This window comes from Polistes dominula, unplaced genomic scaffold, assembly GCF_049000335.1.
Source record: "Polistes dominula isolate Pdom_NZ unplaced genomic scaffold, Pdom_raw_medaka contig_12, whole genome shotgun sequence".
Taxonomy (NCBI): domain Eukaryota; kingdom Metazoa; phylum Arthropoda; class Insecta; order Hymenoptera; family Vespidae; genus Polistes; species Polistes dominula.
In genome coordinates this window covers 4,260,001-4,812,364 of record NW_028301116.1, presented here as the reverse complement: position 1 = coordinate 4,812,364, position 552,364 = coordinate 4,260,001, and the positions used below count along the sequence as shown (strand labels likewise).

Genomic DNA, 552,364 nt, shown 5'->3' with positions numbered 1-552,364 from the left:
TTTTTTTTGCGTTTTCTGTTTTTGTCTACATTTTTTAATTCTTTGTTCATATTTTTTTTTTTTTTTTTCATCATCATTACCGATTATAAAAGATTTGTATTATGATATCAATAGGGAAAATCTCTCTTCGAGGAAAAGTCCTTGAATACAACAGTTGAGAATATTTTACGTTTATTGATAATGATTATATTTTTTTATTGATTGAAATTGTATTCTTGGTAAAGCAAAAAGTCGTTTGCTTGCTGTCTAGTTTACAGTGTAACCAGTAATATCAAGTGAATTTATTCTTGAGAAATATTTAGATTTTGATATTTTAACTTCAATATTTATTCAACTCTAAGAAAAGAGTTGTTCCGAGATCATGGTCCGATAGTATATTTTGAGAATCATTGTAGGCAGGTTTGTTATCATCGTTCGAGTTAATCGGCATAGATTTGTAAGTACGAATAGTTTGAATTTACTTCCGTGTTTTATTATTTTAACGCGTATATTCCTTTTCTTTATTCAAAATAACAGATGATTGAATATTGATGCAAGATTTTTATTTCATAAAACTTTACAAAAGTTTGCATTTCAACGTTAATTTTATTATCAAATTAATTATGTAATTTTAAGACGTGAAGTTGTTGATCTTTGTTTTTTAAATACGAGTGGCAGAAATATTAGTATTATCCTTGTCAATTAAAAATGATCAAAATTTTCATGTAACACAATATATTTTCAAATTTTTATATACAAAAATATATTTTAGGATTATTAAATTTTAATTAATTCAAAAAATTCAAAAAAGAGTCAACTTACTACTAAAGTACATTTTATTATATCGTATACAAATGCAAATATACTCTAGTGAGATTAATTTTGTATAATTTAAAATAAATTTCATGTAAAATTATATTTCTTTAACAAAAAAATATTATTCTGCAACAAAATAGATATATCATTTTGAAAATTGTATTATCTTAAAATAGATTTCTGTGCATTATATATATATATAGAATGTCTAAGCTTTGCATTTTACAAGCAAATGTCAATTATTTCAAATTTACAGTGGGAGTCGGTACGAATACCCCTATGACTCATTGAATACATAATTTTTTTCTTTCATTTTATTTTTATCTCGTTCTAATGATAAAAAGGATGATTCAAAAAGGTTATCAGATCAAAATTGGATCTTATATTACACATCCTCTTCTAAATTTCGAATTCGATGAAAACAAAGTATTTAAAGACTCCTATTCCTTAAATAATCATCGAGAAGAACTAAACGCTGTATAATAAATTTAGCCATTGACGTAATGCCGATCAAAGGTTTCAATGTTCAAAATGTCGAAAACAGTGTTTAACTTTAAAATTTGAACGTAATTCTTAACCAATTTTATTGAATAACACATTTCATGTTAAAACAAAAAATTTTAATGAAGAATACGCTTTTGAAGATATCGAAAAATGCTGTTTCTCGTTTACATTTTCACTTTTGAGGTTTGAACTTTGTTAATTAAAATTAATCAAGAATAATAATAACTGAAATAAACTATTCAAAAAGCTGATGATTAGCCTATGCTTAGATACATAAATTAGAATATATAGAGCATTATGAAAAATGAATTGGAAGGAGAAAAGGTTAACTAGACGATGACTCGAATGCTTAAAAATTCAATGACGTAGTTTTTGGTGACGTAAGTAGGCTATTGTTCCAGGATTACTGGTGATTTTCATGGAAAAAAATCAAAAATTTAAAATTGATTTTTACAAGACTTCTGTTTTGTTTAGATTTCGAAAATACGCAACAAAAGTGATTAGACAAATCAAAATTTACTCAATTTTTTTGTGAGAAAAGGTACAAGTATTTTTTAAATATCTTTTTTTAAAAGAATTATACATAACTGGGGAAAGCCCCCCATATAATCAAAATTCTTGATGAATGATTAACAAAGTATGTCCGGATATAGACGATACGTGCATTTGGAATTTCTGAAGACATTTAATTATTAATTATAAATTATTTGTGTTTAGAATTGAATTTCTTATATGCATAAAAAGCAAAATTTTAGTAACCTATATTTCTGTATTTTGAAATTTTCTATTGTCTCTTATGAATCAGTCCGCTCTCTAGGATAAAATACGACAAACTTCAAAGTTTTATCGATCGGTAATACAGAACTCTCTTGTGTGTTGTCTAAAATAGATTTTATTGTAATTCTAATTTGTGAAATTACTATTGAAATATTTAAGTAGGTTAGTACGTAGAAAATTGAAAATATTATCGTTAAATAAAAAGTCATTTATTCAAATACGTTGTATCCTTGTTTTTAAATTAAAAAAAATAAAACAACTATCAATACTTGCGCAACGTTAGAATAATGAATTTAAATCAAACAACAGATGCAAATATATTCAAATGTCTTTGATAAGAAGGGAGTAAAAACCTTATGGTAACTGTATCGTAGTTGTTCTGGTGTATCCTATATCACTGTTCAGATACACTCTTGTGATTCCTTACATTAACTCCCTCAGATTACCTGATGGAAGCCATATAACCGACTTTATCACTACCTACCTAAGTAACATCGATGATCTGAGACATTGATTTTCAAAAGGAACACAAAAACAATCTGAAAAAGAAAAACAGAAATAAAATAAGTAAGGTTTACCACAATTAACAATTGAATTCGACAAATCAATCGACCCGAATTTCGACAGGTAAATACAAAACAGACGTGTTCCCTGATAAATCGATTTAGCAATAATGGATTTCGAGGAAATGTTTGTACAAAGAAAAAATAATATTATTTCTAAATATACTCAGGAACGTATATCATATCAGCTATCTTAAGAACAAAATAGTCGCAAGTATCGTGCGTTCTTTGGTCTCGCTTAGTTACGTCTCCCTTCTACGTGAAGTACATTCGTTCAATGGTGGACGAAGTCCACGTGACCTTGTGCGGCTCACCTCGCGGCCCCACGAACACCGCGAATGCGTATAAGGAAGGAATGAAAAAAATAAGAAAAAAAAAACAAAAACTCAAGAAAGCAAAAAAAGAAGAAGAAGTAGAAATAAAACAAAAAGAAATGCGTTAAGGAGGAGAACGGCAATGACAAGGACAACAAGATCGTATCTTTTTCGTAACCAAAAAATGGAAAAGAACCGGAAGTACAAAATTTTATTTGAAACCGGTATCAACGTTATTGTGGCCATATTGAAGATGAGTCTAACATCTTACATTTGAGCACAATTTTCTTTCTTCCTCTTTTTTTCCAATTATTTAATTAATTACAATAAATCTCCCTTTTAGCCTTTTATCGTAAAAATCCTCTATCATAAAAACACTCCGTTCTTTTTTCTACTTCCTGAAGGAAAGAGAAGCATAGGGTGAATTCGAAGCTCAGTTCTTTCGTTTAGTCACTTAATGCTTCTATATACGTATTTGTTCTTTCCTCCCTCCCTCCCATCTTCCTCCCTCACTCCCTTTCTCTCTTTAGCTCTACCTATTTGAAACAAACAATTTAGTTGTTAAAACAAGTTAACATGACCATCCTAGACTCGTGATGCAATAAACATAAATTTTTAATAAAAAAACAGTGTCAGTCGCAAACGATAATATTTTAGACAATACTTCTTTTTTGTGCCACTTGTTAGAGTCACATTATACAAATGCTATTCGTATAAGCATAATTTTTATACGAGCACACATACACCTAAGTGTACAAGACGACGTTACAGTATAATACCTATATTATTTTATATTCAACTTTATTTCCTTTTTCATTTTTCCATCATTTAAAAAATATAATCCGATCACAGGTGAAAAAAAAGAATGAAAAAAATACTCTATGTACATACAATTCGAATAGGAATGGTAATAACACAAAATCGTCCAAACATGCTACGCCGTTTGACGCCATTATAATTGAATTTACCTTCACTGTATATACGGTGTACACATATACCATGCATATGCACATATATACAGGTTGTATCCCTCCTCCTACCCCTCCACAATTCCTCCTCCGGCGCTCCCACTCTCTCTCTCTCGCTCCTCCTGCATTACCTCTCCTCCTCCCTGCCAACTCCCTCCATCCCATTCCTTCCCTTTCCAGCCTTCTTTCCAAGCTCTTCACTCCTCCTCTTCATGTCTTTCTCTTCATCTGTCTCTCTCTTACTCTTTTTCTATCTCTTCTACTCCTCCTATTCGGCTCATTCCATGGTCGGTGCTCCGGCCGTGAGCGGAGGGCTGCTTGCAGGGTAAAGGGAGAGAGGGGTGTAGGTAGAGAGGAGACAGTATCGACCCAAGACGCCTCGTCGCCTTGAGACATTTCACAAACGGAATTTTCCGCGAACTCAACGTTATCCCAATGTGAGATCTTTATTTTATAGATTTTTCTTGTCTTTATTTATTTATCAAAAATCTCTAATTTATTAACTTTTTAATTAACACAAAGCTAATTTAATTAAACATTAAATTTATACAATTGAAAACCCTAAACAATATACATGTTTAATATTCATTTTTATCGTTAATTTATTATCATCAAATGAAAATGATGTTAGAATAAAAGTAAAGTAAGATTGTAATACTTTTTACTTCTTATTATTTTACATAATAAGATATATAAATAAACGATCAATATATATTGGAAAGAAATAAAAAGGTTTAAATTAGCAATACAAATAAGGCATTTTTTTCTTGTCGGTTGAAGGAATAAAATTACAATATAAATACGTAACATAATCTTATTTTAATTACGGTCCATAGAGATAATAATAAGTGTCGTTTTATATATTTATCTAACAAGTTGTATAAAGTTGATAGCAATTTGAAGAACTGGAAGAGGAAAAAAGTAGAAGAAAAAAAAGAAGAAAAAAGAAAAGATGACGGAAGGAAGGTGGTACCGGGAATAGAGACGTCCCTGTATCATGATTTTGCGGAGCGGGGGTGGTGTTAGGGGTGGGGTAGATGGCGGCGACGAGGAAGGCAACAAGGAGGCACAGTCAGTAGCTCCCAGGCAGTGTGACCGTGCGTAATGATGTATAACCGGCAACTGTGCATCCCATTTAGTTATTATGTCATAGTTGACAATCCTTTTACGTGAAATTTTCTTCCGATCATATTAAATATCTAAATACTCAAGGTCAAGGATAACGTGAGTGCATTACCATCCTTAGATTATTTCTAACAAAAATATAGGGTATGTAAAACCACGCTGCTGTATTCGTATATTAATTCGTTAGTTATTTCCGATTTACTCTAAATTATTTTCTTCCAGGTATAAACCTGAGAGAAAGAGGTGCAAAACGAAAGAAAAAGTAAAATACTATCGTACGTAGGATCTTTAAAAAGATTATTATTTGGGATTTTTGGAGTTGGTACTACTCGGTACTGAGCTAGCATTTATTGCTAGTAAATACCTTAGCCTAAAGAAAGAAGAAGAAAAAGAAGAAGGAGAAGAAGAAGAAGAAGAAGAAGAAGTGGAGGAGGAAGAAGAGCTTGGGCTGAGGTGAATTGGTCGAACACAGTGCTGCCAGTTGCAAGCTCTGTCTCTCTTTCTCTCTCTCTCTCTCTCTCTCGTTCGTTCGTTCTCACTCCATCTATCTATCTATCTATCTATCTATCTATCTCTATCTATCTCTTTTTGAACTGAGTCGACGCCGAAAGCTCGATGCAAATCGACGCCGTATAATAATCAGTTCGATGAAGATCGACGTTAGCGTCCTCGTTAATTTTCTTCCTATTAATTCTATTTCTCTTTGTGGTGTGTCTTCTACGTGTCACGGTTCGATAACAGCCAGATGAACGTCGCCGACCTCATCAGCAACACCAACAGTAGCAGCAGCATCATCATCAGTAACGTTGGCGTGTACCTGGAAAGTTATAGTACCATAGGAAGTACGTCGTTCTCTGAAACGCTCCAACGCTCTGCCGGATGTCAACGAACTCCTCGTAGAGAAGAAAAGGAAGAAGAAGAAGAACAAGAAGAAGAACAAGAAACTTTCTCGTGCATAACAGAGAAAGAAGAGCTGGAGTTTAACGGCAAGGTTATCAAAAAGATTCCTATCAATTTATTCGATGGAGATGATTGTTTTGGTTTTAACACAAATACAACGACCGCAACATTTTCCACTATATCATCGCTACAAAGTAGCTGATTATTCGATCTAAAATCAATGAGATAGGTCATTGACTTATGCACATGCGGCTAACCGAATCTTCGAACGACTAACAAACGATTGGTACAAGAAGGCTAAATCGATGTCCAACTGACGGATGCGCGCGATCCCATTGGCGAACGAGTTTTCAGGAAAATGTCTCAGCACTCTTTGTAGATAACAAGAAGAACGTTTGTTTGGAAGTAATTTATGATATGAGAAGATTTTGAAACTTTTGTAGGATACGTGGTAATTGTACTTTTTGATAAGAACACTTAAGGTTTTTTTTAAGAAAATTTACAAGTAAAACTGTGCAAAGTTAGATATAAACAGGTTCGAATAATAGTGCCTGCTAAAGTGTTTAAAGAATAGGATTACATAGTGCTATTATATTTCGCAGAAAGGAGAAAAAGAAAGGAAAGAGAGCGAGAGAAAGAGAGAGAGAGGGAGAGAGAGATTAGAGGAAAGAAATTTTAAGTAAAAGTCTAGTAACGTTAGAATACTGGTGAGTTTTAGTCAAAATTTGCTGGACGAGTGGCGGGGTAACTACCGTTCTTTGCATGGAGTGATGAGCGGGGCCCCTGCACGGGGCACAGTGCCCCGACGTCAAAGACGCCATCATCATCATCATCACCACCATCATCATCATCATCATCATCAGAAACATCCAAAACACGCTCGGAAAGAGCCTTCCGAGGAATTGGAAGAAAAACGACCAAAGGTCAACCCGATATTCCTCTGGGCGTCTCAAAGAGAACAGAGGATAGTCGAAGTTAGATGCGAGGATTATGACAAGAGAAATCGCATTAAATTGACGAAGACTGCGCAAGGATGGCGTTCAATACCGAGAACGACATCCAATATGTATTCCACCAGTCTCGGTACGAATCAAGAAAAAAAAAATTACACCGGCGTGCACGTCGTCGAGTTCAAACTCGAACGAAGAAAAGGAAAATGGGAAGACCGTGACCGCAACTAGCATTAATAATAATTTAATAATCGATAAAGAAAGTATCGGTAAGAAACGTAGATACGAAGACTTTTTGAAAGACAAGAAATATTCTCAGGATTATTACCCATTGGAAAATCTTCAAAATGGAGTACGAGTTAGTAACGGGGAATGGAAAAGGAATCGAAGAAGGGTCTCCTGTTCGGAGGGGGAGGAGGAAGAGGAGGAAGATGAGGAAGAGGACGACGACGACGACGATGAAGATGAAACCGAAGACGAAGAGCAAGATGACGGGAGAAAAAAGAGTAGGTCCTTCGGATCTATGAATTTGAAGAATACCAACGGTAAAAGCAATCTCGAAAGATTGCAAAAGGACATACACTTTCAACCGAGAGTAGTCCTAGAACATCTTCACTTATCTCAGCTACCTGATCATCGGGATGCTCTTTTACGAAGGAGTGATAAGATCCTGAACGGTCTTAAGGAAGTCGGTGACACATGCAACGATGACGAGAAGGATAGAGTGGAAGATAAAGAACCGAACAACGAAAGACAGAATGAAGATATCGACGGTGAGGAAGACGAAGAAGATGAGGATGATGATGAAGAGGACGAAGAGGAAGAGGAGGAAGAAGAACCAGTGGAAGAAGAGATTAATGATAGGAACAAATGTCGAGAAAATAAAGAGGGTATTCAAGACATATTAAATATGATAGATGCCACAGCCTCACCCGTTTTAGCAACCGACACGCCCAGTGCCGACTTACCTATGCATTCTAACAAAACTTTCGAATTAGTTTTGAGCGAGAACGTATATCAAAAGAAAATTAGCGATAAGAAGAGCAAAGACTTGGATCCTGCCTTACCTAGTACGGTAATAAAAAATAAATCAAGGACAGACTTTATATCCAATTATCAAAAAGAAAATGTTGAAAATAATGATAATATTAATGATTGTGATCAATTAGAAGTACACGAGGAGAAGATACTCGAGCGTTGCAATTTAAATCTCGACGAAAGAAAAAGTCATTTATCAAAAGAATCAACTTTTGTTGCTTGCAAAAATAATAGTAGTAGTAGTAGCAGTAGTAGTAGTAGTAATAGTAATAATAATAATAATAGTAGTAGTATCGATATCAAATCTTGCAAAGTGGCAGAAGCTGACGGTGGTATTAGTCGTTCCAAATCTGAATCGAATTCTCTCCTTCATAAATGGAAAAACAACGTAGCTATGAACGTATCGAAAATAAACGAGGAAGCACCTAGCGAACCCGGTGGACCAACGAAGATAGATTACAGTAGTAGTTCAACGATATTGAACGCCCTTAGAAATACTCCAGGACTTTCAGTTTCCATAACGAGAGCTCATCCTCAAGAAGTAACCAAAAATATAAACCCACCTTCCTCCAGACCCTCATCGAAAAGTTCCTCGTCGAGCAGATCACCCGATAGTCAGGCAGAAAACGTAGAAAGACTTTTGAAAGGTACCATGATCGATTACTCCTCAACGAGATCGTTCGATGTCCGTGGTCAAGCATTAAATTTACCTCGAAACCTTCCAGGTTTGTCGATCGTCATACCGAATTATCGTTATCGTAACGTATCTAATTCACAGTCAACGACGAATTCGACCTCACCAAAAACCAAGGACAGAGTGGAATCGCCAGAGAGTACTGTTAATTTTCCAAAAACTGACTTCCCACATGAGGAGGAGGAAGAAAGAGATCTCGAGGACGACGAAGACGATTGCGATTCACAAGTTTTGGAAGATCTTAGAAGGCAAAAAGTTGATTCTTTAGTTTTTGATAGCGTCGATAGTGGTTGTTTTCATAGATCAAATTCTAGGAACAATCAGGATGATCGCAATACTCCTATAGAAAATGTTAAGGATCGTACAGATGGTAGTGCATGGAACGGTTCCGGTCGTAGTAGCGAAGCTCAAGCAAAGTGCAAGTACCAGGACGTGGAACACTTTGATGAACAGGTCCTCGAAGAACTTAGATCTCGCGGTACAGTGGTTTCGCCTCAACCCAGTGGTATTCCGTGTTCGCCTGCCTCTAAAAGGCCATCTTCGGTATACTTGGAAAGACTGTTACCAAGCCCACCTTGTTCGGTGTCCTGTTCTGAAGATGCTAAAAACGATTTGACTTTAAAGGGTATTTTATCATCCCCGAGTTGTCTTGAAAATAAAGATTACGATAGAAACAAGGAAAGTACGTCAAATCGATGCGAGCCTGGATCAAACGAATATACGGCTACTACTCCTCGGTCGGATTATTCCAAAGATAATGAAAGATCCAACGTTGGTGGTACGCGTAGAACTGTACGAACTTTTCAAGAACATTCTAACGTACAAAATCAAGAGATGAAGAATTCGGGAAGACTAATGTCGAATAGTGATATTCAAAGTAGTCTCTTTATAAGCGATCGTAGTACAGCGAAGAAACCTATGTCGGCCGAATGGACGATTAATCGGTTAAGAAAACAAGCAGGTTATCATAAAATATTGGTAAGATCTAGAATGCAATCGACGGAGTATCAAGAGGGTTACGCGACGTCTACCAGTACGGACAAGCTTTTGGACCCGGCCAGTCAACTTAGAGAGTTGATAGAAACATCCGGTCATTTAATACCTGATCCCCTTTTAGTACCACGTGACTATCTTCCAGCTTTGGCCGCTGCCCCGGCTACCGAAATTCCGAAACTTTTAGCCTCGAGGCCAGAATTAAGATTACCAGAAGCATTGACGAGACCGGATCTATTAAGAGATCCAGATTTATTAGTGATATCGTTGAGTCATCTGCAACACGTGCTCGATCACGGAGAAGGTCCTGTCTCCAGGTCACGACAATCCCAATCTAGGATCGGCAACGGCGTTAACAAAGGATCGAGTCACGCTAACAACAACGGTACCAGGAACGGTACACAAATAAGGCCCAAGCTTAGTTGCAAGCCCATCGGCACGCTGATGCCGGCGCCAATCGATCTCTCCAGCAATCGCCGCTCCAGCCCCTATCCGCCATTACTCAGGGTACGAACTGGATTGCTCAAACAGGAACCGGAAGTCAGTTCGACGGCCAACTCGCCGGATGATTCGCAACTTTGGCATCCCCTTTTTGGCAGGTAATATTTTATCTTCATATATATTTCACATTTGTATTTGTATTTTTTTCATTTTTGAGTTTATTTTTCTTTTCAAATTATTATTAACGATATGGTGTCCCCTATCATCATGTTTTCAATTACTCAAAACTCGTATACGCTTTCTTGAATTAAATTTAGGACGACAATGCGTAGAAAAATATGAAAGCTATTTCATATTAGGTCATCTACTCTGCTTACTTTTGAAAACTTAGAATCTAAGAAAGTTGATACACACACACACACACCGTTTTCTACACAATTGTTTTATCGCCTGATACGTGACCGTGAAGCATTCACTTATTTCGCAACGTTATCAAATATCTCCGTATGTCTTTTTCTTTCTTTCTATCTCTGATTAAAAATAAATAACAGTGTTATTAAACATGGCTACAAATTTTTTTTTATTAATATTATACAATATTTCTTCAAAACATCAAATTATAAAATGATATTTATAAGCATAGAAGAAAGAAGAAGAATACGGATTATCGAGTATCGAAATAACTCGTTTGCTTCTTTTTTATTCCTCGTGTCATCTTCTTTTTCTTCGATATGATACGTAAAAAACTATTCGGTATTTCGCTGATGGTGTTCATGCATACGACTTAAGAAAAAAAAATGAAAATGAAAGAGAAAGAAAGAAAGAGAGGGTGACGGAGGGTGAGAGTGAGAGGTGGGAGGAGGGTTTAGATTCTATCTGGAATATCTGGCGATTTAAAACGAAGAAGAGAAGGAGGAGAGGAAATACTACGACAAACGCCGTCGGTGACAGTGATCATTTGCATTTTAATACACCACGCAATGGCGGCTTTACCGGCTCTGCTCCACCTCCGACCTGTCAACCCGCTTATAACGAGCCGATCAACGTACCACGTATATATATATATACGTTTACTGCTAAATTATTTAAGCGGACGACCGGAACAGTCTTGGGTACTATTACTATGCTTCTCTAACACCTTTTCTTTGAGTTCTTCGCGTTATCGAGTATACGAAAATCAGTCAGTAGTTAGCTTTTCTTCTTCTCGACGGCCATCATGTCGGCCATCTTGCACCATTATCATCATCATCATCATCTTCGTCGTCGTCATCATCATCATCATCATTATCATCATCATCATCATCATCATCATCATCATCATCATACTCATCATCATCATCATCATCGTCATCATCGTCATCATCGTCATCATTATCAAACTGGAAATAAATTCGATCCGTTGTTTTAAGCTTCCCCCTTCCCACCTTACACCCCTCCTAACCAACCCCTTCTATCCATTTCCCCTACTTTTTCTTTTTTTATACCTAATACCCATTGATATCGATTTCCTTTTTCTCCATGTTACTTACAATTAACAACAAGAGAAACGGTAAAGGCAACCAACAGCAAACTGGCAATCTTTTAAGACCATCTAAAATTGCCCCTTTTCGCATCAACGCTAATTCCCAATAGCTAATTGACAATAAAGACCATTCTTAATTAGGAGTAGTATGTCTTACTGCCGATCAGCAGCCATTGGCACGCTAGAAAACTAGGTCGACGTTTCATTTTTCGTCCTACGTTAGTTGCTTCGCGTTTAGTATAAGTATAATGGTATATTACTTGCGCAAGCATCTGCTAAGAAATATTTCAGATTCATAGGGTCGTATTTGAATGTTAGATAATGACGTTTTAAAACCCATCCCCGGTAACTCGTTGGGATAATCTAAATGACGTTGATTACGAGACCTTAGGAATTATTTTATTTATTTCTCCTTGAAAATGATTTTATAATCTTGAAACGAAACTGTAAGCTCGAATAATAAAATTCAAACGAAATTTAGGAAGAGAAAAAAAATGAAAAAAAAAAACCTTTTAAAGTCGTAAGATTCGTCCACGGTGATGCGGGATTATAAACCGAAGTCAGAACGATGCGAATGCGCTTAAATAACGGATTACGGCGCAATCTGGTTAGATCGTAAAGTCGAAGTTGCGACCGTGTCTATCTCTATACAGGATGGCCCATATAAAATGTTACGAGAGAGAGAGAGAGAGAGAGAGAGAGTTATTTTTATCTTAATCATTATTTGTATTATATCGAATATAAAATTGCTTGTTTTTCTTTACCCCCTCCCTATTATCTTTTCTTTTTTTTGAATTTTACACGCATCCACACGCTTACGTAATTACATCAAATCGTTATCGTTAACGTTTAATAAAAGTGATATAATTATTTCATAACTAAACTTTTTTTTTAAAGATTTCACATTCGAAACAACATTTACCATGCATATATATACGTTTAAAAATTTGTTCATATAATGCAATAATACAATTCGATTATTAGAAAATAAGTAAACAAATGTTCACGATAGAATGAAATTAACAGGACAAAAAACAATGTTAAAAGTGAAATTTTATATTCAGAAATTTCCTTTTTTCTTTTGCAAACAGAAAGTTGTATATTCACGTATTACTTACACACACACACACACACACACAGAGCCAGTCAGACATTCATAACTAAACTTAAAAGATTTCTCATACGAAATAATATTTATCACATAGTAGAAACACATTAAAAGATATTTTTCAAAATGTTATAAAACACAATTCGATTATTAGAAAATAAGTAACATAATTGTTTACGATAGAACGGAATTAACGAGGAAATGTTAAAAGTGAAAATTTACCCTTAAATCCCCCTTTTTCTTTTGCAAACAGAGAATCGCATACTTGCACATACCTATGCTTGTGTATACACACAAAACATACCCATACGTATAGAAAGAGAGACATACACACACACCATTCGTTAACAGAGAGATACATACATACATATATAGTTTCGAAGCATAATGTATATAAATGTGTTAGTGCAGTAGTATTGGTACGTCGACATTGCGCCGAACTGTTTCGTACGTAGTACGCCCTTTCGCTCCGGCAGAGCACTTGTGTAAATAGCATTAGGATGCTACTCTCCGCGTAGCGTGCGACGAGCGGACGGCTTTAATGAGAGGGAGAGAAGGGAAGAGAGAGAGAGAGAGAATGAGAGGGGGAGGGGTTGAGGGAGGTATTAAAGGAGGGTCCTCATGTGACGACACGAGCATTCATCGATCGCACGACGACGGGCTTTCGAAAGCCGCAGGCATAGTCAGAGAGAGAGAGAGAGAGAGAGAGAGAGAGATGGGGGGTGGTGGGAGGAATGAGTTGGAGGATGAAGAGGGGAAACGGGAAACAGGAATCAAGGACCGTTTTTGTCCGCTGGAAACTTTGTTCCGGCGAACTTTCGCTAATAAGTTCGCGAGGAAGAAGAAAAGGGCCCATGCTCTTTTTCTTTTTAATTTTTCCCTCTTTCGCGTTTATTTTTTTTCTTTTTTCTTCTTTCTTTCGTCATTCTCCTCCTCCAACTTCTCCTCCTCCTCCTCTTCGTACTCTTATTACAACTCGCGTTCAGTCTCTCTGTCAAGTTTAAAAAAAAAAAAGAAAAGGTAGAAAAGTTCTTCAATTTGACATCGATTTTTTTCCCGTTAGATTCTTTGAATTCCATTCTTTCTCTCGAGTTCTTGTACTTCGTTCGATCAAAGTGATCCAAGATGGCGTGTATTACGGATGAACGAGTACTACTTTCTTCTAACCATTTGCTTTTTCACTTTTTTCTCTTTTTCTCTCTTTTCTCTCTTTTTTTCTGTTTTCTTTTTCGATTGGTTGTTGTATTTTTTTTTGTTTTCGTGTTTTTTCTTTTTTGAAATTAATTGAATGACGAATCTTGGGAGAAACATTGAGAAAGGGGTACTTAGGTTAAAGAAGAAAGTATTTAGAAGAAGAGGAACGAGCAACCAGTTGAAACGAGAGAGGGGAAGAGAGAATGATGCAGATTTATCTCGATGTACATAGGAACTGGGGGAAGTTAGTTAGGAGGGAACGGATTAATGGAAATTTCCTCATATCGGTCAAATCTCTACCGTACCAGATACACACATATCCACACATATACTTATCTACCTACCTACCTACACACACACAAGTATTTATGCACGTATGTATGCACGTACATATAAAAGCATGATTCTAAAGGATCCCCCTTCAGTACCATACTTCTGGTGGAAAAATTGGATCGGCCAGGGTCGGGGTATACCATAACGCGTACCTTCACGAACACGAAACCGTCACGATTTACGATGCGTCCAGCTGGATCGGTCGATGCCTCGCCGGCCCTGAAGGCTTACCTCGCCTACGTCCACGCCCACGTTTCCACGTAGAAAGAGAAAATGAAACAGAGAGAGAGAGAGAGAGAAAGAGAAAGAGAAAGAGAGAGAATGACGAGGAAGATGGAAGTTAATGGGGGTAGAGAGAAGAAAAAGAAATAAAAAATAAAATAAAAGGAAATAAAAAAAGAATATAATAAAAATGAAAGAGAGATAGATAAAAGAAAAGAGAAATAAACAGCAAATGAGAATAACAGAAAGAGAGAGAGAGAGAGAGAAAAAAAAACATGTAGAGAAGGATTGAAGTTACTGGGGGGTGGAACGAGAGAGAAGAGAAATAAAACCAAAAAGAAAAAAAGAGAAAAAAGTGAAGTGAAGAAGAGATAGGTAAAAGATAAGGGAAATAAGCAAATGATAAGAACAAAAAGAGAGAGAGAGAGTATCCGACTCTTTTTTTTATTATGCATCCCCTTTTTTGTTACATTCTTTTTTTCTTATTTTTTTTTTGCTCACTACTCCTTTGATCTCTTTACATCTTCTCTGATAATTTGAAATTAAAGGTTTGGGTAGAATTTTGTTCGAGGTCATTCGGGTTGTTGTTACTCAACAACTTGATAATATCGTAGCGATGACGTCGATATGACCAAGTCAGGTCATTGGTCCGAGGTCACGTTAGTTTAGGTGACTCTTAAAAAAGTTACTAGATACGTGGACACGTGGGGAACTTGCGAAAGAACGTTATCAGATACAGTGTGATCGATCTATTTTGCTTCATTTTTTTCTTGTTGTTGTTTTTTTTTTTTCTAAATTTATCTTACTCAATTTTTACGCTTTAAATAAATAATTTTTCTTTTTTTTTTAAATTCAACACGAGAACGGCAATTTTGTTATTGATAATCGTTTGCTTATAATTTTCTATTGTGCATTTACGTATTTACGTGTTTTCAAGGATACGTCTCACAAAATACATAGTAAACTTCATTTCGTCCTATTAAATATTATTTTACCATTTATCTTATAGTAAATATTGACAATGAGTATTGAACATTTTATTTAAAACGCTCTATTTTTGTTTAGTTTTATTTAAAATATTTTATCATTATTATTATTTACCGAGTATGGAATATTGAGTACTCATGAAAATACAAATTGTCTAATAAGTTCATGCCATTTTTTTCTTACCAAGTAAATGATAAAAATCACATAGATTTTTATTAAATAATCTAATAAATTTAAAATGATAGTAGGCGCGTATTTAAGTATGTTTCGACATTCATTGTATTCTTTTTTTTTATGTACTCTCACATTCTTGTCTACAAGAACAAAAAAAGAAAAAGGATTACAATTTCTCCTCTCGACGTAATGTCCTTTCTCTTTTTAGATATTCGTATTTTGAAATCGAATAATTTATACGTTAAATAGATTGATGAGTTTTTATTTATTATTTTATATTTATCTTAATCAATTTGTTTTAAAAATAGAACCAACATTCTACATTCTATTTTTGGACACACAAAATTCTAACTTTAAATAGATGAATATTTTAACTCATATTATTCATATAAATTATATAAACATTCGTTTGCAAATGATATAAAACGTATTCGCCTACCGGTTTACTGATAATCAAATTTTGAAGCAACAAAAAAAAAGAACAGCCATGAATACACAATTTCTTATTTTAATTAGATAGAAATTTTCATTGAATACAAGTTATCGATATAAATTACGTTACAATTTATTTGCGAATAATTCTCAATATATTCGTATATACATTTCAATTTATTATAAAATATAATTTAGAAGAAGAAAATAAAACTCATGCATACATAATTTATTAAATTAAATAAGTGTCCTGTGATTAGAAGTTCTCGGTATAAATTATATATATATAGAAATGTTTATTTTTTTTTCTATTTAATATTCGTATATATACATAGGAATACAAATGTAAATACATTGATAGATACAATAAGAGACACTTTTGTTTAGTTCTACGTCCTTGCACTGTACTCGAGTGTTAAATACCGATCGTGCAAAAGAGAACATCGTTACGCTCGAGGCAAAGTAACTTGAATAGTTTCTCTGTCTTTCTATTTGCTAACTAAGCTGTTCTCTAGTTTTTTCTCTTCTCTTCCCTTCTCATTCTTTCTTTGTTTATTTCTTTCTTTCTCTCATTTTCTTTATATATCTTTGTCTCTATCTTTAACCGATTCAAAGAAGATAGTTTTCTAGATTGGGTATCGAAAGTGTAGCATTAAGTTACCTTAGTTACCGAAAGGATATCGGCTCGTTGTAATTTCTACACAGGTGTAACTTTGAACTTATGTGAGATATGAACGTACCTTAAAATCTAGTCTAGAAGTCTAAAAATAGAAACGAATATTACATGTTTTTTTTATTTATTAGATTACTCAGAAATTAATTTGATTTCATCGATTGCAAATAAAATAAGAATTATTTTCGCGAATAGAAGATGAATTCAATTTTTCAACTATATTTCGTCCCTTTTTTTATGCTACACGAAACCATAAATTAAATATACAATAATACTCTTTTAATAAATTTACATAATAATATTTTATATAACAAAACTATTTGCATTTATTTCCATATACAAAATATAAAATTAAATACAGAACGAAAAACTATTTATAGATTCCCAAAATAAATTCTATTTCAATACATCGATTTGATCTTATAAAAAAACTCTTCGTATATTGTGTCGTTTATTTGGAAAGGAATATTTTACAATTTATATTAAAATATATAATATTATTATATTATATATTTAATTTTTTTATTATAATATTATTATAAAATATTTAATTTATTATATTAAATTGAATATATATAATATCGATACTTTTATTATATATTTATTGATTGTAAGTATTATTGTATTACAATATGCTTTAGTTCGATCCTATATAAAATATTAATACGTGCGTGTTTGTTTCTAAGAGTTAATATGTGTATGAATGTTCTACTCGTATCGTTCTCGCGGGTGGATAAAAGGAATTGGTTTGAAAGCACGAGTTCCATGTGCCTTCTCGCCTTCCCGGTCAATGGTCTCACAGTGAACGACGACGAAGTCGACCAGCTCGTAAGCTCGAGTAGATACTACCTACTACTACTACTATTATTATTACTACTACTACTGGTGCATACTACTACTCATACTACTACTCGACTTGCGAGCACAACTCCTTATATTTCTCTTGGTACTTACTTGAATCCTACTCGGCGGCAGTGTGCTCGTTGATATACGATGTAAGCTCGAAAATGTAGATACTCGAGTTACATCGGATACAAGAGATATCTTCGTTAAACACATATACGCGTAAAGAATGACATACTCACGTACACATACACACGTATATACATTACCAACCAAAAGTTAAGAATACTTCAATGAATTCAAAGAAACAAGATATTCAAATTCAAAGACCAAAAAAATTATATGATTGATTTCTTTACAGTAATCGGACATAGATTTATGAAAGATTAATTTAAGTTTATTTTTAAAAACATGACATTTTCAAAATAACGTCAATTTGTTTTATTTCAAATTAATGAACATTACGTTTCTATTCTCCATTATTTGTTTTAAAATAAACTTAAATAAAGTTTTTATTTTTTAGTTTTAATAAACCTTCCATTTGTGTCGAGAAAAAAACTTACGAGTATTATGTTTCGCGTTTCGTATCATTTTTTTTTCTTTTTTTTATCAACTAATGGATATTTTTCTTCAAATATTTCAGAAGAAAAAGAAAGTCACCTACACTTTTAATCATTTTAATCATAGGTTGTCTGACATATTCTGACTATCGTGGTAATTAATTTTATCGAGTAGTTTCTAATTAAATATTTTTCTATATTTCTCATGAAAGTCAACGAAGATATTCCGGTAAAAAAAATTACTTTCTATAATTACTGATAAAAAAAACTAAGTATAGAAACTATAGAAAAGTATTATAAACTTAAAAAAATATTTTAATTATAAGAATTTCTTAAAATCTAATTCAACGATAAATCGTTTGAAAATTAATCAGTAAATTCGTTTTTTATTGTAATCGACAAACGACTTCATACTTTTGTTCATTAGTGTACACACACACACACACACACACACTCATACACACATAATATACACGCCTATGTAAATATAAATGCATCGTTCATGACTCTATATATTCAGGTAGTACTTACTTACATACGACATACACTTCCTACAAGGTAGAACATGCAAGAAATTAGAGTGACTCTACTTCTTGTTGGATAACAAAGAAAAAAAGACAAAAAAAAACAAGAAGGACTTAAGATGACACAAGGAAGTGTTAGTTGATACGATAATCTTCTATTTTCATAATTCAAAAGGAATATTCAATTAAACATGTGATCATAATCATCATCATTATTATAGTAGTCCTCGTCCAAAATAGATGGTGATCAATCAAATATTATTAACCATTAGGAACGATCATTCTCATCCATTAATGTTAAAAAATTGAGAAAGAGAAAGAGAGAAAATGATAGGAAGTCCTTAAACGATCGTAATACGAAGAAGGAAAGAATGAGAAGAATGGTCGATGAAGAAGGTCGATACACTCCTTTGCAAATGTATTTTTATCACGCCCACGAGTCGCGTTCATTGTTCTTAAGATCGTCCATCGTCGTTTACGGGATATCCTTTTGCTTGGTTTCATCGACGTTACATATACGTCTTTGATTGTGAATAGTATTTGATTCTCTTTATTTCTTTTTTTTCTCTCTCTCTCTTTCTCTTTCTTTCTTTCTCTTGGTTGGTTGCTTGCTTTCTCATTTTCTGTTCGATCGATAAAGTTATGAATTATGTTCGAGACGGTTGGAGAGAAGGATTTGTACACCAGCCGGCCTTGAGGAATAATAACGAAGAAAGGAAGGAAGAATAAGGAAGGAAGGAAGAAAGAGGGGGAGGGGGCAAAAAGGGAAAATGTCTACAAAGAGAAAGAGAAAGACAAGGAGACGGTAGACTCGTGAAGCAAGTCATTTTACCCTCCCCCTCGTTGCGCTGAGATTTCTACCTTAGCACGAGGAATCGAGTGCTGGTCTAACGGATCGATGCCCATATCATATACACTTATTGTTAGAATCGGACGATAAACAATTCTACTAGGAACGAATCTTATTCATTTATCCATATGGATAATACGCAAAGTTTGACTTATTTGTCCCCTTGGGTCAATGCTCTCAAAAAAAGATGATTAGACCTTACGATATTCATAATAAAATTCACTATTGAAAAATATTTTTCTTATTATCTTAACTACTCGAGATAAACTTCTCTTATAAAAAAAAAAAAAAAAAAAAAAAAAAACATCGATGGACGTTTATAAAGATCATACTCTAAAACGATATAAAACATATTTTTGTTCTAATTCCAAAAGAAAGAAAGAAAGAAAAGAAGGGAAAATATAATACGAACAATTTCTTTAACGATACGTTAGAGAGAAAGATCGTTTTGCAATTTATCTATCAATTCCGATCGTTTGCTACAATCATATTACGATATAAATAAAAAAGAGAAAAATGTCTTTTTTCTCGATACAAAAGACAGAAAATTATTTGATAATACGGTTTATACTTTTATACTTTTACTTCATCTTCCAATTCTTATATATTCTCTATCTAATTTATCCAGCCGATCTGGCTCATTAGTAGTGGTATTGTAAAATTATAGGAGGGACACACCGATAGCTACGAAAATACCGATACTCCGTCGTTCTAGCGAGGACGCTTTTTGCAGCGAGGAGGATCGATCGAGGTAGCGTTGCTCCGCACGTGCGCAGATCACATTCTCTCGCATGCTGAGGCCACCACGTCACTCCTCGCCGAGGTGAGCCGAGAACCCAAACCCATTCCTCCATATCGCACAAATCCACCCACGCTCTTTTTCCCTACTACACGTGTACTCTCAATACACGTACATTGATTCCTTCCAAAAGAATGACTGTATAAGAGAAACCAACAGAGAGAGAGAGAGAGAGAGAGAGAGAGAGAAATAATATGAACGTATGAGTTAGAAAGCAAGAGAGAAAGAATGGGTGTATGCGTTAAAGAGAAAGTGAGAGATAATGAGTGTATGAGTTAAAAAGAGAGAGATAGAGAAAGAATTTCCCTTCTCGCCTGTTACTTCCCTCCCTTTCGCACAGCCCATTGAAAGAAGTGAAACAAATCTCGGCGTATACGAGGGGTTGATATTTCACGAGAAGGTTATACCCCCACGTGACCATTCCGCACACGTGCTTCATACTCGACGTATACAAGTTTTCTAAGCCAACTCAACATTTTTTCACATCTCCAAATATATTAGCTGGCTCGTGAAGAATATTCGAAATTATTGCTATCATTTCATTGGTCATTAAAACGCGTTCATTATGTTCTATTTTATTTCTTACATTAGAGATATTGTTATTGGAAAATTGAATGTTTTTTTTTCTAAGAGGGATGTGTGTATATTTATAGATAGAGCGCAAAATAATTGGTCGAAATATTAGCGATTTTAATGGTTTGAAAATAGCTCGGTGAGAGAGACCGGTAAGAGCACCCTTTCCATGGATATATATAGACATCGATCCACCAAGGTTTCGTAATATAGGCACCTTCCTCGAGCAAAAACAACCAGAGGGAAAAAGAGAATGAAAGAGAGACAGAATGAGAAAGAGATTGAGAGAGATAGATAGGGAAGGTGGGGGGTAAATTTCTGAAAAGCATGAACCGTACCTACTTACTACAGTGTCTCGAACGACGATAGTTCTCTCTCTCTCTCTCTCTCTCTCTCTCTCTCTCTCTCTCTCTCTCTCTCTCTCTCTCTTTTGAACAGTTTGCCAGATTTGTTAAACGAATGAATTGAACTTAAAACAGATAAGATCTATCTTATTCATTATTTCTAGTTAGAAAGATGAAATTGAAGTTTCTATGAGAGTATTTCTTCCTACGAGATAATATTCACATTCATAATGGTTGCCTTTATGCCGATTCTAAAAAGATTCAAGTAAATGCTTCTTCTAAGCAATACATAGTCACTACTACATTTATCTACCTTATTTTTCTTTTCTTTTTTTCTTTATTTTTTCTCTCTTTCTTTTTTCCTATTCGCTTAGGAACACACACAGACCCTTCCTCCCCCCCTCCCCTCATCTACCACCGTCACTACTGTATATGACAGACTAGTTTTCTCGGAGTATCTTCGATCGGAGAATTCATATTTCATAAGAGTTAGTACCCTTTCTACCAAAGCTACGAAGGAGACAACTACTACGACCTACCACTATGTGACTACTACGGTTGTGTGTCCGTCTAAGAAACTTCGTTATCTATATTTCAAATCATACCGAGTAAATGCATGTAGATTATTACGCGATGGGTGCACGCTGTAAAATGGACGGACAGATGCGGTTCGACGGGATTCGATCTTCCCTTATTTTTATTTTTTTATTTTTTTATACAAAGTCCTTTTTTCCAAAGAAAGGAAAAAATAAAGAGAGAGAGAGAGAGAGAGAGTATTATTATTTCTACATAAATCATTTTCTCTTGATTGATTATAGACCAACTTTCTCTCTTTATCGATCGGAAACTTTTTCCTCCTGTTTAAAGTAAAACTGAAATAAAATAGAGGGGAAAATAAAAAAATAAAAATAAGCGTGAATTTTAAAAGAAACGTTTCCTAAGCAAGCGATACGTTAAAATACGATTTGCGATATCGTTCGCGTTTAATGTGTGGAAGTGAGTTAGAGATTTCGATAAGAATTTCTGGTGTTCTCAAACAACGACATTTTTAGATCGCAACAAGTCAAATATCTGCTACCAATACTACTACTACTATTACTATTATACCACTACTACCAACTTTGAAAGATTTATAACGGGTATCCTAAGAATTAGTGTCACGTACTTACGTTTCAGATCGTATACGGATGACCCGCATAGATAGCGGACGTCCCACAAACTATGAATGCGGCTAGGCTGTATGAAGAACCGCTTACAATTTCGCTCTCTCTCTCTCTCTTTTCTTCTCTCTTTCTCTTTTTCTCTCGTATATTGCCACTGAAACGTGCAGAAAAGTAGAATTCAAAAGAAAAGAAAAAAATAAAAGGAAAAAGAAATCTAGGTAGTTTGTAATAAAGGCAAAGTATATAAATGTATGCGTATACACACGTATGATTTATGTATCCTTGATGTAAATTCTCTTATGAACAACTAGAAAATGTAATAAGACCCGAACGATTTAATGAAACGTTCCTTTGATCTCGTCAAATTACAAGGATGTTAATAATTAAGTCATATTCTTATAATTCATTGGACTTTGTAGTATCAAATATAAAGAGAAAGGGAAGAAAAAAAATATGATGCAGCCTTGAGTCCAGTTATTGCATGGAACGCCTACCGTGCATACAAATACATGTGTAGGATTAAACATTAATGTTTAACGACTAACAGAGCACATTACTTTACGATCCTGTTTTTCATTTTCAGTCAGAAGAGGCAATTACAACAACAGCAACAAATTCAGCAGCAACATCAACAGCATCAGTATCAGCATCAGTTTCCACATCCACATCAGCATCAAAATTCACATCAGCATCAAAATCAACAACAACAGCATCAACATCAACAACATCAACATGCATCGTGGCATAGAACTACTTTAGCGTCCTGACCGTTACGACCATAACCTTGACCAATGGTCGTCTTTAACCAATAGCATTCATCTTAATGCATAAAAGAGATAGGAAAATAAAAACTTTTCGCTATGTTGCTCGACTAGGAGAAGAGAAAAAAAAATTTTAACGATTTTCAACTCTAACCTAAAGCGTTAGAAACGATAGGAAAACATTGGCGTATAGGAACGATTATGTATTTATAAGAGTACTGATTATTTTAATGCAACGTCCAAACGTAGCTAAATCGATCAATAATGATTGATCAACGATCTTTGACATTGTTATTCTCAGCAGTTAATTTCTTCTTATTTTTATTTTCTTTTCTTTTTTTTTTCTTTCCTATTATTCGTTGGGACGACAGTGCAATAATATATATGCCGTGATCATTCAAAATACTTTTGTTATATTTCAAATATTTCCTCGTTACCGTTCGTTTGTTCTTTTTTGATCTAATTTTATTCGTCGTTATGATAAAAGATATTAAATATCATTTTTTCATATAAGACATATTTCATTGATTAATTAATAGTTTCAGGAATCTATGCAATAGATTCTTTCGTTACGTTCAAATAATTTACATATCGTCCTCGTTAGATTTGTTAGAGATCTGTATTTTTTTTTATATCATGTAATACGTTTACCTAAAGATTATAAAGATCGCGTATCATTTAAACGTGCAATAAATTTTCTCTCTATTATTTTCATCCCATAAATCGTCAGGGCGATAACGAAATATATCAGATTTTGATTTAATTATTATTATAATTTGCGAAAGTTGATCAAAAAACTACGAGTAAGAACGAGTCGAGTTTGCAGAATGATAAAAATAAAAAATAAAATCGATTAATAGTATAAATATTAAAATTAGTGAAAACAATTTATTAAGAGTGCGCGCCAAGTCATTGAAATAGAACGAATTAACAGTATTGAAATATTCGACAATAATTTGATTATTTAAAATCAAATATTACCATGCGAGGGTGTTCAAGCCAAAAGTGTATGTGCCTGTCGTAGTTTCATATATTTAAATCGCTGTAAATTCGACTCCGATTAATTTTCTCTAAATTAAAAATGATCCAAAACAAGAAAACAAAAAAGAAACAAAAGAGAGAGAAATATTTTATAACCTGCGTATGTTGTATATCTTATTTTTAAAAACTTATGTTATCTTAAAATAATATTTTCTAGAACACTCACATAAAAGATTTATATATCCGTCTGTATATTTCTAAAGACAAAAAAAAAATGGAAACAGAAAAAAACGAAAAAGAAGAAATCGTTAAAAAAAAAAAACAAAGAAATACAAAATACACGCTCATACGTTTAAACGCGTTAGATGCGTTTGCGTCATCCGATTATAAACGCTAAATTGCACGATATTAAATAATCGAAAAATTTGAAAACGTTTCATTTGTTTGATATAAGTATATATATGCGTATAAAAAAAAATGGGAATAGGAAAACGTAAAAAAATGTTGATTGTAAGCGTCCTATGACGAGGCTAGGTGCTATTCGATAGATTTAAAAAAAAAAAAAAAAAAACGAATCCACACAAAAAGATAAGACAAAAGTGAAGTGAAAAGACAAGCGGATGAAGCATTAATTAAAAAATCGTGTAGATAGTTTGTTTAGGTAGGTAAAATATTTTATACGATGTAACACACACATACACACAGATACAAGAAAGAAACAAGCAGCATCATGTACACACATGTACGTATTATCATTATCTAGAAAATGATAGAACGAAGTCGCACGGATACGCACGGTGCGCACGACTAAATCGTGATTGATAGAAATCATATTTACGTATCCGTATGTCCGATCGATTAACATAAAGCATAGAAACACGTGGCGTTATTATTATAATATACAGGGTGAGATAAAAGTCACTTTGCTCAGAAATTCGTTTATACAAGTAATTTGTTCGTGCAATGATGTATGAGGTTATAGCTGTACAAACGGCTAATATTTTAGCATACCTTTTTATGCTGTTATTATGACAACGGAATTGTTGTTAAATGTTTTTGCACAGGTATCACAAGATTTAGATAAGTTATAAAATAGTTGATAGAACAAAGTCACTCCAGAACTTACTATTAGGCGCCAACCCTAAGTTGAGTTTCGCCACATATATAATTAAATCAGTAATTAAACAATATGAGTTGTGTATTCAGTATACAAAAAACACCAATTTGAACAATTAATATGAACAAATGCGGAGAAATTAATACATAAAAATACGCAAATAAATAATAGATTGTTTAGAGTTTTATTTTGAGAAAAACGACTTTTATCTCATCTTTTATATACGCGCGTTCAAATACAAACAAATAGACAAACAAAAAAAAAAGGAAGAAAGAAAATCATAAAAAAATAGATAAAACATTGAATGTCTGTGTCCATTAGCCTGCAGGTAACAGGTTGCCCTCGTATATGGCATGAATGAAATTAATGCAGATGCAGCGATATGTATCCTAGACTAACACAATCCTTTAATCATATACATAAATACATCTTATTATCATATTACTGATATAGAATGCAGGAATATTTAAGTAGAAATTTCAATCATTTTCTTTTCTTATTCTTCATTTTTTATTTATTATTTTTTTTATTCCGTTTCTTTCAACTTCCTTCTCACGTAAGATTAATAGTAATTCATGTCATGGCTTCAAGTTAACTGCAATTTTGGACAAAAACTAATAATTATTAATATTATTATTATTATCATCATCCCATTTTTACTACCACGTAAACCATAAAATTTGACGTGGGATGTATAGATTTGTACTTGTTTGTTTAATTTATTTGTTAGGTAGCTGAAACATAATAAATGTTCACGAATCACGATGATGATAATGATTTGTGAATAGAAAAAGAAGCAAAAGAAATAAAAGAAAAGAAGAAAAAAAGAAGAAAGAATAAGAAAGAGAAAGAAAACTTTTAGATCAATCTTGACTGTTTAGCCTTTAGATTCTATTAGCGACGTAAGAATGATTAAAACATTATTTTGTTGATATATATATATATATTATAAACGATATTATTATTATTGATTATGAATCATGAATAATCTGTAAATATATGAGACCAATGCAGTTTCTAGCTTTTTACATGACCTTGATCGGATAGTACTCCGTATGTCCTCAACATTCCCCGAAGCCGATCTAAACAGCCTTGATGAGAAACAGGTATATAAATAACTACGTTATAATTCCATTTAATCGAGGGAAGAAAAAATGAAAAAAATTATTTTTATACAGTAGAACAAGATTAAAAAAATGTCAATGAATAAATTAAAAGTAAGTATATTCTCAACGACGCTTACTACCTTACTTTTAACACACAAAACATCACTTAGAATTCCGTCGGTCAACAATGGGCAACATTCTTTCGCTTTTTTACGTCTGACAGATCGTTCAACAAAACGTGTTAACAATTTCTAATTAACACGTTTCTAATGGTACATGTTTAAAAAAAATGAGACACAGAGAGAAAAGAAAGATCAGGCATCACTTGCAATGTAAATTTCGTATTTTCAAATAATTGCGCGTTAGTGGCGCCATCTGTCAATGCTCGCGATTGGTTCTATGAAAAATTCCGCGAAGCTACCGAACGATATATAAAATATTACACACTCCGCATTGCGTCAAGAAAACTGTAAAAGAGAAGAGACGTTTAAAATAAAGAAGAAACGTTTCGTTTAAATAATCTACGATTCAAAAACTAAAACGACGATTGACGAATATTTAAACTAAAAGAGGACTGCGTAAAAGGCGTTTTCAATGAAACGGAGAGAAATTCTAAGGTAAACTTTCTAGTGTAGGGTTTATGCTTTTCGAGAAGACTAGGGGTCACTAGCCTCTTTCGCGCAGTAAGAGAAAGAAAGAAAGAGAAAGAAAGATCGCGGGTTCCTTTTTTTCAGTCGGTACGTTGACGTACTTATAACTTACTTATTTCTTTATACAATCGTGGCGTGTGACATTGACTCTGTCAGTCAGTCAGTCAGTAAGTCAGTCAGCCAGTCAATTAGGCAATCTGTCAGACAATCAGTTGTTCGTTATTCCTCTCGACTATTGTTATTAGATTATTCGTGTTTTTTACAATTAAATAATACTCGTGATATTGATACTTTGACGTTTAATATTTAACCGTGTTTAATCGTGATTATTACAATTATTATATCATGTATTGATGAAAAGTTCAAATATCAGCTCAATTGTGATTGACATCTGAAATCTAATCGCGATTTAAATGTCAAATGTTTTTTAACATTTATTTTTCCGTATAAAATATTTTTTAACCCTTTTCATGTAATCTACATTTTCCTTCTTACCTCCCCTCACCCCCTTCCACCCACCCACTCACCTATCATCTCCTCCTTTTCTCCCCAACCTTCTCTTCTATTCCTTTACTCCGTTCTCTTTGACATTCTCTCTATCTTCGTCTCATTCAGAGAGACCAGTTTCATTGTTGTGTGTTACTTTGATTGAATTATCTTTCTTTCTCCGCTCTCTCACTCTCTCTCTCTCTCTCTCTCTCTCTCTCTCTCTCTCTCTCTCTCTCTCTCTCTTTCATAAGCAAACTCTATTTTCTGTCTCTTTCACTCTGACCATCTCTTTCTTTTTTCTCTCCTTCTCTATTTCTTTCTCTCTCTCTCTCTTTCTTTCTGTCTCTTTCCTTCTCTCAGGAAGATAAGCTTAAAAAGTGAGGTTATGTATATACGAGAGGTTCAGTAACGTCGTAGCGCGGTGATTTTCTTAACCGGCAAGAGAGAGAAATAAATGACGCAGATCTTTAATAAGTGTGCGCGAAGGATGGTGAAAATGAAGAGGATATAATCCGTTAGCGTAAATAATAAGAAAGAAAAGGAAATTTAGTTGCGATTGTAATAATTATTACGTGCCATTAATATCGGAGTCTAACTATCTAACCTTTTGATGAAGTCGATAACTCGTTGAAAAGAGAGAGAAAGAGAGAGAGAGAGAGAGAGAGAAAGACAATATGCTGTGGGATACATGAAGAAGCCCATGGAATCTTGCATGTAAGTTTCTATAATGGAGTCGTAATTGCGTTTATTTGAACTATGTTTTTTTGTGTCAAAGTATCGTTCACATATAATTCTTGGCTTTTGAACGATGACATTGATTTAGAAAAATATCGAAGATTCTTCTTATTTTGTTAAAAGCTTTTTTTAAATCATCTTTATTGATCATTCAATGCAAGCTTTGTTTTATTAAAATCTTGTAAACGTTGACCATTGTATCATTGATATTTTATCGAATAAGTATGTATGTGCATGAACGAAATATTCTTCCTAATTCAGTTGAAAAAATTATTAGGTTACTAATTTTTTTTCTTAGGAGAGAGAAGGGGATTTATTATAGGGAGATTTTGTACTTTTTATTTTCTTTTAGTTTATCATTACGCGCACGCAAGGTTATTATTTTCTTCGTCGTTAGTCTCTTTCGGAATAAAAAGGCGTTATTTATGGCAACATATAATTCTAACCTTGCTTTTTTTACTCGCGCGATAAAGTAGAGAACTCTGTATTATCAACAGAATTGAAGGAATTTTCTTTTTATATACAGACGTTATTGTTAATTATCTTTTGTTTTCATTAACAATTTATTATTACATTCTAATTGATTAAAAATGATGTTTTGTTACAGATTCAATATGATAGATATCTACCATTGAAGAGACGTAGCTGTTGACAGCTTATAGTTCCATAAAATGACCAAAGATGTCTCTACAATAATAATACAAATTATCTAGTACATTTATCAATGTACGGATTGTTTACACTATATTCGTGGAATATAATGTCATCTCAGATAGTAAAAAGAGTTTAAGTTTATTTACGTTAAAGATGGCGGAAATCGGTTCAGAGGATACTGCAAAGATTAAGAAAGTAGTAGTAGCAGAAGCAGAAGAAACTGTTAATGCGAATGTTATGTGTTTAACGAATGAAGAAACAAAGTCTAAAGAAGAGGCAAGGGAAGAAGTTTTGCTTGTAGAAAAAAAGAAAGATAATAATGACAAATCTAATTCCACTGACGCATTCCTTTCGCTTAAAAAATGCAACGAAGATGTTACCATTAACAATTCCAAAGATAATTCCTGTCCATCTCGTTCTACTGATGAAAAAACATTAAAGATTGACAATTCAACTAATGAAATTAATAATGTAAAAAAGGATGCTGAAGAAACCAAACAGAAAGAAAAAGTTCAAGAGAACAATGATTTGGAAAGTGAAAATCATAATGTAGCAATGATCTCGGAAGAAATTGAAAAATCAAATAAAGCAAAGACGGAAGCACATTCTACAAATGAGAAAGATACCATAGGCAGGGAACAACCTACGGGTCGTTTAGAATCCATAACGACTGGTACGAATGAGGAAAAAGTATTGGAACAAATAGAGATAAGGAAAGAAATTCATAAGGATAATATTAATATCGATGAAGAAACTTCACTAGAAGAAGAAAAGCAAGAGTTAAAAAAAGAATTTGTTAAAAAGAAAAAGTTGATAAACAACGATGAACAACTAGAAGTTGGAATAGTTGGTCCACCAACGGCGGTAAGCGATTTGATAAACGAGGAGGAACTTCATGGAGAATCTGCTTTATCAGCGGAGGAAAAGATACAAGATCACGTCGCGGAATGGGTTGAAAAATCTGTTGCATCGGAAGTTTTGATTACCGGCGAAACCGAAGAAGAGGAAGAAAATGAAATTGCAAGTAATTGTCGACGAAGAAGAAGGAATCTTAGAGAAAGGAGGAAAAGGAAAAAAGAAAATGAAGATCTTCCTGCAATGTCTACCAGAAAATCTCAAAAGATCGTCAGTAACATCATAAAAAGAAGTATAAAATGGTAAGTAATTCTTAATCACTTAATTATATACATTTAATAAGTATTGTGTAAATTTTCATTGAAAAATCGTAAATATTTTTGAAAAACTTTATAGAGAAAAAAGAAAAATATGAGCTATTTTCGTTTTCGTGTTAGTCAGTCAATAATATTTGAGATTTAGCTTATCTATCGATAAAGCTTGGATAAGAGACAGTATTCAGAACCGTGCAGTCAAACGGTAACGACAAAGAAACAGGAAGGGGAAAACGCAAAAATCGAAGGGGAAGAAATATTGACCGTGAGACCAACCGAGCAAGCAAGCAAGCAAGTAAGCAAGCAAACAAGCGGTTGTATCGATAACAGGATGATCATTTCTGTTATAAATCGTCTTTATTCCTATACCTGATTCTAAAAGAGATAAGGTTCATTTCTATTTTCTTATCCGTTTGTATATAATAGCTATCAACAATAAAGCTTTTATTTAAATCCTCGCAAATAATATCGGTACTTCCAAAAAACTTTAATGGAAAGCTCAAACAATTATATAAGAAATTCTGCTTGCTTAATTTATTAAGTAAAGAAGATAAATTTCATTAATTCGACATGAATTTTTTTATAATCGTTCATACGTATTTGTTCATTCCAATTGTCTATTTTCATTGGGTCTGATCAAGAATCGCGCAAATTATACCCGCATAAGAATAACGAGAGAGAGAGGGAGAGAGAGAGAGGTGGTCGTAAACGGCGGACATTTTATTTTTTCTCTAACGATACACTTCTCCTCGTCAGAGTTCTCTCCCACCACATTAAACAATGTTCTCCTATGCGTTCGTGTTCACTGCTGGTTCCGATTTACGGTTAGCTATGTATATCACTACTACTACTATACCATCACATATACTCATCGAAGCACACCACCATGAAGGATGATGTGCTTCTGGAGAAAGAAACACCCTCCTCGTGCATGGGGAATCGGAAAAGAGAAGAGGATAGTACGATGAAATAAGTATAGTTCAGTGGGTAAAGATAGGACGAGTAAAAGAAAAAAAAAATAGAAAGGGAGGGTAAATATTTCAACATTGTACCAAGAACGTGCATAGGACTTGTCAATAAATTCTGAAATAGTCTAGTATAATCCAAAGGTTTGAATGATATTTTCTGGCTGATCGATAAAAGGGGAGAGAGATATATAAAAAGTTTACATTAGAGAAACATCAAAGACCTCATAGATAACCATAGAGAAAAAGAAAGAGAGGGAGAGCTTGTCTATATCACAAAGTGAAATAGAATTCTCGAATAGGTACAAAGTATAAAGTACAAACGGATAAGGCAGATAAATTCGTGGAATTCTTAGACGCGCGTCACGCAAAGGCTATCCAGTTTCCATGGTCTCGGGCCAAGGCTGCTTTCACCCCGCAGCTTGATGAAAGTGGAGCGGCGGAGGGGCGTTAATCCCTGCGAACGGTACCATAGAAACGGTACCGGTGGGGTCGTTGCGTGCAGCCTGAGAGCTCTGCGCGCTCAGGAAGACCAACCACTTCGCTTTTTGGTACCAACTCTCTGTGTATCTATGGATGCATATGTGTGTACATGCGTGTGTATGAATGCGCGTGTACGCATGGAACACGAACAAGAAGGGCGTAGCAAGACAACGATATAATCCAGGCCCAAGGTCCCCTCCAAGAAAAGGGGAAGACCTTCTTTGTACTGTTGGAGTCCCTCGAGCGAAGGTCCATGGCCAGATGTCGGCAGGCTGACGGTCCTTACACGCATACACACACACACACACGTTACCTCCCTTTTTCTTTTTCTCCTTTTTCTTCTCCTTCTTCTTCTTCTTCTTCTTTTCCTTCTTCTTCTTCTTCTTTTCCTTCTTCTTCTTCTTCTTCGTCTTCTTCTTCTTCTTCTTCTTCTTCTTCTTCTTCTTCTTCTTCTTCTTCTTCTTCTTCTTCTTCTTCTTCTTCTTCTTCTTCGTCTTCTTCTTTTTCTTCTTCTTCTTCTTCTTCTTCTTCTTCTTCTTCTTCTTCTTCTTCTTCTTCTTCTTCTTCTTCTTCTTCTTTTTCTTCTTCTTCTTCTTCTTCTTCTTCTTCTTCTTCTTCTTCTTCTTCTTCCTCCTTTTCTTTTCCTTCTCCTATTTTTCCTCATCCCTCTCGCCCTACACCTCCACCCTTTTTTTCCTTTTCTCTCTTACCCACAAACTACTGTGGAAAAATACGTATTTACGTGCACGAAACTTCGCTTGTGTATCGAGACTATAATTCTCCACCCTTTTCGAGTTTCCTTTCCTTTTATTTTATACGACGCGCTACCGTGTTTTTTACCTTATAATGGCTTACGTTTCAAGGCTCTTAGTTTTATATTTTAATCATCTACAAGTGGATCTAATGACGATGTAGGCTGTATTTTTTATTACTTTTATTTTATAAGAATTTATTTCTATCTTATATTTCTTCTTTTAATATAATTTATATTTCTTTATTATTCCGATTAGGTTTTTTCTTCTACAATTATTTCGAATTAACATAAATAATGTAAGTAATAAGTATTTCCTAGTAACTTGGTAGTTCTTGATTTACGGATGTGATTCTCTTTGCAAAATATTTAGAAGGGACTGAGAAATAAAAATACGCATCCATTATTTGACCTGAGGAGCCTTCTTCTTCATACCTGAAAAGATTCGAACTTACGTAGCGTTTTCCAGGTTGCTAGTGTGTGTAGGAAACGAGGTCGGATCACGAATTCGATGCGTCACCTTTCAATTACTACTGCTTTTATGTTAGTTAAAGAAATCTATTTTGAAATTAGTTGTTAATCTACAAAGAGGGAGAGAGAGAGAGAGAGAGAGAGAGAGAGAGAGAGAGAGAGGTGAACTGCAGGATTCAATTTCTCATAATAGCTCATCTATCTCCGTCTTTGTCTCTCTTTCAAGATATCACACACAGATACATACACACGTATGTTCTTCTTCCGTCACTGGGTTAAATTAATAATTAGTATCGTTCCCAAAAAGAAACTACGATGTCTTTCTATACATAAATGAATATTTTTAGAATTTCGCAAATATTATTTGCCGTTGTCCAATCATCGAACGAAAAAAGAAGAAGTAGAAGTTGCATCGAAAATTGGAGAAAGGAAGAGTAGCAGCAATCTTGCTCGAACGACCTCAATTCTGACTTCATTTGGCCAATGGAAGGTTAAAAACGTGTTATATAAAATTGTTGGGAATGACCATATTGTCGTTAAAGCAAGTTTTAGTCATTCCTGTTGTACCATTGAGAAAGTCTCATATTTCGTTAGGATTTAAAAAAACTTTCCTAGTTCGTCCACATTCTTTATAACAGGAATGTCTGACTGAAGGCAACAGAGCAGAAAAAAAATCACTTTGTACAAAGTTCTTTTTGAATGGAAACAGAAAGCAATTCGAAGGGAAGATAAATCGTATACCCCTAGCTGTTGGTGGTATCCTTGTATTGTCATGGTTGCCATCATCATCATGACGACCACCGTGAAAGAGAGAAAAGGACAGATAGAGAGAGAGAGAGAGAGAGAGAGAGAGAGAGAGGAGACTCAAAGGACAAAGAATCTCTCTTTAATGGCTGCCAAATCCATACATGCATACATTTCGAAGAAGCTGACGTTTCCTTTTAGGCTTTCATCTTCGGTATCCTGGTAACGCAAGAGTGACGTCATCACGTGATCCAGGTCTCAGCCGGTTACCATCCGTTACCATCGTGCGCACCACCACTACCATTACCACCACCACCAGTACCACTACCAACTAGTAGTAATACCCACCACTCTCTTTCTCTCGAACGAACGAACGAACAAGCCTTCATGCCTTCTAACCCTCTATGTGTATCTCTGCCACCCTCTCTGACGATCCCCTTTCGCAATTCCACCGCCCTCCAACCGGACTCTGACCCCTCTTGCGCCATCACGTTTGCTGCTATAACGAGAGGAAGAAAGAGCAGGTTTCCGACGCGAAACGAGTCGATGAAATAACTATGAGACCAAAGAGAAAGAGGATGGATGATCTCTCGAAAATATCCAACTGTGTTTCTACATTTATTTATGTAATGTATGTATTGCTGTGTGTCTGTATGTGTTTTCTAGGACGAATCAAAAGATAATGTTAGCCAATTCGAGAAAATTAATAACCTAGTAATATCGATTGTTAAATAACAAAAACGAATATTCCTAGAACATCCTTCACGATATTGATCATTTTCTTATAAATAGTGAACGAAATCTTGGAAACGTTTGCGATACCACACACAGGGAAAAGAAAGGTCCAAATCGAAATTAGAAATGCGATATGGGAATACTGCCATTGGATCCAGACGTGTACGATACTAATATTAGATATCTCGAGGACGAATAACGCGTGTATTTAGTCTGGAATTGAGTTCAATCCAATATATATGTATGTATGTTTGTGTGTGCGTATGTGTTGGAGGTAGCAGGTAAAAAATTAAAAACATTAATTTTCTTCTTTGTTTGTTCTCATGTACTTGCTACATCTGATCGTAGTTAGTTACTCAAAAGACTAGCGTACCAAAAGGAAAAAAGGAAAAGAAAGTATGATTCTTTGGAGAACAATAGTCAAGAGAGAAAGAGAAAGGGAGAAAAATAGACAGTGGTAAAGCGTATAAGAGTTAGCAGGTTTTGGCAGGCCACAGCAGGCAGCGCAGGCAAAGAGAATATGGCTTGAACTTCGGTTCGGATGGCGGGTATTGATCCTAGCGAACCTAGCAGCGGGGTGGTCGGGACCCCACCTCAAGGATGAAGGGTGTCTCCCCTTCTCTCTGCCCTCTCTCTTTCAGCCAACCCGAGAGGGAGAAAGAGATGACGAGATGGTACAAACCGAGAGGGAAAGACAGACATAGAAAAAGTGAGTGAGTGAGATAAAGAGGATGAAGAAGAGGAGAAAGAAGAAGAAGAAGAAGAAGAAGAAACACGTGAGCACAGGGTGGTTGTTCCCCAAGAGAGAAAGAGGTAGAACTACAGAGAGGGTGAACTACCTAGCACTTTGTGTATCACAGGTACCATTCCTTGATTGCTGCAACAAATGCTTGAAATATCCAAATACTTTTTTTCCGACAAGAAAAATACCGGAGAACAAAGAAGAAGGTCCGTATGAAAAGCTACGGCTAAAATTGAATATTCAAGGTCATAAAGAAAAGAAGAACCAGGTAACATAAATCTGAAAGAAGCAGGTAAAAAATTGTGAAAGTAAGAAAATATTTTTTCAATGAGAAATTCTTTGTATTACATTGTCCTTGAGTTGAAGAATAGGGGCCCTAAAATTTTGGTCCCCGTGAAGAAAATTGTTTAAAAAGTATACCTGAACTCGATAAATAAACATGCAGGAATTTTTATAGAAATCAATCCAAAATTTATATTCTACCAAATAAGTGGAATTCTTCAAGGTAACATTTCTTTTCGTTTGTACCATACATATTATTCGTTCTTGGAGGGGAAAATATCGTGGTACCACCACAATCTTTTCTCCTTTTTTTTCTTTTTCTTTTATTCCTATTTTTTCTATTCTTTTATCCATCACCGATTGGTGTCAGAGTTTACTCTGTGAGGTATTGGAGCCGATAATCGAGAGCGTGACGTCATATGTTTTCTCGACACACCAACAGTCCAACATGACTCACCGACCATGTAACTAACTTCCTGCGTTGCCCTCGAATAGATAACGCTCGAAGGAACTTTGAGTTTTAGTTTGCATGCACACATATAAATAAAATACTTTTTCCACGATATTATAAGTAAATTTTTAGATAAATAGATGGATAGATAAGATAGAAGAATAGATAGGAAAAAAAAAATTCTTGCGTTTATCGGTATGATTTGAATAGAATTTGCTAAGAAAAGTACATTTTCCAAAGGTGAAAGGAAATACTCAAATGAACGAGAAGGAGTTTGTTGGAAAGGTGACGGTGTAAGCGAGAGAGGGAGAGAAAGAAAGAAAAAGAGAGCTTTCGATGAGTGAAATGGGCTTGGGTCGCAGCTGCGCATCCTCTGTCGTGTGTTCTCCAGTGGTCGGCAGTGGTCGAACGGTTGGTTGGATGGTTGCGAGTATACCGGCACCAATTTGAAGAAAGAAAGAGACCGAGAAAGACAAAGATAAAAAGGAAGAAAGAAAGAGAGAGAGAGACGGCAGCACGGCTTATTTCTCTTCTATGCCAGCTGTGGGAGAAAATGGCTATACAAACTGCTTGCCACGACGACGACGACGACGACGACAAATATAGGAGAAGAAGTTAGAAGAGAAAGAGGCATGAATCGAGGGGAAACCGTAAGAGGGAGCAAGTGAGTGAGAGAAAGAGAGAAAAAGGATAGACAGAAACAGAAGCAGTGCTTCGTCGTCGTCGTCGACGACGACGACGATGACGACGACGGCTGGTGCCGAGAGATGGAGGGACGAGAGACCACCGGAAATCGGTCTGTCCTTATTTGAGTGGCCACGTGAACCACGCAGAACGAGACCAGACTCCACGCTACTGCTGCTGATACTGCTTCTGCAGCTACTACTACTGCTTCTGCTTTTGCTTCTGCGACTACTTATTGCTGATGTGCTGTACCATGCCGTGCCGTGGTGCTACGGCAGCTTCTCAACTCTTCATGGTCTTCTACTCTTCTTCGCCTCCTTGAGACCCACGCGAGCGAAAGATGAGGATTCTCGACCAAGCCTCTGCCACACACTACCTACGCGACAAAAACTCTCTCCTTTTTTCTCTTTTTTTTTCTTCTCTCTCTCTTTCACTTTTATTGGAGAGTCTTCCACAAGAGACGATACTGCTACCCTACGTTTTGGGACGAAAGATGACGGACACGATGACTATGATGGACAATGTGTTCGTGCTCGCTTTCGTGATAAGAATATCTTTCTTTTTTTATCTTTCTTTTTTTCTTCTCTCTCTCGTTTTTTCTCTGTTCTATTCTATTTATCAGTTTATATGACTCTTTGTGTAGACGATGCAATTTTCTTTGTACCACCACCTCGTCACTCTTCAAATCAAGTTATAAAACGTACATGCATCTATTTCTTTCTCAAACACGTAGATCGATATTTTGTTCATTATTCCATTAACGAATAAATATTTGAAAGCATTATGCGATATATCGATATCATAGTAACTATTAAATGTTATTCAATAAATTGGTAAAACTTTTAAAATATCGTTCTATACAATAGCTACTATTTATACTTACTTGCTTATATTTGCGCATATATACATATATATTTCACTTTGTTAATGATGAAATATTCGTTCATCGTCAATGAAGCAATAGGAATCACGTAGAGGGCACAACGCGATACCAGACTACTAATCCCCAGTGGTTCGTAGAAGAACGTTTATTATCTACTGCGCGTGTTTTCTTTATCAAACCAAAATGGCTGCCGTGGTGAACCGAGAGTCGTTCCATTTTAATTCTACGTACTTTGGTTCGTCTGTCCTTGACGATTTCCAGTACTAAGCTGATATCGACTATGTCGATCTAGATACTGCGTAATCTAGATTTTTATTTAATTAACGATACTTAAGTATTGCGCTTGAGGTTCTTGGTATCACTTAGATAGGCGACGTCGTTAAACGATATATAATATCCTCAAGACCTTACTAGTCTCGAATCTTTGTTTTAACAAAGATCGAAGTACAATTGCATTCCTTTATGACTTAAAAGAATAATTGCTATTCTTTTCTTGTTTAAATAAATAAAATTTTATAAATATGAATTAATTTTTATATCAATAATTTATAACTAGCGACACTATTTCGATCTCAAAACTCATCAATAAGAAAAAAAAAAGTAAGGGAGCATTGATGCCTCATTTTTTCGGCAACAATCGACCTTGGCTTCTTCGTCTCGTTCTCCTTCCCTTCCCCCTCTCGTTCTTTCCCTTTTTCTCGTTCTCTTCATTCTTTCTCATTCTTTCCCTTCCCCTCCACTTTTTACCCCCTCTCTCTTTAGTCCGAGCATCGGCATCCCTTGAACAAGATATCCCCGATTCATACGGGTCCTAGATGGCATCTAATTATTTCTTCGATCGTTGAACGCCACCATCTTGTCGAGTGTTCGTGAAACGTTCGTGTTTTGTAGGGTTAAAGAAGAAACGAACGAACGAGTGAAGGATTGAACGGAAGAAAGCTTTGTGCTTGTGGAAGACCGAGTCGAAGAACGAAGGAAAAACAAAGAGAGAGAAAGAGAGAAAGAGTATGTTCGATACACGCGTGTTATGTTGGGGTGGATGAAACGGAAGACATGTAACTCGATGCTTTGTAAGAATAAGAGGAAAAAGAGGGAGATAGATAGAAGTGGAACGTAAAAGACAGGTCGACGACGACGTTGACGAAGACTACGACGACGACGACGACGACGACGACGACGACGCACAAGAGGGCTAGCTGGCTGGTTTGGTTGGCTTGGTTGGTTGGCTTGGATGGTTGGCTGGCTGGCTGGCTGGCTGGCTGACTGGCGAACCCCTGAAGGAACATAGTAACTTGCGTAGCGGTAGCGGTAGCGGTGACCTCCCTCTTTTTCCCTGTCTCTCTTGTTCGTGGCAACCCCGCGTCCCCTTCTGGCGCGTCCCCGTCATCCCTGCCGCCACGACGGGCTTTGGAGCACGATCATTGGTTCGTTGGTTTCAACGCAGACACGAGGAGGCACACGCAGCTGCCACCGGCTGGCTCTCTCGTTCCACCGCCGGACCCGATCGCCGCCCGGCTAGTAGTAGTGAGTCCGGAGGAGTAGCACCGTGCGTACGGTGCGCCAGTTCGCGCGCGTTAATTAAACCGCATCGACGATCTGTCGATCTTATTTATATTTGTTTATTTTTTTCTTTCCGTTGTTACCTTCTTCTACATCTCTTCGTATGGTATATATTTCAAATCGTTAATATCACACTCTCTCTTTCTCTCTTTTTCTAATTCTTCTCTTACGCGTCTACACCCTCTCCCTTACATCCGTTCTTTCCTGTTTCATCTCGCCATTTCGTTGATCCATACCGACAGTTTTTCTCTTGTTTTTTTAATGCCAACTGTTGTCGTCAGTACATCAATTAACGATAACGATAACGACAAATGATAACTATGACGACGATGACGACAAAGACGACAAAGACGACAAAGATGACGAAGAAGACGACGAAGTAGAAGAGTACACGAAGCGACACCTTCCGTCGACGGCGTGGACTCTACTCCGTGGTAGCACGTGTCGTTTGAGAAACGCGCTAACATATATACATTTATCATTGCATATATATATTTATATAGTTGTGTCGTGTCGCGTGTGGTAACGAGTAATCTTGCTTATGCCGGCTTCTATTTCTCCTTCTTCTTCTTATTCTGAAGCATTATTTATTTTCATATCGAACTCGTACCAAAATCGACAGTTTGCTACTTCTCAGTATTTAAAAGTTCTTGAATATTGAAGAACAACGATTGCTACCAAAAACAAGCACAAGAGAGAAGAAAGAGGATAGACAAGATAGACAAGATAAAAAAGATAAAGAAAGAAAAGAGAGACCCGAACTCTCATTTTTGGATACACTGTTTGCTCTCCCTTAGTGTTAATGTGTGTGTGTATGTGTGTGTCTCTCTGTCCCTCTTCTCTTCTTCTTTTCTCTCCATCAGCGTCATCCTCTCTTTGCGTTGTAGCGCGCGCGCTCTCTCTCTCTCTCTCTCACACTTTCTTTCTCTCTTTCTCTTTCTATCTATCTATCTTTCACACTCCGTATCTCCCTCGATCCAGCGCCCCTCTTCCGACCTTCTCCTTCTCCGTTAGTCTCTAGCCGCAGTTCGCAGGGCGTCGCACACAGGGCGGTACCGAGACCCTTTCGACCTGTCGTGGTCAACTAAATAGCACAGTTCCTTTTCAGTTGTTCGTCGTTGTCGTCATAAATATCCTCTTCCTTCGGGTTAACCAGTTTCGTTTATCTTTTTAGACAGAAGTCTTTCAAGTTTGTTCCTGTTGAAATTTCGTTGACGTTAACGGAATTTATTTAAATTTTATCCAAATTCGTTTTCGGCTGTTTTCATTAGTTTTTTTTTTTTTCCTTTAAATTTGTTCTGTGTTGTGTAACATGTGCTCCTAGGATCACAGTTCTTTTTTTTTATATATGCATATATACTACTATGATCGAAAAGTAAGCAAGTTACTTATTAAAAAAATACCTCCCAAATATTTATAATCTAAATTAATATTTTGTCCTGCTAAATAATTCATCCCCCCTCCTCACCTCGCTATAATATTCAATTTTATTCAAACGGTTTTTCGAGTCTTCGAAACAATTTTTATATTGGCTCAAAAATGATAATTCCAGTGACATCTACAATGTTATTAATATTTAATCGGCGATAATTTATTGCTAGTACAAGATTCTTGATTTTGGTAGCATTTTTTTTATATTCGTTGATATAGAAGACCTTAACAAGATTCATCTTTAATTGATTCTCTATCATCACTGAAGTTTTTATCATAGCAACTTCGATGTTTTATTTAATGTAATTTAATGCATATTCTTTGATCAACAAATTTATTCATTTAAAAAAATCGCGGACAAAATTTCTTGCACTAATGCATTAAAAGTGTTAAATTATACAGAATAAGTTTTATTGACAACGAACATATTTTTATAAGTGGCATAGAGACTTTATTGATGAAACAATAAAAAAGAAGCCTTGTTCCATATCAAAGATTATTTATATTTGCACCGTGTGCAGCAACCATAGAACACTGCAATAATTGCTAATTAATTTTTTGCTAAAAATTCAACAGCTACGAGCATCATATTTATTAGATATAAAATCGTACGATCTTATCCTGGTATCCTGGTAGTAGAGGAGGATTATTTAGAAGGGGGACGAAAATAAATTTGGATAAATAAATAAATAGATTGCATTTAATTTAATAAGTAGTCGGCTTCCTTTTTGATCGCAGTGACATATTATATACATTTTTATATATGTATAATATGTGAAAGTATATATATATATACTGTATATGTATGTATGTATATATATATATATATATATATATATATATTTGTGTGTGTGTGTGTGCGTATAGACCAAGGGAGGATATCACTAGACACGAGACGCTCCAGGGGAGCAGCACATGCGTTTACTTTCTCGTCGGACAGCGTCTCGTTACGCCCACCCACCCACGTGTTCGTGTTTTGGACGCGCGTCACTGCCGTCGCGACCTAACTGCGAGAAGCAAGCGTCGATTATAGAAACGGATGAACAGTGTGTCGCATTGAGAGACTAACGATAAGTGTGTGAGACTAGTGTGAGTAAGAGGAAAAAGAGAAGAGAATAGAAGAGAGCTGAACAGAACGCATCAGTCGTTTGTTCGCTAGGGTGCAAAGAAGAGACACGAGGGAAGAAATCAGGTGATTGGTAAAAAGAAAACTATTGAAGGACTTTTCAATTTTTCTTCCTGACACGTATTTTTAATATCGTTCTTGAAAAACAATATCCACATCATATTAGAAGATATATATATTATACATATCTGGATCGAAGTTTATGTTAGTGTGTTTTATGTGTGTGATACGTCATCTCTAATAGATCGTAAAGATTAAAAGAAGAGGTTAAGATGCCGCAGTGCGCCGTAGCAACGTGCCGCAACAGTCATCGGCGAACCCGTGGTCGTCGAATCCGTTACCATCGATTCCCCCAGATACCGGAAGTGCGTACACGATGGGTGCGCGCGTGTGGTCGCATGCCACTCGTGAACGGCCAAATACCGTTCAACATACAAACCGCTCGTGTATGCTCCCTCCACTTTACACAAGATTCCTACGAGAAGGACGTGGAGCACCAAATGCTTGGTCTTCCGGCGCGCAGTAGGCTGCGCCGTGGCGCCGTACCTACGATAAGCGTACCGGTGAACGTGCAGCCGGTCACCAAGATGCTGGTCGAGGACGCGAAGCGCTCTCTCCTCAAGGACGCGCACGCCAAATTGTTAACGGGACAGAAAGTAGCGGCTAGCGGCAGAGGTAATAACGGGGACGCTGACGCGACCGATGGTAATAAGCAGCAACAACATCAGAGGCAGCAGCAACACGACCCAACAGATAAGAGACAGCATCACCAGCAGCAACACAACCACTACCACCCCCTCTACCAAACCTACCACCATTGTACTACCAACAAGAACGGCTCCAATCATCGAGCGAGCCAAGAACAGAAGATGGCGGGCATCGATGTGCTCTTAGCGCTCGGTCTGAAACCCGCACAACGGTGAGTCACCGCATTAACGACAACACGACGATCTACCTAAATGATCTTTATTTATTTTTATTCCCCTTTCGAGACATCGACTAGACCACCTGGACCATCCACAACGATCCTAAAGGATCTCTCTTGGTCACTACTTGTTCTTCTTTTGTTTCCTTTTTTACATATTTTTTATTTGCCTATCAACTCGTAATCGATCTTAATCGATCGTTAACTTAAATATGTATATATCTAACTATATGTATTATTCTTAAGTAAGTATGTTCTCAACGTGTCCCGTATTAGATCTGATTGGTCAAGATTTGAAACTATTATATTGCAATGCAACAAAATACGTTGAATTATATGCGAATGATACTTTTTATGTATAACGTATCGTAAGTTCGCATATATGAAACACGTTATGAGGAGGCTGAGAGAAAAAAAAACTCCATGATAACCCTTATAACATACCCAGAAATAATCGAACTTTTTTTTTACGATATCTAGGTGTTATATAAAGTTTCCTCCTGTATTATGCACTTTCCATGTATATAAATGTATACAAGCATGCATATACACATATACGTGCAGAGTTACATTCTCTAACCAGTACGTTAGAGAATTCAATTTAAAGAGGTTTTTAACAGGATCGTTTTCCTCTCATTGAAAACAATTCAAACGTTTCCAAGAAAATTGTTTAATAAATAATTGAAACAATTTTTTCAAACTTCATTTTATTCGTCATCTCTCAAGATTGTAAATGTATGATAAGTGGTGAATTTTGATCGACAGATAAAAAATGATCTCCCAATTTCTTTTCTACCTAAGAATAGAATTTTCAAATGAAATATAATTAGAAAATACAGATAATAATTCTATTATAGTTTCAGAAACAACATTTTTCTTGGATAACACATAGCTCATTCTTTCATATTTATTTACTCGTGTTTTTGACAAAAAAAAGCAGTTTTTAAGTTACACACTTAGAAAGAATGAAAATGAAAGGGAACTTTACGAGTTACGCGAATGTTGTTGATCCTTTTTTCTTAGCAAACGTAGTAGGCATAAGAGAAAAAGCAAAAGAATAATAAGAAGAAGATATAAGAAAAGATTTTATACTCGTTTTGTTATTTTCTCGTTTCTCTCTATTCTTATGCCATAATTACGCGAAAACAAGTTTGACGTCAAATAACAGACAATCAACGAGTATAATATTACGTAAGGTTCGTTTCCGTTTCTCAGAATCCTTGGAAAAAGGTCTGAAACGGGCGTGTACTTTTGTCTTCTCTTTATACAGATTCCGATTAAAATGCTTTAAATATGAAATTTTACATTCCATTTGTAAGAAAGACTCGAGGTTACGCTTAATATACATTTTCTTCGATAGAAGAACTTTTTGAATTCCTTCTCCTATCATTTGAACTTCTCACTCTTATCTATTTATTTTACCTATTTGTCTTACTTCATTTCTTCAAACGAAAAACGTTAATGTCGATTTAAAAGGTATTTGCTCAATGTCTTTAAAACGACAATCATTTTGTTATCGAATGACTTTTGAGACAAATTTATCAAATTTATTTATCAGTCTTGTTTTGTAATTGTACGAAGAAAAGACTTCATTTCTGTATCCGAACGTTGAACCTTGTTTGTTTATCAAAAATGATTGTTTCTCGATATCGACAATCATTATTGTTTAATTTACCTACAAAAATAACTGTGTAGGTGTTTATTTACGTGAAAGTTTCGATCCTTTTTTTTTTTTTTTTTTTTTTTTTTTGAAATTATAATCGAGTACGATCGATCAAGTCTATCGGGGTAACAATATAAATAAAAATAAACCAATTTCAAATATAATAATCGTTGAAACAAAAGAGATCAGGACAAATGATCGATTATTTATGAAAGGGAATAAAATAGTATTTTCTATTAGTAAACGCATCACACATCGTGTTTCTTCTCGTCTCGTGAACAAAGTTGCACGCTGGATCGATGCTTTTATAAATATACTCTCTGTCCTCATATTTGTAGAATCTTTGGTACCGATATGAAATTTCACTGAGGATTAAACTACCTAGCCAATGTTCCTATTTTTAAAATATTATTAATCTCTTAGGTTGGAAAATTGAATCATCTCGTCATGACGAAGAGATTACGATCGAAAAAAAAAGTATTGGCACAGGTTACACTGAATTTTCTTCTAACATCCTAAATTTCTTACTTTCATTTAACTGTAAAATATATTTCTAAAGTATAAAATTTACTTTTATTGATTTACATTACTTTAAACAAAATAATAATATTACACACTACTTTAGATTCGATAAATATTTAAAGAAAAATAAATATGTGTATGTATGTATGTGAAGTATCATCTCGTCTGTATATTAAAATGAACAAATTTGATCGAAGGATATATGAAGAATTATAGAAAAATGTAGACCATGCCAATGGTTGAGAGTTTGGCACCGTATAGAATGTAATTGATAAAATGGTTGACAAGTTGAAGAAAACAATCGGTAGAATCGAAGAACACGAGGCGACCATCTTTGGCTCACAAACAGCAATCACCAGGGTCGACTCCGTGACGGCGATTTGACCTACGTATGACCTCGGGCCGAGAATCGACCGTCCTCCTTTCGTCATTCCACCTCGTTATAAAACCGTCGTTTCATGTAGAACGCGCGACGTTGCATCGCCTCGATAAAGGTTGCTCTCGCAGGACCCCAGACCAACTTTTCTCTTCGATATCTTTTCGACTTACTATCAAACGTCCTTGAGTTTTTCCAGTTTCTCTCTCTCTCTCTTTTTCTGTTTCATTCGCTTTCTTGATCTATCCTAAGAATCACACACAAATCTTTTAAGAAAAACTCTACCATTGGAGGTAACGTCCTGTTCAACTTCCTTTTATATTTTTCACCCAATTATTTTTGTTGTCATTTTCGTTTTATCTCTCCTTCATGCCCTCATTACACTCGAATACTTGAAAAAATAAAAAAAAGAAGAAAATGTGTCTCCTTATAATTTTATGAGTAATGAAAAAATATTAACGATCGCGTTGAATCATTCAAGAAAACACACTCACGTAATCTCCATTAGAAAATGAATATACATTTTTTATTTGTAAATGTTTCATAATTCTGTTCTATTTGTACTGCGTTCAGACCTGATGTCTGAAATATTTCCTTTTGTACTCATTAGAGGGATATCCACTATATGTGGAATGAAAATGCATTTATCATTTAACATATCATCGTATGCACGTGGAACAAAGAAAAGAAAGGAAAAAAATAGGAAGAAAAAGAGAGAATAAACCAACCGATCGGTACTCTTCGTGCATCCTCGTGCAACGTGGTGTCGCATTCGTGCTTCAAACTACGAAGTAATCTGGTCTGACCTTCGGAGTGGTTCACCAACGTTCCAAGATGGCCTTGGTGAACAGAAACGTCACGGAAAACTACTTGCTGTATTTTCCAACGTTCGAATAACCTCCTTTTTACCTCTTTTTACCTTCTTGCCACGATCGAAAGACCTCCAAATGGAAAATATCAACGTTCGATCTTTTATCGTTAAATGAACAAAATTGTTACGTAAGATGTCGTTTTTCTTTTATGCAAATTTTTAGTTTATTTCAAATTTCATTTTATTTCTTTTTAGATTTTTTCTTCAAGAGAGTCTTCTCTTTCTCTCTCTCTTTGCCTTTCTCTCTTTTTTTCTTCGTTTCTTCATTACGTTCGATACGATAGTTACTAATCAAGGTCGATTAACTTTATTGATACAAAGATAGGATTTCGTAGCGTTATCGACTATTGTTTGACTCTTCTGAGAACTTTGGACTTCTTTAGATCTAGCTTAACCTAATTCAAAATCGAAACCATGCAGCGATTTTAAAGAATGTGTGTCCTCTCTATGGTCAAGGATGAAGGTAATGAGCACGTTCTTGGTACGTTCTTCTCTCTCTTTCTCTTTCTTTTTATTACACCCTAAATCCCAAGATTGAGTCTTTTTTATTCTATAATATAAAATTATTTGCATTTTATATCACATTCGATAGTTCTTCCTCGATAATATATCTCTTTTGAGGAAGATTTCGTATTATCAAGCTTCGAGAGATAAAAAGTAACAACAACAAAAAAATAAAATGATTAAGATGAGAAATTTCGAGACATTGTTGAGGCACTGAACAAATCGAAAAATTTTCGAACGAACAAGCCATATGGCAACGATACCATTGCGGAACGCATCGGTTATCGCTGACTACGTAGCAGCAGTCATAAACGATCGCCATGAGAAAAGAGAATTCGAGGTCGCGAGATAGACCAAGATAAATATTTTGCCGCATCGACAAAAAGTGTCGGTGTTTAGCACGAAGGAATTATTTTCGTATCGTCGAAATAATACCCCGGTTGGTTGTATATTCACCAAGGCCAACAGATAGTTCTTGCATGGTATCAGCTATGTTTTTTTTACTTTGATGCTGCCAATACGCAGCGGTTGGTAAGTACCTAAGTAATTTCTACGAGAAAATCAAGGTCCTATGTAATATATTTTACGCGTCAAATAATTTCAACTATAATTTACTTTTAATGAAATAAATATTTTAACCGCACGAAAGTAATTGACATTTTACAATAATTGTCGTATTAGCAATGCACGTTTTAATGTGAAAATTTCTGATATAAAAGGAAAAGAACTCAAAAAAAAAGAAATATGGCGGTTTCGTTTAATTTAAGTTCTAATCTTTTTTTTACAATACACGTGCAGGTTGCATTATTGTTCTCTCTGTATAGTTTAGATTAACTTGGAAAGGTAGTAATAGAATAACTCTCGCACATTCGTACGGTTCATCGGCTCTCTCGGCTCGAGTCTTCGTCCTTGAAGCTCAGGGACGCCACGAACGGGCGCGTCCGCTCCTACGATCGTCCGCGAATTAGGTCGAGAGAGGAGAGAGCGTGAGACGACGTTATAGTAGCAGTACAGAACTCTCTTTCGCTCATAACCATTCTATGTAAATAATAATAGCGCTATTTTAATATCACCAAAGGTTTTATTTTTTTTCTTTTTGTTTTGTTTTGTTTTGTTTTCGTTTATCGCAGTCAACCTATTGATGACAACCGGCATTATTACGCCGATTCTTGGTAACTTCGATCGAACGGTCGCCATTTTGGTCCGAACTTTTCCTTCCCGTTTTATCGATAACGGATGAAAACTTCGAATAAACTATAACTTTTATAAAAAGAGAAACAACATTTTGTTGTTTTCTTAATTGAACGATCTTTGTTTTTGTTTTTTTGTTTTTTTTTCCCCCCAACATTTATGTAATTGAAAACTCTCGAAATAGCCAAGAAGAAGTTACTTTTAAAAGCGACAACTTTTCTCTACGTTGTCGTACTTGTTTCCGTTCTTCATGAGGGTTTGCACGTATTATGTAACAACCGCGAGAAGTGCACCCCAAGAGTCGGTCAAATATATCGGGGTCAAACACTTTCACTGAACTTTTAGTGATATCTTTGATACTTACGAATGTAACAGTTTCCATCATCGTCGAGTGCCAAGATCGTTTTCGAGCGAGTGAGTACAACTTGCCGAGTTTAATATGGCGAACACTCGGCGTTATTCTTACCCCTGACGAATTATTGTTCTACGTCATTTTCGTTTACACAATTTTTCTCACTATATTCTAGATCCACGAATAATGATAATAAATTGATACCATAGAAGAAAATATTTCTTCGCGAACTTATCCTTCTACCCCTACAAGGATTTAGAAAATAAAAAAGAAACGTCTTAGAGATAACAATTATTAGGAAAAATATAGAAGAAAAAGTGTATAATCGATTGTAAATAAATTTGACAACCCCGGTAATAATATCTTTCCTCCTGGCCGGCCACCTTGACCCCATGTCGAGATGACAAAACTCGAAGAGGACGACGACAGCGGTGGCCAACGGTGGCAGCGGTAACGGCGGTGGCGAGAGGGTGAAAGAGAAATAACGAAGGAGATGTAAAAGAAAAAGAAGAAGAGGAGGAGGAGGAGGAGGAGGTGGAGGTGGAAAAGGCGAGGGCGAAGCAGTAGGAGGAGGAAGGTGAATAGAAGTGGAAGGAGATGGTGAAGAAGGAGAAGGACGAGCGCACACTCTCGTACGTTTGGTCGTTCGTTCGTTGGTTCGTTGGTTGGTTCGTTGGTTGTTTGGTTGGTTGGTTCGTTGGTTGTTTGGTTGGTTGGTTCGTTCGTCGCGAAGTAGGACGCCGCTGCAAGGTCCCCTGGCAAGCGCTTAACCTAGCCCAAACTAGCAACGGACACAATGAAGACGCGAGTGCGCTAGTGTGCGTCATTAGCCTCTTTCCTCCCTCGCTAAACGTATGAACGTCGTCTTCGTCGTCTCTTCAGCTTATAGACGTCTTCTTTCGACATTAGTCTCTTGTTATACGCAAACAAAAATCGTGGCAACTCTGCTTGCTTGCTTACTTATTCCAAATCGTCCGGGTTCGTTACTCGATGCCGGTTATAATACTAAAAGTTTAAACGCAACAACAATGATAAAAACGTGAGAGGGCAACGATAAGTCACGGTAGGGGTTACGTGTAAAAAAGTGTTAACTTTTTATACTTTCTTTTGGAACGTGTTTCTTTTTGAAAACGAAAATAAAGAAGAAAAAGAAGAATAAGACGAATAAAAAAAAAAGAAAAAGAAATAGAAGAAGAAGATAAGGCGTCGGCGCACCTTGGCGCGTTTTCACGACAGTGGCGCTGCCTAGAGGGAAGCTCGCGTGTCCGCGACCTTTCATGACCTTTCCTCTCGTGCACTCTACCTGCCCCGCTACTAGTGTACCTACCGTCCGCTAATTCTCTCTCGGAAGAGAATCAGCACGACTCGCACTCTCAACCGGCTGTTCGGCTACGATCCGCGATCGGCTACGATCGACAGCCTCCGTTAGAGTTCGACCGAGAAAGGAGAGAAGATTGTGGTGGGAGGAGTCGGAGGGGTTGGGTGGTGGTGGTGGTTAACTGAGTGACTGTGTGACTGAAGGAGAGAAAAAAAGATCCTAACTGATGGTGAGGAAGAGGAGGAGAAGGTGGAAGAGGAGAAATTGAGGAGGAGGTGAGGAGAGGAGAGCAACCGGAACGGTGAAAAGTGCAAGTAGAAGAGGAGTGTGGTGACGCCGACGCCACTGTATGTGCGCGTGCTACCGAGCTCTGCCGATGCCGCTTCGGTTCTTCACCCTCTTACGCGAGTTTGCGTTTCCATTTGCGTTCGATGCTCTCTTTCTTGAATAATCTCAAACTATTCTTCCTACTTCTTCCGTGAACTACTTACTTCTTGGATCAAGACAAAGTTAAAAACGATCTAAACAAAAAAAGACTGCCAAAGTGAGAGAAGAATGTAGAAGTCTTGAAAGTACGTAATACTTTTTTGGTTTCCTTCAATCCTTAGTGTGCTGTGATCGTGTACGGTGAAAACAAATATCTTTATTTTTTATTTCCTATTAGTTAAAGTGATATTTATAGAGGTAAGAATTGGAGTAATTGGAAATATTGACTGTTTGTACTTTCTCATACAACTAGTGATGAAGTTTTCTATTTCATGCTTTTAATATCTGTCCCATTGTAGTAAAAGGGGGAAGAAAATCGTATACATTATTACAGTGTGTTCATTAATCTTCATGATTTCAATGATTATGAGAAATAAGGAAAAATGATGTTTAGCATGCTCTTAATCCTTTAACCGTACCGTGTCTTCACTTGCGTGGCCTCAACTATTCACTCACTCGATCGATCTTAATCCTATCGACCATCTCCTTCCATCCTACACGTAGTGGAAAAAGCAACGACTTGTTGGAAGTACGCCCACTGTTGAAACCATCTCTGTTGCACTGCTCCAGATACTTCTTCAATATTTTTCTATATCTTTTTTTTCATTTGCTGTTGTTAATTATTCTGTACCTTTAGTCAAAACAATCGTAGCGTTTGTCCAATTGTTTGATAATTCTTATAAATTGTATTCGCTTATAAATATTATTTTAATTGCAAAATTGACGACTACGACACACAAGTAAATAAAATAATAAAGTAGTTAATAACGTTTGTGCAGAACGTAAATCGAAATAGTTTGGCGTCAGTCCGCGTTGCTTTCGCTTTCTCCAGCACTTTCGCTATCGTTCCCTCGCAAAGCACTGTTATCCCGCCACCGTTGGCTGCCACTGTTGTACCGTTCCAATTTAATCGCGAAAGTGGTAATCATTTCTACTATTGCACGATCCTTTTCTTTGCGGAAATGAAACTTGCACGCGGGATGGATAAATTAACAATTCGATCTGTTTTTACAATACCAAACCTTTTTTTAAAATGCACACATGAAAAAGACAAATAATTAATGAGTCTGAAACTAGGAAAAGGCAAAGAAATATCTGATTGAAATTACGTTAATTGTTTTTTATGTAAAAAGCTTATTACATATTTGAAATTATAGTTTATTATATTCTTTTTTAATGAACTCTTTTTTTTTCATCAAAGAAAAAATAAGAGCTAATTGACGTGTCATTTATATAAATGTTATCAAATGTTCTTGCACGTATTCACCTACACATACACAAACATAGAGCATCGATTAAAACTAGAATCGGTTTTTCGATTGTGTTTCATGCAAGTGTGGATTTAACAACGACGAGCGTGAAAGTGATTCGACTGTTCGTACACGCTAACCACCTGTTACCTACCTTCGGAAAAAGAAACGATAACGATGATGACGACACTAGGTCACCGTGTCTCTTTCTTTAAATATCGCCATTTTAATATCTATTGACAAATTATATGTATATTGCAAAGTATGATTAGACAATATTACTATTAAATAGTAGAAAAAATCCTATTTCCTCTCTGTCATATGTATAACAAATTAGGCTCTATAAACAGATTCTAAAATCACGGCAATTTAAATTTAAAAAAAAAACATGAATCATAAGTGTGTTCATAAAAATCGTTCGAATGTATTTTTGGAGATTTAATGAAGGATTTTTCGAAAGAAAGAATAAGAAGGGAAAGATTATTAGATTGGCAAGGATCAAATTAGCTTAGTAGATGCAATGCAGAGGGAGGAGAATCGCACGGCTTTTCAGAATTGGTACCGCGAAACCTATATCCGCGTCTATAAAGTGCAGTGAACGCAAGGGAGTGCAACGAACTCGTCTCTCTCCCTCCTACTATTTCTTTCTCACTCTCTCATAGAGCGATACCCCTTCTCTTACAACCCAACTCCCACTCCTTAATCTTCTCCTACCTCACCCACTATTCAGCCCTCTTCTAGAGCCACACGTTGCGCCTGTCTCTTTTCGTCCACTATCAAATGCGCCGCTTTTACTCTTCCACGCTCGAGTAATGATGTTCAAAGTCGTTGCTCCTTACCCAACTAACTTAAACGACTACTTTTCCTTTTCTTCTATTTCTACGTTAAACTACGTTAAATTTTCTCGACTCTTTTACAACGTCAATAAATCAGTGTATGTTTATAAAATTTAAACAAATATTCAATAGAAAATTATCTTGTTAGTTAATCAATGAAATCAGATATGATAAATATTTATGCGTCATAAATAAACAAGCATACATTTTAACATCGCTTTAAATAAATAAAGGGAAAGAATTAAAGTTATAAAATAAATGTATGTTTTTAACACCCCTTAATTCTTTTAATTTTTCGCGTTTTGCGAGATCTTCAATGGCGCTTGGTACTTCTGTACAACCCCTACGATATGCGTATCCATTTAATATGATCTTGTATATCGAAAATATTAGAAGAGAATTTATTCGTATCTTTTCTAAAAAAGATAATATGCACGAATGTAAAATGATTGAAAATTAAATTGATGATTTAATAAAAGTTTAAATATTAAACTAACTGATTTGAATTTTGTGCGGTAAAGTGATTAATTTACAATGTTGATCAAATTCTGTTTAAAAATACATCTAATGATCTTCCAAGTTTATATTAAAAACATAGCAAAAATGATTCTAACTATAAAAAAAATAGTTAAAATTATCTATAAAAATATTCTTTGATCTAAATTAGCTATTCATAATTAATAATCTATTTTACGAACTTGTTGTTATAGTTTGAACAAGATGCACGCAATGGAAGGTTCCGGTGGAAACGGGAAGAGGGTGGATGCTGCTGAAAAGACGAGAGAGGAGGATTCCTCGAGAACTTCGCCGAAAGTTCCACAAAATCAACAAAATGGTGCAGCACTTCCGGAAGAAGCTGCAGCCACCGCAGATCGTTTACGATCCTCGTTGATAAAGAAGGAGCCTTTAGGCGACTCGGAATTGGTTGAAACAAATACGAAAAAAGCTTTACCCTCATCGGATGGTTCTCAACAAAAGGAACGTACACCAACGCGTTCTCTTAAATCTGATTTAGTGGAAAACTTAGGAAAAAAGCGTAGATCATTGGAAAGACAGTTGCCATCTAATGGAAATGCCACAACTAAAAAGTTTTGTCTAGAAAGACGAGCACAATATACCTCCTTGGAGGTTGATTGTGAAAAACTTAGCCCCGATGAACTCGCCGCGAAAGCTAAAGAGTTACTCGACGAAGTTAAGGTATTTATTTATTTTTTTATCATGGAAAAATTATGAAAATAAAGAAAGAGATATATGATTGTATAATTGTCTAAAATGATACGCTCATTGTTTAATTTTTAGACCCTTGATAAGCTAGCCCATAGCAAAGAATTGGAATGGAATGAGATATTAGAAATGAGAAAGATGAAAGAATTAGATTACCTGAGAATTGAAAGGAAGAGACAGGTTTTAGTATTTATGGAAGGAAACCGACCATTGGGAGAATCATTACCGCCTGCGAATCTATCTTTGGGACAAGAATGGGAGAGCAGTGATAGCACGACGCCCGTGTCTAAAGAAAAGTGTTCTTTCGAATCGAAAGAAGATGTTATGCCCGAAGAAAGCTCACAAGATTTACCGACATTTAAGAAAGAAAAGAGTTCAAAAGCATCGTCCCATAGACAAGTGACGCCACCTAAACAAACTGGTGAAAATGGTCGAAAACAAATGGAAGCAATGAGTCCTGAAAATAGACAAATTGGAGAAGGTCGTCAAGGCACGATCATTGATGTTAGATCCATCATCGCTGATCACAAGCTAAGACATCCAGAATATGTTCCACGAAGGTAATTATTTTATATTTGCATAAATTCAATGAAAACAAATGTTCTCATCGTTGATTAATAGTACCGTCTGATGTAAGTTGATTAATAGTACCGTCATATCTATAATCTATACATATGCAAGTATATCGTTGTATCAATACATAACACTTCACTATCAGGGGTCGGAGAATGAGGAATTCGGTGAATGTCGGTTTAAGCGCGGGTGGAGCTATGGTCGAAACTGGGCACAATGTAGACTCGCGACCATCTAGTACAGATTCCTGTAAAAGCAATTCGAATACCAATGATCCTAATAATTCCATGAACTACAGAGACGTACTCTTTCAATTTGCAAAGATGAGCCAGCAACAAGGTAAATAAAGATTCATAAACAGTATACACATGCATATATTTAATATCACATTAGTGTCATTATTGTCAAGAAAATGTGGATCACGCGAAAGAAAATGTTCGAATAAATTAAAATTGTTTAGGGGAACCGGTGAAAACACCTCAAAATTATCCAGATGTAACTTTGCATCCTGTAGCGCCATCAGCGACTTCACAAACTATGCAAACTCAGTCAACTGGTTCATTGCTTCATGGAATTCTGACTAAATCGCAATCTCCTAGACCAACCACATTTTCGCCCACTTTAGCCAGATTACTCACAGCTCCTGAAAGGGAAAGGAACATTCCTACTGTTTCTTTGCCACAGCAAAGTACTGGAACCCACCTTTTGCAGCCGTATCAAGGCTCTACTCCGGTTTCTATCAGCGATCTCCTGTCTTCTTCCAAGGTTTGTAATATCCTTGAGTGTTTTGTATCGTCATAAAATTAAAAAAAAAAAAAGAAAAAAAACAAACGACAATGAATAAATAATCTATGAATACAAATTACAGGCAAGGACAGAAATAACTATTACGCCAGTCGTAAATACAGCAATGCAATCTCATTCTAATAATTTAATTCACGTGGTAAGAAAAAGGATTTTATCTCTATGTTAATTATGTTTTCTATCGATTTAACAATATCAATCTATTAATATGAAATCGTTTTAACAGGAGGATGTAGAGGAAGAGGCTGCTGTCATAGAGGACAGAGAAACCCGAATTTCTTCGGGTGGAAGGGATAATAGAGACGATAATGCACCACGTTGTCAAGGTTGTCATGAATGTGCTGCACAGTTCGTATGCGCCGGCTGTGGTAATCAGTGGTATTGCAGCCGTGAATGTCAAGTATGAAAATATACATTTTATCTTTGTTTTTTACTTCCAAACAAATTTTGCAAATTATAATACATTTGCATATTTTTTATATCAAGATACATTTCATTTATTTGCAATATTCTTTATAGGTTGCGGCATGGGATGAGCACTCTGAGTTGTGTACCGGTTAAAATAGACGAGTTTAAATACCTTACTGGAATAATCAACTACTACTTGAGTACATACAAGTAAAACAAAAACCTACATAATTAAAAACGAATCTAGTCAAGAAACGAGGAATGAAAAAGAGAGAGAGAGAGAGAGAGAAAGAGAGAAAACTTGATTCTTAAACGAGCAAGATTATGGAAGAAATGTTATAAAAATAATGTATATTTTTAAGAGTGTCTCTAAATATGTTTAATCTGTAAAAATACAAGTATAATTTTAATTTTCAAGATCGAACGAACGATTGCCAAATTTCATGTGTCATGCTATAAATTTATGATGGATTGTAGCATAAAGAAAAGTCGTAAACGTATTTAGAAATAACAAAGATCGAAATGTAAGGGTCGTTGCTTTACTATAAACTTTGCATTGCCTTTGATTTAATATTGGAATTATCAAAATTCGATTTTTCATAAGCAAACATATGAAGCAAAAAAACCAAGAACAATGCTACTGCTCGATCGAAACTTCAAGCATTTAAAACGATATGTCATTAAAGAAGATAATCGCATTCAAGGGAACGATTTAACATATAACGTTACTTATTACGTTAACATTCACTTCAAATATTACTTTTTATGAAACAGATTTCATCAATAACCGCAAAACTATAATTAATTGATATCCTGACAAATAAATTTATTAATTCGGTCCATTAAAAAACTAGTAGTTTCCTAATTTATACCAATTTACTGTTTACGCTAATCCAGACAGAATTTTCAAAAATAGTGTCAAGAAATTCTAATGAAAAACATACGCAGAAGAATTATACATATTTGTTTATAAACAGATCTAAAAAATAAAGCAAACGGGAGGAGGAGAGAGAGAAAGAGAAAAAGACCGAAAGCGAGCGAGCGAGCACAAAAAAGAAAAAGTGTAGCTTACGATATAATATTGTATATAATTTTATACAAGTTACCAAGTGATCGTTCAAACTCGAATTTTAAAAGATCAATTAAAATAAACGTGTGCCATGTGTCAAATTCTTTTAACCTGGGCGGCTTTACATGTTGGTACGATTCAATGTATGGACTTCTAATCGAAAATGTTTTTATAATTTTATTGCGTTCCTTATTTTAATATGGATATAATAATATCCATGTTATTATTATTAATATTAATATTATTATTGTTATTATTATTATTATTATTATTATTATTATTATTATTATTATTTTCTTTTTTTTCTTTCTTAAGTAGATATTGAAAAAAAATTACATTTTCGCATCTAATATATTTAAAAAAAAAATAAGGAATTTGTTCTTGACCGTATCCTTTAATTCCTTCGAAAGTGTACAGGTATGCGCGTATCACCAACACCATATTTTATACCACATTTGTTACCATATAACACAAATTTAGATTTAATAGATCTTTAGCTTTAGCGCTTAGATTTAAGACTTTTGTAATTAAGTTGGAAACATATTGAAATATCTTGCGTTGTCTTTTTTCTTTTCTTTTTGTTCTTTCTTTTTTTTTAACTAGCATGTTACCCGACGATGATGGTCCCAGACAATGTATAGCCCAAAGTTCCTACAGGTACACAACATTATACATATATTTTTCCCAATTACAAAGCAAACCAAAATAAAGTTTTTAATCGTAAAAAATTTACTTATATGTGTATGTATCTTACCCTATCTTCTCATCATAAGTAGACATTTTATACATATAAAATAATATATATATATATATATATATATATATATATATATATATATATATATATATATATATATATACATAAATAAAACTGAATAATAAATTAATCATTGTCGTCTATTTCTCGTTAAATTTCATCATAGTAGTTAAAAATACTATTCGCGTTTGTGTTTAAAATATTTCATAAAATTGGCGCGAAATTGAAATCATACGATTAATTCGTTTATCGAAGAACTTCAAGTCTTTTCCTACAGAGGGTAGTTAAATCGATGCAAGGAAAATATTTCTATAATTGGCATTTTAAAAATCGTTCCATGCAGTGATCCCATTCGTACGATAATTTGAAGCCTTGTACGATCCAAAATTCAGCATGTACGATCCAATTAGGAATTTCAAAAACTTGATGACCTTTTTTTTTTTAGTCATCAAATTCTGCAAACGGGTATTGTGATTTGAAATCTTGAGAACCACCACCGTACGATCTGTGTACGATCGAGGCTTTCTCCCTGCCGTACGTCGTTTTTACCGTTTTTACGATAGGGTTTTGAACTTGAAGACTAAAAAAGGTCATCAATTTTTTTTTATGATTTGGTGGTCTCCCGGTGGACTTATCGAACCGCCGATTAGACTCACGTAATTATCAACGTTTGCTACCTAAAAATAAAAAATAAAAAACTTTTTGAACAAGTTGGAACTTGCACTCTTTTTCCAGATTTTGAAAATTTCATCCGACAAATCAATCCAACGATAATTTTCCCGTGTGTACGATAATTTTTCGCCCCTGTGTCGATCAGACGAACTAAAGTCTCTGGGATCACTGGTTCCATGAAACAGTTGTACTGTTTTCATCCGCGTAAATAAAAGTTTAATGATAAAAATTATTATATTTTTATCAAAGATATATATTTTGCCGATATAATGTTAATTCATTTAATCTTTTTCTTTGGAACGGTGTTTTCATCTGTATTTATAAATGCTTTAAGTAAATTTTTATTTACATATTTATTGTTTGTTTATAAATAATAATAAACATATAATTTCAGGTACAAAAGAATTAGTAATTATAATCTTAAGTCAAGATGAGGGTGATCATTACCTTATGGCTAATGTTTTACAACAAAATATAGAGGACCAAGCCGCCAATATAAGTTCCGTAAGTATTTTTCATTTTTATAAATTACATGAGATATATAAAATAATAAATAATATATATTTTTTATTAGGAAGCACCACGTATCGATCAAACTAATCGGATAAATATGAAAGGATCATGGACAATCATACCGATATTACATTATTTAGATTTCACTTATCCAAACACAAAGTGGTTTTTCTTCTGTATAGAAGATATAGTTATTGATTTAAGTAAATTGCTAACTGTATTGTCTTCCTTTAATTCTAGCCAGGTGATGTAATATTTTCTTAAGTATTAAAATTATTAACTTATTTAATATTTATTTAATGCATTGAATACTATGTCCATTTTTACAGATTGGCCTTAGACTTTCAAGAAAAGGAGCTTAATGCTTAATGTATTAACATTTATTTGTATTGTAGGAATTATTTATTGGGCATGCTTTGTATGATGATAAACCTACTATCATTCATCATTTTGCTAGACAGAAAAAATTTAAATATCCCCATTTTGGTACCGGATTTGCATTGACTTCCAATCTCTTAAAAAGGTTTTTTTTCTTTGTTTTAACAAATACAAAGTACAAAATTTGTATTATACAAAATTACATAATTTTTTTGTATGTATTTGTTTCAGAATTTCAGAGTCTGTAAGATTACAACCTACTAATGATTTTTCTATTGATCCTGCTTACGAATTAGCAGATTATATTTTTAAAAGCCAAAAGCCTGTTAAATTAACTCACGTACCTGAACTATGCGTTGTTGCTACCAACTCTTGTGCGACATACCCCAGAGTCTTTCATCCACGTGTAAGTTGAAAAATAATATTTATACAAATAAATTCAATATATTTAAATGTAATTATAATTTCAGAGAAAAGAAATTTCTTTAAAAAATATATATTTCGCTGTAAAAACTTGTTCCATGTATCACAATAACAGAATCCCCATTATTAAAAAGACATGGGCAAAACATGCTGTAAATATAGGATATTTCAGTGATCAATCGGGTAAAATTTAATTTATTATTCGTTTCAATATAATTTGTTTATTTTAATCATAGGTATAGAAATATAGAATAAACAATATTTTCTCAATATAGATAGTAACTTACCAGAAGCATTTGTTGTAACAAATACTACAAAAGGACACTGTGCTAAGACTTATGATATTTTACAAAAAGTTATTAAAATATTGGAAAGTAAAAATATTGATTGGTTAATCATAAGCGATGACGATACTCTTTTCAGGTATATTACAATAATATATACCACATCACTTTTATCGTTGACTAATGAATTTTTATAATTATGAAAAACAGTGTGGCACGATTAATGAGTTTATTAAAAAATTATTTTCCCAAACATTCAATTGCTATTGGTGAACGTTATGGTTATCACGTATCAGAACCATATGGATATGATTATTTAACTGGTGGTGCTGGTATTATTCTATCTACGCCTCTTATTTATCAAATATTAGATGTTTGTAAATGTCCATCAGCGAGTACACCGGATGATATGTTTCTTTTTGGCATATGTTTAGAAAATTTGAGAATAAAGCCTACTCATTCTTATTTGTTACACCAGGTATTTGCAGTTTTTAAGATAATCTATATAATATTAAAACTTAAGAAATATTTTTTTTTATAATTAATTACATATTTTATATAATTTAGGCTCGTCCTGTGGACTATGCTACTGCTTATCTCGCTTCGCAAGAACCAATATCCTTTCATAAATTCTGGGAAATTGATCCTATAAAAGTATATAATCAATGGTTCTACGATGCAGATAGTTCACTTACCAAAAAACGTACCGAATTATAATACTGATATGCAATAAGAATTCTTTGATCTCAGATAAAGATCAATGATAAAACTATTTTATTTATATAAGAAATTTTGTTATATAATATTATTTTGTATAGAATGTAATAAAATAAATATTTTAAAAAATAAGCAATTAACATTTTTAAATTTTTTATTAACATATATTTATAATACCAATGTTTTTATACCTATACCATGATTAAAAAAAAATATATATATATATATATATATGTCCATCTATAAAATGTATACATGCAACTGATGCATATTTTATAGATTGATCAAAACTCTATGGGTATTTTTTATAAATTGGCCGGGCAATATATAAAAATGAATTATATCAAAAAGTTTTTTTATCATAATTTTGATCGTATTATTTCTTCCCACCATATAGGACGTTCTAAATTCGCCTTATCTTCAAAAATCTTCTCTTGGATATGTTTATATACCTGTTGATATTTTTACATTATTAAATAACAAATTTTAAAGATATTTAATAAATGAGTTGTATTAATTAGTTGATAATAAACATACATTTCCATCAGCCATTCCTAGGGGTGAATTAATAATATAATCAGGTGGTGCTAATACATCAACTAAAGCCACAGCATCTACCAATAAATCTTTACATAACATTATAATTCCTTGTCGTAATTTATCATCCATGTGACTCTCAACTGATGCATAACCACCAGCATACAAATCCACTAATCTTTTTTCCAAAATCGTACAACCAAATAATGAACACAACTTTCTGAGTACCTCATATTCTTCCTTTCTCCACTTTGATTCTTTTATGCATTCGACAAAAGTTTTTAATAAAACGTACTACGAAAATTATATTAAAAATAATTAGAACAGAATTAGGATATATTATAAAATGAAAATAAAAATAATTTCTTACTTCTCCATATACAAGAGATAATGTTTTCGCAAAAAATAATTGTGAATTGTTCCGCACCATAAAATCGGTACACCCGTTTTCTTTGAGATTTTGTACGTGTTTATATGTTTTTTTTAAATAATAACATACCAACCATTTGAATGAAAATAATAAATCTGAAATAAAATTGATGCATTTTGTTATAACAAGAATCAAATGATAACTTGATCAATTTATAAAACAACTATTAGTATACTTTCAAGGTTCATCGTTTCTTCAATTGTCTTGCAATTAAATTTTTGTTTTAGGATATTTTTACTATCTTGTAAGAAATCTATTGTTCCAAGCGGAGATGAAATAGTTTGTCCATTCAAAATACAAGACCATTGATTTAATAACCAGTTACTCGATTGTTGAATGAGTATATTATTTTCACCTTCATAAGTGCAATTTGCATCATGATCAGCTCGTATATCTCCTAAACGTGACACTGTAAACAAATCGATGACATTATTTCCGCAACATTTAATTATTTTACGTTACTAATTGTTTCTACATACTTTTTAAATATCCATGACCACCACACGACTCTCTGCAATCCTGAATAGCGTCTCGTGAAATCCACGAACACAATGGTTTCACAACAGAAGATAAAGCGTGTATTTCCATACCTTCGAAATGAATTTCATCGGGATTTTCCTTACTTAGAAGCTTTATTTGAAATTCTTGTATTTTCATGCCATATTTTTTGTAAAAAATTTGTATTGCGTATGCCGATGCCAAATGCGGGAACAATCTACCTTGCTAAAATGTATAACATAAATTAGTGATTAACTGTAATGGTTTATAATATGTTATTTTTATAATTATTAGAAATGTTTAAATTCATATAAATAAAATACCAGTGTTTGATATTCTATTACAGGCCACTCTTCATTTTCCGATGGACCAAATTGTTTTCTTACCGCACAATATCGTAATGCTATAACTAGTGCAAGATTTAAAAGACCCGAACATAATCCCGTAATCATGATACGTCCTAATGACAATGAACCAAATGTCGCACCTAAAAGTATTTTTAAATAATAAGTAATTTTAAGAATACAAACAAATTATACAATTATAGAGATATTTATATACTTATATAAATACCAAGTCTTTTATTTTTATCTTTGATGGGTGATATATATTGTCCATCTTCAGTAACATCGGCTGTTCGATTTAACAAGTACGTATATGGAATATGATAATTGTTAAACATAACAAAACCATTATCAACTCCGTTAAGTCCAATTTTTTCGCCTAAATCTCCAACAGTTACACCAGGGAATGGTAAATAGGTTTTAGGATCTCGTATAGGTACAACAAAAGAATGAAGACCGTGATTTACACCATCAGGAGTAATTAATTGTGCAAAAATAATGGCATGTGTTGCAGATTGACCTATCATTTTCCAAAATTTAATATTAATTAATTATATTAATATACTATATAATAGCAATACGCAATAAACAATACTATTTTAATACATGTACCTAAACCACCAACCCAACATTTTGCAGCTTCAAAATCTGCTGAATGTAGACAAAATGTTTTTCTATTAACATCATATGTTGCAGTAGTCCTCATACCTTTAGCATTTGAACCATGCGCTATTTCAGTTAAAGCAAAACAGCCTAAATACTGAAAAATTATTAATGCTTGTTAACATTTCTTTACAGAAATATTAAATTTGTATATTTTTCTACTTACTTCCCGATTGGAGATTTTTGTGATAAGATCTTCATGGCGTTTCGTACCTAAAGTAAAAATAACATTTGGAACCATACCATGCATAATACTTAGTTTGACTATTGTTGACGGATCATATTGAGCAAGTAAATTTAAGGTAATTCCAAATGTAAATGGCTATAATTGATTTGTATGCATGTAACAGAAATCATAATAGAAATAAGATTAAGTATTTGTTCAAGTATAAAACAAATTTCAACATTCAAACAAATATACTTACATTAATATCATTGTCTAGTAAAGCATTAATTTGAGCTGTACAAAGTCTATGACTTTCATCTAATGTTAAAGACTTGGATAAATTTTTTCTAAATACAGAATTGTCCCTTATAAATGAGAAGAGTTTATTCTACAAATATATTATTTTTTTATTTTTCAATTAACATTTCCGATAGTAAGGTTCTGTAAATGTTTTTACTTATATTTACCTCAAGTTCTAAATCTTTTTCCCCGGTTAAATTTATTTTAAGTAATTTCCAATCAAATCTAGCCAATTGTCTGTATTTATCCAAAGGACCTTTTGGTAAATCATTTATTAAACTTTTTAAATTTGTTAATTTCATTGTTTCGTATAAATGTTTTGAAACTGTAAAAAAATATAAACAATGTAAGTCACTGATATAATCCTCGTTAGTATAGTGGTTAGTATCTCCGCCTGTCACGCGGAAGACCGGGGTTCGATTCCCCGACGGGGAGATTTTTTTTTATTTTTATTACATTTCCTAATGTTTTTAAAGTTGAATATTTAAATATATATATTTTGGATTCAAGTATTTCAATAATATTTACTTTATCTATGTAATAAATAATTATTTATCGTGTATTTACTATAATCTAGTAGAGACTACTAGACTATATAAATCCAAGCATTTATCCCGGCTAAATCTAAAATATTGAAAAATACCTGTAAAGGCCATCTTTGAAATTTAGATTTTACATTATATTTTCCGGCCATTTGATTTAAACCCTATTTCTATTTTTTCCCAAACAGTTCCGTCTGTAGCAGTTTCAATCTCTTCCTCATTTTCATTTTCGGAACTAACTATAAACCTCTTTTTTTATGTCCTTTTCGTATGTTCAAAATACTCTCTTCATCCATATAGTTGTTAAATAATTCACAATTATTTTCTGCTGTATCACTATCAATATCGAAAATTTCTTGATCATCTTGCAAACAATCCTCCTCGATATTATTTATTTCAGCTAATAAATTGATATTCCACGAATGTCTTGACATTTTTGGGGATGAATATATAAATGATAATAAAGTAAAAACTAAAATATAAAAACATGAAGTAAACGAGGCAAAAAAATTGAGAATAGAAATTTAAAAAAAAATTCACTTGTAAATTATACCACAAAATATTCTTGGCTTTGTTCACTCCGTCGAAACTAGCACTTATAACGCGTAATAATCTCTATTATACACTGGGAAATTTGAAGCTCTCTGTTCGGATAGCAAGACCGTTCTGTCGAACAAAGAACGCCTATTCATTCGTTCTAATCGCTCGTTTGTTTACACTGTAGATATCAGTTACATCTTAGATTCGTGAAACAATTTTAGGAGTTCGATTTTCGAAGAATATAGTAGTATATAAAATGAATTATTCAAATGGTCATGAATTTTTCATGAAATAATTCAAATAATTTTCCATTTCTTTTTCCTTGTTCGTCTTTTGTGTAATTTCAAATTATATCATTAAAAAATTTAATTTTTAAAGGTATAATTTACATGTATGCAAATATACAAAAAAATGTACATTTAAAATAACACAATTGCCTTTTAAATATGTATCGTCTTATTTGCAACAGTCCAATAGAAAATTAATCAATAGATTGAATGTTAAATTATTTATATCCGAGTAGATTATAAATTAAATAAGATAAAGATAGCAGATCAAATTAAGGAAAGTAAAATAAACGCGCCATGATACTATTTCGAATTACATTCACTGCCTTATTTTATATTAATGTTACATCGGCATTTCAAAAGAAGTAATGTTTAAGTATTATTATAAAAATATGAAATATATTCAATTATTGTTATATATAAAAAAAATATGATTTTCTTTTCTTTTTACCGACCAGTAAAAATCTGCAAATTGACAAATGTAAAAAAAATACGCGCTATTTGAAACCGGTGATCGATCGATTGATAGAAGAAATTACGAATCGTAGTACTTGTAACATTTTTGTGACAGATCGTATTTATCATGGATTAATAAATAACAACAAGATAATTTCTAACGTTTTAAAATATAACGTGAGTATATAATAAAATATTGTCTTGCTTTTAAAACACATACATTCGCTACAGTATTTAATCATCAAATAAAATCAACATTTATTTATTATTTCATTTATAATATTTTTAATGTAGATCTTATTGTTTGATAACGAAAACTTTTCTCCAACAAGACGAAGCATTCATAAAGTTCTTGCACACAGTAAAACAACTGGATGCAATGGATATATTATACTTGTTACTAACGGCTTATTAGTTTCTAAATTTTTACAATATGCAGAAAGGTGATAAGATTGAGATCTTTTTTAGTGATACTTATGTATTATATCGTACAATATATCATATAAAAATAATTTTAAACGAAATTTAATAAAACTATTTATTTTCCAGAGAAGAATTAATCAACACTCATGGCTTCTTTTTATTATTACACGATTATAGACTTTTCATATCCGATATGCATTATATTTGGAATAGAATAATTAACGTTATATTTGTGCGTCAATATGAACCATACAAATACCGTTCAGGTGACACATCTATTCGACCTATAATTCATTTAGAAACAGTATACTTTCCAAGTCAAAAAAAAAGTTTGTAATAACGAAGTATTTAGATACGTGGTATCATGGAAAATTTCGTTATGGTAAAGATCACTTTGTACAAAGGATTTCGGATTTGAAAGGAAAAACTTTAAGGTTTGAAACTGTTAATTAATTAAAAATGTAAATATAATTAATTATTGCAATATTACTCATACAATGATTTCTTTTTCATCTTATTTATTCTGAAAGAGTTTCAGTTTTTGAACACATACCAGCTGTAACAAAAGAATCACAGAATTTTTATAGAGGTGGTCCAAGTTACAGCACTAAAGGCTTGGGCATTGAATTTGAAGTTTGTACAAGTATCTTACAAGATTATATATTTTTTATATTGATTTGTATAGATTATCTTGTTATCTTTTTTTAGTTAATTCGAGTTATAGCCCAATTTATGAACTTTAAAGCACAGTATTACATGCCTTACAACATAGCCGTTGAGAGATGGGGAACGTTAGAGAAAAATGGAACGTATACTGGTCTTATAGGAGAAGCAATAGCAAGAAAAGCTACATTTTATATTGGAGATCTCCATTACACTTCCTATCTTTTAAAATTCTTTGAGTTATCTATTCCTTATAACACGGAATGTCTTACTTTCTTAACTCCTGAATCCTTAACAGATAATTCATGGAAACTTTTAATTCTTCCTTTCAAGTACGATCATTAATAAGAGGACAATTTTTTCTAAGGAATTACAAAATTGTTCATAAATAAAAAATATTCCTATTATATTTAGACTCTACACATGGATTGCAGTTCTTTTTACACTTTTACTAGCGGGAGGAATTATTCATCTTTTTTCGTTATCTTATCAGAAGCACATAATTATTTGCAAGGATGCAAAAGGACAATTAGTTAAAACTAACGAGCTTAATGAAATAGAAAACTCAAGAATTAAACGTATGACGAAGGATATATATTTGTTTACTGAAGCACAGAATAGCATGTTGTATACATACAGTATGCTACTTTTGGTATCCTTACCTCGATTGCCAAATCCTTGGGCTCTGAGAGTCCTTATTGGATGGTGGTGGATTTACAGTATTTTGGTTGTCGTAGTCTATCGTGCCAGTATGACAGCGACTCTTGCTAATCCTGTGGCTAAGTAAAATCAAAATGTATATAAAATTTATATCGCTAAGTACAATTCAACTTAATTTCATATATTCTTATTATGTTTAAAATACAGAATTACTATTGATACATTGGATCAATTAGCTAGAAGTTCCATTTCCATTGGTGGATGGAGTGAAGAAAGTAAAGAATTCTTTTTACAATCCTCAGACTTGGATAGTCAAAAGATTGGTAATAAATTTCAATTGATAAAAGATGAAAAGGAATCTATAGAAAAAGTAGCGAATGGATCTTTTGGTTATTATGAAAATGAATTCCTCTTGAGGTCCATTCATACAGAAAAATATACGTTGGGAAAAAAGCAGGAAGAAAATAATACATCAGATAATAGAACGTCAGATATGAAACATAATTTGCATATCATGAAAAACTGTATAATTAATATGCCAGTCTCACTTGGAATGGATAAGAATTCTCCGTTAAAACCATATGTTGATTTATGGGTAATAACTATTTTAATAATTACCTTATATCATTGATACTCAAATTTTCTTTAATATATAGATTACCTATACAAATAATATGTTAATATTTTGTTTTTTAGGTTAGACGTATGGTAGAAGTTGGTTTAGTAAATAAATGGTTAAGTGACGTAATCTATCCATCGCATCTTACTGAAAAACAGCAAGAGAAAGTATCTGAGAAAGCATTAGTTAATCTTCACAAGCTTTATGGTGCTCTTGTTGCTTTAAGTATAGGTTATTTTTTTAGCTTAATAACATTCCTATGCGAAATTTTATATTGGAAATATATCGTTTTGAATAATCCTAAATATGATAAATATTACTTAGATAAATTCTATGCTAAAGTATGAATATGTTTATTAAATATTTCTGTAAATTAATTATAATAAAAACAAATAACATTATATATATGAAGCTCTGTATTTACAATAAATTATTTAAATTAATAAATGGTTACCTTATTTAACAAATTAAATCACTTTATAACAAATTAATTAAATGTGAAATCGTGAACTCGACACTTTTAAAATACGAAATTACAAGTTCATCGTGTAAAAAAACCTGTTTGATATGCAAATGTATTAAATTATAGTTCAAACTCTACAATCCAAAGTTCAGTTTTATTACGCTACAAAAATAAAATAGAATCATTATAATACCTCGATAAATTGCCGGGATTTTTGAATTACTTTTGATTGTTATAAAAAACAGTTATTTTGGTAAAAATGGTGACTTGACGGAGATTTCTTAAAAAATTCGCATGGCACTCAACGTGGTAATTACAGTGGGTATAAAAAGTACATACAATAATTAATTTGAAATAAAACTTCGTAGAATTGTTCTTTATTAAGGAATTCCTTTGCTTAAGATTCTCTTCTGTTGGTCTTGCATTGAAATTAGAGGAAACCTAGGTTTATAATAAATTAACTTGTTATCAGCGGGACTATTATTTTTCTGAGGTGAAAGTACCTGAAGGTTTGAAGCAGTCAGGATGAGCTTTTGCAGGAAATACTATTAGTGCTATACTCATATGCATGTACAGGTGTCCATCATATCCAAAAATATTAAATTTACTCTTATCTGTAAAAATAACTTTATTCAAGTACTCCATTGTCTGTTAACATTATTAAAAAGGATATATGTCGTAACTAAATAAATATAAGAAAAAAAAGTAAAACTATTTTAAAAAGTTAAGAGTAAGCTTGAAGCCCTATTCTCGCATATTTATCCGCCATCTCGTTGCCAAAAACTCCTGAATGTCCTCTAACGTGTTTCTGTAATATCATATCATCAAATAAATTTGTTACTTGACAATGAAAATAATATTATATTGTAAACAAACTTTACCCATATAATCTGTAAAGATTCAAGCTCTTTTTCCATTTCTAAAAGTTCTTCTTTGTTGATAACTGGATTCTTAGATGCAGTTAACCATCCGTTTCTTTTCCACTTGGGCATCCATTTGGTTATACAATTAATAAGAAATTTGGAATCAGTGCAAATTCTTAATCTTTTTATACCAGCTTTTTTGGCTTGTCTAGCTGCCATCATCACTGCTTGAATCTCTGCCCTATTATTGGTTGCTCTGCCAATAACAGGTTTGGCTAGATTTCTGTAAATATCAAATATACAAAATCTTTAAATTATGAGCAATAATTTTAATATTTGTTAACACATTGTTGACCGGTAATTTTTTTAAGAATTTAACCGAAATAGGATCCGTCAGCAACATTTGGTCACAGAAACACGAGTTAACTCATAACTGGTCAACAATGTGTTAAGACTGTAATAAAATAAATAACAAAACCAACAAATGTTTAAGATGAGGGGCATCAAACCAAACACCAATTCCTGCACGAGCACCTTTATAACCATTTAACGAGCATGCCCCATCTGTATATACATCAGTATAGGATTCGCTCTTTATAGAACCCAAATTTATGTTAACAGAATTCTGTAGAACAAACAGTCGTATGTAAACTTTATTTTTTATACATGTATACAAATTTGTAGAATTTATATTATAAAATACTAGTCAAGATTTACCTCTCCTGAGACTTGACCAGTTTATAATTTCCTTACCTCAGCTTTTGATCGTTCCAATTGCGATTGCAGTGTAGATGAACATTTACAGTTGTTTTTCATTTCGCATTCAACAGTAATTGGAATCCTTGATGATGAGAAAAAAAGATTAATAATAACTACCACATTATCTATATTTTAACAATCCAAGTCTCAAGCAATACAATCATGCAATTTAGATTCTTGCCAGAAAATTCCAATGTTATTGAAACATGAGGTACAATCAATATGTAATCTTCAAATTTTGAATTTATCGGCATGATTTTTCTAAAAACTACTGAAACTTAAAGGTTAAATTATTTTTATCAAAGCGATGCTTATTGATGTAAATATAAATAATAAACTAATAGGACTGAATAGAAAATTATATTCTACTTCTCATGAATCTTTACAAAAATTAGTATAATATTATGCGATATAGAATACAATATATATACATATATATCACCTAAAGTCTAATAAAGTATTATAAAATTAATATCATTGAAAATATTTATATAAATATATTTACCCATCTTTTGAAGCATTTGAAGAATATCGACATATGAAATTTTCGGCTTCTGTCTGTGTGGAGAATTTTTTATATAAAGCTCCAGGATATTTAGAAACTAGCTCATTACATTCAGGCCTTAAAAAATTATAAAATAATTAAAATAAATAGTTATTTAAGATGCATATTATATAAATTATTTAATAAGTTTAGTTTTAGTCTAACCAAGAAAGATAAACTCCTGGTTTTCTACCTCTGGCAACAGCATAATAAAACTGTGGCATTTTGAAAATATAATTTAAAACACGTAGAGCACCCAATTTCATAAATCAAACTGAAACGTTTTCTACATATAAGAAAAACGGAAATTTATAAACAAAGAAAACGAACTCTTGTTCTGTACACAATCAATACGCATGCGCGAAATCCCATAACTTTCCTAATTGGTTAGAAAAATTATCATCGTTAATATTAAAATAAAAAAAAATTTATGATAATAATTATCAGAGAATCTCAATTATATCTGTTTTTATCATTAATACAAGTTTAAAGATTTTTATTAAAAATAGTTCCCATCAACCGTTCAAATAGAGGAAGTACTACGTATGAAAGTACTACGTGAATTTAGACAAACTATTTGAAAAAGAAAAAACAATAATAATTCGTAATAATAAATACAGATTAGAGCACTATCTATTAATAAATTTGCTAAATTGAGTATGTTTTTTTTGCCTAAACATAAAGATCATATAAATGTGTATCAAATGTATGTTATCTATTATTAAAAGTAAGATAAGAATATCGAATGACGTTCAGACTAAACTTCCGGTTGCGCAAAGATCATTAATTTCGTCGCCATCATAGCGACGAAATCGCGACCGTGGTGGTCCGCAGAAATATTTAATCGTCGTTTACGACGAAAGGGAGGCCGATCGCTTCCTAAAAGAAAATAAAGCGAGAACTTTCGCTTTCTTCTTTCGCTTTTCGTTTAAACGTCGTTAAAAACCGACTTATCGGCGGTCGACCATCGTCTTATCGAGGGTTTCTTTTACAACTTTGGAATTGACGAAACATGGCTTATTGAAGAAGATGAAGGGCTTGCGGAAAAATCCTATTTCTCCATACGGAGGAGACCATATCTCTGCCAACGCAATAAACGAGGCCAAATTTAGCCGAACTGCCAATGGACAAAAAGACCAAATATCCACAGTCCTCTTCAAAGGGGACTGCTGGTGATTCCAAGAAAAGTCAAGGTACGTCACCACTTCGTGTCGCTAGTTGTTAAAATGATATTAACTTTTCTTGTATTTTATTTTCTATCAATTTCTTTATAAACAATCTTTACTTTTCAATATTAATATTACTAAATATTAAAATCTATTTTGTTTGATAATATCTAACTATTATGATATTAGAAAGATCTGCTATTTCATATGTGACTGTTAACGTATATGGCGCAATAGCATTAGAAACACATTTCATGATTTTGAATATAGATTCAAAATATATACATATACATAGGTATATGTTTGTTGACAGCGTTTGAAGGTCCTTTGTCATAATCATGTCTTTTATTTATTTTAGATGTTGCCAACAATAAATTATTTCCGAAAACATCACGAAAACGTGAACCAACTGGCGTTAATACCTTGTCCAAATATGATCAGACTAAAAAGTACAATACACAGAAAGCAAAAACTTTTGATAAGAGACCAAAACCTAAAGGACAATATCATGGCGGTTCAAAGGAGGATACCAAGGTAAATATTTAGAGAAAGAATAAACAAAAGAGAATTTTTAATTTTTGAATAATATTAGGTAGTAGAAAGTGAAGTAGCTGAGTATGGCTCAGTTATGGCTCAAGGAAGTAAAAAGCAGAATTTGAATCATCTGCTAAATTTTCATTATGAACCACGAGACATGCGAAGTGGTTCGGATACATGGAGATTAGGAAGCGTAAATAAAGGAAACCGTAACAGCAACAGATGGCTACCGCCAGTACAACGGCATAAGTATAACAAGGAACAATTCTTGCAAGCCAGGTGAAAATTTATAATTGTATTCTAAACCAATTTCTTTTTATACGTATCTGTATACATATATATTAGATATTTTTAACTTATTTTTATATACTTTTTTTAGCTGCCAATTTATTGTGACTCCCAATGAAGATTATTCTTTATACCTAACTGATCCTGATATCCTCGTTGATTGGAAATTTATTGAACAGATAGTAAGTTTCTCTAGGTATATTTATTTATTTTTGTTTCTATTTGATATAAGTTAAAATGAATGATTCTTTATATTAAATTTTCGTTTCAGAAAATATATAATACAGAAAGCTTATCATGCCCAATTTGCTTATTCGCCCCAGTAGCTGCAAAAATGACTCGTTGTGGTCATGTTTATTGTTGGCCATGCATTTTGCATTATTTATCTTTATCTGATAAGTCCTGGCGCAAATGCCCTATTTGTTATGAATCTGTACACAAATCTGATTTGAAAAGGTTCATTTAACTTCTCTTATCTTACGTACAATTTCATTTCATTTCTATTTTGATTTATTTATAGATAAATAATTGAATTTTTGTTTAGTGTTATTGAAGTTACACAGAATGCTGTTAATTTGGGTGATCCAATAACATTACGTTTAATGCGGCGTGAAAAAGGTTCATTAATTGCGATGCCAGCAAGTGAACCTGTTGCAACAACATTTTTTCAAGTTTCTAAAGATTGCAATAAACAAGTTTATTCTAAACTTCTAATAGCAAACCCAAAAGATGTAAGTTCTATTATATGAACAAAAAATTTCCACAAACACTGAATAGAAGATATTTGTCATTAAGTTTATTCAGTAAAATGTTATCAAAGATTTTTCTAATTATGTATAGATTATGGATATCATAGAATCTGAACGGATACAGTTAGAAATTCAATTAATGGATGATCCACATTCTCCTGAAAATTGCTATATTGAACAAGCAATTCGTGAACTTGCCAAGAGAGAAGAGGAACTCTTACAAAAAGTATTTCTTAATTTTTCTTTAATTTTCATTGTAAACTAAAATTAATAAAATATGTAATTGAATGTAGAAAGTAAACGACAATAGATCACATCAAGAAGTAATGGGAGATATTTCATCTACATCAATAGAAGATAAAACAGATCAAGAAAAACAAGAAAGTCATCAATTAACAACACACCAAATGGATGACGAAAAAAATAATTTATGCGAAGATCAATTATTGTGCGAAGAAACAATCGTAACAAATATTGACAATACTTTGTCGAATGAAACGCTATTACCTTCACCTTCACAAAAATTTTTTTATTTCTATCAAGGTAACTTAATAATAATAGATTATAAAAATAAAAAATAAAAAAATTACATTTACATATAATTTTTAGCTGAAGATGGACAACATATTTATCTCCACGCGATGAATGTAAAAATGTTGGAAATGCATTATGGTAGTCTCGAGCATTGTCCACCGGTGATTACAGGAAAATTGTTAGAAAAGGAAGTAGGCAGTTTTACGGAAGATTTACGACGACGATTAAGGTACCTTTGCCATCTACCTATAACATGCCCATTTGAAGTTGCTGAAATTGAGCTTAAACCACCTACTGTATCAGAAGATGTTCTTTACTCTTTTCATGGTAATAAATCATGTTCTGTTGTTGTTAACACATTGAACATCTTTATTGTGAGATATGTTCTATTTGATGGTTTTATTTCTTTTTACATCTGTTTAATTTCTAACAAAATATAAGTAATGTTCTATGTAAAATCTGATCAACGAGTCACTGTAAAAATTCATTTAAAAGTCAATATCTATTTCGTTGTAAGACGAATAATATGCAAACACTCATGTTCAATGTGTTAAAATGATCAACGTTATTACTTTATGTTTATTTTTCATATTACATTCTTAATATTATAGAACAATTGGAAACTCGTCAAAAGCGAAGACGACGTAGAGAGCGTGAAGAAAGGAAACGAGAAAAGAAGATTATTGAAGAAGAAAATAAACAAATGGGCAAATATCCTGTTGCAAATGTAAACATCGATTCAACGCATCATTTTCCTCAGTGGCAACCCGAACTTTTTATAGAGTACGTCCTTATGTTATTGCTCTTAATTTCATGTCGTAAAATGATGAGAAGAAATGAAGAATGAAAGTAAATATATATTTTATTTATTTAGAGATTCAATCTTATCACCACCAGAATCATTGGCTACCTCCAGTGTAGCCAGCAGTCCGTCTTTAAGTACATTTGACGAAGTTGTCTCAACTACAACAAAATTAACTAGCACGAATGAACAAGGTCCATCATTTGCTGAAATGTTACGCAATACCGGTGCACGTATGAAAACTAATAAAGCTTGGCCAAGTATCAAAACAACTCCTTCTGAAAGATTAAGAAATACCAATGCAAATATCGAGGACGATGATAATGCTCATGCTCCATCTTATAATCAAAGTTTTGGTGACGCCTTGGCACAAGCTTTGGAGCAAACAAAATTGTTAGATGCTGGTACGACGATATTATTTAAAAATATAATATATATATATATTAATTTAATTTTTGACTCGTACAAATATTCATTTTTTTAACATGTTACAGAATCTAATGACAATGTGAAAGATAAAAGGAAAAAGAAAAAGAAGAGTAAAGCTACTATATTATTTGCAACCAATATGATGTCACGCTCCTCATAAAAAGGGAAAAGCTTGAGTGTTATTTTTTTTAGTAAAGCTACTGTTTTTTTTCTTCAATTTAAGCTAAAATTTAGTTGGTATTCGGAAATAAAAAGTTGGATATTTTATTGAAAAAGTTGCATCTTTTTTAGTATTAGATTTGCTTTTAAGTTGAATGTAAAATTTTCTTAATAAGCTTGCAAAAAATAAAAACCTTAATTTCAAAACTAATTATGGAATATATATCTATTATATTACTAATCACAGAATCTTACCTTAATACTTAACGGACGGGCCCCGTATATTTACGTTTTTTCATTGTGACTTCCTAGGACGGGTCACGTAGATCTACGTTTTTCCATGAATTTTTAGTATGTTGCAGTAGGATTTTCTTTTATGCAAATTGTTATTTTTTCATGATACTATCAGTTACAGATATAAATACCGTTATAAAATATTATAAGAAATATAATTGATTTAATAAAATTATAACGCTTTAAATCCATACATTCATGTTTATTTAATTCTCCTGAAAAATGCCCGGAAACTAGGAAAGAAAGAGCAGATTCGACCCGTACGTTAAGTGTTAACGAGAAATAAAATAATAAAATAAAATAATCGTGGAACATCAAGTTCAAATAATTAAATATTGATTTTTTGATTAATTTTCTACTTTAATAATATTAATTAATGCAAATTTATCATTGAAAATTATATCTTTAAATTTATAGTTTAATGGTAGAAGAAAAGAGAAGATAATAATAAAAACTGCAATTCAAAATAGGTTTCGGAAAATGGTTCTGTATTTAATGCAATTCTTGGGAACATAGAAACTTTAACAAATCTTCACGAGACTTACAATTGTTATAATACAGTGTAGAGATACTATCATCACTGTAAAGATATTATACAAATTTAATTATTATAAATTACCTAAGTACCTTAAGTAATAAATAAATAAATAAAGTGAGAAGAAAGTAACAGGTACTGAAAAGATATACGTTTAAAAAGTTGTTTATGCTGAAGAATGTTAAAAATAAAAATAAGAAAAAAAATATAACAAAAAAAAGTTGCTTGTAATTGTTCTATGTTCTTTTATTCAAGTACATATTTTTGAGAATGGGCAGTAGCAAGTGGGAACAATTTTTCCTTTAATCGACTTCTTCGATGGTAGGTCCAGAAGCGCTTCCACCACCAGGAGCTCCACCAGGAGCAGCGCCGCCTGCACCAGGGAAAACACCTGGCATTCCACCGGGCATGCCACCTGCTCCTTGGTACAATTTCGTGATGATGGGATTGCAGATGGATTCAAGTTCTTTCTGCTTATGTTCATATTCTTCCTTATCAGCCAGCTGATTAGCATCGAGCCATTTAATGATTTCATTGCATTTGTCCAAGACAAGTTGTTTATCACTGGCGCTAATCTTATCCTTAAGTTTCTCATCTTCAGCAGTGCTCTTGATATTGAAGCAGTAAGACTCAAGACTGTTCTTAGCGGCAATGGTTTCTTTTTGTTTCTCATCCTCGCTGCGGTATTTTTCAGCTTCGTTAACCATCCTCTCAATATCTTCCTTACTAAGACGTCCCTTGTCATTGGTAATTGTGATTTTGTTCTCCTTGCCAGTAGATTTGTCCACAGCAGAGACATTAAGGATACCGTTGGCATCAATATCGAAGGTAACTTCGATTTGCGGTACACCTCGTGGTGCTGGTGGAATTCCACTAAGTTCGAATTTACCCAAGAGATTGTTGTCCTTGGTCATCGCACGTTCACCCTCATATACCTGAATCAATACGCCAGGTTGATTGTCGGCATAGGTAGTAAAGGTTTGAGTTTGTTTCGTTGGAATAGTGGTGTTTCTCTTAATAAGAGCTGTCATGACACCGCCAGCGGTCTCTATACCAAGAGATAATGGAGTGACATCAAGGAGTAAAAGATCTTGAACTTCCTCAGATTTGTCTCCATGAAGAATGGCAGCTTGTACTGCCGCGCCATAGGCTACGGCCTCGTCGGGGTTGATGGATTTGTTGAGTTCCTTTCCATTAAAGAAATCTTGTAGAAGTTTCTGAATTTTGGGGATTCTGGTGGAACCACCAACGAGGACGATGTCATGTATTTGTGCCTTGTCCATCTTGGCATCGCGTAAAGATTTTTCTACTGGTTCAAGAGTGCTCCTGAATAGATCTGCACAGAGTTCTTCAAAACGTGCTCTCGTGATGGAAGTATAGAAGTCAATACCTTCGTACAAGGAATCAATTTCGATACTTGCTTGGGTTGATGAAGAAAGGGTACGCTTCGCCCTTTCGCAAGCTGTGCGCAGACGTCTTAATGCACGCTTATTCGAAGTAAGATCTTTTTTGTATTTGCGTTTAAATTCTTGTACGAAATGATTGACCATTCGATTGTCAAAATCTTCACCGCCAAGATGGGTGTCTCCAGCCGTGGACTTGACCTCGAAGATGCCATCTTCGATCGTTAGAATTGAGACATCGAAGGTGCCACCGCCAAGATCAAAGATAAGGACGTTTCGCTCGCCTGATGCTTTTTTATCCAAACCATAAGCAATGGCCGCAGCGGTGGGCTCGTTGATGATACGTAATACATTTAAGCCCGAGATGGTACCAGCGTCCTTGGTTGCCTGACGCTGCGAGTCGTTGAAGTAAGCAGGAACGGTGATGACAGCATTGGTGACGTTCTTTCCTAAATATGCCTCTGCAGTTTCCTTCATCTTCACTAGAACCATGGAGCTTACTTCTTCTGGGAAGAAAGTCTTCGTCTCTCCTTTGTATTGGACTTGAATTTTTGGTTTGCCGCCTTCATTTACGACGGTGAAAGGCCAGTGCTTCATATCAGTCTGGACAATAGGATCTTCGAAACGACGCCCGATCAGTCTTTTGGCATCTAAAAAAAATTACACAAAAATAAGAATTTGTTCAATATCAGGTATACTATATCGAACAAAAAACAACAAATTAAATGAAAAATATCTAATAGTAAAAAAAAAAGAAAAATTAATTAAAAAAATAATTAAATGAAATCTGTTAAATTAGACAGATACAATAACCTTTTCGCTACGGTTTTAAAAAATTTATTTAAAAAATTATTTAAATATATTAATAATTATATTAATAAATTATTTATTTAAAATTATTTAAAAACTTTATTTTACTATGAAGTTCTCTGAAACAATAGCACGTTGACGGCCATGTCAGCCATATATGGCTGACGCTCTTTTTTAGTGCTTACAAGGTATATTAATACATATTTTGAAAAAATTTCTATAAAAAAAAAATAATCCTCTCCATAGGATTAGAATTTCTTTTTAAGTGTAATATTTTATTACAATAAGTAATTATTGACACAGTATCGTTATATACTGGCATTGTTGTATAGCGTAGTATAGCAGCGCGCGTCGGTCACACGGAATTTTTTTTTAAAAACTAGCGTGATAGTCAACGTGTTAATGGTCATTATTTTAGTTATTAATAGCAAAAAATGCAAAACAAATGCACGGCGTTTATAGGCGCTTTTCGCTTAGTAGAAGAGTCTATAGTTGAACGCCTATAGACGCTGCTTACTCAGGAGAAGCGCCCACAATGGAGCGCTTATAGACGCTGTTCGCTCAGGAGAAGCGTCTATAGTTGAGCGCCTATGGGTGCTGTTAGCAGCAAAAGGGTTAATAATGATTGGTGAAATTTTTAAAATAGGTCAAATTATCTAAAAGCGATAGACAGAGAATGACGCAACTTACCAAAGATGGTGTTGTTGGGATTCATAGCAACTTGGTTCTTTGCGGCATCTCCGATGAGACGCTCGGTATCGGTAAATGCAACATAACTGGGCGTTGTACGATTTCCTTGATCATTAGCGATGATTTCAACCTTTCCGTGTTGGAAAACACCAACGCAAGAGTAGGTTGTGCCGAGATCAATACCAACTGCAGGTGCTTTGGCCATTTTAGTTTTCTTTTAGTTTCTGCAAGAACAAAGAAATCAAAATGTCGTATACGTCAAGACGTCAATTTATTTCATTAAATAATTTGATATTATCATTTAACCGCACAATGATGCACCACAAATTTAACGTTTATGCAAACAATAGAAAGAAGTCGACGCGGAGCACTAACAATAAAACGTACCTTTTTTTTGTTTCCGAATATGAAAAATGTTTCCTCAGAAGGATAGTGAATAACTTCTTCGCACGACGATTCGCAACGTGAGTGACGAGTCCGCACCCTGCCGCAGTATATATTATCCGGAAAGGACGTTTCTGGAATGTTCCTCCTGTTCCACCAGCCCTCGACCAATCAGGTTCCAGCTTATACGAGGGAGGTGATACGATTCGTCGACCCCCCTACTACGTTACTCATCGAGGCAATCATGAAAGGATTATTGACGATCGATTAACAACTTTAGATATTATTTTTTCTTAACAACGATAATATATTCGACATTTAAAATATTATATCATTGTAATTAAATTATTGACATATAATCCGTACATTTAGAGACCTTAATTTGTGGATTTTGTTAAATTCTAAAACCGAGAATGACGCAGAAGTAATGCGGAAGGAAAGTTGGAGAAAAATCTAGCGGTATTGTTAGAAGCTACTACGCAAGCGCAAGCCGTTACGTATATGTAACCGACTTACACACACTATCACACTTATGGATCGTCGTCTCGCTTTCAACCGTTTTTCAACCGTTTTTTCCGCCATTTTCGTCGTTTATTTTACACGCATTACTAACAATTTGTATACCATTCAACTAACCTTTTTAACTATTTTATTTCAACTTTAATGATGATAACATCTATCATTTCATCAGATTTCGAAAGATTTTGTTATTGTTTTTTGATATTAATTTTTAAACAATATCACACGGATATTGATTTAACTGAGACGATTATAGAAATAAAACCTTCGAAAATTAACTAGAAAAATACCGATGAGTCATTCAATGAGTACGATAAGGTCATATCAAAGAATATGGAAAAAATCCTTTACACGTTCTTTTCTTTCTTCTCATTTTATGCCTGATCATCATCGTTTCTATCTATACATATTATCCAAAAGTACTTATGAGTAGTTTCCTAAAACACACATATACAGACATCAAATAATATCTAATTTTTCTAATAATTTATCGGAAAGATAAGTTTTACTAATTATCTGTTATTTGAATCCAATTCATGTGTTCGATAGAATTCACATTCGGTTATGACGCACATCAAAAGATACGGACGATGAAATTTATACACACATGTATAGATATATATACCACGTGTATTCCTTGACTTAGTTAGATTTCTCGAGGAATTATAATTTTAGTTTTCGTATAAGACCACGAGATCATCGTCAGCAAATCTTACAAAGTAATTTGATACGATCGATTAAAGTTTGAAATTCAGTTAAAAGATATTTAACAAAGAAATAACAGATTTTGTCTAAAAGATGGTTCTAGAAAAATCCAGACTAAATTCGAAACTAACCTCATATATACATACATGCATATATACATACATATATACGTACATATAATACATATATATATATATATATACAATTTATGAATAATGGTTATATAAACTAGATAAGACTGAAATTAAAATTTGTTTCGAATCATCTATTATTCAATTCGTAAACTATCATTATTTCCTACAAATAAATTTTCCTTCACGATTCTTTGTAATACAAACACATATAAACAATTTTTATAGAATTATTTTTACGTTTTTTTATTAAATGCATAAACATTGCTATGATTTTAATTGGAATATCATTTGTATAAAAATGTTTATAAAATTTTATTGAAATATGGCTTTGAATTTACATCAATAATGTCAAGAAATGTGTATACTATGTACACAAATATATGTGTATGTATATATATTATGTATAAACTATACGTGTGTGTGTGATCAAGGTCATGACCAACGTTCGAAAGAATATACACCAACCACATAAGGTTTCACAGCAATGTAGAAGAAATATGTAAAAATATAAATACGAATATCTAGAGAAAAATAAAGATATATAAAACGCGTCGAGATTTTATGATTTCAAAAAAGAAAATCACATAAAAAATATCATAAAAGAAGCAGAAAGAATGTGTATAAACGCAAGTTAAAAGATATGATATTGTTTAAATAAAACATTTTCTATGATTAAAGGTTTTATAAATGGACGATAAAGTATTAGTCACTAAGAAAAGCAAATAAAGATTAATTATTAATATTCTTGTAAATTGAATATTATATTAATTGATGACTATTATAATAAACATATTTTTATTATTTAGAAAAAGTTTATATATAATATATGTATTATAATTACTAATAAAATAGTCGTTCTGTTTTACCGACTGTTCCGATATGATTTGTTGTAGTAGTTCAGAAAGAGTGAATTAAAGATGAGGGCGACACTTTACCTGTGTATTTTCCTTGTCAATCCAGTCGATTTGGTTTTTCTTTGTTGGGTGCGTCATATTTCAATGCAATAAATAATCGCGATTGTGTTATTTTTTTCTTATCGATAGGAAATTATTCGTATTAATAATACAAGGAAGAATATAATAAAATGATTAAAGGGTAAATAAAATTGTTTTGTTAATTTTGGTCTAATTAAATAATAAATTTTGTTTTTACATACTTATTTATCTTTTGACGTTAATCTGTTATATTCTGGTTACTTTTGAAAATTTAAAAAATATTGGTAGATCTAGTAATAATTAACGTCGTTATTTTTGTAGGTTAGATTTTATAGATTATCATGGAAGACTGTAAAATGCGTGAAATAGAAACAACATTAATTATTACTAGATAGTTAATTAAACATTAAAAAATGGAATTTATTATTAAAAAAACTACGTGTAAAGATGGTGTCGATTCGTGGAAGAATAAAAAATGTCTTATTGAAGAGGCATTCAAATCGATGGATACAGATTCAGATGGTTATTTAAATTATTATGAAACTAAAACAGCTATGAAAGCTTTGGGGTTAAGAATAAATAAATCTTTTGTTTTATCGACTATTCGCATGTACGATAAACGTGGTGATAGCAAAATTAGTTTTGATGATTTTTATTTCGTCGGTCTGTACGATTATATTCAATATATTATAACTCTGTTAAGTAATATAGAATTATATAGTGTTATAGATTAACTTAGTTTTATTCTAATTATTAGTATTTGAAAAGTTGAACAAGCAAAATCCTATAGATCATCTTAAGTATGTGTTCAAGATTTTTACTGCAGAATCTTTGATAGATAAAATTAGATTGGAAGATTTACAAAGAATTAATAATAAAATTGGCTGTAATCTGACCATCGATGAAATGCAGCTTATGATCAAAGAATTTGATAGGAATCAAGATGATTCTAGTAAATGCATTATGTTACATTTTTCTTTTTTATCAAATTTATTAAAACAATTTATCGAGTTAAATACTCAGATATCTAAATATTGTTGCAAATGTTCTGCATTATTGTTTCTTTCTTTGTAGTTGACGAAGCTGAATTCATTGAAATGATGACTGAGTCATAAAATTAAACCAAGTTATTAGAAAATTGTATGCAAAATTATATTATTTATTTCATCGGTTAAAATGAATTCACAAATTGATTGGGATGCAGAACATCGTCGTACATTGCTCGAAAGTAATGCTACTTTGGAACGTACAACGCAATCTTTGACAAGATCGCATATAGTCGCAACTGAAAACGAGCAAATAGGAACGGAAGTAATATCTGAATTAGAAGGACAAAGAGAGCGTCTATTACGAGCAAAAAGAAGATTGTCTCAAACCGATGAAGAACTTAATAAAACACGGAGAATTTTGAATAGAATGAGAATAGGAGTGTTAACTAATAAGTTTGTATTAGGGTTGATCATACTGTTGGAAATACTTATACTTGGTATAACCGTTTATTTAAAATTTTTTTATAAAAAATAAAATTTCCAAGGATTCTTCGTTTGAGAGAATATTGAAATTTATTAAATAGGTATCTTGAATCATTTTGTAATTTGTTTCTTTTTGTTTTTACTGTAAATAAACTATAGTTTAAAATATTTTTTAAAAATTAATCTCTAGAAGATTGTCTCAATGTATTGTCAGAACTTTCCAGTTCCATCTAGCGTTCGAATTTAGGAGTATAGTCTCGATGGTAAGTTACCATCTTAGCAATTTCTAGCATTGTATAGATTGCATCGAAAGTACATAGAGAGATGGTGTTCGCGAATGCTCCAAAAACAAAGAGGGTGTGAATTTTCTCTTTGTATATTTTATATATTTACGGACTAATTGTGAGAATTACAAGTGACAGTTCTTCAATGTTATTCTATAGAGATGTATAAATAGACATGAAAATTTAACACTCTATTTAAATCTTAGTCTTTCAAGTAAGTTTAATTTTTTGTGGTACAATTTGCAAGACTAGTCGAAATTCATTTGATTTTTTCAGTGTGCTTTTATAATGCATAAAGACACATGTATATTATGAATATGTAATATCTTCATTATAATAACAAATATGATTAAAATACAAATGTAGTGAAATATACATACATACATATATATATATATATATATACATATATATATATATATATATATATATATATATATATATATATATATATATATATATATATATATATATATATATATATATATATATGTATATATAATGTATTTAAATTTTGTGTGATATTGTAAACGTAATCTAATTTAATATATGTTAAAAATATCGCAATCAACAAATTTTCCTTAACAATTAAATTAATTTTATCAAGAAAAAATATATATTACAATTTATGTTTGTTTGTAAATATAAAATAAATATTTTGATTCTTTTTTAATGCTACAATTATGCTTGTGTTATAACTATTTCTTTTATTAATTTGTAAGAATGAAAGAAAAGCAAAAACAACAGTAGTTGTGTAATTACAAGAGAAGCATTTGAAGAAGTTGACAACTGTTCTAGCATTATGGAGCTACAAGAAAATGATCAAAGCGAAGATACAGCTGCTATGAAGCATATACAGTTTGATTTAGAGATGGATTCTATTACTGAAACAGCTGTTTATTATTCTGCTACTCCAAGAAAATCCCTTCGGGGTAGACGTAAAAAAACGATGGACGGGAGATTACAATCACAAACTTCTTTGTTAAAATCTAATTATAACATTAATGGCGAACAAAAATTAGGTCCAAAGTATCGACCTATATGGCCGAAGCCTTATCAACCAAGTTATTCAAATAAGCCTAAAATCTATGGTCTACCGTCCACGATGAATGAATTGTCTGCATTAAATCCTGCGAGTCGAATTATTGTTACTACTACGACAACGAGTGCTTCACCAACGAAAGAAAAAGTCCATGATAATATGATGTCGGAGAAGCCTAGTAAGAGGACACATAATTATTCTAAATCTACTACATCAAATTCCAACAATTTGAAATTATTAACCAAAGAAAATGTTAATGTCAAGAATTACGGTAAAAATTGCAATACTTCGAGAAAAGATTTTAATTTCATTCAGATGAAAGACAAAGATAATAAAGATAAAGGTAGCATCGAATTGTTTTTCGAAAGTATGGCACAAACCGTTTTAAGTTTACCTATGCACGTACAAGCTCAAATTAAAATGGAAATTTGTAAGCTTGTTACTATGGCAGAAATCAAATATTCTTCAACGCAATCAAAACATAGCTGTAGAATTGATTGACCCAAGTAACTGTAGAAAAAGATTCTTTATATCTTCGATAATGATTTAGGTATTACTTTTTTTTTTTTTTTTAAATAACCTAATCGTTATTCGAAATGTTAAGTTAATATAAATAATATATATATATATATATATTTAGAATAAACTGTAAATGTACAAAAAAAAATATAATAAGAAATATTATTCTAAATCGTGATGTTTTATTTTAAAGAAGGAAGTTATAAAAAGAAAATGCTTATGATACAAGTTCCCAAGATATAATACGTTGTTGTATATATAATGGGTAATTTGTTAAAGAACAGTTTAAATTGCGAAAAAATAGGACAATGAATGCTTTTGTGAAATATTTTTTATGTTTTGACAATAAACACCTCACACAACAAACAGAAGAAGAAATCACACTGTGTGTAAGATTTGTAAAATTGTACAGTGAGTGATCGTTTAACAAATATCACTTTTGAATGGATTATTTTCGTTACTGATCACCTACTGTAGTGCAAAACTAATGAAAGATATAGAGAGAAAGAGAAAGAGAGAGAAAAAGAAATAGAAATAGAGAAAACGTTGGATAAGTTTTGCATTTAATACAAAATATGATATGCATGCTATGAATATTGAGATATAATAATAAATACATAATAATAATAATAATATTAAATCAAATAATAAATATATGCTTTCTTGAAAAAATTAATATTAACGTGTAAAAAATGTCATGAGATTGGATGAACATTTGTAGAATATAAACTGATTTTTTATTGTTTCGAATTTTTTGATATTCTAAGAATAAGATAATTTTTATACTTCTATTCAAAAAATAATTTAAGAAAACAAAAGCATTTTTGTCGTTGTATTAGTATATATATATATATATATATATTAATCGTAATTCATCACGAGAGAAGAAAGACTTAATTGCAAAAAATTGCTAGAACGAATTTTATTTAGAAAAATCGGTAATTAATGCGGGAATGTATTTTTTTTTCTTCAGTTATTGTTTTGTTTTAGTATTGTAGATATTAATGAACAATTTGTGAAGCTAACAAAAATTCTCAGGGGGTAGGCGGGCGGAGGGGGCGAGGGTTGGGTTGGGGCTGACGTACCTTCGCTTAATTTTAAGTGTATTTTTTATGCACTGTGTAATATATAATGTCAAATATAAATAAATATGAGTATTATAAAGCATTTGAAGAAACTGGGTTTATACATGAATCCAGTTAGGCTGTTGTATGCAACGATACAAGATATATTATGCTGTAGAGCTTAGAAACATAAATTTCAATGAATTTAATACTTTTTTTCTCTTTTTTAGTAAATTCATCTTACAGCAAATCGTCTATTTAAAAGTTGCGAGGCCAAAGATGAGCACATGAACTACTTTCTTTGGGGTTTATTATAATAGAGAATTGTTTAAATCTTTGTAAAATTAAGAAAGAAAAACAAAATAAATATAAATTAAAAAAAAGAAAACTAGGAATAAAAATAATTTAAATCGTTAAACGTGTGATACATTATAATGAAGTTTCTAATGATCAAAAAAGGAGAATCTTAAAAATTATTAATAAAATACTTAGAAAAGAATGTTACTTCTTCACAGCCTTGATTACAATTGGCTCTTATAAACGATTAACAGTTATCGATAAGATTTTCTTTTGTTTGCACGTATAGCATGATAACGTACAAATACAAATAATATTAATAATATTAATAATAATAATAATAATAATAATAATAATAATAATAAAATCTCATATATAAGTACGTACACAATAAGTTTGATCTAATAACGAAACAATAACCCGTTGTTATATAAAAAGAAATTGTGTGAAAACAAATGGAAACAAACAATAAAAAATGGAATACGTATAAAGAGAGTGGCAAGGTGGTATTCAGCTAAATGCATGGTATTGACTCACTACATTCTTATATTATGTCAATTCGAATAATGGCAATAAGTACGAATATAAATGCAACCGTAAATTTTGACACTTATCGGGTGATACGATCATGTACTGTCCAATACTCGTCACTGTGTTCACAAAAAGGAGCGTGCCTGAGACTTCTTCCTTCTCCTTTACATGCATCATCATTATATATTGACATTTCTATGGTTTCTTCTTATTATTTTTATCCATTTTTGGGTTAATTTTTGTATATTGTATTTCGTATTTTATTTATATTTTTTTTATTAATCTTAAAGATTAATCTTATAGATGAATTAATGCAAAAGCATGTAATGGCAAAATCTATCATTTAAAAACTGGACTTGGAGTGAAATCTGACAAATGTATAAACTCAGTTTTAAAAATGGGATAGTAACATTTCTCTAAAGCCATTTTTGCTTGTATTTGCTACTCTTACATGAATGGTGAACCGGCTATTTCTTGAATATATAAGTGAAACGTAATAACGATGAAGGTAGAAGACACTAAGGGCGCAAGCCTTATTTTCTCTTGTAACACTGTTGAAGCAATATGTTAATTATTTCATTCTTCCTTCTCTGCCTTCTCAACATCTTGTTTCTCCTCTCCGTCTACTTGCGTATCTCCTTCGAATTTCGGTCCAGGTGCTTCGTCACCTTCTAAAACTATTTCCTCTGGATCCGGTGCACGTGGTAAGAAATCGTCATCCGGATACATGGATTTGAATATTTCCTTTGCCTAAAGAAAACAAACACAAATTATTTTATAAATAATTATTCATCATTTATTATATTCATCATATTTTTGAATTAAACATACTTGATCAACTGCAAAGTCAAAATCTAATTCCAAATCCGGTCCAGAACACAAATATATGTTGCTCGGTGCTGTATCATTTAATTTGATGTCGCTTGCTGGTAAATTTAAGTATAATGACCATAATATTTGGGGTTTTAAATCTTCCTCATTTGGCTCATAATCTTGTTGATTACCTTCCTAAAATAAACAAATAGTCAAATATTTATTTTAAGTTTTGTATTATTACGGCTAGGGATTCTTTTTCCTGTTAGCCCTAAACAAGGATTAGTAAAACTCATTTGTATAGAATACTTTGAGGATATTTGTTACCTGCAGGTGTCGTTTATCTGGTGAAACTGTTTGAGTATGAGAATCTGTTGAACTACGTCCAAGACTAGGTTCTACCATTTCAGATCTCAAAAATTTCTTTACCATGTATTCTAAATCTTCCTTTGCCGTTTTAGTACGTTTGCATGTCATGTGAACCATAACTAAAAGAAAATATAATATTTAAAAAAATAATGTAATTCAAAATAAATATAAGAATTCAAATATTCTTTGAATTATCAAAATACGTACATAAACCTTGTGGACAAGCATTAGTAGATGGTCCCAATTCGATCAAAGTAACAGGTTCTTGTCCTGGCTCTTCCGGTGGATAATACAAAAGAGTTAAATTTTCCTTTTCTCCTTGCATAATTGACCTAGAAAATATTATAATTAATAAAAAGATATTATATATAATTAAAAAATTTAAATGCATTAAAGTCATTGCAAATAAAATGATCAATAAAATCATACCTATCTGTAATAAAAATTCCTCGGGAAATTTGTTGTTCACCCTCAAAAGCTACAATTTCTGGTGGCAAGTGTCCTTGTCCTACAACTAAATGCTCCAAAGCCAGTCTCTGTTTTCCAGTTATAATAGCTTTGCATTTATCTTCATTAATTACTACGCCATCCAACTGTCTTTTCAAGCAATATACTCCACCAAATACAGCACATAATCTGAAAATTGTTATCATTTTTAATTAACCAGAATTATGTTTCTTGTTTGCATTTACATGTTTTTTTGATGTTGTTAATATTTTAATAGTTACCTGCAGAAACATTGAGGTAATTCTCCACTACCGTACATAGGCCATAAGAAAGGAGTATTTCCATAACGTCCAAGACTGTTAAGGAAATGCTTTGTGCGATTAACACCATCTCTGCAAGATGTTTTGTCTGTTACCATAGCGATGGCCTGCACAACGTAGTGCTGTACTATCGGGGTAAGATTTTTTGTATTGAGATATTCTAAAAATGTCTTATCGCGAAAACCTGTTGGGAGAAAATTATTTGTTTCAACAAACGGATAATTATATTGTAAATTATATGACATTTTCTTGTTATATATAGAACAGAAATCAAATATGATTTGAAATGAAAAATGATTTATAAATGAGTTTCCTTTCCAAGGAGTACCAAAGGTATATTATATACCATCTTATACTGCAAAGAATATTAAGTAGGTATCTCAATTACTTAGTCATTCAATATGTCACAAGTGGAATACAAAGCAAATCGTTTTTATTCTATTGGATATTCTACGTGTAATGTTATGAATCAGCGAATAAAACAAATCCAGAGAAGTACGTAGCCTTGTTTGTTAAAAAAAAAAAAAAAAAAAGGCAGATGTAATTACCATCAAACTCTGGGCTATCGGCTCCCTGTTCCATACAAGATGTTAAAAGTTGCATCAACATTCTCTTCTCTATGACGCTAACAGTTTTATTAGCGAATACGTCTGCGCGTGAACATGGAACTTGAGTTAATTTGCCATCCATGTATGTAGCAACTCTGGATACTGCACGAAATTCTGCATAACGTGCAATATTGCTTGAGATCAGCAATTCGACCAATTTACCACGTGCGAATAGTAACTGTAATAAATAGAAAAATTCACGAGTTTAAAAGTAAATTATATAACAATGTTATTTTTATATTTAAGATATTCTTTATTTATAGGAATAACTTACTTTTGGTGCCAAGTCAATGTTGAATCTTCTGTATTCTTTTTTTATGCGATCTATACTCCAATGTTTGACAATTTCTTTTTTCTCTGTGTTATCTTCATCAGTTTTCTCTGCGCCTTCGTTACCAACGCTATCTCCAGTTCCATCTGTCTGCGTATCTTTTGAGGATAGAACAGGTAGATCTGCATCACTTAATATAAAATTTAAATTATTATTTTACAATAATTTGATGCGTTATAAGTAATTGTCGTACTATGTTAACTTACTTTGAAATATACCAAGTTTCTTCGATATTCTCAACAGCTGAATATTGATCACTAGCCTTTAAAAATATTTGTCCGTCTTCTAAATCAACTTTAGTATCTCTTGTATTGTTCTTGGCAGTTTTTAGATCTTCTATCCATTTTTGTAAGCCATCAAAATTAAATGTTGCCCAAAGTCCGCCATAATATTCGTTGCTATTATACAAATTGTATATGTATACATATAAAAGAAAAGAGAAAAAGAATTATTAACCCTTAATGCTGAATACTCTTAGTTGAAATGTTTTGCAGAGACAGGGAATACTTTATTGCTAATATGAATTCTGTTGCTTGATTATACTAAGCGTAGCTAACAATAAATTATATTTGTTATTATTCTCTCAAATTAAATGAAATTTGTTAAGTATTATTTTAATACTCTAAGATTCCAAACAATTATCAGTACTCTGACTGACATTGTATTTTTTTATTCGTATAAATGCATCCATAGTCCACGTTGGCAACTTTTAGCAAATACATATGTGCATCTATAGTGAATAAAGGATTAACAAATATCTCATATAAAGAAATAATAATATAATTATAAAAAATTCAAAATAGGATTTAAAAAACAAAATAAATTATCTATGGATAAAAAAGCAAATAATAATCAATTTTATTGTACAGTATAGAGACACATTATCTATATATATATATATATATATATATATATATTGTATACGTATATGATCGAAACGTCGAGAAAATGAAAACGTTTTATCTATAAAAGAATCTAAAATATAAGAATTAATTTCGGATGATGCTTTAAGGATATTAATAAAATAAAAATGAAAAGATAAAAAAAAGGCATGAAAGAAGTGGCCGAGGACGCACCTGTCCAGATGTAAAACCTTTTTGCCTATCCTGCTGGCCGCCGCGGCAACGATCGATTCCGTCATACCTGTCAAAAGTCATTATGCCGGTTGAGGTACGAACGAAAGTACGACGACGATTATTATTTTTTATGATTATAGCAATGATGATAGTTATGAAAATGTCCTATTTAAATTGCATTCAGTGGATTAAAATGTAGATAAAGGAAAAAGAGGACAAAAATCAATACCTGTTCCAACAACTACAACATCGTACTCGGTTGGCAGATCGTCCTCCATGATTTCGTTCTCTTGTCAAATTCCAAACTAACGCGACGACGACGACGAAGAAGAAGAAGAAGAAGAGTAATGATAATAATAATAATAAGAGATAAGGAATGCTTGCTTAGAGGTAAAAAAAAACGAGCGCTCGGTTAAAAACTCAATTCATTTTGTCGAGAAATAACGGCGCGCGATTAATGTCAAAAATTTCGTTACAAAGTAGCCCCGCCCCGCGTTATTGTTAACACACCAAACGTACGACGAACTAACACCCCTTCTTCTTTCTTTCTCTTAATAAGTACACACCAAACCATACGGTTTCTACCGGTTTTTACTATAATAATGGAGGCTCCCCGATACTCACTCCCTACGTGTACTTACTCCGAGACGACAGACTACCGTGTATATATCTATATCGAGCGGAAAGAACAAGGAATGACGTATTGTCTATCTCTTTTATGACGTCTAATTATTGCGCATGCGTCCCTGTTGCTGACCGCGTCGTCTACTACTCGCCGTTGCGTTATCCAAACGAACTAATGCACCTATCCAAATTCGCTCACTCAGTGAAATTCCTAAAGGTGCGATCGTATTATCGTCGTTAACTTACTGTCATGAACTATCGTTCCTTTATCAATACTTAGATTAATATACTTCATGGATTTAGGTTATGAGAACATTTTTAATATGAATTTTATAGCCTTACTTTTGATACATTTTTTCAATTGTTTTACTTTGTTATTTCGTATTATTATGCAACGCATTTTTTTTATTACGATTTTACTTTCATTCGATAAAAATACGTTGAATAAATATTTATGGTAAGTCGTTCAACTATTCGCGATATTATCTACTGAAAATTTTGATTAATTACTTTTCCATCTGTCGGTAAAATAGTGTTCTGGTAATGTGTTTGTACACATCGATATATTATAAACAATGTCGGTAAGAGCATATCCGTCGGTAACTAATAATTATTCGAAAGATAATGTAGATTAGAAAATTATGCTATTATTAATTTTCAAAAGTGTTCATTTTCTACATATTTATAATACAGATAACGTACGAATAGTAAGAATGAAAAAATAATTAAAAATTGATTCGCGAATTATGTTTGTATTAAATCTTTACTGATTTTCAAAAACTATTCTTCATATTTTCATCTCGAAGGAAAATATCAATCAGTGGGGTAGAAGAAAAATGATATTCGAAGGGTGTACGAATCACTAACCAATATTTAATCAACTTTACAAGGGAATATTATTCTCTGGACAAATCAAGGACATATGTAGGAATTGTCAAGGGGTTGCTCTACCCATACATATATATGTATTTATATACGTATACATAAACGGTGACAAGAATGTACTCTTACCCCCTCTTGTTTTTGTACAGATCTTGCACGCGTAACCAGCTATATTTATACATTGGCGTATTTTATTAAATATCACTTGTTTATAATATACAGTAAATATTTACATATATCAAGTGTTGCATTAAATATATTATTCACTTTAATTCAACTATTATAAACAAGTGATTACAATAAAATATTGTTCGAAATATTATTATAATCGAGAAAGATAAAACTTATGAAAAGTGAATGCAATAAATTATTATTATAAATATTAAAAATTTTTAATTATTTCTCAATGTTTAATATAGGAAAAATGTAAATCACTTTAGTAGAAAAACCATTTTTTATGGCTTTTTATTATTAAATTACACATATAGGAATATACGCCAATGGATAGATTCTGCAACGATGTATGGCAACGTGTCGCACACGTTCCGTGAACTCGGAAACCCCTTGGGATAGGATTCAGGAAAAAGAGGGTAGAATGATTCTCAACTGTCGTGAGAACAAGTGGAATACAAGTGTCGCACAGGTTCCTAGTCTCGACCTAAATAAAATAGTCTAGTATAGACAACAGTAGAAAGAATTTTCCATATCACGGCTGCACGTATAAGTTGACATAACTTTGACAAAATATTCTTTTCAAATATTTTTTCTAATGAAAATATACGAAAAAAAACAAGTCATTTTAGACATTGTATACCAATAAATAAGATTTTTTAAAATGAATTAAAACAAATAAGTGTTATAATAAAATTCTTTGGTAAAATAACGTTGAATATAATCAAAATGAATTTGGTATTTAAAAAGGATAATAAAATGGCGATCGTATTTACCAAACGCAAAAGTTGCCGACGGTAGCCGTTTCGTATCTATAAAAGCAATATTTAGTCGTTTGAAAAGCATCATCGGGTTTATAAATACATTAAAAGTTTCTATTTTATGATATTTTTTTTTAAAATATATAACTACTTTCCTCTCTCTCTCTCTCTCTCTCTCCGATGCTAATTCAAATGTTTATTTCAACGAATATATTGATTAACGTGTATTTTGTATCGCAGAGAGAAGAAGTCGCGACGCAAGCTTGGAGATCCCAACAATGAGGAAGGAAAATATTGATAATCTACAATTCGAATAAATGATACAGTTTGGTTATATGAATTTTAATCGAGAGCCGATTTGCAATTGTGCAGGAGAATAAACACATCGTATGTAGATTACGATACCTTGATTTGGTGCTACGCTTTGGTCGGAAAAATCCATGATCAAAAATGTATGAAATAAAACTCGGACAACAAATGAACGTCATGATGGGGATGATTGGTCGGGTGACGAAAGGTAGTTGAGCGTAAGGAAGTAAAAAAAAAAATAAATAAATAAATCAAGAAAAAAGAAAAAAGGAAAAGAAAATATATATATATATATATATATATATATATATAGCAAAGAAAATGAAACTTGTACCGATTGGTCCATAGTAGAACGATTCTATAGGTCGAAATAAAGAAAGAAGGAAAGAAAGAGTGAGTAGAAAATGTACAAGTCGGACGTTATGCGGTCTTTCGAATTGATCGAAAAATCAGGAGCACAGGAAGGCATCATCGAATGATAACGTTTTCTCTCTCTCTCTCTCTGCTTTTTTTCCTTCTCTTATCCGTATGGTAGTCTCGCAGGATGTGACGGAGGATGGCGATGGTAGTGGTAGTGGATATGGTTATGGTGGTGGTGTTGTTGGTGATGGTGGGGGATGTAGCTGGAGAGGACGGTAACTAAGGGGCGTGTTTGGGAAGGTTGAGGGTTGTTCTGGGGATGGTTGGGAGGATGAACGAATGAGAATGCTCGAAAGGTAGGTCCGAGGCCGGTGACCTTGCCAACGGTGTGTCGAAGATAGGGGTGAACCCGCCCCTAGCGCAGCCCCTCCGTCGTTTATCGAATTAAGCTTATCATTTGATTTTGAGGAGACCCACCAGTCAGTCGTCTCGGACGCTCTTAAACGGGCCGAAAAACTTCCTCCTATCCGTGCTATAATCGCAATAATTTGATATCGTTGATCCGATTACGCGTCATAACTTGGCGTCGAAGAGGAGAGAGAAGAGAGGAGAGGAGAGGTGAGGTGAGGTGAAAGGCAAGGAGAGAAAGAGAAGAGAAGTCCGTTTTGCGCTCGTCGAAGCTAACATCGAAGCCAAGATCGTTCTCCAGCCGTTAGCCCACGGCCTTATACGATATCGTCTTAACCGACGACTTATCCGATGTGAAAGCCACGCGCTTTGATATTTCGTAGACATTGCTTAGTGAAGGGGGGTCGGATAATCGGTCGGTCGGTTGGTTGGTTGGTCGGTCGGTCGGTCGGTCGGTTGGTTAGATCTGAAGTACCGGGGAAAAAGGAGAAGGGTCTTTTCTCATCCCACCTGGTTCTGCAATTTATGTTCGACATCGTCCTTGCCGTCGTCATCTTTGCCGTCGCAGGAGCGCGCCCGCGCCGAAAGGCGCGCTCCCTTCGAGCACATCTTTGAGTTCACGACTTTTCCCGCGCAATCTAAATAACAATCTTCTTGTCCAAAGGCCGTATACGTTACGTGATATATACACATTTTAAGTAATCGTAAATGTTCACAGTGTGAAAATAATACCCGTGATTTACTGGATCGATCCTCCTTAACGATCGATCAGAATTTTTAAAAAGTAGAATGGGAGAAGAAAGGGTTTCATTTCCTTTCAAGGATTGAAGAAGAAAGTGGTGCTCGTTCGAACGATTATTCTTCTGTCTTCTTATCGGAACGAGAGAAAAAGAGATAGAGCTGAAAATAAAGAACAGTGTGATTATAATCGGATAAAAAGGAGAGAAAATATAAAATAATAATGGATTACTCGTATTTGAATCAAGCTGCGGCTGCCGCGGCCGCCGGTTTCGAAGCGTCCAGTTGCGCGTTAGCCGCGAGCGAGATGCAATGCGGTTATGGGGATTTGAGCTCGTGTTCGCAAATGAGCCAAGCGGCGTATCGGTACACGGCAGCAAGGGCCGCCGGATACTCGACGAATGCCGGTTCGGCCAGCGGAGGGGGAAGTGCGGGTCCACTCGGGGCCCATCATGCCTCACATCCTCATGCTCATCCACATCATGGGGCCCATGCGACTCCGTGCTCCGTAATGGCTGCTAGATCGCAGGATGTTCATCGACACGCTGCCTCCATCTTTCCTTCCGCTATCAATCTCCAAGGTGAGTTGAAATCTCTTTAGTTTCTTTTTAATCTCGAGTATCTTAAAAAACGAATAGAACGATTTCATTCTCTTGTTATCGCTTCTGAAGAAGTTATTTATATTTTCTTTATTTTATAACACTGTTAAAAATGCAAATATTATGTTAGAGGACATGATCGAAATGTAGTACTTACTATATGTGAATGACATGTTTTTCTAGTACTCCGAATATTTGTTATTCTCGAAGTAGAAGATCCTCTTTCTCTCTCTCTGACATCTGTCGTGGAATAATACTGGGTTGAAGATCGCTAAAATCAACTAGGGACTATAGAGAGATATAAGTATGTGTGTATATAGAAAGATCTTACCCGTTGCCTTATCGAATATAATAGATAAATACACATTGTAGGTTTTTCTCGAATGAATATTTCAAATATAGAGAAAAGGACAAAATTTTTTTAAACACTTGCCGTAAAGATGAATAAAGGTAATAAAAATAATAGCCGATTCTTGTTTGTTCCTTCTTTCTTTCTTTCTTTTCTTCTCTCGTTCGTTCTTTCCCGCTACTTATTACTACGTTCTACGAAATTCTCTCGTTTGAATGACTTATAAATGCAAGGTGGGCGTGTGTGCAGCCCTTTACGCCATGTATACCCTAAAACCGGTACTTCTCCCAGAAGCGGCGACAAGATGGCACTGAAAATCAATGGACATCTCTCTTTCCCTCTCTCTCCTCCCTACTTCGGTCACTCATTGCTATGGTTACGTCCCTCCTAGTCACCCTCAGCAAATTTTACAGTGTTCCTCGACGTCGTGGTCTTTGGAATTCATCGAGAGAGAGAAAGAAAGAGAAAAAGAGAGAGAGACAGTATATATTAAGTCAACCATGTAAAATCGTTCCATCTTGAAATGTTACGCGTCAAGTATATTCAATGCTTTTTTATATCAAAAACTTTTTCTTTCTTTCTTTATTCTAGAATAAACTTTATCAGAAATAATTCTTTGATATACCTAAAGTTCCCAGAATGAAACATATTAAATATACAAACGTTCGTAACTTTTCGTTTAATGATCTCTCTCTCTCTTTCTACGATTTAGGAAATGAGTTATTTCATTCGAATTAAAAAAACCAAAATTAGTTAACACGATGAAGAATTGATTTATTCTTTTGTTTTTTTGGTAAGAACAAAGTTTCTCTTTGGAATATATGCAAATTTGAGTTTCAATAATCTTACGTCTGGTGTAGGAGCGTAACCATCTGCTACTTTAAGTAGTACGAACCTGGCTGTAGTCAGACACCGTTTTACATTACCATCGCTTGTTCTCTCATTTTCTTTTTCCTTTCTCCCCTATATCTACTTACACCTATGTATCTTCGAACAAATTTCTTGGACGATACGCAGACGTACAGGGTATAATAAAAGTTTGCTCGTAATTGCGTTAATAGAAAAAAATTGTTTAAAATAAAAAAATAAAAAGGCGGAATAGTTGAGCGTACAAAAACGATTTTTCTAAAAAAAAAACAATAAATCAGATATTCCGAACAGACGATTGTAAAAGATCATTTTCATTTTGAATTTTAGGAGGATTAGGATACAAACCGTATACGGGACACGACGGTCTTGCGGAAAAACGGAAACAACGGCGCATACGGACGACGTTTACGTCAGCTCAACTTAAAGAATTGGAGCGTGCCTTTCAAGAAACTCACTATCCGGATATTTACACCAGAGAAGAGATAGCTATGAAAATAGATTTAACGGAAGCCAGAGTACAGGTGAGTGAAATAACGCCAAGGAGGATGTTTTCAAATGATTTATCAAAAATCATCGACTAAATTTAACGTTTTTGACGTTAAACCAACGTAGAACGTTTTTTTCCTTCTTCTTCTTCTTCCTGTTTATTTATTCGTTGTCTCTTTTTTTCAAATTCGAATTAAAGAATATGAAATATGATAAGAACAGAATCTTCTCTCGTCTTTTGTTTTATTCCCTACGCTATCTTGCGTGTACCTAAACGTCCTCGAAAAGAATGGATTGATGAGGTTAAGAAAGTTGTCGGGGATGGAAAGAAGAGGGGTGGCAGGCGTATCGTGTAATGTAATTACAAGTTCCATTTTCGTTTTCACGGTCATCCATAGCCGTGATCTGATGGATTATACTGCCTAATGCTCTTGACGTATTATCGTAAAGTTCTTGTAAAGAAAGAGAACGAGAGAGTGAGAGAGAGGAATAAAGATAAAGAACGCGCGCACGTGTGTCTGTGTGTGAGAGAGAGTGAGACTGTGTGTGTGTTACACTGGAAGAGAGAGAGAGAGAGAGAGAGAGAGAGAGAGAGAGAGAGAGAGAGGGATGGATTTAGAGATTATTCTCTAGGATACAAGGGTAGCTCGAAATCTTATCCGATACGAAATTTACGATGTAACAAAGGTATATAACGGCAGAAGGTTTCCGAAACTTTCATCTTCTCCTGTCAAATTATCACGTTCGAGAAACAAGATCGAAGCTCGAATCACCGCGGAGATACATAAATCAATGTTGTAGACGGTTTGCATGGAAAATTGTCGATCAAATTTACAACGCCAAAAAGAGAGTTCTTATTTTTCTTCTTATTCTCTTCTTCTTCTTTATTTAATAGAAATTTGATTAGGATTTTTTCGATATCGTTCAACGAAGTTACATTTATCATTTTCTATCTTAGATCGAATTTATTATGTGATAATATTTAATTTGTTTGAATTCTCGTGATTTTTGTTTTATTTTCTTTTTTTTTTCTTTAGAAAATAGCAGAATCAAATATCGTAGAAATTATTAATTTTTATTATACACATTTTTCCTTCAATTTATTTTCACAAATGTTTGATAGATATTGGATAACAATTTTATACACATACGAACCACAAACACAAATACTTGGTTGTCTTTAATTTTATTAATTTTTTTTCTATTGAATGTAAACGAGGTTACTTTTTCTATCTTATTTTTTTTCTTTTTTTTTTTTTTAGAAATAAATAAAGAAAGGTCAGGTCGCGAAAATCATTGATGTTCATCTTTTTTCATTCCATTTTTTTTCGCAAATGTTAAACAGCAATTAAAAAATATTAAATAAGAATTTTTTTACAAACTCAAATACACGAATACATTGTCTTTCGTTAATTGAATAATTTTTTTTTCTATTGAATTTATATAGGTAGCACAGTGTAATGATATCCCAATAATAACAGTAGCATCGGTGAGATTGTAAAAAATATTGATTCCATTTTCGTCTGTACTCATCCTACTGATAATTTTGGTGTCGTTTACCTTTCGATTTAATAATATCAGTCACAAGATATCTATCTACGATCTTAGAAACTCGAGAGACGTTTCCACGAATAGCAACGTCTCTTCGAAGAACGGCTTGCGCGATTGGTACCATATCTGAAAATTGCGTAATTATCTAGTCTAATTTCGTCATAACGAAGATGGAGGAAAAATCATATAATCTACGATCAAGCGTGTTATATCAATCAGCTGGAATAGAGGGGTAGAGGGTAGGGAAGAAATCATTTTCACGGATAATTATGGCTTTTCGTAAATCGAGGTCGAGTAGTTACTTGAATTAATTACAATTATCTTTAATCTAAGTAATAATCTAAAAATAATAATAACCTTCTAAAAGTATGCGTATCATTCGATAACGTGTGAGAATTTAATTAATTACATTCCTTCCTATTTCATAATTTTAAAGTTCATTAAAATCTTATCTATCTCGTGTTAAAGGATAAGTTTTTTTTTTCTTTTTTACGATGATATTTAATCAAAATCAAAATGGAGATAATCATACGAAGAATATTTAAACGATCGTATGTTTTTTTACGAAGGAAAAATACAATTAATTATATTCGATCGATATTTAAGATAAATAGAAAAAAAAGAAAGAAAGGAAAAGGATATAGGTATATATCCTTTTATTGAAAAAAATTGTCGTTTCGACGAATTACTACGGATGATCACGTAGCCGATAAAGAACGAAGAAAACGGGCATGCGCGTGGCAATATGGCAAACGTTCGCCAATCAATGTACGCTATTTCTCGACCGTTTCTGATTGGTAGGAAGCAGGTCTATGATGTTTTATATTGCGATCGAATATGCAAAGTTTAGAACAACCTTCGAACTATGTAAAATACAAATTGTTAAATCTTAAACGTTATGTTACCCATTAGCATCGATGTGTATACGTTTTTATATTCGAGTCAAAAAAATGATACAAAAACCCCTTTCCCTCCTCATACCCCATCTCAAATCAAAGAACAAAAACAAATAATTTCAATTGAACGAAAGTTTCTCTTTCGAGAACCGAACTATAAACATATTTAGCGTATTAATTCGCACGTTAGAGTCGAGGTCTACATTCTAAAGCCGCATAATAATTAAATGCGAGGTTACTATCAATTCTCTAGCAGTTTGCGGTCAGACGGGACGACCGCTACGTTTCCATCGTCCGCCAAGACGAGGGTTAACTTGTTAAGTTTCCTTTACTTTACTCGATATTTAGTTACAGTTTAGATAATCGAAAGAGTTTGAAAGAAAGAAAAATACTGAGTTCAAAACCCTTTCTATTTTTGTCCTATGAAAGCGTTTATATTAATTTTTATAATATATTAATAGCATACTCCATTCACGGAATATGTTTAAGCTTAGACTTCGTTATAAAGCATCGTTCGTATTCCTATAAACAACATACATATATGATACACGATTATTTATTTAAAAATCAATCTAAATAAGCGAAATTAATGTAACCAAATAACTGCAATACTTTTTGTCGCATATGAAAGAGACAAATGTTTCTTTTATTAAATTCTTTTTAGCCTAAAAACAATAAAGGTAGTAAATCTAAGAATCACTTTTAGTTCTTACTTTTTCTTTGTCCTTAGGATCAAACAATTCCAACATTTCTTAGAAGTCTCTTTGTCTGATCAAGATTAACCTCAGTGAGTTTTCCAGGTTGGCTGTGTGGCTCACTGTGTTCGATAAAACAACCCTCCTTGAGTTCCCAATTCACCCTAAAGCTTTCTCTCTCATTCTCTTTCTTCCCTTTCTGTCTCTGACTGTCTGCCTGTCTTTCTATCGGTATCCACGTGCCGCCTACCCTTTACCCCTTCTCTCAGTCAACCTCTTAGAGAGACCATTCGACGGCCACGATTGGTCCCTAACCTCTTGGCCGTTTTGGCCACTTCTACTTACGAGTACTACTCTCTCCAATGTTTGAGACGTTTTCCTTATGTCTCACAGCAGACACATGGATTCTCTTGTTCTTATTTGTCTGTGTCTTTTTTTCCTTTCCTGCCTGCGCGCGCGTTAGCCTTTTCTTTCTTTATTTATTCCTTTATGTGTTACCTAAGTATGTCTAGTACTCTGGTGTGTGAGTGCGCGCGCGCGTTTGTGCACGTGTAGGTGTCACAGTGTGTTCTAATTGAAAAATCTTTCTTTCTTTCTTTAATGTCGTTTTCTATGACGGTAACTGTCTTTCCTAGAATTTCTCTTAGAATCCACTAATCTTTTTCTTTCTTTCTTTTTTTTCCATTTTGTTAAATACCTTATTCCAGACTTTAGCCAACACTAGGGAAAGGGAGGTTTGTTATTTTCGAAAGGATTGAAAAGTGTTCTAGCAAATATGAACTTAACTAACGTAATCCTGAAATATTTTCACGAATTAAATGGTTGGAATATGGTTTATAATCAATCTACGATTTTCTCAATTCAACTAAAAGAAAATAATAAGAAAAGATTTTCCTTTTCCTGTAAGATGCTTACACGGAAATTCTATTATGGGGCTGGATATAGCCGAGTCACGTTGCGGCTATTGATAGTAACTCGAAGATAATATTCCATATTAAATACTCGCTTGTGGAAATATCTGAAAAATTCCCAAGTGTGCTAAGAGATTTAACGTATTAAAAATCTATCAAGACAATAATTAAGTTTGACGTTGTCTCTCAAGATTATATAAAAAATATATATATACCTGTATAAATACATGTTTATATAAACGTGCATACAGTTAATACAGTTAACCGTACAAAAGCTTTCTCTTTAGATTTTTTTATTAGATCAATGTATGATAGCAAAACAATCCGAGTAAACGAGTGTAGAATTTTATTAGCCGATTTAATTAACATTATGCAATCATCCTTACTGAAAATATCTTCTTGAGATATTCTTTTTTTGTTTTTTTCACAGCCTTCCGAAAAAAACTCCTTTTTATACTCTAAGTAAATAAATAATTATTAATTATGATTTTTTATTTTTTTTTTTATCAAAGAACAATATATTCGATGGTGAATATGAAGTTGATATAAAGGTATATAACTGTTACTAGAAGATTGCTAATAAATTAACTGATGCAGAGAGAGAATGTATGTGTGACACAAAGAGAGAGAGAGAGAGAGAGAGAGAGTGAGACGACATCCCCTCTCTCGTTTTACACAGATATATTATGCAGAGCTGTTCTAATGGAATCGTAATTCGTCGAGAACGACTTGTGAGTCAGAAGTAGCGGAACGTGTCGGCACGTGACTGACAGCGTGTGGTCAATGGGATACGGTGTCGTGGTGTAACATGGAGATAATATCATTTTCAACTGCCGAGATGTATGATTAATTTTATTCAATTGGATAAATACATGTAGATAATCAAATCCGTTTATCCAGTTTTGTTGTTGTTTTTACAAAAGTATCAAAACGATTAGATCAATTAACTTATCAACGTGTCGTTTGAAAATAATTGAAAATATCGAATAAATGATATTGATGTTAAAAATCAGATTAAATCGAGTTTCAATGATTGGTTATGGTTTAAGTATTTGAAATATAAAAAAGAAAAATAATGTAAAAGAGTTTGAAGTCAAACGTTTTGGCTATCCGACGGGATAGCCTGAAGTGTGTTTGAAATATTTAGCGAGTTTCTTTATCCCGATGGGATATAGGAATCGTCTACGAAAAGAAGGAAGGAAGGAAGGAAGTAAGTCGAATCGAGAGAGAAAAAGTTCGAGACAACGTTTGCGACGTGAAGGGATAGGAAAGGCAGGTGACAAAGAGAGACAGAGATAGACACCGGGAAAGAGAGCAAGAAAAGATAGTTGGGTTGGTGGGTTGCTTGCTAGCTACTAGCAAGTAGAAGTAGGAGTATAGATGTATGACTATATATATATATATATATATGTATGTATGTATGTTTGTATGTGTGTGTGTATATGTGTGTGTATATGTGTGTGTTTGTGTGTTTGTAAGAGAAAGAGAAAGAGGAAGCTGCCGGTTGGAAATGGAAGAAGGGACCACCCGAGGAGTTGGAGTCGAGGGGTTGGTTCGATGGGATGAAATGGGGAAAGCACTCACCCTGCTTGCCTGTCTGGTGCCACTGCAAGGAATGGTTGATACACAAGGGGCCCATGCCGGCGTATACCCTGGTAATTGCAAGTCCTATGTAGATCCACTTACAGTGATTAAAAACCGTCCTGCGGAGCATATACCAAGGACATAGTACCAGGAACTATTGGATTCGGATGTATCAGGGTGTAACAGACCTGGGAATGCCTCTGTCTTTTCTCTTTCCTATCTCTGCATATATACATTTGCGTATGTGTTTATTTTGCCAATCGTATGTTTTTCAGATGTTCTCTATTTTTAATAATAATTTTTATGACGGTCAAACAAAAATAAATAAATCGAATTAATAGGAAATTTTGTTGATCTAAACATTTTATCAATTGTAATCGAACTATTTCGTTTAATTGTAATTAGTTAAAGTGATGAAAATTGGTCTTTGGTAAATCGGAATCAAGTGGTTCCCATTAACTTGACAACTGATCTTATAGGGAACCGAGGAAATGTATACACTTAGTTTGATATTGATGTGTCAGTTTGCGGGGTTCCCTTTTATTCTTGCTCATTGATTGAAGCAACAATTTTAGGAACGGGAGATATATCAATCGAGAGTATAAATCTTCATTTGAGAATGAAACTTATTGGAGTAGAGCAAGGGTACTTTGTATAGATCAGTTAGGTAGATTTTTTTTTGTTCAATATAAGAACGATATGATAATTTTGCTTCATATTTGTTTGATATACTCATCTCTTAAAATGATTTGAATTATTAATTTTCTATCCTTGATTCTGACGTCATTTGAAATTAAAAAAAAAAAATTTATCCTCACGATTGAGCAAATGCGAATGAAAGAAAAGCTTCTAGTGTATTAAACAACTATAATTTACTCATTGTAAGTATGACCAAGGTTAACCAATCGAGTGTAGAAAAGTCTAATAGAGCGAAAAAAAAATCACGACTCCGTTTATATGTGTGTGTGTGTTCTGATGTTAAGCCGACGGACAAAGCACGGTAGGAATCGTGTTTGCCACATCTCCGCACATTGTCTAGCCTAGCATACCAATAGAAAAGGGGTGAATAAGGGTAATAGTAGAAAGGGTGAAAGTACAAGTGTAAATGTGTCCCCTGCCCCCTAATCCATCCTCATCTTTCAATCTGGCATGCAAAGGTGTCTTTACATCGTAAATACGTTAATAAATATATGCATACGTAAATACGTGTGTCTTTATCACAAGACAAAAAAGGAAAAAAGAGAGTGTGCGAGAAAGATGAGAATAAGGAGAAAAAAAATGAGGGTTGGTTACATAAACTAAGAGGTGCAAGAAAGAAGATGGGGATTCTCCGAGTGACTGGTCTGAATAAAAAGTGATGAAATATTTATCTAGAACGAGATGAACATCTGTCTCGGTAGAGGCTTGTTACATTTTATTTAACTAAGAGTATATTTATTTAACATTAACGCCGTCGCGTAGATTCCCCAGGCGCTTACCACCGTCGTTGATTCGGTAAATAGTGGCACACATGTCACACAGGACTTCTCAAAACGTCCTAGGCTAACAATAAGCCGGGCTACTAAACTATCTCATTTTTGATCACACTTCCTCAAACTTTTTATTTATCCGTTTGAATTATATTATATAATATATAAGGATATTGAAACGTGAAAAATATTATTTTCTTTTTATGATAAAATAAAAATTTATTGAAAAAGTAAAAAAAATTGGAAAAAAGTGATAAAGTTACTCTCATATTTCATTCCTCCTACGAATAAGCTATACCACCCCCTTATCAACGCCATCGGGCTAACACCAGTATGACAGTGGTAGTATCAGCAGCGGTAAAAGCGGCACAAGCGGCACAGTAGCTGATAAAAATCCAATAGCTGTGTTTGCCGTCCGGAAAGGGCAATCACGTTCATCATGGTGTTCCGTGCCTCTTCCTCCGTGAATCCTTCCTCACCCTCCTACGTTCTCTCTATCTCTCTCGTCTCTGGAAATTCTAGGGGGTTGAATCCACGTGAGGAAGCAGCACAACTAGCGTATATATACATATATATATATATATATATATATATATATATATATATATATGTACATTTATATATATATAGATATATATATACACAACTAAAGGTAGGGGTAGGTTTTTGGGGAGGGTGGGTGGTAGCTCCTCTGCCGGTCAAACAAATGCTAAAGCAAATAAATCCCCTGCTTTAACATGCAGGTCGGCACCGCTTTCCGTTTGTTTTATTCGTTAAATATTTCGTTTGGTCAACTAGAGCCAATTACGCGTGCTGCATGGTCCTCCTCTTCCTCTTTCTCTCTCTCTCTCTCTCTTTCTCTCTTTTCTGGCGGTACGTACGCGTATACAGTGTTTTAAAAAACGTCGGTGGTTGATGTGTTCGTTGACTGCTCATCACCCGTTTCCCAATTTTCGTTGGGAAAAGAGGGCATATCGAACGTAGCCTGTCTCTGTACAGATACGCTCAGAACGATGATTGGAATCGACCATTGTAGTTGTACTTTTCTAACCAATTTTTCTCTCTCTAAGTTTTTATCGGATTACTTTCTTTTTTTCCTTTTGTTTTTGATGTTACAGGTATGGTTCCAAAATCGCCGGGCAAAATTTCGAAAACAGGAAAGACTGGCCCAACAAAAATCATCGTCCCAAGGTGGAATTGGTGGTGATAGTGGTGCTTCAAGTCCAGTTGCTGGAAATGTGAAAGCCGAGGGACGTTCTCCAAGAAGTCCTGCGACACCACCGGTTGGCTCGAACGGTAGTGTCTTACCATCGAACGAAGTCAAGCCTGTCGCCAATCCTAATTTGGTTAATGCGAAACATACGCCAGACGGTAACGGAGAAAATAGCTCACCTAGCGTTCGTGCAAACAGTGGAGGTGGTACGTGGGGTTCATGCAGTCCAAGACCTTTCTCCACGGCGTTACCTTCTTATTTGTTGGATCCCCTACCTTTGAAAACCGGAAATCTTTATTAATTTCTTATTTATTTTAGAAGGTTATGGTAAGCCGACAAATTCGTGTAAATATATAAGAGTATCGTTTTATCGGACTGGTTGACGAGAATTATCTGTGTGATATGTAAATTCAAGAGTGGTCATTAACAATCTTAATTCTTTTTTAGAAATTCATTTGAATTCGGTCCTAGGCTTGAAAAAAGATTTATGACGTCATCTCACAAAATTATTATTATTATTGAAATGCGTTGACAAACTGTATAGATTCAAGCGATTTCCAAGATATTAACAAATAATTGGACAATTCAAATATATATGTATGTATATGGAAGTTATTATTAATGACCACACTTGTAGCAACGAGTTCGATTCGTTACCCTGTTATTATATCAGACTTTTGGGAACATTGTTGATAGTTATTTTGTTTTTCGAAGTTCACCGTTACATATTAAACTTGCGGATGGGTTTGAACCAAAAATATATGATCGATCGTTTCATTTCGTGCTGCAAATATTTCTTTCTTTTCTTTTTTTTTGTTTTCTTTTATACAATTAATATATCGATGTAAATCGTGAATCGATAAATAAAAAGAAGAAAAGAAAAATACTTTGTTGTAGGTAATACTCGGATAAAATATGACTTTGAAATAAGTTCGCACGAATTACAATTATAATAAAATATCCGGCGTAATCGATGACTATCCAAAATGATATTCGATTTAATAGGTACAAACTAATTTGTTATTCACGGATTTTTATCCTTAGGATTCTTGAAATGGTACGTTAGGATATTATCCATAGCCCATTTGTAAAAAAAATATCGTTGAGTAAATCGAGCGAAGGGTGAAATAGTTAAATTGGTGAATTGAACATTTAATCATACACGATCATTGTTTAACGTTAGTTTTCTTAAGGTTTAGATAGATGTGTAGATGACCAACAGAAGCAATAATGGCGGTCCCCTGTACAGAATTAACTTACGACGATTGTTCAAAGTCCATTTAAAATTGGATTTCTCTCAACAAACAATGTCTTGATTCGTCCTTTTAACAAAATAAATTAACTGTGAATTAACGTCGATTACAAATTTTCTAAATCTATATATTCAGGGTGATGGGGGGGGGGGAGGGAGAGTCTAGTAACCAAAGGGTTAACAAACATTCTTCTTCATTTAATTTCTTTTTTTTTTATTGGCAAAATGATCACACAAAATTGCCATACGACTCTGATTCCATTATATTATCTAACATTTTATGAAAACAAATACTAGTTTGCACGTATACCTTAGATCGTATATTGTTGCACTAAATCTAAAAACCATTTCTAATCTATGCCATGAATTATTGCAAATGACGAGTTTAAAGAATAAAGAAAGAGAGAGAAAAAAAATGTGAGAGATAAATTACTGCGTCCTTGATAATCTAAACATAAATGCGACAGCCGTCCTCAACTAATTTCAATGAATATTACCTAACTGTGACAAACGTATATTACTAAAAAACAAACCGATGGGTAGGATCGATGGGAATTGTAAACTTTGTATTTTTTATTTCTTTTGTTTTTTGTTTAAATCATATTACACGTCTTGATAGACAAAAATACAATGAGAGTAATGTTAAAGAAAAAAAAACGATATTATTAGATCATTGTCCTTCGCATTAAATTATTTATATTCTAAACTATAGATTTGACTACGCTACCCATGTAACAACAAAATTAGACATAAATTTTGATTCCATTGTCACTTGTATACAACCGTCCATCCTCTATCGCCTGCCCAAAATGAATTAATCGAAAATCCGTTATCCGATAGGAAAATACGGTTAGAAATTTTACATGTTTTTTTGATCAAAGAAACAAAAAATAAAATAAAAAAAAAGAAAAAGAAGAAAAAAGAAAAATATTGATAAGAATCGAAACGTCTATCTGGATTTACCAGTTAAATAACTAACGGGCTTGTGTGTGCCCGTTTTTAAAGCTAGCGCGTATTCTAATATTCTGAAAATGTATGAGAAACATTTTGGGATGATGTGATTTTGTATTTATGATTTTCGATCTATCGGATAGATCGAAAATTTATCGGAAAAAAAATGTGAGAACGTAAATAAATAACGTGTATAATAACGTGAACTCTGTATATTGAATTATCATTTAAGATTAAGGATAACTAAATCGCTCTATACTTAGGTATAATAATTCTATGGGTAAGATATACATATAAATATATATATATATTATTAAAATAACACGATGTGTGTTAATGTACACAGTTATGAGAAACTCAGAGAGAAGAATGTGCAGAATGCGAAATATACAAATTATTTATGTGTACATCGGAGGCAGAATGTTTATTTAAAAACTTGTAATAAATATATTATAATTAATATGATTTATATTCATTATTAAATATTTCCTATTTATTATCACAAGTTACTTCTTATGGATAAATGTTTTATTGTCTCTAACAATAATATTTTCTTTCTAAATTTTTCATTATTTTTCAAATGATTGTTATTTGTATAAAAATATTATTTGTTATGTATAAGTAACGAAGAAATAATTCACGTTTTAATTTACATCGATTTCATTTATTCGATCATTAATCCATGTCCACATTAATCTCATTCAAACTTGCAAAAAGGAAAAATTTACTTGTGCCAAGATTAAACGCGTTGATTAACATTTTTTTTTTTAATTTCGTGTTCATTATTTTTGTTATATTTCATTTTACTAACATAAAAATCAGAAAATTTTGAAATTATTTTGTTTAAAAGTCAATCAAAATGTAAGTACTATAAATTAAACAAATCTTTCATAAAACAATTACAACAACGAGCTTTCCAAAAGTTGGTTAAATAAAATGATCATAATAATAATATTCGAACATTGTGAAATATTAAATAATATTTTTTAACTATAATTTTATTTTTTCTACAAGACATGCAACAGCTGCCATCTGTGTTCAAAAAGATTCGTGATTCTAGGGGTTGAAAATGCGCCATCTGCGAGCGGGGTGGATTCGGTTGAAAATGCAGGCTAACATAAGCCAACTCTATAGTGGATAAAAAAGAAGGAAACTGTGAACGTAACGAACGATAATATCACAGTCGAAGCGTAATTGTTCGTTGATTGTCCTTGTTAATTATTCAATGACTATTTTAATTTATATCGAGATATAAAAAATTCTATACGATAACTCTCATATATCAATTTTATCCGAGATTTTTGTATGAATTAATAATAAAGATAAATAGAAAGTATTTATGAAAAATAAAACCTACTTGTTGACGAACAAAAAAAAAATAATAAAATTCTCCAAATTTAATTGTCTTTACAAATTTGTTAATAATTAATGTATTAATACCATTAAGCTTTTACCAAATTAATTATTCAATTCAATTAACTCTCTGTAACGACGTTTAATTTTAAAATAGCACGTATCCGTTTTTATTTTTCTTTTTATTTCATTACTACACAATTATTCATTAATTTATGTATATGAATTTATTTAAATATTTTTTTTTCAAATTAAAATTATATTTAAACGTAGGATATATTTTATTATAGAAACTTGAAAAGTGAATATAGTGATGGTATTGGAATAGCAGGAAGAAAACTTGTAAGTGTTGGTCACTAAAGACCCCATTTCATAGGACCATAATTCGAAGGGTTGAAAAAGTATTCTTACCAATCAATTTATTTTCGAATATATATATATATATAGATATATATATTCACTGAAGATTACAATAATGTAAGATTTAGTTTTCCAGTCGATTTACATGATTTATTTTTATCCTGATTAACACGATCGAGATATGCTTTTACTATAGACATTAATATAGAAATTTCGTTCGATCGCACCGTACCACATTGTACTGTATGTATAAGTTCAATGTTCGTTGTGTGTTAGGTTTGTAATAAAACACACACAAACACACGCGCACAGGTGATAATATATTTCCATTAAAATTTGCATTTCCTACATATTATATAACTATGGATTAAAACATTTTGCCTATAAATGGTCCTTTCTCACCCTCTCTCGCTCTCTCTCTTTCTCTCTCTCCCACTTTCTCTTTCTTTCTCTCTCTCTCTCTTTCTCTCTCTTACTCTCTTTCTTAAATCACGTACATTTATTACCTATTAAATTATTTAACTCTCAAGCAAATACCTTTAATTAACACGAAAGTCCTTTCTATCGAAGTAAGAGGGGAGGAGGTGTAATTTATAAACGTTAACAATTAACGTTTTTACTTCTTTTTTTTTTTTAAAGTACTCCCCTAATTATTATTATTATTATTATTATTATTATTATTATTATTATTATTTGTTATATTTATAACTCGTAAAGCAAAAGACTTTCGGTGATAGGCAGTGACACAAGGTTCTATGATCACATATAACCGCACAATAGCGCACATGATAGAAAGATTTGGAATGTGCGTTTAGTGTGTGTTAAATGTAAATAATAGTCATCCTCGCATCCCTCTCTTTAAAACTCTAATATTCGAAGGAAAACATTTCTTATTTCGAATTTGTAGAATTGATTAAACAATTCTCAACATTAAAAAGAAGGATATTCTGAGTATTCATGTACTTTGTTTAATTAACAAAGTTCGTTTTATTCGATTATATCATCGACGTTTATATACATATATATATATATGTACATATGTATATATACACACATATATATGTATATATACGAGTAAATAATTATTTCATTGCATCTTAACGTTCGTTCGCTCGTTTTCGTTCTTCCAGCTTGAAAGTGAAAGCAAAATGATGATAATATTTTCAAAAGATATTTTTAAGCTAAACGATATTTTGTATGCGTAATATTATATGTTATTGTTATTATTAATATTATTATTAATATTATTTGATAATATCGCGTTAGAAGTATTATTATTAGTTCCATATAATAATAGTTTTCTAGCTATGACCGGAACGATTGTGATGGGCGCGAGGGGGAGGGTAAAGGAACGTGTTAATATATTTTTTCTCTTTTTTGAGATTAGAGTGCTCGTAATTTACCAATTTCGAAATTCTCGTAACTTTATCATTTGTTTATATCGATAGTGTTGTGTAAAGATACGTGTAGATCTGTTTGTCGTGTGATTAAATTTGGAGGAAAAAAAACGATAAAATTGTTAATATGTTCGTAATAAGTCCCTGTTAATAACTGATGAAATTAATTTATCGTTTACTTGACAAATTCTTGTCAATGATGTCTTATGTACGTATAATATGTATAAATATGTATATATGTGTAATATGTATATGTGTATGTGCACGCGCATCGAATGTTGATTAATTTTTGATAAAATTTTAAGCCATCGTTAGTGTACCCGCGCCCATGCCAAAACCGACACCCTTAGGCCCGAAATTTCTGTTGTAGCAACCCCTGCAATAAATTTCACCGTCCGGTGCATCGTTTAAATTTGTCGAGTCCAAGGAACGATTGCAGGCTGTGCAGTTAAAGCAACGCTTGTGCCATACACGATTTTTCGAGATCATCTGCTCAGCAGCATAAACTGGATAACCGCAACGAGAACAACCATGACCGTCGTTTCGTTTCTGTCCAAGCTGAGGCTTCGAATCGATGCTAAAACAATCGAAAGAATTTTCATTTAATAAATATTATCTAAAGATACGATTATTATATGTAAACGAACTTACTAAGATGGTGCATGATCACCATTCGTCGAAACGAGAGTGGGAGTATGTCCAAAACCAAAACCTTTAGGTCCGAAGAGTTTGCTGTAGCATGAACGACAGTGAATTTCTTTATCCGGTCCATCGCATGCCAACATGGAGTCAAGAGGACGATGACATTCGGCACAGTTGAAACATTTCTTATGCCACATGGTACCTTTAGCCAACTGTTGTTCAGCTGCGAACACCATACCACCGCAACGAGGACAACCCTGTCCGGCTGGTGCTTTAATTGAAGTTGTGTCCGGATTGTAAAATGGTCGACTCGATGAAATCTCTTCTTCCCTGTGTAATATCAAAGATTTATTTTTTATTTTTATTGTATCACTTTTATTAAATTAAAATTTGTATAAATAAATTAAATTGAATACTCACGTTAGACCATCGGTCTGTAAGAAACCAGAACCACAAGCAAAACCATAACCGTGAGGTCCCCATTTCTTTCCATAACAAGTCTTGCAATAAACATCCTTGTCGGGACCATCGCAAGCAATGATCGAGTCGAGAGTTTTGGTGCAATCATGACACTTGTAACATTTTCTATGCCATTCTCGTCCCTTTGCTAAGACCTGTTCCGCGGCAAAGACTACACCTCCGCAACGTGGACATCCCTTGCCAGGTGGGGCCTTGATGATGGCTGTGTCGACAACCGTAGTACGAGGAGCGGCATCACTGAACGTTCATCAAATACAAAATTATATTATTATATTGTCGATTGTTTATTTCTACATAAGAATATTATTTATGTATAAGCAAAGTTAGCATATGCGATGTGTAAGCAAAAAAAGATTTTACATTTTTAGAATTTCTCTCGTGCTTTTTTTCCCCACCCCTCCCAAAGAAGAAAGAAATTAAAATAGTCTACGATAAAACAAAACGTAACAGGTTGATCTCATGCAAAAAAGGAAAAAAAGAAGGATAGTTTTAGCTAACAACAGCAACCTGTAAGCTTGCGGCAAAAGCTCGCACGTGCGTAGTTATTCGATCTCTGAATTTAGAAAAAGCAAATATATATGTATATTTATCTAATACTTTTTACGAGCGAACGGTACTAAAAAGTTTCGATTCTAAATATAACACATTTCTATCGTTGCTAACCGGATATATATATATACATCGTGACGCTTGAACGTTAAATGATATTTATGATTGGTAAGATGTCTTGAAATCAGACGCATCTCATTCATCTGCATCTCGTTTGATGCCACATCAATTGATATTTTTAATGTAATGGCGCGTGTCTCGATGTAATTAGGAGTTGACAAAATGTGACATATTTAATATAGACATAGGAATGTTAACCCATTTGTTATTAACAACGATACATAAAATGACAAAGTCCCCCGTAACGAAAATGGATTAAAGATTAGATAAAAATTGTTAAAAAAAAAATTGATCGATAAACATTAAAAAAAATTCTATGAGTGATTAGTTCACCAGGATCAAAATAGTTGGGTATAATATATATCTGGGTGTGTACGTTGACGTTGATAAATAAAAAGTAATAAAACTAATAGGGGGGTGCATACCCCTCGTCCTCAATATCGCACTGCAGGCCGATGTACATAACCCCAGCATGACCGATACCTCGCGGACCGAATTTCTTCGGATAGCAAGCTGTTAAGCAGACAAGCGCACCATATATAGTGAGAGTGTAGAAGCTGAGGCGGGATATCTCTCGCGCTTTCCCGTTTTAGTTTCGGCTCTGAAAACCCACCCATTGGTGTAGCAGTCGCTCTGCAGGGCGCCACCACCCTGGCCGTAGCCATAACCCTTCGGTCCGAACCTCTTTCCGTAGCATACTGCAGAGAACACGAGTTAAAGGTATCTCGTAGATCGACTTCACTGACAGTACAGACCAAAAAGAAGTTCTAACGTGCTGATCGTAATTAATAAACTAATATTAACAATTAACTGATGTTTCATGACAAATACTTTTAACGAGGAATTAATCTTGCACGTTACATCTTCTTATCTACGGACATTTTTCTTTTGGGATCACCTTACCTTTGCAATAGATATCCTTGTCAGGACCTTCGCAGCAGTTGACAGAGTCTAACCTCTTGCTACAATTGGCACATTTGAAACATTCTTTGTGCCATTGCTGTATAGGATACAAAGGGTCTTTTGTTAGTCACCTCGGAAGGAATAACGTGCTTTTGACAATTCTACTTATTGTCATTGATATTACTTATCTCAATCGAGTCGACTCTGTATGTTTCTCGAATTGGATATACAATATTTGATCAATAGGATCGTATAAGAGTATTTTAGAACACCAAAGGGGTGACCCATTCGTAGTGGCCAGTCCTCTTACCATGTCTGCTTACGAGTGAACTGACTTTGTGAAAAAAATCATTTTATTTGACATTAAAGACAAAATTGATCAAAAACTACGTATACACAAGAAAATTAGAATATAGATCAAAAGAAAAGATAGGAGGGAAAGAAAAAAAAAGAACTCAAGATCGCGAATCGTTGGAAGAGACGGACAGAAAGATAGAAAGAGAAAAATCAAGAATTTGGTGCTAGTAGTAGGAATCAAAGATTTTTGTGACGGTTACCAACAAAAAAAAACTATTTATTTCTTCGTAATTCTTCCCAGAAAACGAAAAATAAATTAAGAAGAAGAAGAAGAAGAAAAGAAACATAAAAAAGAAAAAGGTACGGACATGTCAGTAACGTGTTTTTCACAAGACAGCAATATTAAGGAAACATAAATTTGCTGATCAAAAGATACCTCGACAATATATATCGCGATCCGGACCATCGCAATGAAGCGTCGAGTCCAAAGACCGATGACAGACTTTGCACTTGAAGCATTGCCTGTGGTAACCCTAATCACAAGAAGCAGGAATGACCACGCTGGGCCCCGAGTAGAGTTCTCAGATTGTCCGTTCTTATCGAATCAATCAATCGATCGTTATCATTGCCATTAATGCGAGGAATCCAATCAATTTTGATTATCTATTTGTCATATTAGAAATATATTTTCAAACAATTTTCAATATGTTTCATTCGTTCCACTTAGGGTGTATACCACCTCTGGGACCCAGTGCTATTTTTCAACATTGAGCGGCTAACGTAAGAGCGGTCGACCGATTGGTGCTTTGCCAGCCATGATGCGCCGAAGAAGCTTTTGGAATAGCACCAACGGCAATAAGCTGACACCGATTCTTCCCCTCTTCATCCCCCTGTCATCCCCTGATTCTCTCTATCTCTCTTTCTCTCAAATGTCGTCCATTATTTTTTCTCTATTGTTAGAAAATGACACGTTTCGTCATACACCCCAGGATTACGGAAACACGTCACGATCTATGACTCTTTGGCAACATCTCAGGCCCGTGCCTGTTCTTCACACGTGTTTAACTTATTCTACCGTAAAGACGAAGAATGCTTTTCCTAGAAGATTGTTTTGCGCAATTGAACTCTTTCACGAAATGAAATAACTCTTTGCTTATACTACTTTACTCGATTTAAATCTAATTTCTTCTTCTTTTTTTTTCTTCGAAAATTCATCAAATGGTTAAAAAAGAATTAAATTTTACGGTGACAAAATAAATGTTAAATTATATTAAGCTAATAATTATCATGAATACCTTACCTATATCAATCAATATAAAAAATTCAATTTATTCTTGTTATTGCAACGCAAGAGATGATACTTTTCCTCTCTAATAGAACGCTTAGAATATTTTGGAGATTCTTTCGTCACCGTTCCAAGATAATCAGATTTATCTCTTTCCTACTTTAAATCAGATTTGTTTGATCATCCAGGCGTACACTCATTTATCGCCCATTTATTCTAACCTAATCGTTTATTTTACGATTGCGTGGAATAGTAACGCAAGCAATCTAACAAATTTTTCGGCTAAAAATACGAAGCAAATCCGGCACGCTCACATACACGCATACACGCATATATAAAAGAGAAAGAGAGAGAGAGAACGAAGTCGTCCGCTCTAAGTGCCGACGCTGGAGATCTAAATTTAGTAGCTCGAGGTAATATGATTTCGGTACCACCTGTGATTTTCCTGAAAGATGAACTTAATCGTCCAAAAATTGTCTTCTTGATTGAAAAATTTAAATAATTTAAAAAATACATTGACTTTCTCTCTCTCTCTCTCTCTCTCTCTCTCTCTCTATAGAAAAAATATAAAATTTTATTCCAATTCTATGAATATTTATTTATATAAAGAAACGATCAATCTAAGAAAATATTTATCAAAATTATGGAATTATTAAAAGAAGAAAAAATAAATTAATTGAAAAAATTAGAATGAAATATGATAAAACGAATAATACAAAAAGAACATTAGTAATAACGGCGCGACGAATTTGTGGTTAGAAACGGTGAACAGACAAGCCAACCAGGAGATGGTTGGTAACGTGGGTGTTCGTGCACGAACTATCGTCACGCTTGTTATTCTAGTCTCGAATTGGTTGGCACGCTGCTAAGATTAGATCTCCTTGACTAATTATCTTACTTCTTGGTTATCTTCTTCCTTTTGCATGTTCATAAGTATAACGACTTGGTTATAATTCGAGAATAGGAAACTCTATGAAATATATTTTTACTAGGAATATCCCTAAATATCTTTCTGGCATTCTTCGGTGTAACTTATGGCAGACCTAGCACAGTGTGTATACGATGATACACCATGTAACATTATACCCAAGCCAGATATGGCCAATCGCGTTCGATCTTTAAAACGATGTCGATGAACTAACCCGCTTTGAAAAATAGAACTTTGTTTGAATAATTCATAATTTTGTTTCTTTTTCTCTTGTTACATTTGGAATTTAATATAAAGTTTATTGTGAATCATTTTATTCAGTCGTTTAAAGAGATTAATAAAATTATAGCAAATAAATTGAAATGATTTGATTCCTCGCATCTACGAGAATGATACAAAAGAGCCGATACAAAGAGAATCATAATAATAATAATAAAAAAAAAGTTTAAATAACAGAGACGTAAGGGTCTCTCTGTTTTATTTTAAAACTTACCCTTCCTCTTGCTAACATTTGTTCGGCAGCATAAACGTATCCTCCGCAACGAGGACATCCCTCACCCTCGGGTGCTTTTGCAATGGCGCGTGGTTCCAAGATAGCGTTGGATCCTCTTGCAAGATCCCTAAACAATTAAGAAAGTTAGATCCTCGTCGTGTTCTTTTTATAAATTATATTTTAAAATTAAATGCGATGCTATGCGATGATCGGTGCTCGATCGAGAAAACAAAATGACCGAGCTTCGATCTATTTTTTTTTTAATTTTATTTTTTTTGCTTTTCATTTTATTATTTTTTAAGCTTCACACTCTCTCGTCAAACTTGAAGCAGCTTTAGCGCAAGAAACAAAAACTCTACCGAAGAAAAAGAAGAAGAAGAAAAAGAAGAAGAAGAAGGAAATAACAACAAAAAAAAAAAGAAAAAAAAAATACAGAAAAAATGAAAAGGAAAAGTGTAAGCTAGAAAACAAAAAAAGAAAAATCATGAAACTGGTAGAGAATAAAATAATTCATTCGAAAAAGAATATAATTTCTCTGTAACAATATTATTATGTTCTATCATTGAATTTATATCGCGTTTTAAAAATATGCTTGACTTTCGTATCGATTGTTTTTATTTTTTTTTTGAATAAAATTATTTAAAAAAAATGTCTACCAGTTTCGCAGACTTTCGCTCTCTCCGGCATCCGCAAGAGAATCTAAAGGAACAAAGAATTTGACAATAAAATTTCGTTTTCAAAAGAGATCAAGAGAAAAGAAAAAATCAATTAATAGGAGGCATGTGTTGTTAGTTTGCGAGTGTTAGTAAACGATTAATTTGTATTTTAAACCCCCACAATTATACAATAGACTAAACAACCGCCGAGCCCCGAGAGAAGAGCCGAGAAGCGGATAATATAATAAACAATATACAATAATAATAATAATCATTTCAAATATGAAAAATAATAGGAATAATAATATCAATAAGTAGAAATAGTAGAAGAAGAAGTAGAAGAAAAAGATGAAGAAGAAGAAGAAGAAAGAAGTAATACTAATTGGGATAATATAATGGGAATAAACATAGTTTATTTATGCCAGATAAATTAGGCCTATAATTAGGAGAGAGAGAGTCTGAGCGTGCCCGAGGACGTACATACAATATATATTTACTCATATATATATATTTATTTGTTGGTTTCTTGTAAGTTTAACTTTCGTGTATGGTATATATGTATATATGCGAGTACAAATCATATATACATGTCTACTAGCAGCGATGCATCGAGAGTTAAAAAGATTTGTTAGCAAGGTTACGGGGTTACGTGTCAAAAGAGAAAGAGATAGATAGATCAAAAGATGGATAGATAGATAGATAGTTACAATGAATCACAGGAATATTCGTACAGGCTCCCATTGTAAATTTCAAATCATTCATATTTGGATGTAATATGCAAAGCTTTTAAATTCTTATACATAGAAAATTATTTTAAGATTATTCAAATTTCAAATTGATATATATTTTATTGTTTCAAAGTATTTTATTATTAGAGATATATAATTGAAGTTAAATGATCATAAATTGTGTTCTCATAACAGTATTCGAATTTATGCAAAATAGAATAAAAAAATACAATGATTAATTTTCTAAAGTAATATTTGATTGATCCTCCTTTGATATCTTATGATACTTTGAAAATAATTGAGCATACGTTTCGAGACCAATTTTTATATCAGTTATACACAATTTTACTTCTCTTATAATAAAATATTCTTTTGCAATCAAATTTATATCGATTTAAAAGTTAAATTATCCTAAAACATATTTCTATGTATAAGAGTTTAAAAATATTCTATTACAAAAAAATATTGATTGTTTTAAATTGATAGTAGAGGTACGAGTGTTCCTATGACTGATTGTAAATAAATAAATAGGTAGGTAAAAAGAAAAATAGAAAGAGAGAAAGATAGAAAGAGAGAGAGAGAGAGAAAGAGAGAAAGATATAGAGAGAGAGAAAGAGAGAGAGAGAGAGATAGAAAGAAAGGGTTGAAGGCCGTGCAGGTGTCTTACTGGAACATATAGAAAAAAAACAAGCTTACTATATCATCACGCGGGGGTAGTAGAGAGCTATGGAAGAGAAAGATAGAAAGATAGAAAGATAAAAAAAGAGACAGTTAGATAAATAGAAAGAAAGATAGAAAGAGAAAGAGTGATAGAGAGAAAGAGAGAGACGGAATCTGACTCAGGTGCTCACCATTTTGGTACTCAGTATATTTTTCTTTATCGCTTTCGCATTTGTCATATTGCGACAAGATTATTTTGTTCAATGGGCCTCTGGTTGGCTCGAACTCAGCGGGGCTGGCGGGGTAAGGTGTGTTCGTGTACATTTTTTTGGTTTTTTTTTTTTTCTTATTACATTTCTTTTTCATTTCTTTTTTGTTTCTTTATATACTTTTTTTTGCGCTTCCTTTCCTTATATTATGTTTTATATTATATTTTATTTTATATTTATTTTTTTTTTTATAATTGGACTCATGGAAGTTCACAGTCGAAGTGAAAATAGGGGAAAAAGGGTTGGTGGACGGGTTTCACAGAAGTTTCTTTTTCCTTTTTTTTTTTGTTTAAACCATAGACAAACCATCAAAGGAAAATCATCACATTCACGTTACGCGTTATCGTAAGAACGTTCGATTTTTATTACACAAAGTAATACGCACGTAAAAGGTTTGTAAAGAAAAAAGGGGTTGTTGTGATTTGGTAAATGGACATTTTTTTACAAGACAGGTATTTTGTTGTTGTTTGTTTTTGGTAGTAGGTGGGTACAAGTGTGAGAAAGAGAGAAAAAGAGAGAGAGAGAGAGAGAGTTATTCGGTGAATGAAAAACACTTAATCAATTTTTTTTGTTGTTGATTTTTCTTTCCCTTTTTTTCCACTTTTTAATAATGGCACTTATTACAGATGGTACAAATGATCCTACAATCTAGTGTTCTCTTTTATTTTATTTTATTTTTTTATTATTTTTTTAGTTTTGTGGTTTTTTTTTCTTTTTAAGGTTGAGTTTCTTTCTTGTATGTGTGTTCGCACAAAAAAATTAATGAAAGGTTCGATTATTGGGCAACCACGTGAGGTCACAGGCCCGTGTGTACGAAAAAAAAAAACAGTTACAAAGATACATAAAAGAGAGAGAAAGATATATACGTGTATATGTATATATATATTATACTTGTGGGGAGGATTGTACAAATTCTGGGGGAAGAAAATTGGGAAGACACAACGAAAAGTGTGAACTATGGGAAAAGATAGATAGAAAGAGAAAAACAGAGAGAAAGAGAGAAAGAAAGAAAGAGAGAGAAAGATAAAGTGTGAGTTTAAGAGAAAAAAAGAGAGAGAGAAGGGAACAAACAAGTTTTGTGGATGGGGGTAGGGGGAAGGAAAAAAAATCTTCGAATGGGGTGAGAAAGAAAATAAAAAAGTAAAAAAGTGTAAGAAAAAAGAACTAATGACCGGATTGAGCAAACGTCTCAATTAATCGTCAGGCTTGTTCAAGGTAGGAAAAAAAGAACTCGAAAGTGGGACGACAATTAAAATAGAAAGAGAAAAACGTTAAAACGGAACTCGGTGTGTGTGAGTGTGTCTGTGACTAACATCGACTCGTGTACATTTTCTAAAATGAATTTTGTCAACGTTGGTTTTGTTAAAAGGAGAAGTAACACTCATCAAAATTCTTCGATATTATGACGAAGAAAATAGAAGAAAAAAGGGAAGAAAGAATAGAAAACAAAAAACAAAACAAATTCTAAGCTTCTATTCTGAAGAAGATACGTGTTTTATTTTATTTCTTTTTTTTTTTCATTTATTTCGATTTATTTCTCGAGAGAAAAAATATCGAGATCAAAGGATTAGATGACATTTTGATCCTTTAATGACAACGCGAAATTGTTCTTTTTTTATCTTTTCTTTTCTTTTCTTTTCTTATTTCTTTTTTTTTTGTTTATTTGTTTGTTTATTTATTACAAGAATGAACAACAACTGGATGCATGCCTATTTCTCTTCGCTAGGTTGCTTAAGAAGTAATCGTGGCAACAATAATATTCGCTTAGTTCCAACATCGTTGAAAGATGTTGTAACAATATAGTAACCAAGAGTAAGAGTCGCATGCTGTTGTTGGATTGAAATGTCCAATTGGCTTTTGTAATCGGTCAGGACGTTTTAATCGGTAAACATGTAATTTTGTTGCTCTCGCGATATGTTATTTACAGAATAGAGAAAAAGATAGAAAGTGAAAGAAAGAAAGAGAGAGAAAGAGAAAAAATAGAGGCAAAGAAAAATAGAGAGAGAGAGAGAGAGAAAAAGAGAGAAAAAATGAGAGTGTGACAAAGAGACAATCGACTTCGATGTCAAACTCGTCAAGAATATTTCTCAGGATGATATTTATAGAAAGGGGGTGACTTTGGATAATTTTTTGAAAGGTTGATTGCTTGATTGGTAGAGGTTTATAATAGTGAAGGGTCTTAGAGTTGGGGTTTAAAGGGGGTTGTGCAGTTGGGGGTTGCGGACGACCGTTGATGCACTCACTCGCTACTCTTCAGATGTTCGCCTTGGTCCATGGAAAGACAACCGGCGCCACCACCGAAACCATAGCCCTTAGGGCCGAACTTGCGGGCATGGCAGACTTTGCAGAAAAGCTCACCCTCGTGCTCGGAGCAGTTCGTCGAGTCGAGAAGCTTTCCGCAAAGACCTGTAACATAATCGTCAATGCGTTCTTCCAACCGAGATTTCTTTTTTTTTGTTCTTTTTATCGCAGGGTGTTTTGTTTTATTTCATCAACCAAGATGACGTGAGTACATTGGATTTAAAATGTGAAGAGTTTTTTTTTTAAGTAAGTTTCCATTAAATTGTACAAGTGGTTTATTTATAATGCATAGGTCATAACCCTGATGCAATGTTTAATGTCTTTTAAATTAATGATTTATTTATTTGCTAATAATTCCGGTAATATTGTGTTTATCTTCTTAAAAATTGTAATGATATAAATGAAGTAAAAATTTTATCGAATATAAATGATTCGTATTCCGTACGAAATGAAATTTGTAAAAACCGAAAGTTTTTATCTTTTCTCATGATTCATATACATAGATTGAGAACTACATATATATATAAGTTGAATTGGCAGCAACGTTGAGTGGAGCAAAAGTGTTGCAATCGAACGACTCATGTGTTAAATATAATCATGATGATCGCGTTTCTTTCCGTGAGTTTTCTACTTTCGTTCGTTGAGATTTCCAACCATCTCGGCGCTTTCTTTTTTATTCAAAATTATTTTTCTTTTTACGAAAATTCTATCATCGTCGTTCATCGACATCTATCGTATTCTTGATATCGACGTTATTTCTTTTTTTTATCTCATTTTAATCGAACAAAAGGTAAGAAAGTTAAGAATAAAATGAAATCATTTATTTACTTACCGCACTTAAAGCACATTTTGTGCCACTTCAATCCTCCAGCAACTCGTTCTTCTGCGGCATAAACAGATTTGCCGCATTTTGGGCATTTTGGATGTTCGACGGGTTTGAAAGGCATCTTGTATATACTACAAAACAAAAATCAAACGATATTCTTAGTAATAATAAATAAATAAATAATATGTACGATAAATAATAATAATATCCGATTTAAAAATTGAAAATCAAGATCTACGAAATCTCGTTTGAGTCAAGTATGTTTATATGATTATTTTATAAATAATATAAATCAAATTTTATTAAACGACAAAGAAACATAATCATCATCATCATCTTCATCATCATCATCCTCGTCGTTAAAGTTACGAGTTTTGAGTCGAGTTATCTAATCGTGTTATGCGTAAACAATCTAACTTCCGCCGTTTCTTTGCAACCGTGGTTATTTCCGTGATCAGGCTGAGACACTCGCTCAACGTCAGATCCTCCCACTCGTTGCTACTGTGGTGCTTGGGTACTGCTGCTAACTAAAAATCCCACCTACTTACTAACGTTTACATACTTTTCACTCGTTCCACTTCTTTCTTTTCAAACAGGATAAGTATAGACCGTCTAAAAGAGGACACGACGATGAGAAGAAACTTGGCCTAACTCGAGTCAAATTAATGTTGACGTACATTGCACTTAAGAAAATAACTATGACTATCTTTAAATTTGTCTTAATTGCGTACCAATCAAAATATCGTTAATTATAACTAATTATGAATATTCGTATGAATGAATCATCCTGGCAAGAGATTAAATTCAATAAATAGAGGAAAATTTAATGATAGCGTCTTCATAGTTTTCTTGGTAGTATCAAGTATGGCGCCGGATATTCTATATTCGTGCGGACCTAACCAACTCGACTTACGAGACCATTTTAGGGAAGACTCGTTAGGCACTCTTCACAAAAGATACAAACAGAGAGAGAAAGAGAAAGAAGAAATTGTATTTTTTATATTGAATATAGTATATATTTTCTCTTCTATATATTTATTTATGATCTATCTATGTACTTCTAATAAATGTAAAATAATAACTTCTAATTAAAAATTTGGATTACTAAAAGTCGTATGTTTATATCAAATATAAATAACAAGAAGAGTAATCCCGATTATTAGCCTGTGATTACTTATAGATCAGTGTATCCAAAAATAGATGCACATGCACCATCTTCTTCTTCTTCCTCCTCTTCTTAAATAATATTTCGTTATCCTACATATCTATGCTCAATTAATTACGATGAAAATACAATGAGATAAAAGCTATTCTTCTTCGAAGAAAATTAATTAATTAGGATGATATCATTTAAGCATAAAGATATTACCGTTGAAATATCTCACGTGAATTTTCTTACTGTATCTAACACTTGAACATATCGTTGTTAAACGAATGAATTTAATCGTCATTACTAACAAAGATTTCGTTTGGATCTAACCCAATAAACGTGACTCATTTATATCGATAATACCTAATAATAATTAATCTTAAGGAAAACGTGAGAAATCATTTCAAAGACTAAATTCTGATCGAAGAAGAAACACCGAATGTGTAAAATCATTTCTACTAGTAGTACAAGTCAAGCATTAATGCTTATCAAAAGAGACACCATAATTTCAATAACACAATTAAATTCTTTTTAATTTCACAATGCGTTAAAAACTAATCTGTGAAGAAGAATAAAAAAAAGATTACAAGTAATAAACAAAAATTTTCTCGATATGTCACAGATGAAAAAATAAATTATACAAACAAAAATTGATCGATAAAAGCAAAGTATCAATGATCACCAATAGTTTACATTGTATTCCTCATTTCATTTCTTTGCTATCACTGAATTAAGTTAAATAAAAAAATAAAAATTAAATAAAAGAAAAGAAAAATAAAAACAAGAGAAACAAATTATTTTCTTTTTTTTCTGTAATTTGTGGTTCGTTGCACTTTGATGATGTGTACTCACCACTAACGTACGTACGAGTATATCGAAGAAAATGGCACAAAGAAAAGTTGGATCTACTATGTAATATTTGTAAGAGCAAGGAATATTACGTATAAGAAATGAGATGAAGATTGGTTTAGTTTAAAAAGCACCGAGCACTCTACACCGCACTAATACTGGATTCGAATGGCCGTCCCTGTCTCGGAACAGTCCTAGTCATACCGTCCGAAGTTTGCACACGGCACGTGTGCATCGGAACTTCAGTGATGTCGACGACGTCGGCGTCGACTTCGATGGCTGTCCGCAGTGGTGGTGGCGAGCAACCAACGGGGTTCTAACATGGAAGACTCATCAACGAACAACCAACGAACACATCAACTTCCTACATCTTTTTTATATACATTTTTCCAAACGTTAATATAGAAAATCTCAACGAGGTTTGATAATAAATCAAAAACGAGAAAAACAATATCAATGTGTACGGTGAACCGAGATTTAAATATATAAATATTTTTTATTTTTCCTCAGTGGTATATAAAAAAGATATTAAATTATTCAATATTTGTTATAACGATCAATGATGAATTTATCGATGGAGGTATATTCAAACAAAATCGTTAATGTTAATTTAACGATTGAAAGTGAAAACTTAAGAGTAGTCTAATTAACAGAAATGAAAAATGCAAAATACATAGAGTCTTGTTATTAGAACTGCTTATCACTCGGTAAGAATTAATACAACGATTAATTAATTTGTTGATTTGTACATAGATTCATCTTATAGTGAAGATTAATTGATTCTAATCTTAAGTAACTCAACTTTGTTGACACCGACTGAACTCTTGATATGCATTAGAGTAAATACATCACTACAACTATATATGTTTTAACTACGCTTTCAGTTGGCAGAGAGTTATTCTCAAAGCTATTGACCGTTACCTTCGCTAACTAAAATATATCCTCACACAAAATACAGGTAGATAAATACTCTAATTGTCGTTGTTATGAATTTTTAAATTCTTAGAAACAAACAAATAAACAAACAAACAAATATGATCGTTTATAAATCATACCGAATATCTTAAAAATAAATTGATATTACATTAAGAGTTTCTTCGTCCTACGTAATTTCTACATATTTCTAACGACGACGACACATCATCGATCGGCTCAATGCAATATCCCTTTACATACTTACACAAACACATATACATATACTTTAATAGGTAAACTATCTGGCAATCATCGTATCAAGGATTATAGATGTAACGGATTAGTTTAACATAAGTTCGTCTTTCTTAACGCAAAATTTTGGCAATGTTCGTAGAAATATTAAATTCGGTACATCGAGTAAGAGGGATATTTCAGCATTTACCTTGAAAAATATTCGTCATCGCTAAGCTCATGGATGCATGAAAATCTGGGCTTCTTGCCTAATTCTTGCTTGTATTTCTGTTATCAAATTACATGTCATGATCGAGTAGGATCCATTTAATTTATCGACGAATCTCGATACTCGTGTTAAGTATTCTTGTTAGCTTAAAGAGAAGAAGATGTAGAAAATTCCGCTAAGGTAGAACACAGAGTGCATCAATTCTGGTAAGTTGCTTGAACTTGTATCGAAAACAAATAAAAAAAATTTCATTCTTTAGAAACACAAACAACGATCATGTAATAATAATATTCAGTGTGTAAGCGTTACGACTTAAGCTAACTTTGGATTCGAGTTATGAAAGATATTTTTGAATCGTATTATTTGAATTATATTAGTTCATACACGTGCACATCGGTCCTATAATCTAACACATCTTCAAATTTCTAAATTCTAATCTTCAAATAGAGTAACTCGTTGCTTTCGAACGCGTTTTGTTTGTGACCTAAAAGTGATTTATCGGTATATTTACACTCTCCAAATTTTATGCACTTCTCCTCATCTTATATTATGTTAAATTCGTATTATTTATTTCATTAAGATACTAATATCGAACTACTACAATTTGTCTTTATAGTTGATCTATTTTAAGTTTAGATCGAACCGAGTAGGGAGATAATATTTGAAACGTTCTTATATTTACAGACACACAATTCCAACGAGATTACGTGTCGCACGTAAAACATCGTGTCAATTAAATAATCTCGAATAAAGTTAGGTACAACATGGTTCTTACAAAACAGAAGTAGAAATGTGAAATATATTATCTCGTACAATAAATTATAGTATACATATGTTTCCTCGACGCTAACGACGCTATCGAAATGTAACAAAAAATTTTATTACATTTGATCTCATTTAACTTAGAATCTAATCACAGAAAAGACAGAAGATCCTTATCGATGAGTAAAGAAGTATTCGAGCATAGTAGGAGGATAAATTTCTATGCTGGACAACGGTGCCAATTTTTTTTTCATTAATATCTCAAGGACAAACTCCGTAAGATTCACTTCTATAAATACACGGGTGTTCTTAGCCACGTGAAGAAACAAACCGCATATAAACATTGAAAAAATACAAATTCCGTAATAATTACGTGCGACTTGAAAGTTAAGGTAAAGGCCATTCATTCGGTGTCATAAAGGTTGTTCTTCCTGAAATGTGCAACAAAATATATATGTATATATATATTTTATGACAAGTGGAAGTATCATTTGATTTCATATAAAAAGGTGATCGTGAAGAAAGGAAAGGTTTTAATTCAAAAATAAATTCATCAACGTCTTTCTTGGACTATCTATGTAGGTGTCTAAGAAGAAGACATATTACTTAGAATAATATGCATATTCTTGAGTTATACAAACGTATCCTTTTACACTTACGTTACCGTGCACCTGATTCCTGTCCATCGGATCTTCTCCTCGGGCTGAGTCATCGTACGTGTAAGTGTCTCGAGGGCGTCTGCTAAGTCACATGCTAAATTTGGTTAGCTTAGCATTGGGATTGTATTACGCGCGTGGGTTTATCTTAATATTTCGGGAGGCACTGAGTAGCAACTAGGTCATCCTCTTTCTATACTTATATCTGCTTCCCTAAGACGTTTAGTCTTTACTCGTGCATACCAATCTCAAACCTTATATCCTCTAACTGCGATATATAACAGTGTACAACAGCGTTCAACAGCATCCAACAGAACGCATAACACCAAAAGAAAATGTTACGGAAATGCAAGTGCGTCGAAGAGGAGGAGTAACGTCCTGCTTGGAATGTCAGATCTTTATTATTATAGCTAGAGCAGGCACGTGTATTACATAAAGCTTATTTTCCGTATCGAAGTACGATATTCTCTCATTCTTCTCCTAAAACAACAATAACAATAACAACAGCACAATCATACTATTATCTCTCTTCTTCTCTCATTCTTATATTCAATATATTTATACAGGGTGTTCCTAAGGTCTGGACACGTAATCCTGGACATATTTCGACAAAGCCATATTTAATCTGTCGAGGATAAAAAGTTATAGTTAATGAGATTTCTTATCGGTTCAAACTTTGGAGACACCCTGTATTACGTATTAAATATGCTAATATATTTGCAGAATATTAGAACATGCATACTCAAAAATTCTATTACATTAAAGCATATTCTCTTTCACTCTATCCTATTTTCATCCCCTATTTTTCATTTGCGTTATTTTCTACATTATGTTATTTTATTTTGTCGGGTTAAAAATAATCACTTTTTTTCGTCGTAAAGAATAAATAAAACTTTATTCATGGATACCTTGTTTATATGCTTGCATATATAAAGCATTTCTTCAGCATGCAAAGAAAAAAATCGTTATGTCGAATTTGCATACCAAAAGCGGATTATACTCTTACAATTCTACTGTAAGAACAAACATAAGAAAAATTCTTTTTTTCGACATATAGTTTTAATGGTCACTGCAATATCTTAAACAGTAATTGATTGAAAACCTATTCTCATTTGTTTTCAAAAGATAAATAACTCAAATATTATCGATACATTGATAAACGTAGGCAAAAGATTTGAAAGCCAAATATTATACATCAAGAGTGATAAATATTTGTATGATCCAGTTGTTAAAAATAAAAATGTTTTCACATTTTTACTGTTACACTTATGAAATATAATAATTAATGTTTCTTAAGATCTCAAGAAATTGAACATATCACAGATATGTAATTCCTGTGTAACAGGTAATATCCAGGCATTGTATAAGAAAATTGTAGTTACGATAAATAATATCAATGAATAATAATAATCTACATATATTTAAATGTATACGTATTACACACGTAAAATCAATAAATGTATGTATGTATGCATGTATCACAAAAATTGTACAATGCAATAATATAATATATTTTTAGTGAGAAATTACACATTATCCATTAATTACGTATGAACAATTTTATGAAATTTTACATTACGCTTTATTCGCCAACAAATAATGACGAGACTGCCTGGATTGACTGGATGAATTCATCTAGACGAGTATCAAAATACTAAAATACATACAATAGAGGCCAAAAAGGAAAATACTTTTTAATTTTGAAAAATCATTCAAGTCTGCTTCTCCGACATTGTTGGACGTTATTATCGATCAAATTTTTTTTTCTATCATATTTAATATCGAAAATTTAATTTAATTTTTAGATAATTACTAGTTGAGTAACTTAATTTATAAATTTTACCTATTTAACAGGTATCTTTTAAATACGAACTTTCTAAATTTTATTTTAGCAATCGTTTTCGTTGCGTTTAGTCAATCGGAATATTTATATCAAATGCATTATAACATAATTATTATCAGATTACTAATAATACTTCATCTTCTCAATTTAAATTGTTCAAATAGAAAAAATTAATTTGTACACTGTGTCCAGATATAAATAAAAAAAAAAATACATTGAATGAAGTAATGAAAATTAATATAGAGCGAACAAATAAATTGGATGTGTTATCACTTCTTCAGAATTATTTTGTACAATTAATCCTTTCGTTAATACGCGATCTATATACAGGTCATCGATGCAAAGGCCTTGCCTACCTGTATAGGGGTCGGTACCATGCAACGATACGCGAGCACGAATAAATTTATATGGAATGATACTCGCGCCAAAGCATGCCATAACGAATGAAACGTTAAATTAACGCTAATAATGACTCCTTTTTCTTAACGGATACATCATCCGTACGGCACATTATTTCATTGACAAATATAATAAGAAGCACTATCATGATACATACTTTTCTTACATTTGACAAATATTTTTTATTTATTAAAAAGTATTTTTTCTTTCTTACCCTATTAGGTAAAAGACAATACCTTAATGACCTTTATCATTGTCTATTTAACATGATGTGTAAACTTGATACGCATGTACATAAAAGTACTATATATAATTATTTACCTTACACCTTAATTGGGACATGAAATATTTGCATTTGTTATTTTTTATTTATTTTCTTTTGTTTTTTTTTATGGTTTAACATTAGAGTCTAAATCTGAGTGGTGCAAAAAGCCAGCATATTTAATTCTAACGCTTATTTTTCTATTTCCACATACTTTTGCATTTTTAACATTTTGAACTTTATTATCAATGAAATAATAATTCTTCTTATTGTAAGATATTATCATCAAAACCATTAAGATTCAGACTCTATTCTGTATTATTATAAGATTAAAAAAAAATAACTGCGCGGTTCTCATGTATATATATAAACAAAGCATCAACAGCTTACTGTTACTTTTTTTTATATTATGTCTTTTATAATCATCTCGCTATGGAACTGATTTTATCATTACGATAATTCAAATCTGTTCATCTTCAACTTCACTCAGTAGAAGATTTTACGCGTCTACGATGATGATTTCGTGCTAATGCATGAATAATTGTCACTAGGAAATAGCACACCATCAATATTACAAATTTATCAAAAAGCCAAGAAATCGTTGTTGCTCCATCCTAAAAAAAATATATAACATTGATTTATATGTTAATTTAATTAATAATATGTATAATATAAAAAATAATTTAAAGATTTTGTTAGATAAACTAACCATTGACTTTTTATTATGTAATTTCTGTTTTTGTTCAATAAGGTACTTCTTAAGTGGTTCTTGAAAATGCGAACCAACAAAGGGCACGATAGCCAATAGGCTAATAAATTTATCTAAAAGCTCTTCATTAAAAGCTATAATTACTGCTAGTTGTTGTATGTGCATCTTAATAACTGCCTTTCCTATAAGTGTTGCACCAAAAAATGTCCAAAATGGAATGAGATAATGTCCGCAAGTCAAGCCGGCAAGATCAAATAATGGATTAGGAATCTGTTAAAAATAAAAATAAAAGAATATTTTAATCTAGATCTCATTAAATAAATAGAAATAATTTGAAGAAAATATAAGATTAAATAATCATACCGATGCACAAGCCAAAATGCCCCAGAAACCAGCCTTTTGAACAAAATGTTTCATAGTTAATTTCAAACGCATTATCAATGGCACGTCTTCACCATTTTCCAATGCCTCCAAGGCTTCCAATTCCTTCAAATCATCTTGGGCAGCTTCGTCATTTTTATTAGTTTGTCGACTAGTTCTCGCAGCTCTAGCCATAAAATACGGTGGCAATTCACCAAGAGCAGTACCAGCACCCCAGAACATAGCCTCTACCCGTACTTTCCTCATAATATTTAATATACCCGCTGTCCATAATGGATCAATTGTCGTTGGACAAACTATCTGATCTGGGTATGGTGGTTCCGGAAAATTTAAAGATCCACACTCATATGCTGCCATTGTAACAGCTGCTATATGAGGTCCCAAATAAAGCACAAAAGTATGTAAACCAGTACCAAGGCCTACGCTAGACAATACACCTAAACCAACCCAGTATGACCACCATATAAGTTTTGCTTCCCATGATCGAAACGTCTATAAAATAAATAACATTTCTCGTATTACAAATAAATTGCTAATGAAATGTTTGATAAAAAGAAAAAACTTACTTCTTGCTGCGGTCCAGAAATTCTACTTAATAACAAAAATAATGCTACAAGTGAAATTGTACTCCATACAGTTCGCTTATACCGTAACGTTTTCTTCCCTAAAGATAATATATTGAGTAACAGTTCTCGAAAGAAATAGTTTAACGTAGTAATTGGATGTTGCCATAATGTTAAATGATCAGCATCTGTACACACTTCATTATGCTGTACAGAATGTGATTCTTGATGCGTTACTGTGGATGATATTTTTTCATTGCCAGTCCACTGTGCTCCGTTAACGGACGCAGAATTTTTAGCACGTTGAACAGCTGTCGTACTTTCAACCATCTTTTCTAGTTGAATCTAAAAATAAAATAAAATAAAATAAGTATAAAAAGAAGAACAAATCTCAAACGATATATAAAAATATACAATAACACATAAATTTGAAAACATTACAAGTCTTGAGTTTTTATATTAGATGAATAAAGCTAAACACTTATATATTTATAAAAAGAAAAAACAAAATACATTGATATGGCGTATATTAAAACTCGATAGTTTAAACTTCTATTACACTTTAGAAGCTCTAGTTCTAGCTCGCAAGAAAATATACTATAAACTGAACTGTACACTAAATGTCAAGAATATAATACAATACACAGTTGAGTATTACTTTAGTGCTACTAGCTTCTATACCCCTTGTCCCAAAGCGACTGTTTCTTAATTATTTAAACGATAAATTCAATGCAAGGTCGAATGACCGTTACTCAATGGTTCATTGACAGTAGAAATTGAAAATGATTGTACTTCTTTGTAATTTTCGATACTCATGTCGATAGCCACGTAATCTTTAAAATGACTGTCTCCATGAGAACCAGTCATATTACTATAATATTAAAGTAAACAACAAATAGTAAACTAAAAATAAGAATCGAATGAACGTATCAATCTAGTTAACTAATGCCACCGAACCACGTACATAAATACTAATATCATTATCTTCAATACAACACATGAATGATTTTTCAGATCAAAGGTCGCGTATATGTATATTAGATATGATTCAAATAGCTCTTTGTTAAAAATCGAGGCTAAAGCAAATAAATAATTTTATTCTTTTACTACGTTCGCAATTTATTGTTTCTTTTTATAAATTGTTTATATAGACGGCACGTCACGTTTTTCTAATAAACGTTCAATTGAAAATTTGTTGAAGATATATTTATTTTATAAGGTTGTAAAACAAAAATATAAACTTCCTTTAAATGATTTGATGCGTCAGTTGAATTGCGGAAATGATAAATTTTTAATAAAAATACTTTATCGTTTTAAATGGATCAATTGACTTGGTTCAAAATAATTTCAAGCATTACATTGCAAATTTCTTCGTTTTAATTACTCGTGACACAAAAAAAAGGAAAGTAAGCATATATGCGTTTATTGTTATGCAATTGTTCAATTATTTAAACTTAGTAAAGTAATTTTTAGAACGAAAGTTTATCGAATTTTTATTATTTGACGTGTTTATCTATAGAAAAAAAATATATAAGTAAAATAAAAAAAGAAACTCAGTATATATAATATATAAATATAAGAAAAAACATGTTTAAAAATAACGCGAAAGAAACGATAAATACTTTAACGAAGAACCGATGAACATTATTTTTTAATTAGCCTCTATAATCGTACTATATTTAAAATATATATCGGGTGTTTAAAATATACTATCTACAAACAATTATCTTGAAAACGTGGTATGAATACAATTGTTCAAACAAAAATTATCCAACTTTAACACGTTCACTACTAACTTCTCAATTACAGATTTTAAAATGATAGCAATCTTAATATAAGTTTAACCACAATTACATTTGATATTGTCATCGATAAATCACTAACTGTTCTATTTTTACTTTGATGCAATAAATACGTAGAAACAATTCTTACAAAGTCTAGCATTGACTTACATATCACTAACAGAACTTGATTGATTTTATAAAATAAATTAATGATGATTTTATTAAATGCATTAATCGTTTTTTGTTTGACTTATTGCTTGACTATTCATTAATTAATAGCATTAATAGCATATTCATTAATAAAAGAGGAAATGAGAAAAAGAAGGAAGATGAAAAGAACAAAGAAATCAACAAAAATATTTATAAAATTAAATACAACTGTTTCAGAATAATAAAAAGAATTCATGAATTTTAAACGTTCAAAAGATTTAAACGGAGACAAAAAAGAACTAGAACAAATCTTTTCTCTCTTCGATATACTGAATTGATAACGCTAAGTGTTAAATAATTGTTTTCCAATCTTTCAAAATCAACTATCTAATCGAAGAGTATTTAAAAATTTCTTTTATTTTAGTCGTATACTTACACAAATGTATACATTCAAAATTAGAGCTCCTTTTTGGAAATACCCTTCGCATTGCCAATTTTTGCCTGTAAGGCAAATAATTAGAATAAAATTCTATTATCTATGAAACAGGTTAGCGTAATAATCTTATATTCATATCTAAATTCTCTCTGAAGTATTTTAGTTATTTCTTTTAAAATAACATTGTTGGTATCAGTTGGCATTATTAAATAATATTAGTTCTATTCAAAGTTTAATAGATTAAATGCATATACTCAGAAATAATACAGACAATTCAGTTTACTAAATATATTTCAAAAAAATTAATTTATTCTATACTTTTTTTTGTGTTGTTGAAATGTCAATGCATAGATTAAACAATTTATCTATAGATTCAACAAAGAAATGTAAAAATCTTTGTATATTCTTTCTTATCTATATGTAATCGGTTCTTTTTTTGCTTTTTTTTCAAGAGCTTATACTAAGAAACACAAAGACAAAATATTTTATAATTATTCATCTGATAAAACTCAATATGTTTCTTTAAATATACTGTATTAATAATCGAATAAATCTAATGAAATTACCTTAGAATCTGAAAGTATGTACTGCTACTAATATTTGTTGAAGGTTAACAAAAAATCAACGTAACTTGGAACAATATACCATCGTCGTGAGGTACACATTTACTGACAATGCGAGCTATTATATCAGTCACGTTAAATTATCTCAAGATACCATTTTCTAGGTATCCGAAAATATCGTTAAGTCATGTAATAATACAATAATCTAAAATTGTCGATCCAACGACGACCTGTGTATGTATTTTAACAGCGTTATTGAAGGTTTTCTTTAAAAAAATATCTATATTAACTTTTTTTTATGAAATGCTATAATAATTATAGATACACCGTACTGCTCGTTACCGTTTGACGATTATAAACCATGCATGCTTCTTCCATACTACATTTCTTCTTGGAGATTTAATCAAATTTTACTGGATAATACACACCAATTATATTGACACTAACGACTAATATTAAGTATACAATTGGTCGAGAGGCGTCGACATTGTAATTATGACCGATAGCGAATAAACTCGTGGCATATGGCCAAAAATATTTCGACCAATGAAAAGCGCTTACAGTTAATCGCATTGTCACATGACGAAGATCTACATCATCTGATTGGCTAAAAATATTTGCATCATGGTGCATGGAGAAAAATAATAAAATTGTATTTTCAATTTAAATCAATAATAATCATTTTCTTTTTAATCTTGTCGATGAATACATTTTATTATTTTTTTCATATATTTCATTGTCATAGTAACGCTATATTACCTTATTATCGTTAATTTATGAATATACAAATTAGCTTATTTATGCACCTATTCAAATTAATGTTAGGCGGGAAATGCCTAAAATTTAAATTAATATATTATTAAAATAACTCGATTGAAAACTTTGATACCCTCATATCAGCAAATTATAAAATGAACTTTGAAAAAATTATATTACTTATGTGAACGATGATTTTTGCCAAAGGTGAGCTTATTTCATCTATACTATAATATACAATTTTGTATAAAAACAGAGTTTTATTCTTTGTAAGCTTATAAGTTAAACATATATAGCAAAATCTTCTATGTAAACGATACATATGACTTTTAAAAATAAAATTTAGTTACATTAACTTGCAACATAACGCACATAAAAATATTTACAATTCCAGTAATTTGTTAGCAAAATTTTGCTATCGGATAAATTTAATTTGTGACATGTGTTTTTACTTTTTTTTTTTTATCAATTGAACGTGGAATGAAAAGAACATAATATAAAAATTAAAAAATGCTATTATAAGGCTATACGAATATACACATATATATTCGTATATATATTTTTATCGAGAGGAAGCAGAAAATTTCTTTACAAATTAGTACTCATAATTAAAAGAACATTTGATAGAAATATATTATTTCTGGAGTAATTCGTAAGCGTTATGAATAAAATCTAATAATCTAAATTTGTTCAGCATTAAAACTTGAGCCTGCTATGTAAATAATTGATAATAAGACTTAACAAGTATCATTTTATGCGCATAAGATTAATAACTTATATTTATGCGATATTTTATATACTATATATATAATATTTTATATTATAAATATAAGCGTCAATAGTCTGTTAGAGAAGGTAAAAAGGCATACGCAAATGTGGCAGTTTGATCTAACGTGAATATAAATTAGCTTCGCATATGAAAAACCTTAGCCCAACATAAAAGAATACGTGTTTAGAGTTAATCGACATAATCATAAGTCCTTACACAAATATATTACATATGCTTATAACATTTATTGGAGATTATTCTACTACTGACGCAAATTAATTTTGGTAGTAGTAATATTATTATCTTGCGTTTAACTTTTACTCTTTTATACGTAAACATTTAAATATACGTAAACAAATTAATTTGTTCGTACCTTTGATGGAAAAAAAAAGAAAAAAATACTGCTCGTTAATTTTTGTTCTAATGTTTATAACTGTCTTAAGACAATCATTATTTATTTATTAAAATGAAAAATAATAAAATATATTGTTAGGAGTTTGAACAGCGATAATTTTCTTTTTATAATATTGCACTTAAATTCTATTTGAAATATTTTGTAAGAGAAAAATCATAAATAATTTACAGTTCTCTATATGAGTTGTATCTAAAGTACTGTTCATTTAACAGTATTAATGTCTGTTACATTACGATTTGTACTGAGATAATAGGCTTTGACCTAATCTTGAGAATTAAAATCACCATTAGAGCACAAAAAAGATAGTTCTTAAGTATGAAGGATTAAATACATTGTCTTTGTAAATCTCTTGAAAACCGAGCCAGCTCAGTTTTTTTGTTCAGCACTACTATCGATCAGCATAAAATTTGATTAGATCCATTAATTAATATCTTGATGACACTACGTCAAACAATGAACAAATATATTTTCAACATCACAATTTCCAGTTTAAATATAGTAGGTCTGCAATAGGTTTCCTTCTTGTTTGTTTGTTGAGATCTTTCTCATTAACGTTTATAATGTTGAGTGATCGTTAACATTTTATTAATCCATATCTCTCATTTTGTTTTAAAGGATATATAAATGTTTGTAGGTGTACATACAAGACTCATATATATAACACACCTATTTTATTACATAAGTAAATAAAATTAAAATAAAAAAATTTCAACACTAATTCTGTAGCTTTGTTGTTAAGCAATAAAGTAAAGATTATTAATAATACATATTTTAGAACATATATTCCAAATATAATTTTAAATCAAATTAATATATAATATATATATATATATATATCGTGGTTTGAATAATTCTACATTTATTGGTTGTAACAATTATTCAAAGATATTCGAATAAATATATCATAAGTAATGCTAAATATATAGAGTCCTATTATATATTATTTAAATATAATTATATGCCACAGGAAAGGTGGTATATCATTAGTATCATGATCCGTACTAACATTAAACATATTTTTTTGCGCAAGGCACTCTGTAAACTCATGAATGCCATATATATCTAAAAACTCTTGTAAAATTCTTCCGATGATATATTATAATGAATAATATTTGAAAAATTCAATAAAGAATGAACAACAAAAATACAAGTTAGAGAAAATCAATATTGTCTATGTATTTAGGATTATGAAACAAGATGAGAGATGAAGATCACACATACTGATCAAAGATGTCAAACTATTTCTGTAGTATCCACAAGTGGTTGATTGGCATTTACAGCATGAGGTATTACGGCAGTGCTGTAAAGTATATACAATATATCAATATAGAATATTAATGTTATTTTAACCGTGTTGAGTCCCTAACAGTGCAACAGCAATGTTCAGAATTTTTATCGAAAAGTGATATGATTTTTCTAAAGTATTCTGGGACTCAAACGGTTAAAAAAGGAATATTCTAAGCATTACAATAATATCATATAAATATATATGCTGGTTTGCTAATGATTTGCTTAGATGATATATAATTATGTTAAATACTATGACAGATCTTATTTAGTTATTTAATAGTAAATAAATTTATCCAAAACTGTATAATTAGTAAAGATATCTTATTACTATATTAAATATAAAATAAAAAATTATATATTATTGTATTTCAAATTCAACATCATCGATGTGACCGTATCACAGATTTTTCTTCTCGATGTTGCAATGATGTTTATTTTCTATGTTAATATTCAATTAAACTATAACTTTATTATATCATATAATAAATGCCACGTCTATTAAATTAAATGCAAAATTTTGTTAATGTATTCTCTGCCTATTTCACACATCTTTTTGGTAATCAAATATTCAAACAATTATTTTTCTCAAATCAAACACAACATATAATTGAACATTACCCTGCACCAAGTGCCAAAATCGTGGCTTCTTCTACCAAATTCATTTGATAAATACTGGACCTGTAGTCAATCAAAATCATGTTACCGTATTTATAGTAATACACATTTTAAATAAATATACTCATGAAATTTTATTTCATATATATTATTCTTATTATATATTGTTTCTATTATTACAATGTAAATTTATTAAAGATTAACAATACTTTTGTATATCGGTAGATTTAAAACATGTGCATTTTGTACAATAATATTATTAAAAAAGCAATAAATGTAAAACAAACATCATGCACAAAAAGAGAAAAGTCCATATGTTATTATAATTAAACTGTATAATATATACAATTTCCCATTGAAAATATTTGTATATGGATTAGTTATAAATTCTGGCTATTATGAATGAACAATGATTATTACAAGAATTAACAGTTAGTTAATTTGAATTAATATTATTCCTTTCGCTTTTTTATATAAGACCATAAATTCATTCAATAATTACTATGTAATTAAATAGTATTTTTATATGATTTAATTAATAATGTGCACTCTAAGCACGTAGACATGTCAACTTTCTATTAAATAAAAAGGTTTCATTTGCAATATAATAATTAATATCCAGTGAGTCTCTTAATATAATAACTTCAAATAACTTTTAAGCTCTTCATTGTACGAAAAAATGTTTCGAACAAAAGTTGCACGATATCTAAGGGGACGTATATTGTATGTCTATTTTTATCCCCTTACTTTTTTATTGAAATATTAAGGTCACCTTTGGTTTTTAGTTGCAATGTTTAATATTTTTATATATAGTATTATACAAAAAGGAACTTAAAATGAATAATTATTAAAATATCTGCAATTTTGTTTAAAATACTTTTTCATACAACGAATAACTTCTGAGTTATTTAAAGTCATGTTAGGAGACTTACTCTGTATATACATATATAAATGAATAATCAGGTAATTCTTTTCTTAAAAAATACATATCAAATGCAACTAAAAATTCTGACTAATCTAACACCTCAATATAAGTATCCATGATCTAGAATACCTGATTGAGACACATAAGGAGGTGCGGAGCCAAGTTCTGTCTCATCACCCCATTGTTGGGTTCCATTTCCCAATAGAGTATGAGTATCTTCATTGTACAGCCGCTCAGGAAAGTTTACCCCATCTCCAAAACTGTAACCCATACCCTATCGTCTACTCTATGTCATCCTATTTTAACCCTAAGTTTACCAGAGTTGGCGTAACTAATTCTTGTCAATTATTACATCTACATTTATTTGTTAATTTGGTTTTTAGTTTGGACGATCACTGATATTTAATATATATGACAAAATCTTTTTTATACACAATAGTTACGCCACTTCTAAAGTTATACGAATATTTTCTTTATGTAAAAACCAGATGCACAATACTTTTAAAGTAAAGAGAATTACGTATCAATGAATTTAATTAAACAATCAACATGAAATACACAATACTATATGATCTACAGAAACATCATGCATTTATACAATAACAAAGAAATTTTCTACATATCTTTGTCTTACTTACTCGAATAAATAAATAAATATTTTATATATATTAGACACTAATACTGAATACTTAAATATCTTTTTCTTAAATATTTAGATATAACACATATTAACATTATTTATCAAATAAATATACATCTATATAAATGCAATACATATTTAAATGATTCTCTATAACACATGCCTATGATGATCTAAGGAAACATCTACCGTTTCCATGCATTCGTTATTTCTACCTCAGTCTTATTAAAACATAATTGCAAAATAATCATTAAATTGAAGCCTATCTAACAATAAGCCATAAAAAATCTAACACAAACAAACAATAAATGTTAGTAGTATTAGCATAATACCACAGACAAGAAAATTAGACACAAGAATTGCGAAATTTATCAAGGGTTTGAGGGACTTTCGCGAGAAATGGTATGTGTATCGCTTGAATGATTAACGAAAATCTTAAATATAATCATTTCTTCTTATAATTTAAGTTATTTATCATAAATGCAAACAAATGCAACCAGGCATATTTGAAAATATTATTTTACACAATGTCATTACTTTGGAACTCTGTTAAATAAAAAAATAAAATAAATAAAAAAAGAAGATATATAACAATCTATCTTGAAGGAACAGAAATCTTCCGCGAGTGTATATAAATAACAAACTTTACGAGTATCATATGAGTTCCACAGTAAAGAATTGAAATAGTTACTACGATTGTATTTGACCTTTCTAAAATGCTGACCTGTTACGAGTACTGCCCATGGAATCATAAGTATTCGTTAAGCCCTGGTGTTGCGAACGTACTGGATAGGTGACACCATTTCCAAGACTAGAACACATCCAATGCATCCAACCCAATTTAACAATAATAATCGTTATTTTTATTTTCAAGAACTACTGAAAATACTGTATTAAAAAAGATTCTATTAAAATATGTGTCTATCATTGAATATGAATAAAAAGAAGATATATGTTCGATGAGGAATATGTACTTTGTTCTTTTTTTTTTTTTTATTTAGTCATGATACACAGAATGTGTCCTTTGCATAATGTAACCGCTGAAAATGTTACAAGACATATGATGCATTTTTTTCTTCAATAAAATTTAACAACCGAAGTCTAATTTATCTTTCTTTTATACTGTACTATTTTCACAAAATACTCTAGATACATGCAACAGCATGAAATTAATGAAAAACATATATTTAAAATTAAAAAACAAATTCTTTCTAACATAAGGCTAATCTATTCTATCTATTTTTAGTTCTCTGAAATTCATGCAAATATTTTGCTTTATTTATTATTTATTTATATATATCTTAATTATCTATCATTATAGTTTATAGTTTTGTCGACAAAGATTTAATCTTTATCTCAATGAATGAAAACTGGAATTATAAAAAGTTAGATTTAAAAATGAACAATTTATACCTTGGTATTTTACAAAGGCACATAATGCAAAGAAATATCTTCTGTGCATTTTCAATCAAAAATATATATATATATATATATATATATATATATATATTTTTGAACAAAGTCATGCAAATTCTGTGCAATGAATTATTATTTTCGTTTATTATAAAATATAATATTTAAAATGAATTTTTTGCTGTAAAGATTTCTGTGATTCTCTTTCAATTTTAGAAATAAATTTATTATTAATTTGATGGTGCATTAAATGATAATGAAAGAATATATAATAGCAATATGCACAACTACTACTCTAAATTTTACATAATTACATCGATTAAAAATGAATGTTTGCATTGACATTCAATATGTGTGAATACAAGTATCTAAATTAAAATTTCATGTACACATAGATTATTATGTTTGTTGTATTATTATTATGCTTGACTTTAATTATATTGTGCAAATGGTTCCTACTAATTTTTATAGAGTAACATTTAATTTAATCATTTATAATATATATATATATATATATATATATATATATATATATATTTAAAACGTACTCACCTAGTAAAAACAGGAAGGAACCAGAGCCGTGCATTATCGCCAAATACTTCTTGGAAATTATTGTACTTTCCAAGGCTAAAACCATCTTTATCTTTTCCCGTGAGAAACATAGGAGGCCTGAAGGCTTCTATAAGATGATGAAAATTAATTAATTAATTAGCAATTTGATTGATATATTAAAATACTTCTATTTCATAAATGTTTTTTACCTAATGTCGATCTATTATGTAGCACAAGGTAGCAGTGATAAAAGAAAAGAGAATTCAGGCTCACTGCGAACATTAAAGCAGTAAAAAAGAGGAAGAGCAGGTGAAACCTACCCATACCTTCTAATTCTCCCTATACACAAAATTAAATAATAAAATCAATTTCAAGTAAAATATGTTTAGTTAGTTAGAAACAAAATTAACTTACTTTCCAAAAGCGTATAACATATTGTAAAGATGTTGCCGTTATAAATATACAATAAAGTAGAGCATATGCCAAAAACAACATAAAAAATTTGTAATTGTGGAAGCCTACGCAGTTGTTTACCCATGGGCAATGATGATCCATTTTTAAGACACAAGTGCCACAGACACTACAATGATGTGCTCGATCCGGTTTTATCAAATGACATTTTTCGCAGAATCGTATACCTAGATATATTATATTAAAATAATCAATCTAAGAAAATAAACATAAATTTTACTCTACGTTGTTTGTCCACTACCTCCTTTGATAGTACGATTTGTTACAGGCAAATCTTGGGCAAATCTTTCCAAGATCTGCCTAATTGCTTCATCTGTTTCCGCTTGTTGAAGTTTTTCTATTTCTACTTCTGGTATTTTAAACTACAAAAAATAAAAATTATTATATGTAATATATAATTGATATATATAATATTTTATATTTGTATGCTTACCTTTTCTGGGACAGATACTAAGTCTGTGCATACTGTTTGCCAATAGGACCATAAAAAGAGTAGAAACAATATGTGGAAGAAAAGGAGATAGAACGCTACAAACAAATACAAAATAATTCCATATTGTTATGTATAGAGTTTGGAATATTTGGATTCTTTGAATTAGAATAAAAGTGTACGCACCTTTCTGAACATCATTGTCTACTCTATCTAAAAATGAAATAAATATAAATAGTTAATTATAATGGAAGATCCAAATCTACATAGCTATATTGATAAGTAACATCAAATGTAGAACAGATAGACTAAAACTTGAATCGAATAGTTAATACTGTATCGACAACAGTACAATAACAGTAACAAACAATTAAAACAAACAAATTACATCTATGTGTGTTCGATTAAAAATAATCTATAATACTTACAATAACATAGCTGAACAACGAAGGCATAATAGGACCAAACAACAACTGTTAAAATAAAAAGGACTGGTATCCATTTGAGAACTTTGACACACCACCAACATGATTCACTTTGTTTCCCCATTATATTTATCGAATCGATGATATGCTTATATAGTTTATTAGTGCCTTTGTTCCTTTAGTTGATACATTATTTTTCACACATGTTGGCCGATATATCATTGCAATAAATCTTTAGAAAAAGAAAGAAAATAAAGAAAAAAAGAAAGAAATAATAAGAAACCTTAAACTTTAAAGTTGACGAAAAACATATAAAACTAATTTATCGAATTGCAAAAATAACACACAATTTGTAATCCATTGCATGTTATCTCTTTCGATTAACTATGGTTATTATTTAATAATACATACGCAGAAATAAATGATAAAGGTTACAAACGCTTGCTTATTTATTTCTGATTATATACACCAAAGTATATAGGAATTAGTTGGTAAGTAACTGCAGTGGAACCAATTTCATGAAAAAGAAAAAAACAAATAGTATAGGATCAATTTTGGACAGGATCTAAAATCTTTTTTGGAATCCAAAATGTATCCTTGAATCATCAGCACTATTCTCTTGTATCTGATATACCATTGGAACAGATTGACAATTTCTGGAATGTTTAAACGTTTCTTCTTTATTTCCTTCTTCTTTAATATCACATTAGTATAAACCCGATTGGATAACAGAATTTAATGGCCGTTTTGATAATCATTCGTGTGAAAATATTCCTTGAATTGAATTGGATATGTTAGAAAAACAAAATAATATAACAATAAATATACATCACTGAATACACATTATTCATTTCAATATTGTATTTATAACTTATTGTTAGATATTAGTAATTTTATGATCATTGTTATAAATTATATAATCGATGAAAATATACGAACGAATCTATACAAAATAATTGATACAGGTTTTGCACTTCAAATTCAACTTTTTACAAAATCTAATTCAACCCTTTGGCAAATACAATATCCTTTTTCAAATAAAAGTCAAACCTTTGGCAAGTCAAATTTTGAGCCTTATTTTTTTAAGTAAAGTACATGCGTTTTAATTCATTGAAGAGATGAGATCAGATTTAAAATTAATAGTAGAAGGCCAGTTTTCAATTGAAATGGTAAATTGCAACACATCAATATAAAATTTCATTGCTTTAGAGAATGTGATTGTATTTGTAATAGTAGGTGATTAGAAATTCCAATAATTTAGAATTTTTTAACAATAAATTTGTATTTAATTTGATTTTTTTTTATAAAAGCTTAAAAAATAAATTTTGTCGACAAATTAGATTTGCTAAAGATTGAATTATATTTAAAAAAAGTGTGAATTTGATTAGCAAGAAATTGAACGTGAAGCGCAGCAAAACCTGTAATTGCTCTAAGAGATAAAGATTTAATTTAAAAATCATTAGATTATTATTACGCCATCTATGATTACTCCAAGTTTATCTATAGATTACGTGCGTACTTACTTTTACTTATCGCGAATCTTATCTTAAATATAAAAATAGAGTACATGAATGTATTCAAATAATAAACTTCTTAATAATTAATCATTTAGATTTGATTTGTAATATTACATTTAAGTATTTTTTCGAATTACCAAAGAAAATATGGGTTTAAAGTTCGTAAGTAATTTATCTTTTATGTTTCTGGAGAATCCAAGTTTAATCGAGAGATACCAACTTGCTAAAGAAGCTGGTTTCAAGGCTGTCGAAAGTGGTTTTCCATTGGGTTTCTCTTTGGAAGAAGTTGTTAATGCGAAAAACAAAGCTAATATCGAACAAGTCCTTATTAATGTATTTACAGGCACGTTTATAACTAATATTACTAAATATTATTTTAATTATCGCTTTTCTATTTATTTAATTGATCTTTACTTATTTGCTGCTTTGTAGCTAATCATAGTAAAGGCGCGAAATTTCAAAAAAATAATAGCATCGGTAGCGCCTAAAATTTATTAACAATTTCAAAGTTTTTGTTATTCAACTTAGGATTATAATTAATTTTGTTATTAAATCTTGTAACTTCGTAGGTGATACATCGAAAGGCGAATTGGGATTTGCAGCAATACCTGGACAAGAAGAGTTATTTAAAAAAAGTATTGAAACAACTATAAAATATGCGAAAGCATTGAATTGTAAATTGTGAGTAATTGATGATAATAGTAATTTTTTTTAATTTATCAAAATATTGTGTTATTAAAAATATTAATATTATTTTTAAATAGGATACATGTTATGTCTGGAAAAGTAATTAATCCAACTGCAGACAACGATAAAATTTATGAAAAAAATTTGTTGTATGCTGTAGAAAAATTTAAAGAAGAAGGATTGATAGGTGTTATCGAACCGATTAATAGCATTACCGTGCCGAATTATTATATGAATAATTTTTTGAAAGGTAAATTGTTCATTTAATTAATTAGAAAAATATATGAAATTTTAATACATATAGTAATTTCATTCCATGTTCGTCATAGGTTTAAATATTGTTAAAAAGATCAATAGTCCTCATTTAAAATTGCAACTCGACATTTTTCATATGCAACATTGTTGCGGTAATCTTACGTACAATATTGAACAGTTTCTTCCTTTTGTTGGTATGTATTAATACATTTATTATATAAATTTTCTTTATGTAAGACGAAATTATACTTTCATTATTTTAAATTATTTTAGGTCATATTCAAATAGCTCAAGTGCCTCACAGACATGAGCCAGATACCGATGGAGAAATAGATTACAAATACATTCTCTCATTATTAGAAAATAAGGGTTATCAAGGATATATCGGTTTAGAATATTCGCCAAAAGCAAATACTGTCGATGGATTAAGCTGGATAGCAAATTTTGGTTACTCTTTGTAATATTTACAATGTATCTTATATTTTTAGTATGTAATAATCTTAAAAAATATATATAATATAATATAAATTATATTATAATAAAATGTTACAATTATTTTGGTCATTTTTAATGATATTTATAATGTTTGCCTTCTTCCTTTTTTAACCATAGAAATTTGCTTCGGTAGAGGTAGTTTCAAAGTGTATGAATTTTTATCATTTTTACAAGGGACCATTCCAACTATTCTTGAAAGATTAGATAATTTCTTTATTCCTATTCTACTTTGTAACATAGTTGCAAGTAATTCTATATTTATTACGTAATTGGAAATTATTAGACCTAAGATTAAACAATGTATAATAGCTTTATCTTTCATACTAGCTGGTCTCAATCTACAAAAAATTTTTTATCAATAATTCAATTGTTTATAAAATATAATAATAAGAATAGAAACATAAATGATTTACCTTCCACCATTACTTTGTATGCTATAAGTATCGATAATATGTGAATTAATTTCTTCAGATTCAGGGCAAATAGAAGCTCCGCGTTTCTTCACATCTTTTATAGGAATATTTAACCATTTGGAAACTGCATCCATATATAATAGAATAGAAACTTTCTTGATGTAATCTGGGTCTGATTTTAAAGATCTAATGATATACATGAAATACTTGGATTTGCTATAAATATAATAAAATAATATTAGTAAATTATTTGACATTAAAATCTATTATACAGATAAATATGAAATTACCCTGTGGGGACACACTGGATGATTTTGTTAGATGCTTCGGTAAGAGTTTCTAATATATTTTCTGGCACAATGTCATTCAAATTATAAACATCTTCGACATTGCAAGCATCTCTGTTACAAGGAGGTATATGTATGTCGGTTATAATCTCATCTGTTGTTGGGGTTTTTAAATCTTCTTTATCTATTTTGATGTCTATGATAAAAACAAATCATTGTATTAATAATTTTCTTTTCTATCCAATATGATACTTAAATAAAAAAGATATAATATTAATCATTTTACTTGCGACAGTTTTTTCAAGATCATCTTTAACAGCGTCAACATTAACTTTCATTTTTTCGTATTGCTCGGTTTTTCTCTTAGCTTTTTTAGAACCAAATTTTTTATTCAATAATACCATTTTCTCATCGCTTGTATGTTTATCGTTATCTAACACTTGTTTATCAAGAACAGCATTTACAGACCACCTTTCTGCTTCGACCAATCTAACTTTTCCAGTTCTTTTATTATGAAGTAAAAGCATTGTGTTCATAAGTTGCTGTTTATCATCTGGTTTATATCCTTTATATACCATTTGTCTACAGGATACAGCCAATAACTTTTTATCTTTTTGTTTATCATGGAATAATCCACAAGATATATTCTCAGTCTCTTCATCCGCCAGCTGACCATTTTGAAACTGAACTGATACACAAAAAATATAAAAACACTTCAGAAAATGATTATTGGAAGGGATAGTAATTAATAATTACTTAACAATTTATATGATAAAATGTATTTATAAATATTTTATCAAATTTGTTTTATATTTACCGATTATAGGTTTCACTTGATTAGGTTGCGATATAACCTCATCTATAACACCTAATAATTCTTTCATTTTTAATTTGCTGTAGTAAGATGTCAAATTTATACTATATTATTTATTATATTATTATATATTAATTCATATATAAATGTATAAATTTAGTTAAAATATTTGTTTCATTCATGCATAAATATAAAACTTATTTTAAATAACTGCATTCAAGCACATGTTTGAATTTACAATACACACTATATAGGTTTTGCGGGATGCCTTGAGATAGCGCCATCTGGTATTATTAACGCAACTTAAAGAATCATTTAAATTTTGTATCATTTATTATAAAATTAAAATTAATAAAATAATTAATAAATATTTGATAAAAGTTATAAAACTAAATTTTTTTCTCTTTAATCTGATGATATATATATATGGTAATAATTAGAATAACATATAGTATATCAAAATTTGTGCATCAAATAATCTGTAGCGGTACGACAGAAGGTCGGCTTCGCTGGTTGGTTGCGCCATTGTTTTTATTTTTTTTATTTTTTCTATTTTAGTTTTTGTATTATCTTTTTATTTTTTAAGCGGACGTTCCCGGGTTTCGGCACCAATTTACTGTAGAGGGTTTCTCTATAGTAAAGGTAATATTAGACTGAATTTTATTTTATTATTTTTATTTAAAGGATGCGACTTGCTTTTCTTCGTTGTACACTTCTCAACGGCTACGCACAGACTGTTCTAGTCTAGTGACTACTACTTGTTAGCGTGGTTCCCTAGCCTTCTAGTAACTTTAGAGGGCGCGACCTTCTGTCGTACCGCTACAAATCTTGGTACAAGGCTGCCCCCTGGGCCAGGCTTAACAAGAACGGATCCCATTTGTATATGTTATATATATATCTATGTATAGATATGTAAAATTCTATACTTCAGCAACAAAATCTACGTAAACAAATATTATTGTTTGTTATGCCATCGTTTCAATGATATTCAAATAATATAATTAAAAAGGGCTGATCTTCTAATACATTTATTCTAACGTACTTGATTATTGTTATAACAATATTTATTACATCTTGTAATGGTAATTATGTTTGTAGGTTAATTTAATACTCTATTGTACAATAAGTAAATATGCATAGTATATGCAAATTTTTTTCTTAGAGTTAAGTATAAATTAATAGAATAAGTAAAATAGGTAATATTATATTTAATGATATATTCTCTAGGCATCAAATGATGGAATTCCACCTCCTGCTGCGGTACCTGGATTTCCACCAGCAGCACCTAATATGACGCCTGGTTTCGTACCACCAATTATGCCTGCAGCATCATTTATTGCATCTCCTAGTTTACCACCTGGTCCACCAGGTATAATGCCACCGCAGTTTTCTATTCCACCACCTGGTTTTAGTTTTCCAATAACTGCTGCTCCTGCACCAGAAGCCGGAGTAATAGGTTAGTAAGTTGTATCAAAGATTTCATTGATAAGCATATTAATTTAATCTTTGTCTTTTCTTTTATGGAATTTTATAGCAGCACCACCACAAATAACAGCGCCAGGACTTCCTCCTCCAACTCCATTAGCTAGTGATACCCCATCGGGTATACCTGTGTCTTCAGAGAAAAAATCAGATTGGACCGAACATAAAGCTCCAGATGGTCGTACTTATTATTATAATAGTATTACTAAACAATCTTTATGGGAAAAGCCAGATGAATTGAAAACCCCGAGCGAATTAATGTTATCGCAATGTCCATGGAAAGAGTATAAATCAGAAAATGGAAAAATATATTATCATAACGTAACTACTAAAGAATCTAGATGGACTGCTCCTCCAGAATTAGAAGAATTAAAAAATAGAATTGCTGCTGAAGAGGCTGCAGCTGTTGCAGCTGCGGTAGTTGCTAGTGCTACAAATACGTTAGTAACATGTTAAATTAATGTTCAATTATTTTAAATATACTCCTATATTTATTTTATATATATTATTTTGTACAGAATAGTTCCAGTAGCTATACAACATTTGTCTCCAAATATTAGTACTTTATCGCAAACAAGCACTCCTGAACCTGGAGGAAAATCTGCAATCGAACAAGCTATGGCTGCAACACTCGCAGCAATAAATATTCCAACACCACCTACAAAACCAGATGAAGATAGTAATTCTGCGAAAGGATCAGCAAATGATAGTCGGACTAGTACTCCTGAACCCAAAATGATGTTCAAAGATAAAAAAGAAGCAATAGAAGCATTTAAAGAATTATTGAAGGAAAGAGATGTGCCATCTAATGCTACATGGGAGCAAGCAGTAAAACTTATTCAAAATGATCCAAGATATCCACAAATGAAAAAATTAAACGAACGTAAACAAGCATTTAATGCATATAAAACGCAGAAGCTCAAAGAGGAACGGGAACAAGAAAGATTAAGGTAAGTAAATATTAATCTACATTTCTGACCAACAAAGTTTTGGATACTCACGTATGTAAAAGCTGTAAATTCCATTTTTGAACATTCTTTTATTTTAAGTAGTGATGTCTCAATAAATTGTTTAACCATTTGACCTATTATGACGTATACCATACGTCGTGATGTTTCTGTCCCAAAACTGAAAGCGACGTATACCGTATGTCGAGGCGCTTCCATCCCAAAACTGAAAGCGACGTATATTATACGTTCTACCAACACGCTGAGGCGCTGCTTGAGGGGTAACACCACTCTAAAATTTTCACAAAGCCAATTTTTTTTTAGTTTAAAGTGTACTTTAGATGTCTAAAAACAATATGCACTTGGTTTCAAAGCGAAAACAAATTTTAAACATGTCAAAATCTTGGTTTTACCGAAGCACTTCGAAGCGAAGCGAAGTGTGAGAATGGGACAGTGTAGCACTGGTTGAAGCGTAGTGCTAGGCACAGCCATCGTTAAGTTAGCGTGAAGGTCAAATGGTTAACTCTACTGAAGTGTGTACCTAAATTTGTAGTTGATAACGCATATTTGATTTTGAAATCTTTGCATTTATGGATTATCAAGAGTTATTGGTTTTTCACAGATTAAAAAGGGCTAAAGAAGATTTAGAACAGTTTTTGTTGGAAAATGAAAGAATGACAAGTACTACGAAGTATTATAAATGCGAAGAAATGTTTGGCAATTTAGAACTGTGGAGAGCAGTGGGAGATCCGGATAGAAGAGACATTTACGAGGATGTTATATTTAATTTGGCAAAACGTGAAAAGGAAGAAGCTAAACAATTAAAAAAACGAAATACTAAAAGGCTTTCCCATGTTTTAGACTCAATGACAGATGTAACGTATAGAACTACGTGGCAAGAAGCACAAGCATTGCTCTTGCAACATGCAGCCTTTGCGGAAGATGCAGATTTACTTGAAATGGACAAAGAAGATGCTTTGTTAGTATTTGAAAATCATATTCGACATTTGGAAAAGGATGAAGAAGAAGAAAAAGAGCGAGAGAAAAAAGAGAAGAAAAAGACAAGAAAGAAAAAATCGTGATGGTTTTATTGTAAATATTTCTTTTTCTAGTTTATACTTAATTTATTTTTTTTAATTTAAAGTATTCTTTGTGTGTAACCTTATATCATATATATTATATTTTAGAGTTTATTGGACGAACTTCATGAACAAGGAAAATTAACATCTATGTCTCTTTGGGTAGAGCTTTACCCAATGTTATCCGCAGATTTACGTTTTTCGGTTATGTTAGGACAGCCAGGATCAACTCCTCTTGATTTATTCAAATTTTATGTCGAAGATTTAAAGTCTAGGTTTCACGATGAAAAGAAAATTATTCGTGAAATTCTTAAAGATAAAAATTTTGAGGTACAAGTCAGTACAACTTTCGAAGAATTTGCAACGGTTGTTTGTGAAGATCGAAAGTCTGCCACTTTGGACGCAGGAAACGTTAAATTGACGTACAATTTGCTTCTCGAAAAAGCCGAGGCACGGGAGAAGGAACGAGTTAAAGAGGAAACGCGTAAATTCAAGAAATTAGAGACGAGTTTTAAAAATTTATTGAAAACCATTAGCGTAGATTATCAGATGACGTGGGAAGATGTGAGAAATAAATTGGAAGAGGAGCCTGATTTTAAAGCGATAACATTAGAAAGTGAGAGAATACGTATTTTTAAGGATTATCAACACGAGCTTGAAGAAAGTTGTAGTCATCATCATATAAGAAGTAAAAAGAAAAAAACCAAAAAGAAGAACCGAAAATCCCGATCTCGATCGCATAGTGTATGTAAAGTCTTTTTTTATTCACTTTTTTTTCTTAGACGTACGTACATTTCATCCTTGCAAACTATTAATATATACAATTAATTAAATAGGAGTCTGAATGCAGTGATAAAGGATTTAAAAAGAAACAACGCAAATCGCGTTCCGCAAGTATAGCCAGCAAATCAGAAAGTTCCGAATCCGATACGAGAAAGACGAAAAAAAAGAAGAGTAAAAAGAAGAGAGGTCGAAGTCATTCCGTAAGTTACGTTTAATTAATACGGTGATGAAAGGATACGTGTGTTATAGTATATAGTAGATGATTTAAAAATGTCCCCGCTACGGGGACACCGATCGCAAAAGGGTTAATTCTTTAATTTTTTATTAAGTTTCTTATATATGTATGTGTTGATTTATAGCGTTCTCACTCAAGATTACCGTCTTCCGAAGAATCTCCGGAGAGAAGGCGGAAAGAGGAAAAACACAGAAGACCATCTGTTCATAGCGAAGAATCCATTAACGAAAATACGGAACATCATGAACTTTCCGAAGACGAATTAGAAAAACAAAGAGCGCAACTTCTTCGAGAATTGCAAATGCAACAAGAAGACAATTAATTCATATAAGGAGATAAATAAAATAAAGGTTTTGTTTATAATTATCTATTAGATTTATGATATTTCCGTCAAATTTACTTTCTATGCATATATTATTAATTTCTAATAAATAGAAATTCTTTCACAAGAATATATTGATACACATATGCATACATATACAGGGTGGACCATATAAAGAAGAAGACGCAAATACTTTTTTGTTTATAATTATATCCAACAATTTCAAAGGAAAAAGTTGCATTATAACCTTGAAGTCTATTTAAAATTGACCTTGAAAGAAAATTCTTTCAACCATTAGATTTCCCTTTGCAATAGTATTACGTTTTTCTATGAAATTTTTTAATACCATTGTAAATAAAGAAGCTATTCAAAGTGGTCAGAGTTATTATCCCACCTTGTATATATATAAGGAAATATATTTAATTCATTGACTAATCTATTGAATTTCGCATAGCAACCCTTAACAGTATTAATCAAATGTAAGTATATATGTACTTACATTACTATGTATTGTATATATATATATATAATAGATAAGTGTAGATAGAATACTGATAAGGAATGCCCCTATTCGTTTGCTTTTATTGTTTCACTTTGTTATATTTTTGCATGCCATTAGGCGCAATTTTCTTTTCTACATGGGTAACCAAAGTTGTATATTTATGGGATATACGAATAGTGCGGTAGTGCTGAGTCTCACAGAACATTAAACATTAAATAAAGAAAATCAATTAATGTTTTTATTTTTAATTATCATATAAGTTAATATACGTAAATTTATTTTTTATATTGAATGTAATTAATGAAACAAATAACAAGATATTACTTCGTTAAAAATTTGCATAAATTTGTGTATAATTTAATAATAAAAAATCATTTAAATTAGAAATATAAAGTAAATTTGAATAGAATTGATATATAGAAACGTATAACCTTCGATTCTATTTATGTCAATATCGATATTATTTTAGTTCAACATCATGTAAATTTATTCCGATCTAACATTCTTTTAATAGTGGATAATAAGTATGTGTATGAATATACATGTACGTATTGTAAGTGAATAGAAAAAACAAATATATGTAAACTCGAGTGATACGATTGTTGTTTTTTGTATCATTAAATCATCAAAATTGAACGATCATTTAATTAAAAATTTAACAAATTTTTACGTTCAAAAGGCGATTTTCGGTCACCATTAATTGAATTTGAGAAAAATTTTATTGATAAGGATTTAGGAAATTTTTGAATAAAAGTTGTTTATTCTATTCTATTTATTTATTTATTTTCTTTTTTTTTTGTAAAAACAATTAAGTAATTTAAGTGTGTTCAAACTTAAATTATTGAATTGTTCTCGTTAGATAATAAATTTAAATATCTAATAAAAATTATTTATTTTTTAGAGATTACTTAAGTATTTGTGTGTTCAACCCTAAGTTATCGAATTGTCTTGTTAGATAATAGATTTATATATTCGTTCTTTCTAAAATCGACGCATGCGTCGAGTGTATTGTAATTCGGTAGTACCTTTGCTACGGCCCTGGTTATATGGTCCGAATTTAAAAGAAGTGGGGGTATGCGAAGGTGGTTGGGTTTACTATTTGTCCGATGACTGCCGTTGTCGCCTTTTGTGGTTCCGAAGGTACAGTGTGTTAACAAACAAAAAGGACAAAAGAAAGAAAAATATAAAGAAGGAAAGAAAGGGACAGGTAAATGAATTTGGTCATTCGATTTGAAAACGTGAGTAAGAAAAGTTTGTTAAACGAAGGAAGAAGATAGAGACGCAAAGAGAGAAAGGAAAAGAGAAGGATAGTAGAAAAAAGAGAGAGGAGAAAAGAACGTGAGCGAGAGTGAGAGGGGGCGTTGGAGTAAAATAAAAGGGAGGAGGACCAAAGAGTTTAGAGAAGAGAGCACGATGTTGAATATCTGTCGTCAAGCTTTTATAGCAAATAGCCAAAAGTGAGTAGAACTATGCGGAAGATATTTTATTGTCCTTGAATAATCCTATCGTTCATGATATCTTTTATTATTTCTGACATCAAGCCGAATACTAGGGAATATATTGATTATTTTCAAGCATTGGTCCGTGTGCTCTATGTATTTCACATTCATACCTGTATATGTATTTGTATATGTACCTTTATATGATACCGTATATGTGACGTGTATGTGTATGCTATGTACTCATCATCTTTTATGTTAATCTCATACCACGACAAGAATAATTATATCTGTTATGTGTGTTTCGTTATATTCGTGTGAAGGTTTTAAAAAACAACAACGCACTTATGCATTTGTTCATTTACACGATCCTTCTAAACTTTATTACGTTATTGCTGCTAAATGTTGTTTATCTATTTTTAATTAACTTACTTGTTAATATAAATAATTCATCTACACTATTACACGAATACGAAAATCAAACGTTCGACGAAAACGGCCGAATATTCGAATTAAGTTCGTTGACCAATTAGCTCTTACGTGCTGTATTTCATAATTTCAATAGGATTTGTTCTTGTACGTAAATGTGTATGCTTGTGTTATTTATAGCTAAAGAGATATGTACTGTAATTTCAAATGTCGAATTGAGTCATCAACAACAATTGCGTTCCCTTTTTCTTTTACAATACTCTTTTTTCCTTTAACCTTTCTCAATATCTGCCATTAACTGTCAACGTGGTTCCTTTTCATTCAAATCAATTTGTCAATGATCTTTTAATTCTTCTTCGCAATTTACTCTTCCCCTTGAACGTTGTTAATTATTTCTTATCTTTCGGGAGTGATAAATATATTTAAAATTATTTTTAAATGTTTAACGATTATTTTTACACCTGCAATAATAATGAAATAGTGCGTTGAAAGCGATAGTGATTTTTTGTATCCTTGAAAAACGTTCCCGTTTACATGACGACTACGCGACTTTCTTTTTAACATCTGTTACCAAGGATAATTCATTTCTAGCTTATCTTCAATTAGTTTGATGTTAGCTCATTTGTGGTTACGTTTTATTTAAATTCCCCTTTCGTTTTCCTCCATAAAACATTATATTTTTTTCATCTTATGCCTCAATGCTATACCTGACGTCACGCATATGTATATACGGCGTCTCGAAGTTTCGCATCACTTCATCCTATTTATTTTAATTTTATTTATTTGTTTATTATAAGAAATCTTTTTGACGTCATAAACGTCACGACAAATATATAACATCAATTCATTTATTTATTTATAATCAAAATAAATTCTACGCTTGCATTTTATTGCTATTGGCCTTCTCTAAATTTGACATACTCCTACGTAAGACCTTCCATTGATGTGCTTTTTTTTCAATTTTGTTTTATTAATCAATTAATTAATTAACATTATCTATATCATTTCTTAATAAGTAAATGTTATCGTAATTAATATTCTTATTAATGATTTTTGTGTTTCATAATTAATTTGAATTTTTTGAGCGATAATCTCAACGAGAAGGGTCACTGAGTATATAGCGTTATGTAACGGCCTATGATCATAGCGTTTGACACATAAAGTTAGCAAAGTATAGCAAGTATAAATAACATTATCCTGTTCCGTCGAACATTTATATATATATATGTAATATTTTATTGTTGTTTTTAAACTTATTGCATTTTTAGAAATGATTCATTTTTATTTATTTATTTATTTATTTATTTATTCATTTATTCTTGATATACTTCTAATTTCAATTTTGTTTATAATTGCACACAGTGGCTTGAAATTTGAATTGGATTAATTTGTTTACATAGAATTAATCTTGTTGAGTGATAACACTGTGAACAGAGTATACTAAGTTATGTGTCTGTACACAGATAAATATTAGAAAAGATTATCATCATGCTTTATAGTCGAAATAATATTTACTTTTACCTCTTATTTTCTTATCTCCCTTAAGAATATACTTGTTGTTATTTTTTCTACTTTTCTTATTCAAATTTTTTTATTCATTTATTATTATTATTATTTGCAGAGTAGGTACAAGATGCCTAGGATCTATAGTGCCTGTACCAAATCCTCCAGAATTTCCACTGGAGAACGAACCTGTTCTTGGATATCAGAAAGGGAGCAAGGAAAGGGCAGAATTAGAGAAGGTCCTGGATGAAATGGCAAGCGAATGTACTGAAGTACCTTTGGTCATTGGAAATGAAGAAATCAAGACAGATTTATGCAAATATCAAGTCATGGTACATATTATTATTAAATATATTATGGGTTTATTTTAATAAGAAGAAATTTCTTATATTACATTACTTCTTAGCCACATAATCATCAAGCCAAAGTTGCTAAATATTATTGGGCTACGCCAGGCTTAATACAAAAAGCTATCGATGTTGCTGTTAAAGCTCAAAGAGAGTGGGAGAAGTGTCCTATTGAAAAACGATTAGAAATATGGTTAAAAGCTGCTAACCTCATGTCGAAGAAATATAGACAACACTTAAATGCTGCCACTATGCTTGGTCAGAGTAAATCTGTTATTCAAGCAGAAATTGACAGCGCAGCTGAATTAATAGATTTCTTTAAAATACAAGGATACTTTGTCAAGGACGCCTTAAAATATAAACCAATTTCACCTACTAAAAATGAATTGAATTCTATGAGGTATCGTGGAATGGATGGTTTTGTTGCCGCTGTGTCACCTTTCAATTTTACTGCTATTGGTGGTAATCTTAGTTATACTCCAGCTTTAATGGTTTGTATCTCATTAATCTTTCTTGATCGATATCATCCGAAAACAAATGTGCAAGAGTAATAAATTTAATTTATTTTTTACTTTAATTTTATTTAGGGCAATGCAGTTCTATGGAAACCATCAGATACCGCGTTACTTTCCAATTGGTGGATCTTTAAAATATGCAGAGAAGCTGGAGTACCGCCAGGAGTTGTTAACTTTGTTCCTTGCGAAGGTCCAGTTTTTGGAGATACGATAACTGCCTCTCCTTACTTGTCTGGTATCAATTTTACCGGATCGGTACCGACGTTTAATCGTTTATGGATGCAAGTTGGTAAAAATTTGGGAAAATATAAGAATTATCCTAAATTGATTGGTGAATGTGGCGGTAAGAATTATCACTTCGTTCACCCAAGTGCTGACGTACAAACGGTTGTTATCGGGACAATAAAAAGTTCTTTCGAATTTAATGGTCAGAAATGTTCAGCCTGTAGTAGAATGTACGTTCCTGAATCTTTGTGGAGCAAGGTATGACATTAAAAATTATTTATTTACTTATTAATCATATGTTATAAATTCTACGCTTATTCTTATATTGAAAAATAAAATTTTATTTTAGATAAAGGAGGGCCTTTTAGAGACACGTGACAAACTTAAAATAGGTGACGTTAGAGATTTCACTATTTTTACTGGAGCTGTTATCGATGCTACGGCGTTTAAAAGAATTTCTGGTTACATAAATCATGCCAAAAAATCATCGAATTTAAAAATAATCGGAGGAGGTCAATGCGATGATTCGTAAGTTTCATATGAATATTATTTTTAATTATTAAATAAATACTAGATATTTTTTATTTAAAAAACATGCAATATTTTTTCTAAAGTGTTGGCTACTTCATCCAACCAACGATAGTAACAACAACGGATCCAAATGATAAAATCATGACGGAAGAAATATTTGGACCTGTGTTAACCATTTACGTTTACAAGGATTCCAAAATCGATGAAACTATGAAATTGGTTGAAACTTCCACGCCGTATGCATTAACAGGATCGATATTTTCCCAAGACGAGTAAGCTTTATACCACAATTTTTAAATCTTACATCGTACAAGATAAGGCGATAGTAAAACATAATCTTTTATGTAATTTTAAACAGACAATGGGCGAGAAAGGCGTTAGAAGAATTGAAATACACGGCAGGTAATTTTTATGTAAATGATAAGTCAACTGGGTCGGTGGTTGGTCAACAACCTTTTGGTGGTAGCAGAATGTCCGGTACGAATGACAAAGCCGGTGGTCCTCATTATGCTCTTCGTTGGGCGTCACCACAGTCAATTAAAGAAATCTTTGTTCCTTTGAAAGAATTTGATTATCCGTATATGAGGTCGTAAAGACGTGCTCAAGTATTGTCTAAATGTCGATTTAAATCATATAATAATATAAAAATATAGATGTGAGGAGTAATGATGCGTAGTTTATTGTCGCTGAGCGATTACGCACTTCTCCTCAACAAAATTCAGATGTGAATGCCGAATGTCTATAGTTGTAAAGAAAAGAGAACAAAGAAAAAAAAATAAGAAAAGAGGAAAAAAAATTACCAAAAACAAAATATATGATAAATAATGGAAGGAGATATTTGTCTCATGCATTTCTTAATGTGGATAAGTTTAAATATATGAATATGAAAATAAATATATCGCGCTAGTTAGAACCTCGCGAGGTACCCCTCGATTTGTTTTCGGCGTTCATATTTAAAGATCGGTTATTCTAAAGGCTGTAAATGTAAATAACAAAGTATGATTCTTAGAGAGCGAAAGAGAGAGAGAGAAAGAGAGAGAGAGATCGAGAGAGAGAGAGAGAGAGAGAGAGAGAGATCGAGAGAGAGAGAGAGAGAGAGAGATCAATATGTGTATGTAGTCAATGCCTATATAGAGTTATATTTGTAATAATATGTTTACAGACTTTGATAGTATATATGTATACGTGTATGTATATATTACATTGTCGTTTTTATGTTTTGAAAATTATGAGAAATGAAATTATCTTACTTTCAAAATTATTTTACGCAGATATTGAAATATATCGGTTTAATGTGTTGTTTTCGTATAAACAAGATAGAAAGAAAGAGAGGAAAAAAAAGAAATAAATAAAAAAATTAGACTCTGATAAATGCTGATGACAAAGAGTATATAATATAAATGTGATTTATATATTATTGCATGTAATTTAGAGCTTTCTTACTGATACATCAACGCCTCAGGAAATTATCACAAAGTGATTGAAAATGTTTAAGGTAGCCTTATTTTCAAAGTTAATTGTAGTACAGGACTTGATTTGTGGGTCAAGAAAAAAGCGTTATTAAACGACAAAGGGTTTATAACATCCGAAAAGGGGAAATACAGAAATATTGCTTTTCGTAATGGATTCCAGATTGCTAAAATTAATTAATATAATTATTAGATTATTATTTTCTTTGTTTTTGTTTCTTTTAATTTTATTTTCTATTAAACAAGATTATTATACAATTTAAATTGAAATTATTAGCATTGTTAAAATTATCTGATGACGGTAATTTGCTAATCACATTGATTTGAATGTTAGTGTTAGTATATATCACTAATAGTTATTAATTATATCATTAAAATACAATGTTCAATACAATATAATGTTTCTTATATGATTGGCGCCTTTTGTGATATATTATTATTATTATTATTATTATAATTAACATTATTATTAATATTATTATTAGAAAAAATAATAGATTTATGTAAAACAATAATTCCCTGTAAAAGTGTCCTACACCGCGGAAGAAATTTCTGTAATTAGTTATACAATCGCTGCTTGTTTTTGAATGTGATTTGAAATAGAGATAATGGTCCCACGAGTCAAACAATGATCAATAATAATAAATAAAACAACTGAAGATATATGCTAGGTACTTTGACCGATGTTACGATGTAATTTATTTGAATTGTACAATAGCAATAAAATGAAATGCTATTAACAAGACTTTTGTATATACATTTGATTTTAAATGTGTGAATGTTTTCAATGTTTTCATAATAATAATAATAAGAATAAGAATAATGTGTCTTGATAATTAGTTAAAAGATTTTATAAATAATTCTTGAAAATGTATAAGTCAATTTAAAATGATAGATATTCGCGCCAATTGAGTATTTCGATTCGAGTATACGTTGATTGGTCGAAATGCGCGTCACTCAAAATTAACCAATCTCTGTTGCGTTTAAGAAATTCTCCTTTTCTCATTGGAGGATGAATATTCATTGAAAAATTTATGAAAATTGGTACATAATTAGAATTTATATTTCGAACTTATATTTCTGCCACTTTTCTTTATATACTTCTTTTTGATTTTTTCATGATTTTATTTAGAAATTGATGATGCTCATTTAAATACAACGTTAATAAAATTATTCTTAACATTTTTTGAAATTTTCACCATATACAGATATTTATATTGTAATTGCGTAATCATTTTTTATAGATCATCGTTTTGAGAAGAATATTCGAAATAGCAAATTGAAAATAAAAATAGTTTCCACGGGTTATTTATCAAAAGAATTAATAGTATCATGGTTAGATATTCTAAACAAATATGCATGATAATATTTCAATGGTGGTAAATTCAAATTATTTACTTTTTTTCTCGTATTCGAAGGATTATTTTCTATTTAAATATTTCAAAAAATTTTCATAAAATGCATCTATAATAAACAAACGACCAAAACAACGATATTAAAATCTTAATTATAATATTGTACATCAATCAAATTAATTTAAATTTAAAAATATTGTTCAAAAGAAAATAATTCTATCGAGATGACTAACAAAGGATGTGCAAATAAAATGAACACAATTTTAAGTAACGATATACGTACTTACAAGGTTTTACCCATAATAAGAGTAGTTCGATCAATATGATAGAGATAGTGCGATAAATTAAAAACGTATTCAATCATGCTCGCGGGCTTTGGCTTGTCCAAACCTGATTAAAAAAATCGGCTCCGATCGATCGACTTAACTTTTTCTTTCGTTCGAATCTTCTGTGAAGAGAAAAAAACTTGGTTGGTTAAAGTGGTGTCGATTCGAGGATGAAGGAGGAAGTTAGGTTTGGGGGGGGGGGAGGTAGTGTAAGAGGGTTGATAGAGGGGGAGGTAGTAGTAGTAGTAGTAGTTGAAGAAGGCGTCAACGATAAAAGAAAAATAAGAAGACGAAGGAAAAGGATAGAAAGAAGAAGGAAAGAAGAAGAGGGTGAATAGATGAGGACGAGGAGGAGGAGGATGAGGATGAGGGGTTGTTAGGGGTAGGTGGAGAGAAGGATTGAAAGGCTTAGGGGAAGTCGCCGTTAATGGCTCGACCAGAGGATTTCCTGGCCTTCTTCCAGCTTTTTTACGAGTTTTTCGAGCGTTCAGTTCTGAAACGTTCACTCAAATCAAGATACTCACCTTTTCACGAATAGATGCTGTGGCTGAACTAACATCGTAGCCCCCGCCTCCTCCTCCTCCTCCTCCTCATCGTCCTCCTCTTGTTCCTCTTTCTACCCTCAAGCCTGTAGCCTCCTTGCTGCCAGTAACTTTAAGCGACGCTTTTTTTTTCTTCCTTCATCCATCTTTCGTTACTCTCTCGTGGAGCCCTTTACTTGGGGCTACGTTTATCCTTTGTCTCTTTCTCTCTTTTTCTTTCTTTCTTTTTCTCTTCTTCTTTCTTTCTTTCTTTCTTTTCTTGACTTTTTCTAAACACTACTACCGCAGGTGGCACTATACTCAAGTGAAGGAGAGTGAATGAGCGAGAGAGAAGGTGGACTGACCAGATGTCTCCGTTTTTATCGGTCCACTATCACGAGAAATTTCTTCAGGAAGCTATCGAAAATAGAGTATATGAGAGAGTGAGAGAGAGAGAGAGAGAGAGAGAGAGAGAAAGGAAGAATGATTTTCCTTCTCGAACGTAGAAGTGGTAAGCTCTTTTGTGTGAAAGAAAGTAATACCGATGATGGGATAGTGTTGAAGTAAATCGTTCTCTACTACCAATCGTATCGATGAGAAAGAGAGAGAGAGAAAGTGAGAGAGTGAGAGAGTGAGAGAGTGAGAGAGAAAATTCATGCCCGTTCGTGGTATATTCTATAGAGCCAATCTAGATCGCTTTCATTATCTGCCTAATTTCTAAAGTTCGTAGTGCGAATATCAGCAAGGTGAGGTGAGGTGAAGGGTAAATTGGTAAAAGAGGGATAGAAACGAACGGAAGGGGAACGAACGGTGGGAGAGAAGTAGATAGGGTTGATGTAATGGGAGGATGTAAAACAATATGAGCTTATTTACTCAAACGTATGGGGGTTTCTATAAATATATGCATATGTACCGTTTGCTTTTTAGTACATATTGGCTGAATCATATATTGTTACTTGAAAATCAATCAAAACATTAATATTTACATCGATCATTAGTTCATTACAATGCACTTTTTTTTTTAGAAAGAGTGAGAGAGAGAATTTCTCGATCTTTTTATACAATTTGAAAATATATCAGGATAAGAGAATTTATACCTGATAATACTGTATATTAATATCTATTTAAACATATATGTACGTGTAAATTATAATAATAATATTAGTAATTATAATAATAAATACATATGTATATATGTATTATTATTATTATTATTATTATTATTATTATTATTATATATATATTTATGTGTTAATGCATAGGCAGAGAGTTTCATCTAAATCCCATCTAATCGATATTTCATATCTCTCGTTATTTACATATCAAGAGAATTATATATATAGGTCATCATTCGTCGAGTTCTGCTCGCGCTCCTGAATAGTAGCTGGTAATGGATAAGCGGGAGGTCCCGCAGGATACCTTTGTAGGAATTGCGTCTATTTATTGATCGGCACGTGCATTGGAATATTCAGCCTCGCTTTGCCTTCCGCCAACCGATATTCCACAGGCCTTCTCTTCTTCCCATAGGGCCTTCCTTCCTCCTCGTTCTACACTTCATCCTTCCTTATTCACTCTCTCTTCCCTTTTCTTCTCGTCGTTCGAATCATCTTCCTTCATTTTAACAGAACGACGATTCTCCTCCTACCAAATCTGAATTCGCGTCCATTATTAATCGTCTCAGTGACTTTCGACTCTTTCACGAGTATCAGCAATTTCAAATACATCTTTTGATATAATTTATGATCAAGATTTGTTCTAACACCATGCACGTATTTATTTTAATGTTGATCATGTTCTTATTACTTTTAGGGGTTTGTATTTTTTATTAATGCATTAAAAGTTGTAAAAGCAAGTACTTCGTTTTTGATAATTTGTTAGAGTTATTGGATTATTTTTATATTAGTTATAATCAACATATTATTGAGTATTTATTAATTATAATTATTAGAATTGTTATGTTAGAAATAAAATATTAGATTTGAATGAAAGTTTAAAATGTTTGATGTTAATTGTTTTTTAAATTAAAAAAATATTGAGAACGTGTTAATAACGATTGATATAATGTTAGTGAAAGTAGAATAATAAAAAGTTTGTACAATGTAGGCAAACCGTAAAGACGTTTCACAGTCTTTCGAGTAGGAAAACGATGTAAACGAGATCAGGGTGTAGGAAGAGTTCTCTACTCACTTTTCGTCCAAGACAGAAAGTTACGGCATTGTGATCAAGAATGTATCGCGCGTACTAGAAACGAGCTTTTCTAGGAGCAATTCTCTTCTGTAAGCTTCAGGTCTCGTAGACGCGTCAACACGACGGCCTACATTTGAAAGGAAATGTGTTTTACTTCCTTCCAACTTAAATAACCCTGAGTTTATTCTATGCAAATATATTCGATGCTATTAAAAAGAAAGTAGTATTATATTCTTAACGTAGACATTTAAATAATCGCGATTGGAATAATTTGCGTTTAGTCAAATTTGAAAATAAATTTGTAAAACACAAGTTTACATATTATATTAATTCTTTTCGTATAATGAAATTTGTGAAAAAAAATCGTGTGCATATCACACAAGTTAGAAGTGAAACCTTTAAATAAACAAGTTTAGAGAGGATAAGTTATTATATAATATTATTTGTACTTTTAACTTATAATTATTTATTTAATTATTAATTTAATTATAAAAATGCGCGCCTGTTCGTATGCAACCCTCCAGACACACTTTGAAAATGTTGCTTGCGAGCGCTATCTACTGGGACGGAATTATTTTGCCGTCAAAACTGTTTATACACCTATGTATGACGGGTTGCCTATCTTTCGGGCACAAAAAATTCCGTCCCGACAGATGACGCTCGCAAGCAACATTTTCAAAGTGTGTCTAGAGGGTTGAATTCATACAGGCGCGCATTTTTATAATAATTACAAAGAAAATAAATAATAAAACACTTTAAAAAATGTTTGCAAATCAAATATTTTTATAAATAATGATAAAATTGAACTCTAATATTGTAATTAATTTATGCATATTTTTATAATAATATTTAGTATTTTATATGAAATAAAAATAAAAAATCATATATACAGTTGCAGCAAACACGAACATACACAACCGGGAGCGATAACTACGAAGCAGAGCATAAAGAGGAGACAGAGAATAGGAAAAACTATATAGCAATATTCTGTCTCATTCTCTCACAGGCACAATCCTATATGTTTGTCTCTTTTTCTCTTCTTACGCAGTATTAAGGCCGTTTCTTTTCCCCACTACATCGTCCGTTTCCTTTTTCCACTACATTACCGTGTTTCTTTTTTCAATCACACTCATTCTAAAGAAGTTTTCACTTCAATAATTAAATTTCGTGTTAAATGTTTAAGATATCAAAACGAAATTTGATTTAAAATTAAACATTAAAGAATTATTGTTAATAATAATAATAATCGTATATACGCGTATACATATAGAATACGTTGAAATATAGAATAATTGTTATTTCATGTAATAGAATTTCGTTTATTTGTCGAAATAGAATTTTTCATGATGAACGAAGAAAAGGGACTCGATTAAACGAAAAGTATCTGAAAATGAAATGAAACGAGACGGGAGGAGACGAGACGAAAACGTAACTGTGTTTGCATTTGTCAGAAGTATGAAAGAGAGAACCCCCTTTTGTATAGGAAAGGCCAACCTTCACCTTTCAAAGCAATCTGGAATCGGTTTCATAGCAGTATTACACTACTATGGGTTTCACGGGCAACGCCGAGAGCTCTCTTGCTCTTTGTTCGATCGCGAGTGCAAACTTCGAACGAATAAACCTTGAAAAATAGAGCTCGTTCAGACGTCTCGTAAGTTTTTCTATCGTTCATGAAAAAGATACAAAGAGAAACAGAAAATGAAAAGGAAATGAAAGAAAGAAAGAAAGACTCGTTTAAACGACATTTTATAAACATTTTAACGATATTGCTAACTCTCACGTACGTACATATACACACACATGGATGTACACACGAGGTACACGCATAAAGATTCGTTGATTTCTCTCAAAAAGCTTCTTCTTTTCATCCTATTTCTACGTTCTCAAGTGATATTATATTCTCATTGAAAAATTGATTGGTTTAAACGTTTGATGAACGTCAAACGAATTTTATTGGTGGTTGAAATATACGCAGGGTTGGTTGCTTGGTTGGTTGGTTGGTTGGTTGGTTAGTAAAAAAGAGGGTCAAGAAGGAAAAGAGAAACGAGATGGAAACACGCGCTAGCCTGAAATAGGATTTTACAACGGCAAGTCGATTTACGAGGAAGAACGAACGAACTTCTAGCATTCGACTTTTCCTTCCATCTTCTTTCTTTTTCTTCTTCTTCTTTCGTCTTTTCATGTTCGTGAGAACCGTCTGACGATGTCTAGTAAAGAGGAAATTCGAGATTTTTGATCGTGGCTAAATCCTTCGTATAGGGAATTACCTGGAAATTCTTTGGACAAATCTATAAATAATATTTATTATATTTATATAACTATATATATATATATTTTTTTTTTATATAATAAAATAAAAAAGATAAATAATTCATAAATATTGAATTAATTCACAAATAATAAGTCTTTGTCATAATCGAAGAAACTGATCATAATAAAATTGAATTTATTTCTGTCATATTGGAAAAAAATATTCACTTATTGATAGGTGAGGTTTTACAGTTAATACAAAATATTCGAATAAAATTTTCAAAGGAATAAAATATATTTTGTTTTGATAAACATAATAATCGCGCGGATATTAAATAACAATTTAATGAAAATTAGTTTAAACATAGTCATTGCGTTAAAATATCGATAATCGCGTCACGTCAGGTACCAAAGTCTTTTATGACTGCTAGTAATATCCCTGAATCGTCTTATCCCTTTTCTATCCTGCATCGTGCACAACCTACAAAATTCGAGATATCGTCGTCCTTGCGTCTCGTCTCGTCTCGTCTCGTCTCGTCTCGTCGCGTCGCGTCGCGTCGGTGCAGCTTGATCTCGATACGAGTGCTAAAATGAGATGAAAAGAAAGAAAAAGAAAGAAATAAAGAAAGAAAGAAAAAGAGAGAAAGATAAAGAAGGACGAAGAAGGAAAAGGAAGAAAATAAGGAACAGGGGGTGGAGAAATAAGGGGTGGGTAAAAGATCGATGATACTTCAAGTCGATGTAAACCCGGTCACTTTCGTCCCATGGCATTTATATTCATCGACAACTTTGATCGTGCATTATAGCCTGTGAAATTGGTCCGAAATAAATAAGAGAGAAAGAGTGCGAGAAAAAGTGAGTGAGGGAGAGAGAGAGAGAGAGAGAGAGAGAAGCATGTACATAATGGAATAGGTAAATCCTATAGCACTCCATTCCAATTTGGCTGTGAATGCACATAGCAGAGGAATAGAGTGAAAGAGAAAGAGACAGATAGAAAGTAGGAGAAAAAAGGATGACTAGGTATAGTAGTCCTGTTATGGTGAAGCTTTTATTTCCGAAGCATCGATCTCCATAAAGCTCTAAATGCGAAATGAATTCGCTGAAATCTTCGTGAGAGGCTTATTTGAAACAGTTTATGCGAGAGAAAGAGAGAGAGAGAGAGAGAGAGAGAGAGAGAGAGAGAGAGACAGAAAAAATACAAACACACAAGTATATGGGACATTCCATGTTAACTCGACCTACTGTAAAAATTACCATATTTGATTTAGTTCAAATTTTATTTTTTGTTTGTACTCCTCGGAAAAGAATTCTAGGATTATAATCAATTTTTTTTTTTATTAAACCGTTCACAAAATTGTAATACTTTTTTTTTTATTGTAATTATTAATATTAAATTTATAAATATAAATGTAAATTTAATTTATAAATTAATCAATTTTATAAATAAATAAATTAATTTTTATATTATAAATATAAATTTATGAATATTAAGTTAATATTAATTTTTTTATTGTATTGTATTTATTTATTTTATTATTTTTATGCTTTTAAATTTTTTAAAAATGTGCATCCATTTCAATGTTTTCTTTTATTCGAATTATGTATTTTTTAAATGAATTTCTCCAAAATTTCATATAAAAAATTATCCAAAATTAATTAATCAAATTTTTCTTTTTAATCTCTCGATTAAAACCTTTTATTTTTTTCCTTAAAATTATTTGTATCTTTTAATTTTTTGTTTTGGCAAAATTTTCAAAAATATTATTTTATATTTAACAGAATCTTTTTCTTAAATAAAATCTAATTTTTATTATCGTGTTTTTTTTATAATCAGTCTGTTAGCTCTCTATCTCGTTTGTCCCACAGACATAATAGAACGACAAGTCTATTTCTTGCTTAAGTTTCGGGAATGAGTTTCTTCATTTAAATCGAATGCGTGAGCTACCGTCTCCTGACTCAATTTTCATGCCCTTCCAAGGGTTGAGGATGTCAGGGCTTCACCTGACTCGTTCGGTAAGGCGGTTTCCTGTTATATTCCCAACGACGTAATCCACTAGTTTCAATGTTTGTATATATATACATATATGTATTAAATATATTTCTATATGGGAAATGTGATGCATGACTATTGTGTTTAATCCGAATATATTTACTAACGCATAGATAAATCCATGAAAGGTATAAATCGATCATATTATATAAATGGACTTTCGTATTTAACTATTTTGCGTTGCAATTGCACTCGATTATCCTTTGGCTCTAAAGCTTCTATTGTTTTCTATTATCCATGTTTTTACTTACCTATACATGCGTATTAATACTAGCACAATAACGTATATGTTATATCTCATAGATTTGTTGATTTGTATCAGTTTAGGGTATATTAGGTATATATAGGTGGACCAGAAAGTAATGTCGCTTTCTAACCTTAAATTCAAACGAATATATTTAGTTCCAAGTTTTTATTTTTAATCAATAATGTAATTACCATCCCTTGTTATCAACAACCTTTTTCCATCTATTATGCAACATTTTTAATACTAAATTGATAAAAATCAATCGGTTTTTGATAAAAATATAATAAATTGGACATTTATTGAAACGATATTACTTTCCGGTCTCCCTAATATTTTAGAAATATTTAGTTGTTTTTGAAAATGTTCAAAAAAAGAAAGAATAAGCTCAAAACTTATCAACACATTCCATAATATTATTTTCGATTATAAAATTTTTTTTATATTCTCGACTTTTAATCGAATCGTCAGAAATGTAATCTTGTAGAAATCATCTCGTGACTATCCAAGGATCCCAATGTAAGGAAGAAAAGATAGTCGCCAAGTTTTCTTTCTATTTTTTTTTTATTTTTCTCTTTTTTAAGTTATCTTCGAAGGTCGATCTAATATCACATAAGTAGCACAGCATATAGTTGATGCGAAGGGACGATTATTTCGCAATGTAGTTTCTCTTTTAAATCTTTGCTCGTCCTTTGTTAAAGGTTATATACGAAAGGAGTATCCTTTTTCTTTCAATTTTTCTTTTTTTTTTCTTTTACTTCCTTCTTTTCTTCCTTCCTGCAAGCTTCTCGAAGAGGATGGTGCTTGACCGATGATTGTCCGTTAACGCGGTATTTACGAGTAGCTTTTTGTCCCTTTCGAAGGACGAGAGAAAGTCTTTTGCTTGCACGACCAAACGAATGTGTATGTACTTACTTTTCCTTTACTAGGAAACGGTTAAAGTTACGAATCGACTTCCTTCTTCTTCTTCTTCTTCTACTTCTATATCTTTTTCTATTCGTCACCTTTGTTCAGAAATTCTTCCTTTTTTTTTTCTTTTCTCTTTCTATTATTGGACTTCGAGAGAGCGCGAAAAATATTTGTCTTCGTTCTACGGTTTTTCTTCGTTTAGAAAAATCAAATATCACTTTTTTGTTACTTTTTATCAAATAAACTTGTACATTTCGATAAAATTAAATAATTAAATCGTTTAATCGTAAACGTTAACATTTTGATTTAAAAAAATTTGTTAAGGTAACAAATATGTTGTCATTAAATTTACGATTTATGTTTTGTGCAAGATTTTGATTTTTTCTTTTAGTATCTTTTATCTATTTATTTGATTTCTCGCATGGTGTATGTTATATTTTGTTTTTATATTGTTATGTATTGTACTTTAGTAGTTCTGTAATTATTAATTTTCCCCTCAAATTTGTTAAAAGGTAGAATAACAAGACAATATAATTTATAATTTATATTTCGGATAAGATTTTAATTATTTTAGTATTTTTTTTTCATTAATTTATTTATTTGATTAATGCATGTGGTTTATTATATCTTATATACTTTTCTACTTCTACTTTAAAAAATTTATTTACAATAACAAATATTAATTAAACATTTCTTTTTTTTATTTTGCTTTAAAATTCGTAAATCGAATTAACAAATATTTTTCGAAACATTGGAATACGAGAACTCAATTTTTGTATAAAAACATTTACTTTTTTTTTTCCATTCGATTCATTGAAACTTTCAATGAGATCAACCAATGAGGTAGACGATATAAGGAAAAGAGTAGTAAGAGTTAAAGGGTCGAATAAAAAGAGTCACACGAAGGAGAAGAAGAAGAAGAAAAAGAAAAAGACTGCATGTGAGTGAGAAAGGTAGGAAAGGAGGTGATGGGGAACCATGTCAGCCGTTCAGACAAAGACGCGTTTCGAATGAGACAGTTCTGCTCTATTCTATTCCATGGTGTTCTTGTTCACCTACCATCTTCGACTCTTTCCTTTCTCACCCACACACACACACACACACACACACACCTCTCTCTTTTACATTTACTCTCTTTCTCTAACTTTTTATGTGTCACGCGTAAGCAAGAATTTAAATGAGACATCGATGTTCTATGCAATCGAATACTTTGCCATACGTTGATTAATATTCATGCATGTGTATATTAAAAATTAAGATTAAAATTTGTCAATTACAATGATAGTCAATTTTTCAGTCAAATCTAATGGAACCGATTATATAAATTATAATAATCGGTATAGAAAGATAATGATAAAATAGTTACGTTAGAATTGTTTAATATCTAACAAATCAAAGCAGCTTTTGGGTTACATCAATTTAACTGAAAATTTACACTTATCTGAGTAATTGAATTTAGAATTGAGCTGGAACAAGTTTCAACGCGGCTATAAAGGAATATCTAACATAAGATATATTTGATAGAAAGATAATTGAAATGATTAATTAAATCGATTGTCTTAGGTCGAGTGATTTTCTAAATTTAACGGATTAGAACACAGAAAGAGGGTGAGTGTGTGTGTGTGTGTGTGAGAAAGAGAGGGAAGTAGGGAGAAATGGAGGGAGAAATAGCTAAATAGAAACAGATAAAGGGACATGGGATAACCAGTGGCATTATATCCCAACAATCTAGCCAGCATATAATAGAATGCAATTTAGATGCGGTCAAAACAGACAATATTGTATTCTTCGAAGCGTAAATCATAGAAGGAAGGAAGGAAGATGGGCTGGGGAAGGTATGGGGGGTGGGGAGTTAAGGGTAAGACAACACATGCACGAAGGGTTCGCGCTCGCGCGCGTAAGCGACTGAGTCAAAATGGTGGAAGGGCCGAAGTGCATATCTTAATTACAATATTCCCACGAGGTGAACACAGGACTCTTGGCCGCCGACGCTGGCATAGACAGAGACACGGATATAGACAGGGAAAGAGAGAGAGAGGGAAAGAGAGAGAGAGGGAAAGAGAGAGAGAGAGAGAGAGACAGAGACACAGAGAGAGAGGAACTCGACGAAGGCTCTCCTCGACCCTTTCTCGGCAGCCTGTAGGAATTTAATTAATTTGCTAGTGGCAAGCAGACTCGCTCCTTGTCGCCACTCTGAAATATCGTATCCTTCCCCCAACCCTTTAAAACCCGAAGCGCAGTTACCACAACCACCACCACCATCACTACCACCAACAATAACATCACCTCTCGAGTATACCTTTGCGTTACCTACACCATCCTTAACCTCTTCCCCTCTCTTTCTTTTTTTTTTCCTCGTTTCTTTTATTCTCTTTTTATTTCTATCCTCTGTAAAATGATTTATTATTATTCGTATCATTTAGAAAGTACGACTTTTTTTGTTTTTATTATACTTATCGATAAATTGAAAATAAATTGTGAAATTCATTTAGTATTAAGAAGCGTGTTTAATTGTTTAAGTTGATGATAAAGGAAATAACGAGACAGATTGTTCATAGTTATTCAGTTGTTCTAATCAACTGAAACTCTGTCTTATTCCATTTCCTCGTATTCGTATCGATCTTATGTTGGTAAGAACGAGGAGTAAAGGAATAGGAATAGGTTAGACGATTACACAGGAGTCTCTTTGGATTCTAATGAAAGAGCTGTTAGAGCTGCTAAGGAAGAAAACAGATCGATATTGGTTGTTAGGTAGAAAGAGACAAAGAGAGAGTGGAAAAGGGAGAGAGGAAGAGAGAGAGAGAGAGAGAGATAATGTACCTATACTGTAGACGCATAGTCTATCAACTTTCTACAGAACACATAAACTTTATTGGCTACCGTGAAAATGGGACTTTATACTGGCTCGCGAGAAGACATTAAATAAGTCGTTACCGTAATACATCCTATCCACGTGAAACAGTTCACGCGATAACTACCAGTCGGCTGGGAGAACGTTAGCTTGGCATAAGTTTAGTATTGTGGCTAAGAATGGCTCGTTTAGTTCTATCTCACTCACTCTCTCTCTCTCTCTCTCTCTCTTATTCTCTTTGTGGAGTTTCTTTTTGACTATCTAGCCAAGTGAGAGAAGATACAGGAAGAGGAAGGAATCTTCGAAGCTACGAATTTACTCAGGAAACTTGGATACCTTGCTTCGTATCCTTAATGTTTCTCTCTCTCTCTCTCTCTCTCTCTCTTACTCTTACTCTTACTCTCGTCATTAATATTTCGACGATTCTCTTGAGACCAGATGAGCTTCTCTCTATTTCTATCTCTCTCTCTCTCACTCACTCTTGACTTCTATTTCAGATCTACGTGAACTGTCGTTTTCAAGCATCTTTAAGAATAGACTTTTTGCATACCTATCTACTTATTATATACATTTAGAAAATAGGACACTTTTGTAATACGATTTAATATTTTGTATATTAAGGGGTTATTTATTTTAATTATATTAAATTAAATCCTTGGAAATACATTTGTTTTCTTTTTTTAATTTTAATTATTAGAATTTTGTTATAGACTTTTGTACTAATTGTTACGTCGTTTTTAACTCGTGTGTGTGTGTGGATGTGTGTGTATGTATGTATATTGATAATATTAATTTTAATCTATAGACTAAATATGTTATTGTTTAAATATTAGAATTGTTTTATTATATTAGGTCTACCGCGGAAAGTTCTGCCTATTCTGACAAACACCGATTCAATTTTTCGTCTTTAGGGATAAAACATTTTTAAAAAATGCAATATACAAATTGTCATCACACTATAATAAGAAATTATAAATAATGATAATTGATAAATATTAGTCAATTAAGGAGATATGAAAATTTATTACTTTTGTTTTATTTTAAAAATGGAAAGAACTTTCCTGTAAACCTAATATATATATAATTTTTATTTATTTGATCGATACAAATAATTAACTTTCAGTAAGAATATTATTGATTTAAATTGTATATAATTTTTGTATTTTTATAGAATACACACACACACACACACAATCGATAATTCATTAAATCCCTTATAAGATTGAATCTGTCAAAAATAAATATTTTTCTTCTCGTAATTTTTGTTCTTTTTATTTATTTATTTATTTTGTTTAAACGAATAAATGAAGTTTAAGTATTGAAGATAAAAATATTGATTTGAAAGCTTTTAAGTCATTTTTTATCGTTAAAACGGGATATAATTTAATTTATTCTATAATCCACATATACACACACACACACACATTATTCTTTAGATCTTAGAATAATTTTCTATCTTTTATTCTCTCTTATAAGAATCGATATAAATAATAAACTTTCAATAAAATATCTTTAATATCTTATCGAGAAATAATTTGATATTTTTATCAAATGTATATGTCATGGATAATTAACCCTTAGAGTGCTATGGACGCATATATGAGTTTGGTAAAAATTACCAGAGTGGTCTATCGATGCTTATACGTTTTTGTTAATATTAATGTAAAATATAATGTAATGTTTATATTAATTAATTAAATTATATTCATAGAAATAAAAATTTTAATTATTAAATATAATTCATTATTAGAATTTAGTTAATAATAATTTATTAAAAGTATTCATCATTCAAAGGGTTAATTTATCTCATATAAGATTAAAAATCCATTGGAAATAAGGTTTCAATTTATATAAATGATTTTTTTTTCTTTTTTAAACGAATAAAATGGAACTAAAAATTACTGAAAGTAAAAGGAAGGTATCCAATTTATGATATAGCTGTTAGATCATTGAGTAGCATTTAAACGTAGCAGCAAAGGCATCTTGATAACCTTTGATAATCAAATAGCGACTTGAACTGCTTTCGCACGGAATTGGAGAGATAATGGCAGTGATGAAGCGGAAGAGAGGTGGTCGATCGGAGAAGTCACTTATCGGCCCGAGAAAGCCGTTTAACGGTTCGTTACGGAAGAGTCATTTCGTACTTTATCTCTTTCGAACGAACCCCTCACTCGAGCCAACTGGCACGTCCAGGAATCATTTCGAAAACGAAAAAGGGGATAAGAGTAAAAGAGAAGATATCCCAATTCACGAGAAAAAGATAGAGAAATGAATGATAGAACTCGCGGGATTTAGGTAAGCATTGATTAGAAAGAATTTCTCATCTTTTTCTATCTAACATTTATTTTACGTTGATCTTTTTCACTTATCCAAATTCAAGTTCTTCTCATTTACGCACGGATCGAATATTCGTTAGCTGTGAGTTTGTAGGAAACCTTCAACAGAATCAATATTAGTTTATCGCAAATTTGCGTTCATTCTATCGTGTCTCAAGAATTGTTCGAAGCTTTCTCGTTCAGTGTCGAGATAGATAGACAAAGATAGATAGTTAGAAAGGAAGGAGAAATACAGACAGACAGACAGAGAGAGAGAGAGAGAGAGAGAGAGAGAGAGAGAGAGAGAGAGAGAGAGAGAGAGAGAGGTACAGGGGTAGTTTCTTTGGAAAATAGCGGAATTAATCTCTCTGAGAATTTTTATATTAAATTATAAAAGAGAGATGGTAAGATAAAGATAGATAGACAGAGAGAACGGATTAGGTGAAGGGAAAGGAAAAGGAAGGGTGGGAGGGTTGGAAGGAAAGGTGGAAAGAGAATGCGATGGTAAGAGGATAAGAGGTTTCTATATAGGAGTAGTGTGCCAAGGTACACGCGAATTGGTTCGAGGTAGGACGTAGGCACGTGTATATATCCTATGTAATATATATATATATATATATATATAGTATGTCTGACATATACATACACCTATAGGTCGTACCTACATAGACGTCATCGCCTCAAGTATTTCATTCATCCTAATTGGATACACGTTCGCGAGTCTTCTTGAATACCTTGTGAGTACACTCGAGCGTTCGGAATGCATTATTTGCTAAACTGTGCTTTCGGTCTGTTTAAAGTTTACGTAGTAGTGCCGTTAGGCGACCAACCCCCTTCGCAACTCTGTCTTTTCGACACTCCAGTTAACTTCAATTAGCAAAACACCTATTATTATTATTATCATTATTATTATTATTAACTATTATCATAGTCATCGAAGTTGATCTTCTTTCTAATTTCCAATTAGACTGATAATTACGACAATCAAATATCATAGAATTTATTTGAATAATTATAATTTCACTATTATCTTACACACAATCCTGATTAATATTTTTATCTTTTTTTTCAGACTTTATAAATAATTTTCTTTTATATAATACAAAAAAAAAATGTAAAAAAATAAATAAAAACAGATAGAAAGAGAAAGATCCTAGAGTAACGTATCAAGAAGCCGAAGAAGAATGAAAAAATTGAGAAAAAAGAATGGAAAGAATGGAAGAAAGGAAGAAAGAAAGAAAGAAAGCAAGCTAGCTAGCAAGAAAGAAGTCCGTTGATGGAAGCAGCATCGAGAGTTTTCTCCCTGGTGATAGAGTTGTTGAGGGACGAAGGGGAGTAACTTACCTACATATAGAGTAGCAAAGGAAGCAGAGAAAGAGAGAAAAAGAAGAAGAAGAAGGGGTTGAGGGTGAACGCATTCTCACCTCTACCCTATTTTCCCGAGCGAAGGAAATACTTTGTGTTTTTAAAATGAAGTTAGAATCTCCCTCCCCTTTCCCTCCTCTCTCTTTCTCTCTCATAGAAAAGAGGGAGGAGAAAGAGGGCGTATGCCCGGACTACTCTACCTTTCTCTCATTTTTATCCACACCTCTTTCACTTCTTTTCTTCATGTTCCACCATACACTTCAATTCTATCTACCGTTATTCTCTCTCTCACTCAACCCCACCTCACTGCCTTTCACCTCAATTTTCGCAACCGCTTACCAACCCCCTTAGATCTTCTCCTCCTCTTACCATTCTCGTGGCAAACCGCATTCATCCACTTTGACGCACGTTCTACTCCTATTCTATGTGTTTATCACTTCGACGTTAGTCCGTCGTTCCGTCTTGTAAGCTTTGTTTCCTTATTCGAAAAGCTCCTTACGCTCCTTTTAGAGTGTATTTCTTAGTATCCTTCAACCGCATATTAGAGAGTTTCTAACTATTATATGCTATCGATTAAAATGTTTTGAACGATTAAATAAATCCTGAGAAACAAGATATTATTTTCTTTTTTTTTTTTTTAAGAACAAAAAATATTATTTGTAATATAATTTCTTTGGTCACGTTTATATTTGATATTTAATCTTATTTCTCAACATATTTTTATAATACTTTTTTATATTCTAAAAACAGATACTATACCCTAGTAGCACAAATAATTGAAAAATATTGAATACATGTGTATTTAATATTAAAAAGACATTATGTGTGAATCTGTTTTTAATATTAAATATACATGTATTCAATATTTTTCAATATTTTGTGCTACTAGGGTAGACTCATTGAAAAATTATAAATCATCAAAAAATCAATATTTTTTATTATATTTTCAATTTTGTTATTATCTTAATTATTATCGTTAGTTTTGAAATAATTCGTTTGCAAAGTTATAACGAAATTCGTTTAATGGCGAAAAGAATTTCTATTAAATTTCAATCAATTACATCTTATAAACGATAAAAATCAAAATAAAATGAGGAAGAGGTAGAGGAAAAAGATAAATGGTTTAAATGGTGAACATAGATTGTCGTCGTTACTCTGCAACATAATTACGTTGAAAATAGAGAAAAAAAGAAAAAAGAAAAGAAGAACGAGGGAAGAAGGTAGCAGAATGAAACACAGACAGAAAAGAAAAACAAAAAGGAAAAAGAAGAAGAAGAAGTAGAAGAAGAAGAAAAATAGGAGTAGAAAAAGGGGTTAGAGAAACAGTCCAGTGGTCGAGGAGACTTTCACACGGCAATCAGAGGTAAAGTGTGGAACCATTGAAGTTGCGGCTTTTCCTCGTGGTCTTGCAAAACTCTTTCTGTCTTTCTCGTTAGTATCTCTGCTACGCGTTGTTTCTATGCTCTTCGTTTTAACCATTTTCTTTATTTTTATCTTATCGTTTGATCTATATATTACATCGATCCCTTTATGTTTCTTTACTTCCCTCTTTCTTTCTCAAATACACGCTACCACCATCTCACCAGTAGAACTACTACACGGCATACATATATATATATATATACATGTAAATGTACATATGTACAGAGTATACAGAAGAGGAGAGAGACATATAAAATGTCTTTGAAGTACTTACTTACATAAAGACACACACACATACACAAGCATAAAGTTTTACCATCATGGATTGAAAACCGCGACGACTCTTTGCTAACCTTGTTGCGATTTCTTTTGGTACTTGAGTTCTTTTCGTGCGTCGGATGGCAAAATAGTTAAAATAGTAGTGAGTAGAGTAAAGTAGAGATAGAAATATCTACTAGAAGAAGTAGTAGAAGTATACAGCATCATTGGTAGAATTGTAAGCGCGAAAACTCGTAAGAGACTATACTCCTCGAAGAATCTTGAAACGTGCAAACGCGTTCATCTTCCCTTTGGTAAAATGGGGTTGGTTCAAAGGGGGCGGGGACTAGAAGAAGTGGGGTTGGTTCCTAGGATTTTGAGTTAGTCGATTTACGAGTCTGACCTGATAGCAAGAACTGTTCGAATAAATTCGAAGGACGTTTTCGTTAGGTATTTGGTACGGCTCGCCGAATTCGGATATTCCTTATCGGACGATTTCTGGACGATAGTAATCGACGTTTCCGGAACAACCTTAATTAATTCCGGCTGAATCGCCCTTTAGATATACCCATTGAACTACCTTGATACCAATCTATGCTCGTTTTAGTTGTACAAATGTTATATCAGTCTTTTCCCCTCCCTTTCTCTTTCTCACTCTCTCTCTCGCTCCTCATCTATTCCAATCCCCTATCTTTATCTTCATCTTTATCCACCTATCTATTTCTCTTTCTATCTATCTTTCTTCCACTAACATATTATCTTCATGGATTACAATTAACCTTCGAAATAGGCCGAGATAGAAACAGTTAACAGAAATTCTACAGATTTGTTTTAGTTTTCTTCAACGAATTGCTCGTTGAACGAATCGAACCTGGCTTTTTATTTTTTATTATATTTGTTCTATATTTGTTTTTTTTTTCATGCTAGGATTTTTAACGGTTTCCATAGTTTTTTTTTCTTATGGCAAGCGAGAAAAGAAGAAATTTTACTCGGTTGTTTTTATTCTTCTTTTTCGGTTGCTGCTGCTGTTGCTTTTGCTTCTGCTCCTTCTTCTTCTTTTTCTTCTTCTTCTTTTGGTTCTGCTTGGTTTCCCATTTTTCTTTATTTTTTTTTTCTTATTAATTTTTTTTTTCTTCCCTACATCGAAGCACAATACAAGCGACGTCCTACTTTCCTGTCTTCTTTTCATAACGCGTTTACTGTTGGTTGATGCAAAAAATAATGAGAAACAATGGGAGCAAGAAGGCAAGGAAAGAAAAAGAGAGAGATAGAAGATCAAGAGAGAGAGAGAGAGAGAGAGAGAGAGAGAGAGAGAGAGAGAGAGAAGAACTTTCGGTGTGGGAAGAATGGAGCCGTGACGTTTGAAACGTCAGTTTCGTCGAATTAATCAAAGGAAGAGATTATAATGTATAAACCATAAGGAAAATAAATAAGAAAGAAAGAAATAAATAAAGAAAATTATTTCTTAATTTTTGTTGTTGTCTACTTTTTGTTTGTTCGTTTTCTTTTCTTTTTTCTTCATTGTTTCTTCTTTAATCAAAGACTCGAAACTTTAATTAAGCGCCAACCATTGAGCGAATATATTGGACGTAACGTAAAGAGATTCTGACCGAAAGTTGCCACTGGAGACAAGAAAACCTTGGTATTATCCAGCGATGGTATCTGTTTGCAGGATAGCTCGAATTGGAATCAGATAGGAATGGGAAGATAGAAAGTAAAAAAAAAAGAAAAGAAGGATGAAAGTAAGAAGGAAGGAAAAGACAGAGACGAACAGATAGAGAAAGAGAAAGAGAAAGAGCTTTTATCGACGTCCAAAGTGATCTCGAGTCAATTGATTCGAGATTTAAATCTTGAAAGGAAAGAAAGTGGTGAAGGAAGAAAAAACTAGGATTCTGAGCTAAAGGAGGGGGGAAGGCCCTGAATGGGCTCTTGGGGAGGGAAGTAGGAGATTTGTAGATGAATCGCGAACTCATTTTCTTTTCGAAGGATCCTAGAAAATGGGAAGGGAGGGGGCGTGAAGTAAACCTTGCGCGACTTGTTCTTCGAGGTTGTCCTCCCAATTATTGAATCAATTTATTTTTCTTTTTATTTATATATATATATATTTAAATACAAATATAATATATAAATATAAAATACAATATAAAAATATTATTTACAAAAGATAATGTATATATCAATTCGATCATAAAAAGAAATTTATTTCGTATTTGTTTTTTTTTTTGTCTTTTTGCCTAATTTTTCTATCTTTTCTTCTTTTTTTATTTTATTTCTTTCGAAAAGGACGACGATATTTTATTCTTTACGAGAAGAAAATTTGTTTTTAACGACTGAATCCTTCGAGATTCATCAGACGTCAGAATTATTACCAATCTTCGTCCTTTTTTCGATTTTGAAAGAAAGATAAGATTAGAAAGAGAGAGAGAGAGAGTGAGAGAGATAGATTTAAGTCGGATTAATCCGAAGACGGATTGATAAATCAATAGAAAAGGAAATGGAGACTTATTAGCGATTAACTCTTCTTTTCCTCTTTCCTATTTTTTTTCTTTTTTTTTTTATTCCTTAGGTCGTTAATCAATCGCAAGTAAAGAAGATAATCGTGAATCGTTTTCGAACGGGTTAACCTTTTGATTAGTCCTCAATCAATAATTTGAAATTATCTTATCTCCTTTTCAACGTTTTATAATATAAAAAAAAATGTGTTCATATCACACAAGTTAGAAGTGAAACCTTTAAATAAACAAGTTTCGAGAGGATAATTTATTATATAATATTATTTGTACTTTTAATTTGTAATTATTTATTTAATTATTAATTTAATTATAAAAATGCGCGCCTGTTTGTATGCAACCCTCCAGACACACTTTGAAAAGGTTGCTTGCGAGTGCCATCTTCTGGGACGGAATTTTTTTGCAGTCAAAATTGTTTATACACCGATGCATGACGGGTTGCCTATCTTTCGAGCAGAAAAAAATTCCGTCCTGACAGATGGCGCTCGCAAGCAACATTTTCAAAGTGTGTCTGGAGGGTTGCATTCATACAGGAAGGAAAAAACAAAAAATATATAAAACTTTTATAAAATCTCCCCCAAAAAATTCGGTTCAATAATAATCCATTTTGGTGTTAAATAAATAAAACTTGCGATAGATAGATCGATGAAAAAGTTTTTTTAATCACACAGATATTTAAAGATTCTCAATGACTTTTTTTTCTTTGTGAAACGAAATTGAAGTTAGGAACACTCATTGTCAAATGGAATTCGTTAAACGGACGTAAGAGAGAAAAGGGAAAGGTCAGAGCATTAGGACATCTCTTTCCACTTAACCTTACCTTAGCCTCGTTTACTCTAGTTTGTATGCATCCCTTTTCATTCTTCTTCGGTTAACCATGGTTAGGAGGTACTACTAACGAAACTTGAAGACGAACTCGACACATAATCGATTTTCAATCACACGCGACATCTTCGAGCGTTGGCCCAGTTTCGAAAGCAACCAACTGCGAACACTATACACCCCTTTTTCACCCTTATTCACTACTCCTTTTCTCTATCTCTCACCTTTACCATCTTTCTTCTTCTCATTCTAGGGAGTATCGAGGGGGAGGGGGAAGAAATCGTTGTTGGTTTATTCGCTGTAAAAATTGGACTCTATATGAAGAAGGGTAGAAGAGACGAGAAATAAAGAAACAAAGAAAGAGAGAAAGGGCGAGAGATACTTTTTGGTATTACAGGGTGTTCAAAAAAAACTATTAAATATTTATATGGTATGTAAGATATACTGTACTGTATAAAAAAGTTTTAGTTGTAATATGTTTTATATTTAGTGATTGTATGTGTCCTGCAAAAATGCATTTATACATATAAAGAAATCTTGGTATGTGGTATCTGTAAAAAAAATATAAATTATTAATAAAAAAAAATATTATAAAGTAATTAGTTCCTATAAATGTGTTGCATGAAAAGGAATCAAGGAAAGGAATAAAAAAAATTTGATAATTGAAAAAATTTCATAGAAACTAATTACAATTATAATGTTTATGATAAGCGGTCTTTAGCTAGATTTCACTTGCCATGGAATGTATAACATATAAAAATATGATAAACATTACATGGAAAGTAATATCCATTGCCCGGGTCTAACCTCGAGGAGGTAACCGCTTCTAAAGACCCATGAGGGATGTGCATCCTGAAGATGCCCACATCCGAATATAATTGGAAAGAAAGAACCTAACTCTTAGGCCTCGCCTTAAGAATACCATCCAAAAAATTCTTACAGTTATTATCGAGAATACAGAGAAAAGTTTGAATACTAAAAAAAAAAAACAACTGATAAATGAGTAGTGCAACCTGAATAGAATTTCAATAGCATCGTCGATGTTACTTAAAACTAATACACCTTAGAATAATTTTAATATATGCACATATAATCTATACATAATATTTATACATTTATATAAATAATGTTCAATTTATATAAAATAAAGTATAATAATTAAAAAATCATACACTTATGCGTTATTCTTTAGAACCTATAAATAAAGAAAAAAAATTATTTTCTATTATTAGTTAATAGGTATGTAACGTTTAAACCAATGTATATGTGTTAAAGCAATCTGAAAAATAATTAAAGTGTATTAGAATAATAAAATAACTGTTAAATAATCGAAAAGAATGCGTATTGTAATTTAGAAGCACTGTGTATATGTTAGGTGTACCGTCCTTTTCGAAATTCACCTTCAGACTAACGGTTTGTCCTCTGTCAAAATTCTTTTATTACATCTTGTTTATATGACTTTCCGAACACTGCGCATGTGTGCAACAGTTCTAATATTCCTAATAAAGAGAATTTAAGATATTAACGTTCAAATTTTAGTATTTTATGCATTCTAAAGTAATTTTCTCATTACATCGGGTATAGGTGAAATGATATGATGAATATATATGATGAATATATGAATAATGAATGATATACAAATATAATGAAAAAATGCATTCCCACAGCCTACTGCCTCGTTAAGGTGGCATAGAAAAAATTCTCCAGGGCCTACTATATTATATATATTTTTCTGTTTTTTCTTTTTTCATTCGAGAGAGAAGAAAAAAGGGTCGAAGGGAGGAATGTGTGTCTTAACGCTTTGACGGTGAGTTTTTTTCTCACCCCCGACTGACCACGATTTCAACTAACCAAGCAAGCATCTCTTTTTTTTACACTTGACTATTTTTTTCTTTCTTTTTTTATCTTTTTTTTTTCTTTTTGTAGGGAAAGGGGACCTTTCCCTTGGAGATATATTATATGAATATGTGTGTGTCTGTCTGTGACTGTGTGTAAGAGAAAGAGAGAAAGAGAAGGTAGTAGGTTGGAGTAACATGGTACATACGGCCCTCAACTCGATTTATCAAACTGGAAGCCGCGAAATTTCCATACTGGCTCTCTCGATGTTCGCGGAGGCTTGCTTTCAATCCGTTCGAACGTATATTACTACCGTCGGATTCGGCACATATATATATATATACTAATACATACATAAGCGTATACATTTATATATTGCATGTATATAATATGTGTATAGAAAGGGTCCGTATATATAAACAAACAAACACGCACGCACCGCAGCTTCTACACAAATGTGACTTTCCATCCTCTTCTCTTCTCTTCACCCCATTTCTCTGTTTCTCTCTCTCTCTCTTTCTCTTTCACTTGTTCTCTCGTGTGCATCGAGCCACTCGTCGTCTCACATCAGTCAGTTTCGTCTGTGTGTATGTGTGTGTGTGTGGCTATAGAAGCGATCGAGCACCGAAAACGGAAGCCCACAATGATATCATTCCGTCCAAACAAAACCAAATGTATTTTCTGCTCATTCCGCTGACGTGGCGCGTTACGTTAAATCAAGCAATCGGCTAAAGTGCATCGATATGGTTCATCGGTGTATCGATCATTCGAACTTTTATTCCGACTAACAATGTGATTTCCACATATTACCGGTTAAAAGGGGACTTATGGAATTCAGGCCAATCAACAACGGTATAAGTGTTTTCAATTGATCAGATATTTCGATACATTGAAAAAAGAAAGAAAGAAAGAAAGAAGGAAGAGAAAAGAAAAGAAATATTATTAAATTATTCCATTAATTAATTTACGCAATATTCCAAACAGAGTGGTTAGTTAACCGAATGAAATTATTCGATTTTATTAGTAACTATAATAATGTCATCATTTGTACGGCTATAAAATTAAACAAATGTTTGACGTATTGACAATTCGATGAAATAATATATAAAAATGATAAATTAATTGTAACATTTCAATAATATATCGAAGTTTATACAAAGTCACGTTTACCAAACTAAATTTAGAATCTCATTTGTTTCGTTATTGACAAATATTTAACAGAATAAAATCCCTAGGCTGGTCAATGGACATTAAGATGTTTTTCGTAACGCCACCTGTGAACTAAAAATCACCCTACATTCTTACCACAATCTCTTGATTCTGACACAACTCTGATGTATATGACTAACAATATTTTTACGCATTTCGTAAAATTTTGATAGAATACAAACTGCAATACGTGCATATTGTATTCAAGTATTATCAGATAACTTACCGTCGATTTAATTTACAATTGGTAACTAGAAAACCTTGTTGATTTAAGAAATAAAGTTCTACGTGATAACTGGGTAGGATTGAAGAGAGAGAGAGGGAGAGAGAGAGAGAGAGAGAGAGAGAGAGAGGAGAGAGAGAGAGAGAGAGATAAGTAGAAGAGGTTAGAAGGCGTTGATGATACTTGAACCATCTTGCTTCTTCACCTTTACCTTCTCTCCTCTTTCACCCTCTTCTCCTCTTCTTCCTCCTCCTTCTACGTAGAGCCGTGCATCGACGTACGAAACAGATTGCTAGTGTAATTACTATACCGTACTTTACCTGATTACCGAGAGCGTCGGAAAACGAGATGGTAGAAGATAGCCTACGAGAGTGGAGGAGATCAAACAACTCGCTGATGAATTTTGAAAGTAATATAAGCCAGTTTGCGCCCTCAAGATGATAGCGTTCGTGGTGTAAGTGGTGGTAGTGATGAAAAAAAAGAAGAAGGAGGAGGGAAGGATGGGTTTGTGGGTGTGGGCGGTGGTGGGTGAGGATAAGGGCTTGCAGGTCAAAGAGTCTCGCAATCTTCTTTTCTGCTTTTCTACTTTTCCTTCATTTTATCTTTTTCTTTCTTCTCTTTCTCTTTCTTTAACTCTCGTACACTTGACACGTTATCTTTTTCTCTCTCTTTAACGAAAAGACGCGAACCATGTCCACTTTGTTCGATCAGTAGACAAGCTGCTTCTCTACCACATGTTAGAACTTCTCGTGATCGCAAGTGAGAATAAAATCGAACTAGAAAGAACACGATCGTGTCTGGTGTGCTTGCGAAAAGAAGGAAAAAGAGAGAAAGAGAGAGAACGAGAGGGAGTTGGGGTTGAGAATTGAGGGGTTGCGTTGCTAGCAAAAGCAAGCTGGATAGTCTGAAGGAAAAGTTTATTTACGTCGCTTCTTATTCGATCGACCGATTCGAAGATGGAGGAGCAACGAGTTCGCGAGAGATCGAACGCGCAAAACTAGCAGCAACGAGAAACGTGATGGGAAGTGGTGAAAGAGAGCAAAGAAAGAGAGAAAGAGAGAAAAGAGGGAGAGAGTTGGTAAGGTGGTAGAAGTGAGATGAGGGTGGTGAGATGGGGGTGAGTCCGCGTACGTTACCTTCCGAAGTAAGAAATGTCATTAAAGTTTTCCACGAACGACTCGCGCGTCGATTCCTTTCTCCCCCCCACCAACCCACTTCTCCCTTTCCACCCCTTCTTTACTTCTCGAACCTTTTCTCTGCCTCTCTCTTTACTTACTTCTATCTCTTTCTCTGATTATTCCTCATTCTCCGTCTGTAGTCTTAGCGCTTGGTAGTTATCTGCATTGGAAATTCACCGTCTGAGAGTGCAGAAAGGAAAGAGGAGGAAATAAGGGAAAAAAAGAAAGAAAAAAAAAAGAAGAAAGTGATAGAAACAGAACAAAAAAAAAGAGAAACGTCCTGAGAAGGAGGGTGGATATGGGGGGTTTTGTAGGGAGGGGGTGAAAGTATATATAAGTGGAAGAGTAGCGTTCTTTTTCTTTCTCTCCCCTTTATTTTTCTTCTCTGTTCGCGTTTTTTTTTTCATTCCTCTTAATTTCTTCTTTCCACTTTCCACCACCGGTCACGGCGGTATGGCGTTGTCGCGCGGGTAGGTGTGTGAGTCGAACCAAGCTGAGTTACTAATTGCAAGCGCTGATTGGTTATTCCAAGTACCGTTTGCACCACCACTAAAGAAAAGAAAGAAAGAAAGAGTGAAAGTATGAAAGAAAGAGTATACAAGAGAGAAGGAGAGGAACGATACTTCGCTTTTGTTATCGGACGAGACAAAGCGGTACTCGAAGAAGTGTTTAATAGAATGAGAAAGAAATAGAATGGAAGAGAAAGAGAGAGAGAGAGAGAGAAAGATAGTTATTCTTTGTTTACGTCGCAGTATTTCTCTCGCACGTATATACTTCAGTTATATACGCCAACGACTTCTGAATCCTATCAAGTATTCTTTTTCTCTCTCTTTTACTCCCTTTACTCTTTCTTTTATTCTCATGAATATTGCAAGGGAATCCTTGAAATTTCGTTACAAATAATTATTTCTTTGTCAGCAAATTTTAATAGCCCGCGTAAAAGGGCTTTGAAATAGTCGCCAATTGACTTTAATCGGACTAACAAAGAAGATCGGCAAGTTGGCAGCTTCCGGTTTTCCCTTTTCTGTCTATTATTTTATTTAACTTTGATCTCTCGTCTCGATCTTCATTTATGCTGGACCAACAGAAAATTTTCATTCTAAATTTTTTTACTTGTTATTTAAAATTTAACGCAGAGCGATACGTCACGAATATTTACTAAGATAATTTGTTAAAAATAAACTTTGACCTTTTACCTTGATATCACATTTTCATTATGGTCTGATTTAAAAAATATATTTGGAAAAAATAATCATCTAAATATTTGTCTATTGTACAATTTTCGTCTAGAGTTAATTAGATGTTTATCTATTTTTTTTCCTACTTATGTTCGATTATATTTAAACTTTATGTTTTAAATTGTTTATATACAAAAGCTACCGTATTAACGATTGACCCATATAAGGGTCGCACAATTTGACGATATAAATGTACGAGATGTAATTTATATTATATTTATATGGAACGATACTGGAACTAAAGCATAATGCAACGAAAGGGTTAAATTATAATACGTTTAAAGTACATAAAATTTATATTTTACAATGCTAATATATTACTTGATTTGATTATAAAACGAATACACAAAAGTATTTGAATATATATATATATATATATATATATATATATATATATATATATATATATATATATATATATATAAAAACAATTTTCGATTATAAATATGAAATTAGATCAACCTAGAACTGTCGGATGTTATAGAATTTTTCATATCCTTGTATGAAAAAAGAAACAAAGAAAATAAATAGGAAAAAAAAGAACTATAGAAAAATGGTACAGAAAAAAGAGATTTTATCGGATAACATAGTGCATCATCTTGTTATTAGTATCGAATATCTTCAGATTATCCGCCGTCATGCCGGTCACGCTCTTGATTGGCCAACGTGAGCACGTTGGCTATGCGCTACGCTACACACATGTGTATATATATACACGTATATAGATATATATGTTGAGAATAGTATAGTTTCTATCATGCATATACATTCGTTGCTAACTGATATTCCATTTTCTTTCTTTCTTTCTATCTTTTTTATTTTATTTTATTTTTTTTTCTTTCGAATAATCCCCATGGGTAAACCGACGAACGGTGTGGGATGAGAATGATAAAAAAAAGGAACAAAAAAACATATACAAAAACGTTGAACGCTTCGGTTTGAACAATCCAAGGAATTAAAAGTAAGCAAGGCTTGTTTGGCGGCTTGTTATCGGTTATGTTTTATCTATCTATCTATCTATCTATCTATCTATCTATCTATCTATCTATCTATCTATCTATCTATCTACGTGTATGTATATGTATGTGTATGAGTGTATGCATCAGTCGTTGATGTTGCCACACTTACTCGGTATGTTTCCTCTCGAAATAATCTTGTTAAGCGACGTCCATCGATTTTATGTCTTTCATGCGTTAATAATCGGGATAAAGCTATAACGTGTCTACATATACACACATTTATATGTGTACATATATATATAATATTAACACTTTGGAAATCAATTCGTTATCATTAGAATTTCTAGATTTACATTAATTTTGTTCATATATTTAAATACATGTACGTCAAATATTTCTCTCTATTTCTGTATAAGAACAGGAAAAGCTTATAGCTTTTAAAATGCACACAGTTAGGTAAAGATGATATGTTTATTAATTACGTCATGTAAAACGTCTACAATGTAATCTAGGTTTTCCATTAAATTTCATAAGAACATTATAAATAATGATAATAATATTAATATTAATAATAATAATAATAATAGTTTCAGTATTTCCGTTCGAATATATACTTGCTTGATAGTTAAAATTTAATATGATGTACTCGCACTTGTATGTGTGTATGTGTGTGAATTTATGTTTGGAAAAATGTTTGAAAAATAATCATCGTATTTATCTGAAAACTTTAAGGAGAGCTAAATTACATTTAGCAAACATTTTGCGAATAATCTTACGTAAATGTAAAGTGGTCACTAATTCGATCACTTAACATTCGTCGAGTACGTTTTTTATTTTACACGTTCTTAAATATTTAAAGAAAATGAAGTTTAGCTGGTTGGAAGAATATTTTTTTTTTTTCTTATAAAAATTCCATATTTTTACTAACAATATGCGATTTGCGTCTTTGACCTTTCACACGGATGACTTCCACTTATGGTTAGAGTTGAAATATACAGGGTGTTGCAATCATCTAATTTGAATCAATAAATGTTGACAAAATAATACTAGAATATCTTTTAAACAAGTTTATCTGAATATACATTAAGTAGGACATCTTAAAAAAAAAAAAAAAAATAATGTACAGGTTAATCTTTCAAGTACAACATCGAACTACGAGTATGTTATCTCGTTGCATATTTAAATAAATATCGACAAGGTGTTTTTTTTTATATTGATGCAAGCGAGTCAACGAAACATTAGTCCGTTATCATTTTTTCGTATTTTTATTATATCTTTATTAATTAAATATTTAAATGTCTCCCCTCCTTCCTCCTCAAGTGTGCCAAAAATGATGACATTTTTTTATTTATTTTCTATTCGTTAGAATATGTTAGTAAAATGTTGAGTTAACAAACTGCGAGACCCTGTATATATGTATACATTTCTATATACATGTATGTATCTTTGCTACTTTTAGCGCGAAACGCGTGAAATTAGATTTCGTTTCTTTGCTTGTCGACAAAATCACGTATGAAATAGCAATGTGATTCGTTTGAGAGACAGCGAATGATTCGATTTACGAGGCGACAGAAAGAGCTTCTGCGATTTCTTCTTTCATTCTATCTATATTCCACCTTCTGTCTCATTCTTTCTATCTTTCTTTCTTTTTCTTTCGATTCATTTGATATATTTTATAGAATTTTTTTCGTTTTTCTTCTTTTTTTTTCTTCTTCTTCCTTTTTTCTTATGAAATCTCATTTCATGCTCGTTTGTATCATTTTATCCATTTTTCTTTTATTCTTTTCTCAATTTATTTAACATCTTTTATATAATTATTCTCATTTGTGTTGATTTTTTTTATATTATATATATATAATTAATTCTTGTTTCATCCCCTTTTATATTCTTTCACATGCTCTCTCTCTCTTTACCTTTATTCATCTTTTTTTTCATTTATTTCATTTATTTTATATAATATCGTTCATTATTTCGTTATTATATTAATATTATTATATTATTATTATTATTATTTTATTATTAATGATCGTCGATATTATTTCTGGTTTTTTTTATCATTTATAAATTAATTTATTTAATATAATCTCATTCATTATTATTATTATTATTATTACTTGTTATTAAGATATTCGTTTCATGCTTGCGAAGGTATCGGAGAGTGAACAATTTGCAAGGACATTTCTAAGCTTTTCTGTAATAAGATACGTTGTATGAATAATAATGCTTACACGCAGAGTTTCATTCGAATGGGGAAAGCAGAAGAGAACGGACCCCGTCTCGTCCGTTGATTAGATCAAATAAAGTGCACCTTCGTGTTGTATCCAGCGTGCTCCGTGGAATTCATGGTGAACAGGTTCTAGGAAATATTCCACTTGGCACACTCTATTCCTACGCGTAAAGGTTAGACAGGCCTCTATCTCTTCTCTCTTTCTCTCTTTACTTACGAGTTCTTCTCTCATTCGCATTTCACTTCGGTTCGATAATGTTTTTTCTTTTTCTTTTCTTCTTTTTTTCTTTTTGCACGAACGATTATTCTACGTTTTAGTCTTTCAGTATTTATTTTTCATCAAATATTTGGACTGTTTATTTTGAAAGCGTATCGTAAATCTATATATTTTTTTTTCATATAAAATGAGGTATCACATAATTTGTGATTAATTCAATGTAAATATTTTTCATTTTTAATTAGTTAATATTTAATATCTTTAAAAAATACTCCGATGTTTCGTTCTAAACAAAATTTAGTACCGATTGATTATGAAAGTGGTGGGATGTCCAATTTCCACACATTTACGTGGTTAAAAATGTTTAATTTTTACTTAAAAACATTTAAGGAAAATCATTAAACGAGATTTTAAGTTACATTTTTTTTTGCTTAATATTTTCTGTTAAGTTCAACAATGTATATATATATAAATATAATTAATGTACAAAATAAAAGATACTACTTATATTTTATTTCTTTTTATTATTTATAAACAAAATTGGATTAATAAGAAATATATTTTAAATGATATTAAATTGTTCATGATTAAAATTAAATGATATTTACAAGTGACTAATTGTAAGTATAAAAATGTTCTATTAATTAAATTCGTCTAAAAGAGATTTATATCATCAAATTATCATATTGATAAATTAATAGAAACATTGTCAGACTTGACATAATAGATTAATATTTTTGAATTAATTAGTATGCTAATATTTAATTTTCTCGAAATAACAAAAAATGGATTTGTACCACTTTCAAAATAAACGGTCTATTTAATACTTCAAATAACGACTCATAAAATATTTTATTGAATAAAATGTCCGATACTGTTTTTTCAATTTTATTGATTGTCTATTACGAAAATTCGATTTAACCAAAATAGAAAGAAAAAAAGAGAGAAAAAAATATTGATACGAATGTGAATTATATTTTTTATATCTTTGCAAGATGTTAGTTTAAATCAATTGTGTTTTCAAACTGTGTTCCACGAAACCGTGAAGTTTTACGCAATCTTTTCGAGGATTCCACGAATTGTTGTTTAGATATACACTACATTGTATTAATATTATTTGTCGTATTTGAAAAATTTCATCTCTGAATCTAATATTAAAACCAAGAGTTCTTTTTTTTTATATCACCATTTCAAATAAAATAAAAGACAAAAATATGTACAAATGAAAAAGTGATTTATTTTTACAGGGAAAGGTTTTATTGAATATTTTAAAAAAGTGTCCCCGTGAACTGTAAAATTTTAAGGATCAATAGTTTGAACAATTAAAAAAAGTAAAAAATTTATAATGAATAAAAATGCAACGAATAGATGGTTTGGTTTAAGAATTTTCAGTTTAATTATATTAGTTTTATTTAATTTACGATTAACTTTAAGATGTAATTACAAGGACAAAGGGAATGAAACTATACCTAAGTTATATATGAAGACCCTTTATCTTTCTACACCGACTGTTCGTATTAAACTGACGAATGACTTTCAGACAAGAAGCGTACCTTTTTCATTTGAAATATAAATAAGTCGAATAAAAACCAAAGAGAGAATATAAATTAATGGTATCGTTAGATTTTCTTTAAAAAAAGGAACAAAGATTAATCTTATTTTCAAATAATTTGTTTTTCTTTTTCGTTTGAAAATCAATTTAATTTATTAATCTTCACTTATAACTCATTTTGTTAAATATGAAAATATAAAAAAAATTAATTAACCGATAAATTAAAATAATTATACTTTAATCGATGTATTTGTTTACTCTATCAAAATCAATTTCGGTTTAAATCATCATACAAAAGTTGATGATTTAGAAAATGTCAAATATACGATAAATATACGTAAGCGAAAAAAAAGAAGAAAACAAATTCGACTGATTAAGAATCAAGTAAATTTGATCGTCGACAAAAATTTGTCGAGATATGAAAAGAAAATGTAGGCAGAAAAATAAACGTGTCACAAAAAAAAATGATTCTAGCGTCGAGTTCTAGGAAAACGTTTAACGTGTCGGTTGATAACTATGCAGCATGGATTAACATAAATTTTAACGTTTCGCTCGTGCAAATACTCTCGACGATTTCCAAGCGTTTCCCTACATTCTCGTATCTTTATTTGCACCGCTTTAATTCGCTCTCTCAAAGAAAGAAAATCGGGCACATGATACATAAAGGAACGCTTGAAATTATGGCGATGGTTTGTAGAAAAAAAAAAAAATATATATATATATAAGCCCTTATCTCTCATTTAACTGTTCTTTTTGTCTTTCAATCCTACAATTATTTTTATACACGTTCCCAAAGTAACGTTTACACTTTAATGGCCGCTGACACAACATGTATGTTATAGTCGGAACACATTGGCCGTTATTTTATTTATAACTTTAATATATAAAATGAAATTTGTTGTTAAATTGGTGTTTTTTGTTTTATGTTAATTTTGTCGTGAATGACAATAAAGTTCTTTTTAAATTAATTCTCGAAAAATATTACCGAGCCCCTGACGACGTTTGATTGCGTATACATATACGGCCATTAAAGTATTAAGAAGTTTTGATTTAGAAATAATCGAATAAATGAAGAAGGTAACAAAAAAAAAAGAAAAGATAAAAAGAAAAAACATAAAAAATGGTTTATTTGATTTATTAGACGTATTACACGTATATATATATATATATATATATATATATATATTTATCAACACACGTATATAAATCTATAAGAAAAATGAATTTTTTCCAGGTCGAAGTATTTTTCTGGAACAGCAACCAGAGTAGATAGATGCATTCGTACACATTTATCTGTATATATATATATATACGTTTGCATACGTATAAAAGATATATCTTGCGCGTTGAAATCGAACCTTAACCCGTTGAGATATGTATCTGCTTTTGCGTTAGCCACATCGCGATTAATTTCGGTCGACCGAGCGTTCATTTGCTATACGATAATTAAAATTTGTTATCGAATCAGAGTAATGCATCCTCAATTTTGCAGAGTATAGCGTACACCGGCCGAGCTTTGGAATGATACGGTTTCCAGTATTCTATATATATGTATATAAACACATTTATATAAGTACATACATTACACAAGTATATGTATATATAAACGTGTATGTCTGTGTGTGTATTTGTAGGACGTGTTGGGAGTATCGATACTCCAGAGAAGAAAGATAGTATGGATGTTGAATACACTCGAGACGATAGCACACGCTGTTTCAGGAACATAGAATTGTCGAGGATCGATTCCTGAGATCGTCGAAAGTAATCTCGTTCGAACGCATCAAATAATTCCAAATAATCCTACAGTTTTTCATTTGAGAATTGAAACTCGTTCCTGTCAAATCCTTTTTTACCCTATATTCTTTTCTTTACTTTTCTTTTACTTTCTTTTCCATTACATTTTCGTAGTACACACGGTCTCCCAACGTACGTATGGATCGAACGAAAGTATTGCCACAGATTAAAATTTTTTTTTTGTGTTTTTTTTTGTCAAACACATGTTACGTCGATTTGCACAAAGGTCGATTTTTTTGTTCTTCCATAATATATAAATCTCTAAAAAGTTTTTCTATGTATATATTGTAAACCATGGAAAATGATTAAATTAATATTGTTAAACAAATTTTTATTTTATACGTATCTATATTATCATCCCCTCAAAAAAAATATATATATATATATATATGTATAAAGAATCAAATATTAATTCTTCAAAACCCGAGAAATAATAATTGTTTTTACAGAAAAAAAATATTATTCAAATATTCGTACGTTATTTTTACAGATTTGCGGAGAATGTTAAAAACGTGTATTCCGTGCCAATACTTTAGTTCAACAACGTGTATGTATATATACATGCACGTATATGATATGTATATACATATATATCTATGTACATATAGTGTAGTATCTATAGTATTTGCATAACTATGTAGCTCGATTTTCATTATCTCTTGTGTCAAGAATGTCTCGCGGAATTAAAAATTGTTTTCTTTTTTTTTCGTCTTTTTCTTCCTTTTCATTTTTTTTTCTGTTTTTTTTTTTTTTTTTTTTTTTCCGTAGGAAGAGGGCAGCAGTAGTAGAAGTTGAGGAAGGGGTGGAATTGGGGAGGGGGCGGTTGGGAAGGAGGATATTTTTCTTCCTTTTTTTTTTTCGTCGATCCTTTTCGCGGTATCTCTCTCTCTCTCTTTATTTGCGGAGAACATTCGTTCCAGCTTTTGAATTTTTAAGGACGTAACGAGTGGACCGTTATCTCTCAAATTGAAATACCACAGGAGGGTGTATAAAACGTTCGTGATTAAACGCGGTCGCCTGCTAAAAGGTATACATACATATATATCTACATATATACGTTGAATACACGTATACAAATTTACACATATACTACGTAGGAGCTTTCTCATACTCTTATTCGCGTATGTCCAATTCCAAATTGAAAATGATTATTTTACGAATACATAATATGTAGTAGTAGTATGTACATATGTATGTATTTATGTATAAATGTATTTATATGTATATATATATATTTATATGTATGTATGTATGTACATATGCGTTCGTTTGTATGAATATATCTATGACGCGTTCCTGTTTTACCGTAAATGTCTTTGCTTTATTTTTGAAGTGAAAACTTCTTTAGAATGGGAGTGATCTGAAAAGTAAATAAACGGTAACTCAGCTATGAAACGAAGCTATGTAACGAAGCTGTGTAACGAAGCTATGTAACGAAGCTATGAAACGGCTGCTATACTAAATAATGAAAAAAAAGAGACAAACATATAGGATTTAGCCTGCGAGAGAATGAGACGAAATATAGTTATACAGTTTTTCCTATTCTCGGTCTCCTCCTCTTTATGCTATGCTTCGTAGTTATCGCTCCTGGTTTTATATGTGTGTGTTTGTGCGCGACTGCATACTACAAAGCGTGGACACGTATTCTTTCGATACTCGAAATGTTTCTAGGTACGAGCGATAGAAAGGTAAAAAAAATAAACAGAGATAAGCACGTTGGTATGCGACAAAAGTATAAGGTCTAAACCAACCGACGGTCGAAATAAAGAAAGAAGGTGCGTGGTCTGTTTTTATTTTACCAAACTTGGTTTTTCTTTTCTATTTAAAAATGTTTCTATTTTATTAAAAAATTAATATTAAATTATTTATTTCGCACATATTGTAATTAACAATTACGAAATATATAGAATATAATAATATTATTGTCTGCAATATTTTACAAAAAAATGAAATGATTATCAGATACATCAGAGAAAAGAAACTAAACAACATTGTAGAATATTTTTCTTATAAATATCCAAAGACATGTTTTTTAAGTATAATGTTTGTGTATTTAGGAAATTTATACTAATTTTTCAATAAAATAGAAAAGTTTTTAAATAGAAGACACTAGAAACGTTACAAAAACAAATAAACTTTATTTACTTAATATTTACAATAAAAATAAAATAATATAACTTATTTTAGAAATATAGAAAAAAAAATTTAGAAAATAAATTTAAAAAAAAATTTTTAATATTATAAAATAAAACAACGGAAATAGAAATAGATTTTAAAATCGTTGTAATTCAAAACCCGATGAAACGAAAAAGATCCTACCACAATTGTTCCCTTCTTTAACAGCATCTACAGTTATTAGTTGCAACACAAAAAGAAATACTTGTGTATGCTAACCCATGGTAAAGATATCTCACATTCACAGAAAGTGTATGTACAATATTTTACAAAAAGCCTACGAAACTTGTACAGCATCGGCAAGAAAAGAACAAAACAAAATGTAACATAAGCCCACATACCCATTGAATTAATACGCGTAAAATATTTAATAAAAAAAAACCTACGAAAATGTAACACAGGCAAGGAAAAAGATACATAACATAAATCCTTATTTCCAGACATTCCTATTTAATTAAAATATACCAATAATTATAACATCAAATCAAATGAAAAAAAAACAAATATCTTATAAAAAAAAACTACATTTTCTAATTCATTTTAATAATACGAATAAAATCGAATTATAAAACCAATTTTGTCGTATCGATAAAATTGTTTACTTTCTATCTGACACGGATGATATAAAAAAAAAAGGATTACCAGATACGTCAGAGAAAAAGAATTAGAGAATACTGTGGAATAAATGAAGAGCAGCTAACAAATTCCATTCAAAAGCAAGTAAATTACTGTCACATTTTTATATTTTGCTTCTTTATAAAATATATTTGATACCTAAAGATAAAATATATCTATTAAATTTGATTTTTTTATGTTTTTATGAAAAACATCCAAAGAGATGTACTGACCCATGCATATATGAAAATTATATTATAAATTATGATATTTGCGTATTTAAGAAACTTATACTAATTTTTCAATAAAATAAAAACATTTTTAAGATGTTGAACGCCCAGCGGGAATCGGTAGAGCTTATCACGGAGCTGAAATCTGAGACTCGTAGTGTACACAGTTCGATAAGCTGAGAGAGCGATACGATTCAATGCATTTTTTAAATTTTTCGTTGTTCAGATCTTTATTTAGGCAAGAGTATTTAGAAAAATAAGTTTGTGGTCCAAAGAATAAGGACGAGATATGTTATAAATAATAAGGGTCTCGAATTGTGGTAGGCTACAGAGTTGAAAAAACATTTCTAGAGAATATCTTTATTAGATCTTTCATTGCATTTTACCAGAACCTTCGTTCAGTCTAGCAGTATTATCCATATGTTTTTCGTAACGTCTTTATTTCATCTATCCTAAAATGTCTGTTATATAGCGCAAGAATGTAGATGAAACGGGAAATAGAAAACCATACTAACAAAAAAAATTTTATACCTGAGTTTCAAAAAAAGGATTATTTATTTTTACCTAATCTCTGACGAATTATATTTCCTTTGATAAACATCCTACCATTTTGGTGATTATTTATAACTATCGTATTCAGCATTCCGTTTTTATTGCTTGAATTGTGAAAAGTGCACTTTTTATCAGCTTCCACCCAAAGACCATACCGGTGACCTTTATTATATATAATAATAATATTTTAATAAATAAATCCTACAATTATCTTACTCTTAAAACTGCCCATACGTCTCATTCTCTCGAAACTTAGATTTTTGAAGGTTTCACTTCTTACTCGTGTGATCTGCACACATGATTTTTTTTTTTTAAAAACTAACAAAAATCAAATTTAATAGACATATTTTTTCTTTATGAATCAAATATATTATATGAAGAAGCAAAATAAAAATCTGCTAATAATTTACTTGCTTTGTCAGCTGCTTCTAAATTCTTTGAAAATGAGCGTGGCGCTCAACGTGTTAAGCAAGTCTAAGATCGTACTTTGTACACGTATCAAGGACACCTTCAACTAAAGTGGAAGAAATGAGATTAAAAGCTATAATCAATCGATTTATTTATTTCGTGCGTAGAATTACTAATTTGCATATTGTCCATATATCATCTATGTAGTTTTTAACGTTAGAGAAAGTAAATTCTTAAAGAGAACTTTCATTAAAACTTTTACTAAATTATAATAAAAAAACATTTTATTTATATAGAGTTTTGATATCCCCAAACACAATTTTGTCGAATCGCTTAATCAATCATTAGGCAACACTGCCATAGGTGACAACAGGCTTACTTTTTAAGAAATCCTTGACTAAAATTCATTAAAAATTCGTTCTTATGTAAAACGTTTAAATACATTTTATTTCTATCTCAGCCTTCTTGTTTCTTAATCCCTATTGACTCATCCCCCCTTGTCTCATCATTATAGTTTACACAAAATAAATCTTATTAACGACTTTTGAATTTATTAACCCTTGCCGTCGCGCGACATCACGTTAACACTCTTTGGAAATAATCTAATGAGAATTGGGAAATCACTTTATGACTTGTAGCCTCGTTTAATTAACCCTTTTTTATCTGAACTACTAAAATTGTATTTTAAGTGTTTTTTGTATTAACTTCTAAAAAAAGATTTTATTTACCAAACTATTTGCCCGAACTTTTTGCATTTAGTCTCACTATCCTTCCAGTCAAACTACTGTGACTAGCTTCTTTCGTATAACTGCAAAAAGTTATTATGGAAAATGTGGTGTAACATAACACTAACTAAACATCTGTAAAAATTATACAGGATTGTTACTATTATAAGGATAAAGTCTACATCGTTTTTAATTTTGTCAATAAAATAATGACCATTCTATTGAACATCGTATATAAAAAAAAAACACATTTAATGATGTTAATTATTGACATATTGTTTATTGAAGCATCGTTGAAACATTCAATATAAAATATTCTATTAAGAGTGAACAAAAAGATAAGCGATAAAGAAAAATGTGTGATACGTAAATCGGAAACACGTCTGAATACTTTTCGTCAGAAGAGAGAAGAATGAATATTGCTAAGCGGAAGAGAGAAATATAATTTATACATGAAAAACTTTATTGTAATGTAAACGCGTAGAAAACAACCTTTAAAACAGATTAGCAAAATATCCAACCGTGCATAAGAGATTAATTATAATATTGCAAAAAATTTTTTTGTTATTGCGTTGGAACTTATCTAATAACTGATGCATACTAAATATACTAGTTATATGCAGTTTTTTTTTATCGCAAATATTTCTTTCCCTGTTTTTATTCTTTTTGTTATCTCGTTCTTTCTATTTCTATATAAATACAAAACGATCGACAAGTAACGAATTAAAAAAAAATAGAAAAACAGATCACACGTTTTAGAAGTGAAATCTTCAAAAGACTAAGTTTCGGGAGAATCAGACGAATGCACAGTTTCAAAAGTAAAAGAAAATTGTAGGATTTATTTATTATAATATTATTACCATATATAACAAAAGTCACTGGCATGGTCTGGTCTATGAAATAGCTGATAAAAAATACACTTTTCCAAATTCAAACAATAAAAATGGAATGCTGAATGCAATAGTCATAGATAGCATTAAAATCGTAGGATATTTATCGAGGGAAATATAATTCGTCGGAAACTAAGTAAATATATAAATTATCCTCTTTGTAAAACTCAGGTATAAAATTTTATTTGTTAGGATGGTTTCACTTCTTACACGTGTGATCTGCACACATGATTTTTTTTTTTTTAATTGGTACTATTATATATTTCATAGATAATAACACGAATACTGATATTCTAAATAAAAATTAAAAATGATTCGTATTTAAAATTTATTTATTATTAGAAAAATTAATTATTACAATTGTTTTATTTGGAACATAGTACTGACAAAAATAATAAATATTATCGTCTGATAAATCTCAAAAGTATAGTTTCAGCTGTTTTCAAAGTAATGCAAAGTTTTAGGCTAACATTTTCAACTGATACTTGATTATCTATTTCAACAGTAAATTTTCTCAATAGACTAGCAACTATGGTTTTCATTTGTGCCATGGCAAAAAATTTACCTAAAAAAGTAATATTAAATGGGCATGTACTTTTCAAATAAAGAGTTTAGAAACTAAATAAAAAATGCGTAATAATTTTCTCTCACCTATACATCCTCGTTTCCCAAAACCAAAAGGAATAAAACACTTCGGATCATAATTTCCCGGAAGGAAACGATCAGGATTAAACCGTAAAGGATCCGTCCAATATTTATCCTTTCGATGCAAAGTATATATCGAAAAAAATAATGCAGTATTTTTTGGTACTACAATGTTATCGTTCACTACACATAATAATTAAATACACATTATTATTACATAAAACAATAATTTAAAGAGTAAAAAAAACTACGAATACTATTTTTTTTTCATGTAGGAATACCTTTTGTATCTTTTTGCATTTTTCTCGAAACTATCGGAGCAGGAGGAAATAAACGTAACGTTTCTTTAATGACTCGTTCCAAATATTTCATATTCTTAGTATCATCGTATGTAATTGGATCATCATTCTGATTGCTTGATCCGTACATATCGTACAGCTCCTTATAAACTTTATTCTACAATCAAAAATGACAAATAAATAAATCAAGTTTTTTACAAAAATAAATTTGATTAATAAAATATTATGATAAATTTAATAATGCTTAATTTTTATCTTTATATACTTGAACTTCCGGAAACGATGCTAGAATTAAAAATAAAAATGTAAGAGTTCCTGCAGCAGTATCACTTCCCTAAAAAATAATAAAAAATTGTAAAAAAACAATTTATGAATAAAAATAAATGTTATCTAATCTAAATTAAATTAAACTTACAGCAAAAATAAATGTATTCATCTCATGACGAATATTCTCCTCTGAATATTCTCCGGTTTCATAAAATGATTCAAATAGTGCATCCAAAAATGGACTCGTATTTTCTACTTTATCTTTAGGAATAATAACAAATTATTTATTATTTATATCAAAGATAACTATCCATACATACATTACTAAAAGAATATTTTTGGAAATGATTATTCTTACTCGCATATAGACCATTTCCTTCACTGGTAAATTTCTCTTCTTCTATTGACTCTTTCTTTTTCCTTATAATCTTAATGAATAAAAGTTTTATATAAATATATATGAAGTATAAATAAAATATAATTTTTCTTAATACTGTAATATATAGTTACAACCAAAAAATTTGGAACAAACAATTATTTTTTATTCTTACCTTGCTTTTTATATTATTAATGTATGAGAGATTTTCATGTAACCGCTTTCCTAAAGATGAATTCTTAAATATAATATTGGGATACAACCACAATTTTGACATTCTTTCCATAGTTATATTCATCACACTAAATAAAAATAAGATTCAATAAGCAAACAAATATAAAGATATACTATATTATATTATAAATACAATAATTTTCTTTTGATTATTACTCTTTTACATATTTATCAAGTTTGCAGTCTGGAGTATTCTGTAAATTTAAATCAGATTCCAATAGGCTATCTGTCAGTACAAAAAAAATATTTTTTATGGATTTGTACACGTCTAAATATTTTAATAATTCTAGAGTTTCTAATACTCACCAAATATCATGTCCAACGTACATAAATGTACGTAATGAAATATATCTACGTTCTCTCCGTTTCTAGTTTCTAAAATGTTTATTAGCCTTTTTGAATTCTTATTCAATGACTCCATATGACATGAAATATTTTTGGAATTAAATTTTGGATCGAGTATTCTTCGATGTATTTTCCATAATGACGCTTTAAATATAAAAATATTTTTTACTTTTTTTTATTATTCTGTTTTTTTTTATTTATTTAATAGTACAAAATTAGGAAAAGTTATATCTTCATATAATTATTTACACACATGGGTGTGTAGACTTTTTATGCAAACGTAAAAAAAAAACTATTATTACCAGCAATAATACTTCGTAAGAAATATTTAAAACATACTAAATTATACTTTGAATTTTGGTAGTTGTTCTATATTAAATAAAAAGAAACCATGTGAACTTATAGTTTACCTGGCGCTGTCAATAATCCATCGCCTAAAGTATCTTTCATAAAGTTATATATGAAACTTTTCTCATAAGTTTTTGAGTTTTGTAAAAGAATCTGAAAAATGAAATAATAAATTGATATAATAAAATACGAAATAACAAAAAATTATTTGATTAAATCGTTTGTCAAAAAAAGTGCAGTAAAAATAAATCTTACTTCAATATTTTCAAGATCATCGAAGACTAGAGCTAATTTTAATCCCATCCAGAATCGCCAAGGAGAAGAATAGATTGCGGAGAATTGTATTAATTTATCAGTTACATCTATTTTTAAAACAGATTCATTCAATAAAAATGGTATAAATGTACATATTAGAAATATGAAAATAAAATATACCTTTCAAATCACCAATAAATAAATGCATATTTCCTATAAGAGGATAAGCTTTAGGACCTGGACATTTTTTTACCATCTTATGTTCCCGAAATTTATTTATTAAATATTCAATAAAATAGAATATAGTAATAATTATTATTGTTAAAACAATAAAGAATGCAATGTATTCCATGTTGAATTGAACAAATTAGAAATAGTAGAAGTTGTTTAATTTATTTGAAAATACTACTTTGCTTCTGTTTATAAGTAAGGGATAATTACAAAAATGCTACTCACAAGTAAGTTCCTTTATGCTTCGCATCTTTACAGAAACTGAAAATAAGTAAAGGAGCATGAGCGTATTTATAAGATACCAAGACTTTTCTTTGTCCATATATTTATGATACTTTCAATACGTAAGAGTGATATGTTATTTGTATTAAAAATAATAAGCTATTTTTTATAAATTTATTTATTATGCGCACTTTAATACTAGCTGTTAATATTTGCAATCAATCATTAACATATTTTCCAAGGATAAAAAAAAGCAATCGATAGAATATATTTAGTTTTTTCTTAAAGAAGCCTTTTTTCTTTACCTTGTTTCTACTTGATATTGTAATATGCTAATAAAGAAGGTTAATGCTAATGCTAATAAGCTATGCTACCTATAAAGATGCTAATAAAAAAAGATGAGATTAGACCAGTTTATTTTTTAATATTATATAAATGGTGTCGTTTAGTTTTAATTATTAAAGAAAAAATATATAATTTATCTTATCTAATTGAATTAATAAATTATTTATTTTATTTAATAAATAATTTCTAGGACAATTTACCTTCGGTTTCGTTTTTTTCAGGTTTTTAACACTTAGTCGACCACGCGCGCCGCAGCGAACTGTACGGTTTTCAGCACACTCGAGCAATCAAAACTACGCTGTCCACCACGCATTTTTCGTAAGTGACGCGTACTGATATGCGGTATTTGAAATCAAAGTAGTTTGAAAATTAATTAAGTGTCAATTATATCTTGAGGAAACAATTTTATTTAACGATTTCACATATTGTTTATACAAAACATGAAATTAACAGTATATAACAATTATTTTTTGTAGTTGTTCCAAAAGTATAGATAATACAGTTTGAAAATTATGAACGTTAAAGATGACTTATTTTCACTTTTATTTCTCCACATTTTTAACAGTATTTTTTTATACCCTACACATTATTTTTTAAATTTATAACTATTAAACCATTAAATTGATGGATTTTATTATAGACTTATTTTTTTTTGACGAAATTTGAGACTCGTAGTGTACACAGTTCGATAAACTGAGAGAGCGATACAATTAAATGCGTTTTTTAGATTTTTCGTGGTTCATATCTTTATTTAGAAAAGAGTATTTAGAAAGATTAGTGTATGGTCTAAAGAATAAAAACGAGATATGTTATAAATAATAAGAGTTTCAAAGAGTAGCAGGGTATGCAGTTGAAAAATTATTTCTCGAAAAGATCTCTATTAGATCTCTCAATGCATTTGTACCAGAACTTTCGTTCAGTCCAGCAGTAATTTCCATATGTTTTTCGTAACGTCTTTATTTCATCATTCCTAAAATGTTTGTTAGACAGAGCAAAAATGTAGATGAAACGGGAAATAGAAAACCATACTAACAAAAAAAATTTTATACCTAAGTTTTACAAAAAGGATAATTTATATATTTACTTAGTTTCCGACGAATTATATTTCCCTCGATAAATATCCTACGATTTTAATGCTATCTATGACTATTGCATTCAGCATTCCATTTTTATTGTTTGAATTTGGAAAAGTGTATTTTTTATCAGCTATTTCATAGACCAGACCATGCCAGTGACTTTTGTTATATATGGTAATAATATTATAATAAATAAATCCTACAATTTTCTTATACTTTTGAAACTGTGCATTCGTCTGATTCTCCCGAAACTTAGTCTTTTGAAGATTTCACTTCTAAAACGTGTGATCTGTTTTTCTATTTTTTTTTTAATTCGTTACTTGTCGATCGTTTTGTATTTATATAGAAATAGAAAGAACGAGATAACAAAAAGAATAAAAACAGGGAAAGAAATATTTGCGATAAAAAAAAACTGCATATAACTAGTATATTTAGTATGCATCAGTTATTAGATAAGTTCCAACGCAATAACAAAAAAATTTTTTGCAATATTATAATTAATCTCTTATGCACGGTTGGATATTTTGCTAATCTGTTTTAAAGGTTGTTTTCTACGCGTTTACATTACAATAAAGTTTTTCATGTATATCATTGTATTATCAAAGGAAATATAATTCGTCAGAGATTAGGTAAAAATAAATAATCCTTTTTTTGAAACTCAGGTATAAAATTTTTTTTGTTAGTATGGTTTTCTATTTCCCCTTTCATCTACATTCTTGCGCTATATAACAGACATTTTAGGATAGATGAAATAAAGACGTTACGAAAAACATATGGATAATACTGCTAGACTGAACGAAGGTTCTGGTAAAATGCAATGAAAGATCTAATAAAGATATTCTCTAGAAATGTTTTTTCAACTCTGTAGCCTACCACAATTCGAGACCCTTATTATTTATAACATATCTCGTCCTTATTCTTTGGACCACAAACTTATTTTTCTAAATACTCTTGCCTAAATAAAGATCTGAACAACGAAAAATTTAAAAAATGCATTGAATCGTATCGCTCTCTCAGCTTATCGAACTGTGTACACTACGAGTCTCAGATTTCAGCTCCGTGATAAGCTCTACCGATTCCCGCTGGGCGTTCAACATCTTAAAAATGTTTTTATTTTATTGAAAAATTAGTATAAGTTTCTTAAATACGCAAATATCATAATTTATAATATAATTTTCATATATGCATGGGTCAGTACATCTCTTTGGATGTTTTTCATAAAAACATAAAAAAATCAAATTTAATAGATATATTTTATCTTTAGGTATCAAATATATTTTATAAAGAAGCAAAATATAAAAATGTGACAGTAATTTACTTGCTTTTGAATGGAATTTGTTAGCTGCTCTTCATTTATTCCACAGTATTCTCTAATTCTTTTTCTCTGACGTATCTGGTAATCCTTTTTTTTTATATCATCCGTGTCAGATAGAAAGTAAACAATTTTATCGATACGACAAAATTGGTTTTATAATTCGATTTTATTCGTATTATTAAAATGAATTAGAAAATGTAGTTTTTTTTTATAAGATATTTGTTTTTTTTTCATTTGATTTGATGTTATAATTATTGGTATATTTTAATTAAATAGGAATGTCTGGAAATAAGGATTTATGTTATGTATCTTTTTCCTTGCCTGTGTTACATTTTCGTAGGTTTTTTTTTATTAAATATTTTACGCGTATTAATTCAATGGGTATGTGGGCTTATGTTACATTTTGTTTTGTCCTTTTCTTGCCGATGCTTTACAAATTTCGTAGGCTTTTTGTAAAATATTGTACATACAACTCAATGGATGTCCCTACGAGTTTATAATAAATTTTTATTTTGGCTATATTTTTACAAGTTTCCAGTATGAAATGCACACATTGTTGAAATATTTTATAAGCATATACGGTTAAGTTTTGTTTTATTTATTCGCGCGAGTTGTTTTCAATCTAAGTCCATTTATTTTAGTTGTTTTTTTTCTCGTAACGAAAATAAATGACATACAATTTATTTCATTTTATTTATTATACAAAATTTTTTAATTTTTTCACGTGGTCAAATCATTTTGATCGGTAGCGTTGATCCTTCTTTAAGACACATAATACATTAATTTTTAGAGGAATAGTTTGTGTCTTTACGAATGTTTTATAATGTTAGTAAACCTATATATGTATATATTACGTATATGGTTACCAAAAAAACAGGTGTGTGTGTGTGCAGATCACACACGGTAGAAATGAAACCTTCAAATAACTACTCTTGAAGAGAATGAGCTGATGCAGAGTATCAGGAGTAAGATAATTGTAGGGTTTATTTATTATAATATTATTATCAAGTTAAAAATTTATTTTATAAATCCTATAGATGTATTAGGTCTACTGAAAAATTCTGTCCGTTCAAACAAACATTAGTTTAATTTTTCGTCACTAGGGGTAAGACCCCATTTCTGAAAATGGAATATACAAATTGCCACTATGTTGGCAAGAGTTCAAAAGTAATTAAATTAATTAATTCTTCAAATTAGGAATAATTTATTATTTTATTTTATTTTAAAAACGGACAGAATTTTCCGGTAGACCTAATATATATGTTTATTTCTTTTCAACGACGTATTTCCGTTTCATCGCGTTTCACGTTCCAAATCACCCGATTCTAAAGAAGTTTTCACTTCTTAAATTGAAACATAACGCATAATATTACATAATGTTCTGTTTCGTAAATAACATATCAAAAACATTTATATTATTAATAGACATCAATTAAATATTTAATTATCATATCAGTTTACAAAGAAACACAATCATTACCCGTAATATCTTATTACAAATAAAAACGATAATAATACAAAACAATAATAATAATAATAATAATAATAATAAACAATCTTTTAGCCTTGGGGAAAAGAGACAACTCTGTTCGGAAGAAGTTCGAGAAGTAACGAGATAGAAAAAAAACATAAAAAAAAATTCAAAAGGCAGAGTATCGAAGAGTAGTAGTAGGTAAAAAGAGAAAAATAAAAAAATGATGGAAGATTTGAAAGAAGGAGAAAGAAGTAGATAGAGAAAATGAAGAAGAAGAAGAAGAAAAAGAAGAAGAGATGAAAAGAAGGGACAACAAGTGCATCATGAAGGTAAGCAGTAATTCCGTTTCGTTAAGCAATTCCGACGTGCTTCGTTCGATAACGTCCGGCAAACGACCGGGGAACTTCTCTCTCTCTTTCTCTGTCTCTCTCTCTCTCTCTCTCTCTCTCATAACGAATGAATTTATTCGTGCGCGAGTTTACGCGGACCGCGTTCACCTGGAAAATTTACAGGGAACGCTTGGAATATACATACCTACCTACCTACCTACCAACCCTTGGGTGCAGATACGCGAGCAACGTGCACGCTCCGCAGAATTTCGTATTCTTTCACGCGCGACCCCTCTTTAGGGAGGGGTAACCCTCACCCTCACATAACCCTTAACCGTCCCTACTCGTAACCTCATACTCACATCCTCATATCCTCATCCTCCATTCTCTTCCTCATCTCCTTTCAACTATATACATTCAGTCCTCCCTATCTTTATATTATATGTATGTTTTTCCTACTCTTTTTCTCTCTATATATTTTTTATTTTCATATTTTTTCTTTTTCTTTATCGTTGTTTCGTTTATTCACTTAACCGTTCAATATCTCTCCGACGAATTTACGCGAATCGTTTTCTTTTCATATTTTCATCCACCTCCTTTCCCACCTCTTTCATCCTTATTCTCAAGCTGGAAGAATTTTCAGTTTTTATGCAGTTCAATTCTTTCGAAAACAGACGGGGGTTTTGTTGTTTTTGTTGTTCTTGTTTTCTAAACATGAACATATTTTACGATTCAAATGTGTTCGCGAATTATTTCTCCCTTTTTTTAATTTTATTTATTCATTTATGACGTTTTAATTTTGAAATATGTGGTTACATCAATATTGTATTATACATGGATCATATTTCTTAGTTATTTTATTAGCGATTAAAAAAATGTATATAAATATATGAGATAGTTTTTTTTTGGGTGGTATTTTTTTATTTAGAATTTTTAATTCTCATGTATTATAGTTCGATTTTTACGAGAACAGAAGCTTTATTATTCCAGACAAAATATTTTATTAAAAAAATTCCTTACTGATTCAACAAATATTTTATTTTATATTTTTATATATAAATATAAGTTCAAAAATGTGTGTAAGAATTTTTGTTAAATGATGAAATTTTTATTTACAAATATTATCTCTTTTTTTTGTTTTCATAAATTCGGTTTGCTATCGGTATTAATTAATAATAATAAATCAAATATAATATACGAAACGATGGATAAATATTTCATTCATTAAAAAATAGAAAACAACTTAAACATAATAATTTCTTCGAGATATATAATACAGTATAATAATTTACGATGATCAATTATGAAAGCACTCTCAATGTAATAGACCTTTCGAAATGTTGTAAATAAAGCTTTTCTGTGTTGATGCTCGTTAAAACGTAGTTATTATCAATATAACGAATACGTTATAATTAATTTTAGTTTTATTGAAAATAGAAAATAAAAAATATTCTATAGCAGCAGATAATCGATAATTATTATTATTATCTACCATCGAATATATAATTTTACGAAGAAATAATTGTATGTGATCGGTCAACATAATCCATGATATTGCTCAGAAAGAGAAAAGAGTATTAGTAATGGTAATAGTAGTAGTAGTAGTAGTGAGATTGATATTAAAAAATCCAATCTCAATATCGATGAGAGTTTCATGTGAATTCGTTGGTCGATTCAAAGCAATTCGTATTCAGGGCAAATGACTGAAATTGCTAATAACACACCATAAAGTCTATAAATATATAATTACAAATGTCTGTAAATATATTTTTCTATGTAAATGTATTTTCTATATAAATGTAAATCGTAAATACGAGTATGTACTGATATATATTTACTTATCATATATAATAATGGATCGTTCATTATGAGATTGGTATAAGTTGACGTTTTAATGAAAGATTGAAAAAATATTATTTCGATGTTGTATTTAAAACTAATATTGGTCTCAAAGTTTTATAAACATATTGAAATATATAGATTACTTTAATAATAAGCGAGATACTTTCATTATTCGTATTTTATTTATAATTAATAAAAATGATGTGTTATCTTAATATCTTCTTTTTTTAATTCTTAAAATTTTCGTTACAAGTAGTACAATTATATTGATAAGTATTATAGATATAATTTTATTTACGTATATGAAAGAATGCAAAAATATTTACTCACATACGTAAGTAAACTTTCGTTGGACATTTTGCATTTTATCAATTCAACGGTGTAATGTTATACAACATAAATAAACGTATAATGTAATCGATACTAAAATAATTAATGAATTATTCATTTCTTTGATATTTGAAATGCATTTATGTAACATTTTATTAAAGATAACGAAGATGATGAATTTCCAACAATAAGATAATAATCCTTAATGTAAATAATATTGATAGATAAACGTTAATAATTTATTTAATAAAAAAGAAATAAATGGTGTCCTTTTTTTCTTTTTCTTTTTTTTATCTTTATATTTGTCGATGGGCTTTTATATGAGTTCTCGTACAGTATGCGGCTACTTACTGCATTTGAGCCATACGCGAATAGAGTTTTCTAGGAAAAGTCTGGCCTCGTTCTTAGGAAATGTTCTTCGATATTCCGCTCGCGTTTCTCGCAAACGAGATTCCGACTGCTTGTGGGGAGGCGAGAACTATTTTTGCGAGTTGCTGGAACGTAGTAAAGACGAACGTTTCGTGTGGGACGAACTATCTGTTGAAGTTGTGTAACGTTGTAGCTGAGAAGAGAGTAAGAAAGAATGTATACATACATGTATCTTTAACCGTGCATGTATCTGTACCTAAGTATGTGTGTATTCAAGTATATATAGGGGGTCTATGTATGTGTGTGTCTGTACATGTGAGAGAGAGAGAGAGAGAGAGAGAGAGAGAAGAAAGAAAGAAAAGTTTATAGCCAGGTAGCGTATTATTTTCGTTTTGCAATTTGGTTAGCACTTTAGAATGCTTTTACGCTTCTACCTTGACTTAGTTACATTTTTCTTCTTCATTCTCCCTTTTTATTTTTTTATTTTTTTTATTCGCCCTTTTTTTTGTTTCTTTTTTGTTTTTCTTTTTAGGTTTCTTTTTTTTTTTTACACATTTAGAATAAATAGCAATCGTTAGATTTCCTTATTTTATTTTACCATTTGTACGGGTAGATAGATAAATCTCGGATATTTTTTTTTTACTTTAACAAGTTAAAAGATTGTATTTCTTCGATTCCCATAAATAAGGGAAAACAAGAAACGACGTGTCTCTAATTACGTTCCCATTACAATGCTTCTTTCTCCTTTTTTACTTCCACCAACTCCCTGTGTTTATTCCCATTGTTATTTTCTACAATATGCAAGAGCAATAGCAACAGCAAAAGCAGCAAAAGCAGCAAAAGCAGTAGTACCAGTAACGTCAGAGTTGCTACTAGTGGAAAGGAGAAAAGAGAGAGAGAGTTATAGGGCAAAGTCCTTGGAGTACATTTTGTCTACCCGGAGGGTAGAGCAAAAATGCCCGGAATATGTCGTAGAAAGATGATGGTTGGTTAAGTTGGTGGTGGTGGTAGCTAGGTAGGTTGGTAGGTAGGTTGGTAGGTAGGTTGGAAGATTGGAAGGTTGGATAAAAAGCGCTAATAGTGTATCAAGTCTTTAACGTTGGTATAACAGGTTACTGTAGAAAAGTGACTACAGAGAGAAAAGTGAGTGGATTGTTATGGTTGTGTTAGTAATAGTAGTAATAGTAGTTGTAATAGTTGTAGTAGTAGTAGTAGTAGTAGAAGTAGAAGAAGAAGAAGAAAAAAAATGAGATAGAAGTTGTAGGGGGCGGTTGGTAGGGCTAGAGTTAGGGGTATAGCGGAGGTGTGTAGAGGAGGAGGAGAAGGGAAGAGGGTTGAAGAGTGTAGAGATGGATAGGATATAAGGTGGACAGAAAAAAGGTAACATTAAGAGGCGCTGAGCTGGCGACACGGCAATCTCAGGAACTGGCAAGGAAAAAAATCCGCGTGTTCAAGGAGTGTACAAGAAAGAAGGAAGACCAAGGATGAAGAAAGAAAGAAAGAAAGAAAGAAAGAAAGAAAGAAGTAAGAGAAGGTGAGGTAGGATGGGGGGAGGAGGATAAAAAAAAACGCTAGCTAAAAGGTCGTTAAGGTTAATGCGTCGCGGAGGAAAAGCAACCCAGAAATCTCGAGGCTTGTCTCTACTTCGTTTTAAGAGTTTGCCCTTTTGCTAAGGGAATGTTCTGACATTTGTATACCCTAAGAATAGAAGAATATACTATACTATACTAATATTGTATATTAAAGAGAGAGAGAGAGAGAGAGAGAGAGAGAGAGAGAGAGAGAGAGAGAGAGAGAGAGAGAGGAGAGATAGAGAGAGAGAAAGGAAATGAGGATCATAAAAGCTGACAATTTTTTTCCCTCGATGACGTACTCAGATATTTTTCTTCTTTTTCTTCTTTTTTTACACAAATTTTCTTATAGTTTTAATATAACAACAAGGTTGTTTTTCTTTTTAAAGGGGATGTTTGAGGAGGTTAGTTTTGTTTGTTTGTCGGTTAATTATTTGATCAGTATTTTAAATAAATAATTAACATTTTTCATTTAATAATAGTGTATAAATATAATATTTAATATATGTATATATATAATTATATAATAATAAATAATATATTAACATGTTGGTATAATAATGTAAAAATACTATAATAAATAAAATATCGGTTAAATCGTTATAAAGTGTTATACCAATTAAAACAATTGTTATCTAAATAAATCGATATATTAAATTTTAATAGAAATTAAATTAGTAAAATATATTAACAAAAAATAAATTGTTATCTCTATAAAAATTGTTATTTAAAATAAACTTTTGGTATTTATAATAATACATCTCCTTCATGTATATATTCCCTCAACAAAATAATATTGTATATGTATTGATTAATTTATTTCATAAAAAAATACTTATCAAATAATAACAACAACAACAACAACAAAAACATGAATTATATTTTTTTCTTTTCTTAAACAAAACAAGTCGATTCATTAAAGAAAAGAAATGAAAAGAAATGAAAAGGATAGAGAGAAAAAGAAAAAAGAGAATCCTAACAAAAGGTGAAGATTTTCGTTGATATTCCGTAACAATTTTATTTTCATATTATAATCCAATTAGCGTCTACTCTCTTATGAGACGATGACAAGGACGATACCTCCTGTCGTTAATTAGCGTTTTGTTTGTGCTTTAAGGTAAAAAGCTTCAAACTTCATTCTCACCACTACGTATAACATATATACATATTATTCGTCAGTGTGTTAGTTCGTTGATGTTTGGTTGTATAGAGTCCGATGAGAATTTAAAATCTTTCCTTTACTAGCCTCGAGCTTGCTTGCTGCTAACGTGGAAAAGTTTCGAAGAAAGAGAGTGAAAAAGAGATGGAGAAAGAAAACGAGAAGTAAAGAGGTTTTGGAAGGGGTAAGGGAAAGAAGAGTTTGCGCGTTTTCTTCTTGTGATCTTGATTTTACACTCGTTCGAGAGTTAACGACCTCATGAATCCGGTAATTACTGTTCATCTTCGACCCTTTCTTTTCCTTTTTTTTTTCTTCCAAAGATTTTTCTTAACGATCAATTCGATGGACATCCATCTATCTATCCATTCGTTTCCTTTGCTCTCCCCTAAACTACCCCCACTTCCTCCTTTTCCCCAAATCCCAATTCGTTAGTTACTTTTCATTGATTTCGATTTCTTTCTTCGATTTTCACTTTTTACTCTTTTTCTTGTTGAATTTTTTTTTTTTTGTTTTTCCATCATCATTATTTATTTTGTTTTTTTTTTGTTCGTTTCGTTTTCTTTCTACCTGGTAGAAAATATTTCACGTAGAAATCATGTTAATGTATATTCCTTTCAGTGGTGGTAACCACAATATATCTTCTAAATAGCGTTTATTACAAACAAAGAGTCCCCCCCCCCCGAGTCTATGCTATTAACAACCTGTTGCGTTATGCTTCTTTGGCTTTACTTTGATTAATCTACTTTGAGTTGATCGTTTTGTTTTACTTTTAAATATTGTATTATATTATATTATATTATATTCGTTTATACGAACATTTCTTCATTTTCATTTTAGTCAACTAATTCAACTAAATTATATTATTTAAATACACATATGCAACATAGTCACAAAAGTATTCAATCCTCGATGCAAGTTGTAAATAATTGATGTTTATTTGTAATGGAAAAAAAACTTTTCTAATTTCCTATACGTGTAAACATATTTTTTTTTTAAGATTATTCAACTTTAAATTATTATCGATTTTATTCCAGAACAAACTGATTTATTAAAAAAATATCATTTTAGTTAAATGATCAATAATTGATCTAACAAGAGTATTATTAATATAATTAATAATAATAATGTTTCAATAATTTCGGTATATCCGAATACACTTTTACAGACACAGAATAATATTTAAAATTACATCAAAATCTAATAGTAATTATAATAATTATTAATAATACTAATAACAAGGGAGCTATATTAACATTCATATCATTTGAATCTTATATAATATAATGATATAGAGAGAGAATAATCGCGCGTGTTACAAAACCAAATGTAGATAAAGAAAAAAAAATGGTAAAAGAAAGATATAAAGAAAAAGAAAGAAGGTAAGAGAGAGAGAGAGAGAGAGAGAGAGAGAGAGAGAGAGAGAGAGAGAGAGTAAGAGTAAGAGAGGGGTAGGGGGAGAAGGAGAAGAAGGAGAGGGGGTGGGGTGGGGTTAAAAAGAATGAGCGAGACGAATAAGCACCGTCCGGGAGATTATCAGATAAAATATCCAATTTAAAGTTTCATCGTAATTTTACGATTCTTGGAAGAAAATTAATAGTATTATCTAGCAGTACTTCCCAACCGGGGCATACTGCCCCTCTCCTCCCCCTCCTCACCCTCATCCGCATCTTCCCCCTTCTTCTCTTACCTCTCTTTCCATCTTCCTCTTTCTCTTTTTCTTTTGGCTCACTTCATCATCTTACTTTCTTGCTTTTTCCACTAACATCCTTTACGATTTTCCTTCTATATCTCTCTTTCTCTTTTTCTCTCATCTCGGGAAAGAAAGTTTGAAAATAAGCAGCCTATTACTCATTACCAGCCGGTCTTATCGGCTTGGGACTCGGAAGGTACTTTCAGCTGATATAAACGTGCTCTCTCTCTTCGTGTTTGTTAAATACGCTGCTTTAATGCAAACTTTTCTTTTGGAGATTCTTCAATCGTGAAAAGTAATAGTCGACTATGTGTGTGTATAAGTATGTATGTTATTACATTTAACGTTGGTCTATTTGAGTAAGTGTATGTTTATTCGTTTCAATAGGATATCATAGAGAAAATTTGATATTATATTTATTTATTTGTTTATTTTGTGATTTTTATTCGACTTATTTACTTTTACGATATCGATCAGATTTTGTTTTATGCTTATTTGTTCTTTTTTTCTCTCTCTATATTTCAACGAGTCATAGACAATTTTTCTATGATCATTTTATCCTAGGCAGTGTTATTGACAAAAATCTCGTCGGTTCTTTTAGGATACAATTTGTGATTTAATTCAATTTTATAGATCATTGAATGATTTATAATTTGTCGTTAGAATTTTTGATTTGATTTTTAATTTTAATTGATCTTTTTTTGAATGATTTCACTTCAATAAAAAATAATGTACAATAATGTATACTTGGTATTAAAGTGTTACAATATCATCGTATATTTGAATTATTTTTTTGTTTTTATTCAAAACATTTCTCGATGAAATTTTGGTAAACATTTGAAACATACGAGAAACGTTTTCAAGAGATGGAGTAGTTAAATCAATTTGTTCGTATCATTTTTATTGTCGATATTTAAATAATAGTTTGGGTAAAATCAAAGTCTTTTTTTTTTGTTGGTTTGATAAAACGTTGAATTGAATCTCAGATCGAGAAATGATTTTACGTTTAAATGTAGAGTCAGGATTTCGCGGGGTGAGGGGGAGGGAGGGAGGGAGGATAGATCGTACGAATTGATGCAAGCATAGTAGTCTTTGTCGTAGATCCGCCCTTTAGGAAACCGTAGCTTTCACGAAAATCTGGAGTCTCGGTCAGAGATCAGCTTCAAAATGCTTTTTGTTCTTTCTAGCATGAACACGCTAGGTTTTAGATTCGATCGATCGAATCTAATGGATCTGATTTGTCGCTAAATTTCCTTCCTTTTAGATCCTTTCTTAACCCTTTCGCTACTACGAGCGACTATAGTCGTTCTCCATGTGATGCCACTCAGGTACTACGGGCGACTATAGTCGCTTTCCATGTGATGCCGCTGAGATACTACGAGCGGCTATAGTCGCTCCCACTAAAGATGTCGCGTAATTGTATATATGATAAGCGCCTGCAGTTGCTATGTATAGAGTATCTCACTCTAGACATGCCGCGTGAGTCTTTCGTTTTGCATCATTTGTTTTTTACGGGCTTCAATAATAAACCAAATGCCTCGATCATCAGTCTTACGACACCGGCTCGAACGGTCTGTGCGGATTACGTTAGTGCTTACAAATCGTAAGAACCCGTTGCAAAAGTGTGTAGTCTGTACTAAAAATGATAAGAGGAGGGAATCGCGATATCAATGTAAGATTTGTGATGTTGGCCTATGCGCAACACCATGTTTTGAAAAATACCACACGCAGTATCATTATTAAAATCAATTCTAATCATACGCTTATATCATGTTGTATAATATTATTATATTGTGTAATATCATTTGATCTCAGTAAATAAAAGTGCGCATGTTAATAAATTATAAATACTCAGTTTTAAAACAAGTTTTTTCGTCGAAAGTACCAGCCAAGAACGCAGGTTACAATAAGGCGTTGATGCGACCGCTGCGATCGGTTGCGTGCACCGTGCACTGTTTCGGTGTAGCGCGCCGTACTGCGGGAGTACCGCGGCGGAGATCCGCCCCGTAGCGAAAGGGTTAAGTTTCTTTATCGATTTCAATCTATTTCCTTAACATATATATTATAATGGATTTTTTTTAAATGAAACTATTTTCTTGAAAATATTAGTGGAAAAATATTTCTAAAACTATTTATAATTTAAAGAAAATTTAACAAATAGATTTTTTGTTTTTTAAATTTAAAATCGAACAATCGATTCTATTGTTTTTTTTTTATTTGATTTTTTAATGCAACTACTTTTTAAGATATTAAGGAAAATATTTTTCGAACTATTTATAATTACAAAGAAAATTTGACAAATAGATTTTCTTTTATTTTAGTATTTTTTTTTTTAAATTTAATTTTCTATCGTGTAAAAGATCGAAGAACAGTTGATTTTTAGTATCGAAATTTGGTGTAAAGTATGTACATGCACGTTTATTTCTATCTCCTGTTCGGCGATTGAATGTAAAGTGAGTCGGTGTCGTGCGTGACCGAAGCAATTTTAGATCAAATTTGCTGATATCATAGAATTCTTGACTGAACGACCGAACGAACTAAAGAACGAACTAAGGAATGAACGAACGAACGAACCAACCAACGAGCAAGGAATGAAGGAACAGTTAAGTACATAAAGGTAAGAAACTAAAGGAAAAGCTTAAAACTCTCTTAGAAGATTTCCTACACATTTGTAAGAATATCGATAAAGAGAGAAAGGAAAGTTTAAAGAAACATCAGCGGTAATATGATCATCATTATAGATATTTCATCTACTATAATTATCTTTATTAAAATATCTTTTACATTTATTCTCGTAATATTTTACAAAGTAATTCAATTTATTATCATAGTTTTAAAACAATCATATTTTCAAATAATTTGTCTTTATTATTTTTGTTTAAACAATTCATATTAAAAATAATTCATGATTTTGTTATAAACATTTGAATACATTTGATGTATACCTATATAATTAAGTATTATAATATTATATATTTATACAAATATTTATATTAATACAAATATGTTTAATGTTTAAGTATATTTCAATTCTATTTTTTTTTTTAATTTTTCCGTCGTATTATATATATTAAGGAAAAAGTTCACATAAAAAGTTTTACCAGAATGAATAAAAACTGAAATCCTCTGTATATTTAATTGTAACTCTTAATAATATAAAATTAAATATAACTTACAAGGGTCAGGACCATTTACGAGAGGCTCAGATTCTTTTCAAACTTTACACACTTGTGTAGTAGTAATAGTAGTAGTAGTAGTATGAGAATATACATTGTACTTTTATGAATATGAATATACATGGTACGACTTACGGGTCGGGCAATGTTCTTAATTTTTATTTCGCTAACTATTATGTTACTGAAAGAAAAAAAAGAAAAGAAATAAGTGAATATAAGAATTTTTGCGAAATTTATACCCTGTGTTTTTTTTGCAAAATGGTTGAAGACCTGGGATTTTTGGTAAGTACATAAACTATAACCAATACAATAATATAAATAATAAAATAATAAAAATATGTGCATAATCCCAATGTTTGTTAATATTTATAATATATAATTAAAAAAGAGGATAAATATAGAGAAATTAATAAAATCTAATATTACTTGTAGTAAATGATAACCGCGAATACTCGACTTGATATTTGATTCATCGAAATGATTAACGCAAGCGTAAAATTGAAAGGTGAATCAAAATCAAACTCAAAAAGCATCATCAACTAGTACGAAAGTTTGCCGAATTTGTGTTTACGTGTATGTACATTTAAGTATGTAAGTATGTATGAACATGTGCATAATATATATATATATGTATGTGTATGTTTTAAATGTAGACCGACAGAGTTCATCTTTGGAAAGGAGATGCCGAAATCTGCGTAACAAGCTGCAGAATCTTTCCGACATAAGGTAATTAACTTTGGTAAGCCACGAAGGAACGAGATGGGCGAAAGGAAGCCCGCATAACCATACGCTAACATAAGTTTATTTTACGGGGATGAATTTAGTTAGTATAGAGTGAGAGAGAGAGATAAGAGGGAGAAGGTGGGTGGAAGAGAGGAAGGGAGGAAGGGAAGTATTTCTCTTCTGTACAAGTTTATCAGGTTGGATTCTTCGGCAGTTACGTAGTCAGAGAGTAATGTTTAATCAAGGCAATAGACCGTGTATATTGTTATCTGATTTTCATTGAAATTTGATCGTTCAAATGACCTAATATGTGATTAATATTTTTATACTTTTAATTAATTCATAATATTGTTAGTTATTATATTATTTCATTATTTCAAATTGATTTTGATGGGAATCTTAACATATTGTTAGATTAGGTTTAACAAGGTTTTTGTCCTATTGTGAAAAATAGAATTATTTATATATTATTATTTATTGTTTTTCGATCATTCAATTTTAATATTAACAATCCCTAGTAGCACAAAATATTGAAAAATATTGAATACAATGAATACATACACATACACATGTATTCAATATTTTTCAATATTTTGTACTACTAGGGTAAGTTTCTATTCTATTATTAATATTTTTATTATTAATTGGTGTGTTATATTTTTTTCTTTATTAGTTTGTTTAAAAATTAGTAAACAAGAGATTTTTAGGATTGTAATAGTTAAATTATAATTATGTTTGTGACAGTGTATACTTTAAGTTTTGCTATTTCCAATATTTTCGGATTTTTTCATATTTTTATTAGTTGATTAATATTAATTAGTTATGATAATTCATTTCGTGTAAATTTTGGAATATATATCGTTAGGATCGTGTATACGATATGTAAATTTTCTAAATTTTCCAATATTGCTATTAAAAATTAATGATCAACGAGATATTAATATTCTCCCTAATTGCTTAAGTTTTCTTAAAAATTAGTAATCAAGAAACTTCTAAAATCATAATAATTAAATAAAAATTATATTTGATAACACAAATTTTAATTATATTTTACCAAATTTTTCAAAATTTATCATATATTTATTAAATATTAATCCGTTAACATACTTTCTAAAACATTTATTTTTAAATGACTAAATACATGTTGAATATTTTGTTTTTATAGTATTCGTATTGACTTTTATCATAATCATCATCATCATCATCATCATCATCTATTATCGTTATCATATTTTTTCTTCTTCTTCTTCTCCTTTTACTTTTTCTTTTTTCTTATCAAAGTTTCTTTCAACAACATATCAGTCAATTTCTTGTCCGATAGACACGCACGATTGCTTATACTACCGCGAGCTGCCGTGCATAACCTTAATTTCCGCCTCTAAGATCCTCTCTTAATTAAGGATCCTCCTCGACTTCCCATTAGATTCTCTTCCTTCTAACATGCAACTACTACTTATTACTACTACTACTAATACTTTTTCATTACCTACGAAAATTTGAATAAACAAACTTAAAAAAAAAACGATATATATATATTATTATATTATATTATTCTGTAGAACAGGTAGCAGCATTTATTTATATTACGTGCAATGAAATTGTTTATTCTTTATTTTTCTCATACATCATCCTCCTTAATTTTATGGTGTTTTTTGTTCGCATTATTTTGTTTTGTTCTTTTAGTAAATACCTACCTAAATATCAGATAATTATAAGGTATTTTGTAAGGTGTACACCTTCCTATTACAATATATAAAGGATATAAGGATCAATTTTGATTTTTTGAGTATATTTTGACAATTTTTATGCTCCTTTATCGTATTTTTAATTATTCGAAATTTTTCTTTATTATAGGTGGAAAAAAGATCTACTGCGCAGCATTCTCGCGCATGCAGCATTTTCGCGCCAGTCTTACGCGCCTGTTTTATGCATATCAATATGGCGAATCTTTCGAATTCTTTAATCTGTCATTTGTATACTTGTTGCAGCGGATTTTGTTATCCCATTCATTTCAGGTAATTGTTTCAATTAATATTCTAACGTACACCTTCCTGTTATATATTAAATTATATATAACGAATGTTATATATCAAATGTTATATTTCAAATGTGATATGTCATGTTATATAATGAAATGATATATAACAAATGTTATATATTAAATGATAGTTACATGCAAGATTTTTATACGTGAGTTTTTTCATATTTTTCTTATTTTTTAGCTTTCTGAGCATTCACAACGCGAATTCACTAACCTTTTAACCTGGTGGCAACTTTCTTTATCTTCTCCATATACGTCGAGGTTAGCATTATTTCTGTTAAGTATAAGCATATAAGCATATAGAAATACTATAGAAAGAGTGAGAGAGAAGGAGTGAGAGAGAGAGAGAGGAAGAATAAGAAAACAATACACTCGACATACAGGCTATTATAAATGTGTATTTATATTTCCAGGTATTTCTCGAGTCAACGACAAAACGTAAACAGCCGATAACATAGGTATAATAGCCGAGCGTTCGACACTCCCGAGGTCTCTTCTACCAAGGTTACGTAGTAACGTACCTCTTATTCGCCTTCTATCTTTCAACGAGACAACATTAACGAAAATAAGGCGTATTAAATTATTAATTAATTTTATTTCTAACGTTATCGTTTTGATTTTAATAGTTTAAAAAGTTTTTCATTGCATAGAATGGTATTAAAACTGGTTTATTTTTTAGGTTACTCTTTATTGAGTTTGCTGATACAATTACTGTTTTATTTAGACAACTTTAAAGATTTTTAATTAATATTTTTACTAACATTACATACTTGGTATGTAATTTAATGCAAGCCAATAGTTGCATTCTTTGATAAATTCTACAACTACTATTTTATCAAAAATATTCAATGGTTTTAATGTGTGACCTGCCTTCAGAAATGATTTACAGGAAATATTGTAATATAGTCTTTAGTATGTTTCAGCTTTTCAGACTTTTTATTTAATTTTATTTTATACATCGTCATCCTAAGGGTAGGATACCCATCCTGCAGTCATCAACGAAGACTAAAAGTAAGTATATTTTACTATCAAATATTTCTATGATATTTTCAATTCATTTTTATTACGACGATAATATTAACTGTTCTTTTTCTTTTTCTGTTTCAGAAAATCATTGCAATCGAACGCGTAGGCAATGAGGTTCTCGTGTGTTGCATCGTGTTAAAATAAAATATAAAAAAGTCGACAAGTAGATTCAGTGTTGATCGTCGCATGTTAAAGTTTCGTTTGCTCGGTTAAGAAATTCGCAAGTTTCTTTTATTCGGTTTAAACATGTGCTCATCGTCATCCTAAGATAGGAGGCCCATCGTGTATTCATCAATGAAGAAAAAACGTAAGTCAATTTTTATAATAAAAATTTTCTCAATAATTATAGTAATTTTTATATAACAACAATTTATATAATTTTGTATTTATTTGTGTTTCAGATCATCGTTGGAATGGCATTCACATTTTATGAATTAAATTCATTTAGAAATTTATTTAACACTAGATTTGTTCACTATTTTTTAAAAATTTACAAACATTGTTTAAATGAAAAAGTGGGTAGAAGAGAGGAATTAATATTTATGTATATTTCATTACAGTATTAAAAATTAACATATATTTAAAAAATAATAATATTTGAAATGAATCAAATTTGCTCAGTCTATCAATCTAGTGTTAATTGAATTAACTGAATATAATGCAGTTTTATAGTCATTATTTGTGCATTGTCATCGTCATCCTAAGGAAAGGAGACCCATTGTGCATTCTTCAATAAAGATTTAAAGTGAGTATATTTTTTTATTAAATATTTCCTTAAAAATTTTAATGATTTTTTGTAATAGTAATGATATTAATAGTCTTTTTTTTAATTTCAGTTTCAGATTGCAATCTCGTGCACGAATGGCCAATGTGAAGTGACCGGGAGTGAAATTTTTGTTCTTGCATTTAACTGCGAGCAATGCAGTCTTTGAATTAGTGCAGTCTAGAATCAGTGATCGGGCGAGTAATAAGTTAAAATCAAACGCGAATTAGAGTCAGTGCTGTTCGTCGTATAATAAAATTTCGGATTCGCGATAAAAAACTCATCTATAGTTTCTTATTTTCGTTTATACCGCGTTATTAGATTCACGCGAGGTGTGCATCACCGTGATGCCATTAAGCTTCGTCCGATTGGAATGCATTATAAGTATTCATTTTTATTTACATTTTATTCGATTTTATTTTATATGATTTGGAATAATAATCCAGATAATTTATCGTTTTGTTCTAATTTATTTTACAGATATAACCATGGATTCTCCTTCTTTCCAAGATGTTTGATGAATTCTTCTATGGATCTTTGATGGATTTTTGGTGGATCTTCGATGGATCTTCTTCAATGGCAAATCGAGTATCGTCTTCCATCGCTAGACTGCAATACTTGCTGCGAAGTAGGAGTGTTTTGGAGCCATTGCAGAACTTCTTAAACCGTGAGTTTTTATTTAAGGTCCCTCCAGTGCTCAATCATGCCGAGGATGAGAGGTTCTAATCGGCACGAGTTGCTAGTTGTAATTATTTAAATAAATTATTGGCAAGCACATGAATAATTCCTTTTTAGGAGTTATTCATGAAAGTTTTATATTGTATTGTATGTTTTATTATTAGTTTAGGATAGTTCGTATTTTCCTAAAAAACGAAATTTGTTATAGAATTTAACTTGAAATATTTTTTTTATATTCTTTTTCAAAAAGTACATTTAAAACTGAATATTAAAAAAAATAGTCCCGATAAGTCTATTTTTGACGAAGTTATGATTATTTGAAAAATTCATAACTTTTTTGGGTTGACCAAAAAATTTGAAAAAATTCTAAAAAAATTTTTTAATTATGTTAAATATAATAAAAAAGTTTTAGCAAAATCGAAAGAAGTCGGGGTCAAAAGTGGTTGATTTGACGTGGAATGTCCCATATATATATTTTCCTTTTTACTCTTTCGCTCTCTCTTTTTCTCTTTCGTTCGTTCGTTCGATGGAATCCTTTAAAAGCTGCCGGCGTCATCCGCCTATAGAAACGTATCTACATATTGCTTGTCGGAATAAATAATTCATGTAGAGATGAGAGTTCTCGTCGAGGGGTTAAAAAACGGCGTAGCGTTGGCGGGAAAGCGGGATAGAGGGGAGGAGGGGTGTGAAAGGTGTGGATGAGGGGGGTGGATAGGTATGAGTTGGGAGGAAAGGGAGTTGTTGGTATGGTGTGGTGTGGCGTAGTGTTTAAGGGAAAGGGTGATGAATCGATCTGTAGATGTTTTAAACAGCTGCTTCTAAAGCCGGCATTTAAATACGAAACACATTTCGCACTTGTAGTAATGAATTTCAGAAAGGTAGAGACAGAAAGACAGAGACAGACAGATAGATAGACAGATAGATAGATGGAAGGATGGACGGACAGACAGACACACCGAGAAATCGCATTGGAGTTGTTGGTACGACGAGGAAGGACGATGAAGTACCGGAGTTGAAAAGTTGCTGCTTGCAGTAACCAAAAAAAAAAAAAGAAAAAAGAAATACAAAATAAAAAGAAAAAGGATAGAAAAGAAAGAGAGGACACAATGAAAAGGGAGAGTGAGAGAGAGGGGGCTTGCTGTCGAGTTAAAAAACAAAAAGAAAAGGGAAATGAAGGGGGGGAAAAGATGTTGAAAGCTTTGGAATATATTCCACGAGATAGGAACACGAACGGATGAACGAATGAATGAACGAATGAACGAACGAACGAATGAACGAACGAACGAATGAACGAACGAACGAACGATGAACGAACGAATCGCAAAAAGTCGCATTAACGATACTAAACCGTACTGAAGATTTCCTGGGAGAGATGACGCGTTACTATCTTTTTTTTCTATTTTTTTTTTCTGTTAGTTGTTGTTGTTGTTTTCATTTTCCTTCTTCTTTTTCTTCCTGTTTTCCTTTTTATTCTTTGATCAAAAAGGGAAAAAAGGATATCGAGAAAATCGAGGAAGAAGAAGAAGAAGAAGAAGAAGAAAATAAACAACCTATGGGACAAATACTCGCGAACGTGGAACGCAATGGTAACAGCAAGGGTTGATTCCAGAGGATTCTAACAAAAAGTTCGAGAGCAAAGATTTTTTTTTTTTTTTTAGATCCTTCTTAGAGGACTGCATGAGTTTTTTTTATATTGCATTTAATAGCTGAAGTTTACACGTTAGTACGAAATAATTAATAGAAAATTTGTGTTACTCTCGAAAAGAAATATTGTTGTTTAAATATGTAGGGATAAGTATTTATATATTATATATATATTTTTTTAAATAAAATATCATTCAGTTTTATAATTTATGATGTTAATAATGTTATATTATGCATAATAAATTTAATCAATATTAATTCGTTGTTTTTAAATTTTATAAATTTAATTAATCGATTTTTAATAATTATAGATTATTATTTTAATTTTAATTATAAATTAAACTCTACAATAAATAATTCGTGGTCAATAATATGAAATATTTTGTACGTTATCGTTGAATCGTTTTAAATTTAATAAATTTGATTAATTAATTTTTCATAATTATAGGTTATTATTTTAATATTGATATTAATCAATTTACTATAGCAAAATTATGAATCAATTATGTAGAATATCATTTTGAATTTAATACGTAAGAAAATGGGACAAATATATACATTGAAAAATTGGGTTGCATTGTATTACACGTATGTGAAAGCATGCATGTAGTTATGTATATATGTATGTATGTATGTATGTATGTATGTATGTATGTATAAATAGAGAGTATGCTTTTAGGGAAGTAAGACATGTCGTTATAACGAAGTCGTTGAAATCAGGATCTTGCAGAATGGGGGAAGATTTGTTGTCGTTCTCGTTGTCGCCGTACGAGTAGGTTCAAAGGTTCTCCCTTATGGTTGGGTACTCACACCTCTGTGAATCATGAGAACTCAGGCCAGGCATCTAACTCTTCTCAAGCAACAGGAGACGAGAAGTAGTATAGAGATACTAACAGTCATGCTAGCCTCAGGCTCATTGTCACTCAATGACGACCTCCAAACTATGAAAATGTGTATAAGTGTGTGTATATGTATTATATGCATGTGTGTTTCTCTATTGAGTGAAACGAATATGAGAGACCCTGAGAGAGAGAGAGAGAGAAAGAGGGAGAGTGGAACACAACGGTGAAGCTTCTATCAAAGTTTCTTCTGGGAAAAGGAAGTTTGGCCACTCTGTTCGTAGCACGCGGAACTTCGTCTTGCTAGTACAAAGGTATAAAGCTGTCGTGTCGTATCGTTTCTATGCAACTTACCAAACGAGACTCTATCTCTGTCTCTTTCTCTTTTTTTACCGCATATTTTTTTTTTCATTTTTTTTTCATTTAGAAAATAAGGACAAACGTATTTTTTCTATTGAACTATTATAATCTTTTGTTAATATTATTCTAATTGGGATACCAAGTAATTTTTTGTTTTGTCATAGTTAAGATTAAAAATGTTATACAATAAACGGATGTTTATTATTTTTTCGAAAATTATTTGTAGAATATTTTGATATAAAATAAAACGTGATATGGTATTTTATTTTTTTTGTATTTTTTTATCTTCAAAATTTACAGCATTTATAATGGAAAAATTGATCGATTATTTATTCTCAAAAGAATGTAATAAAGTATAATATACTGTTTTTACTTTGTATGAAAAATTTAACAACATATACGATCAATTTTGATTATATTTTATTATAATTTTATTCAAAAAATATAATTTATTATTATTTAATCAAAATTACCTTTCGAAACTTGTCTATTATTTAACGATAAAATGTAAGATAAGAAAAATAAAATTGATAAAATTATTACAGTTGATTAAAAAACGAAAAAATTCTTTTGCTTTTTTTTTATACAATAAATGGGTTATTTATTCCTAGTTCACTCGTTCTTTCGATATTGACGAGTAAACCGTTTCGACGAAAAGTCGATTTTCTCGTTTCCGTTGGGTGTCTTCGTTGGAAAATCCTAGCTACGTATTCGTACATGGGTTGGGGTTGGGGATGGGGGTGGGATACATAAGTATGTTGTATCTTTTAAAATTCTTCGGAGAAGTCGAGGGTGACGGTAACGGAAGTCGTAACGGTGCTACGATCATTCATAGGACATAACCGTATTCACGAACAACTTTCTATTTGCCTTAGGCGATACAATTTTTTTCTTTTTTTTTTTTACTTTTTTTCTTTCTCCCTTCCTTCCTTTCTTTCTTCTTCTACTTCTTCTTCTTCTTTTTCTTTTTTCTCTACTTCTTTTTTTATTAACTTAACAGAACACACTAACACGAGCGCGGATGTAGAAATTAAAAAAAAAAAAAAAAATATATATATATATATATATATATATATATATATATATATATATACAAATATACATTTGAATGGTAGAGAAATTTTTTTATTCTACATATTGTTAGTTGAAATTCGTTACTCGTACATCGTTTGGGGGTAGTTACGTTTTGTCAAAGGTAAAAGAACAATTTTTATATTCGTTTTTCGGTCACATTTTTCTTTTTTTTTTTTTTAGAAACTAGATATGGTTTTATGTCGTGTTTTTCAAGTGTTGAGGATTATTTATTCGTTTTCTTTTGCTTTTTCTTCGTTATCAAAATTATTTCATAAAAATGTAAAAGAACTATGTGAATGGTATTATTTAAAAAAAAAAAAAAACAAATATATTATACTTGTTTGTTTTTCGAGCAATTAAATTATGATTTTTAGTTAATTTTTAATTGTTCATTTTCAATCGGATTTTTAAGAATGTAAACAAAAATGGTAAGATAAGATAAGGTTAGTGTCTCATAAAACTATGGGGGGTATTTTCTTCGCAAAATTTGTATTTTCCTTAGGTATATATAAGTGTAGTCGTGTACGCGGAAAACATAGCGAGTGTAAACGGAGAATGGGGGTAGTATTCCTCTTGAGAGAAGAAAAGGGTAAATGAATAGAGACAACTTGTATCGTGGCTTGAACGAGGGTTTAAGAGGTAAAAGAGTAAATGCCTTTTTCGAAGGGTAATACTAAAGAAAGATAGACGAATAAAAAATACAATCGAGATCACGAAACTTGGATGACTGTTCAAGAAAACAATTACGTATACATAAAGGTACTTTGTTTATTTCAGATTTATTTCATTGCAGTCTTAAAAAATATCGAATAGAATGGGATTGTGTATTTTTAAAATATTTGAAAATAATTATTTCACAATAAGAAATGTAATATTTAAATTTTACAATAAATAATTTATCGTTTTGATATATAATTTAATTCATCACTATTATTGTTAAATAAATGATTGATCTGTGTGATTGTTTTTGATTAAATATAAATTATAATTAAACATATTGGTTAGGTGTTATTGGTTTTGTCAAGATTATTTATTGATAGTGGTATTTTGTTAGAATTATTGATGAAAAATATTTAATGATATTGAGCCAGTAGTAAATAGAAACCTTTAATTTATATTTGATATTTGATATTTTTTTCTTTTTTTTTTGTTGGTTAAAAATGTGTTTAATAAAATGAGAATATTCGTAGGAACGACCTAGGACAAGTTCATTTAATATATGTAGAAAGAGATTTAACAAAGTTGACGAAAGAACAAGAGTAGGACAGAACTAGAAAAGGGTTCTTCTCAAGAATCATGTTCAACGTGTTTCGTGGTTTCGTGGTTTCTTTGTGAGATAATGTAATTTAAGTATTCTCATATTGGGGTACAAGTATATATGCACACACACATGCACGCGTACACACACGTGTACATATATATCATAATACAATTATTAACAAAAAAAAAATTAGGATTGTCTTTTAGTCAACGAATTTTTATCATTAAAAAAAGAAAAAAAAACAGAATTTTGCATTTCAGTGAGTTATACGAAAAGAAAAAAACATTATTGTATTTCACGAATTACATACGTGCTCGTGCATTCTTTTTTGTTTTGTTTTGTTTGTTTGTTTGTTTATATTTTTTCCCTTTTTTCGTTTTCTATTCGATGGGTGGAAATTTTTCTACGAATTTGAACATTCGATCGTTTTACTTTTCGATTTATAAAATCGTTTTAACGGGATTGCAGTAGTTAGTTTTTTTCATGTCTGGATATGGCAAGTTGAACGCGAATCGATTACTTCTTCTCTAGTGTATAAAGCAAAGTTGTAATTCAATATAGTCATTTTCTTTCTCTTTTTTTTTTCTATAATATATAATTATATTTAAAAATTTGTCGTCGTTTTTATTGTGTCTTCTCCTTATTTGGAGTTTAACAGATTGAACTATCGTTAAAGATTTTTTTAAAAATTTACATAGACATATTATAATAGTTTTGTTATAATTTTTTATTTACCGTATAGAGAAAATGTTGAATTATATTTTTTTTTTTTTTGTAAAATTTATAAAACTTTAAACATTTTTCACGCGCATTTTACACATTTTTATTTTTCCTATTTTGTACTTTTTTTTCTCTCTCTCTTTTTAGAAATGAATATTCTTCAAGTAGGTAGTCGATAAAATCTCACGTGTTAAGAATTCAATTAACTGGCCGAGCTTATTGCCTTTAACCTTACACTCTAATCCAGATTTCTATCTAAGTAAGTAAGTACTTACATGTGTAACCGCGAACAGAATTCTTAAGGGAGAAATCGTATTAGCGATGGAATTGATTCTCATTCTCCATCTTTCTCTCTCTCTCTCTTATACACACACATATATACATCTCGCCATTATTCCATTCAACTTTCCCATGAGATTTACTTTTTCGATTTTAAAACGTCTTTACCTGAATTTTTTACTTCTTTAAGAATACGTTGTAATATTCATCGAGATTAATCGTGGATAATATTTCTTTTTTTTTTTGGAATAATAATTTTTTTCCCACAACAATATTTACGATCTTAATTTAATTATTATTAATGCAATGTGTATAATATTCAATCGAATATTTGTTCAAAATTTGTTGAGAAAACTGATTTGAAATATCAAAATTTTTGTAAATTTGTTATACGAATAAATTCAAATCTATTTTCTCATATTCATTAATAAATATTCATTCGCAAAAGTGGGAAGGAGGTGGGTATCGTTATCGATATTACAGTGTTAAGAAAGAAAGAGCGAAAACGAGGTGAAAATGATTCTCTCTCTCTCTCTCTTTTACTTTCTCATCGCAAAAATTCGATTTCGTTCCAAGTCAAAAAGATTAATGCGACGAAACATTTCCAATCATCAATCATAAGGGCTAAATGCCTGCTTTAGATACGATAAAGCTGTTCATTGTTAAGCGGTTAGGTTTTATAATTAATTATGCGCTTTATGCCAGATACACACACACGTTAGATCCTTGACTTTTTATTTGGACTTTTCTGATTTTTGAAGTGAAAACTTCTGTAGAATGGGGATGATTTGAAAAAATGAAACACGGCAGCGATGAAGCGCAGCAATGCAGCGCGGCGATGAAACGGTTACGATACTAAGTAAGAAGAGAAAAAGAGACAAACATATAGGATTGAATCTGCGAGAGAGTGAGACAGAATATAGCTATACAGTTTTTCCTATTCTCGGTCTCCTCTTTATACTCTGCTGTGTTTGTGCAACTGCATACTACGAAAAATATTTCTCTAATCACACTGTTAGATAAAAGTAAAATAATTATCACTTCATTTGTTGGTTAGTTAAGAAAATAATAATGTTTTTAATTTTTTCATTTCTAGCGACCCATATAAGGGTGGGACATCTGTGTCAAAATTTCGTATGAACCAACGACTCATATAAGAGTAGTAGTTATATTCGTTTTAAAATTAGAGAAGCAAAGAAGAGAGAGAGAGAGAGAGAGAGAGAGAAAGAAGAAAAAATATATTTCTAGTTCGTCGAACTACCAATCAAAACGCGTCAAATAATTCGAGTGTTATAACATTTTAATGGAACATTCTATTTCTTTTTTATCGCATTGTATTAATTTTTTCTTTTTATATTTTTTTACACAGTTTTTGTATTAACACGTTTCGATGTACAACTCTCTCTCTCTTTCTTTCTTTTCGCTTTTTCTGATGGACAAAGAATAGAAAGAAGTACTAGCCAATAGAAGAACGTTACCAATTTTGAAATCCAATCGAGTGGGATTACAATTTGTATCTCTACCGCGAAAGGTTTCGTACGTGCGGAAAATGATTTGCACGCTCGCCTTTCAAACCTCTTTTCAAGCTTTTCCCATTTTTCTTTCTCTTTCTATATTTCTCTCTCTTTCTCTCTTACTCATGTGTTCGTGTCTATCCACTTTTTCCGCTTCTCGGCGTCCACCCTTTTGCCAGGGAACAACGATGATGGAAGAGAAGAAGAAAGATGAAGAAATAAAGATAGAAAGAAATGAAAGAAAGAAATAAAGAAAGAAAAAAAGAAGGAAAGGAAAGGAAGGAAAGGAAGGAAGGAAGGAAAGAAAGAAGGAAAAATCGGATTGTCCGGTTTGTTGGATCCGACAGTGCTGACTCCGCAAGCTCACAGTCGGTAATACATCAGAGGCTTACCAAGCCCTCAAATGTAAAATACCTATCTAACTTGCCCTCCTACTTTTCTACCTTCTCTCTCTCTCTCTTTCTCTCTCTTGTATTTTCTATCTATTCATCCATCTATCCTACTCTTTCTCTCTTGTTCTAGTCGAGTGCGTTTTTCGAATTCTTTCCTCGCGAATACCTTAACTCTGTTCAACCGATACTTCCTTTTCTACTTCGCGTTTCCTTCAACGTCGAGTTTCTTCCTATCGCTTAAAATTCTCTATGTTCCACGGAAGGGAAACTGTTTTCCTCTTCCTCCTCCTCCTCTTCTTCTTCTTCTTCTTCCACCCCTTTACCTCCTTCTTCTCTTGGTTCTGTTTATTCTTCTTCTTTTTCTTTCTTCTTTCTTCGTCAATCGTATTCCCACGTCACCCCTTTTTTCTACCACCCCACAAAACTCTTCCTATTTTTTCTTTTATTCTTTCTGTAGGTTTGCAAGAGAGAACGTTTGTCCAGATAGCTTCGGTTACGCTTTGAGTTTTGTGATCGAAATGGATGCCGGCTAGTAGACTGAGAAAGTAAGAGAGAAAGAGAGTTAAAGAAAAAGAAGAAAAAAAGAAGAAGAAGAAGAAGAAGAAGAACCGTAAGCGTTTCTCCGCACGTTCCTAGGATGGTGATGTTATTGTGCCGAGTAACGTCGACTCGTTCGATCTTTTCCCGTTTAGTTCCTTCTTTCCAACCCCCTACCACCTCCCCAAAACCCTCTTCTTTCACCCCTACCATCCTTTACTTTCCTTTACTTTCGTAGGAAATCGCGAGCGAAGCTTCACGAATCGGTGGACGTACGGGCTATGTTGAACGTTCCTTTTCCAAAGATTCCTACGAAGAATCGCAATATCGAAGGAGATAGATGGATAGATGGTTGGGTTGGTTGGTTGGTTGGTTGGTTGGATGGATGGATGGATAGATGGATGGGTAGATTGCTATCTCGATAGATCTGTGTATATGCCCATGAAAATATTGGACAGTGAATATGGAAAGAATAAAATTATGTGAGATAGTAGTGGATTTTGAAGGATATTAAATGTTCCAGTAAGATATTCGTCCGCGCGTTTAGGAATTTTCACTTACATTTTTTTCTTTTTTTATATATATATTATATATTGCGTGTTACTATATTAGTGAGTTGACTTCGTAGTAATTTAATGTGGGTAGGGATTTGATAGATATTTAAATTTAATTTTATATTAATTTTATTTTATTTTAAGAAATTAGGGTAATATTTTTTATGGTGTATTTCAGTGGATGAAATATGTTTTATTATAGCGAGTGATTATTAATAATGAATATATAATTAAAACTATAGGTATATAATGTAAGTGTTTATAATAATATTATATAATAAAAACAAAATTATATATGATAGTAGATATGAACGATATTATAGAAATTGAAATTGTTTTTCCAATTAATATTACGAATTAGAATTAGAATTTTTTTCCTCTTTTTTAATATCGCTTATTTCAATATAAAAAATTATTTTTTACGATATTAATTAATTATTATAATAGATAACCCTAATTAACTGATACGTATCGTATTAAGTATTAAAAAAAAGAAGATATTATATACTAAATAAAAAAAAACTCGATACCGGCAAGAAACTAATAAAGAAATACAAAGAATAAAGAAGAAAAAAAATATAAATAAAAAAGAAGATAAATACGCCTCGGCATAGATAAAAAGAAAAAAAAAAGGGAAAAAGAAAAGATCGATGTTATACACCTTTTCGTTAGCAAAGTACTTTATTATCTATATTCTAATAATATTCTCGATCTAGCCGTAGACGTGACGTGTCTAATTATGTCCTCGTTAAAAGCTAGCTCAGACGACGACGACGACGATGACGATGATGATGACGAGAACGACGACAGTGTTTTCCCTTCTGTTACCAAAGACGATAGATAGGTAGGTAGATAGTAGATAGATACCTTAAAAAAGAAAAAGTAGAAAAAGAAGACACGAGAAAGAATGTTGTTGGTGGTAGAAGAAAATATACAGATACGTAAAAGAAAGAAAGAAATAAAGAAATAAATAAAGAAAGTAAAAGAGAGAGAGTAAATTTATGGAGTGACTTGAAGAAGGAATCCACGTTTTACTTGCATAATTAATGTATATAGTACCTTTGCAAATTGATAGACACTCTTATGTTAGTGCAGACGTGCTGTTATACCAACCAGAACGTACTTACTTACTTACTTACTTACTCACTTACTTACTTTTCTATGTGTGACACCCTATACAACTAGTCTTCAACATCTTTTTCCTAGAGCATATATACAGTACCAACTAAAAGTTAAGAATCGTTATGTACAATTTTCTAGAGAGAGAGAGAGGGAGAAAGAGATATGATATTTGTGAAAAAAACTAATTTAATGATTTTAAAATAATCGATCAATTTGTCAACGAAAATTACGGTATAGTACATTTTAAATATATTTTATGTTATTTGTTTGTTTTTTTTTTAAATTAAAGAACGAGTATTTTTCTTTAAATTATTCTTTTTCATAAATAAAAAAAAATATTTGAATTATTTTTAATTATAATCTGACATATTAAATGTGAGTATCTTGACTATAATTAATTTTTATGAAAATTATTAGGAAGTGATTTTAAACTTTTGGCTGATAGTGTATGCATGTAGGTAGTATAGCTTTATATGTATGTATATATGTATGTGTATGAATGTATGAGAATATGGTGCACAGGACTTGGATGGAAAGGACGAAAGAAGAGAGTGTGAGAAAGAATATTAAAGCAAACGTTGGAATACTCGCTTTCATATTTCGAGCGTGTCTTCTCGTACTACATCGGAGGCCAGGGGCTATACAAGAGATGTTGGACCTCCGAAAAGAATTTGCGAACTGAAAGAGAACGTCACGAATTCATATAAGAAGGATACAGCCAAAGACTCTACGGTGTTTTATCTAACGTACAACTACACGACGATATGGAAAGAAAGAAAGAAAAAAAGAATGAAAGAAAGAAAGGAAGAAAGAAAGTAAGAAAGAAAGATATGATATGATATGATATTCTTATTCGTTCTTTCGTTTTACCAAAAGTGGATCTTAGTATTTTATTTGATCCTTAAATTCGACCAATGAGAAATTTGCTAGAAGATGGAGACAATTTTTAGAATATTTGCGATATAACTAGATTAATTTTTTTTTTTTAGACAAGAATAATCATATTCATAATTGATGTGTTTTTATTTGGTATCATAAATGATACCAAATCAATAAAATATTTTCTCTTTTTTTTATGAATAATAATAATTGTTTCATATTTGGAATAATTTATTTGTGAGTATTTAAATTTGTTGGATAATTCGACGAATGTGTATAAGAATTTGTTTGAATAATTTATTTCTTTTTTCTAAATTTTCAAGATTTATATTTTCAATTAGAAATTATTAAAAACTTCTTATATTTATATCGAGAGTAACTATAACATTCTATATACAAATATTATTTTAGCTTATAATTTTAAAGTAACAGAAAGATAAAAAATAAAATCAAAAAATTAAATACATTAAAAATAATTTAGATTTCAAATTAAATAAATTTAATCGATAGAAAATGAATAACTTAAAAATAGACAATTAATTTAGAAAAGTAATTAATAAGATAATTCACATATACACAATTAATCTTGCTTTTAATTAATAAAAACAATCGAAAATATTTCTCGAACGTACAATAACCATTCATTCGTTTTGATTTTAGAAATTATAGTTTTGAATAAAAATTAATTTGTCGAACCAACGACGTAGTTCCATGGAAATGTAAATATAAATATTAAGGAAAAAATAAATTACAAATAAAAATAAAAATATGTTTATTATTATTTGAGGTCCTACTAGCTCGGTGGATAGTTTGTTTTTCACGCGTCTACTTTCATAGGTGGGAATTCGTGAGCGAAATGTGGTGTGTTATGTTGTGTTGTGTTCTCGAAGGCCGACTGACGCACAAAACTGTTCTGCAACCATGGTATGCATTTTAATAAGAGCACGCGCGTGCTTTCGCGTTTTCGAGGTTTTAACATCGATGAGTATGTGTATGTGTGTATGTGTGTATGAGAGAGAGAGAGAGAATGAGAGAGAGCCCATTCTCGGGTTTGCCGTTTGCTCTCGGACATTTCGTTACGTTTCGTTTCGTTTCGTTTCGTTTCGTTTGTTTTAACGACGTCGCTACCATGCTTTAGTTCAAATGGTTTACTATCAGTGTGTTGATTTCAAATGTAGTATAGTACACTGATTTACTGAAATATACATATATATGTATGTATATATATCTTTGTCTCTCTCTGTCTCTGTCACTTTGTAATTTTTTTCTTTTTTTCATCCTGAAAATGATGATTTGATTTAACGAGCAAAAATAACTAGCGAAATTAAAAGATACATATAATGTTTATCTTATAAACAGCAAATTCGAATGTTTTATTTGGAATAAACTTATATATATATATATATATATATATATATATATATATATATATATATATATATATATATATATATATATATATATATATATATATAGATTACAATTAATTTATTTTATTCTTTAAATATTAAAATATAATATATTATTATTATTATTATTATTATTATTATTATTATTATATCTATTATATTATTATTAAATTATACTTATCATATGTATATGATTTTGGATATGAGCAATTAGATAAATGAAATAAAATTAAAAATTTGCACACAAATTATACATATATATATATATAGAAAAAGAACAGTTTTCTACGTATAGGAGGGTTGTAAAGTTCTGAATCTGGCATGTGACTAGGGTTGAAAAGTTCGAAAGGGTGCAAATTTTTAACAGAATTTGCGAAAGGTTGCTTCAATGAATTTTTCATATTTACCCGAAATAAATGGATGTAATACTTAGAAATGTATTGTGTATAATACTTAGAGGAAGGTTGAAAAGTTTTGAGAACGAACAGCACGTGTAAGAGGATAAAAACCTACACTAACTGGTTCATTAAAAAATATATATAAATAATTTTATTTAAAATATCAAAGTAGACATTCTCGTGTAATTTTAACTCGTCCACCTAAAAAAAAATAAATAAATAATATCAGATAATGCATTTTGTCTAACAACAATATTTTTCCAACTTTCAACAGTTTCGTAGATATTTAAGTAGATCAATTTAAATGAGACACTTTGTATATCCATGTATATAGAATATTATATCTAGGAAAGTAAGGTGATACTTCATGGTGATTTCATTCGCATTTACGTTCTCAAACTGTCGCTGCCACATCGGTGATTATTTAATGGCATATAATTCTAAGATGTCTACCAACGGTGTGCTGTGTGCTAACACACACACAGCTACGAGTTTTATGATAATTAAATTCCGTGTAACGTTCTCGACGACAAAACGCTCCTTGTGTAGCTCTTTAACAGTTCGTGTCACTTTTTCTCTCTTTTCTCTTTCTCTTTCTCACTCACACACATACACATACACACACTTTTTACATACATTCATGCACATATTTTATGTTGAATCGCCATTAGCGTTTGCTTTAATGAGCTTGAGAAAAAAAAACTACCAAAATAAGATCTCATTCGTCTTATTCCGAATAATATTGATAATAATAACAATTATTTAAAAAATTTGTATATGTTATAATATTTATTAATAAATAATAATTAGTATATTGATATAATAAAAAGGTTATTGTAATGAAGTAAGAATCGTTTTATTATTCATATCTTTTTCATGATATAATATTATAAAAGATATAAAAGATTAAAAAAAATGGGAACAAAATATAATAAGAAATGTGTTAGTTGGATCTCTTTCATAATCATTGACATAATTATTTTCCTTTTTTTCTTTCTCTTTCTATGCTTCTTCATTTTCTTAACTGTCTTTCAGTATCAGCCTTCTATAAAAGAAGGTTACATAAATATTTGTTAAACCTAGATTAAGGCTAATTATTATATCTAAGGGAAAAATATTCTAGACTTTTTTTTTTTATTATCCATCGAAAAAACTCTTACTCTTAGGTCGTTGGTTCTATCTTTGTCATCTTTTTTTAAAATCTTTTTTAACCATATTATTAATCATTTTTAACAATCCTGTTGCATACGTTACTTTAACGATTAATGACGTAAACATATTTTTTTCGCAAAAAAATGAACGAATACAATTAAAAGAAACAAATTGTTTATGGGACTCCATATAAGAATAATCAAAATATACAAATTATTCCTCATACTCTTTCATTATCTTATTTCATTAAAAAAAAAAAAAAAAAAAACATTTTGATTATACTGTTATGTCATGTATATAACGTTGGATTTAGTATATAATAATTATATACTTATTGTATATATATACTATATTATATAATATATACTCTCTTATTATATAATATTATTAAATGATATTATATATATTAATTATATATTAATATATTATAATATAATAAGAATATAATGAAATAAATCAAAGTAATTTAAAATCACGTTATCAATGATTTTCAATACCAACAATATTTACCACCCTATCAATAAATTCGTTGTATAACAAATTTGTTAAAAATATATATGTATGTATATATTCTTATATTATGCTTTTGATATATTCCAAGAAAATAGCGAATAGGTGAGATAGAAAAAGTTCGAGAAAGAAACAGACAGACAGACAGACAGACAGACAGACAGACAGACAGACAAAGAGAGAAGGTTTGTTGGTTATCGTAGAAATGGGTTGAGGAAATGTCAAGAAAGGGATGGGAAACTGGATAGTCGTAGTTGGTTGGGAGGAAAGGAAAGGAAAGGAAAGGAAAGGGTACGGTGACGGGGTGGAGTGGAAGGGGTGAGGGTTTTGAAGAAAATCGAGGTTGCATCCTTGGCTTCTCCATCCTGGGCTATGTCGCTCCATCTAACCGAATGTCTATTGTCTTTCGAGAGGCATTGATTGAAGTTTGTCTTCGTAGTCGCGGGGGTGGAATGGGGTGAGGTGGGTGGAAGCGGGGAACTAGGGGCGGGGATTGGAAGGATCGAAAGACGGCACTTCCTCGTTCTCGTCCTCGTCTTCGTCTTTTCCTCGTCGTGGGACCCGTTATTCCATTACACCAGCCGCGTGTCAGACGTCAAATAAAGGATAAGTAAAAAAAGAGTAAAAAAAGGAAGCAAAAAAATAAGAAAAAGAAAAGAAATAGAAAAAAGGAAACGTGGAAGAAAAGAAAAGAAAAGTAAAAGAGAAAAGGGGTTATGTATATATGTAGGCTGACAAAGAGAAACGTGCGAGAAAAATGAGAGAGAGAGAGAGAGAGAGAGGGGAGAGAGATGGGGTGAAGGTGAAACGCATTTCTTTCGCGATGAAAAGCCAACTTATGTATCCAACATCACATATGTGTTTTCACGCATGTGTCGTGTGTTAGTACATGTATGAAAAAGAGAGTATGAGTGAGTGAAAAAGAGAAAGATAGAGAATAACTCAACGTAGGTGGCACGTGCCTATTTTCACGTGTCTCTCTGCGTTTCTCTATGAACGACACGCGATTTCTTTTCGTTCGAACGATCAATCATAGGTAGTTTGACCGACGAGTACGACGACAATGAAAAAGAAGGAAAAGGAGGAAGAAAAGGGTAGGAGAAGAGAAAGGGTAGGAAGAGGAGGAGGAGGAGTTTATTCTACTTCTTTGCACGTGATCTTTCTAGTCGGTAAGCTAAAAACGAATAGAATCTATCTCACATATATCTATGAAGATTCGTGTTTTTTTTTTCGTAGAAGAGTGAATGAGGAGGAAATGTCTTCATTCGATTTTATCGAATTCGGTATGTGGTGATAAAATAAGATTTGAGAAGGGATTATGTTATTATAATAATTAAATAATTCAACAGTGAAGTACGTAATTATGTGTGTTATATTTTTAGAATACATTGTCCAGAAAAAGAAAGAAATAGATTTGTATTATTATATTCTATTATTTTTATTATTATATTATATTATATTACATTATATTTGATTGACTTACTTAATTTGATTTTTTAAGATAAAATTAGAAATATTGAAATATTGTATCTTCCATGAAGTTATTATTATCATCTTTCAGTCTCTATGTTATATCTCTATGTGTTTAAGGAAAATCAATAGGACGACGGAAAACCACGTATTCTCATATATATTAATATCATTATACAATCCACCCCCGGTTTTCTACCTCTCTCTCTTACTCTCATTTTTGTTCTTTTTCCTATTAAGAAATAATAAAATTGAATATTTTGTAATAATGTCACTAGCCTGTGGCCATCATTTCTTTCGAGTCAATCTTTAATTTTAAATCATCTATCTAAATTTCATTATTATGTAACCGATTTCCTTTTTTTAATTCAATCTCTCAATAATATTCGTATAAAAATAAATATATGATTAATCTAACGAATTTCAAACGAACGTTTGAACGGTCATCGAACCGAATGCAAATCTCATTGCTTCTACTCATGATAACGTTACATATACATACATACGTGTATATATATATATTATCCTTTATACACATGCAGACACATACACATTCATGGACATATTTCTACATATACAAGAACGTACATGTATTTACATATATATCATCACGTTAATGTAATTATCAGAAACGTGGCCCTCTCTCTCAATGGGCTACTATGCTTAGAGCGCTTAGATCGTTAGCAACGAAAACGTTCGTCGTTTCTCGTACGTCGTATGCAATACGACAGCCACGAGCGGCTACATACAGAACGTGAGAGAGAATGGAAGAGAAAGAGAGAGAGAGAGAGAGAGAGAGAGTGGGTGGGTGGTTGGGTTGGTTGGTTGGTGAACGCGCGTACTGGTGGTTTCAAGCGACCATTAAATCAAAAGCCATTATACTAATCGACATTACAGGGCGTTGCTAACGTTGTGCGAAAGGACCGGGTGCACGAAAACGTAAAAGGGGCTATTACAAATTTAGGAATATCCACTAATATGCGAATTTTTATTTTATTCATTTCGTATTTCTTTCCTAACTAAACACGGGGCTATATTACAAAAGTATTCTACAAGAAATTTTATATACTTACAATGTAGTTTACAGAATTTTCGGTATTTGTGGGAATGCGTGTACACACTCGTTGGTTTGTGTGTATGTAATGTTTCTTTTATACGTAAACATTTGTACGTATGTTTGTGTAATAGAAAAACGGGAAGAAAGAAAGAATGTAAGAGAGAGAGAGAGAGAGAGAGAGAGAAATACTCTTAACTAAAATTTATTTGTGCAAACGCGCTAATAGTACTAACTGCTATTGCGACAAAAGCAATTTCTCTCTCTCTCTCTTTCTCTCTTCTTTTACTTCATCTTCTTTTTACTAGGGACATCGACAAGAATGAACTAATTAGTAAGTAAAATGCACGTTCGTAATTAAAAATAACTAATCGTATATCTTATGTTTTGTAATTGTTCCGATACGGTGTATAATTTCATAATTCAATCAACAACGATAAATGCTATTATTTTTATAAATAATTTTATGCCTTATATTTATTATATTATTTTTTTATATTCAAATTTACAAGTATTACCGATCATTAACGAGCATCATCATTAATTAATAAAAACCCCCATAAAGATTAGTCAAAGATGATTTAAAAAAGTTTGCTTTCAAATAATTTTTTGTTTCTTAAAAAAGCAAAAAAAAGAAAACACAAAGCCAAAAACTTTCTTGAACAATTTACAAACTATATTTTATTTATTTTTACTTTTTGTTAATTTGTAACACTATCACTTTTTACGTATTTAAGAATTTTAATTACCAAATATATCAGACCATAATTGTAATATTATATTCTTTTTTTAAATTCAACTTTACAAGTTGCGTTATCAATCATTGAAACGCTTTTATTTAAATGAAACCCTTACCTTTCTTCTCCCCTCAAAAAATAAAATAAGTCAAGGAGAGGAATTTAAATTTCCACTATCAAATAAATTTGTATCATTTCAAAAACTCAGTCACGCGTTTAAAAAACTTTATTAAAATATTTTCCATTTAATTTTTTTACACGTGGTAATTACATTCTCCTCATTTGCATTACAATCGTTGGAACATCTTTTATATATCCATTGTATTTCTAATAAATTTTCTTTTTTTTATTTTTTCTTCCACTATTATCATCATATATCGATAGTTTTTATTAGTGTTACCGATAAAATGATTTCCTTTAAGACGACCTAGATGTTATATATCTATATATGGTATATGAGATGGTAGGGTGTAAAAGGGGGAGGGGTTGAAGAAGAAGGAGGTAAGGGACGTTTCGAAGTCACTTTTCCTGACGATGCAGAAAGATTCTGCCTTTAAGTGGTACTTTGCAAGCATTGTCAACCTAAAGAGAAAGAGGTGAAGGTGGAGGACTAGTAAGAGTTGCTGAAGGAGGGGAGAAGAATGGGTGGAATAGGAGTAGGAGGGGGAGAGGGAGGAGAAGGTGCACCAACGAGGGTTCTTCTCCACGTTGTACCTTATGAATAATTAACATGCGTTGTAAAAGGGTGTGCTAATGGAATCACGTGGACGGAGACTTTAAATTCTTTCTTTCTCTCTCTCTCTCTCTCTTTCTCTCTCTCTCTTTCTCTCGTTCTTTCTTTTTTTCTTTCTCTTTCTCTTTTTTCTTTTTTTCTTCGGTATAGTCCTCTCTATCTTTTTCTTTCAACGGAACGACGTGGGTAACATTTTCAAACGAAAAAATACCAAGGAAAAAAAGGAACAAGATTTTGTAGCTAAAGTAAACAAGATTCTTTCTTTTTCTCTCTCACTATCTTTCTCTTTTTCTTTATTTCTTCTTTCTCTTTCTTTATTTTATGATTTTTCTTTATCCTTGTTTTTCTGTCTTTCATCTTTTTCTTGAAGTTATGATAAATCTTCGAAAGACATGCTTTTACGTTACTTCCTTTCCTGTATGTGGGTTAATGTACATGCATGCATGCATGTATGTATTTGTGTGTATGTATGTTGTGTACATGTGGGTAAAGAAACACAGAAAAGTCGTTCGTTCTTTGCTATATCATTCACGTATTAAAATATCATCATAGAAAGGCAAGTTCTCGTAAAGTCTCATAACTGAAACGATGGTGAAAACATCTCCTCTTTGGTGACCCTTTATGACTTATTATAGCTTCGAATAAGAGCTTCTTCTTTTCTTTTTCCTTTTTTATTTCTTTTTTTGTGTTTTTGTTTTTCTCTTTTCATTCTTCCTCGATGAATTAAAAAATTATTATTAAAAAATATCAATAAAAAAATAAGTTAACTCATTTAAATGACTAATATTTCATTACAGTACTCTGAATTATAATAAAAGTGTATAAAAAGATAAACGAATACAAAAAAAAAAAAATAATCGAAGAAATATGAAACGTGGAATTAAGAAGAAAATATTATTATTAAATATACAATTTTTTCGGACACGTTTCAATTAAAAAAGATAATGTCTGGTGAAAAGAAAAACGAGAAGAGAGAAGGAGAGAGAGAGAGAGAGAGAGAGAGAGAGAGAGAGAGAGAAAATGGATAAGCAAAAGTAGCGAGGACGAGATTTGAAATTAACGCAAAAAAAAGAAAAAATGCTTCAGCAGAGCAAAAGTCATAATTTTTTTTTTTTTTTTTTTTTTTTTAAAGAAAATAAGGAAAGAAAATTGTTGGTAGGCCGAGATCGTCGGTTACGATAACTTGCACCTCGGTGAATATTTTCAATCCTAGTTTCCCTCTCTCTCTTTCTTTTTCTCTCTTTCTATTTCTATCTCTTTTTCTCTATCCATCTACCACATCTCTCTCCGTCGACATCGCTGTAAATCTCATTATTTCGCTCCTCGAATAACGATCTTTTTATGCCCCGCGAGGTAAATCGTTAAGAATAAATTAACGATACCGCGAGCAAAATGGATGGTATTATATTCGTTCTTGGTATTATTATTATTATTATTATTATTATTATTATTATTATTATTATTATTATTATTTATTATTCATTATTATTATTATTCGTTGTTCGATAGATATATAGATAGATAAATAGATAGAGAGAGAGAGAGAGAAAGAGGGAGAGAGAGAGAAAGAGAAAGAACGTTGTTGTTGGTGCTCATCATCGTTCGTCGAATCCAAACGATGAGAGAACAAGAGAACGAGACAGAACAAAATGTAGGAGAAAGATAGAAAACCAAAGAAGAAGAGAGAGAGAGAGAGAGAGAGAGGGGAGAGAGGTATAGAGAGATGGTTTGAAGAAAAGGATTTTGCAAGGGTGTCGAGAGAAATTTCGCGAACGAGAATGCATCCCCCTTTTATCGAGAGTCTAACAAATCTAATTTGCTTCGTTTCCTCTCTCTCTTTCTCAGACTCACACACACTTATATATACACACACGTATACACATACTCACTTACTGTCTTTCTCTCTTACTTACTGCGTTAGTTTCAAAGTTCTCACCTGGTAAGGGCTGGGCTGGGCTGGGCTCATTTAGTTGGTACGATATTAAAGGTTCGATAAAGAAAATGGTACTAGTCGTTCACACCAGTTTGTTGTTGGATGAATTTCTTCACTCGTTCGATATATTTGTGAGAAAGATTTTGAGAAGAGACACACTGGTGTGCTTAAGGATTCGGATCGGTTCGTTGAGATGATACAAAGAACTTGCTTGGCTTCTAGGTAGATAGATACCTAAGGGTAGATTCTAATGATGAAGAAGACAGTACAGCCCGCGGCAAATATTTTCACCCGATACCTGCAAACCTTTTACCTACCTTCTTCTTATATTCTTATCCTTATTTTTATTCTTATTTTCTTTTTCACATTCATCTTTTTACTTATTTTTTTTCTTCTTCTTCCTTTATGTCTATCTGTCTTTTTTTTTCTTTTTTTTTATGGTCGTTCATACAACGCTTTAAAATCTTCCTTGCATAGGCTTTTACCTAACCCACGACGGGATCCTTTTCTTACAACCGTGAAAGTCGCCAAGAAAGAATAATGGAGATCGACCAAGTAATATGCTTTTCATCGGTATTATTATTATTATTATTATTATTATTATTATTATTATTATTATTATTATTATTATTATTATTGATAATATATTTTTTCTCTCTGTTTATCTATCTATCTATCTATCTGTCTTTATTTTCCTGATTTATTTGCACTTTTACTGAAACATCGTTGAAATCGTTTATGAATTAAATACCATCGATACTACATGAAAATATTGTAAGGATGTTTGTGTAGTACAATTAGAAGTGAAAGTACTGAATATTTAAAATTATATCTACGTTTTACATCTCATGTTATGAAATTAAGCAATTATATTTTATATAAGAAATGATAAGTATAAATATGAAAAAAATTGATAAGAAACTTTTGAAAGCGAACATGACTTGATTTTAATTTAATGGCTAAAAAAATAATATTGATTTTAATCTTTTATCAATTATAAATATTGAAATTATTAATAATACTTAAGTTATATTAAATTATTAATATTGAAAAATATTCTTTATTTTATTTAATTGTAACAAATAAAATCTTGACAAAAGGAACAAATTGACTAAAATATGTCGCTCATTTATTTGATTATAGTAAGATTTTATCTTTTAATCCCCCCCCCCCTATATATATATATTACATGAGGCTTAGGGTATCTACTTTTCTAACGATTACAAAAAAAGGAAAAAAAGAAGAGAGTAAATTGCTACTAAAAAGATGCTCATTCATTTGATTAGAGTAAGATCTTATCTTTTCTCAATCGCACACACAACAAAAACATATACCCATACATACAGAGAAACACACATATGTATATATTAGGTCCGTTGTATAGAAGGGTGTGTGTAGTACGCGTGTCTCTCTTGAAAAGGGAATTCGTCGAGCACGTAGATCTCTGATAAGCCGGATCTATTAATGTCAACGCGCATTGAGGATTAAAGGATCAAAGGATTAATCGCTTGTTTTGCCTGGGGACAATTATCTTGATCTACGTGACAAGGTGAAACCACCACCACCGGTGTTGGTTGGAAACGTCCGTCACGTGTTTGCACGTGCACGAGGACTATGACTATGAGGAAAGGGAGGGTAGTAGGGGTAGATAGAGAATGGGGTGTATCCTGGGGTGTGAGGGTACATAGACGGGGGGCTGATGGTTATGGTGATGGTGGTGATGGTGGTGGTGTCTTTAGGTATGTATATATCTTCTACCTTTAGCCAGGAACGTCTGTACGAATCCTCCCTCCCAACCCTCACCCCCAACCGCTAGAACGTTAAGTATTCTCAAGTGTTTAGTATTCCGTCGTCATTTGATTCCTCGGCTTCTCTACGTGGTGAGCATTGTTTGCAAGCCTCCTGCATCCTCGACGTTAAGACCAGCCAAGGCTTTTTTTTTTTTTTTTTTTTTTTTTTTTTTTTTTTTTTTCGTCAGGAGGAAAAATCTTCCAAAGACTCCCTGGGCCCGGTACCCAGGGGAGTGTCGGATTCGATGTATTGCTACATCGCCTACCGACTAAAAAACCTCCTGATTGTTTACACCAGTTGGGTGTGGACCGGCAGAAACTCCACCTAAGCAGATTACCTTGCCTTATGTCCACCCCGCACGATCTGGGGCGGTATTTCCCCGATCTCATAAACGGATGGTACTAACGCACCAAGAGGATCGACTTGGTTGGGAAATACTCCACGAGAATCTTCCCTGGAGTAGTGTCTCCATGTAAAGGTCGGTTTTATTACCCGCCAAGGGCAAAGTAATAAAACCAGTTGGAACGCCGTGCACTTAATGTGCTCACATCACCAAAACGAAGAGGGTGCCGCAGCGCACTAGGCCAGGCCAGGCGCCGCCGGGGTAGGCCGAAGTCTCGCCCGCGGCGGCCGCCCCGGAGGTATTCGCTCCTGCGGTTCAGTACGCACCCTCCCAGACGTTCCATTTCTCTCTCTTCTTCTTTCCTCATCCTCTTTTATTTTCATTACACGTTCCGAAAAGTTTCGGAACGCGGTCCAACCCCCTGGAGTATCCAGGGAGGCCCTGATAATTTCAGGGAGCGTGAGACCTTCCCCTCCTAATGCTGCCATTAACCCGGCTCTGAGATCAATCCACGCCGGACAGTCGAGAAGCGTGTGATCCGCGTCATCACGAGGCGCGTCGCAGTGGAAACACTGCGCGGTTTCCCTCTTCCCAATCCTTTCCACATACGCTGAGAAGCAGCCATGGCCGGTCAGCAGCTGAGTGGTCCGGAAAGTCGACTCAATTGAGTGCGGCCTCCCGACCCACTCAGCAAGCCTGTCGACCAGGGCCCCCCTCACGCGTGCACCCGTTGAGTCTGGGGAGTTAGCCAGACCCAACTCCTCCTCCCTCCACGCTGCAATTGCACCCCGTCTGGCAAGAGCCCCCAGACTGGCCCTAGTGCCCGGAGGGACAGGTCCCTCCAGACTTCTAAGGATGTCATAGGACTCCGCCAACCGAGGAGCCAGATGGTCGAGGGGTATAATCCCCGCAACCATCATGGCTGCGTGGAAGGAGACCGTCCGGTATGCGCAGCACACCCGGATTGCAATCCGACGCTGCACAGCCCGGACAGCCCGTTTTATTCTTTCATCATCCACAACCGTGCGCCACCATACTGGAGCCCCATAGAGGAGCATCGAGTGGATGACCCCACTGTATAAACGCCGCTTCTTCTCCGCCGGTCCATGTAGGTTTGGGAGGATCTTATGGACAGCACGGAGGGTTTTCTCAACCCTTGGTATGACGGATTCAAAATGTGGCCTGAATGTCAGGTTTGAATCCAGCCATACCCCAAGATATTTAATCTTTGATCCAACTGGGATAGATGACCCCCCCAGTTGGATCTCAAGAGGGGCAGTACCTCTACGTCTGCGGAGAACGGAGGCAGGAAAGGCCATGGCTTCCGACTTGTGTGTCGCAACCACAAGGCCCAACCCCTGGATCGCGCTAACAATGCCCCGAAGATCTCGTTCGGCATTTTCGATGGCCGATGACAGATCCCGTCCCACTGACAAGAGGGCCGTGTCATCCGCGTAGCAAACAACACGGGAACCGCTTGTCAGCGGAACACGGAGAACACTGTCGAACGCCACATTCCACAGCGTAGGGCCGAGGACCGATCCCTGTGGCACTCCACATCTCACGGTTTTGGTTGCCAGCCCACCGTCTCTGGTGCCATAAACCAATTTGCGGTCCCTGAAATAGTCCCGCAAGACGCCAATTATGTGTGGTGGAAAGCCCTTGTGCTCTAGTGCCTCGATGATAACAGGCCATGGCAGCGAGTTAAAGGCATTTTGTACGTCAAGGCTGACCAAAACTGTCACCATGCGGTCACGCAGAGCCACGTCGACAAAGTTCTTGACCGACAATATGGCGTCGATCGTTGACCGGCCCGCCCGAAAACCATATTGTGCTGGGGATAAGACCTGGTTTTCCTCCAGGAAGCTGTTCATCCTGTTGACCAGGACTCTCTCGAACAGCTTTGCTACCTCGCTTATAAGGCATATTGGTCTGAACGACCCAGGCTGGTCCAGTGGCCTATCCCTTCCCTTTTTAATAGCACAAGTTTTGTCTCCTTCCATTTAGATGGAAACGTGCTATTATTTACACAAGCTGAGAAGCACCGCGCAAGGCCACGACAGCAGAGTGTCGCTGCTTGCCGCACGACACAGCCCGGCACCCCGTCAGGGCCAGGAGCCTTTCCTCCCGCAATCTTACTAGCTGCGGCGATGACCTCTTCCTCGGTGATTACTACGTTGCCGATGGTAGTCATGGGCGGCGGGACATACTCCGGCTGGTGTGGAAATAGTCCCGCCAAGACCCGCTCTAAATCCGCCTCCTCCATAGTTTCGGTGATAGGTGGGGCAGAGGGCCTTAGTTTGCCCATGACCATTTTATAAGGTCTACCCCATGGGTCCTCTTCCAGCAGGCTTAAAAATTCCTGCCACGCACTCCTTTTGGCACTCTTAATGGCCCTAGTAAGAGCCTTTTTGCGGCCCGCTGAGCCTCTAAGAGTTGGCCAATCTCCTGCAGGTTTTGCCTCCTCCTAGCTCTGGTCAGCCGTCTTCTAGCGGCCGTCGCGGATGCCCTGAGGTCAGCGATCTCATTTGACCACCAGGGAACATTCTTTCTCCAGCTAGGCCCAGATCTTAACTTTAACATGGCCGTATCACATGCCTGTCTTAGGGTATCCCGAACCCAACCGACAAGGCACCTGAGATCATCCCCTGCTCCAGTGTCGGGCAGGACCAAACTTCCCGTCAGGAGTGCCGCGGACAGCTTGTCCCCGTCCAAAGATCTAATGGCCCAGCGGGGAAGTTTCCTTTCTGATGGGCGGAAGCTTCCGGGCCCCGCGATCCCTTGGCTATAGCAGAAGCTGACGTACAGGTGGTCTGATAAAGACTCGACCTCGTCAACTCTCCATTCCGAGAGGCGGGCACTAGCAACCATTGACCCCCACGTAAGGTCGACAACGCTCGACCCAGATGGCCGAACGCACGTGAGATGGCCAGCCTGGTTAGCTAGCCGAAGGCCCAGCCCATTGGCCCAATCACGAAGCAGGGCACCCCTACGGTTACCCCTGCCATTTGGGTCCCAGTCAGGTGACCGAGCATTAAAATCCCCGGCCAGCAGTACCGGCAGAGCAGGGAAGTCCCACATGAGCCATTGGAGCTCTTCCAGGAGCTCTTCAAAGCGTACGATGTCCTCGCTGGGGGGGAAGTATACTGATATCAACAGCGAGTCCCCCCACTTGACCGCAACGTAATACGAGCTCTGGCGCACCAGACTGCAGGTCTTTCTACTTTGATTAACTAGTACTGCAGAGAGCGGGTGGTCACCCTTGGATGGGAACCAGCTTCCGTCCCCCTCAGGGACCCACCACGGCTCTGAGATGATAGCAATACTGGCTTTCATCTCGATCATACGTTGCGCCAGGAGGTGTTGTGCCTGGCGAGCATGGTTTAGGTTTATTTGAATAACCCGCTCCATTAATTATTGACGAGATTATCGCCTGCAGTTGTTTGGTCAACTGAATCCTCCTTGGATCCGTTGACCTCATCCATACCACCAGTGTCAGAGGCGATGACCTCCATTTCCACTTCCTCCAACGCGGCGGTTGGATTACTCGTCGTATCATTTAAACCTGCTGCCCTCGCTTCCGGAGAGGGCACTGCCTTCCCCTCCCTCTTGGGAGGGACAATTGGGCAGTCCCAGGATCCAGCCCGGTGATTTGTCTGAGGGCGCCCCGCAGACGAGCAAACCGGGCAACAGGGTTTCTTCTCCGTACAATCCTTGGCCTTGTGTCCCGGCTTGCCGCACATGAAACACAGGCCGACCCTGTCTGTCGTTGATGGGCAGCAGGCCACTACGTGCCCTCTGGCCCAGCACCTGTAGCACTTCAACGGTCTTTGTTTTAGCTCTTTGACTCTAACCGTTGAGAGCCCGACCACAATTTTCCCTTTTTTTAGGGCTGCGTAAGCCATGGCAGCAGGGACGGAGACTGTAACCTCCCCCGTTCTCCCACGACCCGCGCGGATCTCACCAACCTTTATGGAGTTCGGGTCTATGCCCGTTTTGGTCTCCATTAAAGAACACCTGATTGACGTGCTTGTAGCGGCAACATCCAGGCCGATGAGCCGCACGTCAATCATTTTCTGAGGCCTTGCAACTTTGGCCTCTGGGAGGATTCCCTTAAGGGCCTCGGCGACATTATCGGCCTTTTTATTTGCATCAGCACCTCGAATTTGCCAGATTAGGGAGCCTGTAAGGCCTCTCCTGTACCTCATGTCCGTGACCCCGAGCTCTTTGAGGTTGATCTTCTCCGTTGCTCGGAGTACGGCGTCCCGGTACGAAAGTTCCCCCGGGCACGTGAGGGAGATAGCCGCAGACCGCTCCACTCCCTTGCCACGCTTGATCTTACTTTGAATTTTAGTAGGAGTACTTTTAACTCCCATAGTATTTTTCCTCTTCCCTTTTTTTGAAAGAGTTTCTTCAGCAGTAGGGACAGTGCCCTGGCAAGGCGCAGGTTTGGCAAGTTTCGCCATAGCCCTGCGCTTTTTCCTGCCGAGCACTACCGCGAAACCCTCGTCCTTTTTGGACGCAGGTTTCGGCGTAACCCTGGGCTTAATTCGGTGAATGCCGTTGGTCGGGCTTGACACCACACTGGCTTGTGGTGTAAAAAGCACCGGGCGTGGAGTAGCTCCCGTTCCAAACCCAGATACACCGCCGGTCTTAGTCCCGAAATTGAATTTTATAGCAGCCGGAGCCGCAGATACAACCGCAGCAGGAGCCGATACCTCCTTCTTCGAACGTTGTAACTCTGCCACCGATTTGGCAAGAGCTCGCACCTCTGCTAGGACTTTGTCCATGTTGTTATCAGAGGAGGGGGGTGGAAGTGGGGGCAAAGTACATTTCTTGGTCCTCTGACTCCGCTCTAATGTTTTAATTTTTTCCAGAGCTGCTTCGTGGCGAGCTTCCAGCTCCTTCAACTCTCTTCTTAAAGATTTTATTGCCTCGCTCTCAGAGAGGATCTCGTCTCTCTGAATGAGGCGTCTCTCCATTTCTGTAACTAGGCTTAGGGCACCCATGAGGCTACCTTTCATTCGCCCAGAGACATCTCCCTTTATATTTTTAGATCTCCTCCTTTCTTCATCTGCAGCGGAGATCAAGTTTCTGGCCTTTTCCGCCAGCCGACCCGGTTCCAACAAACGAACCGACGTCTTAGTACATACTTCTTCGGATTTTGAGGATCCCGCCATTAGATCCTCCTCCTCGTCAGACGCAATAGTTTGGCGTCTTCTTTTTTGGCCTTGAGTGGAGGTTATGGAAATTGCTCCACTGAGGCCAAGTTTCTTGATGGCTTGAGTGGCCTTCTGCCACTCTTCGATATCAGAGCCATCATCTCCAACTAATTTTCCTGTAGCATGGCTGCCACTGCAGGCCAGGTTACCTACCTGCAGAGGCCTTCCCGTCGTCTTTTCCAGAGTTGAGGCCGGGTTGCCTGCCTCAAACTCATGACAGTCGTAGGCTGACGACGACCGGGGGCCTGTCAGACCACCCCCTAAAGCCGCCGTGGATCGGGTATCCCTCCCGCTCCGTTTCGAATTCATAATTTTAGTCTCCATATCCATAATTATATATATTGGTTGGAGGCTAGCTCCAAAATTGAGAAAGGAAAGGAGGGGATGAGCTATTACGAGGAAAGGAACAAGGGTTCAGGATCATGCTACACTCAGCAAAAGGAGTGAGTGTTAAGCATGCCTAGCGAAGGCAAGGGCGGAACCTTGAGCCAGAGCATTGTCCTGCCAGGACCACAGGACCATGATGGCCGCTACCTTGGTCTACTCTTAGTCAGTGTTCCCCACCAGTGTGAGAGTGTTATCTCTCACAAAGGCCATGGGAACACCTAAGCCTCCCCACCACGACAAGGTGGTAGACCTTCGGGGAGGAAGACCAGCCAAGGCTCGGTCAACCTTTCCAAGAATATTCTCTACCAGGAATTATTATCAACGTAATACCTAGTCCCACAGATGACTACCCTTTTTTTGCTTTTTTTTCCTTAGAAATTTTCCTAATTTTTTTGTTTTATTTATTTGTTTTAAGATTTGACACCCTTTAATTAGTTTAATTTGGTATTAACACAATATTATTATATACACAATAGGATATTTCTAATTATTTTTTAAGTAGGTTTAGCTGAAATGAAATATAAATATAATTTATGTGTTTTATTATTTTTTTTTATTTTATCTTATAAATAGATCAATAAAATGTAATTTTTCTGTAATACAAGGATCAGGTCTACATTTTATCTTTAAAATAAGTCACAAGAGGAAATGAAATTAAAATTTTCTTAAAGGGTAGTTGAAGATGGAACGAAGAATGAAATATAAATAATTATATATAATAATCATTTTTTATTATTAAAATTTGTATCGTTTAATTGTAGAGATAATATCAAATAGGATTAATTTTGAATGTTCTTTTCATTAAGAAGAAAAATTATCTCTTTCCAAAGCATCTTCTCATTACCTATGTACATTACACTAATACCAGGCTCATGTAACCTTCATTTAGCCGAGAGCAGTACTATAAACCGACCACGTTCGTTCAACGGATACACTAAATCCTCCTCCTACCTATCCACGAAGCTGCCCTATCTTTCGTCTTTCGTCTTGTCGTCTGATACTCTTGTACAATCTTCCCTTTTAAACCAAAATCACTGTGTACTATAGTTAAGATATATCAGTATAATGTTCTACCTTTATCAAGATTTTTGTCCAATTACTAATTCTCATTTTATTATTTAACAAATTTATTCTATAATATGTATACTATATTATACATTTACATATATAATTATATAATTATAATTAACGCAAATAATTATTCGCATAAAATCGTGTTTTCATTTATGTGTAACACGTAAATAAATATTTGTGTTCGTGCATAATCATATTGATTATAATATACATATTGTGTTATCCGATTGGTAAATAACATTCTAAATCACAACCCTCTTATTTTATTATAATTAATTCAAAATTTATAATTTTAGGCAAAATCCTGATTCAACTCTATGTGTCCTTGTTGTTGTTTGTTATGTAAATGATCACTGGACATACGACTGGAAAATGTTTTAATTAAAACAAAAATGTTATTTGCTTAAACAAAAAAAGAAAGAACAAAAGAAAGTAGGGTGTGCAAAATGTTGAGGGTTTAGGCTTAAAGCCAAGGTTTAAGGAAAATTGGCCAAGTGCCCTTGAAGATAAGTAGGTAAAGCGTGTAGACAAGGTGTGACCAGACGTTTGGTAGTTTCATTTGGTTGTGTTCCGTTTATGCCAAGCAGCTGTCAACGTGGTAGGTAGGTGTCCCTTCGTCACGTTGATCTTAACGCCTGTATGTGTTGTGTATCTGCCTTCCTGCTTACCCCCCTCACCGATCATAGATAAACTCTTGCGTTCCTCTGACGTACTATCGAGAACCATCATTCGCATACGCATACTCTATTGATATACACCTAATCTACCTGACAATACGATAATCGATATTTATGTAAGATGCGTTACTAATGTTTATTATGAAAACTTGTCGATAACTTTATCTATAAATTTTGATATGTTAAATGTCTGAAGTTTTTTCGTTTCAAACGGTGTCAGGGTTGGGTCAAGAAAATTGATTTTATTTGAAATTTGTTATATTATTTGAAATTAGTATTAATCTTTTACGAAAGATCGAAGACTTTCTATTTGATTTATTTTTTTTTATTTTTATATTTAACGTTATTTATAATTTATTTATAATAGTAATTTTTTAGAATAATTTAAAATTTGTATACGACAAAATATGCATTATGTGTTGTTTGCATTTAAAAATATTATTATATTGTATTTTATAGGAATAGGTTAATATTTGAATTTTTGTAAAATGTTCGTCGAACTTACGATTTTAACGATTTCATTAAAAGAGAAAAAAAGAGATAAAAGAACAATGAAGATAATAACCTCTTTGTGTACGTCATCGTCGAATAATCGTTATTAAATCCGAGATAATTACAGTCACCGTTACTACATGACAAAATATTCTTCCTATTCATTTTCAATCGTGACACGTAAACGATTTATCGGCATAAAGTAACAACGTCAAATAGGAAAAGAGAGATGGAAGAGAAAAGGGGGATATAAAGCATCGAACGAAAATGCAACGAATGCAAATAATAAATGACTCATATTTTACCATAAAAATGCACATTACAACATTATCGTTACTTTGTACTTGAAAAACAAAAACAATACAAAAATATTCAATATTGAAGTCAAAGTACGAGTAAATCGTTTATTTGCAATGTAACAACAATTTTTAATATTTAATAGTAAAAATTTCGTATGGTCTAAATCAATCTTTAATTTCAAACGAAACAAAAATTAAATTAAAAAGAAAAAAGAAACATAACATAAATAATCCTACGACAAAAAGATCAAATCGTGTACATTCGAACGGAACAATAAACAAATAAAAGTAAAAGTCAATCGTTTCTTTTGCAATGCAAACTAAAATAAAGGAAAACAAGAAAACAATCGTGTAACATTTAGAAAGAACGAAATCGATTTTTTAAATTTCAAACAAAAATCAGAAAAAGAAAAAAAAATATACAATATAAAATAAAGAAGAAAATAAAATAACAAAATTTAATCACATAACAGAATCTGGTTGGTCTTTATTATTATCTTCTAGAACATTTTTAATCTAATATCTAATCAAAGGGATGATTTCTAACGACTATATTATCCAATATTTGTTTAATTTTCGGATATAAACAGCAAAGAAAAAAGGAAACTTAAAAAAAAAGAAATAAGAAAATAAAATATCAAAGCCTAGCATATTGAAGGAGGAAGAAGAAGAAGAGATGACTCAACACACGGGATCTTCTCAAGTTAATCTTGAGGGGGAAAAAAGGAAAAAAGAGAAAGAAAGAAAGAAGAATAAGAAGAAGAGAAGTGGTCGAGGAGCGATCCCCCAGAAACAAGAAAGCCTTCCTAAATCTGGGAGGTTAAGAAGAAGAGTCGGATACACCACACATACTCGCCAAAGGGAGAGAGAGGAGCTGGAGATTCGGGTAAACAGATTCTTCGAGCGGAATCCGCGATCGATAACCTGAAACCGAGGAATCCTCTCTTCCTTTAAACCCCCGTTCTCTCATTCCCCTATTCCCCCGTTCACCCTTCAGCTTCCTTCAGCTCCTATCAAGCCCTTCTTCCTTTTCTCCTTTACTTTCTTCTTCATCTTACACACCCCTTTTCTCTTTTCTCTCTCTTCTTCTTCTTCTTCTTTACTGTTCTCGTCTCTTCCCTTTCTTCACTTTGTCCTTTTACTCTTTATCCTAGCCCTTTACTTCTATCTTTCAGGCTGCCCACTTATCCAATGTTATATGATAAGTAGAACGAGCGATTGTTTGTAGTCAAGTTAGGTTAGTTGCTAATGTTAATGCAACTTAAATTCAGTTTCGAAGGTGTGGATCATAGTTTTGGTATTAGTATATAATCGATTTATATGTGTTATCATGAATGGTCGAAATTGTAGAATGTCAAGAATCATATGGTGAGACATACAAAGATTCATAAATCAAATTCTTCGGTGAAAGACCAAATATATTTGGGTTTATTCTTATATATTAACATTTAGAACATTTACTGAGTGATTATGTGAATTTTGACATTTTCTAACGGTAACATATTTATATTTAAAAATAAATGAAAAATTTGTACTTTCTCTGATATAGATAATTATTTATTTATTAATTTATTGTTAGAATTATGGTTGCAGTATTAAAAAGGTTATATTTGCTCGGTTTATAAATATCAGTGTCAATGTATTTAAATTTAATTTATAAGTACATATCGAAATTTATTTAATTATTTCATAACAAGGATCATAGTTTTAGGTTAGGTGACGTTATATATTTATTTGAATTTTGATAAATATATACGGTGTTTTATCTTACTCGACAAATTAGGTCAAATTATATGGGTAAGAAATAGGGCTTTAATATCGTGTTGATTAGGTTTGATTCATAAATGAGTAATGATTAATAAATAGTTTAATAAATTAATAGCTATCATAAACTCAATTAAAATTAGGAATTACTTTAATCGTATTTTTCTGATAGATTTATAAATAGATACTATTTTATTAAAACACAAATTATTTATTTGAAACGGCATTTATTTATAAATTAATTAATTGATTATAAATAAAATACCAGCATCTGAAATAATATTCAACCAAAACATCATATTTATTATTAGATGCATTCATAAATAAGTAAAAACGCTATTATATTATCATACAAAACACTTCACTTTTAATATCATACCAACGTATATACGAATACATATAAAAACAATTATTTAACAACGAACAAACGAAAAAATACACGCACCGAAAAGAAAGAATAAAAAAGGAAAGCAAAAAAAAAAGAAAAAAAAGTAAAAGGTTTCGAGCGATCCCAATGGGTGATGGATGTGTTTGAATAGCAAAACGTAGACCAGAGACGAAAGGTTGGACATTCCGATTGGAAGGTTCTTTTTTTTTGTCGAAGGGTGACATCGTGGGGTAGATTTTGTTGGTGATAGTTGCGTTAGGGATGACCTGACACTGTGTGAGTTTTTTTTCGACTGTTGGCAAAGCCATTGCGACTTGGTGAAGGGGTAGGAGTAGGGATAGGAGTTAGAGGGTTAGGGGGTTAGAAGGGGTTGAGAAAAAGAAAAGGGGGTGAGAAAAAGGGAAAGAGTGGAAACGTTACTTCTTCCCTTATTCCTATGTTTCTTCTCTTGGCACGGTTTTAGTCTTGTGAATCCTTACTACGGGTCTCTCGGTTTGTCCGGGTTTGTCTGGGTTTGTCTGGGTTTGTCTGGGTTCTTCTCGAGCCATGGGGAGTCTGATTGGCGCCGGTTACACCGAGTAGCAGACGGAAAGACGCCGTGACGTCGTAACCCTGGCGCCAGATATTCTCTCTGTCTCTCTATCTCTCTCTCTCTCTCTCTCTCTCTTTTACTCCCTTTTACTCACTCACTCTCTTTCTGTCCCCTTTTATTTTTTTTCTTTTTTTTTTTTTTCTATCTCTCCAACCCCTCTGTGTTTGTCTTTTTAACGGCACTCGGTCTTTTCGTGTTTTATCGCTGCGTGAGGAATATCGATAATAGTACAGACCATTTAAAAAATTTCTATTAAATATCCACCTCTTACCCCTCCCCCTTTATTTGACCCCGATTCTTCACTTATTAATATTTTTGTCGCATTTTTATACTTATATTTATAATAAATTTGGTCTCTCACGTTTTACAATCATTTAAAAGAGACACAATAAATAATAACACTGTATCGTTCGATACTAGAATGTTAATTTGACAAACAAACGTATTTGTTATGTTGTACTTTAAGTTTATGTTTTAATATAATTATAATTTAGAATTTAGAATTTATTTGATGTAATTATAAATTAAACTTATTACAATTTTTATTTGGCATACGTTGATAGATCTTATTGTAATAATATTTTTATTATTATTTCGAATTTGATAATTGTTTTGATAAAAAAAATGCTTAAAAGAAGTTACAATAAATTTGTATATATAATATATATACATATAATTTTGAAGCCTAATTATTAATAACTTAGCGTGTTCGTGGGATTAATTACGATATATATCAAATATCTTTACTATATCGTAGAAATTTTTAAACAAAATCTTGTATCTTGTAAAAAATGTAAATCTTTAGATTTATCTTTTAGGATCTGTAATTATAAAATTTTATTTCAATTTAACGCATAGATAAGTAATTACGAATTTTATTGGACATTAACAAAAATTATTAGATATTTTTATTTTTTTATTTTTTTCTTTATTTTTATTTTGTTGTTGTTAAAATGATGTATTTTTCGTATATGTTTACCGTAGAAAAATAGAGAAAGAACGAGAGTGGCATATGTACATTGGACATGTTTGAGGTATAAGAATTTCCTATAAAAGGTCAGAGCATGAGTCAGTATAGTTATGGTGCAGCAGTGTGCGACCATTTGAGAAAGATCGAATAGAAAAGGAAGAAGCACGTCGTAAACGTGGCGCCAGATACTTTATATCTACCCTCTTATATTCTATATGGAACGAGAGGGATGCTGGCCAGTACAGACTAGGTCAAAAATATTGCTCTTACGTCTTCTAGGCGAAAGGGGTTTCTTTTTTTTTATACTATTTTTTTTTTTAAAGGATGAGAACTTTCGTCATTCTTCGAATACGAGGTGAAGAACGGAGGTGCGAAGGGGGAAGGTGGTACTCAAGGGGTTGGAGAATTAATTCAACCGGTGCTTGTCAGTGATTTATTATTAACCTTAGCTAGTGCGAAAAGCGTATGTATGTGTGTGTGTATGTGTGTATAGTACATAAGTTATTCTCGATAAATATCTTTCAAAAATGTTGATAAAGAACGTGACTTTTCCAAGCTATCGTCATTGAAAAGAGAAACATTTTTTTTTTCTTATGAAATATTTTTTCAAATATTTCATCAGAATTTCAGCGAGAAATTAATTCGCGTCGATTTTTTATAAACAGGTTAATCAATATTTCATTTATATTTTTGATAAATAAATTTTGGATTCATTTTAATATTAAACCTTTTTATTATTAGCGACAAGTCGTTCATGTAAAAAAAAAAACAAAACCACTCGTAGAATAGGGTTCGTATTTTTTGTATTTTGCCTCGTGTATTTTTAAATTAGAGAATTTTTCTTCTTGTTCTTATTTTTCTCGTGAAATTAAAACGTTTTTTTGTTTGTTTGCAATGTTGTTGATAGAATTGTTGAAGATCGTCGAATATAAAATCGAAAATTCCCAAGTGTGTTACGCATTTGTAATCGTATTTATTCAGAACGTAAGAAGAACGTCGAGAATACTTTAGGGAATAGGAAAAAAGACTAACAAGTAATACACACAATTCGTAATCCATTGAAAATGTTGACTTTTGTCATTTAAATATGTGTTTTTACATATATTTTTCTGATTTACCACATTCAACTAACGTATGTCAATTGGTATAATACCAAGAATAATTTTTTAAAAACTAAAGCGAAAAGTTTAATTTGAAAGTAGCTTGAGTTAAAAAATAAATGAACAAAATGAATTTAATAATATTTTTCATTGAAATCCGATTTGTGAATAAAAAGAAATTACGATAACTATATTTGTGTTACTTTTATGATAATTGTGGGTACATTTTAATAGCTAATATTAAAAGCTCAAAACGAGTTGAAAAAATAAATAGAATAAAAATGATTTTATTGAAAAATAAATTACTATTTTTAATATGAATGCGTTTAAAAATAAAACGAACAAAAATTTGCAATTAAAAACAAAAATTTCTCATTAACGAATTGATTTTCCGTTTAATTCAGCGTGATAATTGTTAAAATTCATCGAAAATGAATCATGAAAATTAAAAAATTTAATGAAATGTGTATGCGGGTAATCGAGAACGTACGTATATGCACGAAAAGGGGAGGGGTTTATCAAAATAATTGGAAATAAATTAGAAAATGGATAGTTCGTTTTATTAAATTCTATCAAATATTATTTCCCCTCTTTTTCCCCCTGCCCCTCCCTACCCCCTCTCTACTCACTCCAGGTTATATCTCTATCTCTATCTTATTTATTAGTAATATGCATAAAACAATTTCGTAATTTGTTTCCTTTCTCTTCTTGTCCGAGATACTTCGAGTCAGCCCCCGACGGATGTGTTAAAAAATGCACAAGTTTCCGACGGCCTTAAACCTCGTGGCTCACCTCCCAAAGCTGTTTCGCCGCACGGTAGGGTTTTGAATTATGAAATAGCCCTTACTAAATTATTTCCACAAGTATACAGTTTCCTCTCTTTCTCTAACTTCCCCTTCTCTCTCCCCACCCCTTCTTTTTTATTGAGTGGACCAAGAGTATTCTAATACAAGGAGTCGATTGTTTCTTTGTTGATTGTAATTAATATACAAAATTTATAAATTATCAAAAGTAATTCAACAATTATGAATATTTTCATTGATTGATATTTGCTCGAGTGAAAATTAATATATTGTTTTTTTGGGTTTTAATTATAAATATATAATAATTTATTAATGTGTAATATCAGTGATCAGTATTAAACTTTTTGTTGTATAACAACGTTTGAGACCCGTGGTAAGAAATTTTTCGTTAGGATTAAACATAAATGACATAAGTCAAATTCATGGTTAAGTTTTCTCAATATTTTCTTAATTATTATTTTTTTTATTATTATTGTTTGAGCATCCGAAAGTTAGGGAATAGGATAAGGGATTAACCTTTTTGTTTGTAGTGATCTATATAAGGATCATCTATGCAAAAGGGATATTAGGTAGGAGCGGCCCATATATGAGCTTTACCATGCATCAATACTCGTATTCTAAAGAACGGAGGGATTAATATTAAAATGTTATTTAGTTCGTATCAACGAGTAAATTTATTTCAATTCTTATTCTATTAGAAATAATAATTAATTATATTACACAAACTAACAAATAATTATTTTTACTTAATAAAATACTTGTACGTATAGATTTAGCATTTATTTGATATTAATATTCGTTAAGTGTATTAAAAAAAAAACTTTTGTTTCAAATATTATCGCATAGTTATTAATTCTATTATTATTATAGAATATAATAATATATATATATATATAACATTATATAATTATATTCTCTATATAATTAGACAATACAAAAAATTACAATCATTTTATTTTGTTGTATTTTTTATTATCGAAATTATTAATCCAAGTGAACGTCATATGATTGCTTTGGTTTTAGTTTGGAATAGAAAAAAAAACATAATAATAAAAAAAAAAAAATAGTAAAAATAGAAAAAAAGAGAAAAATGGGAATAAAATGAAAGGAAAAGAAAAAAGAAAAATAAAAAGTAGGATAGCGGGCGAGTGTGTCCGTTGAAAATTTTGTTCGGACACGTACTACTTTCCTTAATGGGATGCAATTTTCTCGGGAACGAAGAGGAACATTTCATAATTTTGACGAGTACTCACACTTTAACTCTCGTTATCTTCTCCCACTGTTCCAACAAGTCTCCCTCTCTCTCTCTTTCTCTCTCTATTCTCGTTTTCTTTCACTCTGATGCATATAATATCGTACACGAACGAATGAACGTACACGTGCAAGTATATGTTACTCTCTTTTAAACGTAGTTATGTTCGTTTTCCCACGCTTACCTTTTCCACCACCACCATCTGGTTTACCACCACTATAGCATACGAGTTTCGCGTGTCTACAGTTTCGAAAATCCAAAAAGTCACGTTTCCACAGGCTGATAATGAACCGTGGGCCCTTTTCCCGATTCGCGTCGCTTAATTGTTCCGTACGTAACGGTCCGCGTTACTGTTGTTCCAAATAATTATCGCACTCGACGATTTTCACTTAACGCGTCAAAACCTAGCGAGCCTTTTCAAATTTATTTAAATCGCAAGCACGATTCGTTCGTTCGTTCGTTCGTTCATTCGTTCATTCGTTATTTATACTATTTTGAGTGTGAGAGAGAAAAAGATAGATAGAGAGAAAGAAAGGGAGAATGATACCCAATCCTTTCCCTTATCCTTTTATTTTTAGAATAAAATTTGTTTCTTTTTTTATTCTTTTATTAAAATGAAAACTTCTTTAGAATGGGTGTGATTTGAAAAATTAACACGTGGTGCAGCAAATGTGACATAACGTGGCGATGAAACGGCCAAGATACTAAGTAAGAAGAGAAAACGAGACAAACATACATTGGGTCTAAGAGAGAATGAGACTTGATGTGATCTGATCACATGATTTTTTTTTTCTTTTTTTCTATCTTTTTATGTATCCCTCTTTTTCTCTCTTTCCTTTTTCAAGGTTGTTTTTTTTTTATTTCTCTATAAATGCGATTTACTTGCTGTGAGGATCACGAGGATCTTTACGAGCGATATCCCTGAAATATATAGTGCTATAGTAAGTGAGAATGTAAGTACTATAGATACTACTTTGATATGAAACCGTCTTTTTAGATTCGGCCACGCCCGAAACTTAAATTTCATTCGTTTGAGAAATTACACGAAATAATTTTTATTAATATTATTATTTGTGTAACACGATGGATAGATTTATCGATATACTTCGTAGGAGTGATAAAATAATTACATTATAATAAAAAAAGGATAAAATTAGAACGTTATAATATTAAATTATCTTTATTAGAAATATTATTACCGTTGCACACATACGCAACCTTTGGAAAGTCATATAAATAACACTGAATAAAAGAAATGTACATAGATGACAACTTGTCAATCTAAAGGTGAATTTCGAAGAGGACGGTACTCATGACATATATTTCGTGCTTTTAAACATCAATACACATTCCTATCGATTAATTAACAATTATTATAATACTTTAATGCACTCAACTTATATTATAGGACAGTTTCATCTTTGAAGACATTACTGCGCAGGTGTGATAAAATAATTAAGGTCCATTAACCCTTTGACTGCCACGCCGAAATCATATGTTTTGCCCCGGACGCCACTGCATTATTTTTTATTATTCAACGAATATAATGGCAAAATAATAATCAATTGATATTAATAAAAAATTGTAATTGTTCAATAGGGCACTATTTATTTCAATGTGTTTTCCATATATCGGTCATATTCAAATACACTAACTTCCAATTATCATTTAGTTTTTTACAATTGTAAAAGGTTAACCGATGACCACCTTGGCGTTTCAGAAGAAACCGTGATCGGTTATATATGACTAACATGGAAGTCAAAGTGTTAAAACGATTAATAATCGAAAGATTATGGTACTACTTTCTGTTATGAATTTCTCGAAGAAAAAGTTTTAAAACAAATTATCAAATGATATATATCGTTAGTAGGAGAGTATATCGCGTGACGTTTGTCAATTAGTATCGCCTCATGCAAGTATCGATCGATCGATCGATCGATATATTGAACAAATGACCAACGATATCCCCCTGTCTGTAGAGTTTTTATTGAATGAATGGGAGGAAAAAAAGATATAAGGAAAATGAAAGATAGATAGATAGATAGATAGATAGATAGATAGATAGATAGATAGATAGATAGATAGATAGATAGATAGATAGAGATAGAGAAAAAAAGTAAATACAATGAAGCACGTCGGACACTTTATTCGAAGAAAAATACTCTCAAGGGAGTATTGATTTGATGAGAAAGAAAGGAATAAAAAACAAAAGAAAGTAAGAAAAAACACATAAGAGAAAGAGAGAGTGAGTGAGAGAGAATGAGAGGGGGGGGGGTAGAATCTCTCTAGGAAATAATTAATACTTCGCTAGAATGTTATAACCACTTTCTTTATCTCTCTCTCTCTCTCTCTCTCTTTCTTTCCGTGTCTCTTTCTCTTTCTTCTCTTCTTTAGAAAATAAAGTAGCGATAATCGGAGATCAATTCTCGCGAATTTTCTTCAGTCTCAACGGAGACAGTTAATTAACAACTCTCAAGATATCGCGAGAAGAACAAAGTCTGAGATAAAGGTGACCAAGTGGTGGGAGTAGGGGTTAAAGGGTAGGGGGTAGGGGTGAGTTTTGTGAAAGACAGAAGAAGACAGAACAACCAAGACGAATGAAAGAAGACGGAGAAAAAGGTTTTGGTGGTAGGAGTTTGGTGTTAGTGGTGGTTGGGGGAGGTTAGTAAAATGTCGACAAGGATATCCTTTCGCAAATGCATTTTATCATAATGTCGGGAAGTCGGCGTTTTCGTTTAATTAGAAGCTCACTCGAGTGAAATGAAAATGATATTTTTCTACTAATTTTGTGAAGAGAAACGCGCCGGAAGAGTTAAATGCCTAGTTGCAACATGGTGATCAGTGGGTGTCGGTTATACTAGCTTGAGGATCGTTCTGATGGGAAATCAGAGAGAGAAAGAGAGAGAGAGAGAGAGAGAGAAAGTAATAAAAAGAGAACGAGAGAGAGTAAAGAAACTTACAGTTTGCGATGCGCATTGGAACACACAATGACATTTCATTGATTTTCACTTAGAGAACAGAGAGTTCAGTTAACCGTTCGTTTTGATATTTATGCGATTTATTTTATAGTTTATCATTCGAAGAAAAAAAAAGAAATGGATATAGATTCGTTCTCTAATTTTTCTATTTTTAAGGATTTTTTTTGCTAGAAAAAAAATTATATTTCTATTTTGGAAATATTATGAATTTTTGTATATTCTATAAAAAGTTATTGGTAATTTATAATTGAAAGGTATAGTAGTAGGGATGGTAAATGTTTTTATTTTTTTTTTATTAAGTAATTTATTATAATATAATAATTTACAAATTAAATAGGTAATAATATGATATCGTAGAAAGGATTGAACGTAGGTAGTGATATATATGTTTTGTTATATTTATTTTAGTTCTATTTACGATTTAATATTTCATCCCCCTTTAAAATTAAGATTATAATAATTTATACAAATATTTTTTGATAAAATAATTAAAAGTATATTTCTACAAATTGAATAGATAATAATAGGATGTCGTAGTGAGGGTTGAACCTAGGTAATGATATACATATATGTTTTATTATATTTATTTGTCTTCTATTTACATTTGTATTGTATTGTATTGCATTAATTTAACATTTTATTCCCCTTTAAATCTGAGAATATAATAATATACAAAAATATTTGTTAATAAAATAATTAGAAGCATATTCTTACAAATTGAATAGACAATACTGTGATATCGTAGAAAGGGTTGAACCTAAGTAGTTATATATATGTATATGTTTTGTTATGTTTATTTTAGTTCTATTTACGATTTAACTTTTCATCCCTTTAAAACTGAGAACGGAATAGTTTGTACGTTGTCGCCGTAGTTTTCGTCGTCATCGTCGTCGTCGTTTCGTCGTTTCGTCGTTTCGTCGTTGTTGCGTTGTTGTGTTGGTTTTGCCGTGCACTTTATCGTGTTGCGCCAGCTGGTTATTTATTATCCGAGAGCGTCGTCGTGCGTACATTAAATTTCCATTACCCATTTTACACATTGCCGAATCAATAGATTTGATTTACGGTCAGAACTGGGTAGAGAGTATCGATATCACCTGCTTTTACTTATTTTCTCACGTTTTCTTTTCCTATTCGCGGCTTCTTTACTGTTATCAGCCTTTTTTTTTTACTTTTATAAAGGAACTTTCTTTCTTTCTTTCTTTCTTCTGTTATATATTTTTTTTTTATTTTTTTTTCGTTACTTTTCTTTTCTCAATAAAAGTGGACGCGTTTTATCTTTTTTTTTTCGTTGTTGTTAAATCAAATTCAATCGAAGTTATTTTATTGTTTAATATTTTTATCATTATCAAATGCAAAATCTAATATCATAATTTTGTATCGATACATTTGTTAAGTTTTAAACCTTAACATTTTAATTATAATCATTTCTATGTATTTAAAATACTTACTAATAACGTTTAAAAATATTAAACTGATATATAAATATCATGCAAATGAATTTATCATACTGAAAAGTAGAAAATTAAGTTGAATAATTTCGTAGAAAAATAAAATAAATTTCTCTCCCCAAAAGAAAAGAAAAAGAAAAAGAATGAGTGATCGATAATGTAATTAAAATCAGTTCAAAAATACTGTTCAATAGTTAGTATAATTGTCTAAAATGATCGAATTTGTTATTTGAAAATGTAGAAAGTAAATAGCAGTATATTCGATATTCCTTGTGTTTCGATTGAATCGAATAGGAGAGTTTGTTAGGATGATTCGATAATATCGTACCGGGTTTTCTCGTCTTTTTCCTATTTCTTTTTTTCTTTCCTCCCCCTCTCTCCTCTTTTTTCTTTTATCTCCGTGGAAGTGTAAATTATTCTTTATGAATCTACGGAAACACAACGTTCACGCGTTTCAACGGTTGCATCTAGAGAGACGAATGCATGATGGAAGACGTTCGTCGATGAAAATTTACGAGAACACTCGCTTACCCCATGTACTATACTTTCCTATGTATATATGTATATACATACATATCGTATGAATATTTCATTCGGTACAAATACAAAAAGTGTATAAAAATTTATGACGTCGAACGTTTAAATGTTTTATTTACTAGATAACTTGCCTAGAAGGTAACTACCTTACCGACTGAATAATATTCCAAATTTTTTCATTGCAATTCTTTTTGAATTTTAATTCGTTACCAATTGTTTTTTAATTTTACAAATAAAATATGAACTATATATATAGTATATAACTTATCTTTGATTAACTCTTACATATAAGTATAAAATAATAATTACTTCTAATTAATTAATATTATATTTATAATAATTATTTATTAATATAATATATTTCTAATAATAATAATAATAAAAATAATAATATTAATTTAATTAAATATAATTAAATAATATTTTTCTTAAGAATAAGCTATGATTATTGATATAACTTTTCTACGATTTATAATTATTTTAAAAATATTTTTTAAACCGTTTAACCAATTTTAGTTACACATGACATGACAAACGAATTACATTTGTTTAAATGTATCTTTTATCAAGAAATATTTTTAATTATAAATAATATTGTTTTCATTAAAATAAAACAATTATATTAGAGTTCGAATATTTAAATAATTTCAACGATTATCATTAAATTAAATGTCTAAGTAAAAACATATTAAATTATTGTAACTTTTTGTTTATTCAAAATACGTGTATTTGAAGTATGTAAGTATATAATACATATGTATATGTATGTGATAGAGAAAAGGAAGATTCTTGTAAGGTAAATTGAAATTCATCCGTCATCAATCAACCAGATACGACACTTTCGCAAGCTTTGAACGCGTTATTGTAGACCGTTTACCTAGTCGCATGACTTAAGAATATTACTTACTATCGCGATAACCAGGAGCAAGTGCTATCGGTGTTAACGAGTTTTCGAGATTCGCATTTACTTATTGGCAACATCAATCATGCTATTGGATCCTTTATCTGTTAGGAAAGATCATAAACCGTTGCTATGTATCTCACAAGAGTAAGTGGAAATGAGAAAGAGAAAGAGAGAGAAGGAATTGATGGGGCGGAGAAGGAGGGAATTGAACTTCCTTCGAAAGTGAACTTCCTTCCAAGGATATTATCATCTCTCTCTCTCTCTCTCCACTCTCTCTCTCTCTCTCTTTCAAACTTTGTTATCACGATGAAGAAGAAGTAGGTGTAAAATTACCTTCGTTCTGGTTATCGTTCGAAGAAACTCAATGACACATATCTGAAAATGTATAATGACACCAACTATTTAAAAAAATTAATTAACATGAAAAAAATTAATGTAAGATGTAATTGCATATTAATTATTGCAATTTAGTTTAAATATTTATTTTAATTAAATAGAAATAATATAATTGGTGAAGGGGTAGAATTTATTCACAATTAAGTTATCAATCACTTACTCTCTTGGTAGGTAAAAATAATTTTATTCAACGCATAAAATGTCAAAGGTTGTTTTAAAAAATTAATTTAAGATGTAATTACATATTAATTACAGCGATTTTGTTTAAATATTTATTTTAATTAAATAGAAATAATATAATTGTGTTTGTGTGATAAGGGAGTAGGATTTATTCAAAATTGTGTTATCACAATCACTCTCGTTTGGTGGGTAAATAAAAATTTTATTTTACGTATAAAGTGTTAAGAGTTGTTTCGTACGGTCATTCTATTCGTATATTTAGAATTACAAAAATAATTATACAATATATGTAACGAAAGTTATATATTCTTTTATTTATTTTGCAATTTTTTTCACAAATTATTTAACATTGACATGCGACAAGTGTTCTTAATTTATTTTTAACTATTTCTAATCTCTACCCTTTGCTCAAAAAAAAGAAAAAAAAATGTGTTCCAAAGATCTTAAGACTTTGGAAAAATCAATATTACTTTAAACAACTCTAAACAAGTTCGACGGTCAAGAGTAAAATAGAACATCGAGAGATTTAAGAATATGAGTGAAATAAAGAAAAAAAAAAGAATAGAAAAGAAAAGAAGGAAGAAAGAAGAAAGGTTGATAGAGGATGGACATCATCCGGTCGTAGTGGTCGTCTTTTGGGGTGGGATAGAAAATCCAAATGATGATATCGGAGCTTGGGAAACAGTCTCTAAGAGAAGAAAAGTAAATCCTTTTCCGGGGTTTCGATCGAATTGTTTGAATGTGGTAAGTCCGTTATGGGGGAGGTTTTTGGTCCTTTTCAGTGTGCCGCCGGTAAATCGTTTTCCAGTTTGAGCATTGTAGTCGGTAAGCCGATTTCTCTCATGGCGGAATAGAAACGATTTGATGTCCCCTTGGCGTGTATGTATACGTTATCATGTATGTGTATGTAAAGGTGTGTGTCTGTGTGTTGTATTGCTATGCTCGTAAGAAGTTGACTCGACACGACGGTAGCCGTTCCCGAATGAGGAGTCCCTTTTTCTTTCCTCTTCCCTGTTCTTTCCCCTTTTTTTTTTTTACTTTCTTTTTTCTCATCCCTTCCCATTCATTTCTTTCACTTCCTTCTACGTCTTCCTTATCGTCGTCCCTCTTTATTATTATGCCAAATCGTAACAGGGGAAAACTTAACAAAGGAACCTTTTTATCCTCGTTATCAATTTAGGAAGAACGAATTAAACGTCTGTGTTATTTTTTTTATTTTATGAAAAGAAATGAAATAACACGGCAATGGGGGTGTGCTTTACCTGATTTATTCATATTTTCTTGATTTTTTTTTTTTACAAATTACAGAGATTTTTTTTCATACCTTTGTAATGTATTATATATTTTTGTTTTTAATTTAATTTAATTAAATTGATTTTTTTTTTTATATTACAGTTATGTATACAGGGTGTGTATTAAAGACATTTTTGATTAAATAGAATTAATGACGCAGTACTTCAATTAGAATATTTGTATATAATTTGTCATAATTTTTATTATAAATTAATTAATTAATATTTTTATATAAATTTTTATATATATAAAAAAAAGAAGATTAAAATATTAACAGTATTTTATATCTATTAAAATTTTTAATATGAAAGAAAAATTGGAATATCAAAACTATAATTCTATTTGATATAAAATGATACGGGTACTTCAATTAATATTATTAATTTATCATCATTTTTATTTCATATCGATAATTTCATATGAAAGGAAAATTAGAATCTGGAAAAAAAATTCTATTTAATACAAAAATTGTGATAGCACTTTAATTAAAATATATGTAGATATTATTAATTTAGTATTTAAATTTTATATTGTAGAACGATCGTTATAAAATATTAAAATAAGTAATAATATTAATTAGCTACTAAAGTTATCGTTCATTTAAATAAAAAAATTAACGAATTATATAAATAATACTATATATTATATTATATATTTTTTTATAACGTAACACAATTTTGGCACGATAAAGCCACATAGTAATCGCTAGTTATTTGTCAGCAAGAGATATGGCGGATTTGATAGGACTTAAGAATATATCCGGAGAAAAACAATTTTAAAAGAATCCTCGACACAAGAATACTCCTCGGTTTCCAATTTATGAGATTTGAAATCTCACAGTGCATCTCTCTCTTTCTTCCTATCTTCCTTTTTTTTTTTTTCAATCGGCTTATCTCTAAAGCCGAATTTTTGTCTCGTACAGAAAAGAGGTGATGTTATGAGTAAAAAAGAAAAAAAAATTACTTACCAGCCAAAATACACACACATACATGTAAATGGATTTAACGATCTCGAATAAAGTATGTAACACTATGAGCTAGTACAATCAATGGATGATCCAAATATAGGTGATGTAGGTGTGATTTAATACTCATAAGATCTTACGTGTAAAATGAGCCGATAAAAATATTATGGGCTCCTAAGCTTTCTCCTATAATGGTATCCATAATTCCTTGATGCGTCGTGGAATCATGATCGAACCTACTACTGCTACTACTACTACTACTACTACTACTACTACTACTACTACTACTACTACTACTACTACTACTACTACTACTACTACTACTACTACTACTACTACTACTACTACTACTACTACTACTACTACTACTACTATTACTAGTACCTCACCCTTACGCCTTACAATTCTTTACTTTTCGATCCCTTTTCTCCTTTTCTTTCTCCTCTCTTCTTTTCACGTCTCCTTTCACGTCGTCGAATCAACCTGCAATTTCAAAGAGGAGGAACCTCTTTTTATATATTTCTCTTTCTATCTCTCTCTCTTCTTTTTTCTGTTTTTTTCTTCCTTTTTCTTTTTCGTGTTTTTTCCTCCTTCTTTTTCTTTTTTTTTCTTCTTTTTTTTTTTCAAACGTAAAAACACGTTGAATGATATCTTTTCGTTCTTACTATTTATATATATGTATGTATCCCTTTCTCGAGCTTTCTCAAAGCTTTCGTGGAAATTAAAAATCTTGCTTATATCCTTTATATCGATTTTATTTTGAAATATTTATTGAAATGTTAGATTTCGCGTTTCGATGAGATTGAACGATTTGGTTCTCGTGGTTTACACTAAAAGAAGAAAATATTTTATTAATGATATATATATATATTTTTCCCTATTAGTTACGTGGATATGATTATAGATGGTTTTACACGTGTTAAGATTACATGTTTGTCGAATGATAATTTTTTTGTTTTCTTCTTTTTTTTTAATTTTGTTCGATAAGAGTTCTATTTTAAAAGGAACATTGTGGAAACTAAATCGCATTTTTCATCTTTATTGCTATAATTTGGGATATAATGTGAACCGTTTATTAAATAAAAGTGCTTTAAGTCGATTTTTTAAACAACAAGAAAAAAACAAAATCAAACTATTTGTTGTTTTATTAATAATTTAATGAAAATGACGCGTCGTATCAATTTAGTACAAAAATAAATTTACACAATTGTTCATAAAGAACGTTAATGTAAACTAATCATTTTAAACTAATCATTAATTACTAATATACAGTGAGTCTAAAAAGTATTCGTACACCGATCAATATGAAACAAAATACTGTGAAATTGTAGTTTATTAACTGAACAATGAATTTGAACATATTCTTGAAAGTTTCTACAATAGATATAATGAACAAAAAAAATAATTTTTTTGAATATATTAAAAAATTTGATAAAGAAAATATGTAACTTTGTATGATTTATAAAATATGAGTAATCAAAAATAGATATTTTTTTTATATCATATTATTATAATCTTTTATCAAAAATTTATTATTAATTATAATAATCATATTTAATCCTGTATCAAAATTACTTCGTTGTTATCGACAATTCGCGATGATAAATAAAAAAAAAAAGAACAAGAAAAGGATAACGTAACATTAATTATAAAAATATTCGATCGTTTGATCGTAAATTGTCGCCGCCGAGCAGAGAAGGGCAGGGGACAGTTGGCTGGGGGCAGGGGGCAGGGGGCAGGGGGCAGGGGGCAGGGGGATGAGTTTATTAATGGGAATAAAAATAAAAAAAAGAAAGAAAAAAAAGGTACAAATAAAAAGCGTAATAATAATTCGCCCTTCTCGAGATGAGTGGAAATCGCGAAAGGGTAGGAGGAGTGGGGCAGCGTGAGGAACGGTGGAGGAGGAGGAGGAGGAGGAGGAGGGGGAGGAGGAGGTGGAAAGGAGTGAGGAAGGGGGTAGATTTATCGTCAGGTAGGGTAGAAAATCGCGAGGTTTATTGAAACGGCAATGGACGATAAATAAATCGTCCTTTAACGTTGAAACGTGATTATCGAAATATCCGAAGAAGTGGATTACGTCGATGTCCGTGTCCTCGATTAAAGTCGGATAATGGAAGCTCTATTATGAATGCAACTCGAGCCGTATTATTTAGTATAATCCGATTATCGACAGGTATGTCAACGCGATACACTTTTCTTATTTGCTTGTTCATTCGCGAGTTCTTCTATCTCTTTCTTTCTCTTTCTCTCTCTCTTTCTTATATTATTGTAAAACATTTACGAACCTTTTCTTTTCACTTTCTCTATTTTTGTTTTATTTTTCTTTATTTTGTTTTTCTTTTTTCTATTTGTAAGTCTCGCGAGTTTTTTTCGGTAAACATTTTATCTTTTTTTTCGTTTCTTTCTCTTTTCAACTTTTCGGAACATTAACTGCGACTCTTCATTGCGTTTACGAGCTTAAAAGCACCTTTCTTTCCTTCCTTTTCTATCTTCTTGAATATCCCGCCCCCCTCCCACCTTACCTGTGTCACTATTTTTTCTTTTTTTAGTTCTTTATTTTTATTCGTTTTATTTTAAAAAAATAATAATGTCTCGCTTTGGTGTTAGTTGACGGTATGTAAATTCTATAGTGGAAGAACTAAAGGAAAAATGATTTGTTTCTTATGACTTTTGAATGACTTAAATGAGATAAAAAAAGCAATTTATTTATTTTTATTTTTGCAAAACAAAAATTATTGGTTAATAAAGTGAAATATTAATTGGATGTAATGATGAAATATTCGTATGATAATAAATAAAATTAGTTACTAGGTTGCATTGGAAATAAAATATTCATAAAAATAGAATATAGAAATATTAAACAAAGTCAAAAAATTACAGTCTTCGTAACTTCCATGAATATAAAAAAGAAAATAAAAAAAAGAAAAGATTTTTAACACACTGATCATCCATTTAATAAAAAATAAATATTTTTGACAGAAAGATATGATAATAGATATAATATTAAAAATACCTATAAATTAATATTAATAAATACATATTTGAAAAAAGATAAACAAAATAACAAATAAGTAATCTTTGTAACTGTAGTGAAAAAAATTGTTAAAAAAAAAAAAAGAAAAGAAAGAAAGAAGAAAAAGGTAAAAAGAAAAAGTAAAGAAATTCCTACAAGACTTTTATGATGAACTCGTTGAAATTTGTTCGCGGTAATTTGAGACCGGTGAAAAAATTTCGATAAAAAGTGTCTACCGGTAAAGCCTATGAAGAGATTAACGAAGTGGTTTAAGGGTGGGTAGACGTAGGTGGGGTTTGGGGGTTTAGGAAAAGGGAATGCGACATGTTCTCGTGGGACTCGAAATCACATTCTTAATTTCCATAAAGGGGGGTGCGGAGTGTTCTTTCTTTTTCTTTCTTTTTTACACACACATACAGACAGGCACATGGATATACTTGTAGGGTGGTTGAAGAAGATCACGAGACTCTTTTACCTTACTTTTTTTCATCCCCCTTTTTTTTCTTCACACTGGTTCGGCATTCCTCCATCTTCTTCTTTTTCTTCTTCTTCTTCTTCTTATTTCCACCCCCTTCACCCCTTCTCCTTTTAGAATTTTAAGCTTCGTAAGCATATCCTACTCAAGTCTGTCTATCTCTTTTCTTTCTTTTTTTTCCTTTCTTTTTCTTTTACTTTCCTTTTTTTATCCTCTTCTTTTCTACAGAATTTTGCAACTGGAAGCATCTCTGGACCCTTTCTAACCATCCTTAAACTAAATTTCTATGTCCATGTATTAGATACAAACGTTTGTTATGCTAAACCCATAACTGTAAATATATTTCTCCATAAGCTTCACCATTTTTCTTTCTTTCTGTTTTTTTTTTATATTTTATGTGGAGGGGTTAGAAATAGAATGACGTTATTAGTTCAAAAAAGGTTGAAGGGTGGGTTTATTCGTGTACGGTGTATTTTTCTTTTTTATATCTAATCTTAGTCAGCACTGAATAAATTTGCTTATACATATATATATATATATATATATATATATATATATATATATTTTTATTATACCTATAATAAATGTAGTAATTATAACATGTAATAGATAAAAATAATATAATAAAATATATATATAAAATAATAAAAATTTAATATTATAACTATTAATTTATTTATTAAAAATTGAAACATTTAATTCAACAATATCTGTGTGTTTGATGCTGATAATTATTTAAAAAACCAAATAAAGATAAATTTTTGTACTTACCAATGTTAACAAAATTTATGAAAATAAAAAAGTAAATTAATTTTGTTTTATCCTTATATATTTCTTTATTTGCTCGACTTTGTTAAAAAGAAAAAAGAAGAAAATATTATAAAAGAAAAAAAATGGAATGAGAAAATTGATAAAAAAAAATTTCCTTTTTCTTTTTTTTTTCTTTGCAGAAAGCATTAAAGTCGTCTTATAGGGATCTTACGTGTCGTAGAAATAATTTTTCTCCGGAGATCAGCACAATCGATTTCACTTACCTTTCATCTGACGCGACTTCGATGCCAAGAAATTCATCGAAGTTTTTCTCTTCCTCTTTCTCGCTCGTTCGATTTTTTTTTAGAAAAGTGAAGACTATTAACGGAAGACGTTGCATAATATTAGAATCTTTTATAGGTTTAATCTTGATCTAATCTAATAGAGATTATCCGTCAAATTTCGTTTGGTATTATTCCGACAATATTTTTTATCGAACGTTATTCGTTCTTTATTTGAAAATCACGAAATAAATTAAATTTTTTAATTTTATCATTTTTTTTCTTTATTCAGAAATGAAAAAAAAAATCGATAGAGCTTGCAAAAATACAATTGAAAATTAAAAGAGAAAAATTTTAATCAACCTTTCGAGAATACTCTTTGGAATCATGAATTACACCGAGATACATTTCGGTACATATTTTTAAGAAAATTAAAAAATAAAATATTTATCAGAATAATAAAACACGAAGAAGAAGAAGAAGAAGAAAGAGGAGGAGGAAGAGGAAAAATGACAGAATGAAAAATGAGAAACATGTACAATATAACGTTGCGTTTATTATTATCGTTATTCGTTAAACCCCCGACGATCACCATCCCTCGTATTTTTATTTATACAGTTTCATTTACTATACACTGTTTTTTTTTCTTTCTCGCTCTAGCCTTTTTTTGTTTGTTTAGATATCTTTTTTTTTTATCCTTTTTGCTTGTTTTTGTTTATTTTTTTCTTTCATTTTTTTTTCCTTTTTTCTCGTTTGTTAAATTTGCGTTTAACGCGTGTATAATTTTTGTTGTCTCTATCCTCTGGTGAATGTATATGTGTGTGTATATGTGTATATGTATTTTATGTACGCCTTTTTATTATTAATTAATTTATTTTTTTTTCGCCCTTTCATTGTTATCTTTATTTAATTTAATTTATAATTTAATTTAATTTTATTTTATTCACTGCCCATATCGTACATAGATAAATACGCCTAAAATTTATGTACTGCGCACGTATTATTCATACATATGTACGTTATATACAAAAGCGTTGATTTTAATCGTCCACCTACCCACTCCCCTCACCCCCATTTTCTATGCGATGCTACGAAGACACCCAAAAAGAATAAGAGAGAGAGAGAGAGAGAGCTGTAAGAAAAAGAAAAAAGGGTGGGACCGATTTTCTTTCTCTTTCTATCTTTCATAGTCTCTAACTTTTTTTTTTCTTCATCTACTTCCGATCACTGCTTCTTCCTTTCAACCAATCCCCCAAGCCTTGTGTTCCCGTTCGAAATCCTTTTCCCTTTTTTCGTCTATTATACTACCGACCCTATTTGCGAGCTATTACGAGATTACTCAGAAACGTCTCTCTCTCTCTCTCTTCTTCTCTTTCTTTTTCTTTTCCTTTTTCTTCTTTTTCTACCCCTTTTCCTTTTCTTATCCTTTTTTTCTTCTTCTTGCAAATTCACGAATTTTTGCACGAACGTATTCTCTAACCTGTCCCTTATCCTTCCTTTATCCCTTTTCTTCCTTCCTTCCTTCCTTTTCTTTTCTTTTCTTTTTTTTCTATTTTTTTTTATTTTTCTCTTCACGTCTTTAAAATTTTACCGTTCATTCGTTGACGATCCTCCGTCTTTCCTCCTCTTTTTTTATTATTATTTTTATTATTATTTTTATTATTTTTTTATTATTATTATTATTAGTATTATTACTATTACTATTATTATTATTATTATTATTATTATTATTATTTTTTTTATTATTATTCATTTTTTTTCTAGTTTTCAACGCGTCGTTGATGCCCGTTTTTAATAAACTCGGCTAGAAAATAATTGACAAATAATCTGTCATGTAATTAAACAAGTTCGACCGTAAATTTTTTTTTCTTCTTTTTTGTTTTCACCGAACTATCGTAATTTTGACTCAGTATTTTTTTTTTATTTTTTTTATACGTTCTCTTCGACACGTTTTTTTTTCATTTTCTTCCGTTTGTTCTTTTTTATTTTTAGGGGGAGATTTTTGTCTTTTTAAATTATTATATATTTATTTATTTTTTGCTTTGTTTCGTTTTTATCTCGTTTCTTCTTATCTTTTTTTTATAAACTAATTTATACATAAGTACAACATCTAAGCGCTCGGTTGCTCAAGAAATAAATTCTCAGTTTGCGTTGGATGCGAGGATTTTATCACCATCTTCCTCCCTCCCTCTTGACCCTTTTTTTTATTTAATATTTTTTTTTTACTTTATTTAGATTTTTCTTTTTTGTTTCTTTTTTTGTTTGTTTATTTTTCAATTCAGATACCCCGACGAAGTTTTCACAAACTTTACAACCTTACAAATCCATCGAATAAAACATAAATAATTAAAAGTATACCACCAATAATTATTGTAGAAAACAGAAAAAATAAAAAAAAATATATATACCACCCTATATAAACAAATGAAAAAAACTCATATTCCCCGACATTATTTAAAAAACATATTTGTTATATATACATATATTAAACCTAACTTTAAACATTGTGCGAATTAATTTTCATCGCATTTAACATAACCCGAAAAAAGGGTTCACTTATATAAAATATATTTAAAAAAAAAAGACGTTCAATAAAAAACTCACCCCTATCTTCTTCTATGAAAGAAAAGAAAGAAAGAAAGAAAAAAAAGAAAAAATATGAGAAAAAGAACAAAAAAATATTTTTTTCTTCTTCTTCTTCTTCTTTCATTCTTTCTTTCTTCCTTCCTTCTTTTTGATCGTCAATGTCGTCGTTCTTACATCTTCATTGCACACATCCACAGACATAGTTATACACACACACACACACACACTCACAAATAGTCTTTCTTTTCTAGTAGAAACGAGTGAACCGATTCGAGGAGTGCAGTCGGTCTTTATTTTGTCGCGATTAAACTTCAAGTCTCGTTCGATTTCGTTCTTCTTCGTTTCATCCCCCGAACCTCACCACCCCCACCTCCTTCCCGTCAAAGTCCATCGTTTCCAATCCTTATGGCGCGTCTCTCTCTCACCCCCAACTCCACTCCCTCGGCCCTATTCAACTCCTCGTTTCAGTAGCTCGTTCACCTAGATCCCCGTAGTTTCTTCCGCCTCCTTCGTTTCCACCTTCTTGGAAAATAAAAGGTGTCTCTTTGGAAGCGCGTGATCGTGCGATCAACTCAAACGACGTTGTGAGACAAGGATCTGTCGTCCCGCCAAGCATTGGCTGGAAAGAAAAAGTCATCTTTTTAAATTCTCATCGAGTATATTCCTAAATGACGTAACACATTTTCCCGGCTTCGAGAAAGTTTGGATGATAGGCTTGGGTTACCTCTATAATGCATCTCCTGTGCCATTGTCGGACATTTTGCGTCTGCTCTCTGAAAAATAAATAATATTATCAATATTATCATAATTTTTTTTCTTCTTCTTTTAAATATATTTTTATTTAATTTATATATTTAATAATATATTATATATATTTTAATATATTATGTCGCGGTTTAATTTAATTTAATTAATTAATTAATATATTAATTAATTTAATATATTAATTTAATTAATATATTCGAATATATAAATATAATATTACTTTGCTATCAATGTGTTATTTTATTTTTAATAAAATAATTTAATTTTTATTTTTAAGTTGTGTTGATAATCGCAGATAAAAAATTACAATTACATATTTTTTTTTGATATATTTTTGTATGATAATTTTTATGTCACGGTTTATAAGATATTTATGTTTATTCGAATAATTTGAATTATGTTTGTACAAGAAAAAAACAACTATAGTTAGATATTTCTACTTAATTTTATATTATTTTAATTTATATTAAGATAATATCTTGACTAGTGTGAATTTTGTGTACGAATGTTATACATTTTTGAATAATTTTATTTATAGTTATTTTGAGGAGATGCACGAAAAAAAATTTAATTAAACATTTCTGCCTAATTTTTATTAGATCCCATTAAAAATCCTGATTATTATACTTTGATAATAACGTATGATTACTCCTTGGAGATATTTGTTAATTTTGTGTAATTAAATTTCTAGAAATATCAATTAAATGTACATCGTTTTCATTAAACAGATAATTATAAACATAATAATTACATTTTAATAGAGAAACGTTTCGAAACAACAACTGTATAAACAATTTTCCAATCATTTTCTCAATTATTTCATTAAATATACCAACTATTTTTTATCTATGATGAAAATCAATCGATGAAAATCTAATAAACAAGAAAATCAATAAAATTTAATTAACATATAAAATTCGTTAAAATATATTGTTTTAATATAGAATTAAACTAGAAATGAAATACGAGAAAAATATAAGAGGGGTGTATGAGTAAATAATCTTTAAAAATATTTTATAGCGACACACATTTTCTCTTATTTTTCTTTTTCTTTTTTGATCCAACCTCGTGTTCCTTTTTACAGTTCCATTGCTCTCACCAAGAAAAGATTTCATTTTTGGCTAAGAGAGAAAGAGAAGAAGGATGAAAAGAGGAGGTTGCTTTTGAGGAGGGTGAGGAGTTGGGAGGGTGCTTTTGGAATGGTCGAGTAGAAAGAATTTAGGGTAGGTAAGTGATGAGTCAGATCAGATTTGCTCGTATGATTTTGCTGAATGTTGTGTGGGGAGGTTGCTGGCTACGAAAGGGAGTGGCTTTCATTCTCTCTCTCTCTCTCTCTCTCTCTTTCTATCTCTTTCTTTCTTTCTATCTCTTTCTTTCTTTCTATCTTTGTCATTCTTTCTTTTTCTTATTTTTTTCTTTTTATCTTTCTCTTTCTCGTTTTCCAAGCGACCTCGCTGATAGGACACCAATCACTTCCACTGCCTTCCAGTGGTTCTTTGAAGAAATTTAGCAAAAAAGCTTCCAGGGAATATCTATTCTCTGACTATTTCTTTTTTTTTTCTTTCTTTACTTTACCTACCTCCCTCACCTAATCTTTAGTCACCCTCCTCATCCCTCTACTATTCTACTTCATTTTCAATTTTATTTATATTATTTTAATATTCTTGAAATATCTTGTAATTTTTCAAAAGTACGTATATTTGTTAAATTTGTATGTTTATTATTTCACAAATTAACTGTTATTTTATATTCTACAGTTTTTTTGTGTTTTCTAAATATAGTGTAATTATATTGGTCTCATTTTTTTCGAAAATTAAATTAACAATAATTAAATTAAAAGGTGTTTTTGTCAACAACTGTAATATATATATTTATTTATATTTTCTTATTTTGTTTTTTTGGGGGTTTTTATTACAAAGAGAGGGGGGCCTTATGAATGACTATTATATTTGTAAAATATTTGAATTATGTATTATATTTTTGTTGGATACGAAAAAATAATTGGATTATACCATATATGTAGGGTTGAAATATTCATTTTCCTTTTTTTTTTCTTTCACTTGTTGTAATGAGATTGTTCAAAAGTAATAAAAAAAAAAAAAGAAAATAGGTAGAGATGGGTTGGTATATAACATAGATATTAGAAAATGGAGGTAAAAGGTAGATGGGTAAGTAGGTACCTTGCGGAAATTGATGTTCGTTCGTATAGTCCTGTGATGAAGGTCTTGCAAGGGTCTGGAATTATTACCGAGGGGTGCCTTCGGGGCGTTGATAGGACCCTGCATGAGTTTCCTCAGGGCATACAACTGCAAATAAAGTAAAGTCTGCCTTTTCACCAGTAATTCGACTAAAACTTCACGATTCTATTCAATTAACGCATATGTTTATTGTTGAACTTAAAATATGTATACATTATATTTATTTATTTAAATTAAAAAAAGAGAAAAGAAAAATATGTAATATTAAAAAAAGAAATTTAACATAAATATTAACATTGTACTCTTATCCGATTGGTTGGAAATTTATGCATTGAATAACAAAATATGTTTTTTTTTGTATTTACAATTCTAATTGATTCATTGTTTTATTTTAATTGATATAACAATTAGTTAATTGAATTTTTAATTTTTAATTATATTTATTTTTATTGGGTTAATAATTTAAAGAAAAGAAAAGAAAAACAAAACAAAATGGTACTACAAAAATTAATAATTTAATTTAAGAGAATAACCTAATTTAAAAAGAATTAATTTTTTAAATTAATTAATTTAATTTTTAATAGAAATATATTTTCAAATTTTATTTGTTGCAAATATTCTTAATAAAAAAGATTATAATATATATGTGTTGTTTGATGTTGTATGATGTAACAAAAGAGAACCACACAATGGAAATAAAAATGTATGATGGGTGCATGATAAGACCATATCGGATAAGATATACTTGTACTTTCAGATAAGGGTTAAGTAGTAAGTACCTCTTGTGCAGTAATGTAAATAGGTTTGTTAAGGATCAGCCAAACTGCCGTTTCCCAGCATCCTGGATGTGTCGTACTACCTTCATAAGTCATGTAACCATTTGTATCCGGAAGTAGACTTCTCAACGATAGATAGCTGACCTGTGCAGTGTCACCTGTTTAAACATAAATTTTTCATAATTTTATTCTATCAACGTTTCAATACACTTTCTTTTTCTTCTTATTATTATTAAATATATAACATAATTATTTCATTTAATTTTATACTTTGTTAATCTCACATTTATGTATTTAATTTTCTTGTTAGATAAATATATAAATGTCAAACAAAAATGATGGTTACGATTAACGTATGAGAATCAATGACCAGTTAGTAAAATCGTCTGCTGTTTATCACAACCAAAAATAACTAATCGTGTTGTAAAACAAATTTCTCAAAATTACATTTAATTGAATTACAATCGATACTTTTTTTTTTTTTTACATTTATCATTAATTTTTTCCTAATAAATTTGTCGATTTTAGGATATTAAAAAAGAGAAAAACAAAAAGAAGAACTCGGAGTTTCTCGATAGGAGGAAAAGTTTCAAGGATCGTCAGACATAATCAGGACTCTTTGGCGGATCGTTAGTTCGTGACAAATACGTTTGCCAATCACTTATTTCGATGACTAATCGATATTATTTTCTTTTTCTATTTTTTTTGTCTCCATAGGATTTTTCATTCGTCTCTCAACATATCAGGGAGCTATAAGAATTGAGGAAAGAAGGTAAGATAAGGAAAAAGGAAAAAAAAGGAGGTGAAGGAGGGGGAGGGAGGGGGTTCTAGTCAGCGTTGTGGGACCCTTCTTCTTCTTCTTACGGTTCGTTTCCTTCAAACGACTTCATCTTTGGTTCGTGAGAATAACCTCGAAAATGGTTTGTCTTATGAATTTAACTTTCTTCCTGAAGATTTTCTATTTTTTCTTTCTTTTTTTGTTGTTTAGTCTTCTGATATTAATAATAGCGTTATTTATTGGGCTAATAATTTAAAGAAAAGAAAAGAGAAAAAAAAACAAAACAAAATGGTACAACAAAAATTAATAACTTAATATAGAAAATTAATTTAAACTACTTTCGTTACGGTATGATTTCGTATTACCCTTATACGGGTCGTTGAGTTATTCGATGATGACCCTTTTTTTATGGTTCGCTAGTAACGAAAGGATATAAAATAATTATTTATATTGAATAAAAATATTACTTAGTATATTAAAAAAATATTGTAATAAATTCATAAATTATCATTTATTATTTATCGACTTAAATATACATATAATACCTATAAAATATATACATTTGTAATATATGTATATATATATATATATATATTTGATATACATATTTGATATAAATCAAATTTATATATATATATGTATGTATGTATATATACTTCTTTTTTATATATTATTATTTTTATAACATAAATAATAACTATAGACATATTTCTTTTCGATTTGAAAACATTTTTCGCTATATAAATTTTTAACTATTTTCACATATCTATGAAACACGTATAAACGTCTTTACGAATGTGTATGAGGGTTGGAGTTTAGGAAGGGGGAAAAGGGGTGGTTTATACGACGAAGGTTCACGAAGGACACGACTGGAAATTACACTAAAATTCGTCGTGGAAAGGAAGGTGCTTTTGAACTTTCAACATGGTATTCGTTTCTACGAAACTAAACGAAACGAAACGAAAAGAAAAGTAAGAAAAACGCCGATGAATTCCGTATACTACAGGAGAAAGAAAGGGAGCAAAAGAAGGTGTGTGCTTGCACGGTGCACTGCAATGATTGCTACTGTACAAATATACAAACTTTCAACTAACACTTATGTACACACTTTTACACACAAATTTATATCTTGTACTTGTAAGAGGTATCCTATAGATATATACATATACACATACTTATATATATACAGGGTGTTTCTATTGAAATCCAGTTCGTACGAATAACATTGCAAATTTGAAAGAAAGTGAGGTAACTTTACAGAAAAAAACAAATACTTTGAAACGCAACAAATATCTTATTTGCCGTCTAGATACGAAAAGTTTGAGCGGAATTTGACTCGATGTTATAAATTTTTCTTTTTTTTTGTGGTCTTGTTGGTTAAAGCAGTGATTTTCGAAATGTGTTTCACGTAAGTCTGTTGGGGATTCCATGAAATCTTCTCAAGGGTTTTACGAATTATTTTGTAAATATACGATGTTACGTATTTTATATGATTTGTCGTGTTTGAAAAAATTCATATTAGATATTTTATGTAAAAAATTAATTCTCAGTGCCACGATATTAAATTATATTGCAAATAAAAATTGTCATCTTTTTTTGTCAAGAAATTCGACAAGTTGTCTGACAAATAAATGAAAAATTATCGAAAATAAGATTATAATAATAATTATTAAAATGTCACCAAATTAATTTCTATTAAGTAAAACATCCCTAAAATATCAAGAATTTTAATTACCACATTTCAAATGGCATAAAAACTAGTAAACAAAAATACGAACAAACGAAAAAATGGATTTTTACAGAAAAATACTTTTACACTCGTAAAGAGTTGAACCGTGAACCGTGAACAAAATTTGAATATCATTGGTTTAGAAAAATATTTGATGTTAACGTCAAATCGTGAATTAGTTTTATCGATTATGTTATGTCTTTTCAAAGAAGAGATTTTTATTCGAAATGGGAGATAAGTTTTGTTGGAATCGTCGGTTACAAAGTATCGTATCGATCGTTTTTGATATATGGGCAGATATTGTTACGTGATATGTGTATATCTATATATATGTGTGTATATACGTGTGTGTATGTGTGGATATATGTATAGATATTTTTTCGAATGGATACGTCTAGCAGGTAGCTCTCGATCGTTCTCAAACAGACGTTTTACGTTGCTGGACGCTGATAGGGCGTCACTTGTCACAGACCCATCCAACCGATCGTTTTACCTTTTATCTCTTTCTTTTTTTTCTTCTTCTTTTTCTTAACAACAAGAATGCAGCAATCAAATGTAACCTTTGATTTTTTTTAATGGCAAATCCATAAACACCGGACAATGGGCCAAATAATAATTTTAAAGTAGATTATTTTTTATAGTTCGTGAATTTTGTATATTTCTTTCATACCTTTGAAAATATTAAGAAAATATTTATAATTATTTAATTTAAATTTTCAAAGATTTTTATTCGATAATCGGAAAGGGTTTTAATAGCGAAGCAAATGTTTATCGTAAAGAAAAAAATTTTTTGTGCAAAGTTTGAAAGAGGGGGATGATATCTTTGTTTCTTCCTTTTCTAAAAGATATTTTTGGATTTATAAGTTTATTTATATTACATTTATAGTACGACATTTTTTTTTTTATAGATCCTAAAATTTATGACATCTAACAATCAGAAAGAACTTAATAGAATCGAATGTTTTTTCAATTTTGCAAAAAGAAAAATGTTTTTTTCATGGTTTTACGAAATGTCATCGTTTCTTTCAATCCGAAGAAGGTTTTTTTTAAGAAACAAAATTTCGATTTAGATTAGTTTTTTTTTTTTATAGCTAAAGTAGATATTTTTTCTAGGAAAATATTACATTTTCATTGCACTTCTATTTTGTTTCTTCTGAAGATTTTACGATTTACGATATATATATATATATATATATATATAATGTATATATGTATAAACATAAATGTGTGTTATCGATTTGAGGGATAGAAACATTTTTTTTCATGGCTCATCATTCTCTATCCTCTTCCTCTCACATATTTTTTTGTTTGTTTCCACAAGAAGGAGTTCTTCTAGTATCAAAAAAGAATTTGATAGCCTTCTAAGTAAACTTCGTCATTCTCGTGAAAACTTGCTTTTAAAAACGTCCCGTCGTTTACATACATGCGGTTTGGTGATCGTCGAGAGAAAAAAAAATGATGGGAAAAATGAACAAAAAAAAAAAAAAAAGAAAAAGAAAAAAAAACATACAAGAAAAGTTGTTCGATAATCGCTAAGATGGATACCATTACTATCTCTATCTCTTTCTCTTTTTCTCTATTTCTCTTTCTTTTCTCAAGTATAAAAATAAATCAAAGAGTAGTCTTGTGTAATATTTCGACGATGAAAACTCTCATCTGTGAAAGCTTGTCTTTCCTCTTCCCTCTTTTATATATATATATTTTTTTCATATCCAATGGTTGATCCATTTGGTAGAAATATTTGAATACACGTCGTCGTATTCTAGGAAAGATATTTATACGTATCGAAATCGCGGATGATAGGCTGGTCTAGCGAATCGCTTGAATCTGCTTGCTTGCCATCGATAATTTTGCATATGTATAAATACACACATACATACATACACGTAGAAACACGTGTATATAAATATTCGTCTACAGAGAGCATCTCTTAGTCACATCCCTCTCCTACATTTCCACCCAAACCTATCCTATCTTACCCTAAAGTGCATTTCCACCTTCTCTCGTGATTTTTATTTTTTTTTTTAAATACCAACCCCTCGTAGTATATTCTTGAATAAGAGAAAAATACACATAACCAAGCACCGTTTTTAACCAGTCATCCGCCATTTCTTTTCGTGTCTATTTGAAAAGCTTAGGTATCATCAGAAATAAACCTAAACAGTGTCGTTTGACTTATGTTAGCAATATATATATATATACAAGATACAACTCAAAACTATCGTTGCTTCACATACACATACACATACACACATACACGCGTCTATACGCATACACCAGAGATATACAAGAGAAGCATCTATTTCTTGTATTGAGCTGGTGACATTAAAGATGGTTGGACGGACGGTATTATGGCACTCGTAAATGGTTGTGTGCCGTTGGTTCAACACAACCGAGTGAACGTAGTTTTTTGCGCACTCTCTTTTCCTCACCTCTTCCTCTTCCTCTCCTCCTTCTCTTTCTTCACTTTTTCTTCCCTCTTCCACTTCCACTTCCTCTTCCTCTTCCTTTTCCTCTTCCTTTCGACACTCTTCACCTTCGGCCGGCTTCGCGAAGGAAGATTCTTAAGGTCGCCATTCAACGAGCTTAGGAGGGCGTAAAGTAGAAGCTGTCAAGCTTTTCTAAGCGAATCCCTCTTCCTGCCGACACCTCTCCCACTTCCTCTAACTCCTTCTTCTACTTTTTTTTATTTTCTCTTTCTTTATTTCTTCGTCTCTTTTTCTGTTCTTTTTTCTTTTTGCTACCCTATATATATGATACCATTTACTACGATATACTGGCTGGTTATATACACCGGTTTCCTTTTTTTTTCTTCTTCTTCCTTTTTATTTCTCCTTCTTCATCTTATTCTTTTCTTTTTTTTATTTTATCTACCACGTCGTCGTCTAACCTTTAGTTCATGTCACCTTATATACTTTTTTTATGCATACGTATATTTGTATTTAAAACAGGACATATATCTACTTTCCTTTACTCTTTCTTTCTTTATATACACGCAATAACACACACCTATATATATATTCTTAAATTATATAGAAATGGTACGCATATTCTACAAATTGCATACAATCTTTAATTCCCGTTTAGATGTATTCTGCGTGTTTAAGTGTAACGATACACCCTTCCCTCTTTAAACACATATATAAACAAATACACACTCTTACAATTATATAGAAATGATATTTGCACATTTGTACACAAATACATATAACGTGTAGCACGTATAAAGTACACAGCTAGTCTTTAAACCAAGATTTATATTTTTATTTATCGTTCGTGTCCTGATTTTCTTCGCGGTAGTAGAGAAAAAAGATTAGACGAATGGGGGCTTTCGAATTGCGGGGAGGAAAAGAAATGAAGTCTACTAAGGGGGGTGGAAGAGGAGGAGAAAGGGGAACAAGGGAATGACAAATAATAACGACCAAACGAAAATGGAAAAATATCAAGCGTTTTACTGCGAGATAGCGTAGAATAAGAAAGATGAAAAACCTACATACACGGAAGAGACGCTGGAACAAGTGGAAGAGAAGAAGAAGAAGAATAAAGAAGAAGGAGGTTGAAGATGAGGAGGAGGATCTAGGAGGAGGTTGGTGGTGGTGGTAGGTGATAGGAGATTGGAAGTATAGGTGGGGGATTGGAAGGTTGAAAAAGTGGTGTTTGCTGTGGTGGTGGTGATGATGGTTGTGGTGGTTGTGGTGGTGGTGGTGGTGATGGTGGATGAAGATGAAGAAGAAGAAGAAGAAGAAAAGGGACGACGAGATTCCCTCGTGATTAATGAAATACATTAACTCTTTCCACTCTTGCCGAGAGGTTAGGATTTACAATAGAGCTACGTCGTAATCTCTCTCTCTCTCTCTCACTCACTCTTTCTCTTTCGTTTTTTATTTTTTTTCTTCTTTCGTTCCCTCTCTTTCTCTCCCTTTTTCTGTTTTTCTTTTTTTCCTACTCTTTCTAATTGTATCATATACGGGTTGCATGTACGTATATATAACTCGTTCTAGATTACACATACACACATACATATATATATATATATATATATATATATATATATATATTACGCGTATAATCTTTTCTTTCAGGATGTATTTGTGAGGGACTGAGCGAAGGCTCAAATATTTTTATGCTAATGTACACACCAAGCGAAAGGATTTATGGTTTTGCTCGTGCTCGCTTTTGCTATAAAGAAAAAGAAAAAAAATAAAAGTAAAAAAAAAATATTCGTCGTAACTTTTAAAGGGGAAAGTAAGAAAACAAGACGAAAAATTACATAATGAATAAAAAGAAGAAAATAGAGAAGAAAAAGAAATTAAAGTAACGGTTAACCCCCTCCCTCCTCCATCCCACGTTTCTTTCGTGCTTTTTTATTATATCAAGCTAGAGTACTTAAGTTTTTGTGGTTATATTAATTGTGTATTGTTTTTACACGAAAATCAAAAAGAAAAATATTTAATTTAAAAATTTGCTCGACATTTTTTTATCCGTTTTTTTTTTTTAGTATTAGTATCATGCCAATATGTTTCATCATTATGAGTTATTATTAAATTAATTGTTTGTTTTAAATTATAAGATTGGATTTACTAAAAAGTCAAGGTCCACTGATACTTATAATAGTAGTAAAAAAAAAAAAAAGAAAAGGGATCGTCGTTTTTTTTTAACTTTCCTTTTCTTTTAATTTTCTACAACCTTACTCCACCCAACCCTCTTACTCCTTCACTTATCTATTATCCGATTGCCTTTAAAACGTGTCAGAGATATTTCTGTTTCGTAAAAAAAGAAAAAACTGTTTTCCTTCTACTTTCGTGACGAAAGAATACCACGAGCATTAAAGCTTAGCTTGCACGTGTTGTGTTGTGTTATTTCGTGAGAAAGTCGAATATCGTCTGCTGTCTCACTGTGTTGGACAATAAGAACGAAAAAAGGGGCTCTTAGAAAAATTGTTAGCTCGAATGGCCGTGACATAGACACATAAAACAAAACAACAAAAAAGAACAAAAAGAAAAAAAAAGGCCAATGAGCCAAAAAGAGAAAGATAAAGGAAAGGAAAAATACAGAGAAAGAGAGAGAGAGAGAGAGAGAAAGAGACAGAGATAAAGAGTGATAATTATGATGAGTCAAGTAACGTGATATAGAACAAACATTTTTATCCCCTTTTTTTTCCCAAATCCCCTTCCCCCAACCTCGCTGACATTCAACCCCTATTTCTTTTAGTTTCATAATTCGAAGTGATCTCGTGTATTTGGATCGGTTAAAAAGTATTGTCCTGATTTTTATTAGGTTATTTTGCAGAATAGTCAGATTTATTATTTATATTTTATTAAAATAAATTATGTTATAAATTTGTGCATTGAATGTTAATAAATTGGACAATTAATTATGAATCAAATAGTTGTTATAAAAAACAAACTATTTTATATGTCTTTTCCTTGTTTTTTCTACTTTTCATTTTCAAATTTGAAGAAATTAAGTTTTTTATTAGCTTATTTATTTATATCGTTGATATTATTATTTTTGGATTGAAAAAGATTTAGTATTTTATGTCAATCAGTTGTTTTTCGCGTCCACTAAATAAAATATATAGAAACTTTATATCATATGGAATTCGGACTTCTTAATAACTATAAAATACTAAATTACATAACCTCGAAAATACATAGTTCTTCGAAACACTAAATATTTTATTATTTATATATTATTATTGTATATTTAGCGTTTCGAAGAACTATATATTTTAGAGGTTATGAAATTTTGGTATTTTTAGTCGCTGAAGAAATCCTAATAAAAGGACGAAACGTTCTGATTTTTTTACCTGTCCGACTTCCCTATGATACAAAGTTAGTACGATACGTTGAAATAATTTGTGTTAATTAAATTACAAATTCTTACATTAGATTACGAGAGAAAAATTGAACATCAAATTAAAAGAAATTTAATTTCTTAAAGAAACGAGATTTTGTTTCGCTCCTAAATTTCCTCCCCATTTTTACTTCAAAACAATATAGCGAAACTTTTTATTTGTAAAACAAAAATTCACTTTTCTAAAAATGAAAAAGAAAATATTTTTAGTATAAACAATACGCAAATGTATTACAATTTTATATCATAATCATATACCATAACCATTTATTATTATAGTACGAAATAAAAGAAAGTTTAATTGATACGAATAGTAGAAGCCAACTGAAGAGAAGATGCCAAGAGAAAAGGGTGGTTGGATGGGGTGCGTAAGAGTTTGGTTGGTTGGTTGGTTGGTAAGGAAAGAGAAAAGATAAAAGAAAATTGTTCGGGTAACATTCGGGAAAAAGAAGGAGAGACGAAAAGCTTGAAGATAGTCACGGCACGACTTGCTTGCTTGCTTGCTTGCCGACAAACCGTGCTCGAGAAAACAATGTCAAATTGTGCAACTTCCTTCTCCCTTCTTCTACCATCGATTCTTCCTTCTTGGTTTTCCACGTAGGAACCAGACGCCACTTTCGAGTTTCTCCTTATTGTCAGAAATGAGAATCCCTTCTCAAGTTGAAACGAGACAAACGATATTTTCTTCTTCTTCTTCTTCTTCTTCTTCTTCATCTTCTGCTTCTACTTCGTCGTCGTTGTTTTTGATAGCTTTGAAACGCGAGAAAGCCCATTTCGAAATGTTTTACATGAAATTGACAAAGAATTGAGAAAACTTAAAATGAAACGAATTTAAAATTAACATTCTTTTATAAATTTTAATACAAGTTAATAATTTTTTTTCTTTCTTTTTAAATTACGAATGAAATATTGTCAAGTTTGAATTTGTCCTAAATTCAAAGAATAATCTTACCATGTATTTAATAAATGCATAATAATAATTTAATTACGTATATGCACGCAATTCACATGATATAGAAATTTTTGGAAAAATGTAATAATCTTTTGGTGCGCTTATAAATTCGTGTTACAATATAATATAATATTTTTTGTTTGCTATTGTCAAAGGGCCAATGAACGGATATTTAAACGAGGATAGATGAACAATTTTCATGTCAAAGGAACGATCCTATTAAATACGTTTATTTGTTCTTTCATTTCACAGGCATACGAATAACACACATACACACGTATAATACACATATGTTGTGTATCGTGTTGGAAGATTTAACGTTAAGTACGAGAGATGCACTTTGTACAAGCCGAATATTGTTCGTTTAGGAATGAAAATCTTTGAACAAATGTAGAAGAGACACATCAAACGTTTTCTTCCATCCTTCCTTCCTTCCTTCCTTCTGTTCGAATTAACGAACGATACAGTTAGCCCCAGCCCTGTGTTGTAACGTTTCTAACACGATATGAGGATTCATACAAATTTCTCTGACTATTCTGTCGCGAACGTGCTAGTTTCAAGCTAAAGTTGCTGCTGCTGTTGTTTCTGCTGCTGCTACTACTACTGCAAGCTACTGCAAGCTACTGTGAGTCCTCAAACCACCGCTTTCATTCTAAAGTAATGAATGTATAATTAATGGAACGGAATACTTGCTACTCCAAATTCTTAACTTTCATTTTATCCTCTAAAAGGGATAAAGAGAAAGAGAGAGAGAGAGAGAGAAAATATGAAAATGCATATGCGTGCATGTATGCTAGTCTTTACGTCAGTTTCAAAAAAAATAATGGTCATTCGCGTTAGTTTATTTTCCTATTTTTCTTTTTTTTTTTTGAAATAAACGAATGGATCCCTAACAAAGTGTATAAATTTCATTAAAAAATTATTAATTAATTAAATAAAACAAATATTTTTAATAGTTATTATTAAAAATTAAATTAAATTAATTGACAAGATAAAAAATAATTGGGATAAAAAAAAATTAACAAATATGATGATAGAAACGAATGATAATAGAAATTATTTAGATAAACTTAATTAAATTTAATCCGTGAGATTTAATAGTTTTCAGAATGATTTTTTTTAAGTATCAAGACCAATCAATTATCACGTTATAGTGTGTCGGGACTTTGCATGTTGATTTATCCTTTTTTCGAATTTATACCATATATTTTTTATTTGCTTTGGGATGCACTTTGTTTAGCAAAAACGAAAATGAAAGGTGAGGGATGTGGACTGAGTCTTATTGGAAGAGGGTTACGGGGGAAACAAAAAAAAATAAAACAAAAAAAAATAAAAAGCCGAAAGTATCGATTTTGGTATCCACGAGGAGGATGGCTTGTCACCGTGATAAATCTACTCCGTCCAATTCTATCCGCGGTTTTTCTCACGGAAAATATTTTTCCAACCGACCGGATAGACCGCCGACCGAGAAAAAAAGACAAGGGTGTATATGAGAGAGAAAGAGTGAGGAACAGAACGAGAGCGACAGAGAGAGAAGGGTAAGGAGTGACTTTGGAAACAAAGATGTACAAAACGAACAAACAAGAAGAAGAAAAAAAGATTGCGGAAAAATGAAGAAGGTAGAAAAAAGTAAATGAAAAAAAAAAAAGAAAACTAGAACGATAGGAGGATATCTTTCGTATCTCTCGATAGAACTCTAAACTGTTGTGCACTATATTTCGTTTTAAAACGTGGAAAAAAAAACGTATTGCATTTTTGTTTATAAATGTGATGTGCAGCAGTTTGTGCTGGTAGTGAAAGCTTCGAGTGTCTCGCGATTGGTACAAATTTCTTTATTTATTATTCTTCTCTTCTATTTATTTTTATACAATATCGTTGTTTCGAATAAGTGAGAAAGAGAAAGAGAGAGAGAGAGATGAGGTGATATTGATTTTATGTTGAACATATGAGATTCTCGTGAATATTTATGAAATACGTTTAATTATATAGAATAATAATTATATACAAAATTACATTATGTTTTCCATCTCACGAAGAATAATATTTTTTTTTATTATGTTATATACATATATATATTATAAATTCAGTAAAGTTTGAAAACAATATCATTATATATATATAACAAAAGTAACTAAAATAGGAATGGGGTTTTGATTTTGGAGGAATAACAACCACAAATGTTTTGCATGAGAAACTTGCAAATAATATTTGTTCGAATTTCGGCGTTTAGCTGACGGGTGGGTGTACGTTGGCAGCAAAGTAGTAGATGAACAGAAGGAGGGGAGGAATAAGGGGGGAGGGCGGATGTTTGAAAGAGAAAGAGGAAGAGGAAGAGGAAGAGAGAGAGAGAAGTCGGTTCTGGGAAAACGGAAACGACCGGAGCTTTCTGGAGTGTGGGGAAAGAGGATGAGTGGAGCAGGTGGTGGGACAAGGTGGGAAGATTGGGTGGGTTGAAGGAGGGGTGGAAGAGAGAGAGGGGGGGGGGTTGGTACTAGCTATAAAATACAATTTCTGGGGTGTCGGTTTAATACCACGCATACCATGCGAATATTTCATCTATTATCTACATTTCGTTGGTACGTAGGCATTCGCTTAGATCGTCCTCTGCCGTTCATCGTCTAACGGGTGTTGAAAATATTTCCTCCAGTTCTAACCGATCGATCGTTTATTTTTTTTTCTTTTTCTTTTTTTTATATCCTCCTTTCTTTTTTTCAACATTTCGTTTCAATTGAAATACGCGAAGAAAAAAAAAACGGGGGATTTATTAACTAACGTATTTATATATTTATGGGTTGGTATTATTTATCATCGAGTCAGGTATTTCAAAATGGATATATGGTATTTATGATAAAACGCGAGTACGATAATAGCGATTATAATAAAATGTTTTCTTCAGAGAGAAAAAGAGAGAGAGAGAGAGAGAGAGAGAGATTGAAATTTTGAAATTTTTTTTTACAGAAATAAATATTATTATTACGTGAAATACAGTGACAACGAGTTTTCGTTTCGACGAATATTTAACTTTCAAAGAGATATTTATTTTTCTATTTTCTATTTTTTTTTTATCGTATTACTTTTTTGTTCGGTTGATTGAACGATCAAGTAAGATATAGATTATTAATTTTTTTTTTTTATATAAAACAAAACAGAATAAAATCATAGCAATTGTTCCGAAACGTTCGTTGTATTTAAATAAAACCACTCTTAGAGAGTTTCCAATAAATTTCGATATTTTTTAATAGCGATAAACTAATATAATTTCTCGATTTATTTTTTTTATTTCACTTCTAATAATTGCAATTAAAAAAAAATAAATAAACAAGCAAATAAATAAATAAATAATATATAAAATGTTATTATACTTTGAGGGTTCGATTTTGATGAGATATAAAAAATAAATAGTATGACGATTTTTTTTTACTTTTTCTCAACCTAAAATCAACCCTTTTCTTTACATAGGTAAACTGTAAACGATGCATGCGTGTAATTAAAAGAGTCTTACAAATAATTAAATATTTCATATATATATATATATGTTTGTAATTTATTTTTTATTTATTTATTTTTTTTATTTACTTAGGACGAATAAACGAAAGAACTCATAATTCAGTGAAAAAAAGAGAAGAGCATGGGGGGGGGGGTTGGTAGAAGGATAAAAAAAAACCTGTTTAGAGTTGTACTTCGTACAGTGCCGTATTTTGTCGGGTTCCAAGTGTATGTAAAGAGCACAACAACACGCGCGCCTACTTGAGAGAGAAATTATAGGCCACGCCTAGCTAATTCTTTTTTTCTTTCTCTCTCTCTCTCTCTCTCTCTCTCTTTCTCTCTTTCCTTACAAGTATTTAGGTACTTTCCCGAGAAAGTAGAAGAATCCCTTAGAAACCTCCGTTGCGTTTACCTTTATGCAAAATTTTTCCAAACCTTAAACGAACAAAAACTTAACGTCTTTCTTTCCTTTTTTGATAAAATTACACCATTTGTGCTTTTTTTGTTTTTTGTTTTTTGTTTTCTTTACACGCACACGCACACACATACGTGTACACATGCGTGACATGTATTTTTTCCTAAAAAAAAAAAAAAAGAAAAAATATATACATGGACGTTTTCACCCCCTCGTATAACAGTTTTTTTTCCAAATGGTACGGATTTGACGGATGAAAAGGGGACCCTGGAGATGGATCGTGCGGAAAATTTAGGATACAACTACCGACAACTAAATTAGGATATGCATATATATATATATATGTTTTCCTCTTTACTTTTTTTTTTTTTAATGTTTCGCGAATCCTCGAAATCTTTTTTTTTCTTTCTCTCTTGTTGTTTATCGCGTACGATAATATTATACAATATTAAATTAAAATCTTTAAGTTTTATCTATATATTTTTTCTTGTTAAATAGAATTGAATAATAAAACAAGCGTAAATTTATTTTAGCGAGAGAGAAATAGAATAAGTGCCAAAAATTTAATCTTCTCTTGACGAATAAATGCGTTCGCGTGAAAACAAAAAGAAAAAGAAATAAAAAAACGTAAAAAGATAAAGAGAAAAAGAAGAAGCAAAAAAAAAATAGTTCGTTGACGTTCGTGCATTAGTTGTATTTGTACGTGTCAACGTACATATGTACGTACACATGCCTAACCCATATGAGTACATCTATCTGTATGTATGTGTGTACAATACGAAAATAGATATTCAGGTATATATGGGAAATAGAGACGCGTGAATATAAAATTGGCCTATTTGTGTGTGAGTGGTAACCATTTTAAAGGGGAGGAAGGTGAATGGGAAGGGGTGGTGTTGTGTAGGGGGGTGTTGGAGGCAGAAACTGCTTCCGATCTGTCTAGCTCGGAATTCCAGGCATCCCGTCAGTGCTCGGTACAATCATAATGCTCGAAAGCATGGCACGTTGCATTCAACTCTACTTGACAGCTCCTCTTGTTCTCTACGTAGTAAATGTAAGTAAAAGAGAAAGAGAGAAAGATAGAGTAAGACCAATGTATCCCCACCACCAAATTTTTCATCGTAATAATTAATGACAAATAGGGTTTGCTGGAATTTGAAATAATTTGTAACTCGGTTTCTCTATGTTTATAGTAGGTATCAAAAGAAATAAAAGGTAAGAAGATTTTGTGGTAGCTTTTACACGTTCGTAGCGAATATGATTTAACCGAAATATGCGTATAAAAGGGAAGTGTGTGTGTGTGTGTGTGTATGAGGGAAGGGTAGGTGAATATGTGTACTCGTGAAAAATAGATGACAACTACTAGGAAGGATGAATCGTTGCTTGTTAAAACGCGTTAAGTGGATAAACAAAAAGATTCGACGATAACGTACGCTCGAAATACTAGGGATATTCGTATACATATCCCTATATACTCTATTTTCTATATATATATTTATATATATATATATAGACAACATAGATTCCCATTTTATTGTGACTTTCGAACGAGCATGGATAAACCTTGCCGAGCGTGTACACGTTTAAAATAAAAGAACGAAGAGATTTTGCATAGTAGAAACAACGCCTGCTGCTGTTGCTAGTCCTCTTGCTGTTGGTGTTGCTGTTGCTGTTGCTGATGGTAGGTACTGGGTGTTACTGTATATCCCCCAAAATCCTGTGCGTTCATTCGTTCATTCGTGCGAAAACCGAAACCAAGCTCATAAATTCATTGGGGACTCATTTGGAGTCAATGAATCCAACGATAGTACTATATCGAGATAATGCGAGACCATCCTGTCGAATATACATATATATGTATATACATACACACACTCTAAATAAATTCTAATATCGTTCGTCCGTTTTGAAAGCAATAGGTGCCGCCGAGTAACACTCACACTCAGAATAGGTACTAACCTTGCGATTTGACTAGATACATACACACATACACACATTTCTCATACACGGTTTAAAGTTAGTTTAGAACCAAAGCGAGAAAAGATCCCTTCCCCACGTTCGTAAACTAACGGATGAGAGTTTAAGTTAGTTAGAGTTGACGAAATTTCTCTTGTCTCACTTTATCTCTCTCTCTCTCTCTCTCTCTCTCTCTCTCTTTCTTTCTCTGTGTCGGTTTTGCTATTGGACGATCAAATTTAACACTTTAACGTTTCGTCGGGTGAGATTTGTCAACTGTGAAACTTATGACTATCCGATGAATATTAGTTAAAAACACTTGAAGTATCAAATGGAATTCTAATCTTTGAATTTATTTCGATGTAAGAGATTTCAATCGAATGTTTTTCCAGCGAATAAAAAATATTCAACAATGTTTCGTTTATTATTGTATAATAATATTGATAATGGTAAAAAAGCTTTTGTTGTTTTTTCTTTCTTTAGAAATGAATCGCAATACAATTGTAAATAGTTTTCTATTTAAATGATGAAATAGTTCTTGTTAATTGAGTTTTATTTATTTATAAAATAACATTGCATTCTTTCATCAATTTATTTGCAGGAAGAAAAATATTCTATAGAAATATAAATCAAAAATATTTCATTAATTTTTGGATACGTTGTTAATTTAGTATATTTGTTTGTTTGTTTGTAATAATTTACAAAACTTTGATCAAATTCGCGATTTTAATTTGAAATATCATGATTCGTTAATTGTAACAAAAATTCTACGAACATAAATGATAAATAGTATATTAACAAAGACGTGTAAATGTATCGGTCAACGAAGTGTTTCATACTTTTCCAAAACTTATGTTATAATTTCCGAGCATACTCTGTTTGCCAGTGTATAGGTGGCAATAGTAGGTTGACGATATATGTATTACAATAGAATACTTAGATTCCTGCCGTTTCCCCAAACTCCTATAACCCTACTGTTTTCCATTGTCTTATGAGTTATGTGGCCCGGTCTAGGTGTCAACATGGTATTGATTACAATGCACCCATACATGTTCCACCATCTTGCGCTTGGATTTATGTACACACATACTGATTTCTAAACATAACTCAACAACCATTCTATTTCATACATTTATTTAATAATTAATCGAAATATCAATAAATCATCAAGATAGAAAGAAAAAATCAATTTGTTTTCATTCATAAATTACAAATAATATTTAGGATTAAATGTACAGGTAATAAAACGTAAAGGAATTAGCAATATGTGTAAAGAGATCGTTCAGTTTAAATTTAAAACGTGTTTCAATCAGCGAAATATTCTTGAGTTTTTTTTTTAGAAAAATTATTCGATATAAAAACTTTGTTTTAATCTTCTATCAAACCCAGAACATGAAAGGAAATTCGTAACACATGAAGTATTAGTATTAAATCAATCAAGAACGTTTTGAGGTGGAACATTGACAATTGATAATCCGATTGGCAAACCATTGTGTATACGTGATACTAAAAATAAACTTTTTTTAAAAATTGGTAAACCATATAAACTTAGGGAAAAATCCTAAGAGGTAATAAATAAAACAAATAAACGTGTACCCGAGCTGTAGTGATACGAATTTTTCGATTTCTATACCAGGAATTAAGCTTCTTTTATAGAATTAATCCGCAAACATTCGAATGTGTTGTAAATATCTTTCTGTATTCCTTTGTCGCATCATCTATACACACATACACGCAGTATGCAGTTCTCAAATCTTCGTTTACATATTCAACAATATCATTTACGTATATCCTCACTAAAAAACATCGACTATATTCTATGAGAAATTATGTAGAGTGGGAATGGCTTGTTAGCTATTGGTTAATCTACATATTTTAATGATCTCAATTTACCTTCGTTACCTTTTGAGAATGTATTAAAGCCAATCTCTAAGGTAACAATTAGCGTACCATATAACAATAATGTAACACCCACAACAAACAGTCACGTTAATATTAAACAAGCGTAATTTCGTGACAAACCAACAAAGTAGTTTTTATTTGCATGTATTGCAATTATTAATCAAAGAAAGGTATCACACTGAATAATCTGATAATTTTAACAAGAGATCTTAAGCAACTCCAATTTCATTGTAAACGTGTTACATCGATAAACCCTTGTTGTTATTAATAGGGGAGGAGAAATCGTAACGTTACATCACCTAATCCCATTTATCATTGATTCCATAAGCTAACGGTATCAGGGTTATAATATAAGGAACCAATCACTGGCAACGGTCATAAATCAAAATATAATATTAATATACAATAAATAAATAATATAATAAATCACAGAAAAATATATTATAAAATTCATTTGTTTGAATATTTTTAAACATAGTTCCATTGATTATAATTTACGGTACAAATATTAGTACGATCTTTACACAAACACATATTAATCATCCATTTAAAATAAAAAAATACAAATAATCAAGAAGTTAGACAAAAAGAAGTGACGAATAATAAAATGATATATATATATATATATATATACTGTTTCAATATCAATTAATTCAACCTGGACAATTTTAACTTCTCCTTACATTTATGTCCTTTTTATTATAATCATCCCTCATTTTTTCTTGAATAAAAAAAAAGAAAAAAGGGAGAGAAAAAAGCTCGATCATTAAAATGAATTCCTTTTCCATTTAATTCGCAGTCTCTGGGAGAAGGGGGGGAGGGTTCTACGTTGAAGCAAAGAAAAGAAAAAATAAATAAAAATTGAATGAAAGAAATAAAGAAAGAAAGAAATAAGCGAGATGGCATCGAAAGGAACAGCATCATCGTGGACACGCGGACTACGCTTCGAGAACGAAGGATAAAAAGAAGTGTACGGTAAAAGAGGAACCTGAGGAACTGGAGGAACTGGAGGGTGTTATCGAGTCACGTGACAAGATAGACTCACACCCCTTGCACATAAAGTCGCGCACGCGCTACCACGACTATATATATACACATGTATATATATTCGTTGTGGCGAAGTGACTCGTTACCTTAAGAGAGTCATTTTCCTACTCCTCGCTTTCACCCTTGACTTCTACCACCCCTCCTCCCACTCTTTCACTCACTCTCTTTTCACTCTCTTTCTCTTTTTATCGTCCTCACTTGTACCTTTTTCTTTTTTTCATTTTTTTTTCTTTACCCTTTACCTCTTGTCTTCTTTATCTCTCTTTCTCTCTCTCAAGTTTCGACTTTTCACTCTCTCAATTCTATCGTGGAAAAGCGAGAAAGAACTACTATCTTTTTTCAACCACCTTTCACCCCGTTCCCTCTTTCTCTTTCAATTTTATTTTTTTTATACGTACGAATATTAAATATAGAACTAAATTTCTCTCTAACTCACTTTCTCCCATTCTCTCGCTACACATTCTTTCTCTCTCCCACTCTCACTATCTTCTTCTTTTTATATATACAAGTATATTAAATATAGAAGAGTCGAATATATATATATATATACATATATACATATGTTTACATAAATGTATATAGATGTAATTTTTTTTTCTTCTTTTATGAGACAACATTATATTTATTATCCAAAGTTATCCCACCTAAGACCTCTTCCAGCATCGCTCAAGTTCTTTTCCAAGTGTTATCTGGTGCGTGAAGCACGTATTCACCCTGACGGTACGGTGTGCTGTTCATTTACACTTTCTACTATCCAACACCAGTAGAAGAGTATGAGAGAGAGAGAGAATACTATAACGATGGCATACCTACTACCACCAGTAGTGTACTTTGCACACTCTCCGGTTATGCCGGCTACTAATTGCGAGCTTACTTTTCACCTTGCACGCTTTCTCTACATACAAGGAAACCAACCAACATGTTTCACTTCCTCTCTCTCTCTCTTTCTCTCTATCTCTGTAGAACAAGTGCTTTTCAATTCCAAAGTTTCACGAGAAAATCATAGGACGTGTAAGTATACACGTACTATGTTATACATCATAGTCCTCCTTGTTTCATACCACCTTAAACTACTACTACGTTTATAGTCCTTCGTTGTATGTTTAATAGAACAAGAATTGGTGTCAGTTTGTCTAAGGATTTAACACTTTTTTTTCTTATATTATTTCTCATATTTTTGTCGATAGTTATGTATTTTTATTTAATTTACTTTATATTATTAATAACTTTATTTTTGAAACACTAAAATGTATGATATTAACTCTTTGGCAACATTTGACTTATTAGTACGTCATGCATTTCTTTGGGTAAAGACGCACATGACGTTCTGATACGTCATTGAAACTGAGACGAGATTTAACTCAATTTATTCTGGTTTATTTCAAAGTAATGCGTAATTATATACTTAATATTAATTTCCATTATTATAATATTTCAAAGTAATTTTCAAATAAATGTGTATCCAAAGGGTTAATGTAATAATGTATAATATAAAAAGGTTGTTGAATTGTATAAATTGTTTTATTACTGAAATATATATTATTATAATATATAAATATATATATTATAATAATAATAATTTCTAAATCATAATATCATTGATACTTTGAACTTTGATATTATTTCATAGAATATTAAAATAGGAATTGAATTTGTATAAAATAGAATTTATATAAAGTAACATTTTTCTACTTTTATTTCTAATAAAATTTTGTCGATAAACTACTCATTCAATGTGGATTGATATTTTTTTTATAGATATTTTATTGTCATAACATTAATTTACTATAAATAAAAAAAATAAATTTTTTGGCTTACGGTCTCAAGAGACCAAACCTCGCAACCGGCTACGCTCAGCGTATAATTGCCTAAGTTACGTTTCTTGATCGAAAGATCTTCAGGGTAGGGTGATCAGTCCTACGCCGTTCCAAAGATCATCGTGGCAATTTGCGAGGCAGGCCTTACCGGTAAAAACACGGGGCGCAAACGCTCTTAAAAAGCCACGACGGAGCAGGCATGCTTTCTCGTTCGATGTCGGAGAGCGGGACTCGAGAACCCGCAACTCCGGGTGGGAGTCGAGCGCTCTGCCGACTGAGCTATGCCGTGCTCAAATTTACTATAGATACGTGTATAAATTCGTTGTGTCGATATTATATAAATTTCTAACATATATCTTGATTAAAATTAGTCTCATAGATATGGTGTCACGATAAATGTTAATTCACTCGTGAAATGTTAAATATTATAAATAGATAATAGAGACACGTGTAATATGTTTCCGAGTATTTGCCGACAAGATCGATAAGGAAGAAGTAGGGGATGGGAGGAGGGTTAGAAAATAGAATACCAAATGTCTCCACGATCGTAGAAACGATCAAAGTTCATTCTAAAGATAATTCACAATTGATTATTCACGATTCTTGAATTTTATGACACTTTCCTGGGATATTTTAGAATCGATCGATAATAATAATTACTATTATTATTATTATTATTATTTTTATTATTTTATTATTTAGGATAAGTATATAGAGTATATTGTAACGATATGTTCTCTTTCTTTCTTTTTGTTATTTTGTTATTTTTCTTTTTTTTTTATTCGACGATCCCAAAGTGTTTCACTAATTTGAAAGCTCTTCTCTTTCTCACCGAGTACAAAAGTCGATCGTTCTTTTTATTTTCTCTCTCTCTCTCTCTCTCTCTATTTTTTTTTCGTCGAGGCTATCCAGGATTCAAAGAAAAGGTCTCTTTTCGAGACGAACTTTCGCGTTCTTCACCTCTCCTTTTGTGCATTTTTCATTTCGCTTTACAATTTCTCCAGCGAATAAATTTCCCGTGTAAAGTACTTGCGTACAATGACATTCGTTCTCTCTCTCTATCTCTCTCTCTCTCTCTCTCTCTCTCTCTCTCTCTTTCTCTCTTTTGTAACTGACTTTAATCGAATCCGATTAAATTTTATTCCATTTAACCTCGATAATGATAACGATTATTAATTGGCCCAAGTTATGTAGAAAAGCTATCAAACCCTCCGATGATCTTTAATTGAGGAAATTTCGTTTCAACATTTTTATTATTACTTTTTTTTTCTCTTTTTTTTTTTTGAAGGACAAATTTTTTATTTGTTACGTTTATTTATTCTTTTTTTTCTTTTTATATTGTTTTGCAATATTTTTGAAATAAATTTGTATAATAATTAGTGATACCATCAATGATTATACAATTAATAAATAATAAACCTAAGATAAAAATTAAAAAGTTGTTGATTGCTTTGATTATCATTTCTTTTTTTGCAAAATAAAAATCAAAGTTAAATCTACAAAATTTAATAATATTTTTATAATAATTTTATTTTTTATTATTTCGATAATTAATAAATTCCTGAACAATATAGTTTCATCGAAAAGAATTTAAATTATTTTTGTTTTGGAAATAAAATGAAAATTCAATTGTATAATTAACACATTAAAGGCGGGAGTCGTAGTACTACGATTTATCTCGACTGTAACTTAAAGGCGGGAGTCGGTAGTGTTTAGTTCTTTTTTAACCCTTTCGCTACTACGAGCGACTATAGTCGCTCTCCATGTGATGCCACTCAGGTACTACGGGCGACTATAGTCGCTTTCCATGTGATGCCGCTCAGGTACTATGGGCGACCATAGTCGCTCCCGCTAAAGATGTCGCGTAATTGTATATATGATAAGCGCCTGCAGTTGCTATGCACAGAGTATCTCACTCTAAACATGCCGCATGAGTCTTTCGTTTTGCATCATTTGTTTTTTACGGGCTTCAATAATAAACCAAATGCCTCGATCATAAGTCTTACGACACCGGCTCGAACGTTGCGTGCACCGTGCACTGTTTCGGTGTAGCGCGCCGTACTGCGGGATTACCTCGGCGGAGATCCGTCCCGTAGCGAAAGGGTTAATATTTCTTGTAGTTTTAAGAGTTTAAATAAATTTTTTTAAGTCTAAATTTTTTTATGATTACACAAAATATCACCCGCTCTAGGACGAAAAACGAGGCGGGGCGGTCGCCGCGTTACCTAGCATACTTTCGTCAAGATCCCCCGCCTTTAATGTGTTAATTAATTATTATAATTTAGTGAATTATTTTATAAATATATTATTGATACTTACCCCTATGAAGAACCTTGCTAAATACGCTCGTGATAATTCGTAATTCCGGATTTAAGGTTTCACCTAACTGTAACAGAAAACAAGTTTCCCTTTTTATTATTTTCATTCTCAATGTTTTACCTTCTCTTATTGTTAGATATATAGTTATATATATATAGATAACTTTAGGGAAAGAAAAGGGGGGTAAAGTAAAGAAGTAAGGGCGGAAGATCGTTTGGAAAGTTTCATCGTAGGATACCATTAAAAGGGTATCCGTAAAAGCTATCCAAAACAAACCTCAAGTCGGAAGTGACGATAAATAAGAAGATTTATGTCTTTTGCGAATCGTTTCGTAATAAAGTAACACAAACCAAAAAAATTATACTCAACTTTGTTGGATCGTAGGAAACGAAAAAGTTTTTTTTCTTTTCTTTTTTATTTATTCGAAGCATTAATTTACTCGAACGTAAATCATTAAAAAGTCTGACCAAATTTTTAAATACATTTGTAAAGGATGGGACGAATTAACGAATGTTTCAAAAAATCCTTTTGAAAAATTCCTTAAAATTTTGTTTGTTTATTGATGTTAACGTCTGGGCCAAAAAATTTATGCAACATAATTTTCAATGGTCATTTACTGTTTTTCTTTAAAAAAAGGTAAAGAAAAAATGTTTTTGTAACAAAATTTTGATGAATTATGAAAGATTCATTCATTTTAAAATATCAAATAAATCAAATCCAAAAGTTTAATAAAAAAAAAATTAAGGAATACACTTTTACATATTTTTTATGGTTTGAAGGGAGGGAGGAGAATACAAAAAAAGAAATTGTAGAAGAAAAAAAAAGTGTATGGTTCAGAAAACAAAAATTTTCTATCGTACAGACGATTCACGTTGTTTAAAAAACAATTATTGGAATCAGGGTGGTGGGAAAGCAACGGAGAGTGGTCCGATCCATTGGAAATAGTTTCCCCTCTCCCCCTACTATACCATTTCGATTCAGTTAAATTGTCAAACTATTCAAAACAATTGAATTTGGTACGAATCGTGTCGAACTATTTTCTATTCTATGTTTAAACGTATACACATATCTGTGTATTCTATAGAATAATACAAACGATTAATCGAAATTTATTGAAAAAACCCCTTCGAATTTTTTTTTATAATTCTTTATTTTATATCAATCTCTGTGCTTTCGATTGAAATATTATTATTTTTTTTTTTTTAATGAAAAATCATTTTATAAACTCTCGTAAAATTATGACATATTTAAAAGATTAAAAATATGAAGGATAGAAAGAAAAAAAAATAAATAAGGTTAAATCACGTTAGACAAATTAGAAGCTTAGACGATGATCTTGAATTTTATTTACAACAATTTTATTTACACATTCTTTGGCTTTTCTCTTTCTTTTTTTTCTCCACCCTAACCCCTTTTTTCCTTTTCTTATTTCGTTTTACAAGTCAACTCGTTTTTGCGTCTGATGTGAGGAGTTGCTTTGAAATTCCAGCGGCGTTCAACGCGTGCCAGGCTGCACGTTCTCGTAATATAGTCGTTTATCTTTTCGGAAAATTTACAGAAAGAGGGGTTAGGAGGAGGAGGAGGAGAAGAAGAAGAAGAAGAAGAAGAAGAAGGAGAGATAGAGAGAAAGAGAAGGAAAAACAGCAAGCAAGCAGTCTCTCTTGGCACAACTGCAAAGTTTTCCTTTCTACACGCGACATCTCTCTCTTTCTCTCTTACAGACACACACACAAAGACACACGTACGCTCATTTACTAATACTAACATGCATACACGAGGTACCGCACTTTTATGCGTGTCAGCATAAATCCGTTGGCTAGGGCTTGCGCGTATTCTCACGATTAAACTTGTAGTAACTTATGATTCTCATATTTCTATTCGTTTAACATAAACATTGTTAGTAAGTATTTAAACTCATTTCGGTATAACAAATTGCGATAATAATTCTTTTTTTTCTCTTTCTTTTGCATTTTTTTTTAAATCAAATTGTCTATCTTATAATAAACATATTTATTTCTAATAATTTAATACAAAAAGAACAAAAAAGAACATAATATTCGAGATAAATTAAGATCGCGTATAAAAACTAGCCACCATAAATTATGTTGTATAATTAACAGTGTGTAAAAATGAGAGAGACTCTGTTACAAAAAAAGTGTTGTGTAAATTTGATGAAAGTTGGGTGCGCATATTACATTTTTATTTATTATTAATTTAATACAATTTATTTGTTGAATTATTTTTTTCCTCTTTCAAGACACAAGAGAAGGGTGGTTAAAATTCATTGCAAACGAGATCGAATAATAGATTTTTCTATTATTTTTATATTCTATCTTTCTCGTTAAAAGAGAGTAACATTAACGTTGGATCTTATCGGCCGATATTAATGCGTTTTCCAGAATATTCAAGAAGAACCAGAAGAAAAGGAAGTAAGAAAGAGAGAGAAGGGGCGGTGGGGAGAGAATGAGATAGATAGAGATTATTTCTCAGTGAAATTAATCATAATGAAAAATATCTAACGGCCGGCAGGAAATGAAGACGACGCTAATTCCATCATCTTAACCTACAGTTTAATTCAGGCTGCTTCTGGGAGCCTACCCTGATTATGAATTAAGAGGGTTAATTGCAACGGTGGTGGTCGTACCTAAAGCAAGCAACCAAGCAAGCAACCAAGCAAGCGAGCGAGCAAGCAAGCAAGCAAGGGTTCATATAGAAGCAACCTTATATAATATATAATATACATAATATGTATATATATATTCCCACCTTCATCTTTCCCCTTCTCCTTCATAGTAATTGTAGAGAAAGAGAATATGTATAGGTAATCTCTATCGTTGCTATATATTTTAGCTATTTAACCTGAAAAATATGAACTTCCTCTTTCGCTGACACTTCTCATCCTATTCCCAAATTAAATCCTTTCGTTTAAATTATTCTCAGCAACGTGATATTACGTAAAACTTATATAGAGAAAACCTCATCGGATGGTAACCAACTGCAACAACGGATCTAACGATGAATGAACAACTTTGCGATGGTTTGAGAAAAGTTCGTAGGTAAAAATTTGGTTCAAACAAAAAAAAAAAACAAAAAAGGAAAAGTAAAAAGAAAGAGACAAAAAAAAGAGAACTGTTGTATTATATCGGAAACATACAAAACATTTAATTAAAAAACAGAGAGAAAAAGATAGATGATGACTGGTGGTATGTATATTCCTAAACTAACCTCTCTATGTATATTTAGTTTTTGCACGGTGACCGGAATAAAAAAAAAACAAAAGAAGAAGAGAGAACAAAAAATGAAGTCTCAACGGAAGGCAAGTAAGTATATGAATACACACACATACGTGTAAAGGGGTTAAAAAAAAGGTTGGCTCGTTGCGAACAGGTGAAAATATTTTTCTCTTTTTCTTTCTAGTTAACCTACTCTCTTACTATACCCTTTACCTTTCCATTGTATATAGGTAGGAAAAAAAGTTTGGTGCTGCGAACAGGTAAAAATATATATTTATGTAGTTTCTTTTGTTCCCTTTCTAGGTACCAATTCAGTTTACCACCCTTACATATTTATATACATATACATATACATATACATATACATATATATATATATATATATATATATATAGGTAGGAAAAAAAAAGTTTGCTGTTGCTAACAGGTGAAAATATTTTTCTCTTTCTCTTTTGCCATTCTATATATCCACACTCGCTAACCACCCTTGTGCATTCACACAAAAATATACATATAAATACGTATACATACACAAAGGTTCGGCCACGGAAGAAGGGAACGGCGTTTTCATCGTAGCCTGCTCGTTTATATCTCAACCCCTCCGGCGCTCCAGGGTATAATCCGTTTGAATTACAGTCGTCAACCTTAACCCCCTCTCCTTGCCCTCCCCCTTCTCACCCTTTTCCCTTCTTTCTCTTTCACTCAGTCATTCTCGCGTGCGCGCGCGACCTGTGTACCCTTTCAACGCACACCTTTACGATCAACTCTCGGTTAAAAAAGAGAGACAAACAGAAAGAGAGAGAAAGAGAGAGAAAGGTGAAGTGAAAGGTTGGTGGAAGGGTTTGGAAGAGGGGGTTGGACAACGACAGGGAAAGAGATCGAGTACTTTCCGGCGTTGAGACTCGAGAAAAGAGAAAGGGATGAGGAGGAGGAGGAGGAGGAGGAGGAGAAAGAGGATTGGCTTAAACCGTCTGGGAGCTTGCTTGAAACTTCTCCATCGAGTTATCGCCGCTAACTTTCCTATCTGATTCTCGATATGACATATGGAGAAAAATATTAAACAGTCATTATGTAGATGGATAACTAACTCCATTGTCCTTTTCATACGGGTAACTCTGATAACTCCTATTATATTTAACCCCTCCACCTCCCTCCTCCCATTTACCTGTTTTCCATTTTTCCTCGTATTTTCTCTATACGATTAGTATTTATAATCAAATACGCCTCATCATCTCTCATTCGATTAATTTACACGCAACGGATATTATATTATATACTTCTTTTAACAATTTACTAATTATAAGAAATTGATAGTAAAAAAGAAAAATAGTAAGTTCTTATTTTCCAACGATACAAGATATATTTTAATTGCTTTTCTTTTTCTTTCGATTCAAATGGGTCATTATATTTTAAGACGAATTAATTAACACGGTCAGAGTTAAGTATTGATATTTTATTAGTAAAATATTGATTATTAATTCGATATAATAAATTCATTACACACACACACACTCACATTAATTTCAGTAAAATAAAAAATATATAGAACTAATAAAATAAAAGATCGTAATAATAATAATAATAATAATAATAATAATAATAATAATAATAATAATAATAATAATAATAATAATAATAATAATAATAATAATAATAATAATAATAATAATATATTAATAATAATATTAATGATCAAGTGTCCGTTCAAATTTGATATAACAAATGTTTTAAAGTTTATGCGTGAACGTAAATGCGCTTGTGCATGATTTATTTGTAGAACAACCCGTTCCCCTTCCCCTCCTCTCGAAAATTCGTATCCTCGTAACGTATGTACGCAAAAGGTATTTAATATGACATGCGCGTGTTAATCTACTTGGCGTTTGTACTGATATTGACAGAGATTGCAATAACGCGATACAGGTGATACTGGTAGCCGATATGGATCCGTACCACGGTTGCAACCGCCAGCACACATAAACATACACATACAGACAGATACACACACACACACACACACACACACACACACACATACATAGTCATCTAGATGATAGAGATAGAGAAACGTTTATATACGTGTATGCGTATAGTGAATGAGATAGAGAGAAACAGATAGAGAGGGAGAGAGAGAGAGACAGACAGAGTAAGGGGATGAGGGAAAGAGGGGATGGAAGGCAGACCGAGCGTCAATTTGCTGACGTTTACATCTGTTATATCAACATGCTTCTTGCTATTAATGAACCACTTGCCTTCTGTTTCTCATTCGTATTAGATATTCGTGTTTTAACCGATTGATAATCGTTTATTTTCAATCCAAGCAGATGTCGGAGTCATCATTCCTAACACGCGTACTATTATACACCACTTTTATCTCTCTTTCTCTTTCGTATTTTTTTTTCTTTTTTTTTTTTTTTTGGTACACTTTGAAAGTGGAAGAATGTGAGTGAGTGAATGAACGAGAATGAGATAGAAAAGGATAGAGAACTCGGACAGAAGCAAGGCGTTCATTAAGAGCCGTTTCGTGTAATCGATTCGAGCCGTTGCTTTCGAAAAGGGCACGAAGGAGCCGCACGCGAGAATAGTGGAAGAGAGAAAGTAGAGAGAAAGGTGGGAGGTGAGTGGAGAGAAAGGTTGGAGGAAGGGATAAAGAGGAAAAAAGAAGAACCTTCCCTCTGGGTACTTGAGGAACGACTGTCATCGTGAATACGAGAAAGAAGAGCTTTTTTCCTCCCCCTTCCATTACTTGTGGTCACAGGTCGTTCGATCTTCTCTACATTTCTCTCTTTCTCTCTCTTTCTTTCTTTGTGATCTTATTTTCAAACTTTTCTCTTCTATTTTTTTTTCTTTTTCTTATTCTTTCTTATCTTGATCGTGTAAAAGTAGTTCTTTTTTGCTACGATAAGATTTTCATTTAAATTTATAGTATAAAATAAAATATAATTTTTTTGTTTTGTTTGTATCGATTCTTTAGATATTTTTTAGTTCATCTTCGTGCTTGCAAACAACTTTTATTCTACTTAAAAATAAAGAATAGTTTGAGATCGAAATTTGTATATAGATCTTTTTTGGATATATATATATATATATATATATATATATATATATATATATATATTTTTTTTTTTATTTTATTTAGTTTTCTGTAATTGTCAATTTGTATTTGGTACATTTGTTTGTTTTCTTTTCTTTTATCGAAAGAATTCGTTCACATTTTTTTTGTTAATCTGATTTTAATATAAATTGTTTAAATATATATAAAAATTAAATATATATAAATAATGTTTAATTGAACTGGCCTATCAATTCTTATTTACACAATTTTTTTTTTTTTAAGTATTTTCTAAATTTTAATTTTCCTATTTGAACTACGTTATATCGATTTGTATTTTTCAATTTTTTTTTTCTGCTAAAAGAATTTGTTCTCTGTTTTCTTTTTTTTTCTTTTCTTTGTTTTTTGTTTGAAAATCTAGCTGATAAACAATCTCGTATTGATTGTCAAATCCTAGGATCGGTTCTGGTTGAATTACGGAATTCCCAATGGACCGATTCATCTTTCTCGGAAAGGAGCCGTTCCTGTGGCTCGAAAGACAATCCTTACGTGATACTTACTCCCTTTTTCTCCCTCTTGGCAACTATACTTTTATAGGAAAACCTTCAATAAAGGATTTCGACTATCACTGATTTCAAGATTTATCGATTACAAAAAATAATCTCAGAATCCTACAAGGATATTAATTTTCAATTAAAAAATAATTCTTTTCAATTCTTTACTTTTTTATAATTTCAAAATTAATTGATTTGAACAAAATCTTTGAGTTATTAAAATATCCATTGGTATAAATTTTAATCTTAAAACTCAAATCATCACACACTACCAGTCAAAATGATTTGACCATCTTATAAAATGATACAAAAAAATCAATTATTTATTCATGACATTAAGAAATACGTGTCATCCGTTAATAAAAATATTCCAAAAAAATTATAACATTTAAATAATTATGAAATAATTTTAACTATTAATTTACGTAAAAGAAGTAAAGGTAAATTCAATTATTCATTAATTTAGAACAATGCATTTCTTTCTCATTCAAAAACAACAAAGCATACAACACAATATTGTCTGACAACGAATAATAACAATAATAATAATATGCATAATATAAATATAAAAGAAGGTAAAAAGGATAGAGATAGAGAAAGAAAGATAGAGAGAGGGAAAGAGAAAGAGAGAGAGAAGAAATGTTGGAAGGCTTACCTGAACCATTAGCGAAATTGCGACTAATCCTTGACTCTTGTGTTGTGCTTCGCTGATGTTGTGATAGAGCTCGGCGTTAAATCCGTACACCTGTATCTGAAATACGAGATCAAGAGAGGAAAATTACTTCCTTGTTTGATAACGAGTAATGTTGGTAGGTTATTATAAATTTTCTATCGAGCTGTCCTCTCGAATTTCCTATTTCTACCATCGAACAAAGGCTCGAATTCGACAGGACTCTGCATAAGCAACACGTTCTACACACCTTTATGTTCTTTGTTTGCAGTTTCGTTATCCAAACGAACGTTTACCTCCTATCTACAATATATATATATATATATATACATAATATGTATATATGTATATATAAGCGAGTTGGCTTAATAACATATAACGAGGATAATTGTCAACATTCGATTGCTAATCGAAATTGCTATTGTTCGTAGAAATAATCTTCACTGTTAGGTAACATTGCTGAAATCATTACTATTACCTTTCTATTTATATTTGATCAACATTTTTTAACATTCTGTTGTTTGAAGAGATTTCTTAATTAACGATTCGTATGCACGAATATTTTTTATTTTTATTGTTTGTAATATAAATAATAGTTTTTTTTCTAGGATATATAAAAATTGTGGTTATTGTTGTTATATCAAATTGTGTCATATTGATACTGAGTATACAATATTTTATTATTTCTATTTATAATATTGATATATACTAGTTACATCAGGATTACGTATTGATATTAGGTATATTAATATTAACTTTTTATTCTAAATAATATCTGTTTATATAAACGGATTGTGTCAGAATCGAGTGGGATTACTTGATTATGTGTGTGTGTATATCTTTTATTATAAATAATATAATATCTCTATTGTGTGAAAATATTAACACAATATTTTTAATTAATTATTATAGTAAAGATAATTAATATATTATTTACATATACAAATACTTTATTATAAATACTACCAATTTACTTAAAAATAATAACATTGATTTAACTGTGAAGTGCTCTCTCTCTTTCTCTGTTTCTATCTTTCTCTCTCTCTTTCTCTATTAAACTAATATTCAGTTTGTGTACTTAGAAAACAAAAATATTGTCGAGCTAAGGGAAAACTCTTAATGATCGTTAACGTACCAACGATTGTATACGAGGAATTTACAAGAGGGAGGAGATGGCGTGACAAGGGAAAATAAATTTAAAAGATAAGCAATGCGAATGAGAGAGTAAAAGAAGGAGAGAAAGAGAGACAGAGAGAGAGAGAGAGAGAGAGAAAGATTGATAGAATAAGAAAAAGAAAGTTTAAATCTACTGTGTCTGATGGAAGTACGACTTTCTTTTCATTGCAGTAAGATGTTCCTTTAGGTATCTTTTTCTCTCACTCTCTCTCTTTCTCTCTCTTTCTTTCTCTCTCTTTTTCTCTTTTCTTACTCTTTCTAGCTTTTCATCGTGTTGCCAACTCTGCTTTACCTTTTTAGTTTCTGCTCCTCTCAACATTGTTTGCTCCGAGACGAAATACAAACGCTTTAAGAGTATGAGAATCCATTCCTTCTTTTTTCTTTTCCTTTTTTTTCTTTCTCCCTCTCTCCCTCTCTCTCTCTCTCTTTTTCTTTCTTTCTTTCATTCTTTCTCTCTTTCTATTTTTCTGTCTCCTACGCGATTCTATTTACGCACATATGTATCATTTCATTTCAAAAGGATCAAAGTGAAATTCTAACGTCTCGAAGCTCTTTTCTCTCTCGTTTCTTTTTTTTTTCTTTTTGTTTCTTTTTTATTCTCTCGACGTTTTTAGTTATCCTAAGAAACAGAGAGAAAGAAAGAAAAAAAAAGAAAAAAAAGTGGTAGTTCTCAAGCTTTCAACATATGTACGTCACGACGTATTACAATTTGCAATTTAATTTTTATTAATTTTTTCTTTCAAGTTTATAGCGCATATATAGAGCATTGTAAAATAATTAATTTCATTGGGTTTGCCATTTTAAAAATGGTTTATTGATAAGAAGTATTTACACAAAATAAAGTTTCTTATTTCGAATAGTCATTTTGTTCAAACTCCTAGTTTTTTTTTATACGAATTCAACAAGGATAGGATCATTTACGAGAGGCTCAGATTTTTTTTTCAAACTCGTATGCAATGTACATATTGTACTTTTTTAAACAATCTAAATCTCCAAAGTTTTACAAAAAAACGAGGAGTTAAAAATTTGTTATATTCATTTATTTCTTTTTCTTCGGTAGAGTAATGGGTAGCAGCATGGTTTCGTATCCCTGATCTTGCCCAATTGAATGCCTGACTAGGGGTCCCAGTCATTCTATACAATCCCCAGTTAGGGGTCTCAGTCATTCTGTACAATCCCCAGTTAAGGGTCCTAGTCATTCTGTACAAAGAACAATGCACGTTCTCATGGATTACTACAAGTGTACAAAGTTTTAAAAACAATCTAAACCTCTCGTAAATAGTCCTATTAAAGAAAGAGAGAGAGAGAGAGAGAGAGAGAGAAAGAGGAACAGGGGGAATGTTGAAATATATTTAAATAACATATGGGTTGGACCAGCAACAAAAAATCGTTTATCGTTCATAAAGGGATGTAATATTTAACTCGTGACCCTTTCGTATGGTACTATATGGACCAATGGGAAGTGATCCCTTGACCTCGAAGAAAGGAAAAAGGCGAAGGAAGGAAAATGAGAGAGAGAGGAAAATTCTTGACTCCTCGTTTTGTATTTTACAACCAATTGAGATCCTATTTAAATATCAACGAAATCGAAAGTTTCTTTACGAAGCTTCGAGAGGAATAAAAACGAGAAAAAGGAAAAGGAAAAAGGGAAGAAAAAGAGAGATAGGAAAAGGAATAGAGAAAGAGAGAGAGAGAGAGAAATACGATATAAAGGGGTTTATAAAAGGAGCTCGAATAAACTCGAGGTGTTCAACAAAGAGATATAACGAGTTTGAAGAAGGACTTCCCCTTTCAATGGATCTTCCTCTTTTCCTAGTAGTACCTCCTACTACTTGGAAACATGAAAAAAGAAAACTCTGGATCTCGCGATACAGTTTACTATCTGATTATGTTAACGTGTCATTTCTAAGCACACCTTTAACATATATACCCCATTCTATCTTTCACTAAATCCTCGTCCAATCCTCCATCCCCTCTATCACCATCCTTTTCAGAAAAATATAATATATAAAAAGAGTGATAGAAAAAGTAAGATCGTAAGATCGTATGATGTGTATGCATTAAAGAGAGAGAGAGAGAGAGAGAGAGAGAGACCAAATTAGAATTATGTAAAAGTATATGTGTGTCAGATAGAGAGAGAGAGAGAAGAGAGAGAGAGAGAGAGAGAGAGAAAAGTAGAATAAAATTTCAATTGTGTGTATGTGTGTATGTGTGAAAGAGAAAAAAAATTTGGAATCGTTTTCATGGTGTGAAGAAAGAAAGAGAATAAAAATTGAACTTTGTATAATATTAGAAAAAGAGAGGAAGAGAAGAGGAAAATTTGAACTTTGTATGATATTAGAAAGTATATGTGTGTGAGGGGGAAAAAAAGAGAGAGAAAGTAGAAGTTCCGTAGGACGTTCAGTGCAGATATCTATGTGAAATGCAGAGCAAGAGGTCTGAGAAATATCTAAGAAATGCGGAGTACCTTTTGAGTGTCCACTTCGTAAAGCATCGGAGTATGCTTCTTTCTTTCTTTTTCTTTTTCTTTTTTTTCTGTCTATTTCTCTCTCTTTTTCTATTCCTTTCTCTTTCTTTTTTTTTCCTCGCGGCGACTCGTTTTCAGCACCGCGAGTGTCTTTCTCAAACTCTGGAGCTTCTTCTCTCAAGGAGGTACATTTTCTTCTTCTTCTTTTTCTTTTTCTTTTGAGTCTGTGAGTCTATAATACTACTCGGTGGTGGTAGTTTTGCCAGTGTATGCCGACACCCGAGAATAAAAGAATAATCGCCGCTTCAAAAGGGCTTTTTAAAAAATCCGCAAAGCAGCAGCAGTAGCAGCAGCAGTGGCAAAATATTTGGCAAGATTTCGAAGTAGATAACTTTTAGGGTGATTTTAGATAATCTGTATTAACTTCAAATCAATTTTTCATTCGTATTTGTATTTTATTGTATTTTTTGTTTTTGTTTTATTTTATGCACACTAGTGCATTCGTGTTTGTGTATGTGTGTGTGTGTTTGTAGAAAATAATGAGGAATTTATTCAACATTTATTCTGTACGATAGAATAATGCTAATTATTCGGATATGCGCATTTTTCCAATAAATTCTTTTCATCAATATGTTTAAACAAAATAGTATATACAATTAAAATAATATCTAATTTATTGTTTTATAAATCAAATGATAGAGTAAATCGTTCGATTTTACATTTACGTTGGGTTCTATGCATATATTTTTTTTTGTATTTGTTTAGAAACATTGTGAGAATTGCATTCTATTTGATAAAATAATTCAAACCCATGAGAATGCATAGAGAAATATTTTATCGTAAATTTATTTAAAATTCACCAAAAAAATAATATAAGAAATTATCTGAAGAATTAGTATCCAAATTAAATTCAAAAAGATATTCAAATGATCCTAAACAATTATCGCTTTGTATTCTTGTTAAAAATATATTATATATAATAAAATTGTGCATTAGTATAAAAGTATGAGTAGGGGAGAGGGGATAAAATTAAACGTAGATAGTATACATTAAAGAGATTTAATGTAAACCACTAGATTGCAAAGCTCGAAAACTTTATTATTCTCACAATTTAACACAGTTACGCATATATATTATATATACGTATATATATAGAAGCATAACGTAATTCTTTGTAGTATATCGAGGAAATGGTCCAGAATGGGCGTCAAGATTTCGCATGTCCATTGCTATGCTCTTGCCTGTGGCATGGTCTACGAGCACGCCATCACGATTTCCGGCACAATGCGCTATTCTACCGTGATAGATATATGACTGTAATCCTGCACATTCTCCTGTCTGCTGGCACCCAGAAGCGAGTATATTAACTCAGAGGCTCGTTCGCTCAACGCACGTTTTCGCGTCTTCTACGACAATCCTCTCTCTCTCTCTCTCTCTCTCTCTCTCTCTCTCTCTTTCTCTCTGTGCTAATTTCTCGTCCTCTCTGCATTATTAGTTGTGTAAATACACATGGTACACTGGAAATGTACTTGTGCAGTACTTGGCAAACCATTAACAATCAGCTTTTCAGGGTAGATTTTCATCTTAAAGGGGTAAAAGAACAGCCAAGGTTAAGATAGTTAACATCATTAATTACATTAGAGTTAATTGTCAAAAGAATTTGTTTGTTCATTTCGTGTTTGTTTCGTTAGTTTGTTCGAAAATAAGATCAGAAATATGTTTGAGAGTTAAATTGAATGAGAGGTACTCTTATGGAAAACGATTACAAAACAAACGGATTAGTATAATAATTATTTATTCTAAATTTAGTTATATAAAACTTACCTCTATTAGAGGAAAATATTTTTTTATAATAATAGCAACACTTTAGTTCCAAATTGAAAATCAAAAATATTGGTTTATATTGAGAATAAAAAAAAGGAATATATTGAAATATTTTTATTACAACCACTTTTCTTTACAATTTGTCCAGCTTGGACATTCGGTAAATTAGATATATTGAAATATAAAACAAATGTAATCAAAGAAGACGATAAGTGGTAGAAAAAGAAAAGAAAAGGGAAGCAAATCGAATATCCGATTTTAAAACAAGCGTCAAATGAAAAGGACTCTCTTAATTGGTGCATTTAGGAAGGTCGCTAATTGCTGATACCCTGAACAACATTGAATTGGCTTGACACTTCGAGTATCTCTCTCTCTCTCTTTCCTTCATAAAGGGAAGTAAGAAAGGGCTTTTCTGAGAAGTGAGCAAGAAAGAGAAAGAGAGAGAGAAAGGGAAAGAGTGTGCGAATCTAACACGCTCTGTAAGGGTCGTTCAACTATAAACGACCACTACAATTACGGAAAGCGTTAGGTACGGGCTCTCGACTAGCTACGGCTTTGCCTACACTGATTAGGTGAATTTGCAGGCCATGACTTTAGATTGTGCTTGTTCTTTCCTCCTTCCACTACTCCTCCTACCTCTTACTCTTACTCTTAGCGCAATTAAAGTTGGTTTTTAGAGAGGAATTGAAAAATGAAGTAGGGTAACAGTAAGAACAAACGTCATATTTTTCTTTCCTAAGCTTCATTATCATCTCATTTGAGTTTCTTCTCCTTCTTTTTCTTTTTAACTATTCCTTCAAGAATCTTTTATCAAACATTCATTTTCTTCATTCAATTTTTCTAATTCATTCTTATCTCGAATCTTTAAATTCCAAGAACAACTTGGACACGAAGACTGGAGGTGATGGGTCAGGGGTAAAGTAGGGGTTGGGTTTATAGTTAAAGGGATTGTCAAGGACAATTAGCGTGTACGATCAAGCGTTCCTATTAATTGATCAATCGTGTCTCCTCGATTTGCGTGTTCTCCTCGATACAATAATAATTGGCCTCAAATCCGTAGGGTTGTTTGATCGTTATCGAGTACATTATAGGAGAATGAGAAGGTATACTAGGTATTGGCTTGGTCGAGTAACTCGCGAATGTGGTATTCATCAAGAGGATTCTCAGAATCTCTCTTTCTCCCTCTCTCTAACGTAACTGTTTATCGAAAGACAGAATAATAAGCTTGTATTCGAAGTTTGATTCTACTTACAAGAACCCAAGTCTCGACTAACTGTTGGTCGAGGTGTTCTATATATATGATGATAATTTGTCTCTATGTATATATCTATGAATATACAATAATGTGTGTGTGTGTGTGTGCGTTGAGAGACGGTTGGATTGGCATCTGGTAAACATCGAATTAGCGAGAAAGACTCTAGAGGACCGTACGTGTGTGTACGTAGACTGAGAAATGGGCGATCAATTTAAACAAACATTCTCCGAAATTGGAAAACAGTTTACTGGATGTGTTCTGTTATCGTGATATATAGGTCCTAAGAAAATATTATCACACTTAAGAAAATCAAATACACACGAGTAATTATCATCTCTTTGTTCTTATTAATCGGTTCGAAAGATCGATTAGATTTATTTGTCATTGTTCCTTTGTTTTTTTAATACGTTGTTCATTTTTTTAAGAATTTATGTCATGTCATAAATTATTATTTCGTAATTGGATTAAAAAGTAAAACAATATAAGTAACTTTTAATAAATTTCACTTATTAAACTTTTAATAAATTTTTTTTCGTAATGTTTAAACGATCAACAAAGTGTTAATATTCTGTCAGAAAAGTCTACGATGTTCAATTTGTTTTGGAAGAAAAAATAAAAATGATATTTGTATTTTTGTATTTGAATGAGAATAGGAAACGATCGGATAACAATAGAAGATTTGACGTTGAGTTAAAACGATTAACGTCGTTCTAAGAGAAATTTCCTGGTGGATTCAATTTGGAGAGCTACCGCGAAAGCATAAATCCGTGAAAGGATCTAACGTAAACGTAGATAGGTAAGTAGATGTATGTATGTGAGTGTATGTATTTATATGTATGTGTATGTATGTATGTAATAGTAAGCAAGGTTGGTGGCTATCCCGTTCAGGTGTGGGGACACGAATGGACCTTTCGAGGGGGTGCTCGAGGTACTCCATCAGCTGCTTCTCGAGTATGCTTTCGGCATCAAAGCGGCCCGTCGCTCAAACACGCCGGTAATGGGTCAGACTCGCTCAAGTACCATAGCTCTTGGAATCCCCTTGTTCTCCGCCATAGGGCTTTCAAACCGACCATTCCTCCCATTCTATTCACCACCTCCTTCCTCTCGCTTTCACCTTTATCACCTCCTTATAGTCTTCCTGTCTAATTCTCATCGATACAAATACTCTAATACCAATTTTCATTATGCATTTAATCATACTTTATTTTGTTTTATTATTATTCTGTTTATTACAGAATAATAATAATTCATTAAAACACTTTTCATTGAAATTTCTTAAGATTTATGTTTGTTTTTAATTTAACAGATCAATTGTTAATATTAGATCATAATTATTGTAATCGAGTTTGAATATAGAGAAATTTTAAACGATTTTCATATATTCATCGTTTTAAAATACAAACGTACGAATATTTTTTTTAATGATTTAGACGATCTTTCGTTTAACGAGAAGATTGTTAGCCTTTAGGTATTGTAATTATTGTGATTCTGTTTGAACATAATTAATCTGCATACACTTTAGTGGTATAAAACAAAATGTTAAGGAAAAACAGATGAATGAGGTTTTTTTTTTATGAAAAATGTGAATGGCAATCTACGCATCCCACAAGTGTACATTGGTAAAGGTGAACAAAGAACATATCCCGAGTCGAATTAATATCCAACATTGTCAACAGACTTTCCTGAGAGAGTAAGAGAGAGGATGGAAGCCTGGAAACAGGGCAGTTTCGCGGTGCTATTGCAACCTGACCTGAAGCTATCGTTAATATTGACACACGACGCGTCTCCGTTGGGAGTGGCTCCAGTGTCACGTCACTCTGCCATGTAAGCTGCTCGCTCGATAACATTGCCTTCCTCTCGCTGCTAACTATCGCGCAAAATGAGTAACCAAGAATATTTATCAGAAAACTTTAGTCCGATTTAACTAACGATAAGAAAATTTATCTAAGATTAGAGGACAATTCGTTCTAAAAGGTCAGATTTTTTTTATTGTGTCTATCTTTTTTATTAATTTTTATTGGGCCTGTCAATTTTCTGCATTTGTCATTAATTATTTATAGTACATAGATACTTTCTTTTTATTATAAAAATGTACAACGTATTTTTGACGTAATTCTAATGCAAATGTGTAGCCAGGAAAATTTATTAAATCCTGTTAGTCAAATTTACTTAACGATAACTAAATTTTTTTAGATGACAGGACAATTTGTTCTAAAGCGTCAGATTTTGTAGTGGGTTTAACAATTTGGGTGATACGATTTTTTAACCGTATTTATCATTTAATTATTTACACCCTATAAATAAAATTTTTCAAAAGAAAATATGTACAACGAAACTTTGATGCAACAAAGAATATCCAAATACTTTTATTAATTTTTTTTTTAAATAATTATCAAAATAAATAATAAATAAGTCAACTCATTTTATCGTTTAAAATTACACCAGCAAAATTATAAAATTTTCTATGAAATATTGTATTATGAAATATCTTATAAGAATAAAGTGAATTAATAATCGTTGAAAATCAGAAAAAAAAACCAATCGCGTTCGATATCTCGTTGGTTGTTATCTCGAACTCGCGTGCGATAAAGGATTTTAGGTATCGTAACGTACACGTAGAGAACGAGTTCACGTCTTGGACTTGAGTTATGTCTTCGATTAACTTCGAATCGATTTTAGACACATTCTTTTTTTTTTTATTTTTCTTTTTGTTCCATGGTGATTCGAGAAAGAACGACCGTGTTTATAAGACATTCTTTTGCAAGTTGAACAGCTTCTTCTTCTTCTTCTACTTCTTCTTTTCCATCTACAGGGTGTTCCATTTGAATTTTCAAGTAAATACCATAGATTTTTCTAAATGTTATTTCGTTTATCGTTTACACGCAAATACAGTTTGATCGATCTTCCATTAAAAAAGAAAAAACAATTGAACAATTATAATGAAAAATCATTTTAAATATGATCTTTGATAAAAATTCTCAACGATCAATCGAATTAACAGCTTACCCTTTCCCCTACAAGCTTTAATTCGATCAAATTTAAAACGCGTACCTTGCCATTCTACAGAATTTTACATGCGCTGGAACCAATTACAGATTATATCGGTCGGATACTATATTTATTTCGTGCCGTTTAATTAAGGAGATAATTTCGTTCTCTACGCGCCAAAACCTGGATTCTAATTAATTTCGAAACGTTACCACCGTATATGTGCACGTATCTACATTGTATATACGTAGAATTTTTTAGATATGTATTGCAAGTGGTTATGTGTTGCAAGTGTAACAAAAAAAACATAATAAAATTGAAAGATTAGCAGGTATTACAATTTCGATTTTTCTTTTCTTAACAAACGAATAATATTCTTATGGATTATATTATTAATCGATCGATAACCATCTATATAAATAACATAATAGATTTTAATATTTAAAAAAAAGAAAATAATTCATAACAATTTTTAATAAAGTAAAATAATAATTCTAATTGGTAGAAATAAATATTAGTCATTATAATAATATTTATATATTATTATAATTATTATAATAAAAAATAAAATATAACATAAAATATAAAATAAAAAAATAAAATGATTATAATAATATTTATATATTATTGTTATAACTAATTATTATTTCTACTAATTATAGAATTATTATTTTACTTTATTAAAAATTCTTATGGATTATTTTTTTTTTTTTAATATCTATATAAATAATTTTTAGGAATAAAAATTAGACGTAAATTAGGATAATATTCCAAATGTTTTTTTATTAATTTTATATTAAAGTAACACAATTATCTACCAAGTGTTTCTTTTTCTTTTTTTCTTTTCTTTTTTTTTTTAAGAATTCATTTGGAAAGTTTATCCTTTTTAATGGGAGGAAAAAAGAGGAGTATATGGTTTTCTCTTCGTGGAAGAATTCTTGAACGAAGCAGTTTGAAATGATTTTGGTAAGCTCGGCACACCTTGGAAGACGCTTACCTTTAACCGTGACAATTATCATTCATTGAACTTTTCTTGCCTGGGTGTATTAGAGAACCGAGCAACGTCGAAATGTCGGTTTAAGTGAATTTAGAAAGAGAAAGGGAGAAAGAGTAAAGGAACGAAGCAGGGAGATAGTTGAGTAAAGTAAGGGAAGAAGAAATTAGTTCTCAAAGCTTGAAGAGGGTGCACTCTTGGGTAAGAGATGGAAGGTGGAAAACGTAAGTCGAGCTTAAAGGAAAACCTTCTATACTATTAAACCAAGGACTGGAACTTAGAAATGCATACAAAAGTGAGAAAGATGTGGGGAGGGGGTGTGACGGGGGTGGTAGAAGAGAATTAGTATCGAAATAGTTTATTACATTAAAAGAAAATCCTGTCTTTGGAACAATAAGATGATAGAAAAATAAGTGAACTTTGAGTTGAAGGAAATTTTCGAAATTAATACGAAATACCGAGATTAATGTTACTTCTACGAATTTATAATTTTTTATTTTTTTTTTAGGTACTCATCGCACGAATAGCTTTCGTGAAATAATAAAAATTATACACATTATTTCGAGGAATAGAAAGAGAATAATATTTCGTTTAACAATGCTATGGTATTCTGTATATGTAAAACATCGCGTACTGTAGAAGGAAGAGGAAATAAAAAAGAAAAAAAGAAAAAAAAACTATACTTTAACGAGGTTATTATTTTACGAAGATAAAATCAAATATAAAGATTTTTTTTCTGTTGAAATGAATAATAAAAATTTCATCGATAGAAATAAAATCAAGTAATATTAAACAATTAAATAAATTGTTCAAGAGTTAATAATAATTATATACTGTACATTTAATTATCGAATTAACGAGGTGAAAATTCGTAATTAATGTGACATTAAATTGAAACTTTCAACACGCGTTTACAGTTTATATCTCAATTGGTCAAAACTTTCCTAACTATTACGTGAATTCAGAGAAACGTGAATATTTGTAAAAAAAAAAAACGTAAAAAAATCTTTAGGATAACCAAAGTAGATTGGCACGTCAAAAAACAATTTTTAAGTAGGGTGTTTTACATTTTGTATTATTTTCTTGATCCATTTTTGAATTTTGTTTCGTTATATGATTTATTTCATTATCAAACAAATTTCATTTCGTTTGTTATATTTCTTAAATAATTTTTAAAATTTTTTTGCAAAATTGAAAGAAAATATATATACAAATTTTCTTAAACATATTAAACTTTATACAGGTTGTAACTATTACGAAATTTATTTGAATGCATTTTTATAAGAAACCCCATGAAACATAATTTGATTTAAAAATTGTATTGAATGCAAATAACAATAAATAATTTTCAAAATAAATCTATATATATGATTATTAAAAATTTTTAATTGCCAATTTTTCTTTGGTTTCTTATTTGACCTCGTTAAAATTAACATAGGGGTTAAAATTATTTAGTTAATAATATTTTTTTTTATAATATACAATATATAGCATGTTAGGAGTAGAATCGATGGTAGCAAGAGGATGTTCGGCGATGATCCAAGGGATACCCAAAGCATGTTCGTTGGGCAAAGGGACGCGCAAGCGCGCAGAGTTACGACATCCACAATAGTTATACAATGTTCATGGTAAATTAGGTAACCATTAGGCGAGACATATTCTACTACGGCGGTAGATGCAGGCTCTAATTACACGGCTTATGCGATTACACGGTGAATATTGTTTCAGGTAAACAAATCGACATTACATGGATATCTATACTGTAACTGATTATATTACAACCATAAAGAGAATAATTTATTTAATCGATTAACCTTTTTTTTAATCCTTTTACCCTATACGCATTATCGATTATCAAATTGTACAATAAGTATTTACATTTCGATTATTTATTTAGTTTATAACGTTTCCTTTTTTTTTTTTTAACATTATAATTTACCTGTTGATTCAATTCGATGCTCATAATTGTTTCACGTACAAACGCATTCATTTAAATATTTATATTTAATTTATTTATTTTGTTTAGAATGTTTTATTTATACGATCAGATAGTTTTATTAATTGGCACAGGACAATGCAATTAAGTTTATTTATTTTTAATATATATATATATATATATTTATAATACTTAAACTTGATCTTTGACGTGTTACTTTGTTCAGTTGTAATTTCATTGAATTAAAAATATTGAAATAAAAATCAATAAGAGAAAATAAATCTGTTGCATAAAGTAGAAATTTTATAATAAAAGGGTTTGAATATTGGTAGTAGTAGGAATTTAAAGGGTTCTATGTACATGCGTTTGCGTGTGTGTGTGTTATTCGTGAGAGTGGAGACATGGCAGGCGATCGAGTTCGATTAACGTGTTGGTACTTCGATTATATTTCGCAGGAGGATGCATCGTACATGCAATTAAGCGGCCATTACCGAAAAGCAAGGGACGATAATGTTCGAAACGAACTTATAGATTTGACAATTATTTCTAGCGTAACATTTAATGAAATCATGATGAACGTATCGAATTTCATAGGACCGTAGTACGATCAATGGAAAAGAAGATAATCAATAATTGCCATCGATCCTCTTCCTCCTTCTCTTTTCTGTGTATCAAATTTCTTCTTTTTTTTTCTTTGTGAATTTGTCGTTTACGATGATTAAATAAACCGAAATTTGTTCATGCGTTTACATTAGTTGATTATATCAGCCGTGATTATTGTCAATCCTGATGAAATTTAACTGTGTTTATCGTTGTAAAAAGAAAATTAATGATTAATACGATTAATAGGAAGTTTTGTATATTAAAAAATTTTTTTAATAAATATTTAATAATAATTCAATGATAAACAGATGGATTTGATACTATATATGTTAATATATAATATTTAATATATATATATATATATATATATATATATATATATATATATATATATATTAAGGTTAATTATTATAGTTAATATATAAAAGTTAGGTAATATATAAATATATTACATATTAACTATAATAATTATTATGTGACTTTTTCACTTAATTTTTACTATTATTTTTTTTTATATAGTTGCGTATTTTAAAATATGTATTTAAGTAGTAAGAGTCAAGTTCCAATGCAAAGTCAGACATATGTAAGTAGTAATATGAATCAGGCATATGGTCAATATATGGTCAGACATTAATATTTAAAATAATAATTTTAATTGAAATTTATACGATTTAATACTGAAAGTTTAATTAATTAATAATAGTATTAATTATATAGATAAAATAATTGTCATTATTTAAACAATATTTAATATAATTCTTTTTCATTTTTTTTTGGATGAAACTTATAAATTTTCAATTTCTTTACATTTTTGTTATTTGCTTGAAATAATCGATCATAAGATTACATGATATACTTTTATATTTTTTAATAGATCACATTTAAAAGAAAGTATCGAATGATCGTTAAAGTTGGACACATTCCCGACGCTCGTTATTAATCTGATAAAAGAACAAATTCAATCATTTCACGTCGATATTGTAGAATCTGTGATACTAATCGATAGTAAAAAAAAAAAAACAAGTTATAACGAGTCTTGCAATTAAATTACAACATTTAACCAAAAGAAAAAAAATAACATAAAATTACGATAATAATAATAATATAAATAATAATAATAATAATAATAAAAATAATAATAAAAATAATAATAAAAAAAAATAATAAAAGATAGAAATGAATAGTAGGAGGTAGAGTGGACTGACGGAGACCTTTTACCACGAAATATTCTCGCAAAGAGAGAGAGAAAGAGAGAGCGGATTCGTAGTTTAAAAAAGAAATCCTTTCTTCTACATCGAAATGCTTAATTAAGCAACGAGAGAGAGCATTGTGTTAAAAGTGTGTATATATATATTCAAGTGGATTCGTATGCGTGTATATTTGTGGTGTCTTTCTTCCCCCCCCCTTTCCCCTTTTCCCCCCCCTTCTACCCTCGTTTCATTCTCTCTTGGTGCTTGTCGACGTTTCGCTACGATAAAACGTATCATCGCCGTATAAGTGTAGTTTTTACGGTCTTTTACCGTTCCAACGTCGGAAGATATGGAAATTACACGGTTTAAAGAGAAAGAGAGAGAGAGAGAGAGAGAGGAAAAGAAAGAGAAGAGGAGAGAAAGTGAGAAAGAGAGAGAAAGCTTGTTTACGAGAAGATGAGCTCTCGCACAGCGGTGGTTTAATGCGTGTTTAATTTGTCCCATTTTGAGGACCCTGCGTCGCATAATTAATTTCAATTAATTATCTCGTCACTTGGGTCATCCTCTTTATCTCTCGTCTCGTCTCATCTCGTCTAGTCTTGTCTATTTTCGTCTCGTTTTGAAAATAGATAGATACACTCGAATAGGTGTTACGATACAAAAAGTAAAATAAAAAATAAAGCGAAAATTATTTGATAATTTGTTTTACTTTTTTTTCGAAATGAATTACTGAATAAATAAATTAATAAAAAATAAATGAAAAACAAAGAAAGAGAAAATTATTTGATATTTTTTTTTTTCAAAATGAATTACCGAATAAATAAATAAATAAATAAAAATAAAAGAAAAAGAAAGAGAAAATTATTTGATATTTAATTAATTGATTAATTTATTTATTTATTCGGTAATTCATTTTTCCTTTTTTTTTAATTTTTTTATTTTTATTTTCGTTCAACGATATAATGAGCAATCTTTATGTTCGTATCGATATAATTATATAAAATCGTGTTACTATAACATATGTAATATTTTTCGTTTACATTTGTTAATATCTTATCCATTAACACATTTCGTTTTTTTAATGAATAATACAAACGAATAAATGTTACGATAAATAAAAAGAAAAAACAAAAAATCCTCTCTCTTTCCTTTTTTTGGAAATTTTTTTTTCTTTTTCTTTTTATTTATTTATTTAATATTCGATAATATTCATTTCTCTTTCTCTCTCTCTCTCTCTCTCTCTCTCTCTTTCACGTTTTGGTTCATACGATAATAAGCAATCTTTATGTTCATATCGATATCATTGTAACAATCGCTATTACACAAACGTAGTTTAATTGCGTGTACAGATTTTAATATACATTTGTATTCCCCTTTTTTTTCCTCTTATCTACAATACGAGCACGAAGAGAATATATGAATCTATTATCCACTTTTTTTTTGTTCCTTTTCGTTCTTTTTGCGATTATTTCACAGAGAGAGAAAGATATAATCGATTGGAAAAACGAACGATTAATAATAATTTTCACTTTCATGGAAACGTGTCTTTTTTTTTGTTTTATTTTCTACAAAAAGAAAAAAAAAGAGAGAGAAATAAACTATCGATATCGTTGTTGTTGATTTGAAATCGAGTAGAATCATATTTTTTGCTCTTTTGAATGAGCAATTTCAATGTACAGCATGATGGAAAAAAAATAGAGAGAGAGAGAGAGAGAGAAAGAGAGAAAAAAACGGAATACGTTATGAAGCCAGAAACGAAATTGGGACACGCGTTAATATGTAATTATCAGTCGAAATGATCGTCGTAGTCGTCGTTGTCGTTATCATCGTCGTCGTCGTCGTTGTCGTCACGAATTTCGACCACGAGAAGAGAGACGAGGAGGGGAGAGAGGGAGATGGGTGATTGGCTGGGAACAAATTTGGCCAATATCGAGTCGATAAAAAATTCAACTCTCTTCTAAATTCGCGGCCTGCGGGATTGGTGTAACCGACGACGAGTAATCTGAAAATGAGAGGCCTACCTATCCACCTACACCTACACCTACACCTACAAATACACACACTCATTTACATACATGTACACGACATATATTATTTATATATACGTTTATATATACCATTTTGTTTATATGCGTGCGTATGCATATATCTGTGTGTATGTGTATATGCAAATGGTTAAACTTTCTGTGCATAAACATAAGTGCGTATGTTTCTGTGTGTGTGTGGGTGTGTGTATGTGTATGTTATATAATTTGGATGTATTACGATACATTTTTTTTGTAAATTTCTTATATTTCGTTTCTTCTTTGTTTTTCATTTCTTTCTTGTTTTTGCAATAGCAATTGCAAAAGATATTCTGGGATCTGAATAAAATACAAAAAATAAAATCAAAAAAAAGAAAAAGGATAGAAACATGCCTTTATAACTTTTTGATGGGGGAAAAAAAAGGCATTTTTCAATTCCGTTTGAAGTTTCCCCCCATTCACGCGCGTTTGCAAGTTTTTTTCGTACGAGTTTTGAAGGTGTGCGAATGTGCGATTGTATTTGATTTTAGGATTTTTGTTTGTTTGTTTTTTTTGAGGGATTTTTATTTGTTCTTTTTTTTCCTTTTAATTTAACTCCAGTAACAAATTTGGTTGAATCAAATCTAACGAAATTTTTGTACAGACATTTTATTTACTTTGTTAAACACGATAGTATTTATACAACCTATCAAATACATAAGTTAAATTGCGTTCTTTCGACAAAAATTTTGCGCTTCTCTTGACGTTCATTTCATAACGTACAATATTTTAACTTTAAAATTAATTTTTTTTTTATTTTTTTGTTTTTATTTTATTTCGGATAAAGCTACGAACAGTCGAGGTGTTCAAAAATTCATTAAAATCATGTATTTAAAATGATACAAAAAATAATTTTCTCTCTCTCTTTATTATTTTCTTTTTTTATCTTTGAATTTTTTTAATTATTTTATTTTTTTGGACACATTTAAAATATAACTCATTTAAGGCAGAGACGGGGAGAATTTTCGATACACTTGGTAGTTAACATTTTTCGAATGCTTTTAGTTCTGGTTTTAAAAATACAAAAAAAAAAAGAGGAAAGAAATAGAGAAACACACAAAAAAAAAATAAAATAGCCGTGCGATTGAAATTGAAAAAGTCTCCGAATATTTCTACGACTGATTGTAGATATACATACGTCCGGCGATGGTAAAATATGTAACGTTTGTAAAAATCCTACGTTTCACGTTCGCATACGAATTCACAAGCGTGGAATTTAATTGATAATCTCGCGCTTGTATGTCCGTTCTGTCGCACACTCTGCCTCACTAAATTTAATGAAACTAAATGGGGGTAATATTTCTAAATGGAAAAACAATTTTCTTTTTTACGAATATTTCTGAAAGTACATTTTTGTTTCCTCATTTCTCTTTCTATTTCTCTCTTTTTCATTGTTTGTCCTCCTGTCCGTCTCTTGTCAGTTTATCCGTTTGATTGGTCATTACTACTACGTTTTACGAAATTACACTTTTAAACAAAAAATACTACCAATTTTGGTTCAAAATTTTATTCATTTCGAAAGTGATAAGTCCGTTTTGAAAAATAAAATATAACATTGTTTTGCTTTACTGTTTTTGTTTATAGATTATTGTTAGATTACTTACTTAGTGTCAAATTAAATTAATCGAAATATTAAAAACATTTGATATTATTTTTTAATATTAGGTTTAAGGGGATTTCTTTTTCTATATGACGTATTCAGACTTCATGTGGAAAATTACAAAAATCATTATCATTATTTTCCAACAATTTTATCTGACTTTTATTAATCAAACGATACTAATCTATAATCAAGAGTTCATTTTCCCTTTTCAAGCAAGCCCTTTAATTATAATATTTTATACGATGTAAATAACAAAATATATATTTTTCTTTACTCGTCAATTTAACATTTGTTCGTAAAAATATGTCTATAAAAATATCCGTAAACCAAACGTTAATTATCACCAATGTAAATTCTTAAATAATTTAATCAAAACAAAGTTTTTTACGTAATATTCAATACCTTTAAATCCACTTTCATAAATAAATGTATATACATATAAAGATTGTATACAAACCTCGGCAGGAAAAGAATAATCGTCTACGCGATGTTCGGATCCATGATTATCGTCCAATCCGTAATGAATATAAATTTCTTCGAATTGATAATGATAAGCCAATGGGCCACCGGTTATATTGACTCTTACTTTGGCTTCTTTATCTGTTCGGAAGACCAAAAACTGGCCAGTGTTGTGCAGGTGTCCGGAAACCTGAAAAGAATGAATCATCATTTTTACACGTATACCAAATACTATATTAATATCCATATAAAAAATATAATAATAATAATAATAATATATAATAATATATATAAGGAGAAGGATTATATATTGTATTATATTTATATATTTATAATATTATATAATATAAATAATAAATTATATTTTCTATATTAATTTATATAATTATTAATTTAATAATTATTAATATAAAATTATAAATTTATAAAATAATTAGTTATAAAATAAAAACTTATAAAATAGTATAATTATTTTAATATATTATATGTATATATATATATATATATATATATAAATTAATATATAAATAATTTATTATATTATTATATTAATTTATAAAATTATTCATCATCAAACTTTCATGTGTACTGATTTGTGTCTCTGAATATCTTTTGAACGCTTAATTTAATCGCCACAACATAAGACACCATTTTTATAGAGCAGTTAATTTCCAACAAAAATTTTTATTGTGCACTTTTTAATAGTCATTTATTGTCGAGTTATAAAATTCATAAGCAAAAATGAGATTTGTCTAAAAATCATCAAATTTAAATCTTCAATATCATTCAAATGGTGAAATTTACGGAAAAAATATAAGATACCTTTTTTGTAGAGCATTACATTTCCCACAAAATTCGTCTTGAACATTTTTCTGTACAATCAATAAATGATGAGGTATGAATTTTAATCTATTGGACTGAAAAAAAAAATAAAAAACTGCGATGCGGAGGATCTTACTATTAAAATTAAGGGCTCATATTGGGTGAGAATTCTTTTAAGGTGTCTAGAAACCCATTTTTGCGTGGCACTTAAAAAAAAAAATAAGTCATTTTTTTGACCCACCCTAATATATATATATGCCTATGTGTTTTTATATATATGTATACATTAAAGTTGTGAGAGTAGAAAATTGGTTGTGGGGCCGCGTATCGAACGATAAATTAAGTCGATCGTATGGCTCGAAACTGTGGAAAATAGCGGTGTTTCAATAGATCAGGGTTGCCGAACGAACGTTCTTCTCATGTACGTACATACATATATACCAATATACATACACGCGTATATAGGATTTATATATGGATATATAAAGTATTCTATCGTGGTCGTATCTCTCTTTCTCTCTCTCCCTTTCCCCTAATGTCGGTTGATCGTTCGACGATCGAGAAACGTGTTTTGAGGTGTAGAAGCAAGAAAGCCAGTTCAACCGTCCGTTCTTCGTGTCGGATAATTGATTAGGCATTTAATTGGACGGAATAGCAAAGGTGAAGAGAAATAGTGAGAGTGAGAGAGATGGAATATAGGATAGAACGTGTACATATGTGAGCATGCGCATAAGTTTCGCGAAGAGAAAGCTCAAGAGGAGCCTGACGAAGTGCAAGTCAAGCCATGGCAAGTCCATTTTCTTGTACCCTACCCCTCCCCCTCCCTCCCCTTCTTCCTTTTCCTCCTCTTATTCCCTCTTCTTCCTCTTCCTACTACCACCGAGTCAAGGAGAGGACCTGAATTATGGCGTCATCAGTTAGAAATAATGAGCCTAGCTACAGGACCGAGGTACGCGTCAGCGAAAGTCTAACCCAGATAACTTACGCTTATTTCAAAATTGATTTATTTTGTCTCCTCCTTTGGTCCCTCAACACCACCCTCCACCTCTAAGCGCCACCACCGCTATCATCACCGTGTTTGTTATATCGTTGCATTTCATTTTGTTTCAATTATAATCTCATTCGAGACTGTTTTCTTTTTTTTGGTTAATTAATTTTTTTTTGGGAAGATTTGAACATTCGTACACACAATATATGAACTTATTTTTTTTTATCTTAAATATTCGAAAAAATAATTTATTTATTTTATAATATAATTTTAACTTGTGTGTGTGTTTTTCTTTTTTAATTTATATATATATATATATATATATATATATATATATATATTTTTTTTTTTTTTTTCTTTAAATATTCGGTCAAATGATTTATATATTTTATAATATAATTTTTTGTATTACACTAAAATACAAGATTTTTCTTTAAGAATAATTTATTTATTTTTTTGTTATTTTAAATAACGACAAGAGTAGCTTTAAATTAAAGTAATAAGCGTCAAGGGGATATATTTTCTCTATTTTTTTTTTTTTCATTATACAAATGTCCGATTGATCGACAAGCAATCATTATTTTCAACTTAGCTGATACGTAAGTAAAAAATCTCAAATTAAATGAACGACGACTGACAAGGACCTTTTATTTCTCCCTTTTTTTCTGTAATATAATCGACATTAAGAAATTTGCAAATGTTGTAACTTTCGATAGGCCAATTTGTCGATTTAATTGATAAATAAATTCATATCGTGTTCTCCTCTTTTAATCTTGTTCAATTTTTGAAAAGAGGGAACAAAGAGAAAGAAGATATTTTCTCTTTTTCTTATTCTTTTCATTTTCGTTTTGAAGTTAAGAAAAAAAAAAAGAAGGAAAAATAATAGAATTGATCGAGACCGAAAGGCTGATTCCGAGTTCTTCTTGAGTTGACAGAGAAAAATGAAGACGGCCATTGGCTTTACTTCTTTACGAGAAGAAAGTATTCGTTCGATGTGGGAGGTAGGGTTGGGAGAGGGTGCAGGGTGCATAAGTCATTATTTCGCGATAGATTTTCACCGGCTGTGTGGTAGTGGGGGGATACCTCGAGGAATAATTCTTAGACCTTCTTTTCAAATCCTTTTCAACCCCTTCCAAACACCCCCCTTCCCTTGTTCCTTCTTAACACCACCCCCATTTCCCCAACCCAACTCACCTACACCTCTTCCAGTCTTTTTTTCCTCCTTTCTTTCTTTCTTTTTTTTTTTTTTTTTATAGCAAAACCATCGCGGACTTCGAAGGTGTGCGAGATCAATGGGGGTAAAACTGCCTGAAGGAAAGAAAAAAAAATTCACTGGGTTCTAAACGACTCGCGGTCTAGACACACCAACGAGAAGAATCTACACAAAAGCTTTTCTATCCTTATTTGACGCAAAAGCTCTCTCAAAGTTCTTAAGATAAAGTAAGAGAGAAATAGGAAAAGAAGAAAAAGAAGAAGATAGAAAGAAAAGAGTTAAAACGAGAGGATGATTCGGTCTAAGATGGAAAAAGGGATCATCCTTCCACGTCTTTCAGAAACTATGCTAACGTTTCTATGAGGTGGATCGTTCGAGGCCAAGGAGTCTCTTGTGAAATTCTCTCAGTTGTCTCTTTAGATTATCTTTTCCTAATTTTATTTTTATACGAATGAAATAAAAAAAAAATAATAATAAAAAAAAAAAAAAAAAACAACGAGACGGCTCGATTAAAATTCTCCCTAATTTTTTTTTATTTAATAATTTTGTTCAAATTTAGTATAACATAGTATATTGTTGGTATACAATTTGATATGCGAATAATATTATTTATTTAAAAAAGACACGTTTTATTTTGTAAGAACATTTTTTGCAAAATTCCATCGTATTTTCTTTGAAATTTCAAATAAAATTTGTTAACGTCATTGGAAGAATATAATATAATACGAGATTAAGAAATTGTGTGAATTGTATTTTTATTATTTTATTAAAATTCAATCAAGCGAATACAGTTAAAAATGTTATATTTATAGAAATTTAACGAAACTACGTGAAAATAATTACATTATAGAACGTTGATAATAATAATAATAATTTAATCAACTTCTCATCTGCAATATTTGCAAAATTTCGAAGATTGAAAGAAAACCTATAATTAAAATTTTTTATAAATTGATTTTAATTAGATTAATATTCTACTAGAGAAGTAATAATTTTCACTTATGTTAAATCCGTTTAAAGATTACGCGGAAGATATGACCTATTTAAATCATACTTAAACGTGGATATGTACACATATAAACGTGCACACACACACAGTATCCCAAGTACCTTCAAGTAAGTATATTTTGTTAGAGGAACAGAAATTAGAACAGTGTCTTCTTGTGTGAAGTTAGAAAAGGATAAATCCAGTCTTCTCCATTTTCGACTATATTCTCAGTTCGAGATTGTCTGTTAATTAATTGAATTCGTTAGAAGACGAAACGGTTTCCATGTGTTAAAGGGAACTAAAACTATTATGCTTTCTAAATGCAGATGGTGAAAAATTTATTAGATATTCGAATTGATTTAATATAAGGATAACGAAAACATTCTCTATTTGATATAAAATTAAAAAGAAATCCTTGAATTATTTCGGTCGACGAAAAGTTCTTATAAATATTTCTCATTTTATTATTTCATTTATTTATTTTAAGTAAAAATGAACCTTCAAGAGAGAGAGAAAATCGCGCTTTGATTAATTTAATTGAACCAAAAAACAATTGATTCAAGATTTTATTATTAGATGAGAAATTGATTTTACTATTTCAGTCATTTATTTTATGTGAAAGTAAATTAGATCACAAACGGGAAATGTAAGGTAATACGATTATATGTTTGAAGAATTTTAAAATAAACAAAATGACTAACATTGAAATGAAACAATATTCATCCACGTAAGTGTTAGACTATAATCAATTTCTGTACAAAAATATTTTGAAAACATTGTTAAAAATTTAATCCTATCTTTGCATTTTAATAAAAATGTTTAGAGCACTGATTGCTCGATAACAAAAATGAAAAATTATTAAAAATCTTTTTACAAGCTAAATAACAATTCAATTTTATGAATCTGTTCATACAAACACACAACGTACATCACTTCATATATAATATAAACATAATTTTTTAATTTAAATAATACTTCAAATTTCCAAACGCATTCATTTACCCCTATTACATATATACTCCTTCCATGAGTTTACTATTTACTAAAAGTTCATTCAACAGGAAACGGAATAATTACCTTCAGTATAGTTTTAGAAATGAAATGAAAATCAAGATAAACAATATCTAAAATATATATATCTAGAAGATAAAGATAGGAATGGTGATAGTATATAGTTAGGTAGGTGTTCATCGTGAATCGTCTTTCGTGTCGTCAGTGGTAGGTTTCCCCTGTAGCCTCAAGGGAGCCCTTCGTTCGACGTCTAGTAACATTGATTGCACTTACGAGCGTCCATTATACTTGTCTAACTACTGGACCCCGTAAATTGTCCTCGTATAATACAACATATGTCTTCGATGTCTGTATACATTTCGTTCTACAATTTCTTCCATCCCCCTTTCATCCTTAACCCTATCTCTGTTTCTCTATCTCACTTTCTCGCACACCTTCTCTCAGTTCTATCACTTGCACGCGTAGAACATATCCTAGAAACTCATCTAAGGTATTATACGTACGTGGAGATTACTTTGGAGTACAGACGAATGTATTGCTCGGAGCCATGAGTTCTAGCATAATGAGACATTCTATTTCGTAAACAATTGTTAGGAGAATGTACCAATGAAGAAAGTACGAAGGAAACTACGAATTTATCCTTATAATAAAACGATCAACAATCATTTGAGATTTTTTATTGCCCGCTGTTTGCTTAATTAACGTTTAAGAGAAATGATTTTGATATCGTTTATCGTAGATTCAAATTAATGTTTATTTTGTATTATCTTCATATTTAAAGTTGTTCACTCTGAATGCTGAAGAGAAATAATTTTGATGACCATTCGAACATCAATGAGGAATATTTAACAAGTTTTTGATAAATAAACCAATTTGGTAACGTAACTCGTAGAAATCGCTTACGTTCCTCTTAACATATTCGTTCTTACCGTGCCAATCGATGTATTTGGATTTACATGAATTCAAATACCTTGATTAACGTCGCGAATGTAGTATAGTTCGAGGTTTATCTGGATTCCTTTGATTGTCCAAAATCGTCTCATTCAGGATGTGTAATTCAAAGAACATTCTCATTGAGAGTCTTGTATTCTAATTGAAATAGCTCATTGTCTGTGAGACTAATATGTCTGATTGATTGATTGTTCGAATCAATCAATAATTATTCGCAATTGTATGAAATTTTTGTATCGTTTAGATTAGCTGTATTTGTAAATCCAACTAATTCTAAATTAGCTGTAATTATATTATTGTATTTGTAAATCTGTTTTATAATTTCTTATAATACAACTGTACAAATTAAAAAGCACTAAATTGGTTGGATCTTGTTTTAAAATTTATTAGAAATCAAAATCTTTATACACAAAACATTTGACAATACAACAAATACAAAATAAACTATCGGTTTAAATTGCACGTGATTATCGCTTAATTTAGAATATTATGTTTTTCTTTTACTCCTTGAATATGAGTGGACAGTTCTTAAGGAATATCTGTATTAATCTTGAAGATTAATTAGTCATATGTCAAAATAGTTTTAAATCATGAATAAGTAATAGGAAAAACTTTCAAAAATCTGTTGTCATGAATAATGGATGTAATTCACCCTGGCAGAATATAATATTGGTCAGCAGGCACGTGGTAGTGAAGAGACAAGAAACATGATTCCCTTATATATGCTAGATCGTTTACGAATCCCATGTATAGGGAAATGGGGTTTCTTCTCACAAAAAAAAGTCTTTACGGAAAGGGAGAAACGTGTCCCATTGGTCATGAGAGTCCCTTTACTCATTGTATAAATATAAATGTGATGTCCTTCGATGAAAGGTTATGATGTGATCGTAAAGGGAAACATTTATTGAACTTCGTTACTTATGTCAAAATGTTGCCAGTTTTAAGAATTTTAGAATATTCTAGCAGTACGATTGACGCTTTCAGACTGTCTCATCATCACTAAAGAAAATATTCTTTATTTGGTTTTATGATTCATCCTTAAGAAGATTCATCATATTCCTAGAAATGGAGTATTAGGATCTTAGGGATTAGGCGAATCGTTTTGTTGCATGGATCGCTATTACGATTATATGTCTTATGCCAATAAACCGAGACCACAGGTAGTTTTCTGTTTACCGTTATGTATTTACGTTTATACGAATTTCGTATTTCTAAACCAGTAACTCTCGACACTATTTAATTTTACGTTCTACAAAAATCGTCCGTTTTATGCTAAAATCAATAATGGAATCGTAGAGATGTTACTATCTAAAAGAATATTTTAAAAAGTCCGGAAAATTTTATTCAACCGAGGAATAATTTAAACTACGAGAGAGAGAAAGAGAGACGTACTGACTAAATAGCATAATTAATAGTTAGTAAATAGAATGTTGAATAACTGAGTAAAGATTAATCCATGTTGGTTATCTTTGATAGGTGAAAATGAGTATTAGGAAAGCTACTGCTGCTGAAAGCATCCAAATGGTCTGTGAGAATCAACCAGTACGATTAGAACATCATACTAATATCTTGTATGAAAGGTTTACCAGGGACCAAAATCCACATAAGACTTTCGGAACAGTATTACAACAATAATATCACCAAATCCTAATATACGAAGAACATTTGATAATTCATCAAACGGAAAATAAACGATCCCATTGCACATTCTCCATGATTATTGACTCACTTAGAATATTACTGTAATAACAATGGAAATAATATCATTGTCGATAGTTGGCAGATGAAAAGCAGAATAACCCTAGTAAAGATTAATTAGGTAGATTTTCTTTGAATGGTTTTAAACGAATATTAGGAAAGTGGGAGAACATTCGAATAGTCTGGATAACCAGTAACAGAATCACTGCATCGTCAATGTTGAACTAACCACCACCACCACCACCACCATCATCACCACGTCTAGTTTGATCGTTTCTCTTATGTAGAATCTACGTTAGAGGAAGGGGGATGTTTTAGTGTTGCAAAGAGAGAGTGAGAGAAAGATTTCAGAGGGAGAGGGAATCTATAGATATATTTTGAGGGATGAAAACGGAAGTGAATGCAAAGATAAAGGTACAAAGAGAAATGGAGAAGAAGTGTTGGTGGGAAAAGGAAAGAGAGAGGTTGAAACACGAGTGGGCTCAGTCGAAGACATACGTTCGACTTCCGAAAAGCGGCAATGGTGGTGATGGTGGTGGTGGTTGGTGGTGGTGGTAGTGGTGGTGGCAATGGCGGCGCCGGCGGTTCGTTCTATTGTTTAATTTAAGTGCCAAAGTTTTAACCGGGTTGAATGCCGTATAAATTCACGAGGTTCGAGCTGCTTTAGTCGGTTCCTCTCCCTCTCTTTTACTATCTTTCTCTATCTTTACCTATCTTTCCCTATCTTTACCTATCTTTCTTTATCTTCTTTCTCTCTCTCTATCTCTCTCTTCCTTTCTCACTTTCTCCCTCTGTCTCTCTCACTTACAATCCGGTATGGTGCCGATCTGGAAGCGGCGCTGAAACCGCGATTAAATAGCGCGGGAACAGGTGTGACGTCACTGCGGTTTTCATCGTGGTATTAAGCCCCCGGGCCCCTCCCCCTCCGCCCCTCTCTCTCCCATAAAACGACGCTTTCGAATTATTTTCATTTTTCGTTTATTTGCTTTTTTCTGTGTCATCCAATTTTTTTTTGGTTTTTGTTTCGTTTTTTAGAAAGGGATAAATTTTTCAGTTCGATTGTCAATGTTGCACTACTTTTTCTTCTTCGTGTTTTCTTTGTTTTTTCTTTTGTTTTGCATTATTAGTCGTTGAAGAAAGAGAAGTAAGTAAAATAACAAAAGTATCATTTAATACATTCATTTTATATTTTTTATTTCTAGAAGCTCATTTCATAACGCGTGAAAGTCAAAGTCAAACGAGGTAAGCATCAAGTGTGTTTATGTCGCACGAGGTATTCTAAGAAATTTGTTATTAATGAAGTACACGTTGAAAAACATTTTTGTACGACGATCAACTAAGGTGATTAGGTGGAGACAGGTGACTTGTATTCGCGATAAACTATTTTGATTTTAAACTACGTCAAGACAAGACGTAACGTGTTCGTTCTCTGTGTAAGTATTTTAATTCTTACTTAGTTAAATATTTTATTAGAATATTGTATATCTAATTAAATCTCATTTGTTTACAGGCTGACTCAGTCATAATCGATGATATGAACGTCTTGAAATTAGGTAAGAAAATTTGTGAACCAAATTACAGGTTTTTATATTTTTCAATGGTTTTAGGATCATTGTGACCATAATCTCATTTTTTTATGGTTTCAAAAAAAAACTATTGAAGATCCATTATCCCTATTGTAATCATACTAATCGATAATAGAATATGTAACTACTTGCAAGTATTTCTTTCTTTCTATTCATTAAATTTGTAGTAATTTATTTGTTAATATCTGAATGGATCTTTCTCGGAGTAAATTTTCAGTGATGAAATCCGATAACCGATATTGCTTACGGTGTCCATAGAATTTGTATGGTGCAACGTAAGCATTGTCAGAAGAATGGCTGACGTTAGACGTTTATTAGAAAATTTTACTTATTCTTTCCATTAATTATGTCAAGTAATTCACTTGTTAAAACATAAAATTTTCAAATTAAATTTGTTAAATACGATAATTAATTTAACATATTTATTTCTAAATTCGTTACATTTTTTATAAACGCACTAATAAGATAAACATATATAGAGATATAAAATATTTTAAATAATATAAATGAATCAGTTATAATTATTTTTTAGTATTAATAATACGAGTTTCACTTTTAATATTATTTATTATCGTTTATTATTGTGACGTTCACTTAAATTTTATTTTCCTAGTTTCCATCGAATAAAAATTAAAATCTACTTGAAAAATCGTCTCGTGCTTGTTATCGCGAATGTTAAGAACATTGTATAAATAATATATTTAATAACTTCGAAAGGATTTTGTGGTAAAATTCATTGAATTCGTAATCAATGAATCCTTAAGTGTACATAGTCTGATATCAGTACGAAAACGAGAGGTATCGAATATATGTTTACCCAATGGAAGATCGTTGCTTTTACGAGATTCGTTGGTATTACTATTGGTTGAACGATGAAAGAGAGAAAGAGAGAGATAGAGGGTTGTGAAACGGTCCGTTAAACAGACGTGTTCTCTTAATTAATGGTATTATTATCGAATTAACATTGAGAACCGCGAAAAACGTGGAGTACAAAAAAGCTCCCTTGGTGATTTGAAATCCATTAACTTGTTCTCGCAATACTTATATCTATCTATATATATATGTATATATACATATCTGTACATTCATTTATCTATCCCTTTTTCCATCTCATCCGTTTCCATCATCGCTCTTACTCATTACAATTATTAATTGTCATTTTATTTCCATTTTATTATACGTATATGGTTATAACATGTAACAGGTATGCATGCACGTATTATATATAACCTGGGGTTATAATTATATCAACGATTTTATGGTTTTACGCATAGTGAAGTTTTTGTTAAAAATAGGATTTTCTTGTTTTTTTTTAATTTTTAATTTTTATTTTTTTATTTTGGTTTTCGAGTTTTCTTTTCGCAAAGAAGGGAAGTGATTATTTTATGGAAAATGATAAATATATTCGCTTTAAAATCATGACCATCGTTTTTATAACATTGTTTATTGTACAATAAATTTAAATGATTTATATGTTTTTCTTTTCTTTTTTTATTAAAAATCACGTTTATAATTAAATTTTCGTTGTATTTGATCGATACGATTTTTGGTTGGGTTAGAAATATTTGCATGGTTGCGAATTGTTTGATTAAAAAAAAACAAAATAAAAACGAGAGTAAAATTGGATAAATACGAACAGAGTTTTGTTTTACTTCCTTTTTTTTAAACAAAACAGAATGATCATTTTCGAAAATGATCAGGTACTTTAAAAATTTGATAATATATGTTTTACGTTTTCGTTGTATTCGAATTGTTTGGATGTGTGAAGTTAAGTTAGAAATATTTGCACACTTTTTCGAATTATTTAATGAAAAACAAACAAACATGATTTTTCGTTTAATTCCATCTCTTTAGTTAATTTAATAATTTAAAAATTAGAATAATCGTTAAAAAAAATAACTTAAAATATATGTTTTACATTTTGGTTGCATTCGATTGTACGGGTATGCAGTTATGTTAGAAATATTTGCACTTTAACGTAATTATTTGACGAAGAGCAAACAAAAACGATAAAATAAAAAAGAGGGAAAGAGAAAGAAAGAAAGAGATATTTAACAAAAATTTACAGTCAGAGACTGGTATAATTACAATAGGGCCAGAGTGTAGTTTAAAAACCATGTCTATATATATATACCATTTAACGCTTGGTCAGCGAGATCACAGTGGATTTGAGTTGAACGTTGAAACGACCTGTTGATAAAGTAATCTAGTCAAACGGAACGAAACGGAACGGAACGGAATTTTGTCAGCGAAATACTATAGTAATAGTAAGGCCCAAAAACCGAAACAATTTCGTCGAATAAGCGATTTCCTCATCGAGTTTGCAATCATTGAGAAAATTGTGAAAGAGAAATAGTTAGATAGATAGATAGATAGATAGATAAATAGATAGATAGATAGATAGTTAGATAGATAGAGAAAGATAGAGAAATAGGGTGGTAAAAAGAGGGAGGGGATGAAGAAATGTGCCGTCGCCGAGGGAGACGTGTCCTCGTTCGTGAATCTTGTTCTTCCACTTCGTAGGTGCTTTAATCTTCTTCGAACGTCGTAGCAGTGATTTTGATAAAGGAACGCTCGCGGAAAGTATTATACAGGACGGAACATTTTTGATGGAAATTTCTGATATTTTTCTAGTCGACGAGTATAATATCATTCTAATTTTTTTTAAATATTTTATATAATTTCATTTTTTCTACATTTTTTTTTTTTTTTTTGAAAAAAAGTTACATTTTTATCGAAAGTTGCTATGCTATTTAATAGATTTCTAATAAATTTCATTTCTTAAATATATATATACTATAATTAATGTTTTGAAATATATATATTTGTTGAGAGTATTACTTGATTTCTAATAAACTTATTTTATTAAATATATTTATATTACAGATACCATTTATATTATTTAAATTAATTAATTTTTCATTGATAATCAATATGTTGATAATATTTTCTAAATTTACAATTAGATTTATTAGATTATAATATTTTAATAATTTTTAAATTATATTGTAAATTGAGTTAGTCAAGTGTGTACAAATGTTGTATCAATATGTACAACCCTCAACCCCTTTGATTCAACTGTACCTCTATTACAAATATCGATTATTTATTTTACAAAGTATCGAGAACGAAAAATGTTGAAAATAATACAGAAACAAATAAATGTAACTATTCTTCTGTTTGTTTTATTATTTTCTTTCGTGTTTTCATTCTATTTTAAATCAACAATTAAATCTTTAACTAGTAAGTAAATCATTTCAGTAGAATATTCCCAGTAAAGTTTCTTTTCTTTCTTTTCAGAAAAAACTTTTCATTTACGTCTATTGCATTACGTATACATGCATTATAATTAGATTAAGAAAGTTTTGATAGTTTTGTAAAACTTTCTTAGTTAAGATTGACGTCTATTAATTATTTTTATTAATAGATCCGATTTATTCTTATGACACCATTACATTTAAGTATAATATATTTTTTGATTATTTATTCTATTTATATTACTTTATTCTCTTATTAGAAAAAAAATAAAGATAATTAAGAAAACGTCTTTAAAGATATTAAATATAATTGATTAGCTAATAATTTGAATGAATAATTAAATGCGATGCACAAATTGGATTTAAATGAAATTTATAATTAAAGAATAGTTAGTTGTAGTCTTGCGAGAAAATGAGAGAGAAAAAAAGAGAAAAAAGAGAAGAAAAAATAGGGAGAGAGAGAGAGGGAGAGAGAAATGGTTTATCGATCGATTGAGAATCCTCAAAAAGGGAATATATTTTGTTAATAAGATAGAAGAAGATGGTAAGAACAACCAATTTCTCTCTTTCTCTCTTTCTCTCTTTCTCTCTTTCTCCTTAGATGTTGGATAACTTAGCTATTTTGTGTATCGTTTAATCAAGCCACGGAGTACGGCAATTTTGGCCTGAGCCATTTAAAGTTTAAGTAAACGAGTTATAGCTCGTTGGAAAAGCTAGAAGACCCGAAGACGGTCTCTCGTTTAAATTTTCGTTAGCTCAAGGACGACAGTTTTCGTTCGTTCGTTCATTCGTTCCTTCGTTCATTCCTTCGTTCTACTTACATACACAAATACTCAAGTATTTTTCAGATTTTTCTTTCATCTTTTTCATCAATTCTATCTCATGACGAACTTATTACTTCGTTAATATTTAATAAATAATTATTAATTTTCTTTCTTTTTTTTTAATTTACTTTTACAGTATCTTATTCCTTATAATTGAATTTCTTTCTAACGATCATATATATATAAAAGTCGTATTGGGAGGAGGAAGGGGGTGGGAAAGGGATGAATTTACGTCATACGTTCACTTGCCGTTGTAAATAAGTTTGCGACGTTGAAGGATTCTCTCTGATCGAATAAACTTGGGAAAAAAAGCAAAATAAAAAAAAACTTATTTCTTTTAGTTCAACGTATGGTCTGAGAGAGAGAAAAAGAGAGAAAGAAAATTTTCGAGTAACGAGCATCCATCCGTTGGCTCTTTCATCTTCATTTGAAACGGTCTTGAAACTGTGAGTAAGACGGAGAGATCTAAAACTAACCAAAAAGATAAAAATAAAAAGAGAAAGAGAGAGAATGATAACCTAGAAGCTAAGACTTTTCCAGTCCTTTTGTATTTTTTTTATTATTTTCTTTTTTTCTAAAGTCACCACTTTGAGAAACGCGAGAAAGGAAAGAAAGTAAAAAAAAAAAAAAAGTATGGGAATCAATTCGTCTCTCTTACCGATAGATCGAGAAAAAGGGACACGACACACACACCCTAATGATGTTGCTAGATTTTTATTTAACTCTAGTGAAAAAGAAAACATAAAATACTTTTTCTACGATACATTACCTTGTGCTTATCTACATGGACCGGTCTCAAGTGTGGGTCAAAAAGTAGCTTGTCGGGTTCGATATTGATGGGACTTTGTCGTCTTCCTTTGCTGCACAGGGACCATTGTGGATTGATCAGGCCCCAAAACGATGGTCCTGAAATAGAACAATCAAATCATTCTTCTCAGGATTTTTTTTAACAAAAGTTTACTACTACGATTTATCTTCATTTTTTTTTTTTTTTTTTTAACTAATTCTTAACAACATTCTTTTATTTCGTTGTATCTTTTTCTCGTTGTGACTCGTAATTGGATATGTTGCGTTAGAAAAAAAAAATAATTGATAATAATATTTTTATAAGTATTAGTAAAATATAAATTAATATGTTTTTTACACAAGATAAAAAAAAATGAATCTTAATAAACAAGTTTTCATCTAATTGGAAAAAAAATTCTTATTCGATTCTTTGTTTCCTTTCGATGTTCTCGAAATAAAAAAAACAATTTAAGAGAGAAAGAAGACATTTTATTATGTAATGCTTTGTAACAAAATATTATTACATTTTATTGATAATTTTGCTCGTTACAAATATAATGACCTAATAAATATAATTAATTTCTTTCATTTGTGTTTTACAAATATAAATAAATCTTGATAAATTAGCTTGTGATTAATTAAAAGAAATAATACTGTTCTTATGCTTTCATCTTATGAAAAAAGAAAAACGAGAAAATAAAAAAACAACCCAAAAAACAGTAAAATATCGTATAAGACAGGTAGGAAATAAAAATTTAAAAATCACTTTTACCCTTCCGATTCCCCACTCGCCTTCCCCCCAGTATCACCAAGATTGCAAATACATGCAAAGATGAATGCATGCATGCATACATGCATATACATGATCTCAGTCGTGTCGTGATGTTAAAGTTGAAACAAAGGCTATAAAGCGTGCATAGTTTACATTTAAGCTTTTCCATTTGACATTAAAGGGTGGTAAAGGGGTCTTCTGGCAAAGGATTGTAGAAGTGTACAGTGGGGGTGAAGGGTAGGGGGTTGGGTGAGGGGTAGATGCGAAAGCGACACAACGCACTCGATCTATCCTTCCGAGCATTCCATTTACCAAGTAGACACGCCGAGGGGATTTGCAACGTGGTAGGAATCCTATGTATGTTTCTTTATATATATATGAATATATATGTATATGTGCGTATGTACATATGTATATATGTATGTAACTATGAAGATATGTGTGAACGTATAAATGTATGTATGTACGATATGTACGAGTGAGTAAGAAAGAACAAGTTGTATGTATGAATGTATGAATGTATGGTGTAAGTGAGTGAGTAAGTGAGTGTGTGAATGAGTGAATGAATGAGTGAGAGAGAACAAGAAGCTCGCCTAACTCACGTCGCCGTGACGATTTCACAAGCGACGTAGCCGTCGGATAAACGCGCAGGAACTGTTTCCTTCGTTCTCTAAACATCGAATTTATTGCACGTCGCATCGCCCTAGGATACTTTAATCCTTCTTCCTTCTTCTTCGACTTTCGCTTCCTTTCTCTCTTGAGACGAGTCGATGTTCTCCTACTACATCACGTTTCATGTAATCCGACAAATTTTATCTGTTTGATTATAAAAGGTTTCTATATTTTTTTTTCTTTTTTATTTCACTTGTTTTCTTTTTTTTTTTGTACATTATGATCAACATTTATAATAAAATATTGGTAAATGATTTAAATCAAGTGATCAATATTAGATCAATAATTATCAGAAATTTTTTTAATAGATGATAAGAGTATTTATAATAAAATATTGGTAAACGATTTAAATCATGTGGTTAATATTATATCAATAAATACAAAAATTATTTAATAGACGATCAGTATTTAGAAATAAATATTAATTACATTAATATATTAGTTAATGTATAATAAAATATACATAATGTATATAAAATATTATTTTCAATGTCCTTTGTATCAAAATATAATTAAAACTATTCCTATTTACATATATGTACTGATAATTTATTAATTATTTGAATACACACAATATTTTTTACAATTCATTTAAATTCATAAAAATAAATGGAAATGATTATCAATTTATTTAAAATAAAAAAATCTAAATATTTCTCATTCTTTTTCTTATAGAACTTTTTTTTTAGATAATTAAAAGACAATACGTCTAATGAAATTAAAATTAGCTTCATTTTATGTGACGTATGTATTTTGCGACGTGAAAAATTACAATGGAAGAAAAAAAGGGTGCTCGAAGGACACGCTAAAGGATCCCTATTTTTTTTCTCTCCCTTTTTTTTGCTATTGCGTACGTGTGTGTTTGTGTGTTATTTCTGTAGCTTGAACTTCCGATAAAATTAATGTACATGCTGGTATTAACTCGCTCAGCAACGTAAATGGGTTAATCCATTAAATTCCGTGATCTCGGTAGTAGTACAACTTTTCGACGATGTATCGCAATACTTAGGTATAAACAAACGACTGGCGAGATAATAGATGGAAGTGCAAGATCGAAGCTAGAAAGTTAGAAGCTTCGTGGTATGCTTTTCTCCTATCCTTCATAATCCAATACGCATGCAGATATTTTCATAACTACATGCACACATATTAACTAACTACACACACATACACACGCGTAGGTTCATTTAATTAACATCTGCGTGAAATCTCTATTAAAAAAAAAAAAAAATACTTTTTCATTTCGTGATTTTACAAACGATATTCGAAGTATTTCGAAGTTTCAGAACGATAATAATAATTTTCGATATTAACAATTTCAATTGTCAAACAGACCAATTAAACATTCCAATCCCTTTTGTATCGGCAGGGAGAAAAATCTTTAAAAAAAAATACCCCCAGACTGGGTTTAAAAAAAATATCTAATTCTATTGGAATTCAAGTATTATTTGTGACATAACTTATAAATTAAAAATCATCATGTACTATTGTATTGAACCTGACGCAACTCATTGTCAAACGTAATTTGCTTAGATCGATAAATTGGATACAGCGCATATGCAATTAATTTATTTTTCAAAAAATTATTTCAACTTTTCTTTATACTTTGAATTATCGATAAATAATATCTTTTATTGCGTTTAAAATCGACTGTTTACGTAAACCACAAAATTGAACAACACAATGCATACGACTGATAGGCAATTAATTTATATTTTTAAAAAATTATTTCAACTTTTGTTTATACTTTGAATTACGTACGTATATTAATAGCGAAACAATGATTATCGATAAATAATATCTTTTATTACATTTGAAATCGATTATTTCCGTTTGGTAGGACAACTCAAGACAAAATGAATTTCAATAGCACGGAAGAATGGCTTATTGATTTTATTCCTTCCGATTGTAGTTCACTAATGGCAAACGTTTCAAATCGTGTAAATGACAACTGACTATCATATATAATTCTTATCCCTTTTCTATTATTTCTTGGTAATATGAAAAAGAGAGAGAGAGAGAGAGAGAGAGAGAGTAACGATACCTTCTCTTCAAGCACACATATACACACACATATGCATCATACATTCAATTTCATATATATTCGTACACATGTAGGAGATCAACGCTCACACATAGTAACTGATGCAAGATAAGCCTGATTGACGGACATTTCTGAACGTCGAGCATCGTATTTCTGATCGCTTATTGCTCGCCTATCAAACGGACGTGATTGTCGTTTGAATCCCGTTCGAGTTGCCGCGAATAATACGATTTACGGATGGTTAACTTCCCGATCGAAAAAGAAAAAGGAAATGAAATAAAAAGTGAAAGAGGTAGGAGTGGGAAACGAATGAATGAAACTTCTTTGATTTTTGATCCTTCATTGTTAATAATTTTTCTTATTCTATTAAAATGCGAACATATTGTAACATAAATCAGTAAATTAGAAAATAACTAATTCGTTTGTCTTTTTTAAAAAATAAAAAGAAATTAGATTAATTTATTTATTGTATATCAACAAGACAAGTGATTATAATTAGAACTAATTACGACGTCGAGCTAATTTTTAAGGAATGAAAAAAATTAAAAACCGTAATATCAATTTTTCTTTTTAAAATTCTTTCATACTCAATTCCATTATTCTTCTTTAAATAAGTACCAAAAACAATTAAGAATGGTTAAAAAAAAAAAAATTCTACTTAATCATACAAAATATACACTTGTGAGAATAAAATCCACTTGACAGATCACAAAGCTTGGTCAAAGCTAATTCCAACAACACATTATTATAAACACAGCAGACGTCAAAAAAAAAAAAAAAAAGAAAAGAAAAGAAACAAAGCAAGACAAAAAAATAGTTAGGATATGTATCCCAGCGAAAAGATCCTCTTATCTCGGGAGTATTCTTCAGCATGCATGGGTAGGAGGAGGAGGAGGATTCCCGTGACCGTGGTGGAAAAAGTTAAATTTCTCTGAGGAACGACGACGGAAAATGTGAATTGGAGTGTCCAAAGCTAGGATCACCAAGTTGGGGCGGGGGAGTGATAGGGGGAAACATAGAGGGGTGGTTTCACGTAGGAATGTCGAGGTGTTTAGGTTGGTATGGGTAAAAAGAGTTAGACGGCCGATTGAGAGCTACCATCGGTAGGGGGTGTTTCGAAAAGAAAGATGTAGAAGAAGAAGAAGAAGAAGAAAAAGAAGAAAAAGAAGAAAAAGAAAAAGGCTGTGTTGTCGACGGTCCCAAGCGTACGAACGATGGAACGAGTTGAAAATCCTTTTTACCGCATGAAAGTTGAGGGACGCCGTTCTCAACCCACAGACATATATATATACACCTATTCCAACCTTTACATACACCCACCCCATTTTCCACCTCCTCATATAACCCCTGTCCTCCTACCTCTACCCCTCCCCTTACCAGTTCCTACCATCTACCCCCGGTAGCGAAGTCTCAAACCGTGGGTGTTGCATTCGCTTCGGTTGCCAGTCGAAAATTATAAAAAATGAAAATTTTCCGACAGCTCTGACATACACAATGCGAAAGCTTTCTTCCCACGGCAAAGTTCGCTTCCAGTCCGTCGGGAACGGTTCTTAGAAACGGTTTTCTCACTGAAATTCCTCTACTTCGAAAGTTATTCTAAACAAGTCGAACTGTGTGGAAATTATTGCGCCGGAACACCAAGTAAGTGAGTGAGAGAAGGAGGGTAGGGGTGGAGGCGGGGGAAGTGAGTCCCATCCGATTTTACCTTTTCGGAGATATCCTTGAGAACAGGGAAAACGAGAGAAATTCGAGATTTCCGTAAGATTGAGTTTTCAAATTTTCTTCTAAACCTCCCCCCTTCCTCAACCCACCTTCTCATACTCTTCCTCCTTCTCCTCCCTTTTTATGTCACTCACTTTCTCTCTCTTTCTATCTCTCTCTTTATACTTTTTTCTTTTATATTTTAGATATACGTGTACACACATATTTATGTTATATATTTTCTTCACTCTCTCTCTCTAGGTTTTTATTTCTCCTTTGTCTTCTGCTATTTATTTTTATCGACAAATTTATTCCGGTTGGTTGAAAATGGATTTTGTTTTTTTTGTTCAATAGACAAAATAGAAAATTTATTAATTCTAATATTTTATATATTAAATTTATTGACACGTATATTAAGATACGAAATAGAAATAGAAAAAAAATAAAGTAAATAGACAATTTATAAAATAAATTTGAAAAAAGAAATGATATATCTAATTTAAAAATATGCTAATTTTAAAAAAAGACATTTTTTATCTATCTGTTACTAGTAAAAAAAAAAATATATATATATATATATATATATATATATATTTAGATATATCATTTCTTTTTTCAAATTTATTTTATAAATTGTCTATTTACTTTATTTTTTTTCTATTTCTATTTCGTATCTTAATATACGTGTCAATAAATTTGTCAAAAATCAATAAGCAACGAAGTAATAATTTTTCATGTTCCTATCAGCTAAAGTTCAATTAATGAATACGTAAATTTGAGAATAAAAAGAAACTTATTTTAGTACAAAGAGATCAAGGATCGTAATTTAACCTAGTACGTAATTTAACCTACTACGTAAGTAAACAGAAACGTTCGGTTGTGTGTTTTCTTTCATGTTCCTTGAAATTCCAACTCCCGAGACCACGTAAACAAAACATCACGATAACGTTAGAGAACACAAAGATAGTATAACCTTGCCAGTATTATCCGTTACATTCGTGATGTAACATCGGTGGTAGTCTATTCTCTGTATCGTACACATTATTCTTTTAAAATATATATTATTTTATTTTATTATACATATACATCTGAATAATTTTAAAAGAAACTGATTAACAAATAGAAAGAAGAATAAATAAGAACAAGAGTAAACATATATTTGCGTACTCTCGATATAAATGATATTTTATTGAATTATTTATTTATAATTTATTATTATTAATAATTCTCATTATATAGGCGAAAACTACAACGATCAATATTATTTGCTATTAATTTATTTCTACAATCGCGTAACGCAAATATTACTGAATTAATTCACCTCACATTTCAGTTTATTTAACAAATTTTTCGCATTACCGAATACTTTCATAAAGAAAATATTTTACATTCGATAGACATATGTTATTAATATATTAAATCATTTCGTAAAAATAATTCGTCAAATAATTCGTATTTTTCGAACAAAGATGACCCAAAAAATCGTCAAATCATTTAAAAATAGGATAATTCTAGGATGTATTAAAAATTTACATTTAATCATTTTCAACCATCAAAAATATACTTCCATTCATAAATGATTTTTTTCATTTAATTTTGTATATTCTTTCTAAATTATGTTTCTTTACTTCTCGTACTGGTTTTGCGATTTTTAGACTACATCCTGTATATTTATTTATATTCTTTTTTTAAATTATGATATTAAAAGCACTGTATATATACCACATTAACTTGATAAATTAAATCTTTTCAGGAAGTTAATGGTATCGGTACGAAATATCGGAAAAGATCCTCAATGAATTATTTGTGATACATTACGAAGATATTACGAACCTTCATGATTTACGAGTCGAACGATAAAAAAACAACAGAAGTGTGAATCTAAGGTAAGCGATATAATTTTCTATGAACATCGTTTACACAAAAAATAGATTAAAAGAAAAAAAAATCAATCGAATTCATTAAAATTGATTCATTAAAATGATAAGAAAAAAGGGGTAAACAAAAAAAATCAAATTATAGGATCGATTTTGAAGGAAAAAGTAAATGTCTTAACAGTAACCCCTTAGTCCACTTAAGTATACTTAAGCCTAATCTAAGTGACAGGTTAAAAGCGTCGACAACTTTACGACAGCGTCGTTTCCACCAACCTTGGCTTGTTCCAAAGTCACTGAACTTCCCATTCGAGAGAAAGATGTTCCTATGTATGTACATATATGTATATGTATGTATGTATGCACATGTAGAGAATGAACGTTTCTATTTAGGTCGTGTTAACATTAGGAACGATTCAAATCAAATAAATGCATGTAACAAACATATTTATGCATTTAGTTTTAATTTAACTAAAATTCATAAAAAATTTCAGAAATTGTTTTTTTTTATCAAAAGGGTGTCGATGTTTATTCTATGTACAAAAATTTGAAAAAAAAAAGATCTATAGATATATATATTATTATAATGATCAACGTTGAAATTGTTTTTAAATGTACAAACAAATTGTAAATATTTGCTTTTTTTTTTATTAATAACATTATTAAACGATCATTTTGGTTATTTTACTAACGTGTTATTTCCCCTATAACATTTGAAAAATTTTTCTAATATTAGATTCTCGGAATAATTTGTACACTAATTAAAAAATACCAAGTCGAAGTAAAAAGTTTTTAATACCATTCTTTTCCAAGTTTCGAAGTACATAGTTGAATTTGATTGAAAGAAAATTCCTTTCTCTATAACAAGCTCAACAATTTTCAATCTTCTCACGTGTTTACATACGTGAACAAAATTTTGTAGTCGTCTGCAGTATTGAAGAGAGAAAAAATTAATTGTTCATCAAATTCAATAATTTTTTAACGAAACGTTGAAGATTATTATTTTTTTTTTTAAATGCCTAACATCAAAAATTTTGAAAAATACGTAAAATTGTATTCGTATATACTTAGATATCGATTTTTAAAATCGAAGAAATATTTCGTCCGATGTAAGTCCAATCAGATTTGATCAGATCGAAATCAAATCAATTTACAAGACCTCTCCTCTTCGTTTCTATCGTCAAACTTACCCTTCCCCAACCTTTCCACCCCTACACCAATCAGAGAAAGATGAGAAAGACCGTTCGTCGTTCATCGATACACTTTCAGATATAGTGTTTCTCAAACTTTATTAGGCTATATGTCTGGAGAACCATCGTAAAGATCATATAAAGAAAAAAAAAGATAGAAAAAAAGGATGACGTTAATAGTAGTGAGATGGAACTGACATGATTTGAAAAACGCTGATACAGTCAGATCTGAATTTTTTGCTTTAACGAAACAACGTACATTTTTTTCTTTTATTATCTTTTAATATTTAATATTAAATATTAAATTTAATATATTTATATTATAAATATTTAATATATTTATAAAAAATTAATTTAAAAAATATTTTTAATTTAATTTAATTTAATTTAATTTAATTTAATTTAATTTAATTTAATTTTAATAAATATTACAAAATATATTTAAATATATATTAAAATTATTATATATTTTATTAATATATTTTTTATATAATTTATTTTTTGTATTACAATTTTATTATTTTATTTTCTATTTCACAATTTGTACATGATCGTTAGGTTAATTTTTTTTATTTTTTTGTTTAATTTACATAACACGTGAATGACAAAAAATTTACTACCTTACAAGGTTATCGTTTACTATTACAATTTTTATGTATATAAGTTAACCGGATATTTCCTCCTTATTGTTAGTCTTTTTCACGATGACGAACTTTTTTTTTACGTGAATGTATTCACGTTGGTCAATCTTTAAAAAAAGAAAGAAAAAAAGTGCGGAATATCATAGTAGTAGGCTACGTTGAGGATAAATTATCGACGTTGTAAAAACAGGTAGCACAACTAATAACCCGGCATGCCAGCCACGTCATGACACCGATCGTAACATGGCCGTGACGGCACGCGAAACCAGTACCACCTGCTGGATGAAGAAAAATTGCGATTTAACTTTCCCAACCTTTGAGTTAACATTTTCTTCATTACTACACACACATACACCCATGTACACATACACGTCTCTGAGTAAATTCATTACATTAGAGTAGGTCGTTTTAGATACCATGAGTTCATCCCTTTTTTAGTTTCAAATAAATAAAACAAACTTTTAATCTTTAATTTCAAATCTTTTATCTTAATAAAATATGTTTTAAAGGAAATGTTTATTACTTTATTTTTTTTTTATTTTATATTTAAATAAGAAAGATTTTGTTCATTGAAAAGAAGACAAGAAGACGGGGGTAAGAAATATCAGTGTGTTTGATTTAATTTTTGTTTACTTTTAGGTTAAAGAAACCAAATATTTTTTAAATTTGTTTTATCAGTTTGGGGTCAGCATTTATCGATATGAAATACAAGTTCTAGAATCTGATAAGAGTCGATTAAAAGAAAAAAATGTATGACGAGTAAAATGTAATTTTCGTATGAGAATCAAATTTGATCCTATTGGTTTGTTTTGTTGTTTTGTTTATAAAACAATTTGAACTGTATAAAAGTATACTTTGCACATATATGGTCACGTTATAATTTTAAAATAAAATATTGAAATTCAAGGATCATTTTTATTTCGATTTATTTTATTTTTATTATGTGGTAGTTTTTGTTGTTGATAAAAAATTATTGACAGATGAAAATATTTTCATTCCAATAAGCTTACCTAATACGATTTATTATAATATTGGAAAAATCATTCGCTCATTTCGTTCTTCAAAAGAAGATGAAAATTGTTGATCGACCACGCACGCATATTCACCCGCACACATACACATATATAGATTTTGAATTGAAAATTTTAATAACATAATCGTTAATTACGCAAACGAATATCTCGTTTGGTTTAGGTAAACTCGATAATTTTCAGACGTGTCGAGTAAATTTGTTAATGAAAATACACGTAACGCATATGCAACCTTTTTTCTCTCTCTCTCTCTCTCTCTCTCTCCCTCTCTCTTTCTCTCGCATACTTTACTTCCTTCATTTTTTTTGTTATTTTTCTCTTTTTTTCTTTTTTTCGTTTGGTTTTATTATAAACACGATGCGTTTCGAATATACGTAACTCTATATATTATAAAATTGCAAATTGTGTTTATTCGCAAACGAATTTGTTTTCAACGTAAAATAGTATTTCATTACCGAATACGTCGATGCATATCAAATGTATATATTTGTTTATGATAACGAGTTAACAAATTCATACGAAGAGAAAGAGAGTCAAACGAAAATTATAGGTAAATGCAAGTGTAATTTTTTTTTCTTGTCAATTAATGCATCTTTATGTTTATATATTTATTTATTTTTTTTTCTTATTTACATTATATATAGCAAAGCTATTTAAAAATGATACGATCGAATGAAACGCGAATGATTTTTTTTCTTTTCTGTCATTTATTTTAATTTTATTATCATTATAAATACAATTTATACTGAACGTATCGAATATATTATATATTTGCATAGTTTTATAAATGACATTTTATTTGCAATCGAAAATATGTCATTTTTATATCGTATAATATATGCGTGTATATAAATGCGTATTTACACGTATTAACACAAGTTTACACCTGTGTAGGAATAAGTAAACATAATCATGTAATCCTTCTTTTAAAGGATATATTTTTTTATGCTTTATTTTTTTTATCGACCTATAAAATTGATATTCATACGTTAACCCACTTTTAAATGTATCAATTGAAAAATATGGCCCTTTTTATTATTATTATTATTATTGTTATTATTATTATTATTATTCTCATTATTATTATCGAATCAATTCGTTCCAAACGATTCGTAAATATTCCTATGGATTATTGAAAATTGAATTTGGTTTGCCAATAAAATTGTTTCATTTTTTATTTTTTTTTCATATACATATATTGTAAAATATGTTTTCTTCTTCATTTTTTTTTGTTCCCCTTTTTACGTAGAACGCGTCGACGCATACAAAATGTATGTTTATAATGATCGATAATAAAAATATTCGTAAACGCGTCAAACAATATATGAAAAACTGCGTTAGTAACGTAAGTGAAATATTTTTCTTTTCCATTTTTTATTTTCTACCACGATGTAATAAAAAATAATTTTTATTTATTCTCATTTATAAAAGAATTGCATTTGTTGTAAAAATACAAAAAAAAAAAATAGAAAATAAAAAATGAAAGAAAGAAAGAAAGAAAAAAATTATGTGAGATCTGGAAAATATAAAAATAACGTTAATAACTTTCGTAAAATGTACACACACACGCACGCACACATATTCATAGGTAGACGTATACATATTCATAGGTAAACGCACTCACACACACATACATATGTACGCGTTCGTTCAAATATGTAGACGGAAACAAAGTCTAACACATAGTAATACATTAATTACAAAGTTGTAAGGCCATAGAGGTTGAACACGTCGTCCACTTACCCCTTAACGAAAATACAAATACGTCAAATGCAGAACGCAGGGACGAAACACTCGGGAATTGTAGGTAGTAGTAACGGTGATGCAAGTTATCGTTCGCGCGACCGTACAAATTGTACGCCAGTGATTAGTTCTGCCTCGGACATCTCGAACAAGTCTATAATCCTGTCGAACCTATCGTCCAACTTTTGTTTCAACCCTTATCAATGAGATCTTACCTTTCACTACATACAATTCTCGAAATATCGATATCAGACAAATAACTACATTGATCTTTTAATTTAATTTTTATTTTTTTATTTTTACTTTTATTCTATCTACGATACTATGCGTAAGTTACAGTCTTATAGTCGAATAATATATACATATATATAATTATTTAATAAAATATATATAATTATATTATATATATAATCATATATTTTTAAAAATATATGTATTATATTTTTTGATTATATTTTTTTTATTATATTTATTATTATATATTTATATATAAATGGTTTTATTAATATTCTATGGATTATATTCAAAGTAAAATTATTTGTTTATTATTTATATTAAATTATTGGTTTTATCGTTGAAAAATTTGATTATTTAAGTCGATATTTGTAAAAATTGATTTTATTACAATTTTGCGTTTTAATCATTATTTGTATTTTTTATTAAGTTCTTCGTTCCATCCGTAAGATTATGGAATATAATAAATTTTTCTAATCTAAATCAATTATAACTTATACAAATTTATTTTGTTTATATTTTTTTCGTATATAAAATATTATTTTCATTTTTTTTATAATATTTATAATAATTTATACGATATAATTTTATTAATGTAGTTCATCCTTGATTTTTGTTTCTTTTTTTTTTATCGATTTGATTTGATAGATGATGGGATTGTAATTTAAATATTTGTTCATATTTTACTTTAAAATCGGTCATATTTAATATGCCTTGTGTTAATGAATGGAAGGAAGAAAATTGTGTTAGTGAATAATGTATAAGTTATATATATATATATATTTGAATTATTTTTAAAATATCTATAACTGTTAGCCTTTCGTTCTGACCAAGAGAGAGAGAGAGAGAGAGAGAGAGAGGTTTCGTACTTCGGAGATGAACATATTTTAATTAAATCTAAACTCGTCGAATTGTGCTAAGGAAAAGGAAATAAGAGATGGGAAAGTTAAACTTCAAGAACAGACCGATGACTTTTCTTTTTATCCATTTCTCTTTTTCTTGTATTTTTTAATATTTTTTCTTTTATTTTTTTCTTTATTTTATATCCTTTCATTTTCTTTAACTTTAGTTCGGGACACATTTTACGATAACAAAATTTGTTTCTATTCCTTTTCTTTTCCTTTGTAAAGTATAACGAACGAATAGGATTTATTACGTAAAACAAAATATATAACAATGTATATGGGTAACATACGTACATATGTATACACTTATGGGAGGTATGTTTTACAAAAAAGAAAAAAAAATCAGTAAGAAAAAATTGAAAAGGTGTAAGATAGGAACGTTTTTCAGTATATGTGTTGGATTAACGAAGTATTAGACTGAAATAAAGCTGGGTTAGCGTGTAACAACGCGTCGACACGCGAACGTAATTAAAAATTATAGCTCGACCGATAAGTCTTCGATAACGCGTATCTGATCGATACAGGTACTTCCTCTTTCTGTCTCTGACATTTCTCCTCTCCACCCCCTTTTTTATTCTCACCCCTATGTTTTGATTTAGCATTAAATAATTGTTACGTTGTTCTTGTGTAAAACGAATCACACACACTGATAACGCAATTTAAACGAAAATGTGAGTAAATTCCGGTCCTAAAAGAAAAACATAAAAACAAATTTTGACAAACAATATTGTATTCGTAGATAATTGATTTAAGTAAATTCGCTAATTTCAATCTCACTTTTCAATAAAAGTGTTGTGATGGTGGAGGAGAGGGTTTTTTTTATATTGAAGAGTATCTCGTATTCGAAAATTTTGTAATTCGATAAAATGTTTACGCGACGAAATAAAGTATTAAAATAGAACACAACAAGAAAAAAAATAAAAATAAAAAAAAAATTAATAATGTTCAATCTGGGTTAGTGCGTAACCATGCGAGAAAATCATAACATTCGTTTACGCGCGTAATATACAAACACATACACTCCATGAATAGATGAACGCGAACGATGATGATAGTGATGGTTATGGTAGTGTGATGGTGGTGAATTCGTTACACGCGCTTCAGGAATTTATTTTGCAAATATATGCATTTCTCTACGCACAAAATACAACCGACCATTTCTCTATTGGAAATTTATCGTGACTTTTCGAAAATAGAAATAGAGAGAGAGAAAAAGAGAAAAATAGATAGAATTCATTGACGTTGTTTATACCAAAATCCGAAAGAAAATAAAAAAAACAAATTTATTCCAAAATGTTAGTCGACTATCTGGTCTAATTCATTACTTTTATAGAACGAACAGAATAAATTCGTTGGATGTATATTTCCGCATAAATAAATGTTTATATTCGAGAATGATTATTATTTTGTATATATATAAAAAAGAGAACACAAGTAATTTCAAAAAGTATAAAAAATATTTTAAAAAAAAACATATTCGATGTAAAGTAAAAAGTTTGGTATGTTAAGAAAAATAAAGAAAAAAAAATAAAATAAAAAATAAAAAGAGAGAAAAATATATTAAAAATTGAAGAAGTAAAAGGAAGGAAAAGAAAAAGAAAAAGAAGAAAAAGATGTTAAAGCCTTAGATAAAGTTGAACGTTTCTGGTAACAGGTCACTCGACTTTAAGCGACGAAATCTCGCACACTAGGAGTCACCGGGAATCCCTTGAGTAGTTCCCTCGTTAGTCACCAAGTATCACCGGCCGAAGTTCAACTAAGTTACAAATCTAAGGTCTCGTATAGCGACCGAAATCTTCTCTTATTATACGACATTTCATTCCTTAGGATTATACTACCTATGGGTAAACCCTTAAACGTAGATGAAATTTCATCGACTATATTTTCCACATTTGTGATTTTATCTAAAAAAAAAAGACGGTGTCGTACGTCAAATATTTATATATATATTTCGATAATTATAATAATAATAATAATAATAATGATAATAATAATAATAATAATAGTAATTTAAAAAAAAATTGATTTTTTTCTGATCAAATAAACTTGTGGAGTGGGGGACAAATTGAAATTTTTGTTAACGAAATGTTTCTATTAATATTTTTATTATTACAAACAAAAAATTACTTTTCCTACAAATTGCAGGTTTTATTTAATAACATTTTTATAAAGATTTTAGTCAAAATAGATTTAGTCGAATAGAATAGAAAGAAACGATATTAATAACAGTAATGACAATAAACAAATATTTTTTTTAAAGATTATCCGAATAAAAAGTAAGCTAACAATCTTACCAATGTAATAACTCGATAATTTCTTTCTTACATGTTGGACAATTATTCTCGTGCAATTTTCTAAATATTCTACACACACACACACACACACATACGCACGCAAATAAACCCATAAATGACACATGAACACATTTCTTTCTTTAAATTCTGTTTTATTCTTTCATTCGCGTGTAAAAGAAACGTTAAAAGAAAGAAAAGATCGATAAGCCGAGGTTTTTGAGTTCAACGTCATGAATCTAAAATAAAGGTTGTATGCATCAAGAAAATCACAGGGACACCTTGAATTCTCCATGGATATATAATTGTGTAATTAGGTGGTACTGGGCCTTTCTTAAGTTCACCTCATCCTTCCTTCAACTATAGTAGATGTTAGAGAGAGAGTAGTAGGTAGGGTGGAGCTTAAAGTGGTAGCTTAGGGAATAAAGTGGGGTAGGAAGAAGGGTGTAGTAGTACTTGCAACAAATCGGAGATGAGGCAGGTAATGGAATACCGCTGGCAAGATGGAGTGATTACTTTCTTATCACCTAAAGGCAGCTACCCAGTTATACCGTTCATCACGCTTTCTACCTTTAGAAGGTACCCACCGGGGCTACTACTTCTCTTCTATTAGCAAAAGTAAAAAAAAAGGAAAAAAATAGAAAAAATCTAAGAGTTAGAGAGAGAGAGAGAGAGAGAGAGAGAGAGAGAGAGAAGGAAAAGAAGAAGAGTCAACGAAGTAAAACCAGGTGGTAATGCCGAGGAATTGTAACAAGCCCATTATTGAAACTTCAAGCTGGGTAGCAATCATTCTGCAATTAGCAAAAGTAATTAAGTGTAGACGCAAACACGACCAGTGTAAGTCGGAGTAGAGTGGGGTGGGGTGAGAGGGCCCTTTTGCAAACGAGTCCACGCGACTACTACTATATCAGAGTAATACTACTTATTTTCCGCTTTTCTCGTGCCACTTAATTCCTCTTTTGGTATTCTTAATATATTAGATTTGATCACTATTACTAATAATAATAATATTATTATTATTATTATTATTTGTATAATTCGTAGTTTATTGAATTTTTGAATAATTCCTTTTGATCCTTTAGATTGAATTAATCGCAGGACTCTCTCTCTCTCTCTCTCTCTCTCTCTCTCTCTCTCTCTCTCTAATGGAAATTTCTCTTTGATTATTATTTTCCTTTTAATTCCGTTTAGAAAAGGTCAACCCTGTATCGTATCGAACCGAAACTCTCCCAGCGGTAGAGAGAAAGAGAGAGAGAGAGAGTGAGAGTAAAAGGGGGATGAGTAGAAAAGGGATGAAGTTAGGAGTAAGCCGAGGATTAATCAATTATGGATTCGTCTTATCGGAATCCATAAGTTCAAAATTAATTAATCGTAGAATCTGTTATACGAGGATAAAAGAATCTTTAACGGCGTGCTTGGAATATCGGAATATTGAGAAAGCTCGTTCATTGGTTATATACCATGGTAGATATTAGGAGAATATTTAGGAGAGTTTTAACGAGCGGTTTATTTAATCGTTCGTCTGTTCGTTCATTGGTTGGTTCTGTTCAGTTGGTTCAGTTCGTTTGTTCGTTCGGTTGACTATACGTTCGTTGATTCGTCGTTCGTCATTCATAGTAATTCCATTTAATTAAAAAGTTAAACGTATCGATGTCGTAGTTCTTATCTATGACATATATATATATGTATAGTAACGTTACTTCATAACTAACAAATTCTAAAGATATAATCCTTGGATCGATTTCTACAGAGATGCGGAGAATGAGAAGGGTGGAAAAGGAGGGTTAGACAGAGATTTGCACGTGCGGATGACTCGCAGTAGGATCAACTTGGTCTTTTACAGTCGAACGGATCGAGCTAACCGAAAACTTTGCTCAGAAACCCGCAACTGCGCTTGTCTATTGTAAGAAGACGTTGAATCGTTCTGATGTTTCTCCATATACCCTTTACATTTAACCTACTATAACGTCGTCTATATAACTTTGAAGTTACACACAGGCTTTTGTATATTATTCTTTACGTAGTTGATACACACATAAAACTAATTTTGCAATGTTTTTGCTCGGTATTTTCGGAATTTTTTGTTAAAAAGATATTCACGTTAAAAGGAATAACCTGTGTATGGAAAAGAATTCGTGTAAAAAAAAAAATAGAAAAATAGAACCGTTCATAAAAAAACAAAACCTATGTTAAAAAATATATAATACGTAAAATAATTATTCTTTTGAAGAAAGATAACACCGTGACGTATCTTTGATATATAATATTCATATGTTTTCGTTATTAGATTTTGAAAAATTCTATCGTATATAAAATTTAATATAAGAAAATAATTTATTTTTATTTCCTTTTCTTTTTTTTCAACCAACCAATTCATTTTACAAGCTAATAATTCATTGTTCGATAAACGCGACAAAATTATTGTACAATCGATAGTTTTACTTGCATAAATAGGATTACATTCGATTTGATATTTCTCGCTACGTCTATAAATAGATGACTATTCGAATCGATTAATGCGACGAACGAAAATTTCAATTAATCGAAATCACTTCGAAATTATTATCGTAGAATAATACGTGAACAATTAATACCTGTATTTTTGTTTGTTTTTAATATTTTTATTTTCCTTTTTTTCTTTTTTTTCGTTCCATTCTTTCATAGCATATTTTACGTCGTTAATATTAATCGTGCCGTTCGATAATGTACGACTAAATTATTCAATAATCAGCACTTATGCACGTAAACATAATTGCATTCTCATCCTATCAAAATTATATATTAATACATATATGTACAGGGTAATTACCTAAATATATTTAATGCATACATTAATAAATTCAAATAATTATTCAAACTCTCTCTCTCTCTCACACATACTATCTCTCTCTCTCTCTCTCTCTCTCTCTCTCTTTCTCTTGGAAAAACATAATGATCAACGAGATTCTTACGTAAGAACGTTTAACGTGAGAATTATACAAGAAACTTAGCTTAGGGATAATCACCCTAAAGTATTTTTCCCTAGACGCACGCAGGAAAACGAACGACTCTAACAAACCCCGTAATAACCCTCCTCTCTTACCCCCATCCCTCTCCTCGTAATAAGATAGGAAACATTATTTTTTGGCAACAAAATTACATAACAACATATAACACCTATCTTAACGAGGTGTACTTAGAACCACTGCATCTTCACCGTGCAGATCCGTAACCGATTTTTCAAGAAGATACGTAACCCCATCTTCTACCCTCTTCCTTCCCCATCCCCATCCACCTTTTTCCTCCTTTTCTCGTACTAGCTCAACCGTTTACGGTGTTGTGATGGTCGCAGTGGTGGTGGTGGTGGTTTTGGGTACACGCTTGGAAAATTGCACGAGTAATTCTTACGTTATTTTTCATAACCAAAAATTTGCGAACGTTTTTCAAGAAAAATATAGGGCATCATTAACACTGACTGGTGTATTCCCCTCCCTCTCCAACACCCTTTCCTGCTACCACCCCCCTCCCGTTTCCAGTTAGCGTTCATTCTAACGCTCATTATTTATTTCACTTGGCGCTTACAACGTTGAAAATGTTCGCGTAAAGAACGCTAACGTAAATGCTTTTCGCAGTTTCTCTAACCCTAATTATTCTTGGACAGAACCGCATGCATCATAACTTCCGAGTATAAGAAGCGGAAAACAAACGTTTAACTTTTCCTTTCTTTCTCTCCTTCTGTTTTTCTTTCTTTCTTTCTTTCTTTTTTTTCTTCCCCCCTTTTTATTTTCTCTTCTATTATTTCTTTTTTTTTAACTCGACGTTTCTCTCTTACCCTCGACCATTTTCTTTCTCTGTCACGTAAGACGCGTGTTAAATCCCTTGTTTTTTTTTTTTTAAGAGTAAATTTATTTTCTTTTTTCTTTCTTCGTACAATAAAAATATTGTATTTTACATATATATATATATATAATTTTGTAAGTTCATTTTGTGATGTAAATATAGATCATGTTGTTGATATTTCAAGTTTAGATGAAAATTATTTAATGTTAAGAAATATGTTTGTGTTGTTATAATAAAAATCGCATATAAAGTAAAATTATTGCTTTATAAAAATATAATATTTAAAAAAAATAAATATAAATTTATTTTTTATACAAATATATTAAAAACATATATAAAAAAAATAAAGATGTATTTCTAACAAGTTGACGGTATAAAAGTTTGCATAGAATTTTAAAGTTAGGTTAATGAAATGCATCGCGTTAGAATTTGTTGAATGAGAGTAAAACAAAACAAAAAAAGAGAAATGAAGAAAAATAGAGAAGGGGAAGTAGTAGTAACAGTAAAGAAAGGGGGAGAAAAAATTCAGAGAAGAAGTAAAAGGTGGTGGTGAGGTGGGTTAGAAGGGGTAGTGGGAAATGAGGAAATAGAGGTGTTAAAACATTCTCATTAGCATGTACATTTTCTTTGGTCATAAAGAATTTATCCCATGCTCGAAGAAGCTAATTTAACCATCTATCTTGACGTTGTAGTCTGGCGTACGCAAAATGGGGTTAATGACGCGTTAAAAGCAACCATTTTACGTGAGTAATTACTCTCTGCGTTTCCTACGTCGATTTAAATACCGCTTCATTTCTTTAGAGAAAAAGGAATGGGCTAAACCATATAACTGACTCTTCACTATACATATATAATATATATCTGTACATAGATAAACTAGTTCAATTGTAGACTGATTAAACGTTTGATCGATGCAACCTCGTTAAACGCATACCTCATTATTCATTAATTACTCCTGCTGTTCATCTTTACATACAATTTTTCTTCTCATTTTTATTATTCATTGTATTCTTTAGTACCGTTTGTCTTACATTCAAATTTCTTTTCTTGTTTTTATTATTATTTTATTAAATTTAAGTACTATATACATTAGTCTTTTCACACACACAAATATGTTTTATAAAATTATTTAATTAAATATAAGTATTGTTCTCGTGTTCACTTAAGTATACTTTTATTTCGATTATTCGTTACTTAAACACACTGTTGATCTTTATATATACGTTTTTATATTATTCATAATTTAATCCTTATTTATTCATTTATTATTCATATTTATCACAGTACTATTTATCTTTATATAATTTTTTATTATTATACATAAGTTTCATTATTATTTATTACTTATAAGTACTGTACATTTGTTAAATCATTTTATTTTTTATTATTCATTTAGTATACTCTCTATTATTTTCATAATTTATTTATTTTTTTCTAAATACAAACGATCATAATCGAAGACAATACAAGTTTCACTGGAAAAAAGAAATTAATAAGCGTATTTTTATAAGACGAGAATAAAAATTCTTCTTTTCTCGCTTGGTTGGAAGAGAAAGAAGAAGAAAAAGAATAAAAGAAAAACAAAATGAGAAAGAAAAAGAAATAGAAATAGGATAAAAAAAAGAGAAAGAATGTAAGAGAGAGAAAGAAGAATAAATGAAAGAAATGTTAATATCACGTTACAGAGGATGGTTCTTCATTAGCGTGTGGATTTAGCTGTGAATTCAAAAAATATCCTGCATCTGTGTGCAAGAATCTAACAGACATTGCTGTTTAAATGTAGTATTAGTAGTAGGGTGTATGGAAATAGAGGTACTAGTACCAAAAGACTTGTTCCTTCTCACTTTCTCTCACTCATTTTAACTACTAACTCATTCACTCACTCTTCCTCTGTCTCGTTAAAACGCATACACATACGAACAAAAGATTTGCAGCATACGAAGAGATAGATAGATAGATAGATAGATAGGTAGATAGATAGATAGATAGATAGATGATAGATAGATAGATAGATATAGATAGATATAGATAGAGATAGATAGAGAGAGAGAGAGAGAGAAGGGTATGAGGTGGGAGGTTAGTGGGTACGGATAGTTGATTGGGGAACAGTGAAATATATTCATGTATGCATACGAATTCAGCAGTCTATAGGCCGTTGGGACGTGGCAACGGGACGCGACAACGAGAATAAGGGAGAACAGGGGGTGACAGTGAGGGGGTCGGAAGAGGAAGAAGGGTTTAGGATGAGGTTGGTGGTGATGATGGGTGGTGTAGAAAGGGTGGTTAAAAGAGGGTGGTATGTAGCTGACGCCTGGATACGCCGACGTCTGCAGACTAAAGGCAGGTCCCCCACCTCCCATTCCACCATCCTGCACTTGGTGAAAAACATCTTAATTGGACTTTGCGCTGAACCAACTTGCCTGTCGAGTTTCGGTGCCAAACCTTCCATCTTTTTTTTTCTAATTTTGTTTTTTCCCCTTCAAACGTGAACACCTCCCTCTCTGTATCTTTCATTATCTTTCTCTCTCACTCTCATTTTTGAATATCCCTATATTCTCTTTAGCCTAGGTTCAAAAACTCGTCTATAGATTTGCTTTAAATTGTCATATTACTCTTTCAATTTTTCTATTTTTTTTTTTGTTTGAATCAATATTAACGATCAATCGGTTCCGTTTGCGTCATCATTTAATATTTTAATCTATGGTTTAATCTTTAACTTATCACCTTGAGTTATTTCTAAGAAGTTTTTCTCTTGATACCTAATATTACTTTTTATTTAACCTTTTCTTTTTCCTTTTATAAGAAATACCACGTGTATGATTTTAGTTATTTAGATCTATTGATAAGTAATTTGTGTGTGTGTTTTTTTAGAATAAAGGATATGTATTTAATATTTAAATATCGTTTGAATATAATCTGTTTAGTTACTTTTTTTTTCAATTCGTATCATCGTGAACCAATATCATTAGTTAAGTGGTTAAAAAAAGATAAAAATAGAAACTGAAAGAAACCGTATTGCAGATAATTAATTAATTAATTTTTTTTATTAAAAGTTTATTTTCTTAGATACGAATAGGTGAATAATTATTTAAGAAAAACATAATGTCAATTATCCTTCAAATACTTTATTTATTGTTTAATAATTAGATCGAAATGAATATCTATTTCTTTGTAAGTATTTTCTTTTTTTTTTAGGTTTCAAATTAAACGTTTGTTATTCAACGTGTTTATGAAAGATACATATCTAAATAAATATTACTATTCTTTCAACGTGTTTCACCGTTTTTGTTCATTGGCTTCACAATGTTTTTTTAGCTATTTTACCAAGACGAGATGGAACGATATTCCAAGTATGCCCGACTGTTAGAGCGTAAAATATTCAACTCGTTAATAAATTCAGTGAGTCACCACTTTCAATCATAAAACTCTCTCTCTCTCTCTCTCTATTTCTTTCTTTTTCTATTTTTATCTATTTTCTTCGTCCTTTCTGCCTTTCCTCCACCATTCCCTCTTTTACAGTCTATATTTGGTCCTTCTTTTCCCATCTTTTATTTTCTATTTCTTCATCCTTCTATCTTTTTCTATTATTTTCTATCACGTTCTATTTTTATTATCCCTTCTTCTGTCTCTTTCTCTTTTTTTTATCTGTTTCATTCTCTATCCCATTCAATGTTTTTCTATTTTGCTATATCGTGTTACCTATGCATTTTTTTTTTTATTTTGTTCTTTTTTTTCTCCCTCACTCTTTCATTTTTTTTTGCTCAATTTTCTTTGATCTATCAATTTTTATCCAATAAGAACTTTGGAACTCGTGACCTCGTTGACTCATTTACACCGAAGATATGAAATCATTCTACTCGTTCAAGATTGATCGATAGATCAAATCAACTATAAAGTAATCTTCATCATCTTCTCTTCTTTTTCTATGTTGTAAAAATTTTATTTGAGACCTACGAAAATAATCATTTTTGTCGTATAATTTGGAATAATAAAATAAAGGATCTAACATAATGATTTCTAAAGATAAAATATATCTTACTGTATTTCTTGATATTAATCCGTTCAGTCGGTTATTCCTTTTCTCGTCACAAAATTTTTAAACTACTTTAAGAATCCAAAAAAGAAATTGAAATGTCACAGTATCGATATTATCTCGTCTCGTTCATAAATTCGCTCTATTTTTAAATTTTAATCTAATTATTTGTTTCAGATCTATAAATACAATATATTTATATAGTTCTTACAGTTTAATTAAAAAAAAAAAAAAAAATTATTCAAAAAATATACATGGGTGGGTTAAAATATTTTGATCCTAACATACAAAGGTGGGTTGAAAAGTTTTGAGCTTAACACACGTAGATGAGTTAAAAAGTTTTGAGCTTAGCATACAACGGTAGGTTGAAAAGTTTCGAGCTTAGCACATGAAGATGGGTTAAAAAGTTTTTTATAAAATTTAAAAAGAAATATATATACATATTATTACAGTAATAACATAGTATTATTGATTTTACAATGACTATAAAATCTTTAAACTTTATTAATTGTTTTAAACAAAAAAAAGTCAATAAAATTTGTATACGTTGTTATAGTAATTAATAAAGATAACACATATGTCATTATTATTATTATAGTAATAGGTTAGTATCATTGATTATAATCTAAAGTCGAGAATCAATTAAAAATTGGAGAATGTGAAACAACATTTACTCTGTCTCTCTCTCTCTTTCTTATTCACTAACCTCTCTATGTCTGTTTCTCTCTTATACTCTCGTCGTGGTACTTTGATATTATAACGTATCATACCACTAAAATCGTAGTGACGTTGATTAATTGACGTACATAATTAATTGGAAGTAAATGGGACGGGCTTAAGCACCGTCGAAACTCCAGGGCCGAAGACCTACGTTGATGAGCCATAATGCAGGAGCATGACGTACCGAAATGTTTCGTGTGTATTCGCTTATCAACGACCTTTGTGTGTCACGGAGTAAAACCATCCCGCGACAATGCAATCGCATTAGTCGAAGTCGCCTCCAACGATCTTCGAACAAAGCCGACCATCTAATTTCAACGATATATTATATTTTTCTTTATTTTTTTTAACTCTTCCAGTGTTGAATAACTTTTAACTTAAGTGTTTTCTTTCGATACAAAATAATTTGTGTTATTAATATAAATTTTTCCGTTCGTTTATTGATATTATTTTAATCAAATTCTTAATTATTTAATTTAATTAAATAAAAATTAATTTTAATTAATAAAATATAAATTATATTTAATAATTACAATTTTTCTTACATAAAAATATAATTATTATATGACAAGATTACAAACACTAATCAATAAATAAACCGACATTATAAATACATTATTTTACATTCATATTGACTAATACGTATATGCGTTTACAGATCACGCTGGTAAACTTTACCAAACGCATATATGCATTTCTAGTAGTCAAAGAGTTAATTAATTTTACTTCATCTTCATCCAAATCCCAACGAATAATTTTTTTTCTGCTTTGGCAAATAAATTCGTCGTTTCGATGTTGATGATTTTAAAATTAATTTTTTTAATAAATAAATAATAAATAATTATTTTTTTTTCATTCATTAAATAATTTAATTTAATATTTTGGAAAGTTCTAAAGTTTTATTTGTTTTCCTTCTCTCTCTCTCTCTCTCTCTCTCTCTCTCTCTCTATTTTTCTCATAAGCGAATACGCGTAAAAATAGGGAAGGGGGTTAATAAAAAAATAAAAATAAAGATTACGAAGAGAGTTTTCTAAGAGAAACGAAACGAAGGCGCGTTCATAAATATCAGTGGCACGTTAAAATTCATGCATTTAACGCAACTGGAGACCTTTATCCTATTAGCATATCAAAAGGGCGAATGTACTTTATAAATAATGAATTTGTATAAATCTTTATTAATGCGATGTAAATGTAGTAACGTATTTACGATAGGACGACGACAACTATACTTCACGTATATTGTCTGACTTTTCACCTTTTCTTTTTCTTTCTTTTTTTTTTTTTTTTAGATCTTACAGCTATAAGTAGGTACTCTTATCCAAAAGAAAATTATGGAATAAGAAAAAGAAAGAAAGAGAAAGTGATTTGTTATTTTTTAAAATGTCAAAAATACTTTTTATATAATTATATTTTATTTGATTCAATATTCAAAAATATTTTTGGACAGTGTTGTTGTAAAATATGTTTTAGTAAGTGTGAATATTTTTTTTTAATATAAATAATAATTGTGAATAATTTTAGTAATGATAAATTTTATTGTATGCTTAAATAGCTAATATATATATATATATTAAAATTATATTATATAAATAATATATAATATTTTATTATATATATTATTTTGTCTCTATAATTAATATTATAATATATAGAATATATTTTTGTAATATTATTAATTATCTCAACTACACGTGGATGAGTTGACAAAAAATTTCACCCACTTATATATGGCATATTAACAATTGTTCTTTTAAGAATAAATAATTAATTATCATTTCCACACATATTACATAAACATATTTTATTATAAATGTTAAACCTCGATAAAACAAAAGCTATTATCAATTGAAAAATAATACTATCGCAAAATAATCATCTCGAATTAAATTATTGTACATAAATCGATATCGATGGAATAAATAAAACAATAAAATGAATGAGATAAATGATACCTCATTTTATTGGACGCTTTAAAAAATCGGATATCAATATTCAACAAAATGAAAATAATCGTTCTGCTTGTTTTTCCTTCTTCCCCTTTCTGTTTTTTCTTTTACTACTACTTTTTAATCATCGTCTTGTTTTATAAATTTATGACATTGACAAAGAATTATTCGTTCAGGAACTCCTTGTCAACTATCAACGACTTATTTTCAAACATAATGCTAGAGAAAGTCTTAGCCGTATATTTCTATTCGAATCGTTAATTTTAACGACCGTCTGTAGGAATATTCCAACATGCAAAGGCCACGTGTAACGATCGTTAAGTTTCACCGATTTCGAGCATAATTTTGCGATCGTACCCTCGCATTAGCGAGAAATGAAGAGAGAGAGAGAGAGAGAGAGAGAGAACAAAAAGAAAGAGAAAGATAAAACGAAATTTACTTTTTTTTTCGTATTTGAAAATATGTATACAACTGTCTCGCGGGAGAAAATAAAGTGCGTTAGTTCATTTATTCATTTTCTTGAAAGATGAACGAGCAATCTCAAGAGGAATTATATTAAATCTATCATCGTTTAAATTAATCATAAATACGAAAGAGAGAGAAAGAGATTATGTGAAAAGTCAAATATAACTTGAAATTTAAAAACGTTATCCTTTCATTTCATCAATTTCACGTTCCTCTTATTATTTCAATAATTATTACCTAAACATATGAAATAATTTTGTATTTAATTTGTTTTTGTATTTTCTATTACAAAAATCAAAATTAGATTATACTTCTTTGAAACAAATTTTATTTAATATTTAATAAAAATAATTATTATTAGGTCGCATTATTTTATTACATTACTTTCGCGTATTATACTTTTTAAAGAATCGTAAATTATTTCTTTTTTTTTCTGATATTCAAAAATCAAAGAATTTTATGTCACACGGTTACACGTTATGGTTTTTACGGGGTGCCGGGTAAATTTGAATTTGTATGTCTCACGTATGGCATGCTGTGAATTTTTTTGTATAGGTCCAAATTTCTTTTTTATTTTCGTGAACTAAATTTGCGAGATATTCATAACGAAACAACAAATCAGAAATTTCTCTTGTAAGAATTACGATTAAAAAAAAAAAAAAAAAAAACAGGAAAAAGATAGAAGCAAACATAAAAAAAAAGGTACAAGAAAAAATGAACAAAAGAAAAATTATGAAACGTATTTTTTAGGAGGAAAAATATGTATGTATTGTACAATACATGTATATCGATTTCCAGAAGATTGCTTCGATAGTCAATGTGTGTTCATTGTGTTAAAACGAATAACGAATTGTCGTAGCGGGTTATTGGACGCAACGCATGCGATAAACATCAACGTTTCGAAGGGTGCGAATGAGAACATATATATGTATATACATACATGCATACATACATGCATACATTCACATACATATATACGAACGATATCGGTATGTCTCTTTTATAAATGTGTACGTGTACTACATCTACGTATTTGTGTATGTTATGTATGTGTGTGTACGTCGACCTATCGCTTTTGCTAGCTTCGAGAAGGTAAATAAAAAGCTTGTAAAATGCGATCGGATCACCACCGGGGAATTGTACTTTCAATTGAAGAGCCGTTCCAGCGTGCCGCAAAAGTGCACTTCAACGCGGCCTCCTTCGAATCAAACGAACGAACCTTTTTATAATGAGTGCCACTTGAATTTTTTTCTCTCTCTCTCTTTCTATTTCTCTTTTTCTCTTTCTCTGTTTCTTTTTATTATTTCTTTCTTTCTCCGTTTCTCTCATACACTCTTTCGAGATACCATCGACTATACCTTATTAACGTATAAACGTGTACGTGTACATGTACGTGTACGTGTACGTGTACTGTGTTTGTATAAGTGTAAGAAGATTGTAACCCTCTCCACATCGTTCAAAATCTTCTGTTCGCGTAGATATGAGAAAAAAGATTTGATTGATTTTTACTATGCTAACTCTTAATTAATATCTTACTCTCTCATTTTTTTAATGGTTTTTTTTTTATGTTTTTTTATCGTGCTTTCTCTGTTATGATGTTCCACTCGTGTATTTTTGTATATAGGATTTTATGTTTCACCCTAGTCTTTTCATACGTGATTTTTATATATGGAAGATGGGTAATTTATATCAGGATCACGAGTCACTAGATTGTTTTTTTATTTAATTTTGATACTATATTAATGTTTAATAATTTTTATTGATAAATGACACAAATAATAGAACATTGAATATTTTTGATAGGTTGGAGTTTTCAAGAAATTGAATTATTTGTACAAAACAAATTGTTAATTATTTTGATGTAACTTATATATTATATATTACGCGTGTAAAAAATATATCTCGTAAAAGATTGTTTTTAAATAATTTTTAATATTTAATATTTGATCAAGAAAATTTACTAATTTCTATTAATATCGATTAGAAAATGAAACATACTAAATCGAAATATATTAAATCCTGATTTCAAAATATATAATTACAAAATATATTATTATAAATTTATATTAGCAACGTGATTATAAGACAATTAAGACAGTTAAATTTGAATACACATTATATATAAATTACATCTTACAAATTTAATTTTAACAAATTTTGATTAATTTTCAATTGTGTAATAATTAAAAACAATATATATATATATATATATAATTAAATAAAATTTCGATCTACACATACATATGTGCATACATCTATACAGATATCAAATATTAATTTATAAAATATTGGAATATTTAAAAAAAAAAATCCTTTTGAAATCATTTCTAAAAATAGAGATGAATAGAATATATTTGAATAGTATTAAAAAAAAAAAATGGAAATATATAAAACATTAATGTCAGAGGAAAAAGATTAGTTCGTAACGAAGTAACAAGCTTATAGGAAAGTATTTTGGACGTATTCCGTCTATTTTGGAATAGACGTTGGCATTACCCTGTACACGTCGAGCATTCCGAAGGCTCTCTCTCTCTCTCTTTCTCTCTCTCTCTCTTGGTCACTGGACCACAGCAACACTTCTCTCATGTTTTCACGGAATTGATAAATCTCCTATCCGTTTGGTAGGAAAGTAGTCTGTCCGTAGCGAACTGTTGAACGGAGAACGTACGAACAGAGACGAATAGATTGGTATGGTGAAAAAGAGAGAGAAAGTATATGTGTATATATGTATGTGTATGTGAAAAAGAGAGAGAGAGAGAGAGAGAGAGAGAGAAGAATCGCTAGGAGGGACGACGATATATTTTTTATCCCTTTCAACGAGGTTTTATATCACTTTTTTTTCCATTAGGTCCTTTTCCCAGTCTCCACTAGTTCTGTTACTTTCTTTTCTCTCTCTCTCTCTCTCTCTCTCTCTCTCTCTCTCCCTTTCTCTCTCTCTCTTACTCTCTTTGTACGTGCATCGAAAAAAGTAACGGCGGTCCTGAAAAGAAAATCAGATCGCCGGATTTTAATGAAAAAGCACGTTTACCATTCGTATTTCGCTGTTCGTTTCTCTACTCTTGGTGGTGGAGGATTTTTTTTTTATATTTTTTTTTCTTCGTTTTTTAATTTCTTTTTTTTATTTCATTTCATTATCATTCATTCTTCATCTATATAATTTAATTGTCCCGTCCGTGTAAATTGGTCAACCATGAAACGTATATATGTATATATATGGTATAATAATTTTAAAAGATTTTTTTCAATTTATAGAACAAAATTCGAAAAAGAACAAAAACGTGTGTGTAACTTTTTTTTTATTGACAAAGACACGAATAAAATTTGGATCGTATCTCGTTACTTATTTTTTATCAACGCTAATTTTGTAATCCTTCGAAAAGGGTTTTTGTTTAATTATATTCAAAGATTTTTTAATTATAACTTAAATCATTAATTTATTCATTTTTAATTGTTCATTTTATTAATCTACACTCTACATTCTAATTTGAGTAGAAATAAATTCGAAAAATACAAAATAAATAAAAATATAGTTACGTCGTTTTTAATAAAAAATAAAAATAAATAAAAGGAGACAACGAAAAGTAAGATAATTCTTTTCAAGATAAATCACGGAAATTGTAATCTAGTTGAGCACGTCTGGACCGATTGGACGTAAGGATGGCAAACGATTCTATGGTTCAAAATCGAATGGTTCCGAGATTCCATCACGATCCGTGTCACGCTTCGACCATTCCTTTCTCCCATGGTACGAGAGAAACCGATTGACCGTTTCACCGAAAAATCAACTTGTCTTACGACGTCAAATGACGTCTTTTCACTTTCTTTTCTTTCCTACAATGAAAAAAACAAAAAGAACAATATTCATCTATAGCTACGTAATAATAATTCCCAATCGTTTGAAATAAAATTTAAATGTATGAAAAATAATAATAAACCATTTATTTTAAAATTGGTACACAATGCCCACTGTTTGTTTTGTTTCAAAAAAAAATTTAATGGTTAGGTTATTTAGTCAATTTAAAAAAGAATATAAATTAATTACGTCAAATGTTTTTCAACGTTTCTATTAATTTATCAATATGTTATTTGATTGTATGAATATTTTTTAAACAAATTTAATTAAAATATAATACTATATTTACGAACTGTAAATGAACTAACATCACTTTATTTTATTTTTTTTTTTTTTAGAGTATCGTTATCATTGTGTGTTCTTTCTTTTCTTTTTTTTCTCTGATTCATTAAACGAAAAATCAAGAAAAACTATTTTTTTGCAAATAAAAAAACTTTTTAAAAAAATTGTTTATATTTTAGATCTAAATGGAACAATATTAAAATATCATTTAATACGTACACGCGTGTTTCACGTAAATGCTTTATTAAAAAGTTTCTAACAATGTGAAGGAAACGTTGGAAGAATTAATATCGCAGATAGGTACAGAAACGTTTCCTTCCTTCAGATTATTATAACTTTTTAATGAAGCAGTTATAAACCTATCCTCTTATATTTAAAACCGGTTGGAAACAACATACTATCAGACAAAGTTTTGGAATAACTTATCAAACGTCCTGTAATACGCATGTTATACATACATTTTACAACTCATTATATTACGACTATTATAAATAAATAATAATTAAAAACAAACAAACAAAAAATAGAAAATAAAAATCAACAATTTAAACTAACTGCATTAACTTTTTATTTATAGAAGAACGAGCAGTATTATCAAAAGAAAATAATTTCTACGAGATCCTTTGTAGCAAATTTCATAAAAGTTTTCGAATAAGTAGAAACGAAATGCAATAAAAGAACAACAATACTTTTCCAACATTAGATCATCGTCATTACTAAAAAAAAAAATAATAATTTTAATGAGTCCAATGCGATCCAAGAACATACTTTATAAACGTTCAACTGTCACCATTTAAAAAAAAAAAGAGAGTAATCCTATCTATGCTTCAACAAATCATACAATTTTTCAAATAAGAGAAACCAACGTCATACAAAACCAATTCCATACCATATGAACGTTCGATCATCAATTATTTTTATAAAAGAACATAGTTTTAACAAGACCAAAAAAAAAATCATCGAAATTTTGTTTGTAAGAATATTGGAACTATGAGAAAGGGGGTTAAAAGGTAACCCGGTTGACGATCTCTGGTTCGTAATTTACGTGGTAAAGTACTATGGTATATGATGAGGAAGAGGAAGGAAGGTGGAGGGGAGTTTGAAAGGAATGGGGATTTTGATGGGGGTAGGGATGTAGCACGGGGTATCCGCATCGGGCTTGTTCAAAATTAGTTTTGAAGCAGTCGATGTATGTACGGCATGGACCAGTGTTAGGCTACGTATGTACTAGCAATGCCCAGTACTCACATAGTTTCGTGGGTGTGAATTGCACATATTCTCTCTCTCTCTCTCTCTCTCTCTTCTTCTCTCTCTCTCTCTCTCTCTCTCTCTCTCTCTCTCTCTTTCTCTATCTATCTATCTTTTTCTATCCCATATCGTTCAAAGACGAAATATTCTACTTCCTAGCACATCGTATTTCAACCTTAACTTTAATGTTACTATTTGTTGTACTTGATCCATACGTTCATAACATCACTCTTCTTCCGTATGTATGTGTGTGTGTGTATATATATTTTTGCTTACATGTTAGTCATACGCGTGATACGTGATTCCGTTGCACATATTTAACTATCTAAACATATAGTAGTAGTAGTAGTAATGTTAGTAAAAAGTAAAAGCGTGTCAGAATTTTATTTGTTCATTTGTGTGTATATGTTTGTTATTTAAAATCTTTCTCATCTGTGTAGTAAATAGTGCATGTAGTTTATATGCATGTATGTAACGATATGGACCAATTTTTATTTGAAAACTCTACGGTGATTTATGCGTCTCGTTTAATCAAAGAGACCAGAAAATAATTTATCTACCCACGACCAAGTCCCTTCTTCTTCTTCTTCTTCTTTTTCTTCTTCTTCTTCTTCTTCTTCTTCTTCTTCTTCTTCTACTACTACTACTACTACTCTTCCTCCTCCACCTCCACCTCCTCTTCATCCCTATCCGGAAAGGATTTATTATCTTCCGTGAGCCCGCACGCGCGTTTCTGCACAAGCATTCTCTCTCTCTCTCTCTCTCTCTCTCTCTCTCTCTCTCTCTCTCTCTCTCTCTTTTCTCTTTTATTTTCTATGTAAAATCGAACTAGAGTCTCTCGGTCGAGTCAACATTCTCCAGAATTTTCTCTTTCTCTATTTCTGAAACGTTACCATTGTTACTCGAGTGAGAGGGGGAGGTGGACTTTTCGTTTTATTACGAATTCTCGGCTTTAGAAATTTTTTTTCAATCCCCCTCCAAGCCCCCCTGCCCGTTCCCCCATCCACCCACCTTTTTTTTCTTTTTTGTTTTTTATGTGTTTCATTATTGTTGTTGTGATTGTTGTTTTGTTTTGTTTGTTTTAACGTAAGATATCAAAGGGAATTTCTTATTTGAATATTATTTTAGGGAGTTGAATATGTATAATAATATTATATATTTATTAAAAAATATACAAAGCGTTTATTACAGTGCAAATATTAAGGATGTAAGATAGTAGTTTAGTTTTGTCTATCGTCATTGAATTATTTTATTTTCATTTATTCATCAGAACGTAATTGCATTCGGGATAACGCACTTCAGCTTACATTCATCCATCTTTAATTTGAATTTGGTGTTGAGTTTTCACTTAAGTTAGAATAAGAAAGGGGGAAGGGAGTGTCTAGCGAAAGCGTTTAATTAAATTTTAATTAATTAGAAAATCAAATCTACAACATTTTTATTATTATTATTATTATTATTATTAAATATCATTAAAAACCTAACACACAAACATATTTATTTGTGATAAAATTAAAAATTAAAGATAAAAAAAGAAAGAAATAAAGAGTACATATTTTAATATAAAATGAAAGTGTTAATTTACGAGATAATGATAAACGTGAAATGTAACCCTGACGAGACCGACAAGAAAAATAAAAAAGAAGTTTATTTTTTTACAAAAATATGTTAAAATATACTTAATACAATTTAAAGCTTTGAGAAAACCAAAAAGATAAAAAGAAAAAAGAACCCACACGTCGTAGAAATAAAGTAAAAGAAATAATAAAAGAGTAAAATGTATTTCGAAAAAGCGTTTAATTCAAGATAAAAAACGCGTAATGCAACTTTGACGGCAAAAAAATCCTGACGAAACTTTGTCGCAATAAACAAAACTAAACGAAACGAAACAAAGTAAAAAACAACAACAAAAAGAAAAACCTTAAAACAATCGTAAAAATGTATCATTTTGGATGAAAATAAATGAGCTTTAGTGGTGGTAGATACAAAAGCGAGAAAAAGAGAAAAAAGAAGAATGAAAAATAAAATAAAAAAAGTAGAGAGAGATAGACAAAGAAGAGTATATTTTATTTAATTCATATTTTTATGGTCATTAAAAAAAAAAAAAAAAAAAACAAAAAGAAAAAAGCAACATTTAAAATTCATTTCACTTTTAATGAAACTTTTGAGAAACCGCGCCGTTTTAATTTACGAGATAAAGATAAACGAACGCTAGGGAATTAGTTCTCCGTTTTCTAAAGTGTGAGAAAGAGAAAGAGAAACACAGAGAGAGAGAGAGAGAGAGAGAGAGAGAAGCTTTCGCAGAATAGAAAGGTAGAGAGAAAGAGAGAGTGAGAGCTTGGTAAGCGAATAAACAACAGCAACGAGCTTTCGAGGCTTATACACGTAGCATGTAACAATTTGGATTCTCGATATCGCCTTGTTATCGACGCACGCACCGTGCGATAACAATATCGTTCGAACCGGTAAGCGACCGTCGCGATTCACTCCCTTTTCATCCCCCTTTTCAACCTACCTATTCACCCTCGCATTTTCCAGTCCCTTTTCAAGCCTCTAGCACCGTATGTATGAGTATGTATATGTGTGTGTATGTACGTACGAACACACAAAGTTCCAACAGAACAGGTTACCCAAGTTCCCCGCGGATTTGCACACGCTAGTTGTGTGTTGCAGTTGTAAATTCGTTAATTAACTAAGGTAATTGCTTCTGTAGCCTAGTAATGCGTTCAATTCACGACGCAGCCTGGTAGAACGAGTGGACACGCGAGAAAATAGGGATGGCATCGAACGAGCCCCTAATGCGAGCCAACGTTGACGTGTTACACCCCTCGTAACCTACGTTTACACTATTTACCACCACCAACCCCTTCCCTGTGTACCCCCTTCCTCCCGTAGTACGGTCTATCTTCGAAAGTTTCAATTATATTTTTTTTCGTTGAAAAACATCATGTTGTTCAATATGTACTTGAAACGTATGGTTAGTTTTTTCTTTTTTATTTATTTATTTATTTATTTATTGCTATTTATTGGATAGATATTTATGATAAATTATCGTTAAATTATATGGGTCAAATGAGAGAAGGAAATATTATTGATGTTATTATTTGATGTTAGAAAAAATTGTTCAAAGTTTTTTTGATTTGATCAATATTTATTATTAAATATATATTTAATTATGTTCACACATATGTCTATTTAAAATATTATTTATTGGGAATAATGATCGAAATAGAGTTAAAATAATATTTTTTTTAATATTAGAGTTTTTGTTTCAATATTATTTCTATTTATTGGATCAGTATTTGTCTTATGTGACTTTATATAATTAAAAATATTAAATTATATTGAAATAATTTTATTAGATATTACAAAAATTTTCTTTCACTATTATTGTCTATTATTTATTCTAGAAAAATTATTTACATTGACCAAATGAATAAAATTACTTATCTTTAGATATATAATCATTCTTAAATAAATTAAATTTTTTTTTATTTAACTTATAAATTTTAAAATAAAAAATGTAGATATATATATGGTGATTCACTAACTTTTGCCACCTGAATAGCTTTGAAAGTATGATAGTAACAGAAAAGTTTATTAAGATTTAGTTGCATGAAAATATATATATATACGTATGCGTGTATGAGTCGAATAGAATTTTGAAGAGACATAAGGGAGAAAAGGGATGAATTCGATTTTGGGGGAGACATTTCAATCAATGGAGAACAAGTGGCCGTTTTCGAAATGTCCAGACAGAGAGAGCAGCAGTTGCATTTGCACTCTCGAGTACATCGCTGCTAATGTATGCACGCAATTCAGCCAGCCGGTGGATGGAACCCAGCACCAACGAACGAACGAACCAACCAACCAACCAACCAACCAGCTAGCCAACCAGCTAGCTAGCCATCCACCTAGCGGAGGGTGGCTTGCTTTTCCGGAAACATATTCTATGCATACATGCATGTTCAACACCTGCAAAGCATGGTCCATCGTCTGACAGTCAACTGGATAGGATGTTAAATTACCACATTTAAATAATTTCATTTAATCTCTGCTTCTCCCTCTTCCTTTTCTTTATTCCTTTCTCTCTTTCCCTGTGACTCAACATTTCTCGACATATCTCAATTTCATCCAAAACGGACGACTCTTTAAATCTTTTATCCGCATTTCCCAGAATCCACTTGTCCCTTTCAAGAATAAACAAGAACTTGGACATGTTAAAGCAAGAGTACTCAACCTTTATCCTTCGTGGGACGCATATACTCTTTTCGTATATTAAACGATGAACCGCATATTGGCGCCAGTTAAACAAGATATTTTACAAATTATTAATTATGATATTTAACAAATATTTAATATTATTATATTATTTAGATATTTTACAAATTATTATTATTATAAATTATAAAGTATGATAAACAATACTAATAATAATACTAATATTTATTTATACTTTACAAAATTAAAATTAATATAATATAAATAATATAAAATAAATAATTATAAAAAACATGAATGATTATAAATGAAATAAACAATACTAAATAATATATAATAAAATGAACGGAATATATATGTAATATTTATATCAGTAATAGTTAAATAGTTCATTGTCGTTAAATGTTAATTAAGTGTTAAACGTAATACCGATTTTTTAAACGTATATTAAGATCCAGTTAAAGGAATAATTTGGTCCGATATTGAGTTTTGCATAATTGCACATTTTTATAATGGGAATTCGGTAAATCTGATTGTGATTTTAAAAATAAATTTAACACGAAAGACCGAAGCATGTGAGCAAGCATTGAATTTAATAAACAGTAAGACATTCTATACAATCATCGATAATTCCAAAACAAGAACAAAATAACTGTATTAAGAATTTAAAAAATCATGTGATTTTTGGAATTTTGTTTAAAAAATAACATAATCGATTTTTAAGGCAGGATGTTGTGGGGTGGAAAGAGGGGTTAATTTGGATTACTAAGAAAAAAAAAGGAAAATAAATTGATGAACGAACATTCAGGACCAGTTATGCCAAAGAGAGAAAGATAGAAACTCGTTTAATTTTGTTAAAACGAAATTTTCTTTCGCCTTTTATTTATGTCGAGATTAACGATCGATAATTTAAAAAAAGAAATGATTTTCTCTTATCTCTCTTTTTATCTTTTTGTGAACGTAAGAGAATTCGATCGAAAATCACAAGATTGAAACTATAACAGCCATTACGCGAAATCGAATATCGACCAAGTTCAGATATCATGACAAAAGATATCTTATATATGTATATGTGCATGTGTGGGTAGGTGTTTGTTAAAAGAATGAAACAAAGGGCTGAAAGAACTAGAAGCAAACTCCCTTCACCCTCTTATTTTTGAATCTCGTGGTAAGCGTGGAATCTCGAAAATTTAGTGTATAAAAAAACAAAACAAAATAAAAAAGAAAAAAATAAGGGGGGGGAAAAAGGAAGTGTCGATATTATCATAGCGATCAGTGTCGAGTGCATCGGCACGCGTCGATTTCTGTTCAATACAAACACGTGTAAATATCATCTATGTATATGTAATATACATGCTAGCTGATCTTTGCGCGAACAGATCCTAGAGAAAAAGTTTCTTCTCTTCGACTATCGATACATATGTATTCACATATATATGTATATAGTATTTTCAATTGAATGTCTTTTGAATTCAACGAATACGAAATCAAAGAACGACTCTGGAAGAGTACTTGCAAGAATAAGAGTCGAACTATATGACTTTGAATAAAATCATTTTTTCTTTTTCGAATTTTCACTCGTGAAACGTGTATCTCTACTCCAACTGCTTGACCAATGCTATGTTTAATATCATTTACATGAAAATATTTTCATTTGTTTATAGGATTTGGAAAAAAGAAATATTCTCAATGATTTTATTTGCTTCTTAATACATAAAACATAGGTTTGATAATTATTTTATGTCGTTACGTTGAACGCACGTTGAGATTACTTTTAATAAATTTTGTAGAAAAATAATAATTTTCTTTAAAATAAATTTGATTAAAATATTAAGGAAAATAAAAATCACTAATTGTAAGATAAAAATGTGTTATTATCGTATATTATTTAGCAAAAAGGTTAAAAAACAATTTAACAAAGAGGTGAATTATTTTTATTCGACACCAAATCGATCCCCCAAGTGCGAGTCAAAAAAGCCACGGGGGCAGATTTCCCATATTAATTCGGCTATACCATTTACATTAAACTTAGGATTAGATAAAACAAATTATTACGATTAATCATTCACAATTTCAATGGATAATTAATAAGAAAAAAAAAGAGAGAAAAAGAGATAATAAATTAATGAATCTTAAAAATTAAGACTCATATATATCGAGAATTGAAAGGATAAAATTATTTAAAAAAAAAGAAGAAATGAACTAAACATAGAACATCGTAGAATATTGAAACTCTATGTGTAATATTGGAAGAAAAATTGTCGATTTGTAGGATCAAGAAATGGCACATTCCTAAAATCTATTAATCCGTCCGTCCCATTCTCCATGGGCATATCCCCCTTTTCCCCATAGCCATTGGATGAGCACCTAACCTTACTTCGTAGCTAAAACCACAAGTTCCGGTGAGATCGGAAGCTGACCACGCTGTGTGAGCCACCTTACTCTCGTCTCTCACGGCTTATCTCACTCCCACTCTACCATTCGCCATCACCATCATAGCTACCACCATCACCATCATCACCACCGCTACCACCACCACCAGTTCTAGTGCTAGTAGTACTACCACCATCACCATCACCACCAGTAGCACTTTCAAACTCGGTCGGCTTAGAATCCGTAAAGCTATGCTACTTATACGATATTGCACCGATATTAAATGCGATATATTTAATCGATACGGAAAATAGCTTTATAGTAACGGATACTCTTATGGAGAGGATAAAAACTACCATAATCTAATAACTTCTATTTTTGTTCACTCATAAACTTCATTCATAAATTTGAAAAAAAAAGAAAAGAAAAATATTGAACCTTGACACTGTTTGATATAAACTTAACTAGTAATTATAATTAGAAAATTATAAATATTATTATGCTAACTATTTAATAATATTTAATAATGCTAGGTGTTAGTACAGAAGTAATTCGAAAATCCAGTAAAAGAGACAGTAAAATGACAAAATAATGTTATCAAATTTATTTCTATTTAAATAAACTCATATTTAATTTATACCGAAAATAATTGAATAACACTGATATATTTATGAATATGAATAACATTGATATTCTTGGGAAGATGAAAATCCCATAATCAATCTTTTCTATCCTTACAATTCACGATTATTAACGATAATTAAAAATTAATTATAAAATGATAAATATTATCGACTTTATTCATACTTTAATAAACGCAATTAAGCAACAAACAGGTATCTCATTAATTAAACAATGTAATTTAAAATTCACGATACTTAACAAGAGTTTAATGAATTATGTATAACGTTCCTAAAATTAAACTAGGGGAGGGAAAATAAACAGGGAAATCCTTGAAAGTTTCATAATTTTATTAAATTTAAATGATTTCCAAAATAAAAATATCTAAATAGGTAATTCTATCTGAAATAATCAAACTAACAACAAATAATTAACTAAAAATAAAGCAAGAAAAACGAAAAAATTATAATAGAAAAAGAGATCTTATTTCTTATTATTGTGAGTGGCCTCCTTTTTAGAAACTTAAGCCAAATCTAAATCTTAAGTCGGCACACTTGTATTCAGTGGGAAGTGATAAAGATGGAAAGTGGTTAGATATTTGCATGTTTTTTGCATGCTTCTTTAATTCCAACCGTATCTTTCTCCCACCAACTGCATTTCCACTCTCACCCCCATTCCTTCTTTCTCTCTCTCTCTCTCTTTCTCTTTCTCTTTCTCATTCGTTGGAATAGTAGTGGTTTTCGTGGCAGTTACTCCGGAAAATATAGGAAAACATTTACGCCTTGGGTGGAACGGCAAAGTCCTCTTCTCTTGGAAAAAGGTTCACCAACTGGCCGTATTATGATCCCCACCTACTCTTTAGCTTTCTCGGACTATTCACAAGGGTTCCGGTTTGCTTTATACGCGTCTTGGCCACTGAGAAACCTTTTTACTTTCACCCTTTTTCTTTTTCTTTTTTTTTTCTTTCTCTGACAACAGCACACAGAAGAACCAAAGAAACTAACCTAGCTCCCCAATACCCCCTCTTCTTCATAGTGAACTTGGACTTTATCCAGCTTGACTGTACCTTAGTACTCGATTGCATACAAACGTTCTTTTTTTACTTTCACATACACGTCTTCATCTTTTTCTCACGACGAATTCACGACGGTTAACGCATAGCGACACTTTGCTGAAACGTTTATCCTTTTATTTTATTTTGTTGTTGTTGTTTTTCGTTCCTTTTTTATTTCTTTCGTTCGTTCTATCTCGTTAATTCTCCCTTTTTTGTTGTTTTTTTGCTTCTCTTTATAAAAATATTTCTACTAGTTCTTTTAAAAAGATCGTCGAGAGATAAGAGAGTCCGAAAACAATTTGTTTAGTAACGAAGATTCTTCGAATATTTTGTTATCTTTAAATAATGCAAGTTGAAAGAAAAAGAAAAACGAAAAAACGATACTTCGATATAAGCTTTCGTCGAATTTTATAAAAAAAATAATATTTGCTAGTTCATCGACCGTTACTGGATGGTTCATCGAACGAGAAATCTCATGTTAGTAATTATTATTGACTCGTACTACTTCGTTTCTTTGTATCATTTATATTTTTGTATTTATAATCTGATTCTTTTCGTTTTTTTTTTTCTTTCTAAATACCTTTGAAATTTTTATTTACTTCGTATAACATTTAGGAAAAATCCAATTTCCGTTCGATAGGAAAAAAAAAGAGAGAGAGAGAAGAAAAAAAAGGAAACGATATTTGAATATATATTTATTGTTTCTTCTTAAAAAATATTAAAATATGTATGTGTATTATAAATATTTGGCGAGTGGAAAACGCTAACTCGTTTCTTTCAGAATACGAGGACAGCGATATGACAGGAGCATTCATATACGACGCGTTTTTAATATCACTGCTTTATACATATTCCGCCACCTCCTTTCATATTGGTCGACGTCTTCTGAAATTGTGCTGCGCTGGTAACTCGGCCCGTACCAATATATATATATATATATATACCCCTGACTATATGAATGCTTTTTCGGTGCGAGGGTTGATATCAAGGCTGAGATAACCTGCCACTCGGCTATCGAACTTACGAAAGTCTACTTCGATTCTTTTTTTTTTCTTTCCATCCTTACCTTTCTTCATTTCTTTCTTTCTTTTTTTCTTTCCTATTGTTTTCTTACTCCACTGTTATAATTTCTTTTTTTCCTGTCCATATAATAATACGTATTGAAAATTTATTTCTCATTGAATATATTCTCATAAATTAATTTTCATGTTTAATTATCATAAATTTCACACAAGCTCGATTTAAATCAAATTAGGAAGAAATATTTTGTTTTGCAGCGTTAAGATTTTGTGTCAGAATTCAATTTGTGTGTTTAATTTGATGTAATTAAAATTTCACCCCCCGAAACGAATATAAATGCGATCTTGGTGTTCATTTAAGAATTGAGGTTAAGATTGAGAATGCATGAACTTGATTAAACAAAATGATGTTCTTCTAAAATAATTCTGATGATATTTTTTTAAAAAGAAAAATCTAACGTTCGTCTGTTGCGTCGAAATTAGATGCATAAATTTAATTAAACGAAATAAGAGTCTCCAAAGAAAAAAGAAATATAAGCTCGGTCCTGATGTTAGTTCGATAAAATTTGTTTCAAGTTGAGTCAGGGTTGCCCGTATGAATTTGATTAGGGTATTTAAAAAAATAAAATACTGTCTCGTTTCATTGTTTGTTTGTTTGTTTGTTTGTATTGAAAAAAAAGAAATTGGACTTTATTATTAGATTTTCTTCGTAGGTTTGATGTTTAATAAGAATCGACGAAAGTTATGAATAGAAAACGATCGGAATATGAGTAAGCTCGGTTTATGGTGTGAGTGAAAGGGGAAGGAGTAGGTGGTGGGGTGGGGTGGGGGGGGATATATAAACGTGAGTAAAAATATAAGAATAGTAGGAGCAAAGTTTAAGAAAACATCGTCCTTTTTCCGCCATTGTATGGAAGAACGACGAGCGAACGAGGTAAAACGCCGGAATGGTGGAAAAAAGATTTATGGAAAATGCGGGAATGGCGTCGAAGTGCATAAAGTCGAAGTCGTTTGGGGCTGTCGGAGGATGGTGGTTAAACGGGTAACGATGGTGGTGATGGTGGTGATGGTGATGGTGGTTGTGGTGGTGGTAAAGGTGGGAATGAGTAAGGTGAAAGAAAAATAAAGTAAAAGAAGAAACGAGATGAAGGGAAAGAAAGGGGAAAAAATGAAAAAAAAAACATGATGAAAGAGAGAGTACAGTTAGAGGAAGGAAAAAGGGAATCTTCACGGGGGCATAGAATTTTCCTTCTCACCCCCGTGTAGTCTGAATTAAACGACGACGAAATTCTCGACTTTTCGTGTAAACGGGAATCGTCCTACAAACTACGCCTTCGAACGAAAATGAAAGAAAGAAGGAAGGAAGAAAATTCGAGTTGGTTTTCTTCAACGAACGAACAAAACGAATTGTTTGACCCCACCACCCACTCTCCACTTCTCTACCTACCCTACGAACTCCTCTTCGAAATCTATTCGAAAGAATCCTCTCAAAGGATCTATCCTTCGTTTTTGTTTTACCGTGGATTTAGAAACTCTTGCTCGTATCTCATTTTTTTTATATTTGTATTTTATTAAAAAAAAAATGAAAAATAAATTAAGAAGAGATAGATAAATGGATAGATCCAATTTTGTACGGATTAATTTATAAATAATTTTATATTATAATTTTTTTTTGAACGTATTGAAAGAACTGGTCTTGTCTTTTATTGTATGACCCCATATATGAACCTCTAATAACGAAAAAAAAAGAATTAAATATAATTTTTTTTAAATAGACAAATTTTCTTTTTGTTTTGTTTTTTTATTTTTTTATCACATTTAATAAAAAAAGTAACACAAAAATTAAACAATACAAATTTTATTGTATCTATATTCGTGTGTAATCCTAATAAAACTTGTAAAAAAAGAAAACTACCGTAAACGTACTTAAAAGAAGAAAAAAAAGAAACAAAATGACGGTGTTATCGCGTAAGGAATTTTCGTTAGTAAAAGAAAAAATAGAATCTATGGAGATTTGAAGGGCTTGGTAGGTAACCTGGTTCGACCGTGAATAAAGTTTCGCGTTTATAGTACCCCTACGTACTCTCTCAGATATTATACGAGATATCGGGGCTTATGGTGATGCCTAAGCGATGGTTTTCCGCAAGGACCCTTGAGGCAACCGAGTTCAAGGATGCAGAAGGCGCAAGGATATAGATATATATAGGCTTTAACGTCGAAGTACAACGGGAAGCTTTTCGAAAGTGCAACCAGCCGGTTTTCCCGTCTACGCCTATTGGTTGTAAACGTTGGAACCATCTGTCCGAGATATGAGGGCCTTACATACATTCTCAAAATCTATTTCTGGCGGACATCGATCCGTGAGGGAAAAAGGGGGAGGAATGGAGGAAGGGAGGAGGGGGTAATAAGTTATCCAAGTACCCAACTTATTCCTCCTACGAGATTCAAGAATTCAAATATTTGATCGTATGAAAATTCATTACTTTCATTCTTACGTACGTGATCTTTGTAAAAATCATACGTTGATGTTTTTTTTCTTCCTCATAAACTACGAACTTTTTACAGTTACAATTTTTTTAAACGCAAATTATTTGGTCGAAAGTTTCTACGCTATTTGAAATGCATTAAAATAATTCTTTTCTTTTTTGTTTTTTTAAATTACAATAAAGTTTTGTGGTTTGTTAGTTTTACATTTACGTAACATTCCAACGAGTTGTAACTACGACGAGATGAATATATTTTTTAAAACGTTGATAAATTTAGAAAACAAATAAAAACCATTAAAGGATAATTATAAAATAAATAGTATAATATAAAATATACTTTTATATTTCACATGAGAGTTATCAAAAAAGCTTCTTGCATCGTACGTAAAAAAAGAAAGAAACAAACAAAAATAAAAGAGTGACGTAACTTGAAAGTTAATTAATTGTAAGAGAAACATGAATATTATAATAAATATTTGATAATTTAGGAGAGCCACTTATCGCACGTCGACCTTTACCAACGAAACTAACTCCTACTAACATAAGCTTAACATAAAGAGAGAAAGGCTTTCGACGGTAACATTCCGTTAAAGCCGTCCGTCCATTCGTCCTACCGCGTCGTTAATTTTGACTCTCTACATCGTACTTCACAATTTCTCAAATGTACCATGCGAAACGAATATTCCCTCCTAGCTTGTGCATTCATCATGCTCGGGACAGACGTCTTTTCGTATGTTGACGTGAAAGTAGTAACCCTGGTTTAACTTACAAACGCACCACACATTCACCCCTTCCCAATTCCCCCCTTATCCTCTATCCTCCCCTCCATCTTTCATATACCCGTTGGTTGTTGAATCTTTCCAGTATGTGTGTTACATTAAATAGGTCAATTTAGAATTAGTTTGATACATGTATATGTAAATACATATGTATTTGTGTACGTATGTGAGGGGGGGGGGGTATAGGCTTGGGTGTTTCTGTCTACTCAGCTAAATTACCATACGTTATGTTAGGTCAAGCGAATCATGCTAATTAAGACGACGAATAAAAGAATTTAAAAAAAAGAGAGAAAAAGAGAGAGAGAGAGAGAGATGAAAAGAGAAAGTCAAGGACGAAAGGAAACGAAAAGGATTTACCGAGTTGTTCAATTAAAAGAAAATAGAACATAATCCCCTGTGAGGAGGGTGATGAGGAGGTGGGTAGGAAGGAAGGGAAAGGGCTAGGGGAGGTCTGGGGAATACAGTATACATAGCCGCACAAATTTATTTTAATCCTAGCACCGAGGGTAGCACCGTTAGTATTAAGAGTCCCATTTATAGAACTAGGACTAGAGATAAGCGAGCCACTTTCGTGTCCTGTTCGTATTTTCTTTTCTTTTTTTTTCTTTTTTTCTTTTTTTTTCTCGTATTTCTAATCGTCTTTTCCTTTATTTTCCCTAACACGTCGAGTGGGAATATAACGAGATATTTTCTTTTTTTTTTTTTTGAATTATATTTACATATACGTTATAAGTGTAAGTGTATATTATACTTCGTGCGTTTTCACGTGAATATAATCTGTAAGTTAGTTGAATTTAATGCTAGATAAGAAAAAAAGGTGCTTCTTATGGTAGATAGAAAAAAGAATTTATATTTTGTTTCTTTAAAATTAATACTATTTATATAAAAAAAAATCTGATCGAATAATACAATATATCAAATTTGTTGTCAAGTTAATTAAATGGATCATAGGAAAAGATCATCGATCGTTGGATCGAGACAAGTTGATAAATATCAAAGTACTCTATCTTCACAACACACAAGTATCTTCTTCTAACTCGTATCGAATAGAAGAAAAGAAGAAAAGAAAAAAAAGAAAAAATGAACGTTCGAAAATATATATTATAATATATAAGAAGTTTTACATTGTTCGATGTAAAGGAATATTTGATTTATGGATAGAAAGAGAATATATGAGAAAGAAAAAAATAAAAAGGAAAGATATTAAAATCTAATGAAAGAAAGAGAGAAAGAGAGAGAGAGAAGAAAAAAAAACAAGAAAAATTAAAAGAGAAAAATTTGGAATTATTTCACGCAAGGTGCTTCTTAAAGCGAATATACGACACTGGTTGTTTTTTTCTTCTTTTTTTAACTCTCTCTCTCTCTCTCTCTCTCTTTCTCTTTCTCTCTTACTCCTTTTTTTCTCTTTCTTTCTGTCGTGGCAGCTGGTTCGCATAAACGTAGGAAACACTAAACTCCAGGCCTCGACTTTGAACGACCGTATCGCAAACCCCCGTGCGCCTTATTTTTAATAAAAACTACGAAAGAGAAGGACGAAACGAGACGACACGAGACGAAACGAGACGAGACGAACGATGAAATTAAAAAGTAAGTTTAAAAAAAAACAACAACAACAAAAAATCAACGTATAGAAACTAAGGATGAGCAAAAATTTCATAGCTTTTCATTTTGTTTTTGTTTTGTTAAAATAAATTATACGTGGTGTATGTTAGTATATTGAAATTATTTATTACCTACGATCGATATAAACATTGTCATAACGTTGAATATTTTATATTATAACTATATATTATTTTTCCAAATAATTTTTTACATTTAAATCAATTAGTTTGATTCATATTTAATTAAAAATAATTATTATTAATTAAAAAAATAATAACAATTTATTTTTGGACACGATTCAATAAAGTATACAAATTTTATATGTTTCTGTATAACGAAACTCAAATTTTATTTAAATCGTTGGATCGTTAGATTAATAAAATTATTATCAACTTACCGGAAATGCCATCGTAAGTCCACCATTCCTCCCAGCTTGCCTCGGATTCTATAACAGGAAAGAAAAAAAAATTATCAAAACTATACTCCATTAAAATACTTTTCCTTTCCTTTTTTTTTTTACATTGAACGACACTACGAAATTAATAGATGACGTATATTGAATCGATCGTTTCTCTGTGGTTTATCGACATTTCGATATTCTATCACGTGGTAGATCAATTATATTATTCTCCTACTTTCTCTCTCTTTCTCTCTCTCTCTCTCTCTCTATGTATGTATGTATATATATATATATATCTTTCTCTTTCTAACCAACGAGATTTGGCTACATCGAATGTTGGTACTTTTAATTAGCCGAAAAATAAGTTCCTAGAGTGAATGATATCTAAAATGACCAAATTTCTATATCGTTATATAAATTGTCATTTTTTTCATTATATTTTATTATATATTTATTATATTATTTATTATATATATATATATATATATATATATGAGTTATTAAAACCATGAATTAATAACACATGGATAGTAAAAACACTTTCGAACGAGATTTATTAAAAAATAAAAAAAGTAAAGTACGATAAAGCACAATACATATTTGATCAGTTTTAAAAACCGAATACACCCACACATACACACACACACACACACACACACACACACACATATACAGGCATTTATATAAACACATGTACAAAAGGTAAGAAGAAAGTTTGCTACTTTTACGAAGTTTTATTAAAAAGTAAGATGATGCATATTTAATGTTAATTAAAAGTAGTAAATGTGAGTAATAGATAAAGAGAGAGAGGGGGGGGGGAGAAATAAAGAATGAGAAGTAAATTGAAGAAGAAAATATCGAAAAGGTAACGTTTAAAGTTTCATCTTTGTGGTAAACCCAAAGACAAAAGAAGTTACTCGAGTATAATAATTACTTATAATATCGATCAATCGTTCTGATCAAATAAAGAAAGAAAAACATAAAGAGAAAGAGAGAAAGAGAAAGAAAGAAAGAGAAAGAGAAAAGATAGAAAGATCGATTCAACGATTTCTGATCATTCCCCCTACCCCAATGAACTGAGGGAGAAGGGTGATCAGAAACCTAACAGAACTTTATCGGTATCGTGTAGTGGTAGTGGTGGTGGTGGTGGTGGTGGTTTCATACACGTCGAGCATGCTGAGCTGACGTCTACGATTTAATCCTCTCTCTCTATGTGTATATATATATCTTTCTCTAGAGAATAGTAATAGTAATAGCACAGTTACTTCAACCCAAATACCTGTGCGCTTGACCAATCACAGATCTGATTAAATGTTTGACCGATAAGATTCTTCTCTTGTTTTCCTTTAGTATTATTACTTATCGTTTACTTTTACCTTGTTATTTGAATTTACGTTTATTTCTTTTTGTATTTTTTTCATATTTTTATTTCTTTTTAATGTTAAGTTGAAATAATTTATATTTTTTTCTTTTAATTTTTTAAATAGACTTTTTTACATATCTTTATACGATGTTAATTGAAATAAGTATATTAAATTGCTGTAACATGTTACATTTCACTTTTATTTCTTTCTAATATTAAATTGAAATAATTTATCTTTTGTTTTTAGTTTCATAAATACTCTTTCTTATAAATAATTATATTATATTTCATATAAATATTTGAAATTGTACTATACGTTGTAACATATATTACTTTGATTATATATCAAATTTTGTTTTATTAATATTATTATTATTATAATCATGGAAAATGGGTTGATTTAATGTATATATAATATCCTTACCTAAATATTATCTTAATAAGTTTAATTAGTAACACAATTAAACTTATTACTTTTATTTGTATATATGTATATATTTTTAAAACAAATTTCAATATAAACCAAAAATATAACTTCCAATAGTCAATAAAAATGTCTATGAATATTGTAATAATATTCATAGAATATTATTCCATTAGTTGTTATGATTTAATAATTTCATTTTTTTTATTCTTTATTCTTCTCTCTCCCTCTCTCTCTCTCTCTCTCTCTCTCTCTTTTCTCTTCTTTTCATACACTCAATAAATCCAAATAGGATTATTAGTTCATAAGATAAATAGAACGTCAAGCAGAGATCTATTTCTCTATTATATATATATATATATGTACACACACATACACATACACATATGATATCTATATCTATATATATTTATATAGACATATATATCTTTCTCATTCCATCTCGTTTGGTCGAGGTTATCGCACGACTCCTAGCACCGAAGTTGACCCATATTCGATTATCTGGACGCATGCTATTCAGTCTAGTACTGCAAACTAATTGCTTCAAATTGGAAAACTTTCTCCGAATCGTACTCTGAACGATCTTCTCTCTCTCTCTCTCTCTCTCTCTCTCTATCTCACTCTCTCTCTCTCTCTCTCTATCTCACTCTCTCTCTCTCTCTCTTGCATCCAATTGTCAATCTCCGTTTCGTTGCTTTTATATAGATACATTTTTTTTTCTTTTTCTTTCTCTATCTTTTTTTTCTTCTCTACTTTTTTTTCTTTTTTTTTTCATCGATATTTATAACAATGTTCCTTAAATGTATTTATCATTATTATTTCCTTGTACTTCAATCTAGTTTCTTTTTATTTATTTTTTTTTTTATATTTTTATTATTATTATTATTTCTCAAGTAAGAAAAAGAAAGAGATAAAAAAAAAGTGAATGATAAAGAATAAAAGATAGAGAAAGAGAGAAACAGAGAAAATTTTGCCGAGTTTTTCTCGTCTGATTCAAGCGAACAAGAACAAAAAAATATTTCCAGATGAATCTCTCTCTTACAATCAGATCCATAACAATAGCGTCTCATCAATTATGTACAAATGAAAAATGGAGAAAAAAAACAACAACAAAAAATAATATTTAACAAATATAAAAAAAAAAATATGTAGGAATATACGTATTATAGTTTAAAAAATAAAAATTAGAATTTAATTAAAAGTATATACAAAAAATAAAAATAAAACAAATATTATTATATATTTAAGGTTTCAAAGAACTATATATTTTTGAGGTTATGTAATTTTTATATTTTATAGTTGCTGAAAAAGTCCTAAAAAGACGAATCATTCAACAGGATCAAAACAACATTTTAAAATTAGTATTTTAAATAATACGATCGAAAAGAATCTGAAATTATGAATTCTCCAAAATACCAATGCAACCATAAAAATTAAAAAAAAAGAATTTATAATATAAAAATGATGAAAATACGTAAAGGATATTCTAATGGCGTTGCCACTCAAACGATCAAATGCATAATTTCGTGTATAAAAAAACGAATAAACAAAATCAAAAACATTAATAAAATATCAAAAGTATTGCAATGGCTATTCCTTTAAAAAATGTCGAATGAATAAATATTTAAAAAAAAAAGAAGGAATTTTTATGAATGATTAAAATATCGAAAGAATTCCAATGACGTAAATGTTAACAAAAAAAAGAAACTTTTAAAAAAGATAATAAAAATATTGATATTTAAACGTACAATAAAATATATTTTAAATAAAGGAAAAAAAAGTATTCTATCGAAAAAAACAAGTATTATTAAAATATATAAATATTGGAAGGATATAACAATGATGAATTGTATATGCATAATTACATTTTCCTATGACACGTTGCATGTGTAGATCAATGAGCGAAGGATGAACGCAACGTACAACGGATAACAAAATTACCGGCTAAATAATATGAATTTTGAAGATATATAAAGGACAGGACGAACCGTATAAAGCGATATATACATATATATACCGGGTGTCCCATTTTAATTAATCGCTACGTTAAACTATTCATAGAAAAAAATTGCTTTTTTGATTGATTCGTTCGAATCGATTTCAGATTCATTTATTGTTGTTGCATTTTTTTCGTAAATGAAATCTCGTTGAGAAGATTTAAAAGACTTGTTTTTTTTTTATTTTTATTTTTATTTTACAAATATTACTGCAGGGAAACGAAAAATTTCGATTGCACAAGAGTTTCCTCGAATATTTTACGTGTGACATAAAAAATTCTCTTTTTATTTATTACCATTATTATTATTTAAAGAATAAATAACGTTACGTAATAATACGAAAGGAAAATATTATCTCACGTGATTAGGTAAAATGTTGAAATTAAAATTTGTTATCTGTATCGAGAATAAATTTAATGAATAAATAAAAAATAATATAATATATATATATATATATATATAATTGATTTATAAATTATTATATGTAATAAAGTAAAATATTATTATTGAATATTAACAACAAGTGTGGTAGGATATTATAGGGGTAAAAGAAACGAGTTGTTTGAAATTACGAAAACAGGCTACCTAGTATATAGAGGGTATGACAGCAAACGCATAGGAAACACGGGAAGAGCGAAGCATAATCGATGCATCGAGCGAAGCCGCGTATTGTCGCATTTCGATTAATCAATGGGAAGAACCAACGGAGGTAGACGAGATAATCGGTCACGACAAAGCGTGCTACGAATAAAGACCGTTTATGCGATTGTCATGCGCTTGTATCCGAACGTACACTAACACTGACATATTACACACACGCAATATATACACACGCACACAAATATCTATATATATATATAGTTACAGATTACCATATATTAATACATGCTATTTAATGAAAATGCAACCGAGAATACAATCCAGAATAAAATATCCGCCATTTTGTTTATATACCCCATAAAAATAAATTTAAATAAATTCCGAATTAAAACTTACGTAGGATTGATCGTAATTTTTATTTTTAAAAAGGAAAACAAAATTAATTTTATATTTTACATCCAAATAAATAAATATAATTATAATTTTATAAATAATAATTATAAAATTATTTTTCAATAGTTCATAATGTAAATACGTATAAATGTATAGAGTGATCGTTGACAAAGAATCTTTACGTAAATTATTAAAGCTCGTAGTATTTTTCTACGAGTTTGTTATACGCGAGAACATACACATACACATATGTGTATAAATATATATATAAAACATTCTTTAAAAAGTATGAGAAGAAGAGGAAGAAGAAGAAGAAGAGAGAAAATATACTGCAGGTATAGTCTCTCGTTGTTCGTTTTAAGTACCGAAGCAAGGCTAGTAGTATAGATATATAGAAAGACGTCCGCGTTGAAAGTTAGCGTGTAGGAAGTGTATAGGATCGTGGGAAGAAAAGAAGTGGGAGAGATCATAAATCATTCGGTAGGAAAACTTGAGATACTTTCGGCATCTACTACTACCTGTGTATTAGAATGGCTAAAAGGAGACTACTACTACTACTACTACTACTACTATTACTACTCACTAAAGTGAGTCAATCCTTATCGCTATTCTAAATAAATTCTTAAATAACAAAATATGTTTCTCTTATAGATATAAAAAAAATAAATATATAATATATGAAAATATATTTATTTTATTTTATTTTATGTGCCCATAATTATGAAAGTGGTTTAAGTTATATATCTATTGTTTCGAGATATTTAAAAAATTTTATTTGAACATTAAATGAATTTTATATGATATTGATATAACAAACACTATCTAAAGGATTTATTTTTGACAATATCGTGAAAATTATAGTTAATTAATTTAGTTTAAAATGACGTGATGTAAAATAACTGTTAAACTCATTTTCTTTTTAATTTTGACTTACTATTAGACCATTTTCATAATTATGGGCACATATAGATATAAAATTGTATAAAACACGAATATACAAAAGTAGTATATTTGTATTAGAAATTTGATAAATAATTATTGAAAAATAATAATTACAATATAATGAAATAATTTTTTTAAAAAAGTAAATCTTTCGCGGTTTCTTAATTGACGTATTGGAATTTTTGTATGTACATAAAATCAGGAACGAATTGACGAGATTTGATGAGATTTCCGATTCAACGTGATTGAATGGAAGGAACTTGAATCAACGGAAGATTCGACTTCGGACAAAGTCGGCTAACTGATAATTCGGTTAATCGGGAAGAGTTTAAAAAAGCTTATTGGCTTTTATATAACGGTGACTTGGTAGTTCTAGCTACCTTCCTACCTACCTACCTACCTACCTACCTACCTACCTACCTACCTACCTACCTATCTACCTACCTTCCTACCTACCTACCTACCTACCTACCTACCTACCTACCAAACCAACCAACCAACCTACTCACTCTTTTCTTGATCAACTCCCCTTTCCTTTCCTTTCTTTCTTTCTTTCTTTCTTTCTTTCTTTCCTTCTCTTCCTAGTTTTCGTTCAAGAGACCAGCAAGTAAAAGCAACTCGTTTTGTTGGATCACGTGCCGGAAGAGTCGTACGAGCCATTGCCTTTTCGCACGCTCGATTTCACGGATTTCACTTCTACGTGAGATTAATAAAATCCTTAGAAAGAATGTCCGAATGATAAAAAGAAAGAATGAGAGAAAGAAAGAGAGAGAGAGATGTTTTATTTTTTCTCACCCTTACACTTCTTATTCTTTCCAAATCGACGATTACACTTTCGACGAGGCGTGTAAAAAGAAAGAAAATAACAAAGATAAAATAAAGGAAACTTTAGGGGACCACCATATCGTTGGAACAGTTAATGGATCGAATTTAATCCTTATTTAACCCAATTTTTTTAGACAATTTCCAAATAAAAAATTATATTCCAACGAAAATTAATTTAATTTTCTTGTTTTTTTTATTTTTTTACTACGACAAATATTGAATTTTACTTACAAAAGATATTAATTATTTTAATATTTTTTATTACGATAATAATTAACAATAATAATAATAATAATTTATTGAATCAACTAGGTTGATTTACAATTTAAAGTTAATCATTTTGCATTAATATAACATGAGATTAACGAGTAAATTATAATAATAATATAAATTATAATATATATATATACTTAATTATATAATTTAAACGTGACAATAATTTTGATAAAAAGTTAATAGATAAATTATGATAGCTTTTATCTTAAGTGAACGATTTGATCAGTTACTTGAGAGAACCATCTCGTCTTTCTGTCCTTCTTCTTCACACCTACAATCAACCCACACAAATACATACTTACAACACGATGCAATACTTTTTATTAAAACGGCTATACCGTCTTGATGAAATAGAGTAGATGGGTTCCTTCGTGACGTAGTAAAGAGGTTTATTAGTCCCGTAACTCTTTTAAACTTCGCCATCTTTTTTCTTTTATCCCTCCTATATCCATCCTTATCTCTCTATACAAGCTAAATATATGTATATATATATATATACTTTTTTCTTCTTCTTTCTTATCTTTTTTTCTCTCTCTCTTTTTCTCTTTTATATATTAACAACCTCGGTACAACAACAACAAAGTCAATGGGATTCTCATTGTTTTTCTCGTTAAATAAATATTATACTCTCGGGTAAAACAATATTATTATGTTTGACCCATTTAATTAGACAGAATAAAAAAAATATTCATTTGCTTAATGGGTCGTTTTAAAACGGATTTATAAAAATTATCAGAAGAAATTTTTTCTTCGTTTCTTATAAGGATTTATACGTTACTTTATAATATTATTATTATTATTATTATTATTATTATTATTATTATTATTATTATTATTATTATTATTATTATTATTGTTTTAACTTTTTTATTTTTTTTTTGACAAAGAAAAAGCAAACGAAACGTAGTATTCATATAATTAAAAATATAAAACAAAGACAAATAAATTCATAAATTTCGTAAAATTAGTTGAAAATAGAACACGTTACAAATTTTCTATATAAATTAATGATGATATTTATTCATTTAATTATTTAATTATTATTTAAAATATTATTACGTATAATTTATACTTTCTTTGACAGATTCGAGTCATCTTTCTACGAATACCTTCTCACACCTATCCAATTACTTTCCAAGAAGTTCGCGTGTCTTTATACTGTTTTTCTCTGAAGTCAACAACCATACGATTTTTATTTTTTTTAACGGATCATCCCATTTCATTTTATTCTAACCGTGCCCACCTTTGCTTGATTTTAATGATGATATGACTGAAATTATTAAACCCTTGACTAATTATGTTTAAAGGTATATATAAATATAGGTAAATTGTTTAACGAAGTATAATCGTATAATCAATTTTAATTTTTTGTTTTGAATTAACACAGGGACTGTTAATAATTATAAATATTAATTTTGATTACGTTGTTAAATAAAATTACATTTAATTTTCCACTTTAGTATTTTATTTAACTTGATTGAAAAAGGAGGGGAAACATCGTTATATCCTGGACGTGATTCAAACGATTTAAAAAGGAAAACATGGTTTATCACGTACGACGTGCTAGATCCGTCCTGGAAAAAGTGGGAAGTTGTAAATAATCGAGAAACACGTTTGGTTCTCGACTACTGGCACGTGTACGCGTTTCGACATAAAAATCGTTCTGCTTGCATAATTCAATCCGAGATCTTCTTTTTCCTTTCTCACACACACACACACACACACACACACATTCTCAGTCTTTTTTGGACAACTCGTACTATTTCTATTGGACATAAAGAAAAACATTATTTGAAAGAAAGAACAAGAAAAATAATCCAAAGGATTTTTCATTTTAAAAATTTCTACGAATTCGAACATATTCGTTGAAATTATTTTACAAAATAATATTTTTCTTAATCATTTAAAAAAAAAAAGAAATTAAAGAAAACGAGACCAATCGATTGGAATCTTCGATTGCAGTTTTCCGAATTACGAGTACAAATTTTTAATAATCATTTAAATATTACAATCACAAGAGATAATTTAAATCTTTGATGTAGACTTTGTGAAAGAATAATTGGGGGAAAAAAATATATAAATAATTTTATACGATTAAACATATTTGTCTTTTAAATTTTTGTTTGAAATACGGGATAGGCAAGACAAAAAAAGATTGAGTGAGAAAGAATAAAAATCGAGGAATACAATCATTGTACGAATCAGTTAAAAAGGTATACCATTTTTTGCTAGGAATATTTTGGCGCTATACGGCATAAGTCAAAGTTGTACGATGTTAGATGGTCTGCAGTGCGAGATAACACAAAAGAAGAAAAATATATAAAACTTCTTAGAGAATCTAAGAACGATCGAGATCGGCACTTTTCACGGAAGTTTCTTCGAGTAAAGAGAGAAATAGAAATAAAAAGAGAAAGATAGAGACACAGAAGATTGAGAGACAGTTTGGTTGCGTTCAAAAAGAAATGGATAGATAAGTTAAAAATGAGATGAACATAGAAAGAAAAAAAGAATGAGATAAAAAAAGGAATCTCGGATAATCGCGTTACGAGTTTACGAATTTGCACCGAAAATGCATAAGAGATCAAAATAAACACGAATGCATGTATGACTATGTACATATTTACCTATATGCATTTGTATATGCTTCGATGATGTTTGTACATCAAAAAGAGAGATGGAAATAGCGAATTTATTAAATAAAAAGAGAAAGAGAAAGGGAGAGAGAGAGAGAGATAGGAAGAGAGTATGGGAAGGATACACCGATGGCTGACCTGTTTTTGACGAACTACTTACACTAAGTAACAGGATGATGTAGGGTTGCAGCCGGTGCATCTCGAACCTTCAACCACCTTATATATATATCATAAACTCTCTCTCTCTCTTTTTTCTATCTATATATACACATACATAAAAAAGAGAAAAAGAGAGTTTATTATATATAGATATATGTAATATTATTTTTAGTTAGTAAATATAGTATATATATATATATTAATTATAATAATAATTATTAAAATAATTATTAAAATAATAGAATTATAATTATATATTATATATTATATATATAATTTATATTATATTACATTAATAATTATTAATATTTGATTTAATTTGATATATAGGGTAAAAAATTAATATTAAATATTAATTAAATAAAATTTATTACAGGGTATACCAGTTATTTTTTTTGTTTTACCGTCATATTTTACCACCATATTCTACAAATAAAAATACGCAAAAAAAATAAAAAGAAGAATTTTTACACATATTAAAAGTATAATATATAATTATAACACACAGAAAATTTTGCGGTGTCAATAAACCGATTTCTCGGTAAATAATCGCGTTTTACATTTATATGAGCTTGATCAACATTGTCTTTTCCTTATTTCTCATAGGTAAAAATGATCTGATAATCTTGAAAACAATAGGGGAGGGTTATAGTAACAAGTAACGCATAATGTACTGGAGGATCTGTCTATATATATATATAATTTGGATTTATAAATTTTAACGAAATAATATTGTAATATCACCTATCCAATTCTATTTCGAATACATTTATTAAGAAAGTTAAAAATATATGCAGTTAATTCTTTTTGTTTTTTTTTTCAGGTAGAATTTGTTCAGGTAGAAAAGATAAGCTACCCAAATAATATATTATCGTTGTATATTCAAATAAATATCAGCAATATGTTATTTTATACTGCATCGACGAAACGTCCAGAGTCAGTTCTTCATATCATACATTTTTCCCCTCCCATATCTTTTTCTAATTAAACATTTAAGAGCTTGTTATTTGTATAACATACTTTACTTATTTTTATATAATATAAAATGTTTTGTGGTAAAATTTTTAGTATAGAAAATACTGGACCAACCTGATATATACACATAGACATACACGTACAAAAATAAAGAAATATAGTAAATATATATATATATACATATATGTTGTTGTATAGAGTATATGGGAAAAGTTGCAAGAAACAGTTGGAGAATTTAGGTAGTATATGCGGTTGTACTTCATCAATTTTTTATTACGATCGAGGCTGGATGCTAGGAATACTACTCGTGCACTCTCTCTATTTTCCATCTAAATCTTCGGAACAGCTTTCGTTAATAAATTGCGACTGCAGATGGCGGATCCTATCGATAAATTATATCATCTTCTTGTAAGGTCTTCCCTCACCCCATCTCTCTCTTCTTCTCTACTCACTTTTTGCTCGAGAATTATTTTAATGATGTTAAGTGATTTTTCTTTCTTACTTCACCTTTAAGTAATAAAGTAAAAAACGAGAATGGATATATACTCAACGACGTTTCCCCTTTTGTATAATACTAATCATCGCAGATGTTACTTATATAATACCGTACATACTTCTAATTTATTATCTACATTAGCATAAATAGTAAATATTATATAAGATGATCCAAAAGTCACTTTACAAGAAATAATTGAACACGTTTCAAAAAGAACCCATCACTTTGGAGACTAAAATGGTGGACATATGAAAGGCATAACCTATAAAACTAAAAATCATTTCCAAAAAGTATATTTATTTTTTTGAAGAAGTGTTATTTTATTTTTAATTAATCTCAGGTTACTTTTGAAGTATCCTATATTTACGTAATTTTTCTTATGTTTTCTTACGCATTTCATTTTTTATTTAATAATCAATGAATTTTCGAAAAATTTTGTTACAAATATTAATCACTTGAGAGAAAATAAATTGGGTCGGGATCTTATTCCAAAGTCAATAAGATAACAGTATCTATCCAAGATACTCAAATAAAAAATCAAAACATTAATATAAAAAAATAAATAAAATCATATCGTTCGAAGTGCACAACAACAACGAGAAAACTATTTTCATTATATTCATCAAGAAGCAGTAAAAATTGACAAACGAATAAACAAAATCATTTCAATATACTTGAAATTTATATATAAAAATGCAAAGCAAATAAAATGAAATAAATAAAAAATCTTAGACTACGCCAAATGTTTAGGAACAAAAACAAGAAAGGAGGATGGAAAAAAAAAATCATTTTCATTATCGTGAAATTTTTATCAAGAACCAGCAGGAGTAGCAGCAAAAGAAGAAGAAAAAGAAGAAGAATCAAAGATGAAAAAGAAGGATGTGGGTGACCGAAGGGTGGAGGAGGAGAGGAAGAAGAAGACTAGATTGTGCACACGGATGCGCAGAAAAGAAATGAGAGAAGAAGAGGAGAGAGAAGATGTGATGGAAAGGAGACGGGAAGAGAGAGAGGACCAGAGGAAGAGGAAGAGGTTTAGGAGGGGGAGGAGGAACTTCGCTCAAAGCGTTATCGAACGATATCGAGTTCGAAGTTCGAGGTTAAAGACGGCAGGAGCAAAGATATCTACTCTTAATGCGATAGCTTGATCCCGGAGCACAATATTGAAAACTTAAATCGGATAAGTGTTTCGGAACGGAAACTTGGAATCGCTGAGAAAACTCGTAAAGAAGTAAAGGCAGGTAGTAGGTACGGCTTCTTAGAAGGACGGGGAGATAGAATAGATAGTTTCGTGATCGGCCAAAAGTGGAGAAAAAAAAAGTAAAGTAGATGCAAGAAAGAACAGGGGTACTCAAACGTTTTTTTTTTCTATTTTTTTTTTTTTGGTTTGCTCGCGGTCCGTAAACCATCTGTTTCTTTTAGATCAAAAAAGCCGCAATATTGGTACCGTAAATGGTGCTGAAAAACCCACCACCCATACACCACGAAGGTTAAACAAGACAATTTGATACACTCGCGTTGGATCATTTTATGCAGGGTGTTCATTGAAAGATTGCATAATTTTAAATAAAAATAACTTTGGTTAACAATAAAACTCGTTTTATTAATACATTTTAAGTAGCCACTCTGTATATGAATAATGTTTATTCGAACATAGTTATCATATTAGTGTGATCTTTGATATTGACGCCAATTAGTACTCAATTTTTATTAAATTAAATTGGTATGAACGATCGATCCTCTAGGTGGGAGTGTGGGGGTTAATTTTGGTTGCTAAAAAAGGAATAAAAAAGTAAATTGATGACTGTGCGTTTCGTGATACAAGTTAAGTATCCTTGTGCAAGAGAGTGAAAAAAGAGAGAAATAATAATTGTAGTAGTATCAGTAGTTTTATGATGCGAGTAGTTGAAGCAAAATAATAAATAAAATAACACGAAGGAAAGCGCATCTCGATTGAATTAAGAAAATAAAAAGTAAAAAAAATAAGAGAGGAAGAGAGAGAAAAATTGATCGAAAATCGTATCAGACGCATTAATTCATATCGAATACGTGCCATCGAGGAAAAGAAGAATGACAAAAAAGAAAGAACGTACGTGAAACTCCACGCTTGATAAAAATAAAACTGGTAATATCATGTGGAAAATAATCAATTGATTTATACATATATGTATGTATATATGTTATCGAAATTGAAGAATGTCAAGATTCACATAGTAGCTTGTTGACACATACCAAATATAATACAACAAAATTGTTCAATATTATATTAAAAATAACTTATTATTTATTAGAAATTATTCATTTTTTTGAAGGAGTACTATACAACTATATGATAAAAATATTTTATTAAAAATATATATATTTTTATTTGTAATTCACTACCCACGTGACTTACGACCAATAAGGGTTAATATTTCGGATATATACATTAAACAACCATTCTTCTTAAATTGTTCATCACAAGATTGACCTAATTTTTTATTTTGCATTTTCTCTCCTCGGTTTTCTTATCTACACTTATCTTTTCATAAACAAACGGGTTTTTATCGAAATAACTATTGATCAATGTGTCTACTCATTCATACACACTTCACACACACACAATACTAATACTAGAACTTTCCATAATCTCGTCCAACTGTTGATCAAATGTTCACATCACATATATATATATATATATATATATATATATATATATATATATATATATATATATTATATAAAGAGAAAAAGAGAGAGGGAAGAAAGCCTTGATCGCACCCTCGGGACCATGGAATGAGTATTGCGAGAAAAAACATTCTTTTTATGGTTCCTATACGAACCATCATCCTTAGATAATGACCCTCGATTTATATTTAGAGGATCTTTTACGATCCTCAAATCAATGTGATATCGACGTTTCGTTGGGTTAATCGAATAATCTTGAGAAAAAGAACCGTTAATAAATAATATGAAGTTTTTTCTCTTTTTTTATATGGTGTCAAATAGAATTTCGAATAAAAATCCTGATATTTATGAAATTATTATTTTTGTTTACAATAAATAATTTTTAACTTTATTAGAGAGAGAGAGGGAGAGAGAGAGAGAGAGAGAAAGAGTATTTAATATCGGTAATCAGTGTTCTAATAATTTTAATATAAAATTTATATCAATATTTTAATTAATTATTTTTTTTATGATATTATGAATAAATGATTAATACATTAATAAATAATAATATAAGCTATCATCAAATTGACGCAATTTCGACGCAACTTTGTCAAACGAAAAAACCCACCCAATTTGCTTGTGAAGAAAAATTTATTTACTTATTAAAGTATTTCAATTTCAAAGAAAAATTACAAACATTATAACGGTACGATATAAAATCATGTACGGAAGGAAAGGAGAGTAGTGGGAGGGGAGTGGAGTGGCAATTTCATTCCTATTCCGTAGCTTTTTATTATTTATTTTGTACGTATTTGTTTTTTCTTTTTTTGTTTTTAATATGTAAAGCTCCAAGTCCAGGATCCTTCCCCTACGACCCATTCACCCAACCACCAACCAACCACCCCTATCACCCATACCCCTCAAAAAAAAAGTAACAGAAACGTTTTACAAACGTATTTCGTGAAATTTTAAACATTTCGTCGCGCAGAAATATCGATTCCCAGCGAATATACGGTGCAATGGCGTGGCGTGGTAATGCACATATTTCGAATACGCCGACCCCTGTGTGGCGATCCTGTTTTTTAAATATCGCGCATTTCATTAACGAGAAAGCAACGTTGGCTCTGGGTGGTGAATCGGTACCACCACCGCATGGGATAAAACTAGGCGTGCTAGAGCCCGAAACAGATATCTTCTCGTTACTACTATCCCTCCACCCCCTTACCTACCAACCAACCAACCAATCAACAAACCCCATTCCCAATTTGTTGTCGACAGAAATTCATGCGTCGATCCTACAAAAAATATCGAATGCGCATTAATTTTCATCCATACTCCCAAACTACCCCCTCCTCACAGCTCACTCCCCCACTCCTCCACCTTCCCGTGGGATTTGTAGTGTCATTTCGACGAGAATACTCGCACGGTTTATTTTTTATTTTTTTTTGGAGTCTGTGCGTGCGCGTGTAATTCATTTTCTTCTTCCTGTTACCTTCTTCTCTTCTCTTCTCTTCTCTTATTTTTTCCTTTTTTTGTTTTCAGATTCTTTTTCATCCTCCATTCGTCGTCCCATTAAACATCACGAGTACATGAGTTTGAGCTTTTTTTTTGTTGTTTTATTTTTCAACACTTGCTAGAAGCTCTTCCTGACGGTTGAAGTTTAGTTATTCTTTTTCTTCTTCTTCTTTTTTTTTTTTTTTAATATTCTTTTTGTCGTTCATTTCAATCCGAACACCAATATCGGAGATGCGTTAATTTTCATCCATTGAAATTTCTCTCTCGTCAATTACCTTATACAATTTATTTTCTTCTTTTGTATACTTTTTCTTCTTTTTCTTTTTAGATTTTTTTTTATCTCTTTCTCCGTTTTGTCATTTCGAACGAGTTAATAATTTTCTTTTTTATTCTTAGTTTCATTTGTTTAACATTTTATTTTAAAGTAACGCATTTCCAGTGATTTAATTTCCTTCCTTTTTATTTAATATTCCTTATCGTATATTTTAACCTGAAAAAAATATATGATTTCGTTCCTATATTCATTTTCTTTCGATTTTGTTATTATATTTTTATATATCTTTCGTTTATTATTATTATTATTATTATTATTATTATTATTATTATTATTATTATTATTATTATTATTACTATCATTATTATTATTATTATACGTTTATTATCTTCAATTTTGATCAGTCAATACTTTGGAGAACAATGTTTTTTTAATACCCATTTCAAGTTTTATTATCCTTATCGTTCATTTTGATTTAATTTTTCTATTCTTGCAATATAAAATCTCTCGAGTACGATAAAAAAAAAATCGATCGATAATTTTTGCTAACAAATAACAAAAAACTTCTTTCGTTTCGCTGAAACAACACACGACGTCTCGATCGTACTGTAAACTTCGTTTTTCTTGAAATAAAAAAAGACGACCACCTCCTCCTCCTCCTCTTCCACCCACTCTTTTCCCACACACACACACATATATATATATATATATACATGACGAGCATACAAGAAGACAGACAGACGGATAGAAGAAAACAATAAAATAAAAAAGAGAGAGGAAGCGTCCGACGGCCAAATCCGATTATACCAACCTATAGGAAAATAAAATCGTTCGGACGGCTTTTCGCAGGATCGAATCGAAGCATCCAAACCACCCTCAATCCTCTCCCTCCTCCTACTTCTCCTCCTTCTCCTCCTTCTCCTTTTCCCTTATTCAATCCTCCTTCTTCTTTTTTTTACCACGGTTTGGTATTAATCGCAAATTTTTTTTCTATCGGAGATGCATTTCGTTCCTCAGGCGAGAGAAAATGAAAAAAAAAAAGAAAAAATAAAAGAACATTTTTCTATTCGACCAATGAATAGATCTTGAGATAAATCATTATATTTTTTCATCGAATCATATGTTTTTTTTCTGAATTTTCATCAATCAATGTAGTTCGTGTAAAAAAAAAATACATATATAAACCCTGGGATTACAGTTTGGACCGAATTCGGTATCTTTTTCACTAATAAATACTTGCAAGAACCACTTTTTTAATATTTGCTTAATACATAGTAATATTTTTTATAAATTTGTTTGACTTGAAATTAATCCACTAACATAATATAGAAATAGATTTTAAAAAATCACAATTTTTTAAATATTATTATGTACTTTAAAATTACTACCACTTTTATCAAATTTATTAGCATGATATTAATATATAATTTAATATATAATATTTATAATTTAATAAATTTAATATTTAATATTCATAATTTAATAAATTTAATATTAATAATAATTATAATTTATATAATATTATATTTCGAATATTTTTTAGATATGATTTATCATTAATATATAATAATAATTGTAATAAATAAATAATTACTTGTTAATATTCTTTCATTCTTTACTCGCTGGTTAGATATTATATTAATCGCGATATTTTATTGGAGATGCATTTCGTTGCTTGTGCGATAGAAAAGAATAGAAAAAATAACCTTTCTTCCTGACCGATAAATAGATTCGAGCCCTTCATGGCAGTCAGCCAACCAACCAACCAACCAACGAACCAGCCAGCCAGCCAGCTAACCTGCAAGCCAACCAGCAAGCACAGTCAGCCAGCCAGGTTTGCGCGTTACGTTTACAAAAGTATTTCGTTCGAATCCTTTTCCTAAGAAAAGCAAGCAAAGAGGAAAAAGAGAGAAAGAAAGAGAGAAAAGGATCAACAAAGTGAGGGAACGAGAAAGAAAAAAAGAAGAAAATCACTCTATTTAATCATCCGCCTTATTCTTTGACTTTTGATAGGAATGACTTCTGTGACTTTTTTTCAAAAAGTAAAAAACCGTTATAAAAGGCGGGAGATTCGATGGAATATGGCGTCGTATTCAAAAGAAACCAACCACATGTTCTCATCTATTTTTTCTTTTTCTTTTCTTTTATTATTTTTTTCTTTTTGTTAGCTAAAAGAAATTTAAAATTTTTTTATGTTATTTAAATTACGTTATTTATTAAATTTACATATCATTTATAATTTTTGATCAGTAATTTAAATTAATTTTCATCATTTCTATTAATCTAATGTTATATATTATGCTTTTATTTTTATTGATATTCAAAAGAAATGTAACATTTTCGTATATTAATCGTATTAATAATTGTGCAATTATTTTGTTTAATTTTTGATCAATATTTAAAATGCATTATCGATATTTATTTGTTATAATATTTATTTATAATGTATTAGAATATGTATTTGAAATATTATAATATAATCTATGTTAATATAAACCTTATGCAATCTCAATTGCAATCCATATTTTCTATACATAAAACATAAATTATTTCACCGGTAAAAGAAAAATATTTATTCATGTATACTGACCAAATAAATAGAAGTATAATATATTATTCCTTAAAACGATGACATCATTATAACGATAGTTTAGGTTATAACAGGTCTCGAATTTCAATGTAAAATCATCAGCAATATTTTTCTTTCTCACTTTTTATTATCGAACAAGAAAGAGAGAGAGAGAGAGAGAGAGAGAGAATAAATACTGTATAATATTATATGCTATGTTACAAGAAACTTTTTATTCGATTATATCTCGAAAAATCGATCCCGACACCGTTTGTAAGAAAAATAGAGAATAAAAGCAATAGAAAGGTAGCAAACATCTTCAATCTAATATTCGATTTTGAAAATCGTCTGAACAACTTATTATATGTGTACTTTTATTTATGATGCAGGTTGAAATCAAATTGAATGTATCAAACTGTAAAACTTTACCAGAGAGATTGCAATTATCAATTTTTATTATTTTGTTATTTATTTATTTCTCTTTTTTCATTTATTATTCTTATCTTCTTTTTAATATATTTTTTTTTAATTAATTAATGTTACATGTCACACGAAAGTAGTCAGAAAATAATTTCAAATATTCCATGTATTTCAACCCCAAATTGGGGAGGATTACTTTCCTTTCCTAACATAAAAATTAAAAATAAATGTGTCGTTTAATTTTTAATAAACATTCAAAAAGATTCGTTCTACCAAGTACTATAAAAGTCTTATATTTTGTTTAAAACTATCTAACAGATATATACGTAATAATTTATTTTAAATAAGAAAATTTAAATCTATGGTATGTATCTGTTGATAAAAGTCCTACGCAAACACATACATATATAATTCTCGTGACACTTTATGTTGACTAAGTTATTCCAATTTTATTAAACACTCAAGTCAAAGATTCTTTCTCTACTACAAACAAAAGAAAATACTTTTTAAAACTATCAAACAGATTTATACATTATATTTAATTTCAGATATAATCAAATATAAATCGATTTATTTGCAAATAATAATAACAAACAATAATCCATAGTTAAGTTGCATTTTAAATTGGTCATACTCTTAAGCACATCAGCCACGTGTCATTATATAATTATAAAAACTGATTAATATTAATTTTTACAAGCTTCCTTTCTAAAACAAAAATCATAGGTAAACATATCATCAATAGTTTACAATTAATAAAGAAAAACAAAATAATAATACTAAACAAAAATAATGCATAAAAGTTAGTAACAATTTAAATGGGCCACTCTCTTACATTCACACATATTTATATATATATCTATGAGTATACAGGTATCTGTGTATATGTAACACTTAGAGAGAGAGACGGTCGTGTATCGTGCAACCTTTTCCTTTCCCCTCGGCAAATTGTTACTCTTGTTATGCGAGAATCGATAGAATCGCTATTCTGCCTCGGTAGCTATTATCCTGCTTTCTCCCGATCCTTTTTCCCCCAAGAGAAAACCCACCCCCACCTCCCCTTTCCTCATCCCTTTTCCTATACCCTTTTTACTCCACCCTTAGTAAACTCCTATACTCCTTTTTCCTATTCTCTCTTTCTTTCCCTATTTCTATCACGCTCATGCACGTACTCATACAAACTCAAAAAGAAGTAGGGGTAGTAGGTGGGGGTGAAGGTAGTGGTGGTGCACGCTCGTGCTCGTCTAACACCAACCAACTACGGCTACCTTAAGACCAGAGGAATAATTTTCTACAAGGTTTTCAATAATTCATGCCACGTGCTATGGCCCTCGCACTGCTATGGGTCGTCGGATTACAAGAAAACGAAAAAGAACGAATGAAAGAGGGAAAGAAAGAGAAAGACATAGCGCGAAAAATCAGTCTTACGAAATTTCCAGCATGGATAATTTAATTCCCTTACGAAACGACTACCCTTTCTTCTTTTTCTTTTCTTCTTCTTCTTCTTCTTCTATACTTTCTTTCTCTTTCTTCCTTCCTTCCCTCCTTTCAATCACTCTCTCTCTCACTCTCTCTCTCTCTCTCTCTCTATCTCTCTCTTTTTGTCTCTATCTTTTTCTTTCTTTTTTTATTTCGTATTATCTCCACCTGAAATCGTTTCAATAACTTTTTTTCTTCCTTTTTTTATTTTTTTTTTTGCGTGAGATAACACATCGAATTATATATTATGCACGAGTTGTTTAAATAAATCGGAGATTTCAATTTATTTTCGAATGAAGAATCGGTGTGTGAAAATTTATTTATAATATTTTTGTCTTCTTATTTATAATATGTGTTTATTCTGTTTAATTTAGAATTTTTTTTTTTGAAAATTGTATCATTCAACGTGTTGTTCTTTTATTCATCGATAATTGAAATAATAATATTACGACTTTATGTAATTTAAAGTATACACAATTCAATAAATATAAAGTTTTTAATTTCGAAAAGCTCGTACTCGTAAAAAAAGGGGAAATAGTTTTTTTTGAGTTTGTAGGACTTTATAAAAAAGTAATATATAATTTTGTAAAAGAAATGACCTTGAATAAAGTAACCAACTTTATTATTTTCATTAAAAACATTTTTTTACCATTTAAATTCGTTCTACACCCTTAGTCGTATATTTTATTTTAAATAATAATTTGATTATTAATAAACTAAGGATAGGATAGTCGAATGATCGATTAATAAATGGAACCGATTAATTACGATTTCGAATGTTTAAAGTTCGTTTTGCAAATATTGAAATTGACTGAATGTATATCGACGATACTAAATCCAAAAATTTCATCTTCTTGCAGTTTGACGACAAATTTATAGAATTTGCAAAAATATTTATGAAAATTTTACATGTATAATGCACATTATTATATTAAGTATCGACTTGTGTAATACGTCACCTATAAGGTGTGTAACCATCAAAAAATTAGCAGTTTACAGAACTTTAATAACCTAGTCGTTGAACGATTATACGAACTGATACGTTCTTATCCATCTTTATAATTATTTTTTTTTTTTTTTTACTTATAAATATACACGTATTAGTAATATTTATCTCTTGAAATTAATCTACAAGCTCTTGAGTCAACCCTTAACGAGCTCTTTTAGAAAAAAAAAATACGTAACCACGAGTTTTCATTAATACCTAATCTTTAAAAAAAAAAACCAAATATAGTTCTAAACATTCATGCATATTCACATATTCAGGACATAATTTATTATACACATGAATCAACCTGTAAATTATTATTATAGATTATCTATCTTTTTTTATTTTATATTATTTTCTTTCTCTTTTACCAAATTTTGCGAATCATTTTAATATATAACTTCATTGACGTACAATAATAATTATTATTACATTGAATTAATCTTCAAACTTGAGCAACCTTTAACAAACTGATTCGAAACGAAATAAAAAAAAAAGGGAACATACATATGTAATAGTTTTCATTAATATCTAATCTTTTTTAAAAATAATATACTCATTTCTAAACATTCGTGTATATACATTCAAGGACAATTTATGAAACCCACATATCAACCTATAATTAACATTTCTTTTTAACTTATTTAAATTTTCAAATGATAATTTTAATTTATAACTTCATTGATGTATGTATATAAACATTACATGTAATCTCATGTAATTTTTTATGCAACATGTGTTGGCTTTATTATCAAGATCACGTAACAACGTTCAACATTAATAAAAATATTCTAGAACAGAGAAAGATAAAGATAGAAATAGAAAGAGATTGCTATAGGGTGGGTTGGGAGGGGGAAAGGGGAGGAGTAGAGAAGGGAAGCATAAGCGGAAGTTTTGTCTAATGAAATTACATAATTACCGAGCTACACTAAACTTTCTTCTGGAATGTTTTCTCAGGAGATGAAACGAAGTTCGGTGCTGGTTAATCAAATCGACTCACTTCGAACGAAACGTAGAAGATAACTCGACCAGAGTAGTACGATCTTTCTCTCTCTCTCTCTCTCTCTTTCTCTTTCTTTTTCTATCGTATATTAGCCGCGAAAATTAATCGATTTCAGATAGAGATATAACGTATAGAAACGTTTCTAAACTCTACTGATCTTTGTGCCCTTATATATCAGATCCGATGAAATATAAATTCTCTTACCGAGATATTATCGATATGTATAAAAGAGAGAAAGAGAGAGAGAGAAACAGAAATTAACAAAAAAATATTGATAATCGATAATCACGTTATTTCATTATACATTGCTAAAGATTATTATTAATTAATGTCTTACAAAATCGAAACACTTAAAGAACTGTCATTTGAATTTTTTTTAATTTTATATTACTCTATTGTAATATTATTTTTATACGTGTAACAATGACAGTGAATTGAATTAAAATGAGACGAGAGAGAGAAAGAAAAAAGTAGATTTATTTTATATACATTTGTTAATTAATTAACTAATTAAATAAAAATAGTGTCTGTATTGTTATAGTTACAACGAATACAACAGTGAGGTTTCAATTAACATGGAATAGAAGAAAATTATTATTTATTAAATATATAAAGTACTGCAAGTATGCAAATACATTGAACAACATTTAGAATACCATTACATAAGAAAACAAAAAACAAAGATTCGAATAATCGTTCGAACGAAATTCTATTATACTTGCACAAAGTGTACGTATATATATATATATATATATATATATATATTTAATTATTAATTATTAATAATTAATAAATTATTAATATTATTATTAATATACACATTTATTAATTATTTATATATACGTATATTGCATTATTTCAAATAATAACAGTAATATTTAAAGTACGAACATCCTGTTTAAAATAAATAAAAAAAAAAATTAAATAAATCGAGAATGTCCGATTATATAGTTTTAAAGGTGGTTTTCCTTACTGGCATAAATTGCGGCGTGACTAAAGTCACTTAGCTCGGTTAAAGGGTTAACAACGTTCACCGAAACGTTGCCTCGAGGCTACGTTTTGGCTTTTCGTGTGCGTATCGAACCAGCTGCGAGAATGAAAACTAGAAGACTCTTGTGCGAAGTTCTGTGGTATCTTTGTTGTAAGCGTATATTTACAGGTATGCGTGTGCATGAAAAAGAGAAAGAGAGAGAGAGGGTAAAGAAGGGGTAAGTGGGGGATGATGGGGAGGAGAAATCGCAGCCCGCGGGCCGCCAAGTTTTGTTAGTTTCGTGCTCGCACTCGCTCGTTTCTCTCCGCTTTACTTGCTTGCTTGCTTGCTTACTTACTTACGAAAGCTTCATCTTTATGCATTCAAAACTCAACCATCTCCAACCCCCCACTCCCTCCGGTGAACGCAGGTCAACCATATTATTGTTTTACTTTACTCCTGGTAGGTAATATCGACCTATGAAAATAACCCTTTTTTCTTTGTTTCTTTCTACCACAAAACAACGCATTTTTCTTTATCTTCGTTTTACATATTTTTGTTCCTTTATTTTTTTATTTTTTTTTTTTTTTTTTTTCATTTTTGGTGTAATCTCCTTTCCTTTTTCTTATCGAGTATTTACATAATTTTTGTTGTATTTCTTTACGACCGTGTAACCGGATATATATTCTATTATTTTTATTTTTTTATTACTTTCAACTCTTTATTTTTATATTTTTCTATTTAATATTCCAAAAAAATAATTTTAAAAAGTTTGAAATATTCAATATTATTATTAATCAAAATCATTTCTTAAAAAAACTCATGTGACAAATTTTAAAATAGAAATATTGTAAATTTGGAATATAAAAATATGTTCCATCTTGATTTTTACAGAATAGTAAGATAAAAAAAAATAAAATAAAAATCATGCGATAAACGTACACAATCCATTTTTATTTCGGAGTTAATAAAGTTCTCTCGTTTCGAAAAACAAAATCTGACGTTTTTTCGTTGAATATATATATGTATATATTGTTTCTTTTCTATTTTCTTTTTTTTTTGTGTAACCATAGAAAAAGTTTCTTGCGAATTTTTTTTTATTTATTCTCAAGTTTCTAGGGAGTTGGTTTCACAATACCATGACCGTGACTATAAATTCTCTCAACGAATACGTAACTTCTTGCAAAAGCTTCGTCGACATTCCATTCGAGACGAATCTCGATGGAATTGTAAAAACTCGAACATGTCTCGCGAGAATGAGTGAATGTATGAGTAAGAGAGAGAGAGAGAGAGAGAAAGAGAAAGGACCTACGTATCTCAAATAATTAAAAATTAATTTATCTTACAGTGTTAGTCTTGTATTGTCATAGATATACGCATATATTTTCAGTTGTGCATAATTGTGACAGCATAATTTTTTAATTATTGTTCCACGTAAATATTTTTACAAAATTGATTCGATTATTTATTTTAAAATATTTTTTTTATTCTAACTCGTTATTCATAAATAATATTAATAAATAACAACTAAAAAAAATCATTAATTTATTTTATTATCAGTCCAGTATGATAACTATGTATACGTGTTTAATTACTCGAATTAGAAAACAAAAAAATGAACGTGTAAATTAGACCACATAAAATTATCGATCGTTGTTAAAATGAAAAAAAAAAAAAAAGAAATTGTTCTTGTCAAGATGAAAATCGATTATACTTAAATGAGCGCACGTAGGTTAGTTGTGCAAGGGTGTATAAAAATCATGTTCGATCTAATCATAATTTAATAGCAACTCGTTCGTAGGAATACAATATAAAAGAAAATAATAACAGCTCATATTTTATAAAGTATCAGTAATTTATTTTACAAAAATTCATCCCTTAAATTTCATTAACAAAACGAAGTATCAATGTGTAAAATAAATAATCAATATTGTAATTAATACATTGGATATAATAATAAATAAATAATCGAAATTGTGTGATAATAAAATAACATAAGTTGTCGATAAATTTTGACAACCATAATAAATAAACAAAATGCGTTTGGATATTGACACTTAATTAAATATATTTAAAAAAAAAAACATTTTCTTCGTACGTTGTGATTATTTATTATACGCTATACATTTAATTGATAACTAAAAAATATTGACCAAACGAATATAAGTTATTGAATAATTTCCATTAAGCGTTTGATACATTTCACTTTTACCCCCTCCCCATTCCCCACTCTCTCACTCTTGAAAATTAACAAAAAAGCAACATCAAAAAAAGAAGAAAAACATAGTAAAAGAGAATACATACTGTCAGATCGAATAACTCTGCGTGAAATCAATTAGATAAAACTGTAAGCTTTAACCAATGATGGTCGAGTTCGTTAGATTCTCGTTGACTATCGAAATTGAATCGCGTTTCTCCCCAGTTAGTGGGAGTAACGAAAACGAGGTGCAACGGAAGAGTGGTGTGAGTGGAGGGGGCTTGGTTGGTTGGTTGGTTGGCAAAGGGTCAAAAGTGTTTTCACCGTGGGAAAAGGCGGTTGCACGTGTAAGTAAAGTAACTTTGTAATATAATTTAAGTAAATATTTCGAAGCATAAGCGAAGATAGAACCACGTGAGGAGAGTACTGATTAAACATTAAGATCGATCGTCTCGAAGGGGGTTGTATGGGTTCTGAGAGTTTTAGTGAGAGAGGGTCTATGAAAAGGGGTGGAGGGAAAGCTGTTTGTTTCCAGACTTAACCTTCATTTATATATATATATATATATATATATATATATATATATATATATATATATATATGTATTTATATGTATTCATATACATATATATGGGAATGTGTGTATATGTGAAAGTATGTGTTTGTGTGTATCGATGAAACGAAATTGGTGGTGTAGGATGCTTCCTCGGCAGTGGTTCGAAACGATAAGATCGAGCAAATAACGGTGTAGATTCTATCGGATCTCGGCATTCTTTTATCACGAAAGCATATCAAATAAGTCTATAACTAACCACGTGCTACTATATAGTATCCTTATCGTCCTACCAAGGTACCTAGGAGAAATACCTGTGTAAGTATTGTATATACATTCTTTTAGATTTGATGAAATTTCTCTTACATATATTATACACACACACACATATGCAGATAAAGAGACAGATAAACGAACGAACACACACACACGCATAAAAGTATTTTTTTATCAATTGAATTTACTTCCCCAAAAACTCGTTAAAACGTGATCAACCTAAAAGTATTTTCCATTCTATCCTTATATTAAACTCCTGTTGAATATACTAAACGAAAAAAAAGTGTTGTGAAACGATTGAATAAAAATGAGACGCCCTGTATAATGGCGAATACATTATACATGTAAATAGCATGTGCCTATATGTTGGTGTATGTATGTATATATGTACATAGATAGCGAAAATTGTAATTCGAACGAGTTTTGCGACGATTAACGAAAGAAAGAAAAACGTTTGATCGATCGATTATATGCGTGTACTGGAGACATAATGACGTAATAAAATATTTATCGACGATCTGGTAAACATTGACGTCGAGTTTCACGCTCGTCAAAATGAAAAAGCAAGTGAGAGAGAAAGAGGGAGAGATAAATAGATGGATAGTTAGAGAGAGAAAGAGAGAGAAGTGGATTCGATTTTATCAGGATGCCTGAAGCACACGATACACCGGCCGATCCTGTATCTCAATGCAAATTCGAATTTTCATTGAAACCGTTCCCATGAGAGTTAGGCGGCTCTAGGGTATTGAGAAGAGAAAGAGAACATTAGGATTAACCGTAAAAGATGGATAAGGAGTAGCTCGTAAAATGAATTCCTCTTCCTCTCTGATGTGAGCCCTTTTCCCTTCTCTTATTCCTTCCTTCCTTCCTTCCTCTCTACGTTCGTTCGTTCGTTCGTTGGTTCATTTCTAGGTAGATAGTAACGTGGTGAATGTACGAAAACGAGAGTATGTGTTAGACTGATTGTGAGTGAGTGAAAAAGAATAAAGAGAAGTAAAGAAGAAAGGAGAAGAGAAGAGAGGGGGAAGGGAAGAAGAAGATAGTGAGGTAAAGGGAGAGACCAAACGAGTGGCCAAATGTAATTTAAAGAAGGAACGAACTTCATCCTCTCACCACCACCACCACTACCACTTTCGACCCCACTTCATCCCATCCCATCCCCCAAACCAACCCATTCTCGGGCAACGACCAGAAAAGAAGGCGAAAAGTTCAGTCCGGTTTACAATTCAGTCCGCATAGAACCAACCTACTAGGAACCCTTCTGTAACTCCCAAGACCAACCCTATCTCACCCCTTTTACTCAAACCACCCACCATCTCACTACCTTCTTTTCCTTTTCCTTCCTCTTACGTCACCACTCCTATTTGATTTTGGTGGCTTTAGGTGTGTTACGCGTTTAGATACATATGTGTGTGTGTGTGTATATATATATATGTGTCCATACACATACCATCACCGTCACACATCTACCCTTTTTACACTTCTAGTAAGAAAACCCTTTCTTCTCATCTACCTTCTTTTTTTTTTCTATCACCGATTCTCTTATGGTATTCTTTTTTCTTTTTCTTATTCTTTAGATCTCCAACCCCCGTCTCCTTTTCTCCTTCCCACCCTTCATTTTACAGCCCATACAACGAGTCTTCGATCTACCAAAATTACACTTACCTACACTACCAACCAAAAGTTTCAAATCTCTACCTAAATTCGAAAAAATAGGAGATATAGCTTTAAGAACAAGAAATTCATTCATTTAAAAGTAACCAAAATAAATTTGTCAATATTAACTTATGATTAACATATTTTACATTCTTTTATTATTTTTTTGATCAACGAACGACTATTTTGTTTAAAATTATAATTCTATCAAAAAAAAAAAAACAAGCATATTTATTTTGAACAACATATTGAAATATTCTAATCATTTTGGAAATGGTATTTCACGTAAATCAACACAAGTGGTTTGAAACTTTTGAACGATAGTGTATGAAAGTATTTTCGTACTATCTTTGGTATTACGTTCAACCATAACTTTTGCTTTCTTGATGTCTTTTTCTTTCTTTTCTTTCATGGAACCTTGGGTAACTTTGGTAGAAAAAAAGGGATAAGTTATATAGGGGTTGATATAACAGTTAAGGGATGAGAAGGTAAAGTTGATTTCGTTATCGATTCACCTTATCTATCGATAGTCGTTTGCGACCGTGTCTCATGAGGTGGTAGCATCACTTTGGGACACGTCTGTTTTCGATATTTTCCTTTTAAAGCCTACGGCTAGGTTTATCTTCTTTTACTCTATTTTCTTTTAACAAGGCTTTGTGTTCTCTTACGGAATAGGCCAAACACATTTGCCCTCGGGTTAATTTGCTTCACAATACTCTCAACCATAAAGGAATTTTCTTTTTTTTTCTTTTTGTTAACGTCAGCTGTTTCTTTCCTTTTTTTTTTTGTTGGCCAATTTTATTTGCGATTACATTTCATGGTTTCTTTTCTTTTTCTTCATTAATCAATAAACTCGATTTTAATTAAAATTCATTTAGTTGTGCTAACATTAAAAAATAAAATGCTATTGGTTATTCGAACTTTTTTTGGATGAATCCTAAACACGAATATTCTAAAATCGAAGAATAAAAAAAAATGTTGTCAATTCCTGTGTAAAATAAAATAAAATAAAAAAAAAATCACAGGGGAAGGAAAAAACAATGTAAATGATACTTTAAAAGCAGTTTAACGTATCATAAACACGTTCGAAGAATTCAAGAGGAACACAATTTTCTATTCGAAATAACTCAGGGAGTAGGGGGTGGAGAGGGGAAGGAAGTTGAGGAGAGAAAAATACGAAGAACAATTTCATAAAGGAATAGTTGGACATTGTCCGCACGAACGCGTCGATTTTCTTCACGATCCGTTTCCACGAAACATTCTCGTTCAGCAAGCAAGGGTCTACATAACCTCAAAGAAGAACCAAACGAAACGAAGATGCAAGAAGATAAGGAAAGAAAGATAAGACAAAAAGAAAAGAAAAAAAAAGAAAGCAAGGAAGAAAGGAAGGAAGGAAAAAAAGTCTTGTGGGTGGATTCTTTTAAGAAGCGGTTGAATTCCAAGTGGCCTATCCGGATTCGCGACATATTTCAGAGCTCACCGTAATCGAGGGTGCCCACTTAAAGTGGAACTATCACAAAAAAAAAAAGAAGAAAGGAAGGAAGAAAGAAGTGGAAGAGGATTTTTCCAAAAGGTTTCTTTTCCACTCGTTGGCATAAGAATACGAATAAGGGTGAAGGTAAGAAAGGAGAGAGAGAGAAAGAGAGAGAGAGAGGCATAATGTTTCGTTAATCCGAGCCTCATTCGACCCGGTCATCCCTAAATTTACGATTTTTCTTCTCCCACTTTAAAACCCACTTCAACCACCCCCTAACCTCATCCAACTCTCGCGTCATCTTCTTTACTCCTACATAGTAGCATGGCTCCTTCATCGTCTTCCTCTTCGTCGTCGTCTACGTCGTCACATGAAAATCCTCATCTTCAACGTAGCGCCATGGGTATAAACGTTTTAGCAGAAACTCGCTTGGTGAGCCGTAAAAGGCGAACAAACGTTTCCCCGAGTGCTTGTGTGTGCTCCTGCACGTTGTTGAATCCGTAGGATAGGGGTGAATAAAAATAGTAAGAGGGAGAGAGAGAGAGAAAAAGAAGATGGGGGGTTGGGCAGAAAGAGGCAAAAGGGGGCTAGGTTTACCACTGCGTCATCAGCGTAATTGTATGCGAAGGAATAAACAAAACTATAAAGCTTGCCGTTCTTGGATTACTTTTCATCCCTTCCACACTCCTTGAGTTTTCTTTTCCCGATGCTTACTTTACTCTCTTCCCTTCTTTCTTTCTTTCTTTCTTTCTTTCTCTTCCTCCAAGTAAAGTAGAAGACTACTTCTTCTTCTTCTTCTTCTTTAGATTTCTTTTTGTTCGACTATGTCATACACAATTGCATATTACGTGACACGGAATATACTAGGATATAAGACTTCGTCGGGAATATCAAAATCTTATTGCGCAATGAACTTTTTTATTCAATATTTAGTACCAATTGTATTTATTGCCAACAAGATTTGACCTATTTCCATTTTATTATTTAATATTTTCGTTCGTATTTCTTATAGATTTCTTTTAATTTTTTTTCTTTAATCTTTTTTTTATAATTAAACGAGAAGAGACACACAAATCGATAAATTTTGCATTAGAAACGATAAAATACAAATTATTCCCTCTTTGGTTTTCTTGTTTTTTATTCATCAAAGAAAGAACAAATTTTGTTCGTAATTTAATTTAATTTTTATGCCGCCAAAAGAAAATCTTGTTTTCTTTTCCCAAAAGTATTCAATCTTATGGTCCAATTCATTTCTATTTATTAGAATTTCTATTGTATTCACTATTCTATTGTATTCACTTGTATTAATTATTTTTATTATAGAAATTTATTTACGATTGTAATTGCATTCATTCATGATAAGATACTTTTTTTTCTGTAAGTATGAAATGTCCAATTTTTCAGAATAATCGGACGTTTCATACTAAATGATTTAATATAATTAATATATTTCATTGAATTTTACTTTACATATTAATAAACTATTTAATTCATCGAAAACAAAGATCAGATAAAAATATCTTATCATAAGAAACAAGTAGAATTTCTTCTTAACTTTTTCTTCTAATAGTTCTCTTTAATCCTTCCACCTACCTCCCCCTTACATCCCTCTCCCCCTACCCATGGTAGTACACGTGCGAATGCACACACATCGAACTCATTCCGATTGTTCCTCTTCTTTAGCAGTTGCTTTTATTTACCTCATTTCCTGCTTTGTTTACACGAGGGCTCTGTCTTACCCTCCTCTCCCTCTCCACCCCCTGGCTCCCATCCTCTTCCTCCTTCTTTTCCTCGTCTATTTCTCGCATCCCCGAAGGATCTCTTTCTCTCTCTCTCTCTCTCTCTCTCTCTCTTTCTTTCACCTTTTCACATTCGTACGAACGTGATTACCAAGAAAGAAAGATAGAAAGAGTAAGATAGAAATAGAAAAGAGGCCTCAATCGTTCCACGATTAACTCTCTAGAGTCCGACCAATGGGATTAGAGAGGCCGATCATGCTCGAGGGAAAACATTTTTCCGATATTCGAAGTGGCCAATGGGTCGAATCGTCGACAAGAAAAAATAAATAAAAAAGAAAGAAAAAATGTTACAAAAAAAAATCTAACGTAACCGTAGGACTCGTTTTAGCATGGTGAAAAGGAACCATCTGATATTTTAATTAAATTATAATTATCACGTTTTAAATTATACTAATTTACTAATGATAAGGGATAAGAAGAAATCTGTCAAAATATTAAGTACATTTTCATCTAATCGAAACTTCAATGATATCTCACAGTATAATCGTACAATTTGTTCAAATTATTTAACGAATTCTACAAATATTTATTTGAATAAGTATTGTAATGATTATTTTTTGTTTGTGAATTAACGAAAAAATATAAAAAAAAAACGTGTAATAGTAATTTTATACAAATTTTTTGGTAATTATTTTGTTTAAATCAACGAAAATAATTGTGATAATAAATTTAAAAAGATTTACAAAACAAAAAAGGGTACGATGATCACGCATGGTCCCAAAAACTTATTAAAAAATATAATATAATATAAACTTAGTAAAAAATAATTCTTTTTTACAAAAATAAACATAATTTTATTCTACATTTCTGACAATCATTTAAAAATCCCTATATAAAACTTGAAGAACAAAATATATATTAAAAAATACACACACACATTACATAATAACAGTAATATTATAATAATAATAACAATAATAATAGTAGTAATAATAGTAATAAAATTCGTATCATGAACGTTATTGGATTTTTCTAATAAATAATGTCAATGAATAGGATATCATTATTATTTTTCTATTACATATCGGAGGATGTTTATCTTGATTTAAAATATCGAATGTCAAGAAGCTTTGTGCTGTCGATATAACATGCTCGATGTATTATCGATATATATATCTCATAATTTTTCTCAACATCAGACCTATATATATATGCTATATAATACGTATACGTGAGTGTACGTAGGTGTTAGACTTTTTGTTATTTTTCTTTGAGTGTCTGAAAATTCTATTTTATCCGAATTTTTTTCTGTATCTTTTTCTTCTCCATCTTTCTCTTTTATTTTTTACCAGATTATGTTCTCACGTTCGAAAGATAAATACAAAATGGATTCTTATCTTATTTTTGGTAGATTGAAGAGAATGAGAGTTCTTTGATACGTTGCCAGCCAGAGTATATCTTCCCCTCTTCTACCATGTTACACACATACATAAACACACGTATATACACATAAATACGTAATACTTATACAGTAGAGTATACTCTGGTATTTCGTAAGGCCAATTTGTATATCGCACTTCTGCCCGTTTATATCTTTTACTAAACACACATACACATGCATACACACGCATATATACACATAGATAACTATACTTGCTATAACTTCCATCGTTTGCATTTATGCATTCCTTCTCTTTTTCTTTCTATTTTTTTTTCTTTCTCTTTTCCAACCATACGAAAGATAATTCTCGACTCCAAAAGAGATGTTTTATATTACCACCGTATAATAAGATAAGAATAATAAAGCTATGACGATTTCCTCGAACGAAATTGAAAATAACAGAAAAAAAAGAATAAAAGAAAAGTAAAAGAAATGGAAAAAGGAAAAGAAAGAAGAAGTTATATCCTAAAATGCGATCGGCATAATCTTACCGAACCAATTCAAATTTTATGAATATTTGAACATTTCTTTTTTTATTTTATTTTATTATTTTTATTAAATTTTAATTAAAAAATTTCCATTTTCTTTGAACCAACTGTTCAAACTTAATCTCGCGTGTTGAAAGATTACAAGAATTATCTCATTTTTTCTTTTACCTTGTGTGGAAAAAATATTTTTAATCCCTAGTCCTTCCACCCCCTTCCACCCTCTAAACCCCATCATTCTGTTCTTACTTTTCAGGATAATAAATTTCAAATCTAAAAGCATAACGAGCCAACATCGAGGGATTACTCGATAAAAAATGTAATATATATATATACATACACATACACACACACACACACACACATATATATATATATATATATATATATATATATATTGGATATCTATGAAGATGGGATCAAGAACACGTTCGGTTCTATTTCATTCGTTCGATGGCACACCATTCTTATGAGAAAAACTTCCTTTCTATGGTTTTTTTACCTTTTATCAAGATCCATTGAGATCTTTATCGAACATGTTTTTTTTATTTTCTACCTATTTTATTTTTCCATTATCACTATACGTCGCGTCGTTTTTATCCTAGCATTTAAATGATATCCTTGTATTGATATGTGTATTATATTTTAACATATATATTGACTAACGTAAAAATAACGTATCTCTGATATATCGAATATTTTATATTTTTTATAAAAAAATCTTATTCATCTACAATAATAAAAATATAATAATAATAATAATTATAATAATAATAATAATAATAATATGTATTACGTCAGAATAAAGATAGCATTTTTAAATTAGTGTGTATATGTATGCATATATGTACTATTATAATTTATGCACACGTATTTATCTTAAATTTAAAAACTAATATTTATATTTATATATATATATAATATGTAGGATTCCCCTTCTCCTGTTAGTCTTCCTAAAGGATATCTAACAAGTAAAAAAGGAAAGAATTCTGCGGTGTTGTGTTAATAGGTTGATTCCCTCTTCACGGATATGCAATATATTCAATATATAGAAATAAAAATACAAAGTAATGATAAAACGCCTTCTTCGCTCGGCTACTAAACGATGACTGATTCTTGATCGCTTTTCTTTTATTTACTTCTTTCAGCGACGCTCTTGATAGCGATATTTGGTTATTCATTTCGCCTTTGTTCATCGTCATCCTTTGTCCGATTGCACACGGCGCTCTTTAGCTCACTCATGCCTCTAGAACTCTCACGCACTCACACTCTCACACCCCACATATATATGTATATATGTATTCATACATTTTTTAATTAGTTGCATTTAGACTCTTATATATAAATAAATATTAATTAGTTAATCAATCGTATAAATCTCTTATACGATATAATATTCCGATATAATAATACACGCATCGTTTAACGAGATCGATAATAATACACATGTTTCCTGTTCGTCGTCGTTAATTCGCACAACGGAAAAGATTATATTTATATTCACTTTTTATTTCAAACAAAAACGTAACGAATAATATATATACATATTTTTTTTTTACACAACAAATAATATAGGAAATGTATTTTAAAAATTACAGTCAGGAAAAACATTTTAAATGATTAAATTTTTTTATCGATCGGATTTTAAAAGATAAAGAAAAAAAAAAGAATGGGAAATTAAGTAGCTTCGAGATTAAACAAAAAACAAACAAACAAAATAAAATATATTTCGATAAAATATTCCGTGTATTTATAAGATTGAAAAAAAAAGGTGAAGGAGTTTGTACAAAGTAAAAGGTTGAAAAAAAAAGAACAAAAAAAATAAAATTGGTCTCCCTTAATCAGAATATTTTCGAGTAAAGGTAAGGAAAGGAAAGAGAAGGAATAGCGTAGAAGCAGGTAAGTTGTATTTTCATGAAAATTTCAAAAAATAATCATGCTGACGTTAGAGGAGAAAAGATACTCAAGAAAGATATCAAGGTAGAAATGAAAAATTTGTAAACGTGCTCTTTTAGAAAGAGATAGAAAAAAGAAAATAAAAAGAGAGGAATGAGGAAAAAGGGCATGCTGTGGTAAATAGTCTTTCTCTTTTTTCTCTCTCTCTATCTCTCTCTCTCTCTCTCTCTCTCTCTCTCTCTTTTCTTTTTCACTCGTGTTCTATCCTTTCTAAGCTTTACTCTAACTATTATGCGAATCACGTCCTGCCGAGTGAGTGATATAAGTGCGATAGGAAGAGGATAGGTGTGTGCTCGTTCGTGGATCAACTCTAGTTTCCCTTCTTCCTTCCTTCCTTCCTTCCTTCCTTCCTTCCTTCCTTCCTTCCTTCCTTCCTTTGGATATAACCTCTTTGAAAGAAACTTTCGATCGATAACTTTCTATATTATCAAATAAATTATGTCTTTTAGATGTTGAAATTAATTATGATTTCCTTTTGAACAAATTTAATATCTTTATATAGAAAAATTCAGTGACACATTGTTGGTTTCAAATAAATTTCGAAACTATTGAACCAATCTTAATGAAATTTTTTTTTTATTTGTGTAATTTTTGTTAAATTAAGATATAGGATAGCATTTATCGCGATTATTTTTATTTTTTATTGCTATTTTTAGGATTTATTATTTAGAGATTATCTAAGTCTTTAGGTACTGTAAGTTTTTAATAGATGGTACCGTATTACAATTTAATTATTTTGATAAAACTAACCTTGTTTTTCAGATTTTTTCGTGTATTATTATTTTATATCTTTCATTGTAATTGTGGTTTTATATTTTGTGTTGTTATAATTTACTAAATAATTTAGAATTATATTAAATCAACATTTCATAACAAAGCCACCCCCGTAACTGGAGCATCCTAGTATATTTATAAAAGTATAATCGTGTATATATATATTATCTGTTTATTTTTTCTAAAATAATCTTTCAATTATTTTTAATTAATTTGATTAATATTTAAGGCAACTTTCGAATTTTTTAACAAAATAAAAATAATGTGACATTGATGCTACGAATTTTTAATATAAAACAATAGAATTATAATTTTAATTAAATTTAATTAATTTTTAATTTAATTTAATTTTAATTTAATTAATTAAATCTAATAAATTTTAATATAGTATAATAAATTTTATATATAATTATATCATTATTCCCCTTCTTTTATATGGTTTTAAGGGTTCCATATCCTTTAAATTCGTTTAACAACAATTTTTCAAGAATTTTAATATAGTAAATGTTTCTCATATATAAATTTATATATTTTTATTTTCATTACAAATTCTATGATTCATATTAGGAGTTTTCTTTTTTTTCATTTATAAATTTTTTATTAGCACCTTAAAAATATCCATTAAATTTTAATCTCTCTATCTTTCTTCATTTTTCTTTTTTTTTTTCTTCACTTTCTTTCTCTTTAACATAAGAGAACAAATTTATCCATTTCAACGTAATTTCGTCAACTTTATTATAATTTATATTACCCATATTTATGTTACATATATAATTTTTTAATTAAACTAGTCTCATTTAATTTCTTCGCGTTAGATTCTAGCTAACTCCAGAGTTTCATATACATACACACATACATGCACATGGATATAAATGAAATCTCGTTTTCTACGCACATTTTAAAAATATTAAAATAGTACAGATAAGAGATAACACGTTCCATTCTTACTTTTTTTTTCTTTTTATTATTTATTTTCAAGTGTCCTGCATAATAATGGTCAAAGTCATGCGAACCTTATAAAAAATGAAAAAAACCATCAGTAGAAATAATTCAAATAAATGGAAAAAAAAAAGGAAGAAAGATAAAGAGAGTGAACCTGATTCATATTCGTGAACAAGAGGGTAGAAAATAAATAGAACGTTATTGTATTCATTACCAACAACCAGAAATATAATTTATTTGATTGCTGGAAAATCACTGACCACATTATCACGCCTACTCGAAAATTTACGATCTACAGCAACGTACTTAGATCCCAAATATACACAATACAACACAACAAGAAGGAGAGTTAAATTACTTGATATTAGCAGACCTAGCTAATGTATTATTTCTCAAGTAACTTGGTGTGTGACCCCACCTACACGCATATATACCTAACTACGTATATTTGTGTATTTATGTATGCCTATGTGAATGTAAGTGTGGGTGTATATGTTCGTTGAGAAAACATATATATGTGTTGGTTGTCTTTCAGTGTGAAAGTAATTGCCTTTCCATTTCGACTCTAGGCTGGTACAATATACTACAAATAGAGAAATGGGCGTAGAGCTTGCCGGTAGATAAGTTTAACCGCGATTAAAACAAATGAACTTATAAGCACAACCAGTGTGAATAATAGAATTATTGCCACTATTTCTACAGCTAATCATAATACCCGTTTCGGTTGACCTCGTCTCTTCATAATCTCTACGAATTATTTGAACATTTCTTTTTTCCTACCCCGGGATTACGATCATCAATTTGAATCAAATTATGTTAAAAGCCAGCAATCTCAAAAATGGAGGTTTAGCTAAATTAAACAGAGATTATAGCAATTTTGTGTTATTAATTGTTTTTAAATTTTCTTTTCTGTAAAAAAAAATATATATATATATATTATTAAAATTATTATAAATACTAAACTATTATAAAAAATATCATAATACAATTTTATGATTATATAATTTTAATAATAAAATTTAATAATAATTTTATTAAATAATATAATTCTAATAAAATTGTTATATTTTAATTGTATTAAAATTATTTAACTATTTTTAGGATTATTACTATTTTTTTTTCTAATATTATATTACACACTGTTAAATAATGTAAAAAAAAATATTATGAAACAAATCTCGTATAAAACTGAACAATAATTTCTGATTCTAAAACTCATATCTTTTTTACTCAAAAAAAAAAAAAAAACAACAACAGAAGCAACAATAATTGTTTGCGAATAAAATTTAACGATAATTGATCACAATAAAAAATTCTTTTTATTTACTTAAGTTTAGTATAATATGTAGAAAATTGCCGAAAGACATTAGGTAGTCCGATTTTATCGCAAATTACACTATCACGTACACGTTTTTATGCTTACACATGTACATAGATAGACTAGTGTAAGACTTACAAACTCGTAAAGAGTTAGAAAAATGTGAAGGCTTTTTTTACGAGCACGCGTTTACATAAAACCCTCGTCCATTCTTTTTTTTCTTCTTCTTCCTCTTGTTCTTTTTTTGTTATTTTTCTTTTTTTTTCACTACCATAGAATAATAAATCCGTCGTCGAATAATCGTGAAAATTGTTTATAAAAAAGAAAAAAAAATGAAACACCCATAAAAATGAGAATAAAAATGAGAAAAGATGTATAATAAAAAAAAAAAATAAAAAAAATCGATAAATTTACAAAAAATTGAAAGAAATAAAAAGAAAAAGATGAAGAAAAAGTACAAAAAAAAAATATATCAAAATTATTTCAAATATTTATTATTTAAATAAACTATACATATGTGTATAGTACACGTGTTTTTGCCGTGCCATAAATCGCTTCGAGCCCTGTTGTGTTGCAAAGTAAAAATGCAGAAAAAAAAATAGAAAAAAAGACAACAAAAAAAAAAGGTAAAGAACGAAACGACGACGACATGTCAACAACGCAACAACAGCACTACAACACAACACAACACAATACACGACAACTATGACGACGATGACGAATATCACACAACAAAACGATAACTTGATGCATATATGTGAACGCATATATACGTATATATGTCTCTATGTTATTTGTGTGTGTGTTCATAAGGTGTGCGTATGCATTTACTGACGTATGAACATCGGTGAAATAAAAATTCGATGGTAAAGCGCGCGCGGTCGAATCTGTAAATGGAAATCCGTAATAATATTTCCTGGGGAATAAAAATGGGATGCAAATTTTTTCAAAACTTCCCTTTATCCCCCTTTCCCACCCCCTCATAGTTCCCCCTCGTGAATTGCGATGATGGACGATGGGGGGTGGTGAGGTGGTAGAGAAGATGAGAATATAATAAAAAAAAAAAAGAGAGAGAGATAAAATAGAAAAAAAAAGACCATAAAAACAAAATAAAGATAACAATCAAATATCAAATCAAATCAAACGGAATGAAAGGAAAAAATAAAAAAAAATTAAAAACAAAAAATATATCCGCGAAATATAAAAAGTATTGGAATTTTAATTGAAATACTTTAATATATATATATATCATACCTAACGAACCATTTGATTATATTTTTTGTCTAATTGAACGAACGGAATGTAATTATATTATATTTTGTTTTACAATCGACATTACATTCAATTAATTGATCGGAAAGATTTAAAGTATACTCATACATTACTAATCGTTGATTATATCTAATAATTATTTAATTCGTTCAATGTTAAACTAAATACTATAATACTTTTATTAATTAATTATTTGGTAATGTTCGTGATCATCGTTTAAGATAAATTATGATAAAAGTTAGTAACCATAGAAATAATATTCAAATTTGTTCTATACTGATCCTATCATTTTTTGATATTTAATATTTTATTCATCATGCTATTTTAGAAACTTAACAAAATTTGTTCGTTGTTAGATATTCAATGTAAAATAAAAAATAAAATAATTGCTTAGGTATAGCAATTTATAATTTTTTTACATTATTAATAGTTCGTTCATTTATTTAATAGAAAGTATAATAAATTTTATATCACTTCGATGGTTTAATTTTTTTTAGAAAAACGAAAAAATGGGCAAAAAAATTAAGTGAATTACAATAATGAAAAATTTATAATGGAATAAAAAAAACCTTTTAACTTTTACAATAATTAAATTTAAATATTCATATTTACGTTAAAAATCAAATGATGCGAAGAAATTGATATGCATAAAGTTTTTACGAAAATTCACTAACGACGAGCCAGACGTATGAGGGTTGTTCATGTGTGCAGTGTCTGTGTGCGAGCAACGAGACGGGGTTTTTTTTGGTCGTCTACTTTATTTTCGTACAAACCGAGTTTTATCTTAAAAAAAAAAAAGTTAAATATGCTAGTTTTTGTATTAGATCCAAAAATTATATGGGTTATTAGTGAGTTGAGTGACTCTGTCCAAATTATTACTTCATTTTAAAACACAAATTTCTTTTTTTTTTAATTACAACTAAACAATATCGTCGATCATATCACATAAAAACGCATAAATTAAATTTAAATAAAATTATAAAATACAGAAATGTACTAAAAGATCTTAAATTCTCCAAAAAAAGATATCAAATTCCATTATTTGTCAATTAATCGACACCAACTTAGATGCAATAATCATAAAAGGAAGATAAAACCTAATAGACGTTGAGAAAAAAGAATAAAAGTACGACACGAAAAGAATTCAATTTTTCTGTTACAAACATCTACACTTACACCTACATATACATATATACACGCAGAAAAATATATAGACACTAATGAGACGTCAGTGGATAAATGCTCGTAAACACGTGCTACTGGTATGGTGACATTAGGGCAAGAAAATGAACTAATACTATGTTCCATTTTACTTTTACCTTTCTCCACTTTTCCTCTACACTCTTCTTATCTCATTTCATATATGTATATATACGATATATATATATATACTAACTGTGATACTATATAACACTAACTGTGTTTCTTTCTCTCTTTCGTGTACCACTCGTTAGAGTGCTTTCCTAGCTCTGTCCTAATTAGAGTCGCATAATGAGTCCGTGAGACACGATCTAACGCACGATGATTTCATAATATTCCCTAGCGAAGTAAGGGTTGATATAGAAAGGAACGAAAGATATAGAGGTCGTAGGTCGTCGAGGGAAAAGCGGACTTTCTCTTTCTCTCTTTCTCGTTCGTTGATTCGTTCGTTCGTTCGTAGGTACGGTCGGTTGAAACTTACCACGAAAATACGGCAAACACGTACGGGCCACGTATGAGTGCAACTAATTAAACTCCCTAGGAAGCCGCACTAGAACCGTAGGAGAACCCGCTGGCCCGTACCAACGGACATTTTCTCCCACGAATCGCCACGATGGTGGTGCTGCTTGTGAAAGTGGTGGTACAGGTGTAGGGGGTGGTGATGAACGGGGTAAAAGTAGTGGTAACACCACTAGTACCAGCACTAACCAGCACCACCAACCAGCAGCCAGCCAGCAGTAACACCAGCCGCGCTTTTCACAGCTACGAATTAAATGATACATGTATGTATATATATATATATATATATATTCACGGACGTGTCCTCTAAAGAAATCGAAATCAATTTTCGTTTGCTAGGAAATTTCAATTCCATTTGTTTGCTAAGAACATTTCCCTTTATTTCTTTACCATTCTCTTCCTGCAATAATAGACAATACTATTTAAAACTATAGTTTTATTTAGATTCTATTTGTTTCACATTATTTATTAAGGGTTGATCGATAAATTGTGTCGGATTTTGTATACCTTTAAAATTCAGTGCTACATTGCTGGTTTCCAATGAACTTCGAAACTACTGAAACGATCTTAATGAAATTATTTTTATTTTATGTGATCTTTTTCAAATTAAGATATAGGATAGTTTTTGTCGCGATTATTTTTATTTTTTATTGCTAATTTTAGGATTTATTATTTATAGGTTATCTAGGTCTCTAGGTACTTTAAGTTTTCAATAGATAGCATTGTATTACAATTTAATTATTTCACGTTTTTTTCAGATTTATATACGACAAAACTAACCTCGTTTTTTATATTTTTCCTGTATTATTAGTTTATATATTCCATTCTAATTATGGTATTATTCTGTGTTCTTATAATTTACTAAATAGTTTAGAATAATATTAAATCAACATTTTATGAGAGAGCTTCCCCCGTGATCGGATCATCCAAGTATATATATATTTATATACCATTTATACTTATTTAATAATTAATTATCTCTCCCAATGAAATATTATTCATCCGTGAAATAAAAAATCAACGAAAATATTATCAACCACTTTGTATCCATTATGTTAACATTCATCTGATTAGTTATGCACGTATATGCACGTTGTTTTAAAAATATTCCAATGAATTGAGAATTTTTCAACAAAGACTATAACGTCCATTCGTCGTTCATTAAAGCACCGAACAAGCAACCACCAACTTCTCCGCATAGTCTCGCGTTTATTTATGTACTTTGCGTTTAGCCGGCAGCAACCTCTAATGCGTGCGAACGTATCCACCCGTTTCGTTCTCTTCAATACAGGAGCATCACACATAACACACACATACATCCTTTTACAGCCACGCATAAACCCACAAACGTACGCACACATTTATAAATACATAGGTGATACGTGTAAGTAGAATTGTGTTGGTACGAAGTGCGTGTACACTCACAGTCCCGGAAATTGTTGGAGACGAGAAGGATAACTTCGTTCAGGTTAGAGGTGATTCGATTTACCTGGAAGGCCAGCTGGACCAAAGCGATATATGGGACGATGCAAGCTGGGACAGCAATATGTAATCCACTTTAGCCATATATACTCCCTCTCTCTCACTCACTCACTCACTCAGTCAACCCTCTTGTTCACTCTTACTCCTTTTAACTCCCATCTTCCTTCCTTCCTTCCTTCCTTCCTTCCTTCCTCCCTCCCTCTTTCTCTACTTCTGTGCTTGTTTTCTTCTTCATTCTTGCGGTCACAATATATCGAAAAAGCTTTAGCAAATGAAATTCTTTTAACCATTGGTAATTGCTTGTTAAATATCTTGCAAAATGGTTCCCCTTATCTCGATTCGTTTTACATTTTCATTTGAATTCATATAATTATATTATATATATAAGTATATACTTGTACTTTTTCCTATTATGTATAGAGGAAACGTCGTTAAAAGTTGATACTTAAATAGGGAATTTAAAAAAGTAAGTATGGTATACTTACTTTTTTTCTTTTTTCTTTTTCGTTTAATATTACATTTCTACTGATAGTTTATATTGATCGTATGATCGATTATTTTGGAAGTGTGATTTGCAATTTTTTTGATTATTCGATTTTATTAAATTAAACTAATATGTGTTGTTATAGTAATAAAGTTTGATAATATAACATTAAAATTCATTGACAAAATTCATAAACAATCCTTCTATACATTTAAATGTTTAATAAAAGATTTTAAATTGTTTTGCAATTAAACTCAAATCATTTTTTATATAATCATGATTATAATAAACGAAATAAGGACGAGAAATTATAAACACGAGACTATAAAAATAAAAATAAAAAATCCCCATAATGGAAAATGAGAAATTCTTATCAAAAATAGGTTACGCTTAATGATTAAATATCTCAGAAATTTTATTTTCTCCTCTATAATTTCGTTTTTTTTTTTTTAATTATAAATATAAAAATTTTTCTGTTCTACTCAACACCACATTAAACCTGCTATATATATAATATCTAGATATATATAATAAACTCGTTTTAAAAGTCGATACTTAAAGTAAAGAACAAAAAAAAAAAGAAACAAGAAAAAACTAAAACGTAGCTGGTGTTCTTTTTTATAACACCCGATATAGATTTTGTTCCTTTTTTTTTTTAATACCTATAAACGTGTCATTATTATAAAACAATATGTTAAAGTCACTTTGGATGTGTAGAAACAAGCAATTTCGTGATAATGTTCTATTAGTGATTCTGTCATGGACCAGAAACGTGTTCTATACGTCATAAAATGTTCTCACGAAAGTATATGCATACATATATATGTATATAATATATCAAGTACCTATATACATATATAAATATATATATCTATATATATATATATATATATATATATGATATCTATTTCTATGTAGAAACGGTAGTTTCAAACCCTATTGGAGTATTTCGCTCAGTGAGCAAGTTTAGAGACGACTCTTCGTACTCGTCGATGTCGATAGCCACTTGAGAACTTCGATCGTCTACCCCCAATCTCATTATAATTAATATCGAACATATTTCCATTTACCCGCTAGTTCCTAAATAGAACATACTATAACCGACTATTATTTCCTACTAGGGGCATTACCAAATGTTCAATTTGTTAGACGATAGTAAGAAAATTTTATGATAAATAGTTTAATAACTTGTTCAATTATTTAATATCTATTATATCTTTCATGTTTTGTATTATCTTTTAATAAATTAGAAACAAAAGAGAAGGTTGTAAATGAACATTAGAAATTTTTCCTTTTGTTATATTTGTGAATTTTTAATAAACAAACAGAAAAATTTGTGTGTTCGGTTTTAGGTTAGATTTGTTATTATCGAAAAAAAATGATAATAATTATAATATTAAATAATTATAATAATTTATAATATTAAAAATATTGACCATTCCTTTAAAATAATCATTAAATATATATTATAAAAATATCAAACCAAAAAAAATATGCAAGTGGATTGAAAAATTGCGACCCTAACACATAGAAATAAACTAAATTCAATTCTAAATAAAATTATTATTAACAAACTTTCATTTTCCGACAATTACAAAATTTGTCAATCCATTCTCCCTAACTAACTTATTAAATAAATCAAATTAAAAATTACAAATTATGTTCACACAAAGATTAACAAATTAAACAAATTAATAAACTATCGTTTATGTTTTTGAGAGGTTGAGTTATGAAGGGTGTGATTGGGGGTTCACGCAATGGGGGTGGAGGAAAATGATAAAAACGTAGATAACATTAACGAAGTGTTACTACTTCGTAAACAACGGCACAAATGATGACTCCCAGTACTTGGAAAACGTAACTGTTCCGAATAATGACGTTGTTACGGTCGTTAGTCGAGACCGAGTAGCATGTAGGCTTGCCATCACTATCGACGCTGCTAGAGATAATAGTACCGGAGTACTGACCTATTTAACGTTTTCATTAAAAGCCCGATTTTGTGCCAGGCCATTTTCTCTACCTCGCTATCGTGCCATTCGTAAAGCAAATATAGGTATTATTATTCACGGACTCGGGGACGTTCGGTAACGTAACGAACGATGAAAATTATTCCTAGAGTATGCATGTATACATGTATATTTTTTATGTATACATGTACGTGTGTGTGTGTGTGTGTGTGTGTGTGTGTTTGTGTATGTGTATTTGTGGTATCCAACCTGATCATTGTAGATTCGAAATATATAACATTAAAGGTTTTACATGAGTGGCAATTATTATTAAAATAACCTAATATATGTGAACGATCTTAGGAAGAAATGAAATTTCTTTTTATGCAATTTAATTGTATTAATTTTTTTATTAAACTAGGGTGGTTAAAAAGTTCTGAGCCTTAAGAAAAAATAAAATGTTAATTTTATTCTTAAAAAAAATCGTTTCTATATTAAACTCCAACTTTTCGACCCACCTATGTAACATTGTTATAGTTGTTACAGAAAATAGGATAGAAATTAATTTAGGAATTGTACTAAGAATGTTTGAGTCAATTCTTAAAAATTATTCAAAGGCAACACTTTTATTTATTATATATTCATACGTTTTTATTATAAAATATTTTTATTATATATTTCTATTTATATTTTTATTTTTTTTTATATCTAATAATCGAAAAAATATTTTATTTTTAATATTGATCATAGTTAGATTCAGTATTTAATTTTAATATTAATTAAAACCATCGTATAAAAATTGTCAAATACCTAATTATTAAGTTAGATAAAACGCGATAAGAATTAACCCCTTGACTTAGGTTATTTTCGTTTATATTATAAAAAAAATTATTCCTTGAAGAGACAATTAAATCATATTTACAATTGTTTTAATTTTCTTTCCCTCTCTCTTTTTTTTCTTTTATCTCTAATAGTTCTAAATGCTCGGAGAGTAGAAAAAAGGAAGGAAGGAAGAAAAAAAAGGAAAGAACGCAATTACAAAAGAGAAAGAATAACGAATGTTGGTAGGGAAGTTATTATGGAATATCGTGCGACCACGTCATGTCCTATGCAGGATAGCAAGGTCGAGTGAACGAACGAGCAACGTCCACCACCACCAACACCATTGTAAACCGTATCGTGGCGGTATGTAATCCACTTTAGTTACACATGTATATACATATACACACATATGTACACACATTTATACACCCATATCCAGTTAAAGTCTCCGTATTGAATTAAGAATACCTGGGGAGTTGGTCGAGCCAAAATTTATGTGGTATCTTTTAAGTGCCAAACGATATTCGCGCCATTAAACGCTTTTGTCCTTTGAACGTAACGAAACCACACGGTGAGATCCTTAGTATAGCTTCTGCTACTGCTTCCTATGGCTTTTAGTGATTAAGTATCATCGTTATTTCATTGGAATTATTGAAATTTCGTTTGGGTTAATTTAAAACATTTTAGAGATCTTATGGGTTAGAATTATTATGAACATTTATGTTTTATTTTATTATAACTCTTGTTATATATATATTTTTGTTGAATTAAAAAAGATCATTTTTAATAGAATGTAGCACATGATTCGGTATATTTTAACTTAAATTAATTGTAATTAATTCAGAAATTTATTTGAATTTAATTTTGAAGATCTTAGGTCATGTTACAACTATGGCAAACCTTTAATGACGGTCGTTAAGAATCAATGTAAGTACATTCTATAACATTCACAATTACAATATTGAATTAAATAAATTTGAACAAAATAAAAACGAATTCTATGTAATTATTTAACGAAAAAAAAAAAAAAGAAAGAAGAAAATGTTCTATTAAATCGATAAATAATTTGAAGATTTTTTTCTCTCTTTCTGTCTTACAAAAAGATTTAAAATCTTAATTCACTTGTAAAACTTACTCCAAACTTTTCAAAAATTCATGGACTCGCTAAAACAACCCTAGCGCGGGTCAAAAAGTTTGCCATAGCTGTTCTTAGATTTTTCCTTCATAAAAAAATAAGATTTTAACGATCATTTATTTATGAAACATACTTGAGAAGATTCTATCCAAAAAATGTAATGGAAAATGTTGAAGATTTTTTTAGTTTGTATTTTGGAAGGATTGTGTTTTAAAAAGATTGAATTAAATTAATCGATATTTTCCGATCGATTTCGATTCTTGTATAACAGATGCTAGGGACATCAGTGAAGGTGAAGGGAAGGGAACGTTGAGTTCGGTCATAATAGTCGCTCTAATAGTCGCAGTAATAATAACAGGAGGAGCAGACGCGTAATTAAGCCCTCGGGACTAGACATGTTCTTCCTTAATGACGGTCCGCTGATCGTTCTCATTAATAAGCACTCGGCAACGCGTAAATCTAAGGAAATGAAGGACCCTTCAATTTTGTAATCGATATCTCTCTCTCGTATCTTAAAATTTCTTTTAAGACTCTAATGTTTTTTCTGTATTTAACAATTTTATTTTAATCATTCTTATTGATTTCCATACCAAACCTTTATATTTAAACCTATAATGTTTCTTTTCTCGTTCCTTACAATTATCCATTATTCAATAGGATTATAGATTTCAATTTCGTATTATAAACAAACAAATTAGTCTATCAATTAAAAATCTATCCCACAAAATTACGATTAACTTATCCACTCGTTGTGAATATATTTTTGTTACATTTTTAACTTTGTAGATACTTTCTTGATAAATTATCAGATAATTTAAAAAAAATAAGGTAAATTTTATCAAACCCATTGTATTATTATAGACAATAATTTAATAGAAAAAAGAAAAGATAAAGTTTATGGTTACAGAAGGAAACGCCGTAAGATCCAATAACAATTTTAAATATTGTTTTACAAAATTGATAGAAAAGACTATTCGATAATTTATCGATAAGAAAGTTTACATTGCAACAAGAAGCCCCGTACAATTGGTAAAAAAAAAACTTTTAATATCAATCTACGGAACTCATATCAAAATCGTAAAATAATTTTATTGATGATATGAAAGTTTTATTTATAAATGAAGCCACGCGTGTACACTTAACCTGAGTACATTTTAAAGGTAAACTTGAATCAAGATTTCTATGGTATTCTGGAAACGATTGATATCAATTCTAATGTATCAATTACATATAACATTTGTTTGATACTTATTATCAAGATCTAGGGAGAAGGGAGTGTGGGGATCCCAATACACAATAATCAGTAATAATACTTTAATTTCAATTTTACGAATTCCAATTTACCAATAAAACATTTCACGATGACCCTATAAATTTATTTCGTTTTTAAAAATTACAACAACAAAAAATCAATAACAATTGTAATATACCAACATACGAAATTCGTATAAAAATCCTACAATGATTTATTAATAAAATAAAATATATATATATATATATATCTTGACAAAAACCCTATAAATAAAATTCAATTTTATAAAATTAAATAAATAATATGTCCTTAATACCCATATATCCATAAATAACAATCTATAATATTACATATCGAGAAATAAATGCTTCATTTATTCAAATCTCTGATCATAAAACCGATATGTATTTAAAATCGAAATAAAATTCGTAATTCTCTTTTTATTCCTCATAATATTCTCAAAATTTCAATGGTAAATTCTTAATCGGAAAGTTAAGTTCTTGTTGTATATTTCGTCTGGCATGGTTCAAACTTGTGCTACTTGGTCGAGCAACGTTGGGACGTTCATTTTCGGATAACCGCGAGCATAGGGTAGGTGAATATCTGGTGCTTTCTCTATTCGTAATAGTATATCGTTATACACACGTGTATATACATATATGCATACACATATATACTCATATACATGGATATACATAACTTCATAGAATAGGAAAGAGAGAAAGAGAAAGAGAAAGAGAGAAAGAGAAGAGGAGAGGAAAAGAGAGGAGAGGAGAGAAGAGAAGAGGAGAAGGGGGATATTCACGCAAGTTGAAGCACGCTTCGTTGTTCCTGGTGCGTGTAAACGTTACGCTCGTTGCCCTATCCATAAGCTCGGCTATAGAATGCGTGTTTCGAGTTAGGATTTCTCTGGCAACGTAACCCCATGCTGTGAAGGACGTCAGGTAATCCCTACGAAAGAGAGAGACGAAACATAGAGTGTACGTGTGTTAGTGAGAAAGGTTGTGTCACTAGTAGCGAAAGGATAGCAGCAGCAGCAGCAGCAGCAGCAGCAGCAGTAGCAGTAGCAGTAGCAGTAGCAGTAGCAGTAGTAGCATTTTGGAAGGGGTTGAAGGTGAGGTTTGGCTCGAATTTAGCCTACGCGATAAGGGTAATCCAAGGCTTTCGAAATACCAGATAATTTCTCTGCGAATCGTGTCCCACGTTGCGAGTTGCTATTATTTTGAAAGCCGATGCCAATATTAGGAGAGAAGAAAGAGAGAATGGGATAGAAGGAGAATATTATAGACGCGTGATTTCAGATCAACTAGGGTACTTTCAATACTGGGTGACATCGATAAGTAGAATTGAAATTATCTCGATGGGTTTTATATTATCATTGGTATATTTTCTTTATAGGTTTTTATCGTTTATTCGAGTTTTATGCGTGTACCGTAAATATATTTGACTAATTGTATATTATTAAATGGATAGTATCTATGGATATATTTACAGAAAATAATTATTAGTATTTTTAAGGGAAAATTAAGTTTATGTCTATATATTTATTTATTTTCCAATCCAACAAATATTGATTTCAAAATATATTTAGAAATGAGATTGCTAAAATAAATATCATCGTTCATTTTTATTTTCTTTGTAAATTTAATTATTATTGTAAAAACTTTAAGTGATTCTTTGATATTGTACATCCATATACTTTTTAGATAAGATAATTATTTTACATTTTATTTATTTTTATTTATTTGCGTAAAATAAATTAATACTCAATTTTAGTTTCTATTTTTTTGTTTTTGTTGAAATTAATTTTATAACACATATTTTATCATTTACTTATTTCTTAATTATGAATACTCATTGAAAAAAAAAATATATTTGCAACAAATAGAATTTCTTTTTTATTACTTTTTTATTTTATTTTACCTTTTTTTTTTTTGTAATTTAGTTATCATCGTTAAAATCTTGAAACGATTCTTTGACAGTTATTATACATGCATACACTTTTGAGATAAGATAAACCTGCAAGAGAATCAGTGAAATCGAATGTCAATAAAAACGTGTCGGTCTTGCATAAGCTTATCTAAGCCGATGATATGGGCAAGGTAATGCAATTGCCAGCGTTAATCCACACCAACCATCATTGGTATTATGATCATAATGTTATCATCGTTCGTAGCGAGACACGGTTTGTGGTAAATCTTTGATTACGTGCAAACGTTTATGCATATCGATTATGTAAAATCGATTATACGTATGTACCTACGAATTTATATATGTGTGTGTATGTGTGTGTATATATATACATATTTAAATACCCGTAACAACGTTGCTTATTTGTCTCTTTATTTTTTATTTTTTTTTGTGTTCTACTTTTCCTTAAATGGCATTTAAAAAAAAAAAAATTTGTAAATAAAATCTTAGACAAAAAAAAAATACAACAGTTTTCGGGAAGAACAAACAAGCAGAGACGAGGTGACTTTAAAACGTCAAATTAAATTTTTCTTTTTACGTTGTCAATGAAATCTGCTAAAACTGTCGATTCTAATTCAGCCTTTAAAATCTTTTTTCTTGACGTCATCTCTACGTGGAAAGCAGGGTCTCCCTTCAATCTCACAATGTGATAAATAAAAAAACGAAGAAAAAAAAGAAGAAAAAGAACAAGAGAAATAAAAGTACTAGTGGAAAATATCTTGGACAAAAAAAAAGAAAAGGACTTAGCTTTTCGAGTTTAATAAAAGTTTCGAAACATACAACTATGGTGTATGTTAGGAAGAGTCAAAGAAATTCGGAAGGTGCTTTTGAAGCTTTTAAAAGTTTCTTCTCTTTCTCTCTCTCCCTTTATTCCTAGTCCTTCTAGTTCCTGTTACGTTACATATATCTACGTCATTTTTTTTTGTTTAATAACGAATTATATATTTATACACTAGTCTATCATTTTTGTTTGTTATAATAATAAATCAATAATAATTCACGTATTTAATGTGATTTTCTGTAAACGTTAATCAGTATTGCCAAATATATTCGTGCATTATTACTTGCGGTTTACCTCTTATCATAACTGAACAGATTTGAATGCACCGTTGGTTGGTTACATTTTATTTATCATGACGTTAACAAACTCTATTTTATATTTACATGTTTTGTAATTTGTATGTCGAAAAGTCAATCATTGAAATAATCATTTTGGTCAATCGATGTTCTTAAAATTTGAGATTTGTTTTCTTTTTTATTTATCAAACTATACATAATAAACTAAATTTCTATCAATGTTCTTTCGTAGCAAGAATAAAAATTCCTGTTACGAAAAATTATTGAAAACTTTAATTAATTATTATAAAATTATTAATTATTAAAATATTAATTAATACTATTAAAGACTACCACAATGATTATTTATTAATAACGCATATTATTTATTTCCCATAGGTTTGTAAATTCAAAACAAATACACGTGTAAAAAATTAAAAATTGAAACACGTGACAACTCGTAAGCTATCATTTATAAGTGTGTCGTTTACTAATGATTATTAATATTATATCGAAGATAAAATAATTGATTAATGTTAAAATAAAGTTTTTTTTTATATTGTCGAGTATTTAAACGATACCAAATACACTCAAGGAATTAACTTTGCGTTCAAAAAAAAGAAATGCACCGACAAAAATATTTCCATTGAAAATAATTGAACGAAAAGATTTCATATAAATAGGAATATATTCGTATGATAAGAACAATAAAACCTATATCTAAGAAATAAAATTTTTGTGCTATCATTCGATAAGAAATATTTGTAAAATCTTATTAACATCTTGTCATTCAACATTTTTAAATGATTAGAGTTACTAAAGATGCATTGTAGACGACAGTGAATTAATTTTTCAAAATATCGTCCAAGAGTTATCGTATAAGTGAAAAAGAAAGAAAGAAAGAAAAATAAAAAAGAAAAAAGAGAGAGAAAAAGAAATAGTACAGTAGTCCTTTTTTCTCCCAAAGGACAATAATCCTCTTCGTCTTCCCGACAACAGCAGTTTTCCTCCGTTCGTTGAGGAAAATACCTGAAAGTCATGCAAATGCCTTCCTCAAGCAAACTCTGGGAATTTGAACGCGCCGATATTTCGCGTTTCTTCTTTCCCTCATCCCCTCTCACCTCTCCCCACAAGAAAGAATTTTCTCTTTTTCTCTGTCGTATAGATCGATATTTCGCAATTCGATATTTTCTAGCCAATAAATTCCACGAGAATTCTTAAGTGCTATTTGACTAACGTAGAAAAAAGAAATCTTACTCATGTAAACTTATTCATGTAAATAAATAAAAAATAAAAGAAGAAGAAGAAGAAAAGAGAAAAGTAGAAAAAAAGAAGAAAATTACAATATTAAAAGATATATAATGAATAAATGGAAAACATCTCGATCGATAGACTGTAAACTGTAAACTGTATTTCCGATTTTTCAAGTATACTTAGGATAACCTGACAAAAAAATACTTTTAAAAAAAGTTAAACTGTTTTTAATTGACTATACATTGCAATAAAAAAAGATTAAAAAATTTTCTTTTTTAATATTTTTTTTATATTTTTTAAGGGTATCTTTATTTTTTTAAATAGCACCCTATATTTTTGACTTTACAATATTATAGACCGTATAATATAATTAATTCGTATTAATATTAATATACGAATATTATATTAATATTATATTAATAATATTAATATAATATAATAGTATAAGTAAAAATAAATTAATAATAATAATATACAAGTATTAATATTAATATTCGTATATTAATAATAATACGAATTAAATATATATATATATTTAAATCATTATTAATTATTATTAATATAATTCTTTTTATAATGTATATATTATTTTTTTTCCAAAGTCTTATATCAAACGAGCTAAAAGTACTTGTATGAAAAATAAATGATGTTCGTTGAAAAGTCATCAAGGAACCCTTTACGAGTTTGTAGATTCTTAGGACAAATACAAACATGCACACACAACAAACAAACATAGTATACACATAGACATACACATTACACATAGAGACATAGACGTAAAAACCAACATACTTCTCGTCTTTTCGTTCTTTCAAAAGAAATAACCAGAGAATCGAGGAATGAGTTTTTCACAAATCAGAAAAAGAGAGAGAGAAGCAGCAAGGATGGTGGTGGGGGTTGAAGGAAAGACGAGAAAGAAACTCTCGGGCTAAGTTATTCCAACGTCACCGAATTCTTCGACTATCGGCACAAAGAAGGAAATATTATTCCACCTTTCCTTTCTTTTCTCACTCTCTCTCTCTCTCTCTCTCTCTCTCTCACACACACTTTCGTTCTATCTTTTTCTTCGTCTGTCTCGTTAATCGAAAATTCGAACTTTAGATTACACTCGGCTTCCTTGCCCTACGTCGTTCCCTTGCTTCTCTACAATGGTAAGAATTCAAAGGACATTGTGTCGAAACTTAGGGACGACACTCCTTGGATAAGGACCTTTCCTTCTTTTTTCTTTCCTTTTTTTGCAAAAGAAAGAGACAGACAAGTTAAAAAAAAAAAAAAAGATAGAAGAAGAAGAAGTTCAAAAAAAAAAAAAATATTCAAAGAAAGGAAGAAAGAAATGTAAGAAGGAAAAGATAGACTACGGTTATTTCTAGCGTTATCTTTTATTTCTTCTTCTTCTTTTTCTATTTCTTCTTCTTTTTCTTCTTCTTCTTCTTCTTCTTCTTAGAAAGAGAGAAGTTATCCTGTGAAAAGACGAACGGGTTGGTGCCTCGAAGGCAAACTTTTCGTCGCTTACCAACCCCGACCGACCGACCGCAAACCGACGTTTTCCTTTCTCTTTTTCTTTACTTTCTTTCTTTTTTTCTTGCTGTCTTATTTTTTTGACAAATGGACCTCTTGGCGTAGTGAGAATCTGTGCCAATGTCTTTTAAATCGGACCAAGGAGAAGGCTCGACCGCAGTTAGATCGAAAATGAGAGAATCTTTTTCTTCTTCTTCTTCTTCTTCTTATTCTTGGCTAAATAGAAAATTACGTTTTACTCGTTGGAACAACTTTGGCGAACACTCCTGACAACTTTATTTCATTCATTCGTTCGTTCGTTTTTTTACTTAATTTATTTTCTTTTGTCGTAGTAGTGTTTAATCAGTAATAAGAATTATTTTTTTTCTTATTTTTTAAAATGAATCGATGAAAGTTAATCGTTGAATGAACAAATCGAATAGAATATAAAGAAATTGTTAAATGTATATTATTACAGTCAAATAATTTAATTAAAATAATAATTTATATATAATAATAATAAATATTATAACATATATTATATTTAAACAAAATAATATTACAATTAAAATAAAAATTAAAAATTAAAAATAATATTATATTTAAATCAAATAGAATATAAATAAATTATTAAATGTATATTATTATTATTAAATAATTTAATTAAAATAATAATGCATATAAAATTATAATAAATATTATAAAATATATATTATAATATATATTATATAACATATATTATATAGTAAATATTATATAATATTAACACACATGTAATATATACTAAAAAATATAATATGTACTATATAATAATATATATTAGTAAATATTATATTTATATTAATATAATATATATTATATTTAAGTATAAAGTATAATAAATATTTACTTAAATACATACAACAACAAAAAACAATAAAAAAAATTAAAGATCCTTTAAGAATATCGATTTTATTTTATTTATAATTATAGGTCACGTTTTATTTTTTAATCAAAAACTTTTTCATTTAAATGACGACGACAAGTGTTGAATATAAAATAAAAAAAAGTAAGGAAGAAAGAAACGTCTGATCGAATAACAAATTAATTAATTAAATATACAAAAGGACAATTTGAAAAATCCTTTTTTTCTAAGGATTACCGATGGATAAAAAGAAAATGAGGTCAAACTAATGACAAGTTGAAAACTGTTCTGTATTATCACAACTAGTTTCTCAGGAGTTAACAAAAATAGAAAAGAAGAATGTCAGGCTAGTTGATATCCCGTGTATAACACGCGAGGGTAGCTTAACTCGTCTTGTGTGTTGGCCAGTGTAAAATACTGTGGAAAATTGTTACCTAAAACTATTTGCAAGCGTTTCCCCAACTATGTTGGAAACCAGCTATAAAGAGAGAGAGAGTGAAAGAGAAAGAGAAGGGGTTACATTTCTAAAGTGTCCATGTTATTTCGAAAAAGAGAAAGGTAAATGTCGTTTTTGTCCTCCTAAAACTCGTATTTCGACGTGAGGAATGGAATAAGACGTGTAAAGAAAAAAATATAAAATAGTAAAATAGAAATGAAAGCAAAATAATGAGAAAAAAAAAACAGAGAAAACAAAACAAAACAAAAGGAAAAGAAAAATATGAACAAAATGTGGAAACTGATAAAAGAGTGGTGGGTGTGCCATTAATAGAACCGCAACAGAATGGTGAGGATTAAAGAGAAAGGGAAAGGGATGGGGACAAATTCGAAAGGAAATTCAGTGTCTCCGGTGTACCTGTCAGCTGATAATATGTAGTACGGGGATGAGTATTCTTTTTTTTTTCTATTTCTCTTTCTTACTCGTTGATTCGTTGGTTCGTTCGTTCGTTCGTACGTTCGTTCGTTCGTACGTTCATTCGTTCGTTCGTACTTTTTCTTTCTCTCTTTTTATATCAATTCTCAGCGACAGTTACAGAGAGGCCAATCCGCCCTTCGGCTTGCACCTAGGTCTGGATTCTTGGCGGTGTTCCACGTTGCTGTCTACGGTGACGAGACGCTAATCGTAACTCGTGCTCCACCTTAGTAGCTGTAGTGAATCGGTTCTCGGATAATTAGAAATGGCGGAGACAGTCGGGTTAGGAACGTTTTTCTCCTTGACAATTACGTGACTCGAAAATATAGTACATACTCTATACTCCATATGTTCTATATATTTTCTATTGGTTCCAGGGTATATATTAAAAAAAAATATATATCTTTAATTGAAAGAAATGAATTATTTTTCTCGTTGTGTAAATAAATTAATTTTTAGTACATTCGATTGAATTTCATTTAAATATAAAAAATCAAATGAAATATTAACCCTTTGCACTACGTATTATATTTCAATTTTATTTTCAACAGATTCCAATGATTTTAAATATTTATTTAAAATTTACTTTAATTGAAAAATATGATAATTTAAATATATTGTAAAGGAAGAAATAAATTAAATAAAATGCCCATTTTATTTTTATTATGTTATATCTTGTAATTTTCAAAGTTATGATATCTTTTGAGGTAAAAACTGATGTCGAGTTACACTCGACATAGGAGTGCAAAGGGTTAAATATAAAAAATAAATGAGTATAAGTATTATCAAGATATTTATTATTTTTATTTTGTAAAAAATAATATTTCTAAAACGTTGAGACAGGTCAAGGTATTTTTTAGGACTTATGATTTAAAATATATATTTTGAATCGTGAATCAACTTTATTGCAGATTGTAAGAATTAATCAATTGTTATTGCATACTATTGAATTTAATTGAAATAAATAAAAGAAGAAAAAAGAAATAATTATAACAATTATCGAGATATTTATTATTTTTCTCATGAAAAAAAATATGTCAAGAACATTGTCATAATTTTAGGTATTAACTGATGCGAGATTAAAATGAAAACGTATTATGAATTTAAATAAATTAACGAATATATTTTTTTACTTTTACTATTTATCTCACGCTTCAAGATAAATTAAGATTACCCAATTCGAATAAAATCGAAGAAAAAGAAAAAAATAGAAAAGGAAGAAAAGAAAATAGATATCACAATTATCAAGATTAACACCTACATATCTATACTATATATATATATACATATATCATACTTCTATTCTCGTTGAAAATATAATACTTCAGATAAGAAAAATAATCGAAATGTTAGAGAAATGAGAACAACAAGGATCGAAGATAAAGATGAAATAGTTTATTTAATCCGTCATCTCACGTACAATCCCGATCGTTCCGGTTTTTCAACTTGATCAAAAGATCTTCTTCTTTTAACAAGAAGTATATATAGCTCAAAAGAGATAACTTATATATATATACTCTTACTAACGTACCAAGTGAAAAATCTTTGAAAATAGAAAAGAAATAATGTAGAAAGAAAAATAAATATAAAGATATAGAAATATAGAAAAAGAAAAAGAGAAAGAAAGTAATGAAAGAATGAGAGTGGACATTAGAGAAGATGAGTGGAAACTTCAAAAATGTGTCTTCTACGCGAAAACGATCAAATCCTTTTCGAACAGTTTGAAAGGATCATTCTGATAAAAGAATGAAGGTGAGAGAATGAAAGTGAGGAAACAGAGAAACGGAGAAGGACAGACAAAGGGAGAATAAGAGAGAAAGAGAAAGAGAGTTAAAGAGAGAGATAGATAGATGGAATAAGAGAGATAGAAGGAGAGGGTTAAGCCCCAAGCTATCGACTGATGGTATGTAGTAGGATAGGATTAGTCGACCGCAGACTAAATTGGGTTTCTGTACAGTCGCCTGCAAATACTTCCTCGACAGATACCCACTGTGCCGGAGGGTAGTAGACAGATAGACGAGCACAAGCTATGGATAGATAGATAGATAGATAGATAGATAGATAGATAGATAGATAGATAGATAGATAGATAGATAGATTGATAGATAGATAGATAGATAGATAGATAGATAGATAGATAGATAGATAGATAGATAGATAGATAGATAGATAGATAGATAGATAGATAGATAGATAGATAGATAGATAGATAGATAGATAGATAGATAGATAGATAGATAGATAGAAACCAAGTTAGGATGAAGAGAAAGGATGGCAATGGGTGAAACAGTAGGAGTGAAAAAGAATGAACAAGAGAAAAAGAGAGAAAGGTGGCAGAAAACCAAGAGAGAAATTATCTTTTAGCCTTTTTTCCAATTAAACTGGTTCCTCTCACTAGTACGACTGAAAGGGGTGGAAGGAGGGGCTTTTCTATCTAGGCGTAACAAAGGAAAAGGTATTTCTTCGAAGGGATTGCCATTTTTGAATTTTGTAGAAGAAACTTGGTAGTCCTTTACTACTTTTCTTTGACTATATTCTTGAATATTATACTTTGTATAAATGTATATGTATTTGTTTGTTTGTTTGTTTGTTTGTAATGTAGGTATGTGTACGTGTGAGTGTAAGTAAAGACGATGAAGTTAGACGTTTATTGTATGTCTGAGAGAAAAGTTTCTTATTCGAATAAAATTTTATGGATAAACACTGTGCATTTTTGTATAAAACGAATGTTAATATTGGAATAGGAGTAATATTAAATGAAATAATTTTTTTCAGCTAGGAATAAAATTTAATTAATAATAAATAAGATGAGTATGTGGAGTATAAGAGTTAATGATTGCATCATTATTTTTTTTCTTTGTGTCTATGATATTTTTGTATAATATAATTAAGGGTAATGTTTCTAGTGAACTTTTCTAGCGTGATATCTTCTCCAACATTAACGTTTAATTGCTAGGATAAGCAGAATACGTTAGACTGTAATTATAAGAATAATTAGGAGTTTTTTTTTTTTTTGCTAAAAAATGGAAGAAAAATTTGTAAAAAAATATTCATTGGTCAGATAAAACGTAAAATATGTTTTTACTCGTAAACATTTGACAAATAAACCGTTTATTATAAAAAGTATATTTTTTGTTTATTTTCATTAACCCTTTGAGTACACATTTATTTGAAAATTAATACTAAATATTATAATAATTAATTATAATAATATAAAAATTACGAATTACTTTGAAATAAACCAAAATAAAACTATTTAAATCTTGTCTCACTTTCAATGATATATCAGAACGTCTTGTGCGTTTTTGACGTACTGATACGACAATTGTAGTCAAAGGATTAATTATAAATAAAACATTTGAATAAATTTCTCGATCAAATTTAAAAACTGACTCACGTAACATAACGCACTTTTGCAATAAATGAATTGAAATAAATCTAGCTCGGTTATTTTTTCTTACAAATATTTGAATCTCTTTGAATGTAGATAGCAATATTATACACATAAACGTTCTGTTGTTAGTATTTGTTTATGTAACAAAAGAAAATAGTTCATTCGAGTAAAATTATTTGAATAAAGAATGTTTATGTTAAACAAACATTATCGCGACGACAATAGGAAAGATATCAAAGATAGTCTAGTAAGGAATAAGCTCAAATTCTACTACGTTGAAACTAATGAGAAAGAAAGAGAAAGAGAAAGAAAGAGAGAGAGGAAGACACATAATATATATATATCCGTATAATAGTCGTTATACGGATCGGTAAATGTAAAGAGAAACTCGCGTGGTTTCCGCAACAAACTGGAAGAATGCACGAGCCAAGGCCGGAAACTAGCACTTAGGGAAAGTGCTCAAGAAAGAAAATTAAAGAGATAAATTCTATCCTACGATCCGATGAAGCAAATAACAAGACGACCTCTAAAACCCTCACTTCTCTCCCTTTTCCCTTTCTCTCTTCTTCCTCTTCCTTTCTTTTATTTATTTTGTTCATTTATTTATTTAATTTTTTTCTTTCTTCTTCCTGTATTTTGTTTTGTGGTTAGTACAAAAATAAAATACAATTCGGGTAACATCGAAAAATGTTCATTATTATTAATTACAAAGGTTTGTAAAGTTTCGTTAGATATACTTAAAAATAAGAAAATTTATGCTATGTAATTCGTTAGATATTTTCTTTTACTTTGTGTACGTGTTATATATATATGTGTGTGTGTATGTGTGTGTGGGTATATAAGTATGTTGCAAAAAAGTAAACGTTAAGCGTAACAAATTTTAAAGGAATTTCAAAGACAAGCTTGAGTCTTTTAAAAGAATTTATTAAAAAATACTTGGCATGCTGTTGCAACTTGTCCTCTTGCTATTATCTTTACTTTTCTAGTCGATCATTATTAACGAACCAAGATAAAATAAAAATATAAACAAAAGAAAATAATATCTAACCGTAAAATACGAGACAAAATTTTTACAAAAAAAAAAAAAACCTATACAATAATATTTTCTTATCCTTTTGTTTTATTCTCGTTGTCTAACGAACTGTATAAGACACTTTTTAAAATATTAAAAAGACAAGATATTTCGCAAAAAACATCACAATTTATTTCCACTTCTTATTCGTTATAAGATAGAGGATAGAAATTCACATACTAATAAAAATGTTATCTTTCAATCTAGAAACGTAACGATCCACGGCAAAGAGTAGCAAAAGAAGGAAGAGGAAAAGGTGGAATTGAAGAAGAAAAAGAAGAAACTGGAAAAAAGGTACTTACGGCTCGACGAAATTGCTTTAAAAGGGCAGACTTAAATATTATAAAAGGAAGAAGGTAATATATACGTGTACATCATTTATCTATAATGCATATACATATATATATATACATATATATATACATACTTGCTTATGTATTTAACAATGTACGTATGCATTTGTGATATAAGAGTAGGTATACAGATATATATATATATATATATAGAGAGAGAGAGAGAAGTAGAGGTTGCGGTCGAGTTAGCTAGCGTACGCTCACAGTCCGGATGAGAAATGATACGGAATTTATAATGTAGTGCGTTCCGGTTACTATCCTCTTCCAGGGTCCAGCTCTCCAAACGTGTGTAATCGCGATGCAAAAGGATTTATTTTATCGCTACTCACCCTCACTTTCTTCTATTCTTTCTCTTTTCTATCTTCTTACTCTACCACACGATTATGCGCCATTCTTTCTACCCTTTTTTACAATGAAATATAATATATATATATATATATACAGATAGATAGAGATGGATAGATAGATAGTACCAGTCGTGTTTAAGATATAAGAAGAAAACTCGGAGAAATGGTTTACTGCAAAATTCCTTAATCTATACCTTTTTTTTATTTCCTATACGATTATTTATTTTGTCTATTTTTTCTAGCGAGTTTAGGTTTTGAAAATATATATATATATATAAGATTGTTATTTCAATGTAAAGGGTTTTTTCCTTTTTGTTCTTTTTTTTTTTTAAAAAAAAGAATAATCTACGTGCGTTAAATTTAATTCAATTTACAGGAATACTTGAAAATAATATGTTGCTAATGTGTATTAATTACAGAAACAATTGGTGTAATTTGTTCATATATACAATTTTAAAAAAATATTAATTATAATTGTGAGAAAGTGTTATTGAATTATTGCTTAATGAGATTAAAATATAATTTCTTTAATGTATATTCAAATTACACGCGTCAATTCTTTTGAAATTATCCGAAACGCTGTAATTGCATTCTCCCCACTCTTAGCCTCATTTTTGTGAGCTCATTACTGAGTCAACTTTCAAAATTGTTCTTTCTATTTTCTTTCTTCTAATTCTTTCCAATAAAATATTCCATTTCTATTGATTCAATTACATTTTTATTTCATATAATTAATCCTTGTTTTCATCATCTCAACATAACCTATCTGAATCAACGAGAGGACTCCATGTTGGAAAAATTTCGAACTTAAATACGCGTATTGCAACTCACGAAATTCGATATAAATATCATTCTTTTAGATAATTTCTTATAAGTTACATACATTATAATTTTTTGTAAATTACATTCCACTTTTTATTTCATTGCTACAGAGAGTAATGACTGTTTTGTATGTGTACGTGTCCCTTTTAATTTTTTTCAACATAATTGAACTCTTACTCCTAGAGGAGTTCACTCCTCCATTTTGTTGTTCATTGGCACTTTGAACTTTCTCTATCATAGAAAAATTAATAAATGATTGAATTGTGCAAACAAAAAAACATAAAAGAATATGATGAAATATTTTGTTTATATACATGGTGAGACAAAATATTCGATGAAAAAAAAATAGAAAATTTGGATAGAAAGGATTTGCATAATATCTACATCCCCTACAAAATATCAAATATATCGATATAAATTTACTCGAACGTAAAAAGAACAATTTAGATGTAGGTTCGATTCGATGACGTTACCAAGAGAGAGAGAGAGAGAAAGGGAGAACTTTATCCGTCTGACGAAGCAATTTTCAGAAAGGGAAAAAAAGATTATGTCGAACAAGTGGCGCGATGATCGTGCACCGTCCAATGGTACTCATAACATTTTTTTTTCTCTGCTTTTTTTTTACCCTCAAACGAATACGTGAGCTCTTTTGATTTATAGAAAAAAAAAAAATTTTTTTAATAAAAAATGAAAAAAATTATTTTTTAAATACGAGGAAAAAAAAGAGAGTGAGAGAGAGAGAGAGAGAAAAAAAAGAAATAAAAAAAAAAAAAAATATATATATATATATATACGTTGGTGCAACGTATTACAAATTTGATTTTCAATTACGAGTTTCGTCCATATCAAGGTTCCAATATATATATATATATATATATATATATATATATATATATATATATATATATATATATATATAACGCATATGTAACTCACGCCTTTCTACAAAAGTACGCGAAAAGGGATTTGAAGTAATTCCACTCGTGTGCCTATTCGTGTATTCAAATACTCCATGTGTATGCTTCATCATCGAGAACTACGTTTTTCATAGAGGAAAAGTGTGGGTAAATACGAGGGAAATGTAATAGTGCTGGGTACGCGCTTCGAAATTTTTCTTCATTTCCTAGGATTTCCTTTTTCTCTTTCTCTCTCTTTTCCCTTTCTTACTTTATTTTCTTTTTATTCTTTTTATAATCTTTTTCATAGACAGGATTGTGCAAGAGAAAATAATATTTTATCAAACGCATACCACGTATCGAAATTTTTGTATCTTTTGTTTGTTCAATAGAATAAGATTTCATATTTTATTGATTAATATTTCAATGATCAAAAAAAGAAAAAAAAATAGAAAAAACAAACTTCAATGCAAAGCTGTAAAGCTGTAATTTTCGAGATGCTAGTTGTGTTCCTGTTTTTTTTTTTTTTTTTTTTTTATAGAATATGAACAGCAGTTTTTTATTTTCTCAATACTCTCGAATTTCAATAAAGAATTTTGATATTTTTGGCTAACGTGAATATTATTTGTTTTCTCATCAATATTAATTAACAAATAAATAAATATGAATATAGATATTTTTATAATAATATTGCGTAGAAATTTGTAATAATATTTATTTCAATAAATAACACACTTACACACTGTTGTAATAATATAAATAAAAAATTATACGTGCGTAGTATTTTTTAATGAAAACAACTTCTTTCTCTCTTCTCTTTTTTAATATTTTCTATCGAAATAAATAAAACACTATACAAACTAAAAGTAAATTAAACAAAATTTCATTTTTTGTTTATTTATTGAAAACATTTTTTTTAGTATTCTCTTATCTAAACAAATAACAAGTTAAAAATTATTTGTTTTGTTTTTTTACTGTGTGTTACACTTTGTAGTATTTTATTTCTAAAAAAATAGAACTAGTATTTTTTTTATATTGAAAATTACATTTTTATATTACATTGCTTATTTCTTAGTCGAATAAATATAAATTTCATTTGTCAAATCAAAAAGAAAGAAATTAAATTGTTCAAAAATGATACATGTGATCTATGATATATGTGATCAAATATAAATAATCTGTTAATCAAAGATAATATTATAAATTCTGTCAAAAAATGGAGGAAGCGGTGGAGGAGGAGAAGAAGAGAATGGCAACGGATTTTTCAATGATTAATGAAAGAAATCCGATTGATTTTATACACGTAAAACACACATACCAACCAGATTTGAGAAAAAGCACAGTATAACAAAAATCGATTTTATATAAACTGAAAACTAATACTATCCATGGAAGTCTCTATATTTTGTTCGAAAGAAGAAATTGAATCGATCGATCTTATCAAAAAAAAAAAAAAAGAACGAAAAATATATATAACAACAAAAAATAATCGTTCGTGTACACGCGAAAAATGAAATGAAATAAAACAAAATTCTATTCCATTAAAAAATAATTATTTTTTTTCTTTTTTAATTTTCAGATAAATTTTATTCTCATCGATGATAAATTCTTCTTAATATTAATTAAAATTAAATAACTAAAAATAAATAGATAAAATAAAGCATAGAAATAAATAATAATAAAAATCAATTTTACTAAATATCGAGAATAAAAATTGGTTAATATATTTTTCATAACACTATCGTATGCATTTATTTATTCGATTTGAGAGAAAAACAAAAAAATAAAATAAAAATCTAAAATCACTTTAATACCATTCGGAATACTAGCAAGTACTTTGTTAGAAAAAGAAAAAAGAAGAAGATGAGAATATAAATATAGACAAAGAGTGAACTTTAGATTTCCGTGGAATATTTTTCAAGAAAAGGAGATAAAGTGAAAGAACAAAAAAAGAAAATAGAAGAAAAAGAAGAGGAGAAAGAAAAAGAAGAAAAAAAAATCTTCCGATAGCTTCAACGATCGTCCGTTAAAGCACGAGCTCACGTAATCGTTTCTTTCTCAAACGAAAGCAAGCACATATAAAAAGAAATAAACCAAGACAGAAAAAGAGCCAAAGAGAAATATAGGAAGAGAGAGAGAGAGAGAGAAAAGAGAGAGTACATAGAATATCTAGGAAAAGCGAGTACAATGTTATGGAAAATTCAAGCGAAGGAACGCCATTACTTTTTTATTTATTCGATACCGTCGCATTACGAAAGGGGGTCTAAATTCGATACTTTCTCACACCGATATAGTTATCCTTTTTCTTTTTAACTTATTTCCACCTTACTCCTTGAACTATCCTCTCTCTTTTGGCCAAGACAACGTATAATAAAAAGAAAGAAGAGGAAAAAGAAAAATGTAAAAAAGTCAACTAAGAAGGGAAAAAAATAACAAATTTAATGTATGCAATAAAAAAAATTCTATAAATAAATTTGATAATATTGTTAGTAAAAATTAAGGTGGTTTGTTTGGCCAAAAATTAATTTAAAAAACAATACGTGCGCGTCCTATTGAAATTAAAATTAAATGAGATAAAAATTAAGATATTTCATATTATTTCTATTTTAACGAGTAAAAATAGAAGATATTAAAAATTACAAAAATTAATATTCTATAATAATTATATTCATTATATTATAAATAAATCCAATAACGATTATAAAAAATTATTTTAATCAATATCTGGCTCTATTTTATATCACAATGCATATAATTTATATTAATAATATAATAATTAATAATATTAATATAATAATATTAATTTTTATATTATATATAAATTTATATTGATTTATATTATATTTACGTTATATAATAAAATATATATATAAATTTCATTTAAAAAAATAATCATTAAAATTATACTACAAATAATACACAAAACCATTTTTTCCAATATATATTCTTTGTTTTATTTATAACACCATTATAATTACCAGTACGTGTATCCGTTATTCCAAAGTTAGATACGAAACTATGGAAAGTTAAAAAAAAAAAAAATACAAAAAAATAGAAAAAAAAAAACAATCCGAAAGATACAAAAATTGATTCTGAAACGTGAAAGGTTCTCGAAATAGTAAACAAAGGTAGAAAATGTAAAAAAACAGGCTTGGGGTGTGGTGAATTCGATGAAAACGTTCCGAGTGATCGCGAATTCAGCATTCAGCAATTCATCCGATTTTCTTCCTTTCTCTCACACTATCACTCGCTTTCTCTCTTTTTCTCGAGCTATCAATCGAAACGGAGTCGCGAACAGGAAAAAGGTGGAGGGGGTGGGGGGTAGGTGGTCGGTAGGGGTAGGTAGATAGGGGTGAAGAAGGATAAAACGACCACCAGTCCCAGTGCTCGTCGTTCATTACGATTCCGTCGATTTTCTGATTCATCCCTCTCATCCACGTGTACGATTCGATAAAGAGAACTTGTCAATCAGTTTGAAAGGTTTGTTCGTTGTAAATTGTGGACCTTTTCTATGCGTATCTTTCAACCACCTCTCTGTCAACCCCCTAATCCCTTTTCTACTACGTTTTTTCTCTACCTTTTCTATCCCTACCTCCTCTCCCCCCAACTTTCATTCACCTCCTACCACCACCACTATTCATTATCCTGCTCATTCTGTACTTTTTGTTATTTTTCTTTTTTCTATCTTCACCGATAGAAGGTATGAATTACCAATATTAACGTAAACCCTCTTTTTTAGGTAGCAATCGGTAATTCACATACGTTCGATACTTTTCGATACAAGTACTAAACGGCGCCGTTGAAAATTGTTGAAGTTAAGGATTTTTCAAACGCTTTGATGTCAATTCATGGTGTACAGCTCATGCCAGAAACATTGGGTTCATGTTTAATTTTTGTGTTAATGGAATTTTCTTTTTCTTTATTTTTTGAATCGTTGGAAAATAACACCAAACGCAAAATATTTGTTTCGATTGATTATTTGGAAATAATATTTGTAATTATGATAATGATTTTAATAAAGAAATCGTATGAATCTATTATTTAAAAATATAAATAATTTTTGAACATGAGTTAAATCGAAATATCAATGCATTCAATTGGTTTATTCGTTATCATAATTCATCGTCACACTTTATAAAAATCAAACGCGTAAGAATTGTTTTACGATATTTCGTTAATGATTATTTATTTTACGATACAAAAAAAAAACAAGAATAAGAAAAATGAAAATAATTCTTAAGGACAGGTAAGAAAAATAAATATTTTTTGAGGAAATATTTGTAAGAATACAATTGGAATTTGAAACGAACACGCATTAAGGAGGATATATTTATTAGAAAATTTTTCGATAGGTTATATCGTATCTCTTACTTCTAACGTGTACGAAGAAATTTTCCTCAATCTGATCGATATAATATGACCGAGGAAAATTTTGAGTGGCGCGAGCTACCGTTCCTATCAGCCGTGAAATTGAACCACGCGCGGTTTCACTCCATGTCCCATAGACCTGTGTGTCGGTGAAGATTTCCACCATGAGGATAAAAAAAGATAAAAGAAAAAAAGGAAAAAATGTTTTTATACAATATATTTATTTATATTTATTTCATATTATGTACTAAAAAAATAACACATGCATTTCCCTGTTAATTGAATAAATGGAAATTATTATTTATCTTACTTTTTTTTTATTTATCAACTTATAAATCGCAACCCCTAAAAATTAAAAAAAAAAAGAAAGAAAAAAAGAAAAGTCAGTATATTTTCAAACCAATCAAACGAAACGAACTTGATAACAAAAATTAAAATAATAATAATAATAATAATAATAATAATAATAATAATAATAATAATAATGATAATAATTAGGGGAAATTCATCAAATCGATAGGAAATATCATAGAAATAATTCGAAAAGCACATAATATCATTTCCAAAAACAATTTTGCAACGATCAACACAGAGAGTATTTAAAAAGAGAGGAATGGGTTAGGCGGATAGGTGGGGGTAGTGAAAGGAAATGAAGGGTGTATATTTGGGATAATACCGAGGGAATATCGCTTTAATACGTCATTTTTAACGATACAAGAACGCGATAAAACCTATATAGTACGGTTGAATAGACCGAAGTTTCATAACGTCGTGTTCGGTCTACTACTTTAGATGATCGTATAAGCTCTACATAAGAGAGCTTAGTATGACTGTTTCCGGTATACATATTTTCATATATATAAATATATATATCTATAAAAATCATGTATATATAATATAAACAAATGATAAACACTTTGAAACGTTAACTATACTACTCTTGTAGGATACTAATCCTTTCTTTATAAGTATACTTGACAAAGGTACCAAATAATATAACATGGAAAAGATTAATAATTTTGAGAGACCGTTAAACGCGTTAAACGTTACATTCGAACATAAAATATAATATGCACCCATAGGAATCTTTTCGGTTTATGTTACAAACGCGAGTCCTGAATATACAAATAGAAATCCTTCTAAGTTTTTATATGTTAAAAGGTTTCTATAAAATCCACTCTCTCAAAAATGACGTTTTTAAAAAGTAAATTCTTGTATTATTAATAACTATTATATTTTAATCTTTTTCAGTTTTAAAATAATTAAAAAATATTCGTATATAATTTCTATATCTTCAAATTCAAATAAAATAATATTTTTATGTATGTTGCACTGAAGTATGGAATTAGTTTCGTGAAATAATTGGTCATCGTCAAAAGGTTTTATATGATATTTTTTGTCACAAATGTAAATATGACGTCAACAAATATTTTTCATTTATTTTTATATCACATTTTTGTACTTTTTCAATTTGAAATACTTTAATATATTTTTTCTTCACAATTAAAATTGAATACATTAGCTATTTATAATATACGAAATATTATTTTGATAATGTCATAATTTCATTCATTACGATTTTAAATATTTACAAGTATTCGTAGAATTTTGTTATCCTTCAATGAAAATATAAAATAAATTAGCAGTTGTACAATATCCAATATTTCATACAACAAAATTCCATATATTATTTCTATGATATTTTTTATCATACCTATAATATATCATATTTAGAATTTAATTATCGCATAGTTGAAATATATTTATCAATATATTTTATATGTGCTGTAACATATATATATTCATATAATATATTCATATTAATTTTGTATACATGCAAATATTTCGTTTAATATTCTATGAATATAATCATTTTTATTTGAAATATTGACTCTCCCAATAATTAGCAATAATCAAAATAATCTTAACAAACGCGTTTTATTTTTTCAACGTTATAAGAAATAATTGTTTTAATTTATTTATTTTTTATTATTAAAAAAATTGTATTATTAAATATAATCATTAAATTTAATTAGTTAACGAGAGTCTTTGTTTCGCTTAAAAAACATTTCATCGTATTTCATATTTGTAATGCAAATTTTTCGATTCGTCGAGACGCTTTCTACCCTTTTCTATCCTCTCTCTTTCTCTCTCTCTCTCTCTCTCTCTCTCTCTCTCTCTCTCTCTCTCTTTCTCTTTCTATTTTCATCAAGACAATAAAGGGTTTCTTCAAGAACGAGATTAAGAACCTCTTAGACTTTTGTTGTCTCGGATACGTCTTTTCCAAGGAACTCGAATTATCGCTAGTAAAGGATATGGTGGAGGAATGGGGGATGGAGTGGGGATGGGAGATGAAGTAAAGGAGGTTGGAGGTAAGTACTCGGCGTAAAGCCGCGAATAATATTTCTCGTGTCTATCACAGAAACGCAAAGTTCATCAGAGAACGTAAAATTTAGATTTAAATTTACATTAGCGAAAGTAAAGTATAATCCTCTCCGTTATTACTTATGTATATATAAAAGGAAAGAAAAGGGTGTGTCACGTTATAAAATGTGATTAAGAAAACTACTACGATACAAATTATTTATCTTATGTTGTTTTATGATACTCAAAATCTTTTAAACTTTAATAATAAAAAAAATAAAATAAAACGAGAAGAAACAAAAAAGACAACATTTACAAATTAAATTGAAATATATATATATATATATATATATATATATATATATATATATATATATATATATATATATATTATTGATATTTTATATATGCCATATATTATTTTAATTTATTTAAAATTATGTATACACAAGGTGGAATTTGAAATTTCATAAGTGTTTCTATATACTCGCTAGAAAAATATAATATTATATAAATTTATATTATATTATGTTTATAAATATTTATTATATTTAATAAATTATATTGAAAAATATTTATATTTAAAAATATAATATAATAATATATATAGAAAATATAATAAATAATAAAAAACATAATATAATATTGTATAATATTTAAATTATATCGAAATTGTACGATAATACAAAAAAAATTATTCCTATGTTAGATTCAAAACTTTGCAACTGACTAACATATATGATAATTAATTAATAAAAATGTACACATGTATAAGAAGAACATCCATGTTATTTAATAATTTATGAAACAAAAAAAAAAGACAATCAAATATTAATATTCTGTAAAGATTGTTAGATGTGAAGATGTTAATAACATTTAAAATTAGTCATCAGGTGTATGTGTTATTTATGTTTGTCTGTGTGTAAGTGTAGAAAGATTAACCGAGGAAACGTCCTTTTCACGTGAACGAGATATTAAATACTCTCTTTCCCTCTCTCTCTCTCTCTCTCTCTTTCTCTTTCTCTCTCTTTTTCGAATAAAGCTAAGACGTAGGGAGATAATGAAGTGCAGATTTTAAAGTGACAGACTGAAAGAGAAACCACCGAAACGAGGCAACGACGACGACGACGACGAGAAGGAGAATGACGAGATAGAAAGAGAAAGAGAAAGAGAGAGAGGGTTGCATTAAGTTGACTTTGTTGGTGTTAGTGATCGCATAGTTTGCTGTGCTTTCTCTTCTTCGTTGGCTGTTCTCTAAACGACTTTAGAGTATCAATCAGTTGAGATATTTGCGTTAACGATTAACAAACATCTAATCGAAATAGTTGTTTTATCGTTTTCACCTAATCGTTTTAAATCGATATAAAACAAAGAATTAAGATAAATATCATTATATCATAAAAATTGTTTAAAATAATTTATTATGTGATTGTTATTTTAAAAAATTGTATTAACAAAAGATAAGTTAGTGTGTGAAAATAAAAAAAATTAGAAACATTTGTTTATTGTTGAATTTAATAATAAAAAATTGACGTTCCATAATTGTGACATAAAAACATGCACATAATTAATTTATATATTTTTATTATTTATGAAGAAATAAAAAAAACTTATTAGCGAAGTATTATACAAGACAACACTAATCATTAAAAATGACGACAAATTAAAAATTTATTGAAATATTTTTAATTTAATTAATAATAAATAATTATAATTAAATATTTAATATTATTTAACACTATTTTAAATAATTAATCTTAACAATAACAAGAAATAATAAAAATACGTCTTATATAAATTATTTCATGTTAACATTTTTACGATAAAATAAAAAGAAAAAACATCGTTTCGGTATTAGATAATATTAAGAAAATAAATTGATTGCTTAAAACCAAAGACAAATTAAAATGATAATGAAAATAACGTCTTAATGAAATATCGTTTCGAACAGATAATTACATCAGTTTTTTTTAAAACCGCGTTAATTCGTACGAATATCCTTCATTAAATTTGCATACGATAGAATACTAGAAAGAAAAGAAAAGAAAAGAAAAGAAAGAAGAAAAGAATAAAAAGAAGAGGAAAAAAAAGCCCTGAGAAGCTAACTCGCGATTGAATCAACACGACGTGGTGGTGGTGGTGGTGATGGTGATGGTGGTATGGTGTGGTGGTGGAACGCCCCCTTGAACGGTAGAAAGAATTCCCTTTAGGAATGACAAAAAGTATTCCAACTTCCAGCGTGAAAGTTCCGAACGGCGGCACACATTCACATAATGGGTAATTGGTATTCCACGAGAAAGAGCTTTAGTCGTCTACTATCGGATCTGTAAAAAAACCCTAGAACTCTTTGCACCTTCTTTCGGTTTACGTATTAAAAAAAAAAAAAAAAAAGGAATGAAGAGATAAAGGTACATACCATTCATAGTAACCTACTACGAAACTTTATTTTACGATAAAAAGATAAAAATAAATAAAGGGATGAATATCGTGTTTGGAAAACAACAAAATTTTGTTATTGCTATTGTTGTTAATTATATTATTGTAATTTATGATAATTATTTTTAAAAAAGTTTTAATTTACGATCGACAATAATTATAATATAATATTAACCCTTTGCACTCCGCACGACTTTCGACGCTGGGTAGCAGCAACTCCGCGCGAATTCGCGGCAAAAACGGCACATTTACAGATCCTAGTATAATTTAGTTAGTATAACTTTGGAACCAAATAACGGATTCTAATGATATTGGACTTATATTAATCTGTAGACATCAAGGAACATATTTACATAAAGAACTTTTACCAAAAGAATGTATGTGTGTAATAGCGTTGCAATTGAAAAAAAGCGAGAGCGTTCCATTGTATTTGAAATGTGATACTATTTGATAATATTTCTTTGTACATTATAAATCTCATTATAAAATGCAAGATATATGCTTCTATAAAAACCTTTCTTGTACCGTCGTAAGCACGCGTCTCGCATTCTCTTAGAACACAAAACCCGCTGACATTTTTTTATATATCTTTGTTATTTTACTATATTTATATTCGATGTCTTGTGCTATTTTAAGAAAAAACATCAGGAAAACATGCATGTCTCAAAAAGTTGTGCTGAAATAACTTAATTCCCCGTATTCACTAATAAACTTTAATGTCTCATACGTTGAGACATCGGAGTGATAAGCTAGAATCACGATGTCTCATACGGTGAGACAGCGAAGTGCAAAGGGTTAATATATATAATATAACATTATATAATATAAATAATATAAAATATATTATAATATTATATATATATAAATAATATAAATATATATAATATAAAATAATATTAATATTAATTATAACATAATATTAATATATATATAATGTAACATATAATATCAATAATAATTATAATATAATAATATTGTATATATTTGTTATCTACAATATTATTAATTAATATTAATAATTATATTAATATATCATAATTATTAATAATATAATTTATATTAATCATATAAATATTGTAATATAATATTGTATATAATATAATATAATCGATAATAATTATAATTAAAAAATATTAAAATATTATTTATCAAATAATAATTAATAAATACAATTTCTTAACAAATTAAGAGTTTTGTAATTAATTATTTACCATAATTATCTTCAATAATAATTAACCTAAAATTGTATTTATTAATAATAAAAAGAAAATAACATTTATTTAATAATTTATTTAATAAAAATGTATCTTTTTACATAATATTTCAATGGAACATTATTCAGTTTGGTTCAAGTCAGGCTTAAGCCATTAAGATACAAGACATGTTATATATATATATACATGTAAACGTATACATATGTGTGTAAACGGAAGTACCTAGGATATCTTAGGTTCAAAGGCAAGAGGTTGGTATGGTGGTGGTCTTAGGTAGTACTAGCAGTACCTTTGAATTCGCCTTAGGCGTTTCCATAGCAGCAAAATAAGAGGTTCCTATGGTGGGTTCCTCGAAAGCCTGTCTACCTATCTTTCTCTCAAGTTCGTATATCGGTGAACGTAAACGCATTGAGAACGGTCATGGTCGAATGAAACGTCGAAAGGAGCAGAACCATATTGGCAATAATGTCTACCATATATATACATATGTATCTAAATATATACTTATTATGTATTACATACACGTTTTCCCCTACGAACATATTTACGTATATGTGAACGTGTATATTTGTGTAATCAATGGAATGTATCTGTATAAACACTTACATTTACGTAATATACGTGAGTATGTCTCTTTGTGTAATTGAAGGAATGTATCTGTAGAAACACCCACGTGTATATGTATGCGTGTAAAGGATCGTATACGCTTACAAACGTGTACAGATGCATCTACATCTATACATGCTTGTGTGTTACATGTGTGTTAGAGTATAGGTGCGTTGATGAAGTGTATAAGGAATAGATTTGTATGGGTATGTAGAAATGGGGTATGTATGTATGTATGGGGGTTGTGAACAGGTAACAACGAGGTGAAAGGCGAGGTTAAATCGAGTCGCAATGCTTGCACCCCGTCTCGCACCGTAGGAGAAACGTCAGCTAGTGTTCGGTTCTTGTCAGGTAGGTATAGCTCTTAATTCCGTAGCAGTGACGTCGTTTTAAGGATTACATGGAAAACCTAGCACTAATGTTAACTTCCCTGCCCCTTTAGCTATTCATTGCATACGATATGGGGTAGGGGGTGGTTAGTCTTCTTTTCACACTTAACGCATTTATTCATCTTTTAATTAAAATCTGATCTTTCACTATAAATGTTGATCAACATTTTTATCGAAAAAAAAAATAATAATTTGTAATTCATCAATTTTTATTTATACGATGATCTTAATAGATAATGAATTATATGGTAAATTAGTTTTGATGAATAGTTTTTTATATTTAAAAGCGAGTTTATAATTTATGCGATAAAATATATTAATGGAAAATATTTGAAAAATATAGTGACAATCGATTATAAATAATAGAGTGTTCGATTAAAACACGAGAATGTTTCTATATCGATTATAAACGCTGTTTCTGAATCATCAGTGGTAAATATAAATGAGATATATGGGATTATACAATTGTTATTAATAATAATGTAATAAAAAAACAAACTGCAAGATGATATCGGTAACAAGTAGAGAAATGGGGAGAATAATAATCGATTTTATATATATATATTCCAACCAGTTGCTAATTACAATAATATTATTTAACAATAATGCAACAATATTATTAATAATAAAAATGATAATTGAATTAGAGATTTACTTATTAATTTATTATTTTTTCTTCTTTGACGATTAATTAATTTTTTTTACAAATCGTGACACAAATATGAAATAAAAATAATATATACGAATATTCTAAAAATGATATGAAATAACTCAATAATATAATTAAAAATAATATAATAATATAAATAAAATAATATATATACAATAATAAATAAAATAAATTAATAATAAAAAGTTTACAATAAAAACGTACTATGCGAGATGATATCAATAGCAAGTAACGAAAAAAGGGGGATATAATAATCTAATTAATTATTTAAATATTTAATTGTTAAATTTATATATATATGATCTATACTTGAACGATTATTTTTCTACAAAATCAAAACAAACAAGAGATAAAGAAAAATAATATAAACGGGTTAGATCCTCGAGAGTATTTATTTCTCAAGTGGAAACATTGCAAGGGTTATTCCGTTTTGAAAAACATTTTGTACTTGGGGATCCAAATGTGTTAGGAAGGGTAAAAGGGTGGGACGATGGGTAGGTTAGTAGGTGGGTGAGGGGGAGGTACAGGGAGGGTGAAGGAATGTTTCCATGAAGTTCGTGTCCTATGGGAATAGCTCCCCGTGCGAAAACGTGAACAGGAGAAAAGCAAAGTGAGTGTGAGTTAGTATATGTGTATTTGTGTGTGTATGCGAGTGCAAGGGAAATAGAAAGAGAGAAAGAGAGAGAGAAGGAAAAGCTGCACTTTCATAACGGCGCTTGACGTTTCGTATTCCGTTCCCGTTTTGCACACCGGAAAGTGACGTGTACAACGCGAACTTCGAACCATCGACGTTCCAACGGATCTACCAAGGATAAAATTTAGTCACGTCTCCGTGCACGTTTCCGTCATCTTCGAATGGATTCCGATAGAAAAATAAAAAAAATAACAGAAAAAGGAGAAAAAGGAAGAAATACAAGATCGAAAGGTTAATCTTTCGATGTATTATATATTCAATTTTTTTTCAATTTTTTTTTTTTTTTGTAGTTCGAAATCTTAAGGACAACACGGTAATTACTTTTTTTAAATTTATAAAATTAATTTTTTTATGTTAATAAATATTTAATATTATTCGAAGAAAAATTATCTTTGAAATGTATTTTATTTAAATTGATATTATATTCTATATATATATATATATATATATATATATTTATATGTATAGATTGTTGTTGAAAAAAATTGTTTAAAGAATTGTTTTGTTGGAAAAAAAATGATCTAATTCTCTATAATGTTTCTGGTATGTTTACTAAGGTTAAACATTTAAATGAAGATGTGAAATATCGAGGTAATTACGTTTGGTTTTTTTTTTTTTTAATTTTTATTCAGAGTAAAAGAGAAAGAATGATTAAAATCGATGAAAAGGTCAGTAGGATAAGATAAATTCCTGTATTGGAGTAAAACTTGTCAAAGTCGAATCGGACCAAACATTGTACCAAAGCCCCGAAGCCCAATTCGAATTTTATAATTAGATTCGAGTCGATACATTCACGTTGAGGAAGTTCGCGAACGACCTACTGCTATACGAAACCTACCTAACTTTCTCATGGACTACCGATTTAATGACCAACGCGTGTATACCAAGTTATATATACATATATATGTATATATATAAATATATATATGTATGCATATCTCGATGGTATCATGAAAAGGGTAACAAAACGAATAGGGTCTCCCCTACAAGACATTTATTAATTATACGTTGTCAAAATTCTGTCCAATTATTAAACACATTACATTTTATAGAAAATACAAATGTTATTGTCATAAATTTAAGTAAATAATTAAAATAAATAAATAAATATAAATAATTCTATTTCAAATTTATTAATTTTTTCAATATAATCTGAATAAAAATAATAATATATCTTTACAAACGTTGTTTATAAATAATTTCTAATATTAATAATATAATTATATTATTATTATTTATTTATTATTTAATATCATGTAATTAATATTATAAAATAATTTTAAATAAAAGATTATAGGATATTAATTAAATATTATTATTATTAGAATTAATTATATAAATTAATTTATATAATTATAGAAATATTTGTTAAATATTATTATATATTTATTTATTAAGAATCTATATTTTTGTATACAAATTTATAAATATAATACAACGAGAAATAAAATTAAAAAATTAAAAACAAAATTATAACCAATACAAAAATAGCTGATCAAATATTTTTACATATTTTTTCGACCAATCAATTAAAATAATTATTTTAACAATATTTATCAGTCTAAACCCACCAATCCTATAAAATGTTCATCAAACGACCAATCATCAATTAAATGAATAGATCCTAATCGATTGATAAAGGATCGTCACGTGAACATTAGACAAACGAGAAGGAGGATGAGGATCTGAGGAAGTAACAGGAGGGGAATTCGGGGTTAGGAAGGGGTTGTTAGTGAATTGATAAGAGGCGTGCAGCTGCGGTTGCGCAGCTGTGTTTGCAAATCGTCGTCGTTCGTCCCCACCCACTAACCACCCCCTTTAGAACACGAATATTCTCAAGCCTCGACAAGGTAAGACAAGACACTCGTCCGTCACTCGTAAACTCGATGCCTAACTGTTAGACGTGGGGCTATCGCAGTGTTAGTTGCTGGTTGATTATCAGTTAAGGCGAAGATCATGGCTGGTAACATTGCTCAGGGTCATTAGGCTTGACCCCTTCCCCCTAATTAGCCCAAGTAAGGCCTGGGGATGTTAGGTTTGCACGTCGTCGTTTGCACGTTTGTGCTTTATCACCTAGTGTGATAATCAAAGATGAATATACTCTAACAAGAAAATAGTGATATAAAGAATGACAGAAACAGTTAAACAAACAAACAAATAAACTAACAAACAAAAGGTAAAGAGTGAAATAGAAAAGGTAGAAACGATTCGCACGCTTCAGCCTGTAAGGTGCAAATATTCCAATTGTTTTCCAATACAAACGAACCGTGCTATATGATTCCACTCTACCTGAATACCTACCCCACACACACACACACATACACACGTTTACTATCCCTCTTTTTCTTCTTTTATTTCTCTCTTTCTCTCTCTTTTCTTTCTTTTTGTTTTTTTACTCTTTCTTTTTTTTTTCATTTTAGCTCTACGTATCCCGAAGACCCGATGTGTGGTTAAAACGATGGGTCTGCTCCTGTACGGCACTCAAAAAACAAACTTTGACAATGATTCTTCGTATGTTTTTATCTTTCTTTCTCTCTCTTTCTCTTTTATTTATTTGGGTGCGTGGATGAATGCACGTGTATATATGTTTTTTTTCTTCTCTTTTTTTTTTTGTTCAGGAAGAGGCTTCTATTTTCTTTTTTTTTATTTTTTCCTTTATATTATTTTAATCAACTTTGCACAGGTACAAAACGAAATAACTTTAAAGCTTGAACAAAGATTGGAATGTGCTTCATTTGTTCCTTTCATCGAACGATGATGAATATTTTTGAGAGAGTAATCGATATTACTAATTTTTTTTTATTTTTTATTAGGTGTAATTTTAATAAAACATAAAGAAACGTTTATATATAAACGATGATTATATTGATTTGTGTGTATATATGAATGTTTTGTTTAATATCAATATTAATTAGATAAGATTTAGATTAAATGCATAATAGATATCATATTATTCGAATGATATAATTATTGAACAAAAAAGTATAGAAAAATATTCTGTCAATAAATAACAATAGCCAGGAATCAACATTAACATTAGATTATTTTGCAATAATAATATTTGAACATGCATTGACCTAATGCATAGGTTTATAGTTACGATTTGAAATAATACTCCTAAATCTATACTTTGTTTAATATAAATGTTAATTAGTCGATATTAATAATTAATATCTAATAACAATTATACATATTTCATTACATTATATAATTATTGAACAAAAATATAAAGAAAAATATTTCATCGATAAAAAAATAATCAAGAATCAATGTTTAATATCAGACAATTTTACAATAATAATTTTTTTAATGATTCTCAATCAAAAACAAAAGAAAAGTTCACAATTGCAATTTATAAAATAATATTTCAAATATAAATAATAATTAGCCAGTAATAATATTTGTAATAAATTTATAATAAAAAATATAATATTTTCTATAAAAATATTAGATTTGATTTTTATATTATAGATATATATATATATATATATATATATATATATATATATATATATATATATATATATATATTATATAAACACTAATTAACAAATAAAATTATATAAATAAATTATAATAAAAATATTAAATAAATTATAATATATATTATAATAATATATTATAATTAATAATAAAAAATATTATAATAAAAATATTATAATAATATATAATAAATAATATATAATATATAATATATATATAATTTATATTATTTAATTTTTTAAATGAAATTATTATAATTAAATCAAAATTGTTGATGAGTTATTCAATTTTGGCAAAGACTCAAATTCATCCATTGAAAATTGGTTGTAAGGAATCGAGAAGAACGGTTAGCTATTTAGAGACTTAGCACCTTACCAGACAGGAGAAAGAGGGATGAGAAAAGGGATTGAGTAGAGATGTACGTGAGAGTAATAGCGATGTTGGTGTTAGTAAGGGGAGTCCAAGATCGAAAGGGAAGGACACACCATCCTTGGTAGAAGGTACGTAGGATACTCTGTGGGATGGTGTTGGAAAAGGGGCAGGCTGGTACAAGGTTCGCAACCACCGTGTCACCTTTATCACCTTTATCACCTGCTGCAAATTGCCACCATTTAAATGCTAAATCCCAACGTCTCTCTCTCTCTCTCTCTCTCTCTCTCTCTCTCTCACTCTCACACACACATACATACATACATAGATACTTAACCATGAAGACTATTGGTACTCTTTATATTCTTTCTTATTTCAGAAGATTTATAACAAAAAAAGTATCGAGAAATATTTCAAGGAAAATAAAAATAAGAAAGAAAGTATTCACACAAATATCGAATTAATCTACAAATCGAATTATTTATGAGTATAAAATATTCTTTTTAATTTTTTTTATTTGGATAACTTTTATTACGTTTGGATTGATTGGATATATGCAATATATTTTTACAAGATTATATAAAAACAAAAATAAAAACATTAGATTTATTTAATAAAATTTCAATTCATACATTTGTATTCAAAATTTTATCTGAAATTCACCAAGTCTGCGGTTTTTAACAAATAAAAAAAAATTATTATTATTATTATTATTATTATTATTATTATTATTATTATTATTATTATTATTATATAGTATATATAGAGTATGGTTTTAAAACGTGACTTCATTTTCCCCATAGATAAAATGAGACTGCAGCTTGCGCTTATGGTAAATGACCAGCTACCCCCTGTGTTCGAGCGTATTTTAATCTACTTTATTTCTATCTCTATTTCTCTCTCTCTCTCTCTCTCTCTCTCTCTCTCTCTCTCTTTGTCTTACTCAATAGATAAAACAAACCGACGACAAAGTCAAAGCTAATGACATTAAAAAGCTCGGTGAGATATGAGAAATAATTTTCTCTCACTTATTTTTTTTTCTTTTATTTTATTTTATTTCAATCCCTTATAACGAATGATCGTAGAAAAAAAAAAGAGGAAAAAAAAATATCACTCATCCCCCTTTCTACGTATGTTTCAAATACATACACACCTGTGTAATACGTATAGGTGTATACAGAGACAACGCGACGACCATTTTTAATTAATTCTCTGATTTTTATCGGATGTTTTACATCGTTTATCGACAACGTATGTGAATTGATATGAAATACATATTACGATATGTAATAACCGTGTACTAGTACTTTACTTTACCATTACGTTACGTTAAGTTACTATCTATCTATATATGTGTGTGTGTTTCCATGAATATAGTATAATATACTTTATATCAATGCACACAGTCTTTAAACTCGAAACTCGTACTGCAAACGAGCTTCATTTTTCTTCGAGAGGATTGTCATCGTTTCAATGAAATATCCGGGAAACTATCTACGTTGATTCATATGCGTTGCTCTCCACCTTTACGTCGTTATTATTTCAACGAAAAATAAATATGGACATGGTTGGAATAAAATGTGAAAGAAAAAGATGGATAGATTGTATAGAAAGAGAGTGAGGGAGAATTTCGAATCAATATTATTGCGACGTTACGACTATTCCTGTATTTCCTTCTATTAAAATGACATTGATATCGCGTAATTTGAAAACATTTCAAATGTGAAATTGATCATTAAAGATAAATTGTTTTCTTTTTCTATTTTTTTTTTTTTTTCATAATAAAAACTAACGATAGAATGCATACACGTGTTCGAACGTTCCTAATGATAGAAACAAAAATAACATATTTATTAATTAATAACACATTAAAATGATATAACAGTGTAATATACGATAACACGATATATATATGTATATATAAATTTATGATTAGAAGACGGTCATTGTTCGTTATAATTTTTTTTAATGAAATTTATCATTCAATTTAAATTGCTTTATGTTATTTTTCATAATGAGAAATGATAAGAATGTATATATGTGTATGTGTATGTGTATGTATATGTGTATGTATTTATGTATATAAATATAGGAATAATAGTGGCATACGAATTAATTAATATCCAAATTAAAATGACAAAAGTGAAAAATATTTATGATTAAATAATATTCATTTTTTGAGAATATTTAAACTTTTGTTTACGAAAATTTTAATTAAAAGGGGAAATAAAGGATAAGAGAAATTCAAAAGGTAGTGAATATTTCTGTAGGGTAAATTTTGATTTATTATGAGAAGAAAATTTCTTCTCTTAAGTTGCTTCGAATATTAAAGGGGTACTAAAAAAGAGTAGTAACTTTTGTGTGATAAAAGAGTATGATAAAAAAATATATTATATAGAAAATTTATTAAAAAAAAAAAAGAAAAAAAATACGAAACTATAGAAATTATAATTAGAATATACTAATATTATAATTCTGATTAAGTCAATAATAGACTGTAGTGATAATGATGACGATAATTTATTTGTTTTTTTAAATGTTATATAAAATTTGTAACTAAAAAAAATGCTAGAATATTAAAAAATAAAATATACTCTTAATCTCGATTCTAATTAGAAAAGTAATAATATAATACTGTACAGTCAACCCTCCTATAACGCGGTACTCTTAGAACGCGGTTTCCATATAACGCGGAGCTGAAAATGCGACAGCCCTCTTATATATATTATATATATATAAGGTTATATATATATATATTATATTACAATACTGTAAGTAATATTCTTCATTTGTTCTAATATAAAAATAATAAAGTAATTATTAACCCTAGATTTGCATCATGTCAAACACGAAAGAAACAAGGAAAGGGTTAAAAAGAAAGTTTATATCTCTTGAAGATAAAATTGAAATTCTAAATCGGTTAAAATTCTGTTTTAATTCTAACAGTTTTTTAGTTTAGTTTTGGTATCATTTCTTTATATAAACTCTTCAATTCAATAAAAATAATTTATAATTTATCTTGTCCTTATTGGTCTCCATATAACGCGGTACGAATGATGTGATTTGTACTAATTCTGCGTTTCTTATAGCGCGGTTTCCATACAACGCGGTAGACGGTTTCCATAGAACGCGCTACGAATTAGCCTGGTTTGTACGGTTAAATCCGAGTTTCTTATAGCGCGGTTTCCATATAACGCGGTACGCACTCACCGCGTTATAGGAGGGTTGATTGTATACATTTTTTTATGATACTAATGTGAAAAAAAAACAACCACAAAAACATTAGTATAACAAAATTATTATATTAAATTATTATAAATTATTTATTATATATAAAATATATATAATAAATAATATATATAAATTATTATATTAAAAAAAAAAAATTACCAGTAAAAATATCATTCGAATTTAATCTAATAAAAACAATTTTAATAATAATAATAATAAACCTAAAACAATAAAAAAAAAGAAAACATTAAGAATCACGTAATAACATAATAATATGAATAATAATAATAATAATAATAATAACCAATGATGGAAAGGTGTGGGAAAACAGGGATGCCATAAAATAACTCGTCAAAGTGTCCAATTAATATGACTCGCATGTAACTACTACCATTGTATACATATAGAACGACATAGATTGTAGATACATGGGGGAGGGTGGGGAACAAAATTCATATGTAGGAATAGAAGTTTATCGAAAGGGAAGATCGATCGTCGATATCCGGTGTAACGGATTTCGCAAGGTTTTTGATCGAGCACACAACGTCCCATAGATCCATAATGCATTTTCCACCTCTCATCTCTCTCTCTCTCTCTCTCTCATTGGACTCTTGACGTTGTCGATTTTTTCGAAGGTACGTACGTACGCTGACATTTTCAACAAATTGTCCTCGACGAGGTAGAGGCCGCTATCATCGTTGACATGATGCAGCGATTGCACGGTACCCCCGTCCCATCGTCAATTTTGGAGAAAATGTTCGGGCGAACGCGCGACAGCATCATTTTACTCCCCCATGTGTTTGCTATATATATGTGTATGTATGTGTATGGGTCAGGACGCACACACATGAAGAAAGTGGGGAATGGGGGGGAATGGGTTCACCTATTTCGAACTCGACGCACGTATACCCCCGTATCCTCCCACCCTTTCTTTTATCTCCGATGACTTTATAGACGGGCATTGTTTGTCGTCGAGGTGATTTATTACATTTTCACTCGATTTCAAAGAATAGACGAAAAGAGACACACACACAAACGCAAAAACAGAGAGAGCGAGAGAGAGAAAGAGAGAGAGTTGTTCGAAGAAATTCATTGACGAGAAAGATAATAAGGGTTGAATTCATCGTATAGAGACAAATGATGCTTGTTTTTTTTTTCTTTTTTTTTTGGGCAGGCTTGTCGGGTATATGAAAATGATTATGTATTAGTTTCAAAAATAGTCTATGTAGTTTTAGGACTGAACATAATTTTTGTTGGATTATATAAATTCGAAGAAAGATTAATGGAATTGGGATGAAAAACAATTCTTGTTGAATAAAAATATTATTACGTGGTAGTATTTGTTTTAAAATAGAATATAATGTTTCGGGGTTGAATATATTTTTATTTATATTCATTAAAGAGAAGAAGATTAATATGGTAGTGAGATTGATGTTAATGGATGTAATAATTATGTTTCTTGTTTGACAAAAATATGTTTGGGTGTTTGTATTTGTTCAAAAATACGTGTTAAAATATTTGATGGTTTTAACCTTTATATTCATATTTGAAATTAATAAAATAACATTTGAAATTGTGATTTTTTTTGTTTTTCAAATGATTGATTTTAGATAAGCACCGGTAATAAATAATAATAAAAATATATACATATGTGAAAATACAGCTTATTTTTTTCTTATTCACATAATTTAGTAAGATTACATTCTTTATTTAAAAAAAAAAAATAAAATTATTCGGAAATAGTATAAAAAATAGTCATTTTAATAAAAACGTAAAATATATGTATAAATATATTTTTATTCTTTAATCCCGTATTAGTATTTTAAAATGTAAAATAATTAAAAAGATGTAATATCCAAGCGCCATATGTTCGTAGGAATTAAAATATAATGAAATCTTTATTTCTATCTCTCTCTCTCTCTCTATATATATATATATATATATATATATATCTCTCTTTCGCTATTTCTGTCCCTTTTAACGATCTCTCTAACGAAACGATATTAAAAAATGATATGGTTAGAATAAAATCCCGTAGAAATTCCCTAAGGGTACGATAATTCTCGATTGAGATAGATATATCGAGGGTAGGGAATTTCGATATTCGATAAGTTACCTGACGCAAGCCTTCCGTTCAATCGGAAGACATTTTGGACGGAAGAACAAAAATAAAAAAAAAAGCGGGAGAAAATACGCAACCGAGGCAACTAATTTTTCCCACGGCACAAAAAAAAAATAAAGCACAAAAGTTGGAAAGAAAGAACGAAAGAGTAAGGGGCAAAAGAAAAAAAATTAAACGAAATAAAAAAAAACCAACAACAACCAAAATAGAAGAAGAACAACAAAAAATAGATGAATACGGTTGGAGTAAACGGTAGCGGATAAAAAACGCTCAAGGATACGATTCTGGTTCTTTTTTTTTTTTTAACGTAACTGAAAGCTACAGTGGTTATATGCGTATAGTGAATTAAATTCGATCGAGATTCCTTGTTTCACAGATTTAAAACAAAATTCACGATAATGATCCAGTATGGTTGTCATTTAAATCGCGTGACTGGATAGAAAAAAAAAACGAAAGAGAGAGGGAGAGAGACAAAGAAGGAAAAGAAATAAAAACAAACAAAAAAAAACAAAAAACAAAAAGAAAGGGGTTGCATGATAGCCAAGTATTTTGTAAAATTGTTCGTAACGCGTAACAAGGAAACGGTCGAAGTTTTTAGCGGAAGAGCCAGCTCGGCAAATTGCCTAGGGATATTCGAATCCAGGTAGGGGGTTGAACAGCATCCGAGTGAAAACGCGAATGGACGAGCGGAAGTACGTGTCCCTGAGGAAATCCCTGCACCGAAACCACCCCTTTCTCTTTCTCTTTCTCTTTTTAGTCCACCCCTCTTTCTCTCTCTCTCTCTCTCTGTTTCACCCTTCATCCTTCTATCTCTTTCTTTCTCACGCTTCTCTACGTGTCGTACACTCCTTTTCCTACCCCAAACCGAAGGACATTATTTTGTTCATCCACCTGGCAATTTTAAAACTCACCCCTACCTTCCTCTACCACCCTAGGCTCTTTTTTCTTTCTCTCTCTCTCTCTCTCTTTCTGTTTTTTCTCCTGTTCTTTACACATACGTGCTAACGATGTTACATCTTTTGATCGATCGTTTTAACCGTGATTACACTTTGTAAGGCTGTTCAAAACCGCGTTGATTAATTTTCGTTCTATATATATATATATATGTTTTTGTAGAAGTTTAGTAATTAATAGTATTACTGATTGACCGCATAAATGTTAATCGTTTATCTCAACATTGTTTTTGTCTATTAAATAAATAAAAATAATAATAGATATACTTTTTATATTCGCATAAATTTATTGGACAATTTTTTCGAATTGTTTTATCACAAATCTGTACAATTGTCAATGAAATAATAATTATTTAAACATTTTAATGGCGATCGGACAAATGATACCTAAACGAAAACTATTGACTCAAATTGATGTATTGTAAATAATAATTTAATTATAATTTAAGATTATAATAGGTATAAAAATAAAAATAATAATGATATTTATATTTACGAAATATGAAGGTGAAAAAAAATGATTATTAACAAATGTGTTTCAATATTTATCAAAAATCGTATTAGTAACGTTACTTTAAAGCTCTAAAAAGGGTTACAATACTTTCGATACAGGTACAATGAAACATTTTGATAAATACGATAAAGAATAATTTACAAAAATAAGATAATAAAAAACCAAAAAAAAAAGATTAAAATCTTTGAAAAGATATTTCTTTACTATCCAGCAAAATAAAATGAATGTTGGAAAAATAGAAAACATATAGAACTCATCCCTCTTCAACAATACAATACAATACAATACCAACAACAACAACAACAACAAAACTAAACGACACAACGACTAGGAAAGGGAGGAAAATGGTAGAAATAAAATATAACACTTCGTATGGAAACGAAGGAGCGGAATAAGAAAAAAAAAAAAGAAAATAAAGAAAAAATAAAGAAAAGAGAAAAATTGGAGAACGATTTGAAAGAACTCGTCCAGGCTCTGTTTATCTTGACGCGCTTCAGCAATTTTCCCTGGCTTCCTTTGGATGCCGTTCCAAGTCTCGACATACTCTTTCTTCCTTTTCCCCTTCCCCTCCCCCCTACCACTCCTTCCCTTCCTTCTTCTTTTCCCTTCGTCGTCGTCGTTCTCGTCTTCGTCGTCGTCTTTTAACAAGGTGGAAGTCTTTGCCATTACGCAAACTGTGTTTCGTCGTACTTTCTTGATAAACGTACTCGAAACCTGGATTAGCCACGGTCGAAAGGAACTTGAATGGGGTGGTTCCACCCCCTCTCTTTCTCTCTCTTTCTCTTTCTCTTTCTCTTTCTCTTTTTATCCACTCGTTCTTTCGGCCCATTTCTCATCCAGTTGCAGCCTTTGAATTTAATAGCTTCGAACCTTTCGTTAATACTCTTTCTACCGTCACAAGCTTGTAACTGAGTTAACCCTCTATAAACTAACCAACCCCCTCCCCATTCCAAAACCCCTTTTTTTTGTTTTTGATTCGGGAAAATAAAAAAGTATTTCGAACATTAGTCATTTTTTACTTCTTTCTTTTTCAAATATGTTAATTTTATATAATACTTCGGTTTCTGTTTATAAAAATAATTTTAATTATAAAATTAATAAGAAATATGTCGTAAAAAGAAAATAAAATAAATCCTGTAGATTTGAAATGTATATCTTATTACTATTTAAATCGATAAAATTATTTTTATATTGCGTTTAGTATAATTTTAATGATAATTTATAAAAAGAAAACAAAAAAAAAGAAGAACACGTTTAAAGAACCATAATTTAAACTAAGTAACAATATTAATTGTTACTTAAAATAAATAAAATTTGTAAAAAAGAAAAAAAGAAAACGAAATGCAGGATCTACGCGAAATATCCTTGAATTTTCAATTACAAATTTCTAAGTATAACAAAATAAAATACAAATTATTGATCCTATTACGTTTCAATCCTTTTTTTTATTTTCTTCTTCTTCTTTTCTCAATTTGTCAAATTTTGCAAACAAGCAAGAAGAAAAAAGAGAAACACGAGCGGCAACAACGAAAAAGAGAGAGAGAAGAGAAAAAAAGGAAGAAATCGTGGCTACGTTGGTTCAATATGATTTTTGTTCTTCCGTTTTGGTTATTTTGTTTCTAAAGCCACCCCCATTTTTCACTTTCCAAACGAAGTAACGAAATACGAGGAAGTTTGTACATTTTGCAAACGAGTTTCTACGAATGCAATATGATTCTTTGATAAAAGGCTACGAGTGTCACGTTTATGGGGTTTACGTATAAAAGAAGATCAAAGAGTTTTTCTATGATTTACACTCGCGTCAAAGGTTTAACATCGTGCGATCATATCTAACTTGAAATTTACTAAAAACCTTTGATTGCTCTTCCTCCCTTTTTTTTTATATCAAAAAACTTAACTAGAGATAGAGAAAAAAATATTAAATACCGATGTGGAAAAGATTTATTAAACGAATTATTATTAATAATATTATTATTATTTGTTAATAAACGATTATTAACAAAATAATAATAAAATACGATTGATATTAACATCCTATAAAGTTTTGGGCCCAAAAATAAATTAAATTTAATAACAATATATTGATCTCAAACATAAATAAATAATTTTATTACAACGAAACGATAACAACGGTACGTTTTCAAATAAAAGAAAAAAAAAGAAGAAGTAAAGGAATGCAAAAAAAATATAAAAAGATAGAGAGAGAGAGAGAGAGAGAGAGAAAATAAGAATAAAATAAAAGGTGGATAGGGGGATGGAGATAGAAGGTGGGATAAAAAATGAAGAGAAGAGAGAAAGTGTGTAGCGACTGAAAAATGACGGTGGGATACATGTAGACTCCCCGCCCCGCCCCGCCCCGTTTAGGGGTGTCTCGAGAAAGAGAAACGCAGCAAAGGCACAGAAGGAATTCAAAGTACGTAATATAATGGGTGCCTTTAGAAGAGAGAGACTCGGTAACTTCAACAGGCTTCATTTCTACAACGGTGCCGCCCGAGAGAAAAATTCTAAAAGACTCGAGTAAAGTAGTGTGGTGGTAGTACGTGTGTGTACCATGTACCTTTCTGCACCTTTTCACACATACAAGTTACTCATACTGCTATTCATATATGTATATATATAGTCTCATATATACAGGAGCTTACACGTAAATCCCAATAATCCTAATCGAATTAAAAAAAAAAAGAAGAAGAAATAACTTTATATGGGTGGATAAAAGAGTGTAAATCAAATTATATATTGAAATAGGAATACGTTGGATGACGTGTTTTTTAAATTATATTCGAATATATTATTATCAAGTTTCATGGGGAATTTTTATTTTTTTTTTTTTTTTATCAATGTTTCTCTATAAAAATTATCGAATATCAATAATTGTATAGTCGAATTAAAGAAAACAATAAAAAACATTAACTTTCTTTGTGCGACTGAATAAAATCGTTGATTTTAAAACAGAGTGAATTAAATGATGAGGGAATATGTTATCGAATTACTCGTTTTATTTTTATTTTTTTTTGTGAAAAAAAATTATAATTTATCGAATAACATCAATTATCGATAATTTTGACGTTTGTTAAAGACCAAATTGAGAGAGAGAGAGAGAGAGAGAGAGAGAGAGAGAGAGAGAGAAAGACAAAGATATCATGTTCATTGAGTTTATTAGGTCAGATTTGTGTTTGATCGCGATCCGTTTAACTTTGTAACAGTATCGTTAACAATTGAATGAAACTACTAAACTCCTCTCACTGGTAACATTTCTACAGATAATACGTGATAATGTACTACGAGTGATTATAATCGTTATCGAGTAATTAATTACGAACTTTCAAAAAAAATAAATTACGTTTGACTTTGTAAAAAGTAACAAAAAAAAAAAATCTTGATATAATTCTCGTTACGAATGAGAAAAAAGAATAATTGGCAATTTATTTATCGACAAATATTCAATGGAATATACAGAAAATTACGAATGGTCATGGTGTATCGACGTATGACAAGTGAATCTATCCCGTACAAGGCTCGTCAGAACCTCTCGGCACGGGTTCAACAACAACATCAACAAGAATACGCTCAAATCCGGATAAAATGTTAACGTGCAACGATACGCTTTTATTTATAGCTTTTTCTTTTTTTCTTTTTGGTTTTTTCCCCCTTACTCGTTATCGTTTCGTTTGTTAATAATAATAGGGTATACGTGTTGTTGACGTTTAAAAAAAAAAAAACAGAAAAAAAGAAACAAAAAATATAAATAACAAAATAAAATAAGTAATAAAAAATTTCAAAGACATAGAATTCGTATTTTAAATGGAAATCTCGTAATGCGAGTTATCTTTCGTAATTTATCCACGAATGTGATTCTTGAAAAAAAAATATATTTCACGGAATATCGGAGTACATTTAAAGTTCCACAATTATACGAGTGGTAACAAACCGCAAAAAGATATTCCGTTGATCTCATCTTACTACTACTATTACTACTACCGTCGCTATTACAACGAATACTACTACTAGTACTACTACTACTGCAGCGAGTTTATTGAAACGTTTCTCTCCTAAAAGCGTGGAGACTTTTCAATATAATTTTATATTCAAATAAGAATATAGCGTATTTTACAGGAAGACTTCTTTTTCTTCTTCTTCTTCTTCTTCTCTTCAAAGCGACAACCAAAAGATAGAAAGAATATGATATATCTTTTGCTCTCTCTCTCTCTCTCTCTCTCTCTCTTCTTCTTCTTCTCACAACGATACAAGAATTGCATTCGATATTGAGATTCAAAATTGTGTGCTATTCCAGGCACGAACGTGAAATATACATCGTTAAAGTTGCACGCGTAAAAAGCCTTATTATGCATTACAAAGCACGGATAACCAAGCGAAACGAAAGGGCTAATGAGTAATTCATACTCTCCAAAAGTTGCTCTACTTTCAAGAACGTTGAATACTAATTTGATGCTAAGTTAACTCGAGCTCCTCTCCTTGAGTGCTGTTCGCTCATAGTGATTGTAATAAACGATCGCTTACTCGGACAATACTTTTTCAACGGAATTTAACTTATTCTTCATTTCACTCTTTGGTCCTATCTTCAACGAATTATAATGAGAACTTTTACGATGATGAAAATAATAATAATAATAATATACATATATATACAGCTAAATTATGTTTATAACATGAAAAATTGAGATCCTTTGAAAAATATTTTTTGTACAAATAATATTGATCAAAAATGTTAGAAAATTACTGACCCAATAAATAATAAGTCCCAAGACGTATTTCATCTTCTTGAAAAAGTAAAAAAAGATAAATATACGAGTATATGAAAAAGTTAGCGAAGCGTACGAGAGTTAAAAGAGAGGGATGCTTTTATTTTGATAAAAAAAAAAAAAATAAGAAAGAAAAAGACTTGTGTAAGAAAGAAAGTAAGAAAGGAAGATAGAATCTTTTAGTTAACACCAGAACGGATAAGCGGAAGAGCATGGGGTACGGATGGTATTGGGAATGACAGAAGAGAGCATAGCGTCGTTGTAGAAGGTAGTCACGGGTCGGTAAAGGATAGGGGAGAAATGGGGGTAGGCCACTTCCTACGACGATAAGTTAGGAAAGCGTCTTGCGGATGTTCGCGCCATTTGCGCAAGAGCTGGCCGAGATAATATGGCGGAGATAGACGATACTCCGTTCGCGATGTCGCTTACTAGTTCGTTCCCACTGATGGACATACTCGTCTTATCTTCGTGAAACCTAGATACCGTTTACTTCTTTCCTCCATTTTCAACGATCTTTTTTCCTTTACCGTTTCTCTTTTCAAAATTTCTCTATCGAGAAAATGTGAAATAAAGTCACGAGGTGGAGGAAAAACATTAAAACTGGCCGGCCATATTACCCAGTTCCTTTCTATAATATCATTTGAAAAAAAATATCAAAACTCACGCAACAAAAGAAAACGAAATAGAAATTGTCGGTTAGCGTTTATGAAAACGTTCGAACGATGAAAAATGATGGCTCACTTTTTTTTTCTTCTTTTTTTTTTGCCGGGAAATGAATAAACAATAAAAATGTATAAACCTGGTATAGGATTCTATTAACGTGTTACGGATAGTGCTGGAATATACATTCATACGTGTATAGGATACATACAATTTATACATGCATACATGACTGCATAGGTATAGGTACCTAACACCGGACGCGATATGGAAAATTTTTAATTTTATCCTAAAAACTTTGATAACGACGTACGTCCCTTGCAGACAATACGTCGACGTTCGATCGAAATCCGTTTAACGATACGGATCTCTCGATCGACGGATTCGAATCCATCGAACTAGTATATACTTCGACTCTTTTTCTCCAACGAAATTCGAAATTTGATCTTCGTATCGTTGTTCGTTCGAATAACGTTCGATTAAAAAAAAAAAAGCCCCTCAAAAAAAAAAAGTTAAAAGAATTCTATATATAATAAAAAGAGAATATAAAATTCGGTTTCTCTTCCTCCCTTTCTCCATCTCTCTTACCTTTCGTAATTTAATTTTTTTATCTTTTACAGAAAGAGAGAGATAGATAATCCTGGAAGCGAGAGTGAATGACATAATTCAAAAACGATCGTGACACCAGCACACTTGCCTTTTTCAGTAACTCGTTCGAAGCCCTTTCGATCGTTCTCCTCCGATCTCACCTCTCCACTTGCAGCCTTTCTCTCTGCTTTTTTGTTTTTTCTTTTTTCTTTTTTTTCTTTTTTTTTCCAAACGAATTAATACGTTCGATGAGAGCTTCCGGGCGTGGAGCCAGACACGACGGCACGGTTTCAATTTGCGAGCCGACTCAAACAGGTTCCCCCGGGCATAGCCTCATGGTGCGTGCATCCCTCACTATATATTTGCGTATACACGTGCAAATATACCAACCATCTATCTATCTCTCTTTCTCTCTCGCTATCTATCTATCTTTCATATACTCTCTCACGTAGCAGTAACCCTTTAACAACCCTTCAGTACATACAAACACTAACCTATCTTCAATACGCCTTTTCCTCGCATCTCTTCTTCTTCGTCATTCATTCCCTCCCTTTTTCCTGCCTTACATTCATCGCCTAATATTTCTTCAATGTCTCACCCTAACCTCCCTCTCCCACCCTCCACCACTTCTCTTTCATTCCCACTACATTTTTCTTTTTTCATCGCATCTACTTTCTCTCTCTTTTATTTTGCTCGTTCATTCATTTAGTTTATTTTAATTTTCGTATTTCAGGTCGTCCTGTGTCGGTTTTAGCAGGTGGTCCACCAACACAACAGCACCAACACACCATAACCGCTACCGACCAACAGAACCACCGTTTCTGGCACCGTTGCTGCTTTTTCCCTCGGCACGTCGTATATTAGTAGCGATACGTTCCACCTCTGTCCAAACCCTTTCTCTCCCTCTCTTTCATTCCTCTTTTTCCGACCAACCAAATCCCCTATCCACGGCCAACCACACTCTGCAATTCTCTCTTTCTCTTTCTCTTTCTCTTTCTCTTTCTCTCCGTTGTATTTCTTCCTCTCTATCCTTTTTCAACCATCCTACTTTTTTCCTATTTCATTTTGTTCTCTTCTTCTATCTCTATTTTCCAACATACCTCTTTCCCTCTTTCCACCCTCTCTTCCTACTTCTATCTCTCTCTTTCTCTCACACTTTCTCTCTTTCACTTGTCCACGTATACGCAATCTTTATCGCAACTCGAAAAATTAGAAAACAAAATGATTGTCCCACGACCCACATATGTATATACACAGTTCTATATACGTATATGTCTATATATATATATATATATATATATATAGGATCGATATTGAGCGTAACTCGAACGAGCCGTGAGCAAAAAGAGGAAGACTGGATCTGGGTGTACGCTTAGTGAGATTCGAGCGTGATCGTAAAGCAAACCGTGGAGGAGGAGGAAAAGAAGGAGGAGGAAAAGGAGGAGGAGGAGGAGAATATATCGAACCGGAAACATGCGCGAGTACATCAATTTATGTATCCTCCTCATGCATTTTAGAATCTTACATGTATCCAAAGCATACCAAAATGTTGATGTTTAGTTGTATGTATTGGTGTTAGGTATGATATTTAGTAACGGTTCGATCGATCATAAATACCTAACGACAATGTTGACATTTTGCTAGAGTATAAATTGATTGTTGTTATTAACTATTGTTATTATAATATAATAATAGTTGGAAACTTACTTCGAAGATTTGATTTCGAAGTGTTAAGGATACTTGCGAGACAGGTAGAAAGGAAGGAAGAAGATCGATTGAGCAAACCTCGCCGATTTCAATGAACAGAGAGAGAGAGAGAGAGAAAGAGAAAGAGAGAGAAGAGAGAGAGAGAGTAGGTAATTACGGATGAACTAATTAAACCGCGATCATTAAACGCGAAGCGAATCTATGCCACGGCAAAGTGAGAGATTCCTTAAACGCTCACTCGAAACTTCCGCAAAAGGTAAGTCTCTCTCCTATCTCTCTCTCTCTCTCTCTCTCTCTCTCTCTCTCTCTCTCTCTCTCTCTATTTCTCTTTCTCTATCTGTGTCTGTCTGTCTCGTTCTCTGTCTATATATATATATATATTCGTTTTTACTCCTCTTTTAAAATCCGTGGTATCAGTGAACCACGTCGAAACTAGTTGGCCAACCAATTCGAAAGTGCCTGGTCAAGCAAAGAAACGCGATAGGAAACTTCAAAAACGTTTACCCCATTTGACGTAGAAAATATTTATCAAATGAATTCAAATTTATTTAACTTTTTATAATAAATGTATTTTATTTTAATTTTAAATAAAGTATTGTAGAAAATACTATAATTACTTACGTATTATATACAATCAGTAATAGTGTCAAAAACAACGTTGTGATAGAAATATTTTATTCATCAACGATTATAATAATATCTAACAAAAAAAATTTCTTTGAAAATGTATAAAAAAACGAACCAAAATATGATATATTAATAAACAATTTATACAAAAATATTTCTTATCTTTTAACGTGTTTACAATGTCTCACTGTATCACTGTTTATTGGTATTTGAAAAACAAGTATATCGATTGAAAATGATTAACGATAATAAGTCTGATTAGAATTAATTCTGTAAATGAGTAAGTGGGGAAGAGAGAGAGAGAGAGAGTGAGAAGACTCGTTAACCAACTAACGAGACGATAGATAGATAGATATATCTAGAGGTTGATGGTCTGGCTGCGTCAGTAGCAAGCAAACAAGCCCCTGTAGATGCTTAGCGAGCATCAGCTAGCTCCTCAAAACGAGTCACGACCTCAGAACGACCTAGTGCTAGGTAGGTAGAAGCCTAGGTTAGCCCTCGATTCTCGAGCGAGTCATCGTAGCTGCACAGAAGCTGCACTGCTGAATTCTCTTCCTCTATCATCCATCTTTCTCTCTCTCTCTCTCTCACACACACACACACACACACACACACACACACAAAACATATACATATTCTCACATTGACTATATTCTGTCTTTCTCTCTTTCTATCCTACTGAGAATCTCTATCGACGTAATTCAACCAACTCGTGTTAGCTTTCATACACGTATCACGAAATGGTAGTAGTGAAATCTTCTCACCGTACTATACTGTTGTTGTGTACAACGCATCGCGTCAGAGGGATAGAATACAATATACCTCACGAACTCGATTTCCATTCCGTCAAGAATATCCAACAGGACGACGAAGAGAAAGAGAAAGAGAGTGAGTAAGTGAGAGTGAGAGGGACCTGGGGGTGGGTTAGGTAGAAGAGAACTCTCACTCTACAAAGTCAGTGTTTATACGTAGCCTGAGAAATCCCAGTGATGTCATAAGAAGTGGAATTAATCGCCGTCATCGTCACCTGCCGAGTCTACCGTTGGCTCTGCTATGCTGTGGGCGTAACTTTATACCGTACAAATTTGACAAGAGATATTGCCTTTACTTGCAAAAACGTACCCCAACGTGGTTTCAACCTAGGATTAAACACTTTTAACTACGTGTGATCTCGCCAATGCAAATATAAAATAAAAGAAAAAAGAAACCGGAAGTTGGGGTGGAGAGTGGGTGTTTATAAAGCAAACAAACGAAAGGGGTAATAAAAAGGATACAAGAAAGGTAAGAATTTTGAGTTGTTGTTTATTTACAAAGACACAGAGAGATAGATTAATCCAAACGTTTATTCGTACCTTTCTGCTTTGTCTGGTTACTTTATCTCTTTCTCTTTCTCTCTCTCTCTCTCTCTAATTCCCATTTGAACGATAAAAGTGCAAAAGCGGCAAAGAGAACGATCGATTCGATTCGATTCGATTGGAGGGAGCCAGGACAGCAAAGCACAGTCCAGCTCATAGCACAGCACATCGCATAGCACAGCACAGCACAGCACAGCAAAGTAGCACAGGGCTACAAGGACTATCCTCCTAGAAATTGGCTTCACAGAAAATCTTTCTGCTCGTATGATCATTTTTATTAATATAAAAAAAAGAAATATATAAAAAAGAAGTAAAAGAAAAAGAGCAGAAAAAGCAAGAAAAAACGCAAGTCTACAGATAAGTCCGTTCAGTGGTTCGGTACGACATTGGCTTTCCATCTCTGCTAACTCCACCAGTTCTACCCTCTTCGTCCTTCCACCACCACCTCCTCCTCCTCCTCCTACTCTTATTCTTCATCCTCTACACTTGCCATTACTTCCTCCTCTCCTAGGCTAGCTCGTTTTCTTCTTCCACCCATTACGTTATATTTACCCGGGAAAATAATGTTCATGCACATTTCACCCGCGTTATCTGTTCCCCGGCTAGCGCATTTCCTCGTACTCATACTCGCTTTGCTTTCTCCTTCTATACACACACTGGTATTCCACTGTCCCAATGTGTCTACCATCTAACCCCCATCCCCCGATTTACCACCTCCGAACTCCACCACCCGCTTTTTCAACCACCTCTATAACCCTTTAAGCGAAAACTCCAGTCCCCTGCTGACGTCACTATCCGAATTGAAACGAACCTAGTCGTCATCCCCATACCCTCTCTTTTTCTCTCGATACACTCACACAACCCTTACTCATCCCTTTTTCTTTTTTTTTTTCGCCATCTCCATGAATATCTCCTGGCTGCCATTTATCTCGTCACGACTGCATTATACATTGCCTATGTGAATGTGTGTATGTATGTTTCTATCTTTGCTGAATAGTAGGTACTAACGAAATCGCAGTTCCAATTTCTTACTTTTTCTATTTGTTATATTTCACGTATACACATTTTTTATTTTATTTATTTTTTTTATTGCACTATCATATATCGACGATTTATTTAAAACGAAGTCACTTGTATATTTTCGTGTGTTCCTTTTTTTTTATGTTGGTATGATATGTTTAAAATAGTTCGATTGTGTTCAATATACGTTTTTCAAACGATAAGAAAATTTACAGTGTTTTATATTATATAAAACATACTCGTGTATACATATGTATGTACGTATATATGCAAATTGTTGTAGTTAAAGTTTAATTAATCGTATTAATAAGAGAAAGAAAGAAAGTTGGCTGTTTGCAGGCGTCAACGGTTAACACAGAACAAACTCCTGTAGGTAGTCACGTTAATGGAAATGTTAAACGTTCTTGGACTAAGTTACGATCGTTTTACTCGTTAACGATAACAAGAAAAAGGTTTTAAATTATACGGCATTTTGTGAAAAACTTGAAAAAAAGAAAATTACGATTAACCCTTATCTTTTTTTTTCAAATATTCATTAGTATTAATATTATTATTTCATCAATTATTTTGGGCAGGTGCTGAAGTTTCCTCTGAACAATTTGCGGGAACAGAAACAAAAGTTTTTTCTAACATTTTTTTTTTTCTTTTAAGGTGTCACAATTTTGGAATACCCTGTTTGTACAAAATAATGGTACTTAAGTGTTTAGAAATACAAATATTATAATATTTGTATCTTATTGTTTATTATTTAATTTTCTTAAACTATTCCGTAAGTTTCAATCAACCAAATCTTTCACATCTCAATATTATCATTATTATAATTGTTATTATTATTATTATTACTCTTGTTTGTTTCAGCAGATTAGTTTTGGTGTTCTAGAGAACATAGTAGTGCGGTTTGATGCCAAGCATAGTATCTATTCAAAATGTTCTAGATGTGAATGTGTGTAATTGAGAAATTTTCGAGTGAGTGAGCAAGTGTTTGCCATAATTGTTTTCTGTAAATGTGTATAATATATATATATATATATTATACATATATGTATATACATGTGCATGTGTAGGGTCGTAGTCAGAGAAGACCAAATGTTTTAAAGTAGTAATTTTAGGTTCTTCGGTATGATTCCGTGAAATGAAAATAATCATTGCAACTGTTTCCATATTCTCTTTATGCACACATTATATTTGTTGCATTTTTGTTCAAATATAATACCAATATCTTTTTATCATTATTATTATTATTTTCTATTTTTATTTTTTTTACTGGACAATTTTACATCAGGATTTAAATAACCAGCTGTAGGATGAACCAAAGCTAGAGTCCATTCTTTTGAAATCTACGGATTATGGATGCATGTATTGCATTATACATATGTACTGAATAATCACACTTACTTTTTAAATTCTAAAACATATTTGTGAACACATTTTGTGATATCTGTAGATATTTAAAAAATACGTTTTGCATCACAATATTTTGAAATATATCTTTTATCTTGCTTGTCATAATTTTCTTTTATTATTATTACTATTATTAATAAGCATAGTAGTCTACAATGTTTGTCATGATTTATTATCATTAATTATTAGATATTATTATTATCTATAAATTATTAACATTACTATTACAAATAGTAGCCTAACCTATTTTTATTATATTTTATTATTATATTATCATTAGTATTACAATTTTAATATTATTATTAACTATATCATAGTTAGTATTATTATTAGTATTAGATGTTATCATTAGTTACAAATTATTAACATTACCATTACAAATAGTAGGCTAACCTTTTTTTACTATATTTTATTATTATTATTATTATTATTATTATTATTATTATTATTATCATTAGTATTATAGATAATAATCTGTCATGTTATGATTGATTATTATTATTATTACGATAGTTTAGGATTATTTATCATTATTATTTTTATTATTATTAATATTATTATTTGATTGATAAAAAAGAAAAAAGAAAAAAGTGCAAAAAGATAGTTCAGTCGATAGCTTCGAATCGAATAAAGAAATAATGCAATTTACGTATCGTCTCTCGTTCGCGATCTGTCATTTCAAATCCGCTTGGTACATCCTTCACGTTCTGCGGCTTCAAAAGAACCAGTACAATCCCCCCGACGACGCATCCTTTTCGCATAAATGCACTCTATCTCTCTCTCTCTCTCTCTTTTTAACTCACTTGGTCTCCTTTCAAAATGATATCGTCAATCTGCTAGGAATATTCGACGATGGTAGAATCCGTTATTGCTTTCACAGCAAACGAGACTGACAGGATTTTTCGTGAGCTGGGTCTCTCTCTCTCTTTATTTTTTTATTCTCTCTCTCTCTCTCTCTCTCTCTCTCTCTCTCTCTCTCTCTCTCTCTCTCTCTCTCTCTTATGAATATCTGGATTTGTCAGTTGTTTCTTTCTCACTTTCCCATCTCTCGTGTGTTCTTTCCTTTCTTGTTTTTATTTTTTTTTTTTTTAACTATGTTTTATTTATATTTTTTTTGTTGTTTTCGCAAATGTTATTGCGAAAGCAAACGACGGAATGAAAATATAATGTTTTTATACTATATTTCACGAACGATAATACATAAATGTGAATATTCCTCTTTGTCTACTTTCTTTCTCTCTTTCTCTCTCGTATTCTCTCTCGTATTCTCTCTCGTATTCTCTCTAGCAATACTCTCGGTCGTATACCGTTGTTTCTTCTCTCGGTACAATTTTTACAATAATAATCAGACTTTTCAGCGAGATGGTTACGTCAAACATGGGATTATTATTGTTGTTATTGTTATTGCAACTAAAGAGAAAGAAAGAAAGAGAGATATGGTGAAGAAGGAATAAGAGTGGAGCCGGGATTGAGGGGGTGGAAGATGGAAGAAGAAAGAAAATATGAAATAAACGAAATCGAAACAAATGGGATATTACGTGTTTATATGGGCCCCTTCCCCCCCCCCCCCCTCACCTACACATATATCAAAGTTTTACCACTCACTCTCTCTGTAAAAGTCAGTTTTGTTCTTTCATCTACCTTTACGACGTCTAAATGATTTGATTTCTTTCTTGTTTGTTTGTTTGTTTTTTCATTTTTTTTTTTTTTTATTTACCCGTTTCTACTACTTTCTTTTTCTATATGATATATATTTTTGTTCTCTTTGGTTCAAGCTTTCTTTTTCTTTTTCTTTTTCTTCTTCTTCTTCTTGCAAGATCTCTTCCTTTTAGGTTTGATCAATCGCCATGGAGCTGTCTTCCAGTCGAGTATTATTCCTGGTAGAAAAATCAGAAAGTTTTTTCGCTAAAAAAGAAAAAACCCCCAAAGGATCGATCTTATTTCTTCGCAATCATCCGTCATAATATCTGACAATGTTCTTGCAACGTACATCGGATTGAAACATCATAATGCTTACATACTTTCTTATCAAAGCAGTTTAGCTTTTAGTATCTTTCAGAAAAAAATAAGTATACCTAATGTACCGAGTGTACTGTCATTTTATAATGGAATGAAAAATATTTCAACAGAAATTCGTAATTACTTTTATTAATAATAAACTTATTCAGTTTTATATATATATATATACAATACACTGTTTCTATTATAACTGATCAAATGATCAAATGACTTATTTTCAAAATATCATTTATATATATGTATGCATGTATTACAAAAAAAAAATTATTAATTTCACATTACAAAAAAATGAGTAAATTAAATCGGATTTTTCTTATAAGAAATTGAAGATCAAATGAGATGATTTTGTTCGTTAAAAGTAAATAAGTGGGTCAAATTTTTCGTACGGTTTCTTTAATCGATACTTTCCAAAAATAAAAAATAAAAAGGAAAAAAGAAAAGAAAGAAAAAGGCGGAACTATTTTCAGCAAACTAACAACGAACAAAGATAGATCTTAGTTTAGATCTTCTCTGGAAGAAAACTTTTCACTTGATTTCAAAAACTTTCTCCTAATTCGTGAAAGAAAAACAAACGGTTTCTCCAATGAAAAAGACCCCAAAAAAAAAATATATATATATATATAAAGAGAGAGGGGGTGAGTAAAGTGGGCATGTTATTTGCTCAACGAAAATAAATGAAAAAACTAAAAAGAAACAAAGTATCGAACGATTCAACTTCCTCAAGAATAAAAGGAGCAAATTTTAACGTAAAATATCAAAATAATAATAGAAAATGAATAGATAAAAGTCATCCTATTCTGATTGGCTACGTCATAGTACGTTCAAGTAATTTAAGAAAACAATATTTAATATTCAATCGATGTTACGTTGAGTACTAAAAAATTTATTTAAATATTAACAAAATTCTGACTATTTCTATAAAGTAGTGATCAAAAAGTGTCCATTGCAAAAATAGTTGCCTAAACTAAATAAAAATTGGGTTATGAGTTTAATAAAGGATTATATCATTTAATCATTAATATTTTTACATTATAAAATCAATTTTATAACATACTATTATATTTTAATGTAGTAATATAGAGTATAATATATAAATAAATATATTATTTATGTATAAAATTATATATATAAAATAAATATATAAATAATATATTTAATATATAAATATAAAATTTTGTCAATTTTTAATTATATCTATAAAATATTGTGATAACCAAAAGTATTATAAAATACCTAATCCAATAAACAATATCAAAAAAAAAGTAATAAGTAATAATTATAATTAAAAATATAAATGTAATAATAAAATAATTATCTTCTTAGTTTCTTAAACAATTATTATTGTACAATAATATTTTTAATATTACAAATATTAACTATCTTTATAAAATAATAGAAAAGAATAAAAAAATAACACAATAATTAATAATTCTAATTATAAATATAAGTTTAATAAATTAATAATTATCTTCTTAGTTTCTTAAACAATTATATTGTACAATAATATTTTTAATATTAAAAATATTAACTATCTTTATAAAATAATATAAAAGAATAAAAAAATAACACAAAATTGACTCGCGTAAATTTAATTAGCAAAATAAAATTTGTCTGATCCCCCATTCAAAGGGTGATATCAATTTAAACAGATTAGAATAGAGATAGAAATAGAAATAGAAATAGAGAAGTAGAGAAGGAGAGAGAGAGAGAGAGAGAGAGACTAATAGAGTAATGGAGAAGTCGTGGAGGTGACGTCAGAAATAACAGTAAGCATATAGATACTGTTGAAGATTTGAAACTATCTTTAGATGTAAACTCGCTATCGGCGGCTGGCAGACAGGCGGCCAGACATTGCTAAAGTTCGTCGAAGAGGAAGTGCAGAATTGTCCAAAGGGTGGTAAAGAGAAAGAAAGATAGAGACCGAGAGAAATAGAAAGAGAAAGAAAACGAGAAGGAGGAAAGAGAAAGGGGTTGAGTTGGGGTTGAGGTGGAGGGACGAGTATGAACCAGGGTAAGCGTAGTTTCCTCTTCCATCTTTCCATTGTTTTCTAGACTTTTCGGCGGGAAAACTTACTCGACTCTTTGGAACCCCCCCAACTTCACCCCCGTGAACGATATAGAACTGCGCACCCTGACAATGCCTTTAAACTTACATATACTTCACTGCCATCTTTCCTATTTCTAGTATATATATATATATATATAGTTATATGTATGTATGTATATATGTACAAGAATATGTATTTTGATATAAAGGGTGGAACGAATTGAACATTACAACAAGATTTCTCTATTATATTTCTTTTTATAGAAATTAATTTGAAATTTTGTATGAGTTTTTTTTTTATGGGAAGTTTAAAATAAATTTCTTTTTTTTTTTTTTTTACATTTAGTTTGCGAGTATCGTTTTATATAAATTTAATCGTAGATGCATCATCGTTGCATGATACGACTCCTATATGGGTTGGTAATTCGTATGGGAATTTTTTGTATGGGCAACAACATGTATATATGTATAAATTGCTAGTAACGAAAAAATTAGATATATAAAAGGGTAGTATCAAAAGTTTGGAAAAAATTCATCATTCGTACGCAAAATCAAATTCGTATTATTTCAAAATGGTTGTTAACGATAATTGAAATTCATTCGAATTTTCATTGTAACTTTGATACAATTTTTGTTCATTTTATTTTCTACCGTTAACGATTGATGTTTTATTTAGTTAGTTATTTATGCGAAATGAATAATTCTTTTTGAAGGGAAAAAGAATTATATTTAAAAATCGATTGAAAATGTTTTGTAATATTTTATATGAATCACCCTGTGTAGATTTTCACGTACATTTATAGTAGTACGTGTGCAGTGATATATATATATACATATATTTTTTTGTCGGTCTTTTCTTTCTTTCATTCTATCTCTAACAACTTTTTCCCGAAGCAATCCGAACAAATTCGAAACTTATTAGCAGAAAGACAGACCGATGCACTATAGCGTATAGTCGAAACGTATTTATTTGATCGCATTATCGATATCGAACGAAATTAAAAGATGACTCTTGGTAATTAGAAAAATTTCATCATCTTCTTCTACTTTCTTCTTTCTTCTTCTTATTTAATGAAAAAAGAAAAAATTTAAGAAGATGGTTCGTAAGAAACACGTACATTTATATTAGATCAATCGATAAGTAACACAAAGATTCTATATAAAAAAAAAAAAATAAGATGATATATTCGAATATTTCTTAATTATTTTAAAAATTATATTCCAACTTGTGGAATATTATAAACTTTAACTACTTTTAAGTAATCTCACAAAAAAAAAAAGAAAGTAAAAGAAGAAGAAAAATTTCGAACTTTTTCGAATCTACTTTTAGATATTTAAAAAAAAAAAAAAAATTCAAACTTTACTTATCGAACAATTGTAACAATTGTAATATATATATATATATATAGAAGAGTCATCGTCAATAAATTTAAAAAGAAATCTTTTGATCTAGACAATTTGAAAAGTTTTTTCCCCCTGATATTCTCTTCGGATTCTTGAATTAATCGAAAGAATAAAATATTGTATTTTCAAAGAAAACGAACGACTAGTACTACATTGAGTTAATACTTGGCATTCGATATAATATAAGTAAGTACTTACTCGCTACGCTAAAATTTCCAACTTAACGAGCACGTCTTTTCCATCAAGACCACAACACGTAGACGAGGAAGTTTGTCAAAGTAATTCGAGCGTTCCAAGCTAGAAAATTCCAGTCACGTACAGTCAAACACTCCTTACCTTCTTGAGAAATCCTTATTATACTACACTCGCGATAATAATCCATGCTCTCCCTCACCTTCCCTTCTCTTTCCATCCCTTCACTCTTACTCACTCTCTCTCTCTCTCTCTCTCTCTCTCTCTCTCTCTCATTCGTTTTCTATCTTTTTCTTTATCTCTGCCATTTATCACTACCTTCTTTTTTATTATCTCTATCTTTCTACATACATCTGTATCACTCTCTTTGTCTCACACATCTATCTCTCTTTATACTCTCTTTATAAATCTGTCTACTGTCTTTCTATTTCTCGACATATATATGTATACAGGATGTTTAAAAAAAAAAACCATTCAATATTTATATGGTATATAGGATACACTGTACTAAGTAAAAAAGATTTTTTGTAAACATAAGATAAAAAGTCAACAGTTTCTAAGGTATCAAAATTTTTGTTTGCTAGTATCATGATTGACTTCCATCGCATGCGATGTTAACTTTAATATTTTTTAAAGCGCACTTTAAAATACAATTACAAAATATCATGAAAATGTCAGTGAATGAGAAATCTGGAAATTTCAAAAGAAGTTCGCAATTATATAAAAAGAAGATGCCAAATGTAAGTAGAAATAGAAAGTGGACACGTGAAAAATCTTCTGTAAACATCGAAAATTTAATAGTAACGTTATAAATATTGAATGGTTTCTTATTGAACACCTTGTATATAATTCGTGTATAATAATTTTTCTAATATAAGTAGAGGATATTAGAATATTAAAATAATTGTTAATTAATCGAAAAGAATGTGTATTGTTACCTGAAAATACCAAATAAGTGATCGAACTACCGTCTTCCTCGAGATTCACCTTCAGATTGGCACTTTACCCTCTATCAAAATTCTTATACTAAATGTTGTTTATATGACTTTTCCGACTGTTACGCATGTGTACAATGATAGTAATATTCCTAATAAAGAGAATTTAAGATAATAACGTTCAAATTTTAGCATTTCTACACATGCGTAACGTTAGGAATATCATATAAACAACACCTTATAAAAAAATGTTGATAGAAGACAACGTGCCAGTCTGAAGGTGAATTTCGAAGAGGACGTTAATCCGATCATATAATTCGAGCTTTTAGATATCAATACACATTCCTATTGATTAATTAACAATTATTTTAATACTCTAATACACTTTTCTTATATTATAACATAATTTAACCCTTGAAGTCATCACTACACAGGTGTGATAAAAAAAATTACATTAGAATGCAAAAAATACTAAAATTAGAACGTTTTAATATTAAATACTCTTTATTAGAATTATTATTACCGTTGCACACATGCGCAGTGTTCGAAAAGTCATATAGACAAGATGTAATAAAGGAATTTTGACAGAGGACAAACCGTTAGTCTGAAGGTGAATTTCGAATTGGACGGTACTCCGATCGGATATTTGGCGTCTTTAGGTAATAATACATATTTCTTTCGATTAATTAACAATTATTTTGATACTGTAATGCATTCTACTTATATATTAGAATATTTATTATACATGATTTATATACTGGATGTTCAAAAAACAAATCATTTATTACAACATTAATTTAATCATGATACTATCAAGCAAAAATGCTTATATCTTAGAAACGGTTGACTTTTCATCATATTTTTACTAAAACATTTTTATTCAGCACAATATATCCTATATACCATATAAATATTGAATGGTTTTTTTTAAACATCCTTTTCATATTTTTGTAGTTCCACCTGTCTGTCCGTCTCTTTATCATTCTTCCTTCTCTTCATTTTCTATTTCTTTTTATCATTGACCATACATGAACTCAATATCTCAAAACAAATCGTATCGTTAATCTCGATGATATCGAAACTGTCGAAGTAATAGAAAAAAAAAAGAAAAAGAAATTCAAATTGCATAACTTTTCTGAATATCTATGCATAACTTCACAACGAGATAAAAATAAAGAAAGAAAGAGAGAGAGAGAGAGTAAGAGAGACGGACAGATATCGGAAAAGATAATTTAAATAGAAAATTGATGCAATTAATTGAACGATCGGTTCAGTTCAAACTAACGACTAAAATCATCAACTTTTTTGATAACTATGCTCGTAATAATAATCGCAAGGCCATTGAACAAAACTTTGTTCTATCTCTCTCTATATCTCTCTCTCTCTCTCTCTCTCTATCTTTTTTTCTCATTTTCCTTTTCCTAATTTTTTTTACTCTTTTTTTCTTTCTGTCTTTTTAAGCTGATTCTCGTTAACTGTGAAGACCTGAGGAAAAACAAAAAACTCGAATGGGGAAACGTTACGACTACTTAAAAGCGACAATTTTTCTACAAAATCTTCTTCTATTAGACTTTTTCCTTTTCCTTTTCTTTCTCTTTCTCTTTCTTGTCTACGAGCTGCGATGACAATTTTAGGATGACTATTTGCTTTCTCTTTCTCTTACCTTCTCTTACGTAGAAAATCTTATCTCGAGCTTTGTACAGAAAAGCTTCTTACTTTCCTTCCTGTTCTTTTACCAAGTACAGTGATGTAATATTAAAAAGAGAAAATAAAATATACCAACAGTTTTTTTTCCCTTTTTTTCTCGATATATTGGCCCGATTTGTGCAATCGATTTATCGATCACGTATTTGATATCGTATATAAAAATTTCAACAAATGAAAATAATATAAACTGTCTCGTAATAATAATTAAAAAATGTTAGAATTAATAAAATGTATTTTTGAACGACAAAAAAATAAATAATACAGTACTAGATGGTACATTTTTAACATTAAAATTTTCATATCCGAAAATCATTTATTAGTTGTTCTTAAATAATTTAAAAAAAATAATATGTATAAATTTAAATATCATAAATTTAGTACAATTTTAAAATTGATCGAATTTCTTAATAATAATTTAATTTCTAATAATAATTATATATAATATTTAATAATATTTTTTATAATTATATTTTAATTATATTAATTAATATTATAAAAATTAATATTTAATTAATTATTTCTAATAATAATTTTAATAATAAAATATTTAAAATAATTAAATAAATCAATATTGTAAACTAGCGTTCACTAAATTAAACCTTTAAACCGTACACTGCAATAAATAATTACTGAAATATTATTTTTGTTAATAAAAATTTGAACGCGTTTTATTTGTTAACCAATCAATTAAAAAAGACTCAAGCCATACACTAATTATTATTATTTTCTATATTATGTAAAAAAAAAGTATTAAAAAATTATAACCACAAATAATGTGATGAAAGAGAAAGAGAAGTATGAAATTCGTTGACAAAATATAAAGAATGAAAGTAAAGAACAGAAAAGAACAGAAAAGAACAGAAAGAAGCAAAGGTTTTCTCAGAGCTTAAATAAGCTCATATTAGCTGGTGAGTTTTCTGTAGCCGAGTTTCTACATGCTCGCAGGAAAACTCTTACAAAAAGGTCGCCCTTAACCTCGTGACTCGCGGCCCTTTAAAACTTTATTAAGCACTTCTACCTTCCGCGAATGTAGACTGTCCACCGAATTTCCCTGGGAGCTCGCTAACTCTCCTGTTCACTAAATTTTTATATTAACTTGACATTCATTTTTCATACTAACATATACATATATATACCTATATATATATATTATCTATACATGAGTTAGTGGTAGACGTGTAAAAGAAAATTTGTACCATTTTTTTTTTTTAATTTTATTTTTCATATTTCTTTTCATCGACATGTTTTATTTATCAAATAATCTTCATTGAATATTTTATCGAAGAAACAAATAATATTTTTATATGCAAATATATATAACACTCACACACACGCATAGATATATACGAGGGTAGGTTGAAAAGTTTTGAACCTAAACAAAAAAATAGAACTAATATTTTTTATTTAATAAAAGTAATTAAGTATTAAAAATGATAATTGTAATAATATGTGTAGATACAAATATATATATATGACTAACACACATAGATATATATGTGAACGGGTTGAAAAGTTCTGAGTCTTGCATAGAAACAAATTTTTGTCGAATTTAAATTCACATTTATGTAAAAAGAAAAAAGAAGAAATAAAAGTTCTTTTCGTTAAAACTTTTCAACCTACACTAGTACGAATAGTATCTTAAAAATTAATTCATTTGATACTCATAGGACAAAATTGGTTACCCTAATGCGTATTAATAAAAAGTAAAATTCATAAAAGTAATTTTTTGGTCGTAGTGGAAAGAAAACGTAACCGATCTGAAATCCAACAAGTAAATTTAAAATTAATCATTCGATTTAAGGTTCATTTTAAATTCAATCTTGTAAGTAGGTACAGCAAAGGGAAGGGAAGGGAGGGTATACCAAGGGTCTTAAGATATAACAGAAAACTTCTACCGTAGAAAAATAAGAAATTATTCAAGGGAATCAGGGCTGTACGATGTATCATCGATAAAATACACCATAATCGTTCTATACTACGTGTTGCCAACGTGAGTGTAAACGGAATTTAGATCATCGTTTTCCACGAGCTCGTGTGCTCTCTAATACAAGCAAACCGCACCACTGCCATCCTAAATTTTCTCTCTAATGAAAGGATCTTTCCTAGTCGAAGATAACGAGCGATATATTCTCATTGTTTCGATAGAAGAACCCAAAAAAAAATGCATCTAAAAAGAATTATTTCTAAACCCTTATCCGCGTTAAAATTCATATTCATGCGTATCATTCCTAAAAGGAAATTGAACAGATTGGAAAAAACAAAAATTTATTTATTTATTGAAAATATTAAAAGTATTTAAGAAATATAAAAAAAATAATAAGAGTGGACAAAGTCACGCGATAATATATATATATAATTATTATAATTATTATATTTAATTATATATATAATATTATATTATATTAATTAATTTATATTATAATAATATTAATATTAATATAATTAATGTTATATTAATTATAATATATTTTTTTTATTATATATAATAATTAAATTAATATATAATAATTAAATTTATAATTAAAATAAAAAATATATAATAAATATATAAAATAAAAATAATTATTATCAAACTTATTATATATTAATGAATACTTGATAATTAATTAAATTAAAAGTGGCTATCATAAGAATATAAAAAAATATCTTAAATAAATAAATCAAAAAAAGACAAAAGGACAACGTTTATAATAATATCTGATTTGAGAAGAAGTCATTTGAGATGATCTCAGAAAGAAGAAAAAAATGATTCGGAAGATTAAATAGATAAAAATAAATCGATAGTTAAACATCAAGGTAGCAACGTTGAGTAGGATCTTAAAGGCAGATGAAAAGGCCCTTAAAAGAAATGAATCTCTTGAAGAAGGTTAGTATAGGATAAAAGAGAAAGAGAGAGAGTGCTAGAGATATATTTCGTTCTAAGAAGCCCCTACAGTCGATTATAAGTATCCCGACTATCGCGTATTATCGTGAGAAACATCTTTCGACGGGGTGACTCTCTCTTTCTCTCACTCTCTCTCTTTCTCTCCTTCTTAACTCTAAAATAACCTTCGAGAATAAATGAGTTTCCTAGATAAAGCGATTTTCCTTGGTGCCTTACTTATTGGATAAAATCACTTCCAACTTTATACATATACCTCTATATACTTATTATTCATATTATTCATATAATACATATATGCATATATTATTTTTTTTAGATTTTTTTTACAGATTTAATTTTATTAAAATAAAAATAATACGCAAATTCTAAGATAGATAAATCGACAAATAAATGATATATTTACATAATCAATGAAATTTAATTTATACAAATATTATATTATAACACTTTCTTTTAACATATTTTTTGTTTATTTTTTTTTTTGGGAGAATATTTCTAGAACTAAAGAATATAAGATGAATAATAAAATATATTTTTGTACATAATTAACAAAATATAAAAATCTCTTTCCCCTTATATAATATATAATTTAAAAAAATAAATAAATATATAATATAATTTTTTAAAAATATATAATTATATATAATTTTTATCTCAAATATATCATTTTTTCTCAAATTTTATTATATATAATGATTAAAAGGTATGCTTAGTTATTGCTAATAAATTTTACTTATTGTAAATCTTAACTCATGTTATTGTAACTATTATATGAATTTACATACTAATATCTATTTTTGTCTAGAATGTAAATAATTATCAAACGACTAAAAATTATAATTCGATTTTATTTATTTTTTATTTCAAATCATGTCCAACCAATCGTAAAACAAAATCAATCATTTGCTACTTCAATTCATCTTTATTATAACGTATGAATGATTTGAAATTAATCATATATATGAAAAATATATAAAAGATAATTTTATAAAGTATTGATCTTTTGGGATTGGAAGCCCTATATTATTTCAAGCTAGAGTAATATGATTTTAGTATGAAAATTGGGGTTACCGGCTAGAACGTTCTCTAGTCTCTATTCTCGTAACATGGATTTACGCTAGCTTAATCGACATCAATCGAACTGTCTACGGTTCGCTAAATAGACCCTGAGAGATAGGGACTCCGATCGTCGATAAACTCGAAAGTGTCGAGAAATTGACATCGTACTGACGTCCTTTTAAATGATCGTTGATAATAACACTGACTCTCATTGTCAATTTAATATAATATTTTGATCGATAAGAAAACATTGATTTTATTAATCAGCAAAATTATGTTTCTTACTTGTCATTAATATCACATCTATTACGTTTTAACATAATTATTTATATAAAATGATATAATGAAATATTACAAATTTTAATTGAACGTATACATAATTAATTATATATAATTAAATATTAATATATTAATATTATTATATATTAAATAGTATTTCATAATTTGTACTATTTATTTAAAATATTATACTATACGATAATATGATATTAGGTTGCGTCAAAATTCTTTACACCAAATTTCTAAATATAACAAATTCCAATATAATTTATATATATATATATAAATAATATTTAGTGTAATTTTTAGTTTAATATTTAGTATAACATTTAATTACTTTAAATATTATACTAAACAATTACGTAAAAAAATTATGAACGAAAATTTATCTAATACACTCTGTCCACTTGATACAAAATACTTTAAATTCCAGCACAACATAATAACCAACCTAATCTATACAGAAAATTAGAAAACAAGAGAAAGAGAGAAGGGGAGACGATAATAATGAAATTAAAAAAAATAAAAAGTAAGAAAAAAAGAAGAGGTTTTCTATCATAGTGCTATTATACGCGATGCGTTAGCGTTATTGACAAAAGGGAAGATTGTGTTAGCGAGCTATTGTGTAAAGAGCTGTCAGTCATTTTAGACGAATTGTTATTCGCCGTTCGTCCGAACTTTCAATCATACTGATTGACGGTCGTACGTCCTCCTCCCCTCCCCTCTAACTACTATCATCTAACACATAGCTATTAAAGACTCGCACAATTCGCATTGTGCGTGTGTATATATATATATATGAGTGTATATACGTGTATAGGTAGGTTACTATATATGAATTGTATGTGTTTATATCGTATACATATTCGAGACTCATCCTCGTTAGCATCCTACCTGCGATTAGCGACAACAACCCTTGTAGTTTGCGGAAACCGTAGCAGTTGAGAGTGTACCAGCTTCGTTGGATAGCTCGAAGATCGATCGAAGAAGATCTATTCGATTTTAATGACGACTAACTCCCACCTCACAAACACCCACACCGATCCCTCCTATTTTCTATCCCATTCTCTAGCCCTCATATCGATCATATTCTAAATATTTCACGAAAACGAGAAGATATTCTATCGAAGAAATTAATTTAGTTTTTTCTTTGTTTGAATATTTAACCCTTATCGATCGTCAGGTTTTTATATTGTTGATTCTCACTTAAAAAGTAAATTATATGTGATTTTGGTAAATATCGTTAAACACACAAAAATATAAAATTGTTCTGTATTATAAGAATAATTTATTATTTATTTTAATATATAAATATTTATTTTAAAATATATTTTTATTATTTGTACCGATAAGGGTTAATTATAATAATGTCATGGAATTTGTTCTTTTTAATTGTGTTTTTTTTTTCAAATCAAATGTAAATTAGTCAACGATGAAATTCCACACAAATTTTATTTAAATAAAAAAAACATAGAATCAATACAACATACACACAGTAACATTTATACATCCATCAATCCATACATACATACATACATATAATACATACATGGGTCTATTCACTGACGGGGAACAAGCAAATGGGATCACATTTTCTCTCACGAAACATTAATCTCTCATGGACAATTGATTTTCTCATTCGAGATTAGTAATGAAATAATCGGTGATTAGGATTTCGAGATGACTTTTCATTGAATTCAGAGAAAGAGAAAGAGAGAGAGAATAGTGCAGTTAGTTTTAATGAACATAACAGAAATCAAAGAGGGGAAGAGTGTGATTGAAAAAGGTGCTGAAGGGATGAATAACAGAGAGAGAGAGAGAGAGAGAGAGAGAGAGAAAGAGAGAGAGAGAGAGAGTTGGGATTTTAGTGAAACCTTTTTCCATCATTCTCTCGGTGGAATCTCAGTGGACGTATGAAAACGGACAAGTCAATTTCCAATGGTGATCGTGCGAAGCTTTTGTTGGCAATAAGCGCTCATTTTATGCCCATTGACCCTATCCTCGTCCACTATGCAATGTTTGTACGAGCGCATTTTGCGCCCTATCTACCTATATACATACATACCTATCTATACATCTATCTATCTATCTATATATCTATCTACACGTGTATCTATCTATCTATCTATGTTAGTACATATGTACGTATGTAATATGTTATATATGTATGTGTAGATTTTAGTAACATCGAAAATGTTGCTTGCCATCCTCGTTTTACGATCGCACGAACAACATCAAAAAAGAGAAAGATAGACAGACAAAGAGAGAGAATAGTATATTCTTGGTAAACACGAAATTTTCTCAGAGAAAATGATCAATTTGAAAAAACAATCGAACGATTTGTCCAATTCTTGTCCGCACGTCTCTCTCTCTCTCTCTCTGTCTGTCTCTCTCTCTCTCTCTCTCTCTCTCTCTTTTCTTTTTCTCTATACAACAAAAATAAACACACATATACTACAAATATATATATTTTATCATAAAATACCAAAATTAGAGAATGTCATGATTCACATGGTGAATTTTAGCAAATATCAAATAATGTCGTTGAAAGACCGAATATTTGGGTATATTTTTTATACAGTAGTATTTCGAACATATACCAAACGATCATGCCAAATCTTTACATTCTCCAATTTCTGTTTTTCACGATAACATATATATATATATATATATATATATATATATATATATATATATACATATGTATAAATGTATAAATTTATTATCAAAACCTCTCCTCTCTGTTTAACGAATTTAATAGAAGCTTTCCCTGGTGTGCTGTTAATTAACGCGCAAGAGGCATATTTAAATTAGTCGTAGCTACTACCTCTGCCTACCCTCCCTTACCCTCTTCTCCTCTCCTCTCCAGTTATCCTAGTGTTGTTCATCGTTCATAGGGATATGCTGCTAACGCGTATACAATCGGCCGAAACTCATTCCGTATGTATCTAAAATGCTAATTTCCGCTCGATATCCTATATGGGGGGACGAAGAGGGAGGGGGAGGGTTAAAAGGAGCGAAGTGGGGGTAAAGGAACAAGAGGGTGAGAGAAGTAAATGCAAAAGGGATAAAATTCATTCGAGCTACTATCAAATAATAATAATAATAATAATAATTAGAATAATATAATAATAATAATTGTTATTGTTATTTTTATTGTTATTATTATTTGGTAGTATACTGAAAAGGGATCATCAAAAACTCCTGTGCAATTTGGCAAACGCATCCCTCTCGTAGTTTGTTCATTCTGTTCGGTTCCGTTCTGTTCTGTTTTGTTTTGTTCTGCTCTATTCTGTTCTGTTCGTTGGTTCTCTTCTCTTCAGTTCTGGTTCTATTCTGTTCCGTTCTGTTCTGTTCGTACGTTTAGGTTCGTTCTGTGCGTCGATTATTGCATAAAGCACAAGGACGACGCAACACGTTGCAGATAAATCTAAAGCTACGAGTTGGTCTGCACGTTAAACGAAAACGGTACTTTCCAAAGAGAGAGAGAGAGAGAAAGAGAGAGAGAGAGAGAGAGTGAGAGTGAGTGAGAGAGAGAGAATGTGTGTGTATAAGCGCGTCTTACTTTTCACACCGAATGAATGAATAAATTTAGGGGGGTTTACCAGAGGTAATATACTATTAGACAATATTAAATTACCCATATGTTGAAAGAAAAAAAAAAAAGAAACGAACAAACGTATGAAATATTTCATTCTTGATATTTGATGCAAATAAAAGAGTGTTGACAATTTTGTTCGAATTATGTTCAAACCCGAATGATTTCGGTGTGAACTTTTTTTGTCGACAGAAAAAAAGGTTCATCTTTAAAAAAACAAAAGGAAGATGGGTGAAAAAAAAGGACGAAGAACAAAAATGATTAGAAATCAGAGACAAAAAAAAGTACGGGGGTGGGGGGTACTAGAATTTCATTGAAAAAAGAAAATATCTTCGACAAATCGTTCGTTGTAACTAAATCCTGTTTGTAGAAACGTTAAATTACAATTTCGTATTTATCGAGATAGTTACATCGATTATTTACTTTGAAACGATAATGAGCAACAATTATTAATGCGAATGAATGTTAGCACGCGTGTTTCTAACGTTCGTAGGAATTTATCCGACAAAGTGTTTTCCTTTATTCGAATACGACGAATTCTAATGCAAAATCGTTGACACGAAACAAAAAAAAAAGACAAGAATTTTATCTAGACGACGTAATTTTTTCAAATAAGTGACATAGTTTTTAATTAACACGTAACGAATATCGTTTTACGCGTTTTGTAATTAAATTATATTATTCAAGTTCACGTACTGCGAGAAATAGAGTAGCAATGCTTTCATTCTATTTCATTTCGAACTACTGTACGTGTTTAAAAAAAAAAAAAAAAAAAAAAAAGAATTAAAAGAAAAAAAAACAAAGCTAAAGAAGTAGTCTCTCAACGCGTTTGATTTTTTTTTTCCTACTAATTCAGTTAGCGTTCTTTTGACTTTGCGTTATTCCGTTGCGGAACGTATTTAGAAAAAAAAAAAGGAGAAAAAAAAGCGAAAAACAAAAATTGCTTGGTTTCCATTTTGGTACTTAACATTAGACGAAATATTTTTATAACTTTCATCCACTGTAAAAAGGGCCACAATTTTACGCAGAGATATTCAACACCCTTACATCTCGTTTAATTTTTTAATAAAATTTTTTTTCTTTTTTTCCCCTTACTTCAATACTACTAATATTATTATTATTATAAATGAAACACATAATAATATTGTTTATTAAAATGCGTAGATTTTTAACACCTTCATATCACATTTAATTTTGTTTGTTCGTAAAACCCTTTACCACTATCATTACATTAAAATATTATTATTATTATTATTATTATTATTTGCTATCTTTTTCCTTATCTAATTTTGTTTCTGTAGTAGTAGTAATTGTTGTAGTATGTAGTAAAAAAAAATCTTGTAGTCGTTTTTCAACGTACACAAACCCACCCCTAACTTTTTCTCGTTCTTTTTCTATTTCTGTCTTTCTTTCTCTTTCTCTCTCTCTCTCTCTCTCTCTCTCTCTCTATCTAAAACTTTTTTCGTCCATCTCTCTCCATCATCCTCGATTTCAACACGTAGATTACGACCGCTGACACGCGGCAACGCGCCCGTAAAAACTGTCGACGTATAAAACCGACGTGGTGTTCCCGCGTACTCGCCGTTCAGCTTTTTTGCACCATTTTCCAACCCCACTTTCGGTTGCTCTCCATGGCACTCGTCCATCGAGAGACAAAAAGAAAAGAACGGGGGTGAAAAGAGGATGACACGAAAACGATGAATCGAAAGAAAATTTTGCTAACTTTTTTTTTCTTCTTATTTTTTCTTTTTTTTCGAATATATGTTTCTAGTAAAGTCGAACGAGATAGAAAAAAAACCAATTTCCAATTGTGTACGAGTAAATAAATGAACGAAACAATATTTAGTCAGTAACATTAATTAGTAAGAATAAAAAGAAGTTCATTGACTTACCGTTAACGATGAAGAGAACACCGAGGATGCAAAGAAGACGCAAGGAATAAGCACACATTTTTAATATATCTTCTAATTATCAATGAAAAATGATGAAATTATCATTAGAATAAAGAAGATGATCGTAGGAGTTAACGAGCGAGTAATATTCTTGTAATATTACTCATAGATCGTAGAACGAATAAGAAACAACAATAATATTAAACAAAATAATTATAAGAAACAAACACACAGTATAAGAGTTCTCACTTAGTTCCTAGAATGAAAGTATCATCATAATAATCATCATCATCATTATTATCATCTTCTTTTCATTCACGTCTTCGTTCGTGTTTCTAAAACCACCGATTATTCGATTAACTATGGGGGTTGGTTAGCAGAATTAACAATGGGGTTACAATAATTGTTTCTTCTTTCTTCTTGGTAAACTTCATCGATCAATTTTATGTATAGATCTTTGATCTCACACTGTTTAATTCCGTATCATTTGATGTTTTTCTTTTTCTTTTTTTTTGTGCTAAAGCATCCCTTCCTATATTTCTTGCAGACCAACCCTAAAACAACCCTTCCTTTCCTTTCTTCCTTCTTCCTGTGTAGGAAACGATCGGTCACGAAAGCAGATTGCAAACAGCCAAGTGGAGAGCTTTTACGATCGCTAATTACAGACGATCGCGTTAATCGACTTCGATCTTTTACTTCTCTGGAAAAAAGGTGAATCCTCTTCCTATCATAAACCGATTCCCCTTTCTAAATCGTTCCACAGATAAAACCGAATGTTAGTTCCAAGAAAATAAAACCAAACTAGGTTTTCACTTTCTATCTATCTCTTTCTTTCTTTCTTTCTTTCTTTCTTTCTTTCTTTCTTTCTTTCTTTTTGTTTATTCTTTTTCTTTCCCCTAATTCCTTTTTATATCAAATCCTTATCTCTTTCCTTTTTTTTCTTAATCCTCTTATCCTTTACTTCGTTTTACTCTAACTTTTCTTTACCGATACTTTTTTTTATTTCTTTTTTTTTGTTTTCTTGACGTTTAACCCCTTTTTAATTCACGATACACTTCTTCTTTATTTTAACATATTATTATTTTTATTTCTTCCAATTTATCATTCGTCAAATAAAAATAATTCGTAAAAGTTCACGAGATCGATGATTTACATTTTTCGACAATATTTTGATTAATTCGATCTAACGATCCAAATCAATAAATATTTTTTTAACACGCGCGAAAAATTTCGTTACACTGGGGAATTAAATATAATTTCAACCAAAAAGAGAAAAAGAAAGAAAAGTAAATAAATAAAGAAATTAATTGAAATTCATTAATCGTTCCGAACGTACATGTTTAGTCCGAAACCATCGGAATAGGATATTAAAAATGGTAAATAAAAATAATATTAGAAAGCTCAATAAGAAGTAGAAAGAAAGAAAGAAGAGAGAAAAGAAAAAAAAATATATATATATATATATATATATATATATATATATATATATATATATATGTATATATAAATATTTTAAAACAAATAATAGTCAAATAAATATATATATATATATATATACATATAATTTCGAAGTGTTATATATTATAAAATAATAATAATAATAATAATAGTAAGCAATATATAAATAGTGAAATAATATGCCAAGAGCAAAGCGTCCATCCACGTCGAGCTCGCGGCGCTTACTGAAGCGTTTGTCCGTCGTCTCTTTGGCGAGTGCATCCGTGACAAGCACGTTTCTCATCCCCACCACTTCTCTTAAGAATCGAGTAGTGGGGAGGTGTAGTAGGGAGATTGGTAGTGGTAGTATATAGTAGTAATAGTAGTAGTAGAAATAGTAGTAGTGGGGTGCTTTCGGAATGGGGGTGGTTTGAAGTAGTGGAAAGGGGGTGAGTTCGACGCCGAAGGGGCGCGCAGATTTTCATTGTACGCATGCGCATAAAAGGAAAAACCTTTAGCTACTTTTCTTCCGTAGATCCGGCGCGCGCTTTTCACGGAAATCTACGAAACTTGGCGAATATGAGCCGAATGCGATCGCGATTAGCAGAGTGCGCTCTACCGGTCGGTAACTTTAACGTAGAAGGGGTAGGAAGGGGATGAAAAGGACATCGAGTATGTCCCGCGAAACGCGCACACACGTTTTCACCCTCTCTCTCTCTCTCTCTCTCTCTCTCTCTCTCTCTCACGCACACTTTCGCACACACATTCTCGTTTTATCTCTCTCTTTCCCCCACGTTCACGTTCACTCTTGTGTGAGCGAACGAACCGACCGGCAAAACTTATGACCTCAAAGGGGTCGTTAACGAGCACCCACCAAATTAGTATAACGGCCACTCCTCTCTCCGTCTCTTTCACCCTCATCTCCAACGCCATTAGCCTTTCCCTCGTCTCTCTCTCTCTCTCTCTCTCTCTCTCTCTCTCTTTCACTCGATTTTCACTCGCGGATACTTTGAGACGCCGAAAATTTGGATTACCCGTAGACTTCGTTTCCCTTACTTTTTTATCTTTTCTTCTCTAATTTTTTTTTCTTTTTTTTTTTTATCGTTGAAAACCCCGTCTATGAATCCGTCCGTTTGTCCCTACTATCGGTCTACTATATATCCTTGTCTTTGAGCAGAAAATTCATCTCAGAAAAGGCCGATGCCTGGGGTTCGTTGGTTGGTTCGTTCGTTCGTTCGTTCGTTCGTTCGTTGGTTGGTTGGTTGGTTGGTTCATTCGTTCGGGCCAGACGATGGAGGACGAAAAACAAAGGATATCGATATGCGGGCGAAGTAAAACAGAATTGAAATGAGACAGCTAGCACGTTCGCTTTGAAGTAACGTCGATCAAAGCTAGTTGAAAAGAGGTAACCCCCCAGAGATGAGGATAGGGAGATATCGACAGAGGAAAACTTCTTCTCACGTCGAATTCATCAATTCATCGGCCTCGTTGCCCGAGGATCATAGAAAAGTGTCCGTTCTTTTGCCACCCCTCTATAAAGAGAGAGAGAGAGAGAGAGAGAGATTTCCTCTTTTTCCTTTTTTTTTATTCGTTTTTTTTTCTTTACTCCATTTTGTACAATTTCGCTTTGGATATTTATATATTCCTATATGCAAATTTATCCGAACGTTTAGTTCCAAAGTTATCCAATATCAAAGACTCTTGTTCGTTTTTAGATTATTATAGTCAATTGTAATATAATTTTGTTTGCAATGATTATACTATTATACTCAGGAATGAACATGTAACAGGGGTAAATTTTTAACTTTAATTATATAACGTGTAAATTTGAAGATATTCTTTTTAAAACAAAATTCAATTTCTTTTTTTATCTATCATAAATAATAAAAAAAAATTAAGAAATAAAAATTTTTGTATACAACTAAAATAATTATTTATTCTCTAATGTGTTTAACCCCTTAAGTTGGAGGATCGAGTAAACCTGAGCGACGTTGTATCACGTTAAACCAAAATTGTTTCTTAAGGGATTAAATAAAAAATATCTTATAAGAATTTTGTTAATCTCGATCTTAATATCGATATGTATTCTCTCGGTTAATGGGGGGGGGGGGTTAAAGTTTTAACGAAGGAATTGGAATGGATAGTCGAAATTTAGATAGCAAATGGATTTTCAGTATTCGCGAAACATATCCCGAAGGGAAATTTAGCAAACGTAGTGACGCTGGTCACCCTGATAGTGGTACATTAAAAGCAGGAGCACGGAGGAGCCCTGGATCGTTTCGGATACGAAGTCATTGCCTGCCCTGTGGGACGTTACGAAATGAAATTGTCACAATAATCATGCGCTAACGTACATAAACGAATGTAGGTGTAGTATATGCATACACGTCCAACAGAAGATCGGTACGTGCTTTCGAATCGACGAATCGTTAATCTTTATCTGTATATGAGCATGTATATTTGCGTATGAGTATGTACATATATGTATGTATGTATCCATGTGTCTCTATATACCTTGACACGTACACTTAGTATCACAGAAATTTCTAATTTCTTTGAAAGCTCGAAATGTTCAATTAAGATCGCCCACATATCAAATTATTGTATTTCTATTTAAATATTTGAAATAATTTTCCTTTTATTTATCGTTAAAAAAAAAAATTAATCATTCTACAAATCTCGTAAAAATACGATTTTGAGAAAAAATTATTTCAACTATTAGGTTACCAACTAAGTGATTGCGAATTTTGTCGATAGATGGCTTTTTAAAATCAGCAATGACTTAGTTGCCAACCTAATATTAGATACCCCCTTGCAATAGCGCAATTTTTATTTTAAGTTTTTTAATACTATTGCAAACAAAAGAAAATATTTAAATGTTCATATATATAATCCATTCTAATACAATATATTATATATATATAAATTAAACTATCAAATTATATATAGATAAACTACAGATCTACAGCTTGAGGTTAAAAAAAGATTTTGTAAAAAAAAAAATTAAAGAGAAAGAAATAGAAAGAGAGAATAACTTTTATAGAAAGAAATTCCGTTTCTTGTACGATCGATGCACCCGTACTAGAACCTAGTCGGACGCAGTAACAATTTACTTTGTGAAATAGAAAAAGGAAGGAAGATGAAGAATGGGGAATAAGGAGAGAGACAGATAGAGTAAAAGTTTAGGATAAATATTGGAAGAAGGCAAGTAGAGCGTGTACGCTAGGAGACGTTAGTTTCTCGCTCGTTATAACCGAGTTCCAGGACGAAGGTAGTCGACGAGTTGACGCAACACGTGTCCCGATCTCACCTATGTCTCTCTTACACTCTTTCCTTCTCTCTCTCTCTCTCCTCCTTTTTCTTTATCTCATTAAAAGAAACCTTAACAAAACCTTGACAGATCAGAAGATAGTTCGGTAAAAGAGATAAAGTTAAAGAAATGTGAATGATAGTCCCTGTTACGTTTCATGACGAATCGGTTTTTGATTAGTATTTAATTGAATAAGTAATTTGGTGAACACCCTGTGTCTGTAAATAACACACACACATACAAAGTTTATTAGATTTCATATAAAGTTATTCGTAGGTATTGGACTATCATATTAGCAATAGTCTTCATTACACGTTGCTCGAACGGCACAATCCCAGAACGGCCTTCTCATCTGCCTCTGATCATTTCGCACGCAATTTGGAGTGATGCCAGAACGTGGTTGCCCGCGACCATAGTGTATAAGGTTGCTGCTCCTACTGATAGTAGAGAGGGAATGAGAGAAGGTGAGAGAGAGAGAGAGAGAGCGGCTAACCTAGAGTGGGATAGTTTCAGAGAAGAGAAGGAGGTGCAGATATCAGAGAGAAGGTATACGAGAGTTTAGATTGTGAGATAGAACAGAAGGTAAGTTGGTAGGTAGGTTGGCTGGTTGGTTGGTAGATAGCTAGCTAGCTAGCTAGGTTGGAAGGCTTCGAAGGTTGCAAGCTACCTACCACCAACCTACCTACCTAGTCCGATCAGGTTCTCATTCTAGAGGGTGTGCCCTTCCTACACCTCAATGGATTGCCAAACGACCACAATCCCAGCACCACCACCATCACTACTACTACTACAACTGCTACTACTACTACTACTGTTACTACTATCACTACTATCATCAACACCAGTACTAAAGAGTTCCCGGACCATCCGAAGAATCTGATCGCCAGCTATTAAATTTCTATCGGAACTGGGATTAATCGGTAGCCTAGTTCTTTTTTTCAATTTTTTTTTCTCCTTTCTAACACAGTACTTATATCAAATATCTATTCCTCGATTATTTTCATCTAATTTTAATTCTATTAAATCGTTCATTGATTATTCGGGTCATTTATACTCTAATAGATCTTTTAGATTTTATATTTGACCCAATTTATTCACAATGAGATGAAATTTTGAATGCATTTTTAGTAGCCATTTGTTAAATTATTATTTATATTTAAGAAAATATTTATTCGCATTGATCATTTATTTTTTTTTTAAATATCAATAACAAAATTGTTATTTATATTTGTAATTAATTTAAATTATTAGATAATTGAAAATTATTATCATTAGCTGTTATTTTTTTATCAAAATTTATTAAGGAAATCCTTAAAAATCAGCTGTTTATGATATATTGGTTTAAGTATTCAGAAAAATAAGAGGGAAAACTCGGTAAGAATCTTCGGTAAAGTTGGAGGGAAGCTTTCGTTGCGAGAGGACTCGGCTATTTTACTCCGGTGTTTACCCAAGCGATCCCAAGGGAACGCTTTTACATTTTTATCGGGTTGTTTGGTCCTCGACCTTGGGTAATTCTTCCAAACAAGACAGTGACGATCATTGGAATGCGAAAGCTTAGTGAGATTTATCCCTTTAACAATAAATATTTTGGATTGATTTATGATCCCATTTAAAAAAAAAAATCTTAACCTTAAAATATCAAAATCTTTGACCTTTTTCATGAATATATTATCAATAAAACTAAAATTAAAAAAAAAACAAAGGTTTAGAAATCGACGATTTTTTTACGATTTCTTCCTTTCTAACAAGAAACTAACTCAACAATAACCAGCCTAATTTTAGGAAAGAATCTTTTTTTAAGATTAATGATAGAACCAATACTTCAGGAAATTGGGGTGGATCAAGGTGGACATTTTGTTAAGATCGTCTCGATCAATGTTTTGATCTTTCTCTAACATTTAGTCTATTTCTAGATAATGGCAATTAGTTGAACGATTACTAGTAGTAGTGCTTAACTGATCAATGATGCATTCACTAATGTTTAAATATTCCTTACCTGTCTAAGTTAGTTTTTCAGATTACTTTATTCTTTCCTTATCTCTCTCTCTCTTTTTTTCTATCTTTATCTGATGAAGCCGCTAAAACGTCCAGAGCCGACAAAAATTTCTGAACTTTCCGTAATCAAAGTTCTTCGTTTCTCACAGTTCGACTTTTCTAGAAATTTTCTAAAGTGTAAAATAATGTATAGCAATCCAAAGGATGAGGCATACTCTCTGTCTCTCTCTCTCTCTCTCTTTCTCTCATACCACTCCTATCTACTCGAAGGAATTATTAACGAGCTAAGAGTTGCGTGCTGGGTAGACAGTAAAAAAAAAAAGAAAAAAAAGAAAGAAAATATTAGAAAGAGAAAGGGAGAGAGGTGGAAAGTGCAAAGATAGGCTTTGAAAGAAAAATCTTGGAAAGGTACGACAAAGTAAACGAATAAGAACGATGAAGGAGAAGAAAAGAAATAGAAAAAAAAAATAAAAAGAAGAAGAAGAAGGACCTAACCTAAGGAAAAGGAATAGAAAAGAGATACATATATATATATATATATATATATATATAGTGAACGTGGGGAAAAAGTGTACGACCATCTTGGTACACTGTGCGCGTCGGATAAATTTTCAATCGGACAAATTCTGAAGGGGTACCCTCTCCCCGCCTGAACACAGCTGAACAAGTTTAAAAATCGATGCTGTCTCGAAGCATCTTCTCTTCTTTTCTCTCCTTTTAGCTTTTTCAACTCAAACGATGCTTCCTCTATCTTCATCTTTCTTCCTCCATCTTCCTCTCCCACTTTTCAGTTGCCTCCATTTCTTACATCGTCCTACGCTCTCACCTTTCCACCTTTCTCCTCCCACCCCTTTTTTCTTCAAACCTCTGAAAGAGGAAAGAAACGTACCTTTTTTACTTCTTTCCAGAATATCCAAAGGTGAACGAATACGTGCAGTGCACTGCATAAAAGCATATCCTGCAACACAATTTTCCAACGATCTCGAACTATATATATATATATATAAAACAGCCGCTTGTGAAAATTCCCGCGTTAAACGAGATAATGTTTGCCCTCTGCAATTTTCAACCCCGATTCTCCTACTAGGTCTCTCCTCGAAATTGTCGCCATTTTTCTACTAACTCCTAACAATTTTTTATTCGTTTCTATATTGAATTTTTCTAATCGAATTTTCATTAGCTTACAAACTACGTTTCACCAGTTTTCTTTTTTACTTTTTTTTATTTTATTTTATTCAATATGGACACCTATATAAACGCCTGTTGTTTTCTTTTTTTTGGTATTTCTTATCTGACAATAAAAATTTGTTTGAAAGATAATGTAACTTTTAATAGAATCGAATGTTGAAAATTGAGACTAGTCGAATGAAATTAGAATTCAACATTATTACAAGTACATACGTATACATATTTATTTGTATGTGTGTATTTATATGTAGGTTGCAATTCTAAATCGAAAATAGCAGCAAGTAGTACAATTACGATTCGGTTTCCCACGTCCTACTTAAATATTCATGAATTCTAATGGCGAATATATTTTCTCTACTAGCTCGTGCCAATACCGATGACTGAAGTAGTTAATACCAACTGCCTTTGGCATCCATCTTTACTGCTTCATCTGCTAAATATCCTCTTTTAAAACGTATTTACCTATCTTTTAAATTTATTTCTACTACGTCTGTCTTTCTTTTAAATTTATTATCGGATGATACTTTGCAAATAACATTGAAAAAATGTTACAAAAATTATTATAGTTAAGAATAAAATATTATACAATATGCGATTAATGAAAACATTTATTTCGATTACTTTTGTATTTAAAAATTCATAATTGCAAAATCAATAAATAAAAAATTGAAAGAATAATGCGACTGTAAAGAAAATATATTTGAACTCATTGAAACGTAATTGTATCATCAAATAAATAAATTTATAATTTCTGATAATTATTAACATGATTTAAACAATTATCAAACATTTATTAATTAAATTAAAAGTATACAAAAATTAAAAAACCCCAAAAGATCATAAGCTTTTTGAATTCATTATCGGAATATAAAATTATACCAGATCTAGGGAAAATGGCGCTGCTATTACGAAATTCGATGTTAGGTAATTCTCTAGGATCCAGTCTATCATGATACGTTACAAAAATACGAATGGTGGTGCCATCTAAACAATAGTACTTCTTACTGTCGATAAGAAAAATATTTTCCGTAACTACCGATGATAATCATAAAGATTAAAAATTGAATAAAAAATATAAAAAATCATAAACTTAACAAAAAATATATTAAAAATCCAATTTAACTTAGAAAGAAATCAACCAAAAGTCGTATATAAAAATATTGCATAGTTTTAAAAAAGAATTCTATTTGTATGTTGGTAACCATGAATAAACGAATGACATCATAGCATTTTATTCAAAATGTGGATAAGTTGTTGAAATAAAGTATTAAATAAGAGTACTCGTTATAATTTTAATTTAATATCGTTTTGTTTATTAAATAAAAATCCATCATGGATTTTCAAAATCGACCAGGTGGAAAAACAGGAGGTGGTGGTGTGGCATCGTGGTCAGAAAGTAATCGGGATCGACGAGAGAGGTTAAGACAATTGGCATTGGAAACAATCGATCTCAACAAGGATCCGTATTTTATGAAAAATCATTTGGGCTCGTACGAGTGTAAATTGTGTCTGACGTTGCACAATAACGAGGGTAGTTACTTGGCTCATACTCAAGGAAAAAAACATCAAGCTAACCTAGCAAGAAGAGCAGCCAAGGAAGCTAAAGAAGCACCCCAAACGCTTGCACCAGAAAAACCTAGAGTTGAACCAAAAAAATTTGTTAAGATTGGACGACCTGGTTACAGAGTGACTAAACAGAGAGACCCAGAATCAGGACAACAAAGTTTACTATTTCAAGTTGATTATCCTGAAGTTGCAGACAATGTAATTCCTCGTCACAGGTTCATGTCTGCTTATGAGCAAAGAGTTGAACCACCAGATCGTAAATGGCAATATTTGCTATTCGCTGCTGAACCTTATGAAACTATAGCGTTTAAGGTACGAATGATTTATAAATCTAAACCTTTAACTAACACTATTCTCATATTTTTACTATGTTTACAATAATAATATTATTATTTATAGGTGCCAAGTAGAGAAGTGGAAAAAGCAGAAGGAAAATTTTGGACACACTGGAACAAGGATACCAAACAATTCTTTTTGCAATTTGCATTCAAGAACGAGAAGCCATCCGTAGGCAAAGTTCCACCTCCACCAGTGCCACTAATTCGACCAGGATTACCACCAATGGTACCTGTACCACCACCTCCTAGACCACCAATATTTAATCCAGTTCCACCACCTCCGGCATTATTACCATCGGGGATGCAAATTCCACCTCCTCCACCTCATATAGCTTAATTTTAATTCACGTATATATGCAAATATACTATATATAATAAATAATTATAATTAAGGGAAAATATTGAACGTAATACTTTTAAAAAATCTGATTTTTATAAATTTTATTAAGAATATGTACACAGTGAAAGTACTTGCGTCGAATCCTCCAAGTTTCCTATAATCAAAATGACATTCGTAATTAATTATTTTGAAATTAATATTAAATCATAATTTCATTGTAATCTAAGTAATTCAGTAGTACAATAGTAGAACAATCCCCATATTATTTCAAGTGTTGTACGCACTCAGTAAGACCGCCCGTTCGTATTGTCATCATAATAAAAATTATTTAAAAAAAGATACTATATATCAAATAAAATTAGAATTAAACGTACGTAAAACTTATGCGGAAAGAACGCATGCACCGCCAACTGCCTTGATTTTGTCTTCTGCCAATTTACTGAAGAATTTTGCTTTTACGATGACTGGTTGCTTAGGAAGCCGACCTTTTCCCAAGAGTTTGTAATATCCCTGAAAAATACAAAACAAAACCCATAAAAATACATCCCTAAAGAATTTATATATTTATAAGATTTGTGAAACAAAAATTGTACCCTTGAGCTGACTGCACCAAGACTGAACAATGACTGACTGATTCAACACGTGTAAACTGAGTATAATACTCGATACTACATTCCATAATTATTTTATATTTGACCCGTAAAAAATGAATCACCGATCTCCAGTATTGTTACAGTGCAAAGGGTTAAAATGAAAAATATTGTTAATAGAATAAACTTACAGCTTTAACCAAATCGATAACAGGTACTTTGTTTTCCATTTTAGCGTACTGTAGCCTTCTGTGTTCGGGTAACAATGCCCATAATTTGTCTAAATTTAAGGTAGGGCACCATTTTGTGTTACGACGTAAATGGTAATTTCTCATACCAAGCTAGAAAACAAAAAGTAATCATTAGGACTATTGATTTTTAATATTCATGTTAACTCGTGTAGAAAACATTTTTTATACAATTACATTGTTGTAAAAAGTTTCTTACCTTACCGAAGTAACCAGGATGGTACTTATCAAAGTTGATACGGTGATGGTGAAGACCACCAGCATTACCGCGACCACCGGGGTGCTTCCTGTGTTTACCTAGATAAAATTAAATAATTAATTAATTAACATGTATTAGAAAAAGATTTTACAATGATTCATGGTATGTTGTTTGTAACAAAAGAACTAACCTATACGACCATGTCCATGACTTACGTGCCCACGCAACTTCCTTGTCTTTTTCTTATGTGTCGACTAAAAACAAAAAAAATAATTTCATTTAATAATATAATTTAAAAAATACATTGTAAAACAAGACTCATTGATATTTTAAGAGCACACAAGTGGGAAGAGAAATGTAATATTTATAAATTCATATTGTGGTAAAAATGAGAAAATTGTTAAATTAATATAAACTTTAAAATATACTTTACAAAAATGAATAATCATTAATTATAACTAAATATTAATAAACTTACGGATGTTCAAGCCATCTTAAGATTGTTTTTGAAAAAGAGAAACGCGAAATACTCACCATGATGATTGCCGTGTGAAGAAAGTTCCGTAATGGAAGACGTTAAAATTTCTACTATAGAAATCCTACGTGAAGAGTAAAAAGATGGTGGAGCCACATAAGCTACATCTAGTTGCTGAAATATGAACTATAAAACGTAGGATGAAATAAAAATAATATTTTTAAAAGAAAATTAAAATACTTTCATAAATAATTTCGATAAATGCAAATAATTCCTATTGTTCTACATATTGTTAATGCTTCATTTAATTTTTTGAACATTGTAAACCGCTTTAAGTTTAGATTTAAGTCGATTGGCTGAGAGAATTTGGAGAAACACCAATCAGAAGGAATAGAATTTATTAACACATTAGGGCAATTTCATGCAATAGCAAATGAGAATAATTTGTCCAAAAAAATGATATTATATATAAATTTATTTATTTATATTCGATTAATACTATTAAATAATAATTAATGTATATTAGTATACAAAATAATATTTTCTAATCTCAATATAAACAATTACGTTCTCATTAAACTAACAAAAATGTAAGTACATATACATGTATATAATGTGTTTATATATATATATATATATATATATAAGTGAGAGGTTAACACATAAAATTATCGTGATCCTAAGAAACGAAGACAATTTTAAAAAGCAAATCACAAAGAAATTACAAATTTAAATAATATATGTATATAATAGAATCTAGTATCGTAAGAATAATAAAAAATTATCTTATCATCGTTTGTTATCTTCGAACCAATTCTTTCGTATATTTGAATAATTCCCTTTGTATTTTATTTTCTGTAGAAATATTGTAAAAACATTGAGTAAGCAAAGTACGCATTTAATTTTGTTTCACAATTACTGATTTTTAAAAATTGAAACATTTTTGTTAATAAATATTCTAATGTACGATATTTCTTGATTGTAATAATAATTATCAATATCATACTACATTATATATATATATGTATATGTGCGTATATATGTACGTGTATGTATGTATGTATGTGTAGGTATACGTACGATATGGGGTTTTGTAACTAATGCATGTCTATACGAAGTATACATTCGAACCAAAATTTACGGTTACGATACTAGAAGCTAGTATTCGATGAGAGAGAAAGAGAGAAAGAGAGAGAGAGAGAGAGAGAGAGAGAGGTAGAGTATCGATATAAATATATCAAAACAGTGTATCCATTTAATTCGCTAATTCCAAAAGGTAGACACTTTCCCGATTCCACCAAGTCAAATGGAAATTTTAAAAAGGAAAGATAAATAGGCACGAACTTGGCGTCTACTGTTTGGTGTAAATTTTCCTCTAAATAAATGGATCAAATATATGTATACACATACATACACGTATATATATAATATATATATCAAAAGTAGTACAGCGTACAAAATATTCTCAACTTTCCATATCGATCGATGGACATTGTAACTGATATTAAATAAAATAACTGACAATGTATGACGAACGTATAATAATTGTTATCTCGTTCTATATAAATTGTAGTATACAAAAAAAAATGAAGAAAGATAGTTCCTGTAGATAAAAAAAAATTCTGAGACACTGTAACTGTGATAGTGAATAAAATAATCGACAATGTATATGAACGAGAAAATAATAATAGTAGACTCGTCTCGTATAAATTGTAGTTAATAAAAAATAGCAAAGATCATTTTCGTAAGTAGAAGAATAATTTTTCCAAAACAAGAAAAGGTGTAGGAAGAAAATAATAATAAATAAAAAAAGGAGACTATAGGAAAAGTAAAATAAAGAAAAAGGAAAAGGGTACGTTATCATTGGAGTATCATCATCGGATATATAGAGAAAGAGAAAATCGTATTCAAACGTTGGAGGGTTAGTAAGAGATGGTTGGTAGGAAAGAGGGAAAGAGGAAAGGGTGAAGCGGGTGGTAGTAGCAACGTGGTCCCGTCTCACCGTACCCCCCACCGCTTTACGAAAACTTAAAAATGCCGCCGCAACGCAACCCGAATCGATATTCGCCGGTGCGCTCACGTGTCACGGTCTCGGGACTAACGGACCAATGAGAATCGAGCTCGGGTCAGGTTCGCTCCGCCTGTGTGCTACGGAGCACTAGGTACGACATCTGAGTTTGGGCAGGCGGAACGACAGTTCGCGACTGGCAGCGCAACAGTGGAGAACGTTTGTCGAATGTGTTACCGGTTTCTGACGTTGATCCCGCTACACGAGTGACCTCACGAACGATTATTATTTCTTCATCGTATTCTATAAGATCTATGGTTGGTTTTATAATAACCTCGGTTAAATTCACGTTAATCTGATAAATCATCGTTAAACAATCTCATTTTAAATATCGTCGTGATCAACGTCTGATAGCTGTCATCGATAATAGTTGACGTCGTTGTACTTCTTGTTGTTATTGAGAAAACTCGTTGAAATATCGATAATCGAAAGAATGATCTACGAGATCTAAGGATCGAAGGCACCGTTATGTTCATGATCCTCGTCACGTGCTGCTACTATCGCTGCTCATCGTGTGACGAAATACTTCAGAAAATATAAAGAACGAGAGATTAAAGGAAAAGAAAAAACAAAAATTAAAAAAAGAATAAGAAGGTGTAGAAATATATTTTTCTTCTCTTCGATCATATATATATATTTTTTTCTCTCTCTCCCTCTCTCTCTCTCTCTCTCTCTCAGCGTGTGCATTTGTAAGACATTCGACGAGGGCAGCGCGTAAGCAGCACGTCGCCGTCACGGCGGCGGCACACATCGAGTAAGTGAGTGAGAGAGAGAGAGAAGAAAAAAAAGCAGATACATTCATACATACATATATCATTCACATATATCTATATATATATGTATATATATATAAAGAAATACAGAGGGAAAGAAAAAAAGAGAGAAAACAAGACGACACACAAGTGTGCGTAGATCGCGTCGTGCGTGCGAGAAGGCGGCTTGGCAGCTAGTGGTGAGAAAGAACGAGAGAGTAGAGGAAGTGATATCGTGCTGTATATACTACAGAGACAGAAAGATAAAAAGAGAAGGAGAAAGCAAGAGAGAGATAGAAAGAGGGGAAAGATAAAAAGAGAGAGAGAGAAAGGCGCGCGCGTTTCCTTGAGCAAGAAAGAGAAAGAAATAGTGAGAAAGAAGAAGGACAGCGGCGGCGGAAGCGAAAGAGTCTGAAAAGAGGTGGAGAAGAAGTGAGAGAGAAGGAAAGAGTTAGAGGAGGAGGACGAGTAGGTGGCGGTGGGGCGGGGCACGGGGAGTGTCGAAGGGTTAGAAGAGTGAGAAGGAGGGCCAACAGAATGTTGGAAAGAGAGAGAAGAAGAGAACGGTCGGGACAGAGCGAGCGTTGAGCGACGGTGGGGTTGGTTGCGGGGTGGAAGAGGAGGAAGAGCCAGTAGTAGTGTAGTAGTAGAGTAGTAGTGGTGGTGGTAGAAGAGGAGGCGGATGAGGAGGAAGAGGAGGAGGTTGAGGTTGTAGGCGCAGAAAAAAAACGAAAAAAGGGATAGAGAGAGAGAGAGAGAGAAAGAATACGACAGAGTTTTACATGTGGCCGACGATCAACACGAGAAAATAGTGTCGAACTTTGTGTGTATCGTCGTACTCTGATATACTCTACTCCTAAAATTTTGAAGTGGACGACTCTTAAGAAACGTAAAAAAAAAGCGAGGAAAAAGGAGAGACTGTATCAAGTATCGAATCATGCTTCCGTGATAACGACGCATTCCAAGAGAGTACATATCGCATTGGTTCGTAAGTACATTTAAGTTTAATCGAAAGTCTTTGGGACCTCCGAGAGTTAAATAGGAATACGAAGAGAAGTAGGAGAAGGACTGGGTAAGGTATTTAAGGCGAGAAAAGGCGTTATGCCGGTGCTGGTGCGTTACCACTGAATTCGCCTTAGAGTCGTGTTGAAGAGAAAGAGAAGGAAAGAAGACGGTGTGGCAGCGCGTGTGCGTTAGTGCGTGCGCGTGTGTTCGTCTTCGTCGTCTTCGTCGTCGTGTCGTCGTCGGGGCATACATGTACGGCCAAGGAAGTACATACATATATGTATACGCCTAGAGAAGATCGGTGGAGGAGTGAGGCGTTGGAAGGGGAGAAAAGGAAGAGAGGAGGAGGTGGTGGAGGAGAGTTGGCCGTGTCGGCGGCGGCAGTAGCAAGGGTTGGGGGGCTGGCGGGGGAGGTAGAAGCCGAGGAAGAAGAGGAGGAGGAGGAAAAGGAGGAGGAAGTAGTGGTGGTAGAACGAAAGAAAGCTCGCTTGGAAGAAGCGCGTAGTGCGATCGGCAAGATGGAGGAAAGTCAGCTGTTGATGACGGAACTTCCGGCATTAACGCCAAGCCGAGGTACGACGCTGTTGCATCGTCCTGGTCACTATTATCATTTGCATCAGCCACACTTAGCGATACCGAACGCTCAGAGCCAAGCGAGCCAAGCCATACTTCATAACTCGTCCAACATGCCGCATTACAATAGCGAAGCGACCAGTTTGCCAGCATACGTTCAAGGTATCTCCTCGAGACAGCTGCCGCACGTACCGCGTAATGTGGCCTCGGCTAGCACGCATATATCCTCCCTCTATCCAGAGATATTAGCGCTGATCTTTAGTTACTTGGATGTTAGGGACAAGGGTAGGGCGGCACAGGTGTGCACCGCATGGAGAGACGCTGCTTATTACCGATCGGTTTGGCGAGGGGTCGAAGCCAGGTTACACCTGAGGAAACAGGCACCGGCGTTGTTCTCCAGTTTGGTAAGAAGAGGAGTTAAAAAGGTTCAAGTGTTGTCCTTGAGAAGAGGTTTGAGCGACGTACTAAAAGGCGTACCAAATCTTGAAGCTCTAAATCTCTCCGGTTGTTACAACATCACCGATTCCGGATTGTCGAATGCTTTCTGCCAAGAGTATCCGGCGTTGACCGAGCTCAATCTGTCCCTTTGCAAGCAAGTGAGCGACGCGTCCCTCGGCAGGATAGCGCAGTACCTTAAGAATCTCGAGCACTTGGAACTGGGCGGTTGTTGCAACATCAGCAATACTGGTCTCCTCTTGATCGCGTGGGGTCTTAAGAGACTGAGAAGGCTCGATTTGCGAAGCTGTTGGCACGTATCCGACCAAGGAATCGCCCATTTAGCTGGACTCAATCGGGAAACCGCGGACGGTAATTTAGCGTTGGAACATCTAAGTCTCCAGGATTGTCAGAGGCTCAGCGATGAGGCGCTCAGGCACGTATCCGTCGGCTTGACTACGCTCAAGTCGATCAATCTATCCTTCTGCGTGTGCATTACCGATTCCGGTGTTAAGCATCTAGCGAGAATGTCCAGTTTGCGAGAACTCAACTTAAGATCCTGCGACAACATATCGGACATCGGTATGGCTTATTTAGCGGAAGGTGGGAGTAGGATATCATCCTTGGATGTGTCCTTTTGCGATAAAATAGGTGACCAAGCCCTGGTACACATTTCCCAGGGCTTGTTCAATTTAAAATCCTTATCGTTATCCGCTTGTCAGATAAGCGACGAGGGTATATGTAAGATCGCTAAGACTCTCCACGACCTAGAGACTCTGAATATCGGTCAGTGTAGTAGGTTGACGGACAAGGGACTTCATACCATCGCCGAGAGCATGAAGCACCTTAAGTGCATCGATCTCTACGGATGCACGAGGATAACGACCAATGGCCTGGAGAGGATTATGAAACTACCGCAGCTGAGTACCTTGAATCTTGGTCTCTGGCACGTGCGGTGATGGCTTTCTATTAACACATTGCCGCCCAGTAAATTACCAATACAACAACATTTGTTCCCGGCCGAACCTTGCCGCCAACAACAACAACAACAACACGACGACGTGGTGTAGTATTTATCCTTATATACACACACATACACACACACGAATATAAAATAAGCGCATACTACCAGCGTATTTACGACCTTTTATCAATCGTTTTATTCTCGATGATTGAAACTACCCGCGTGTTGTTGTCGTCTTGCTTTTCTCTTATAGTTGTCCTTCCCTTGTACTTCTCCTCTTCCTATTCTATCTTTTTATCTATCTTTCTCTACCGGACGGCAATGTGTTAAGAACGTTCGAGATCCATGGAACTCTGGTGCTTGGCCTGGATCTTACTAATATAAATCTCACGACAGTCAGTAAAGTCTTTGAAAGAAACGATCTAAAGTCATCCCTGATTTGCCGGACCTCGAACGTCTTCGAGCCCAATCGTCTTTGCCGCCATCGTCGTCGTCATCGTCACCGTCACCGCAATCGCCACATTTTTAATAACTTCATCATATTTTAAAAAACAAATTGGGTATTCTAATACCCAACGACTAAAAGACAACGAAATGAATGAACACGATGAGAAAAACGAAGTCTTCTCTCGAAATTGTTCTGATTTTTCGCAACTCTGTAATGTTTTCCAACTTTCTTCCATTTTTTATTATTATTTTCTTTCTTTCTTTTTTTTACGAATTGCGTTGTTTGTTGCCAATCCTGCTTGGCAAACTTTTCGACATTTTCTTGAAGGAAAAAGAAAACCTATTTATCGATCGACATCGTTGTACGTCACACGAATACACCTACGTAAATCTGCTTTGTGTCTGTGTGTGTATGCGTGCGTGGGCTTATGCGTGTGCGTGTAAGCGAAAGTAACTAAATTTTAATTTCTTTCTCTTTTATTATATATCATTTTTTTTCTTTTTTTTTTGTTTCTTCCCTTTTTTTCATACCATTGATTCGGCAATAATTTTCATTCGTCGATACCGCCAATAAATTCGACCTCTCGGTCTTTTTCGGGCCGATTGGTGGAGGTTTGTTGCATGGTGTAGAAAAAAAAAAGAGAGAAAGAGAGAGAGAGAGAGAGAGAGAGAGAGAGAGAGAGAAAATCCGAGCACGTTAGGTTCTACGCTCTTTTTACATACACACAACACACACACACATAAAAAACATCCGTACACGTGCATGTATGTATATGTATATCTATATTTTTTATTTGTTATCTTTTTTTTCTCTCATTTTTCCCTCTTTCGTAACTCGATCGTTAAAAAAAAAGTAAAAAAAAAAAAAAAAAACAGGCACAAGCACAAGCACGTACACGCACGTACATGCATATATACGCGCAGAGGCAACACAAAAAGAGAGAATCATGCTCAGTAATGGTAATCTGTCTTATAAAATTGCAGTTTTTTGTTTGTATTGTTATTGTTGTTGCTGTTATTGTTGTTGTTGGTTGGTCGCATTGCTGTTGTTGTTGTCTGCTGTCATAATTATGCGCGTATGTAGTGCTGCTGTTGCTGCTGCAGTTGTTGGTTGTTGTTGTTGTTGTTGTTATTGGTTTCTTATTTTTTTGTTGTTTATTCTTTTTATTTTACTATACTCGAACACACGATTGATGAACGAGAGAAATGCATTCGAGTGAGATATAAAGTTGGCGTAGAAATTCTGTCTAAAACATTGAATATGCACTGCGATAATGTTGCACCACGTATAACATGGGTATGCATATGTATGGGGAGGGAGGGGAGAAAAAAATAGCATTATGCTTATTCTTCTTTTTCTTCTTCTTCGTTCGTTCCTTAGATATTATTTCGGTTTATAAATTCCGTGGTCATTGGTGAATTAATTTGCAAATTTCTTTCATTAAAAAGTCGAATTACGAACGTTAGGTTACGTCAGGAGTAGAATTGCGATAGAAGAAAATGGAATGCGCAACACGCGGATATCGCATAACAAAACGCCTTCTTTTTTTGTTTTATTTATTTAAAGATATCAAAGGAGGAAAATATAAGAAAATAGATAAATATTTTGTTCATTTAGTAAAGGTTTCCGTGGATAATTCTCAACTGTATACGAACGAACGTACGAATAAATCAACGAACGGTAGAACCCGTCAAAATTTAACCTTCGATTAATCAAACTTTCACTTTGATCGATATGGCTTTTTTTAAATATATATATATATATAACAAATTAACACATACTACGATAATTCAAACAAATCGTAAGTTACGAAGAACGAATCGATCTTACAAATTTTCTTTTAAACTTTTTTACCGTACTTGGCTCAGGGCCAATAACCTTTTGATCAAAGTAACAGATCACAAGAACCGAATTAATTTCCAACGTCCCGTTAACAATGTCTCGAATAATAGGCTGATCAGGACAAGTAAACTATTACAATTTGACAAATTTTCCTTACATGTGCTTATGTATGTGTGAATGTGAATATGAATGTGAATGTACCAAAGGGGAAAAGAGGATCCCAGGTTGTCTCTTGTTGCTCTCTCCCCTCTTTTCTTCTGTCTCTTTTATAAGTCGGTGATTATATTTCGCATAGTGCACCATCTCGAAAGGAGATAAAGCATATGTCAGGTGGACATTCCCCCGTTTTTATGCGGACGTACGCTCGATCGCGTAGCAACTCGTTATTACGGCCGGCTGGTTGGTTGGTTGGTTGGTTGGTTGGTTGGCTAGCTGGCTGGCTGGCTGGCTGGCTGGCTGGCTGGCTGGCTGGCTGGCTAGCTGGCTGGCTGGCTGGCTGACTGGCTGGTTGGTTGGTGGCCTGTGCAGTTCTGGAGAGTTCGGACGGTGGGAGGAATTTTGGAAGTGTCTGTACCAGAATGTATAGGCGGGGTATTCAGGAGGAGGCCAGGAGCACTGGGATCGAAGGGCCAAAGCACAAACCCCCCCGTTCTCTTCACCTCTTCTTCGTCTTCGTCTTCATCTTTATCGTCGTCTTCTTCTTCTTCTTTACCAAGCCTAACCAGCTCGAAAACCTGAATTTCAACCGTCTCTATCTAGACCCGCTGACCTCCGAATACGCCGAAACGCAAGAGAAAGAAAAATAGTAGTCCCACCAACCGACTTTGTGCTTCTTTCTTTCCTTTCTTTATCGGCTACGAAAATATTCACCTTGTAAATTTTTATACTACGTGTACTAATTTCTCTACATGTCCCTCTTATTATCTTTTACTTTTTCTTGGCTCTTACTCAAATTTTTAGAGGAATATTATTATTTTGATAATTACTTCTTTTTTACTTTACTTTATAATGAAATCATAAATTGATTTAAATAATCAGATTAATTTGGTACAGTTGTTCATCGAATAGTATCCAAATGGGATAGTTCCATATCTTCCAGGATTTTTCTTCTGCTCATTTTTTATTGTTCATAAAACAAATATCACGATCAATTATTCTTACGTTAGAATTTTTTTCTTATACGATCAGATTTTTTCTAATATTATCTTCTTCATCTATATAATCAAATTGATTATATTATGTATAAAAATCCAATCTGCAATATATGATCAGTTTTGTATGATTAGTTTCGAATGATCTGGAAAAGATTCTTACCATATAACTTTCATCCTTCTAAGGGTCATTTCAACTTACTCGTTCATAAAGACAATAGACTTAACTAAGACATAATATAAAACATAGCGTTAAAGAATCTCTGGAAAAAATATTTCTTCGTACTTTCCTTCAACCTGCAAATACATAGTACTGTAATAGCACCATCATCAACAGCAGTAGTATCAGCATCAGCAGCAAACAGCAACAGTAACAGTAATAGTAGTAGTAGTAGTAGTAGTAGTAGTAGTAGTAGTAGTAGTAGTAGTAGTCGTAATAATAGTAGTGGTAATACTATACAGTATATAGTAGTACCTCCACTACCATCACAATCACCACTATCAATAGCAACAGCAACAGCAGCAGCAGCAACAGTAGTAGAAGTAGTAGCAGTAGTAGTAATCGTAATAGTGTTAGTGTTAGTGAAGATACAAGGTGGAAAACCAGTTCTCTCTCTTAAACTCGAATCTCTTGGAGTTTGTTCTCGTACCTTTACCGTAGGACCGTATTGACCGTAATGAGTTTCATTAGCGATTTCCAAAGGAAACGATGGAATTATCAAATTACTCCGAGTGTTTAGTGTTCTCTTTCGAAGGGATATACGAGGTGGGTGAGAGGGTGTAGAACTAACACACACACACACATATATATACACATATATCTATATATATATATAGAAAGAAATTGGACACACGCATGCAGGTGGAAGATCCTTTGGCGAATACGATCGACGAAGGCCGAGTAAAGCCGAGACACAACCCCAAGCATGTTGTGCTAAGGGAATATCGCGTAAGAGAAAAGGAGTAAAATGGGGCGAAAGGGGGAAAAGGAATGAAACCATCTATATATATATATGTATGTGTGTATGTTTTGTGTGTATGTGTTAGTGTTTGGTTATGTTGCGTGTGTACTAATATGTACGTAAGTACATGCAACACCGAAAGGGTGTATCTATACATGTATATATGTATATATAAATGTGTGTGTATGTGTGTGTGTGTGTGTGTTTGTGAGAGAGAGAGAGAGAGAGAGAAAGGAAAGGGCCTTTCACACGGGTCTCTTCTCCCGCTACCTACCCTAGGTTAGGTGCTATTGTAATCGATTGGAGATGCGGGACTTCCCTCGGCCTTCCCTCTCCCTGCCCTCTCCCTTCTTCGACCCTTGACGGCTATACGGAGACCCGTTACTCATTGTCTGCCAACCCCCCGTAGCTAACGTTGCTCGGCTACGAAGGCATGTGCATTGACGCATCGTTGCGTGCACATATCCTCTAGACTTTGCCTTTCTCCTCTCTCACTCTCTCTCTTTCTCTCTTTCTCTGTTTCTTTTTCTCTCCCCGTCTATATTTTTATCCCTTTCTCTTTCTGATACGTATACCTTTTTTTTTACCTTAAGATCCTTACCTTCGATTCGTCATCGAGGGCGGAAAACCTTCGTTCGTTCGTTCGTTCTTTCGTTCTTTACATTTGTTCCTTTTTTTTTCTTTCTTTCTTCGTTGCTTTTTACGTTCGAGCTTTTTATTGGAAATCATTGGACTTTGAAATTATGGGTAATTTTATTCTGTAGGTTTATTAGGAATTACGGATATGTGATTAAATGGAATTTTTATTTTAAAAATGGAATATGTTATTATATTATTATTTTATTATTTTTTTCTTTATTTGTTGACACTTAAGGATTGATTTGTACTTCAATCTGATTATTCGATCACGATATATATATTATAATTTTTGTTTTTGATTAACAAAAAAAATCGTCATCGAGGATGAAAAAACCATTTTTTCGTTTTTAACGGTGACAATTCTTTGTTGGTAATTTTTTTTCTTTTTTTTTTGGAAATTTTTTATTCGAAAAATCATTCGATTTTGACATTATTCAAGATCGTTTAATATTTAAGTGAATTATTTATTGTAGGAGATTATATTTATATTTTCAAATTGAATTTATATTTCTTAAATGTTTCGATATTAATTCGTTTTTAATTTTAATTTATTTTATTCTATTATTAATTTAATCGAAGAAAAGAACATAATATACAATAAAATATTACACCAATTAAATTGTTAATTTTCCTTTATTATTAAACGTAATGACAATCTTATGTTTTTCTTATATGTTTTACGAATATTATAAGATGTCATTTTTTGATTTATTTAATCGAAAAAAGTTTACGCAAAATAACACGACGTATTAATTTTATTTTATTTTTTTTTCTTGCAAATGTGATTAATCATTTTAGTAATTCGCGTGAAGAAAAGCAACACGTGTTAGTTAACAAAATTTGGATAAAAACGTATGAAATTTATCTCTGCTGTCTCGTTCACAAATCTAAATAAATGAAAAGAAAAAAAAAGGAGAATAAAAAAAGAGAAAGAAAGGAAACTAAGTGTATATATGTACATATATATATATAATATATTTATATTTATATATTAATGTATTTATGTATGTATATACATTAAAAAAAAAACATAGAAGAGTGCATAAGAGATTGCAAATTCACGCCGAGAAAGCGCATTTTTGTGTGATTCGAAGGTGCTATCTCGTTCAACACACACATATATACATAAAAACACATACTCACGCATATACTCGTGTCTAGTAATCAAATTACTAGTTTCTTTTCTCTTCTTTTCCAATCTCTCTCTTTTTGTATGTATGTGTGTGAATGTGTGCGCGTATGTGTGTTACATTTCTTTACATTATGATCCATTTTGTTTTGATAAATTTATTATAATAATAATAATTATTATTATTACTATTATTATTATTATTAATATTATTATTATTATTATTATTATTATTATTATTATTATTATATTATTAATATTATTAATATTATTATTACTTTTTCTTGTTACATTACACGTATATTTTTATTATACATTGTTCATAAAAGCGAATTTTAGGATTAGAATGCGCGCGACTATATTTTTATTTATGTAATATACACATATGTACATATATACATATATATTATATTTTTTTCTTAATTGTCTTTTTGAACAAATCCACTGCACGCATATTTTTTTGTATTTTGTTTTATTTCTCTCTTTGTCTACTTTTCATTCGCCACGTGTCGTCTCCAGTCAGCGAACTTCGTAACGATCGAAAAAGAGAAAGAGAAAGAGACAGAGATAGAGACAGAAAGAAAGAGAGAAAGAGAAAGAAAACAAGTGTGGTCGTAAAAAATGTTTGCAATAAATAAATTAAAATTTAACAAGTGGGCAGAAAAAAATATTCTTTCAAAAAGACAAACAAGTGTTATTCTTTTTAGTATTATTATTACTATAATTATTATTAAAATTATTATTAAATATTATTATTATTATTATTATTATTATTATTATTATTATTATTATTATTATTATTATTATTGTTTATATTGTTAAGAACTATTTTTTTATATTAAAGAAATAATTTCGAAATTACGGGTAAGTTTTTTCCTTTTTAACTTTTAAGTTTTACAAGAGCAACGTGTGATAAGTTGACTTTATTATTATTATTATTATTATTATTATTATTATTATTATTATTATTATTATTATTATTATTATTATTATTATTTTGCTATTGTTATTATTATTAAATTGTATTTATGATTATTGTTAAATAGGAAGATAGCCCCCTTTGTATTATGCTTATAATCAAGGTCGTATTCATGATTATGCGTTTGGCATTGAGACTCGTTTCATTAGGGGCTCAGTAAAGTGCAACAAATAGATAAAAAAAGATTATCAATTACTTTTAATTATTTAAAAAATAATAATATTTATGTTCATGAATATTTTTCATATTTAATGTAATTAATTAATTAAATAATTATTCAATAAACAAGATATTCTTCTATTAACAATTTTACATAATTGTAACAAACTTTCAGAAGCATCGCAAAATGAAGTAACGTAGTATTTAATTTCAAATTTAATTGAAAATATATAAATACAATTTTATAATAATAATAATAATAACAGTATTATTAATACTTATTTCTTGTTAATATATACACACACACAAATATATACATACACAAAAATTAAATAAAAAAAAAAACACAAAATTATGGAGAGAAAGAAAAGCTGTGAAAAAATATTAATAATAAGAATTATTAATAAATATAAAATATACTTATAATATCAAATAATATTAAATAATATTATTATAAAATAAAAATTTTAAGAACAAAATATATATATATATGTATAATATATATATTAAATTAACATTAAATTAAAATGAAAAAAAAAATGAAAAAATTAAAAAAGAAGCAGAAATAATATTAATGATGATAATAATAGTAATAATAATAATAATAATAAGAATAAGAATAAGAATAATAATAAGAATAATAATAACGACGATACTCATGCAACGAAACAAAATAATTAATTAGAAAATTCGCTCGTTCATCACCACCCCCAGCATCTGCGCTTTTTTTACTTTTTTTTTCACATTTTCTTTTTATATATATAAAAACAAAAAAGTTTTTTTTTTATATTTTCAATATTTGTTCCTTTTTTTTCTTTGATAATTTTTTTCATAGTCGAATTCCGAGGGTATTGTACGTAAACGTTATCATTATCTTTTCACGATAATAATAATAATAATATATTTTTTGTTCATTCTTTATTGTTTCTTTCTTTTTTTTTTTGGTTTATCATTCGTTTTCTTCTTATTTCTTATACGAACCTGATATTGAAAAATGAGTTTTAAAGTTTCAACAAAAACATCTTTTAATATTTTTTAATTTTTTTTCTTTAAATAAAAATGTATTTTTAAAAATGTATAATCGTTTTTACATTAGGTTCAAAACTTTCCAACCAGTTCAGGTTTTTACGAATGAGAATAAAAAATGACAGCACCGTACATTTGCAACCTTTTTTTTTTTCTTTTTTATGGTCACCCATATTTCATTAATTTTTTGTTGTTGTTTCTTAATTCATCAAATAGATAGTTCAATTAGCAGAATTGCGAGAAATACCAAATGTTAGTTTTTAAGAAGCAGCTTTCTAAGAGATTACGTGTCATAACGATAGGTTGACTTAGGTAAACTTGAATTATAAACTACAAACTCCCTTATAAACCAACCCTTACCACCCACCCATTCTTCCTTACCCAATGAAAAGGACACGCCGTTTCTATATATTTTTTTATACATATTATACATAAATGAAAACTTTTACATTTTCGTGCGTATATTAAAAAAAAAAAAAAGAAAAAAATTAAAACACGTATAAATCGTGGAATAAACATCTTTTGTTTTAATTCGTTAACAAATTGCAATTTTTTTTCTTATTTATATTATTATTTAGGGTAATTAAATTTTCTGTATTATTTTAAAAAAAAAAGATTTACAAAACGATATTTTTTAACTTTTTTATTTTCTACGACTTTTCTTGAAAGTTTATAGGAAAAGATAATAATTTTTTTTTTTTTGTTATTTATTGGGTTGTTTAGAAAATACCCTGGTAGTACAAAATATTGAACAATTTGTGCTACTAGGGTAATTTCATTTTTTTCTGACAGAATAAAGACATTAGTTGATGCAAACCGGCAGATAACAACACATGAGATCGGTGTGATGTTAAATTTATTAAATTCAACTGTTTATGCCCACTTGAAAGGCCTAGGTTTTAGGTTAGGAAGCAAAAATTGTCTTCATTTTCAAATTGTCACAAAAAAAACATGAAATTACATTCCGAACAACCCAATATTATTGTTATCATTGTGTATTATCGTTCATACGACTTATGATAATTGTCAAGAACTGTGATTTTTACACACAACACATACTCATACACGTACACACACACACACACTCGAGCGTTTTAAAAAGAAAACGCGAGTTAAAGAGTAGTTTTGAGAAAATTCTACGAATGATCGACACACGTTTTTTTTTGTCGTATTTTGTATAAATGTTATTAAAAAAAAAAAAAAATAATAATAAAAAAATGAAAGAAAAAAAAAAACAATTAAAATAAACGAAAACAAGAAAAAAGGCGTTAGTATATAAGAACGTTGTGTATATAAAATAAAAATGTATATATACATATACATGCATTGTATATGTATATGTAAATTGATATCATTTATACATGTAATTGTGTAATTTTTACAGATTTGAAAAAAAAAAAATAATGATGAACCGGTTGAAAAGTCTTGAGCGCAAAACACAGAATTAATTTGTTAATTTTTTTCTTTGTTGCTTCGAAGTAGGGGACTCAAAATTTTTCAACCCACCCTTTTTTTGGTTTTTTTATGGAATATTTTTTTTTTCTAAGAAATATTTTTTTTCCTTTCTCGTACGCGAATAACGTTTGGTAAATGAAATTCGTTTGATTGACATTTGCCACGGGGTGTCCTTGAAATTTCGAATCATTGTAATTATGAACAAATTGAAAATGTATGGAAAAAACTATAGGATTCAGGATACTTTAAGTTTTGCGTTGAAATCATAGAACCAAAGCCAACCGAACTTCATTTTTCTTTCTCTCTTTTTCTCCTTTTCTCTCTCTCTCTCTCTCACACATACATACACAAATACAAACATTCGTTTTCATATTTATACATTATTATCATTAATAAGCTTTAATTCTAAAAGATGATCGTTTTAATTTCATTCGAATTTCATTAAATTTTTATCAAATCTTCCTCTTTCTCTCTCTTTTTGATTTTCTTTCGTTTTTTTGTTTCGATTGAATTTAATTGAAAATAAACAATATAATGTTTAAAAAAAAAAAATTGTATTCCTGGTTTCATAAAAGCTTGGATTTTGATGCGTGTGCGTGCATGTGTCGTAAAAATGTGTTGAAATGTGCTTAAAAAAAAAATTGAAAAAGAAAAAAAAATTTCTTGTTTATGTTAAAACTTCGAGCCGCATGTGCCTTTCCAAAAATATATTATTTTAAGAATAAACAATTTAAAAACCACCTTATCTCTTCCATCTATGTTACATCTTTCTTTTCGTATAGTTATTTAGTATATTATCCTTATAATTTTTTTTTGTTTTTAAATGAAATGATTATTAACACTATGCCGTCCACACGTCTAATCTAAATTTGTTTGTCTCGTGCCGGTATTTATATTATTATATATTATTATATATAACAATTATTATAATTATTACCATTATTATATTATATATAATATATAATAAATAAAGATAATTTTTTTCGAATGGCACCAAAGTGGAGCCACCGGCACGTATCCGATAATTTTCGCATGGCACCAACATGGCGCCACCGGACGTCATAGTGTTAAAATATGATAAAAAGGTATGAAAAAGAACAAAATTTGATTTGATTTGGAATGATTTCGTTGAACGACTTCGTCTAATGTCATGTGTGTGTTTCGTATTAATCCGGTTTGACGAAGTAAGCAGGCAAGCAAGTAAGCAAGCAACCAAGCAACCAATAAGGGGACAACACAAGGATTTACACACTCTAACTTAACAAAGCACAGAAACCTTACGCGAATATGTAAGACCGGTCTTTGTAGCGGGTCCTCTCCTTCTAACACACATACTCGTGCACGAAAGAAATAAAACGTTTACTAAAAACGAATAAATGCAACAACAACAACCAACAAACAATATTAATTAACTAACTTTGTTTTGTGATTGACTTAAATGAATTACGAATTTCAAAGAAAAAAAAAGAGAAAATAAAAAAAAGAAAGAAAGAAGCAAAAAAATAAGTAATTAATACAAAACTTAACATATGTATATAATAATAATAATAATATTAATAATAGTAATAATAATAACAATCTTATATACATATATATATATATAGTTTTTAGATAGAATATAAAAAAATAATAAATAATAAAAAAAGTAAAGAAAATTTAACAAACGCTTGCAACACGTCTTTTTCAAAATTCCACAAAAATTCATAATTTGAAATTTTCAAAATCAGTTGTTTAGTTTTAACATAATTTAATTTAATTAAAATTTCTTATTATTATTATTATTATTATTATTATTATTATTATTATTATTATTATAATTATTATTATTAATATAGAAAAATCACTATATACACTAATTAAAAAATAAAAAGACAATATATACGACGTACACATGCGCGTTAAACAACAAATTAAAAAAAAAAAAAAAAAAGAATAGAAGAAGAAAAAAAGAAAATAAAGGGAAAAGCAACGCTGACGTTGATTAATTAAAATAATCTCTAGCCTAATCTCGGGCCTAATTAGCGATAAGACGAATTAAATTAAATTACATTCGGGGTGGGGGGTTTGAAAAGTTCCGAGCCTTGGCTCTCGAAAACAATTATTTTTTTTCGATCCAACTATTTGCTTTTATTTAACAAAAAAAAAAATAAAACATAAAAAATACGATACTCTTTTTAGTCAAGGTTCGTCAAAACTTTTCAATCAACCTAACTCCCCCATCCTCTGCACCTTTATAAGTATAGTGATTTTTCTGTACTATTGAAATAAATTTTCGTTCGTCGATTTGATCTCTCAATAAATGAAATTCTTGGATGAATGCGTGGGAACGAACGAACTTACGAAAGGGAGAGAGAAAGAGAGAGAGAGAGAGAGAAAGAATCATCGTCTTTATATTATAAAAATCGGTCAAAAAGAATTTTGGTGGACGATTCTAAGAAAAAGAAAAAAAAAAAAGATCTGTATGTGGGGTTTAGGTTTATCCTTGCATAGTTGCGCTCGCGCGCAAACGTTGCGTGCGTTAAACAAGTGCGTGCATGTATGTATGTGTGTATCATTCATCGTCATCGTGCGTGTACGCAACAAACCAATACACTTATGTGAAGGAATACATTCGGCTCGTACTAGCTCGCTTCTGCTACGTTCCCGGTTCCAACCCTCCTCACCCCCTCATCCCCCATACCCACACCTATTCCCATCTCCATCACTAACCCCCTTTTCAACCCACCCTTTTTCACTGCTGTCGGTTTCTACCGTGCGCGTTTTTGTGTGTGGTGTGTACAAGTGTGTGCTGTGTGTATTGCTACACGAATGTGACCCTACTCGTATACATGCATATATAGGGTGCAACGCACACATGCATATATTCTGGACTACAAAAAAAACGGTACCATACACAAGAATAATATAGAAAGGCAGGTGTATAATACGAGCTGAGCGAGTTCACGTATGCGTACGTCCTGCAATCGTGTTTTTGTGTATGTGTGTATGAATGTGTGTATGTGTGTGCATGCATGCCTTCATGTGAAAATTCGAAACGGAATTTGGCCTGTTGATGATCACACTCCGTCTATGATAAACGCATTGTAATTACGTATTGTAAATAATTCAACGACAAATATGTTAGAATGAAAGTGAGAGTGAGAAGAATGAGAGATTAAGAATAAGGAAGAAACGATAAGAAGAAAAGTTGTGAAAAAAAAATATGATAAAGATGACGAACATGAAAAGTGAGAGTTAGACGGGGAAAGAGACAAAAAGTGGCTCATATTGTGTAATTGTAAATATTAACATGGAAAAAAAGATGTTTGTTAAATATAGAATACGTTACGTTTTTCAAGAAAAAAAAAACAACAACAAGAAACAAAAAAAAAGAACACAACCTCCACGGTGAGATTATTTTTGTTTCTTTTTTTCTATTAAATCTCGCATCGTTATTTATCAATCCTTTTATTTTTGTTTTTTAAATGCGTATGATGCTTACGCGTCATCGTTTTTTTTATTCTATCAATCGTAAATGATAATAATGAAAAAAAAAAGATGAAAAAAAATGATGAATATTATTTATTATTTGTTATAATATAAATAAACTAATGGAGAGATCAACTTCGTTCAAGACGTCAACGATTTATTGCAAGTAAGTATACATTTTTATCTTTTTTATATACCTTCCGAAATATATACATATATATATATATATATGTATGTTATAATTTATGTACGTGGTGGTTGGATTGAAGAAACCATTTTTGTTGTTATTTTTTATTTATTTTCAAGAAAATAATTAAAAGTTTCTTTTTTACCGAAGCTCATAACTTTTCAGCCCACCCTTGTATCAGTTACTCGTACCTTCCCTTCGGTAACCGAATTAATGGAAGGGACATAACTTTTTCAGGTTAAAGGAATTTTCGTATGACATAAAACGCACTTGCAATTTTTACTATTCTCTTTCACCTATTTTTTTTATTTTTTTTGTTTTACTTTTTATTCATAGAGTATTTCTTTCTTTTCTATTTTCATTCACTTGTTAGTATTGTTTTTCTTTTCTTTTTTTCGATGTCATACGTGACTTGTAAATGCGCGTTAGAATTCAACTTCATATTGGAACAATAAAAAAAAAAATGTAAAAATTATATACATGGTGTTCGAATAGTAAATGCTTCGGATACTGGAAGATTGCACTGTACAGGTAAAATGTTGTAAATATATAAATTGTACAATCAAAAATGTATTCATTTCTAAAAGAAATTTCATGCTACCACTAAAAAGAAATAAAATGAGAAAAAATATAAATATATATAAAGAGAGAAAGAGTGAGACAGAAATAGTCCTAGTTATAATAGGATTAAGAAAGAGTTTCTCCTTCATTTTTTTTTTTTTACAACGAACCCACCCAACCTATTCTTACCCTACCAACCAACCAAGCAACCAACCAACCTACCTACCTATCTACCCACCCACCTATATAAAAGGTAAGCTTTTTTTTATATACGAAGAGAAATAATGATTTTCTTCGAAAACAATAAAAAAAAAAAAAGAAAAGAAAAGCAGGATAAAAAAAAAGGAGATAAAGAAAATAAAAAGATGAAGAAAAAGAGAATTCTTTTGTAACGACAGAAAGAACGGGGTGGGGAGAAAAAAGGAACAACAGTGACAGTAAAGGGTGGGGATAAGAAAAAAAGCGGGAAGTTTAAAAGTGCGTACAAGTAACGACAAGAGGTGTGTGTATATTCCTTGATTTACCTGTTAGAAAAACGACAAATTTTCTTCTTTTAGCAACTGTGTGTACGCGCGCGTTATTAAGTCCTTTTTTTTCAAAAAGGTAAAACAAATAGAAAAAAAGAAAAAGCTAAAGAAAATCTCATCCTGAAAGAAATACTACGGAGGAAGAAGAAAAAAGAAAAGGAATAGGATAAGGAAAAGGAGAATGAAGAAAGAGAGAGTTTAAGGGCGGTGATTGTCATGGGTATGGTAATGGTAATGGTGATGGTATGGTGATGGTATGGTGATGGTATGGTGATGGTATGGTGGTAGGTTTGGTTTGGAATAGTAGAAGAAAGGCAAGAAGAGACAACACAACACAAGGAAAAGGCACCGTAGCAGCACCAGGCACCAATACCAGCGCACCAATACCATCAGCAGCACCAACAGCAGCACAGGCATTGTGCACATTCTTGAGGACAAAAAGAGACGGGGCAAGAACGGGGGAGGGGCGCTAAAGGGAAAGAAGGGAAGAGGGCGGGAGTAAGGGGGTGGGGGTAGGTGGAGGAGGTAGCCGCAGCAGACATTCATCACAAAGCAGGGTGCTCCAGGGCGGACAAGTACCGTCCGCCTGAATGTAGGGATTTACCTGAGAAACCACGTGACTCCCGAGCCACGATACCCGCCTTTTATCTCTTCTCTTCTCTTTCTTTCTTTTTTTTTTTTTGCTTTTTTTCTTTTTTCTTTTTATCTCTCTTTCTTCGTAGATAAATAGATAGATAGATAGATGGATGGATGGATGGATGGATGGATGGATAGATGGATGGATAGATATCTTTTCTATCTCGTTCTTTTACTCGTTCACTCACTTTTATTCACGTATAGAAATCGAGAAGTATTCTTTATAAACATTCTTTCTTATTTTTTCTTTCTCTCTCTCTTTTTTTCTTTTTTTGCTTCGGAAGGTAAAAAATATCTTCACTGATATCTTCCATCTTTAAACTCGATGATAATGATGGTGATGATTATGATTTGGGGTCTCAAAATCTAAACCAATCTATGAACAACAAATATTTTGTCTTTCTAATCTTATAACAAAACGGGCTTCATTTTTTTTTTAATCGTTGCGGACAATTGTTCAAAATACCGGCGTCCATCTTTATTCACGTTCGAGGAAAAAACCAATGCAGTTTTCTTTTATAAACATATTATTATTTGTTTTTTCTATTTTATCACGGGATAATCATCTTTTTTTTTTTCATCTGTGTTCAACTCCGTTCAAATTTTTACCGAGGAAATCTATACGAAAAAAAAATATATATCTGTCCTTGGAATTACCGAAATAATGGTGAACAGGTTGATTTTTTTTTCTATCGAAACACTTTTATTCACGTTTAGGAACCGTGAAGTTTTCTTTTAAACGAAAAAGAAAAAAAAAGGGAAAGAAAAGAAATTCTCTTTTTTTTTTTTCTTTTTCGGTCTCTCCCTCTCTTTTTACAAGCACGAAAATTCTTTCACAAATATTTTTCAACTCGGTGGATCGGCCAAAAATTCGAGTAAGCTCATGGAAAAAAAAAAGTTACCTTTCAACAGTAATAACGACGGATAGTTATTTTTCTCCTTTCTTTTTTCTTTCTTTTTTTTTTTTTTTTGTCAAAAACACTCGATCACTTTTATTCGAGGTTTAGAAATCGTGAAGTTTTCTTTTCTTTTTTTTTTTGTCTACAACAAAAATTTTCTTTCTCCCTTTTTTTTCAACGAGCTCCTCGAAAAATTCTTTCAACGATATTTCTTAAGACGATGATCGTCCAAAAATTCGAACCAATCAACGAGGAACCTTAAAACACGAAATAAAAAAAAAAAAAATTCCATACTGTAACCCACGTAATGACGGACAGATTTTTTTTTTGTTCTACTCTCTTCTCTTATTTCTTTTTTTTTCTTATTTCTTTTTTTTTCTTATTCCTTTTTTTTTCTTGTTTTTTCTTTCTTTTTTCTATCAAAATACCAGCTGATAAATTTAGAAACAAGTCCCATACGCTTTTAATAGTGAATTGTTTTCGAAGCACGCGTATCTTTTGTTTTCATTTGACGTTCGCGCTCGCGCGTGTGCAAAAACAGAAAAAAAATCGTCAGAGGGGAGGGGGCGTGTAGAATATGGGTTGGGGGGTGGAAATATAACGTTCGTTCTCTTCCCACTCGAGAAAGTAGTCATGGGGATTGGGTCAACCGTAATGGTTCTTTTTTTTTTTATGTTTACTCCTCTTTTTCTATTTTTTTAGTTTGTTGTTCTTGTTGTTCTTGTTGTTGTTGTTCCTCGTGAACGTGTGTTATATTCGTGCGTACGAGTGTACATATGTAAATGTTGCCATAGTCGAATCCTCTCCCGCTGCGAGCCACACAGTTCTTTCTCGGAATCGAAGCGTTGATAATTTTCAAAGTAACTCGAGTAGTTCCCTTTCCCACGATTCTTTTACTTTGATTTTTTGTTTTATCATTTTTATTCTCTCTAGTTTCATTTTTCTAATTCCAAAAGAATTCATGCATGTGTGTGAAACCATGAACGAACTAACGGCCGATCCGATTTAGATAATTATATTTTTTGAATTACAGTTACATTAATATCATTGAAATAACTGAGATTATGTTTATTATTTAGTCCGATTAATTATTGTTAATTTATTCTATTATAATTTAATACGTTTATACCGTGTCACATACGTGTACCGTTTTTGTTACACGTTGATATTTATTTTTATATTTTTCTCATTTAAAAGAAATAATTAATTATTGTTAATATCATTTTGTGATATTATATAGAATTACGTTATTCACATTTTTTCGATTCATGAAACTCTTATGGTTGTGAAAATGATTGTTTTGGTACATTTTTTGAAGTGTACATTGAAATCGGTACATGTGTGTATAATTGTAACAATTTACTTATCGAAATTTTTTGATTATTTTTATTTAACATTTAATAAATACCACGCATATAAGAAAACAATGACGCGTTTGTATAAAATAAGTAATAATTTATAACTATAATGATAATAAATCATCGTTGAACGTGTTGAATCAAATGGCAGAAAATTATTGTTCGTTTAAGAAAATTTATTTAATTTTTTTTTTCTTAATTTAAAATTAAGAAAATTTAAGAAAATGGTTGAAAGTTAGCTTTACAAAATTTTACTATCAACATAGCAATTGCAAATGCGTGATTGGTGTACAATACAATTTTAATTTTTTAATACGAAAGATAACTGATTATATTTATAGTAAGATTGCATGTAAGGTTGCACATTACAAAAAGGTTGGACAAATCATCTTTATGTTTTCCTTAATTCAACCAAATACCACGGTACATGAAATTATAAATCAAAAATATTACAAATAAATATATTATTACCTAATATATTAAATAAAATTTTAATGGCTTTTAAATAGAATATTTTAATTAATATCCAATAATGTTTCGTCATACACGATTTCAATTAAATACAGATTAGAGAAACAAACTTACAACTCATAAGATTATATACTAAACTTTTATATAATTTATTAAATAATTTTTTATTTATTATTAAGATTAAATCTTCTACATTTTTCAGATAAAAATTTACATTATCCTGAAAAAAAAAAACAACAGAACATTAGGGTTTGTATAATATAAAAATTTGAAACGTAGAGTGGTGATTACTTTTATAGGAAAAAAATAAAGAAATGTTTCATTCATTTGGACCTTTTTTGTTCTCGATTTCAATTGGACTAATATTGACAAAAATAAATGATAAAGAGAGAGGCACCTGTTCCAAGCGATAGCTCAATCACATTCGATCGGTAGAATTCAGCTAGAACGTGCTTACCGACCGATCGCTTAAATTCTCGACATTTTATGAGGGTGCATTATACGAAGAAAACCTATGCGAAAGATTTACAACCCATGGTTAATGCCTTTAAATAATCGTAAATCTTTTCTAGGAGAAAAGGGACTGCCATTATTCAAGAACAAATTCTTACGCGTGTATATAAATAAATACATTGTGTCAAATTAAAAGTATCAACAGTACACAATGTTTCTTGCAAGATTTTCTGAAAGTAGTTTTTTTTTCTTTTTAATTCATTTTGTACAATTTTGAAATATTTATTGTAAGCCGTAAAGGGATTAAATTGATGTACAATAAAAGAAAAATATTTTCAAATATAAAGGAACGTTCTTAGATCCCAATTATTTGTAACATTTAAATACCGATTTTATTATACACCCTGGAAGGGATTTAAAAATTGTATGTAAAACAAAAGAAAAATAATACGAAGCACGTAAGACTACTTTATTCGGGGTAGAAAGTTTTTTTTCAAATTGGCTCTTACGTAAAAATTATTTGTGATAAATAAATAAATTCTTTATTTTATTGTACAAACAATAAAAAATCATAAAATTGATGTACAATAAAAAAATATAACTCAACTCATAATACACCGTTCTTAATTAAAAAAAAATTATTAGTCACATTTAAATATTACTTTTATCTTACACTCTAGAGAGAAATTTTCTTTTTCCTCCATTTTCTTTTCCTCCCTTAAAATGGTTTTTCTTTAATAAAAATCATCTACGCGCGTAAACAAAGAATGAAAACATATACGCATATATTTATGAAATCTTCTTCTTTGAAGGTAAGTATATATATATATATGTATTTACTTTGTTATATATTTCTCTGTTGATTTAAAAATAAAAATTTCATATCTTACTTGGTTGTAACCTATACTACTGTAAGGCCTATCTAATCTCAAATGAATCAGACGCAACGTTCCAATGAAACATCGTCTTCTTATCTGACTTTGCAGCAATTCACGATTGCACTTCGATGCTACGTAGAAACTAACAATAAGTTGATTTACTGTTTTAAATATTTTCATACAATATAAATCAAATAATTCTAAACAATTCTAATATAATTCATATTATTCAAAAAGTATATATACATACTACTTATGTCAATTATTTTCTACGTTTGTAATCAATTCATTTTTTTTTTTGTATATTTTCATGCACATATTTTGATGTAATCAAATAAATTTATTTCTAATAAAATCAAAGCATAATAATAATAATATTATAATAAATCTTTTTGCCTTTTTTTTTCTCAGTATACAGTAGTAAAAGAAAAGTCATTTGATAGATCAGCCCTGCCGTACAGTGTCGCCATCTTGGAATGATTTGCATGCACTTTTTACAGATACGTTGACGAGAAAAATCGACCGGCGCAATTAAACTCTCGAGGAAAGTTTTTTTTTTATATTCCAAGTGAAGTCTCTAATGAGAATAAAAAGTGCATGAAAAAGCTAAAGAAAGCAACCTAACGAAAAGATGATTTGACTCGTCAAGCTTTTTTTTCAACGTTTAGAAAAATGATCATAGTTTATTTGCCATGTGCTCATTTTTGTCATAGGAGAAATTATATTTACTTATGTTTTTATTCTTTTCATTTTATATTGTATTTGATCTCTTTTTCTTTTTGAAAATTCTTTCAAATAGTCAACATTGTAGAAGAAAATTGTTGGAAGTATAATTTTGTATGAATATTCGAATATTTTTATAATTAAAATTCATCCTCCATTTTATTATTCTTCGTAATTAATTATTAATATTAATTTATTACATATCATTTTCTCTTATATTTTTCACTTACTAAAAATTAGATTGTAAAACATTTTTTTATTATAATATTTTTCAAATTTATTTATTATTATTATTATTAACTAATTATTATTAATTTAATTTTTATCTCTTTTTCTTTTTACCTTTTACATTCTTACTCTTTACAACTACGTTAATAATTATACTATAAAATTATATTAACTATACACACACATACATATATATATATATATAATTCGAATTTTGTTCGATTTATTATTTTCTTGATTTTCTTATTCTTTGAATTTAACCTTATAATTTCTCTCTCTCTCTCTCTCTCTTTTTCTCTCTTTATGTCTCTTACTCTTTTCGACTACTTGAAATATATAGTGGAAAAGTATTCGTAATGAGTAAAGCTTTTTCTTTTAATATCTCTCGAAAAGAGAGAAGAGTCTTGAGAGAGAAAAAAAAGAAAGAAAGAGAAAAAGAGAAAAGAAGAAAAAAAGAAGAAAAAAGGGGAAAGGAAAGAGAAAAAAAAATGAGGGATCTAGGGAACTGCCATTATGTGTAATACTTTCAGTCTTGATAGAACTCCAAGAATCGTAGAACACAAGGCAGGGGCCTCTCCTCCACTCGAGTTAAACTCACCTACACACACACGCAGATACACATTCATTCAACGTACATATATTTATATTTTTACTTGCATATAAGAAAAAAACACTGGTACGCGTATTACTTGCACATACATGTATACATACACTCATATATGTTTATCATCACAAATATACTTCTATGAATCAACGACAATAAAAAAAAAGGATCGTTCTGTTACGAAATGATTTTCATACAAATTTACTTTTTTATCGTTCCTTTCTCATTTACTTCATAGGTGTCATTAATTTCGTATTCTACCAAACACGTATAAATAATTATTTCTAAAGATGCTACTAAAAAAAAAATTGAACGGGATGAGAAAATAAATGAAAATGAAAGATTTTAACCCGTTATATTAATTTTGTTCATTTAGTTTCCAACTATTTTCTCTATAGATACATTTTCTATCATATAAAATACATAACTGATCGATCTCATATAATATATATCATGCATATTATGCAAATGACTGAACACTATTCAGTTAAAATATATCTATACGTATATACAGTATATATCAAAACGTTTTCCTTTCACTAATACTTTGTATATCGATAATAAAACATATTAATATTTTGCGTCTTAAATGTCTACTCAATATTTTAATTCAACGATGCGTATAATAATAATAATAATAATGATAATAAATAATTAATTAATAAATTAATTAATTAATAATAATTATTATTATACGCTATAATTTATACATGATATAAATATAATATATATAATATTTCATATATTATTAATATAAGAATTGAAATATATAAATTATAATTAATAATATAATATTAATATATGATAATAAATAATTAATAAATAAATAAATTAATTAATTATTAATAATAATAATTATTATTATTATATAACTGGATGGTCTGATTTCTCTGAAACAGGAATGTACCAAATTTTAGGACAGTCTATTATTTTCGTTCGAAGAAAAACTAAACTAACCTATATGTTCTGTGTTACTATATTAATATTTTTATTATTATTATTATTATTATTATTATTATTATTATTATTAAAGTACAGTATTCGTATCTATGAATAGTCTGCTTTCTTTAAAATAGGAATGAATCAAATTTTAGAGTTATCTATTATTCTTATTTGAAAAAGGAATGAACTATTCTACGTGTTTTTTTATTATTATTATTATTATTATTTTAATACTGGATTCTCATCTATGAATAGTCAGTTTTATCTGAAACGGTAATAAACCAAATTTTAAGATTAGACTGTTAATTTTGTTTAAAGATGGACGTAAGTATCGTACATTTTGTCAGGATAACGTGTATATGATTTTGTATTTTCATACTTAACTAAAGTCATTTAATGTTTTACAAACTTTTATTATCATTATTATTGTTATTTTATAAAAAAATGTTTGTAAATAATATTTTTATTATCTTTTCTAATTATTTGTTTGTTTTTCTTTGGAAAAGAAAAAAAGAATTCATTTGCGGATAAGCCATATATACGTTAAATCTGTATACATTTGTGTGTATATATGTATGTATGTGTACGCATGTTATTTCTGTTTCTCTCTTTCATTCTCTTTTTCCTTTTCTTTCTCATTCTTTTTCTTTGTCTTTTTCTATCCTTCGTAACGTTCGCGCATAAATAGTACGTCACTGCTCCCACGAATACTGATGACGTAATCGAGAACATGGTGCTAACATTGTCATAGTATTTACTTTACGCAACTTACGTATATCTTCACGAAGAAACGGGGACCCATAGTCTCAAAATACTGGATTTATGGTGATTTTATATAATTGTTAAAGTAAATAACAAAATGAAAAATATTTTGTTTCAGTTTTAACTACTACCAAAACATGTATATAAATGATTTACAATTATGGAAAAAGAAATAAGGAAGTAAAAAAAAAATGTATGAGGTTTAATTGTTTATACGTGTGTAAAAAGAGAGAGAGAGAGTATATATATGAGTGTATTTTTGAGAGCTTATGTTTGCCATTATGTCCTTTATTTATTTCTACGTATTTAAACGTAATTTTTCACATAGGACAACGGACCCAACATACTTGGACTTACGGTGATTCTATAAAATCGTTAAAGTAGAAAATAAAATGAGGAATGTGTTTTAGTTGAAACGATATATCTCTGTACATACATATATGTAAATACATATATACATTTGTATATAAATATGGAGAAAGGAAAAAAGTGGAAGAAGAAGAAGAAGAAGAAGAAGAAGAAGAAAAAAAATGTATTATATTTTTAACTGTACGTAAATATGAGTGTATATGTATATGTATATATGTGTATGTGTGTGGATATGCCCTCCTTCGAAATTCTAGGATAATAACTTTTTACGATCCTAGCTAGCTAGCTAGCTAGCTAGCAGTAGTAGTATTAGTATTAGTAGTAATAGTAATACTAATAGTAATAGTAGTAGTAGTCGAATAAAGTACAGCGCGGCGATATTTAACTTTAGACGATTCGTTCCTTATATAAAATTATCAGTTCCCAAAAGTAGGTCGAACAGGAAAGTCAACCTCGGTGTGTCTCACAGATAGGCACGAGCGCACACCACGATAATATTGTGGTGGTGCTACCGATGGTTGTAGTAGTAGTGGTGGTGGTGGTGGTGGTTCTGCTGGTGGTTAGTAGTAGACGATGCAAGATTTAAAAAAAAAGAAATAATAATGATAATAATAATAATAAAAAATAGTAAGAAAGAAAGAAAGAAAGAAAGAAGAAAAAAAAATAGCAGAGAGTAAACGAAAGTAGAGTAAAAGGAAATTAAATAAATAATTATACCGGGTAGTAAAATAAATAATTATTGTTAGGTCATCTTTTTTTCTTTTTTGTTGAAGTATTTACGTTGTATGCGTTTCATCCTAGCAAGCAAATTGTCGCATATCGATTTGTATTCTTTTACGTGTATGTTTACTTCTGTTGTACACGTGTAATAATACTTTAAATATAAAATGCGTTTCTGCGTGTGTACTACGAAACGACGTTCACGTAGTAATAATACGTAAAGATTTAGGAAAAGTCTAGGAACGAGAAGAGATTAACTGATGGTGACTCAAAATATAAGAACCCCCCCCTCTCTCTCTCTCTACCCTGGATTCAATTTTCTTTTCTTTTTTTTTAATTTATATAAGTTCCTAGGAAACTTCAATTTCAATAATGTAATATCTTGCCTAGCGCGTAAATTTAATAATATTACGATTGTTGAGGGAATATTGGTTTATTAAAAGGTGAAAAAAATAGAAATAAAGGAGGGTAAAAAGAAAAAAGAAAAAGAAAAGAAAAGGGAACTAAAAGAGATATATATATATATATATATATATATATATATATATATGAGTGAAAAGTGTTGAAAGCTCAATTCGAAACATTTTGGAGGAAATAATAAAATCCTGCCAATGGACGTGAAGTATTTCGATAAAATAAGAGATAGAAAGATTGAAAGAGAGAGAAAGAGTAAGAGAGTGAGAGAGTGAGAGAGAGAGGAGTAAGAAAGAAAAATTGCTATCTCGGGTAAGAGGATGTACGGTGTATTTTCAATCATTTTCACGAAGGAAACGAATTTAGTCGGTCTTCTTTCTCCCACTCTCTTTCTCTTTCTCTCTCTCTCTCTCTCTCTCTCTCTCTTACTCTCTCATTTTTTTTTCTTCTCTTCTTTTCTTTTTACTGATCCCCCTTTTCTTCTTACGTTCCGTACGCGATCGCGTCGTTTCAACTCTTTCGTGAACCTATGGATTTATACTTCACGTAGATAGGTTAGGTACCACCCTTTTGCTTCATTGTGCGTTCTTCGGTACGTTTTTGTGCACATCATCTCCGATCCCCTCTCGTCCCTCTCACTCACTCTCTTTCTTTTTTTCTTCCTTTATTTTTCTCCTTTTCTTTTCTTTTCTTTTCGTTTTTTTCCTTTCTTTTCCTTTCTCTATCTTTCCTCCTTTCTTTCTTTCTCTTTTTCTTTTTCTTTCTCTATCCCTTTCTCTCTATTTCTCTGGTCTACCCTCACAACCCCCTGGTCCACCCTATGCCCGAGCGCTCGCTTTTTCCTATTTTTTAACATTTTCTTTTCTTCAATGCCTTAAAATGCAAAAATAAACGAGACCTTGCCCGGGCTGCTATGGAATTGACTCGTCGCACTATACTCGACATTCTTTTACAATTTTTTTAACTGAAGAAAAAAAAAATTTCTCTCTGAAAAGATCGATCAATTGTTTATTATTCAAAACAGAGAGAAATTTTAATTCTATACTTCGAAAATAAATTTCGGTAAGGTTTAGATCGGCCCGGTGCGTGGACAATACGGAAACCGCCAAAGCTTCGAGCCATCGTCTCTGCCCGTTCGTCTCTATCTCTATCTCCCTCTCGCTCTACATATATGTATATATACCTATACATACATACATACATACATACACATATATATTTTTACCTACACCTATCCAAATACATATATATATATATATATATATATATATATGTATATCTATATATTTAGATATTTCATCTAAGTATATATATATATATATATATATATATATATATATATATATATATATAGATAATATATATAATATGTATCAAATATATATAATCAAGAGAAATCTATATAGAAATATAATATATACATATATATGTATGTATAGATAAGTATGTATTTGATGAATATATATATATATATATATGTTTATTACGTAAGTATTACATATTTATATAGAACGCGTTTCCACGCATATAGCTTATATAATTCGCCCTAGGTATTAGTTTTACCTACACATTTCTATGTACATAGACATTACATACGTATTACATATATATATATATATATATATATATTTTCTCTCTTCGTCTATCTCTCGACTGCCCTTCCTATTTCACTCCCATTCTCTTCCTCTCTCTCTCACTCACACTCATCTATACTTCTCTTACTCCCAGCTCCCTCATTTTCCATCCTTCTCGTACACCACCTCTCTCTCTCTTTCTCTCTTATGTACATGAAGCGAGCGTCGTTCTCGTCTAGCCAATGCGATAGCGATCAACTATTGTCCAAAGGGTACATGAAAAAAGTACTATCGAACGAGTAAGCAGTCATTTTTCGAAAATACAAAATACACCCAACATTATTTCGAAAAGATGTTGAAATTTTGGACAAAGTCATGAAAAATCTAAAAAGTTCAAACTTAGTAACTACGATCGTCCGAATTTTGCGACTAAGGACTAAACATTTTCATCCGTTACTCTTGTTCGTCGTAGTAGTCGTCGTCGTCGGTCGTCGCGTCGTGTCGTATAGTTTCTCTCTCTCTCATCTCTCTCTCGGTGCTGGCCGGTTGCCCGCACTCCCATCTCATTCTCTCTCTCTCTCTCTCTTTCTCTTTCACTGTTCGCTCATTCCCGTCGTCTGTTCTATCTCTCTCCCACTGGCACGAAAATGCGCTTGCTTGCTCTCTCGCTCACTCGCGAGTGCTCGCGCGCGCACGCTCCTTCTCCCACCACCACATAGAAGCCTGCCTCGTAGCTCACACTCTGTATGTGTCCTCCTTCTCCTTCCCATCCTTTTCCTCCCGTTCGTACTCCCTCGCTACATCTCTCTCTCTCTCTCACTCACTCATTTTGCTTCTCTCTTTCTATCTACACTTTCTATCTCTCTCTTTCTCTCTATTTCTCTCACAGTCCCTCTACATATACTCGCTCTCTCTCTCTCTGTGTCGGTGTCTCTCTTTTTCTCTCTCTAACTCCCTCGCTCACTCCCGCTACTACTCCGCTCGCTTTATTCGTCGTGAAACTTTTTATGTTGTATATATTAAAGGGAAGGTATCAAGCTCCTTTTCGTTAAAGCGGATATCGTCAAATTAAGGGAGTCTCCTATCTCCCTCTCTCTCACTCATACTCCTTCTGTCCTTTCTTTTCTTTTCTTTCCTATTCTTTTCTTTACCTCTTTATCTTTCTTCTTTCTATTCCTTCTTCTTCTTCTTCGTCATCGTCTTGGGGTCCACTAGAAGCACCCCAGCTTACACACTCACTGTGTGTTTCTTCTTCTTCTTCTTTCTAGTCGGTCCGCTGGTTTGAACGCGCCCTAAACAACCTACCACCAGAGCCTTTTATTACCGTCCGGTTAGGGCCGGTAAGGGCCCCGGCAGGTGGAAGAGCCACCGAACAACGGAAGACTTCTTTTCTCTCTCTCTCTCTTTCTCTTTCACTATCTCTTCTTTTCTTAAACTCCTAACGTTATTTCTCTCTCTCTCTCTTTCTTTTTTTTTCTTTCTTTCGTTGGAAAAAGAGAAGATTCGTCAAAGATATAGCAAGCTACCAGACATTTGCAAGTTGCAGGACCGTTAAGTTCGTTTTATCTTCGATATTAAGCTTTCGGTTATTTCTATCCTTTACCTTTTGTAAAACTGGACTATCATTGAAAAAGAGAGAGAGAGAGAGAGGGACCAAAGAACGTAAGAATAAAAAGGGAAAATATATTATTATTAAATTCGCATATTATTCGTCATTATTTCTTCATCATTTCATGTATCAGGTTGTTTCAAAAGATTCTTTAATTATTTTTTTAATAAATTTGACATTATATATATTTTATTATATTTTATTTTTATTTTAAATTATATAGATGTATATATATAATAATAATATATATATATATATAACATAATAATATAATATATATAACATAATAATATGATATATATAATATAATAATATAGATATATAATTATATCTATATTATATTTTATATATATAATAAATAAATATTAAAATTAAATAATATTGATATATGTAAAAAGTTAAACCTTTTAATAACTTTGACACATGTTCTTATAATTATATAGTTTATATTTTATATAATATTTTATTCTATTTGTTTGTACTACTAATAAGTAGAGAAAAAAAGGTGATAGAACCATCCATTATTCAATAAATTAATACAAAAAAGCAAAATAATAATAATAATAATAATAATTATAATAATAATAATATTATAAAAGAAAAAAGTTGATAAGAAATATTACGAAATTTTTTTTTGCCGAGAGATCCAATATTTTAGTAATCGATTGATAAGTTCGTGCTCTTTTTGTCTTTCATTTACTCGCATCTGAAAAACAACCGCACAGACTTATTGGCCAACCCTATACACATACATATACATACACATACACATACACAAACACAGATATACTATTATATGCATACGTAAATAAGCATGAATGTATGACGAAATCCGTAAGATTAATGTTAAACACGACAAGAGATGATTAAAAGAATTCCTCAGACTCGAGTATATGTGTTATTGTTCGTAATGTTTTTTTTTATTGTCTCTCCTTTTAACTCCATCATTTGCTATCAATTATCATCGCGTCATTTAATTTTTCAACATTTTTTTTTCCTGATTCTTATCTCTCTCTCTCTCTCTCTCTCTCTCTCTAATTTTTTATATCATCGAATATAATACAAAGATCAGAATAATTTTCTTCTAGGATATAAAGGTGTATTAGTTGTCTGTCGTTGTTCACCTTGAAATTTACGTTCTAAAGTATTTCTCTGTAGATTTTCGTCTGAACTCGTGTTTACCGTATATAATGCAAATGACTCATGAACGGACGTCGCCGTTGCCATTTGGTCGGTCCAATGCCGGACTTTGTCGAATGCCTGCTATTTATTCATATATATATATATATGGGTTTGTATATACATGTGAGTATGTATGAAGTATCTTAGAGTTCTTTGTATGTGTTATAAAAATGATCACACATATGTTATTCTTAAAAAAGATATTCATATATGTGTATATATATTTTTGTATAAGTAAATACATATATATATATATATATATATATATATATATATATATATATATATATGTACGTATAGTGCATGAATTCTTATACATATATGAAATACCTCAGAGAATTCCTTTTGTATATGTGGGTGCTTTAGAAATGTTCAGATATCTATACGTAAAGAAGTATATGTGTAAATATTTTTGTATACGTATAAATATATATTTCTATGTATATACTTATATATGTATATGGTGGTGGACATGTATAATATATGAATTATTATATATGAAGTACTTTAAAAAGTTCTTATACGTGTATAGAAATGTTCAGATATCAATTCGTGAAGATATATATATATATATATATAAGTGCATGTATATATATACATATAAGTGTACGTGTATATTATATGAATTCTTGCGAATGATAGTGCGAAAGAGAAGGTTTGGAAGGGGGGAAAGGAAATATTCTTTGGCTACACGTAGGAGAAAGATACTCCCGTACGTAGGAGTTTTCTCGTGAAAATGAAAGAGGAAAGATAGGCAAGATAGATAGATAGATAGATAGATAGATAGATAGATAGATAGATAGATAGATAGATAGATAGATAGATAGATAGATAGATAGATAGATAGATAGATAGATAGAATGGTTAGAGAAAAATAGAGAGAGAGAGAGACGTATAGACTATGGCGGCGGCTTTTTCGAAAGCGAAGACAATAGAGAGAGTGCGCATAATGACAGCGGATACGGTAGTAGCATGAGTCTGACGAGTAGGAGTTCTACCCGAACGATGATAAAACAAAAAAGAAAAAAAAGAAAAAAAGAGAGAAAAAAGGATAAAGAAGTAGATGGAAGGCAAAAAACTGAAGAAGAGAGACAGAGAGAAAGAGAGAGAAGAATAATAAAAAAAAAATGTAGAAAAGGGAAAATGCGTGCGCGAGCGCGCATTATGCTAGCGAACTGAAAATGAGTGAAATATTCTTATGCATAACTGCATATTCTTTCTTTCCGTTAAGCGTATTTCAGATACATATGTACACATATTCCTATTATTCTCTCTCTCTCTCTCTATCTTTCTATTTCTCTCTATCACTTTCTGTTCTGTCTCTCTCTATTTCTCTCTCTCTCTCTCTCTCTTTTCTCTTGCTCTCTTTCGTTATCGATTAACGGAATTCGCTTCTGCCGTTCGTCGCGACTCATCGTCGGAAAATGTTAAAAGGATCGACGTGGGCAGACGTCGATGAATTCTTCTTTTCTTCTAATATTTTGTACTCTCTTTCTTTTCCTTTCTTTTCTTTTCTTTTTGTAATTCTCTCTCTTTCACTCTATATATACAGTGGCGGCCATATACTTACGTACACCTAGCAAGATCATATTGAAATCGTTGTATATTGTATGTTCATTCAAGAGTTATACAAAAATCAATGTAATTTTTTTATAAATCTCTAGCATACATTATTAAATAAAAAAGTAAGGACTCTTAATTGATCATATTTAGAGAATTTGAAATATTTTTTTATTCCTAAATAAAATTTCTTGAGGACACATACTTATGTACTTTACGGAATTATGTATATTTTTATAGATATTTTCGACTTAAATTAACTTAAATTAATTCGTTTATGTTTCAACGAAAAATCACTAACAACACTTTTGGATACTAAATGACTTATGCAGTTTATATAAGTTTACCCTTTGAGTGCTGAATACTTTTACCTAAAATATTTTTGTAGGAACAAAATAGTTTATTATTAACCAGATTTTAATAATAAATTATATTTAATAATAATTGAAGTTTTTCTTTCTGAATATAATATAATTGATTAATACAGCTATTACATTATTTTACATTAATATTAACAAACACAGATGCGTCGAACGATAAGGTTAGTAATTTTTACCAAACGCATATATGCGTCCATAGCACTCAAAGGGTTAAACATATTTCATAAATAATACAAAAAAAAATGTTCACTAAGCATAAATAATTGTACGAGAAAAGAAACATATTTTTTCTAAATCTGATTTTTCTAATTAAAAATTTGGTGAGACTAACAACAACTCAGATTTAACATTAATGTTTGTTAGTGATTTTTAGGTTGTGAATATATATATATATAAATTTTTTTCTCTCTAATTTTTTTTCGCTATTCCAATTACAAAGATAGAGAAGGCCTATTCGTGTTAATTCTTTCTCTCTGTCTTTCTCACGCGATGATTTTCGAAGGTGAATTTCGTGAATGGTTTCCCCGAAACGCAGGCGTACCTGCGCAAATCATTATGCGAGCCTGATTTTCATTCTTATTCGACGAGATAGTAACATGGCCGCCGAAATATACGCTATACCTTCACTAAAGTTAACCTCCAAATTCGATAAAACTGAATATTTGGGTGTAGAACGGTGAACCGAATGAGAGAGAGAAAGAGAGAGATCCGTTGAAAGATCTATGGACTCTTTGCGTTCTCGTTCGAATTTTTACAGGTAGAGAGATAGATAGATAGAATGATAGAAAAGGAAAGATAATAAAAAAAAAGAGAGAAAAAGAAAGGCACAGAGTTTATTTCGCATGAACGAAAGCCTGGTATGGATAGAAAAGTGAAAAAGAGAGTAATATGTACACATATATATATATATATATATGATATATGAGGTATTAAAAGAAGAGAACTAACGGAGTGACAATGCGACATGTGTACATGTATCTAATGAACAACGTATTATTATTATTATTATTATCATTATTATTATTATTAATATAAAATAAAATTAAATAGAGAAGGAAGGGGTAAACTAAAAGCTAAAAAGAAAAAGTAAAAACAGGGATAGGGGTTTGGATGGGGGGCAAAATAAAAGCAAAAGAAAAGAAAAGAAAAAACTGCAAAATGAAAATGAAAATGAAAATTGCGAAACCCGACGCGTCGAAGTTCAAAGGAAGTTCAAATCGACTCTCGTTGGATGCTTCACAGTCTGTGCATTTCTCTCGATGTGTTCGTAAAAAAAGAAAACAAAAAAAAAACGTATAATAAATAAATTAATATCAGAGGTAATTAATACAAAAAACCCCGAAAGATGAACTTGCGTATGCGTTAGCCAAAAAATTTGGAAAATTGGTCGAAGATCTTCTTGGTGGGTCGTTTGCTAGGATCTAACACGTTGAGTAAATGAAAATGAAAAATTGGAGCTTTGTTTTTTCGAAAATTAGAAAATGAAATATCTAATTTAATTTCGTATCATGCAAAATAACCGATCGATCCTGCATACGTCAGCCAAATTTGGAAAAAAATTTTATTGAATTTTTATGATCTTTCATGGTGGTTGTAGATTAGAATTGGACATGCCGAGTGCATCGAATTTCAAACTTTCCGATTAGAAAATAAAATAATTCTATCTCGGACTATGGAAAGTTTGGATCAATCGTGCATACGTTTTAGACGAAAAATATTTAAATTGATCAAAGATCTTATGGTTGTTGTTTGCTAGAATCCAATGGGTCGGGTTGAAAGTTTGAAGGACTTTTGTTTTTTTTTATTATTATAAAAATGAAATAATTTAATCTCGGACAAAATGCAATGGCCAGCCGGCCAGTCGGCCGATCTATTGTCCCATACGTTCCAACGAAAAATTGTCCAATTGTTTCTTCGATCATATATGATCGTTTCCTAGAGTCTAACGTGTTGACGACCTGGAATTTTCGTTGTTTTTTTTTTTCTTTCCTCCGGTTAGGGAATGAAATAATTCTATCTCGCATCACAGGCCGCGATGTAATGGCCGATCGATGAAACGTCATTAATATTTTCAATCCGTTACGGAAACATGAGTTATTAGTAATATCAGGCAGAACGTTTTTATGATTCTTTTCGATGTAACTATGTACGTATGTATGCATGCACCCCGATCGATTGGTGGAAAACGAATGCGATTTTTAGATTAACAGAGGCCGCGTAATTCCGCGTTAGCTGGAGGTAATAAAGGGTGGGATGGAGAGGCAACTAGGAGGGCAAAGAGAAAGAGAAAGAGAGGGTGCCGGTGGGCTAGCGGAGTTAAGGGGGGCTGATGAGGGTGCCGGTGGGAGGGGCACGGGGAAGTAGATTCGAATCGAAAATTCAAAGGATATACGCGCGGCACGGCGATATGCACTACGCGCCGCAGCGCTTTTCTCTTCTCTTCCAGCTTTAACGCGAAAAAGAGACAGAGACAGAGAGAAACAGAATATGTGTATATGAGGAGAGAGAGGGAGAGAGAGAGAGAGAGAGAGAGAGAGTGAGAGAGGGCAAAAAAAGCGCAGGATTTTATTAAAAAGTCTTATTCCCAGTCGAAATAAGTGATCGATTTTGCATGTAATGTAACCCTATATATTATCTTCCAACGGTGTATGAGGGTGCCTTGAGATTTTCAATTGAATGCGTCACAGGACGTCCTTCTGGGCTTGGTGCACGTTCTCCCTTGCCTCTACAGGGAAGACAGAACAGTTATTGACCTAACGTCCGAGATAGATATTTTCAATC

At 30.9% G+C, this 552,364-nt stretch overlaps 26 protein-coding genes, 3 long non-coding RNA genes, 1 other non-coding gene and 1 pseudogene across 55 annotated transcripts; 17 read left to right on the top strand and 14 right to left on the bottom strand.

Moving 5' to 3' along the window:
- Positions 1-4,956: 4,956 nt before the first annotated feature.
- Positions 4,957-26,235, top strand: LOC107067719 (uncharacterized). The gene is given in 4 exon segments (XM_015323488.2): positions 4,957-5,190; positions 5,269-7,052; positions 7,054-10,220; positions 22,947-26,235. Coding segments are annotated over 3 exon segments (3,687 nt in total). The 5' UTR covers positions 4,957-5,190; positions 5,269-6,716; the 3' UTR covers positions 23,131-26,235.
- A 762-nt stretch (positions 26,236-26,997) lies between these two features.
- LOC107067616 (uncharacterized) lies at positions 26,998-56,437 on the top strand. 3 transcript variants are annotated; one of them, XM_015323273.2, is made up of 9 exons: positions 26,998-28,181; positions 28,810-30,013; positions 52,338-52,824; positions 52,927-53,411; positions 53,570-53,763; positions 53,885-54,189; positions 54,293-54,367; positions 54,455-54,628; positions 54,748-56,437. In XM_015323273.2, exons 2-9 carry the CDS (start codon positions 29,010-29,012, stop codon positions 54,787-54,789), a joined length of 2,766 nt encoding a protein of 921 aa, XP_015178759.1. In that variant the 5' UTR covers positions 26,998-28,181; positions 28,810-29,009; the 3' UTR covers positions 54,790-56,437. The 3 variants fall into 3 exon arrangements, with proteins under 3 accessions (XP_015178759.1, XP_015178774.1, XP_089033076.1); XM_015323288.2 differs by lacking the exons at positions 26,998-28,181; positions 28,810-30,013 and adding exons at positions 38,350-38,882; positions 41,075-42,252; XM_089176950.1 differs by lacking the exons at positions 26,998-28,181; positions 28,810-30,013 and adding exons at positions 38,350-40,151; positions 41,075-42,252.
- A 327-nt stretch (positions 56,438-56,764) lies between these two features.
- LOC107067845 (beta-1,3-glucosyltransferase) lies at positions 56,765-59,581 on the top strand. Of its 5 annotated transcripts, XM_015323746.2 has the most exons (10): positions 56,934-57,118; positions 57,198-57,338; positions 57,529-57,638; positions 57,709-57,891; positions 58,043-58,170; positions 58,257-58,431; positions 58,496-58,631; positions 58,724-58,871; positions 58,943-59,210; positions 59,300-59,581. In XM_015323746.2, the coding sequence occupies exons 2-10, from the start codon at positions 57,311-57,313 to the stop codon at positions 59,447-59,449; spliced, it is 1,326 nt and encodes a 441-aa protein (XP_015179232.1). In that variant the 5' UTR covers positions 56,934-57,118; positions 57,198-57,310; the 3' UTR covers positions 59,450-59,581. The 5 variants fall into 5 exon arrangements, with proteins under 5 accessions (XP_089033084.1, XP_015179204.2, XP_015179232.1 ...); XM_089176958.1 differs by lacking the exons at positions 56,934-57,118; positions 57,198-57,338 and adding an exon at positions 56,765-56,857; XM_015323718.2 differs by lacking the exons at positions 56,934-57,118; positions 57,198-57,338 and adding an exon at positions 56,794-56,927.
- A 4-nt stretch (positions 59,582-59,585) lies between these two features.
- LOC107067869 (Acyl-CoA oxidase 3) lies at positions 59,586-66,077 on the bottom strand. Of its 2 annotated transcripts, none has more exons than XM_015323777.2 (12): positions 65,961-66,077; positions 62,555-62,712; positions 62,347-62,475; positions 62,088-62,243; positions 61,871-62,018; positions 61,488-61,778; positions 61,238-61,401; positions 60,896-61,139; positions 60,592-60,825; positions 60,357-60,511; positions 59,987-60,280; positions 59,586-59,901 (listed from the first exon to the last, which is right to left on the bottom strand). In XM_015323777.2, the coding sequence occupies exons 2-12, from the start codon at positions 62,687-62,689 to the stop codon at positions 59,809-59,811; spliced, it is 2,043 nt and encodes a 680-aa protein (XP_015179263.2). In that variant the 5' UTR covers positions 62,690-62,712; positions 65,961-66,077; the 3' UTR covers positions 59,586-59,808. The 2 variants fall into 2 exon arrangements, with proteins under 2 accessions (XP_015179263.2, XP_089033081.1); XM_089176955.1 differs by lacking the exon at positions 65,961-66,077 and adding an exon at positions 63,031-63,770.
- TRNAD-GUC (transfer RNA aspartic acid (anticodon GUC)) lies at positions 62,751-62,822 on the top strand. Its single transcript has one exon. It is a non-coding gene; the product is annotated as a tRNA-Asp (tRNA).
- Ir68a (Ionotropic receptor 68a) lies at positions 65,166-66,988 on the top strand. The gene is made up of 5 exons (XM_089176961.1): positions 65,166-65,268; positions 65,344-65,630; positions 65,713-66,081; positions 66,166-66,553; positions 66,655-66,988. Exons 2-5 carry the CDS (start codon positions 65,368-65,370, stop codon positions 66,922-66,924), a joined length of 1,290 nt encoding a protein of 429 aa, XP_089033087.1. The 5' UTR covers positions 65,166-65,268; positions 65,344-65,367; the 3' UTR covers positions 66,925-66,988.
- Positions 66,989-67,650: 662 nt separating this feature from the next.
- On the bottom strand, positions 67,651-69,563 carry rnh1 (ribonuclease H1). Its single transcript, XM_015319471.2, has 6 exons — positions 69,372-69,563; positions 69,168-69,284; positions 68,657-68,744; positions 68,386-68,528; positions 67,922-68,186; positions 67,651-67,848 (listed from the first exon to the last, which is right to left on the bottom strand). Exons 1-6 carry the CDS (start codon positions 69,470-69,472, stop codon positions 67,765-67,767), a joined length of 798 nt encoding a protein of 265 aa, XP_015174957.2. The 5' UTR covers positions 69,473-69,563; the 3' UTR covers positions 67,651-67,764.
- Positions 69,564-69,985: 422 nt separating this feature from the next.
- LOC107067049 (E3 ubiquitin-protein ligase RNF10) lies at positions 69,986-74,919 on the top strand. Its single transcript, XM_015322215.2, has 12 exons — positions 69,986-70,399; positions 70,731-70,906; positions 70,965-71,188; positions 71,289-71,379; positions 71,469-71,653; positions 71,742-71,928; positions 72,038-72,172; positions 72,240-72,489; positions 72,556-72,807; positions 73,092-73,263; positions 73,355-73,686; positions 73,777-74,919. Exons 1-12 carry the CDS (start codon positions 70,330-70,332, stop codon positions 73,869-73,871), a joined length of 2,169 nt encoding a protein of 722 aa, XP_015177701.1. The 5' UTR covers positions 69,986-70,329; the 3' UTR covers positions 73,872-74,919.
- On the bottom strand, positions 74,632-78,150 carry Hsc70-4 (heat shock protein cognate 4). Its single transcript, XM_015322226.2, has 3 exons — positions 77,990-78,150; positions 77,603-77,826; positions 74,632-76,752 (listed from the first exon to the last, which is right to left on the bottom strand). The coding sequence occupies exons 2-3, from the start codon at positions 77,805-77,807 to the stop codon at positions 75,002-75,004; spliced, it is 1,956 nt and encodes a 651-aa protein (XP_015177712.1). The 5' UTR covers positions 77,808-77,826; positions 77,990-78,150; the 3' UTR covers positions 74,632-75,001.
- A 2,542-nt stretch (positions 78,151-80,692) lies between these two features.
- Positions 80,693-81,493, top strand: LOC107067084 (uncharacterized). The gene is made up of 3 exons (XM_015322282.2): positions 80,693-80,942; positions 81,037-81,231; positions 81,354-81,493. The coding sequence occupies exons 1-3, from the start codon at positions 80,693-80,695 to the stop codon at positions 81,392-81,394; spliced, it is 486 nt and encodes a 161-aa protein (XP_015177768.1). The 3' UTR covers positions 81,395-81,493.
- Positions 81,456-81,919, top strand: Vti1b (Vesicle transport through interaction with t-SNAREs 1b). The gene has a single exon (XM_015319482.2). The coding sequence runs from the start codon at positions 81,456-81,458 to the stop codon at positions 81,801-81,803; it is 348 nt and encodes a 115-aa protein (XP_015174968.2). The 3' UTR covers positions 81,804-81,919.
- A 152-nt stretch (positions 81,920-82,071) lies between these two features.
- LOC107067072 (uncharacterized) lies at positions 82,072-85,048 on the top strand. The gene is made up of 2 exons (XM_015322260.2): positions 82,072-82,249; positions 82,834-85,048. Exon 2 carries the CDS (start codon positions 82,838-82,840, stop codon positions 83,576-83,578), a length of 741 nt encoding a protein of 246 aa, XP_015177746.2. The 5' UTR covers positions 82,072-82,249; positions 82,834-82,837; the 3' UTR covers positions 83,579-85,048.
- A 437-nt stretch (positions 85,049-85,485) lies between these two features.
- Positions 85,486-90,160, bottom strand: Rep (Rab escort protein). Its single transcript, XM_015322239.2, has 11 exons — positions 89,682-90,160; positions 89,453-89,519; positions 88,583-88,774; positions 88,320-88,506; positions 87,986-88,223; positions 87,399-87,621; positions 87,100-87,306; positions 86,878-87,002; positions 86,629-86,789; positions 86,320-86,496; positions 85,486-86,238 (listed from the first exon to the last, which is right to left on the bottom strand). Exons 1-11 carry the CDS (start codon positions 89,728-89,730, stop codon positions 86,065-86,067), a joined length of 1,800 nt encoding a protein of 599 aa, XP_015177725.1. The 5' UTR covers positions 89,731-90,160; the 3' UTR covers positions 85,486-86,064.
- Positions 90,161-93,863: 3,703 nt separating this feature from the next.
- LOC107068751 (uncharacterized) lies at positions 93,864-109,763 on the top strand. The gene is made up of 3 exons (XM_015325467.2): positions 93,864-94,286; positions 95,851-96,044; positions 104,234-109,763. Exons 1-3 carry the CDS (start codon positions 93,929-93,931, stop codon positions 104,627-104,629), a joined length of 948 nt encoding a protein of 315 aa, XP_015180953.1. The 5' UTR covers positions 93,864-93,928; the 3' UTR covers positions 104,630-109,763.
- LOC149031080 (uncharacterized) lies at positions 94,199-94,923 on the bottom strand. The gene is made up of 3 exons (XR_016178095.1): positions 94,636-94,923; positions 94,462-94,544; positions 94,199-94,327 (listed from the first exon to the last, which is right to left on the bottom strand). It is a non-coding gene; the product is annotated as an uncharacterized LOC149031080 (long non-coding RNA).
- LOC107066399 (muscle LIM protein Mlp84B) lies at positions 108,287-122,956 on the bottom strand. Of its 2 annotated transcripts, none has more exons than XM_089176925.1 (9): positions 122,781-122,956; positions 120,785-120,909; positions 119,895-120,057; positions 115,339-115,465; positions 113,069-113,165; positions 111,858-111,945; positions 110,704-111,000; positions 110,293-110,613; positions 108,287-110,218 (listed from the first exon to the last, which is right to left on the bottom strand). In XM_089176925.1, the coding sequence occupies exons 2-9, from the start codon at positions 120,897-120,899 to the stop codon at positions 109,942-109,944; spliced, it is 1,485 nt and encodes a 494-aa protein (XP_089033051.1). In that variant the 5' UTR covers positions 120,900-120,909; positions 122,781-122,956; the 3' UTR covers positions 108,287-109,941. The 2 variants fall into 2 exon arrangements, with proteins under 2 accessions (XP_089033051.1, XP_015176466.1); XM_015320980.2 differs by lacking the exons at positions 111,858-111,945; positions 113,069-113,165 and adding exons at positions 112,046-112,130; positions 112,336-112,432 and having other exon boundaries at positions 122,781-122,954.
- A 3,477-nt stretch (positions 122,957-126,433) lies between these two features.
- LOC107066421 (vacuole membrane protein 1) lies at positions 126,434-134,446 on the bottom strand. 7 transcript variants are annotated; one of them, XM_015321054.2, is made up of 7 exons: positions 132,986-134,446; positions 132,664-132,890; positions 132,098-132,162; positions 129,731-130,072; positions 129,147-129,656; positions 128,784-129,053; positions 126,434-128,688 (listed from the first exon to the last, which is right to left on the bottom strand). In XM_015321054.2, the coding sequence occupies exons 4-7, from the start codon at positions 130,055-130,057 to the stop codon at positions 128,557-128,559; spliced, it is 1,239 nt and encodes a 412-aa protein (XP_015176540.1). In that variant the 5' UTR covers positions 130,058-130,072; positions 132,098-132,162; positions 132,664-132,890; positions 132,986-134,446; the 3' UTR covers positions 126,434-128,556. The 7 variants fall into 7 exon arrangements, with proteins under 7 accessions (XP_015176540.1, XP_015176549.1, XP_015176515.1 ...); XM_015321063.2 differs by having other exon boundaries at positions 132,993-134,446; XM_015321029.2 differs by having other exon boundaries at positions 133,003-134,446.
- A 1,283-nt stretch (positions 134,447-135,729) lies between these two features.
- On the bottom strand, positions 135,730-141,500 carry LOC107066459 (palmitoyltransferase ZDHHC15B). The gene is made up of 10 exons (XM_089176929.1): positions 141,365-141,500; positions 141,123-141,149; positions 140,940-141,034; positions 140,748-140,868; positions 140,450-140,673; positions 140,245-140,374; positions 140,036-140,162; positions 138,795-138,881; positions 136,509-137,690; positions 135,730-135,900 (listed from the first exon to the last, which is right to left on the bottom strand). Exons 1-9 carry the CDS (start codon positions 141,483-141,485, stop codon positions 137,531-137,533), a joined length of 1,092 nt encoding a protein of 363 aa, XP_089033055.1. The 5' UTR covers positions 141,486-141,500; the 3' UTR covers positions 135,730-135,900; positions 136,509-137,530.
- Positions 141,501-142,899: 1,399 nt separating this feature from the next.
- Positions 142,900-144,375, top strand: Gip (hydroxypyruvate isomerase-like protein Gip). Of its 2 annotated transcripts, XM_089176930.1 has the most exons (6): positions 142,900-143,040; positions 143,122-143,221; positions 143,448-143,559; positions 143,643-143,815; positions 143,895-144,014; positions 144,094-144,375. In XM_089176930.1, the coding sequence occupies exons 1-6, from the start codon at positions 143,026-143,028 to the stop codon at positions 144,279-144,281; spliced, it is 708 nt and encodes a 235-aa protein (XP_089033056.1). In that variant the 5' UTR covers positions 142,900-143,025; the 3' UTR covers positions 144,282-144,375. The 2 variants fall into 2 exon arrangements, with proteins under 2 accessions (XP_089033056.1, XP_015176660.1); XM_015321174.2 differs by having other exon boundaries at positions 143,026-143,221.
- LOC107066448 (uncharacterized) lies at positions 144,185-146,568 on the bottom strand. Its single transcript, XM_015321086.2, has 5 exons — positions 145,833-146,568; positions 145,302-145,703; positions 145,019-145,211; positions 144,729-144,944; positions 144,185-144,653 (listed from the first exon to the last, which is right to left on the bottom strand). The coding sequence occupies exons 1-5, from the start codon at positions 145,897-145,899 to the stop codon at positions 144,398-144,400; spliced, it is 1,134 nt and encodes a 377-aa protein (XP_015176572.2). The 5' UTR covers positions 145,900-146,568; the 3' UTR covers positions 144,185-144,397.
- A 143-nt stretch (positions 146,569-146,711) lies between these two features.
- On the top strand, positions 146,712-151,049 carry Prp40 (pre-mRNA processing factor 40). Its single transcript, XM_015323395.2, is given in 9 exon segments — positions 146,712-146,911; positions 147,057-147,285; positions 147,364-147,751; positions 147,830-148,261; positions 148,881-149,301; positions 149,303-149,350; positions 149,446-150,081; positions 150,174-150,320; positions 150,480-151,049. Coding segments are annotated over 9 exon segments (2,502 nt in total). The 5' UTR covers positions 146,712-146,908; the 3' UTR covers positions 150,678-151,049.
- On the bottom strand, positions 147,123-152,343 carry LOC149031079 (uncharacterized). The gene is made up of 3 exons (XR_016178049.1): positions 152,205-152,343; positions 148,313-148,550; positions 147,123-147,261 (listed from the first exon to the last, which is right to left on the bottom strand). It is a non-coding gene; the product is annotated as an uncharacterized LOC149031079 (long non-coding RNA).
- P5CDh1 (delta-1-Pyrroline-5-carboxylate dehydrogenase 1) lies at positions 152,249-158,382 on the top strand. Its single transcript, XM_089176796.1, has 8 exons — positions 152,249-152,386; positions 152,446-152,636; positions 154,669-154,882; positions 154,957-155,388; positions 155,485-155,895; positions 155,987-156,165; positions 156,252-156,440; positions 156,527-158,382. Exons 2-8 carry the CDS (start codon positions 152,593-152,595, stop codon positions 156,759-156,761), a joined length of 1,704 nt encoding a protein of 567 aa, XP_089032922.1. The 5' UTR covers positions 152,249-152,386; positions 152,446-152,592; the 3' UTR covers positions 156,762-158,382.
- A 4,372-nt stretch (positions 158,383-162,754) lies between these two features.
- On the top strand, positions 162,755-165,612 carry LOC149031078 (uncharacterized; annotated as a pseudogene).
- Positions 165,613-197,364: 31,752 nt separating this feature from the next.
- On the bottom strand, positions 197,365-200,324 carry LOC107073620 (cytochrome P450 4C1). 2 transcript variants are annotated; one of them, XM_015334314.2, is made up of 12 exons: positions 200,276-200,324; positions 199,820-199,926; positions 199,627-199,717; positions 199,178-199,360; positions 199,028-199,097; positions 198,813-198,939; positions 198,620-198,689; positions 198,410-198,522; positions 198,260-198,328; positions 197,977-198,151; positions 197,702-197,878; positions 197,365-197,615 (listed from the first exon to the last, which is right to left on the bottom strand). In XM_015334314.2, the coding sequence occupies exons 1-12, from the start codon at positions 200,298-200,300 to the stop codon at positions 197,452-197,454; spliced, it is 1,371 nt and encodes a 456-aa protein (XP_015189800.2). In that variant the 5' UTR covers positions 200,301-200,324; the 3' UTR covers positions 197,365-197,451. The 2 variants fall into 2 exon arrangements, with proteins under 2 accessions (XP_015189800.2, XP_015189799.2); XM_015334313.2 differs by having other exon boundaries at positions 200,000-200,292.
- Positions 200,325-245,236: 44,912 nt separating this feature from the next.
- On the bottom strand, positions 245,237-246,220 carry LOC149031077 (uncharacterized). The gene has a single exon (XM_089177036.1). The coding sequence runs from the start codon at positions 246,218-246,220 to the stop codon at positions 245,237-245,239; it is 984 nt and encodes a 327-aa protein (XP_089033162.1).
- Positions 246,221-271,659: 25,439 nt separating this feature from the next.
- CARPA (Carbonic anhydrase-related protein A) lies at positions 271,660-503,508 on the bottom strand. 8 transcript variants are annotated; one of them, XM_089176802.1, is made up of 11 exons: positions 503,447-503,508; positions 501,806-502,552; positions 385,910-385,957; positions 339,877-340,013; positions 325,768-325,959; positions 307,197-307,292; positions 299,706-299,772; positions 277,452-277,606; positions 276,655-276,780; positions 274,434-274,482; positions 271,660-274,346 (listed from the first exon to the last, which is right to left on the bottom strand). In XM_089176802.1, the coding sequence occupies exons 2-11, from the start codon at positions 501,861-501,863 to the stop codon at positions 274,282-274,284; spliced, it is 993 nt and encodes a 330-aa protein (XP_089032928.1). In that variant the 5' UTR covers positions 501,864-502,552; positions 503,447-503,508; the 3' UTR covers positions 271,660-274,281. The 8 variants fall into 8 exon arrangements, with proteins under 8 accessions (XP_089032928.1, XP_089032923.1, XP_089032925.1 ...); XM_089176797.1 differs by having other exon boundaries at positions 501,806-503,043; positions 503,447-503,502; XM_089176799.1 differs by having other exon boundaries at positions 501,806-502,988; positions 503,447-503,498.
- LOC149031076 (uncharacterized) lies at positions 333,719-446,674 on the top strand. Of its 3 annotated transcripts, none has more exons than XR_016178052.1 (4): positions 333,719-334,873; positions 334,951-334,993; positions 346,836-346,968; positions 446,048-446,674. It is a non-coding gene; the product is annotated as an uncharacterized LOC149031076 (long non-coding RNA). The 3 variants fall into 3 exon arrangements; XR_016178050.1 differs by lacking the exon at positions 446,048-446,674 and adding an exon at positions 403,160-403,780; XR_016178051.1 differs by lacking the exon at positions 446,048-446,674 and adding an exon at positions 388,999-389,205.
- A 7,422-nt stretch (positions 503,509-510,930) lies between the features above and the next one.
- Sf3a2 (splicing factor 3A subunit 2) lies at positions 510,931-512,038 on the top strand. Its single transcript, XM_015323369.2, has 2 exons — positions 510,931-511,613; positions 511,701-512,038. Exons 1-2 carry the CDS (start codon positions 511,068-511,070, stop codon positions 511,974-511,976), a joined length of 822 nt encoding a protein of 273 aa, XP_015178855.1. The 5' UTR covers positions 510,931-511,067; the 3' UTR covers positions 511,977-512,038.
- A 25-nt stretch (positions 512,039-512,063) lies between these two features.
- On the bottom strand, positions 512,064-513,652 carry RpL27A (ribosomal protein L27A). The gene is made up of 6 exons (XM_015323382.2): positions 513,551-513,652; positions 513,207-513,270; positions 513,017-513,114; positions 512,761-512,910; positions 512,354-512,489; positions 512,064-512,133 (listed from the first exon to the last, which is right to left on the bottom strand). Exons 1-5 carry the CDS (start codon positions 513,551-513,553, stop codon positions 512,361-512,363), a joined length of 444 nt encoding a protein of 147 aa, XP_015178868.1. The 5' UTR covers positions 513,554-513,652; the 3' UTR covers positions 512,064-512,133; positions 512,354-512,360.
- A 2,021-nt stretch (positions 513,653-515,673) lies between these two features.
- Ppa (F-box and leucine rich repeat protein partner of paired) lies at positions 515,674-533,517 on the top strand. The gene has a single exon (XM_089177015.1). It carries the CDS (start codon positions 517,595-517,597, stop codon positions 519,281-519,283), a length of 1,689 nt encoding a protein of 562 aa, XP_089033141.1. The 5' UTR covers positions 515,674-517,594; the 3' UTR covers positions 519,284-533,517.
- The last annotated feature ends 18,847 nt before the right edge of the window (positions 533,518-552,364 follow it).

Excerpts from the sequence above, each read along its gene's own strand:
- LOC149031077 (XM_089177036.1), bottom strand. The coding sequence starts at position 246,220 with ATGAAAGCCAGTATTGCTATCATCTCAGAGCCGTGGTGGGTCCCTGAG.
- CARPA (XM_089176802.1), bottom strand. The coding sequence starts at position 501,863 with ATGTGTGCTTATTCCTTGCGTCTTCTTTGCATCCTCGGTGTTCTCTTC. Across the intron at positions 307,293-325,767 it reads ATTATTCTTTTCCTGCCGAG|ATACAGGTGTACGGATTTAA; the intron begins GTTTGTATACAA and ends CTCGTATTTCAG. Across the intron at positions 276,781-277,451 it reads TTTACATTACTGCACAAGAG|TTGTATGCCCTGAGGAAACT; the intron begins GTACTTACTACT and ends CTTTATTTGCAG.
- LOC107067616 (XM_015323273.2), top strand. The coding sequence starts at position 29,010 with ATGGCGGAAATCGGTTCAGAGGATACTGCAAAGATTAAGAAAGTAGTA. Across the intron at positions 53,764-53,884 it reads AAAGATGAGCCAGCAACAAG|GGGAACCGGTGAAAACACCT; the intron begins GTAAATAAAGAT and ends AAAATTGTTTAG. Across the intron at positions 54,190-54,292 it reads ATCTCCTGTCTTCTTCCAAG|GCAAGGACAGAAATAACTAT; the intron begins GTTTGTAATATC and ends TACAAATTACAG.
- LOC107066421 (XM_089176926.1), bottom strand. The coding sequence starts at position 130,594 with ATGACTGGTTCTCATGGAGACAGTCATTTTAAAGATTACGTGGCTATC. Across the intron at positions 130,073-130,519 it reads GTATCGAAAATTACAAAGAA|ATTCAACTAGAAAAGATGGT; the intron begins GTACAATCATTT and ends TTTTATTTTTAG. Across the intron at positions 129,054-129,146 it reads GCATTTTGGCTTGTGCATCG|ATTCCTAATCCATTATTTGA; the intron begins GTATGATTATTT and ends TATTTTTAACAG.
- Ir68a (XM_089176961.1), top strand. The coding sequence starts at position 65,368 with ATGAACTTTAAAGCACAGTATTACATGCCTTACAACATAGCCGTTGAG. Across the intron at positions 65,631-65,712 it reads CTTTTAATTCTTCCTTTCAA|ACTCTACACATGGATTGCAG; the intron begins GTACGATCATTA and ends TATTATATTTAG. Across the intron at positions 66,554-66,654 it reads AACCATATGTTGATTTATGG|GTTAGACGTATGGTAGAAGT; the intron begins GTAATAACTATT and ends TTTGTTTTTTAG.
- LOC107066399 (XM_089176925.1), bottom strand. The coding sequence starts at position 120,899 with ATGCCTTTCAAACCCGTCGAACATCCAAAATGCCCAAAATGCGGCAAA. Across the intron at positions 110,614-110,703 it reads TTACAGACCGATGGTCTAAC|GGAAGAAGAGATTTCATCGA; the intron begins GTGAGTATTCAA and ends GATATTACACAG. Across the intron at positions 110,219-110,292 it reads GGTGATCATGCACCATCTTA|CATCGATTCGAAGCCTCAGC; the intron begins GTAAGTTCGTTT and ends CGATTGTTTTAG.
- Ppa (XM_089177015.1), top strand. The coding sequence starts at position 517,595 with ATGTATACGCCTAGAGAAGATCGGTGGAGGAGTGAGGCGTTGGAAGGG.
- Rep (XM_015322239.2), bottom strand. The coding sequence starts at position 89,730 with ATGGAGGACGATCTGCCAACCGAGTACGATGTTGTAGTTGTTGGAACA. Across the intron at positions 87,003-87,099 it reads GGAATTTTTATTACAGATAG|GTCAATTATGCAAGGAGAAA; the intron begins GTATGATTTTAT and ends AATATTTTCTAG. Across the intron at positions 86,239-86,319 it reads TTGACTTTGCAGTTGATCAA|GCAAAGGAAATATTCAAATC; the intron begins GTATGTTTAATT and ends TGTTTTCTTTAG.
- LOC107067049 (XM_015322215.2), top strand. The coding sequence starts at position 70,330 with ATGGACAAAAAGACCAAATATCCACAGTCCTCTTCAAAGGGGACTGCT. Across the intron at positions 72,490-72,555 it reads ATTTTTTTATTTCTATCAAG|CTGAAGATGGACAACATATT; the intron begins GTAACTTAATAA and ends TATAATTTTTAG. Across the intron at positions 73,264-73,354 it reads CAACCCGAACTTTTTATAGA|AGATTCAATCTTATCACCAC; the intron begins GTACGTCCTTAT and ends TTATTTATTTAG.
- LOC107067084 (XM_015322282.2), top strand. The coding sequence starts at position 80,693 with ATGGAATTTATTATTAAAAAAACTACGTGTAAAGATGGTGTCGATTCG. Across the intron at positions 80,943-81,036 it reads TGATGATTTTTATTTCGTCG|TATTTGAAAAGTTGAACAAG; the intron begins GTCTGTACGATT and ends TCTAATTATTAG. Across the intron at positions 81,232-81,353 it reads TAGGAATCAAGATGATTCTA|TTGACGAAGCTGAATTCATT; the intron begins GTAAATGCATTA and ends CTTTCTTTGTAG.
- LOC107073620 (XM_015334313.2), bottom strand. The coding sequence starts at position 200,171 with ATGGAATACATTGCATTCTTTATTGTTTTAACAATAATAATTATTACT. Across the intron at positions 199,361-199,626 it reads TGGATTATTGACAGCGCCAG|CGTCATTATGGAAAATACAT; the intron begins GTAAACTATAAG and ends TTATATTTAAAG. Across the intron at positions 198,523-198,619 it reads AGGAAATGGTCTATATGCGA|ATAAAGTAGAAAATACGAGT; the intron begins GTAAGAATAATC and ends TTATTCCTAAAG.
- Vti1b (XM_015319482.2), top strand. The coding sequence starts at position 81,456 with ATGAATTCACAAATTGATTGGGATGCAGAACATCGTCGTACATTGCTC.
- P5CDh1 (XM_089176796.1), top strand. The coding sequence starts at position 152,593 with ATGTTGAATATCTGTCGTCAAGCTTTTATAGCAAATAGCCAAAA. Across the intron at positions 152,637-154,668 it reads TTTATAGCAAATAGCCAAAA|AGTAGGTACAAGATGCCTAG; the intron begins GTGAGTAGAACT and ends TATTATTTGCAG. Across the intron at positions 155,389-155,484 it reads GTTATACTCCAGCTTTAATG|GGCAATGCAGTTCTATGGAA; the intron begins GTTTGTATCTCA and ends AATTTTATTTAG.
- RpL27A (XM_015323382.2), bottom strand. Across the intron at positions 513,115-513,206 it reads TCATGGACATGGTCGTATAG|GTAAACACAGGAAGCACCCC; the intron begins GTTAGTTCTTTT and ends AATTTTATCTAG. Across the intron at positions 512,911-513,016 it reads ATCCTGGTTACTTCGGTAAG|CTTGGTATGAGAAATTACCA; the intron begins GTAAGAAACTTT and ends TTTGTTTTCTAG.
- LOC107067845 (XM_089176956.1), top strand. The coding sequence starts at position 57,404 with ATGTTAATTCATTTAATCTTTTTCTTTGGAACGGTGTTTTCATCTGTA. Across the intron at positions 57,639-57,708 it reads AAGCCGCCAATATAAGTTCC|GAAGCACCACGTATCGATCA; the intron begins GTAAGTATTTTT and ends ATTTTTTATTAG. Across the intron at positions 58,171-58,256 it reads ACTTCCAATCTCTTAAAAAG|AATTTCAGAGTCTGTAAGAT; the intron begins GTTTTTTTTCTT and ends TATTTGTTTCAG.
- LOC107066448 (XM_015321086.2), bottom strand. The coding sequence starts at position 145,899 with ATGAAAGAATTATTAGGTGTTATAGATGAGGTTATATCGCAACCTAAT. Across the intron at positions 145,704-145,832 it reads TCAAGTGAAACCTATAATCG|TTCAGTTTCAAAATGGTCAG; the intron begins GTAAATATAAAA and ends TTTGTGTATCAG. Across the intron at positions 145,212-145,301 it reads TCTTGAAAAAACTGTCGCAA|ACATCAAAATAGATAAAGAA; the intron begins GTAAAATGATTA and ends TTTTTATCATAG.
- Hsc70-4 (XM_015322226.2), bottom strand. The coding sequence starts at position 77,807 with ATGGCCAAAGCACCTGCAGTTGGTATTGATCTCGGCACAACCTACTCT. Across the intron at positions 76,753-77,602 it reads TCCCAACAACACCATCTTTG|ATGCCAAAAGACTGATCGGG; the intron begins GTAAGTTGCGTC and ends AATTTTTTTTAG.
- LOC107066459 (XM_089176929.1), bottom strand. The coding sequence starts at position 141,485 with ATGGGGAAACAAAGTGAATCATGTTGGTGGTGTGTCAAAGTTCTCAAA. Across the intron at positions 141,035-141,122 it reads AGACAATGATGTTCAGAAAG|CGTTCTATCTCCTTTTCTTC; the intron begins GTGCGTACACTT and ends ATTTGTTTGTAG. Across the intron at positions 140,869-140,939 it reads TAGTATCTGTCCCAGAAAAG|TTTAAAATACCAGAAGTAGA; the intron begins GTAAGCATACAA and ends TATTTTTTGTAG.
- LOC107068751 (XM_015325467.2), top strand. The coding sequence starts at position 93,929 with ATGGATTACTCGTATTTGAATCAAGCTGCGGCTGCCGCGGCCGCCGGT. Across the intron at positions 94,287-95,850 it reads TTCCGCTATCAATCTCCAAG|GAGGATTAGGATACAAACCG; the intron begins GTGAGTTGAAAT and ends TTTGAATTTTAG. Across the intron at positions 96,045-104,233 it reads TAACGGAAGCCAGAGTACAG|GTATGGTTCCAAAATCGCCG; the intron begins GTGAGTGAAATA and ends TTGATGTTACAG.
- rnh1 (XM_015319471.2), bottom strand. The coding sequence starts at position 69,472 with ATGAAATTGGGTGCTCTACGTGTTTTAAATTATATTTTCAAAATGCCA. Across the intron at positions 68,187-68,385 it reads GCCCCTCATCTTAAACATTT|AAATCTAGCCAAACCTGTTA; the intron begins GTTGGTTTTGTT and ends TGATATTTACAG. Across the intron at positions 67,849-67,921 it reads AATCTTTACAGATTATATGG|AAACACGTTAGAGGACATTC; the intron begins GTAAAGTTTGTT and ends ATGATATTACAG.
- LOC107067869 (XM_089176955.1), bottom strand. Across the intron at positions 61,779-61,870 it reads ATGTTGGGTTGGTGGTTTAG|GTCAATCTGCAACACATGCC; the intron begins GTACATGTATTA and ends GGAAAATGATAG. Across the intron at positions 60,826-60,895 it reads TGGTCATGGATATTTAAAAA|TGTCACGTTTAGGAGATATA; the intron begins GTATGTAGAAAC and ends ATTTGTTTACAG.
- Gip (XM_015321174.2), top strand. The coding sequence starts at position 143,026 with ATGGGTTTAAAGTTCGTAAGTAATTTATCTTTTATGTTTCTGGAGAAT. Across the intron at positions 143,222-143,447 it reads CCTTATTAATGTATTTACAG|GTGATACATCGAAAGGCGAA; the intron begins GCACGTTTATAA and ends GTAACTTCGTAG. Across the intron at positions 143,560-143,642 it reads AAAGCATTGAATTGTAAATT|GATACATGTTATGTCTGGAA; the intron begins GTGAGTAATTGA and ends ATTTTTAAATAG.
- Sf3a2 (XM_015323369.2), top strand. The coding sequence starts at position 511,068 with ATGGATTTTCAAAATCGACCAGGTGGAAAAACAGGAGGTGGTGGTGTG. Across the intron at positions 511,614-511,700 it reads ATGAAACTATAGCGTTTAAG|GTGCCAAGTAGAGAAGTGGA; the intron begins GTACGAATGATT and ends TATTATTTATAG.
- LOC107067072 (XM_015322260.2), top strand. The coding sequence starts at position 82,838 with ATGGAGCTACAAGAAAATGATCAAAGCGAAGATACAGCTGCTATGAAG.